Source organism: Notamacropus eugenii, chromosome 7, assembly GCF_028372415.1.
Source record: "Notamacropus eugenii isolate mMacEug1 chromosome 7, mMacEug1.pri_v2, whole genome shotgun sequence".
NCBI lineage: Eukaryota > Metazoa > Chordata > Mammalia > Diprotodontia > Macropodidae > Notamacropus > Notamacropus eugenii.
The window spans coordinates 39,393,880-39,970,595 of record NC_092878.1 but is presented as its reverse complement, the minus strand read 5'-3'; the positions used below and the strand labels follow the sequence as shown (position 1 = coordinate 39,970,595).

Here is a 576,716-nt window from a genome sequence, read left to right as displayed (position 1 = left end):
ACTGGCGAATCAGGAAGAACTGGATTGCATGGAGTGGCGCCACTGATGAAGAACCATCAGTGTTTTGAGGGAGTGTAGTATTCAATGTTAGTGTGCCCACTGAGAACATGAGAGATTACAGAGCCTGTTCTGTTAGGCAGAGGGGAAGGCCATTGCTGGAACACATGAATTAGTTTTAGCAGTAACAAGTCATTTGAGACTGAGAGGAAAAAATCTTACTAGAGATTTTAACCCTAGAAGGACTGAGATGTGTTCATTGATGCAATTTTCATAATTTTTAAACAATTTCTCCTATCCATACAAATATACTATAAATACAAATAATTGCAAGCAGAGAGCATGATTTTTCTTTGAAATAAAAATTTCCTTCTTTATTTCCTTTTCCTTGTGGATTTAAAACAATTTTTAATTAAAAAAAATTTCAATTAACACAGTTTGGTCCTTCCAGGTATTCTTAAATTTTAATCCTTTTAAAAGATTTTTAGTGAGAAGACTCAAGGTCATTTTACTACCAGGAGCTCTTCTCCTGACAATCTAGCTGGATTGATGTATATGTTTGTCCTGCTTAATGATACATGTGGAGCAAAAAGAAAAATAATGGGATGAGCAGAAGACAGAGAGCTGATGAACAGGGAACAAATCATTGCATTTATGCAGCTGGGGGCCAGCTGGCCAGGGCAGATGTCTCAGGTGGGAACATAGAGCATGCCCACTGGGCAGGATCAAAGGAATGGAGTAGTTCCTGAAAATATTGATAGCCTTTGGTACAGGAAAGAAAATGGAGCCTTGGGGTAGCAAGAAAAAGTGGGAGTTCTACCACTAGCAGCTAGCCAGAGGCTTATATTTTGGGGGTGGCTACCAAGGTTACCTGACCTACTTGGTTCGGATAACATTCCGTCTCTTTCAGTGGGAAATCTGAACAATGCATATCCCCAAATCAATTTAGGGAGATGGGTCTCACAATGGCAACACATCATTAGCAATTTCTCACCAAAATGGAAACTCATTTTTTTAATACCAGTATTCTACTTGTCTGGAATACTTGTCTTTGAAAACTTAAAAATGTTATCACTCAGAAGGCAATAGAAAAGCAAATACCTGGTGAATTATTCACGGGTTATTACCAAGAAGTAAGTAAGTAGACAGCCCTTCAAATACTCTGCATATAGTTTATATTTAACTAACGGTTTGCATAGTCTTCCCTTATTAGAATGTCTGGTTTTTGTATTCCCAGAGTTTAATATGGTGACTGAAACATAGTAAATATTAATTGACTTGACCTGACCTGAATTCCTTTTAGGTGGCTTGATTGGGGGCTCAGTATGAATGTGGCTACATTCTTCAGAGGTACTAGGGAAAGACCTGGAGTTTTCTTCTCCCAAGGTCACTGGTCTACAAAGAATCAACTGAGGGAGAGTATTCTGTCTGCCCAAAAGTTGCAGAAAATTTGTCTTATGTTTGCGTGCAGGACGAGGGAAACTGCTGGGGAAGGAGGGGAAGGGTGGTGTTCCAGTTAGAGCTGAAACTGTAATTATAAATTTCGCATAGCCTAAAAAGCTTCTCTGATAAGGTTGTCTGAGACTTTATCCCATCATTCCCCCAGGACATGTTTGAGAACTCCAGATAAAAATATTTAAAACTGCAATTTCCCTTATCCTTCTTGAGGACTTGGTAAAGGTGGCTAATACACTTGAGGAACTAATTCAGGTATTTGAACGCCACTTATGCACTGAATAATGCTTAAATAGCTAATATGTACGAGACTTGAACTTGCCCCAAGTGGTCACATCGGAAATAAGATCCATGGAAGGAGTTGTGTGACAAGTAACTGTTTCACTGTCTGACAGGCATGGGAAGAAGGAGGAGTTCACTACAGTAGGGTGGTTTGAGGAGTAGTCAACATAGACCCCAAAGGGGTAATGTTCGGACTGCAGTGACTCAAGCAGCATAATCCTGTTTTGATTGGCACTTCCTCACACCTTGCTGATGGTGGGGGAGGTTTGGTAGGGTTAGGAGAGGTTAAATCCAATGATTTTCTGGCATATTCACTCAGCTTTCCAAGAAAAAAATTACAAATAATATGCTTTTAAGTTTAATCTGCATTATTAACATTGTTCCATCATTCTAAGTCCATACAATTAATAAAACAATAAATTAAGCCCTAATTTTTAGCATTCTCCAATTTTTGAGGTTCAAATGTTCACACTGAGAGCTAATAGGAGCAGACTCTGCTATACCCTTGCTTAACCTCCTGAGATTCCTCTATAACAAATGGTACCTGGAGTCAAAAAACCTAAACAGAAGTTCAATCAACCAGCCTCCTCAAAATGAGCAAGGCAATTTGGAGAACCTTGTTTACAAGGATAAGGTGAAAGCCTCTGATGCAGATGACTTTTAAGTTGAAGTCTCTGCCCTGGACAAAGAAGCCACAAGAAAGCCAACACTTTCCTCCTGCTGACCCAACTCTGAAAGGATAAAGTTGGCAGAGACAATAAGAGCAGCGAGTTAAGCAAAAACAATGCCTTAAAGAGAAGGGCAGGGGACGAGAGGGATAGAAATGGTAGCACAGAGATGCAGGCTTATGGGTGGATAGAACAGTCAAGTCTAGACAAAAGAAGGATGCTCGTGTCTGTTGATGTGAGTGAATTTCCCTAGGTTTATATTTAGAGGCTGTGCTAGATAGATCAGGAAGTTGTCCTGAACCCAAGTACCTGGATGGAACAAATGGTGATGATCCAGCAAAAACAAGGGCATATATTTGTATGTGTGTCTGTGTGCATGTATACATACACATATACGCTATATATGCACACATTTGTGTAACACACATGCACACATGCATACATATGTGTGTATATATACATATATACATATATAAAGTGTATATATAGAGGAAAAGACACGTATAGATGTATAGATATGTGTATGTATATATATATACATTTATGTATATAAACATATATATGTATCTTAGACATATGTGTATACACATTGATTTATTTGCTCAGCTGTTTAAGATACATATGTCAAACATAAGGTAGAGATACATTATGCAAGACCAAACCCAATAACTGATACAGTCTGTGGATAGACTCCCTACACTTCTCTGTTCCCCACAGTAAGGTTCATTCCCATCCCAATCGCATAATAGCCAATACAAGGAGAGAATATTGCTTGATCAGAGAAGCAATGATCCTTCTCCCTGAGATCGCTTTTATTTTCAAGTGCTGGATGCTGCTTCTGCCTGGGGACTACTTGGGCAAGAAATAAGACACATTAAGTCAGGCATGCCTATTTTTACATTTTACCTTGTTTACACTTCTACCTTATTTTTCCCTGCTCCCATTTAGTTAAATTTTTACTGTACCCACTGCTCTCTGAGTATTCATCTATTTACAACAAGAGGGGTTCAGTGGGGATTGCAGTAGGTGCCAAAGCCCACCACAGATACCAGCTACCTTCTCCAGGAGGAAAAATGGAGCTAGATTGACAGACACATTATTTGTTAAGCCCTCCCTATGTGCCCAGAACCATACTAAGCACTGGATATACAAATACAGACAAGTCCCTCCCCTCAAAGACCTTGCATGCTAATGGGAAAAGATCACACATGATGATGAATTTGAACAAGATCCAGGAGGGGTAACACACGGGGTTAAGCCTTGGAGATAATGGCTGACAAGTGAGATGGAAACATGAGCCTGGACAGGATTAAGCAAAAGCTTACCCATCAGGGCCTCCATTGTTCTGAAAGAAGTGATCAAAATTTGAATGTAGAGGGGATAGGGATGACAACTAGGGTACCGGCAGCATGGTTTATAACTGGTGTCAGATCTGAGTAAAATGGGGACATAGAGACAGATGTTTGTAGTTGGGGAAACAACCAACACCAGAACACTATAAAAATGTCAACTACTGGAATTGGATTCCCAGAAATAAAAAAAGGTTCATGTTCTTGTTGGTGTTAGTGAATTTCCTCCAGGTATATGTATAGTAATGCCAAATGCCCTCTCAGGGAGGGGAAGCAAGAATGGGTTTAGACACAAGGAGGGATATTATAATTAGTAAAGCTCCATAAGGCTTTTTCTTTTCTCCCATCCAAGCTGGATCTTTCATTTCCAACTTCAAAGTAAACATTAGCCCTGTACTACTTCCTGCCCAGGTCCTGGAAATCAGAGTTAACTTCCTGTCTCTACCATCTCAGGCACACAGCTGTTCCTTATTTTGAGGCATCTTCTATATCTGCCAAGTAACTCACAGAGAGAGCAGTTTTCAAAATTGTGTTTAAGAAGACTTGAAAATTTAATGATTCCACTGTTCCATGCTTTCACAACCTCAGCGATCTAACTTGTATTCAGCTGATAGGATGGAGGGACTGAAATAAGACTTATCCAGGGAAAGTAGGGAAAGCTGAGGAAAAACTGGGAAAATGTACCTAAGGATTACTGATGGTTTCCAATGTCTGATGAACTTGGCCATTACAATAGAGGATAATGAGGATGACATCAGTATCTCTACAAGTGAAAGCAATTTTACAGAAATTGTAGGGTGGGGCCAGTCATGATCAAATAGATATATCAACCTTACAACTACCACCAAGACAATTAAATGTCTTATATTACCTCCTCTTTGCTAGTTATCTACCCAGTTTCTTGCCCAGAGCTGTACTCTTGCAGAATGAATGATAGATTTCATCTTTCTCTAGCCACTTCTTGGATTAAGTTATGATTCTGGTTTTGACCTTGTTTTTACTTCAGACAACAAACTCCTCCTTCTAGACATTTCAGCTCCATGAATCATCTGCTGGTTGGAATTCTGTTATTTCTTTTTGTAAATGATGAGACATTTAATTCATAGATAGAAATCTAAGACAGCTACCATGACATAGTAAATAGAGTACTAGACTTGAAGTCATGAAGAAATGAATTTAAATCATACCTTGCCAGATGTTTGACCCTGGGCAATTTACGCAATCTCCATTTGGCTCAATTTCCTCATCTGTGAAAAGGAAATAATAATATAACTTGCCCTCCTTGGGTTGTGAATCTCAAATGAGAAAGTAAATGTAAAATGTTATATAAATACTATTATTAATATATCTTGATGAGCTTTCCCTAGGTATAATCTCTGAATATGAAACATATTCCTGAAACAAGATCCTTTTGAATGAAATAATGTGCATGTTAAAAGATATAAATTGAAAATAATTTCACAAAATTATCATATTAAAATATTAAGTTCAATTTCTTTTAAAGAAGAGCTCGTGGGCTTCTCTGAATGTCTTATGTGTTTTCTCTCTTTGTTCCTAGACTCCTATGAGACCTTTGCATTATTTACACTTTTTGGATCATCAAATAAAGGTTGCTGCCTCCACCATATTTTCATGTGTTCATTTCCTTACGTAATACATTACCTTATGTAATTACCTTATGTACTTACATAGGAGTTGGAAACTCTGTTACCCACATTTGTGACTTTCACAGGTAAACACAGAGGTAACACTGACTACACCAGGTATTAGGTAAACACATGAGAGGGCTGATAGCAAGTGTACTAGCCTTAGCACAGGTTCACTCTTGATCCAGGCAGAAAGAAAATCAGGATCAGAGTCATAATAAGGGGTTAAATAAGCCAGTTTTATTCTAGTCTATTTCTCTTAAAAGGGGTTGCTAATAATGGGAGCACCATCTCCTACAGTTTCTCTAATTACTCTTTTTACAGGGAAAGGCGGGGGGAGAGAATATAGTAGGAGCTACAAATCCTACAGGTCCCCTGAGCCTCAATGGGGGCCCATCAAGGCAAGCACAAAGACTCCCCAAAGCCTTGATGGGGGCTGATCAAGGCAGGTGAATGCATTCTGCTATGCATTACCTAAATCCTAAATCCCCACTTACTGGCCAGTACCCATTTATTTTTTATATATATATATATATATATGTATATATATGACAAAGAAGGCATATTGCCAGCAACAATCACATAGGTTAATTTTAGCAATATCATCATTCAGTGCAATCGTGGTAAAAATGACATTATGTCACCCCCATATCTCACTGAGCAGCCACAGAAGAACTGTTTACACGTCATAAGCTTGGGAAATATTACCTAACACCTGGGAACTAGGGATTGTTGTTAGGGCCAGAAAACCAAACTCTAAGAAAAAATAACAAAATCTTCCATACTTACAGTGACAACCTATAAATGATTTGGATCCAAAGATTTTCCCAAAGTAAATTCTTGAAGGGAAGAGGAAGAAGAAGAAGGAAATCAAGAAAAATATAATCATTTTAGAGGTCAGCTCCTGAGATTGAGATAATGCATCTAAACCCAGAATCTGGCAGGGAAAAGTCTAGGATATTTTTCTTCTTTTTTTTCTATGTGACTTTCCATTCATATGCTTTATTCCTTTTTGTCATCATCACTTTCTTTGTCTTCATCATTTTTGTTGGGTTTTATTTTTTACTAAATGTGATTATAGGCTGAACTCAAATTTTCTGTAGATTTTTGGGGGAAAGTACAAATTAAATTGAGATCCATAGGGTAACGAAATTTGTCCATGGCCTAGTATACATGTTCAATAAGATTTTAAAATGGATGTACAAGAACAAAAGTAGTTAGCAACGCAGTTTGATTGATTTTTGCAAAGGAATAGAAAACAGTTACCAAATAACAAAACACTTGCCAAGGCAAAGTTTGATTGTTTGGCTTATCCTGGAAATGTAGGATTACAGATTAAGCTCTAAACTCTCTTTCCATAAGGGAGCATCAATATGTCCATGATTTCTATTGCTTTGAAAATTCAACCTATAATGTCCTCTAAAACATTCAGGTTTAGAAAATAAGAATTTATTTCACATACTTGATACTTACATAGCAACAGAGTAACTACTGAATCAATGCTCTTGCTAGAGATTAGTCACACAGTGAAAGATTCAAACTTTGAAAGCTATTTGTATTTGCCACTGGCAAGGAAGTGGGGTGTGAAATCAGGCTGTAACCAAACCAAATTAAAGGTATCCTCTGAATTCATGATTCCTACTTCTGTCCATGGTCTACAGGTTTCACAGGCATTTAATTGTCCCCTTAGGTTTAGAGACATTGAATTGGGAATTAAAATTGACTCTAGCAGCAATGCATTGGTTCAGCGGGATATACATACATATATACACACATATATATAGACATATATATGTATGTGTATTTTGTACACATATATAATCCACATTTGCATATTATATGTGTGTTTACATATGTATATATAAAGAGAGAAAGAGATCTGATGATTTCCTACTTATCTTTTCTGCAAAACCTTCCCCAACTTCTCCTGGAGTCCTACAAAACCCTTGGTTTTTTTATCTCATTGATATGCTAAATATGTAATATTATATATTGTAATTAAATACACTTTCTTTTATATTGTAAATTTCTTGAGTGTGGGTCTATTGTTTAATTATTCAGTCATGTCCAGCTCTTTGTGACTACATAGATGCCAGGCACTCTGATCCTCTACTATCTCTCAAAGTCTTTCCAAATTTATATCCACTATTTCTATAATTTCTATTTATCCATCTCATCCTATGCTGTTCCCTTTTCCTTTTGCCTTCAATTTTTCCTGACATTAGGGTCTTTTCCAATAAGTCTTATCTTCTCTTTATGTGGCCAAATACTTAAGCTTCAGCTTCAGAATCTGACCTTCCAATGAGTAATTAATTTATTTAAGTATCAACTGATTTGATTTCTTTGCTGTCCAAGTGACTCTGAACATCTTCCCCAACACCACAATTTGAAAGCATCAGTCATGCAGCATGTTGCTTTCCTTATAGTCCAACTCTTATAGACATACATTGCAACTGTAAAAACCATAGGTTTGACCATTCGAACCTTTGTCAGTAAGGTGGTGTCTCTGCTATTTTTTAGTATGCTGTGTCCATTTGCCATAACTTTCTTTCCAAGGAGCAAGTATTTTAATTTCATGGCTGCCGTCCTTGTCTGCAGTGATTTTTGAGCCTGCTTCCATTTCTTCTCCATGTGCCAGGAAGTGATAGGACCAGTGGCCAAAATCTTAGTTTTTGAGGTGTAAAGCTTCAATCCAGCTCTCCTCTTTCATCCTCATCAAGAGACTTCTTCATTCATCTTCACTGTCTACCATCATAGTAATATCATCTTTATATTCAAAATTGCTTATATTTCTCCCAGCAAGTTTAATTCATGATTTTGATTTATCCAGTCCGGCATTTTATACAATATACTTTGAATATAAGTTAAATAAAAAAGGTGACAATATACAATCTTGTATTCCTTTTCCAATATTAAACCAATCAGTTGTTCCATGTTTAGTTCTCACTGTTGCTTCTTGGCTTGCATACAGGTTTTGGAAGAGACAAGTAAGATGGTCTGGTATAGCCATCTCTTTAAGGACTTGCCACATTTTGTTGTGATCCACACCGTCAGAAGTTTTAGGGTAGTCAATGAAGCAGAAGTAGATGTTTTGTTTTGTTTTTTTCTGGAGCTCCCTTGCTTTCTCCATAATCCAGGGAATGTTGGAGATTTAGTATCTAGCTCCCTTGTTTCTTCAAAAACCAGTCCGGTCTTCTGATAATTCTTGGAGCACCCATTACTGAAGCCTGGCTTCCAGAATCTTAAGTATAACCTTGCTGATACGTTAAACGAGCACAATTGTTTGGTACTTTGAACATTCTTTGGTATTGCCCTGTAGAAATGGAACAAAAACTGTTTTTTTTTTCTAATTCAGTGGCCACTGTTGTGTTTTCCAAATTTTGTACACCCAGCCCAAATTTGTCTGTTGTTCAAATTATCTTTTGATTTCCTCCATTAGCATTTCAGTTCTCTATGATGAATCTGACACCTGTTTTTGATGTTATTTCTAGATGCTGTAGGTCTTCCTAGAACTGATCAACTTTGAACTTTGGCATCAGTGGTTGAAGCACAGACTTGTATTACTGTGTCTTTGAATAGCTTGCCTTGTTTTGGAACAGATATCATTGTCATTTTTTAGATTGTACCCCAGTACTGCTTTTATCATTCTTTCATTGCCTATGAGAGGTAGTCTATTTCTCCTAATGCATTCTTGCCCACAGCAGTATGAGTGATCATCTGAATTAAATGCAGCTGTTCCCATCCATTTACATTCACTGACACCCAAGACATCCATGTTTAATCTTCTCATCTCCTATTTGACCACACTCAGTTTACTTTGGTACATAGATCTTATATTCCAGACTCCTGTGCAAATTGATCTTTATAGCATTGGACTGTCCTTTCATCACCAGCCACATCTACAACTGAGCTTCCTTTCAGCTTTGGCCCAACTGCTTCATTAGTATTGGGGCTACTTGTAGTTGTCCTCTACTCTTCCCCAGTAGCATACTGGACACCTTCCAAAATGAGGGGCTCGTCTTCCAATGTCTTCTCTTTTATGGGGTTTTCTCCACTGGATCAACTTTTGTCAAAACTCTCTACAATGACCCATCTGTCTTGAGTAACCTTGCATGGCATAGCTAATAGTTTCATTGAACTATACAAGCTCTTCTGCCATGACAAGGCAGTGATAGGGGTTGGGAGGGAACAGGAAGAGCGAGGGAGGAGGGGAATGTGGGTCTATGTATTATCTAAATTTTGTATTTTCCCCTAATGTCTAGCAGTGTTCTGCATATAGTAGGCATTTAAGTACTCACTGAATGTTGAAATGAATAAAGGTCCAAAGTCACTTAGGTTCAATAGAACCTAGGGACTCCTGATGACAGTCCAACACTCTTTTCATTACACTATACTGCCCTTTGAAGTTCTACCTTTCTTCCGGACTATAGGTCAAGAAAACAAGTAAATCCTCCCTCAATCACTAATTTGCAGAGCTCTTTCTTATATGCCATTTCTAGGACTTTGAATCCCAGACCAGTTACTGCCACTCTTTATCATTTATCTCTGAGTCCTAGGGATAACTCAGTCCACCCATTTCCTCACTTTCTCCAACAGTTACGTCCAGCATGGGGTTCCCCATCCTTACTACCTCCTTAAGCAAATACCAGCTCCAAAGGAAATAGAAAGATGATGAAGCAAATGTAGTAAACCCAAACATATAATATTGGAGACTAAAACCTTCCAAAGTAAATGGAATTTTGTATCATGGGCCTAATTTAATAAGTTGTTTTTTTTTTTTTTTAGTTACCTAAGTATTCTTATACAAAATCCATTTTATGACCCTTTTACAAAAAGTGATAACAAAACTATCGGTGAATCTCAGGACTGAGCAGCCTAAATAGAGTTTCCACTACACCACCTCTTCTCATAAACCTTTGTCTTTATTTCAAATAACTGTGAAACCATGGGTCTTTCTGTATTCAATGTTTACCCTGTCATAAAGAGGAGGAAAGCATTTGTATTCTCTGCTTCACATAATGTACTCCATATTTACAAAATTCATAGGATTACAAGATCATAAATTCAGTGATAATAATCATAGTATTTAGAAATTTAATAAAAATGTAATCATAGTCTTGATAGTAGCTAGCATTTATACAGTATATTAAGGTTTGTAAAGTTCTTCATATATACAATCTCATTTGATCCTAACAACTTTTGTGAGGTATTATTCTCATTTTACAGATGAGGAAAGTGAGGCATGGAGACGTTAGGCAATTTGCCAAAAACACACAGACAATAAGTGTTTAAAATAAGATTCAAACCCAAGCTTTCCTGGCTCCAAGTTCAGCACCTTATGCCCTGAAGATCACCTGGTCAAACACTCTCATTTTACAGAAAATGAAGCTGAGAAAGGTTAAATGATTAGCTATGGGTCACAAAAATAATTAGGAGCCTATGGACTTGACTTCCCACCTGTGATAGGTAAAATCCTGGTGTTTACCTACAATACGGTGATGGATATCTTTTGAGAAATCCCCTGAGCTGTGCAATGATTGATAGGTGTACTGAGCCTTTCTGCTTATTGAGAAAAACTTATATCCCAGATTCTAGTGAGCGCAGTTGCTCTGAGCTGTTTCTGTGAATTTCATTATTGGTTAATTCTCTAATGACAGCTGTGCTCCTGCACATCTAGAATTTGGGGACTTTAGGATCAAGGGGTGACTGAACCAGAAAGTTAGCACATGTTCTTAAATGTATCCTTTGTCTAATTAACAAAGTATTAGCAAGTGAATGTGATATTACATGGCTCAATTTCCTTACCTAAAAAAAATCTTTCAAGTCACCCAAGTTAATGAACCACAAACTGGTCATAAATAATAGGTCATAGGTCATAAATAAAAGGTCAGAGGTGTTCAGAAGTATAGAGTGGTTGTTAAGAAATCAATAATGTGTCACTGAAGCAAGGAGAAATTTAGTATAGCATTAAAAAGTGCAATGGAACTCTCCTACCATATGTTGCACTGGACAGTCCTTTAGAATATTTTATGAACCTTTGGATCCCATAATTTTTTTTTTGATTTCACAATTTTTTAAAAAATTGAAATCTTGTTATACAATTGATTAGAAGGTGCAGTGAATACAAGATCCCACTGTATTTGTTCTCTACAAAAAAAAAAAAAGCATTATACTCATTGGCACAAAATATGGCCTTAAAGCTCTACTCTAACAAGCAGTCTTTCACACATATGCTAAGATCATACAACATTCCTTGATCAACTCAACCACAGAGATGGTTCTGTTCAAAGACATGCAAATTATTAACATCAAACAAGACTTAAAACAGAGATATTTCCTTGCCAAAGGTGTTCATAACTGTCAAGGAAGGCATCTCACACAGGATCCATGTAGAAAGGCATCCCTTATAGGGGATAAGATCCTCCAGGTACTCTTGTTTACAGATTATATTGTGTTGTTTGTATCAAGCCCCAGAACACTACAGGGCCTTGTAAATGAGGTCCATGATTACAAGATTACTCAACAGAAGTTGTCTTTAATAATGCATATATGAAAAATTAAATGAATTTAAAATGCCTTTTTGTCTAAAACAAGGATCAGTATTTTGAAATAAAATTTTATAGTACTTAAAAGTGTAAAAACTATTCTTAGCAGCAGAGAGTAGGCCAGATTTGGCCCTCAGGCAGTAGTTTGCCGACCCATGGTCTAGATTATGGTGGGCAGTTGAACAGTCAGGTCCATTGAGTTAATGTATCAGTACATATATCTATACTGGCATTATAGATGGACTGTGAGCTGGAATAAAAGGATCCAAGCAGATCCATTTGCATTTGAACAATTACACAATGCTTTTAAAGAATCCCAAACTGACCCTTGGTGGAAATATTTTGAAGCAACATCATATCTGAGGCATTGAAACCATGGGTGACCCAAAGGTCAACAGATACCAACATCACGAGTACAAGTGGGCTGAGCATACTTCCAGTGATGATCTACTTTCAAAAAAGAATATAAGGGGTATCATGAACAAGTATATAATTAGAAAAAGAGATAGGAATAATCATGTTGTGATGAAGAGGGATAAGAAGTATATAGCTTGAATGCATTACTAGTATGTACAAAATGAAAAAAAAACAGACATGTAGGAAGGTTACTAGAATGTTGGGTCATCCTCTGTACAGGAACCATAGAAGAAAACAGGCAAGGGACCCAGGAAATAAAAATGTATGGAAGAATTTTTATGTGGCTATCAAGAGATCATAGATCTGTGAAACTATTTAAATATAAAAAACTTGGGGAGAATGCAAAGGAAAACAATCTTTAAAATGAAAAGATTATGAAACAAAAATATGAAAAAAGTTAATAAACTGGGATATTTGGTCAGAGAAGAATTGAGGTTAGCATAAAGACTAATGGAGATTTAATAACCATAACTGGATATTTCCCCATTTATCCTTGGAAATATGCTATAGTCTATGTATCTCTGCATTGATCTTTGGAACATCTGTAGTCTGATTTTTCAGATGCTCTGATATTCCAAGATTCACAATAATGTATGCTCACTAAGAAAGTACTAATGTAAAACAGATGAATTTTCACATCAAGGAATAGCATGAGAAACTTGAAAGTACAAAATAATAGACTTAAACAATACAATGACATCTAACAAAAAGAGAAATTGGAAGATGGCATCATCCAGACAAACCTCCTGCTTTGATTCTATGCATCCTCCAAACTGTGGTGAATATCTTTGGAGAACCTACAACTTTATGGTTTATAGAAGACCCCAGCACTCCATCATAATCATGGTTGAATTTATCTAAAAATCTTACATGATCCTAACTTATGCAAGAGTTACTCCTTGTCAGCGGGGAGATTTGAGACCTGATTTTGTTCTACTATATTAACTGACCTTTTATAATTTATAAGCAATAACAAAGTAGGATCCTATATTTTCTATTTTGTTCAGTTAATTTTGTGACAGTATAGATATGGCCTACTATAGAAAATTAACAGAAATGGCCTGACTCTGGATGATCCCTTCTCATCTTTTCATCAAAGATACTTTTAATATGTATATACGTCACTCTAATATTTTTTATAAAAATCAGAAAGCAGGTATGTGGGCTGGTAAATTCATATCACTTACCTTTTTTGGTAATGTTATTATTACCAAGTCAATAAAATATTTTTTCTTACTTTTGGTACCTCCTCCTTCTTTAGATATAATGGTGGAGGTTTTCTGAAGTTTTAAAATTTTTATTTTTATATAATAATTCTCAGAAAAATGTGGAAAGACTTACATGAACTGGTACAAAGTGAAATGAGAAGAACCAGAACATTGTATGTAGGAATGGCAATATTGTAAGGATGATCAACTGTGAACACTTTAGCTAATCGGATCAAGACAGTACAGTTCTAATGGACCCATGTTGCAAAATGCAATCCACCTACAGAAGGATAAATGAGAAACTCTCAGTGCAGGTTGAAGCATAATATTTTTCACTTTTTACATTTTTCTTGTTGTATGTGTATATGTGTTTTTCTTTTACAACATAAATATGGAAATATGTTTTGCATGACTCCATGGTGTTTGCCTTCTCAAAAAGTGGGGAAGGAGAGGGAGAGAGACAATTTTGGAATCAAAAATTTTAAAAATGAATGTTACCAAATGTTTATATGTAACTGAGAAATATTTCATGAAATAGATAAATATATGTATGTACATATATATTTTTTAAAGTCTACTCCATACACTCTAAAATTCAATTAAATTGGCATACTTTCATTTCTTCCAACATGGCACTCCTGTCTCCCGTGTCTGTGTTTTAATGCTTTCCCTACTCATCTCCACCCCTTGGCAGTCTCTCTTTCTTCAAGACTGCAGTCAAAAGCTGTCTTCTTCAGCAGGCCTTCCCCGGTTCATCCAGCAGCGAGAGCCTTTCTTTTAAGTGTATATTATTTTCTACTCTCTAGCCCAGAAACTCCCATAAACAGCAAAACACTCTGTACATGCCTTGTATGTACCTATTTATTTTCCTCTGTGTTCTCAATTAGAATGTAATCTTGCAAACAGGAACTGTTTTTGCCTTTCTTCTTATCTCCAGTACTTAACAGAGTGCATGGCACATAGGCACCTAATGATTGATGGATTAGCTGATATGATTCACATTTTTCCCATAACATATCAACCTGATGGACCTTAGACAAAGGATTAATAGGTAGAATAGCAGCAGTCTAAAAACTGTGGTTCTGAGCATCTTCTCTGCCCCAATTTTCTCTACAATGACTGCATTTGAGTAAATAAAAAGCAGCCCGCCGGACTTAGAGTCATTTTTAATTTTTCTTTTTTTTTCATAGGTTGCCATAGCCAAAAAATTCCCTTTCCTAAAGATGAAATTATATATTATATTATATTATATATACATATAATTATATATATATTATATATATAAATTATAAATTATGAAATTATAAATTATAAATTATCCCTGTTTATATTTGTCTTAATTAAACTTAGTCTGTTAATGCCCATGCCTTGTACCTTGTTAGTTTATTAGAGCCTGCCTTTCTCTGAGCTCAACATCATCTCCACACCACAGAAATGTAAAAGATGATGACTTCATCTATCTCCATCAAGGACAAGGTAAGAAAACATGGGATATAACTTCAGGAGGAACGATTTCTTTAAAATATCTGTGTGTTTGTGTGCCCAGTAATGTGTGTGCCACTAAGAGTAAAGATAGCTTATTTTGCAACGTTACCAAGAAGAGTCAAAGTCCTTAAAGATCTGTAAGCCCAAAAGAGTTATCTCCACACACACAAAAAATCCCAGTCATAATAAAATTCAAATAGCACAGGCAGACCACACAAAACGTGCCTCAAAAAGATGAAACATATGCCCAAGAGAGTATCTGCAAGCATCTCTCCACAAGGAAGAAGCTGCCCAGTCCATCCTCTCAGTAGAGAGAAACCAACCATTCACAGCTGTTCTGAGCATGTGCCAATAATCCCTGTTCTGAAAGCATTTGCCTAGATCTCTTCTTTACTCTTATCTCTGTTCCTTCTTGTATCATAATTATTTATGACCTCCCTTTCCAATACTTTGGATTGTAAGAATCGATGAATTTTTGGTACATGGCTCACAATTTTTCTCTCTTCCCCAGCTCTTGCCTTCACACTAGGAGACTTCGACATACATATTTATTCTTCCTCAAACACTCAAAAGACTCAGTTCCTTAACCTGCTCACCTCCCATGAGCTACTCCTCTACTCCACCTCAACCATACACAAAGATGGTGATACCTTCTATCTTTCCATCACCTCCAGGTGTACCACCTCCATGTTAAAGATTTCCAAATCACCTTATCTGGAAATAACCTATTGACTTTTCACCTTTCTCTCTGCCTTACCTTAAAAAATTCCTAATCATCATTCCCACTGGGACCTTCAGTTCTTTGACACTTCAGTTCTCTTCCAGATCATCTCCCATGCACTAGACACTCTCTCCTCTTCTCCCCACTCTAACTCTTTGGTGAACTAATTTAACTCTATGTTGCTCTCCTCTCTTGAATCCCTATAGCCCTCACTGCTGATTATTCCCTGCCAAGTCTCAGCCTTGGAAAACTCCTATTATTATCTTGCTTCTATATATGTGGTTCTGAACAAAGGTGGAGAGAATCATAAAACTGTTCTGACACTACAAATATATATTAGACAACCTAAACTGGGCCCTCACTGCTGCTAGGCAATCTTACTATACCTCCCTTATCAACTTACTATCTCACTCTTTGATGCTGCTCTTCCAAACATTTCCATCCCTCCTCAAACTTCCCATGGCTTTTCTCCCCCCACCCTCTCACCTGAGGGTGCCTAATATTTTGTGGAAAAGATTAAGACCATTTGTCATGAGCTCCATCTTCTCCCCTCTTCCTCATCTTCTCTCACTCAAATGCCTACTGCCACTATTGCATCCTTCTCTTCTGTCTCACATGATGAAAGGGTCTCACTCCTTACCCCTTCAGCTGATCCCTTTCCATCTCATCTTCTCCAACAGGTTGACCCCCTCTGTCATCCCCACTCTCACTTATGTTTAATCTTCCCCTCTCTACTGGCTCATTCCCTACTGCCTAAAAACATGTCCCTATCTCCCTTATCTTGAAAAAATCCTCACTTAACTCTTCTGTCCCTACTATCACCCTCTATCTCTTCTGTTCCTTGTAGCCAACTTCCTGGAAAAGGTAATGTTTAGTAGGTATCTCCACTTTTTCTACTTCCACTTTCTTCTTAACCCCTCATAATATGGCTTCCAACCTTATCATTCCACCCAAACTACTCTCTCCAAAGTTACAACAAGCTCTTTATTATCAAATCTAATGGCCTTTTCCCAACTCTCTTTCTCCTTGAATTCTCTGCAGCATTTGACATTGCTGATCACCCTTTCTTGCTTGATACTCTCTTCTCCCTAGGTTTTTTGAGACCCCATTCTCTCCTGGTCCTCCTCCTATCTATCTGACTGCTCCTGTTTGGTCTCCTTTGCTGGGTTCTCATCCAGATCATGTTCCTCAAGGTTCTCTCCTAGGTCCTCTTCTCTTCTCTATCTATACTATTTCACTTGATGAGCTCATCAATTCCCATGAATTATGCTGATAATTCTCAAATCTAACTATTCTGCCCCAACCTCTTTGTTGGTCTCCAATCTCACATTCCCATCTATTTTTCAGACATCTCAAATTGGATGTTCAGTAGATATCTTAAATTTCATATGTCCAAAACAGAACTCATTATCCTTCCTTCTAAACTCTTCTCTATTCCTACCTTCCCTATTACTATCTAACGTAAATACCATCCTCCTGGTACTTCAGGTTCATAACCTAGGAGTTGTCCTTGACTCCTCATTATCTCTCACCATTCCCCCTCCCCCATATCCAATTTGTTGCTAAGGTCTATTGATTTCATCTCTGCAACATCTCTCATATTTGCCCATTTCTCCCCTCTGACATTGGCACCACGTTGGTGCAGTAAACTACTGCAAAATTCTATTGGTGTGTCTAGTTGCCTTAAGTGTCTCCCCACTCCAATCTATCATCCATTCAGCCACCAAAGTGATTTTCCTAAAGCTCAGTTCTGATCATGTCATTCCTCCCTCTACTCAACAAATTCTGGTGGTTCTCCGTCGTTCCCAGGATCAAACGCAATATTCTCTGTGTGGCATTCAAAGCTCTTCATAACCAAGGTGCTTCCTACCTTTCTAGTCTCCTTATACCTTACTACTAACCACATATTCTTGGATCCAGTCACACTGGCCTCCTTGATGTTCCACCAACAAAACACTCCATCTCTCCATTCCAGGCATTTTTTTCTAATTGTCCCCCAAGCCTGGAATGCTATCACTTCTCATTTCTGCCTACTGACTTCCTAGGCTTCCTTTAAATCCCAGTTGAAATCCCATTTTTTACAAGAAGCTTTTCTTAACTCCTCTTAATTCTATCACCTTTTTTCTGTTCATTATTTTTATTTATCTTGTATTTGCTTTGCATATATTTGTTTACATGTTGTCTGCCCCATTACACTGTAAAGTTCTTGAGGGTAGAGACCTTTATTTGTCTCTTTTTGTATCCCCAGTGCTTAGCACAGAGCCTGGCACATAGGTGAGTCTCAATAAATGTTTTTGATTGATTGATTGAGAGACTGAGAACAAGACCTATATTTTATCTACCTTAATAGTCCCAGTGCTTATCCCAGTAACTTATGTAACAGTAACAGAGTAGGTGCTTAAAAAGCATGTTAAATGAATAAATGATTGAATATACCATATTTGCCTTCCTCTCTGAGCCTACAGCTCAAGAAGCTATCTGTGAGAAATTGTGAAACTGTTAAACTAATTGAAAGGAGGGGCACGAGCCAGACCAAGGATTCCCAAAGTGTGTTCTCTGGACTACTAGCAATTCCCTTATATCATCTACATGATTTGTGAACTAATAGCTCAATTTATATAATGTTTCATCATTACCATGCTTTGTTTTAGGCATAAATGAATCATCGATTTATTCTATTTAACAAAAACTAGATGTTACCTCATTGCTATTTCATCTAAAATTGCAGGATTCTTTTTATTAATTCCATTGAGACTTTTCTGTGGTTGAAAGTATATAAACAGACGGGCTAGGCAGACTTCAGGACCTTTTGCTCCCAACAGAGTGGTGTGTGGTCTGAAAAATTTTGAGAGACAAAACACTCAATGACCTCAGAGGTCCCGCGCAATTATATGTTTCTGTGACTCTCTGACCTAGAAGTTCCCACACTGACTTTAATGGGATTGATGTAGACTTGGCTGTTTAGCTCTTATAGAAAATGCTATATTTATAGAGAACATCTTGAACTCAATCATTAGCCACAGCACCCCAGTTAGCAAGATGAGTGTTATCACTCACTATTTCAGTCATATAAATGTGACATTTTAGAGCTAGAAATGACCTAAGAGATTATGCAGTTCAGCCTCCTAATTTAATAAATAAGAAGGTTCAGATTCATAGAGGTTAACAGATTTATCCAAGGTCATATAGCTAGCTCATAGCAGAACCAGGCCTAGAACACATCTTCTGATTCCCAATCCAATCCCTCTTTCAACTATAGTAAGCCTTACTATTTTTTCATCACCAGTTTTGCACCCAGCCACATACTAAGGGTGGTAGAAGTTACAAAGTGTAAGAAGAGCTTATATGTAGTTAAGAAGATCACCCTGATATGTATGAAGCAATTAATGTGTCATGCTATACCACAAAATGTTCATCTGGGTAATATGGAGAAAATTAGGGATGTGCTCTTGGTGGGGGACAATATTCCCTTTGGCACAACTCATGGTTTTCATCAGCTGCGAAAGTGTGGCACGAATATGAACGCATTAATAGAGCTGTTACTAGTAACATGTGGGTGGTGCAGGGTAGAGGAAGGAAGCCAAGTTGAAGAAGGGATCAAGGACATCAGTGGATGAAGGCAGTGCCCTAAGAAAGAGCTGGGGGCAGAGGGACATGGTAAGGCTAGGTGGTTGGAAAGGAATGGTATGGGAATGTGAGATTAGCCAATGTAGGAAAGGATAGTTCTCCAGGAGGTTGCTTTCAGCACCCTCTAAATGACCTGCCCTGGAGTAAAACCCTAGTTGTTTTTGTGCTGTAGTTACAATTCGGAGGATTGAGGGCTTAAATAGAAAACTGTAGTGAATACTGTACCAGAACTCAAGATAGAAGGCTCCCAGGCTGCTTGCATCATCAAGGAAATGATTCTATGACCTCTCACCTGAAATTGGCATTTTACTCCATAAAAGTTAAATCTGAGGTCAACCATTTTCCTTAGATTTATGCATTCTCTTAAGAGAAACCACAGCACCCCTAGGGCACCAAGTCAAACACCTGAAGAGAGTCTCATAGAAACTTAAAGCTAGGTGGAGATCAGGTGGGTCCAACACTTTCATTTTAGGTAAACCTCAAGTCTGGAAAGGAAAAGGAACTAGAATTTACTAAACACTTACTATTTTCCAGGCTAAGTGATTTACAAATATTATCTCATTTTATCCTCTTAACAGACCTGGGAAGTAGGTACTATTATTATCCCTATTTTACAGATGAAGAAACTGAAGCAAACAGAGGTTAAGTGACTTGCCCAGGATGACAGAGCTAGCAAACATCTGAGGCTGAATTTGACCCTAGGTCTAACATTCTATCCACTGTCCTAGCTAGCCAACTCTAATGAATGGTCATTTCCAACTTTCTCCAGTTATGTTGGGCAGCTTGGGAACAGGAACATAGAAATCATATGGTAAGGCATATCCAAGGGGGAGAGGGAATCAGGATTTATTATGCACCTACTATGTGTCAGGCACTGAAATAAGTACATTACAAAGGGAAGGTGATTTGCCCACAGTCATAAAGTTGTTAGTGACAGAATTAGTTAGTACTGGAACCCAGTTTTCCTCTTGGCCATTTCTGTACTCTTCAACAACGATAGATGACATTCATTTAGTTGCTTGTTTGTTTTTGATGCCCTTGCTTACATACAGACCTCTGACTTCATTTGTTGTAGGGAACTCCCAGTATCCAAATTCTCTCTACCAATTGATATCAGTAATTCATCTGTGATCTGCAGTCTTAAAAATTTGCCTGAGACATTGCAAGCTTAAGTGACTCACTCACAGACACACAGTTCCTGTGTGGCAGAGGCAGGTATTTATTTAGCACTTTAACGCTTACAAATCACTTTATATCTTTCATTTCAGTTAATTCACATTGTGAATTAGGTGATACAATTGATAGAGCACTGAATCTGGAGTTAGAAAGATCTAAATTCAGATTTCATTGATCTCAGACACCTACGAGCTGTGTGACCTTGGACAAGTCACAACCTTTGTTAACCTGTTTCCTCTTCTTGAAAATGGGGATAACAATAACAATAGCACCTATCTTCTAGAGTTGTTGGGAGGATCCAATAATTGTAAAGAACTTAGCATGGTGCCTGACACATAGTAAGCACTATATAACTTGTAGCTATCACTATTTTTGTTGTTGTTATTTTACAGAAGAGGAAACTGATTCTTAGAGAGGTTAAGTGACTCACTCATGACTTTGGAATGGTATTTGAATATTTCAGTGGATCTATGACCTCCTTCAAGTGGCCAATCCTTCCATTAATGGAGAACACAACCCATTCATATCTTCTCATCTTGTGTATCCCATCAATCCTCCACAAGAGATTGATCTTTGTTCTTCACTTTCGAAGAGAACCGTGGTATCAGGGAGGTGGTGTCAAGACTTGCAAGTGAATTGGATTTAAGTGAGGGAGGGCTGTGCCAAGTCACCAGCCTCACTTTCTCCTCTGGAGCCATCTGGGTCCAGTGACCAGACATAGGTCAAGACAACTGGAGATGCAGTGGGAGACCTTGGCCTTTTTTGATAGAGGTTTTCCTTTTATTCTCATCATTTTTTTTCAGGCACCAAGGAAGACCACACAGGATCTGTTCACCTGTTACACAACATTCTTGCTGCATGTCTGTCAATCTCCTTTTCCAATTCATATCATCTCGTTGGTATCTTTTATTAAATCATCATTGGTGCCATATTGCAGACAACATAGATCCCCCATTCATTTCTCTGTTATCCTTTGAGTGATCAGCAATTCTGACTCTTCATGGATTGTGATATTCTCAGTCATAATTTTTGACATGACTAGAAACAAATTGATGCTTAAAAATGATTTTTGCTTGTTGCAGAGAGAACAACTTCCCAAACAAAATCCATCCTGCTTTCTTTTTTCCATTCAATTCTAGGTCCAGTCTTCATTCATTTGCAGACTCCAGATACATATATTGTTGGTCCAGGATTAAGGTTTGTCCATCCAGTTGAATATCATAGTCTGGACAAGAGACAATAATTTTTTTCCTCCTTTCTTCCTCCTCATTCTTTCCTCTCCTCTACATCATTCTTCTCTATATCAGGAGTAAAATAATTGTGGGAAAACAATGAAAAAAATTCATGAAAATAAATTTCACTATTTAGATTTAGCTCAGATAGAAAAAAATATTTTAAAATAGGACTATCTTCTAGAGATCAACATGTATCCTATCAGGCTCCTTTCCCATAGTTATTTATAAGCAAAGGTTTCTTGCAGGAAAGGAGTAAGTCACCAACCAGAGCAACTACTAAAAATAGTGGCCTCCAAGAGAAACATGAAATGAACAGGGAAACAAATGACAAGAACGGCCCTCAATCTGAGAAAAACTCCAACTTGGCCAAGACACATTGTCAGTTTGAAAGATTAGGAAACCAAAGGCAATGCAAAAAAAAAATTGTCTAAGGCTGGTAGAGTTTACTGTCATGCTGATCTGCCAACACTGCACAGATTTGGAAAGACAGGTGGCACTTAAACTGGCAAGGTATTGAAACATGGCAACAACATCCAAAATAGCCTTCCAGGTCATGGAGGTGTAGGCTCCAAAGGCAAACCAGTATTTCTTTTCAACTTAATTGCACATATTCTTGCCAAAACACTTTTTCCCAATGCTTTTTCAAAACCTTCAGAGGACACAATTCGGAAATCCTCAATTAATGTATTAATGGACTTGAATATCTGTGAATCTTTCTTTTGATTGGGAGATCATGTCCTGTGTTTTCTGTAACAGAACTGGCAGCCACCTCATCTCTTCCCCTGCTTCCTGTTCCCAAAACTGTGCTGAGTTCATTGAGAGCCCTAGGGAGTAAATGTATGTACAAGTCAAGAATCCTAATCTTTCAACAATAAGATGCTTGGGTAATTTGGTCCAGGATGAACAGGAGACACCTTCTTAAACCTTAATTCTCTGTGCAGAGATTGCAGGGGTCCATCATCTTTTTAAAAATATATTTCTATTTCTTTCATGTTTTTTAAATTAAGTGTCTGAAGCCAGATTTGAACTCCTCAGCACCCTATTCACTGTACCACCTAGATGCCCTTGCAAAGTGTCCTCAACAGAGGGAAAGAAACAGAGAGACACAGAGACAGAGAGAGGTATAAGAACCACTGTTAGAATCAAGAGAGACAAAAGAAGAGAGAAAGGGATGGGTTTCCTACCATTTTCATGATCAGGAGGCTAGTTTAGATGCAAGGAGAGGCTTCTACAAATTCTCCAGAGAGCTATTCTTGACAGAAAACTTTCAGTCTGGGAGGAAAGAAATTTCACTTTGCAGTTTGTTTACCCTCTTCTCTGCTCCCATCCCTACTCCTTCCAGAGCTGGATTCCCACAGGAAATGAACCCTTAGGTCATTGGTATTTATGAAGGATTCTCTTCAGAGATGTTTGTAACATCTTGGAGGCATTTTCTAAGTTGGAGTCAATACGCTCTGTATACCAATGAGGTAGCAGGAGAGTACAATAAACCAATTAGCTTTCTGCAGTTGGTTAATTAAGAGATACTGCAATACCTTAGCCCAGGGCATTAAAGTAAATCTAGCTGATAAAATAGAAATTGGCAAATTAGCAGGATTGACAGGATGCAAGAGTGTAATGAGTCATTCACTTAGAAATTCTTAGGTTTTTTTTTTTTTAAGTAGGTAGGTGAGAACAAGCTACTGGAGGTCATATCAAATAAATCTTTATTAGGGAACCCCTAAAGCCAGGGTCCTCAAGTTTTCAGAAGGCATTGATACCACTATTTGTTTACTTTGGAGATAATCTCCCCTTCTTCCTGAAAGTGGGTAAAGTGCCCATTCTCATACCAGGCTCTAGATAACAGCATAAATCTAGACCTCTAAAATCCCTTTTGGCTTTATATTCTGACATAATCTTCTTACAGGCAATGAATAAATCTCTAATTCATTCATCTCTGCAGAATTTTTCCACCCTGCCTTGCTGCCTAAAGTCCTATCCTGATACCTCCTTATGCTGTGGAAATGACAAGGCGTAAGATTTAAGATTCTCAGAACTGGATAACAAGCTATGGTTTTACCTAGCTGGAAAGGTTTCAGGTATGAGCCAGGCTACAGCCCATATGTTTCTATTGTCCCAAAACGCTACCTAAGTGCGAAAAGGTTTATTGTCAAATTGACCAACAGGGGAGAAATTTGGTTGTGGATGTAGCTATGGCAGATCCTGAAAACATGAGAACTGTCTATTAAGATGCCAATGGGATAACTAGTTGGTGCGGTGGACAGAGCTCAAGTTCAGGAGTCAAAAAGACTTAAGGTCAAATCCAACCTCAGATACTTACTAGCTGTGTGACTCTGGGCAAGTTGCACATTCCTGTTTGCCTCAGTTTTCTCATCTGTAAAATGAGCTAAAGAAGAAAATGGCAAACCTTGCCAAAAAAACACTCAAATGGGGTCATGGAGAATTGGACACAAATGCAAAACAACTAAACAACAACAAAATTTATGGAGAGGGAATGATTTGCATTGTTAGAGGAAATATCAATAAAATCACAGATCATATGGACAGAGGTCAGGGTCTTGGAGCATATTTTATTAATTTTTTTATGCTACCATGTACCCAGCAGGGATTGAAGTATAAACTGAAATATTAAAATATTCTAGGTTGTAGACAGAAGCAGACTCAAAGTATAAGGCAACCAGCCAGGATTGGGAAGCTATAACAAGGTCATGGGGGTAAGAGAGGTTTCTGGCCAGAAGAGAAAATTAGGAATAAAAAGTCCTGTGTAATTATTAACAATAAGAACAGACAAATTGTACATCAGGTCTAGGTGGGCTGATGAGGGGTATAGGTGAGCAAAATTGGAGATTGGTAATTAGACTTTTTAAAGATTAGGACAAGGACACAGAAGGCTTCTTTTTGACTTGACCTATTAAATACTGAAAGTTTTTATCTTGATACTGAAGCAGGATCTTAAACCTTGATTAAGAGAAAAGGGTAAGTGGGTGGGTATAGAAAATGAACAGGAAGTACGTCAAACCATGGCACTAGCTGAGCAATACACATTGCAAAAAAACAAAAAAAACAAAAAAAAAACTGCCTGCTTAGATTATCTCACTCAGAAGTATTCAGTGATAAGCTGAATTGGAGTTTAGGAGAAGACTAGGAAGTTTCAGAACAGGGGTGGGGAACCTGTTCTAAAACTTCCCAAGAAGAGGGATTTTCACACCCACAGATGGGTACATATGGTAATGGTTAATTATTCAGTGCTTGGAAGAGAAAGGGATATCTATAATGAGGGTTAGCCTTCTTCTTCCCCAACCCCATAATCACCAGTACTCTCAAGATAAAAATCTAGAAACCAAAGTGGCATTTCATCTCACTAATATAATGCTATAAGCAAAGATTGAGAAACAGCAATCCCTTCCAAATTCTGAATCCTAAAATATAAGAAATAAGGGCTAAGTTTTGTGATGCATAAAAAGTTCAAGAGATATAGTTTCTGGGTAATTAATAATTTTATTAATCCTGCAAGCAATAATAAATAAGTCAGTGGCACTCTCAAATGCCAAAGATTCCTCATGAAACCCACTCAATGCTTTTTATGCCCTTGGAAGAGTGGATATTCCAGGGGATGGCAATCAACTCTGATTGGTTGAGAAAAATGAATATTGTGGAAGGTGGACTGATTCTAATGAGAGGCTAGGTAATAGATCACCCCCAGCCTCAGGCAATCTCAACCAAGGATCTACCTCCATTCAGCCCTAGCTAAGTGGGCTGGAATTCACCTGAGATTAAATTCTTTGCTAGGTTTTCTAGTTGGATGGGTAATAACACCCACCCAGGATTGAAAGGCATGTACTCAGGAGGTTTAGGCAATCACATCCATCAACAATGACCTTCAGGTGCTGTCTTGGCATAGAAGAGAAAGAGGATCTAGGAATGTAAAAAACCTGGATATCCCCAACAGCTCTTATTTAATAATCATTTCTCTCAGTTCTTATTGCATGTTTCTCTACCTACAGGCAACCTGTGCTCTGCTTTGGTGTGGAACATAACACAGACCCAGAAGACATGTCCCTCGAGAGAACTGAAAGAGCTTGAAGGGGGATAAGTAATTGAGGAAAATAAGAAGTCACAAAAGGGGGAGAGAAGAGAAGAAAAGTCTCTATGGGGAGTGAGATCAAAAAGTCAAGTCAACAATGAGCATTAATTATCCTTTCCATAGTATTTGGTATAGTGTAGGCACAAAATAAGTGTTTGTTGAATACTTGATTGACGAGAAGAAGGAGCTTAGGTCAAGAAACCAGAAATCACAAAAAAGACAAAAAGGAGGCTTAATGTGAGTGATAGAAGATTGAGACTGGAGACCAGAGTTTTAAAGTTCTGGATATTGGAAGCAATATTGATAATAAAGCCTAAGGTAGGACCATACTGTTATGTGACTTAGGTGTCGTGGAGAGGGAGATTGTTGACATGGAGGAAACTGGTGAATTTTATGGACAGAAGCATTATTAACATGAACATTGAAATCCCTGAGGATGTTACAAGGGAAGAGGTTTAGGGAGGAAGACCATGGTATAAGTATTAAAGTCATTAAAATCCTAGAGTTGTTTCCCAAAGTTTGGTAGAAAAGAACAAGGAAGAGAAGAAAATGAAGTGTTTAAAACTGGAAGAGGAAAGGTCCCTGAGATATGTTGGTGGAGGAATGGTCTGAAAGAAAGAGCAGAGAGCAGGGTGTATACCTAACCTTCCTTATGGTCCTATGAATCAGAGGAAGTAAGGGAAGTTGTTTCTGATCTAAGTGGTTGCTAAGCCTAGCAATGTTTGGGCTCCAGAAGTATCTGGCTGAGTTGAAGAACTAGCTTCCTTTTCTCAGCTTGTCCTGTTGAAGTTCTGGATGCTGGGGACCCTAAAATACTGACATGCTGGATCCTGCCAAATGAATTCGACTCAAGACTTCTTCCAGCCAAAGTATAACAAAGTTTATTGAAGGTTCGTCTCTTAAGGAGCCTAAGTATTTGTACCTCCCGTATTAGCAAGCAGGCCAGACACAATCTCAGCTAGACAGAGTCTGAACTGAATTGAACCTGAGCACCTTCATGGAGGCAAAGTGGAATTTAAATACAGAAAAGACTGTAGGAGGGATCTGGGGGTAGTCTGGTAGTCTAGGGTGATGGGAGGAGGGATTTAGGGAAGATCTTGAGAAGTCCAAAGGAGACCTTAATGGGACTGGGGTGACTGGTCAAGGGTTGGAAACAGCTGGAGGCAATCAGGAGGGCTTGGGTGGGAAGCAGGTGGGGCAATCCAGAGATAAAGGACAATGGAAGGCCTGCTTAGGCCCAGGGCAACAAATCTGAGTATTAGGCCAGACAAGTGGGAAGATTAAAAGGAGTCTGTACCCCATCAATCCGGCCTCCACTTCATAGATAATGTCACTAGGTGTCCAACTCTTCCTTTTGGGGAAGGCAGGAGCTAGAAAAATATGTATTTCCAAAAACTTTTTTGTTCAACTCAACCCTCCCCTCACCCCTACCCAGTAGGTATTCCCAAAGAGTATATTTCTTTCTCTCTCCTTCTGTGTCTCTAGCCAACAATAGCCTCCCTCTAATTTGCATTTAATCACACACACACACACACACACACACACGCACACGCACATCCCCCACCTGGAGCAATTTCCTAGAGAAACTGAGTTCTTGTAAAAAAAAACAAAAACATATGGCAAATGGAAAAAGCAAATAGACTCTTTACCAAATACAGACTGAGGTTACAAGTTCAGGTCAAAAGCTGTAAGTGAGGTAAGGGAGAGGGAAGCAAGATTATCACCAGTTTCATTATTGGGTAAATAGGGACAGCAGCAGCCACTCTTTGCCTTGCTGTTTGATTTTTCACAGAGCTGGCTTTTCCCAATGCCTTGCTCCCAGGCAGAACGGAAGTTTCAGCAGGGACAGCAGCAGCATCTGGTGGCCTCCCAGTGGGACTGCTCTCCCTTCATCTCTCTTTTATGACTTATCCCAGTGATACTTCCTCACTTCTTTCCTTTTCTCAGATTTCAGATGTGCCTTCTCCTTCAGGAAAAGACAAGACCATCCCTTTCAGAGACAGCCAGACTTCCTATGATCCTTGGATCAGAATACACTGAGGATATCCATCACAGCTGTTTCAACTCCTTGGGAAGAGGGATGTTATATAAGTAATACAGTGGCCTTTGGACAGACCATGATTTCAGCTAAAGTGAGAAAGACATTTGTTGAAAAGTTCAAAGACATATGGGAGTTTGCTAAGAAACGCAGTGGAAGATCCAAAAGGTGCTGCCAAACCAAAGAATGCAAACCTAGAACAAAATTTAGCTCCTGTCCTTCAGGATTATAATCCAGTAGACATGGAAACAAAGAGAATATGAGAATATGAGAAATGCCAAGTGGAAGCCCAAGGCACTATCTGAGGAGGGAGTAAACAATATGAAAAATAATGATAAACATACTTGTAACAAGAAACTCTGACCTAGGCCAAAAAATCTATATGGAGGAAGGGAAGAAGGAGGCAGCAGAGAGAAGAGTCTTACACAGGCTCAGTTACACAGAGAGGGGGACATCTCTATCTATCTTTTGACTCATGCAGAGTGAAAACAAGGGCAGGTTTTGAGACAGGGCACTAGCATACAGCCACACCCCAAAGATAGTACTCTGTGGCCAGACGTGGGAGTGCCACGTACAATAGCCAACAGGGAAGTACAAGGTCTCCTTACATTCCCATACGGTTCCTTGGAACTAAGTTTCAATCTCCTCACCTGTCTCACAGCTCTAAAGATAAGTACATGAATAACTTTAATAGAATGTGAAACTCTGATAAGTACCTAAAAGGCAAAAATCACTATGGGTATTCAAAGTAGGGAAAATCCATCCAGAGAGCAAAGGAAATCTCATGGCCAAAGGCCTGAAGTCAGGAGAACATGAGATGTTGGATAATAACTCAAATTCTGAAATGGATCTATGACCTGTTCCATGTGAATATCCTCTCCAATACAGGTGACAACTCATCCATGTTTGCCCAACAAAGGCAACTTTTAGGTTATGTTCTAAAAGAAGTCCTCCTGAATCATTTAGGAGTCTTCCTTACTTTCCATTGACACTGTAAGGATACAATTGGAGCCCAAGTCTACCTTTGATTACCCCCTCTCTCTGACCACACTTCTAGTCCATCTTCTTTTTTTAAATATACAATTTTTAATGACAATCTTTGCTCTTGCTCTTCATAGTTCTTTGTTCATAATGTGTAGCAAACTACTGACCCTAGACCTCCATTACCATTGGGGTGATTCTTGGTGGGGAAGTGTAACTGAAATTTGTTGGCATGTGAGAAACATGCAATAAATAATAGGACCCAGGGCTAGGGTGATCTTGTGGTTATTTGCTGAGAATGGGGAAAGGATGCATGAAATTGGAAACTTAAAGATTATGGGAAAGATGTAAGAAATAGAATAAGAAGTCTGGGATAGATGAGTCAAAGTATTACTGACCAACAGTGAACATCTAAGTGAGGTTAAATATTTCTGGCTTGAAAGTTTATACTACTGAGTGAGAATGAACAAGAACTACCGGCCCAAATTGCATGGTAGCCCTCCAATGTGTTCTTAAATTAGCACACATGCATCTGCTAAACTAAGAGAATATTGTGGCACATCAGGTCAGCTTGTGCTGAGCCAACTACTTTCTTACGTTAAAACTATTCTCATCCTAAAACTGCTACACAGACACATCTGGGGGGAAAATGATAGCTGCCTGAATCAGCTTATATATTGTGTACTAACCCCCAGATGCTATTTAGGTTTTAAAAATTAGAATCATAGAATTATCCTTTTGTTTTTGTCTCATTTCAGTTTGGGAGGGAGAGAGAGAGAGAGAGAGAGAGAGAGAGAGAGAGAGAGAGAAAGAGAGAGAGAAAGTGTGTGTGTGTGTGTGTGTGTGTGTGTGTGTGTGTGTGTGTGTGTGTGTGTTGTAAATCAGTGTGGCTTTCCACCATACCATGGAGAATTTCCCAAGGCAAAGCCTTGTTCAACTTAATTGTTTGTTTTATTTAAAAAATCATATTTGGGGAGACAAGAAGGGACCCCTGAGATAAAGAATCCTAATTTCCTACACATGGTCATCGCCTGGACTCACTAGTGAGTATAAGGCTCGAAGCTATTTCTTGTGGGTGTTCCACTCATACATTTATACAGCTAAAATAGGAATGGTGAAGTCAATCAGGCTGTAGAATATTTCTAACGATGACTAATAGTGAAGAGGTGGCATTTAGGGATAGTTGTGATGTGTGATCTGAAATGTGTGAACAAAAAAGGAGGTAGATTGCTAACATTATGAGAGAGAGAAATAATAGACAGCCAAAGTGTTCCACTAGTACCTACAAAAAGTTGCAGGTTTCGTGGTTCCTTTGTGGGAAGTGAGGGAAGAACACAGACAAAAATCACCCAAGAGGAGAAGTCATGGACATGTTTTGATCTCTACTAATGGATAGAGTACCCACAACTGTGAGATGATGGATCCTTTGAAATACTGAGGTAAAAAAGCAAGTTAAAAGGGTCCTTGCAGTCAATTGGTCAATAGACACTTATTAAGCCATGAACTGTGCTAAGAGCTAAGGATATAAGAAAAGGCAAAAGGCAGTGCCATCCCTGAAGGAGTTCAGGACTAACCATTCTTCTGGAAGGGAAGGAGTCACCAAAGCATCATAGGCACCCCAAAGTCCAGGAGCAGTGCCACTTGCTTTCTCCAGGTCTTCTTTTTTTAAATCATAAAATGCTATTAAATTTAGGAAAGGATTGTGGAGTTCATCTGATCTCTCATTTTATGGATGGATTGCAAAAGGAAACTGAGGCCACAAGGAGCAAAGTGACTTGCCCATGAGTATACAGTTAGTTGGAGGCACTGTGATGTGGTAGTGTGAACAGAGGCGTGACCTTGTAATCACAGGCTCTGAGTTCAAATGCTATGTTATTTACTCTTTTGTGACCTTAAGCAAGTCATTTAATCTTCTAGGCTTTGGTTTCCTCATCTGTAAATTGAGTGGGTTAGATTAGATGGCCTCTAAAGTTCCATCCAGATCTACATCTGTGTATGCCAGGGACAGAACTAGACTTTAGCCCTTTGAATTGATAGTCCGTTGCTCTTTTCCTCAGGTTTCCTACACCAACTCTACCTCTGGCAAAAGACTGACAACAAATTGAGTCACTAAAATTCATTCTACTCATGAATGAAGGTATTATTAATACCAGGCAGTGGAACTGCCCCTCCACCACTCACCCACTACTTCTCTGAATCATGACTTAGACTTGAGCCACCTAACACCTAGGGACTAACACCCTTGATTTGTTATGCCCTAGTAGAGATGGCTCTCATTTTATGTTTATATTAAACCCTCTAAAATGAACATTCAATAAACATTTATCAAATACTCACTACATGCCAGGCACTGTGCTAAGAGGTAAGATACAAAGAAGGGCAGTAAAACACATAAAGTTAACATGTCTTGCTACAAAGAAATTAACCTTCTTATTAAATATGAAGCAAAAATAATTAACCTTATAACCTCGGAGTGACCCCCAGAATGTTCAAAGTAAGTTAAAATCTGAAAATGCAAAGGGCATAACTTCTTACTCAGTACTTGCTTGCTTACATATCCTATTCAATTACTTTTCTAGTGACTAAATCCTTGAATGACAGCCAGAAAAATCTGGTGCTTATCACTATAGATGCTAGACTAATCAACATATTCTCATGAAGATTCATAAAGTGTTACCATAAATTAAAACCGCTAGGGTCCATGAAAAGTAAGTTGTCAACAAACATTTATTAAGTGCTGGCGACATGCCAAGCACTGAGTTAAGCATTGAAAAGAACCAAAACTTCAGTTAATGTTCAATTTTAAGAAAAGTGTGACCTAATTTGGATAAGATGGGAAATAGAACCATGGATCAAAGTTGAAGGAGACTTTAGAGGTCATCTAGCCTAATCCCTGCATTTTAAAGTTAAGGAACTTGTGGACCAGCAAGGTTACATGATTTGTCCAAAGTCCAAAAAGTCCTAAGGCAGCTAAGTGGTGAAGGGGATATAGTGCTAGGCCTGCAGTCAGGAAGACTCCTCTTCCTGAGTTCAAATCCTGCCTCAAACACTTACTAGCTGTGTGACCTTGGTCAAGTCACTTAACCCAGTTTGCCTCCATTTCCTGTAAAATGGGCTGGAGAAGGAAATAACAAACTTCTCTAGTATCTTTGCCAAGAAATCCCCAAAAAGGATCAGAAAGAGTCAGACATGACTTAAAAACAACTGACCAACAATAGAAGATATGTTAGGAACTCAAATCTTCTGATTCTAGAACCCATGTTCTTTCTACCTTACCACATTGTCTCTTAAGTAGCATGTATATTGCCCGGCTAAAGTCCTTGAAACATTCAAATGTTAAATTTGTAATCACTGGCAGTAATTTTCTTCCAATCAGGGGTATGCTGGTAAGTATTTAACAACTGGCTCACCAAAAAAAAAAAAATTATTGACAACATACTTTTAAGTTAAATCTGCACTATTAACATCTTCTCCATCATCTTCATAAGTCTAGATAATCAACAAAGCAATAATCAAACCCTGATTTTTAGCATTTGCTGATTTCCATAGTATAAATACACTAAAATTTAGCAAGTGGATCTCCAGCTGGTTTGAACGGGCTCTAGCACGTATTTTTGAGGAGGAGGTGGAAAAGAGCCACAAGTTTATTTGTTTCGTTGGTTTCAAAGTTCTGACAATCTGAATTGGTGTGATCTTCAGAAACGCTGAAAAAAAAAACCTTTGGGGATTCACAGGTGAGTCCACTCTTTACTTACTTTGGAAACAAAATGTTACTGATGTATTTTGTTTTTAATGTCACCTTCAGTCATAAATATATACAGTGCATTTCATTAGGAGATAGACCCAGATAGATTTTTTAAGGCAAAAATGTATTGAATATTCAGTTATAAAGGACATTATTGTTATTCACCAAATTAAAGAAGCAACACAACAAAACTTAAATGAAATTTTTTATTAACAACTAAAACTTTACCTTAAATGCAAATAAAAAAGTAAGACATAAAATACCAATTATTTTTTAAACATTAGGGTGTCCCTGGGTACATCCTGTATACATGCCCATGCCTTTATTTCTGAATGTATCTTTTGCTGCTTCCCAATCTAACAAGTAATTAAAGAGAAAGAGAGAGACAGAGAGAGAGAGAGAGAGAGAGAGAGAGAGAGAGAGAGAGAGAGAGAGAGAGAGAGAGAGAGACATAAAGTAGGGGGGGAGAGAGAGAGAGACATGGACAGAGAGATAGAGAAAAACAGACACAGAGACAGACAAGAGACACACAGAGAGAGTGTTCAGCAAAAACCAACCAACAAATCAACTAAGTCATTTGGTGAAGTCAATAATCCACACCTATAACGCCTTTGCAAAGAAAAGAGGGGGTCCATTTTATCAATTCTTCTCCAGGGCCGAAAATGGACATTTTAATTATACAAACTTTTGGATTTTTGTTGTTGTTTCTGTTTTCCATTTACAATGTTGTACTCATTGTGTGCATTGTTATCCATGTTCTGATTACTTCATTCTGCATCAGCAATTATGTCTTTAAATGCTTCTCTGAATTCCTCATATTCAACATTTCTTGTGGTACGGTAATATTGCAATACAATCATATATATGTTTACAATATGTAAACATTTTAACATTATGTTTACATTTGTTTACAACATGTAAACAGTCGTGTAAACGTTTATAAATGTTTATAACCATTTCCCAGTCAGTGGAAATCTACTATGTTTCAAATTTTTTGAAAACCAAAATTGCTGATTGGTCATTTGAAGGTATATAGTACCTTTTTTTTTCTTTTTTTTTAACCTCCTATGGAGTATATGTCTAGAAGTGGGATTCCTGGGTCAACAGAAACTCTACTTTCAATCGCAGAACCTGAAAAAATTAAAGAACCAAGGCAAGCATGTCATTCAAAGATAGGGGGTCTTTGTAGTCAAAAGCTTATGTCTGAATCCTAGAAACTGTGGGGCTGTGCAATCCTAAATAAGTAATTCAACATCTCTGAACCTCAATTTCCTTATCTATAAAAGAGGAATAAAAGCTTCCATAGCCTACCTCATCAGGCTGAGGAAAGTGTTCTGTAAGCCATAAAATACTATAGGAATGTGAGTTATTGTTATCTTTTTTAAGAGGATGGAAAGCAACAAGTATTATCATTATTTTTCCCTTACAAACCTTTTCTGAAGTTGGAATATTGCTACTGGTAGTTTTCAATAGAATTTGAAATTTTGTTTAATTTCACCTTATCATGCCTGTTATATCCTGTAACTATTTTAGCAAAGAGTTTAGAAACTCGGCAGAATGTTTTCTTTTTCTGGACTTCAGAATTTCTTTGATAAGGAAAAATACAAAAAGAATGTGTTTTATTTTATTTTGTTTTGTTTTCCTGATTTTACATGGAGAATTCTACAGTGAAAAAATGGACTTTTTTCTATAGACTCAGCAAGCCAAATTCTGAGCAATATGGAAGCTCCTTTTCCAACTTCCGTAACATTATCATCTCTTCCATCCCTATTAAACATTTTTCCAAATCTCTAGCACTGAAGCTATAACTGCCATCAAACACAATCATCCTTACCACTCCTGATCATCCTCACTACTCCCCACCTAAACTCTATTTCTATCACAAGTCCTGAGAAACATATTTCCTTCTCTCCTTACTTTCACCTTACTGGCCTTCAAGATCTGACTACAGTTATAGTGTAATGACTCCACAAGAAATAAATATAAATTAATATTCTCACTTTATAATGCTAAGAGTGGGATCAAATCCTTAGTAGGTTTTGTTGTTCACATATACTTAATAAAGACAGAAAAGTGATTAGTAAGAAAAAAGCCAATATGTGCAAAATTATTTATAGCAGCTCTTTTTGTGGTAGCAAAGAATTAGACACTGAGAAGATACCCACCTGCTTTGTATGTGTTTTATACATTTTTGTTATTGAGTCATTTCAGTCATGTCGTACTCTTCATGATCCCACTTGGGGATTTTCTTTGCAGAGATAGTGGAGTGATTTGACATTTCCTTCTCCAGCTCATTTTACAAATAAGAGACTGAGGCAAACAGGGTTAAGTGACTTGTCCAGGGTTGCACAGCTAAACAAGTGTCTGAGGGTAGATTTGATCTCATGAAGATGAGTCTTTCTGATTCCAAGCCCTGTGCTCTATCCACTGTGCCACTTAACCACCCTGTTTCATACATACCTCTTTATGTATATGAGCATGTTGTCTCATCTATTAGAATCTAAACTCCTTGAGATCATGGGTTTGTCTTTGAATCTCCAAGACTGAGCACAGTGCCAGGACTGTGTTTAAGAAAAACTTGCTGATTGATTGATTTGCCTGGTAGAGAGAGAGATTACTCACCATGTGAAACCAGTGGAGAACAGGTTCATTGGGAATAGCAAAATGTTAGCACTCAAGGACTTTGGATGCCCTAAAAAGCATCAGAGGCAGAAATTGCTCCATCCCCATGTGCTCTACCACTGGGGGTCCTGGCCATATGTGTTCCTTGTTTATCCATTCTTATCAATGATGGTATATGTGCTTATGAGAGTATGCCCCAAGTATAGGATGGAAATCTTTTATTGCTACTTTTCTTCCCATATTATTTCATTAAATACCTTTGTTTTGAATTAATTACATCCTCTAGCTGACTAATAAAGGCAAATACAATGATGGAAACCCTTAAGCTATGGTTTCAAGTGGATGCAGATTCATAGCGCACTTCAAACCAGGCAGCCTTCTCTAGGATACCCACGTTCAAGTTGGCACTATATACCCAGATGTTATATGGTCATACAACATACATTTTTATGAGTTTTAATATTCTCTAGCCCAAAGGACAGCAATCTTTATTTAAATAATCCAGGCCATTTGTGTGTCCCCAAACCAAATCACCACACAACCCAATTTCCATTTCAAAGTGTTTCTAGCCCCAATTGTCATGGAAGCAGGACAGATGTTTAGTAGTCCCTTATGCTCCTTTCAAATTTGGTCCTGTGAATCTGTGTGTATGTGTGAGTGTATGCATGTGCATTCTCATGTGCAAAGGTTACAAGACAACAAACAGGTGGGAAAATTCACATGGCATGCCCAGTAGGTTCCTGATTTCACAAGTTACCAAACGTAATTTAAGAACTACAATGACAAATGTTAAACAATCACTTTATTTGGATCACTTAGCTAAATACTGGAGATCACAATAAGACAGGTAAGACGTTTCTTCCTCTCCTACAGCCTATAGCCTAGAAGTACTATTTTATGTATGTATACACACACACACACACACACACACACACACATCAAGTACAAGAATTATGACTGTTACACAAATTTATAAAATGTTTTTAAAACATTTAAATTTTTTTTAAATGCTTTTTTTAAAGGTATTCTGCGAGATCCAAGTAGAGAATGTCCTTTACTAATTGACAGGATTGGGAAAGATTTCATAGAAGAGGTGCCATTTGAGTTGAATTTTATAGGATAGTTGGAAATTTAGTATTCAGAGAAAGGACTGGAGCATTCCAAGCAAAGGGAACAAGCTTGAGCGAAGTCACAGAAGTCAGAAAGCATGGAACATTTACTTGGATGGTGAGTATCGTTTAAATCAAGAAGAGTAAATAGAGACTTCCAAAATATGTTAATCACTGTACATATCAACTAACATTTAAAGTTTGCAAAATTTGTATACTTTACATTTAGGCCTTCTTATTAGATCCTTAAAACAGCCATGTGAGACAGGAGTTATTATTCTTCCCAATTTATAGATTAAGAAAGTGTGTCTCAGAGAGGCTAAGTGACCCCTCTAGAATCACACAGCTAGTAAGTAGCTCAGGTGGGATTCAAGACCATGTAGTCCCTGACTCTAAATGCAATATGATCTATAAATTTCTCTGCCTTGGCTAGAAAGTTTAGGGAGTACCAGATTATATGAGGTCTTGAACATTATTCTAAAGTAGTTTTACTTATTCGGTAGACAATTGGAATTTTGAGCAGGCAAAAAGCATGATTTGATCTATGAGTAAAAAGTTCCTGTGATTAAAAAACGCACTACAGTTCAAGTCTATATCCCCTATAGCCATTTCCTGGCTTCTTGTCTGGTTAAATGTATCTCCCCCTCTTTACATTCTATCTGGTAATAGTTGACATTTATTTGCCAATGTTGGCAAAATGTTTTATGAATATAAATTTATAAATATTACCTCAACCAAACTTCACAACAACTCTACATATATTACAGGTATTATTATGTCCATCTTACAGATGAGCAAACTGAGTCTCAGGAAAATTATATGGCATGACTATGGTCAGGATTTAAACCCAGGTCTTTCTGACTCTGAAGAATAGTACTATATCCACCATGTCATGCTACCTGTCATTTCACCCCAGCTCTGTTTAACGTTCTTTACCTACCAGTTATCAGATCTTTATATAATAGGTCTTGGCATTCTACTCTTCTTTTCATCAACTTTCAATGGTTCCCTTTTGCCTAATGAGTAAAATATTGACCTCCCTACTTTGGTACCACCCCGCTTCTCAATTTCATATTGTTCTCCCTCTATACCCTCTATACTGTAATTAAACTGGACACCTCTCTGTTCTCCAAACACATCTGCTTTCCTGACTCAGGCTTTGCTCAGGCCAGTTCCTACACCGAAAATTCTCATTCTCTCTCTCTCTCTCTCTCTCTCTCTCTCTCTCTCTCTCTCTCTCTCTCTCTCTCCTTGTTAAATTCCCAATCCATCTGTAAAAGCTCATTTAAAATGCTACCTCCTCCATGAAGTTCAGTGCCCTTGTTAGAAACACACTTCCCCAATATATCTCACTTCATTTAGCACTTCTCTGTGCTAAAATATTGTAAATATTGTAAAATAATATTGTGTATTATAATTATCTGCGTATATGTTTCATTGTCCTTCCAGAGGTTACCAAAGTGGGTGATATCACCCTTGGTGGTGCTGGAATGATGGGGGTGGGGTGGTAGTAGCCTCACATGCAATTGGGGGCATTAAATAAAAATAAGGGGCAGTGGAAGCATAAGGAAAGAAGAAAATTTTGGAAAAAAACATTCATACATGTTTTATCTGTCATGTAACAGAGTTAAAGTTGTAGTGATTACATTATTTCCCAAATAAACACACAAAATGCAAGTTATACCTGGATCAGTGGTCAAGTCCACTGACAGGTCTTAACAAGCAAGTGTTGGCAGGTGAGCATGATGCACATTGTTGGGAAGTCTAGCATGTATCAGCAGAAATATGTGTGAGTGTGATAACAATACTATACGGTTACATCATGAAATATTGTGTCATCAAAATTTCAATGCAGGAAAAACCTTACAAATTTACAATAAATTATCAGATTTAAGGTGTCTTTTTAAAAAAATAAATAATAAATTTTATATATTTTTTGAAATGATACAAATTTCTAAAAAAATGGTTAAAGGGTTGAAAAAAGTAGATTTCCTGGGTGGGGTCCCAAGTAATATTTTTTAAAAGGGGACAGTAAGCCAAATAAGTTTGGGAACTTCTGTTCTAGATTGCCAGCTACATGAAGGCAGTTACCAGCGTATCTCTCTGAGTAATAAGAAGAGTGTTCTGATGAAGCACCATACGTATGCAGCATTTGTCGAACCTCCTATTCCTGCTTATTTCTCAGTTAGGACCCTGTGGTTTCACTTTAATAGCAAGTAACCTCTTCAAAAGTGAAAGATTTCCACAACACAGAAAAATATCAGGATTGTTGGCTCCCTTGATTCCATTTCTGTCCAGACATTACAAAGACCTGGCTGGGAAGGGAAAACCAAATAATTTTTAGAGAAAATATTTTAATATGTTATAAAAACTGCAGGGAAGATTCAAAATTTCACAAAATTTTAAAGTTTATAATATCAAAGACTATTTCTTTTGTCTAAGTTATAAATGTCAAGACAAAAACAGTATTCCTGGACTCTTGTCTCTAAATTCTAACTAAGAGAATTCAACCTAGACAAAACTACTTTTTAAAATTCAATCATGTCTTTTGAAATTTTAAACTCAAATACCAGAAACAGCAGAATACCAAAGAAAAGATTCTATCTATAAACATGAATCTCCATTTCATACCACTTGCTTTCTAAAAAAAAATATAAAATAAATTCTACAAGTTAGTTTGAAAACATTCCTGCTTATTTGTTCTTCCTTATGAACTTGCTTTTCTTCTCTTAACCATATTTTTAAATGTTTGGATGTCCCCCTTTTCTTTGCATTACTGTTTCTAACGTTTCCCTCAACCTCACCAAATTTAAAACCTTATAATAAATAAGCCATTCAATCAAAATGAATTCTTGCACACTAGCTTTGTCCAAAAATGCATGTCTCCATTTTGTGTCCCTCATCCCCTCATCAGCAGGTGCTTAATATGATTCATCATACATCCTCTGGTGACATGGTTGCTTAGCTGTTTGTTTGTTTGTTTGTTTTTTTGTCAGAGCTCTTAAGTCTTTCAAAGTTGTATTTCTTTAGAGTACTACTGTCTTTTTATAAACTGTTCTGCTCACTCTGCTTACTTCACTCTGTGTCAGTTCACACCACCCAAGATTCTCTGACGTCTCATTAGTCATTTAGTACAAACATAGTAATATTCAATTAAATTCACATGAAATAATTTGTTCATCCATTCCCCCATTGTCTGAGACAATCTACAGCACGTCTTCCTTTACATGCCCATTCTTCGTTGTTTTTCCCACCCTCACTCTATTCCTTTGAATCCTCTTTTCAGTATTTGGAAGATTGTTTTGATTGTGACTATTTCCTCCCCAGTAATATTTTCCCTCAATTTCCACAATCCCTTCCTATTCTTGGTGTTTTGCTATTGAATCTGATGTATTTCTGCACCAATTTGTGTGTGTGTTCCATTGTTCTTTTTTTCAAACAAGAGTGAGGGTCATTTGAGGCCACTTTCCCCACCCCTACCTTCATTTTTACATACAATTCTTTTTATGTACCCCAACTAAAAGATACAACAAATTCCACATCCCCCTTCTTCCTTTCAACACTGGTATATTCCTTCCTTCTCTTCTCCCTCTTCAAATCCAGAGAACAGAAATGATCTACCCCAAAACTTCTGTTTTTGTTATTTAACTCCCTCAATAACTTTGAAGATGATAAGTGTCTGAAGGTCTTGTTTCTTTTCCCCCTATTAGCATGCTATATACATATATATATGTATATATACATATATAATCATATATATACATACACACACACACATATATATGCTATATATACACACATATATATGTATATATCATATAGTTCTTTCCAATGGCTCAAGTAAATTTACCTTTCTCTTTTGTCTGGACTCTTGTGTTTATATTTCTAAGTTTTCAGTGAGCTCTGGTCTTTTCATTAGAAATGTTGACAATAATTCTGTATGATTATTCTCAGCTTTACATAACAAGTTGTTTTTAGTTGTAAATCTATCTCTTTTATATTTTGAAATATTGTATTCCAAGATCTCTCATTTTTTAGTAGAAGCTTCTGAGTCTTGTCTAATCTTGACTGTAGTGCTTTTAGTATATTAACTATATCTTTCTGGATGCTTGTAGCATTTTTTCCTTTGATATGAGAGCTCAATTTGACTATGGAATTCCTGGAAGTTTTCTTTTTGGAATTCTTTTCAGGAGGAAATGGATGGATTCTATCTATTCTTACTTTGCCCTTTGGTTCTAACAGGTCTTGTAGTTTTTATGAATGATTTCTTGACATAGAGTGACAAGGCCTTTAAAAAAATATGGTTTTTAGGGAGTACAAGTAATATTTATCTTTCCTCCACCTGTTTTCCAGGTTAGTAGATAGATAGATAGATAGATAGATAGATAGATAGATAGATAGATAGATAGATAGATAGATGATAGATAGATATGGATATCTTACATTGTCTTTTATTTTTTCAATCTTTTGGTTCTATTAAGACATTTCTTGCTCTCCCATAAAGTCATTGATTCCTGTTTGGTCTATGCTAGTTTTCATTTCTGGGATGGAATGTCATTTACTATAATTTCTGATTGGATTTTTAGACCATTATTCAATCTGGTACAAACTGTAGGGTTTGCTACAATAGGTATAAGAGAACTTTGTAACTTGCCTTTCATTCTAGTGACCATCTCCAAAGGAAGTTTCATTATTGTCTTTGTAGGGTATATGTTTATTGTTGACCATATAGTTTATATGTGTCCATTTGGGTGTTTGTAGATGTAGTTCACATGAAAGAATAGATTTTTTTTAGTCTTTTCCATCCACTCTTCCCCAAGGAAGATGGCAATTCCTGCCAGGAGGAGAAGCAAGATGTTTGTGCACTTGACAGGCTACTCTATTGTCCTTTGAAAAAGACTGTTGGGTTAGAATTATATGCACACATAAACACATATATGTGTGTGTATATATGTATATACCCATACATATACATGTCCCCTCAGATTATTGTTCATCTAGGTGAAACATGTTTTAGGTCCAGGCTGAGCTCCTGACCATATTATTTCATAGTAGGGAAGGAGTGAACCAAGCTATATATAATGCAAGGCTTCACCTTCCCCTCCCACCAAATGCCAGTTTCACACAGACAAGTAGCAGATAAATGCTTTATCCAAAGTGATAGCAAACAAAAGTCAGAGAAGAATATACCAGATAATATGGGAGTGAGATATCTCAGCTTGAGAGAGAAACAGAAAAATCCCAGCTCTCACTCAGAAGGGAAGTTCCCTAAAGTCTCTAGTGTAGTAAACTGGGGATAGGGGCATGATTGAGTTGCCAGCTTCTCTAAATACTACCTTCTTCCCAGAGTCCTTCTCTCCCTTCGAGGACCTCTCTTGGAAGAGAATCTAAAACCACATGTTTTCTCTCAAAGCTAGAAGTCAGAAGACCAACATCTCATCTCTAAAGCTCTCATCAACTCTGCTCCTTCAGTCATAGACCATTAAGCAATCAATCACCATCAGTCAGGAGAATCTTACAGAAAAGTACTTTGAACTTCAGGTCACACCTTTTTAAGAAAGATCCAAGGTGTAATATTTCCATAGTGTTAAACAGGTAGTCTCAAAGTAATGGCTTTAAAATTACCACTTTGACATCAAAACTGATCACTGTGAAATTATAATAACCAAGCTTAGTCCCTAGAAAGAAATGAGAAGATATTTCTTTACCTCTTCTTTGCAGTGTAGAACATTACATTGTAATAAGACCTTTTCTGCATGTTGGTTAGTGTTTTTTGGGTTACTTTTTTATTCTTTGTTATAGGGGAGGGTTATCTGTGAGGAAGAAGGAAAAGAGGTATGTTGGGAAATGTAGATAAAATAAAAACAAATGATATTCATGAAAATTAAAAAAAAACAATTTCAGCCGGGTGTGGTAGAACACCAATAGTCCCTGTGACAGGGGAAGGTGAAGCTGTAGGATTCTGGAGTTCTGAACTGCAGTAAGGCTAGAACTGACGAGGCGACCTCACTAAATGTGAAACCAATATCATGAGAACCCAAGGAATGAAAAGCCCCCAGGTTATCTAAGCAAAGATGAACCAGCCCAATTCAGGAAAAAGAAATGGAATAGATGAAAGCTTCCCAGCTGATTAGTATTGAAATCAGACCTGTGAATGACCGCTACAGTTCCACTCAAAGGCAAAATAGGACAAGAACTAGTCTCAAAAATAAAATAAACTCAGAAAATGATTATTTAAAATGTTAGCATCTGGGCCTATAATTAAACCCACAAAAAGGACGTGGCTAACATACCACTCCTGTCTTGGACCTAGAAATTGCACAATAACGAAACCTAGCCATGCTCCTTTCAGGGTGTCTTCCTTGTTGTGCCCTCCCCTCTCACCCTCAGCTTTGGATCATAGCCAAAATATCTTCTGACTCCTTCCTTTGTATTTGTTCACTCATGAATTCTGGCTTGAATTGACACATTATACTTACCCACCAGAATCACAACTTGGATTATGCTTCACCCCTTCTCCCCCCACAGGTTTTCTTCCTAGTCTTGTCACTTGTGCCATCTGCCCTGTCCTGGTAGGAAATGGGCATGTAGTTGGCATATGGTCATTTCTAAAGAAACAAAGACTCATATTAGTAGAGAACAGTGAGGGAGGAGGGAGAGTAATAAAGACAGAAGAACAGAGACAGAAATGTGGATCAATGAATCTCAGGCAAGGCCATGCTCTCAGATGGTAATAGGATTTAGAAAATAACTTACCCAGAAACATCAAACCAAGCTCTGATTCTTTTTTAACTGGAAAACTGTATTAATTATTTTTATTTAATTCCTAACTTTCTTGTTTATGTTCAATGGTTTCAGTTGTGCCTGACTTCATGACCATTTGAAATTTTTTGGCAAAGACACTAGTAGGTTTACCATTTCCTTCTCCAGCTCATTTTACAGATGAGAAAACTGAATTTAAATGGAGGTAAGTGACTTGCCCAGGGTCATCCAGCTAGTAAGTGTCTGAGGCCAAATCTGAATGCAGGTCTTACGGATTCCAGGTCCTGCACTCTATCCACTATGTCACCTAACTTCCAGCATTCCAAAATTAGCAAACACTAAATAAAATGCTTATTTCCATATACGGAGAACAGAAAAAGAGAATTGCCCATGAATCTCCACTATGTCCAGCTTTTTTTCCCAAGACAATCAATAAATATTTATTAGTATGTAACAAATTTAACATGTAAATTTCAAAGCGATTCTCCTTGCCTACAATTCCTTTAAGCCTTCCTTCTTTTCTCATCTGTGAACTTTTATCTTTTTATCTTTTCTTTTTCTTTCCTTTTTCGGGGGAGGAGGGGAATCACTCTAGCCCTAGCTTCTCCATTCTTTTCCCCTACCCCAAGTTAAAACAAAAAAAGAAAAACTTTTTTTTGTAATAAATATGCACAGTAAAAATACTCCCATATTGGCAATGTCTAAAAGTATTTGTCCTATTTTGCATCTTGACTCCATTTCCCCTCTGTCAAGAGGGGGGTAGTATATTTCACCACTGGCTTTCTGGAATAGTGGTTGGTCATTGCATTGATCAGAGTTCTAAAGTCTTTGAAAGTGCTTTTTTTTCTTACAATGTTGTTTTTGTATACAGGCTTCTCTTGATTTTATTCACTTTCTCATGTATCAGTTCATGCAATTCTTTCCAAGTTTCTCTGAAACCATCTCTTTCATCACTTCTTAGATTGAAATAATAATCTATTATATTCACATACCATAATTTAGTTAACCATTCCCCAGTTGGTAAGCATCCCTTGGTTTCCATTTCTTTGATACAGCAAAAAGTGCTATCGATATATCTGTTCTCTTTGTTTCATCTCTTGGGTCCAGCAGCCTAGTAGTGATATTTCTGGGTAATGGTAATCATATTTTAGTGATTGGGGGGGCATAGTTAGAGAATGCATTCCAGAGCTGCTAGATCAATTTACAACTCCATCAGCTTTACATTAGTACGACTTTCCTCATAGCTACTTTAACAATTGCTGTGTGCCTATTTAATCATCTTTGCCAATCTAAAAGGTGTGAAGGGGAAGCTTTAATTACCAATGCACAGACTGGAAGAATTTCAATATCCATAATTATTAATTATCATCTCATATTTATGTAGCATTTTATGGTGGAAAATGTTTTATAAACATCTGATTTGATCATCACAATTACTACTTCATTTTAGAAATGAAGAAATTATAACTCGAAGAGATTAAATAACTTGCCTCAAGACATATAAGGCCATTTGTCATAAAGAAGAGATCAAATAAATTACTGATTCCTAATGCAAGTAATTTCAAAACCATCAAAAAAAGGAAATATTTGCTGAACTTAGTTTGAAAAGTGACCAACTTAAGTCTAAAGTAGTACCATTATACAAGAGTAATTACTTTAGAGATTTCAGTAGATCTGTGATTTTATCAATGGTAATAATCCCTCCACCAGTGCAGATCCAAACCCATTCACATTTTATCCTATGCAATTTATGTTCATATCTTCCCTTAAATCCTTCAGGGGGAATATGTTCAAAATTCTGCATTCCTTCCTCCATATATTTTCAACATTGCTTGGATACTAGTGAAGCTCTAGACTGCCCATCAGTTATCTGTCACTTTTGATATGTGACATGGCACCTTCTTCTGTGATCACACATTTCCCTTAATGATAACCTTTTTATACCATTTTTTTTCTCATGGAGCACATAGTCCTTCTTCTCACATAAGTCCCTTGAAATCTATCCTAGGTTTAAGACATATAATATCTTAACAATTCATCTTAACTTTCTTAACTTATCTTAACTTTCATTTCCAGTTTCTTTCATGAGCCAACCAGAAGGCACATTAGACTAATCAAAAAACTAAATAGCACTGAAAAAAAAATACAAGGAAGAATCACTCCCAAAAAATCACAAGGGTACACTTTCACACTTATTACCATATGAACAGAAGAAGACAGGATACACAGAACATGCTTGGCCAAAGAGTACAAACATGCCAAGCACAAGTCAAACTCCTGCTTTGTGTCTCCTCTGAAATTCTTCTCTGCTTCCAACACCACTGCTTGGTCTCCGCAATTCCTTCAGAGTCCTCTGACGATGCTCTCTTCTAGTTGTACTCTCCTTTATGCTAGGATTGTCTGCTTGATTTTTTCTCTTGCCATATTGTTCTCTGCACAAATTTCTGATGAATTGCTCTCAGAAACCTTTTTCTATTGTTTTAGTTTATAGCCTAGGCCTGGGGGGATATTTCAGCACTTTTTGGATATAGAACCCAGCAAACATTCCTGGTCTAACCAGAAAATCTTTTAAATTTTTAGACATTTAACATCTATCCTTTAAATTTCTCATTCTACTCAGACTCCCATAGTCCAAACAGCTTTGAGTTATGGTTCACAAATTCCTTTGCAACTGTGGTAGCTTCACTGTCATCGATGGGAAATAGATGAAGAAATGTTCACAAATCTGTGAATTGATTTTCTGCTCTTCCAGTATCATCTATAAGAGTTCTTTGTGTATCTTGGTTTAGGTAGGTCTCATAACAGGGAGCCTTCCCCTCACCCACTCTCTTCCACAATGATTTTCACTTTTTTTTTAGTATCAAAATACTGATTGTCTTTTGCCATATAACTCTGTACTGTTTTATAAATGAGCTTGTAACATACTTCAGTGTTGTCAATGGATACCACATTTTTTCCATTGAACATAGTGAAGTAGGAGCAATATTCTATATTTCTCAATCCTACTCCCAGCCCTCATGCAGGTTAGTCTATTTTTTCCTTAAAATGTATTGAAATCATTCTTGAGACTAAATTGGCTCAAGATAATAAAGGCTTGAGTTAAAAGGCAACACTTCCTAGTTTTGTTAGTATAGACAACTACAAAGAACTTCAACCTTTCTCTGATACTGGACTTGGTTGGCAGACCACCACGGACAACTCAGAAACGAGATTTTTCTCAGCTGAATTAATGCTCAGTGGCCTCTCTTCATACTCTCTTGAATATTTTTCCTTCTCCTTTGGCTAAGTACAACTCCTTTAGGGCAGCTAGGTGATGCAGTGGATAGAGCACCAGTGCAAGAGTCAGGAAGACCTGAGTTCAAATTTCACCTCAGATACTTGATACTCACCAGCTGTGTGACCTTGGGCAAGTCACTTAACCCCAAATGCCTCATCCTGGGTCATCTCCAGTCATCCTGATGAATATCTGGTCACTGGATTCAGAAGGCTCTGGAGGAGAAGTGAGGCTGGTGACCTGCACAGCCCTCCCTCACTCAAAACAAAGTCAAGGGCCAGTCATGTCATCATGTCTCAGATGGCATGGTCTTCTTCGGCAACAAAGGATGAACACACACACAGAACAACTCTTTTGATTAATTGTAAAGTGACTTGCACGTGTCTCATTTTGTTATGACATCTCCCCTAAAATACCAAGGAACTGGCCTGAGTCATATCCAGCTCAGAATACAAGGAAAGCAAATGTTTGCCGGCTAAGTCTATTTCTGGACTTTTTTGACTTCCTCATTATGGTGACTATTTTATGTCACTTTAACTTCTGTAAGAAATGACAATAGAATAATTGTCATTAATTTTTATTCATTTATCATTTTCATAGTCAACACCTTGCTCAAATAAGTTGGATTGGAATTTCTGTAATGGTATAATCTGTCTTTTCACCATTAACCTTCTGATTTGGGAATGAGGGTTGTCTTTTACACTAACTGCTTAGACTGGCAATAATTTTTTTTTTTTTATACTGGGTGACATTTTCTTTGATGTGCTAATCTCCCCAGTCCTAGTTCTTAAATTAAAACTTTGAGATCCAGGCTCCATTTTCTCCTGTACTTTTAGATGAAATGGTTCCATCCTGGGTCACATGGGTTCCTGTGTAAATTTCTGCCTTCTTGGATCTTTGAGGTTTAGAGAAGTGCATTCTATCAGATCTGAATGTGCACATTGCTAATTACCAAAAATCATACATTTTCAGCTACTAATACATCACAGGGGTTCTTAACTTTTTGTTTGTGTGCCAAACACTCCTTTGGCTATCTGGTGAAGTCTATAGACTCCTGTTTTTAAATTCATAAAATAAAATACATAAGATTGTAAAGAAAATCATTTATGCTGAAATACAGTTATCAACGTTCATAGACCTCAGGTTAAAAATCTCCAATATTTGTTGTTGTCGTTTGGTCATTTCAGTAGTGTCTGACTCTGTGACCCCATTTGTGGTTTTCTTGGCAAAAATACTGGAGTGGTTTGCCATTATAATGTCAGTTTAATTTTTTATGCTTTTCAGTTTTTGCTTTATCTAGCGCTTTCTAATTCTCTTCTTTAAGAAAGTATTCATAATATAAAACATAAGCCTTCTGGAAAGTCTATAAGCCTTTGGCCACTTTTGTTTCATAAAACTGAACTACATTTTTCAAGATATTTTTGACATCCTCTCTTGTCCCCACCTTCACATCAGAGTCACCAAGTATCAGAATTTCATTAGAAATTCTCTGTTTCATTGTTCTATGTTGGTATACAGAAGCAAAAATTATATTCATGAGGTTCCTTTTGTTTATGATCGTCATGACAATTGCAGTGAAATGACAGTTTCCTATGAAATGGTGCTTCTTGTTGCCCACAGTGAAACCATTCCCAACCCTTCCAACTGCCTCTAAGTCATCTTTCCATTAAGCTGTGGCTTCTTCATATCTTTTCAATTACACAGACTATACCAACACTCATTCCTCCCCTAGGTTGTTAATCTATTCTCCTTAGATAAAGATCTCACATTTAGAGTATCAACAAATAAATTTATATTGATAGATTATCTGAAACATTTTGATTCTTAGCACCTTCTGCCTTACTCCTTTTTTGCCAATCCATCAATGTTACTCTGAGTCCTGAAAATGCGTCAGAGGCTGAGGGACATTTTAGTTTTTCGGCTTTTTTCTATTGATCAAAATCACTGTTACCTAATCATGTCCAACCTATTGCTGCTCAGTCCTTTCATATTGCAATAGGTCAGTCCTTCGACATTAGGTACAGTCAGTTTCTAGATGGTAGTCAAAACCTGTCCCTCTTAGATATAATCTTCTAGCACTTTCACTTCATTTGCTAAGTCTTTGGTAACCAAGAATCATTTCCATACTGCAATGACTCATCAGAAGAGAACTTTTGTGAAGAAATAGGATCACACTAGAGGCAGCTAGGTAGGTCAGTGGATAGAGTGCTAGGCTTGGAATCAGGATAGATCTGAGGTCAAATGCATCCTAAGACACTGACTAGCTGCATGACCATTGGCAAGTCACTTAACCTTTGCTTATCTCAGTTTCCTCAATAGAAAAATGGGGGAAATTTTAAATAAGATATCTTGAAGTGCTTGGTACATAGTAGGTGCTATATAAATTGCTTTTTCCCTTCCCCTAAGCAAGCCAAATATTTAACTTCTATCTGCCCCAGTATCTTCACCTGTAAAATGAGGATAATCATAACACCAAACTCTCAGGATTGTTGTGAGAGTCAAATGAGATAATATTTGTAAAATAATTAGCAAAGTTCTGAAACAAAGTAGGTGCTTAATAAATGACTGCTTCCTTCTGCCAGGCCTAGAGGCCTGTGTGGGCTACCCGAGTCTTCTTACCTCACCTCCGAGGTCTTCGGTTGGCCAAAACCGGATGCTCATATGAGAGAAAGGACGTTCCAGAGTCGAACAAGGGTTGAGCTTTATTTCAGGGTCTAGTTACAAGTGCAGGGAGGTCTTCCTTAGGAGGAAGAGGGGGAGATTTCCTAAGGAGGCTAAGATCTTAAGGGATTGGAAGTAGAAGTACAAGCGGGGAGAGAGGGGGAGGGGAGAAAGGAAAGAAGAAAGCAGAGCCTACTGTCCTCTTGGCTCCTCACGTGCTAAGAGAGCTTTCAGGCTTCCTCAATCCTACTTAACCTTCAGCCACACAGTTTGCATCTCAATACCGTGCTGTTAGATAACAATAGTGTGCCCAGATCCGGGACGACCTCGAGGGCAGGGAGACTCCACCCATCGCGTATCTCCCGGGGAGAGGCAGAAATACCCGAGCTAGCCAAGCTAGCTCAGTCTGACCTTCTCGAATCCCCGCTGTTCATGGAGGGCCTCGTAAGACTCTAAGATTTAGAAGTCCCACTTTTACCCGCCCAAGACCGTCCACACGGATTTGAACTTCCAATCCCAACATCCTTCCTTTCGCAATGTGATCATATTCCATATTCTAGTGGGGAAAAGAAAAGTAGTGACAAAAACAACAAAAACCCTATATGTAGTTACTCAAGGGATATATAGCTAAAATGTGACTATATCAGGGGAGGAAATGAAAAAAATTTTTTTAAATCAATAACCTAAAAGAAGCCTAGAAATGTTTTTAGCACCTTATTAGAAATTTGAAGAAAATATGTATTGCAGATCTAAAGGACCAGACACTCAAAGTAAAAGAGCCAAAGAAGGTCTTCTTCAAGTCAAAAGGTTGCCCTAGTTAGATGAATAAGGAAGCCCACAAATGAATAAAATGAATTTACAAGCAAGATATTAAGCAGAATAAAGTAGAATCAGAGAATATTAATGTTGGAGGGAAACATAAAGATCAGAATCCAAATGACTATTTTCCCTTTAAAAGTTGTCACCTTGAAATTTTTACAATACTGCCATTGTTTAAAACATTTTGAAAGCATTCTTTTAGAATGGCTGTGAGAGTCACTTACATACTCACTCATATATGTGCACATGCACACACATATATGTACAAAATAATCTCAATTTTAAATAGTCATAAATCTTTTCGGACCCAAAAGAGTATTGTAGAGCTTTATTATCAATCTCATTCACTAGAATTATTCTCAAATGACTTGTAGCTGCTTCCAAAAATCAAATACATCCACAAAGGAATATAGATATACACATATATATGTATATATATATATATTTTTCCATCTAGAGTTTATTGATAGAATAGAAACAAATTTAATAACCATGATCATTCACACAAGGAGGGTACAAGAAAGTACATTCTGTTTCATGGATTCTCAAGGCAATTTCCAAACAGGAATTTCCAATATAATTTTGGGCAATGGTAACTTTGTTCAAATAAGTGCACAATCTCCCAGGGTAATTACTTTGAAAGGGAAAATACTCATTTGGATTTACAAGTTATAAAATTCTTGCTTTAAGAAACAGTTGTTTCACTGTTTCATTGCCGCAACCCCAAATTTTCCTTCATGACCTATTTTCCTTCATTTTACTTGCCTAATTAATCTATCGGTGAATATTGATTTCTCTGCCAAGAAGTCTACAAAGACTGGAAATGATGAAATTATTTTGGAAGAAAAGAGAAATAATGAGAAAAGTGAGAAAAATACAAATAACGTTATAATTTTCTTCAGTTGTTTCAGTCACGCCCAACTCTTCATGATCCCATTTGGGATTTTCTTGGAATGGATACTAGAGGAATTTGCTGTTTCCTTCTCCAAATCATTTTACAGATGGAGAAACTAAGGCAAACAGGGTTAAATGACTTGTCCAAAAGCCCACAATTAGTAAGTGTCTGAGGCCTGATCTGAGCTCAATACTTCCTGACTCTAGGCCCGTGCTCTCTCTGTGTGCCATTAGACCCCTTGCTGGGATTGTTTCCCACTCTATGTGATTGATGTGAAGTATTTTATTTTTCTCTCTCCCAGACAAAGAGAGCTTTTATCATTGTTTATTCTTTATTCTGTTTTTATTTTCGTAACTTCTTTTACTTCTGTTTACTATTTTATTTGGATAAATAGGTTTACTTATTATTTGCTATTTGTATGGTTTGGTTTTCTTATATACACAGTGTTTGGTGAGAAGGAACTAAACTGGCAACATTACGCTATTAACCTCCTCTTGAAAATGATTTGGAATAGTGTCTTTTATTCTGAACATACTTTACTCCTATACTTATAGATACTTCATATGTAGCCATTGTAGCCTGATAACTCTTTTGGAGGGAGACAGGTAAAGGAAGGACTGAATATCCAGTCATGGACCTTCTGTTTCCCACAAAAACAGAAATAACAGTATCTTTTGGAGAGGGGTGGAACAGATACTCAGATCAAATATTCATCCATTCCACTTGCAAGTTGAGTCATCTTTTATATATTAGACAGCCAATACACAAGTGTGTGTATCTATATGAAATATATATATGCATATATGTATAATGTACACATACATGACATTAACACAAAAATATAACTCTAAGAGTTATATTTCACTCTAATTGAAAAGTGATCAGAGGATATGAACAACAGTTTTCAAAAAAAATTGTTAGTTATAAATGACCACATTAATACATGTTCCAAATAAATGATCATAACAGAAATGCTTAAAGAAATTTAAATTTTTAATTTTTAAAAATTTCCTTACACCATGAAAAATGACCCAAAAAAAGGATAAAAAATCCAACAATGGAGGGGTTGTGGGAAGAAAGACACATTAAAACAGTGTTGATGGAGCTGTATATAATCTAACTTTTCTGAGCTTTGGAATTTTAGAATTAGTATAGTATAGTAACTAAACTGTTCATACAATTTAACCCAGGAATCCAAATACTCATAGTATATGCTACAGAAGCCAATAATAGAAACAACTATCTGATATATTCAAAATATTCAATACATATATTGAATATATATTCAAAATATATCCAAAATATTTATGATAGTACTTCTTATAGCGAAGAATGGGAAATAGAATAGATGTACATTGATTGAAGACTGGATGAAAAAACTATGGGATAGATAGATGATAAAGAGAGAGACATATAGATAGAAATAAATATGTAGGTAGATTTAGGTATTATTCTGTGTGTGTGTGTGTGTATCAGTGTGTGTCTGTGTGGGTGTGTGTGTGGAGAGAAAGAGAGAGAGAGAGAGAGAGAAGCATTATTTTACAGTAAGAAATGGTATATAAGAAAAATTCAAAGAAACACAGGATGATTTATAGTAAGTCAAACTCTAAATAATTGAGGAGCAAAGGGAAAGACCTGGAGAACAAAACATGAAACATACCTCCCTCCTCCTAGCAGAGAAAAGAGGTACCGCTAAGACAGCATCTTGTACACGTGATTATACGTGGTCACTATTTTTAAAGTTTTTGCTTAATTGTTTTTCTTTTCACAAAGGAAAATCCAATCTAGGGGTGGGGAGAAAGTGTCTTTTTTCTTTTTTTCCAGAATAACTGTAATGTAATGACACAAAACATCAATGAAAAACATTCTTAAATTAAAAAAAAGCAAACATTGACGACCAATTCACTTCCCTTCCTAATATTTATAAAAGCCACTTAGGCCAGTTGCCAATCTCTGGAATCAGCAGTTGAAGCCCTCCATTGCTCCCACTTCTTCATGAGTTATCAGGAACAGACCAGAAAGGAAAAGGTCAGAATCATGGCACGCAACTTTTTAAAAGTTGGCATCGCCAGATATAATGTAAACCACTATTGTTTTTGCCCAAAGGGACAATGATGCAAACAAGAAGATGACAACTCAGCGTATGGAACAGTTCTTACTTGCCCTAGGTAATAACTAAAGGAAAATGTACATACACAATGAACAAATATCAACACTGTTTTTACATTGTATTTCTTGGTTGTTTTCTGTTCCTCACTCAGCTTGAGGACTAAGCTGCCTAGCTTCCCCTTTATTTAAAATATTTCTCATTCTTTGCACTCTAACAGTATACTGCTTTATTTCCTCTTGTAGGAATATATCTATTGCTTTTAATAAACTGTTCTCTGAATGAAAATTTCTATTATTTTCCTGTGTTACATTGGCATACTCCCCTCTCAGTTATATAACCCCACTCCAATTTTGAAGCCTCCTCCTTTAAAATACCAATATCTACTAATAGATGAAAGATCTAGGTCTTAAACCCATCAAACTATTATTCAGACCTCAGGACTCCTCAGGCCACAAAAGTGGAAAGAAAATTTGTCCAAGGCCTTTAAAGAATTTTATTCCAATCAGAAAAGCTTGTGTTGTCTTGCTGATCACAACAGGTTTGAGTCTATATCTTGGAAGAACAACTGCATAGACCACAATAAGAGATTATGGTGCCTATGACTTCAGACAGTGACAAGTTGTGATTTTCATACAGTGGAGACTTAGGCCCTTTACTATTCCTCAGGGTGAGGATTTTAAAAATCTCGGTACTCTCTAGGAAAAATTTCTACCACCTAAAGAAAGAACCATATCTCATGCTCTCCCAGAAAATGCCTAGGAAAGAATATCATTTCATATGAGAGGAAAAAAAAGGCAGACCATAAAATCCTCTTCCTCCCATTCCTCCTAACACCACCTGGAAAAATTCATTTGACTTTTGCCTGATCTCTGTGTCAAAACTACCCTTTCTTGACCTCTCAAGATCATTTCCAGCCCAAAGATTCTCCAATTCTAAAGTAATGTATTAAATTCTCAAGAGATAGCAAAAGTGAATGTGGATATACTCTGCCTTGGAGACAGAACTCTTCCACTAGTCATTTCATAAAACAATTTTTTGCCTTAGGTGATGTGGCAACAACAATAAAAAATAATGCAATAATGAAAGTTTGCATAGTTTTAAAACCTGCGAAGTTCCTCATAAACATTTTCTCATTGATATCTCTGTGCTGAACCCTCTTTTCTTTCTATACTTTTACTTGTTTACCTTATCAGATATCCAGGTTAATTATAATCTTCTTGTAGATGACTTCCAAATCTATTTATATATCCAAAAACCTAGTCTTTCTCATAAGCACCAGTCTGGCTCCTAGTTAGATATTTCAAACTGTATAGTTTTCTCAAACTCAGCATGTCCAAAACTGAACTCATTATCTTTTTGCCAAAACCTACCCTTCCCCTTGCCAAATTGCATGTTTCACTATCCTTCCAGTCACCTGGTTTCACAATCTCTTCATTGTCCTTGACTCCTCATTCTCTTTCATACTATATATCCTCTCAATTGCCAGATATTTCTACCTCCAAAAGTCTGTCATATCCGTTCCTTCTTTTTGCCCACCTTACTTAAGGGCCTTTATTATCTCTCACTTGGACTATTGCAAATAACTTCCTAGTCAAGTCTCTCCTCTTTCCAAAGGATTTTCCACATAACTGCCAAGTGGTTTTCCTAAGATGCAGGTCTGACCATGTCACTCCACTACTCAATAGACCTCAGTAGTCCTCTATTGCCTGTAGAATCAAATATAAATTTCTTTTTTCAGTTATTAAATCCTTTTCAATCAGTTCCTACTTTACCTTTCCACTAGCTATATAGATTTGAACTCAGATTTTTCAGATTCTAAGTTCAGTACTCTATACATTACATCAGGTTGCATCTAATATTTGTCATTTATATGGCACATTACCTTTATGTATGTTATTTCATTTGAACCATACCCTGTAAGTACTATAGGCATTATTCTCATCTTAAAGATAATGAATCTGAGACTCAAAGAGATTAAATGATTTATCCATGGCCATCTTAATTGTTAGGGACAGGTATTCCAGAAAACAGATTTACCATTTAATTTGCCGTGCCACACCTTCTCTCTGCAACCCTAGGAAAGAGGCTTAATGCCTCTGGTTCCATGCATGATATGCATGTTTCCTTAAGTCAGGAAGCATCTACTTGAACATTTACTGAAACAAGAGGCATGATTTACATAGTTTTAGTTTCAGGTGCTAACCTAAGTATTTCTAGAAAGCTATTTTGGGACATAATGATCTCTGGAACAAGACTCAGGATATATACACTAGTCAAGACCAAAAGAGAAAAGTCAACAATTATAAAAAGCCAAATTCTCTCAACATTCTTAGTTGACAGCCCTCCTAGCCACAAAACCTAAGGAAAACCCTAAAAATAAGATGATTTATGGTGTCATATGAATATCAAGAATTCAACAACTGCTTGTTTATTTAGATCACCTATATTGTGTATTATCTTGATGACTACTACATACTTGGAAGCCCTGTTAGATGGAGTTTGTGTTGTTTTAATATCTAGATGTGTGTGTTCATCCTTCATTGCCAAAAAAGACCATGCCATCCAAGAAATAATGACATGACTTGCACTTGACTTTGTTTTGAGTGAGGGAGGGCTGTGCAAGTCACCAACCTCACTTCTCCTCCAGAGCCTTCTGAATCCAGTGACCAGATATTCATCAGGATGACTGGAGATGACCCAGGATGGGGTTAAGTGACTTGCCCATGGTCACAAAGCTATGAGATATGGGACTCCCTCTCTCTCGATTGAGCTATTACCTCTCTTCCAATGGGAGTACTCCTTCATTTGGTATTGTCTGGTATATATTCTCCTATTCTGATCCAACTTTCTCTGGTTTCTATTTCTTTATGATTTGGATAAATGGATTTCTTTGCTATTCTCTTATTTCATTGTGGAACTGATATTCAATGGGAGAGAAGTCAAGCCTTGGATATAGAGCTTGAGAATCCCCTTCCCCGAGTAATGACAAAATGAAGAAAAGTTGGTTCCAATCCAGTCATATTCCATACATAAACAATATTTAAGGAAATAGACACACTTCTGCTCTGATACTCCCTTTCTCTGAGGAGAGCGGTGGTAAACTCTGACCCAAACTTTCTGCTTCTCCTCCCTCAGAAAAGGGTGAGAGAGAAAAAGTTCTCAGAGATCTATTCTGTCTCCCTTCAAGTTACACAAGGACAGCAACAAAAGGAAGGCATAACACATGTTAAATTTTCTAAAGATGTAAAAAGTTGTAAGATTTATTGAATCCAATAAATTTCTTTTACTTTGTCCCAATTAATTTGCAGATGATAGAAAAAATCAGTCATAAGGGAATTTAAAAAGGTGTCTTCAGCTGAATGTGAATGGTACCTTGCTAGAGAAGTATGAGTGTGTGTGTGTGTGTGTGTGTGTGTGTGTGTATGTGTGTGTTTCCCACTTTTGGCCAGGACTGTCACTTTAAGTGAAACATCCCCACATACCTCAGGTTCTTTAATTCTCTACTGTGAGCTGATTGAACAAATTAATTTCCATCCTAGTATCTATGGATTACCTGTTAAGACCTGGTCTCCTTCTAGAGAAAAAAAATGGTATTTTTTTGATGTGACCACAGAGTTCTCTGCTACACAAACACACAATCTCTAACAACCACAGTGTGCAAGGAATTTTTCTGGTAGACTTAACCCTTCACAGCAATGCAAGGACCCAAAAAATTCCTCTTGAGGTGGACTCTAGAGGCAAAATGCATTCCCCATCCAAAGAAAGAACTATGAAATTGGATTATAGAATGAAGCAGAACATTTTCTCTTGTGTTTTGTTTTGTTTTATGGTTTGTCTCATCCATTTTAATTCTTCCATGCAACATGACTAAGGTGAAAATGTATTTAATAAGAATGTATGTGTAGAACCTATAAAAGACTGCATGCCATCTCCGGGGTGGGGGGGGGGGAGAGGGAGGAGGGAAAGGAAGGGGAAAAAAATCTAAGATATATGAAAGTGATTGTAGAAAACTGAAAAAAAATAAGTTAATTAATTTAAAAAGTAATTTCTTTACCCACTTCGTAACCAGGTGAATAGCAGATGCCATAGGATAGTATGAGCAGTTTGGTGTTCCAATGAGTAGGGTGTTGGACTTGGAGTCAGAAATACTCATCTTCCTGAGTTCAAGTTCAGTCTCAGATACTTACCAGCTGAGTAATCCTTGGCAAGTCACAACCCTGCTTGCCTCAGTTTCCTGATCTATCAAATGAACTGGAGAAAGAAATAGCAAACCACTCCAGTATCTTTGCCAAGCAACCCCCAAATGGGATCCAAAAGAGTCAGAGGCCATTGAAAGTAACTGAGCAAACAATAAACCACAGGATAGTCTGAAGAGAAAGAAAGTGCTACCTTATAGATCATGAAATCAGTGAACTAATCTAGCTTCTAATACTCATTATTAAACAGTTCTTCTGTACTTTAGTTTCTTTATCTTTAAAATACGCTTATATTTCCAAATTTTATAGGGATGTTGGAAGGACCAACATGATGCTATATTTGAAAGAAATTCATAATTTTTTAGAAGAAAAGTGGATAATGAGCCTGTTAAAGTAGTAATTGGCCTTGTTTGCAGACAAATACAAATGAGTTGAGTGGAAAAAAGAAACATTCCCCCAAAGTAGAAAAGAAAAATATGTTCCCAAACCACCATTTGTCTCACTTTATTGACCCTTAAATAAAAATAAATTCATAGCCTTCCTGAATAGATGCAGGGTAAAGAGTACTAGTTCTGTATTCAAAGGTTCAAATTCTACCTCTAATACTCATTACCTGTGTCACCTTGGGTAAGTCACTTAATTCCTTTGAGCTCAGTTTTCTCATCTATAAAATGGAATTGTTGAAATAGGTGGCCCCTGAGTTACCTTCCAGCTTTAGCTCTATGATACTGTGAATTGACCCCATTCTTTATTTCACATGTGTAGAAATAGTCTAAAGAAGTTTTCTTCTCCCTTCCAACTTGACCTTTATTCATAACCTCCTAATGCCCCCCTAGACCTCACAAAAGACTTTATTTTGCATCTACCTAATGAAGTTTTCACATGTTGTAATTATCTGTGTGGATATCTTAATCTTTTACTGGACTCCGTGAAAAGAATCTTTCATATTTAAATGTATGTGTTATTGATTTCTCTCTCTCCTTCAGATTGTATATAATATATATATATACGTATATATATATTATACATATACACACAGAGATATATGTATGTATGTATAGGTATATATACACATATATACACATATACTGGTTTATATATTGTATCCTCCCAGTAAAACATAAAATCTTTTAGGACAGGAATTATTTTTCCTTTTGTCTATTTCTTATTTCCAAGTTTCCAGGACTTAGTGCAATGACTTGCAAAAAAAACAAGTTATTAACAAATGCTTCTTGGATTGGGTTGGATTGGTATGGAAACCAGGTATCCCAAGAGAATCATTTTTAGAGCAGGGAAAAGATTACTGGATATCTCTTGAAAAGTTTTATAAAGCTGGTCCTGTTATATCCCAAGAGTACTAACTTTTTAGAAATGGCAATGCCAGAAATGGCTTGCGAGAGCTTAATAATTCAATTGTGGTCACTAATGTGTGGAACCTCTTATATCAGAACAAAGAAAAGAAACAGAATCAATGACAGATTTCTGCTTTTAATTCAAATTTCATTAGGAACATGAAAATATAATTGGTCTGTTGGCTCTAAAAATAGCTTCTTTAGCAATTTCCTGCTCAAGTCTGGCCAGGGCCTGAGGATTTGTGTTGAGGATTATTGAGAGATATGGTTGGATAAGTAGAAGTGGAGTCAGATAATAGAGTGCCTTGCCCACAGGGAAAGCATTTCTAGTCAATTTTATCCTGATTGTTATTCACTTTAAACTTCTATGTGCCAGAGAAATCTATTACCCTTGCTTCCCACTACTCCACCCACTCTCCACCCCCAAACAAAAGACCTTCCTTTCTCTCTCCCTTTGAACAAAAGTTTACAAATTCCACAAAAATACCAGGCTCATAGGGGTCTGCTGCCTAGAATCCTGTGATCTGGAAAATTCTCTTTGAGTCATATCCGTCAGTATAAATAAAGTGGTCTTTATGACTCAGTTTCCTCATCTCTCAAGGAGAGGGTGGAAATAAATGAAATTCCAGACCACTGCTAACTATAAAATTATGTGACTCTAAAAGAGGATGCAATTCTTTTCATTGAGAAATTTATATTTCAAGAAAAATGAGAAATAATTATTCACTTATATCACTTCAGACAAGTAGCAGTTCCATAAGTATTTGTTGACTAATAATGAATGCATCGTGTATGCATGAGAAAAATATATGATGGACTATAAAGTTTCTAGGAAGATATTACTCTTAGTATTCATAATGGAAGAGAGCTAACCCTGGGTTCTCAAATGCTGTCAGTAGAACACAAGCTCTGGCTTTACTAAGCTGGAAAGACTTCAAAGGTAGATGGGACAACAAACTAGTTCTATCTGAGAACTAACCTGGCTAACTATATATAAAGGATCATGATCAAAAGCTCATTTAATCAATTTGATTTAATCCCTAGGTGATTAACTATTTTACTATGATGACCTAGCTAATATATATGCTCACTCTCTCACAGAGTCAAGCAAGTTCTATCTGCCCCTTATGAGGTGTCCTAAGGGGATTGTGGATGTCTCTTTCCTGGGCCATAAGCTTGAGACCTTATCAACTGTGTTCGTCCCATCTGTTAGAGGTCTGACTAGTTTCCAGTTCTATTTAACTACATAATGTCAATTACCTTTTTTTAAAATGGATATTTTCTTTCAAAGTTTTAGCAAGAACACATGTTCAAACATTTTCCTCAACACTTAGGAGCATAATGTCCTCTATGTCATTCTAATCTGTGAAGAAAGGGCATGGGGGGAGGGGAAGAGGAGAGGTTTGGTGGTGGGCTCCTAACTTAGTTCAGTTCCTATATACCTTAGTCCCACCAAATCCCATTCATGTCTAAAACCTGCATGACTTCCAAGTGAGCTCTTCCCCTGGACAATGGTCTTGAAGATCACTCCCAAAGATTACTCCTTACTCATCAGCAGTGTTTTACAGACTATATCCCAATTTCTAAATTTCTGTGGCTTGTTCTCCCAAACTTTGAAATCCTCACATTTGGAGATCCTAATCTCTCCACTTATGATGGACAAGAACAAAAAGTCTGCCCTATATCTGCTTCTCAGGACCATATGGTCACAGAGGGGTGAAATCCCAAGGGCCTGGTTTTCCCTGCTGTGCATGGTTTCTCCCGGGATACAATAAGCAAAAGAGTCACTGAGTTCCCCAAACATGCATGAAACAAAGAAGAAAACTCAAAACTGACAGGTCTTTTGAAGATGAGGAAATTTCAGACTAAGCAGCTAATCGTAGAAGGCTTATCACGTGGTTAGCCAATTGGAACCATAGAATTTCCACACACCCTCCACAGTCTCCCCAAGGTATTTCTCCAGAACATATTAAGATTTTTCCAGGAATAAATTCCCCAACATCTTCTTCACGATGAGATTATATCAGTTGAGCAAGCTGTGCATGTGCCTGAGCCCCAGTTATTTCTAGAACATAACCTAATCATTTTCATTCTTGTGTGGTCCCTTTCTACATTATCCGTGGTGGTAACAGTGTAGTGAAAGAGTGCATAGAGAGCTCCAAAAAAAGTAAATGAATCATACTATGCTCAGTTCCTTTATATAAACATTTAAGTGGTGGTATATATCCAGTGACCAAAAAGTTGATACACTATTAATCATATTCATAGTGGTAATAGAAAGACTTGGGTTCATTTCCCACCTTTGCCACTTACTAATTGTGTAACCAAGGCAAACCACTTAACCAATCAGCCTATTTTCTCATTTATAAATTAGGGGTGACAATACCTGTAGTATTGTAGTATCTGATGGGGATCAACTGAAATAATATACATACAGCGCTTTGCAAATCTTAATGCGCTGTATAAAAAGTTATCTATAAATGGTATATTCATAGGAGTTGATACATGAATACTTTGAGATTTGCAGATATATAGATATAGATGTAGATGTAGATATAGATATAGATATAATCGTATGGTATCTGGTGTAGAGTGAAAGGCCTAGAGTCAGGAAGAGTTCAAATCCTGCCTCAGATACTTATTAGCTATGCGGGCAAGTCACTTAACCCTCTTTGCCTCAGTTTCCTCATCTGTAAAATGAGTTGGAGAAGAAAAAGGCAAACCACTCCAGTATCTTTGTCAAGAAAAACTCAAATGGGGTCATGAGGATTTGGACACAACTGAAATGACTAAACAACAAGAACAACATATTATCTGTCTATACATACATACTTGTATGCACACATATGTGTGTGGAAGGTCTGGAATTCCCCTGGCTGAGGAAACTTCTACCTCCTCCATATCTGTGAGGTGAGTTTGATATCAAAGAAAGAGGTCAAGGGGCTCCAGACTGATTATAGGAGTTTAATCAGTCTTTATAAATATTTACAAACAGAGGTAACCTGGGGCAGCTGCCAGAGAATTCAATGGATCCCCAGAAAGGGCACCCAAAATCCCAGTTGTAATTATAGAAATCAGACAAAGGGAGGAGGGGCCATAGCGTGCTTCCCTATGGACTGATGGATATTTTGGGGTTTTCTACTTAGTTAATGTTTTGACTAATATTTTAGGTTGTACTTAGTATTGAACTCAGTTCCCAGGCATCAGGCATTTTACCCAGCGCTGCTGGATAGCTATCTAGGCACTCAAGGTTTCATACTAGTCATGTACCAGTTACAGTATCTAAGTTAGGACTCAGGGTCTGAATTATGCTTTTTAACAGGTCACCATGTCTGGAGTCCCACCTTTCACAGAGTTAAAATTATGACTTTCACTTCTTACTGTGTTTTATGGTGATTCCCCAATAGGAACCCCACAGTGTGTTTGTGTGTGTGTGTGGGGGGGTATACACACACACATACACACACAAAGCTAGATAAATTAATAGACACACACACACACACACACACACACACACACACAAAGCTAGATAAATTAATAGACACACACATACACATACACACATATATATGTGTCCCAGTGGTGTTATATTCCCATCAACAATGGAACATACAAACCTACAAATAATCGAAATTGCTAGTGACCCAAAGGACCATGACAAGACAAATACTGAGTGTAAGTAGGAAACAATATATTATCCATGATAAATACAAAAGGAGTACAATACAAAAATCATCAAGGGCAAATTTAACTAGAATAAAAAAGTTTGTAATTATAGACAATGAAAAATACTTGGGAGTCTACCTGCCAAGACAAACCCAGGAACTATACGAAAGCAACTATAAAACACTTTTCATACAAATAAAGTCAGATCTAAGCAACTGGAAAAATATTAGTTACTTCATGAGTAGGCTGAGCCAATATAATAAAAAATGACAATTCTACCTAAATTAATCTAGTTATTTAGTGTCATACCAATCAAACTATCAAAAATTATTTTATAGATCTAGAAAAATATTATAACAAAATTCATCTGGAAAAACAAAAGCTCAAGGATATCAAGGAAATTAATTTAAAAAAATTTGAAAGAAGATGGTCTAGCCATACTATATCTCAAACTGTATTATAAAGCAGTGATCATTAAAACAATCTAGTATTGATTAAGAAATTGAGTGATGGTTCAGTGGAACCAGATTAGGTACAAATTACACTATAGTAAATGATCACAGTAATTTAAAGTATGATAAGCCAAATATCCAAGCTTTTGGAATAAAAACTCATATTTGACAAAAACTGCTGGGAAAACTGAAAAACTATGTCATACACCAACATCTCACGCTATATACCAAAATAATGGTATTTGATACATTATTTACACATAAAGGGTATACCATAAGCAAATTGAGAGAACATGAAATCCTTTATGTGTCAGATTTATGGATAAGGAATAATTTAGGACCATAGAAAATATAGAGAGCATTACAAAAGGTAAAATGGATCATTATGATTATATAAAATTTAAAAAAATTGTACAAACAAAGCCAATGCAACCAAAATTATAAGGAAAGCAGAACACCGGGAAAACATTTTTACAAGTGTCTCTGACAAAGGACTCTTTTCTCAAATATATAGAGAACTGAGTCAAATTTATAAAAATACAAGTCATTCTCCAATTGATAAGTGGTCAAAGGATATGACCAGGCAGTTTTTAGACAAAGAAATCAAAGCTATCTATAGTCATACGAAACAAATGTTCTATACCACTATTGATTAGAGAAATGCAAATTGAAACAACTTTGTGATACAACTTGCATGATACACACACCTATCAGATTGGCTAATATGACAAAAAAGGAAAATGTTGGAGGGGATGTGAAAAAACTGGGACACTAATGCACTGTTTGTGGAGTTGTGATCCAACCATTCTGGGAACAATTTGGCCCAAAGACCATAAAACTTTGCATACCCTTTGATCTAGCAATACCATTGCTAGGTCTATATTCCAAAGACATAAAAAAGGGAGAAAGGACCTATTTGTACAAAAATATAGCATCTTTTTTGTAGTGGCTAAGAATTGCAAGTCTAAGAAATGCCCATCAATTGGGGAACGGCTAAACAAAGCTGGGGTATATGGTTGTAATAGAATGTTGTTGTGCTATAAGAAATGACAAGCAGGATGATTTCAGAAAAACCTAGAAAGACTTACATGAACTGATGCAAAGTGAAGTGAAAAGCACCAGAAGAATTTTGTACACAGTAACAGCAATATTGTTCAATGAAGAATTGTGAATGACGTAGCTATTGTCAGGAATGCAGCAATCCAAGACAATCACAAAGGATTAATGATGAAGCATACTATCTGCCTCCAGAGAAAGAACTGATGCTGTCTGAATACAGACTGAAGCATGCTGTTTTTCACATGCTTTCTTTCATTCTTTTGTTTGAGTCTTGTACAATGGAAACGTTTCACATAATTGCACATATATAACCTATATCCCATTGCTTACCATCCTAGGAAGAGGAGAAGAGAAGGAAGGGGGAAAGGAAGGAAGGATAGCATTTGGAATTCAAAACTTTGAATAAAAATGCCAAAAAATTGAAAAAAGAAAAGAAAAAGAAAGAAGTTAGGAGAGTGAAAGATAACAGATTTATTAATTTGTGCTGCTCTGATAGTCATGTTACTAGTAAAAAAAATTGGAGGAAGGCCTCTGGAATGTCAGGTGCCTCCTCAAAGAAGGAAAACCGGGGATAAGAATGACACAGGATAAAAAGCATGGATGATTTGCCATCTACACTGGTGGAAGGAGCAGCCAGACCAGTGAAATCAAGGACCAGTGGAAATTAGAGAGAGTAAAGTTAGAAGAACTTCCAGTGAGCTGAGCAACTTGTTATGTTAACCACCATCCGTCTTTCTTTTGCTGAACATATTGTAAAAATCCATTATCTGCCCCATCTTAACATAACCAATTAATAAGCATTTATTAAGTGTCTGCTGGGTGCCAGGGACTATGCTAAGTGCTAGAGATAAAACACACACACACACACACACACACACACACACAGAGAAAATTCACTGCCTTCAAGGATCTTACATTCTAAAGGAAGTATGTGTGCCTACTTATCTGTATGTATATGTATATGTATGTATACACATACATATACATATATACCCATGAGATGTATTCATACAAATGTACGTAGAAGATGAACACACTTGTATATATTTGTGCATCTATATACATCTGTATAATATGTGTGTGCATGTAGATAGAGATAGATAATCTGTGAGAGTCACTATGTAGTGATTATAACTGAACCCATGGCAATTGATGAGATCACTAAATAAAAGAGTATAGAGAAAAGAGTTCTTAGGATAAATTGTTGGGACATACTCATAGTCAGTGTATACAGAATGGATGACAGTCCAGCAAAGAGTATTGAGAAGGATTGGTCAGATAGGTAAGAGGAAAAATAAGAGAGGACGGTTTCACAAGAATTCAATGAGAAGAGAATATCCAGAAGGAGAACATGACCAACACTGTCTAATGCTTCAGAGAGGTCAAGAGGGATGAAAAAGCTTAAATAAGAGAATGTGTATTTAGTCTTATGAATACATAATTTTCATGTATGGGAAAATAGAGATTTCATTCTTTCATTAAATAAAAACTATACACATGTAAGTTATTTACAAATAGTCATTGTTTAAGGGTGATCTCTTAGCAAGCCTTCATAAGTTGAAAATAAAATTCAGCTGAATTTCCTTACAAGCTTCTATTTTTTTTAAGATTAATCAATCAACATTTATTAACCACCTACTATGTGCCAGGTAGGGGCAGCTAGGCGGTGCCGTGGATAGAGCACCAACGCAGGAGTCAGGAGGACCTGAGTTCAAATCTCACCTCAGGCACTTGACACTCACTAGCTGTGTGACCTTGGGCAAGTCAATTAACCCCAATTACTTCATCCTGGGTCATCTGCAGTCATCCTGATGAATATCTGGTCACTGGATTCAGAAGGCTCTGGAGGAGAAGTGAGGCTGGTGACCTGCACGGCCCTCCCTCACTCAAAACTAAGTCAAGTGCAAGTCATGTCATTATTTCTCTGATGGCATGGTCTTCTTCGGCAACGAAGGATGAACACACACTATGTGCCAGGCAGCATGCTAAGCCTAGAATAAGATCTGTGATGAAAGGGAGTTCTTAAACAATAAAGAGAGTATTCCAGAGAGGAATTCTGTAATGGAATGGGAGAAAAAAAGGATATGGTTTATTAAAGAAAAGGAGGTAGAGACAAAAGTACAGGGAGCTATATATCAGAGGGATATAATGTTTCACTTCCAATAGATGTTGATGGGGAAAAGGTAAATGAATAATGAATGAATGAAGAAGCAGTTATTATTTCTATATGCTAGGATTGTGTTAATCATTGTGGGTAGTGGGTTGAGGCAAGAGGGTCCTTACAAACTTCTTAACCCAGATCACAAATATAATTTTCTTGTAAGGCCTTCTTGGTATTAGAAGGCTAAGTAGTGACACTGAATTCAGTCAGCTCTGTTTCTTTCTGCCCAAGCAAATTTTAAGAATGACTCAGAGCTGACATAGATGCTAATTTACCATGATCATTTCTGAAGTGCATTTAGTGATAGACCGAGTGTGCCCATCAAAGAGTCAGCACCTGCTGGATGCCAGGGTCTGCCTTGTTAATCACTGGGCTGCTGCTTCAGGGACTGGAAAGGGCCTTATTCTAAGGTCACTCAGTATGCTAATTTAAGACCAGCTGCAAATGGGTTTGGGTGGGTGGGGGGAAGACAGGACAGCAAATACATTTTTAATTTTAAAAATTAAAATAATTAGCATTTTTAAAAATCTGGAGAATTTATCAGGAGGACTTTATAGGTACTGCTTTTCTGTAAGAAGATTACTCTTGAAATAATTCTCTAACTGTATTCACTCTCCTCTTACAAATCCTTTATCATCTCTCATCCTCTGTCTTACCCTCAATTATCTGACTCAGTAAAAAAGAGGTGAAAAGCCCTTTTTGGTCAATCCATATTGCCATTAGGTTACCCGAGGCAGTTAGGTGGCAGTTGGATATAATTCTAGGTCTACAGTCAGGAAGACCTGAGTTCAAATTTGACCCAGACAATCACTAGGTATGAGCTCCTGAGTGAGTCAGTTACCCTGTCTGCCTCAGTTTCCTCTACTGTAAAATGAGGGATAATAAAAGCACTGATCTCCAAGGGTTGTTGTGAGGATCATTGAAATAATATTTATAAAGCCCTTAGCACAGTGCCTGGCATGTAATGCATGTTTAATAAATCCTTTTCTTCTCCCTTTCTTTCTCCAGCCCAACCTCTTCATTTTCCAAATGAGGAAAACAAGGCTCAGAGCAGTTAATTGACTTACAAAAGGTTATACAGGTTATACTGTACAGAGTCAGGATTGAAAGCACACCCTCTGATTCCAAATCCAGAAGTCTCTTCATTGCATCATGTGACCACTGTGTCTAATCTCTACCACTTACTGTACTTCTCATAGAAATCCCTTAATAAACATTTCTTAATTGATGGATACAATTCATGATGGAATTTGCCCAAGGTCCCTGTCCAAAATCAATCCCACAATGCCTAGCCACAGGCTTTAATAATCTCATAACTAACATTTCTGTAGCACTTTAAAGTTTGTGCAACCCTTATCATTTGTTCTCTTACCCCACCTTCACAACAGTTAGGCAAATGCTATTATCCTCATTTTACCAACATGGCTGAGAAGGATTAAGTAACATGCCCAGGGTCAGACATTTACTAGGTGGTTGAGGATGGATTCAAACCCAAATCTTCCCTAACACCACTCTATCCACTTCCTCCTACCATGGTAAGCTGCCTTCCCAAGTCTGTTATAGCCAGATTCTCAAGATGTATTTCTGAAGTAATCTTTCTCCCTGAAAGGCATTGGGTAATCCTGCCTTTCATTGGTTATTGAAAATATCTTTCTTAGCTCTTTATATTATCAACTAATACGTTAGTTAAGCTGATTTTTTTCATCTTTTAATAGCACAGTTTCTTGAAAAAACGTAGCTCTCCCAGAGTCTTCATGTTTCTCCTTCGTATTTTCTCTTGGTGCCATTTTGTCATTCCTCTAAAAAGAGAATTCCTTATCTGTATGAAACTCGGAATACCTTTTTGTTATATCTGGCTGAAGGGCAGGAAAAAATAAGACATCAGGAAAAAAAAGTTGGTATTTAGTGAGTATGAGAACCCTAAATCAGGGACCATCTCCAGTTGTCCGGATCTATATCTTGTCTCTAGGACCAGATGAACCTGGAGGAGACAGTGAAGCTGCACAGCCCTCCCTCATTGAAACTGAATTTACTTAAAGTCATGGCACCACATTCCTGATGTGAAGGTCCTCTTCGAGAACAAAAGGTAAACAACGACAACCTTAAATCATAGAACTGACAGTTTCATTTTAGTAGTGCAAACATTTACATTTTATTTGGAGAGCCAAATGTTGTTTTTTTTTAAATTGTATGTCCCTATTAAGCCCACATTGAGAAGGAGTGTGACATCAATAGAAGATTGGCTTTCGAGTCAGAAAAACCTGAGTTCTAATGCTTCGTCTGAAACATAACTAGCTTTGTGAACATCATGGTTATTCAGTCGTTTCAGTGATGTCCAACTCTTTCTGACCTCACCTGGGATTTTCTTGACAAAGATATTGGAATGGTTGGCCACTTCCTTCTCTAGTTCATTTTACAAGTGAAGAACATGAGGAAAACAGAGTTAAATGACTTGCCCAGAGTTGCACAGTATTGTAAGTATTATAAACATGGACAAGTGACTCTCAAAGGTCCCAAGCAATTATCTTAAATTACAGCTGACAGAAGAGTTACCACTCTATATCTATAAAGAGTGTTTTTACTGTCTGGGAGTTCCCTGTTCTGATAAATCACAGATCCAGATCAAACCAAAACTGCATAAAATCCCAGATTAATCATCACTGGCAAAATCCAGGATCCCAAGCTCTGAGAAGTCCATCAGCTTGCTTACACAGCTAGTAAATATCCACTGATAAGGTCCCACATGTACAAAAATATTTATAACAGTTTTGTGTGTGTTTGTGTGTGGTGGACAAGAACTGGAAATCAAGGGAATACCCATTAATTGGGGAATGACTGAACAAGTTGTAGGATATGAATATAATGGAATATTTTGGTGCTATAAGAAAATGATGAACAGTTGGACTTCAGAAAAACCTGGAAAGACTTTTATGAACTGATGCTGAGTGAAATAAGCAGAACCAGAAAAACATTATACCCGATAACAGTTACAGTCCGAGAGGACTGTTTCTGCTAGACATAGCCCTTCACAACACTGCAAGAACCTAAAACATTCCCAAGAGTCTTGAGACAAAATACCCTCCATATGCAGAGAAAGAACTATGAATTCAGAATGCAGAATGAAGCAGACTATTTTCTCGTGTTATGTTTTGGTTTGGTTTGTTTTTTCTCATGGTTTCTCCTATTCATTTTAATTCTTTTATGAAACATTACTAATGTGAAAAATGTGTTTAATAAGAACATAAATGTAGAACTCATATAAGATTGCATGATGTCTCAGGGAGGAAGAGGGAAAGGAGGGGCAGAAAATTTAAAACTTATGGAAGTGATTGTTGAGAACTGAAAACAAATACATTAGTTAAATTTTAAAAAATAGTATTCAGTGATACTGATTCCACATCCAACACTTTCTACTATGTCATATAGGATGAGCATTGGTGCTAACGTAGGGTTCTACCCCTTTGCTTTCAATTAAATGAGACTTCATGGCCATTATGTGTGTTTTTGAGTTATAGATTTAAAACTAAAACTCAGAGGTCATTTAATCCAACCCCTTCGTTCCAGCACAGCCCCCAAAGCCATCATATCCAGGAAAGCAGGCCCTCAGAGATGTAACTTGGCAACTGCTTCTGCAGGAACTGCAGCCCCTCCCTCATCAGCAACTAGTTTCTGAAGAAACCAAAAAGAAAGATTTTACCACTAAAATCCTTGGCATTGGCAAATGTGTCGACTTAAGATATGGTTATGGTTTTGTCCATGGAAATGACATTAGAGAAGAGACATTGTCAACTCCTTTACCACTGCAACCTAAGGGCATTACGTCTTTCTATCTTACTACTGAAATCTCCTCTATGTGTCTCCCCTGATAAATACATGAGCTTCTTGAGAACAGATGCTGTCTAACTTTTCCACTTATATTCCCACGACCTTAGCACATATTAAACACTTAAAGAAAGGCAGTTTTTTTTTACATGATCAAAAGAAGGTCCAGAGAGATTACGTTCTTAAAGGTAACACAGGTAGTTAAGTAGCAAAAGTGGGTTTTGAATGCACATCACCCAATTCCAAATCCAGTGCCCTTCGTATTCTACAACAACACTTACTTCTAGCATCTTCAGAAAATACCCTGGTCTACATAAAGCTATCAATCGATCATTTAAAGAATCAGTAACATTTATTAAGTACCTACTATGTGCCAGTCACTGTGCTAAGTGCTGGGGATACAAAAAGAGGCAAAAAGAAAGTCCCTGCCCTCAAGGAGCTTATGGTTCAATGTACTAGCTTGTTATAAGGCTCAGTGAAGGAAAAAATTGCTCTGGTATATTTTATCATGAAATGCTCCCAGTCAAAGGTAGAAATCAAGTTTTTATAAAAACTCTCTGGAATAAATGTACATTGATGGCAATATGATAGGATTTAATTATATCAAGAAAGGTGTTTCTTTTATTCTTTTTCATGATGCTCTTTATTATATAAAGATACAAAAAAAAATTTACAAGTTCATTAAAAAAATAAAAAATCTCAAAACCAAACCAGGCTTTAATCATGAAACATTCAAGAATATGGTTCTCTGTCTGGATGTTAGACTGCTCATTTCCAATCCAAACTACTTCTGAATAAAACATTCCAAGCTTAGTTTTAGATAATATTATGCTTTTTTTATTTAAAAAAAAATCACTTCTATAGGTATTGGAGGAAATGCATTTGAATGCATTTGGTCCCAGCCGTTTGTTGAGATGGCAGTTTAAAGATGGCCCCCCTCCCAAATGAAAATAATAGAAGTAGGGACATATTCTCTGAGCACACTCATATCAAATAAGAGCTTTTAATAAAAAGTTTTCTTCTGAGATATTTGAAATACTACATAGGCACTTACTTCTTAGTTACCACGAAATGTTATTATTTTTTATAGAGAACATTAGCACAGTAAAATTTGAACAATAAAATTTGGTAATTCAGGTTGACTCACATAAAAAGGCTAATGGTGAAAGGCAAGACCTTAGACTCTTAGATTAGAAAGAATAAATGAAAAAATTTCCACCTCCTCAAATCTGATATATTCATAGGATTTATCCTCCTTAACTTCTCTGCTTCATTTGCCACTATTGACCACCCTCCCCCTTCCTGAATTCTCTTTTTCTTGACCTCTAGGATCAGAGCAATATCTCCTGGGACCGCTACATAAAAACTAAGCTAGTCTTTTCTAGGATCCTACCCCATGGATGCTAAGGTAGTTTGTTTTTTCTTTTAAAAGTATTGAGACCATCACAGATACTTATTTGATTTAAGAAAGTAAGGCTTGAACCACTGATGATGTAGGTTTCCAGTGGCCTAAGTACAAAAGCCAGCGTATGAGGAGTCGGGAGCCTCTGATCAACGCAACAAAATGGAAGGTAGGGAAGCAGAACTCAAGTGAACTAATGCTGTGTCTTTGCTGTGTATCCCTTCCATATTACGGTTAACTAAATCTCCTTGTTTGGGTGTTAGTCTACAAGTGTCTCATTTTGTTCTATTTCTAAATCTGAACCACTAGCCTGGCTGGGGTCAGTCCTAGTCTACAACACTCTGTGATAGTCAGTAGAACTAGATCAAAATGGAATTATTGTTGACACAGAGGAAGGGTAAGGCACATGCAGAGGAAGGTGAGTCACAGATGGCCTCAATTCTTTGGGTATTTATGAATCTGGATGTGACCATTTAGCACAAGGGGGACCTCATTGACCTGGGAAAATTCTAAAGTAAACTATCTGTAGACATTCAGCAACTAAAGATAGAGGTGAATATGTTCTGCATCTTTGCCTGAAGATGACACATACTATAAAATGCCATCATTTTTCGTATTCAAGGGGTATCATGAACTCCAGGCCCAAGAGCTGTAGTAGGCCTAAGACCTCCCTAAAGACTGGAATTCTTGGATTTTCTAAGAACTGTGCTGAATGAACTGCTTGCGATATTTTTTATATGGCATCTGGGAGACAATTGGGAACTATGCAATGTGCACTTTGTTGGAATTCTTTAGATCAAGACACTGAGGAAGCCATTTAAATGGCAATTCTTGATCATTCCCTGAAGTCAAAAGATCTTTCTGTATTTGAAGAAATGGACAAGTGTGCCAAATGTACCTCAGTTGATTTGCTAAGGCTAGAGGAATCAGAGTAGCCTACATCATTTTAAAAGGAAAGAGAGCTTGCACTGTCACTCCTGTGAATTGTTATTCTCTTTCACTCTGGGACTTCCAGTGAAAGGTGGGTGAAGGACCCAGCACGCGGCTCGGGTTCCTTAGTCCTCTGATCTTCTGTTTTCACATTCAGTCAAGAAATTGAATCAATTTCATAGGTTCAGAGGATGAGAGATCTCTGTACCTTGAAGCGAACTCAGAAGCAAACTATTCCAACCTCCTAATTTTGTAAGTGAGAAAACTTTTGCCCAAAGTCACTAAGCAATAAGAGATCATACATCAGACAAAATAAAAATGCCTGTTGCAATGCAACTATTTATTATAATACTAATTTTCATTTTTACAACTATTTTTGACATTAATTTTAAATTTTGATTTCTAGACTCTTTCCCTCCCTTCAGCTCCTGCCCCAACCATTAAGAAAGAAAGCAGTAAGATTTTCATTATACATGTGAAGTCATGCAAAGCATATTTCTATATTAGCCATACTGCAAAAGAAAGCCAAGAAAAATTAAGTTTAAAAAGTGTACTTCAATCTGCACACACCGTTCATCAGTTCTTTCTCTGAAATTAGATAGAATGGGTCCTTTCTAATTGTCTTGGATCATTGTGTTGATAACAAGATCAAGCTTAAAAAATTTCTCTGCTCTTCTACTTTTGCCTCCTTCTTCTACAACCAGAACTCCTTTGTTAAAATCAGATCATAAAAATCTTCATTTCAAACAACAGTTAGGTTTCTCATCCTAGGCCTTTTGTCTGTGGGATACAACAGCTGTCTTTCAATCATATTATGCTACACTCATGTAGCAATTAAAACAAAATTATTTGAGTTGGCAATAGCTACACCTAACATATAAAAAGATGAGAATTTTAAAATTTACAAGACAGATTATGCTATAGGATATTTTCCCAAAATCATCACTTTATTTTTTTCCCTATTTCATCCACTTTCTTCCCAGTTCTGTTTTATGTAATCCTTACCCATAAAATATACTTCTGGTTTTTTTTATTAATAGTTTGCCACTTTGAGTTTCTGAAAAGGCAATTGAAAGTACAGTAGATACGGCACTGGGTCTGAAGTCAGAATGTGATGAATTCAAATCCACCCTCAAACACTTACTATCTGTGTGACCCCAGACTAGTCACTTAACCTCTACAAAATGGGGATAATGACAATACCTACCTTACAGAGTTGTGAGGACCAAATGAGATGATTTTTTTTGAAAGTGCTTAGCTCAGTGTCTGGCATATAGTAGGTATTCTATAAGCGCTTATTCCCTCCCCCTGCCATTTTCTTTTCCTGATTATTCCGTATGTATTACAATTATTCTATTTTTATTCATCTTTCATTTACTATTCTATATGTATTATTATTAGGACAGTAACTACTCTAAATATATTCACAGATTTGAAAGGAGATGCTCTCAGCAATCAGCACCATAACAAATTATGTCTTACCTCCTGGCTTGTACAGATGTCCTATTTATGTCTTATATATACATTCCTTCAGCTTTGCTGTTTTTTTACAACATTTGCATAAAATCTATTTCATAGAATCTAATGTCAATGCAATCCTCTATCTTATAGGTTGATATTCACTCATGAAATCAACCAGAACTGGCAGCTGATTGGATGAGGGAATGAAGAAGAAGGAAGGAACCAAAGAGAAGTTTTCCTGTTTGAATAACTAGGAGAATAGTGGTGTAATTGTCAGAAATAGGGAAGTTATGAGTAAGGGCAGGTATTGGGAGGAAGATAATGAATTCCATTGTAGACATATGGAGTTGGAGGTGCTATTGGGTCCTACAGGTGGAACTTCATATTAAGCTGGAAACATGGAAAAAGAGACTGAGGCTGGGAACAAAATTTTGGAATCATCAGCACTAAGATAATAGTTTAAGTCATTAGAGTGGTTGAGTTCTCAGAGAATGTCTAAAGATATGAGAGTAGAAGCTAGGTTGTGCAATAGACAGAGTGCTGTCTCTGGAGTAAGGAGGACCTGATCACCAGCTGTGTGACCCTGAGGAAGTCATTTAACTTCATTTGCCTCAGTTTCTTCATCTGTAAAATGAGTTAAAGAAGGAAATGGCAAACCATTCGAATATTTTTTGCCAAAAAAAATTCAAATGGAATCACAAAAAGTCAGACGTGACTGAACAACAGTAACGAAGCTAAGAGAACAGAGAGACAAGATCTAAAAACTGTGAAATATTCCTGTTGGAAACAAGATTAATGAATAGACAACTGGCTAAACAATGAAAGTAATGCTTTTTTAACTATAAAATGCTATGTAAATGACTTATTACTGACTAGATCTTATTTCTCGAACTTCTACTCCTTTGATCATTTTGACTAGTGTATTATATTCTTTCTCATACTAATTCTCTGAACACTCCTCTTATGCTTTCATTTGCTCCTTTTCTTCTCCAATGGTGGAGGGAGACAGAGAGACAGAGAAAGACAGAGACAGAGATAAAAGAGATGGAGAGAGAGAGAGAGAAGTTGAAAAGGAAAAGATAATTAACGAAACAAAATCATGTTGGAGGTAGGAATACAGAATATAAACTCCAGTTCCAAGTTTCTATAATTCTGAGTTAACTTTAGAAAAGAGGAAGGCTTCTTCTTCCCCAGAGGGAATGGTGAAAGAGTCAACGTAGATACAGAGAAATGGAAAGGAAGTTGAAAGCTCTCACTGAAAAGCTAATCATATTTATGTATGTTTGTACTTTGGATTGAAATCCCTCCTTTGGAAAAGAAAAACTTGTATCTTCACCAGCATCTGGCAACTTCATACATTTCAATATATAATTAACTGGATCTTTTCTTTATTTAGGTCTTGTGCAAGTACTTTGGCAGCTAGCCTCTGAGCCTCCTCCTCTTCACAAGCCTGTAGATTGAAACTTTTTCCCTAGAGATTTTGTTTCTTGGAGGGTCTTTCGACTTTTTCTTTAGACTTCCATGGTATGGGCAGGATTTTTTTGTAAAATAAATAATTATCACCATCATCATTATCATTGTCATCATTTTACACATTCACATAATCTAAGTGCTACGAGCCCTTTTGTTCTCTCCATTACTATCTAGAACCCTCTCCACACCTTCTATTCCAATTTAGGGGAATATAATAATGATGTTATTACATGAGACATTATAGCATTGGGCAAAGAGAGATGGCCCACGAATCAGGAAGACTTGGGTTCAAAAGCTCACCTTTGAGACCTACTGGCTATATGACCCTGGTAAAGTTACTTAAATTCTCTGTGCCCTGGACAGCTTTCTCTAAGATCATAAATTGGCAGCTAGATGGAACATTGGATAGAGCACTGAACCTAGAACTGGGAGGTCCTGAGTTCAAATTCAGCCTCAGACACTTACTAGTTATGGTAATCTTAGTCAAGTCACTTAACCTATCTGCCTCAGTTTCCTCAACTATAAAATTGGGATAATAATATCACCTACCTTGTAGAATTATTGAGAAAATCAAACAAGATTATACTTGTAAAGCACTGAGCACAGTGCCTGACACATAGTAGGCACTTAATAAATGCCTTTTTTAAATTAAAAGGTGCCAACCTACTTCAGGAGAAGAAGACTCTCCATCTGAGTGTTCCCTATAGCAATGAAATCACAAATCTACTCTCTATATTCAATAACAACAATGACAATGATGAAAATAACATTTAACAATTATGCCACTTTAAAGTTTGCAAAGCACGTTAAATATTATATATGATGATTGGGTTTATTTAACAAGTGAAGAACTAATCAGTTTTGTTGGGTTTTTTTTATGTGGTATTTTAGGGGGAAAATATTTCATCCGAAAGCAAGTTGAGTTGATCCCCAAGGCAGGATTACATTAAGGCTTGTGTATACCCTGGGTAAATTGCCAATCAGTAAATACCCTCTAGCCTTTCTCTAGAAGTCTTCATATAGGTTCATAAAACTAGAGTGCCCTAGACAATTTCAATTTTTGTTCATTTGTAAATACAGTCCTACCTAGCGTTGTTTGTGTTTCGTTCTGGAAGAGAACCATGACATCAAGCAGATGAGAGCTGTACAAGGTCACCAGCTTCATTTTGTCCTCCAGAGCCATCTGGGTCTAGTGGCCAGATATTCATCAGGACAACTGGAGATGGCCCAGGATGCAGTGGGAGACCCTGGCCCTTCTAGGCTAAGGTCTTTTCAGGTTCTCACTTTGAGTGAGGTAAAGCCCATTCAACGAATAGGCTTCTTTAAGTAGTTACCTAAGGGATGGCCCAGATTGTCCTTCATTCTCAAAGAGGACCACGTGGACATCAGGGAGATGATGACATGACTTGCAATTGACTTTGATTTGAGTGAGGGAGAGCTATGCAAAGTCACCAGCCTCACTTTCTTCTCCAAATGAAGTAGGATTTGTTTAGAGGGAATGTGCAAAACGAGGGCCCTCTCAGTGTGGCCAACAACCAACCAATCAAAAAGCGTTTCTTAGGCACTTACCATGTGCCAGGTACAAAGTTAGGTTGGGGATACAAAGAAAAAAAATCCTTTTCTTCAAGGAGATTACATCCTAACAGAGAAATAAACATGTACAGAGACAGATACATACAAGATTCGTACAAAATATATACAAAGTTACTTCAGAGGGAAAGATACTAGTAGCAGGGGAGATGAGGACAGCAGAGAGGACAAACAGTCCAAAGGCACAGAGATAAGAGATGTAACAGCAAGTTGGCCAGCATGAATGTACCATAGAATGGAAAAGTGTATGAGAATTCTGGAAAGACAGGAAGGTCCAGGTCACAACGTGCATTAATTGTCAATATACTTTCACTGTTTTAAACAAATGGTTTGCCCTATTATATTAAATATGGTCTTTCAATCTAAGCTTGCCAAGAGTCCTGTTGATCTCCCCTACTTCATATGCTCTACTATTTCTCCTTGAGTGAATGATGATCCCATTTTTCCTTCCTCTGGCTGAATAGTTTGAGGCACTGTGTATCATTTTGTCAGCTAGTCTTTACAGTAAAATATACATAAATGTTTTATAGGCTAGGCCCTGTATTAACCAAGGAGCTTCTTTCTTCTTTAAAAAATAAACTAAATAGACACTAGCCCTCATGGACTTTGTCATTTTCTCTAACTTTAAAATTATGTTGAAAAACCTGTGCCAAAGACTTAAAGTACAAACTCATATATCTGAGGCATTCAGGACTGAGCATTGTTAAGACATGAAAATAAGTTCAATCTAGGGAGATAAATTCAATTATATTCAAACATCTCTCCCCCTCCCCTGACCCACACCACTCCCATTCTTAGTCTCTGTTTTCATCCTAGTATTACTTTGGTCCCAGGAGTTAAACTTCTCAAAAATAGTTGAAATAATTCAGAGATTCAGTAAAGCTACATGGTACAATGCATAGAGTGCTGGATTTGGAGTCAGAGGTCCTGGATCCAAATCCTGGTTCTACCACTTACTGTGTGTGCCCTTCAGTAAGTGGCTCAGCCCCTCTAGGCATCAGTTTCTTCATCTCTAAAACTGAGGCATCCATCTACTTCTAAATCTATCAGCCTGTTTTATTGTAAGTCACAAAAAATGTTATTATTCTTTATCATTTTCTGTTCTAATCTCACTCCTCAGCTGCCCAGATTATGCTATGGATCTTTTTTTTAGAATAATTTAAAAGAAAGCATCTTGGTGAAGACAGAGGAATTGTTTGCAGCTCAGTTACAGACCACACCTAGACAGGAGAAGGGACATTCTCCTACTTCAGGGTAATCCTGTTCCTACCCAAGAGATCAATTCAACAAAAAATTCAGTTAAACAATTAAGCACATATTACATGCATGTGACTATGCTAAACAGTGAGAGAGCATAAAGTAAAAAATGAAATTCCCTTGCCTCAGGAGATTTACATTCCACAGGGAGTAGAGCAGGATACAACATATACAGTTGTTGTTGAGTCATTTTTCAGTTATGTTCAACTCTTCATGACCACAAAATTGGCAAAGATACTGGAGTGGTTTGCCATTTCCTTCTCCAACTCGTTTTGCAGATGAGGAAACTGAGGCAAATAGAGGGTAAGTGACTTGCCCAGGTTCACACAGCTAGTAAGTATCTGAGGTCTGGAAGATGAGTCATCCTGACTCTCCTCCTGGCACTCTCTCTAGCTGCCCCACAACATATACACAGATTAAGTAAATGCAAAATAATACAAATTAATTTCAGGAGGGAGACTATGTTAACAACTAGGGGAAGAGATAGCAAGAGAGTGGGATCCAGAAAGGCTCTGTGTAGTAATTGGTCACTCAGTGGTGTCTTGAAGGCAGCTAGAGATCCAAGAGACACAGGTGAAAAAAGGTGGGGGGGGGGGACCTCAATAAGGGAAATTACTAGAAAAAATACTCAAAGAGACTGTTACCAAAACTTTGAGAATTCCTTCAACTCACTTTCTTGTCTTTTATTTCACTCACTGTAGCTTTTACACATGAATCTAGGCAGGGAACCAACAAAGCAGGAGTGGAAGATGGGAAGAGAATTCTAGACAGTAATAGAGACAACAAAATGCCATCTAGTACCTAGATGTATGTGAATGTGTATGTGAAAGAGAAATATACTGAAAACAAAGTTTACTTAATTTTGTCTAGGTCTGACTCCATTCAGTAATTTTCATAAAATAAAAGGAACAGCAGGCAGGAATTATTTATCCATTCTTTCATTAAGTAAATATTTATTGAGCCTTTACTATATGTTCATTATGCTAACGATGATAGGGAAGAAATATATGGCACAGAACTTGTCCACCAGAACCTAACCATCTAACTAGGAAGATATGTCATTGTTCCTCATTTTAGTTTGTAGCTCTCCTTTTATGCTTATAAAAAAACAAAACAAAACCTTAGTTTGAAGTGCATGCAGAACAAAATCCAGAGCAGAATTAGATAGTGTTGTCTCATTTCTTTAATGGAAAGGACCTCTTCTGAAATGAGGAGATAAAGCAAATAGATTTGTGATTCAATTAATATGGATGCTTCCTCCAACCATATTGATGGTAATCCATCCATGCCTACCCCACTGAGACAACTCTTGTTCACATGTTCCCATAAATTCACCACAAGGAATCAACCCAATATTTCAAGGGATCATAGAATAAGAGATTTAGAAATGGAAATTACCTTTGACAGATGAGGGAAACTGAGGCCTATAGATGATATATGATTTGTCCAAGATCACACAACTAGTGTCAGAGTCAAGATCTGAATTCATTTCCTCTTACTCCAAGTCTAGAATATGTTCCAATGGACCTTACTTTCTTTTGACATCAAGAGGAGACCAACAGGTATCCATCAGCTATCCTTTGCTCTTACATGACAAGTTCATCTTTTTAAAGAGTCATACATTTCCTTGATGACATCCTTTACAATTCTTCTCCTTCATAAGTCCCTTTTTGGTAGTATCTCATATCCTATTCATGGCTACCATTCGCCTCTCTATTGCCCTTCTCTTGATCCTCGATTTCAGTGCTCTGAAGGTAGTAACTATTATCCCTGACTAACAATCATACAGCAACACTAAAAGAATGTCAGCATTAAAAAAAAATAGGACCTTATTTCAAGGGAAAGCTTGGGATCATTAAAAGAATTTCTGTGACTTCCCAAAGGCTATTCATGTCCTCCAGTTTAACTCTGTTCCAATGTGTTATCCATTCACCACGTCTATCCCAGAGAGATAAATAGATTAAAAAGATATGTATCTCTATATTTATATTATACATGTGTATATAGATTAAAAAGATATGTATATATGTCTATGTCTATGTGTGTATAGATAGATAAAAATACATATATATGTGTATATGTGTGTAGAGATAGGTAAGTAGATAAACAAAGATGTGTACTGTCTATCTCTGTTTCTGTGTGTAAATCGACATCCACACAATGATGGATTGGTTCATAAGCAGTCCATTTACTTTATACCATAGTTTTGGACAATAGACATTCTTCATCTATTTAGAAGATTAAATTTTAAAAATTAAATTCCATAGATTTCTATTAGGCTGTGGTAAATAAGATTGTTATGGTACTAATAATTACACAAAATCTAAGGGAATAATACATATTTGGATATTAAAATGGTATCTGTAATATTTCAAGACGCCATAATTTCAATGGTGCGGAGACTCTATCTACCAGTGCAAACCAGGACCCTGTTACTTAGTACAGTACTATGCCTTAAAAAATTCCTCACCTAGTTCCAGCCTCTAATAAAGTAAAACAGAACTGAGTGAAATGAAGTTCTCTATCTCATGCAAAGTTAATGGAGAAAGGTCAAGTACCAAGCTACCTAGAGTAGAAGTCTTATGTGAATCAAATTTCTAATTCATAGGATTTCTAATGAATAATAAATAACAAACCAGAGTACTAGGGGGAAAAAACAGTTCTGTCAACAGGGATAAAGGTGGTTTCAGGGGAGGGGGAAAGTACATCATTCTTGACATAATCACTTTTAGAAGACCTGTCCAAATGTCAAAGGTATGTGTAATAATGACCTATTGAAACATTGTGTAATCTGTCCTTGAACTAATCTCTGCCAACCAATTAAACAGAAACAGAAAACCCAGTAGACGATAATTATCTTCCAAAAGTTTTCCACACACCTGGATGAATAATGAACCAGCTAATTTTTTCCCCCAAAATGCTTCAGGTGAATCCTACTGAAAATCAATAAGAAAGCATTTGGTTATACCTTAATGATGGCTTCTTAGATGTATTATTAAGGCAGTACAAACTCAGATATGTGGATTGATTGAGACTAAACATAACTTGAATACATAAAAAATTCAAATTGTGTGGATGGTCTAGATTCTAGAGAAACTTTCCCCATAAATTTATATATAGTAGAAAGTGTAATTGTGTGAGCTGATTGTGTTGCACCTGTATACATACACACAAACACACTTATGTATATGTGTATACATACACAAACCCACATATATATATATATATATATAGGTGTGTATGTATACACACACAAACATATGTTTGTTTATATGTGTATGGGTATATATTACTACTTTCCTTCATTTTGTTTCTCATTCCATCCAGGTCATTCCATCTTCTGTTTGCCTGTGTCTTTTCACAGGCTATTTCCAGTCCTTGTAATTCACTCCCTGCTCACCTCCACCTCTTAGACTTCCTAGATTCCTTCAGAACCTAACTCTAGTGTCATCAAATACTTAAGGTTTTTCCTAATTTCTTCAGCCACTAGTGCCTCCTCACCAATCCAATTCAATTCAATAACCTTTTATGAAGTGCCACCATATACCAAGCTATTCGCTAAGCACTGGAGATACAAATAAGAAAAAAGACAGTCTGTGCCCTCAAGGAACTTACAATCAAATGGGGGATTCTGAAAAGTAGGAGGGGAGGAAGATTCTGAAGATCACTTTTCAGCATAAGGTGCCAGACACTAAGGTCCTTTCTCTAACTAAAGTGACAAATACTAAAACTCTGCTTCAGAGAGCACAACTTCAGTGGGCTGGCCAGTTGTTCAAATGCAAAACATATATTTGCCAAAAAGACTATCTTATGGAGAACTCACACAAGGCAAGCACTCACAGGGTGGTCAGAAGTGATACAAGGACACTCTCAAAGTCTCTCTTAAGAACTTTAGAATTGATTGTGTAACATGGGAGACGTTGGCACAGGACCACTCAGCATGGCATGCCCATCAAAGAAGGTGCTGTGCACTGTGAGCAAAATAGAATTGAAAAAGTTCAGAAGCAGCACAAGATGCACAAATTTAGAAAATCCACCTCAAATGTTCACACAGACTATTTGTGCCCTACCTGTGATAGAACATTCCGAGTTCGTGTTGATCTGATCAGCCATAATCAGACACACTGAAACTTGACTCTAAGAGCATAGAGATATCATTTTGGTCCTCTTTGAGAACAAAGAACAACCACTGCTGCTGGAGAATGGAATTATGGGGAGGGTTGTGAGTGAGCCCTCTATAAAAGAAGGTTTGGGGGAGAAGTACTCCCCTCTCCATCCCTGAAAACAGAAGGGAGTAGAAACTGAGGGTGAATTGAGAAGGTGTACAGAATCCAGACCTGAGTCATTTTTCCTAATAATGAGATTTGAAGTCATTAACTTATACTGGTGGGTGAGTGTGTGCTTGTGTACATGTGTGTGTGTGTGTGTTTGTGTGTCTGTCTGTAAGAAGGAGGGAGGACATATCATTTCATGGAATGAAAGACAAGCAGAACTGCTAATGAAGAAATTACCTTCTATTACATTCGTGTAACATGTACATGTACATGTCTCCAAAGAGAATACAAATTCTCTGAGGACAAAGTAATTTCATTTTTTTGTCTTTGTATCCACAGTATCAGTGCTTGGCACACAAAAGACATTAATAAAATTTATCAATTGACTGAATGATTGATTGAAATACTAAACAGACTAAAGAGTTACTACAGTGGAAACCAGCTGGTAAGGGAATAGCAGGGTGTACAAATAGATAAGAAAAGAAAGTTGACAATATATACTCATACACATATATACAGATATACTCACATATACACCTATAAATGTAGAGAGAGCGAGAGTTCTTAGAAAAGAAAGTTTACATTGTAAACTTAGAGAAAAGAGAATAGAGAAAAGAGCAGAGCTTCACTAGTCCAAGGACTTGGGTTTGGATCCTACTTTTACGACCTTTAGAAAGTCATCTAAATTCTCTAAGCTTCATTTTCCTAATATTAAAATGAGAGGTTGGGAGTAAATTGCTTCTGAGGACTCTTTCAGCTCTAGATTGATGATCTCTTATTGGCAAGGTACTTAATTTTAGATTGCATTCAGAGTCTTCCAGGTTATTGACATTCCAGAACATTGTCAGTAATGATTTTTAAACTCATTACTTGCACAAAATTAACTGCAAATGTAGGTGTTATAATTTTGGAATATTTATTGTATTTATGGGATTCTTGAAAAAGAATCATTAAATTAGAACCACAACTAGAAAATTTTTCATACTGGGGTAAGTATCACAAACTGTAACTTAACACCAGTGTTGTTGAAGCATGCTCTCAGCTGATGGAGGGTAAGGAAGAGAGGAGCAGGGTCCAAGACACGATGAAAACAAAGACTCAAGGACACTGACTTGAGGCTGCAGTTGGGGAGATTGCTAAAATTTCCAAAATATGAAGTTCCATTGCTTCTACAGTGTTGAAGGACAGCAAGCACTATCATTACCCTCTAAATCTGGTACCTTTTAAATTTTGAATTCCAGGACAAGACCCCAGTTGCCTCTCTAGAACTATGTAACTACCTCAAACAAATTTCACTGATACTCCTGGCTTTTTAAGAACTTCCAAATGTATATATGATATGGACACTCTCAAAAAGAATAAATATTGAAAGAGAAATCAAGCCCAAGGGAAAAGCCCATTTTGAATTGCTTAAAATTTTTTAAGTTAAATACATAAGACATTTTCATGGGTTCTTATGGAAGAAAAGGTAATTAATTGCTATCAAACATCACTTTAAAGTATAAAGCTCTATGTACACGTGGAATAAGAAGAAGAATTAAATCAGATATTAACTATGAAAACATTCTTGGGAGAAAATTTCTTAGCAGCATTTTGCAATCATTTCTTTCTTGTTTTTCTCAAAATCCTGGCTGAAAAGATTATAATAAAGAATTCTAGATAATGGATACTGGCAAGATCATAAAATAACAGAGTCATAGAACTACTGGAAAAATACCTAGGGCCTGTGTAGTCCAACTGATAACCAAAAAACAATCATCACTCAGCAAAGGGTCATCCAGTCCCTGTTTGTAAAACCTCCAAGGGAGGTTTGTTATTTCCAGAGGCATCCCATTCTATTTTAATAGCTTTCATTGTTAAGCATGCTAATATTAAGTCTGTTTCTCTATTTACTACCCACTTGTTCCCCATAGAACCAAACAGAACAAATCTAATCCCTCTTTCATTGAACAATCCCTTAAAAATAGTTATATTATTCGGTGTAACCTCCAGACTAGATATTCCAAGCTCCTTCACCATATTTTCACATGGCAAGGATTTAGATTATGTCATCATTCTGGATCTCTTTGTTTGGATACTTTTCAGTTTATCAGATAATCCTTTCTAGGGTGGACACCCCAAAAGGGCATATGACACTCCAAATGTGACCTAACCAGGACAAACCACAGCTTATCTCCCTGGCACAGCAGCTTGTAGCTAGGTATTGATAATCATTTAATATCATTTTTGGACTTCAATAAAGGTCAGCGCCTGAATTAATGAATTAGAAGAAGAGCCTGAACCTAACAGCCTCTTGTTCTCTGAAGTAAATTCAGAGAATACCTCTTCCTATGTCAACAAGGTCAGATGGGGCTGACTTATTCCGAATTCTTTATGAGACCCTTAACCTGAGCCACTAGCTTGAATAATAGGATCTTTTCCTTATCTTAATATTTTGTGGGCATATACTATGTTATGGCATGTTAATGATAAAGAAAACACAGATATTCTGGGTCATAATTTCAGTTGAAACTTTGTCAGCTCTCTTATTGTTTTTACAACTTACTCAATTAAGAAAATTACTTTTGCATAGTAGAGTTAGATACAGAGACCATAAATCTGAGAGACACATTCTTGGATTGTCCCAAAACAGATTTAAGCTTGGTCAACGTTGTATCAGACAATCAGAAGTTTCATTCTGGCTCCATGATCATGTATCTGCTAGTTTTAAGGGAATAAACAGTATGAATTTAGCCCATTTGCTTCTTTTAACCAAACTTTCAGGTTAACAGTATCATTTCCCAAAATCTCTCTACCATTTCATTCAGCAGTTCCTTCCACACCCATCCACATTATTTTTATATATGCAGCCTTCCCTCTAGACTCACTCTTCCAAATTTCATTAGACTAGCAGGTAAGGTTCCCAGAAGAAAGCTTTTCTCCCTGAAGGGAGGAATCTAAGTAGATAACTCTGAGCTGTTACTATTTCTAATATTGTCTCTCCTGAGGCGCTTGGTGTTTTCCCTAAAATCAATCAACTATTGGGTATCAATCAGCTTCTAGAAAAGAGTAGTTACTGAAAAGGCATAGTAGAACTATGGCTACAAAACCTGACTCTACCACCTCATAACCCAAAGGTATTTCTGCCCTTGAATACAAAACCACTGGAGAGATTGGGCTCCAATTTAAAGTATAATAGCAATGAGGTATGCATGCAGATTGTGAGTCCTTGGAGGATACCTCTTTTGGAATAGCACAATGTCCAGAACATAGGTGGCACTTAATAAATATTTATGAACTCACAGAGTGAGTAATGAAAAGAATATATGTGGTCAAGGATTGTCTCCTGATTCCTGGTCCCTGAAGTCCTTTTCTCCCTCCATGGAGTCCTGGAGGTGGAGCTTCTGGATTTGGTGGGCTGATGACAATCTAGAGTCCATAGTCAAAGTTTCTCTCTATCATAAGGGGTCATGATCCCTAAAGCTGCCACCACCTCTGGGGAGACTTTCTCTCCATCTACATTAGCAAGTTCTTCCTGTCATTGGTCACTATCATTCTAGCAGACAGTGCAACTCTGGTTGACTGAAGTTTCTAATGACACCAATGGATATCTCAATCACCTAGGCACCCTCCATCTCAAATTTATCTAAGACCAGAAAAGAATAAATACAAAAGAACTAAAGGCTAGGTTGGGAAGAGCAGCCTTATTCTGGCAGCTCAAAGCAATCCTCATTCGAAAGCTGCTGGGGAAGAGAATGAAAGATGGGCTGTTCAAAACTCTTGTATGCATACTTATTCCTGGCTCAGAGTTTCCTGAATGATCAGTCCTGAGTTCAGAGCCAATTAGAAGGCATTTTATCATCAAATAGTACTAACTTTACGTTATAATGGTTGAAAATAAGTCCACTAAAACTATGCCCAAAGGGCTGTAAAAATGTGTATACCTTTTGACCCTGCATCTAGGGCTGTATCCCAAAGAGATCATAAAAATGAGAACAGGACCCACAAGAACAAAATTATTAATAGCTGCTCTTTTTGTGGTGGCCAAGTTTTGGAAATTGAGGGGATGCCCATCAATTGGGGAATGACTGAACAAGTCGTATGTGAATGCAAAAGAATGCTATTTTGTTACAAGAAAAGATGAACAGGCAGATTTCACAAAAACCTGGAAAGACTATTATGAACTGATGCTGAGTGAGGTGAGCAGAACCAGGACAGGAGGACATGGTACGCAATTACAGCCACGTTGTAACATGACTAATTTTGATAGCCTTACCTCTTCTCAACAATGCAAGGTTCCAAGACAACTCCAAAAGACTCATGATTGAAAATGCTATCTATGCGCATCCAGGGAAAGAACTCCAGAGCCTGAAGGCAGATGGACGCAGACTATTGGATCTCTCTCTTTTTTGTGTTGTTTTGTTTCTTCTTTCTGGTGGCTCTTCTCATTGGTTCTAATTCTTTACCACATGACTAATGTAAAATGTGTTTAATATGAATGTATATGTAGAGCCTATGTAAGATTTCATGTCATCTCAGGGAAGGGATAGGGGAGGGAGGTGGAGAAAATTTGAAACTCAAAAATTTGTGCAATGGAATGCTGAAAATTAAAAATAAATAAATTAATAAAAAAAAAGGAAAAGAAAAGAAGTCCACCAAGCCTCCCTATGTTGTATTGGAAACTAGGTAAAACATATCTATGCACACTCTGTACAACCCACTAGGAAGGGCAAATAGGAAGATTCTCTAAAGACCCAGCCCTCATTGGCCACCTTCACCTCCACTATTGTGTGAAATCACCCCTGCTCTGAAGTTTTGTTGACAGTTCTATGCCATAGGTCTATGAAGTCAGTCTTTGTCTAAGTGAGTTGCATACACTGGTTATAAGTTCTTTTTGGATATTATTGATATGCTTCAATAGATTTGTGATCTCATTAATTACGGTTATTTTATCCAGTGACTCAGACTGCAACCCAACCTAGGTCTCTTATCCTATGCAATTATGTTCCATAAATCTTCCAGAAAGGTACTACCAAACATGATTGAGGCCTTTCTCTAGGTATATTAACATATTGTATATGCTAGAATAACAGTCTGGCCGTCAGTTATCTCTTAATCTTACAATATAAATAGTCTACCTCCTCTTCTGATTGCATAGTTCCTGGATTAAATCTCTTATGCCACTCTTCATATAAGGAAGCCTTAATTTATATTATGCTGCTGCTGACAAATGCCTACCATGAGTCTCTCCATTACCCTTTGGATCACCTGCAATTTTGATTCTTAAAAGATAGTGGTATTCTATTATTTGTGACCCTATAAGATCACTCAAAGAATATTGATGTTAAAAATAGATAGGTTTTTGTGTCAGGGAGTAGTTTGAGTTAATATTATTAGGTGACATCATATATAAAATGTCCTTAATCAGGCAGGCATCCATTGACTTGGATGGCAAGCAAATTACACCTTTATTGAGATATAACAGGTTCCCTTTGTAATCTTAAGCATTTTATTTTTTGTGGTTAAAACATTATTCTAAAAGGGGTCCTTAGACTATGTGGGATTGACAAAGGGGTTCATGACACACAAAAAAGGTTAAGAATTATTCATTTACATCACAGGTTGCAACTAGGTGGTACAGTGGATAGAGCACATGGAGTCAGGAACAACATTAATGATTTCTCTTTGAGTTCAGTCATTCAACCTATTCCAAATCCACCACACTACTCTTCTAATTTTCTCAGGCCTCTTATTATAACTGTACCTTCTCTCCCATTTTATGTCTTCCTTATCAGTACTATTTCCCTCCCGCCTCCAAGCATACATTTTGTCCAGCCTAGGGAGCATGTAAAGAAGTATTTCTGTGAGATATCCCTCTGTTTTTATTGCTGGAGATAGGGGGAAAGAAAGGGGGTCAGGTCATCCTCACTGAGAAAGAAGTGGTTGACACTGAAAAAGAAGTGATTGTGACACTTTATTAATAAATTAAAATGGGTAAAACAGGTGGGAAATACCCTACTGCTGATCACTGAATGATTTTGGACTTCTTGGCTGCTGCTTGTGGGTATTCTGGCTGAACCAACCAGCTTCTTCCTTATTTATCTTGTTCTTACTGAGCTTTCTTCTTGTTAATGTTTCAGTCAATTAAAGCCCAGGCTGCTACCTGCCAGATGGATTCTGTTCCAAGGGTACCCTGTAGCTTAGACAAACTGTTCCTATACTTAAAACTCTTCCTGGTTCTGGACATCTTACAGGTCATTTGTTTCCTGTGGGTTTTCCTTGACTGTCTTGCACTAAAGGCAGAAAGATGTAGTATAAGGATAGCTGAATTTGAAGTTAGAGGACCTGAATTCAAATCTCACTTCTGCTACCTGTTTTCTGATGCAGTGGATAGAGTACCAGTGCAGGAGTCAGGAGGACCTGAGTTCAAATCTCACCTCAGACACTTGACACTCACTAGCTGTGTGACCTTGGGCAAGTCACTTAACCCCAATTGCCTCATCCTGGGTCATCTCCAGTCTTCCTGATGAATATCAGGTCACTGGATTCAGATGGCTCTGGAGGAGAAGTGAGGCTGGTGACCTGCACAGCCCTCCCTCACTCAAAGCAAAGTCAAGTGCAAGTCATGTCATTATTTCTGATGGCATGGTCTTCTTCAGCAACGAAGGACAAACACACATTTTATGCCCTGAAATTTCTGGGCTTTCTTACCAGCTGTTTAATGGCTGGTTTGGTGAAGAACTAAGAGCAACTGTGGTCAAGACAGATTTAGTCTTGAAGTAAGGGCAAACTTCTTAATAATTAGTTATTAAAAAATAAAATAGGCAACCTCAGGAGGTTTATAGGTTCTCAAGCAGAGGCTGAGGACCTATAATGCTAGAGAATGTTGTAGATAGGGTTGCTGGTCAGGCAAAGGTGAAATTGGATAGCCTCTGAGATGCCTTTCCACAATGAGTGTCTAAGACCAGGTGATTTCTTCCAAGTCTAGATCTAAATTGCTTGTTCCTGGTTCTCCCTGTTCTGTTTTGTTTTATTTGAATGCTTGAAATGTTACTGCAAGTTACTGCAAGTTTTCCAAGTTAACCCTTTGAATGACAGCAGGAAATGCTCACAGAAGGATAATTCCTGACTAAGCCATTTCAGCTCCTTTTAAAAATTCTTCCTTGTAATCAAATCAGAAAGGATGTTTAAAAAGACCAAACCAATTTTTTCCTGATTCATTGGTGATGTTTAGTTAATGCACATCTGTTAAGTCAAAGCTGTCATTTCAATTAGATGAGTCAATTCCTTCTTTCTCCTTTCTCCCTCCTTCCCTGCCTCCCTCTCTTCCTTCCCTTATTCCTTTCTTCCCGTCCTTTCTTCCTTCTTTTCTTCCTTTCTTTTTTCCTCTCTCCCTCCCTCTTTCTTTTCTTTCCTTCCTTCCTTTCCTTCCTTTCTTTTCCTTTCTTTCTTGCTTTCTTTCCTTTCTTTTCCTTCCTTCCTTCCTTCCTTCCTTCCTTCCTTCCTTCCTTCCTTCCTTCCTTCCTTCCTTCCTTCCTTCCTTCCTTCCTTCCTTCTTTAAAGGAATCTTTTTGCACAAAACAATTTACAGACAAAGGTCTGTTAATCAGATTAAGGCACCATAAAGAACTGTTCAGTTACTATAGGCTATTTGAAACTGATTAGTGTAATAAAATAGTACATTCTTTCTTATGTCCACAAAACAGAGAAATTAGTAGTAGTGATAAAATCAGTTTAAAAAAAAAAGCACCTTACTGTTAGATCTGAGCCAAATAGAATCACAACTATCCAAGAATTCATACCCAGCCTTCTGACAAGGGAACTTAACTATTATTTAAAAGTGTGTCCTGAGGTTGAAAGCTTATCATGAGAGTTTCAGCCATTTTTGTGTGTGTGTGTGTGTTATTCAGCCTTTAAAGTCTAGTGAACTCTATGGACTCCTCAGAATAATGTTTATAGTCACATCAGATAAAATTTATAGGATTACCAAGGAAATCAATTATATTGAAATAAAGATACGCTTTTTTTCTCCCATTCAAGTTCACAAACCCTGAAATCTGTCCACAGGCTCATGGATTCCAGGTGAAGAAAAATAGTTTAGTAGAAAGTTGGGGTTTTTTTAATTGAACAGGAAAGATTTTCAACAATGACTTTTTAAAGTAAATACCCATGGCCTGCTCTTTTCTGGATAAACCATTAAGGACAATCAAAAGAATCCTATTATAATGTTATCATGCATTTGAAAAAATTTACTGATATGTTTTACTTGGACACAACAGAAATTTCTAAACTAACTTCTTTACGGTAGCTAGGTGACACAGTAGATGAAATGCTGGTCATGGAGTCAGGAAAACATGAATTCAAATTCAACCTCAGGCCTTACTATCTGTATGACTCTGGGCAAGTCACTTAACCCTCTTTTCCCTCAGTTTCCTCACCTACAAAATGAACTAGAGAAGGAAAAGGCAAACCATTCCATTTTTTTTTTGCCAGGAAAACCACAGCTGCGGTCACAGAGTTGGACATGACTGATCAACTAAACAGCAATAAACTTCTTTACAGACTACTTATAAAATATATCAAAGAAAATATACCCATGTTAAATGAACTACAATCTCCATTATACTACCCCTAAATGTAGATCCACATGAATGGAACATCCATTTTTACCATTCTTAAAGCAGTACCATGCCAAAGATTTATTATAAGGCATTCTATCCTACTAATTTATGAATGATAGAATTAGAATGACACTTGGCTTTGTCTGGAAGATATGTTCATTGCCAATATGATATCAAAAGACCATCAAATTCCTCTAGTACTTCTATTTTATATAATCTTAGGGCCAAGGGTTTTTAATTAAAGCAGCTATCAATTAGGACTAATAAAACACCTTGTTCCTTCAACTTGTAACTGGCAGCTAGAAATTCATTGCTCCTACTCTGGGTTGCATTATCCAACTCTTAATTACAAAACCTAGAGTCGTGAGCCTTGTAAATATTTTTAATTTAGATTTCTTTATAAAGTAGCTGTTAGGGATGGATATGACACTTCTGAAGTACTATTTTTCATAATACTATAAAAGCTAAACTTGGAACAGAAGATATAATGGAAGTGGAAAAAAGAAGTAAACTGAAAAAGATTTCACTCAACTGTAGTAGCTTACAAAATTCCTAAAGACATGGGGCAAATGTATTGGCGAATAACTCTAGCCTAAAACTGATAATGAGTAGTGAAAAGCAGTTTGGTACGGTGAAAGCATAAAACTTACAGTCAGAAGACCTGGGTTTGAATTTCGGTCCTGTGTGACAAAGGACAAGACACTTAACCTCTCTAAGCATCAGTTTCCTCATCTGTACGATGAGAGTTGGATTTGATGGTCTGTAAGATCCCTTCTAACTCCAGCTTTGTGATCCTATCATTGGAATCAACCTGGATCCCAGTAAACCTGGGATCTTAGACATGGGTCAATTTTAGTCCAGATGACTCCTGGAAGCCTGGGTCAGTTCTAGGCAAACCAAAGTATTGATAAATTAAATAGTCAATGAGCATTTTTGTGTCAGGCACTGAACTAGAATTTCTGAACTAAATTATTCTACCTTGTACAGATCTATACCTTTGGGATAAGGCAGAAATAAATAAGCTTTTAAGTATTTGGAGCTGAAACAAAGTTTACTCAGACTTTTTTTTTCCTACAGCATATGTAAAATCACAGTATCTCAAAGTTGTTGAGGACTTCAGAAGTCATCAGTCAAACACGAACAGACATCTCCACCCAATAGACCTAACAAATAGCTCTGATGCCTTTGCTTGAAGATATCCTGTTAATTGAAATTTTACCACCTCAAGTGCCCTGTTTCATTTTTGAATAGCTCTAATTGTTAGAAATTTTTTCCTTATAACAAGCCTAAATCTACCTGTTGGCAGCTTCTACTTGAATCTTCTCATGGACACCATGAGCTGTTTGGGCAATTGCTATTTTGGTAATACTAAATTTTTTGGAGATTGTGGTATTATATTATTTGCAGTCATACAGCATCATTAGAAGAATATTGACCTCAGTTTCAGGTTATTCTTTCCCTCTCCATCTTGGCTTTAGGAGTACCTTGTGAACATCAGAGCATCAGAAAACTTGGACTTCTCATCAGTGTCATAACTCTGTCTCTGGACAAAAGTTTCTCGTGACAGTTTCTGCATCAGGACTTGAGGCTAGATTGGACAAGATGAGGAAAGTTAGATTCAGAGCTCTACAAGGAGTCCAGCAAAGAAGCTACACAATAAATACCTAAGGGAAGCATCTTGAAACTTTGGCAAAAGGATACCCAAGAGCTGTGAGTTACTTCTTTGCCATTTGTACTTTCTAAGCTTGAGCCCACTTTTCCCTGGATTCTGTATGTACTTGTGGGAAAATACATACATACATACATACATACATACATACATACATATATATATATATGGATTTTAAAGGATTCTTTTGTATAAACTGCACTACCATGATAAATATCCATCTCTAAAAGCTAATTAAGTCTGTCCAACTGATACAAGCTGATAACCATTAGGGTAAACATGCCAGTGGGGTTGGGAGTTATGAGCTGTATCATTAGATCTCTACCCTCTAACCTCTCAGGGCTACCAACAGAAACTTGAGAGGGAAATGTAACCAGCCAACTGTGTCTAAGTACCCCTCCTGCTTGTGAGGGCAAGGTTTGAGAGAGTCACTCCAGAGTATATTCTCTGTAAGTTATTATTGACCTCATTTAGGAGCCTGTATGATAGACTGAGGCTTGATACAATCAACAAAATGTCATCTGCAAAACCAGAGCATTTGGAAAACCTTATCATTTTAAGAAATCTTTGACTTGGACTCTGCGTGGGATCTCATCTCCTGATGATTGTGAACACCTTTGGCAAACATATGCCTTTCTCTATTATGTGTCATTTGGTATTAATGATGACAAGGCAAATAAGGTTATCTCTATTTTATCAGTTTTCAAGGAATCTTATATAATTGTGAGATACATGTATATGCTATTCTTTCACTACATATATACATATATGCAAATAAGGTTCTCTCACATAAGATTATACACATATATTACACTCATAAATCACCTGTAAGGCACTGTTTTACCTGCTAATCAAATGCTTTTCTTTTACAAAAAAAGAAATTTAGAGGATAACTTCATTATATATTTAAAAGGAATAATAAGTTTTACATGATAGATTTGCAGTTTCATGTACAATCATCTTTTTTTATTATACTATTATAGAAATATTTGTTTTATTCCATAAGTTAAAAATAAAATAAATAAAAACTTTAAAAATAGTCAACAAGGAAATACGGTGGAATCTTGTGTTATCCACACTTTCAGTCTATTGCTTTGGTAACTTACGTTGATTAACCTTTGGGTAGTGTCATTCAGATTTCATCTAACTTCAGCAATGTAGTGTTTTCTAGAAATAGTTCAATATGGCAAGTATCTGTGATTTCATTGTTGTGGATACTCTTTCTCCTACCAAAGAAGATGATACACTTTTCATACTGAAGTACGGCGTCTTTGAGGGATGCTAAAGTAAAAAAAACAAAAAAACAAAAACCCACAATTTTCAGAGACAAACCTCTCTGAAATTTACATATCTAGACTGGCCTTTGGGTGAGAAATATGCAACCTGCCAGATCTGAGGCCTTTCCCCATTAGTAGGACCTGCTGGAATTTATATTTTACTGTTATAACCATTGAAAATACAGGATCACCTCCACATCATGATGAAGTATTGAACTGGAACTTTATTGAAAGATATGCTGTAAGACCTTTCGTAATCTCCACAATTATTTGTGCTTAACGCATCCTGCAGCTTGTACTTATTTTGCATATATCTTGTGTTGGTTTATCTATGTACGTATTGTGTAAAGGTAGGAACTGTTTTCATTTTTTTCATCATATCCCCATCAGTAAGCACAGTGCATGGCATATAGTAGGTACTTAATCATTATACCTGGACTCCTAGAAGAGAGGTAAGGAGACTAAATAGAATGAGACACACATTTCTAAGTGTGACCAATATGGAAATGTATTTTGTTTTTGACTGACCTTATTTGTTACAAAGGTTTTCTTTTTTCTTTTTTCAGTTGGAGGGGTAGGTAGGAAAAAGAGAAAAATAAATGCCTGTTAAGTGGCATTTAACTATTTAACTGTTAACTGGAAAATCCTGTTGAATTGTATCAATCATTTTCTATATATGCCTTTTAAAATTCTATTGGCCAAAGAATTCTCTTTACATTTATATGAGTTAGTTCTTTTTATACTTTTTCAGCGAAATTTTTTCTGTTAGTGCATCTTCAGAATTTCATTCTTTAACACTTCCCAGTCCTCCTCTGCTGACTCCCCTTTGTAAAATGTTAGCGAACCAACAGGGTATCTTTAGCTACCAGGGCAGAATCCTTCAGTGAGATAGCAGCTGTCCTTGGTCCCGGGCTCTGTGGTGTGTAGGCACTGCAAGGGAGCTTTTGTTTACATCAAAGCAGTGCTGCTTTTTTGAATCTTAGTGGAAACTGAGTCATTTTTTAACCAAAAATAGTCTTCACAAGAACATTGCAGAAATAAAGGAAGCAGTGAATAGGACAGTTCAACCTACCAAACCCTGAAATTTGACACAACAAACTGTCTTCAGTCAAAATAGAGCTACTGCAGGGTAGAGAAACTATAAGCAGTTTTGAACACATTCTCTGACACATACCATCAGCTGAGGATTTCTACTGCTTGAAGTTTGCGGAGGGGGAGAATGGGTAGAGGAGCAGGTAGGGAGAATAGAACTTTGCTATTCATTATCAGAATTCAGGATTATTCACTGTTTGTTGTTTGTACCTTTGCTGAATCTCCAAAGTATTTTACCCAATAGATACAACTTCTTAGTAGGTTTTAACTAAGTCCATATTTATGAAAAATAAAACCCAAATCCTAAACCACTAAATTTCCCTTAGTTCTTTTTCTCAGAAATGTTGGCTAGAAACCCCAGGATGCCCAGGCAAGAGATCTAGAGAGTGATAAGAGAGCTTTGAAAATGAGCTTCGTTATTATAGAAACAACATAACTGTGTTTCATCTGTGGACACAAATGACATGTAGCTAAGATAGGGCTTCCAGGAAATAGCTCTGATTAGGATTTCCAAAACGTACTCTCAATCCTCTGACTTTCCTTGAAGCTGCTGTGGGATTGACCTTCTGCCCCACTCCTCCTGCTCTCTGCAGTCAGCTATCTGTTCTATCTCTTTTCCTAAGGTGCTCATCTCTGATGCTTACTCAACACCAAACTTGCTTTGTAAGGATAAACGAGCACCCCTACTTCTGTGGCAGATTGTTAGGGACTCTAGGAGCAGCTTTACTTGTTAGGTATAATGTTAACATCCCAATTCACATATCTACACATTGACAGGGTCTTAGATTCATATACAAAAATAATGCTATTCATATTCACTGTGCAGGTGTGACTCATGAGAAAATCAGGTGATCAGTTCCTATGCTGCACAGTGATAAGGTATGACTATAATATGGCCAAGCTGATTTTCTATAAGGTATGTTAGAAATTTGTTATACTACTTTATTATTATTCTCTATATTGAAGACAGAAACTAACCCAAACTTTGATTCTGCAGCTAATATTTGCTTTTTTGTGTTTTTTAAAATTATTTTATTTGTTTTCAATGTTCTACAATCACTTCCATATATCTTCAGTTTTTTCCCCCTCCTTCCCCACTCCCTCTCCAAGATGGATTGCATTGTTTATGTTCTACCAAAATCTCGTTATGGCTTCATGAATTTCTACGGGATCAGACTTACCATTCACCTTTGCTTCCTTTTTTGGAGGGTGGAGATGAGGCAATAGGGATTAGGTGACTTGCCCAAGGTCACATAGATAGTAAATGTCAAGTGCATCCTTGCTTCCTGATCTCTCTCTCTTTGACTAGGCTCTAGTCTCTTTTCAATATCCCAGTACCAAACTAAACATCATGCGAGATCCAGAAGTTTAATACATGGTCCCTGACCTGAAAGAACCTGCAATATTTTGGGGAAGATCAGACTCTCTCACACAAAACAATTAGAGAGCAAGAAATAGTGGTATATACTCAAAGCTGTTGGAAGTAGGCAGTGGATAATATATTCCACATATGTTCTATTCCATTAGACTCACTGTAGCTTGGAGATGATATTGGCTTCTCTAAGGTTATGCCAGAAGATTATAAACTCTGGTATATCCTCTGAAACTGGAAAGGTTCTGAAAATTGACCCAGTAATTAACTGAGCATTATCTGAAGACAGTACCAGAGGTTCATTGACAGGGGATTGGTCACCTGAGGATGAATCTTTTCATCTACAGCAATTCATAAAGACTATTTATGAAGACTGAAGAATTTGCAATCTGTAACAGTGGAGGGACTACTTCCATGGATGCAATAAATCATGGCAACCTGAATTATTGATGGAAAGGTGGCATAAAGGCTACCTTTAGCCCTATTTGTGTCAGGGAACTGTTTCCCCATTAGTCTAATTCTTTCCCACAAAGTGGTGAACAAGAGTTGAAGCAAATTAGGGAATAAAAGAAAATAATAATAGGCTCAGAAGAGAATCACAAAGATTCTCTCTCTCTCTCTCTTTATCACACACACCCACATACACACACACACACACACACACACACACCCCAAGAAATTTGAAAAGGGGAAAGGAGAACTGTCATGTAACATTTTCAAGAGTTATTCCCTTTCAGAGATAATGGGAATAAAGTTTAGCTGTACTCATATCATCTCCATCATGCTTCAGGGTGCTCATTATTGGAATAATCTCATAATCCTGGAAGATCTCATCAGCCTTTGTACTTCATTTCATCGCTACCCTCTGCCTCTGTGATTTGAAAGTGGAGACATAAGCTCCAAACTTCTATTTAAGAAGAGAGCCTAACTCAGACATCTTCTCATCTCTCACCTGGCTACACAACCTAGGGACATCTCTGATTGACTTCTTCACTATTTCCCTGTGTCAGATACCTTCCCTGGCCTCCCCCTACCCTGACCCCATGTTTTCCTTAGGTGTTTTGTCTTCCCCCCGTTAGACTGTATATTTTTGAGGCCCAGAACGATCTCTTTTGTTTATTTGTTTTGTATTTGTATCTGCAGTGTTTAGCATAGTGCCTGATACAAGATAGGCACTAATAAATGTTTGTTGACTATTGAGCATTTAATGATTCATTTAGGTTTTATCAGGGTTCCCCAAGAGCCTTAGAATAACCCTGGCTCTGAAAAGTGTAGAAGAAGAAAGCACATGGGCACTATGGTATAGATGAGTTAGAAATGAAACCCAGTGTTAGCAGGACCAATTTTGGTTCTCCACAGTAAGATAGATTCAAAGGAGAAGTCGGTTGGACTCCCTGTGAAAGCAACAAGAAGGATAATTTTACAGCAAGGGAAATAAATTCCTTTTGATCATCACCAGAAGCAAAAGTTCCACAACTTGGTCCAAATTCTCCAGAGACAGCCCAGATTCCCAACTTGTCCACCACAAGGATACAACCCATTTTCAAAACATCACCCCTGTCCATCTGTTGTCATTATAGATGTCCAGCTAAATGGAGTTTCTCCCAAGAAGTTCTTCCTGATCTCTCTAAACTGTCAGTGAGCACTCCTTCATCTGAATTCACAAGCAATTTGTTTCCTCCTCTTGTTCACTTAACAAAAAAGAAAAAAACTCCATTATATATATGTATATAGGCACAAACATACTTACATATACATAATATTAAAGTAAATGGAAAGATTTGATGAATTCCTTGATAATATATGTAAATTAAATCAAACTTCTCTCATTCACTTATATTTTAGTTGACAGCCTATAGCGGGTCCAGGGGACAATGACCAGGATGGTGAAAGTCCAATCATGCAAATAACAAATAACATATATCATACCATACAAATAATATAGGTCATCTGTACAAAAAAACCAGAAGTGATTACACAGGAGAAATAGTGGATGAAAGAACTAAAAAAAAAGCATAATCTACCTTTTGAAGTTGCTCCTCACCAAAGGTCTTTAAGCAAAGGCTGGATGACCACTTCAACATGCTGTTTGTATTTATTCTCCTTCCATTTATCCTGTATATACTACTGATGCCCTTGTCATCTTCCTCATTAGAATGTTGGATCTTTGTAAGGAAAGATTGTGTCATTCTTTGTGCCCAGCATAGCTTCCAGCACACAAGCGCTTGTTGCTGTTGTTGTTTCTGATGCTGTGGAGAGGGTGACTATTCAGACAGACCTCTGCCACATGTATATCCCAGAGGAGGACTTGGGAGCAAGGGTCAAGGCTTGACATATACAATTGCCATTATTCATCCATCTTGTGTGGCCAACCACACATTAAAGTAACTACCCTTTCTATGGGAGAGTAAATCAGAAAATCCAAAGCACTGGGAACATTTTATGTGATGATGAGAGATACCTGATCAATTGATGAGAGTGTTCCGTTTCTCAAAGTGTTCACTTAGACAATCACCTACAGTCTCAAAGCTCCGGCTAACAAGAAATAGTTTCTTCACCTGCAGTAGTTTCTTTGGATAATAGTTCCTCTCCTCTTGGGCCTTGGGCAGTAGTAAATAAGCAATTATTTTACTTCTATATCAAGACTGTCACTATCATGGGGGGGATTATGAGGTGAATTAACCAAAACAGTAGAGAAAACTATTGGCCTCTTTTGAAACTACAATGGTAATTTAAGTAAATACCAAAAAAAATGGGGCATGTTTGTGATGATGAGAAGTTCCCAAACAAAATGGTATTATTTTCCCAAGCTTGCAACAGAAACCATGGGATCCTGATAAGAAATGCCAGCTGGACATGAGAATTTTCTTAAGAACATGCATGAAAGAGGAACAGGGAACTGTACTTCTCAATAGTAAAAAACATTTGTTAATTGCCTGCTATGTGCCAGGCACTGTGCTAAGCACCAGGAAATCAAATTTAAAAAAAAGATTTCCCTGCAAAAGGAGATCATGTTATTCTCTTTTGCTCTCTCTCCTTCCAAATCCCTGAGTTCCTCCATCAATATAAGTACTTGTGTACCAATAACTCAGAAGCCTGTGCTGTCTCTGCTTTTATATAAGCCTATGGACAACCTCAGAGTGGCAGGGAGAAGGGATAATGCACTCCTTAGTGCTATTGGCAGTATTTGTCTTCCTGTTCTACTGGTTATTTGCCTTCCCTTCCTGTCTGTGTTAACACTGAAGAAGTCTCTTCCAATTCTGAGAATTTGAATCTATGATTGTATTATATTTATTTGTGGAAATAGCTTAATACTTACTCTAAAAAGTTCAATTATGCTAGACATCTTGAAGTATGGTCCTGGCAACAGATGATGTCTTCGTTCTAGGGACCAGTCCAGATAGATAGGATAGGTCATCATTAGTAGGCTGGCCACTTGGGGATGAGTTATTTGACCATGGTCATCCATTATAGTAGACTTTTAAGCTCCAAAAGGGAAGGAAATGGTCTTATTTACTTTATTTCCTAAAGGTCATACAACCATGCTTTGGGTGGTGATCAATACATGTGTACTGCAATACCCCAAATGGATCTGCCAGTTAGCATCTAGGTGGTATAGTGGATAGACCATTGGAGTTGGAGTCTGGACAGACCTGAGTTCAAATCCAGCCTCAGGCAGTTACTACCTATATGACTTTAAGCAAATCACTTCAACTGTTGCCTCAGTGTCTTTGACTGTAAAATGCAGATAACAATAACACCTAACTCCTAAGGTTGTTGTGAGGATTCAATGAAATTATATTTGTAAAGCGCCAAGCAAATATTGAAGTATTATCTAAATGGTAGCTATTATTATTCAATACTAGCTGTCTCAGAGTCCTTCCAACAATGCAGGTTACAATCTATCTACATCTGCTTATACCCTGGAACTTTCAACTATGTCTTTCAATAATTTCACCACAGGTGCTTACTGAACATCCTGGGAACTGTCAGTTTCTTGACATATTATCAATGATTATCACTTCTGCCACATGGCTGGCTCATCCTCTTTTCTTCCCCCTGGTCATACATTTCTTTGACGATATCTTTGAACACATCAGAAACAGCTCTATGGCTCCATGGAGAGAACACAAAGGGCTCAGAGTCAGGAAGACTTGAGTTCAAATCTGGCCTCAGATACTAAGCCAGGGATGGGAAACCTGCAGCCTGGAGACCACATATGGCCTTCCAGGTCCTTGAGTGCAGCCTTTTGACGGAGTCCAAGTTTTACAAAACAAATTCGTTTATTAAGGGGATTTTTGTTCTCTAAAGTCTGGATTCAGGCAAAGGGGCATACTTGAGGACCACATGTGGTCTTGAAGCCACAGGTTCACCACCCCTGCACTAAGCTAATGCTAGGTGACCCTGGGCAAGTCACTTGACTACTATCAAACTCTGTTTCCTCAACTGTAAAATAGGGATAAAAAAATAGGATCTAGCTTCCCGGGTTGCGGTGACAAATCTGGCCTCAGACACTTAGTAGCTGTGTGACCCTGGGCTAGTCACTTAACCCTATTTACCTCAATTTTCTTCATCAGCAAAGTGAGCTGAAGAAGGAAATGGCAAACCACAGTAGTATTTCTGCCAAGAAAATTCCAAATGGAGTCATGGAAAGTTCAACATGGCTGAAACAACTCAGCAACAAAAATTAAACCTAGGGCCTGGCACATAATAGACTTAATAAATCCTTGTTTCCTTCCTTTCTTTATACTGCTTATCATTTACAATGTTTCATAGCCTGCTCATAATGCCCCATGTATCTGTATACTTCACTTTGAATAACCTCCTCTTTCAGTTTCTGATATGCCTTAGTGTCTTATACAGTCATATAAGAGCATTTATTAAATGTTTTCAATTACAGAGACAGAAAGATTTTTCTTACCAAAATACAGCACCAAAACAACGGGCTTTTGTTATTGACAACTATCCATGACATAAGCAAGACTGCAAACTAGATAGGTAGTGCTTTCTTAGCTTACCTTCTGTGGCTCACAGGCATTTGCATGCCAAACCTTCCAAAATCTTGGAATTTCTATTGCTAAGGGACATGGTTGTTTGGAGTAGGTCTTCCCGGAGAAGTAGGAATCAAAAACACTAAGATTTAATGTTAGTTTTGAGGTTCCTTGTCTGTTTTGTTTGTTTGTTTTGTTTTATTATTAACTGGCATTAATTTCTATGACTAAAAAGTTGTCAGCAAGTCTATTATAAAGAGGGCTTTTAGTCAAGATACCTCAACAGACTATAACTGAGATGATCTGAAAGTGGGCTAGAAAAGATGGAGCCCAGACCCTGGTATGAATGCCCAGCAGAGACTACCATTCCCAGCAGCCATGAAAAGATCTAGATCTTGCCACTGGACCCAGATGGCTCCAGAGAAGAAAGTAAGGTTGGTGACTTTGCACAGACCTCCCTCACTTAAATCCAATTCACGTGCATGTCATGGCACCATCTTTTTGATGTCATGGTCTTCTTTGAAGGACAAACAACACAGCAAGCAGAACAATGCCTAACCAACACTAGCTATCACCAGAAGTTCAGTGGTCTCAGTGGAACAATGTGTCTAGTGGAGAAACCACACCTAGTGGGAAATAGGTCCAGTGATTGTAGTGTGACAATACGAGAAGTTGAAGGTTGTAGTCCCTCAGCATTGGAAGCATAAGTTGCCCATCTACCCATTGCTCTGGCAACACATTTCCTACATGTTTATCCTTCATATGTGACTCCTTTGAATACCTGCTCTCTTTAGATCGCATGTGTATTTGTGGGAGAGTATGCCCCAGGTTTGTGAGGGGGAAATGTTCTATTGTGACTTTTCTTACTGTATTCTTACCTTTCCTTTGAACTAATTTTCCTTTGAAAATGCCTTTCCTTTGAACTAATTGTGTAATCTAACTAAAGAAAAAAAATACATACATGGGAGGGGGATTCACAGGTGGTTTTGAATGGATGTGGATACCTAGAACTTATTATAAGGGGGTCCACATGTGAAAGGGGTGTGCCCTAGGAACTCCAGAATGAACTCATCAAAATAAGGCTTGCAGATGACTCACATAGGAGCAATACTTACCCTCCTCTGCAATGTCACTTTCCTGTTGTTCCGGTGTTTTTCAGTCATGTCCAATTCTTCATGACTTCATTTGGGGTTTCTTGGCAGAGATACTGGAGTTGTTTCTCATTTCCTTCTCCAGCTCACTTTTCAGATAAGGAAACAGAGGAAAACAAAGTTAAGTGGCCCAGGGTGACAGAGGGCCTAGTAAATACCTGAAACCTGATTTGAACTCCAGTCTTTCTGACTCCAGGCCAGGTGCTCTATTGAGTCTGCCACCTCGCATCCCCATCCCTGAAATGTTTGGAGTAGCTAAATTGCTTCTAGCTGGTCTACACAGCTAACTTGTGGGCCTGGTATTTAAATTCAGTTCCACTGAGTCCCAGGAAAATGCTTAGCCATAAAAATAAGGTAAAATTTAGAGGAACTTACAATCTGGTCTAGTCTTCTTTGTGGTAGCTCTCCTGCCCACAAGATATCCAGCTACCTGAAATATTACTTTACTTTGTGCTGTTATTGTTTAATTGATTTCAGTTGTGTCTGACTTTTCTTGATCCCATTTAGGGTTTTCTTGGAAAAGATAGTGGAGTGATTTTTCATTTTCTTCTCCAACTCATTTTATAGAAGAGGAAACTGAGGCAAAGAGAGTTAAGTAACTTGCCCAAAGTCATACAGCAAGTAAGTGTCAGGCCAGATTTGAACTTGGGAAGTTGAGTCTTCCACTGTGCCACTTAGCTGTCCTCTGGATACTTTACCTCTAAATGTTGTTTGAAAAACATCTTATTTTAAAAATGCAGATACCTTTTGGGGGGGGTTAAGGAACAGCAGGTTAGACCAAGCAGAGTGATATTGCCCCTAACAGGCAGACGAGACAATTGCACTTGGAGAATGAAGTGGTGTTTGGGTTTTTTTTGCTGTTGTCTCTTGGGTTATTTGGGGGAGCAGGGAATATTGTGGGGAGGATAAAGTCACTTTGGAGCATGTAACATTTGGGTAGGTGGCAGAATGGATAGGGAAAACCTGAGTAAACTACTATATAGAGTCTTAGAGGAGCATGGGGACAAAGAAGTGGGACGAGGAATTCATAAAGCGAGGTAGAGTGATGCTACAGATAGTCTTTCACCCATTTTGGTTTTGCCCAGAGCAGAGCCCCAAACTAGGACCAGGAAAAGCAAAGGGAGGTGTCCTACTAGGTTCAACCCAAAAGTGTTACAATACATAAGCATCATTTATTAAAATGTTACCTTTTATCAATGAGTACATTTTAAGTACCAGGAAATTCTACTGTCTGCAGCACATAGGTATTTCTTTTGTGATCTGAAACCATCTGTGTTTTAATGAAGGCTTGGTGGACAACCATGTTTAGAGAGCACAAGATTCTAACATCTTGGGTGCAAAAATGCCTTCTTCTGATTATAACTATCTCTGTTACCAGATAAAGGAGAGGGTGCACTCAATACTCTTCTTTCCCTTTTCATTGAATGACACACTGTTCACAGGACCCAGATATGGGGTAGTTCTGGTACTTTATTTGTGGACTGGCCTAGAATCATCACCACCTTTCACAATATTCTTTCCATGAGGAAATAATCCTGAGTCCTAAGCAGCCTATTTACAGAACTTTTAGAACACAATAACTTCTCGGTCATTTGTAATCTGCCCATATTTCTCATTTAAAGGCAAGATGCCAAATCCAAATGGTCCTGAATGCAACTGACTACTTACTCTATTTTATTTATTAAAGGTTTTTATTTTATTTTTTACACTGACTTTATTGGTTTTGAGGACAGGATATGATTTATGATACCATCACACAAATGTTGTTGGTGAAAAGTCATACGATTATGAACTGAGACCAATCCCCCAGTTTTAGTTGAGCATATTCACATCAGTCTCCTCCATTTATTATCTATACAGCTCTTCCCTTTATAGCCATCAAGTGCCACAGAAAACTGAAATCTGTGCAATTTTTTTTAGGTTGGGATAGACAGAGAGCAATCTCAGTACTAGAACTCAATGTTCTCTGACCATTTTTTATGCTCAGAAATTCAGAAATAGGTTTTTGTTCTGTGGCCCACAGTCCTCCACTCCATGATTTTTCCTTTTGTCATGAGGTGAATGAAACCAACCTGATTGCTCTTGTTGTCGAGAAACCTTACCTAAATTGCCATTGTCAGCATTCAAACAAAATAAATTCTATTCTTCGTTATTTTCTATAAAGGTGAGTAGATGTGGTCCTCTATGTACTAACTTATTATCCATTCATTCATTTAATAAACATTTATTAAGCATCTGGTATGTGTCAGGCACTTCTGGGGATATAGAAAGCAACAAAAGACTGTCCCTCATAAAAGAGTTGCAATTTCTTTAGTGACTAGAGGGCTGCTTGGTATAACGTAGGGATTCTGACTGCATTCTGAATCTCCAAAGAATTTAATATACTACTCATAATACTATTTATAATTATTTACTGTTTAAGCCACCACTAAAAATTTTTAGCATGAGCCCCTTGGGCCACTGCAACCACTCTCTTGGGGTTCATGAATTACTAAATGGGTACCACTGCATAATGGATAAAGAGGAGGGTCTCAGTCAGGAACACCTGAGTTCAAGTCTTGTCTGTGACTCAGAATTGCTAAGTTTCCACTTTGCTGAGCTAGTAGGCATTGATCTGCATTGAGAATAGCAATTAATTCAGAGGTTTAGTTAAAATAAAGATAAAACTCATGTTTCTATTTTGCCTCCTTTGTTGGATTATAGAAAGAACCCTGGACTGGGAGTTAGGAGATCTGAGCTCTGGTTCCTTATTTGTCACTTTCAGTTGTAGGGGATGGATCAGAGGAGATTCTTGATTTTCTTGATGAACCTATTTTGTGAGTTTTTGAGGGGACTTTTTTTTTTTTTTAATATATCTTCCTGCTGAGAGTATGGACATGTCCCATGGCTTATAGTGGAAGATGAGTCATGGTGATTGGGGATGAATTAGTTGTCTTTGACTGTTGTGGGATAATTTGTTATAGGAAGGGTCATCCATCTGTGCTAATGTGTCTAAGGGAGCTGTCAATCAGACTTATTCTTCCCCATTCTTCCTCCCGCTTCTTTTGAAGACAGATCTAAGTATAGCAGTACTAAGTTGTAGCAATCCACCCCTAGGGATGGGGAGGGCTGGTATTAATAATAGTAATAACTAACACTTATATAGTGCCTTAAAGGTTTACAAATATCTTATTTTGCCCTCACAACAACTCTAGGAGGCAGGCCTTTTTACTATTTCCATTTTGCAAAACAAAATAAAGCCTATTCTTTATTATTAACCCAGAAAGGCAAATAGAGTAGATCCTCTAATCACTAACCTAATTGAGGAGACTGAAACAGATGGAGTAACTTGCCCAGGTCACACAGTTAATAAATGTTAGAAGTAGGATTTGAGCTCCACCTTCAGTGCTCCTAGATGTCTATTGAGAGAATATATGTAATTCCCATAAGGCTATACCTCAAGGGAGACATTAGCAGCTCCTAAACACCCGTTAGGAAAGTTCTTGAATTCCTGAACCCAGCCTTGAAGCAGCAAGGGGAAGAGGCATACATGCTTTCAATGTCATTACAGTTGGAGGTTGGGGGGTGTTTTGGAGAGCTTTTTGGAGAAATGTCAAGAGTTTGTTAACCACAGTCTCCAGGGTAGTGGGGGTGGAGTGAAGTGAGACAGTATTCCTGGGAAGTATGATCCTGGAATATATTTTTCAGGAGAAAAAGAAGGGTTCATGGGTATTTCGGGGATGCTCATCAGCAACCCAGTTTGAGGATTCTGGGACCACATTTCTAGAAAAAGAAAAAAGATTTCCTGGATAACTCCAACCTCTTAGAAACAGAAAAATAAAAATTTGTATAGGATCCCCTGTTGTAGGTCTCTGGAGTGATTCAGGCAGGTTTGGTATTTCAGGTTGTGGAGCAGAATGAAATGAGATGCTTGTAGACCATCTAGTAACTAACAAAAGCAGATTTACTTGGCCATAACATGGAGGAAAGACTATTTAGCAAGGATACAGAATTAATATTCAATTGAGCACAACTTCCCTGCTTCTGTGTTAGCCAATGCTCCATCTCCAGTCATCCTGATGAATATCTGGTCACTGGACTCAGGTGGCTCAGGAGGAGAAAGTGAGTTTGGTGACCTTGCACAGCCCTCCCTCAAGAAATACAAAGTCAAGTGCAAGTTATATCATCATTTCTTTGATAGCATGGTCTTCTTCAAAAACAAAGGATGAACACAACAACAACCTGCCCATGGTGGCCAAGACACTCCTTGTAGATTGGCTTTAGTACTCCAAGCCTCCAGGAAGCTAGGTTCACAGCTTTTGCCTTAGAAGATTTAGCAATGAATTCTGAAGGAGAGCGTTAATGTTTTTGAGGAGGAATTAGCCTAACCTATAGATATTGTTCCCACCTGCACCCACCCCCACCTCCCCAAAGCTTTAAGTGTCCGTAGGGACCTTATTTCACAATATGGAGAAACAAAAGTCTTAGCTTTTATCTTTCAGGGTTATTGTATGTTATTCAGATAGTTGTAGGCCTGATAGGAGTCTGCCTACCAACTCCAAGTAAGTTTTCCTTTCAGGGGAGACAGCTCTACATTTTAGTTTCAAAATGCTGGTTACTTATAGAGGTCTTTGGTGGGTAAAAGTGTGACTCACTGAAAAGTAAGGATATTTCACTTTAAATCCCAAATTCTCCTCTTTTTCAAGAGTAGACCAAACTATAGGGTATGGAGCACTAGAAAACCCTAGGTCAAGTAGGAACTCAGCAGAGAAAGAATTGTATTGGCTGTGTGGGAGCTGGTTTTTTTTTTATTAGTACTTTTTGAGTTTTCTGCATTTTCTGTGGGGTATAATAAAGGCTATCTTCCACCCTATATGCATCATTACCTTGAGTGCTAGTATGGGATCTTGGAACCTGATTTCCTATACCAGATATGAGCAACATTCTCAGAGTTATATGGTGAAATTTCCCAGACATACCTCTGAACATGGGAATTATCATCCAAAGAAAGTGATTTGGGTGTAGGCTTCAAGGCTGAATCTGGTTCATGTATGCCTAGAACTTGGGGTCCTGGAACAAGGGTTACCTCACTTCTCTGAACCTATTTCTTTTCTTGTAAAATGGGGATAATCATACTTTTATTGCCTACTTCACTCCCTAGCTGTGTGGCCTTGGGTAAGTCATGTCACCTCTTTCAGCCTGCACATGAGATAACATATATAAAGCACATATATGGAAACTAAACTGTTCAAGTTTTACACATACTAATTATATTTTTGGTGGCCAACATTTGCTTGCATTCCTTCTCTTTTCAATATTTTAATAATTATGATCATTTAACAGTTCTAAGAAGGTGTTGTAAAGGGATTGTATAGATACAAAAACCATCCTGGCTCTGACACTGGCCAGCTGTATAACTACGGCCAACTTCTTTATACACTCTGAGACTCAGTTTCTTTATCTGTAAAATGGCAATAGAAACACTTGCAGTACCTAACAAGGGAGACAACACATGGAAAACATTTTACAAACTTAAAAGTACTATAGAAATGTCAGTTATTATTTTGGAAAATTCCCTTTCTCCTTTGCAGCCTTCTGATGATAGAAATTGTCTGAAGTTCTAAAGTTTAGAGACCTTTGACTGAATTCAAACTTCACAGAACAAATCCCTTAATAAAAGGATTTATTCTGTAAAAAGCTGCACCCAAGGACCTAGAAGGCCACATGACTGCAGGTTCCTCATTCTCAAGTCTAAACTCTACTTTAAATGGGCATTCAGCAGGCTTAATGAGGACCATGACACTAACTAGCCATGTATCCTTGTGCAAACCACTTATCTCTTTGGGCCTTAGTTTTCTTATGAGTAAAATGAGGTAGGTCGGGGTATGATTAGAAGATCTCTAATGTTTTTTGAGCTCTAAAATTGCTTCATTCATAGAAGCACTGGACCTGAGGTCAGAGGATATAGGTGTGAGTTATGTATTTTCTTGTGTGACCAAGTCATTTCACCACTTTATATCTCAGTATTTTTTATCTGGAGAGTGGGGAATAAATAAATACTACTGTTGTTTAGTCATATCCAACTCTCTGTGACTCCATTTGGGGTTTTCTTAGCAAAGATGCAGGAGTGATTTGATATTTCCCTTTCTAGCTCATTTTACAGATGAGGAATCAAGGTAAACAGGGGAAAGTGACTTGTCCAGGGTTATACAGCTAGTATCTGAGATCAAATTTGAACTCAAGCCTTCCTGACTCAAAGTCAGGCAGTCTATCCACTGTCCCACTTAGCATCCCAAATAATACTACTAATGATACGACAGACAGAAAAGAATATAGGACTTGGAATCAGGAATTCCTAGGTTCAAATCTTGCCTACGTCACTGATTTGTGACACTGTGTAAGTCACTAAACACTAAGTCTCAGTTTTCTCATCCAGAAAATGAGGATAATATTACCCATACTATCTCCATTAGTAGGTTGAACTCAGGATAATTTATGTAAAACACTTTACAAACTTTAAATATGTAAATATAATAAACAGTATCTCAAAAACTATTAAAGCTCCAAACCAGACTAAGACTTTGGGGACACTACATTATCACTACCTACCTCACAGGGTTGTGAGGAAGTGTTTTGTAAGATTAAAGTGTTATAGAAATATGAGTTGTTACCAGCCTCCTCCCTTTCATGTAAGGCACAAGTACATCCTTCGTGAATGAAGAGCTATCACCACTTGTCTCAATGGCTTTAAAAAGGTCCTAGAGACAATGCTGAGGCAGCAACAGCTGTAGTGAACTGAGCTGATTCCAGGCAGATGAATGAATGAATGAATGAATGAATGAATGAGGCAATGATAAGGGGGGTGGGGGAGGGGAGCATGGCAACACCTGAAATGAGAGGTAAATGTTGTGCTAACTAGATCTGAAAAACTGAATAAAGGAAGGAGCAAAGCAGGATAAGGCGATAATGGAAGATGTTTAAAAGTGCTAGAGAAAGGCATAGGAGTAAAATGGCTTACACAGTGGAAGGAGGTGTTGCTCCAAAGTTGACTATAAGTCGAATCCTTCCTTCCTTCCTTCCTTCCTTCCTTCCTTCCTTCCTTCCTTCCTTCCTTCCTTCCTTCCTTCCTTCCTTCCTTCCTTCCTTCCTTCCTTCCTTCCTTCCTTCCTTCCTTCCTTCCTTCCTTCCTTCCTTCCTTTTCAATGTATCCCAAGAGCTATTTTAAGGATGTTCTTGATGACGTGTTTGTAAAGGCAGTAAAATCCCCCCTTTACTGATCACTCTTAGAATTTCATCTTTGTATACTGGGTTTGTGCATCAGATTTTTAAAATAATGTGGAGTCCTGGAGAATTTTCAAGGCCCTTTCACCTTTTTTTTTCATCCTCCAAACAATCCCTAAAGTAAGACAAGTTCCTGTCATCACGCATTTTACAGAGGAAAAATCTGGCCCGGGGGACTGTTGTTTGACCAAGGTCACGTAGTTTTCTGATTCTTCCATACTCCCCCTCTGCATCATGCCACGTATTACAGGTGGGGCACACCTCGAGTTGTCTGGAAAAGTGCTCTTCAGAAACCCTGCACGATTTCTTAAAACAGTTTCATATTAAGATGCTATATAACCGAGAGAATGTCACGGAATAAAGTCTTCCCCACGGGGATACACCGCTTTCCCTTTGCCGAGGGCTCCTTTAGAAAGAAATTTTTGCGGCTTTCCACCCCATTAGAATCTTACGTGTAGGTTTAAAAGAAACACCTAAAACAAACCCCCAAAACACCTTAGTCTTCTCGCCGGTAAAACTTCCAAGACTCTCCTCCCCACCCACATTTACCCATTTGTGCCATTTACCCTCTCCAGAAGTCTACCAGGAACTGTCCCGGCCTGACCCAGGTCCCACCTCCACCCCTGCCCACACCCTTACGCCTCCCTCCTTCCCCGCAAGGCTCGCTGGGGGCCCAGGACTCCCCTCAGCCCTTTGCCCCGGGCAGGGGAGCCGGCGTTGGCAGCCTAACTGGGCATGCTCACAGTCCGCCAGCGGGGGCAGCTTTGCCTTTACCAGCGATCGCACTGCGCGGCTGGCGGGCGGCTGCAGCTGGAGCCAGCGACTGGAGTGGGACTTGCCGGGAGTTTTTCCCCGCACCCCTCCCTAGCTGTGCGCGGGAGAAGGAACCGGAGCAGAGCCCGCCCGGGCCCGATCGAGCTTTCCTCGCTGGAGCCCGGCACCCCGCGTGGGGGAAGCCCCACGGACAGAGGCGGCCGGAGCCGGGGCGCGTGCCGCGCACTTGTATCTGCGGGAGCACGAGCAAGGTAGGGGCTCGGGAGGGAGGAGAGAAGAAACGGAGGGACTGCTAAAGGGAGGGAAAGGTGGATGCCCTTGCCACGCCAGCTTTTGGGGAGCTGCCTGCTGGGTTCAGATGCGGCTTCTCTGGGGAGGGGGCTCCAGCCGTGGGGAATGCCAGCAAGGTGCTCTCAAGTTTGGGTACAGTGGTAGAGGGGCTTTTCTATTCAGGACATCTCAGTTGCCCAGGGCAGACTGAGAGGGTACCTTTGCCCATCCCCTTTTCTTCCCCCAATATTAAATCCTGATGTGCATAGGTGGATTGTGTAGAACGAGGAGCAGTTGTTTTTTTTTTTTTTTTTTTTGAGAAAGTTAAAGATCAGTCCCTTCCCTTTCCTCCCTTATCCATCAGAGGAAAGAATTCCCTCTTATCCCAGAGAAAGGAGGGAGTGTTGCTTCCGAGGGCACGAAAAGTGGGAGAGCTGAATGGGTTAAGCTCCGCTGGAGCCCGGACTGAGCCTCCTAATTTCTACCCGGAGACTGAAATTCGCAAATAACCCCAGCCCTTCACTCCTGGGATTTTCTTAGAGGATCTCTCCTGTCAAACTGGAGGCGTATGCTTCTCCCCTTGCCCTGGGGCATTTGCTTTTGGGTCTGTAGCTGGAGGCAACTGGCGTTTTGAGTTTGCTGTGGTGAGCGCCAACTCCGGGTTGGGCGCCTGCCAGAAACCAGCCTCTTAGATGAGTGAGACTGAAAGAAGGGGAAACGTGGTGAGTTTGGGGTGGATGAGTGTTCCCTGCCGTTCTTGCCTATACCATTTTTTCCTCTCCCCCATGGCCTCTCTGTGGTAGCACATTCCAGAGAAGAAAGGGCTAGAGGAGGGGTGGAGGGAAGGGCCGGGTTCAGAGTTAGGGATGACATACAGTTGCTCCAGTAGTTGAAACAAATGTGTATCTGTTCTTGGCTTCAGCTCTAGGTCATTGGGGGTGGAGAGGTTCCATGGCTAACTGATCCTCCCCTTTCTATTTTTTCCTTCCCCAGGGGCTAGGTGGGATTGATTAGGAATAAGTAGGATTACCCAAAGCAGAAGGCTCCCCAAATTTGAATCCTGACTGTCCTGGGACACTTGAAATGACATTTTGTGAAATGCAGGTGTGTGCAGGATGCTTAGGGTCTCTTGGTTGGAGTTTTTCCACTTCTTGGTTTGAGTTTGGGGCGGGGAGGTTGTACAAGAATCACCCTGTCATAATCCAAGCGCTGGACAAAGCTTGGGTTGAGAGCAGTGAGCTGCTATTCGCCTAAGAGGCTGCTGGTGGGATTCATTCCAGAAATGATTATGCAGGCTAGAAATATGCCTTCTTTTTGGCTGAACACCTTGGCTTGTTGAGGTTTGTAGGTGAAGTTCTTAAAGGGACACACATGACTCTAAAATATCACACATTAAAGGGCTTATCATCAGAACTGCTGCTGTTTTCTTGTTTTGTGTTTTGTGGGGACATGGAGTAAAACTGGAGTGGCCAGGAAGCTTTCCAGGCTCCATCACTGGGTCCTTTCAGAACTGCAGTGTTAATTTGTACTTTTTGTCTAAGTTCAGAAACTCTGGCTTTTCCTGAAAACAGATTAACCTCAAACTATAAAGATTATTTGGCCATAGGTAACTCCAAACTTGAATTTCTGCAAAATTCCTTTTAGTTTCATGGGCTATCTTTCAAATAATGGTCGTCATGACTATTTGGTAAAAAAAATAAAAAGAAAATTGGTAACAGGTGCATCTACTCCATTCCTAAGATTTGAAGGGAATCATTTGATCAGGCCTTTCCCCCCCTTTAAAAAAAATGTAGCTTCTTATCCTTTATATTCTCTTCCTTCAATGTATCTCCATTATAAGATAAACCAGTGGGTTTTTTTTTCTTCCTTCTGGTTAGAAGACAGTCCAACTTTGGTGATGGCATCTTCACCTTTATCTGAGGAGGAAGACAGATTTGAGGCAGTCCCAAAGGAGCAATCAGGCAGGATATCAGTGAAACTAACTGTACTATTTGAGGAGCCACCATACCTCGTCTTCCTAGTCACCTCCAGGCCTAAACAGGAGCCCTGGGAAGAAAGGAAGAGCCTTTATATGGTGTAGGTGATAATTGATGTCTCTTTCTGTCCAGTCTCTGTGACCAGGAACAAATTATGTTTTTTGCTGATTAAAAGGGAGGTTGAATTTGTATTTGGGGCCTGATTTCTAAATGAAACTACTGCTAATGCTTTCATCTTTAAAGATTATTAATGAGTGATGGCTATTAGCAAGAACTGTATTAATAGAATGTATCATCCAGGAGGAGAAGAATTGACTTTTTTTGTTGGTTGTATGTCCAGTCCCTTGCAAGGTGACTTTCAAGTAATAGGCACCTAGTAAATGCTTGTTGAATTAATTGACAAGTATGGTAATACAGAGTAGTGCATTATTTGGGGAGATAGAGATGTGAGGAATGGATTTTCCCCCAGATCTCAGAAAGAATGCTGAATTCATGGATAGAAGACATAGATCAAATTAGGACTTCCACTTGCTGTCCGTGTGACCTTGGGCAAATCATTTGACATCTGCGGGTTAGTTTCCTCATCTGTAAACCTAGGTGGGAGGAAGGGATCAGCTACATGATTCTAGCCCTTGAACTGATTCCATGATCCTAAATATGAATTTCTGCTTACCTCAAAGCCTACTAGTTGCCCTGCCTGCTTCGATTCCTTCTCTTTTCCTATGACAGCTGCCAAACTGATATTCCTAAAATACAGATTTGACCATGCTACATCTTTAAACAAATATTGTCAGTGACTCCCTATTGTTTCCAGGATGCTCAGCCTATTAAAATCCTGGACAACCTAGCTCCCATTTACCTTTCCAGTCTTTTCATTACTCTCTTTAACCAATTATACTCTCAATTCAATGCAGATCTGCCTACTGGTCCCTCCATGTCTGGAGTGAATCCCTTTCATATCTCATTGTTTAGAATCTCGGGACTTCTCCAAAGCTCAGTTTGGGGACTTTCCCTGATATCCCTAACTGGTATCTGTCTTGAAATTACATCGTATAACTTTGTATGTACTATATCCCCTCTCCATAGTAGAATATAAACTCTTTGAGGGCAGGAGTCTTTCTTTTCTTATCTTCTGTTGCTGTCATAGTGCTTTGTACGCAGTAGTTACTTGATAAATGTGGGTTACATTTAATTGAATGCTGAACCACTCCCTTCTCCCTTCCAGGTTGGTACGAGAATTCACTGCGACAGGAGCAAATCCCTTAGGAAGTTGGTCAAATAATTCTTTCCTTTGGTGTGTAGCCACCCTGATTATAACAGTCTATTTTATATTAGTTTATACTATGTTGCTATTCTCAAATTGTTTTAGTTCCAAGCAGGAAGTGGAAATCTTTTTTTCCCTCCAAATGGTGAAATGCTTGGCCTCATGCTATCCTTGAGCTCCTAGGCCTCTCTAGCAAAGTCTCTTCACCATGTTTTACTCCATAAAGTTTCTCCTCTGCTTCTGGACTCTCCTCTGGAATCTTCTGTATCTGGACAAAAGAATCTTAGCAGTTGAAAAGAATAAGAACCCTTCAGAGTAGGTTTCACAAGAATTTAAGGTGGCATTTTCTCTGAATAGGAATCTTGTCCTGTGCTCTTGAAAGCCTTAAGTAGATCCTTCCTAACAGATGATATGAAAGGAACCCTTAGGGTGATGCACTTGACCTTTGTGAGCCTCAGTTTCTTTGTCTGTAAGACAAGAGGGCTGGACTAAATGACCTACCCAAGGTCTCTTTACAGCTCTAAATCCTGTGTTCTTATATATCAGTCAGAATCTAGGTAGGTCTTCTTTCTATAAGTTAGTGGTGCTTTGGAAATAATGTAAGGATCCAATCTCTCCCAGCTGTCTATCAGGGAGCAGGAAGGTAGAGCTTTGGGGGCATCTGTTAACGGTCTGTCAGCTTTGTAGATTTCCAAGACTATTTCACTAATGACCCATGTAACTTAGGTGCTGCTAAGTATTTATAGTTTAAGCCAACCTTAACCTACCTCCTAAATTTCCCATTCCTGCTGAATTGATGAAGAAAGAGAGTAGTGTGGGAGTTGTTAACCTTTTTCTGTTGTTGTGGGTCCCTTTGACAGTCTGGTGAAGCTCATGACCTCTTTCTTAGAACAATGTCAGGCAGTCAGCAAGCATTATTAACCTCCTACTATGTGCGAGGGATTGTGCCAAACATTGTTTTTTAAGTCCATAACATAAAATACGTAGGATTACATAGGAAATCAATAATATTGAAATAAAGAAGTAATTTGTTTCTCTTTCAAATTCAAGGAATTCTTTGAGATCTATTCACGGGCCCCAGATTAAGAACCCCTAGAACAGAGTAGGGTGAACAGTATATGCCATTTCAGGTATAGGGTCAGGTTTGCTATCGCCCAAAGCTTTTTGGGGTGTGAAGTTGTCTGGTTTTAGATATGCCTTGTCTACTTGAGTTAGCAGTGCTAGGAAAGATCCAAAGGCACTTGGTGGTGATGTAGCTGTGAACTGCTCTTTTAGCTTTTGAGGTGGTTGAGTTCCTGATGCAAACTAGACTTTGCTTTGCCCAAGGGATATCATCAATTGCTTAGTCTTTCTTTAGAGAACCATGATGATCCAGTAGATCGTTTCACACTTTTCTATCTTTCTGTCTACCTATCTATGTCTGTTTATCTAAATACACACACACATACATACATATGTATATATACATACACACATGTGTATGTATACATATAATATAGACACCTGGACTACATTATAAATAGATTGAGGTTGGGGAACATTTGAACAGCCTGTGATGACCTGGCTTTTGAATGCTGGAAGCCAAACAGGACAGTGATTTTTCATTTGACCTTACCATTTAAATGGCTTGGATTATTTTTTGTCTTTCTGAAAGTTCCTCAAGATTTAAGTATTTTTCTGATTTCTCTATTGTCTGAAAGGAAGACCAAGCTGAGACTAGGGAGAGACAAGGTAGGCAGTCGCCCAGTTCGTAGCATTTAGAGAAGTAGTAATGATATGATGAAAATAATAAAAGCTAGCATTTATGTGGCTTCTACTATGTGTTGGCCACTGTGCTAAGTGCTTTACAAATATATCTCATTAGAGCCTAATAATAACCCTGCAATGTAGGTGCTATTATCCTCATTTTATAATTGAGGAAACTAAGGCAGACAGATTAAGTAATTTGTCCAAGGTCACACAGCTAATGAGTATCTAAGGCTAAATTTGAACCTCAGATCTTCCTAACTCTAGTTCTCTAACCACTACACTGTACATAGCTACCTCAGAACGGCAATGAGGGATGCTTTTTTAGTATCAATTTTTATAGAAGTATCATTTTTAATATCAGAGAATTTGGCTCTCTGTGGCATGTAGGCACTTCATTTTGTAATAATTCAAGTCCCATGTGTTAAAGTGAATATTCTGAGCTGTCACTGGAGGATGAGGAGGTAATGTAATTTTTAAACCATCCCTAAGGTGCACAGATACCTTGACCAAGATCTGCTAAAGGGCCAACTTTCCCTTTGGGGAACACAAGGCAGTATTACATTGGTCTGAGTATATGCCACACCTCAAAATGAGAACTCTTTTAGAGAGAGAGATAAAAATCACACATATATACAGAGAGAGTCAGGTTGTAGGTATGTGTATATATACACACATATTCATATATATGGATGCATATATATATATAAATATATTCAGAATCAAAATTGCAAATACTGTTTACCTTACTCTATTCCAAGGGTTCTTATTCTTAAATCTATGGATAGATTCCAGGAAGACCATGAACTTGGATGGGAAACAAATTGCATCTTTATTTTAATGTTTGGTTTCCTTTGTAATTCTATGTATTTAATTTTATGCATTTAAAAATATTCTGAGGAGTCCACACACTTCACCTATATGTGTATATAATGTATGTGTTAATACATATGTGTATAAATACTAACAAGTGTTTTGATGGTTCCTCTGATTTCTCTAGTGCAGGAAATTCCCTCTCTGATGTAGATAAGCAACTGCGTTGCAATTTATTCTTTAAGAGAGTTATTTGGGGGCACTGAGAGGTAACTATTTGACTCTGGGTCACATAACCAGATATTGGGTGGGTTCAGAGGTAGGCCTTGAACTTGGGGTTTTCTGATTCTGAGGCTATCTCTCTCTCTCTCTCTCTCCGTGTGTGTGTCTCTCTCTCTCTTTCTCTCTCCACTATTCAATACTACTCCTTTCAAACTTAAAAAAAAAATAAAAAATACAGTTAAAATATATTTCTTGTGGAAGGGTTTTTTTTCTTTGCACATTCCTTTTCAAATGAAGAGGTTTTTATGCCATTTAATAGTCATTGCTGTCTCTTGTCTTAAGCCCTTTCATTGGTATTTTCTTCTGGATCTTCTTACAAAGTATTCTCTTTATTGCCATCCATTCGTAGTAACAGTTATTCTGGGTGACACTTTCGATAACACTTTCAAGATTTTCAATGTTCTCTACATATGTTACCTTATTTCACCCTCACAACAATCCTGTGAGAATGAGGCTGTTATTACTCCCATTTTACAGATGAGGAATCTAAGCTTCAGAAAAATTAAGTGATTGCCCTTAGCAAGTAAGGACTTGAAGCAGGATTACAGCCCAAGTATTTCTGCTTCTAAGTAAGGTCCTAGCTTCCCCCAAAACATAGTTCAGGCACATCTCCCTGTTTTCCCCACCAATTATCACATTCTCTGCCTCTGGAACTTTGTGTTTTTACTTATCTCTGCACGTATTTTCTCTCCTCTCATTTCTTTGTCTCTCAGTAAATTCTTTGAGGCAAGAATAATTTTTTTTTTCTTTGAATCTCTTCATCTCTCCCTGTGCATTATCTGTACAGGTATCCCTTGGAGATATCCTGGGTTCTGTCCCATACCACCACAAAAATGATATAGCGATAAAGGAAGTTCCATGAATTTTTTGGTTTTCCAATGCATATAAAAGTTACGTTTATACTGTACTGTAGTCAGTACTGTTTTCAGTAATATTCTGTCTTAAGAAACAATGTACATACTTTAACTAAAAAAATACTCTGTTGCTCAAAAAAAATGCTAGCCATCATCAGAGCCTTAAGCTAATTGTAATTTTTTTTTTTTTTTTTTTGCTGGTGGAGGGTTTCGCCTCATTGTTGATGACTGATGACTGATCAGGGCGGTGGCTGCTGAAGGTTGGAGTGGTTATGTCAACTGTTTAAAATAAAACAATAATGAAGTTTGCTGCATCAATGGACTCTTCCTTTCACTTGAACACTTAAGAGGCCATTTTAGAGTTATTAATTTGCTTAAATTCAATATTGTTGTGTCTCAGGGAATAGGGAGGCCCGAGGAGAAGGAGAGAAATGGAGCAACAGAGATTGGTGAAGCAGTCAGAGCACACAAACATTTACCAATTAAGCACCAAAACAATTATAGTAGTGGCAACATATATAACAGATAAATTAACAATGAAAAACTTTGGAATATTGCAGGAATTACCAAAATGTGATCCAGAGACATGATGTGAACACAAGCTGTTGAAAAAATGACTCCAATAGACTTGCTCAACACAAGAGTGTCACAAGTCTTCAGTTTGTGAAAAATGAAATATCTGAGGTGTAGTAAAACAAAATGCAATAAAACAAGGCATGCCTATAGTAGGTGATCAATAAATGTTTGAGTGGAATTGAATAGATCCTCCAGTGTGGGAAGATGGAAAGCCTCTGATAAATGTTGAGTCCTAGCTCTCTCTGCCTTTACTAAGCTGTGTGATCACTGACACTTCATATAGCCTCTTAATCTGTTTCCTCCTGTTTTAAATTAAGATATCTCACAAGACTGCTTTGAGGAAAGTGCTTTATAAACCATTATGCAAACTTTTATAGTACCAATTGCTTTTCTATCCAACCTCAGTCATAACCTTATTGCTTCCTGGCAACACTTTTATCCATCTCATTTGAATACACCTATTCCAGATCATCGCTGTCCTCAAACCTCCAACTCCAACCCAGTTCTCTGTGCCTCAGTATGTGATCTTGCTGCCTGCTTGACAAACAGACTGAATCCTCTGAGGACCTCCAACACTCCTTCTCTGTATCTTCTCCTTTTAGGATTATAGACTATAAAGCTGGGACATTAGAGGTTTACACTCTCCTTGTTTCACAGAAGAAACAGGCTAAGAGAGATGAAATGATTTATCCCAGGTCAGATAGGTTGTATTAAATTGCAGAGCTGGGATCTGAACTCAGGTCCTTTGACTCCAAAGCTAGCACACTTTCTGCTGTGCCATCTAGCAGTCCCTCCGTGCCCTGTGCAGCTTTGATAATCAAAGCCTTTTAGGTGTCAAAGTGAATAGAATGTCTGGCCTAAAGTTAGGAAGACTCATTTTCTTGAGTTCAAATCTGGCCTTAGACACTTAGTAGCTGTGTAATCCTGGGGCAAGTCACTTAACTTTGTTTGCCTTAGGTCTTCATCTATAAAATGAGTAAGAAGGAAATGGTAAACCACTCCATTAGTAACCCAAATGGGGTTACTAAGAGCTAGACACTACTGAAATGACAACAAAAGCAATACCTTGACTTTGGACATCAGAAGTGGGAAATCAGTTAGATTTTCCTGTTTGAGCTTTTGCTCCTGATAAAATGACTGGCTTTTATCTGTATCTGGGAATAACTCTGTTGTCTGGGTTAAAGCATGGCATGCCTATACTAACAATGAGTGAAAAACTAGCAGCATGAACTGGCTGTCGGACCTGGGGAGTGCTGCTTGCTGGATCCCCTTCCTCTCCTGTACTGGCCTGTGCCTCAAGCCTGCACTTTTCAGGGGTGGATGAATCTTGACCACATTCTGCCCCTCCAGGTATCTGGGTTGCCTCTGCTTTTACAGTGATGTATCCAGCTATCCTTGCCTCTGTTATGACAGTGATATAGATGTGGTCTTTTCCCTTGTCCCTCAAGTCACAGGTGCCTCAGTTTAAGAGCCTTCAGTTATTTGAGGGTCAAATTAAAGGTATGCGTGCTTTTGGTATCCTGTGCCAGTTTGCTTCTTCTGTAGAAATCTCTTAACGTCCTCAAAAGGACCTGCAGTGGACTGGTGCTCCTATTAACTAGTTGATTTATTGGTCTCTTATTTCACACAAGCAAGTTCAAGGCCTTCCTTGTTCTGGCTTTAACTTACTTCTTTCAAGTTTGTCACATCCTCTGTCCCAGCCAGACTGGGCAGCTTGTTGTTCCACCAAATTGTCCCACCTTTTCTTACCTCTCTGATTTTTGCATATTTTATCTCCCGTACCTGGAATGCTCTCCTTCAATATCTGTTGAAATCCTTTTCTTCCTTCATGACCCAGCTCATTTGCTTCACTGAACCCCTATATGAGAATTTTCTCTTTTTGAATTCTTTCATGACTCTATTTGAAATTCAAAGTACTCTCATTTCAGTTCTTGAAGGGAATTTAAGGATTCGGTACAATATCCTAATTTAGCAGGTGAAAAGCTGACCTGCCCTGGGATGATGCAGATAGTAAGTAGGAGATCTGGAAGCCATATTTTCTGATTCCAAATCTATTAATTTTTCATAGATGATATTGCATTGATATTGTGCTCCATGGGTGATAGAGTGTCCTGTGTTGGTTTCGTCAAGGTTCGACATACTACTGTAGGACATCTTCAGTTAGTTGCATGATAATTTATTGTTGTTTATCCTTCATTGTCAAAGAAGACCACGGCTTCAGGAAGGTGATACCAGAACTTGCAAGTGAACTGGATTTAAGTGAGGGAAGGCTGTGCAAAGTCACCAGCCTCACTTTCTCCTCCTGAGCCATCTGGATCCAGTGATCAGATATAGTTCAGACAGCTGGAGATGGCCATGCCATGATGATTCAAGAGTGCCCTGAATCTAGTCTCACCTATCCTCAAAAAGGTCTGCTTACCTTACTTATTTATTAATAATATAGTAGAGATTGATCTCTACTAACATACCCGACAAGCAATAACCCAGTGTCTCTCTCTGAAGACCTCCAATGAAGGGGAATCCACTGCTTCCCTAGGCAGCCCATTCTATTTTTGGACAGCTCTCCTCATGAGGAACTTTTACCTTACCTCAAGTCCAACCTCTATCCAGTGCTCCTGATAATCTGTTTATATGTTATATGATCCAACAGAACAAGTCTCTGGAGAGTAGGGACTAATTTTCATTTTCGACTTTGACTCTTCAGCACCTAGCTCAGTGCCTTGCAGCTTAGCATTGGTATTTCATAAATGTTGGATGAATTGAATTTAGGACTAGCCTACCTAAATTCAGTCGTCATCATCAGTGATGATTTTTCCCCCACTCAGCAATTCTAGAAGGGTTGGAATATACATTGTTGCAGGGAATATCTACGATGAGGAAATCACAGTGCTTGAATTATTCAAGTGTATCTGTCCGATCTCCCTTGTGACAGATTATATATTATTATTCTTACCCACTTGTGTGGCTAGCCGACCATGATAAAGGTGAATCTAATGACATACTACATCTTTTATCTCAATGCATTTGCCTAGTGTGATCTTTTACAATAGGCACTCAAAATATTTGTTGAGTTGGTACCTTTGCTTCATGTTTTTCTAGGGTTACTATGGGAAAAAAAGAAATAACAATGTAGCAAGCTTTTAGGAAATTGATTGGTCAGCTTTCTGGTTCCTGAACTGTTATGTCAAACAGAACAAGCCATCCTGTTTTATCTTGTTTCCAGTTGCACATTGAAGCTTTCATATAAATCATGCTGAACATGAAAGCAACCCCTTCAGTAGCTGTGTCCAGAAAAATTCAAGTGCTCATTTTACTGTTTCAAAAGATAAAGTTGCAAGGTTCATGTTACCTCTTTTCCTGATAGTAATCAGCACTTGGTAGAGGAAAACCTGCTTGTCAACCTTCTCTGAACTACAGGTAATTATTAAAATGTAGTTGATTTATTGGGCTCTCACTTTACACAAGTGAATAAACTCTACCATTTTCAAATTTTTTCTTCTCTCTGTATGGCTTGGGTGTTGCCCATCTTTTCTGCTGACATCTTTTTCCTGCAGTGACAAAAGCACCTTTTAACAACAGCAAAAAAAAAAATCAGTGCTGTTCTTTATGTTCATGACATAACTTTTTTTTTTTTTAAATTTGTGATTTTATTACCTTTGCTCCCCTGGATAAGTTAAATGTTAGGCAGTCATCCGATTTCACAAAGGTCATCATAGCTGCTTCAGTGGTGGGTCACTGAGGTTCACAGTCCATTCCTGGAATGTCACTTCCGGCTTATGGGAGAGTGAAGTTTTTAAGCTTTCCCTGACTCCCAGCTCTGATCACAGCTTGCTCTAATTATCACTTAGACTCAGAAGGATTGAATTCCCAATAGGGGAAATGACACTGACATTGAATTAGACCCAATCCAACAATCCAGATTGAATTAACACCATTGGCTGTTTTTTCCTCTCTTGTTAGATGAATTTCCAGGAGCCAGGGCCTATTGAGTTTAGAGGGCTGTGTGTGTGTGTGTGTGTGTGTGTGTGTGTGTGTGTGTGTGTGTGTGTGTGTGTGTGTTGTGTGTTTGTATTTTTCTTCTGGCAACGTTGTCTGGGCCTGCAGTCATGCAGATGCAGCTCAGGCTTGGAGGTTGCTAATGACTATGTAGCTGTCAGAAAACAACATGGTCCTGGGAAGAGACTGATTTTAAAGGAGTCTGTCCCCCTCATTCTCTGATACCTTATTTTACTCCCTTAATAGTATTTCCTATTCTTCCTCTCTGATGACTACACCGTCCTTGACCTCCATTCATCCTATCTTGGATTGAAAATCCAGCCTTCATTTCAGGACTCCTGGATTTCTTTGAAATCCAAAGAACCCACTGAGTTTTTTTAGCTTGAGTCCTAAAGGACACTCTTTTTGCTGATTTCTGGTCTTCCCTGAATCTTTGTTCACTCTCGCTGGGGTAGCAGCAGTTGGTTCTATCAGTTTCAGGGAAAAAGATTTTGTTTACAATGGGTGAGTTTTTGCCTTATTTTGCCTGGAATCAAGCCTCCACCTTACTAGCTGATTTCTGGACTACTAGCTCCAAACTATGCTTCTTTAAATATTCCCATTTCCCCCTTTCTCCTCCCTAGCATGGACTGTCTTGAATTAGCATTGATATTTTATAAATGTTTGATGAATTGAATTTAGGATTAGCCTACCTAAATTCAGTCATCATCATCAGTGATGATTTTTCCCCCACTCAGCAATTCTAGAAGGGTTGGAATATACATTGTTGCAGGGAATATCTACAATGAGGAAATCACAGGGCTGGAATTATTCAAGTGTGTCTGTCTTATCTCCCTTGTGATAGATTATATATTATTATTCTCACCCACTTGTGTGGCTAGCTGACCATGATAAAGGTGAGTTTAGTATAGTGCTTGCACATAGTGCTTGATAAGTACTCTATCTATTTTTCACACTGATAATCAGATTAATTTGTTAATATAGGAAGAACCAAATAATAATTTTAGGGAACCCAGAAAGACCTTTCTAGATCTAAACTGTCTGATCTCATGATAAATGATCACTTCCCTAGTGTAGAACCCAACCACCCTACCTGTGTGACTATGGACAAGTGGCTTAATAGTCTTTCAGTCAGTAAGCATTTGTTAATAAGTGCATACTATGTATAAAGCAGTGTGCTAAATGCTGGAGATACAAAGAAAGGCAAAAACAGGAGCCTTGCTCTTATGGAACTCACATTCTTCCAAAGGAAACAACATGGAAACAGCATTGTGCTGACAAAACATATACAGAATAGATAGTAAATTTGGGGAGTAAACACCAACGATGATGGGGACCTGGAAAGGCCTCCTTCAGAGGCTTTTAAGAGCTGCATCTTGAAGGATGCCAAGGGGAGGTCAGTAGATGGAAGTGAGGCAAGAGAATTCCAGGTATGGAGGACTGAAAAAGACAAAATTGGGAGATGAATGTTTGTGAATTCAAGAAGGCAGACAGTTGTACTGGGTTATAATATCTGTGGAGGGGGTTACTGTTTAAGACTAAAAATGTTTAAGACAGGGACAACATTTTGAAGGACTTTTAATGCCAGATAGAGCATTTTAACTTTCACTTCAGACATATTAGAAATTTCATTTATAAAATGAAGCACTTAGACTTTATTGTACCTAAGGTCTTAATCTATGATACTGTGATCTTAGCAAAAGTGAGACTGAAGGCAAAAGAGGTTTACTTTCTAGCTTGGTTTATATTCCTTTTAAACATTTTCATGAAAAGGTTGTAGCATTTTTGTATTTATATTTTACCTTTGTTCTCAGGATGAGGGAGATTAGTCGAATGTATCTGTTTCATTTGCCTTTCAAAACAGGGATGCTTCTTCAGCTTCTGCTCTGGGGAAAATCACAATTTCCCTTTGGTGTGAAAGTAACCAATATGGTAATTACAATTTTAATCCCCATGCCATTATGTCTTGTCTAAGTTTTGACAAAACTCAAAGTTGTGAACATGAGTTTGCCCAAAATATGTAGCTACAGCTGGTAGATATATTGCCTCGCAAAGTTGAGAGAAGAATATTAAATATTCAAATGCATATGAAGTCTTATGTAGTTTCTAGGGCCAGTACAACCCTCTAAATCATTTGATTTGCCTCAGGCTTTTGATATCAGTTTGGCCTTTGAACATTTGGCCAGGGTTCTTAACTTTTTTTTTTTTTATTGGTGTTGTGGACTATTTGGGAAGTCTTGTAAAGCATATAGACCTCTTCTCAGAGCAATGTTTTTAAATGTATAAAGGAAATACCAAGCAATGTCAGAGGTTAGTGAAAATAAAAATGCAATTTTTTTCCTATTCAACTTCATAGATGCCTAGAAATCTGGAATCAGTGGATACCAGGTTAAGAATGTCCTATTTAGAGTCTTAATTCTCTTTGAATATTAACTTTTGTGTTGTCAGCACCCTTAACAGAGCTGGGTTTTGTTGCTTTGGGGAAGGGGGAGAAGCCTGACCAGTTTCTTTACTATGAGGGAAGTTTTTCTCTACCCCAAGGGGTGACCTGGAATTGTGGAAGGAAAATGAGACTTGGATCCTAGAGGCTTGGATTTGGGTCCTTACTCTAGGGTCCACCAGCTATGAACCAATTACAAATTCTGGGAACTTCTTTTCTCACCTATGATATCAGAAGAATGATGTTTGTCCCATCTTCCCCTCAAGTTTGTTATAGGGAAGTGCTTTTTTCCAACCATAAAGCTCTACTAAATTATTAGTGGCAGTTTCCTTCGTTCCCCAGGGTCTGCTCTATGTTAGGAATTTGCCCAGGCTACTGGGTCATTGGGATAGCTCTTGGGACAAATGTCCTGTGATCTTCAACTTTCCATAGAATTAATCCTCTCCCAAGTGAAATTTCAAATTTAGTGTTTTTGTGGTCCAAGGAGGAGAATACGCATTGGTGACAGAGTAGTTTATCTTTAGCTCCTCCAGTGGAGATTTGACTATGGATAGACACTTTAATATCAACTTCCAGTTTTCTTTGTGGCATCCTGTCAAGACTGATCTCTCTCTCTCTCTCTCTCTCTCTCTCTCTCTCTCTCTCTCTCTCTCTCTCTCTCTCTCTCTCTCTCTCTCTCTCTTCAAACACAACTCATTTAGTACTAGAGATTAACAAGAACATGAACTTACTCAGATGCCAACACTGTTGGGACAAAATTAGGCCACCATTACACACCCATGCACAGCCTGCCAGGAACTCTGATGCTTCAGGCTCTGGATTTTCTTTTTGAGCTGAGTCTTTCCCTGGGCACTGTCTTCCACGGCCAGGATTTTCAGTGGCTGAATGAGAAAGAGAGGAAGACAAGGGTTTTTAGGAGGTGCTGATAGAGGCATGATCATAGATGTCTTATCTTATAATGTGATACGTTTGCTACTGCTTTTCTCAATAGCTTTCAGATGAAGCTGTATGGTTTTTAAGGCTGGTGCTATATTTCTAAACTCTGAAGGAGAAATTATTAGGGTATTGCAAGAACACTGAAATTGAAATCTTTGAGTTCAGATCCTAACTCTGGTACTTACCACTTGTGGATGACCTTAATCAATCACTTAAACTTTTGTCAGTTCTCTCATCTATAAAATGAAGGGATTACAGCAGATCATGTATAAAGTTCCTTTCAGTTCTAAATTTATTATCTTATGAATTGTATTTTAATGCCTCACAGTCCCTATTGTGCCAGAGAATTTTTCTTTGAATGAATTCACTCAGTAGTTATTTCATTTTTGTTTGTTTATTTTGTAGTGCTCAGATAGAAATGACCCTAAAGCAAGTCATTATCTTGATATTCTTCTGTATTTTCTGGTTTTGTAATTGAATGAAAGTATTGGGATGCAGGTCTGTCTTCTATAGTATTGCTAATGGGGGAGGGGAATCCTACTTTGCTTGCTGTTACAAGCTGTTATCATCTGTTTTATTATCTTAGGGTGCACATTAATACAAGTTATGTAAAGATGTTCTAGAGCACTGTGCCAAATTCAAATAGAAATGGGGGTTACTAAACTTACATAAACCACCTGCACATTTACTTAGAAAGCCATACGTTGACATTATCTATGTTTTATTGTATTTTTATTTATTTGAAAAAATATTTCCCAATTATATTTTCATCTGAACCCCTCTGCTCTAGGGTGTTCTTCAGACTGAATTTTGACTTCGGAACATCAATTAATATCTTGACATACATGGCCACAGCGTTATTCTTGATAGCTTTGTGCCTAGTGTTTCTTGTCTAAAGACCAAAATATTTGTAATTATTATCTTTGTCCATTTCTGCTCTTTGATTTCTTGACTGAAGTCCCAAACTTTTAGTATCATTTTTTTTCTTGGAGCAAATTGAGAGATTTTAGCTTAATTAGTCCAAATGGCATTTTGATAATGTTGGAGGGTTCAGTGTGGCAGTGCACATTTATAATGGCTGCTATGGGGAGAGGATGAGGCTGTTGGATCCTTTGAGTTTAGGAATTCTGAGCTGCAGATCAAGGCCAATCTGGTGTCTACCCTGAGTCTAGCACTCATACGGTACGTGGCTGGCATCAAGTAAGATGACTCCTTTGGAAAACATATTCAAAAGCTTCTCACAGCCAAGGCAAATAAGGAGATAAGATGATAACGGGTTTGGAGCTTAAGCAGGCAGAACCATAACAAATTCAGGTTACCTCCCTGTTACTATTTTTAACATTATTTCATTCTGAAGTTGATTACCTAATTGGACGAATCACTTAGTTTTTTTCTTGCTCTCTCCCTTGCTTCTAGTTGCCTTTTGTACCCCTTTTTGTCCCATATACGATTTCTACCTTAGTTCCACCTCATCGTCTCTTGCTTAGACTATTGCAATGACTTCCTAATAGGTCTCCCTTCCTCAAATCATTCTCCTACCCTTCAACCGCCATACAGTTACTCATTTTATTGTGCAAATTATAATAGTTCATTAGCTATAGTTCATTTTATCTCTTTAACTATCTGAGGAAAATAATAAAAGTTATTCTTCAGTCATTCAGCCTTGTCCAGTGCTTTGTGACTCCATGGACCATGTTGTCCGTGGGATTTTCTTGGCAAATATACTGAAGTAGTTGGTGAATTCCTTTTCTGTTGGATTAAGGCAAACAAAAGTTGTGATTACCCAGGGTGACACAGCTGGTGTCTGAGGTCATATCTGAACTCAGATCTTCCTGATTCCAGGCCCAGTGCTCTATCCACTGAAACCACCTACTTGCCTCCTATTATGAAAGTGGCATAGACTTAAAAAAAAAAGTTTTTAAATAAAAAAAAGTATGATCAAACCAATAAGCACTTAGAAAAGGGAAAGGGAGGAAGGGAGGAAAAAAGAGAAAGAAGAAACAGAAAGAAGAAAGGAGAGAGAAAGAGACTGTTTCTATGGAAGCAAACTTGTATATATATGTGTGTTTATACACACACACACACACACACACACACACACACACACACACACGGAAAGGGATTAGACCTGTTTCTCATAGATACAAGGAACTCCAGATGAGGCAATCCTTCCTACCTGTGCAAGTCAGCAATTTAGGGTTTAGAGAATTACCTAGGGAATTCAAAAGTCAGGTGACTTGCTTGTCAGGTGACTAACTTGTTCAGGGTCCCACTACAGATAGGTATCAGGTGTTATTATTGTTGTTATCCTGTTGTTTTTAGTAGTGTCTTCTTACTGGAATGATTTGCCACTTCCTTCTTCCGCTCATTTTACAGGTGAGGAAACTGAGGCAAACAGAGTTGTGACTTGCCCAGGGTCACACAAAGTGTCTGAAGCCATATTTGAGCTTAAGAAGATGAGTCTTTCTGACTCCATGGCCTAATCCACTGAGCCACCTATAAGTATCAGAGGCAGAGGTCTCCCTGGTTCCCAAGTCAGTTCTCTATACATTACACCAGATGTGTCAAACACATGGCCCTCATCAGCATTCTCCTATGTGGCCTGAACCAAATTAAAATGTAACTGGGAAACATTTAACAAAATTAATTAAGGCATAATAAACTCTCTAGATAACACTACATTTTCAAACTGTCAATATGTGGCTGGCAGGGATCCTCATATATGAACTAGTGGCTCCTGTTTCAATTTGAGTTGGATGCCACTGAACTACACTATACAGCTTTTCATTTAGAATAAATATATAGGCACTAAATAAAGATTTTGAAGGTCACTAGCAAATGGGAGGAACAGGTGAGGATATGGTCTACTCTAAGCATGGGGGGTTGGCCACTGCAAGTATACAGAGATAGGAGATGGGGTTCTATGTATATGGAACAAAAAACATCTATCTGAATCACAGAGTTTGGGAAAGGAGTGCCCAAAGAGGTATGGTGAGGCTGGACAGGTAGGATGGGGCCAGGCTATAAAGGACTTTAAAAGCCAAACAAGGGAGTTTGTATTTTTATCCCAGAGGGGAGAGGATGGGAGGACAATGTTATTGAAATTTATTGAATGAGAGAGGGACAGATCTACACTTAAGGAAAATAACTTTGGCACGTGTATGGAGGATGAGTGGAAGTCAAGAGACTTGAGGAAGGGAGACCCATTAGGAGGCCACTGAAAGAGTCTAGGCAGGAGACAATGAGGTAGAACTAAGGTAGAAGTTATGTAAGGAGAGAAAAGGGATTGAAAAAGCAGCTAGGAGTGAGCAAGAGAGCAAGAAAAAATAACTAAGTGATTCTTTCAATTTAGATAATCAACTTGAAAATGAAATAGCCAGTTAATTTTATTAGTATTTTGGGTGAAAAATAGTGAGTTCTTAGTAGGGGTGACAAAGGAAGAGGGGAGATGGAGGTGGCTTAGATATGGAGTCTTAAGTCTGGAATATGGCAATTGGAATATATGGCAGTTGGTATTAAGTGACTTGCTTAGGGTCACACAGTTAGTATCTGAGGCTGGATTTGAGCTCAGGTTGTCTTGACTCTAGGGCTGGGGCTCTATCTACTGACACTTAGCTGCCCCTGATTACCTATATTTTTAAATAATTTTCTTTCTTGAACCCAAACAACGGAGGAGCAGCCATAATGTAATGGAATAATTGCCACAATTAGGTTCTGGTCCTAGCTAGATGTTACCTAGCTTAGTGACCTTAGGCAAGTCACTTATTCTGAGTCTCAGTTTCTTCCTCAGTAACTGAGAGTATTACTACCCATCTGACTTACTTCATGGGGTACTTATACTAAATGAGATAATATAGGTCAAAGTATTTGTAAAGATGTGAAATGAATTGGATTTAAGTGAGGGAGGACTGTGCAAAATCATCATGTCTGGTAATATCATTATCATTAATAATTGTGATTCAGTCCTTCGACAAACATTTAGTGGTCTACTGTGTAGCAGGTAAGTTGCTATGTTTTGGTAATACAAATATCAAATACAAATTTTGGGAATACAAATGCTCCCAAGGAGATTTAAATCCTTATTGGGGTAGGGAGAACATATTACAATATTAATAGAAGCATGGTCCAAAAAGCAACATACACAGTAGTGAGTGGGTGGTGGTGGTGGTGGTGGTGGTGGTGGTGGTGATGATGATAGTAGTGGGGGAAACAAAAGAGAGGTCCAAAGTGCTCTAGGAAAATGTGGGGAATCTGGGATGACTTCACAGAAGAAGTGGTGTTTGAGTTGATCTGTTGAAGGAAGAGAAAGATTTTGAGAGTTTATTTGAGGTAACATATAGCCCTATCTCATCATCATCATCATCATCATCATCAATTATTCCCCTGCACTCTTCAAAAAGAAGTCCTCCCTTGTACCAAATAAGTATAGTGGCACAGAACAAGATAACACATGAGTTATCTGAAAATGTTGTCTTATTCTGTACCTCTAGTCCCTCCCCCGTCTGCCATGCTTTACCAACAGTCCTTTGGAATTGCGTCTGGTCGCTATTTTGATCAGAGATCTTAGGTCTTTCAAAATTGCCTTTACAATGTTGCTACTATTATATACATTTTTTTCTTTTGCTTCTTTTCAATTCACTTCATTAGTTGATATGTCTTCTAAATTTTCTCAGAATTTGCCACTTCTTCATTTGCTGTGGTACAATATATATTCCTATATATATGTATATATATATATGTCTATACACACACACATACACACACACATATATATGTACAATATATTCCATTCAAATACAGTAATTTGTTCTGCCATTTTGTTCTCATTTTTTTTTCTACAATAAAAAGTGTGGCTGTAAATAGGTTTGTAAATATGAATCCTTTTACTTTGTACCTGATCTGCCCTCATGGGATTTTGTATAAAGTAGGTCTGGTTGTTGGCTCTTAATTCTCCTTTTTTCATCATTTAAGTTGGGGGAAACCAAAAAGTGTGTTTGAAATTCATTAGATTCTTTTGGGAAATATTAAATATAAATGAATACCTGTTTTGAAAAATTTTCTTAAAATCCATATGTAAAATATATCAAATTTATTCCCAATTTTCAGTGATAAATTTCATGCTTAACAAGAAACGTTAATTACATCTTGTAAAGTACTTGCCACCTTCTTGTTTAAGACTTCCTCAAAGTAGCATCATTATATCCTTAGGACTTTAGGCCTCCTTGCAGAAACGAAATGTAGAGCTGCATATGTAGGCCTATTGCAGTGATGTGGATACATATTTAAATTTATGTGAGGTCAATATACTGAAGTCAAGATATTCAGTGTTACGATGATTGACACTGACCTTTACTGGTGTTTATTTCTGTCTTGAAAAAATTGAAGTCAAGGTATTGAGAAAGGAATTAGAATTACCCGAGTTCTACTTAGTGTGTACCAGGCTTTTCTAAATGAATTCAACTCAAGTGCCTTCTCTTAAAGGAACCTTTTCCTCATCTCTTACTTGTTACTCCTCTCTCTCTCTTTTTATCTGAATAATTTATCTTAAGGAAACAAAATGCAACAAACATTAAGGGGCCACTGTCTGCAATGCTCTGTTCTAGGTATGAGAGGTAGAGTATGGATCGGGAGAGGGAACTACACTAGGGATGGGGAATTTGTGGCCTCAAGTCCTTGGGTGTGGCCTTTTGACTGAGTCCAAGTTTTCCAGAACCAATCCTTTTATTATAAGGATTTGTTCTGTGAAGTTTAGATTTAGTCAAAGGGGAATACTTGAGGACCTAGAAGGCCACATGTGGCTTTGAGGCCACAGGTTCCCCATCCCTGGATTAGCCCTGTGGTTTAATTGGTTTCTGAGAACTCTACCAATGCAAGTCAGTACTTTCTCTGTCACTCATGGAGCTGCTTGTTTGTCCTTTGTTCCTAGAGAGGACCTATGATATCACGAGGGTGGTGTCTGACTTACTAGTAAATTGTGTTTAAGTGAGGCAGAACTGTGCAAAGTCTTCAGCCTCACTCTCTTCTCTAGAGTCATCAGAGTGAAGAGCCAGGGCAAAAATTAAGATGACTGACAATGGAAAGGTTTAGCAACTTGCTTAGGATCATATAGCCAGTGTGTCAGCAACGGAACTTAAAACTCTAGTGTTCCTGGGGGCTAAAGATAAAAAAAAAAATGTTTCTTCCCTCAGTGGGCTTACATTATACCCCAGGGTATAGAGCCTGTATGAAATGTTTTCAAGAGTATACTAATAACTGATGGGTTGGAGGAGAAGGTCAGGAAAGATTTTATGTAGGAGATGGGATGTGAGCTGTTTTTGAAGAAAGCTAGGATTGTAGCAGGCAGAGGTGAGGAAAGGCAGTGTGTTACCAATGTTGGGGGACCCTTTATACAAACATGAGGAAGGTGGGGGGTGGCATGTAGTGTTTGTATGACAGCTAGAAGATCACTTGTTTATTTCTACTTATCTGCATTAGAAATGAAGTTCCTCCAGATTAGGGACTATTTTTCTTGTTTTAATTTTTATTCCTAGTTATCATTGCTTGCTGTTTGACCTTGACATACAAGTGAATTGGATTTAAGTGAGGGAGGGCTGTGCAGAGTCACCAGCTTCACTTTCTCTTTTGGAGCCATCTGAGTCCATTGACCAGATATGGATTAGGACAACTGGAGTTGGCCCAGAATGCAGTGGAGGACGTTGACCTTTTCAAGCTAAGGTTTTTAACAGGTTTGATTGAAGCAGAGCCCTTCCAGTGTGATAAAGGCTTAATTTGCTGCTGCTGTTTGGCCTTTGTTCTAGAAGAGGACCAAGACATCATAATGCCTTGAACAAAATATGTGCTTACTAAATACACACTGGTTAAATTGACCTGGATTGAGTTTTTCCATAGTCCTTAAAATGAGCTAGATTAGATAGAGCCAACATAAGTTATTTGTATTTGGGTTACTTAGGAATGCTGACCTGGATTTTTCAGAATGGATACTTCTCAAAATATGAGGTTAAAATGAGCTGCAGCTAATAGTTGAAAATCACTGTAGTGTACAGAATTGATAAGGGGTCTGTCCTTGTTAATTAACAGAATAGCAATAGGAATGTTGTATTGCCATCCAAAAGAAGTGTGAAGCTTTGCTGTTAGGCAGGATATACAAACTTTCTCTGGTTGGAGCAGTCATTCTCATTAAATTTAAAATCCTTATGTAACAGTAATAAATGTTATGTGTCATATAGCTAGAAGGTTGATTCTATAGAAGCTCAAAGCCTATTAAATAAATATTTTATATTCATGTTTATGGAATCAGTATTATCCCCATTTTACAGATGTGGGTGATAAATGTGGGTGAATCTATGTGATTTAGGATTAAGTCTACATAATAGATTTAATAGCAAAATTTTAAATAGTATATTTCAGGCCCTAACTTAAGAGCATCCTACTTATAAATGAATATCTCTTACATATGAACAGTTGCTTTAGTCAGGGAGTCACTCACTGTCTCACTAACACTGTCTGCCACCAGGGATTTTTGATTCTTCCCTTCCCTACCTCATTTCCTTCATGTTGGGTTTTAACTCTCTGCCCTCAAATCCATGGAACATCATCCACCTTTTTATCCCTGTCTATGGGAAGGCATTATCTTAACTATCTTGGAAGTGGCAGAGGTAGAAGAAAGAAAGGCCTCTAATCTGATGCTAATAACTAATTAACTATCCTCATATCTATCTTCTAAACATTCAGTGTTCCAAAGTAGCGTGACTTTACTTGAAGGATTAGTCATCAGCCCTGAGATTGTAAGATCATAGATTTTTAGTTGGAAAAGGACTTTAGGTCATGAAGTGCAGTTATTTTGGATTTTTGTAGATAAGAACTGAGTTCCAGAGAGGTTAAATGTTTTGTCAGAGCATGAGCGGTAGAAAGTTACCCAGGCTGACTCCAAATCCATCATTATTGCTATTACTCTAAGCTGCCTTAGGAAAAGATTGTAGTGGGGCTTAATATTCCCAGGCAGTCTCCCATCCAAGCACTAACCAGGCCTGACCTTGCACCGTTGCCTCTGAGATCATAGCAGATCAGGGAATTTCAGGGTGGTATGGCCTCTGGGAGTTTGGTTGATGACTGGTGACTTAATGATACTGCTTTGTATACCAGGACTTGGGGCTAGGTCAGTCATGTAAAGCTTTGTTGCTTGCTGAGCTATAGCTACTGGACCAGCCATCACTGTAATCTTTAGCCTTGGAGCAAGACCTTAAATGGAGTGAGTGCTCAAGATCATGAGTATGTCTGCTTCCGGGGGCTCTGATAGCCGGTGGAGCTCCTGGGGCAAAATGTGGAGCTCTGAGCATTGACCCTACTGGCTTAAAACCTACCCCCTAACCTGAATCACACATTGATGAGTATGAAACTAAAGGAAGAGACACTGCGAAAGTCTTATTTGTTTTCAACATCATCTTTGTGCCAGATATTGCACTTGTGGTAAGATATGATAGTAAGACTGCTGTCACAGACTCTTTTCCCATTAATCTCCTCTGCAATCTCTTCTCCTGCAAGAATAAGTCTCCCAAAACCACAAATCTGACTGGGTACCTTTCCTAATAAAAACAAAACAACAATCACCACTCTCAGTTGGAACCCTGTTGTTCTTTTTAAGACAGAATATAGAATCTTGAGCTTGGAATTTTTTAAAATTTACTTTTAGTTTTCAACATTCATTTCCACAGGATTTTAAGTTCCAAATTTTCTTCCCATCTCTCCCCTCCCCCCACCCCAAGACACCATGCATTCTGATTACCCCTTCTCCCAATCTGCCCTCCCTTCAATCACACTTTTCCCTTCTCCTGTCCCCATCTTGTCTCTTTTTTGTAGGGCAAGATAGATTTCTGTATTATATCACAGTTGCATGCAAAAGCAATTCTCAACATTCGTTCCTAAAACTCTGAGTTCCAACTTTTCTCCCTGCCTCCCTCCCCACCCATCCCCACTGAGAAGGCAAACAATTCAATATAGGCTATATATGTGTAGTTATGCAAAAGACTTCCATAATAGTCATGTTGTGAAAGACCAACTGTATTTCCCTCCGTCCTATCCTGTCCCCCATTTATTCTATTCTCTCTTTTGACCTTGCCCCCCCACAAAGTGTTGACTTCTAATTACTCCCTCCCCGCATTTGCCCTCCATTCTATCATCCCCCCACACACCACTTACCCCCTTCTCCCCTACTTTCCTGTAGTGTAAGATAGATTTTCATACCAAATTGAATGTGCATGTTATTCCCTCCTTAAGCCATATGTGATGCAAGTAAGCTTCACTTTTTCTCTCTCACGTCCCCCTTTTTTCCCCTCCATTGATAAAGCTTTTTCTTGCCTCTTTTATGAGAGATAATTTGCCTCATTCTATTCCTCCCTTTCTGCTCCCAATATATTCCTCTCTCACCCCTTAATTTTATTGTTTTAGATATCATGCCTTCTTATTCAACTCACCCTGTGCCCTCTGTCTATATGTATATAATCCCTCCAACTACCCAAATACTGAGAAAAGTTTCAAGAGTTACAAATATATCTTTCCATGTCGGAATATAAACAATTCAACTTTAGTAAGTCCCTTATGATTTCTCTTTCCTGTTTACCTTTTCATGCTTCTCTTGATTCTTGTGTTTGAAAGTCAAATTTTCTATTCAGTTCTGGTTTTTTCATCAAATATGCTCGAAAGTCCTCTATTTCATTTAATGACTATTTTTCCCCTGAAGTATTATACTCAGTTTTGCTGGGTAGATGATTCTTGGTTTTAATCCTAGTTCCTTTGGCTTCTGGAATATCATATTCTAAGTCCTTCAATCCCTTAGTGTAGAAACTGCTAGATCTTATGTTATTGTGTTTGTATTTCCACAATACTCAAATTGTTTCTTTCTGGCCACTTGCAATATTTTTTCCTTGACCTGGGAACTCTGGAATTTGGCTGCAATATTCCTAGGAGTTTTTCTTTTCCAATCTCTCTCAGGAGGTGATTGATGGATTTTTTTCAATATTTTACCCTCTGGTTCTACAATATCAGGGCAGTATTTCTTGATAATTTTATGAAAGATAATTTCTAGGCTCTTTCTTGGTAATGGCTTTCAGGTAGTCCCATAATTTTTAAATTGTCTCTCCTGAATCTATTTTCCAGGTCCATTGTTTTTCCACTGAGATATTTCACATTGTCTTCAATTTTTTCATTCTTTTGGTTTTGTTTTGAAGTTTCTTGGTTTCTCATAAAGTCATTAGCTTCTGTCTGCTCCATTCTAACTTTTAAAGAACTTTTTCTTTTAGTGAGCTTTTGAACCTCCTTTTCCATTTGGCTAATTTTGCTTTTTAAAGCACTGTTCTTCTCATTGGTTTTTTGGACCTCTTTTGCCATTTGGGTTAGTCTATTTTTAAAGGTGTTATTTTCTTCAGCATTTTTTGGGTCTCCTTTAGCAAGCTGTTGACTCGCTTTTCATGATTTTCTTGCATCACTCCCATTTCTCTTCCCAATTTTTCCTCCACCTCTCTTACTTGATTTTCAAAATCTTTCTTGAGCTCTTCCATGGCCTGAGACAATTGCATATTTATTTTGGATGTTTTGGATGTAGAAGCCTTGACTTTTATGTCTTCCTCTTTTGATATGCTTTGTTCTTCCTCATTTGAAAGGATGGAAGAAAATACCTGTTCACCAAAAAAGTAACCTTCTATAGTCTTTTTTCCTCCCTTTTTGGGCATTTTCCTAGCCAGTTACTTGACTTTTGAGTCCTTCATGAAGTAGAGGGCATATTCTAATGACCTGTAAGTTCTCAGTTTCTCCAAGATGGCTCAATCAAGGGAGAGGAGTTTATTCCTCTCCTGGTCTGCGCTCTGGTCTGGAAGCAACCACAAGCTTTTCTGACCAGAATCTGTGAGTAGAATTCCTTCTTCAGAATCTCCACCAGCTCCACCACACCAGTACTCCTCCTCCAGATAAGGTGCTCAATTCCCCTGGTGTTTTTAGGCAGAGGGCTCCTAAAATGAATACTGCTGCCTCAGCAACTGCCCCTGCCCTAGGCCTGGGGCCAGACTGTGTTTCCTTCTCATCCACATGAAAAAGTTTTCTCACTTACCTTTGAAACCATCTTTGGTCTTTGTGTGGTGAAAAATCTGGGAACTGCAGCTGCTGCCCGTGATTCCATGCCCTGAAACCTGCTGCAATCTGGTCCCTGCCATGCAGTGTGGACAAATCTGGGCTTCGCTCTGTGGTATGAGAGACTTTTCCTGTTTGCCTTGCAGGCTGTCTTGGGCTAGAAATCTCTTTCACTCTGCTGTTTTGTAGTTTCTGCTGCTCTACAGTTTGTTTAGAGTCATTTTTTACAGATATTTTATGGGCTATGGAGGGGTGGTGGAGCTGCAAGTCAGTCCTTCTATTCCACCTTGAGCTTGGAATTTTAAAGCCCTAAGTAATGTGATATTTTCTCACCTTTCCAGGTTTAGTTCTTGCTACTTCAATCCACAGACTCCACAATTAAGCCAAACTGGCCTACCAGTTACCAGACTTGGCATTAGGTTTCCCTTCTGCTTTCCCTTGTGCCTTTGGACAAGTTGTGCTCTCTCTGTTCCTCAAAGGTGCTCATTTTTCCCCTCTACTACTCAATATTTTTAATCATCCTTCTAGGCTTGAATCTTCCTCTATGTTTTTCTTTTTCGTTGCATTTGCTTATTCATTTCTTCCTCTCCCTTCCCCCACTGAAATGTAAACTCAAGGCATTTTGGGGGCATGGGAGTGGGATTGTCTTTGTGTCCCTGGTCCTTACATAAAGTAGAGATAATAAAATAATAATAGTAGAATAGTAGATTTAGAGCTGGAAGGGACCTTAAGGGCTATCAAGTGAAAGTTTCTCATTTTATAGATGAGGAAACGATCATATAGAGGTTGGTGACTTGCTCAGGATTACACAACTTTTAAGTCTCTGAGGTGGAACATAAACTCAGGTCTTCTTAACTCAAAGTTCACCACAACATGTAGCCATTCTATAAGTATTTAGTATACTTAATTATCTTTAAAAAGATTGCAATATAGTAGTGAAGATAAGATGATATTTAATAATGTGCTGTATTATGGATGCAGTGGTAGGTAGATATGATAGATAACCTGCTCTCAAGAAATTTATTGTCTATTATCAATTTTATGGTCCAAATTTATCATGGAGGGTATGGTTGGAGGAGGATATCTACTTTAATAATTATAGTGTAAGGTAGAGGTATCAAACATGGGGTTTGGATCCAGATTAAATTGAAATGGAAAATAATTTGACAAAATAAGTAGAAATATAATACAACACAGATAATGTTAATTTGTGGTTTTCTAAGTCTTGTGGCAAGTCTGCTAGGGTACCTTTTCTACTAAAAAACAAACAAACAGAAAAACATCTGGAGGAAGAAATGGCAAACCACTCCAGTATTTTTGCTAGAAAAACTCTAAATGGGGTTGCAAAGAGTCAGACACTGCTGAAATAACTGAACAACAAGTTGATGCACAGGTCCCAGGGATCTATTTAATTTTGGTTCATACCTAAGCTATAAGGAGCAGTGTAAGCAGCACAAAGGAGAGGCTGAGGATAAACTTCCATGAAACATTGTAAGAGAGAGAGCACATTTGAGATAGGGCATGTTGTGAGAAAAGGTTTGGAGTTGAGACAGGAGAGAGTACATTGGGTATGGAGAGGGGTGCAGTAAGGTTGGAAGGTAGAGTATGTAGGCTGGATCTGGATTGTGGAGGGCCTTAAATACCAAGAGCTGGACTTCATACTTGATTTTACTAGGTAATTAGAAGCACTGGTCAATATTTGAGGATCAGTGTGTATATATCAGTAGTATGTAGGAAGATTATTCTGGCAGTGGTCTAAAGAAAATTTTGGAGAAAGGTCAGATTGGACACAGGAAGACCAGTTAATAGGTTATCATTTTAGTCCAGGTGAGGTAATGAAGGCCTACTTGGGGTTGTTATAGTGGGAGTGTATGGGTAATATATTTGAGAGAAATTGCCAAGGTCAAATTTTTAGACTGATAGATTGGAGGGTGGGGGGTGGGAGTGAGAGAGAGGGAGAGGATGACTCTTACGAATTGGTGCTAGGGTTGCTTTTCCAATGATGCTGGTACTATCAATAAAATAGAGAAGTTGGGGGAGGGGCAGGTTTTTTGAAGAACAGTAATTTAGTTTTGGATGTGCTTAGATTTATGTGTCAGAAGGAAGTCCAATTAGAAATATCTTTCAGGAATTTGGAGATATAGTTCTGGACCTCAGGACAGAGATTGAGTAGGGAGATTTGAGAATGATAAATGGAGGTGGATGAGTTTATGGATCAGGGATTCTTAAGCTGAAGTGACATCTTGTTCAGCTATTCCCCAACTGATGGGCATCCCTGCAATTCTGTGAACTTAAAAAAAATTTTTTACAACTATTTCAGTGTAATTGACTTCCTTTTTAACCTTGTGTATTTTGTTTTATTCATTTAAAAAGATTTTTCTGAGTAAGGGTCCATAGGTTTCACTAGACTGTCAAAGGATACACTATTCAAAAAAAGAATAGTGTATCAAAAATAGTGTATCAAAAATAGTGTATCAAAAATAGTGTATCAAAAAAAGTCTCTCTCTGGCAGAGAGAGACAAGAGGGTAAAGAACTGAACCTTGCGGGGATAATAAAGCTTAAGGGATAGGAAGAAGATGTTGAGTCAACAAAAGAGGCAGAAAAAGGGGTTAGGGAGGTAGGGAAAGAAGCATTATAAGTACAGTGTCACTACCAAGAGAAAAGAAAGGGAGGGGAGAGTGTCAGTGGGTGTTCAGTAGTGTCAAATATGATGGAAGAAAAGGCTATTGGATTTAGTAGTAGGGAAATTATTTTGTATAAGTGTAATAGACCTATTGTAGATCATTGAGAATAGAAGCCAGATTGCCAGGGGTTGAGGAGTAATGGATGGAGATGAGGGAGGAAGCTGATTCAGGGATTGAGATGTGGCTTTAAAATAACCTGACTCAATATTTAAGAAACATACTAAAAATCACAAATATAAATGTGCAGATCACTTTAAAGTAGTCATGTTGGGAGGCTCATCTACTGAGTTAGTTGAAAAAGCCCTGGACTTAGATTCAAAAGAGCTGGAGTGCTGACTACCAATTGATCTGGAAAATCACGCATTTAGATTGTCCTTGCTGCACTGAATTCTTTATTTTGATAAATATTTCCCAATCACATTTTAATCTGTTTCTGGAGGCACTTGGGAGTTTTATGAACATCAAGGTTGATACCTCTGGACTAGAGGATTTCTAAGGCCCCTCTCAAATAAAACATTCTAAGATTTTGACTAATTGACATGAATTACTTTTACTCCTTAGCACCATGGAAGGGAAAGTTTTTGTATCCTTGAGAATATCTTATCCAAGACATTTTTGAAAGCCTTTGATGATTTAGCATTTGAGGAAAGTTTTTTTTTTGTTTGTTTGTTTGTTTTTTAAGTGTGTGGTCGGACAGAGCCGTAAATAAGAATTTTGGAGTCCAGGGAAAATTCATTCAGGTGGGGGCCACCGAAAGACACTGATGAGGGCAAGTGTATGAAGATGGGGAGAGATCAGGGTACCAGTGGTAGCTAGCCGGAGGACAGTCAGATGAGAAAACTATAGTTGTCTGGAAAAGAGACCTCTTTCTCCCTTAAGGGGGTGAGAAGGGGACGGACAACATCAGCAGAGGTTGTCACCAGAGCAGGACTTTGGGTGTGGTGGCTCAGGGTAGTTTCACTGTGGGCTAGTGTGACTGAACTGCATGGAGAGGAAGCTGAATGGATTTTCTTCCCCAGGAAGCCAGCTGTCAGCATAGCCTAGTGGTCACATCTACGTCACCAGATCCATATGTGGTTTTTACTTTTTCCTTTTACTAGTAGGTCTTGGTTAGATCTGGAAGGCAAGTTCATATGTACTATTACCCTGAACTTCTTTCCAGATTCTACTTTTATGCTCATAGTCTGAAAAGGGACCTGTGAGTGAGGAATGCAAAAACCCAGCAGCCTCTTACCCCACCCATAGATTCCTCAGGCTGTGGCATTCCTCATGCTTCTGAAAGTGGGAACCCTTAGTGCCTTTTGGCATCTCAACTGTGTGGAGAACTCTGATCCCTTAATGAGCCTAACATTTTTTAATTCAAGCAAACCAGCCTTCTCTTCAATGCCTCCTTGATATATGAGCAGCTATTCAGAAAATTTTGGAGGCTGTTTGATGATTGAGATGTTTCTGTATACTCCAAATTTATGGTTGTGAAAGCTACCCGGAGATAATGTGTGTGTGTGTGTGTGTGTGTGTGTGTGTGTGTGTGTATGTGTGTTTGTGTGTGCATATCAAGTATGGACCTTCTGAAATGATTCTTGAAAGCCCAAGTTGTATTGCCTCTCCATGTACCTTGGGGAAACTCAGTGTCTCCTCCTGTGTTGTACTTTACCAGTATAGGTCAACCGCAACTTTAGAGAGAGTAGGAAGAAATAATACTTTTCCTCCTTTCTACCCTCTTCCTCTTTACTTGAAGGATCAGCCTGTTTGCAAGTCCTCTGTTTTCTGGGAATATTTTTAAGGCCAAACAGAAATAGATGCTGAAAACTTTGTTTTTCTAGTTCTGTTTTAGCGTGGCACAGAAACATCCGGATTTTTCTGTTGTTTCTTTCATTTGATGATCTCTCTCCTTTTTAAGGCCCTTGCTCCTCAGTAAGGAGGGTCTTTATGGCTAATGAGGCACTTATAGACAACATGTTTGATTATCCCTTTTCCAGTTAGAAATTTTCTTATTTTTTAAACTTGAAGTTTCTAGCCAAAATGAGAGGTCTGCTGGGCAAACAAAATTGTTATGAAAAGGAAACTGAATCAGTGTTAGGAAATTTACTGTAGTAGTGAGATTGCCATTTTCCCTCAGCATTTAATCTTTCTGTGGAAGATTCTGTATGAGGTAAGCTGAGGAGTTAAGCGTCCCTGAGCCACCTTAGCGCTGTGGGTTCCTGGTATAGTAGTAATAGAGTAATCTAAGGTTTTGTGTCTGTGTGTGTGTGTTTAGTAGGTTGTACTACTATCCTACTTATGGGTGTCATTTGTGCATATCAGATTTGGCAGCCACAGCGGAAAGCCTGAACCTTAAAACTGACCTCCTGCTAAAAGAAAGACATACCTTATGAATACGGTTTTATGTAAAGAATTTACAGTCCACTGAGTAAACAAAGGATTTACATTTTGACAGGTGGTGTAAAAACACCACCCACATCCTTTATTTTTTGAGTGGGTGTAGATAATGAATAGATTCAGTATATATGCTGACTGGGCTTTAGTTTAGGGACTGCTAGACTTCCCCCTTTTTTGAGGCTGCTGTGGTAAGCTTACTTTATTAATTTTAGTTGAATAAGTGTCTTAAATAAAGTGTCTAAGTGTCATTTCAGATCAGTGTTGGTGGAAGGTCTTTTTTCTTGGATTATTTATTGTGATTAATTTTTTCAAAAAAATTCATCAACATCTTACTATCACAGAGGGTATGGCACTGGGGTAAGCAACTGGAGCATGGCATGACAGTATCCTTGCCTACTGAGGAAGAGCCAGAATAAAGGGGAAAGATTAGAGTAGAAACTGGGGACAGATCAGTACAGGTAACTCTTGATTTAATTCAAAATTAAAAAGAAATTTAAACTTCACAAATACCCCTTTCCGAACAAAGTTGAACATTTCTGTATACCAAGTAGATCAGACAAAGAGGACTGTATGTGAAATTGTGACTCTCTATTACACACCTTACTTTAAAAAAATAGATAATAAATTCATGTTATTTTCAAAGTAACTGCTTATCTGTGTTTCCTTCTTGTACAGGAAGTCATGAGGATAAATTGAGTTAATATTTGTTAAAAAGCACTTAGCACAGTGTCTAACTCATGATAGGCACTCCACAAATGCTAACTCCCCTCCCTTCTATCAAAATCAAACAGTGTTTATTGATGCCTCCTGGTATTGAGAGCTTCGGTTGTCCTTGTATCTCTTTCCTCTGTAGCTTCTTTCCTCAATTGCTCATCTCTATTTAGTATGACCCAGTGAAGGGAAACCAGGAAGAAAGGAAAGAGTCTATGAGTCTTCTGAAATTTGTGCTGCAGTATAATTTTGTGTTAAGATGTAGCCAGATAAAAACAGGTGTGAAGTGGAGGGTCTGGCTTAGAGCCAGAAGGAATAGCTAGCAGAAACTGAATGTAGAATCAAAGGCTTTAGAGCTGGAAGGGACCAGAGATTAAATGATAATCTGGTCCAACCTTCCGATTTTACGGTAGTGTAAGTTCCATGAGAGTGAGAGGACTTACTGGAGACCAATCTAGAAAGTAAATGGAAGATAAGGAATTTTGGACCAAGATTCCTAATTCCAAAAATAATGCTCCAAAAAGAAAGAAGGTGAGAATAAGTGAACCTAGGGGAACCATGTCAGTATCAACCAGGTGCCAGAACAGCTACATGTTAATAACAACAATTTACCTTTCTGTGGGTCCTTCATTGGAGGGTCAAACAGTGAAGCTGAAGCTTAAATAATTTCACCACATAATGAGAAGACTGGACTCCTTGGAAAAGATCCTGATGTTGGGAAGGATTGAAGGCAAAAGGAGAAGGGGATGGCAGAGGATGAGATGGATAGAGTGTCATGGAAAAGGTGAACATGAGCTTGGACAGACTTCTGGAGATAGTGAAGGAGAGAAGGACTGGTGTGCTGTGGCTCCACAGGATTATGAGGAGTTGGACATGACAACAAAAACAACAAAAGTGTTTTCTGGTTACAAAATACTTTACATTATAAAGATTTTATATGAGAAAATACTCAAAGCACTTACTCATAGGGTTTTTCTCAGGATTAAATGAGATAATATATGTGAAATACATTGTAACCAGAAAGTCAGGTGGCTTGTCCCAAATCTTTTAGCTAGTTAAGTGGTAACACAGTACCTGACACATAATAGACACTTAATAATTTTTCAAAACTTTCTAGTTTTTGTTTTAGTTGTAGTACAGCCACAGATTTCAATCCAAGGCACAAGTTATAAGACTCCTGTTATATTATTCTCCTTATGACCCTTATAGCTAAAATTACAAAAAAAAAAAAAAGAGGCTTCTTAAGATCCATTTAGTACTTAACCTGCATTGTATTAACCTTCACTTATTTCTATGTTGCTTTATACATATGAACATATATATAGACACAAACATATATACATACACATGTACATATATATACATATATATATTCTCTGTACTCTCTTAGATTGCAAACTCTTCTTTGAGATTTGTATTTCTTTCTAGCCATAATAGTAGTAACTGAAAGACACTGTATACAGAATTTGCACATGTGCAGATTCAGACTTGAGTCCTATTCCCAATGTTTTTGTTCTCTATTCAGTCTCAGCAATCATTCCTTAAAAAGATGAAATAAAGTATTGTTAATTGGACTGGATGTAGATTTCAAGGAGAGAGACCTAAGATTTCAGGTTCTGGCTCCAAATGACACTCAAAACCGTGACAGGGCCAATTGGATTCTTTGGATTTGTTGAGGATAAATGTCATGTGTCTCAACTTTCAGTTTTACCTTCTTGAAACTTTTCACTAGTTCTTTGTTTGAGCATCTAAAGATAAATGTACATTTTTGTTGTTGTTAATCATTTTTCAGCCACGTCTGACTCTTTATGACCCCATTTGGGTTTTTTTTGGCAGAGATGTTGGAGTGTTTTGCCATTTCCTTTGCTAGCTTATTTTTGAGATGAGGCAACTGATAGCAAACAGGGTTAAGTGACTTGCCAAGGTCACACAGCTAGTTTCTGAAGCCAGATTTGAATTCAGGAAGATGAGAATTCCAGACTTCATGCCTGGTACTCTTATCTACCGTGCAATGCTTTCCAACAAACTTTTTGAACATAACATTTCAAAAAGTTCAGAGGAATTCTGTCTTTTCCTTGATATCATAAATTTAATGTAATCATAAGATCATAGATTCTAGAACTATGAGATTTTAGAGATTATTTCATCTTTATTAATTCATTTAAGCAGTAGATAGGCACAAATCAATAGTTAAAGGTTATTAAAGCCACTGTTTTTGAAATTAAGTTTCACATTTTACCTTGTATCAGGTTCTTAACTACTATTTGCTACCAAGAGGTAGTTGGGTAGTACCGTAGATAGAGCATTTGCCCTGGAGTCAAGAGGACTTGAGTTTAAATCCTGTCTTAGACTCTTACTTGCTGTGTAACTGTGAGTAAGTAACTTAACCTCTTTCTGCCTCTTCCATCTGTAAAATGGGAAGAATGTAGCACCTACCTCTCAGGATTATTGTGAGGATCAAATCACATCACAGACTTTAAAGAATCATATAAAAGCTAGCAACGATGATAATAATGATATCACCTTACATTTCTTTGCCTCATTTTCTTCATGTTAAGTGGAAGAGTTGGCCTTTTCCAGCTCTGAAAGTTTTGAATGGTAAAATTATACTCTTCTCCCCCCATCTTCTTTAGCTCCCAGGGAGCTACCATAATTACCATACATCATTACTTTTATTTCAAAATAGCTACTTTTTCTTTTTCTTAAGTTTTTAAAAAATTGAGTGCCAGAAATTATACTTAGAGAAAAAGAAAAGTAACGCTTGTTACTATTTTTCCCCTCAGCACTTCTGTGAAGATTAGAGAGATGATATCTCTGAAGTCTGTGGGTCATTTAATAAAAAAAAAAAAGACCAAACAGCATAAAGTTAGCATAAATAACCCCCTTGTTATTATGCCTAGTATCTGACCCTCATCCATAATTTTTGTGGTAGCCAGGGAGTGATTTGAGTAATGCTTTTGTCTTCATTTCATCATTTGATAATGTTTAAATGAAATGTGTAAATGTGTAAAGATGTAAAAATGTGTAAAGAAATGTGTCACTCTGTAAAAATGGGTTTTCTAGCAAAAAAGAGGAAGTATTTCATAGTCACAAAATGTTAGAGCTGAAAGGATCCTAGAGATCCAAACCATTCTCATTTCTTATTATTCAGTGGATCAAAACTGAAGGAATGGAAGGCACACCAAATGATGTTTCTAGGGTCCCTTTCACTTGGCAATGAATTCTTTGGTCAAGGCAACCCTTGAAAAAGAGAAAAATTGCAGAATGACACCCTTATTTTCTGGATGAAGAAACAAATTTGGAAAGTGGAGGTGGCTCGCTTAAGGGTACACAACTAATTAGTGGCAGAATTGAGAACAGAATTAAAGTCTTCTGTCTCTTGTACTTCTTGAGCCATCATCCCATCATGTTGACAGTTTGCTATTACAAATTTACTGGGAAAAAACAAAACTTTTGGAATGATAGGAAAAAAATCATGGGTACATTGTTTTTTTGTCTTTTGAATTAGGATATACAAAAACTCAACCAGAAATTACATGACAGATTGACTTCTAGTCGTCATTCAAATCTTCTTTACTATCCTGTCATTTTCATCTTATAAAGCTGACATTTATGTAAAAACAAGATTTAACACAAATGGTCTGACGTGAAATAGTTTTTCCTTTCCTCCCATTCCCAATTTCTCTGGACTTTATTTTGAATGTGAAATAAGGTTTTTTAAATTTTTGTTTTTTTAAAGAAAATCAGATATCTGACTATATTTGTACTTAACCATAAAAATTAAAGTTCTAACACTCTTAAGCTAAAAATCAGATTTAAAAATTGAGGCCAAGGTTATTTTGCCTTATACTATATTTCCTTGGTTTTTGGTAAACAAGCCAACTTTAATTTGTACAGAAGAGAGGAAACTAAGCAATGTTTTCTTGGCGTGAAATTAATGTGAAGACAGTACTATAAATAAGTTTTACTGAATATGGCAATAAAATATGGAGGAAGAAATAATTTTGGAATAAATAGAATGTTTTAATTCCGGTTTGGACAAATTTTAGTTTTGTTTGTGTTTAAGCATATCCTCTTTTTTTTACCTTTGTCTCTGTGAAACCTGCTTCATTCTTAAACTATCCTTAGAATAGCAGTTGTCAAACTTTTTTGACCCCTTTATAGTCTTAAAAATTATCAAGGAACTCTTTTTTGTTTATGAGTGTTATGTCAATTGGTATCTACCGTATTGGAAATTAAAATATCCTAGTACCCTTGTTTTTGCCTCAGGGAACTCCTTAAGTTTATGGGGATCCCTAGGTGTCCCTGAACCACTGTTTCCTTAGAAGAATGCTTTTTTTATTTCAAGTTTCAGATATGTGAGAAGCAAGTATATCTTTAGATATCTCAAAGGGTATCAGGAATTTCTTAAAGCAAAGTTATTTTTAATTCACTTTAATTTAAAACAATGATTGTAACTCACTTTTCGTAGTCCTTTATAGTTTGCGATGTACTTTGCTAGGTAGTGAAAACATTCCTATTTTATAGAAAAGGAAGTTGAGTCACAGAAAGGTTAAAAAACTTCCTTATAGTCACATAGCCAGCAATGGCATGAATCTCCACATTTTTCACCTGGCTGCACTACCCTGGAATATCTTTCCCTCTCTGTCATGTTCCTGTGGCAGGTGCTCCCTTCAGCCCCCCAGCTTTTCAGCTTTAATTTACGTGTTGTGTTCCCATTGTAAGCCCCTTCAGGTCAGGGATTGTCTTTCTTTTTTCATATTTGTATCCCCAGAGCTTAGCACATAGTAGATGTTAAATAAATGTTTACTGAGTACTGAATCCTAATCTCCTGACTTTAAGTCCATCTCTCTGTCCTTGGACTACACCCTTCATCCCTCACACTATACATTAGTATGTCAAAGGCGCAATGTGAAAATGCTAAAGAAGGTTGATTGTTTCTTCTTAAGAAATGAAGAGGAAAGAATATTAGCAAATTCATAGTAGCATTCCTCTTTGTGACCTTTGTGCAGGTCTGTCCACATCCCCCAATCCCACAGTAAACTTCAGTGGCTTCCTATCACCACTGTGATCAAATACAAAATCCTCCATTTGGCATTCAAAGCCCTTTACAATCTGCCCCTCCCTCACTGTCTCCTTACATCTTACATCCTCTACATACTCTGTAATCCAGTGACACGAGCCTTCCCTCTGTTCCTCACAAAAGATACTCTGTCTCTCAGCTCTAGGTTTTTCGGATTGTCCTCATACTTGGAGTGCTCTCCTCCCTCTTTTCTGCCTACTGTTTTCCCAGACTTCCTTCAAGTCTCAACTAAAATCCCATCTTCTACAGGAAGCTCTGAACTCTTTAATTCAAGCATCTTCTCTCTTTTATTTCCTATTTATTATGTGTGTATATCTCTCTATATAGATACACACACACACGTGTGTGTGTATGTATAGATTGCTTGTACATGGTTGGTTGCTTGTTGTCTCTCCCATGAGATTGTAAGCTCCTTGAGGGCATACATTTTCTTTTTCCCCCTTTTTGTATTAGCACATAGCACAGTGCCTGGAACATAGCAGGAGCTTAATAAATGTTTATGGATGGACTGACTGACGCTATGTTGAAGCTCTTTGTCAGAAACTGCATTTTAATGAATCTTCTTTTCTCCTCCTGTATTTCTTTTCTAAGGGTCTTGCTTTTCTATCCACCTTCTGAAGTCGTGTCATATATGCCAGAGTACCTTTAAAACATACACCTTTTGTCCTTGTCTAATTTGAGCAATAATTACTATCAGGTGCTGACCAAGTATTTTGGAAAGAGAGTGGAAGAGAGAGGATAGGGGTTGGATTAAATGGAGGTAAGACGACAAGAAGAGAAACACTTTAAAGACTTTAGCCTAAGGTATCCTTATCTTACCAGGCAAGGTGATAGTTCACTTGGCATCCTTGGTGTCTCGTTCTTTTTCCTTGTTCTTCATGATGTCCTGTCAGTTTTCATTCTATAGTTATTGAGCATTGGGTTTAGCTCATCTGCTGAGACAGTTTTATCAGCGTGTGGTCACTGAACATGCTACAGCTTCTTGGATCCACACACGAGAGTTGAGTGAAAGGTGGATGAGCAGCTCTAAAAAGGGCTTGCCAAGCCTTCTACCAGAAGGGCTAGTCCTCATTGAACATCCCATACACCATCTTAGCCAACTGGCTAAACCAGGTTGAGGGTAACCGATAGGCCTTAAAACCTTTGGTGAGTTAGGGAGATGGTTACCCTAAGCATGCACAGACTCTTCCCTTGGCAGAATGGGCAGATGAAAATATTTTGTTCCAACAGACATGAAGGTGGCTGAAGCAGGCACTGTGGAGGGCTTAGTCAGACATTGAAGACATTAAAGTCATCTATTGCATCTGGGGCCATTGACATTAGACTTCGATGACTCTGAAAGAGAGAATAAGGCTGCCAACTTTGTGTAACTCTGCGTCACTTAAATCCAATTCCCACAAAAGTTGCAGCATCAACCTGTGATGTCACTAGTCCTCTTTGAAGAAGGGTGAATAACAGCGACAATTGAGTGTCTGTTCTATGCAGGGCTCTGTGCTAGGTATCAGGAGAGGAGGTTCAATGAAATAAAAAAAGGTCCTGTCCACCAAGAACTCTTACTATTGTAGTAGGGAAGATATGATATAGAAGAGGTGAGAACTTCTTCCATTGACCCATTAGTCAATAAGAATAAGTGCTTTAACCTGAGGTCACTAACTAGATTCCAGGGGGTTCTATATAAACTTTGGTAGAAAAAAAATTAAGTATTTATTTTTAGTAGCTTTCAACTGAAATTTATCATTTTCTTTCATTATAAATTTTTTAAAAAGTCTTCTGAGAAATGGTCCCTAAGTTTCACTAGACCACCAAAAGAGTTGGTGACAAAAAGTGATTAAGACCTTCTGACTTAGTGCTAAGTTATGAGGAGTAAGTTACCTGAGGTGAGAAAAGTGAGGTGATTTGCTCAGTCAGGCAGTGTCAGAAGGAATTTGAATTCTTATGTCCAAGCACTATATACGCTACCTCATGATGCCTCCCCTGAGAATAGGAGAGAAGAGATCAGCAAATAAACAAATTACCATATATTAGGTATTATGTAGTATGCTAATACTAGAAGCATTTTCAGCTAATTAAGAAATCTTTGTAAAGTGGAAGGTAGAATTGTGCTACTTCCTGAAGAGTATCTATATAGTCTGGGCTGTTTTTAAGTGTACGTTGTTGGGATTGGCTGGTAGCACTCTTCTGGTTGAAAGTTGTTAGGTTAGAGTGATATTTTTCACCAGAAATTGGGTTTTAGGTATTTGGGATGGCCAGTATCTAATGGTGTCTTGCCTCATACTTAAGGGATAACATCTCTCTTACTGAAATAGGAACTTTGGCATCCTGTGCCACAAAGAAATTGGTTTCCAAGTATTGTAAGAGGATTTCAGGTGGAGGTCAGAGGATTTTGATGTATATGTTATAGTGTCATAGAGGGCATTCTTGTTCAGGTATGGATTGAACTAGAGATATTCTCTGAGGTCCCCTTCATCTCGTGGATAATGCTGATTCTGTTAGAATTCCTTTGGAAGTGTTAGATAAAAAAAAAAAATTGACCCTTGACCTTCTCTCCTCTTCTGGTTGGCTTTATTGTAAATGTGACATTTACTTTCCTTTGCAAAAGGTGTTTTCTATTCCTTTCTGTCTTCCTGGGTTGCATGTGCCTCGTATTACAGTTTTTATGTCATATAAGGAAGATAGACTTAGGGATTGACCTCCATATTTGCTTGTGAAAGCTAGATATTGGCTTAATAATACTGATAATTGTGTTTATGTCCTCATGGTAGCTTTTTAAAATGGATTTCAAGACCAGTTCCCAACACATTTCTTTTATTTTTTTCTCTTTTTATTTGTATAATAATATTTTCCTACCCAGGTTATTATGTGTACCATTTTCCCTCCAACTGAAGAGGTGGCTGCTGCTGCTCTTTATTATGGGTTTGAATGTGAATAAAAGCACCACTTTCTCGTGGTCCTTCTCTTACCAAGTATGTGTGTAGCATGGCAGTAGATGAATAGGTGTGTTCATTTGTGGTACCACGTAGTACAAGGGACTTCTTGCATCTCAATCCTGCTATCGCATTCCCTGACATGCCCATCTCTCACTTCCTGGTTCCCCTTTCAACTTTTTAGCAATGACGAGTTTCCTTCTACTCTATTTATTCTTCAGATCCTCTGGGGGAAGAAGACCACAGACAGAGCCTTGCTTCTTTCATGTTCCAGGTTTCCACCTCATTTTTTTCTCTTTACTGTTTGACAATAGATAGCACATACCAACTTCTCAAGTGATTTAAATGGTTTTGCTTTAGATTATTCCCAGGGAACTCAAAAAGGGGATGGAACAGTACAGTAATATTAAACAGTTCATTATTTACAAAGATCTTTGTATTTTTTTCCTGGTTTTCAACTTCTGCTAAAGATCATCTAGCCTACTCTCCTTAGTGCCTCCTTGATGGTAACTGGCTTAGTTCCATTATTACAAACTTGCTTTTTCCACCATCAAAATGAACTGTCTCTTCAATGTAGTAAACCTAGGGTTAGCTAAAGACATTTCTTGTATCTGCTTTGCCCCCAACATACACACTAGTCATAGGTGTGCTTAAGACTATCTGCCTGCTTGTTTTCAAGGGAAGAAGTCTAATCCATATTTTAAAAGAAATGCTCTAAATCACTAATAATTAGAAAAATGAGACTTAAAGTAATCCTGAAGTTCCATCACATACTCAGCAGATTGGAAAAGTTGACCCAAAAAGGAATATGACAAGTGTTAGAGGGCCTGGGAAAACAGGCAAATTGGTGCACTCTTGATTGAACTGTAAATTGATGCAGCCTTTCTGGAAAGTAATGTGGAACTATCCCACACAAGTTACTTGACCTTTGACTCAGTGATACCATTAATAGGTCTATACCTGATCAAAGAATGAAAAAAAGGACTCACATGTACTAAAATATTTATAGCAGCTCTTTCTGTAGCAGCAAAGAATTAGAAAGTACAAGGGTGCCTTTCAATTGGGGAATGACTGAATAGATTATGGTATATGAATATTATGAAATACTGTTATGCTTTAAGAAATGATGACAAAGATGAATTCAGAGAAACGTGGGAAGACTTGCATGAACTGCTAAAAGGTGAAGTGAGCAGAACTTGGAGAATAATTTATAGTGTAAAAACAAACAATTTTGAAATACTTAATTTTGACCAATATATGATGTCATGATTCCAGAAGACTCATGATAAAGAATGTTTTTACCTCCTTTCTGAGAAGTGACAGACTGAATATGAAGAATGATATATGCACAGCCATTAAGGGAATTTTTGTTTAACTATGCATTTCTTACAAGGTTTTTTTTTTTCACTTTTTTCTTAATAATTAAAAAAACTAATTTAAAAAAAAAAGAATATTTGCCTATGTGTTCTCCGACTGTTGCCTTCTACCGCTAATTCTGAATCTTTTCTCCTCATAGGAGATTCAAGTTTCTCATAGATAATTTATTTATCTGTCTGTAATCTAATCTATCCGTCGATCCATTCTATTTTCTGTCTATTATATATAGACTGTAGTCAGGGCACTTAAAACCAGAAGAAAACTTTAAATCCCTTTTACTTAGGTCATCCCATCTGATTTCACTTTTTCGTTCTTTTCCTCTGGTTCCTCTAACTACATCACCTTCCTCTTTCTAATTTCTCCCAGAATTCTAATACTCCCCGAATACTAAACCATGGTTTAGTATTCCATTCACATAATCTTTCTATTTCCTCTTCCAAACCTTTACTCTGCTTCCACCTTTAAATTAATAGACCTTTTCTCTGGTTTTCTTTCTTGAATTTTTAGACTGAGTAACTCTATTAGAGTTTCCGTGTGCATTTTTTCCCTTTCGTTCACACATGAATTTGAAGTATCATCTTAGGCATGTCATTTTCCTTTCTGGGCCTCAGTTTCCCTCAGTGAATGAAGGGGTTGTACTGCATTAGTTCATTTCCCCAAACTATTATTTATTATTTATTTTTTTGTCTATATGTTCTTCATGTCTGTTTAATTAGCTCCTTTATGGCAAGTTTTTTTAAAACCTAGATCTGTTTATTGCCTAGGCAATTCCTCATAGAATGTAGATATTCATTAAAAACTAGCAAGGTGAATTGATAAATACTCTTGAGATCTGTCAGTACTTCTGGCATGTGCCGCTCTTCTTTGCCTCTTGTCTCGAGAGCCAAAACGCCTGAAAAAAAGGCAGAAAAGATAATTCTTACCTTTTTGTTACCAATTTTTTTATCCTTAAAATGAGATGATTGTGCCAGATGATTGCTAAGGTTGTTTCAATTTCTAAATTCTGTGATCCTTTAAGTATTTATTCATAAATATAGGCATTTATGGGTTTTTTTAGATGTACCAAATCCAATTAGTAAGATATTTGTAAAGTCCTTTGTTCAGTCTTTTTCAGTCATATTGGACTCTTCATGACCCCATTTGGGGTTTTTTTGGAAAAGATACTGGAGTGATTTGTCTTTTCCTTCTCCAGCTCATTTTACAGATGAGGAGACTGAGGAAAACAGGTTTAAGTGACTTACCCAGGGTCACACAGGCAGTGAGTATCTGAGGCCAGATTTGAACTCAGGAAAATGAGTCTTCCTGACTTCAGGCCTGGTGCTCCATCCACTGTGCCATCTAACTGCCCTTATTAAGTCTATATTACTGCCATTACTAATAATAGTAATTGATACCTAAGTAATTCTTTAAGATTTTCCAGCAGAATTATATACATTATCTCATTTGACCCTCAAAATAATACTGTGAGGTAGACATAGATATTATTACTGTACCCCTACCCCCTCATCCCTATTTTCAGAATAGGAAGTGGAGATTCAGAAGTTAGCTGACTGTGACTCTGAAACCAGATCTCTCTTGATGCCAAGTCTAGTACTCTTCTCACCCAATAGTCCATCCCAGATTCAGTTCTTTGCTACAAAAACAAACTGTTGTCACACTAGCCGCTCTGGGTGAAGGTCATATTCCATTCACTAAAGTTCTTGGGCAGTGGAACAATTTTTTTTTTTTAATGAGTGTGGGGTGTTAGGATTAAAAGGTCTCATTATTGTACAAGCTGATCAGGTCTTTTAGGCTTTCCTATTTGCTTAGCATTAATTTTATGCAATAATTAGGTATGACTTGGAACCCTGCCAAGTGGACATATTTGAGACAGAAATAATAAGATCATTAAATAAGCATATTTCCCCACAGCCATTTTTTTTTTATCCTGTGAAAACTGCTGGACATTTTGGATCACATATGTGAGGGCCTTTGTGAAGAGACATAAAATACAATAATTTAGCCTGTGATCTTTTGTGGGGGGGGGGTGGGATATAGGGCAGACCAAACTCCATTAATCCTAACATATTGTATCTTAGTTGTTTGGGCAAATCACTTAAAAAAAAAAAAAAAATCTCTATCTGCCTCAGTTTCCCCAACTGTAAAACAAAGATCATTATAGCACCTATTTCCCAGCAGTGTTGTGAGGATCACATGAGATAACAATTGTAAAGTGCTTAGCACAATGCCGGGCACATAATAAATTAGCTACCCCTTAGGATGTCAAGGTGGTACTCAGTGAATATTTGTTGAGTGAATGATGGCCAAGTGAGATTCTGAAAACCAGTGGTTTTAGTATAGTTGGAATTCAGAGACTTAGGATTTTTCCACTTTTTTTAAATTCAGAAACTGAATATTCATTCTCCTCCTTCTCTGGCTTCTGCACCAGACCTTGAGAATTAAAATCAAGTGAAAATCAAAGCAGTCAGTTTGGATGCTTTAAGCTAAAGGTTTGATTAAAGGGCAGCTGAATCCTTAAGAATCCCCTGTTGTGAAAGTCTCTTAACTTGTCTCTTTTCCTTCCCGTTCCTCCAATCCTGGATTCACCATCATAACATTCCTTCACTATTGTCAGTCCTCCTATGGAAAAGCCTTCAGTGGCTTCTATTTCTTATCAAATAAAATACAGATTCCTTTATGCATAGTATTCCAGGCTTTCCACAATTTGGCCAGGTTCTGGTATGTTTCTAGATCTTCCATTTCCCTGCCTTTCTCTGGCTGCCTGTCATACCTGGAATGCACTCCATCTTTAATTCTGCCTTTTAGAATCCCTCTCTTCCTTTAAGATGAAGCTTGGACATCTTCTCATGCCCGTAACCCTTCTTGATCTCCCCAACTGCTAGTGTCTTCCATCCCACATTGTCTGCATTTAACTGCTTTGCATACATTTGTACTCGTTAATTTTGTATTTATTACATACATATATATATATATGCATATGTTCATATACAAATGTGTGTATGTATATAATATAAATATATTATATATATATATATATGTAATGTGTACTTATCTTCCTCATTAGAATGTAAGCACATTGAAAGTAGGAATTGATTCATTCCTTGAACTTGTATCCTCATTGTCTCTCACAGTGCCTGACACATAGTAGGTGTTTAATAAATGTTTGATTGCTCTCCCAGAGTTCACTTATCTATGTCCTGTGCTTTAATTAGACTGAATTCTATATCATTTTTTCAGTATACCACCTAAACTTTTCTACCATTATGCACTTATTTTTTAAATTTTTCATTAAAAAATCTGAATTTAATAAACGTCAATTAAAAGGAGCATCTCTGTATTCACAATAGAACATGGAGGGCTATGCATAAAATTGTGAATCTCTATTATTTACCACTTGCTTTTCTTTTTAAGTATGTAATACATTCAACATGTGATTTTCAAAGCTGTCTTGCTTGTCTATGATTCCTTCTGTTCATTTTTATGAATTTCAAAAACATTTCAATGAGTCCTTCTCTTCCCTTTCCCCTTCCATTTCCCCTTCCCCATTTCCCTTTCATTTCCTGTCATCCTATCTCTTGGTTCCCTCTTTCCCCCTACTCCTCATCTCCTTTTGGAAAAAGAAAGAAAACCAAGACTTTTGTAACAAAGATATATACAGTCAATCAAAATGGAGTTTTCCATTGGCCAAGCCCCCAAAATTCACATCTTCTGTAACTTGAGTATGTTACCTCTCTATCAGAAGGGATTTACATGTTTCATTATTGGTTCTCTGGAATTCTTGTTGGTCAGCACATTCAAGGGAGTCTTCTAAAGTTTTCGGTCCTTACAATGTAGTTATTATATACCTGTTAATTTATTTTGAAATCCCTACTGCTCTTAGTGGCTTCTTCAGTACAGTATTCCCTGAATGCTCTAGTCAAAAGTGATGTCATAGCTTGTCGTAAGATCAAAGGATGTTAGAAATTCTGGGTTTAGAGATTTAGGAGTGAAAAGGACTTTGATGTCACTTCATCTCCATTTTATAGAGGAGGAAATTAAAGTCCATGGAGGCTGTGTCCTGTTCAGTCATAAAGGTAAAACATGTCAATAAGGATTTGAACCCAGACCCTTTGTCTTCAAGTTTACTACTCTTTTTCTTAGACCTTCCTGCTAGTTTAGCTCCCTTATTTTACAGTTGTGAAAATGGAGTTCAAAGTGCTGTGTGTAAGGACAGAACTGGGATTTGAAACCAAGGTCATTGCCTCTAAATACAGGCCTCTTCTTCCTCTGAATTTTTATTATTTTTAACTACTTTTGAAGCCCATTGTCAGTGAAAGAAGAGCTAAGTAAATCATACAACAGATCAACATCTGTTAGGGGAAGAAAAGAAAACCCTATTGAAATCCAATTATGTAACTTTTGGTTAAAAAAAAATCTGGAATTGTATACAGGAATAAATATTTGCTGAAGAAAAAAAATATTTGCAGTATTAGGGAAGGGTTAAATTTCCTTATGACACACAAAATATTTTCAGTGGAATTCTATAATAACTACATTGCCAGAAAGTCATAGACTAAAAGACTTGCAGGTTGGGGTAGAATAGATAATGATGAGACAGGTAAAACATGAGGCTTTGATCTCGGTAGGAGAAAAGAGGGGTATCTGATTTTAGTGGATTGAGTTTAGATGAATGTTCATGGTAATTAACTGCAATGTTTGAAGCAAGGCATATTGGGAGTGGGAAGTTCTGTTGTAGTCTAATTTCTTTCGCCTCTACCTAGAGGAGAAAGAACACATATTGAGGAACTTGTGTTACTGGCAGTATGTATAATAGAAAAAAGTGCTGCTTCAAAGTCATAAGACCTGGGTTCAAATTTTGACTTACGAGTCACATTTTGACTTATGACCTTACCTTTCAAGGCTCGGTTCCCTGCTCTTTAAAATGGGCATCAAAAGCCTTGCAGAATCCACTGTAGAGGATTGTTGTTTGAATTTTGTATATATGCCATTTAACTTCTCAGTGCTCCAGGTAACAACATTAGGGCAGGTAGGTAGAGAAATGGATAGAGTGCCAGACCTGGAGTCATCAAGACTCATCTTCCTGACTTCAAATCTGGCCTCAGACAGACACTTTCTAGCTGTGTGACCCTGGGCAAGTCTCTTCACTTTGTTTGTCTCAGTTTTCTTATCTGTAAAATGAGCCAGAGAAGGAAATAGCAAATCATTCCACAGTCTTTGCCAAGAAAACCCCAAATGGGGTGAAGACGAGTAGAATATGACTGAGCCATGAAAGAAAAATGTTGCCTGGTGGGTGAGAACCCAGAGTTCTCTATACCAATGAAATCATAGTTCTGTGTGTTTTTTTTAAGGTGATTTGTAACTAGAACAGTATGTAAATATGAGTTGTTATTATGGAGAATGGAGATACATATAAACAAAGAAAGCATTTTTTTAAAATCACAGAATGTTACAGCTGGAAGGAACCTCAGAATCATCAAATTGATGATTGTGTGGATAAGGAACCTGAAAAATAAAGAGTTGAGTAAGTTTATATTATTAATCTTTTCTTTTTCCTTTCCAAAGCTATGTTGCTTTGGACTATCCTCTGGGATTTGTAAATAAATCTTTTTAAGAGAACTCTCTTCAGTTGTTATAATGGTATGTATCTTAGAAAACTAGAATGGGAAATGACAGATGACTTATTTGTATTTGCATATATTCTGTATTGACTTACCTCTGTACATATTTTTCCCAGTTGAAATATATAAGCACCTTGAGGTCAAGGACTATATTCATTTTTGTCTTTTGTATATGTAGTACCTAGAAGAGTGGCACATAGTAGGTACCTAACACCACATATTGGATTGAGTTGGATTTGTGACATCTGGTTAGAAAATCAGTTACCTTGGTGTGACTTTGTACTGGGTTTGAGAGAGAGGCACTGGAAAAATTTCAAAGTACTGCTTCCTTCCTGAAGGAAATTTCTGTTTCAATGTCTTTTGAAAAATGTGAATCAGCACAAAGCCTCAGTTTTTCCATACAATATTGATAGATCTCCATGTGAAGGTTGACCTTAGGTTTTTGAAAGCCATGCTAGTAGAATAGAACCTCTGGTAAGGTGGAAAGGTTCCCAGTGTGAGTCTCAAGTATAAACTATTGTAAAATGTGTGTTGATAAAAGACCAGCCTAGCTAAGTTTGGAGGGCCTTATCATCTTAAAGTTGGTCACCAGAAGGAGAATTTTTTTGGAGGGGCATAATAATTTATGAAAATGGGCTACTAATCCATGGAGAAGTATTTATAATCTGTCTCAGTGGAGAGGAGGATAAAATAAAGTCAACAGTAAAATCACACCTTTCAGTACCTAAGCACAGTAGATTGATTTACCTTCTTTAAATGAGTTTTAAATAACCAGAATCCTGGAAAATAATTATTAGGAGAGCTAATGAAATCTTGGGCTTTGTTAAGCAGGTCTAGGATGAGGACAAGGGAGGTGATAGTCAAATTGTTTTCCGCCTAGTTAATTTATATCTGGAATCTAGTAGTTAATTCTGAGCAACACAGTTTAGAAAGGACATTGCCCTAGAGAATGCCCAAAGGACAAATGGAAGGTCAGTCATAGCACCACACAGATCTACAGCTACAAGGAATCTCATTCCAATCCCTTCATTTTACAAATGAAGAAATTGAGGACCAGGGAAAGTAAGTGACTTGCCTTAGGTCATACTGGAAGTGTGAGAGGCAGGATTTAAACCTAGATTCCTTGATTTAAGAACTCTTTCCTTTAGAGGTACCCTGCCTTGAGTTAATCATTTGAGGGATCTGGGGATATTTATCAATCAATCAACCAATAAACCTTTATTATGTAACCTATTATATGCCAGGCACTGTGCTAAGTGCTAGGTATACAAAAAGAGGCCAAAAAACAGTCCTTGCCTTCAAAGAGTTTTTAATCTCCTGGGGGAGACAAGCCAGATATATAGAGGATAAATAGGAAATAATTAATGGAGGGAAAGCACTAAAATTAGGAAGGATTGGGAAAGGCTTCCTGTAGAATGTAGGATTTAGAGCTAAAGAGGGAGAACGTTCTATGCATGAGGAAAAGCCAGAGAAAATGCCTTTAGAGATGGAGTATCTTCTTTGTGAGACAGTCAGGAGGCCACTGTCACTGGACTGAAGAATGTGTATTAGAGAATAAGTTATAAAAAGACTGGAAAAAGTTGGAGGGGGCTAAGTTATGAAAGACTTTAAATGCCAAACAGAGTTTTGCCAAACAGAGTCTTTCATCCTGGAGTCATTAGGGAGCCACTGGAGTTTATTGAGTAGGAAGGTGACATGGTCAGTCCTATGCTTTTGGAAAATCCCTTTATTTTACAGACAGAATATCGGGGACAGAAAGTGGTAGCTGTCTTTAAACATATGAAAGACTGACCCAGGAAAGGAGAACTGGGTTTATTTTGCTTTGCCTTGGGAACTGGTTAGAAATGTGAAGATGCAAAGTTAGGTTTGAGTTGGGAAGACTTTCTAAAAATTAGTTTTTTCCAAAGGCAAAGGAGGGAATAAGCATTTCTATAACTCTTGCTACATGCTAGGCACTGGGCTAGTATTATTCATTTGATCCTCACAACAGCTCTGGGCAGTAGGTGCTGTTGGTGCTTAGCACAAGTGCCTGGCATATGATAGGTGCTTAATAAATGCTTGTTGACTGCCAAAAGAAGAAGTAAGCCCTACTGGGGTGGGAAGAGGGGGAAAAAAATCACTTTCTTTGGAACTAGAACCAATTCTTAGAACGGCTGTTTCGTTATCAATTTCAGTTTACACAAGGTTGACATTAAACATAGACGGTGAACTCAATGTGGAGATACCAGCAGTTGTTAGCTAACTTAAGAACTTGAAAGAAAGCAGATCGTTAAGAACCAGCTAGGTTGTAAGTGACTTTGCACAGACACGCAAGAATGCACTTAAAGGTCTCAAATTTTCTTGTCACAGATTTTCCTTTACTTTCTGAAGAATGACATCCATCCTCGTATTAGGTACATCTCCTGAAAGTACTGAGAGCAAAAGAAGCACTCTAGGTTTACAGCTTCTTTCTCAGAACTGTATTCAGGAAGCACTCATTTTCTAGAATGAATTTATTGTTAAAGTGACAGGTTATTATTGCAGAAAAAAAAAAGATTGAGTATCACTGTTTTTCTTTTGAACAACTGGAAAAGAAGATGAAGGTTTCTGTATAAATTTCTAGTTTGCAAAGTACTTTGCCCCTAACAATCCTGTGAAGTAGTACAATTAACATGGGCCTCATTTTACCGAAGCTGAGGGTGTTTAAGTTACTTATCCATAGTCACTTTGCACTGAGACATGACATTGGAAGTCCAACTCCCAGGTCTCCAAATGTCTACTGTGTTCTTTTCTTTTATACCATATTATTATTGTGTCTTGTTCAGTGTTCAACTTTTCCTAATCTGTGTGGAATTTTCTTGGCAAAGATACTGGAGTGGTTTACCATTTCCTTCTCCAGTGGATTAGGGGAACAGAGATTAAGTGGTCACACAGCCAGTGAGTATCTTCAGCAACATTTGAACTGAGTTCTTCCTCACTCCAGCCCTAGAACTCTAGGCACTGAGCCACCTAGCTGCATACCATATCACCCTTCTACAAATATGAATGTAGTTTTTCCCCTTGATTTTCCTTGATGAGAGTAGTTCTTTCCTGTGTTCAAGTCCTAGAAGAGGAAAGATTTTTTTTTTTTTATTATTCAAGAAATGTAGAACTGGACTTTGAGTCATATACTAGAACCAGGGTGATCCTTTCCCTATAAAGTAATGCACTCAATATCACTAATTTTACTAAAGACATCAAAACTGACAAATAAGTATTCTCCTTATTGCACTATTTGCAAATCTCTGGAGGTAGCAGTGGTTTTGTGAGGGATGTTTCCTTTCATTTTTCCAGATGATGAAAACTGAGGGAAAATGGATTTTCCAAACTTAAGAGTAAAGGATTAAAGTCCTTTGGGATCCACATTTGATTCCCAGTGGAGTATCCTTGCTTTTAGTGCAAACTTTCAGCCTGCTTCGGAAAGGTCTTTTAGATCCTTACAATTTTTAACAGACTTTCTCAAGATGAAAGAGAGGCAGGGTGGTATAGTAGTTAGAGATCTGACCTTAGAGCCTAGAAGACCTGTATTCAAGTCCAGCTGCTGACAGAGGGACTTGACCGTGAGACTCCGGACAGGTCTCTTAGCATCTCAGTATGTTCTGCAATTCTTTAAGACTAAAAATTGCTAACAAGGTTCTGCTGATCTGTGTTGATGGAGGGAATGAGGAGCATTAGTGTACTTGCCAATACTGATGAAAGCACAGGGCCAGTCCCTGATCTCTGTCTCAGTGATTCTGTAAGGCTCCTCCTGGGCTCTGTCATTTGAAGCATAGGGCAATTCTGGCTCAGTATTGTTTTATTTTTAAGACTCTCACTACCGGTTCTTCTGACCCTGGACCAGTGGGTCTGTCCTTATTGACACTGCTGCCTAAGCCACACCCTAAAAACATGCTTTTTTTTTTTGAAGGGCACATTTAAGTAATTTCCATTTTTAAATAGTTGTCAGTACCTCCTTCCACCCTGCCTCACTCCCACCCCCCAGCTCTTCCTATTTGAAGTACTATGTTTCATTTGCTATTCATTTGTCCCTTTGTAGTGGCTTTTGGCTAAAATGTCTGTATGGTAAAGGAATCATGCTCAGGAGCAGAGTTTTCTAGCTTCTTTCAAAATCCTGTTATGCAGCATGACCTGAAGGGAAAAGGAAGAAAGTATAAAAAGCATTCTGTTTAGAATAACATTAAAAAATAGGGTCAGTGCCTAAATGCAAGAGGGTGGGAGGTATGGGGGGTGAGGGAGAGGGGGAGAGAGAGAACACTAGATAAGGACTTACATGTTTGATTGAATTAAATAATGACAATAAACTATTGTCTTTTTTAAACTCTGTATTCAGATAAAGCCCAGTAACTGGTACACTTTGGATAAGAAAGGATTTATTATACAAAAAACTACTGTTAGAATGGCTCATGCTTGGCATCTATGTGCTGAGGAATCCCAATTGCTAAGATAACAAGAGGGAGAGGAAAAGAGAGACAGAGACAGAGAGACACACAGACATGGAAGGAGGAGAAGGGAGAAGAGGAGAGGGAAAGAAAAACAAAGAGGATAGGAGGACAAGGAGGAGGGGAAAGAGAGAGGGAGGGGATGAGAGAAGTAGAAAGATCATATTAAGTAATCAGCCATAAAGTTATTGTTAAAGAAACCAGGAAGTAGAATCTCTGAATTAGGCAGTCTATGGAACTACTGAGCATGTTATGTGCCTCTGACCCTCCAGTTCCTATCTTTATTTTGTTCCACATTTTGGTGTTTGGATTACCTTAGATGATAAGATCGGTTTCTTCTTGCAACACTATGTACTCAAAGGAATGCATTCAGGTGTTGGCATTTTCATTCTTTAGTGCTTTGGCACATAAAGTTAAACATTCACATTACTTGAATTATTTTATCTTCCCAGGCATCCATGATGTAGTTGTTCTAGTGAAAGGAGAATATAATGCAAATGCTTGCTCACATTTTCACACCAAGTTAGGAGAGTGTTAACTGAAATTTAGTGAAGTTTCAGAGAACAGTTACTCTTTGTGAGGCAGCCTCTTAGTGCCTTAGAGCTGGACATGGATTCAGAAAAACTTAGTTCAAGTCCTACTTTAGACACTACTAGCACTGTTGTGATCCAGGGCTAGTCCCTTAAATATTTTGGGCTTCAGTTTCCTCAACTATAAAATGAAGAGAAATTAAGACCTCAGAGATTGTTTCCAGTCCTAATCTATGATCCTCATACCTATCTGAGGAATTTAGCTACAAAGTATGTGTTCCTAAAACTCATGAATACTTAGGTTAGAAGTTAGAATGTAAAAACAAACAAAAAAACCCAGAAAAGATCAGGGAACCTGAAGGTTCTGATTGGGGTAGTAAAAATAAAAAGATTAGATCAATTTTATAATATCATGATTAAACAGTAAATTGATTATAAATCAATTATAAAGTTGGTTTAAGAAGTCAGAGAACTGACTATTATAAAAATAATAAAACTATCCCCCAATTTAAAAGTGGCTTAGGTCCAGAATCTTTCTTCAGAGGTTATGGTACCTTTTGAATTAAATGGAGGGAGAGGTGATTGTGGCTCTTATCACCCACAATACTTTTCTGTTTGTTTCAGATAGATGTCTGATTACTTTAGGTTTCAGTGGAAGAAGCCCAATTTGCAAATGTGCTGTTGAGTCAAACTTTGGAACTGTTCTTGGGAACATGTACTACTGCAGAAAACATAATAGTTTAAACCTGTTAAATCCATTGCTGAGAATATATCATTAATTTCCCTTTACGTGACCATATTGCTTCTGAACATGATTGATGTAACACTTTTTGTGGCTATATAGACTATCTCCACAAGCAGCCAAGTTTAACTGCTCCCTTGTGGCTCTCTTTCTTTGGGTGCGGTTTAATGGAAGTCATGTTACCGGCATGAGGAGCTTTGTGTTGGGTAGCAGGAAGAAGTCGGAGGAAGCAAACTTACTTGTAATTGGTAATTGGTATGCAGTAGGTTTATAGTTCATAGCATTCAGTTCTCTGAATGATAAGGAGTTTGAGTTAAGTTTTCCCTAGGCTCAAGATGCAAAGAGGATTAAAAGGAATCAACAGATAAAGGAAAATAAATTCATTTAGGTTTAAAATAAGATGACACATCTGAGCTAACATCTAAAGGGTGACAAATAATTGTCATCATGAAATCAGAGTGTCTAGGTATAGGGCTTAAAGAGTGTGGAACACATTGGATCCACTATGTTTTTGCTACGGAATTTGAAAATGGTGAAAGTCAAAGAGTTGGCTGTGGGCTAATGAGTACTTTTGCCTCATGACTTGCCTGATACCCATAAGTTGTTTGTAATAAAAGGAAATAAGAGAAGAAGACCTCTAAGAGAGAAGACTCTTGGGGTCCTAGAGGCTCCCCAAAGTAAGTTTCAGCATTTAAACCTTAACCTTCTGATCCTGACTTGATACAAAGCACTTACAGACCTTAGAATGCTTACACCATTAAATCCTCAATTCCAGTCACGCCTGTCACCTCACATTCCCAGGAAAACATGTTTAAATACTTGAATTTTTGTTGCTTCACACATTTTTCTATTCCTTCCCTTTACTCTACTTTTTTTAAAGGCAATCCAGGTTAAGGGACTTGCCCAGGGTCACACGGCTAGTAAGTGTCTAGGGCCAGACTCATACTGTATTCACTGTACCACCTAGCTGTCCCTGCCCCATTTATCTCTAGCCTATTCATCCTTCAATGCTCAGTTCAGATTCTTGTACCCTTCCCAGATGAACCCAGTCGAAAAACCATTCTCTCTTTAACTCCTTTTACTGCATACAGCACACCATTTCATACTGTCATAAAATTAGGCAATTTTTACGTCTGAAGGGAATTTTAGAATTCAGCTAGTCCAGCCTCTTTTCCATTGCTATAGCATCCCTGACAGGTGGCTGTTCAGGCTTTTCTTTTATCCTTGAAGTGATGTAGAATGCCACTTTGTGAGGCAGCTTGTTCTATTGTTGGACAGCTGTATGGGCTAGGAAGTTCTTCACTGCAACATGGCATAGGGGAGAGAGTGCTAGGCAAAGAATCAGAAAGACCTAGATTCACATCCTACTTCATACATTTAATAGTTTCACTATTCTGAACAAGTCACTTAACATCTCTCTACCTCAGTTTCCTCATAAGTAAAATTCAGTGAAACTGTTTATTAAGTGCTCATTAGGTGCCAAACACTATGCTCAGAACTGAGGATACAAATAAAAAAGCAAAGAAAATCCTTGCCTTTAAAGGAAGTAACAGATAGAAGAGAGTAGTGACCTGGGAGGACTGTTTTGCTCTAGAAAGTTACAGGGATGGGAAGTAAAGCCATGGATTAACAATTTAAAAAAAAATGTGGACAATAATAGTAGTTGTGAGGATAAAAGAGCTTGGTGTGGTGGCACATATCTCTGTAAGTTTTGCTACTGGGGAGACTGAGGCTTGTGAATTGCTTATGTACAGGAGTTCTGAGTTTCACTGGGGCTATCGCCAATAGGATATCTGCTAAGTGGGCACCTATCTAATCATTCCGGAAGGGGCCACCAGACTATGTAAGGAGAGGTGAATTGGCCCAGGTGCTAATCATAATCAGTCCTGGGGTCAGGTAGGGGAACCCAGTGGAGCAAACTAAACAAAACAAAACAAAAAATTAATGAGAGCAGCTAAATGTCACTGCTGATTCATCCTGTCCTTAAGAGCAGCATAGATTGAGCATAGTCCTAGCGCTGAAGTGGAAAGACTGTCTTGCATTGTCACTAACTCATTGTGTGACCCTGGGAAATTTGATTTGAAAAAATGTTTATTAAATACTTACAGTGAGAAAGCACTGTGCCAGATACAGAGATAAAATCAGATCATCCATCCTATTAGAGAATGAAATAAAGGAAGGAGATAGTTGTTAAATGCCTATATTCCTTTATTAATCTGTTAAACAAGACTACTCAATTTTCAGGACTCATATCCTTCTACTGTAGCCTGCCTCAAAGCCAGGAAGTCCTGGATTCAGATCCTGAATTTGACATATTATGACCCTGGGCAGATCACACCAACACTTTCAGTGTTCCTAACTAACTAAAGCTACAAGTTACAGAAAAGGTGTCAGCCTATATTGGGAGAAGGAATTTCCTCATTTGGGAATTCCCTATGCTAATCCAATCACTTGGACAGCTGGGTGGTGCCATAGTGCATAGAGTGCCCTGCCTGCAGTCAGGAAGACTCATCTTCCTGAGTTCATATCTGGCTTCAGACACTTACTATCTGTGTGACCCTGTGCAAGTTACTTAATTTTGTTTGCCTCAGTTTCCCTATCTGTGAAAAGAGCTGGAGAAGGAAATGGCAAACCATTTGTTGTTGTTGCTTTGCCAAGAAAAATCCAAATGGGGTCACAAAGAGTTGGATACAACAACAAATGAACTCACAGGTCCATTCTCCATCCCTATGTACTTAGAGTGTCCCAAAAGTTTTATTGCAGTTTTAAGTGTTAATAGCTATAGAAATTTAAACACTACAAACCTAAACAGAGTTAATTTGAAAGTTTAATTATTTAATTTTAAATTGTTATTTAATTTTGTAAATTTTGACTAATATATTTTCTATTTTAATTTTTAACAAGGCAGGGGCACCCTGCCATTATGTGTGTGATGATTTCTGAGTAACATTTCTTAGTAGAGGAAGTCTTCTTACTTGGCCTTCTCTACTCCTTGATCTATTTCCATTAGACTTTTTCCTTTGGGATCCTATCAAAACTGTCAAATATGCATAGAAACCTCTTTCCTTGGGTAATCTTAAGACTTGAATTACAAATGCAATCTTTTCAATCATTGAGCAGCAGCTGATGAAAGTTTTCACAAAGTTAAAAAATCGACTGGAGCGATGCAAGCACAAGATGGTGGTTATGTTGAATTTTAATAAGAAAAATCAATATTTCAAAACTTAAATAATTTAAGCTTTGCAATGTCACGTTAAAAAAGTATTTTAGACTTTATACTTTTAGAAGTTATTAGAGCTTAAAGCCCCACTAAGAGGACACTCTGCAAATGCACATGTTTTATCCTTTAATAGACTATAAGCCTCTTGAAAGCAGGGGCTTCGTTGCTTTTGTCTTTCTATCCCCAGTACTTAGAGGTGTCTGTTGTTTCAGTCACTTTTAATCATCTGCCTCTTCCTGACTCCATTTTGAAGTCCGAGGATCTAAGTGTAAATCTTAGCTCTCACACTTTCAATCCAGTAAATATTTATTAAACACCTACTATGTGCACTTCACTAAGTACTGGGATGCAATTGATAAAAAAAATCATGATGCCTGCCCTCAAAGAGTTTACAACATAATGTAAGGGGAGGGGGTGGGGAGAGAGGAAGAGACAGCATGCAAAAAGAGGCAAAAAAGTGCCAGTGGTGGGGTAGGGGGAGAGAATACCAAAGGGTATATCTTGTACCATGGAGTTGAAAGCAGACAGAAGAGAAGATGCAGAGTGAAGGGAGCCCAAGTCCACTTTCTGCCCTCTAGAAAGGAAGGCATTGGGAGGAGTTCAGTATTCACTTTCCAGCCCTCCAATCAGAGGGGAGAGAAGGCTGATGGAGGAGTGATATCAAACAAGATAAAAAAAAAAATCATGATGCCTGCCCTCAAAGAGTTTACAATATAATGTGGGGGGGGGAGGGGGAAGAGGAAGAGAAAACATGCAAAAAGAGGCAAAAAAAAATCACATTTTTTATTCATCTCTGGTACTTTTATCAAGAATGCTTAAAGTCTTCTATCTCACTGAATAACCATTTTACCCCCTGAAGGATTATCCTTAGTTTGGATGAGATGATTCCTCATTGTAATCCTTGCTCCTTTGCCCTCTAGAATATTATATTCCAAGTCCTTTGATCCTTTATTGTAGAAGCTGCTAAATCTTGTGGTAAACTGACTGTGACTTTGCAATTCTTGAATTGTTTCTTTATGGCTGCTTGCAATTTTTTCACTTTGACCTGGGAACTCTGGAATTTGGCTATGATATTCCCAGTAGTTTTCCTTTTGGAGTACCCTGCAGGAGGTGATTCATGGATTCTTTTAATAACTACTTAATCCTCTGGTTCTTGAACATCAGGGCAGTTTTCCTTGATAATTGTTGAAAGATGATGTCTAGACTCCTTTTTTGATCATATCTTTCAGGTAGTTCAATAATTCTTAAATTGTCTCTCCTGGATCTATTTTCCAGGTCAGTTGTTTTTCCAATGAGATATTTCACATTATCTTCTGTGTTTCATTCTTTTGATTTTGTTTTATAATTTCTTGATTTTTCATGAAGTCATTACCTTCTGTCTGCTCCATTCTTATTTTTAGGGAATTATTTTCTTCAGTGAATTTTTGTATCTCCTTTTACATTTTGGCCAATTCTAAGTTTTAAGGTATTCTACTTCTCATTGGCTTTTTGGACCTCTTTTGCCATTTGGCGTACTCCATTTTTTAAGGTGTTATTTTCTTCAATACTTTTTTGTGTCTCCTTTACCAATATATTGACTCTTTTCTCATGTTTTCTTGCATCGCTCTTATTTCTCTTCCAAATTTTTTCTCTATCTCTTTTACTTGATTTTCAAAATTCTTTTTGAGCTATTCCATGGCCTGAGACCAATTTATATTTTCTTGGAGGCTTTGGATGTAGGAGCTTTGACTTTGCTGTTTTCTGTGTGTGTTTTAATCATCTTTATCACCATAATAACTTTCTATAGTCACAGGTTTTGTTTTTTTTTTCTTCTGTTTGCTCATTTCCCCAGCCTATTACTTGACTTTTAACTGTTACAGTAGGGCTCTGCTTCCAGGGTGGAAGGCTCAGTGTTCCTGCCAATTCAGTCACTTCCAAGGCCTGTTCCTGGTTTGCTGGGGCCAGGACTGTGGTGGTGTGGCCTACATAGGACTGTGCTCCACTCTCACCCAGGTACAACACCTGCTTCCTGCTGACCTTCTAAATTGTCTCTGATGTCTGTGGGCTGAGAGGTCTGGAAATTGCCACTGTTGCCAGTACTTTAGTTGCCCCCACACTTGCCATGGGGTTTGCTGGGGTCAGATCTGTGCTGGTTCCATCTGTGAGAGACTGTGCTCCTCTCTCACCCTGCTGCAACAGACCTTTCCTGTGGACCTTCCAAGTTGTCTTGGGTTGGAAATTTGTTTCACTCCATCTTTTTATGGGTTCTGCTGCTCTGAAATGTGTTTGTAGTCATTTTTAAAGGTATTTGGGGGAGAACTCAGGCTTTCTTCCCCAGGGAGATTTTTCTTAACCTTTAGCAGAGAGTGAGAGAGAAAATGAGAGGAGAAAGAGAGAAGAAAAAAATTGTCATTCTGCTCATCAAGAAGGTGAGGAATGAGGATGTTCCTGACTGCTTGGTCCTTTAGAACAATGAGATAGAGAGGGCTGGCTGTGATTCTCTCACCTGCCAGATAGAGAGGGAAGAGACTGTGTTTCTTTAAAAAAAATTGATATGTCACCAGCCCTAGAGTCTGGAGATTCTGAATTTAAATCTGGCCTCAGACACTTGACACTTATTAGCTGTGTGACCTTGGGCAAGTCATTTAACCCCAATTGCCTCACCAAAAAAAAAAAAAAAAAGATATTGTTTGATTTTTACATCACTTTCAGTTCTGAATATAGCCCTCTTTTCCCCCAACCCATGTAACAAAGAATAAAAGAGAGAGAAGGTACTTTGCTATGTATGCTAGCAAAACTAAATAGCACATCAACCCTATCTAACAGTATATGCACACTTATAATTCTTTACACCTGTTCTGCAAAGGAGGGGGTAGGTGCATTTTCTCCTTAAATCCCCACCTACTATGTCCATTTATTAGGTCAAATATTCTTCTTCATGGTCCTTCTTGGTAGACCGTACACCTGCTCCTCAGGTCTAGCCTCTCATAAGTTGGTTAAAGGCAATCTTGAGTATCTTCTAGATTCTCAGATCTGGCCAAATCTGAAGGTCAGTTTCACCTTTCTCTTATCCCATAGCTTTCAAAGGAATGAGTCAGGTTTTAACCAGGGGGTTCCTACCCTATTAATAAATAGAAAACATCTAAAATAGAGTCAGAATGACTCAGGGCCAATTTACCAGAGACCGGAACTGTTGGTTTCACTGAAGCCAAATTGGGGAGGAATGTTATTCTGTATACTCTTCCCTTCTCCCAGCCTTGTTATAGATAGCTAGAAAATAACTTTGTGCCATTTATAATTAATAATATTGCCAAGGATGATTGAGCTGACAGACTCCTAACAGTGTCTTCTGAGGAGTTTATAATCTAACAGAATGGACAAGTCACACAAGCGATCGTAGTACAAGGCAGAAGATGCTCAGTGCAAAAGAGAAAGACTGTACTGAAGTGTCATGCCAAGTTTGAGGTAGGAGATGCTCATTACTGAAGAAAGATTTAGTGGAGAGAGTGGCTCATGAACTGGACCTTAAAAGAAGGGGGAGAGATTTAACAGGTGGAGTTGAGGAAGGAGTTCAAGGAGCCAGAGAAAGAGATCCTAGGATTTAATACTGAAAGGGACTACAGACATCATCTGACCCAACACTCTCCTTTTACTGAGTAAGAAATTGAGGTTTGCCCAAGGTTCTACAGAAGGAGGCAAAACTAGGATTTCAGTATAGGTCTACTGAAATTCTTTAACACAACATTTTAATGAAGTCTGTTTCATGAACAGGGGGACAGTGTGAGCAACAGCATGAAGATAGACTGGGGATGGTGAAGAGTTCGGTTCAGCCAGAATAGAATGTATGAAGAGGGGAGGAGTGTGAAATAAAATGAAAAAAGTAGTTGAGACTCAGATTTTGGAAGTGTGTGAATGCAAAGCCCTATTCCATAAGATTAAGAGTTTATACCATATCAGGTAAGTCATTTAACCCAGTTATCCAGGTGTGGTTTGATAAACATAGGGCAGCCTATGTGATAAAGCACAGGGCAGGCTCCTTTTGTTGGTGGTTCATTGAGTTTGTTCTTGGTCAAGTTCTTCGGGTCCCTCTTGGCCCCTTCTGTAAAAATCTTCAGATTGCCAACCCCACCTGGGCCAGTTGCACAGGGAAGAGCCACTAACATTTATGTCCTTTCCCGTTTTCTTCTTTTTGTCTTTCCCCTGACCTAGACATGGTGGATGACACCCCCAAGGGGCACCATTGGGAGTCACCAACTCTAAGACTTATGGTGAGATAGAGGACCACTAGGCCTTACCATCTGTCCTGCTATTTTGCCTTTTACACCCATGGACACTGTCATTTGACCTCATGGTATACCCAATACCCAGGTTTGGCATTTCCTTCTCTACTGTGTCCCTATTTTACAGATGAAGAACTGATGTAAATAGGGGTTAAGTGACTTGCTCAGGTTCACAGAGCTAACAAGTATCCTGAGGCCATATTTGAACTCAGATTTCCTGACTCTAGACCTGGTGCTCTATTCACTGTGCCATCTAGTTGCCCCTCCTTGACACACAGAAGGCACTTAGTAAATGCTTTTTCATGTGTTCACTTTTTCATGTGACCTGCTGTTTTAAGACCAATTTTATAGGATAATAGGATTTAGAGTTAGATGGTACCATAGCAGGATTTAGTCTAACCCCATCAAAGTGAGACCTGGGGAGTTAAAAAGGGATTTGCTTAAGGTCATATAGACATTGAGAGGCGAAGTTCAAACACACGTCTTCTGATTTCAAATCCAAAGTTCTTTCTATTATACCACTTCTTTTACTTAAAAAGTAGCAAGATTTTTTTTTTATAAAAAGCCTAAATATATTTCTATTTCTCTTAAGTTCAGTCTTGTTTTTAGTCTATTACTCCAACTTATTGAAATATTTTTTGAATTCTAATTTTTGTCATAAAATGTTATTCCCACCAAGCTTGGCATCCTCCAAAAATTGGATAAATATGCCATCTGCATCTTTAGCCAAGCTGTCGATGAAACATGTTAAAAAAGAAAGGGCCAAGGACAAAAAAAAAACCCAAAAAACCTTTGGCACTCTATTACACATCTCCATCCAGATTCACATAAATCCATTAATCTATACTTTGGGCTGTGATTGTTCAACCAAGCTACAAATTAAGTGAATGTGTAATATCATCCAGCTCACATCTCTCCATCTTGTCTATAAAGGCTACCATGAGAAACTGTGTCAATAATTTCTTCCAATCAGGATATACATCTGGCATTCTCCTAATTTACCAGTCTAGTGACCCTAGAGGAAGCATCTTCATCCACTGTGGAAAATTTATGGAGGTCATAGACAAGCGTAAAACAGGATGGACAGGCATGAATGGGTTGTAATCTGCATCTTTGAAAGGAATACCTCCCTATATCCATGAGATTACAGATCCTTTGAAATATGGCAGTATAAGTTATGCTAGTAAAGAAAGGTTAGTTTAATTGCCTTCTCTCTTCAAGTAAATTTGTTTCCCTGTATACTAGCTATCAATAATCTACAGTTGGTGCTGGTATGGTATAGTAAACAGAGAACTGGAGACTGGGAAGACCTGGGTTCATATTCTGGATCTGATACATACCAATTACATGACTCTAGGTTAGTTATTTAACATCCAAGTGCCCCAAGGGTGCTCCAAGGTGACTATAAACTGTCAAACAGTTGCTAATTTGCATGGTTGGTGGGAGTTTCCTCACTGGGAATTCCCTTCACCTAGGGGGTCAGGGATGGGGAGGTGAGGTGGGAGAGGGAAAGGGGGATTGTTACATAACCAGAGCTTATCTTGAGCATATGGGTAACAAAGTTTCTACTTAAAACTCTTTAGAAGGGGAGAATAAAATATGAGTCTTAGACATATAGGAACAACAAAAAAAGTAATTTATGCTAGCTCAGAAAAGACAATGTTTCTCAACCTTCTGAATGATGATCAGCTTGTAAGCCCGAAGGATGCAGACTCTGGTCCTTTTGACTGAATATTCTCATGTGCCTAGAATTTCTACTAGTTGGTACTTGAAAAGCATGCAACAGAGTTTTCACTGGTGCAGGATTTTAAGAAGCTTGGTTCAAAGATTTATTAATTTTCGTTTTGCTTTTGAACACTGACAGTGAGTCATCATTATATCTAATGACATTTCCCATACACTTGTCATTTGGTAAATGCATCAGTAATTTTTAAAAAATCCCTTTTATTTCCACTTAGGTGAATGATTTAAAGTCGGTGAACTTGTTTATCTTTCCGATCTCTTACTGATTCCTAATATAGGCTACATTATATAGTCAGCTTTCATTTACTGATGCTAGTGGAGAAAGGCAGTGGCTTGGATAATACAGACATTTGTTTGGTTTGAAATGCGTTATATGAAGGGAAGTCAATAAAGCAGATTTAAATATATTTTCAAAATACCATATTTCAGAAATAGGAACAAAATGTTGTTAACTATTTATCACAAAAGCAATGAGTTACTATACATTCATATGCAATAATGAAGGTACATAGTTACGTGAGGTTCCATTATAGGTATAATACTGTCTATGAATGAAGAAAATGTACTTTAGTCCTCCTTATTTCTTTTTTTCCCTAGCACAGTTACTTGCTTAATTGGACTTATATTAAAGATAATTCACATTAGATGAGCATGAACACACCAAAGGCCAAGGCAGCTCGAGGGTGTAAGGAGTGAATTAGAGCTTTAAAATTTTCACGGTGTAGCAACAGTAATTCAGCATTACTGAGCAAAGAGATAAATACACTGTGTCTTACAATGGAGTTGTGTGGATAGTTAAAACAATATTGAAATAGTTATAAAATGGAAACAAAAAGAGAGCACTCATAAGTTTCTCCAGTTCATGGAAGGCAGAAAGAAATAGGAGTGCTTGAAGAAAAACAATTCCCATCATTGGAATTAAGCAAAAGGTTTACTAAAAGGCAGCATCCAGGAATCGCTTCATAGGTACACAAGTGCCCCTTTGTACTTTATAGGAAGAAACTGTGCCAAGCTAGTAATTAAGCTGGGAAACAGAAGAAGGCTGGGATTTCCAAAATTTGGGCATCTACCTTCTCAACCCAGGAGGCCAGAGAAAATCACTGAATATTAGATCCCGAAGAGAATGTCCCCTTCCTTTTATAAACTAGGAAACTGAGAGCTAGTGAGTCTCATAGCTAGTTGCATGGAGTCATTGCTAGTGTGCAGAATGAGGATTAGTTATTATGTGTCCTGATGGCAATGCTTTTTCTTTTCAGAGTGAAATTCAGTTGTGAAGTTCTACCTAAAGATGGGAGGGAATAAGTAAAAGTGATGAATGTATACTTAATCTGCCTGTTAGTTGTGTGTTTACTTTAGGTTAAGATGTTGCTTAATACTGCCTTGCCCAGGCTGCAAGAATAGAAATAACTCTGGAAATAAGGCAGATCTTGAGGTTTTCTTTTGTGTCTCATCACACACAAATTAGGAGACAGGATTAGTACACTTTTTTATGTATAGTAATTTTCTAAATCATAGAATATAAAGCTAGAAGGATACTTGGAGATCATCTCCTACATTCAGCAAAGTTATGAATGCCTATTACTGAATTTAAAAGACACTGCTAGATGTGTGTGCGTGGTTCGAAGACAAAGCAAAAATCATTGCTTTGAAGGAGCTTAAATTCTGCTGGTGAATTGGCCAATAGCAGGTAAATGCAATTATTTTGAGGAGGGAGAAAGTTCTAATGATAGTGAAGATCAAGAAAGACTTTCTGTCCAAGGTGGCATAAAATTTTAGCCTTAAAAGAAGGTAGGGAAGGAAGAGTGGAAGTACAGTTGAATTAGAGGTTTATGCAGGCTTACTAAGAGGCAAGATGGAATACCGAATTGAGACAATAGCACAGAGGCTTGTTTGACACACAGTAATGTATGTATATGAATGTATATTTCAGGGAATAATGTCAAAATGCCAAATTTGGAAAGACAGAGGGACAAGGCTGTAGATTTAGGGCTGGGAAGGACCTGAGTTATCATCTAATAACAGCACCCTCATTTTATACATGAAGATACTGAGACAAAGACTTGCCCAAGGTCACACAGCTAGTAAGTGTCTGAGTTGGTAGTTGAACCTGAATCTCATGACAAATCTGGGACCTTCTCTGCCACTCCATGCTTTTTCTAGTTAAAACTGGAGCCAGTTTGTGAAGGACTTTAGATACTATTTGAAGCATTCATATTTTTTCCTATGGAAAATATAGCCATACTAAAGATTCCTGAGCAGGAGACTGAAATGGTTAGATATATACAATAGGAAGATTATTTAATCTAGAAAAACTTCTGAATTCTACAGAAAAGATCACCAAAGCTTAGAGGTGATGAGACCCAAGTTCATTCAATGAGTGAATAAAGCCAAGTTAAAACCCATGCTCTTCACTAAAGGCCTTCTTACTACATTTGGGATGTCTCTCTCTCTCTCTCTCTCTCTCTCTCTCTCTCTCTCTCTCTCTCTCTCTCTCTCTCTCTCCCTCTCTCTCCCCCCCCCCAAGTACACACACACACACACACACACACACACACTTATCCTCTTTCAGTATGTCACTCTGTGAATTATCTATAAATAGTTACATTTGTATATAAGGATTAATTTACAGCAAATGTAAAGGTAATGCTAACAGCACCTTCCTGAAGGGTTTACATCAGGGGAATTTGATCTGAGAGTTGGGCTAGAAGGAAGCTAGGTAAAAAGTGCAAGTCGATTTCAGCATACAAGTGATTCATGGTTAAAAAAAAATGAGTTTGAATGTAACTAGTTAGTTGTAGGAGATAGTCAATGAACAAGTACATATGAAATTATGAAAAGTTATATTCACATAACATTATGATTTCCAAATAGTTTCTTCATAGTAACCCAAAGAGAAAGGCCATATAAACATTATTATTTCCATTTTTCCAGATAAGGACATGGTCTCAGAAAAGTTAAGCTATTTGTTCAAAATCACATCACTGGGAAGGATAAGGCTTCTTTGAGATTTTTGACATTCTGTTTTTCCACATGAATTTTATCATAATTTGGCATAATTCTATAAAGTCAGCCTTCAGTAAGTTGATTGGTTTGACCCTAAATCTGTACGTTAATTTAGGTTTTATACAATTTTTATTATGTTTGCATGACCCAACAATGAGCAATTAATATTTATTTCATTATTGAAGTCTTTATTTCCATAAAGAAAGTTGTATAGTTATATTTATATAATTCCTATGTATATCTTTGCAGGAGCATTCCCTTATATTTTATATTATTTTACAGTTATTTTGAGTGAAATTTCTCTTTGTGCCTTATCCTGATGACTTTTGTAAAGAAAGGGCTGCTTATTTTTGTGAGTTTAGTTTTGGTCCTATTAATTTATTGAAGTTATTGTTTCATTTAATTTTTCCTTGAATCTTAGGCCAAGTCTTACATAATGATCTTTAGAATAACAAGGCAGGTTGGGGGGGGGGGTCATCATTAATTCAATAAACATTTATTTAACACCTTTAATATGCAAAGTACTGAGCTCACAAAGATGAAAAACTAGACACAGTTTTCTTCAAGAAACTTGCCATCGAGACATTGGGCGAGAGTAACTGCAAATAACTATAATTATAAAAATTGGAATATAAAGCTCACATGAGGGGTTAAACTGTGTACAATAGAAGGAGATGGGCTGAAAGAATGGCTCTAGCTTGGAGAGGGCCTTGACAAGCTGGGGATCCTGTGACTTGCCCAGGATCTCATAGCTGCTAAGTGTCTGAGGTCAGATTTGAACTCACGTCTTCCAGACTCCAAGCCCAGCTCTTTATCCACTGTGCCACCAACTGCTTTGGTTTCTTGGGTAAGCAAAGCAATGAAAAAAAATGTTTCTACAGGATGACTTACCTTAGTATTCCTTGTCAGGAGGGTCTGGCCTCCAATATTCTATTTTTTGCAAACATGGAACAAATGGCGGCTTTAGCTTTTTTCATTGTAGCTATTTGTTTAATAGCAGGGGTAAAAGGCAAAATGCGGTGTAAATCATGTTTAATTAGACCCATGTGGAAAACACAACAATTATCTATGTCAAATTTTCAGTATTTTTCTTTTCTTCGTATTCAGTTATTAATAGAATTACTGGTGCACATATTCTCTCATTTTTTTAAGTGAAATAATTGAAGTTTGCACAGCATTGCAAGCTGCTGTTGAGTTCTTTAAGTATCTTTATCCTAAAAGAATGTGCTTCTAAAATGAGAATAAGTTCATATCCCATTTATGGAATTATTTTCCCTTTGAGAATATAGTGTTGCCATTTCTTAAATCTTGGAATGAAAAAAGAACTTCTCCTTCCTTTCTTTGAGCTAACTCCAGAGCTGGGATTTCAGGGTTTTTTGGAAACAGGAGTAGAGAAGAAAGCACAGAATCAGATGACCATTCAATTAAGTTCTATATATGCCTATTTTTTACCCCCCCTCCCCAAGTTCTCAACTTAGAAAATACAGTAGTAAACTCATAAGGTTTAGCTAGAATTCTGGGGTCATCTTTGCCATGATGCAAAATAAGCCTGAGACCAATTCACATTTTTCTTTGAGGCTTTGGATGTAGCACTTTTGACTTTTTGTCTTCCAAGTTTGTGTTCTGGTCTTCCCTGTCACTATAGTAACTTTCTATGGTCAGGTGTTTTTGTTTGTTTGCTCATTTTCCAGCCTATTTCTTGGCTTTTGACTCTATGTTAAAGTGGGACTCTCTTCCCAGGGTAGAGTGGGGCACTATCCCAAGCTTCAGGCCTTTTTTGCTATAGCTCTCAGAGCTAGTTCTGGGGGTCTATAAGTTTTCAGTTTTTCCAAGGTGGTATGATCTAGGGAGAGGTGTGTTTACTACTCTCCTGGCCTGTGCTGTGGTCTATGAGTGATCACAAGCACTCTTTTCCATCCTGGAGCTGTGACCAAAGTCCCTGCTCCCCTGCTGCAACAAGCTCTTGTGAGCTAGTACTTCTCCTCTTCTTGGGACTGTTACCCAGGACTGTGACTCAGATCTGCATGTGGGCAATGCAGCAGAATACTGCCTCTAGTGCCAGCAAAGATACCCTGTAATCTCCTTCTGACCACTTATCCTACCCAGTTACTGCTGTGGGCTGAGAGCTCCTGAAGCTACTACTGTCAGTGCTGGTTCAGTCACCCTCAAGGCCTGCTGCTGGTTTGCTGGAACTCTGCTTGCCCTGGTGCAGCCTGAGCTGGACCGCACTCCACTCTTACCCTAATGTGACAGACTTTTCCTGCTAACTTAAGTTGTCTTGGGCCGGAAAATTCTTTCACCCCATCTTTTTGCTCCAGAATTCATTTTGAGGAATTATTTACAAAGTTTTTTGGAGGGGAGTTAGGGAAAGCTAAGGCCAGGCCCTGCCTTTTTTCCACCATCTTGGCTCTGCCCTCCCCCACCTCCCACATGCAAAATGAAACAAGCAGAATCAATAAAATAATATATGTAGTAACTATAACAATATATCTAGAAGGAACAAATTGAATGCTGTTAAATTATGATGACCAAGCTTGTCCCTAAAGAAGAGACAGAAAATTGTACCTTCCAACATTTTTTGTATGGAGATTATATATGTAAAACTCTCTTATAGTATCATACAAGGTATGTGCTAGTTTTATTGAATTTTTGTTGTTGTTATAAAAGGTGGCCCTGCATGAGGGAGAAGGAAGGGTCTTTTCGGGGAAATGTAAGCCATATAAAAACAAAAGATAGCAATAATTTTTTATTGTTTAAAAGAAGGTCATTTTTACCTTCCTTGCTTCAGGCTGGCCAAAACGTTGTTGTTTATTTGAGGAGTTCTGAAATTTTTTGATCCTTCTCCCTGCTTCCCATTTCCACAGTCTCGTTTGGAGGATTGAACAAAAGAATGGTGGAATTATACCCTGAAGAATGTTTCTCCTCTATTGATAAAAGTGTTCCTGTTTGACCAAGGGTGCTGCTTCAGGAGGTAAACTTGTGAAGTGGTAGGGGATGAGGAATACGCTCAACCAGCTTGACAGATGAGCCAAGTCAGGATTGATTTGCCATTGGGATATTATTAGCTGGATTGTTCTCATATACACTGAGAACTAGTGAAGGTCTTTGGCCAGAAGAATTAGATTGGAGTCCCTTTCCCTTCTCTTTTGATGATTTTGAGATCATGACTTGAACACAGACTCACTCCTCTATCCTTTTTTTTTTTTTTTAATATTTTCAGGGAAGGAGATTCCGTATGTCTTTTTTTGGGGGGGGTGGGGGTGGGAAGAGAAGTGGTATTTACCATGGGACTTGGTAACAATGTAACAACTTGGTTTCCTCAAACTTTGGGAAATCTATTGAATTAACACAGTAGAAGGGTGAAAGGATGAAAGAGATATATGTACATTTTAGAAGAATTATCATTGTTTTGTTGTGATTACTTTTCGGTAAGACATTTACTGATTTCATTGAATAGCTTTTTAAAAAGGTTAGCACCTAGTGAAATGGCATTGAATTTCGCTAGACTAAACTTTTTGAGGTCTGCTAAGTGAAAGAGAAGCTTCTTTTGCCCCAGACACTTAAAAGTGCAACTCCAGTAAGGAAAAATCAAGAATAAGATACATCTGATGAGTTATGACTTTAGCTTCAGGATGTAAGAGTGATGAGACAGCTAGGTGGTGCAGTGTAGACAGTAGCTTTGGAGTCAGGAAGACCAGAGATCCATTGTGGCCTTAGCCATTTAGCTTTGTGGTCCTGAGCAAGTCACTTAACCTCTTTCAGCCTCAGTTTTCCCATTTGTAAATTAGAGATAATAGCACCTACCTCTTGGGGGTTTTGTGACAATCAGATGTGATAATATTTGTAAAGTACTTTGCAAACTTTAAAACACTTTGTAAATATTAGCTCTTTTTATTATGATGATCAAAAGGAAACACAAGGAGCTGAGAATTAATCTTAGTGCAGAGCACAGAAGACAGAGAAGAGATTGCTAGAATTGGTTAGTGCCATTTTGGTATATTAGTCTTATTCTCTGTTTATTTCAATCAATGATTAAATGGGTTCTTCTACCAAGGGTCTGCTACATACTAACCACATTATTTCCCTTTAAGGGCAGCTTTAGGGAGCAGCCTGCATTTTTTATAGAGAACTCTTGTTGACCCTCTAACTTTCTTGGCCACATGATCCCTTTCTATGATTGTCTAAGAAACATATTTCTAATGGCTTCGTAAAGCCACTGAAATTGACTCTTTACTATCAGTAAAGAGATTACTTTGTATCACTCTAAAATGTTATTTGTTTTCCTAGATTTAGATTCAGCAGATACATGTTTGAATCCCAGCTCTGTCACTAACCAAATATGTTACCTTGGATAAGTGACTCTGTCTCAGTTTCCTCGTCTGTAAAATGAGGGGATTGGTTTACATGACCTGTAAAGTCACTGGTAGCCTATATCTATGATCTGCAATCTAACATCTGTATTCTTTGTAGCTTAGAATCATAGAATGTAGTTAGTGTGTTGACTTTTGAGCCCTGAACTTGATATCATAGATTATTGATATAAAATTAGAAGGTCCCTTAGAGGCCATTGAGTCCAACCTCCTGTTTTTACAGATGAATAAAACTGAGGCCCAAATAAGGAAAGTGACCAGCTTAGAGTGACACAGGCAGTGAATAGCAACACTAGTATTTCAGTCTGGTCCTCTTGACTATAAATCCTGGACCTTTCCAAATTTGGCTCTGTCCCTTATTACTTGTGTGACTTTGGAAAAGTTACTTAACTACTCTGAGTAGATTTCAGTTTCTTCATCTGTATAATGGACTAGATGATTTATAATTGTGGTTCCTTCTAGCCCCAGATCTATGGTCTTAGAAATAATCTTGTCTGGCTCCCTTCATTTTTATTTTGTTGTTGTTGAGTTGTTTTAGGTTGTTTTAGTTGTGCCTGACTCTTTATGACCCCATTTGAGGTTTTCTTGGCAAAGATATTGGGGTCATTTGCCATGTCCTTCTCCAGCTCATTTTACAGATGAGGCAACTGAGGCAAACAGGGTTGAATGACTTGCTCAGGATCACACAGCTAGTAAGTATCTGAGGCCAGACATGAATTCAGAAAGATGATTTTTCCTGACTCTAGGCCCTGCACTCTATCCATTGTGCCACCTCACTGCCCATTTTTTAGGGAGCAAATTTCATGCCCAGAGAAAAGCTGCTCAAAATAATTATTTAGGAGTAGAACTGAGGCTACAACTCAACCCTCCCAATTCAAAGTTTACTTTTCTTTCTGCTCACTGTAATGCAGTCCCACCCACTCTTGTTAAAGGATCATTAACCCTCTATTTCTCTTTTGTTATTTCTTGTTATCATTAATAACTAGATGTCACTGCCTAAAAGTGGAAGACATTTCAGAAGAAGAAATTGTATGTGCTCCCAAGGCAATTAGTACTAATATGTAGGAGAGGGTTACTGTCTTGTTAAAGTCCTTCCTTCAGGTGACTCCCTGGCATATTTATTAACTAACCTAGGAAACATCAGGAAGCCTCAGGTGTTAGTTGAGAAAGAGCCACCTCATTGAGGAAATCTGGAACAAGTCCCATGACAGGGACAGGTGGCTCATAATTATTTCATGAGATAGATATCCCAAGGGCTTGGAAACGGTGGGAAAGAAGATGTCTGGTGTATTCAAGTTATAAAGGGGTTGGCTCTTTTAGAGGAAATATAGATTTATTTGCCAGAGAAGAAGCCTTTTGAATAGAAAATAAAGATTTGTACTCATGAACATATTTTACTGAAGTCCAGCTTACTATTTTGCACATCAAATAAAATTTTACTCATAGCAGTATCATAGATTTTGAGCTGGAAAGGAGGTCAAAGGTCATCTCTTCCAGCCCCATCATTTTACAGATGAGACAGTTAAGCCATCGAGAGGATAAATGATTTGTCCAAGATCATACAAATAGGAAACATGGGAGCCAGGATTTGAACCCAGGTCTTCTGACTCCAAATGCAGTGTTCTTTCCAAAATTACAGAAGCACTTAACATAAATGATGACCTTAATCTTCACTGCCTTCAGTTTTATTTAGAAAAGTGTGAGTCCTTTCCTTCATTTCACTGAGTTAACTGTGCTTGAGATATTTTGTAGTACTAGAGAATGTCACAGTGTAAGTAAGAAAAGCTTGGCTGAACTGGTTTTTGAATCTTCATTAGTCTATTATAAGCCATATCTCAATTTTATTTTGTCTGTATTTATCACTTTGGCTTGAGAACAGTTATAGAAAATGCTTGTTAAACAAAATCACTGTACAGACTTGTCACTACATGGTAAACGTGTGGTATGATGATGTGGGTCTAGGAGCTGTGGTTGGGGAATTCTAGGAATCTTGGGCTTAGTTGTCATTGGACATTGCCCCGCCTCTCTGTGCCTTGAGTCTCCTGTTTAGAAAGTTACGTCTCGCATAAACAGCTCAGATCCCCTGGGAGGATAGGTGCTTTGTGTGTGTTCTGTCCTGTTGGTTAAGATCTGCTGTGTTACCTGAAGGCTGGTTCAAAGGTAAGTTAGGAGATTTATATTTATGTGCTTTCACTAGGTATATTTACACACTTAATATATATGCTTACGTATACTTGCTTAGCATATATAAATAGTATATATAAGTCTATATAGTATATGTGTATATACTTTGTAATATGCTATATATAGTACGTACTCTATAGTAGACACTTTATAATATGTTCTAGATTACATATACTATATTATATATAGTATATACCTATGTATATATGTTAGTTTCAATATGAACTCAGATTCAAAATTTTAATTGTAATTTTGGTGATTTTTATCTTATATTCCACCTTGTTCTTCTCCCTCCATTTCCATCCTCAAAAGCCACTAAAATCTTCCTGGGGGATGGCAGTGGTGGGAAGTGGAATTCATTTCAGTACTCTGATTAGTTGTGTTTTGCAAATACATTTCCAGAGATAGACAAGGAGACAACATCCATATGGGAAAATGATCTTACTCTTATATCTAATTTTATAGACATCAAGGGTTGATGGTAAACTCTTTGTAAGGGTGATATTAGCTATGTACAGGGTACTCAACCTTCCTTTTCTTTTAAGATGTTCCTTAATAATATATTATGACCCCTTTCCTCCCCCCCCCAAAAAAGGAAATCCCAACAAACCTGTCAATGTAGATTGGGCAAGAAGTGGTATTCTGGAAATGCTTCTATTTTGAGACTAGAAAAATTGGATAGGTATTGAGCTATGATTGAGATAATTTTGCAATATGTTATGAAATAAACCCTTTTCAGTGAAATCTAATAGATGGGCTTTTTTCCACGATGGGTCCTGAATAATTCTGTTTGATGCTCACTTGCCTGAAATAGGTGCACATGGACATCATAGAGAGGTCTGGAAGGGATTGTAGAGGTCATTTATTTTACCTTTTCATTTCATCGATGAGGAAGTGGGTCCAGAGAGATTAAAGGGATTTGCCTGAAGTTATGCAGATAGTCAATGACAAAGCTAGAATTTGAACCTCGATTCTTCAAATCCAGTTCTTTTTACTCAAGATATAGGAAAAGACTTCATAAGTGATTGAAATGCTTTAAGTTTGGTTTTGAATGGAGGTCTTTGTAGTTTGGCCCTGACAAAGCTCTCATGTTTGATGAGCCGCAGGAAGAGTGAAGGTCATTGAAGGAATATTGAGGAGCTGAATGGCAAGAAGAGGGCACAAAAGCTGAAGATGAATGAGCAGGACCAGTTGGCAATGTCTGAACACAGAGCTTCATAACAGGCTGGTTCATTGATGTTGCAGAGCTATCATTAAAGAAGGGCATGGATTAGGTTACTCTTGAGGTCTCTTTTGGCTCTAAGTCTTTGATTCTCTAAATTCTCTTTTACAAGAAACACACGACCTGTTGGTAGGATATTCTGGAATTCATATTTTATATTTCATGGCGACTGCTTTCCGTGACATTCATGTGGATAGCATTGGAAAGAAGGAAACTCAGTCTACACAACTGATTCTTCAGAGCAGACTAGGAAGATTCACTAGAAAGTGCTTATTCCCTCTTTTAAATGGTAGGAACAGAATGGAAAAGCAAAACGTCAGGATAATCCACAAATGGGATAACAAGTCTGTGAGGAATCAAAAAAGCTCTGAAATAGAGAGTCTTTTATTTTGACACAGCACATGTTAGGATCTAAGAATTTTTGCTGTCATTAAACTATATAAAAATAAGTTTTTAAAAATTGAAACTAATTACAGTAACTCACAAGTATAGCACTTTAGACTTACATTGTGCTCTATCTCACAAAAATTCAGGGAGGTTTGGTAATTTATAGTAACACCATTTTGCAGAAGAAGCAACTGGCGGATGGTAAAATGACTTACTCAGGGTCACATAGGTAGTAGGAACAAGAATTCAAATTCAAGACTCCTGGCTCCAAGTCTACTTTGCTTTTCCACTGTTTTCATTTGCTATTGTATAAAAGGAAATTCCAAAATTAGAGCCTCCGAGGAATTTAAAGTGATCTCAGAGATCATTAAGTTCAGTCCTGTCATTTTTATAGAAATAGGTCCTGACAAGTTATGTGATTTGCCAAGGTACATTTGATATGTGTATGTGTGTGTGTGTGTGTGTGTGTGTGTGTGTGTGTACACTGCCATATATATGTAATTTTTAAAATGCTATTTACAAAACTCCTCAAAGCAGGGTCCTAAAGCAATAAAAACAATAGCTCAAATTTATATAGGATTTCCTATATGCCAGATTCTGTCCTAAGCACTTTAGAAATATTATCTCCTTTGACCCTCACAACAATCCTGGGAGGTAGGTGTTGTTATTGTTTCCATTTTACAGATGAGGAAACTAAGGCAAACAGAGATTAAGTGACTGGTCCAGAGTCACGCAGCTATTAAGTGTTTATACCCAAATTTGAACTCAAATCTTCCTGACTCCAGGTCCAAGTGAGTTCAAAGAGAAAAAAAAAGTGAGAACTGTCTTTCCTTTCTTTGGCGATTATTATCCTATTTTTCTGTGAAGATGACATTAATATCTCTCATGTATTGGCACTGAGATAGCAGCATCTTCTAAACATCTGGGTATACTCTGGGTAGATTGTCTAATTGCTGTTTTAGTATCAACAGAAGAATACATAAATATAAATCATTGTTGACAGTAGTTAATTTTCCTTCAAAGAGAGACAGCTTGTTCTGTAGGGGAAAGAACAGTGGGTTTAGGGGTGAAGGCTTAAACCTGATACTTGCCTAGCTTTTGTATGGCCTGGTAGAAGTAGTTTTCCCCTCTCTTGGGCATCAGTTTCCTGGGCTGGTAGATTGGACGCTTGTCACAATAATAATGATGACTCATAATTCATTTGAAAGTTTAAAAAGCACTAGTTTTAATATGTTCTCATTTTATCTCTATGATATTATTTATGTGAACTCTAAGGTCTGTTCCAGCTCAGAATCATCTTGTCTTAAACTAAATCAAATATAGATTTTTAAGGTTCTATTGGGGGGAAAACACCTGCCTGATTGTAACTTTTATCTGCTTCATTAGCCACCTGTGAGAATCTATTTCATTTAGTGAGCAGGTAGATTGAGAAGCTGAAAAACAGCTACACAGCCATAGTTTTTATTATAGGTTTTATGTGAATGCCTATGAACAAAGCCATGGTTCAGGGTCTGAAGATTTGGCTGCCAGGGGTTACAGAAGCCATTGGAAGGAACTTCCTGTTCTTCTGCTGCCTGGCACCATGCCCTATACTACTGTCATAGCCTCTTTAAAGAGCCACCCGTAGAACTCCTGCGTGGAGTCAGAGCCAGATGGGAAGTGATCCAGAGCTGCTGCTTGCTTGTTCTTCCTTATGACATGCTGCCAAAAGCTGTCTCATCCTAGGGATTCTGTTCATTCTGAGTTTATTTGGGGAAATTAAAGTGACTTGGTGATTACCTGGGTCTCTAGGAATTCTGCTTTGTTATATCTAAAGTGGCGTAGCCACGGTGATGAAGCAAGGGGAAAAAAATAATTTAGGCTGTTAGATGTGTGATTCAGGAAGTCTGGAGTTCCAAACCAGCCTGTAGATACTTCGTAACTATGTGATCCTGGGTGAGAGTCTGTCTGCCTCAGTTTCCTCATCTGTAAAATAGGGATAACAACAGTACCTACCTCCTAATTTTGTTGGATGTTAATGACAACAAGAGACCATATTTGTAAAGTGCTTTGCTAGGTGGAACAGTGAATAGTGCTGGACCTTCAGGAAGACTTGGTTCAAATTTGGCCTGAGGCACATACTAGTTGTGTGACCCTAGGCAAGTCACTTCACCCTGTTTGCCTCTATTTCCTCATCTGTAAAATGAGCTGGAGAAGGAAATGGCAAACCACTCCAATATCTCTGTTAAAAAAAACCCCAAATGGGGCCATGAAGACTCAGACACAGCTGAAAAATGACTGAACCACAGCATTGCAGATCTTGAGACACTGGCTGTTACTACATTTTCAGGTCCATTTGAAAAGTGTCTCCATGAATTCCTGCTTGACTTGGTCTGGAGTGATTAGTTTATTCAACACATTTGTCATCAAACTAAGATTACAAATTCTTGTTTATCTTGAATGTGTGAAAGATGGAACCATAGCAGTGACTGCTTCTAAGCCTTAATTTTCATTTCCAAGTCCAGAACCATTTTCTGTATATAATAGTCACTTAACAGATATCTGTTGAATGAATATTCATTCAGAAAAATCATTCACTGAACATCAGTTTGGATATGATAGAGCTATATGGTCCTGTTCTGACAGGTAAAGGGTCCCTGCTCTCTGGGAAGTTACAATGAGGAGATAATGAGCTTTGATGTAGAAAAAAGTTGAGGATTTAGCAAAGTAACAAGTGAATGATTACAGAAAAAGGATTAAATTGGTGCTATAAATTCATAAATCTGTATACATATATATATATATATATATATACACTCATTGAGCGACTATGTATTTTCAGGATGTACAGTTAGAATTAAGCTATAGAATTCTAGGACTCAGATGGGTTGGGGTCACTGGAAATAAGCAGCACAGTCTGGATTGTACATTTCTTACCTCTTTGACTTAAGACACGTTTTCTCTTTGCTCTTGGTACCAAGAGACTAATTCTAAGCACTGTATGGTCATAGGGTAATAGAAATTGAGCTAGAAGTTGTCTAGGTGGGTTCTATAGGTCATCCAAAAGACATAGTGTAGTGCCAGGGAATGAATACTGATTTTGGAATACCAAGGAACTGAGTTCTAATCTTGTTATGATTACTTATTATCTCTGTGACCAGTTACTTCACTGTGGATCTTAGTCTCCTCATCTATAAACTATGGGGGGGGGGGAGGAGTTGGACTAGATGACCTCTTAATGTTCCTTCCAACTCTAAATCTATGATCCTAGCCTATCCTCTTTGTTTTACAGAAGAGGAAAGAGGCCTAGAGAGGTTAAATATCTTTCCTAAAGTCACCAGTGAATAAATGAAAACTTGGTTTCAAACTTGTACTTTCTGATACGGAATCCAGTATTCTTTTCACAACACAGGTTGAATCCTCCATCTATCTGTCTGTCTGTCTGTCTGTCTGTCTGTCTGTCTGTCTGTCTATCTATCTATCTATCTATCTATCTATCTATCTATCTATCTATCTATCTATCTATCCCACCTGATATTGCCAACTCTCTCAATTTGAGCCACCATGAGGCAGATGTGGTCATCTGGTCTTTACTGGTTTTTTGAGGATCAAATGCTATTACAGAGCACTGTTTTGGGGACCTGAGGGAAGTTAGCATTCAGAATATAAGCTTATCTTAGGCAGAAGAATATCTAAGCATAACCTACCTCAGTTATGTTCATTACTTCCTCCTTCACTCACTGGCTGATTTCAGGAAGATCCCATAACCACCATACACCAAATAGAGCCATGAAAGTCTTTTCATTCTCAGAGAACATTTCATAGGTATCATTTCCTGCTCCCATGGTACAGGCACGAGTTCACATGACTATCTTAACCTGTTGGGTTAGTTTATCCAGTACCTAAGCCTTCCCTTAGCTGGGCTAAGATCCACCCAGCAACAGTGTCAGAGATAGGAAAGTGTTGAAATGAGGAATAGCTAACATAGTGTCTGCATGAGTTTGGTGAGATATGTTCTGATTCATTCTGAAGGCTAATCCTAGAGTTCATATCTGGTGATATGCTTGTGTTGTCTTTGGTGAAAGAATCATCTCATGTCATAAGTATTGTATTATACGCTGTATTAGAAAGAGACCAGGTGGATCTTTCTCACAATGGGAACTAGGTCCACGAAGGGAATCCACATTGCTCATTGCTTTTGAAAGGAGAATTGTACCAAAAAAAGTTCACAAATTAATTTTGCCTAAAATTTGAGTGAACATTCCTCCCTAGAGGATCGTTATATGCCTTCCTATAAACACATAGTAAGGATTTTAACAAAATAGGATAGTGACCTAGAGCAGCACTTCTTAAACTGTGAGTCATGGCCCAATATGGGATTGTGAAAAATTTGGCAACAGTAAAAGGTTTCTGAACATGCAACAACCAAAAATTAATTAAAAATGAAATGTGTAATGAATCTGAGGTTTTTTTCTGACTGTGTTGCATTGAGGACTTCAATGCAACCGTGGTTCTGAACACAAAGCATGCACACTTTGCACTGCGCATATCCTCAGGCCATGCAATGCCAAGGAATGCTGCCAAACTGGAAAAGGGGAAAAGAAGTTTGGGGTCATGAGTGGAAAAAGTTTAGGAAACCCTGCTCTAGGTCCCAGCAGCCCAAGGGATCTCTCTTGTAGAAAGGAAATTGGGAGGATCTCTGCGAACTCCTTCTTCTGAGATTGACTGTTCACTTGTTTTCATTTTACTGGAATTAAGAGGATGAAATCCCCTACTTTGGTGTGTTAATGACATTTGAGAATATATAGTTTTGAATGCACTTGTGTCATCAGAAGTAAAATGGCATAGCGGAAAGAGGACTGGACTTCAAGTCAGGAGAGATGGATTCTAGTTCAACCTCAAGCGATTAAAATGACGATGGACAAGTTTTTTTAAATCTGAGTTTATTTCCTCACCTGAAAAATGGGAGTAATCATGAATGAATGAAGCATTTAGGATGTATTTATTATATGTCATGCTGGGGAGACAAGCAGAAAAGTAAGATGGTCCCTTTCTCCATTGAGATGCCAGGGGAGATTGTGATCACAGTAGTGACTGTAATTTGACTTGTTTGGCACATGTCTTTCCCACTGCCTCAGCTAGGCATGCTTGCCTTCTCTGTGAGTGGCAGTTGATTGAGGCTGACAAGGTTATTGGAGAGGGTAAGAGCAGACAGCATTTTAAAATGGAGCTTGTAAGGGCTCTGCTTAAAGCATTATGTTCGTCATTACTTTTTTAAAAATTATCCTTCTACCCATGATTCCACTGATGTAGGGAGCTGCCTCTCAGGAACTCCTACCCACAACTCTACTCTACCTTCCCTGAGGGCATGGTGAGGGAAGGTCATCTTCACTCCAGATTCCACGTTGCTCCCTGTACGTGTACTCTTATAAAGGGTTTGTCCTCTCGAAGAGGACCATGATGTCAGGAAGATGATGCCACGATTTGCAAGTGAACTGGATTTCAATGAGGGAGGGCTGATTTGTACTCATAGGACTGTTGGGAAGAAATGCACACTCTAATATATGGTATAACTGGGACCTAGAATCTCAAATCTCATCTTTTTGCTAAACTGGAGAAGGAACATGTTTTCATCTACCCTGGATTGGTATTCTAAAGACTTGGTTTCAAATCCCAACTTTATTGCTTACTACAGGCAAATTATTGAACTTCTCTGATCATTAGTTTCTTCATTTGGAAAATGAGAGAATAGGAATAGATGATCCCTAAGGTTCCTTTGAGTTCTAAATTTTATGATCCTTTGAATAGTCATTACCATAGGAATGTGGCTTATTATTCTTCCTGTCCTTATGACCTTTTTGATTATATTTATTCACTTTTAAAAATTATTGTTTGTTACGTACTTAATATGCATACAATTAACATTTTGATATACAGATAGAGAAAAAAGGGTATTGTATATGAAAATGTGAGCTTCTGTTATGGAAGTCTTTGTTTTCTTCATTTAATTCAAATTTAATATGTTCCAATACTGCCCTACTTGTTTGCGCCCCTCTTCTGGACCTTCCTTCTGTTCTTTTCTGGGTATTTTTAATGATTCATTGGAGCTCTTTTCCATCACCTTTTTATATTCCTAAATCTCCCTCCAAATAAAAAGTACAAAGCCCTCCCTTGTAACAAACATAGTTGTACAAAACAAATCTTTGAAATGTTCAGTTTTCTGAAATTCTCCTTTTATAGTTTTTATGTCAGTAATATCTCATTTCTTTCATATGCCATAGAATTCCAGACCAGGAGTCAGGACAACTTGAGTTCAGATCTAGCCTCATAGTCTTACTATCTGCATGACCCCAGGACAAGACCCAGTTAACTCACTGGCAAAATGGGGGTAACAATACCATTTACTTCTCTGAAGGTGAAATGATTTCATTGTAAAGCATTTAGTATAGTGCCTAGCACATAGTGAGCACTATATAAATATTAGCTGCTATTATTAATATTATTTGTGATCAATTTCCTCTATGCTTTGGATGGGAGACTTTTATCACAGAAATTTGATAAAAACCATTTTCCTCAGTTAACTGTTTTCTTTCTAATTCCAATTACATTGTTTTTGTGCAGAAACTTTATAACTGTAAGCAAACAAAATTACCCATTTTGTCTCCCGTTATCTTCTTTATTCTTGATTTGGTCAAGACCTTTGCCCCCCAGCCACATGGTGTATAAGATATTGATCTAAAATTAATTTCTCTCAGACTGCTTACTCAGTAATTTTTGATGAATAATGAGATTTTTCTCTCCGTATCTGAGGTCCTCCAGTTTATCAAACACTATCCTACAGTGTTCAGTTGTTTCTATTTTTCAGGGAGTACAGTAAATCTTACTTCTCTTCTATCCTGTTTTAACAGGCCCTTTGTTTTTCATAGTATATACTTTACATTTTTTCTATTTTTTCTAATCTAATGGCTTTAATCCCCCATTGCTTTTTACCTGAAAGCACTTTCCTTGCAACTCTGTGAAGCAGATGTTATTATCCCATTTTGCAGATGAAGGAAATTCAGATTCAGAGACATTGTGACTGGTCCTCTGTTACACATTTGTGCACTGTGGAAACTAAGACTCAGTCTTTTATTTTGAATCCAGAACTCTGTCCAATATGTTGTGCCCCTTGCCTCTGTAGTCCTTGTAACTGAATGAAGAGGGATTGGGGTTCACATCCTCCATATATGCTCAGGATATCCTAACAATTTCTTTATTACTTGTGCACAATAATGAACATACTCTTAGAGATACAGGGTTAGATCCTATATCTGAACCCTTCTGTCCAAGGAAAGCTTTTCCCCAAAGTTTTCTCCTCTTGTTGATTTAAGTAGGTAGGTATTAGACCTTGTTGTTTGCCCTTCATTTTCAAAGACAAGCAATGGCATCATGGGGTGATGCCTTGACTTGTGTATGATTTGGATGTAAGTGAGACAGAGCTGCACAAAGTCGTCCGTGATCACTGGCAAAGAAGACCCTGAAGTCTCCCTGAACTGTGCCTGGAACAGATGCTTGAATTCACAGTAAGCTCCCTCATAGTGTGATTGTTGCAAACCTGCCATCCATGAAGGGGGTCTTGTTAATCAGTTGGCAGTTTCTATTAACGTTGCCATTTGTAAGACAGTAAGGCACTTTGAATTAGAATGAGAAATGGGAAAGAGGGAAGGGAAAGGAGGTCCAAGTTCCCCTTTTGGTCTGAGGCTCTGGATATTGTTACTGGTTTTCTGAAGATGAATAGTTAATGATAATGTTATTGGCAAAAGTTACATACTTGGCATTTTGTTTTTGAACTGCAAGCTCAAGTATCTCAAATATTCAGATGAATCAGCAGAAAATGCTAAAAGATGCCATTTATTCTTTCAGGTTTGGGTCAGTCTTAAAACATAAGAAATATATGAGGTCTGTGTCACATGCTGAAATGAGGAATGTGAAGATTACAATCCTCTTTATCTCTTTCCTTAGACCAGAGCTTTAAAGTTCTCACTGGCATGATTGAAAAGATTAGATTTCATAGGTAGAGATCTGAGTTGGAATCTCAGCTCTGCCATTTACTTTTGTGACCTTAATCAAGTTACTTTGCATTTTTACTGCCATAAAATGAAAGTTTAAACTAGGTAAAGTCCCTTCGAACTCTAAAGTTTTAAATGGCTTCTTGCTTTGGTTATAAGAGCCTTCTTTTGAACAAACAAACAAACCTTTGGTAACATTACTGGGTTCGTAACTTATTAAGTAGTGGCCAGAGAGAATTATGAAAACCCAGCCTTTCAATATTTCCATGGATTCACATGTAAAGAGCATTCAGATTCCAAAATATAAAGATAAACCAATACAATAATATAAAGGATGTCACATTGAAATACTGCCCTTGGTTCAAATCCTGACCATACTACTTGTGTGACTTCAGATGTATGTGTTAATCTGTATTCTTCAATTCCCTTATCTGTAAAATGAAAGGGTTGGAATTAATTTCTAAAGTTCCTTCAAGCTTTAGATCTAGAATTCTATGGATATATGAAGGGAAAATACCTATGTTGGTAGAGAATGGAAATGTGACTAGCTGAAGTGTACAACCACCTACCAAAGGCAGCAATGAGTCCCTGTGTTCATTAAGTGCCTATTATGTGCAGGGCACTATGTCAAGTGCTGGGGATATGAATACAATGCAGAAAAGTTGCTCTTTGTTCTGGAAACAAAGTGGTGTTGCTTCTTATCCTGATGACATGAGGGCAGCTAGTGTATAGCGTACAGTATAGTGTAGTGGATGGAGTTCTAGATCTGGAGTCGGGAAGACTCATCTTCCTAAATTTAAATCTGGCATCTGACACTTAACTAGCTGTGTGACCCTGGGCAGGTCATTTAATTCTGTTTGCCTCAGTTTCTTTATCTATAAAATGAGCTGGAGAAAGAAATAGCAAATCACTCGAGTACCTTTGGTAAGAAAATCCCAGATGGGATCATAAAGATATTGGAGATAACTGAACAATGACTAACCACAGACACATGTCATAGAAGAAAGAGCATTAGAATTTGTGTGACTGGGTGTATTAACTTAAATTCTAAGAATAATTTTCCTTATTTCCAAAATGGGAGTCTCACCCATACTACCAAGTTTCGGGGGTTGTTTAGAGGATCCAATCAGATAACTTTTAAAGAGATTTGAAATTATGAAGTGTTTTAAAAAGTGAAAGTTATCATTTAGAAGTTGAGAATATAGTCAAGTTTTTCCTTCGCTACCATGATCAACCCTTGAATTTATGTAAAGGTAAAAATCTCATTAGAGTGTTATATTTTCATGTCCAAGCCAATGTCCCATAGATTTATTATTTCTAGTTATAGCAGAGTTTATAAAACTTGATCCTATCTCTTTCTCTGGCTTCTGTCCAATTAGTAATACTTTCTATAATAAAATAACTTCATTGATTGCCATTAGTTTTGTAGTCTTGCAAGAGGAAGCTAATCTTTTTATGATTATTTTGTCCACCAGTAAGAAACAGTTTCTCTTTTATTGCCTTTCCTGGATGGGGATTCACAGTCTCCTATCCCAATCACCTAAAAGCCAAAGAAAAACTTCCCAAGCTCTAAGCTCTTTAAATCCACCTACCCCAAAACAGATAAAGCAACTAAAAATGCACAAGAGATCTCTCGTTGACCTTGTTGACAAGATTCATCTGATTCGTATGTGAAGAAAATTCACATTTATAATTAAGTTCAGTACATAGACTAATTTGAAACTCCCAGGATTTCATTGTTAGGGTATGCCTATTACTGATGTAGATCTCAACTGCAGTGCTCTTGGATATATGTAGTTTTCCTGAGTTGCTGCAGTCCTTAAAATTCTTCCAGCCCTCTCTGGATTTAGGTCCTTTATTCCTTAGACAAGAGATTCAGAGGCCATCTTTATTTCACTCTTACACTTTTTAAGCTTGCTAGGAACTGCTAGGGCAGCTAGGTGGTCCAGTGGATAGAGCATTGGGCTTGGAGTCAGGAACACTTATCTTACTGAGTTCAAATCTTGTTCTCAAGACCCTTACTAGCTAAGTGACTCTAAGGAAATCACTTAACCATGTTTACCTCAGTTTCCTCATCTGCAAAATGAACTGGAAAAACGAATGGCAAACCACTCCAAGATCTATACCAAGAAAACCCCACATGAGACCTGCTATAATCCTTGAAGTCCCAATCCTTGAGATTACCACACAATAATGAGATACCTCAGAAGGACTTTACGAGAATTTGACTTGCCCAAATCTGCAAGGCTGGGTAGTAGCAGAGATAGAATCTCCTGGCTCTATATCCAATGCAAAGTCATTTTACAGAGTCCTGGACTTTGATGTATAAAGACTTCAATTCAGATCCTGCCTCAATTACTTATTAGCTCTGTGGGCAAGTTTACCTCTCTCACTCTCAGTTTCATCTTCTGTAAAATGAAGATAATAGTAGGACCAAGTTCTCAGGGTTGTAAGAATCAAAGAAGATGGTGTATGGATGTGAATTGCTTTGTAGACCGTACAGTTAAAAATTGTAATATATATGTGTGTGAACAAAATACACACACACACACATACATGTTTTCATAGTAAAAAGTCATGATTTCTTTCATGTAAACACTCCTATTGAAGGGACAGTTGGTGGGGTAATAGATAGAGTTCCTAGCCCGGAGTCAGAAGACTCCTCTTCTGAGTTCAAACCTGGCCTCAGCCACGTACTAGTTGTGTGACCCTGGGCAAGTCACTTCACCCTGTTTGCTTCAGTTTCCTCATCTGTAAGAGGAGCTGGAAAAGGAAATATCAAACCATTCCAATATCTTTGGCAAGAAAACCTTAAATGGGGTCACAAAGGGTCAGATATAATTGAAATTCCTGAACAATTCCAGCTGATGCAGTAAGTGCTTTCTCTACTCCTTAGCAGATGGTCTACATGAGTAGTATCCCAAAATTTATTATCTTAGGGCTTCTTCAGTTCAGCTAGACTAGTTCTCAAACAATAGACATAATAGTCTTTACCAGGCTCACTTTTGTTTTTATTTTGTTAGGACATAGTAGCAAAGGATCATGGGTTTGGAAATAGAAGAGATCTTTAAGGTCATCTAGTTCAACACTGATTTTACAGATGAGGAGCCTGAGGTCTATACATGTAGTCAAGTGACAGGCCAGTATTTGAATCCAAATTGAACACTTTGTCAGCTATGACAGAAGACACTCTATACTGGCACAACCTTGAAGAACTTATTTGTTTTCATTTGCTTTATTCTCCCTCCTTTCCCTGTTCTACCTGTGCTTCCCAGGGGCTGCAAGGTGGTGTGATAGGTACAGCCCTTATCCTGGAATTAGGAAGACCCAAGTTCAAAGTTGACCTCAAAATCATTTTCTAGTTCTATGACTGAGCAGATCATTTAACCTCTCTTTGCTCAGTTTCCTCAATTGCAAAAATGGGAATAATAGCAGCAGCTACCTTTCAGGGTTATTGTGGGAATCCAATGAGAATATTGGTGAAACACTTAGCGCAGTGCCTGGCACATGCCACATAAATGCTTATTCCCTTTCCCTTCTCCCTGCATCTTCATAACTATTTTTCTCCTTGGCTATTAGTAATCAGTAAATGTGGATGAATCTCCTCCCTTATAGCAGCATATAATTTGTTATCCACTTCCTCCCATTAGAATGTAAGTTCATTGCAAGTAGGCATTGTTTCAGGGCCTGGCATGTAGTAAATTATTTATTAATGCTTTCTTGCATGATCATTGTATGTGACATTACTTTAACTTTCTAAACCAAAAGTACAATCAATTCCGTTATGTGTGTTGTCTTCTTTTAGGATGTAAAATACCTTGATGGTAGGCGGTAACTATCTTCTCTTTTATATTTATATCTCCTCTCCCCCCTATCCCCCATGCCTGGGACATGATAAATGCTTAATAAATGCTTTATCACCAATTAATTCCTCAGTGCCTGCTATTCCCGTTTCTACTTTTAATTTTTTTCTCTTGATGTCTGCTACTGTTTTCTTTTATGTTTTCTTATCTCTTCCTGACTTTTGTCCATACTTCTCAATTTTGACAGAGAAATGCTGAACTTTTATAGAGCTTACTGTGCCCCACTGTTCCTTCCTTTCCATTGAAAACCAACTGATCACTGCATATTCAGTGCAATACAGGTCAGCTCTTCTCCACTCTGTTTATTTGTTGTTGGTTATTTCTGGACTGCTTCTATATCAAAATTTTTTTTTGGTGACTTGATGGGAGAGAAGATGGAATGGGATGCTGGAGAGAAGAATATTTAAAATTGCAAAGCCATTCTAGAAACATCAGGCTTTTGGAAATCTGGCATAGTTGAGCCATAAATTTGATGCTTATTGTTTATGACTATTGTTCAAGAGATAGTTTGAGAAGTTAATATAGTTAGAGGGATTGAGGGACGCAGATTGAATTAAGGATTTAGATTAACCGTGTGTGTGTGTGTGTGTGTGTGTGTGTGTGTGTGTGTGTGTGTGTGTGTGTGTGATTGGGAAAGGAGACTGGAGAGAAGAAAATAAAGAGTCTGGCTAAAAATGTTATTGTTCACTTGTTTCAGTTGTGCCCACTTCTTTGTGATCCTATTTGGAATTTTCTTGGTGAAGATACTGGAATGGTCTGCCATTTCCTTCTTCACCTTATTTTATAGATGAGGAAACTGAGGTAAACAAGGTTAAGTGACTTACCCAGGGTCACACAGCTACTAAGTGTCTGAGGTCACATTTGAACTCATGTCTTCCTGACTCTAGTTCCAGCACTCTAACCCACTGCATCACTCAGCTGCCCAAAAATATTGTTCTATTATAATGGAGCTTAGACTAGAATAGGGGGATAAGTGTCTCAGAGAGGCACAAAACAAAGTGGTTGGGTTGGGGAAGGAGGATGTTGCAGAGATGATCAGCCCAGGCTTCACTGACAGAGGTGACATTTGAGAAGGGATTTAAAGGATGGGTAGGAATTCATCAGCCAGAGCGGGAGGTGACTCAGATGAAGAGGCAGAGTGTGTACCAAGTGATTTGTGTTAGAAGTGGCAGGATCTGACATTTGGATGTGGGAGTCAAGGGACAATAAAGTACTGATGGAAAATAGCATAATATTCCATTTTAGTTCTCTGAAAATAATTTTTATTTTTAGTTTAAACTCATCTAGAAAACCCAACGGTTTTAAATACCTTGATGCAATTGTTATTGTCGTTTCTTCTGGTTTTATTTTATTTTGTTTTGTTTTTACTGAAGACAGAGAATTCAAGTACCTTTATACAATTACTTTTGTAAGAGGGAATTTTGAATTAAGTTCAATCTGACGTGAGGGACTTTTGCAAGGTTTCCACTTAGTTTATACCATCCTCCTCCTTCCCCGTCAACAACCATGAAATTGATGGCAAGAAAAAGAAGAGAGAACTGATTTATACTTTTCTCCTTTAGGAGCTTCTTCTTGGTATTTTGCTCTTTTAATCTTTGACAGAGAATATTCTCATATAATTAAGTGGCCAAAAACAAATAAAAATGGGTATATGCTTCATTATTGATTTATGCTAAAAGTATGTGACTGCCAGGGCTTCAAAGCAAGCTAGGACAAGGTAAATGGTTAACTTAATCCATAAAAACTGAAACCTTTGGACCTTATAATTTCAAGCTGTTTGCAAAGACAAGTCTACCAAACTATGAGCAAGGCCAAAATGAAAGCAAAGCTGATAGTAAACAATTTGATCGCCAGTATTTAAATGGTGAATTTTGCTTTCCTGAGTGCTTCCCCTTTCTGCTCTAAGTTCTACAGTTTTAACTAGAGGTATTATTCATTATTAGCAAAATCAGTATATGAAAATTTTTAAATGAAACTTAAAATTTAAAACTTAAAAAACGTAAGGGGAAAGAATGTTATGTGTTACTTTGTCAATGTTCTAAAAACTCAATTTAAAAAAATTCTAAAATTAAAATAAATTCATCCACATAGAAATGTGTTACCCTGATATCTTCTCAGTATTTGTAAACTTCCAGGAATGGCACCATATCTCCCATTTTTTAAAAATGTAAATTAATTGAAGGATGATTATGTATATATATAATTTTACTTTATAAAACTCAATTTAATTTTTTATTCTCAATTCAAACACTTTGAAAATGAACATTTTCATTTATCCGGCAGAATTCAGATGAGGATGGTATGTGAAGCCATGAGTGTTCATTTCATGCCACTTCTTTTAAAAAAATAATTACAATAAACTCTACAGAGTACCTTCTTACCGATCCTGCTTGTCTTTGCTTCCTTCTGAACGTTTTTTTAATTATTTTATGTGGATTTTAAAAATGTTTCAAGGGCTCTCCTTTTGTTGGTATCACTTTTGTTAACCTTCCTACCTCCCCCAACCCCACACACTAAAAATGAAGGGAAAATAAATCTTGTACCAATTAAGCATGGTTAAGTAAAATAAATTCACATATGTAATGATATAAACATATATGCACATATGTATATATGTTATGAGCATATATACAAATACACATAAAAATGTATGTATGTATATATGTGTATATATACACATACATATATATAAATACATTTGTATCTCTTTGTACCATCAGTCCATCACTGTCTGTCAGGAGGTAAGCAACTTTACTTCGTTAGAGGTCTTCTGGAAGTATACTTGGTCATTGCTTTGATCAGAGTTCTTAAATCTTTCAAAGTTGTCTTTCTTTACAATCTTATTGGCATTACATAAATCGTTCTCACTTTGCTAACATTTATATAGCATTTACTATACGCCAGGCATTGTGCTAAGCACTTTACGTACAATTATTATCTCATTCGATCTTCACAACAATCCTGGGAGGTAGGTGCTGTTATTGTTCCCATTTAATAGATGAGGAAACTGAGGCACACAGAAATAAGTGACTTACCTAGGCTGGCACAGCTAGTAGGTGTCTGAGGTAAAATTTGAACTTGGGTCTTCCTGACACCAGTAGTCTTTCTACTGCACCATCTAGATGCCTCAGTCTGAAATAGTCTGTTTAAATAATTCTAATGGTGCAATCTTGTTCTATTGCTTTCATATAATACAATTTGTTTAGCCATTCACCACTTAATGGACACACCCCCTTAGATTCCAATGGTATGTTTTGCTTTTTTTTTTCTTTCTCCTTTTCACACCCTTTTCAGGATCAGGAAGTTTGTTTTGCTTACAGGGACTATTATTCTCTTTATTATCCTCAACCACTCCTCTCCCTCTTTTTAATTGTTTCCCTGTAGAGTTTGTTTTATTTCTACACCAAATAGTTGGCATTTGTGTGTGCATAGGTGGGTGTGTACACGTGCATTTTTGTGTAACCTTCCTTTGTATGGTTACATGAGAGTGAGGTTTATCTGATGCCTGCTTCCTACTCCCCTTTCCTCCATATTCATATATTCTTCACATGTGCCTATATTATGAGAAATAGTAAGTTTCATCCATATTTCCACCCAGAATCAGCACACTCGTACAACCTCTATTTTTCTTATTTAATTCCCTCAATACCCTTTGAAGATATTAAGGTTCTGAAGGGAAACTTGTTTGGTCTTCCTCTAACAAAATGTTAGCACTGCATCATTGTGTCTGTGCCTTCCAAATGTTCGAATAAATTTGTCTAAGTTTCTCTTGACTATTGTGTCTCTATTTCAAAGTTCCTACTCAGCTTTGATCTTTTCATCAGAAATTCTTGAAAGCCTTCTATGCCATTAAAGGTCTATTTTTCCCCCAAAAGATTATATTCAGCTTTGCAAGGTAAATTATTGTTGTTTGTAGGGAAAGAAGTTCCTAACACAGATTACCCTTGTCAGACTTTTTTTTCTTTATGGACAGACTGTTTAACTTTTTATATTTGAATCCCTGGCTGCAAGCACAATGCCTGATGCATTTTTGTTGTTGTTCAGTTGTGTCCATTTGTTTGTGACCCCATTTGGGGTTTTCTTGGCAAGGATATTGGAGTTGTTTGACATGTTCTTCTCCAGCTTATCTTACAGATCAGGAACTGAGACAAGTAGGTCTAAGTGACTTGCCCAGGGTTACACAACTAGTATGCGTCTTAGGCGGGATTTGAACTTAGGTCTTCCTAAGATTCCAGAAGATACATCCCCACCTGACACATAGTAGGTACTTAATAAATACCTATTGATTGATTTTAGTGGTACATGAGGAAAGGCAGAATTGAATGCAAATATTAAATGGACTGTCCATTTGAGTTCAGAACCCTGTCTTCCAATCCTGCTTGACTCTTCTCCTAGTTAAACCTTCATTATAATTACATGGTATCTACAAAAATGTGTTGTAAGACTTTGTGCCAGTTGGATTTTGAAGGAAGCACTTAAACATGGTAGAAGTTCATTTTAGTCTTGAGACAGGAGAAGGCAGGATGGGAAAGAGGTGGTTAGTAAGTTATCCAGTTTGCCAGCATATGTATGCCAGTATATAGGGATGGGGTATGATATGGATATTATGAAATAAATATAGGTAGATAGCCTAGGGCCAGACTGTGGATGACCTTGAATGTCATAATTGAGACCATCTACCAAGGCAAAAAAGGTTGGGAGTATGACTCCACATTCTACATACTCCTTGAGCTGCTTGTGTCATGTTTTTCCATTTTTCTATCAAAGTTGTCTTTGTGCATCATTTTAAGCTTATTTCACCCAGATTAATTACTTAGGGACCTGTGTTTTACTGTTGTTGTCTTTTCAGGGAAGATAACTTTCTTAAGACATATAAAGGTGTTGAGGCATTACAAGAGTGCTACCAAGTCACTTTTCAGGGTGTAAGGGCAGGAAATTTTCACCTGCCATTTCAAGTGACATTATTTCAGTTTGAGAGTAGAGCATGGTGGGGTCATTTGACAATGTTAGTGTCTCCTGATGCACTGAGAGGAAGTCAAAGGTAGGTCAGATAATTTATTCATTTTATTGGTGTACTCAGAAGGTATTTTCAAACATTCATACACTGATTAACATCATAACCAAAAAATCTAATTATATAGCTAGACATATAACTCAGGGATACAGTACAAGGAGTATCATTCCTTAAATCTTACAGGCAGGGTGGTGTAGTAGAAACTAGACCAGCTCTGAAATTGAAGGATTCTAGTTCAAATCCCACCTATGACCTCTATTACTTGAGAGTCTTTGGGTGAATCATTTAACTTCCTTGGGCCTTAGTTTCCTCATCTGTAAAATGAAAGGATCAAACTAGATGGCCTGTGAACTCACTTCTAGCTCTTAGTATCCTGTGACATTTCTGATGCACTAATCTGTACAAATGTTTGATCCTGGAATCAGATGTACTCCCAGAACCATATATGATTCAGATAACTTTGCATGGGCCTGTGGTACCTATGATAGAGGCTGTTAAACCCCAGGCTTAAATCTCTATTGCTGTAGGATATATATTTAGTTTATTACCCTTTGGTTTGACAGCCTCAAGCCTAATCATCCCTATGGAGATGATTCTCATAATCATACATCCAGATCTAATCTGTTTCCTGAGCACTGTTCCTGAATCACCACCTTCCTCCTAGACATCTCAAATTGGATGCTCTGTAGGCATTTCAAATTCAACATGTTCAAAACTCTTTCTCATTCCCTTCTCAAGCTGTCCCCTCTTAGTGTTGAGGGTACCACTGCCCTGTTGGTCCACCCATGTTTGTAACCTCAGTCATTGTCAACTCCTCATTCTCACTCACCCCATGAATCAACCTGTTGTCAAATCTTATCTCTTTAATCTTCTCAATATTTCTTGTATAAGTTCACTTCTCTTCTCTCAAACAACTACGATGCTTGTGAAGGCCCTCATCGCACCTTACCTAGAGTATCCAAGCAGTCTTCTCTTTTTAAATTTATTTATTTATTTTTAGTTTTCGACATTCATTTCCACAAGATTTTGAGTTCCAAATTTTCTCCCCATCTCTCCCCTGCTCCCACCCCAAGACACTTTCCCCCGATCTGCCTTCCCTTCTGTCACACCCCTCTCTTCCCTTATCCCCATCTTCTCTATTTTCTTGTGTTTGAACCTGGATTTGAACTCAGGAAGATGAGTCTTCCTGACTTCAGGCCTGGCACTCTATCCACTGTGCCACCTAACTGTTGTTCATATATCACATCAAATAATGCTATTTCAGTTTGAGGGCAGAGCATTGTGAAGGCATTTGACAATGCTAATGACCCCTCCAAGGCACAAGTAGGGGTTGCAAAGAGATAGAGGATAAAGAGCTCTGGACCTGGAATCAAGAAAACCTGAATTCAAATGCTGTCTCAGATACCTACTAGATATGTGACCCTAGGCAATTCACTTAATCTTTCTCTGCCTCAGTTTTCTCATCTGTAAAATAGGAATAATAACAAATACTTTATAGGGTTGCTGTGAGGATCAGATGATATAATACATGTAAAGAGCTTTGCGAAGCTTAAGTGCTAAATGAATGCTAGGTATTATCAATTATGTCATCATCAACTTGGCAACCTCTGACATGCCATACCCTTGGGATTGTAGGATTACATCAACTTTGTTGCTGGAACTTCTTATATATTTTTCTTTGGGAACTTTCCAGTGCTGTATTCCAGGTGTTCCTAGTCCCTGTATCATATTACATAACAATATTTCAGTTTGGGGTGGAGCATCATAGAGGCACTTGACAGTGCTAAATTAATACTGCTTCCAGGCTTGAAAGGAAGGAACAGGTAGATGGCTTTTCTAGAGCTGTTCATCCCTTGTCTGTAGAGGACTTGGGTTTTCACTTTGCCACTTTGTCACTCAAGGGCTAAAATAGACAATTGAGAATTAGGTGACCAGCAGTGTTGATTGGCATGTGTGTCCTTATATCCTTTTTGTTTGCACCAGGGAAATCTTTCATGTTAATAAATCCTTTAGAATTACATTTAAGTAATATATTTCTATTCTTTAAGATCTAGAACTGGACTCATTTAAACATTGCTGGATTATTTGCAGGAAACAGTGTTAAGCCTAGAATGTTTGGATGCTAGATATTTAAGATGGACACTGGAAAACTCTTGTGCCCTTTGAAAAGGGCCCAAAATGGTGATGATTTTCCTCCTTCCATCCTATCAAAAACTAAGAACCTTCTAACTGCAATAGATAGTAGATACATTAGGGAAATACTGAAAGTAGTTATCTGTAACCAAGCTTACTTATTTTAGAGCATCCTTTTTTTGGCTGAATTCCATGTGGGTTCCAAGATAATTACATAGGAAAATGAAGAATTCAGTTTTCTGCACTGTATTGACAAGATTTTTGTATTTGCATTTAATCACCTCAGCTTCCTTTATCTCAGTACAGTAAGCCCTCTTCCTTCATTTACATACCACTGAGAGCTATATGATAAATGAGAAAGAATTGGAATAGAAAAAATCTGGGTAGTCATTTCATAAATAACTAAACTTGGATGTTGTACTGAAGTCAAGAAATCCCCAGCTCATCAACTAATATCAAAAAACCTCATATAATTTTTAGAATTTTTTTTCCCCTTTTGGTGTTTGAAAGCTCCTGAGAGCTACAATATATTTTTAGAATTTACCTTGGTTTCAATTCATGTGATTCCCTGGTTTTGCTAGGTTAGGTTGGATGAAAGGGAGAGATTGAAGGTGCTTTTAAAGGGAGGTGATGACTCCTAGAATCCAAGGTCCTAGAGGAACAGGAGAGAAAGGAATCCAGGAGCCTAGAGAGAGGGATTAGCCTTCATGAGAAATAGGAAAACCCATTTCTATTGAAATAGTTTGTCCCCTGGGATAGGAGCTAAGAACCTGACGGTTATATTCAGTTCTTCCTTCCCTCACCTCACTCATGAATCAATTCCCCTCTCTCTCTCCACCAAATATAAAGTTAGTCACCAAAGACTACATAGTTTCCTTCAAAATATATATTGTACGTTAATCACAAGCCTATAATCACAAGCTTCTGGGGAGGCTAAGGCTAATGCAGCACTTGAGTTTACAAGTTCTGGGTTCAAATCCCAATTTAGTCAAGTCACTTAAATACTGTGGCTCTTAGTTTTTTCATCTTTAGAATAAAGGAATTGGGCAAACTGATCTATTAGTCCTGTGGTTTTATGGTTCTGAATTTCACAGTGTAATGATTTTAGCCAGCCCTTCCTTGTTATAAAATATTGTCTTCTTTTACATGACTATTTTCAAATATCATTCTGTCATCAATTTAAAAATTTTTTGTGTGTGTTTGGTTATCCACAAGTATTTATTAAGTGACTCCTCTTAATGAGGCATACATTTTCAGATATGATCATTGAGTTTCTTTATCTGTCAATTAATTAATTAGTTTGTTTGCTTCCCGCTTGCCTGCCTATACTTATTTGTTTCGTTAGAATATATGCTTCTTGAAAGGGCATGGGGTTGCTTCATTTGTGAATTTGTATCTATAGTGCCAGAGCATAGGAAGTGCTAAATGTCTGCTGGTTGATGGACTGACAAAGGAAAGGTCCCCCAAAGTGTTATTAGAGGAGGAAGACTTCACTCTTTGCCAGGAATAGTGGGAAAGGGGGTTCAGACTATGGAATACTTCCAAGAGGAGGGAACTCAGATGGGCCTTGATATAAGGGAAGGGCTTCTACAAGAAATTGTGGGAAGGAAAATCTGTTTCAGAAATAGGGGATAGCATGAGAAAAGGCATGGTAATTGGGATTGGCAATAGTAGAATGAGAATAAACAGTAGTTCTAGTTGGAAATGGGTGTGTAAAAGGGAGCAGTTTGTGATAAAGCTTGAAAGTAAAATTGGAGTCAGATGTGGAAAGGGGATCTTAAGCTACTGTAAAGTTTGTGTTTTTAAGCTGAAGAATAATGACATGATCAGAATGTTAGAAAGGATACGCAGGCAGCCATGTACGGTTTATAGAGGTAAAATGAGGACAAATGCTGTCCCTAAACATAGGTTTCTGCTTTACTTTTTTTGTTTTGTCAAATGCCAAAATTTGTCGATGCTGGTGAAATTTCCTGCTGGAAGGACTTGATTTTTCAGACTCCCCATGATTTGAAGTTAATTTAATTTCTCTGGTCAGTGGTGAGCTAGTTACAGCTATAGTTTGTGCCTGTAGGAAATGTCTCCCCTAATCTTCCAATTTGTCTTCAGTGTTTTGGGGTTGTGGAGTCTGGCAACCCCCACAGCTGCTAGAGATCAGTCTCCGCAAGGCCTGCTCAGGGCCTGTCTAAGCTGCACAGCCCGTGTTGGACTGCTCTCTGCTCCCAGCACGGAGCAATAAATGCTTCCTGTTGACCTTCCAGATCGTCTTAGGCTGGAGATTTGCCTCAATGCATCATTCTGTGGGCTCTGTAGCTCCAGAATTTGTTTAGAGTAATTTTTTTTACAGGTATTTGGCTGGGCTTGGGGGAGAGCTCTAGCAAGTCTCTGCTTCTACTCTGCCATGTTAGCTTCCCCCCCTCCTACTGCCAGTTTCCTTTAAGTCCAATCCCATTTTCTACAAAAAGCCTTTCCAATCCCTCTTAATTCTAGTCCTTTCCCTCCTTTAATTATTTCCTATTTGTCCCATATATAGTTTGTTTGTACGTATTTGTTAACTTGTCTCACTCATTAGATTGGGAGCTCCTTGAAGGTAGGAACTGCCTTTTGCCTCTTTTTGTATTCCTAGCCCATAGCGCTATGTACCTGGCACATAGTGGGCTAACAACATAAATGATGGTTGATTGACGGTTTGGACTGAATCAGTTTGGGTGGTATGACTGCCAGGAGGTAGCCAGAAGCATAAATCAAAAAATGACATACATTTGCCCATCCCTCCTAATAAAAGCAAAGAGCCTTCAGGAGTATTTTTGTCTTCTAGTATCCTTGGACTGGAGAATTTCTAAATCTTTTTCAAAACCTTTTTTCTTTCACCTCCAGCCCCACTTCTTGAGTGGGATTGTGACTTGAATGGCAATGCAAAGAATTTGGAGGAAATTTGAACTTCAGGTTCTAAGTGATGAGCCTGATCACATTTGCTGTTATATTATTTTCAATGTGTTTTGTAAAAAAATGAAAGGTCCACACCATGCTGCTGGCTATTCCTTCATTTAGCACTGCACAGCTGGCTAGGTCAGGCACTGTCTTCTGGAATGGGCTGATGAAAAGGGACTGACATTGATTGACCAGGGTCTGACAGGATTGGACATTAATCTGCATTCTTATGTGGACCACAAGACTGACCTGGACTTGTAGGCTGGAGAAGGGGCATTCTGAGCCTGCTATACCATGGATGTCTACCCATCCCTCTTGTGTTTACTGATTTACACTGATTGGCAGCTGGATCTCAAACTGAGGCCTGGTTTTTAAGGCATTCCCTTGTTTTCCCTCTGACCTGCATTGGGTAGCTTCTGGGACAGTCTCAAGGTGAACCTGTAGAAAGAGACTCTTCAGCTACCCAGCAAGATGCTGTGCAGCTGTGGGGAGAAATCAGGATAATTCAGGCATTTCTGAGAGCATTTTTAATAGAGCTCTGATTACAGATTGCAGGCACCTGGTGGTGTTTTGTACTGGGGCTGAAGGGTACAGTTCGGAAGACAAGAACTAGTCTTGACAGATCACTATTTTCAGACCCTGTTGTTTGCCACAGCCTGGAATAGGTACAGAAAACCACTGGTGCCAGACTGCAGCTGAGCCCAGGGGACAAAAAGAAGTTAGCATTTGTTTGGAGGAAACTTAGCCAGTGCCAGCAACTTAATTCCTAGATCAATTGCCAACCACATGTGGGTTTGTAATTTTATGACAACTTGAATAGTGAGCATTTTTTTTAGTAGATGGCACTCAAACTGGTATGAAGAGTGTTATTGTTCATTTGAGTTCACCACTGAGTCCCAGCTTGAACTGGACCAGACTACTGTGTTCTCCCTGGACTGTCCCAGGCTGTTCCATTTAGATAAATTCTCACTCTATCCTTTCTCCTCTGAAGAGAGATCAAAAGCTATATAATGACAAGGAAATAAAAGATGATATCCAAGTGGCCTTTTCTAAGCTTCATCTCTTCAGTCTTCATGCTAGGGGAATTTCAGACTTACCCAAGAACCTTTACTTCTAGTCTACCGCTGGAAAAAAAAACAAACAAACAAACAACTCTGTTGTTTGTAAACACAAAGCAATATTAAATATTGTTCTGGGACTGTTTGACTATTGGGATCCCTTTTCACAGAATTCCTTATACACTTATTTATAGCATTCATATGATAGTTACCAGATTCTTCTTTGAAAGAGAACTGGATTTAGGAGATGAGGGTCTGGGTTCTTATCTCACTTCTATAAACAAGAGACTTTGTGACTGGGTAAATGTTGTAAATTCTCTAAGCCCCTTGAAGAGTGGGTTGGACTAAGTGCTCTCTAGTGTCTTCTAGTAGATCCATGATTGTTAGTTACTATAACATGTGTTGCCTTCCAAGCTAATTTGTAAAACCTCTGAAAGCAGGACCTTAGATTTATAGCTGGAATAAATCATAAAGGTAATTTAGTTCAAGAGCCACATTTTACTGATGAAGAAATTGATATTATGAGAAATAACTTGGCAGCTAGAGGGATCTAAGTTGCACAGTGGATAAGTACTGGAGTCAGGAAGATCTAAGTTCAAATCTGTTACTGGTAGTGTGACCCGAGCAAGTGACTTAACCTCTTCTGAGCTGGTTTCCTCAACTGGGGATCATAATAGCTCCTACTTCCCAAGGCTGTTCAAAGGCTCAAATGAGATAATATTTGCAAAGCACTTAGCAGTGCTTGGCACATAGTAGGTTTTTAATATCTGTTTCCTTCCCGTTGTCTAAGGTCACAAAATAGTAAAGTGTCAGAGTTAAGTTAGTATTGGGCAGCTAGATGGTACAGTGGATAGAGCACTGGACTCATCTTCTTGAGTTCAAATCCAGCCTCAGACACTGTGTGACCCTGGGCAAGTCACTTAACCCTGTTTGCCTCAGTTTCCTCATCTGAAAAATGAGCTAGAGAAGGAAATAGCAAATCATTCCAGTATGTTTGCTAAGAAAACTCTAAATGGGGGTCACAAAGAATGAGACCCAATTGAAATGACGGAACAAGAAGTTAGTATTGTAATATGGAAGCCAAAAAAGAGAACTACAATGCTGGACTGAAGTAAAAGAGTTGTAGCTTTTAAAAATATACAAGTGATTGTATCATCATACTCTGCCCTGGTCATAGCACATTTGGAATATTGTGTTTAATCTTGGAAGGACATTGAGAAGCTGGAGAACATACAAAAAGTGATTGCTAGCTTGCTGAGGGATCTTAAATGTCTGCCATGTAAGGGATCGAGTGTAGAATCTGAGAATGCTTAACCTGGAGAAGAGGAGGAGGTATGTGTGTCTTCAAATATATGAGGAAACATCACATGAAACAGATACCTGACTTTTTGTGTTAGGCTCCAGGGAGGAATCAGGAACAATGGGTAAAAATTGCATTGTGGCAAATTTTGGCTTGATATAAGGAAAAAAAATTCTAGAAAATTAAAAATATCTTGCAGCCTGAATTGCTTTTGGGAAGCAGAGGTTCCTCTCATTTGAAGTCTTTAATTAGAGACTGGAAGACCACTTTTCAGGTATGTTGTAATCAGGTTTCTTTATTGAAGTTGAGTTTGTCTAGGTAGTTACTTAATGTTCCTTCCTTAAAATTTCCTCCTAAAATTCTTTGATTCTGGGATTGGAGTCCAATTCTTGTGTCTTCAAATCTAGCACTTTTTCCTCTGCATGTGTCTTCTCTAATCCTTTCCCCAAGTTGGTCTTCAGAAAGAAAACCCTTTAGAGAATCACAGAATTTTAGAGATGGAAGAGACCTCAACAACCATCTAGAATGAGAAAAAATCCCTACTATATCATATTGGACAAATGGTTATCCATCCTTTGCTTAAAGGCTTCCTGTGAAGGATACCCCACTACTTTATTATCACTACCTTATTCCTGGAAGCTATCTATACCTCTCTTAATGTAGTGCTGAGATAGCATTTTCTTGACTACCTACATTATCCTGCTGATTCATAGAGTCATCCTTTTCTCTGGATGATGGTCTTCACCTTTCCCCCAGGAATGCTTCACTCCCAGAAGCAGCAGTATAGTGAAATGAATGGAAGTCTTATCCCCAAGTGGCCTCTGTTGGACTCTTTGGATCAGATTAGTGGCCATACTGGTGTGGCAACTAAGGAGGCAGGGGCAGCATAGTAGGGATGGGTCATAAAGAGAACCAGTGAGAAGACTGAAGCTGAAGAAGTATGTGGAAATGGTGGAGGGTGATAGCTCTAGAATAAGTTGGCAGAGCCCTTAGAAACAGCAGAAATCTCAGAAATGCACGACTTTTCATATGTAAGACTTTTCATCTTGGAAAAACATCCTAGGAGATGTAGAAAAGTGCTTTGTGGCAACCATCCAAAAGTTCCCCAGGAGATGACTCCAAACTAGTAGTAGCAGGAAGTAACATGGCAAACAGCTGTTGTTCAACATGGGTGGGCACTGTCTTGTTTGGACATAAAACTGATTTGTCAACACTGAAACACTAAACTTTCCAAACAGTTCCACCTACAGCAGTACACTAGTCTCTTACCAAGTTAGATTATCTTGATCATCTTTACTAATTAAACAGCACAGTGAGCATACCCAGAGATTAACAAGATTTGCCGGAATTCGTGATTTTTAATAGCAGATTGATTCGCTGCCTTTTTAAAATCTCTACTTTCCTGGATTTCCTGAGGACACAGGGCTGACTATTGACAAAACTGTGATATGAACAAAGTTTGCTTTTGTTTTTCCTTACTACTTCCCCTTTTCACTAACTTTTTATGCCCTGTAAAAGTCTCCATTTCAGCTCTTTGTACTTGACTGCCAACTAATTTGATGCATACTGGGATCTACATTCTAGTTCCAACTCTTCTACTAACTGTTGTTTTCCAGTCATGTCCAACTCTTCATAACCCCCTTTGGGGTTTTCCTGGAAAAGACACTGGAGTGATTTGCCATTTCTCTCTCCAGCTCATTTTACAGATGAGGAAACTGAGACAAACAGGGTTAAGTGACTTGCTTAGAGTCACGTGGCTGATGTCGGAGGTCAGGTTTGAACTCAGGTCTTCCTGATAGCCCAGTCTGCTATCCACTGTGCCACCTAGCTGAATCCCTACTAACTGTGGCCATGATCAAGTCACTTCCCTACTCCAAACCTTATTTTCCTTATCTCTAATAAGGAGGAGCTGAAGGGGCTTGAAGAAGTCACTTAATCTCTCTGTGGTATAGTTTTCTCACTGCTAAAATGACTAGGCTGTAGTAACAATCATTTTGTCTCTCCCTGCATTTTACATTGTGACTTTCCCACTTAGCCCAAGCCACTTAACCCTCTACTAGCTTCCTTCCTTCTCTGCAGATGATCTTGCCTTCTGCTTCACAGTAAAATTACTCACCAGAGATCTTGTCTCAGGTATTTGGCTACTGCCCTTTGTGATTGATATTCAGAGTCCAGTGGTCTGAAGGATCATTCTGTTCCTGCTTACTGAAACAGGACCTCTGGGTACCTGTGGGTCACAGAGAACTTGATTTCTGAGTGCATCAGTAACATCTTTAATAAAATATTTAACTTTCCTAAAGTAATTTAACTTAAAATCTTAGTAAAGACAATAAAGTCTTTCAGTAATGACTAGGATGAACATTTGTCCAGCATGTTGCAGAAGGCACTCTTGTTCAATTGTGAACTGAACTATGTGGTCTCTCCAATCTCTTCCAAGTTTAAGATTGTGTGATTTTTTTTTTAATCTTTGCCAATCTTATACTTCATATGCCTTCCACAGAAGACATTTTCCCTCCATTGGAGGCAGCCAGGATTAAGTGACTTGCCCAGGATCACATAGCTAGTAAGTGTCTGAGACTGTGCTTGAATTCAAGTAGTCTTGACTTAAAAGCCAGTGTTCTACCCACTGCACCGCCTAGCTGCCCCTCTGTCTTTCTCTTCTCAGCCAAATAATGCTTTCATCTTTGTTCTTTATACTATTCCTTCCTACTTCTTCTAATATCTTTAAAAAAAGAGAGAGGGGAAGGGAAACCCCTAAAACTTTTCCTTTATTTTGCTATGCTCCCAAGCTCTCATCTCACCCTAGCATACAAACTTCCATGCCTCAGTTTCCTCAGCTGAGGAAATTAGTGAGTTGTACTTCATGACCTCAACATAGACAACAATAACATGATATATAAACTTTCCATAATTCTAACTTTCCAGATTCTAATTTAGCCTGAGCTAAAGTGTTAATTTCCTTTCATGGAAATTTATAGTGAAATGTGAATTAAGTCTGGAAGATCAATATACATTTTAATAATAAAATCTGGAAGACCAAAAAGGAATCTTTAATGGTGGATCATGAAGGTAGGTGGGACAAGTGTGGAAGATATTTTGTAGTAGGGATCTTTCTCAGAGTCACTCTTGCTACAAACATAATATCAGATCGACCCTTCTGGAGATAATTCTCAATTGGTTTGAATTTTTTTTTTTAGCAATCTTATGAGCTATATTGAATTTTTTACCATTGCAAAAACTCTGGCATAAGAGAGTCTTTTTTTCTTACCTTTCAAATTGTTATCCCAAAAGGGGCATTGAACCATATCAGGATTCTTCTTTAACAGAAGTAATGTTTGGAATATGAAGGATTCAGTGCTCATATAGCTATGATAGCAGAATTTAAATACATTTCAGAAGAACATCCAAAGTGGTAGCGTTTCCCAAACTATAGTAGAAACTCAGACCAAAAAACATCAGTTTAGTTTATGTTAAAATTAAAGAATGTTTTCAGTTGGTTTCCTCAGTGATAAAGTATGGTGAAGTGGGGGGAAAAGCCAAACCAAACAACAACCCCAAATCAGAAGGCCTCAGGTTTTCACTGTAGCTCTGATACTTGCCAATTACATTATCTGGGGGAAGTAATTTCACTTTCCCACGCCTCAGTTTCCTCATATATAATTCAAAAGGTTTGCATAAGATGTCTTGTCTCCAGCTGTCATATTCTCTGGTTTGCTTCAGGAATTTTAGAAAACATACTGGTTTGTTTCTGGTTTAAATTATTGTTACATATTTTTTAAAATGTAAATTTTATCTAATTTTTTCAATGAACAAAAATCTGTTTTCTCTCCCAACCTATCTGCCCTCTGCCATTGAAAAAAGAAAAAATAGCAAAATGAGTTTAATATTCATAGTCAGGCACAACAACTTCTCTCTTTGACTATGTCCAGAAAACATATATCTCATTAGGTGCCCTGAGTCCATCACCTGTCTGTCAGAAGGATGGATATTTGCTATATGTTTGAAAAACTGTTTCAACTCATGGCACAGCTTAAAACAAATAAATTAAGAAAGAGAGAATGAAAGACAAAGAAAAGAAGCAAGGTTCACTGTTCCAGTTTGTTTGTTTTTTTTACTTGCTTAGTTCAGATCAAGTCCCTGCTCCAAATAGAACGAATCCAATCAAGAGTATTTATCTGAGACATCCTTTGACAGACATTTCTTTGCTGTATGGGTTCTCATCTAAGTATAGACTCATATGTTTGCATACTCTTCCTTTGGCACTGAGGCTGTTCTCTGTTTTAATCTCCTCTTAATAGAAAAATCATTGAATTGCTGCCCTGCTCTCCTTTGCTTTTAGAGTTGAATTTAAAATGATTTTTCAACTCAAGTAGCCATTTCTTTCATCAAAGAACGTATCGTGATTATCTCTTGTGTTACATTTAAGTGCTTATGTATTCTTCTGGTAATTGAATGTAGCCTTTCCCTCTGCTACAAACTTGTTTGTATAGATTTATCCTTGTGGATGCCTCTCTTGTAAATAATAAGCTCCCTGAGGGCAGGGATTTGGTTTTGTTAACTTGTTACTAATTAGCTGTTGGTGTCTACAGTGCCCTGGGTGTAGATCAATCAATCAAAGGTGCAGGATGCCAACAAACTTAGCTCCTTTACAAGCTTCGCTTTTACTGCCTTTGTTCATTTTAATGAAGCTTGACTGTCCAAGAGACGCTCTAAGTTGTTTTTCCCTCAGGCCTACAGCTTCATAGGAGACACTTGGGATTCTGCACTTGGGAGCATGTGGACTAGTTTATAGGACACGTCAGAATGAGAAGGGCATACACTTTAGTGCTTTTTCTCTATGTGATGAGCCCCAGCACTGTCATATTCCAAATTAACTCATTTTTCAGTTCCAACTTTTCTTTTTAAAGAATCCAGTAGAGTCTCGTACGTTTTAATTTTCATTGAAGTTAGTATATCTTAAGCTGATTGACAGAAACAGAGACAAAATTTGCAACAGGAAAATATAAACAAATGAATCTAAACATAAATGTTTTTCCTTTGATTTAAAATGTACAGGGGACAGGCATGTATACAAGATATATCAGTAGAGAAGACAGGAGACTGATAGCCTACAATTACAAGTGAAGTAGAATGTGATTCACTGCCCCCCTTTTATTAGTTTATTTTAACAATAGTTAATGTTATCAAGAGTAAAATTTATCCTTCCAGCACCAGTAGCATGATAGATAGAAAAATATGACAGATCTAGCAGCCAGTAGCACCTTTCAGGGTGCTTTCTCTGTACTGTGGGAGTTGGCTCGATTCCCTTCATCCTGGCTAGTGTTAAAGGAGAAATATCTCTTTTCAGAGTTCATGTGCTGGGGTGCTAGCCAAATAAACATATTTACCACAGTGCAGAATTGTGAAGGAAAAACTTGTTTTTATTATTAGGCTCAGGCATAGTGAGGCCTCAGAGAAAACCTAAATAATTGTGAAGATTATGACAAGGCTTATAGGAAAAATTACATCAGTGTCAGAGAAATTCATTTACATATTGCAGTCTTGTACATTCCTCTTAGGTCTTTAAAGTTAAAGAGAAGATAGATCCATGATCCTATGCTTCCTTCAGTGTCATAAAAGTTGAACACATTTAGCTAGAGTCATAATCTCATACATCCCGTAAGAAACAAACTTCATTGAACAAACTCTGTAGGGAAACTAAATCAGACTACAGATTAAACTACATTTAGGTGATTCTAAAGTAAATTGAAGAGGAGGAGGATTTACATGTTGCTAACAAGTCAGACAGTTGAGATTGTTTGTCCAGTTTCATATCTACGGAATAATTCAGTCTTTTTTTACATCCCATGAGGCAGGTTTTAGTGAGGCAAGGTTAATATTGATCAGAAGATGTGAGAGGAATAGAAGGAACTAGCAGCGCTGTGGGAATAGCTTGTCACATGGGAAATGACCAAAGGTCCAATGACATCAGACTCATTCTCTTTTCCAAAGTTATCTTTCCAAGTCAGCTCATGTCTCTTTCAGTGACTTCTGATATATCTACTGCTAATACTAACCTGGCAATCTTAGATTTTTACAATTTTAAAACTTGAAATCATCTTTAGACCTTATAAGTAATGTAAAATGAGAAAATTGAGACTCATAAAAGGCAAAGGGTTTATTCAGAGTTACACAGCTAGTTTGTGATAGAACTAGGAGTAAAACATAATCAGTGCACCACTACCCCCATCAAGTCATTTCTAGAAGAAATTCTCTGGGATTTCCTAGGCTGTTTCTCTATGGGCAGCTGCAGTCTTTGCAACCTCCAGCTTCAGGCTTGGTTGTATTCATTGACTGAGGGACTGCAACATTCTTTTATTTTTTATTTTAATTTATTATTTTTTACAAATGACTTCCATAATAGTCATGTTGTATAAGACTATAGTTCCCTCCATCCTATCCTGCCCCCCCCATTGCTTCTATTCTCCCTTTTGACCTTGTCCCTCCCCAAGAGTGTTTACTTCTAATTGCTCCCTTTTTCCATTTGCCCTCCTTTCCATCATCCCCCCCCACCCTGCTTATCCCCTTCTCCCTTACTTTCCTGCAGTGTAAGATAAATTTTCATACCAAATTGAGTGTGCATATTATTCCTTCCTTGAGCCAAATGTGATGAGAGTAAGCTTCACTTTTTCCCTCTCACCTCCCCTTTTTTCCCCTCCATTGGAAAAGCTTTTTCTTGCTTCTTCTATGAGAGATAATTTGCCCCATTCCGTTTCTCCCTTTCCCCTCCCAATGTATTCCTCTCTCACCCCTTAATTTTATTTTTTTAGCTATGATCCCTTTCTATTCAACTCACCCTGTGCTCTCTGCCTCTGTGTGTGTGTGTGTGTGTGTGTGTGTGTGTGTGTGTATAATCCCTCCAACTACCCAGATACTGAGAAAAATTTCAAAAGTTACAAATATTGTCTTTCCATGCAGGAATGTAAACAGTTCAACTTTAGTAAACTCCTTGTGATTTCTCTTTCCTGTTAACCTTTACATGCTTCTATTGATCCTTATGTTTGAAAATCAAATTTTCTTTTCAACTCTGGTCTTTTCATCAAGAATGCTTGAAAGTCCTCTATTTCATTGAAAGACCATTTTTTCCCCTGAAGTATTATACTCAGTTTTGCTGGGTAGGTGATTCTTGGTTTTAATCCTAGTTCCTTTGACTTCTGGAATATCATATTCCAAGCCCTTTAATCCCTTAACATAGAAGCTGCTAGATCTTGTGTTATCCTGCTTGTATTTCCACAGTACTTGAATTGTTTCTTTCTAGCTGCTTGCAATATTTTCTCCTTGACCTGGGAACTCTGGAATTTGGCTACAATATTCCTAGGAGTTTCTCTTTTTGGATCTCTTTAGGGGGTGATAGGTGAATTCTTTCAATATTTATTTTGCCCTCTGGTTCTAGAATATCAGGGCAGTTTTCCTTGATAATTTCATGAAAAATGATGTCTAGGTTCTTTTTTTTGATCATGGCTTTCAGGTAGTCCCATAATTTTTAAATTATCTCTCCTGGATCTATTTTGCAGGTCAGTTGTTTTTCCAAGGAGATATTTCACATTATTTTCCATTTTTTCATTCTTTTAGTTTTATTTTGTGATTTCTTGGTTTCTCATAAAGTCATTAGCCTCCATCTGTTCCATTCTAATTTTGAAAGAACTATTTTCTTCAGTGAGCTTTTGAACCTCCTTTTCCATTTGGCTAATTCTGCTTTTTAAGCCTTCTTCTCCTCACTGGCTTTTTGGACCTCTTTTACCAATTGAGTTAGCCTATTTTTAAAGGTGTTTTTTCTTCAGTATTTTTTGAGTCTCATTTAGCAAGCTGTTGCCTTGCTTTTCATGATTTTCTTGTAATGTTCTCATTTCTCTTCCCAATTTTTCTTCCACCTCTCTTACTTGATTTTCAGAATCCTTTTTGAGCTCTTCCATGATCTGGGATCATTGCATATTTATTTTGGATGTTTTGAATAAAGAAGCCTTGACTTATGTCTTCCCCTGATGATAAACATTGTTGTTCCTCATCTGAAAGGATGGGAGAGAATACCTGTTCACCAAGAAAGTAATCTTCTATAGTCTTATGTTTTTGCTTTTTTGGGCATTTTTCCAACCAGTTCTTGACTTTTGGGTCCTATGTCAAGAGTAGGGTATACTCTGGGGACATGTAAGATCTCAGTTCTTCCCTGCAACATTCTTTTAGGAAGAGTCAAGGAGTCTTACCCTAGGACAGATAAAAATGCCTTGCTAGTTTGCTTCTTTAGAGTTTCAGCTTTGAGGCTTGTCACATCCCACTTAAGAGATGGGAGGGCAGTTTATCCTTTCCTTTTGACAAGTCTTCCTAATACAGGACTGGAGCACCTTGGTGGGAGAGCTTACTCTAACTTATGGTGACTGTCTTGTATGTTTTCCAAATCTTCATTTCTGTAGGTTAGGTCAGGGGGAGGGAACCTATGACCTCAAAGCCACTAGGCAATGGTTATTTGCTGAATAATATCAAATACCCCGGAGTGCAGCGTTCCCCAATTTTTTTTAAAATTCCAAAGTCTCTCATGTTATTCCATGCAAATGAGGGGATGGGGGTGGTGAGAAAGATGATGTCTTGGAAGCAAATTCATTGTGATGGCTGCTTACTTGATTGCTTGCTCTTTTTATGTACACATTAAAAAAAAAAGCCCTCACATCTTTTACAAGACACAAATCTTGAAATTTTGTGTCCTTTGTAAAGGCAAAATGATCTAATGAAATCTAAAAAGGGCTCACCTTTTAAAAAATGCAAATATAGACTGAGTGGGAGAAGCCCTCATATGTTATTGTTTCTGTTACTTGTTCCTTCATCCTGTAAATTGACCAATCCCTATTCTCAAGGAATTTAACCTTCTAACAGGAAATTTAACTGATACAACATTAAAGAAAGTTTGCTTTAGTAATCTTTCCAAAAGGAAACTGATTTGTCCTTGATAATATCCTTGGTCTTTTAAAGGAGGAACTAGGATATTTACACTGATTTTGATTGCATATGAATGGTACCACCAGCGGAAGACCATAGATATTGAGAAACACTGCTATATTTTTGTATTTTAAGAGGTTTTGTGTACCTAGTAGTTCACTCTTATAACATTTAGAATTTATGTGGCTTTATATTCATTCATACACATACATGTACATTCTCTATATGTTATGTACCTTATACACTCCACATGTTAGGTAACTTAGGAAAATTCACAGGACTTAGCTCTCCAAGTGATAGATGCAGTATAATCTGCTTTAGTAGGGGAAATTCCCAACACTAAAGGAATCACAGAGCCTTCTCACATGACCAGATATTTTAATAGAAGTTTTTTAACCTTGGATTCTATAGCTGTGAAAATGGTAGCAGGTATCAAGCCTCTTCCTTGTCCAGAGGATCAATAGCATCTTTATACAATGTAGAGAGACTGGTAGCAAATTGTTAAGCTTCAATTCTTAGTGATACCTGGACCTTGAACAATTATATTATAGTCATTCGATTTCTGTCAAGCAAGATTCGGCCATCAGGTTAACAAAGGCAGCTAGCTGACTTCACTTAGAAGACAGTGAAAATTGATACTTTATAAATGGATGGAACAACATAATAGTCCTACACTCTGATAGAAGGGCACAACATGCAAAGACTCACTCTCTTTATGTCAATTGTAAGTGATAGAGGCTGAAGTTGACTAACACAGTTTTGTATACTGGAGTCACATTGTCTTCCTCCATCCTTGCTCCTACTGGTTGGTTCCTACCTGTTACTGTCAAGTGGTGATAATCCATTGGTATATACAGGTAGGTAGAGGGGTGTGGAATCTTCTAGGACTATTGAGTTGGCTCAAAAAAGGCTTTGGAGTCCCGGGTGAGAAATAATTAGATTTTGGTACATTATGTTGGATTTTGTAGTTCGTAAGATTTCAATCATGTGGTTTGTCTTAGATTGTGTTAGGTATGGCTTGTTGTGGTCATCCTCCAAGAGATTTTCTCCCAAGTTTGTTGGGAGACTTATATTTCCCATGTGATACTCAGTGATCAAAGTCCAAGATGACTTTTGCCCATTTCTTGAAAGTACACTTAGATCTCCAGATTCTTGTCCCTCCCATCTTCCTGCTCCCTTTCAGTTTGGCAGATTTTACTATGTTAAGTTTTCTAATCCTATGATGATGATTTCACAAAAATGTGTCCTGGGATGGAAAGGCAGGATACAGGGCAAAGTTATGGCACCAGGGATTATTTAATTAGGTTAGGTATGTTCTTGTCTACTCTCTTCCTTTTTAAATTTTTTTTATTACTCAAAGGATAGATTGAAGCTGATGTACTTTCACTTTCTTTCTTAGAGTTCATGGAAGGCTGGTGAGATGCCTTGGTGCTAAATAAATTAAATGTAAATTTAACTTAAATAACTTCTGGGGGAGAAAAATATTTAGTGACTCCTATGAAATCATAGATTGCTATTTGAATTGGTCCAATTAGATTGATCTAGTTTCTTTCTGATGATGGCACAAAGGCTGTGATGTAATTCGCTTAGTATCATGTTGTGGACTTCTGTCTCTAAGACACTTATATGTCATAGTTCTTGCTATAGCCATCTCTGCGTCTGGCCTGTCTGCTAGATGTAGGCTTCACAAGGGCAGAGAGCACATCTTTTCACACTTGTATCCATCTCCATTAGTGCATAGTGCTCTGCATGAGGGTACACATTTGATCTTTGCTAAGTGAAAGATTTGACTCAAGTTACTGGAATAGAAGGGGCAGCAAAGTGGGGAAGTGGATAGAGCACCAGGCTTGCAGTCAGGAAGATCTGAATTCCTATCTGGCACTAGACACTTATTAGCTGTGTGACCCTATCCAAGTCACATGATCCCTATTTGTCTCAGTTCCTCATTTGCAGAATAAGGACACATTGGAGAAGGAAATGGCAAACCACTGCAGTATCTTTGCCAAGAAAACCTCATGGACAAAAGTCCATCGTATCACATCGATTCAGACACATTGAACAACAATAACTAGAAAAGAAACATAGGAACTGATTTTGTTTAAAGAGAGTTCTGGAAACCTCTCTTTGCTCTTGATCTCTTTCCATACCCTGCACCTACATCATTCAGTTAAAAAACAAAAACCATTTTCCACCTAAGAAACTGGGGCTGAGAGAGTTAGTACTGCTGCTTCTGCACCATTTAGATCTCAGTGACAGATTGCCTCTTGCTTACTGTTCTTTAAAAAGCCTGATAAGTTATTCCAGAACGTATTAGGCAGCTGAACTCTTGGGGGGTCAGTCTTACTTATTATTTATTGGATACAATTTTCAGGAAATTGTGCCACAAGACATGATTCTGTACATGGTTCAATTTATTTTCATCAGAAACTATAGCAAATACAGTAGTGGAATAGAGAGCATGATGCTTAAATTTAGACAGCTAAATGGTATATAGTCAATGGGAACACTGATTTTGGAGTCAGGAAGACCTGAGTTCAAATCTTACCTCAGATATTTACTGGCATTGTGTACTTAGGCAAGTCATTAAAAAAAAAAAAAACCCTCTGTAAAGTGATGAAGCTTTTAATATAAAGCACCTACCTCCCATATATAGATATATATAAATATACATATATGTATATACACATATATATAAATAAATATATCTGTGCGTGTATGCATACTGTGCACATATGTATATATGTATACATATGTATAGATATATAGGTATATATCTTTATATGGAGTATAAATTATATGTATTATATAAAATTGCAACAATACGTAATTTCACACATACATGTAATGTTAGTTATTGACTGTTTACTATTGTTACTAAATCATGACTCAAGTCTTGAATGGTGGGATTACTATTCAGACTGGTCTTTAATAAAGTAAAAATAAACTGAATGGAGATAAATTGGATGGCACAAGTAAAGGATGGAAAATAAATTATGCAGTCCTAGATGTGACCTGCTCTGTTTAAGCCCAGCAGGGAAGGAAAAAAAAACCATCACTGTGCAAAAACAAAGAAGTGTTCCCTTCCCCTCCCCCTTTTTTCCTTAAAAATAAATACAACTCTGATTTATTTTACAAGAATATAAATTATAGGAACTTTCGAGCAATGTTTCTAAAACACTTGGCCACTGTTCTGTGTGATCCTGATCAATTCACTTCACCTCTGTCTGCCTCAGGTTCCTCATTTGTAAAACAGGGATGATGCTAACACGTTCCCTCCCAGTGTTGTTGTGAAGATAAAATGAATTAATGTCTGTGCAGATTTCGAAATCTTGGTTATTATTACTATCATTATTTTTATTTTTATTCAAACTCCTGTTAGAGATATATAGGATCATCTGTTCCAGTCCTTTTTTCTCACAGATGAGGAAGCTAAGGCCCAAGGAAGGGAAATGACTTTATCCAACATCGCTAATTAGTAAGTGACAGCTTGAAGAGAAAATGGAAAAGGCTAGAAGAAAAAGGTTAGATTTCTTAATATGTTAACATTGAAAAATAGCATATTTGGAGACAGGCTAAAGTAATAAAATATTTAGCCAATCAAAGGAAGGCTAGGACATTAAATTCATGGTCTTTCAACCTCAGAAATAGTTCAATTCAGTTAAGCACCTGCTGTGTGCTGGTCTTGCCAGTTAATAAGAAAATAACATGATCCGTGTGCTGAAGAAGCAATTCAGTCATTTTCAGTCATGTCCAAGTCTTTGTGACCCCATTTGGGTTTTTCTTGGCAGAGATTCTAGAGTGGTTTGCCATCTCCTTCTCCAGCTCATCTTACAGAAGAGAAAACTGAGGCAAATAGGATAAAGTGACTTGCCCAGGGTCATACGGCTAGTAAATGTCTGAGGGCAGATTTGAACTCAGTCTTCTTGACTCCAGTCTTGGCACTTGGCACTTTATCTATTGTGCCACTTAGCAGACCTGAAGAAGAAATCTAATTTTATATGTATACATTCACAGAGAAATATAGTATAGTACAGTTTATAGTATGATAGGTGAAAAGATGAAATCCTCTGTATTCTGTGAAATTTTGAGAAGGCATGGAATAATTTTTTAAAAAGTTCTTGATCCATTTTGTTTTGATGCAAGAGTCACTTAAGATCAGAGGCTTATAGATCTAGAGGTAGAAGGGATCTCATAGATTGTCTTATTTAACTCTCTCATTTTATAGACATGGGAACTGGGATCTTGAGAGGATGTGACTACTTACAGTGTGACAAAGAGCAGCAGTGTTGGGATTTGAACCTAGTTCCTATGACTTCAAATTTAGGACTGTTTCCATGGTGACACAGTGACTCCCCTTCAAGCACCCAAATAAATTCTTCTATAACGTGTATTCCTCAGTCTGTGAATTTATCAAATGGCAATAAGGTTATAGAGTGGAGGGAGGTGTTGCATTTGGAGCAGAGAAGGCCTGAGTTCAAATCCTATCCCAGATATTTACTAGTTGTCTGACTTTGATCAAAGAGTCACTTAATCTTTCTTAGCCTCAGTTTTCTCATCTGTAAAATGGAGATAATAACACATACTTGCCAAGATTTTTGCCGATGCCAAAGAGATAGCATATGTAAAGTACTTTGCAAATGTTAAAGCTCTCCCTAAAGTGCTAGCTATTTACCAGTTGTAAGCAGAAAAGAGAGATGTATCTTTTAACTTTGACAATATAATAGTAATGTTTTCTTTTATTTGACCAGAATCTTGGTTCAGAGAAGCAGTTTTAGCTGCTGCACTGAGGGAAAGAAAACCTGTGGAAAATGGCAACTCTTCATTATAGATAGAACAGAGAGAAAGACTTGGATTGCAATTAAAGCAGGTGTAGAGGAATTGCAAGGAACTCTGTGACTTTAAGAATTCTGGGGCAATGGAATTGGCAGAGATCAGTTACCTTGTTCCATGTAGGGTAAGGGAGAGGAAAGACATTAGCCAGCATGAAGAATGCTGAACTTGGCATTGGACCTGTGTTTCAATATTGGCTCTGACACTTAACTGCCTTTGTGACCTTGGGTTAACATCTTTGGGCTTCAGCTTTCTGCAGAACGAAGATGTTGACCTGGCTGTGTTCTAAAGTCTTTTAAAGATCTAGATCTATGATTCTATCATGTTAGATTTAGGAGTGATCCGAGGAGATATATTGACAAGCTATAGAGTACTTTGGAGTAGTTAATTTTTATCAAGAAAGGCGTTAGGACAAATGTACCTATTTTTTTATGGTCATCATTAAGACCCTGTGTTATAAAGTAATGGTTAACCCAGAATGGTTAATCTTCATTAAAAAAAAAAAAACAACTTGCCACCTATTTTATTTATTTTTATAGTATTATTGTATTCTTGGTACTATATAGAACTATAGTACTTGGTACTATATAGTATTGGGGCAGCTAAGTAGTACAGTGGATAGAACACTGGGCTTGGCATCAAGAAGACTTATCTTCTTGAATTCAAATCCAGTATCAGACACTGGCTGTGTGACTCTGGAGAAGTCACTTAATCCAGTTTATCTTAGTTATCCCATCTGTAAAATGAACTGGAAAAGGAAATGACAAACCACTCCAGCATCTTTGCCAAGAAAACCCCAAAAGGGATCACGAAGAGTCGGTTGACTAAACAATACCACTATACAGGGTATTCTATAATATCTTATAGTATTGTCATCAGGGATTCTTATAGTAAGATTAACTCCAATCCTCCTTGTGGTTTTTGCCTTAGAGTAATCACTGAGTGGCCTCCATCTTTGAACTACAATGAGTGCCAAATCTGCAATCAGCAAAGAAATTTTTGCACCTCTTGATGAACGGATGCTGGGAGCTGTCCAAGTTAAGCGGAGGACGAAGAAAAAGATTCCTTTCCTAGCAACTGGGGGTCAAGGCGAATATCTAACCTACATCTGCCTGTCTGGTAAGGAGAAAAAAAATGATCTTAATTGAAACAACTTTACACTTAAAAATGATTCTCAGTTATGCAGAGCCTAATTGTCCAATCTGTATATAATTCATATCCTTTATCTCCTCAATTTCCTGCTCCTGTACCTTTGTTTGCCCTTGCTTCTATAGTCACAACGAGAGGAGGTGAGATTTTGTTTATGAAATTTGGCTAAGGATTTTTAGGTGAGTTTGAGGATAAATGTATCCATGTGTTACTTTTTGTTCAGTACTGCAGATAATGGAGATTTTACTAGTCTTTCTTTTTTTTTCACTTATTTTATAATTATTTCTGGTTATCTGAATTCTTTACTGGTTCTTTACTGGTGGCGTGAGATGCAGCAACTTTCATTGATATAACTGGTGTAGATAAGGAGTGATGGGTGATGGCACAAGATGAATCCTGACAACTTTTGGAATACGAGAATGACAACAAGGCTCCCAGCTCATTGCTTTGACAGCAGGTGACTTGTTAGGTAGATGTGTCTCTTTTATTAAGTTCGCTTTGAGTACTTTTTCTTTCTCTGAAGATATATTACTGCAGGATTTACTCTGGAATCATAACTCAGATTTTTCTGATAAAAAGTAGAACAGGACTTCCCATAGAATGATGGGAATTTCTAGTCTGATCCCTTGGACATGTGGAAACATGATGTTTGAGACTGTTGCTTTGGACAGGTCAAGAGATAAATTGAGCTATATCTTTAAAAAATAATTCTTTTTCTAATTCTTTTTGTTTTTCTGTGTGAATGATTTCTTTCCCTCTTCTCTTTTTAAATATTTCTCTGATTTTTTTTTCCTTTTTGTCAATATACTGGACATGAAAATTTAATTGGAATGCATCTCAGGGACTTGGTGATTTTTCCTAGAAGGCAAGATGATTGCACAAGTAGAACTATATTTAGTCTGTAAAAGCATTTTAAGTTTGGCCTGATTCAGGCTAGTCTGGTTGTTTGAGTTTTAGATTGGAACAAAATGAAGCACAGGTGAAATATCTAAGGTCAGATAAAGAGGTTTTCTTAGTCATAGCTGAGAAAGTATAATCAGCAAGGTTATAGCACTGATTCAGGTGGGCATATCTTCCTTTCTCTTATGTTGGACTTCAATCAGAAGCCTGATGGAGATGCTGCTGACTCCTTATATTTGGGTGCTAGGAAGCTACATCAGTGCCTCAACCTTTAGTCCCCTCAGCCAGTTAGGTCTTAAGTGTGGTGCCATTCAAGTAGCCTAGCCTACTACTTAGCAGACACTGTTCCTACCACAAAAGAGAATATAGGGTTTGGAGGTTAGTAGAAACTTAGAGATCGTCAAATTTAACCCACCCTCACTTTATAGATGAGGAAAAAGAAGTCCCAAATGGTTAAATGACCAAGTGTTTTATTTTGTTAATAAAGGAATAGTAGAGGTAGAGAATAGGCAGATAAGGTGACTCAGTGGATAGAGCACAGGGCCTGAAGTCAGTAAGACCTGAATCCAAATGTGGCCTTAGGCACTTGCTATCTGTGTGACCTTGGCCATATTATTTAACTCCATGTGTGCCTTAATCTACTGGAGAAGGAAATGACAAACTGCTGCAGTATCTTTGCCAAGAAAACCTCACAGACAGTACAGTCCCATTGGGTCATGGGGAGCTGGACATGACTGAACAACTACAACAAGAGATAAAAGATGCACAGCAATGCCAAGATGCAAAAGGACTGGAGTGAGCACCTTTGTGCTCTGTTATCAGTTGGACTAGATAACTTTTGAGGCTTCTTCCAAGTTTCGGATTCTGTGTTTATGTCACTTGCCCAAGACCACACTGGTAGTCAGTTTCTGAGTCATAATTTGAAATGAGGTCATCTTATTCTAACTTAGGTATTCAGAACATAGCCCCTTGCTAGAGCTGTTTTTTTTTTATGAATTTATAGCCTTTTGTTTTAGAAAATAAAAAAGAGGTAGACTGCTGATTGATCTCAGACTGTATATACCTTCCTTTCAAATAATGGATAATAAATTATTTGCACAAATGAAATTTGCAGTCTTGCTTTGAAAAAGCACATACGTGTACATTCCTATATAAGGCTTATAGGTTACCATCCCTCATCTTACAGGTGAGGAATATAGATGAAGAATCAGAAAACCCTGGAGATTGACTTATGACTGCTAATATAATGTTGTGTGATTAATGGACATTTGAGTTCCACCAATAAGGTAAAAGCCATAGAAGCAGCTTGATGTAGTGGGTCTCTCCTTGGATTTGAAAAGAGCTGGATTCAAGTCTTGACTTTGCTTTATGTTGTGGTAGGTAGATCACTTAGTGTCTCAGTGCTCCTGGCAACTCTGTAAAACTATAGGCATGGAGTTGTTACTGGGTGGCATCAGTGAAGGGAATTTTTGTATAAAAATAAAATCATAGGTCTAGAGGCTCTGTCACCAATCACACCTCCCTACCTCCCCCACCAAAAAAAAGTAGGGGATTAATGATGAAAGATATTAGGTATACATCCTCAGGAGCTCATTGATAAAAAGGAGCCCCCAGATATACCAGCATATTGAAAGCAACACTTTTTGTGTTGGCAAAAAACTGGAAACAAAGTGAATGCCATTTGATCGGGGAGTGATTAAACAAATGTCGATACACCAATGTAATGGAATATATTCTGTGCTGTAAAAAAATAAAGAATATGAATACAGAGAATCATGGAAAGACTTACATGGACTGATGCAAATTGATCTAAATAGAACCAATAAAGCAATGTACAAAATGACCACAGTGATGCAAATGGGAAGAAAAGCCACCACAAAACCATCTTTTAAAATATTGCAAAATTACAAAGAACAAATAGGGATCCAAAGAAGAAATGTGAGAAGTCACTCTTTCTATACCACCAGACTTCTTTACAGAGGTGAGTACATGGGTGTGAAACAATCCATCCATTTTCAGATGTTTTTTCAATATGGATTGGTTTTGCTGATACATTTTCTTGTCCTCTTTTATTTTTTTAAATAAATTCTATATCTTATGGGATGGCATCTGAGAAGGAAGAATGAGGAGAGATGTAGTATGAAATGTAAGTGACGTAAAAACAGAAGAAATCAACAAAAACATTTTAAGAACAGACTATACTTTCTAGGAATAGTGTCATAAGACTTTATTGTTAGTGAGAACAGAGCCTTGAAAATGTTTGTATTTTCTTTAGTTAGGGGATCCTTGTGTTGATAATGAAAACATTTCATCAACTTGAGAAACAATTTGAGTTATTGCTGCATTGAATCCGAAACTGTGGGATTTTGCCCTGACTGACCCTTGCACATAAAGAGATTCTTATGTCTGGTCATTTTGCTCATATTTGTAGGTATTTTTTTTTCCTAAGGAAATGGCGTCCAAAAGCTAACATTTCTTTGCTAGGTATATATAACTGAATAATTTTGCTTAGATTTTGGCTATTCATTATTGCCTGCCTATTTCTGTCTTGTCCTGTGCAGGAGTGATAGGGGGATTCTGACAACCTAATCTCTGTAAGATAGCATAACCATTTCCTCTGCAATTGAGGATAATGATCTGGGAAGAGGAAAAGCTGGGTTATAGGAGGGCTGGGTATCTTTCACAAATACCCATCAGCTTCAAGCTTCCAGTCTGAATCTCTGAGCTGTGCTTTTCCACCGCCTTCTGAATAAGGAAAATCCTTTGTTCTCACCAGCTTTTGCCACTTGACTGCTTTAAGTTGTGTAAGGATAGATTGTTGAAATAGATCTGACATTTAGGCAGATAGCATAATTGAAGGGGAGGAGGGGGAGCTGGGTGAGATTGGCACTCAAGTCTTTCCAATTCTCATTTATTTTTTAATCGAGAGGGAAGAATAAGGAAGCATCATTCACAGTTTGCTTTATTTTCACACTTTGAGTTCAACCAAGGAACTGGTGGCAGTTTTTGGCGCCCACCTGCTGCTTGAAGACATGTCAGTCTCATCTTGATGAGGTTTGCCAATGCCAAAATCCAGTCTCCTCTCTTCTCATTCTGACAGACTGTGATTGTCTTTCCATTCCAGAAGGGAAGATAGCAGTAGAGTAGCTTTATTTAAGGAACTGGGGAGAATTGTGTGTTCTTTTATTCTGGTTGTGTGGGTCCCCCCTCCCCCTATTTTTTTTTGAAGCACAAATTTCCCTTGACTATGTTCACCTTCCCACCCCAAATCTTTGAATCAGACTGATGTTCTCCTGTTTGGAATTGCCAAAACAGCTGCCAAATGAAAGTTTGTTCGGAAATGAGATTGCCCCCTTCAGTCTCCTCTAGCCAAAGTTAGCTCATTTGGGGTGTGATGGTGAAAGTGACTGGCTATTCCTGATGGGGTTGACTGAGAATATTTTGAATCCATGGGAAATTATAGGATTTAGAACTGGAAGAGACCTTACACGTGACTTCATTGTGACCTGCCCAAGGTCACAGAGGTAGTCAGTAACATCATCAGTATTCAGGCCTTCTCCAAATTCAATGGGGTTTTTTATTTTTCATTTTTTGGGGTTTTTTTTCACTGACTTCAGGGTAGCAATCTGAAAAGATTTTTGGCTGCTTCTGCAGACAGAGTACAATGTTAAGTGGAGTATTAAATTACATACACATTATGTATTCCAAACATTTTTATAGACTTTTCTTTTCACATAAGTGTGTTATTTTGAGTTCTTAGAGCAGTGCTTCATTTCTTTGTGTTTCTTGACCCTCTATCATACAATTTCTATCCTATGGGAACAGAAGTCTGTTAGGACCCTCATGGTTACTAAATATTTAAATGGTTGTCTAAGGAAGTCTTGAAATGTCTTTGAAGATAAGAGGGGAATTGGGAACTGTGTGTGTTGATATATATGGGGAGGCAGTTTGGTCCTTTCTGGAATAGCTTAGGTATATAGTTTGGGATGAGGATGGCATCATGGTTTAGTGGAAAAGAATGATGTTTAGAGACAGAAGACCTACCTCCTAAAAGTAGGAGGGGTTAGGTTATGAAGGGCTTTGAATGCCAAACAAAGCATTTTGTTTTTAGTCAGGGAGGCAATAGGGAGCTACTGGAGTTTATTAAGTAGGAGGTGATGTGATCAGATCTGTGTTTCAGGAAAATCATGTTGATGGCTGAATGGGGAATGAATTACAGTAGGGAGAGACATGAGGTGGGCAGACTTACCAGCTGGCTATTGCAATAATCAGGGTATGAGATGATGAGGGCCTGCTCCATAGTGGTGTCAATGTCAAAAGACAGAAGGGGTAGCATTTGAAAGATGTTACAAAGGTATAATCTATGGGTCTTGGCAATAGCTTTGATACAAGAGAGTGAGAGATAATGAAGAATTCAGGATGACTCCTAGGTTGAGAGCTTGAGGGTGTGGGAGGATGGTGTCACCCTCTACAGTAGAAGGGAAGGTTGGAAAAGGAAAGGGTTTAGGGCAGGGGTAGGGAAAGCGTGGCCTCAAGGCAACATGTGGTCCTCTAGGTCCTCAAGTGTAGCCCTTTAATTGAATTCAGAATTCACAGAACAAATGTCTTCAATAAAAGGATCAGTTCTGTTCGGTCAAAAAGCCGTACCCGAAGACCTAGAAGGTCACACGTGGCCTTGAGGCTGCAGGTTCCCCAACCCTGGTTTGGGGGAAGAATAATGAGTTCTGTTTTGGATAGACATATTGAGTTTAAGATGTCTACTAAACATCTACCTGTAGATGTCTAAAAGGCAGTTGAAGATGCAAGATTGAAGATCAGTAGAGACATAGGGGCAGGATAGGCAGATTTGAGAAACATCAACATAGAGATGGTAATTAAATTCTTGGACGCTGATGAGATCCCCAAATGAAGTAGGGTAGTGGGAGAAGAGAAGGTCCAGAACCAAACCTTAAGGGCACCTATTGTTAGAGGCATGACATGGAGGAGGATCTAGCAACGGAGATAGGGATCATTAAAATGTAATTGGAAAATGTTTAAAAAATACAATAAATATAGGTAATGTTAATTTGAGGTTTTCTAAGTCATTATGTAGCTGGTAGGGCTCTGCTTCTATTTAAGTTTGACACCACTGGACTAGAAGATCTCAGGTCCTTTCTAGCTCTGGTAGTGCTTGGAGGGCCAAGAAATTGAAAAAAATAATGTAAGAACTCCATGTTGCTCCTTTGCCTTTCAGATCTCAAGTTATATATAAACCAAGTAAGGGATACTAGGCAGAAATAATTTACCTAATAAATTATTTCAACAGTCTATATTAATTCAATTCAACCATGATTTATTAAGCACCTATTATATGCAGGATTAAATTAAAACCTCTGCTGCCAGAGAGGTCTAAAGGTGGGGATAAAGCATTTAAATTGATGACAATCTGAGGAGGGAAGAGAGAAGCATAAACTGAAGGTATTAAGAAAGGTAAGTAATAGGAAAGTAGCATGCCTTTTGAAGTGAGCCTTGAAGGAAGGTAAGGATTTTAAGATGGAGGGCAGAAGGTCATGTATTTTAAGCACAGGGGACATCCTATTCTCAGGTATTGAGGCTGAAGAAAGAATACTGATTTGAGGCAGCAACTAGTAGACTAGTCGACTGGAACCCAGGATGTAATAAGGGAACATTGGACCATCAGTTTGGAGTAAGAAGGTACTTTCCATGTTATCAAGTAAAGTCTCCTCATTTTTATACATGAGGAAACTAAAACCAAGAGAATTTAAATGGAATACCAAAAAAATAATGTGAAATGTCTGGAAGTAGAGTCACATTGTAAAGGGTTTTCAGTGATCAGCTGGGGAATTTGTATTTTATCATACCAGCAATAAGGAGTACCTGAAGATTTTTGATTGAGGAAGAGAGGTGACAAGAGGAGGGATTTTATGGTCAGGTTTTTACTACAGAAGGTTGTTTTTGTTTTTATTTATTTTTCCATTTATTTATTTTGGGGAGGGGCAGATTTGTGGAGGATTAATTGGAGAAGAGACTGGTAACAGGGACATCACAATGAATAGCATCGAGATGATGAACCGGGATGGTGCTTATGTGAGTGGAGAGAAGGGGACAGATGTGGATGGATAAATGGAGAGGTAGAATCCATAAGACTTGCCAAATGACTTCATCTGGGGAGGGAAAGAGAGAAGAGTTAAGGATTAAGCTAAACTTGTGAATCTGGGTGAGTTAAAAGGTTGATGCTATCCTCAATAGACAGAGAAACTTGGAGGAGAGGGAAGATTTAGTGGGGGAAAGTTAAGTTAATTCTGAGACGTTGAGTTTGTTGTGCTTAGAGGATATCTATGGAGGGCCATCTAATGGATAATTGGAAATGCAGGATTCAGGAGAAAGATTAGACATAGGTATTTGGATATAGAAAGTGGTGAGTAGGGAGCCCATGGGAGCCAATGAGATTACCGAGGCAAATTCTTTGGGCCTAAACAATTCTTATGTGCCAGGCTCTGTAATTATTACTGTTGAGTCAACCTCTCTACATCCATAGTAGTTACCTGAGTGGTATTAAGCATTACCCGTCATTGTCATTTTGGGGGTATTCTTTTTTTCTCCTTAACAATTTTTAATAAAATGTCATGGAATTTCTTGATTTTTATAACAGGGACTGGCACATGATCTCTGCTGGGATCTTCTCATGTGGCAGAGGCTAAAGAGCCTTCTTTCAGGAGAGTAATAGTGACATGTAATGGAAATGCTCTGAAGAAACTGTGGAATAGAATAAACGTTCTTAACTGGTTACAATCTGCTAACTACTCAGTGAATGGTCACCTTTTTGGTTGGCTATAGCTGCCTATTGCCAGATTAAGGTGCTTTTAGAAGCCCTTTTAGTCTGCCTCAGGGTATTGATTCTTTTCTGGTGTGAACTTGGTGAGACCAATGCTATTCAGAAACTGAACTAAGTCAGAGCCCACTGTCCCCAAACATCTCTTTGGAATAGGCGAAAATGTGTACCTCTGGCATGTTGGGAGAAAACAGCTTTTTTTTTTTTTTTGGCAATGCCTTTGAAGCAAATATCCTTTTCTAAAAGCTAAGTGATTTTTAAATGATTAAATGGTTAAATGGGGTACTAGTCACTGTCACCCAACTGTAGGAGGTGAGGAGAACACAACTGGTAAGGGCTCAAGTCGTTGACATTAAAGACACCCCAACCCCCTCAGGGAACCCATAGAACTCTGTTGGGAAGAGCCTGGCTCTGGAGTAGTGGTCAAGATACTCATTATATTTTTTAAAAGTTAAAATTTATCTTGGCAATTAATGGGGTTATTTGTCTTTTAAGCTAGAATCCATTATAGACTCAAGTAAGATAGGATTAGCTTTGTCTTGAGGAAATTATTAATATTGCCAAATGAAAACAGTCCAATTTCCCTGCCTCTAAGATACTAAAGATGACATATGTTTTAGCCAATAGAATGCCAATTGGAAAATACACTTTTCAGGATCTTGATTCTTCTTCTTAGGCTTTAACAGTCTTTGTATTTAGTAGATAATAACTTGTAATCCTGGTTGACTCACTGAATTTCCCTGCTTTGTTTTTTCTCATTGAGAAAGTTGGGAGTACTTTTCTAACATTCTCACTTTTTAGGAATCAGGCTAAATAAGGATTGTTCCACAAATCTTCATGCAGTTTTAAGATTTAATAGCTTAAAACTGTGTGGATACTTTTGAGAGAGAGAGAGAGAGAGAGAGAGAGAGAGAGAGAGAGAGAGAGAGAGAGGGAGGGAGGGAGGGAGGGAGGAAGAGAGAGAGAGGAAGAGCATACGTGTGTGTAAAACACTTTTGAATTCTTTGGAAGGAATCGACTTTTATAATATCTTAAAATTGCTTCTGTGTTGATCTGTAATTGCTTCATGTATGTCTGTTTTTTGTTCATTTGGATTTTAAGATCCTCAGTGTTCCGACTGTATTCTTTTGCATCTCCCTCTCTGCCCTTCATCAATTCCCTTAGAGGCAGCTGGTGGCACAGTGGGTAGAGCCAAAGGCTTGGAATCTGGAATACCTGTGTTCCTATTTGGCCTCAGATACTTAACTAGCTATGTGATTCTGGGTTAATCACTTAATCTGTTTGCCTTAGATTCCTCAGCTGTAAAATGGGGATACTAATAGGACCTGCCTTGTTGGATTGTTCTAAGAATCAAATGAGATATTTGTGAAAAGCACTTAGCACTATACCTGGCACACTGTAGATGCCATAGAAATGCCTGTTACCTTCCCTTACCCTTTCCCTCTAGCACTGTTCAGTGCACATAGTTCAGCAGATACTTACATGTTTACCAAGTTTAATTGAAGTTGCTATTTAGATTCAAGATCTACTATGTACTTTAGGAAACTACTTGATCTTTTCAACCTTTTTAATTTTTTAACAAAGAAAACCAGCAAATTCCCCTCCCCTGCCCCTCCTCCCCCCAAAAAAAATTAATCTCAGGGAAATTCCATTTAAAACCAGGTAATTTCTGGACAGCAGATGAAGCATTTGAGTCTAATGATTTTTTTTCCTTTTATAAAGAAGTACTGAACCAGAGGCTCATTAGGAGGTTAACACTATAACTTCTGATTGACACATTCCATTCTAATTACGTGTGGATATATATATATATATATATATATATATATATATATATAAGTGCTTTTGAAATATTTTTTCCCCATTCTTGTTTTAAATCAGTATGTGGTCTTCAGGACTATATATAGTTCCTGTCTTAATTTTCCTAAGTGGGGATAAAGATCTCCTTGTGCTTGCCCTCTCTTAAGAAGGAGAGGTTTATCTTTGTGTTGACCAAATTATGCCTGTATGTTTTATTGGAAAGCTTAATGTTTGCCACTTCAAAAGGGTTTTAAAGTAAGAAGTTTAAAACCTTCCTCATCAAAGCACAGATGTGACCTTGGGTTCTTGAAGAAAATGCCATTAGAGGCTAAGCTCTGACAAGTCCTATCAAGATGAAAAGTCATTGAGTGTCAAAGGTGACACCTTCCATATTTTTCATTTCAGAAACATCCTCCCTAAGTTCAAAGATGTTCACCACCTGATTGAGTCTATAGGGATGAATCTTTAGGCCTCGATACTCTTCCAAGAACATCCCCTAAGGACTAGAGGGACTGTGACTTGCATTAGTGAAATCACTTATCCCTGAAGTACTAATGTAGCATTTAGATTGGTTAGTGGGATGAGGCACTGAGGGAGAAGAAATAGTTTTTTAAAGTGGTTATGAATACCCTTTGATGAAGCTACATCTATATCTGGAGGGCTATAGGGAATAATAATACTGTATGTGATACCTGGCAGTCATGCTACCCCCACAGTCATGGTAATGATAATAATGACAATGAAAATAATTTATATAACTTTTGATAGCCTTCATTGAGCCTTCCATCTTTCATCAATGTCTCAATAAAGTAGGAAAAGCCTCCCCAATTTTCACTCTTCATATAAAAGGAATATATTGTTATAGAGAAGTTTCATTGTAGTATTAGCAAACAAAATGAGGTGCCATGGAATTTTGTGAGATCTTGGGGACATTTGGCATTTGCTATTAGCCATGTTGGGGCAATGAAATTTCTTTGATAATGATCCAATTGAAGAGAGTAGTCATATTCAGTATTTCTAAATAAGTTTCCATCTAGTCCTAGGACACGTGAATATCAGTGAAGAAATAAAAGTTACAAAAGTATGCCAAAATGTCCAAAGTTTGAGTTAGTGGAAAAATCCACAAATAGTTCATCATGTGTGTATCATCTAAAGATTTGCAAAGCACTTTTAATCCTCACAGCAGCTGGTAAGTGCTTTTTACAGATGGGAGAATTGAGAAAGACAGAAGTTAAGTTCACACACGTAATAAGAATCTGAGGCAAGATTTGAACTCAGGTTTTCCTGACTTTGGGTCCATTGCTCTATGTAGTGCACTGTCTAACTGCCACTAGATAGGAAGCTGGTGCATGCACATAAACACATTCACATTCACATTTTATAGAAGAGGAAAGTGAGGCAGAAAAGTTAGATGATGTGCCCAGGATCACATAGTTAAGTGTCTCACAGGCAAGATTAGAACTCAAGATATCTTCTTGAATCCAAATCCAGTCTTTTATTCACAGTGATATCTTGATGATACAATGATATATAGATAACTATAAGGTTTCTTCAATCTTCTTATCTTACAGATGCAGAAACTGAGACACAAAGTGGTGCAATAATTTGCCCAGAGTCACCTAGGTAGTAACTAACAGAATATGTGTTTTGGTAAGGATAAGGCTGGATTTGTGATTTCTTTGCTACAGGCAACCCACAGATGAGTTAACTCCCTCTGCTGCACTGAAGGTTGGTACCTCCTTTGTAACTTGTGTCTTAGTAAGTTCTACAGAGCCCAAAGACTTGCCCATGGTCATATTCCCACTATGTGATCAGAGACTAGACTCAAACAGGTTTTCCTGACTTTAAGATTGGTTATCATTCTACTAGACCACATCATTTCTCAATTTGATGCCCTGGAATTTCGATAATATTGGTGAAATTCTTCAAACATAGATTTTGATACTGAGATAATACAAACATTTATCATAACATGTCCAACAAACAGAGAATTTTTACTTACTTTTCGTCTAACCTTATAGCGTAACACCTTTTGTAGACAACTTTCAGATGGTTTGGTGGAGAGGGAGGAAGGAGTGAAGGAGGAAGCACTGGTCAATGAGTTGGCATGCCCCAATTTGAATTCTAACTTCTACTTTGTTACCTATGGGTACTTGGTCAAGTCACAACTTTTATGAGAATAGATTACCTCATCTGTAAAAAGGACTTTTTTGTTCTACTTTATGATTCACTTGAATTAAATTATCTCAATTCTAGCCTCTGATTATTAAAGAGCGAGAGGGAGAGGAAGAGAGGAAAAAACAGGAAAGTTTAGTATATCTGAAGGTTGAATACAATGCTTACATCGATGAAGATCTAGCAATAAAGTCCACACAATTGATCAATCTATCCTCCTGACTCATAAAGATATAGGATTAATGAAATGAAATATTATGTTGAAATCAACATAATTTTTGGTTCACCCAACTTAAATAGCCTCCTTAGTCAAGCTATTAAGTAGCTCTTTCTAAAGCAGTTTTCCTATTAAAGCACAAGTAATATTGCCACCTGATTAGGTGAAGTACTTTTTTAGTTTCTCATAAGTACTTTTAGGTAATCTTAGAGATGCCTGTTTTTCAGAGGATACTGACATTTTCTGAATGTTAAATTACAGAAGTCTCAGTCAGCCAGAAGGAGGAAATTTATAATTTTCTTTCAGAGATAAGGCAGTGAGTGAAGTGATCCTATCCCATGAAGAGAAAGAGATAAAAAAGCAGCCACCAGGATTTTGAACAGAGCTTCACTAAGATGACTGGCAAATCAAGAATCTCCATCACATTTTTCTAAGTCAGGCCAGGAACATTTTCTTTCTACGGCAGGGTATGTTTGACAAAACTGTTTCTCTCTAGCCCTTTTGTGTTGATAGACATGAACAGGCGATCTAGTCTATTGTCTTTCATATCCCATTTATGACATATTTATTGATTATCTGCCATTTTGTGTCCTAGATACATTGCAGGTTTATATATTTTATTCTGCCTCTACCCCCTGCAGAGATAAGTAAACTTGGAACCAAATTTGTCGATCGATGTAGAAGAATATGTCTTTAAGAAAAGAAAGAAAAAAGTACCATAATTATTTACTGATATTTTTAGGGTGACTTAAATTTAATTTCGTTATCTTTAAAATGAAGAGGTTAGACAAGGTAACCTCAAAAATGCTTTTCCAATCTAATTCTTCATAGCCGTTAGTAGACAATCATATTAGGCTTATCACTGCTTGCTGGAGATGGCTATAAGATATTTTGGGCTCCCGCAGGTCTTAGATATACCCAAGGCATTCTTGCTTAGGTTACCATACCCAGGACTTGTGATGGGTCCATCCACTCTTGTGTTTTGGTCAGGTTGCCCTCTTGGCAAAATTGCTTAACTGTGTAAATGTGATTTGTGGGCAGTCACCCTTGTCCAAATTCTATGTAATGTAAATCTTTGGAGCCTAGAGGAGAGGGAGTCATGCCTCCTTTCCAGCTTGCTCTCCTCTATGAAATGACCTAATATATTTCTTTCTAAAACTATTTCAGATTTTGATGTGTGTTCTCACAAACAACAGGTTTGAATTCTTGTCCTTTGACTTTAAATTCATTACCCTTTCCTCTGTACTATTATATGGCCTCATTCACTCATGTGCACATGTATGTGCGTGTTTGTTTTATGTGATCAAACACTAATTTGCTTTATAAATCTAGAGAGATTTTCTTCAGAGGCATCTTTTGAATGTGGAGAGAATCCCTGAATTGGCAGACAAATGCCATTCATAAATAAAGCTGTACATGCTGAACCACGAGGTGCACATGATTAGAACACAATCAGACTTCAAATAATTGTTCTATCTTTCAGACACCCACAGGGGACAGGGAAGTGGTTTGCTATGTTTGGCACAGCTATCATATGTGGTCATATTAAAGACAGTCTTTCCTTAAAGTCTACAGCTCAGCGCTTGCAAGTTTAGATGACTTTTGATTTTTTTCTGTTATAGCTATCTCATCAGCTAGTGGTGGCCATTAAAAAAATCAGAGTAATGATAACAGTAGCTTGTATTTTATATCAGCCTTGGCAGAGTGTTTTTTGTCTTTGCTTTTTTTTTCTTTTTTGAGGCAATCAGAGTTAAGTGACTTGTCCAGGGTTGCTGAGTATTGGAGGTCAGATTTGAACTCAGGTCCTCCTGACTTCTGGGCTAGTGCTCTATCTACTGCACCACCTAGCTGCCCTAGGCCTTTGTGGTTTGAGGCATTTTCATATGATTTCATTTAATATGCACAACAATCCTGCCAGGTTGGTAGTCAAAAATATTACTAGTGTGTAGAGTTTAGGTCCCTCAGACAGAAGTCCTGGCTGGATTTGAGTGCAGCCTCTCACATATAACTGGCTGTGTAATCCTGGGCAGGTAATTTAATTTCTCAGTACCCCAGCCAACCCTCTTAGACTATAAATTGTCAAACACTGGCTTCATCTGCACTAATCAAAAAAATTTCCTCATTTCTGAGCCTTAGTTTCTTCATCTATAAAATGGGGGTGATTATTCTTACACTACTTCCCTCACAGTTATCATGAGGAAAGTGTTTTGTAACTTTAAAACACAATGCTGTGATAGTTGCAGAGTGATAGTGTATCACAGTGGACAGATAGCTGGTCTCAGAGGCAAGAAAACCTTGTGGTTGCGTCATTGATGTAAGTCACTTCATCCCTCGGGTTCCTCCCAGCAACTCCAAGACTGTAAATTACAAAGCAGCTGTAAATCTCATTGGTAGAAAGAGTTGGGAGCTCCCCATGCTGCTGAAATCACAGCTCCATTGAAAAAGAAAGCTATGAGGACATAGTAACAATGTAGCACTTGGAGGGTTTTGCAAAGCACTTCACATGCTCTGTCTAATGAGAGTTTGACCAGCCCTGTGAGAAAGGTGTTGTATGTATTATTATTTCTATTTTACAGATGAGGAAAGTGAGGCTAGAGACGTTTAAGTGATTTGTGGAATCCATCAACAATTATTTAGTAAGCTTGGGCTATGCACAAAAACAAAAGCAGAACAAGAGTTTATATCTAAAGAGGAAGACATACATATACAGTTACATTACAAAACAGATGCATTGAGGGGGAGATATTGACCATTGGTAGAGATCAGGAAAGGATTCATGAAGCTCCATATGTTCAAAATGGAACTCATTCTCTTTCCTTCAAACTCTCCCCACCTCCTACCTTCCTTATTACTATGGAGACCACCATCCTCCTTGATCTCTCAGAATTCAAACTTTAGTGTCATTCTCAACTCTTATTTCTCACCTCCCCACATCCAATCTTGTGCCTGTTGATTCACCTTTGCAGCATCTCTTGAATATGCCCCCTCCTCTTCTGATATTGCTGCCACTGTTGCTGGTCTTTCATCACCTCACCCCAGGATTCCTCCAAAAATCCTGTTGGTGAGTCAGCCTGCCTCAGATCTCTCCCCATTCCAGTCTATCTCCTTTCCACTAAAGTGATTTTCCTAAAAGGCAGAACTTACCATATCATCCCTCCCACCCCCTATCCTTTCAATAAACTTCAGTGGCCTCCTCTCACCTCCAGGAACAAATCCAAAATGCTCTACTTGGCAATCAAAGTCCTTCCTAACCCAGTCCCTTCTACCTTTCCAGTCTCTTTATACCTTACTCCCCAACAGGGACTTTTTGATGTGGCCACACAGGGCTTCTGACTGATCCATAAACAAAGCACTTCATCTTTCCACTCTGGTTATTTTCGCTGGCTGCCCCCTATAGAGTGAGAATGTTTTCCCTCCTCATTTTTGCCTCCCTGGCTTCCTTCAGATCCCATCCAAAAAACATCTTTTTACTAAAAGTCTTTGCTGACCCCTCTTAATTGTAGTACTTTCCATATCTTAATTATTTCCTACTTGTCATATGTATATATAATATGTCTTGTTTACAAACATTTGTTGTCTTCTCCATTAGACTGTGAGTTCTTTGAGTCTTTTACCTCTTTTTTTATCTCCAAAGGTTAGTACAGTGGCTAGCATATAGTAGGCACTTAATAAAGGTTTATTGATTAACTAGACAATAAAACTTAAGCTGTGTTAAAGCTCAGAATTTCTAGGTCACTCAGGAAGGAATGCTAGGTCTGATTTCATGTTCATCTCGATTATACTGGCCTTTGGGAGATTATGCTTTAAAATGTAACAAATGACATTAGGGAATAAAGGGGCCAGTTTGCAGATCCGAGAAGTTTCTGGGAAACTCATGGGTATCATCCATTTGATCAGGAACAGGAAGATGCTTGTGTATTTGTCTTTAATTGTGTGAGGAAAAAAAGGAAAGCAAACTCCTTGAAAACTCTCAAGAGATTTATTAATGGGTATAAATCTTCTTTTGTAAAGGAGGATGTAAATGATTTTTTATTTGCCTCCCTCTTAAGTGGTGGTTGGGTGGGAGGATATTGGTAAGCCAAGGAGAACTTTCCACTTCTTTTCCAAATAATTGTATCTTCCCAAGGCCCCATCATGTTGGGGAAATAGAACTTTTTTTTAAAAGTGAATCGGAGGGCAGAGCCAAGGTGGTGGAGTAGAAAAAACCCACAAAGGCAAGCTCTCCCCACACAGCCCTTAAATACATGTAGAGAGGGACTCTCAACAAATTTTGGAGCAGTAGAAGTGGAGAACAACAGAGTGGAGGAGATTTCTAGCCCAGGGTGACCTGAAAGGCCCATGGGAAATGTCAGTTGCACCTGACGCAGAGTGGAGCCCAGCCCAGCCTTGACCGAGCTGAGCTCGAGGGCAGAATTTTCAGTCTCTGGAATCTCCAGTCCCAGTAGCAGTGAGTTCACAGATCCCTCAACCCACAGGTGCCATAGGTCAGTGACAGGGGTTTTTCAGCTGGCTGGGAAGGGAGAAGGGCCTTCTCATAGCTCTGGCCTCAGGCAGCAGCCCACAGAGGCCACATCCGCAGGCAGCAGCAGTTTCTTCCGCAGCCCCTATAGCAGCCACATCCATTGTTGGATCATAAAAGCATTGAGGGCACTGAGGAGCTGATTCTTGCCTCAGCCCTATGTAGAGGCCCTGAGGGAGCTTCTCTTTATCTCACATTGAATGGTGGCCCTGCCCATCCAGCTTATCTGAAAATCAGCCCCCAGTGCTGGCTTGGTGGAACTGGAGGCCAAGTGCCTATAGAGAGGAAACTGCTAAGATTCTGGGTACAAAGATTCCTCTCTAAGCCCAGACCAGTATAGGCTTGATTGTGCCACCTTGGTGGAAGCTTACAGGTCCCCAGAGTATACCCTACTCTTGACAAAGGACCCAAAAGTCAAGTAACTGGCTGGGAAAATGCCCAAAAAAGGGAAAAAAAAATAAGACCATAAAAGGTTACTTTCTTGGTGAACAGATATCTTCTCCCATCCTTTTGGATGAGGAAGAACAATGCTTACCATCAGGGAAAGACATAAAAGTCAAGGTTTCTGTATCCCAAACATTCAAAATAAATATTCAATGGTCTCAGGCCATGGAAGAGCTCAAAAAGGATTTTGAAAATCAAGTAAGAGAGGTAGAGGAAAAATTGGGAAGAGAAATGAGAGAGATGCAAGAAAAGCATGAAAAGTGGATCAACAACTTGCTAAAGGAGACTGAAGAAAATAACACCTTTAAAAATAGCCAACTCAATTGGCAAAAAAGGTTCAAAAAGCCAATGAGGAGAAGAATGCTTTAAAATGCAGAATTAGCCAAATGGAAAAGGAGGTTCAAAAGCTCACTGAAGAAAATAGTTCTTTCAAAATTAGAATGGAACAGATGGAGGCTAATGACTTTATGAGAAACCAAGAAATCACAAAACAAAACCAAAAAAATGAAAAAATGGAAGATAATGTGAAATATCTCATTGGAAAAACAACTGACCTGGAAAATAGATCCAGGAGAGAAAATTTAAAAATTATGGGACTACCTGAAAGTTATGATCAAAAAAAGAGCCTAGACATCATCTTTCATGAAATTATCAAGGAAAACTGCCCTGATATTCTAGAACCAGGGGGCAAAATAAATATCGAAAGAATCCACCAATCACCTCCTGAAAGAGATCCAAAAAGAGAAACTCCTAGGAACATTGTGGCCAAATTCCAGAGTTCCCTGGTCAAGGAGAAAATATTTCAAGCAGCTAGAAAGAAACAATTCAAGTACTGTGGAAATACAATCAGGATAACACAAGATCTAGCAGCTTCTACATTGAGGGATCAAAGGGTGTGGAATATGATATTCCAGAAGTCAAAGGGACTAGGACTAAAACCAAGAATCACCTACCAAGCAAAACTGAGTATAATACTTCAGGGGAAAAATAGTCTTTCAATGAAATAGAGGACTTTCAAGCATTCTTGATGAAAAGACCAGAGCTGAAAAGAAAATTTGACTTTCAAACACAAGAATGAAGAGAAGCATGAAAAGGTAAACAGCAAAGAGAAGTCATAAGGGACTTACTAAAGTTGAACTGTTTACATTCCTACATGGAAAGACAATATTTGTAACTCTTGAAAGTTTTTTCAATATCTGGGTAGCTTGGAGGGATTACACACACACACACACACACACACACACACACGCACACAGAGCACAAGGTGAATTTAATAGGATGGGATCATATCCTAAAATAATGAAATTAAGCGGTGAGAGAGAAATATATTGGGAGGAGAAAGGGAGAAATGGAGTGGGGCAAATTATCTCTCATAAAAGAGGCAAGTAAAAGACTTTTCAGTGGAGGTGAAAAGCAGGGAGATGAGACAAAAAACATGAAGCTTACTCTCATCACATTCGACTAAAGGAAGGAATAAAATACATACTTATTTTGGTATGAAAACCTATCATAATACAGGAAAGTGGGGGAGAAGGGGATAAGCAGGGTAGGGAGGAAGATGGAATGGAAGGCAGTGGGAGGGAGGAGCAATTAGAAGTCAACACTCTTGGGGAGGGATAGGATCAAAAGAGACAATGGAATAAATGGGGGGCAGGACAGGATGGAGGGAAATATAGTTAGTCTTATACAATACGACTATTATGGAAGTCATTTGCAAAACTACACAGATATGGTCTATATTGAATTGCTTGCCTTCCCAAAGGGGATGGGTGGGGAGGGAGGGATGAAGAGAAGCTGGAACTCACAGTTTTAGGAACAACTGTTGAGTGTTGTTCTTGCAACTAGGAAATAAGAAATACAGGTAATGGGGTATTGGAAATTTTTCTTGCTCTACAGGGCAAAAGAGAAGATAGGGATAAGGGAAGGGAGGGATGTTAGAAGGGAGAACAGATTGGTGATAGGGGTAATTAGAATGCTCAGTGTTTTGGGGTTGGGGGAGGGGAGAAATTGGGAGAAAATTTGGAACCCAAAATTTTGTGGAAATGAATGTTGAAAACTTAAATAAATAAATTTAAATAAAAAATAAAAGTGAATCAGAGTAGTCATAGAATAATCTGTATACTAGATGCTTGCTCTTACTTGTATGCTATAAGCCAGAACAGCTTTGCTCTAGGTTTTAGCCAGTACAGTGAGTTGTCTTTTCCATTCTAGCCAGTAGAGTGAGTTGTCTTTTCCATTCTTGTGTGTGTGTGTGTGTGTGTGTGTGTGTGTGCCAGTACCAAAAAAAAAAAGCAGATGGAAACAAGGGAAAACTCTTAGCACAGGCCAGAACCAAAACATTCCATTTAAAACTGAAACTCCATCTGCCTCACTTTCTCGTACCACACTGCCACCATAAGAGCATTAGTTAACATCTGACTCACTTGGATTTCTCTTGATTAACTACAAAGTTAGAGCAAATGGCATTTAGTGAAACTGCAAACAAAGGCACTATCCTTTAGGAACAAGACAACATGCCTTTCAGGCTTCCTCCAGCAGTGCAAACTCTACTCTGGGAGAATCTTCTACATGTACAAGATCATTATGAGTAGCAAGGTACTTTTGTGCTCTCTTGTCCAGTTCTTAGAATGTGCTTTTTGCTGATCCAAGATGTAAGTTATTTTTTTGTTGTTCCAGTTATTGGATACAGAGAACTTTTGGCATACAAGCATATTGGATATTCAAGTGACTTACCCAGGTTAAACCAGAAGACAATGCGTGTCAGAGTCTACATCTTCTAGATCCTAGAGCTTAGTTTGTTTCCACTTCATACTACTTGTCCTATGGATATAGAATGTTGCTTGTTGGCTCAATTTTCAAAAGTTCTGTTTTTCAGTAAGTCACTTGTTCATTTAACAAACATTTGTTGATCACCTGTTATATATATACACCATGTTCAGATCCTAAAGCATAGGCTCTAGATTCTACAACCTTATAATTATTTTTCGCTTATCTGAATTTCCACTTATCTTAGCCATATGGTGCCTTCAAATCATCTTGAGTCATTAAATGAGGTACTTAATGATTCTTCCTGTGCATTTGAAAATCCATCTGCAGTTTCATTAAGAGCATACTAATATGTGGGTCCATGACAGTCATCAGTATTCTTTGGCAAAATGGTCAAATTGAAAAGTAAATAAATCCTTGGTTCTAATTATCTCACACTTCTTGAAGACAGTCACTAGGACAGAAATATAGGAACATAGATTTACAGCTTGAAGGGACCCCAGAAGTTATCTGTTACAACTCTTTTTGCTTTATAGATGAGAAATTGGGATCCAAAATCGTTAGCAGAAGTCTATTGCCAGTCCTGTTCATTTGAGTCTTTGTGTTTATCACCATATTATCCCCTTCCTTGAAAGACCATTCCTCAACAATGTGCTTTAAAAAAAAGCTATCATCAGAACCAAGAAAATTAGAAACAAATTATATCCCAGCCTACTTGATAGAGATCTGTGTGAACCTAGGAACCCTGATCCCTAGTTTTTCTGTGATTTTTCAATAATACTATATATTATGCAAATGAGACATAGTATTCTATGTGACAGCTTGACTTTGCTAAATTTTGATTTCATATGTGGTTCAGAAAACCAGCAACTATCTACTGGTTAAGGTAAACTTTCAACCCAGATCTTACTTATTCCAAGTCTAGTACTCTTTGTAATAATAATAATAATGAGGACAATAGTTAACATTTATAAAGTGCTTACTATGTGTCAAATACTATGTTAAGTGCTTTTTGCAATTATTTTCTCACTTGATCCCCATAACAACCCTAGGAAGTAAGTGCTAATATGATTGCCATTTTACTACTGAGGAAACTGAGACAAACAGAGGTTAAGTGATATGCTGAGGATCTCATAGCTAGTAAGTGTATGAGATCAGATTTGAACTCGTCTTCCTTATTCCAGATCTATCCACTTTACCACTTAGCTACCTTATATGCTAAAAAGAATGCTTTCACCATGCTGCAAAGAAATAGGTTACAAATTGGGATGAGAGCTAGACTGAGTCTTTGTCAAGGTTTCTTCAGAGCCTTAAAATCCAACTGGTTGAGCTGGATGTAGGAAACCAGTTGCAGGTTCAGAGATCTATGCGAAATGTTCATTACTACATCAGGAGGCAAGGGTGAGGAACGAGGATTGTTGGTATGCTTCAAGCTGTCTTTCCAAAGCTTTGGCCTTTTTACAGCAACATCGAATAACACTCCAACTGTAGTCTAATTATAAAACATTGTCACTAACAAGCATTTATTTAGTGCTTACTGAATGCCAGGCATTGTGATGGAGATACTTCTTCCTGAACCTATTATGTCAGTAAAACTATGGACTTGGCCTTATCTCCTGTCTTTATCACCCTTCCACCTTTTCTTCATCTGTCAGTGTCCTCACATTGTTCTTTGGTTTCATCCTAATCCTCATGCTCAGAGCCCCCCATTACGGTACTTCTCTCAGGCCTCTTTATCTTCTTCAAAGTGCCTCATGCTCAAAAATATTATCTGCCCATCCTTCTGTCCCCCAGCTTAAAATTTGCATTCCCTCAGTAAGCGTCTTCTCAAGTAGAAAGAAAATATATTTAAAGTAATTCATAGTTTGATAGGAATGATTAATAAGCTTAACCTTCCTTGAGATATAAGTAGTTTAAAAAAAGGAAAAAATGGAAACATAGTAAATTATTGACCCAAATAAATCTTTAAGGAATGTGTGGGGAGGCATTTTTGAGCAAAGAGAACTTTTTGGATCTCCATCACCGCTAGTCCTTCCATTCCCCAAATCACATTTAGGGTCAATGGCTTGGCACTATGCTCTTAAAAGGATTCCAGCCATCACTTTGTGTTTAAAGTTTTATGGGTATGTACTTCTGGCATATAATGTGTGGGATTCTATTGTATGTATGTATGTATTTGACACAGCAAAATCAGAAAATGGAATTTTGTTCCTGAAAAGTCAATAGAGTTTGGTACCATACTTCTTTTCCCTAGTTCCACAATGATCAAAACAAAAGGAACAGCTCGTATTGTTGAAGAAAGTGAAGTATTCGGGAAATAGGATAAGGAAAAGTTGTTTAGTTATTTCAGTCATGTCTGACTCTTTGTGACCCCATTTGGGGTTTCTTTGGCAAAGGTACTGGAGTAGTTTGCCATTTCCTTCTCTAGCTCATTTTACAAATGAGGAAACTGACACAAACAGAGCATAAAGTCTGGAGTGACTTTCCCAGGCGCACAGATACTAAGTATCTGAGACCACATTTGAATTCATTTCTTGGGCAGCTATGCGTTACAGTAGATAAGGGCACCAGCCCTGAAAGTTAGGAAGACTCATTTTCCTGAGTTCAAATCTGGTCTCAGATGCTAACTGTGTGACCCTGAGCAAGTTACTTAATTAACCCTGTTTGCCTCAGTTTCCTCATCTGTAAAATTAACCAGAGAAAGAAATGACAAAGCACTCTAGTATCTTTGTCAAGAAATCCCCAAATGGAATCACAAAGAGTAGAAAACAATGGAATTTACTGAACCTAGTGACTGTAGGCCTAGCACTCTACCCATTGCACCGCCTAGCTGCCCTTAAGTAGAAGTTGGTATCTCTTAAACTCTTGTCTTCATGGCTCAGTCATTGTAATTACCTCCATTTCCCTTTTATTTTCCTTTTCTTTCCCTTCCTTTTATTGGTTCCATAAAAACAACACATGAAATTTCCTCTTCAATAATAAGCTACACTCAGAATTTCACATAAGCTTTAAAACTCTGGCTCAGATATGTGGATGGCAGAACTCTGATCATGCATATGGTGGCACTGGATAGAGGCTACTTTGCTGAACCACTAAACTCTCAAAAGAGGAGTCTTTGGAATAGTCAGGTACCCCCTAACACATCCTACTATGTTTTATGATTCACCAATCAAGTTCTCACGTTCTTTTTACTTTTAATTTGATGCTTAGGTCTAGGGAAAATAACTTTTATGGAAGCGTAGATGCTAGCTATGTAGATGGTCTTCTAAAATTCCTTTGGAATTCATCAAGTAATTCACAGGACCTATTTTATAAGAAGAAATGCCCAATTTTCTCTGATTTATATATCAGCTGTTAGATTGGCTGAAAATAACTGACTGAAAATAATGGCTGAAAATAATTTCTAAATCCTTCCTTTGTGGCCAGTAGTGTAAAACCACTATCTCAAATTTTTGAAGTATTCAAGTGTTCCAGTAAGAAACATCCATATTAAGGGACAGAATAAATGATAAGTTAATGTGTTCTGAATATCCCAAAGCTTTCCCCTGAAATACTTTTTTTCTCATAGTAATCATTCACTTTCAAATCCATTTGACATAGTTTTTCCATGGAGTTTTAAAATCTTATTTCTTGGAATATCTCTCCCCCACCCTTACATTTATTGTTTTTTTCTGGAATAAAATTATTTTTCATTTATTTTGCACTATTCTGCTCTTGTGTAAGTTGTGGACACTCTGGCAGTCTACCTTGTTACATTTAACGCTAGGTGCAAAATGTCCTGAAAGGCTGATGGGCGTTTGTCAACTGGATTAGAAATGTCCAAAATATAACATGTCTTCATTCCATAAAGTCTGGAGGGTTGTTTTCATGGGACCACTGAGAGTAAAGGCTGGTCTCTGATTTCTTGATAGACAATGATTCTCTGTCATTGTACACACCACTGGATGTGGAGTTAGGCAGACCCGAATTCAAATCCAAGCTCAGGCACTTACTAGCTGTATGATCCTGATCAAGTCACTTAACTTCTCTCTGCCTCAGTTTCCTCATCTCTAAGATGGGGGTGATAATGCCAACTACTTCGCAGAGTTTTTGTGAGAATAAAAATGAGATAATATTTGTAAAACGTCTTGCAAACGTTTAGGCTATATAAATTGTATTATTGTTGCTAATGACCATACCTGGCCTTGACAATGATATTTAACGTGTACCTTAATCACTATCTTTGCATCTGGAGGAAAAACAAAACAAAACAAACAAACAAAAAAAAATACAAAAAACCTGGACTTTTGAAATAAGACCTTGGTTCCAGCATATGCTCTGATTAGTTATGTTATCTGGTATGAGTCACTAAACCATCTACTCTCAGAATTCCCATCTATACAATGGGAATGATAACACCTGTGCTACCTATCACACAGAGTTTCTGTTGACTAGTCTCTTTTCCAAGAAACTCTTTTCTGAGTTTTCATGATACTACCTACTCCTCTCTTGGTTTTCCTCCTATCTTTTGACCGCTCCTTAGTCTAGGTCAGGAATTCTTAATCTGGAACCTCATGGTTTGCTAAGGGGTCCAATGAGTAAATTTCAGAAGATTGTGGACTTGGGTGGGGGAAGAAATTACATATTTCTTTCAATATAATGGTTTTAATTGTAATCCTATGTATTTTATTTTATTCATTGAAAAATATTATTCTGAGCAGTCCATAGGCTTCTCCAGACTTCCAAATGAATCCATGACATTAAACAAACAGAAAAGGACAAGAACTCCTCCTTTTGGGAAAATACCAAGAAAAATGATGTTCTGAAAACACAGAGATTGTCTATGCTCAAAAACCCATAGTGCCTCTTGGTTGCCTTTAGGCTCAAATACATACTCTTCTTTTAGGCATTTAACCCTCTTTGTAATCTGTCCAGCCTAAATTTCCAGTAGCTGCTACTACTACTACTACTACTACTACTACTACTACTACTACAACTACTACTACTACTACTACTACTACTACTACTAGTACTACTACTACTGTTACTGTTACTACTGCTACTACTACTATTGCTACTACTGCTACTACTGCTACTATTACTACTAGTACTACTACTACTATTGCTGCTGCTGCTACTACTGTTACTACTGCTGCTGCTGCTACTACTACTACTATAGCATTTATATAATGCCCTACTATATGCCAATTATATATACTATGTTAGGCAGCTAGGGGACACAGTAGATAAGTGCCAGGCCTGGAGTCAGGAAGACTCATCTTCCTGAGTTCAAATCTGGCCTCAGATACTTACTAGCTGTGTGACCCTGGGCAAGTCACTTAACCCTATTTGCCTCAGTTCTTCATCAGTAAAATGAGCTGGAGAAGGACGTGGCTAACCACTCCTGTATCTTTGCTGAGAAAACCCTAAATGGAGCTCAAAGAGTAAGACACAACTAAACAACCTGAATTACAACAACAACTCCCCTGTGGATAGAATGCCCTCTTTTCTCACCTCCAACTGTTAGTGTCCCTAACGTCTCAAAAACTCAGCTCAAGTGCTGCCTCCAACTACCAGCACCTCCTCCTAAGATGTTTATATATGCGTGTGTGCGCATGTATATATGTATATGTGTATATATGTCTGTATATGTATATATGTGCATGTATTTATGTGTATATGTATGCATATGTGTGTATGTATATGTATAATGCATACATACAGAGAGAGAGAGAGAGAGAGAGAGAGAGAGTATTTTCTTATAACATGTGCCTGTCATTATACATTGTGATTTCTTTGAGACCAGGGATGGTATCATTTTTTTGTCTTTGTACTCCCAGGGCCTAGAAGGATGCCTCCTAGCACTTCATAGTGGAAAGTGTGTTGGATTTGGAGCTTGATTACCTGATTTCAGAATCTCTCTCTACCATTTATTAACCATGTGACCTTGCGCAAATCGCTTAAACTCTCTGTGCATGAGTTTCCTTATTTTTAAAAGGAAGAATTGGATTAGATGATATTGAAATTTCCTTTCAATCTATTATTTTTATAAAAAACTTTTGTCTGGAATGAGAAATTATATATATATATGTATAACACTTTGTAGCCTGTAACAATAAATGTGAGGTTTTATCATCATTGTATAAATAAAAAAAGCCACAATCTTTATGAAGATCCTGAATAAATGATTGCTTACCTTGGCCGATATTCTTGTTTGTTTGTTTTCCTTAAACAGACTGAATGGTAAAATGGTTTGTAATATGATATGCTTCCTGGCAGGTCAGGGTGCTGCTTCCTCACCTCATAGTAAAACGTCACTGGTTCTCAGAGTGTGCATGTCATATCATTTTTATTGCTATTATTCCTTTTATAACAGTAGCAGTGAAGGATAGATCAAATGCATTTTGGAGCCACACATTTTAGACTAGGTATTTGCTACTGTTACTATCTGGGATTTTTTCTTTCTCTTATTTTCACAAAGTGAATGCTATCCTTTATCTTGCAAGTAATGACTGTTCCCAACAAGCAAAAAAAAAATGGCCCTTTCTATCCTCAATAGCAGGGAAAAATAATAAAATCAGCAGTCTTTATTATAGTCTTGAACAAATAATTGTTTACCATGGACCGATGTTCTTGATGTTTTTTTTCTTTTAAACCAAACCAGTGAACATTAAAATGACTTGTAATATAGTCAGCTTCCTGCAGGTTATGGTTAGGGTTCCAAAATATTCCTATTCTTGCATCATCTCACTGTGAAAGGTCACCAGTTCTCAGAGTGAGCAAGAAAGGGCATTCGTGCTAAGTTCCATGTGCCATAAGAGCAAAACTGATTTCATTGTTTGCATAGGGAAATGCCTAGCCCTGTTCCCAGTTAGGGATAACTTCCCTAAGTTGTTTAATTGCAGTGGATAGTACAGCTTCCCACTCTGCTCATGTGAATCTGACAGTACTGTACAGCTGCACCAATCTGTATTTAAACTCCTTTCCTGATATGAAGGAATTTAGAAGGATTCTCTTGCTAAGCCAGTTTATAAAAGTTCCCAGTTGCTAAGTGCTGATAAGGCAACTTAGCAGACTGTTAATTAAACTAATTGAATATTGTATATAAATTAGTTTAAAGAGTTGACATTTATAAGATACCCTAAGGTTCACAAAGTGGTTTACTTCAGTTATTATTATCCTTATTTTCTTGGACTCACAGCTGGAAGGAACATCAGCGGCATCTACTTCAACCAATACAAGCAAAGGAATCTTTCTGTCCATAGCATCCCCCCAAAATAGCCATCCAGCCTTTGGGTAAAAACCTCAAGTTGAATGTGATTAAAAAACATAATGGCATCTCATTTGACATACATAGCTACCTCACCCTTCATGAAGAAGAGATGATGGGGTTCTTGTATCCTGGGATCAGTATTGGTCTTCGCTGAGTCCAGCCATCTTTCTGTGGTGTTTTAATTTACATTACTGCATTGTATTTATTGTTTTTCTTGTTCTGGTTTCTTTGAATATTAGTTCATGTAAGTCTTCTATGATTCTCTGAACAGTAATTGCCATACCACTGCTTATTCCCAACTTGATGGATGTCACTTTGTTTTCAGTTTTTATTATCACAAGAGCACTGCTATAGATATTTTAGGATATACAGGATCTTTCTGTGTTTGACTTCTTTTGAATTATTTAGTAGAGCAGTAGGATTGCTAGATGCAAGTATGTGAATACCAATAATCACTTAATGACTATATCCAATAGTAATTTTTCAATTCCAATCCCCTTTTTCCAGTTGTTGGCAATGTTGATGAACAATCTTCCTAGAAATTTTCTCCCTTGGCTTCCATATCACTACTGTTTCTTGGTTTCCTTTTTGTTGGATGGATCATCATCCATCTCTCCTCCTCTTGAGTATAGTTGTCCTTTGAGGCTGATTTCTCTACCCTTTTCTCTTCACTTGATTTCTTTTAATATTCTATTCTGCCCCCATAGGTTTCATTATCAATATACAGATGACTCCCAAATGCAACCTTGATATTTCGGCTGAACTCTAGTTCTACCTTGCCAACTACCTGCTAGATAGCTCCATTAAGATACCCATAGGCATCGCAAATTCAACATATGCAGAACAGAATTGCCCATTCTTTAGCTGCCAAGTAATACCACAATAGCTATCATGTCTCTTCCTCTCTTAGTCATTCAACTAGCATTTGTTAAGCTCCTAATTATGTACCAGATACTGGGGATATATAAAAAATGAAAATTATTCATGCCCTTTAGGAGTTAACATTAGAAGGGATGGGAAGCAATGTGTACATGTAAGTAAAATATAAATATATACCAAATTCAACATAACAGGTAACTAGGAAAGTCATGCTATAGGAACTAGCACTAGAACAGAGCTACGAATTCAGCTAAAAAGCAAATGAGAAGAGGCAGAGTATTCTGGGCTTAAGGGAGAGTGTACAAAGGGAAAACTAGGCTGTGGGATGTTGTGTTTAGGGAATGTGGAATAGGTGACTTTGGCTGGAATGTTCAGTGCATAAAGAGGAGTGTAATAATTCTGGAAAAGTAAGTGGCCCAAGGCAGAGCCTTGGATGGCACTCATTTTTAGAAAGTGGAAGATGGATGGTGAGAATTATCTTCTACATCTACCTTTCTTCTGAACTTCTATTAAGATAAATGGTACAACGCTGGATGCCCAGTTGACTGGGTTTTACTGGCTAGTTACCCTCCCCTCCCCTCCCCTCCCCTCCCCTCTCCCAAAACCTTAAACCTACTGCACTCTGAAGCTGGGATGCCAACAGGGCCCTGCCTGAGAGCTATTCTGGACCCTCCTAGCTTTTAGAGTCATTAGCAATCGTAACTATTGCTGTTTCCCTCCCAGCCTGATGTCTTTCTTTTTCTTAGCTCATTAAAGGGGCCATGCCCTGGCTCCCTCTTAAACAGTCCTATCCAATGAATAAGCATTGCTTCACTCTAAGTGAGTACCTGCAAAGACCTTGGCCTAAAGGGGCCAAGGTCTCCCAGTGCATCCTGGGTCAGCTCCAGTCATCCTAATGGATTCAGATGGCTCTGGAGGAGAAGTGAGACTGGTGACCTGCACAGCCCTCCCTCACTCAGAACAAAGTCAAGTGCAAGTCATGTCATCATGTCTCTGATGGCATGGTCTTCTTCGGCAGCGAAGGACAAACACGAAAACAAAAAACCTCAAATTAGAGGCAACCCATGTCTCCTAAACTAGCCCAATTCACTTTTCTTTAGCTGTAATTGTTAGTAAGGTTTTCCTTCTGTTAAGCCTAAATTTGCATTTTCTCAGATGTCACCTAATGATTCTGGTTCTGCCCTCTGAGACCATGCAATTAAAGATTAACCACTCTTCTATATGATAACCTTTCAGATACTTGCAGACAATTATCATGGCCCTGAAGTGGCCTCTTTTCAAGGTTAAACATCGATCTTTCCTTCACCAGTGTCTCTTATGACATGACTTCCAAGATGAAAGTGCTTCATCTTTTCAGTTGCCTGTCTCAGGGCATATTCCAACTTGTCCACATCCTTTCTAGAATGTGGTCCCCAGAACTGAACACAAAACTGCATATCTAGTTCAACTCCTTGCCACTTTCTTCTCTGTAGTTTCCTGGGATACCAGTCCTCCTGTCTATCCAACCCCTTCTCAGTTTTCTATACTGCATCCTCATCCTAATCACGTCCTCTAATCTTAGGTGTCCCACAGGGCCCCTTCTCTTTTTCCTGTGTACAACATCTCCTGTAGATTTAATTGCTGTCTCTATGCTGATGATTCCTAAATCTGCTCATCCTGCCCTGAGCTTTCTGCTGACCTCCAATTTCACATCTCCAGCTGCCTATCAGTCATCTCCAAATGGATATCTGGTAGACATCTTAATCTCAGTATCTCCAAAACAGAACTTGTCATCTTTCCCCTTAAATCTTCTCTACCTCCTAACTTCCCTATTATTGCAACTCCATCCCCACAGTCCTTTACCTTTGAAACCTAGGAGTCATCCTTGAATCCCCACTATCTCTCACCTCATATCCAAGCTCTTACCAAGGCTTGTTGATTACACCTTTGCAATGACTTTCAAATATGTTCCCTTCTGTCCCCTGATACTGCTTCCACTCTGGTGTAGACCCTCATTACCTCATTCCTGGACTATTGCAATCTATCCTGCCTCAAGTCTGTCTCTACCAGTCTGTCCTCCATCCAACCACCAAAGTGATTTTCCTAGAGCACAGGTCCTTCTATGTTACCTCTCTACTTAAACTCCAGTGGCTCCCTATTGCCTTTAGGTTTAAATACAAAATACTCTGACATTCAAAGCCCTTCCTAACCTAACCCCCTCCTACCTTTCTAGTTCCATGCTTGCTGACATATGTTTGTTGATCCAGTGACATTGATGTCCTAGCTCAGAAACTCCAACTCTCACCTCTGAGTATTTTCTGTGACTGTAGGGGATATCTGGAAAGTGCTCCCTTTTATTCTCCATTTACTTGGTTCCCTAGCTTCTTTTAAGTCCCAACTAAAGATCTCACCTTCTAGAAGAAGCCTTCCCTAACTCCTCTTGATTCCAGTGCTTTCTCTTTATTATTCCTATGCCCTGTATATCTTTGTTTGTATGTTGTCTTCCTCATTAGATTGTGAGGTCCTTGAGGGACAGACTCTTTTTTTTCTTGCCTCTTTGTTTCCCACAGCTTAGCATGGTGCATGGTACATATTAGGTACTTAATAATTGTTTATTGATTGCTTTCTTTGTGATGAATTGAGATTCCAATTCAACATATACGCAAAATAGATAATACTGTGGATACGTAGAGAAAGAAAGAAGAGGAAAATTATATTTCAGGGAAGCCATTTTAATGGGAAATTGGGATTACTCCAAATGTAGTCTTAGTCTTTTAATATCCCTCAAAATAGGTGACTTTTGGTCTCCTCTTATTTCTTTAACTCTGTTACATGTTCATCTCTTCTATTATGTTGACTCAGGTTAGCGATGGCAGGGGAAGGGGGAAGTGGTAAAATGTCATACAAACATACTTCATATTTCTTCTTCTAGGTCAGTGCATTTAGTTAATGATCCAGATCTGAGATGATTGGCTGGCATCCAATCTGGTATTTGAATTTACTGAGCAAACTTGGGAGAAGGAAGTAGACATTTAACGCTTTTGAATCACTTTTTGGTATCATGGATGGATGGAACCTTAGAGATCATCTAGTTCAGGACTCTCATTTTACAGTCAAGGAAACTGAGGCTCAAAGACATTAAGGGATAAGAGAAGGTCATCTATGAACTTTGGTTACTATAGCCAGCCTTGTGAAAGGGGAGAAAAATTGAAATTCTTGCCAGTCCATTTTTCCCTGTAAAGGTTGTATGGTGGAAAGTAATGGTCCAGATGAGATTTTTTGAATCATCTCTGGGTCATATGAGATAACATATGTAGATAGTTTATACTGGTAAGATTTCTCACACACTGCCTATCTGAGTAGGCCATGATTCTCTCTGAAGCTTAAATAACTAACGAGCTTCTCCTGAGAGATTTGGTGTTATGTCCCTATGATTAACAGCCAAATGTGTCTAGAATACCATTATGAAATACAGGAGCTGTTCTTGTGGAGCAAATAACTCTTGTTCAGTCATCATGGTTAGAGCATTCTACTTTTAGTTTCTGTTTCTTTAGTTTCTAGTAATCAGATGACTATTTCAGCTTTAGTATTTGGTTTGATTATGGCTAAAAATGAAAATGTTCAAAATTCAATGACCCTATGTCAATAATATAACCATCTGCTGAGATCTTGTTTAGCCCTGAAACATTTTGGCTTTATGTATTATGCTTTAGCTCAGTTTCCTTCTGTAGGCTACATTTATTGATCTAACCAGCAGACTTACTCTTTACTGATACAGCAGGGCTGCTGGTTTTTCTGTGAGTGATTCTCTTTGATCTAGTGCCCTTTAAATTGATATTTTTTCTTTATGAACCACCATTTCTATCATTAATACACAAGAGAATTATGACCCTTTTAAGGAAAAAAAAAGTGGCATGAAATCACTTTGACAAACTTTTAGTTCCAACATTCAGGTGACGTTAAAATTACCCATAAGGAGGCAAATCCTATAAACTTTTTTTTCATAATTTTAAGACTATTATTGAAATAAAAGTATAGATCTGGAGCTTGGTGCACCCTTAGAGGCCATTTAGTTTAACTCCTTTATTTTATAGATGAGGAAACTGAGACCCAGAAAGATAGGATTTGAATACAGCTCCAAGTTCAGTGCTCTTTCCACTGTCATGCTCCTTCTTCAATTAGAATTTGTTATAGGATGTCACAGTTCAATCATATGACGCCTTTGATTTTCAGTATGTTCCTTTGCCCTCTGGTCCTTCAGCTGCCTCTCCCACCCAGTAAATAGTGTGGTACTGTGCTGCTTTGGTATTTCATCTTTGAACAGAACATTTCCCTTTCTGCTTCTGAGACCAATTTGAACAGTGACTGAAGTCACAAATACTCAAGGCAGCAAAGATTTCTCATCAGACCCAAGGTGCCCATTCTCTCTGGAATACTTGAACTTTTAAATCCACAGATAAACAAATCTACTTTCTGCAAGAGATTGAACCTAGACGGCTACTCAGGGATAAACATCTGGGATTTCTGCCTCATTCTGTTGTAAGAGTTGCCTTGTTTCCAAATATGATTTTTGTAAACAGCCATTTCATCAAATGGTGGCATTGAGGTCTATAGCTAGCTATGTCAGTTGAAATCCAGGAGGTATATTCTAAATTAATTTTGCTTTTATTTTAACCTAACTTTTGTTGTTTATTTGGTTTAACAGCATTACAAAGGAAAATAGAACTGGATATGAACCCCACACTGCTTACATTTTTTTAAAAATAAAGCAATAATGTTAACCAGGAACACTTATAAATGTCTGCTGTACTTCCGAATGAACTTTAAGAAATTTCTTTTAACTAATGTTTCAAATGCAGTTTCTCTGGCTGGAAGATAGCCATTTGATGAGAAATCTGATGCCAGAACTCTATATAATATTTCACATTTGTCTCCTTGTTCAAAGATAATTTTTTTTTTGCCTTAAAACATAGTTTTGTGGAAAGTTGAGGTCAAGGAAAGGAATCTACAACATCAAGTGAGCTCTTAGAGTTAGTGCTATATGCACTTTACCAGTCAAGGAAGAAGGGAGAGGATTGCAAAAATGAATTTGTCTTCCTGTGACTGCTTTTCTATTTTCTAGGACATGGTACGATTATGGATAGGGCAGTGTGTTTTGAGGATATGAAATTTTGCATTTTACCATGTTGTTAATTCCTGTGCCATAATTAAAAATGCGATTTAGATTTAAATGATTTACTTAGGTCTGGGGGTTGGATTATTCTATTTTAAGCCACATCAAATCAAATTGCAACTTTCAAGTTTTGCTTTTGTCAGAGACTGAGGTACATCATTCCCCCTCCTACTGTTGAGTCTTTAACGGATACAATTTCTTTATTTTCATTGAAATATAAAGTGACATCTCCATTTCAAGCTTTTGTTTTATTTTCATTTTTTCTCTTCTATGTATCAAGTTGCATATTATCAAATGGTGTGGGTTGGTCCCCCCTTCCCCTTACCCCCACGCACCACCCTAGCTGTGGAGAATAAAAGACACCTGTCAGATTTTCCAGTCTTTGAACTTCCTACTGGTGCTTTTTTTCTTAAGGCAATAATATGTGCAAAGAGCTGCAAATTAGGCACACAAATACACAATTACATTACAGTGTTACACGCAGCATTTAACTAACTGGTAATGATGCATAGGCCTATTTTCTTCAAATTCATTTAACATTCTGCTGGTGATTGTAAATAAGTTTAATAAAGTATTTGTAAATATTTTTAAACAATGATTTGTTAATAGAATTAAATAATAAAGGAATTACAGAATTAGGGAGTTGGAAGGTGACTCATTGGTCATCTAGTTCAACTCCTCCATGATAGCAATCCTCAGTGTAAAGTACTGCACAAATGGTTGTCTAGCCTCTGTTCTCCTTCTAGGAGACTTTAACTCAGCATCTTTTGAGGAAGCCCATTCCACTTTTGGATAGCTCTAATTGTTAGGACTTTTTTTTCTGACATCAAGCCTCAGTCAACCTCTTTGCAACTTCCACCCATAGCTCCTAATTCTACCATCTGGTAGAACTAGTCTACAAGGTCAGAACAGGTTGATTGTTTTTGCAATTGCCTACATTAATAGTAGTTCTTTCAAAGGGCTGCAGAAGACCTTGGTGCAAGACACTCGGTGCCCAGTCTTACTCATTTTAGTAATGAACCAAGAGCAGATGGGAGATCATTAGGCCCCAACTCAACAAATTAGTTATCAACTATATTATCTCATTGGGTTTTCACAACAACCCTGAGAGGTAGGTGCTATTATTATGTTCACTTTTACAGATAAGGAAACTGAGACTGAAAGAGGTTGTGACATTCCCAAGTAAATTACATTGCTTATAAGATTCTAAGGCAGAATTTGAACTGAGGTCTTGCTGATTTCCAGTGTTCTATCCCTGTACCTTCTTTTAAGACTTAAGAACACTTAAATATCAACTAGCTGTAGTAGATAGCAGGTAGGTCCTGGAATCAGGAAGGCCTGAATTCAAGTTCTGGCTTTGATACATACCAACTGTGTGACCCTTAGTAAGGGTCATACCAACTGTGTGACCCTTAGTAAGGTATTTAATATCTCAAAGTTTCAGGAAACTTTCTAAGACTATAAGTTATAGATAAGCTGTTGATTTTTCCATATCCAGTACCTTTATGAAATTGCAAGTCTGTATCCAAAATGGAAAAAAAGTTTGAAAACAATATATTGAAATGTCAAGCTCTACCTGGTGGGTCAGAAGACCTGGACTTTTGATTGGCTCTACTACCTGTTTGTTATGTGACTGTGGGAAAAAATCACTCAACTTCCCTGAGAAAACTCGGTTTCCTCACCTGAAAAAAAGAATAATGATACCTTTACTGCCTATCTTACAGGATTGTTGTAAGGAAGAACTTTTGCCAAGCATAAACGTATGCATAAATGAGTTGTCTGTGGTAGTGTTAGTAGTGTTTCAGGGTAACATGACAGTGAAGATTGACACTTGTACCCTTCTATAACCTTCGAATAACTGTTGTCCCTCAAAATCATCATTGCTGAGGTACTGGTAGTGAATATTGTATACGTTGATTTAACAACATTTGTTTTTGTTAGGTCAGTTTAAGTCCATTTGCCCAGTTGTATGGCTGTGTGTGTGTGTGTGTGTGTGTGGTGTGGTGTGGTGTGGTGTATGTGTGTGTGTGGTGTGTGTGTGTGGTGTGGTGTGTGTGTGTCTGTGTGTGTGTGTGTGTGTGTGTGTGTGTGTGTGTGTGCGCTTTAAGGGGCACAAAGAATATTTGAAATTATAATAGGCACTAGGTATCTGTGTATAGAAGAATGATTTCTAGATAATTCTTTTAATATTCCATTTCCCTTAAGTTTAGTAGCATGTTTTAAGGATGTAAAAGGAGCATCTCAAAGTTATTTCTAGTTCATCATTGAATTTTTTCACCCACTTTCATTTTTTAAAAATAGAAAAATAGTTTTGGCTTTTCTTTTAAGGTTAAAACTTTGTAAAACTTAAGTCCTTAAAGTGAATATTTAATGTATTTAAATTAAAACTAATTCTAAATGGTACTAGTTCTAGCTTATGATTAAATTCCCTATGAACCCCTTTGCCCTGAGTCTCTAATGGTTAGTTCCACAGCATTGAGTCCCCTACTGAAACCTATTGTTATTGTCAAGATAACTTTGACCCTTTCACAAATAATTGTGCTATTCATTTCAATTGTATTTCATTGCACTGACCCCATACCAAAAATACTTGACCCACATTTATTTCTCTGTGTGTGTGTATGCTTCCATACTTTTGTTTCTTACACAGCTATACCACTAGTTAGAAATAAGTAACTTTTCTTTTGTGTTTGTAGATATATGTAGAGATCCACATAAGAACACTGAGTTCCCAATAGTTTGCACCTGGGTTCCATATGGAAAAGAACTTTATTATTGGAAATAGGATAATAGGATCATGGCTCTAAATCAATGTGGAGTGGATCACGACATCCTCCCCAGATAGCATTTCTACTTGCTGCAACATGGACTTGCTTGATTAGTTGCAGGGTTGTTAAAAGTTACTGAGTTTAAGTTGATTTCCAAGTTAGTGGGTCATCATGCCAACCAGGAGCCTGCCCAAGAATGATGTGAAATCCTTCAGCATGGGTTCTGTGCTTTTCTACTCCTGTGTCATGCTACTCTTTGTTGGATACTTGTGACTGAATCTCTCTTGACCATGTCACTTTTGGGAAGATGGTGACTAGATCACTGATCCCGATTTCTTTATAGACTTTCTCAGGGCACACCCTGGTTAAAGCACCTCTATACTGAGTATCTCTTGGTCCAGTCAAAGGGGGAGGCAACCAGGAGGTAGATCAAAGACTTGATGTTTAAGAAGAAACCATAGGAAATACAATGGAAAGAATACTGAATTTAGACTCAGAATTAGGTTTTGCATCCTTCCTTTCTGCTTTGATTTGTGTGACCTTGGACAAATCTCTTCAATCAATCAATAAGGGAAAAAAGCAGTAAAACTAATCAATATGGCAATCAGGTTCTACAGTATGTACAATATTCCACATTTATAGTCTTCAAAATCCTACTCCATTCCCCAAAGGTGGAAGGTACATGTTTTTTCATTTCTTTTCTGGGATTAGTTTAATAATTTTAATGTTCCTGCTTTTTTTAAAAAAAAATATTGTTCTTTCTACTTATGTTGCTTACATTGTCTGTATCATTTCCCCAGTTCTACTTACTGTACTCTGCATCAGTTCATGTGTCTTCCCATGCTTCTCCGAATTTTTCACATTTGTTGTTTCTTAGCAGATGAGTAATGTTCTATTACATTCACAATATTGTGGTATATAGAGGACCTCTCTTTTTTCTGTTAACCCTCCTTGGAATATATATAACATGAATTTAAAGAGCATGAACATGGAATCTGCATTGAAAGGAATGACAGATATGAATAATTCAAAGAAGCTTAGGAAGATGTGTTAAAACCAATTCAAGAAAGCCAAACCCTAACAGTGACTATATCACATGTAAGTAAAAACCAGTTATGCTGCAAGAGCACAGAACTTAAGTAAGACGACACTACAGAATTGGCTATCTACTATCAAAATCTTCTGTCTGTTGACAGTCAGAAAGCTATGAAAGTAGAAACCACTTTCTGTCACAGCATTTGAAGAATTTCACCTGTCTCTTTAGGGAATGTGCTTTGCATGGGTGGGTTATTTGGGTGTTTGGTAGGTATCTGTTTTGTTAAATAAATATATGAACAATTTTCCTCCATCCTTCCCTCCATCCCCACACTGAAGAATGTATAGTAGTTACAGACTGTCAGTTACTAAGAGAAAACGAGAAAGTAGACTTTAAAAAAAAGTGCAATTATAAGGTAGCTTTAACTGTGTATGTGAAATCTTTCCAGAATGTTGGGAACCATTTTACTTCTCTTTAACTTTATGTAATCAAAGGAAATAATATGTGTAAAATAGATTACATACCTGAAAACACTATATAAGTATTATAAAATATTATTTTCTATTATTCTTACTCATCTCATATTATGTTTCGCTTTCAGCCTCAGCTTGCATAATTAGCCAATGTTTTACTTACTAAGAAAGATATTTTTATTTATTTGTTTAACCATTCCCTAACAGGAGGATACTTAATTTCTAGTTTTGGGTTGCTATTAAAAGTATATTAAAAGTATACTATTTTAAGGTAATGAAATAAAAATAATTCTCTTAGTCATTCCAGTTCCAAGAAAAGTTATGCTTTTGGAATTTCACCATTTATTTTGTTTTAACTACTCATAGAATATTTATTATGTTAAAGAAATCTTTGAATCCTGAACAAGTGCTGCCTTTTTTCAAAGCAAACAATTCTCCCTCCAAAGTACTCATTTTCCATCTTTATGGTCATTTTAGTTGTTCTTTTGTCTCTCTGTGTCTTTTGCTAATATGTGAAATCCCAAGCACGATGTGTTACTTTCACACATTTTCCTGACCATTTTACAGTGTATGTTATGTTTCTCTCTCTCTTTTTAAAATCATTGCTATTTATAAAAAGAGTTCTATTGCCAGGTGGGAGTATTCCAGGGGAGTACTATAGAGACTGAGGCTGATCAATCACATGTATATGCCAAACTGCAGTGGTCTTAGGCAGAAAGGTGTCTTAAGTCTGACACCAACGTGGCAAACTCCCGGGGAAGAGAGGCCGCCAGAATGTCTAATGACAGGTAAAGTAGCCCAGGTCAGAAACATCAAAGTTCAAGGTTCCTGCATCTATCAGTAACTCAGTGAGACCAGGGACTGGCTACTCAAACTTCTAGTGTGAGTGATACGGGGAGATCCAGTCTCAGAAAATACCCAATTTTATTATTGATATCATTTTGGATATATTAATTTTTCCCCTCCCCAGCCATTCATTGTAACAAAAAAATTTTAAAGAAAAAGTTTAGCAAATCTAATGATCACATTAACTGATTCTGAGAACATATGCAGTGTTCTGTATCCATAGTCCCAATGTTTTATACTAAGAGTCCCCAGCCTCTTTAAAGGGAGGAAGAAGGTACACAGTTTCTTCTAGTCTTGTGGACCAAGCTCAGTTATCGTAATTATATATGTTTCATTTGTTTTGTTCTTTCCATGTACATTATATATATATATATATATATATATATATATATATATAAAATTTTCCTGCCTTATTCATCAGGTCAAATAAATTTTTCTCATGCTTCTCTGCATTCTCTGTTTTTGTAGTTTCTTATTGTGTAGTAATATTTCATTATATTCATGTACCACAGTTAATTCAGCCATTCACTACTGATGGGCATCTTCTTTGATACCAGGTTTTTTGTTACCGCAAAAAGTGTGGTTATAAATATTTTGGTGTATTTCGTCTTCCTTTTTTCTTTGACCTTGGTGTGCTTCTCAGTGGAATCTTAAAGTGAAAGTCATTTTCATAATTAAATTATTTTTATAAGCATTTATTTTTTCTCTTTTCTACTCTATCATTGAATATGTTTTTAAAAACCCTCATAATAAAAATATTTACATTGGAGGAAAATGTTACCAAATTAATCACATAGAAAAACATGTCTCTGCATTTTGAGGTCATTGTCTCCTCTGCTGGGTGATGGGTTGTATTTTATTTTCAGTTCTCTGTACTCATGGTTTATCTCTTCTTTGGATAGAGTTCTAAAGTCTTTCAAAGTTGTTTTTCTCGGTGTTATTTTCAATATGCAAGTTGTTCTAGTTCTAGTTCACTTCAGCCTGCCTCAGTTTATAGAGTTCTTCATAGTTTCCTCTGAACTGCCCACTTTGTCATTTTTTTTATGGCAAAGTATTCCATTCCATTCATATATCATGATTTGTTTAACCATTCCCTAACAGGAGGATATTGAATTTTCAGTTTTGGGTTACTATTAAAATAATAGTCATTTTAAAAAAAAGCATAATTCCAAATGGCATTCCAGAATGTTTGGAACAGTTTTTATTATTTTTTTACCATGATGCAATATATTAATTTTTAACAGTGTTTCTTTGGTTCCACTCATTTAGCTCATGGTTCATAGTGACATCCCAAGTCTTTGTCACTTGTCAATCTTTCTCCATCTTCTATCTGCATGATATAATATCTCCAACTCTAGTAATTTGTGCTTATCCCTGTTAAATTCTATTTGGATAGACTAGAGTTTTGTTTTAAAGTTACTTTGGATTCAGTTCTTATTATCCAAGATACACTCACCTTACTGTTGTTAATCCTGCAAAACAGTGTCAGTTTTTCCAAGAAATTTCTTAGCTGTGCTTGGTGCCAGTCTGAAAGTTTGATTCTGCAAGTGATAAATCACTTATCCAGCAATGAATATATGCCAAGCACTGTACTGGGCACAGGAGATGCAAAGACAAAAAACAACGTGGTCCCTACTCTCAAGGAGCTTGCATACAATGAGGTAAACAAGGCACAGATGAGTTCAAAATACATATGAGGTAAATACTGTATGTAGTGGGCAGGGGAGAGAATGAGAAAAGTCCTCCAAACTGGGCTGTTCCCTGAGGTATAGATTCAAAGAGAGAGGTGAGGAGGGAAAATATTCCAGGCCAACGGGCTCATATGGACAAAGGGACTGAGATGACCAGATTCATGGACCTTGGGAAATAGAATAGAAAAAAATGACATTTTCCTCATGGTGTGGAATTGAGCTTTCATGGTCATTATCCCCTCAGGGACTTCTTGGTTAAGGGTGCAGGATAATGCCAACATTGTTTGGTTTGGAACATTGCTGCAAACTGCCCCTTTATCGGGCCTTCCTCATGTTTTGAAGTCAGCCCCTCATGGTTTTCGTGTGCTATTTCAAAGCATGAGTGTTTTCCCAAGGGTTTTTGTAGAATATAATTCTTATGCAGTTTCTGCTGCAGAGGAAACTGGATTTGGCTTTTTTTTCCTCACTCATTGAGAACCAAAGCATTTTGATGCTACTGGAACAAAATGATGCTGCGTACAAAGACGTCTGTTTTCATTCTAAAGCAGTGTTTATTTTCTCTTTGAAAGTTGATCTAAAGTAAGAAGCTATTAGTCATTAGAGCAAGGTTGGCTGATGGTGGAGAAAAAAAAGTCGATCTTCATAAGAGTTTGAGCTTCTATAGCAATGGGATGCTTCTGCCTGGGACTCTATGTCTGTCAAGTGCAATACTGAAGGAGGGGTTTCCTTTCTACTTTGTTGTCCTTTTACTTGTTTACTTAGATGGTACTTAGATACTTTTTTATTTTCCCTCTGTGTCTCTGTCTCTGTCTCTCTCTTTGTCTCTGTCTGTCTCTCTCCTCCTCTACCCCCCATTGTCATCACTTCTTGGCATCCAAGGATGGAAGGGCAGGTCAGGTAATATAGCATATTTTTTCTAGTAGATATATGGATAATAATTACCTAACCTTCCTCCATATTTCTCTAAAATGTTTGTCAGTTAATTCTTCTTTCACTAATTACTTTTGCCTTACAGTCCTTAGGGATACCTAAGTTATACTTACTGTCATTTTGTTTGAAATTGTTCTGTTTCTTCCTTCTTCAGTGCTTGGTATGTTATCCGTCTGTATTCTTCAGTCCATACTTAAATTTTTTTAAAGATTGGTTGGTTCTATCACTGCTGTCCTTTGGAAGCCATAGCTTTTCACTTAAATAAGTTAAGGTTTGGCAAATCAGAATTATCACAGTTTTTTTTTTTCTTTTGCAACTAGAAATTTGCATTTGCACTGTTTTTATTATTTTCCATTTTAGAAACCCAGTCTTATTCAGAGTTCACTAGCTTTAGCTTTTTTTTCTTTTACTGACAAATGGGGGTGTTGCTCCTTATTAAATACCTGAGTCCTTCTTGGACTCTCTCTTTTTTCTTTTTCACAGTGGTCCTTCTCAGCACTGGACACTGTGGTGGTTCATTGTGCTGTTTTTTCCCTAAAAACAAATACCTTTACATTTTCCAAATGCACACACAAAAAAATGTTAAGAGTTTATCCACTCCCTTCTCCTCTCAAAATCCATCTTCTCCCTGGTCCTTTTTTTGCTTTGTGTTATGGGAGTCTCTTCACAATTTTCCTTACATGTGAAATTCCAAACAGAACAATTCACTTTATAAAAACCCAGCCATTGTCCAGTGCATGTTATGCTTTCAGCACCTTTTATTCTCACTTCCTCTTTTGCCCTGGCTCTTTTTTTCTCCTGGTCTTTTCCTCTCTTCTTTTATCTCCCCTACATATTTTTCATTTTCCAATTTCCTCTTTTTTCTCATATATAAAGAAGTCAGGTTTTCAGTTTACTCCGCTTTTACATCTCTTCCCTCTTTTTTTCTTGCTGTTCTCTTGACACTGTTTTTTAAAGTAAAATAATAGAAACATTATATATTATGCTAGAAGAGACCATAGAGTTTATGTAGTCTAACATTTTACACAATCCAGGGATCTCCTTAGTAACATTTCTTAATAGATGATGATCTAGTCTCTGTAAACAATTACTTCTCATTTGGCAGCCCATTCCAACATTTTTCGCCTCTTGTCAGCCAGTAATACTTTCCAGCACAGTCAAAGTAAAAGCTAAAGCCCAGTTTTCTCTTCCACAGCTTTTGTCTGTTTTATTTTCCTGAGAGAATAAATTTTGTATTCATCAAAATATCTGGTGATTCTTCTTCTACTGTCATCTGAAATAGCTCTAATGGAATCACCAAAATTCATCTTTATTGAGTGGTGCTTTAATTCCCAGTATACTTAAGTTCATATCATAATTTTTCATTGGAATTAGTATCAAGACCTGACTTTTGTTTAAAAGACTTCAGTTTGTTAATAAAGTTTTCCTTTGCCTATCTTATTGTGGGCCATTTGTTGTTGTAAATTCCTATTTTCTTGCAAAGATACAGTACCATCTTGTCTCCTCATCCATTATGTGTTACTAGGACGAAATAAGCTATTCTTACGGCATTCCCCAAATTGGAAGGCTTCTTGCCAATTCTCCCCTTGAATGGTTTTCTACTGCCACCAACTGGGATTAAGACTATTTTGTTTAATGAAGACCTTAGACTTTGATTATGGTTGTCAACATGAAACAGTGGTGGCTTAACTTAAATCCCAGATTTGAAATGTAGTGTGCTTGGAAGTTCAAATGCCTTTTTCTTTATTCAAGACCACTGATTACAGAGTATAGCTTGATATTTTTTAAGGATCTGTAATCTCATTGGTAGGTAATTCATTTCAGAGATGTCTATTGCCAGACTCAATTGCCTTTTCATTCTCTTTGATTTTCATTCATGTCTTCCCATAAATTCTTCATAAAGAATTCAGCTAATGCATATGAGGCCTTCCTCTGGGTCTTTTTACTGTTTGTGGGTAACTTCTATTCTCTCTACATGAATAGCTTTTTTGGGTTATATATGTGCTTGACAATATATTTTATGTCACTTGTGAGCATTATTGTTAATAATATGCCATAGCTTACCACCCACCATATGTTTTCCATTCCTTTTTGGGCTATCTTCATTGGATTTTTTTGAGATTATGGTATTCCATGGTTTGAAGCTTATAGTATCACTAGAAGGAATAAGGCAGAACATTTTCCTTTCTTAAAAGATTAAAAAAATGGCTTTGATAATATTTGTAAATGGAATGCTAGAATTCATTAATTTGAAATTTCCAGCTAAGTTATTCTTTGTCCTTTAGACATGAATAAATTTTATCCACAGGCACAAATTGTGTGTGTGTGTGTGTGTGTGTGTGTGTGTGTGAGAGAGGCAGACAGAGACAGAGACAGATAGGGATCAAGAGACAGAGATCGAGACAGAAAGATAGACATACAAAGAGATAGGGGGAGGTAGAACTCACATTTTTTTTTGAACTTCTAAGTTTCACAAAGTACTTTCTTCATAATATCCAGTTTACAGATAAGTAAATAGCCTTAGAGAGAAGTTAAATGAATTGTTCATGATGACATAGCTAATGAGTTTCATATAACTATGTTCATTTTTTCCCACCACATAGCGATGTTTCTCAATATGTGGTGCTATATACAGATATATCTATATGTGTGTATATGACCCTGAATTTATCCTTTTCACCTGAAAGTATAGAGAACATAAAAGAAAGAGTGTACCTTAACTCTTTACCAGTTTTAACTTCTTTGCTAATCTTTGCTATCTAAAAAGAAGACAAACGATTAGTTTTTCCAGTGATTGATGGAGGAAGATATGCCAGAGCAAGAAGGAAGAGAACAGAGAGCAGAAAGAGGGAGCTAGGTGGTTCAGTGGATAGAGCACAGTGCCTAGAATCAGGAAGACCTAAGTTCAAATCTGATCTCAAATGCTAGCTCTGTGACCTTGGGCAAGTCAGGTAACCTCTGTTTTCTCTGAGATCACTGAGATAAGTGGGATAATAATAGCACCTACCTCCCAGGGTTGTTATGAGGATCATATGAGGTAATATTTATAAAGTACTTAGCATAGTACCTGGCACATAGTAGGCACTATATAAATTAGTTAATATTATTATTTAAAGATAAAAGGGAAAAGAGAAAGAACTTCAAATTCAATTCATGCTACTTCTCCATAAAGCTTTTTCTAATCATTCTCTTTCCATCCTCTCTTCTCCAATGATTCTCCATATTCATATATCCCTTTTCTTTTGGTTAGATCATTAACTCCATGATAGCAGGGGTCATGTCTCATTTAAACCTGGTTCTCTCCACATCCCCTTAACACTTACTACAGTTCTCTGCATATAGTAGGTGTTTACAAAGTGTTCAATTGAATTGAGGAAGAAAATATTGATGCATGGGACATGAGTACTGTAAAAGATTAGTAGGAATCAGGGAAATGGGAAAAGGGAATCATACACAAAATGGAAAGGAAATAAAGGGAAAAGAATAGGGTGAAAGGGAAGAGGGGATAAAAATTTCATATTCAGCTATATCTTTGTACTCTTTAAACCCACCAGTGGAAAGTATGGCGTCATCACTGCCTGATGGGGAGTGGGGAGGGTTGGACTTTGAAGAGACTGCCTCAAATAAAAGTAGCCTGGTTATCTGTCTCAACCATATCTACAGGTCTGTGACAATGTGAAGGGTGTGTTGATCTATAAGTATTTAAAAATAACTTTAATTAGAACTTTTTTTCCTTTGAGGGCAGTAGTGAAGGGGTTTTAAAGTAATCAAGGATGCAGCTGTGTTTACCTACCTCTCTGAGATTTCAGCCCAGCCCACTCCATTTGGGGGCAGCCATGGTGGCTATTTTTATGTTGGTCCCTCTTCATGGTGAAACTTGATTCCTAAGTATGGCAGGTACCAGTAGGTAATTGCTTATTTTGTAGTTTGTTTTAAACCATTATTCTTATTTTGATATTAGATTGCCAGGTGTCATTAAAAATGGGCCTTACATATTAGTTTCTTCTTCTGGAGGAATACTCAATGACAACTTTGGAAATACACAGTTCGTATCATCTCTTTCAGAAGCGTGAGCAACTTTTTTACTTTGTGTAGGAGGAAAAAGAGAGGCAAGGACAAAGGAGAGAGAATGTTTCCCCAGCTTTAAAAATATCCCAGCAGCTGATTAGATTCCTAGAGGCATGCTTGTCAACTTCAATGTTTGAAACAGGTGATGGTAATAATAGTAATACCTTTTATTTGTGTCTTGGTTCAAAGTTTTCAAATCATCTTTGCATACAGTATCTCATTTAAGCATCAGGAATGAAAACAGGGTGGTGTGAGGGAGGGTGCACTGCATCTGGCATCAGTAGACCTGGGTTGCAATCTGTTACATTTCTGGTTTTTACCAGCTCTATAATCTTTGACAAATACCATGGTTTCTCTTGGCCTCAGTTTTCTCATCTCAAAAGGGAAGCTGAGAATAGAATTAGATCATCTTAAGGACCTTTCATACTCCAAATCCATGATCCCATGAACAACAGAGAAATAATACAGATGACTTTAGCCATGTGAATGAATAAATGAACTATTTTTGAGTCATTAAGCTGCTGTCTATATTGGAAAAAATAAGGAAGCAGAGGTGCACAGATAATTTTATGGTGTCCTTTGTGGGGCACCTTTTGTTCATCTCTTTGGGTGACTTACTTGAAGGAAAAAAATGTAGTCATTGCTATAGCAAAAGGCGGCACCCTTTATCCCATTCTACATGGCATAACCCAGCTAGACTGGAGCATGCTTTATTCAGTACAGTTCAATACCATAAGACCCATAATCAGAATCGATTAAGAGAGCACATGCTGTTCTATGAATTGTAACTGAATCTGGCAGTTTTCATTGAGCTTAAGCTTCTATCAGCCTTTAGACTGTAATTACTTAATGTCATAAGGAATATTGAACCGACTGGTTGGAAAACTTAAGCTCTCAATCCCGATAAAAGGTTTAGAATAGACACTGAGAGTAGAAATTTATAGTTTATAGAGATTTAGTGGATTCATTTTTGGTTTCGAATATCAAGGCTCTTTGAACATGGATTTTCAACCTAGCAGAGATTAATCCTAACTAGATTTCTTTGGAATTATGGATTTAAAAGGAGAAAGAACCTCAGAGAACATCGAGTCTAGCCTCCTAATTTTTAAAGATGTAGAAACCAAGGCATAAGGAGGTTCAATGACTTGTATAGGATTATATAGATGAAACTGAATTAATAGTGGGTTGTTGAATTGATTGATCTATTATTCGAATGGTCTGATGATTATTTTTGGGTACCACTGAACAGTTTACCAGACCCCTGTCACTTCTTATCCTGTGGTTTCTATCTATGTCAGTCAGACCAAAGAGAAACATAGTTTTTATACTACAGATATAAAACTGAAAGAGCTGATGAATGAAGGAATGAATTTATTAACTGCTTAATGCCTGCAAAGTACTGTGCAAAGTTCTATCTGTACAGATAGAAAAGGGATAATCACTGTTTTCCAGCAGTTCACATTATAATGAAGGAGAAAACAAGAAAAGTTTCAGCTTCAAATAAGACTGAAAGGTTCCATGATCCTTAAGGTGAAAGGGAAAAGCAATGTTAATGCTTCTTCCTTAATGTCATGTTCACCGATAAAATCCTATCAGTTTCTGTTGTTACATTCTCTTATATTCCAACCTCTCCTTTCCCTCACTGTCTAAGAAGTTTTCTAGGATTTTTCCATTGGTACATTCCCTTGCATATCTACCATGTAGTATATCTCTTTACAAATAGAGACATACCCTGCCTCTCATCCTTATTTGGTTCCACAAAAATGCATCCTAGCCAGAATGGCATTAAATGAATCATTATAATCAGAAGAAATGTCCAAAAGATATTGACAGGATTTCTGCAGAATTTTAGTTTAATATCTTTGGTTATAATATAGTAAATATATTATGAAATCATGACACCCGAAAGAGGGACAGGTCAACTGGTTACATTTCACCTTTATCATCTCTTATGTGGAGATAACTCATTAGTGTAATCTTGGAGGTACTCAAGTAAGACACTTCCCAAAGTTCTATTTTATTGCACTTGTTAGATATAGAACTGAACCTGGAGTCAGGAAGACCTGGGTTTGAATTCCACTTTGGACACTAGTTGTTTAACCCTGAGCAAGTCATGTAACCTTTTTCAGCCTCAATTTCCTTATCTGTAAAATGGGGATGTTGATAACTGTAGTACTCATGGAGTGGTTGTGAGGATCAAAGAAGATAATGTATGGTAACTGTGCAAATTTTAAACTGTTATAAAAATGTCTATTATTGTTGTTATTATATGCTTTTTTAAAAAAAAGGCATGAAAAGTTGTATGCAGGAAAAAAAAATTAAGAAAAATTCAAGGCACTGGTAGCCAAGGGAAGAAATAGAGGTGGCTATCTTGGCTCATTTTTCCCATCTCCATTGGTTTAGAGGGCTTTAGTGAGGAGGATAAGGAAGGGCAAGTAATTTTTTCAGTCACATTTTATTCTGCCACAAACAAATTTTGTAAAATACACTATACTTCCTACTACCCTAGCCTTTTATAGTTCCTTAAGTCATTGGAAACTATGCATGCCAAAGAACGACAGGATTTGGGCACAGTGGGGTTTTGACGCACATCCACCACCTCCATCCTACCCTCTCCCACTGATAGTGAACTCTTTCCAGATACCCTGCTGGGCTCAGTTTTCCGCCTCTTCTTTATTGAATTGGAGGGAGTGTGCATCTGTTTGCCCAATCTGCTTGGAAATGTCACAATTTCTTTTTCTCTCTTTTTTTGCATGAAAATATGTAGAGTATGGTGGATATTTGTACCATTTTTAAAAATAATCTTTCTCCTGATGTCTAGCAGGGTCATCTATGGTTTGGTGCCGTTAGGAGAAGGTAGATTCCTAAATTTTGTACATTTGCCCTAGTTCTGAGCAAAGCAAGAACTGAAGTAGTTCAAAAGAAATGTGAGATGTAAAGATTGAGAGAATCCATCCTAAATGTTCACATGCACTATTTGTGCCTGACCTGTGATAGAACATTTTAAGCTTGTATTGGTCTGATCAGCCACAGTTGGACATATTGTAACTTGTCTTGAGCATCATGATGTCATTTTGGTCCTCTTCAAGAATGAAGGACAACAACCAACCATTCAGCATTTGCCCTATTCCTCTTTATTTTCCTTAGGAATTGTGTCAAGTTTCATTCTCCCTGAATCACTGCTCTTAACAATTGATTGTGTTCCCAACATCAGATTTGCATTCTCTGCTTTCTCAGCAGTTAATCTCTTCACGATCTCAAATTTCTTAAATACTAAGCATATTTAAGTAAACATTATATCAACCAGGAAAACATGCTGAGCAGGATTGTGTACAAATGCACATTTTTGGTAGCCTATTTGTATTCAGTCCTTTTTTGGTATGAGATAGACACCTGTGAATCTCCTTTTCCTTTTGGGAGGTTGGAGGATTAAAGGAAGCATTGACTTGTTTGTCAGAACTGCATAGACACATCTGGTCCTATCATTAAGATCTAATGGGCTTCTTGGGAAACTGTAGTCTTGGGGCAGATAGGGTAGGAAAAGTACAGGCATACTTCAAAAATCTTGTGGGTTTGGTTCCTGACTACCACAATAAAGTGAGTCAATTTCCCAGTGCATATAAAAGCTGTGTTTGCATTATGCTGTAGTCTATTAAGTATGCAATATTATTATGTCTTTAAGATGTACATATCTTAATTAAAAATACTTTATTGCTAAAAAAAAAAAAAAGCACTGATCATCAGTTGAGCCTTCAGTCAATGGTAATCTTCTTACTGGCAGGGGGTCTTGCCTCAACATTGATGGCTGTTCACTGACTGATCAGAGTGTTGGTTGCTTAAGACTGGAGGGTCTCTGGCAATTTCTTTAAAAAAGACAACAATGATATTTCCAACATCCGTTGACTCTTCCTTTCATTTGAACACTTAGAAGCCTTTGTAAGGTTATTAATTGGCCAAATTTCAATATTGTCAGGTCTCAGGGAATAGGGAGGTCTGAGGTGAGGGAGAGAGATGCAGAAGACTGGTCAGTGGAGCAGTCAAAGCATTTATTAATAGAGTTCCCTGTCTTATGTGGGTGCCTCAAAAACAATCACAGTAGTAGCATCAAATATCACTGATCTCAGATCACCGTAACGGATATAAATGAAAAAGTTTGAACTATCGTGAGAATTCCCAAAATGTGACCCAGAGACATGAAGTGAGCATATGCTGTTAGAATAGGTAGCTTTGCTTGACTCAGGGTTAGGGTTACTATCAACCTTCAGTTTGTAAAAAATGTGGTATCTGCGAAGTGCAGCAAAGCCAAGCCCAAAGAAACAAGGTCTGCCTGTATTGTTCAGTCAGGGACTCGAGTAAGTACTCTGAGATTCCAGGCATAAGTTGTAACCTGAACAAAAGATCTGAGAGTTCGGTGTCTAAGGACCCAGAAGCCAATGCTGAAGGACAATGGAAGATCTTTAGCATTAGCATCAAGAAACTTGGGAATGAGCCCCAGTTGAGGTCCCTTCAGCATATCTGAACCTCAATTCCTCATCTTTAAGATGGGGCTAATAATGTTTGCATTAAATGGTTGTTGTGAAAAAGGTTTTTTTCCCCATAAATTCTGCCATACATGTGATTTATTATTATAGTAGCTGTAAAGGGCTAAATGATACAGTTATCCCTTCCATATCATGACTTTCCCTATCACGGTTTCAATATATCAGCAATCTGCATAAGAAATGAAATGGGAATTTGGGGGCAAGTTTACAGAAGTCAGCAGAGGATACACAGTCTATAACTAAACCCCCTCCCATTGTACTATCACTGTCTTTGCTGAAAGTGGAGACTAGGGAATAGTGGAGAGGTGAGAGATGCTTAGAGGAAAAAGATGGATTTCTGAAAAGGCTTGAATCCAGGTCAACAGGTCTCTGACATTCACAGGCATAAAAATAGACCTGCTGTTCTTATCAATCTACAACCAGCCAGTTTATCTGAAAGGTCAGGGAGATTTTCAGCATCAAGCCAAACTAGGCAAGGATGAAAAGCACCTAAGTGGTACAGGGTGGGGGGAGGATGAGATTCATCTTTAATACAAGTTAGAGAAGGGCTCTATGTCTCTTCTAAGGCTACCACAGTTGAGAGGAACCTTTCCAATAAGTAGGTGCAGTTTGCATATTGGCTTCAGATCCTGAGCTCTGCTTCTCTGCCCTAGCCTTAGAGATTAGGTTTCCCATTAAAATTACTCTCTTTACAACTACAAAGAAGGCAAAGAAGTCTGGAAACACTTGAAAGCATTTAGCTTGTTTTCATTTTGTTCAGGTGTTTCCTAAGCTCAGGTATTTAGAAAACATCCTTCCTTATAATTACCTTCAGGAACACCTATTACTTTGTTATTTTCAGAGTTAAATACTCTGAAATTGAGCAAAGACTACCCAAACAAGAATTTCACAAGATTCCATTGAAATGGGGAAGGTGTGAAAGCAATAGATGCCTCTTTTTCCATGGGGGAAACAGCGAACTCCTGATTTCTAATGCAGGACCATGCCACTGGGTCAGCATGAGACAAGGGTTCTTAACCTAGGGTCCATGGAGAGATGTCAAGGTGAGGTCCATAAACTTGAATGGAAATTAAAAAAATTTTTTTTTCAATAAATTCTAACAGAAATTTATCATTTCCTTTGATTATGAATATACCTACCTCAGTTTCCTTTCCTGCCACATGGGGATAATAATACCAGAGTTAATTATATCACTCTATTGTTTTCAGTAAAGCAGTTTTGAAATCCTAAAGCATTGTGTAAATGTAATGCATTGAATGTACCATTACTCCATGTACTGTAAGTGAGGCTGTGTGGCATAACAGAAAACCTAATGAATTTGGCAGCAGAAGACCTAGGTTCGAATCCCAGTTTACTTCCTAAATGACCTTGAGCAAATCACTTAACCTAAGTGGCCTCATCTGTAAAATGAGGTTGGCTCAGAGAGTCCCAATCTATATCCTAGTCTCCTTTGATAGTACTCATCAACACTCATTAGCTTAATTGGACGTGCAACAAGAGACAAACACCTGCAAAGAAATTCAACTACACACACACACACACACACACACACATTCTGAAGAACAACTCAAGAAAATTTTTCCTCTAATCCCATGTTTTGGGGGAGTTGTGGGATAGCATGTTCTGGATATTTACTTAAAGTAACCAAGTAATAAGTGCTTACCCTTTATTTTTCCTTTGTGTTATCAATTGTCTGGAATAATGCATACATCGCAGCTTACCATGAGGAGTTGTTTTGTTTAATTTCTCATGGACCCACACAGAGCTGTTTTCCATAATTTTGCACCTAATTAGCATGTTCTTGCATTTGCAAAATGGCACAAGATTAAGTGTTACAGTTTTGATCGGCAGTTCTCAGTTGTCTGTCCTTCACAGAGTTTAGAGTCCTGGAAACAATAATTACAAAAAGCCTAAACTGGCAAAAGGAATTCTCTAGCATCGTTTGCAAGTGGCAGCTTTAGATAAAAACAAACAAAAACACCAATGTAAATTGGCATTTCAGAAACAGGAATATTCAAAGATACAATGATTTGAGCCAAGTGAAAGTTTGCATCCATCTTTTTTAGCTTTTCATTCAACTCTCTTGAGGTGAGCATATATTTAAAATATGTGCAAAATATGTTTGGCATTACATGCAAGCACAACCAGAAAAAAAGAGATGGAAATATAGTGCTTTATGTGCACCAAAATTCAAAGAAAATCTATTTCCCCATTCATTCTTCATACCTGGAAGTTTTCCCTAGCTTTTTCTGCTTCTCTGCTAAAAAGATGATCTATTCACTGCAAATTCATAAAATATATATTAGATGCATACTCTGTATAGATATTGTGATCTTGTCAGGGTAAATATTTCTTAACCTTAGCATGTATCACAACATATCCATGCCTTCTTAACCGGGTAGATTTGTGTCGGTGTCTTTAAAATGATGCTCTTTAACTTGATGGTGTGTAAGGTCCATTCTAATCCTGTGCTTTTTTGCCTGTTTTCCTTTTGATGAGTATCTTTATGTTTTAGGAACAGCAGCAAAATGGGGATAATAATAGCAGAGATAATTAGATCATGCTATTATTTTAAATAAAATGGTTTGGAAATTATAAAGCACTATGAAAAGGTCAGCCATTACTTTATGTACTGTAGGTGAGACAGTATGGCGTAATGGAAAAAGTATTGGATTTGGCAGCGAAAGACCTGGGTTCGAATCCCTATGCACCTCAAGAGCAGAGTTGGGACTGAGTCTTTCCTCCCTGGCATCAGAACTTAAAGCCAAAGTATGGAACTGACAAGGCACATACAGAAATTGTCTTTACTAAGTACCAAAATATGTAATCCCATTCCGTCTAAGCATATACTTAAGCCAAAGGAGAATCAAAAGACTTTTGCATAGTATGAGTTTAGGTGTCTTGTTTCTTACTTGTAATGAACTCATAGCAAATATTTGCTCAAACGGGAATACTATTTTAGGCATGCATGGAAGTTGGCAATTTTCCCCTCTGGCCTATGCCTGAATGGATAAGTAATGTGTGTCTACCAGGAAAACGTTATCACTTCCAAGTCTAATAAGACATCCTAGTAGGAAGCATTCTTACTTCCTAGGGAATCAGGCTGACTAACTGACCTCTGATCACTTTAAAAAAAAAGTCACCTGCCTCTCAAATCTAATGCATCCTGAAAGGAATAATATTAAATGGAAATTAATGAGTTATAAATTTTTTGCAGTATATTTTTTGAGGCGCTTTGTAGATAAATGACATCTTGGTCATTTTAAAAGTCACATTGAACCTTTTCATTTTTCTGGAAAAAGAAGGAATTTTTTTCATTCAAAGATACTGTCATCTGCAATTCATATTTTCTTCTGTATTATTGTCTGCTTTCCTAGATTTCTTTATAGCTTTTACCCTGGTTCCAGCTGGCTCTTTTATGCTTTTCTGATTTGTTCTGTCCCAACCTATAGTTATCCAGGCTTTCTTTAGATAATTTCCTGTGAAACTTAACCTGAAAATTGCTTTCAAGGTTATACTGGTTTTTACTTCTTTACTTAGATTTTTATGGGATCACAGGACAGAAATCTCTCTCTAAGCTAATACTCCTTTGAGCTTGTGATTTGGGCTATCTATGGGATACTAGAAATTCAGAAGACCTGTGTTTATATTGAAGAGATTGGCATTTATTAGCCAATTTCTTAAGGGCAGCAAGGTGGTACAGTGAATAGAGAACCAGGTCTAGAATCAGGGAGACCTGAGTTTGAATCTGGCCTCAGACACTTAGTAGCTGTGTGACCTTGGGTAAGTCACTTAACTCTGTTTGCTTCAGTTTTCTCCTCTGTAAAGTGAGCTAGAAAAGGGAATTTTAAAACATTCCAGTATCGGGAAAGAATTTTTACAGCTAGTGTCTGTGATAAAGGCCTCATTTCTAAAATATATAGAGAACTGAGTCAAATTTACAAGAATGCAAGTTATCCCCCAGTTGATAAATGGTCAAAGGATATGAACAGGCAGTTTTCAGAAGAAGAAATTAAAGCTATCTGTAGTCATAAGAAAAAAATACTCTAAGTCATTATTGATTAGAGAGATGCAAATCAAAACAACTCTGAGGTATCACATCACACCTATCAGAGTGGCTAACATGACAGAACAGGAAGATGATAAATGTCGAAGAAGATGTGGGAGAGTTGGAACACTAATTCATTATTGGTGGACCTGTGAGCTGATCCAACCATTCTGGAGAGCAATTTGGAACTATTCCCAAAGGGCTACAAAAATGTGTATACCCTTTGACCCAGCAATATTCCTTCTAGGACTGTATTCCAAAGAGATAGTAAAAATGGGAAAAGTAAAAAAAATATTTATAGCAGCTCTTTTTTGGTGGCCAAGAACTGGAAATTGATGGAATGCCCATCAGTTGGGGAATGGCTGAACAAGTTGTGGTATGTGAATGTAATGAATGTATTGTGCTATAAGAAATGATGAGCAGATGGACTTCAGAAAAACCTGGAAAGACTTATATGAACTAATGCTGAGTGAAACGAGCAGAACAAGAACATTGTACACAGTAACAGCCACAGTGTGTGAGGATTGTTTCTGATAGACTTAGGCCTTCACAGCAATGTAAGAACCTAAAACATTCCCAAAAGACTCTTGAGGCAAAATGCCATCCACCTCCAGAGAAAGAACTATGGTGTCAGAATGCAGAATGAAGCAGACTATTTTCGCTTGTGTTATGTTTTGTTTTGTTTTTTCTCATGGTTTCTCCCATTTGTTTTCATTCTTCTTTGCAACATGATGAATGTGTTTAATAAGAATGTATGTGTAGAACCCATATAAGATTATGTGCCATCTCTTGGAAGGAAGGGAAAAGGAGGGAGGAAATTTAAGACTTATGGAAGTAATTGTTGAAAAATGAAAACAAATTAATTAAATTAAAAAAAAAACATTCCAATATCTTTGACAAGAAAACCCCCAATGAAGTTACGAAAAGTGAGACCCAAATGAACAACAAGAACCAGTTTCTTGGGAGTCTTAGACACAGTAACTTTTCTGTTTTGAAGCAAATAATCTAGGCAGCATTTTTAACTGCCTATTTCGCGCGGCACACCTGGGTTTACAAAGGTGAACAGCTGTCATACTTTCCACCCTCAAGGGGTTTACCGTCAATAGGCAAGTATATTTAAAATATACAGAAATAAATTAAATAAGGTAGAATATGATAAGAATACAGGAGATAATTGGACCGAGGTTTTATCATATTTGAGGAGAAAGGGATTGCTTTTAGCTGGGATGTAATAGAAAGCATCATGGGATAAGTTACATTTTATTTGGGTCCTGAAGGCCTAGAAAAATTTTTAGCAGCAGAGGTGTGGAGAAAATGCATTCCAAGGATGATGATGGCCTGCATAAATGTATAAAGGTAGGAGAGGGCAGGGGAGACCTTATCCTGTGAACAGCTTAATAGTATGAGATAAGACAGAAACAGTAGACTGTGGTCAGTTTTTACAAGGCCATAGTTACTGATTCATTTGTATTTTATCCTATAGGAATTATAGGGCTGCTAAAATCATATGTACATACTATATATATATATGTATATATGTATATGTGTATATACATATATACATATATATATGTGTGTGTGTGTGTGTGTGTGTGTGTGTGTGTATGAGGGGTGGTATTTGCATATGGTCATATGCACTCACACATATATGTGGGTAGATATATGTGTGTGTATGTAAATTTTGCTCCTTTTAACCACAAGTCAGTCCTTCTGAGCTAGGAACTATGATTTTGGTCCATTGTGGTTCCTGCCATTTTGAGGTCCAGAATGTAGATAGACCTGTGTCATATTGCTCTCATATTATAACTTTGAGGGCATATTTTCAAGTCTGGCAAGTGTTTAGACAGATAAACACAGCACACTTGAGGGCTTGCTAGTACAGGTTCACTCTTGATTTGGTCAGACAGGAAAGATACTAAGATAAGAAGGGGTTAATAATCTTTATTCTAGTTTTCTCAGAAGAGGATTGTTGATAAGGGAAGGACAAACTCCTGTACCATTCCATAATCACTCTTCTTGAAGGGGCCAATGAAAAGTGGGAGCAACTACCCCTATGTCTCGATGGGATCAATTGAGACAGGCACAACTTCTACTTTTCCTAAATCTCCTTAAGCCTCAATGGGGGCTTGCTGAGGCAAACACAGATTTCCCCCAAGCCTTGATGGGGGCTGACCAAGGCATACATAGCATTCCAATTTGTGCATTCAACCTTACGTTCCCTCCCCACCCCCAAGCTTCCATGGGGGCCAATTGAGGTACACACAGCATTTGTGCATTCAACCCTAAAGGTTCCCCATTCACTGTCTAGTGACCACCTATTTTATGGACCAATAGACAAAGAAGGCATATTGGCACAAGTTTAAATCACCTCATCCCTGCATCTCACTACGCAGCTTATATTATTTACCATTGTATAACTCTGCCAAACGTGGTGGTGATGTTATGAACCATAACTGTGGGAACTCATATCTAGTATCTGGGGACCAGAGATTATTATGGCTATGGATCCTGGGAAACTGAACTCTGGGAAATAATAACAAAAATTCAATTTACACACACTAAAATCTGCCTTACTTACACTAAAATTCACCTTACTTACAACCAGGTAGCAATCTATTATGCAAAAAAATGATGAGCCCCACTTCAGGGCTACCTGTTTTCTTCTTTCTCAGTTGTTTTTTAGAGTACTATGTCTAGAGCTTTCATTTGCTCTTATTACTCCGTACCATATGCTATATTTTTCTATGTACAAGTAATAACACCTACCACTACCACTCTCTTTTGTCCACCTCTTGTAGAGGTAAAAACTAGGTCATTTTTTGTCTCTTCCCACTCCCCCTGCTCCTTCAGCATCTAGTACAGTGTTCTACACATAATTAGAACTTAATAAATGTTTGGAGTTGATCTTTTTACTAACCTTACTCAAGACTCACTGAGCCACAACGTGACTCTGATCCATAACTCTGATCTGACCAGTACAAGTGCTGGAGAAGACCCTTTGTTATTTCTGTACTGCTCACATAGCACACAGCTCCACAAAAATATACCCCATAACTAGGTACAGGGTTAGCTAAGAGTGCAGGGGTATTATGGGTGTATGTATGTGTGCATGTGTGCTAGGGGCTCAGGAGTGCCATAGGGATAAGGAACTATGATCTCATTAATATAGAAATTTCTTAAGTGAGGAAACCCTGTTCTACCAATTCATGTTGGGGACCTTCTCAGCAATTTAGTCCTAGGGATTGCCTAGATCTTAGAGATTTTAAGTAATTTACTCAGGGTCACACAGCCAGTATGTATAAGAAGTTAAATTTAAATCCGGGTGGTTGCCTTGTCTCCAATGCAATGGATGTTGCCATTGTCCATTGGTTGATCTATAATTTAAATTTCTTGGAGACTGGGCTGTATTATGATTTGCAGCCGTATGGCATCACAAGAAAAATACTGGTGTTAGATAGATGGGATTTTGTTTTTAGCAAGACAAGAGTATGATTTATTATTTAAGGGCAATGTGATTTTTTTGTCTTCAAAAACTAGAAATTCAGCCCAGCAAATCATCAGTGAATCTTAAAAGACAATTCTTTTCATATATATGGGCAAGTTATGATTTACATCAGGTTTACTGATTCTGAACAATTTGATTAATAGTCCAGACACTGTTTCATAACCTAAAGTAGATTTTGTTTCATAGTGTAGATTAGTTCTATAGTGTAGGAAGCATACCTGCTCTCAAAATCAAAGAAAATTAAACTGTCTGTTCCTTGTGAAATGTTTGTAGGAAAGTGAAAGGTCTGATGTTTTAAAAACTTATTTGTTTCTTGCTCTCCAAAGTCACAGAGTTCTTCTCTCCATGTAATTTGGTAAAGTTATGCCCAAGGATTGACAGGTTACGATTCCAAAGTATTTCTCTAGGAGGCAGGTGGCTCTGCCTCCTTGGCTTCAGTGCCTAGCAAAGTGTTCTGCCTGTAATAGGCACTTACTGGTTGAAGGAATGAGTGCTACCATTTTTGCCAAACCAAACTTTTACAAGACAGGAAAGGCAGAGATGTTACATTGTAACTTTAAAAAATAGTCATCCTAGTTCATTGAACAGTGAAGAAGATTAAGCATACCAATCAATCCGCATTTTAAAGCACCTATTATATTCTAGCACAATCTAGAACTTTTAAGAACCTACTATATTCTTGGCAACTATGCCCTGGGAATGCAAACGCACAGAATGAAAGAACCTTACCTTCAACAGTATAATGGAGGAGACAAGTACATACATGTGTATATGTACAGAATAGATCCATAAAAAAAACCAAATTCAAAGTAATCAAATACAAGGTGTTTGGAAGGAAAGGAGCTAGCTGTTGGGAGGATTAGGAAAGTTTCTTGTAGAAGGTGATTCCTAAACTGGGTATTGAAAGAAGAGAGAGATTCAATGAGTCAGTGGCCAGTGTAGTGCCACAAAGATTGGAGATGAAGACAGCCACTTTGATTAGATTACAAAGAGTGGAGGAGTATTATCCAGTAAGACTGGAAAGATGGTTGAGGCCAGATTGTGAAAGGCTTTAAAAGCTTAAAGAGAAGTTAATCCTAGAAGCAAAAGGGAGCCCCTGAACTTCATTGAGTAGAGTGGCATGCCAGTAAATACCACTTGTACGTACAGTGGAGAAAACTGTACTTTCTTCAGCCCATTTGAAATTGGTACGATCTTCTTGTATGTAAAATTATTTTGCTGATATCAATACTTAATTTAAAGAAATTTAGTTTGCACTATATATCCTAGTAATGTAAATTTAAATGGGAAAAAAAGATAAATGCGTATTAGTTGCTTTGGGAGTTCAACAATAAAATTTACAGAAACTGCAAACGTGGGCACAAGTATTTCTTAGCCTTGCAAACTGCACCTTAAAGTTTCTGCAGTTTTTCATAAAAGGCAGAAAAATTTGCTGTCTTAGAAAAGGGAAAAGCTGTGGTTATAAGGTTATGCAGCAGCGGATGAGAGGGAACATTTACAAATTCCACCTCTGTTTAAGCTTATTCCAACTTAAGGATAGCTAGAGGGTTCAAATATAGAATTTGCATGTGGGGGAGATAGTGCTTTTAAAAAATATTTTAATGAAATAATTTTAAATGTATCCTCATTTCTTACTTGACATATAGCAGGCATTTAATAAATATTGACAATTGGCTGACTATAATATATATTATAAACATATAATATATATTTATATATAATATAATAATATATATAATAGAAATATAATAATTATTTATTGACTATTGGTATGTTTTAATTAAGTTTTTTCGGCTATATTTTTTTCACCTCATATGGAGGCTTATAGTCATTCTTGTCTCAATGGAGAGATTGACTTTGTCTGTTCACCCCTAGGCTCAAATACTAGCTTCTGCAGGGGACTTTTCCAGACCCTTCCAGCTGCTAAATGCCTCAGATTATTTTTATCTACTCTCTCTGTATCTTCAATGTATTTAGTTATTTACCTATTGTTCTCCTATTATGGGAAGATCCTTTAAACAGATATATTTTTGCATTTCTTCGAATCCCAAGAAGTTGACATTGTGCCTAGAACTTAATAATTACTTAGTAAATAGTCATTGATTGACTGACTGACTGACTAACTAGTTAGGGATTTATAAGGAATGAAAAAGGAGACTGGAAGATTGAGAAGACTACTGGTACCTTGATTTTCAAACTATTCTTCAGTGGAATATCTATGACTTTCTAAGGAATGTAGAATGAGCAGCCATTCATATAGATTCACAATTTTGTAGCTAGAAGGAACTTTAAAGATTGGGGTTTGTGCTTTCACTTGATAGAAAAGGAAACTGGAGCACAAAAGTATTGTGATTTTGTTCAGAGAGCAAGTGGTGCAGACATAATATGAACCAAATCATCTGAATTCAGATCCTGCAATGGAAAGAAATTCCATAGAGGCAAAGTTAGTTTTGACATACGGAAAAGCTTCCTAACAATTAGAGCTCTCCAAAAAAGGAATGGGCTATCTTGGTGGAGAGTAAGTGCCTAGGAGGATTCTAGATGAGCATTTGTCACATATGATATACAAGGAGGTTTTGTCCAGCTACAGGCTGGACTCTATAGTCCCAGAGGTCCCTTCTAACTTTGGAGATACTATGAGTATAATTTTTCAAAAGTTTTATAATTCTTTATTTAGGAGACCTTTGTGCACCTGGAATTATAATAGAGGTTTGTGAAAAGCCAGAATTTTTTTCTTGATTTTTTTCTAGTTCTGAATAAATGTGAGGTATTAGGAGGAATAAATATAGAAACCCCATCTGCAAATTAAGATCAAGAGATTAGAAAGTTCATATATTATCATGGGGGTATACTCACATAAAACCTAACTTCCAAATAAGTTGTCATTGGCCACCCTTTCTTATATCTCAGTTTTATGACCCTTTATCCAATATTTTTTCCTTGAACTTCTTTGGCTCTCAGTTATCTCCAGGAGAAAATATAAAGTATTCTGGTATTTTAAAGTTCTTCATAATCTGGTCTTTTCCTATTTTTCCAGGGCTCTTAGATTGTATTCCTCTGCACTTTCATTATGATTCAGCTCTATAGACTAGTCAATTTTTTTCCTCATCCAGGACACTCCCATCTCTTAACTCCATGCTTCTGACCTGGTTCCTTAGTTTTACACTCTACCTTCTCAGTCTCTTATTCTCCCTGGCTTCCTTCAGGACAGAGTTCAAATGTCAACTTTTGAACAAGTGGCTTTTCCCAGTTCCTTTTCCCCATTTTGATCTCCAAGAAGCTGGAGCTTGCCCCTCTGATTTTAGGTCCCATTCATTGTGTCTATACCTAATTTATTTGTATATACCTAATTATTTACATGTTGTCTCCATTAAGATGTATACCCCTTGAGAGTAGAGACTTTTTACTTTTATTTCTTGATTTTGACTTGGAAAGGTGGGGAGAAGGTAGCAGAAATACTTGCTTTGGGGTTTCCTGCACTCAGTACAGAGAGAATAGCGATATTGCAAAGAATGGCCAGGATGAGGACATGGGAATCTAGTTGGACTGCCTTCTTCTACATCCCACCCATGTATGCTCTCTACAGTCCAGCTATTCCAGCCCCCTTGTTCACACACAACACTCAATTCCCCACCTCTATTATCTTAATATTGTCCATGCCTGGGACATATTCCCACCACATCTCACTTCCTAGAATCCCCAGTTTCATTCACTACCCATGTTAAGGGCTATCTTCTACATGAGGTCTTCCCTGGTGCCCCCCTAGCTCTGTTTCCCTGCCTCTGTTTGATTTGCATTTTCTCCTCTATTTGCATTTAAGCTGCTGAGGGAACAGAGACTTTACCATTTCTTTATGTCTCCAAATCTTCCTCTGGCCAGAACTTGGCACAAACATGATAGGTACTTAATAAATGTTTGTTGATTTTTCCTTAAAGTAGGGAGAGCTTCCTTTAGAGGTTTAAAAACGTGATATAGGAGATAAATTTCAGGCTGTATTTCTCTTACTTGCCGAGCTGAATTTTTACCTGATATTTTTATAATGTCATCTGTTGACCCCATGAAATTCCACTCTTTTATCCAATATCTGGATTGCAGCTGAGGGAAAATGTCAAAATTAATGCCTATTGTCCTTCTGGGAGCTCACAGATCCTGACAAACATTTGTCTTTCAAATGTTTATTTATAGGGAGGCTGCAACAATTTGTCACATATTTATAACTAGGAAAATTGAGTTGGTATCTGCTGAAAGGGTCAGAAAATGATTCTTAAGAGTGAAAAAGCCATAATATACAGGGAGGCTATAAAAATTCTTCCCAAATTTAAAAGTAGGAAAATTGACCCAAAAAGAATATGTGGTCAGGGCGAAAAGAGAATCTTGAGAGTTGCTTATAGTGTGTGGATACGTTGGCCCCCTAGGAGATTACCTATTTAGGGTCTGGATCTATGATTATATTAGAATATTGAGATCCTAGTTGCCAATAGACTGTTCTTTGTCATTCATTTTCAAAGAGGACCAATGACATCGTGGAGTGAAGTCTTGACTCTTGAGTAAGCTGGATTTAAGTGAGGCAGAGTTGCATAAATTCATCAACCTCACTCTCTCTTCCCAAGTCCAGAGCCAAGACAAAAGCTAGGATAAATGGTGAAGGCTCTAAATGCAGTGAATGACCTTGGTGTGTTTGACGTCTGACCAAGCTCTATGCACTCTACCAGGGCCTGCTTTAGTTGCCTTTGTGGCCTCTGGAACAAACTGTTTCTATCATCCTAATCCTCCTTGAGAGAAGTCTTCACTATTAATAGAATAATAAGCTATCAGAAGAAGAAATAATGAGACATTTGGAAGAATCCCCTACTTCTAAACAGAGAGGGAAGTATATTTTGTCATTTGTTATCTATGGCCGGGGTTAAACCCTGCAGTCTTAAAGGTAATACCAACAGTGAATAAGCTATTGCAGTCCATATTAGACATGTTGCAAAAAATAACCAAGAATAATGAAGAAAGTTAAAACAGAGTAAGCTTCAATCTGCATTCAAACTCTATCACGTCTTTCTTTGGAAGTAAATATTTTTCATCATAAGTCCTTTGGAATTGTCTTGGAACATTGAATTGCTAAGAATATCATTAGTCATTCATACATAATCGTACAATATTGCTGTTACTGTACACAGTGTTCTTCTGGTTCTACTAATTTCACTTTGCATCAGTTCATTTATTTACTGTTTTTTCTGAAATCATCTTGCTTGTCATTTCTTATAGCACTATAGTATGTTATCACAATCATATGCCACAACTTGCTCAGCCATCCCTCAATTGATGGACATCCCCTCAATTTCCAATTCTTTGCTACCACAAAATGAACTGTTATAAATATTTTTGTATATGTAGGTCCTTTTCCTTTGATCTCTTTGGGGTACAGACCTAGTGGTGGAATTTCTAGATTAAAGGGTATGGTATGCTTAGTTTTATAGTCCTTTGGGTACAGTTCCAAATTGTTCTCTAGAATGGTTGCAATACTTCACAACTCGACAGTACTTTAGTTTCACAATTTTGCATTTTTATATTTTTAAAAAATATAATTTTGTAATAACTTGGTTTTTAGAATTTCATAATTGTCCTACTTTTGATGTAAAATTGTGAATGTAACGCACAGAAAGAAATGCATACTGTGATCCCCTTGCTCTGCTTTTGCACTTCATGTATGTTAGAGTAAAAGTCCTATTTCTTCTGTGCTGGGCTGTATATTAAAAAAGGAGGCTGGTTAGGAGGGAAGCATGATGCCTGAGGGCAAGCACTGCTGGTAGTGAAGAGGGAGAAATGGACAAGTTTGGAGAAGAGCTCTTATAAAACATGTGGATTCCTTTTTTTCTCAGCTTGACATCTTTAAATACTTGAGCTCCTCATAATCTCAAGTAACTTTGGAACTAATAGATCAAAATGAACAATGATCAGATATGACAGTCTGAGGTTGGCTTGGAGGCTCGGAAATGATGATTGCGTGTTTTTGCTTTAATCACAGAGATACTAAATTATTTCAGCTGGGTAGTCTTTGCTTCTATATTTAGATTTAAACAGTATCTGAAGAGATTGTTAAAGAGCTGAAAAGTGGTGTCAAAAGCTGGGCAGGTTACTTGATTCCAATTTGTTTTCACAGTGTGAGGTTGTTAATAGACTAATAAGCTAGCAGAAGAAGAAGTAATGGTTTTATGAGTTAGGGATGCCATTAAAATTGCAAATGAACAACATGCCATATGCCTGAAAGCAGAGCTGAGGGAAAAATGCTAGATGCCTTACTTGTTTAGAAACACTAACAAGTGCAAAGGCTAATGATGAGGTAAGTTAATATCTTCTATATTACTATAATAAGCCTCTTCCTCACCTGACTTCGCTATTCTCCAGCATGGCCCTAGCAGGCAATGTGCATTATACCTGGATATAGTGTACAGTACATAGAGTATATTCAGTTAAAATTTTTCCTGTCCTTAAGAGTATGCATTTTACAGATTAGATTTGTTTCCAATAGACAAATCTAAGGAGAAATATTATTATGTTTGATGATCACATCAGTTACAGACTGATTACTGCAAATCCTGGAGATGGCTCTCTTTCAGCAGGTAGGACATCTCATGGTACAACTGTGTTCAAATTCATCTCCCCTTCTCTTTTCCCCTCCCCCAATAATTTTCTCTGTGTGCAGAGGTATAACAAGAACGGATCGTAATTCATGGGCTGTCCAAGCAGTAAACTAAGATTAATGAGAATTAAATCCCTGACTGATTCTGGAAGTTGGGGGTGGGGGGCAGGGTAGGGGCAGGGGGAATTGCCCTTTGCTAAAAATGGAAGAATATTTTACTCTAATCATTAACACAGCCCACTGAAGGGGGAGAAGGAGGGAAAGAAAAGGTTATTAAAAGGAAATTTAAGCCTAAAACAAATCTGGTTGACATTTGTGCTATTACCCTGAAGGAGAGTACCAGCAGCCTTGTACTTGATGGAGGAAGAAGAGTGGTTAAAGGTAGTTAAGAAAAAGAGGAGAAGGAGAAAGAGGAAGAAAAGAACCATATTAGTAGTGATTTGGAAAATAAATGGCCTTTTAAAAATGTCTTTAGAAGAGGAAAAAATTGGGGAAGTATTATGCTTAAAGAAGCTTTCTCAGCTTTGCTCTTTAGATTAGTTGGAAGGAAAAGTAAGTACCTGAAAGTCAAGATTTGTATGATATGACGCCAAGGGTTTTTAAAGGAGTTTGATCGTAAACATGAGGAACTGTTGGCAATTATAGATAACATGAAAAATACCACTGTCTGTTCTGCTCTCATCCATTTCAGAAACACATCATGTCCCAGAGGCTGAGGAAGAATGCAGCATCAATGATTGAAAACGATAGCATTAATTTAGGGTGAAACATAGTTGGCTGGGGATGGGGGGTAGAGGAGAGAAAAAAATTAGCAACAGAGGCAAGGGTTGGTGGTATCTGAGCTATTTAAGCAATGGAATAACTTTATCCTACTTAGCTTTACAAGTTGAGCTACAGTGGCAAAAGCTCACTGGATCGGAGTCAGACTACTTCTGTCACTATCTCTGTGATTTTGAGCAAGACTCTCAGGGTCTCAGTTTTCCCATCTTTGCACTGAGGAAGTTGGCCTCCAACTTCCCTGTCCCTTCTTCTAATTCAACATCAATCCTGCATTCATGGAAACTCATGAATGTTTTCCCCAGCTTCCATAGCATTGTGTGTATCTATACATGGATCGTAGAATATATATTCACTGTCCAAGGCTGCAGCCTTTTATTAGAATAATAGTTACAGAATTCATTGGTTGTGGTTCTGTTTCCACTTATGTTCAGTGATCATTGTTTTATGTAAACATTGTTTGCTTGCTTGGACTAGGCTCTTAGGACCTAGGTAAAAGACATATATTTTTTTTAATTTTATTTTGTTTTATTTTATTTTGTATATCATACCAGAGACCCAGACTTGGCCAACAAACAAAAGAGGAAAAGTTTTATTTAAACTAACCAATTATCAATGTTGACAGTAGAAATGTAAATAGCACCCTAAATTCTAAATTTATTAATTGTCTTCCCTGCTGTGGAGAACAATATTTTCAGCAAGAACCAAAATAAACCACAAGTTTTCTCAGCTCAGCTTCTCTTTACTCACCTTCCATGTTGTGCAAGAAAGTAAATAAGTGACATCGGCATTCATTGTCTTGTCCAAAAAAAAATTATTAATTGCCTGGCATAAATGGTTACCAGGTAGATTTTGCCTTTCATTCACAGATAGTAGGAAATTAAGTTTACCAAAGTGTGGAGAAAATGTTTTAAAACACCATAGAAAATCGTAGATGGTTATATATGTGTCTTGGTTCAGTTCAACAAATCTATGGTGTACTCTGCTAAGCACTCAAGGAAATATAAACATAAGTATGACAAGGTCTCTGCCCATAAGGAGCCTAACATTTAATAAGGAAATAGATCATGTACGTAAATAACCCTACTACAAAGCAGAGCATGATAAATGCACAATACAAATACAAAGTGTTTTGCCTCCCCACCTTCCCAGTTTCTAGAAACCCTCCCCTATCATTTATTACCACAGTGTACTCCTCCTGCCAAAAGGATTCCTCTTATTGAGTCACAAGGACTTTGCAGGGTAAGTTTAAAGTTAAATAACTCTGTGGGTGTCTTTGTTTGGAGCGAGAGACTAAGTACAGCTTACCAATCATATTTGGAAACATAAAAGCAAAGAGTATTAGCATGATTCTCCATTTAACAAGCATTAAGGACCTGCTGTTTTACAGGGCACAATGCTATGCATTGGAGATAAAGACAAGCTATGTCTTGATCCTCAAAGGAACTTGCCTTATACTGATAGGGAGTGGAACAGATAAGTCTAATCACTAAGTAGAACTTGTGAGCTAAGGCAGAGGCCCTGTAAGCCCCAAACTCACTGGCACTTGAATGATCAGAACCCTCTAGCCCTTAGCAACACTTCTTGGAAGTTTTCTCTACCCTGCTTGGACTAGGTTCTGCAATAAGAGTGGGCCCATGCAATGCCTTTCAGGTTAAAGCAGGTGCTTTCCCCCCTCTTCCTACATGGGAAAGTGTAGAAGTCTGCAGTATAGGGGTATCTCTGTGGGTCTTGGGTGTCTTAGAGCTCATATGTACCCCCACCTACCTCCCCAAGCTTAAGAGGGAGAAAAACAGGTTAATTGTTAACTGCAGTACAACCTGGCAAATATTTTCTCCTGTCCTTGAAAAGCAGGATTCCATCTCTTTCCCTCAAGCTGCACAAATTGGATCAATATTGATGGTCATTAAGATTTAGAAAGCTGAAGTAAAAATGAAACAAATCAAAATCTTTCCCAACCCCTGAGTAATGAGGAATATTTGCTAGTTTAATGTTCCCTTCCATATGCACTAGGGTATTTTAATTCTTTTTCTTAAAAGATTATATTCTAGGCCCCGTTTGTCCATTTTTATTGCCTATACTTATGGACAAACTCTATAGATTGTCTCTGACGATGGGGAACACCTATCCTTCATCCACTTGGTCTTTTCCATACAGAGGAACAAGCCAAATTCTTTTGAGTGGTTACAGACTTTTTTTAGAGACTCAAACATTCCAACACATGATGCAATCAGCAAAATATGATCTATAAATGGGAGCATCCAGAGTACCTTATCCGATGAGATAATATTTGTAAAGCACTTAACATAGTGCTTGGGACATAGTAAGAACTTTATAAATGTGTATTCCCTTTCCCTTCTCCCCTTCATCTTCTATACAGAAACCTTCTTCAGCCAGAATCCATCTTGGATCTCCTCTATCACAGTGGTGAACACTTTTGGAAAAGAACATATATCTTTTTATTTTCTGCTTTACTTGCTTGTGATTAGAAGATTGTTGAATAGTGTTATTTCTTCTAAGTCTTTTAAGGAATGTTAAATGATTTTGATATATGGATTAGAGCCACTTTGTTGACAAAGATCCTTTAAGGGGGTATTTTGCTTTACCGAATAAAATGTTTTTTCTTTGCCTTATCTTCCTCCAGGTCAAGCCCATTAAACCCTGGATCTCCCCCAAGTCTCTGACCTGAATTCTCTGCTCTTTTCCTTTTGTATTCTCTCACTTGGTGATTTTATCAAACTCCATGAGTTCAATTTTCATCATTATGAAGATGTTTCCAAAATATGTGTATACTCATGCAGAGAAACATATGTATATAATATATACATGCACACATATGTATAAACATACACATATATGTATGTATGCGTATAAACCCAATCTTAGTCACTTTCCTGAATTACAGTCTCACATCATCCTCTACCTTATAAACATCTTGAGCTGGATTCCCTGTAGGTATCTCAAACTGTACATATCCAAAATGGAACTCATTTTCTTTAGACTCAAACTGCCCCTTTCTACAACTTTACTCTGTTGTATTCCCAACTTTAATGTTATCCTTGACTCCTCATTGTCACTCATCCCATATATCCGATTAATTGCCAAGTCTTGTCATCTCTAACTTTGCGGTACCTCTAGCTTCCAATCGTATGTTGTTACTGTGTACAATATTTGCCTGATTCTGCTCATTTCATTTTGCATGAGTTCCTGTAAACCTTTCCAGATTTTTCTGGTCATCTCGCTTGACATTTCGTACAGCACAATAGTGTTCCATTACATTCACATACCACAACTTGTTCAGCCATTCCCCAATTGATGGGGATCCCCTCAATTTCCAATTCTTCACTACCACAAAAAGTGCTGCTATAAACATTTCTGCACTTGTAGGTCCTTTTCCTTTTTTAAATGATCTCTGTGAGACACAGACCTAATAAGTGGTATTGCTGGATCAAAGGGTGTAGACAGTTTGATTGACCCTTGGGCATAGTTCCAAATTTCTCTCCAGAGTGGTTGTATACATTCACAACTCCAGTACTCAACTTAAATCCTACTTATTGCAGGAGACCTTTCCTGATTCCCCCAGCTGCTTTGTGCTTTCCCCTTCCATATTGCCTTCTAGATGCTCTCTAAGTAAATGTTTACTAAATGCTTGTTACCTGTTCTGATCTACTAACATTAGCTGAAAATAGCTAACGTTTGTTTTGCACTTTAAAATCTTCATTTTATAGATGAGAAGACAGAGGTTGTGACTTTGCTATTCAAGTCTGAGGCAGGATCGAAACTCTCATTTTCTTGACTCCCAAGTTCTGTGCTCTATATGTTAACTAACTGCTTCCTAATCTAGGATTAGTGAGCCTACTGGCCCCTTACATATCCTAAAGCCTGCTCATTCCTATTAATAATCTTGATTTATATAACTGAAAAAAGGATTTTATGTCAGTTGGAGAGTAGGTATATTCGTTGATCATTAACAATGTTTTTGCAGATGCTTTTTTTGGTGGGGTGGGTCTTCATAAGATCTGAGATTTCTTGCCTGCCCTCCCTCCCCACACACACACTTTGAGCATTATCTCTTTCAGACACCTTGCATATTGATCCCTCACAGCAGTGTCTCCTGCAGCAGCTTCTGTCTATATTTGGTTCAGTTCAGCTGCTTAAGCATGTCTCTGACAGTGATGTTAAGGGTCTAGATTTTTCCCAGTCCTTGATGATGAAACCATTTTGATACAGTAATTTTTATAGCTCTTTTCCATTTTTCCTCCATTTGTTGTTCTTTGGTTTTTGTCTTTAAATACCCTTAGAATGACTTAGCTTCATTGGATCTTTTGCTAAACTTTCTTTATACTGGTTTTAGTCTCTGCTGATTCTCTCTGCCTTGAGAGGATGCTCTCCTAAAAAACATGAGTGTGTGGGTGTGCACACGTGCGCACACACACACACACACAGAGTAATTTTGGGAAGAGAGGAACAAGTGGCAATAAGGGAAAAGACAAGACTTCATTTGAAGGTGATACTTGAGCTGAGCCTTGAAAGGATCTCAGGTTTGCAAGAGGTAGAAGTTAGGAAGAAGAGCATGGAATGAAGCGTAAGACCCTTCCTATCCAAGTATTTCCATAGTGACTATATTATTTTTTTTTCTTTTTTTTTCTTTGAGACACCTGGAATCATTTGTTTCTCCCTTAGTGTGTGTTAAGTACCATTTCATAAGCTCCAGTAATAGATATTTGCCTTTGGGCAAAGGAGAAATGAAAATGTATCCGCATATTATGAGATTATTGGCAAACTTCACACATATTAGAAAGCTGTTTTTGAGATAGGTTCATTTCCCCCTTTCTATTTGGGTAACCTCCTCCAAAGCCCTGCTGAAAAGCCTCTTTGTGGCCTGGAGGTGATTCAAAATGATCACACCTCCTGCCATACTGGAAAGCTTAAAAAAATACAGTCCCCGGGGAATGTGTGTTTATCTTGGAAGTATCAGCTTAGCCAAATTAGGGGAAAATTCCTCACCAAAATATTAAATAGCAAGTGATCATTTTTTTTAGGTTACAGTCTATAGGAATAGCAGAATAGGGCCACTGGATGGAATACTAACTCCTTGAAATATTGAAGTGTTTAGGTTAAAAGAAGTTATAATGCCCTGTTTTCACCCAGCTGTGGTTCCTTCTCATCAATCTTTATAATAGACTTTGAAGATGTAGTCCATTTAAGGTAATTTGCTTTGCAAGTTTACTCATTACTCCTAGGCAACTTAAGTATTCAGGGTTGCTTCCCTGGCTTTGGTTTTCTCATTCTTTAAAAACTGGAACTATTTACTTTTTGTTACAAGTGGAACCATAATGATTGAGTTGCATCATCAGATTGGAGGATTTTGAGGTTCCTGTCTTTCAGTTGCTAGCTAGTCAGAGTATGGTCCCCTCACCTGGTGTCACCAGAACACTCTGTATGTACTTTGTCCATAATTCACATTTGTGAATAAGTAAATGCAGAATGTCACAGGCAGTTAGGTGGTACAATCGATAGAATGCCTCCTCTGAAGTCAGGAAGACTCGTCTTCCTGAGCTCAAATTTGGCCTCACTTACTTGCTGTGTGACCTTGGTCTAGTCACTTAATCCTGTCTGCCTTAGTTTCCTCATCTATAAAATGATCTGGAGAAGGAAATGGCAAACCACTCCAGTATCCCTGCCAACAAAACCCCAAAGGAGGTCACAAAGACACAACTGAAATGACTGAAGAAAGAAAATGCAGGATATGTTTAAAATAAATATGGAGCAGTTAGGAGGAAGGTACCAGAAAGAGGAGAAATCAGGAAAGATCTGTTGAAGGAAGTAGCAATTGAGCCTTGAAGGGAGCTTGATGCTCTCGACGTGAAGTTAGGTGGTGGTGGAGGCATTCCAGGTGTGAGAGACAAGGTGCAGAGGTAGTAGATGGGAAGTTGTAAATAGGCAAGAGCAAATGGGCATATTCTGGTAGAGAGAGGGGTGATAATAATGTAATTGGCCTAGAAATTTGGTCTGAAACCAGATTGTGAAGGACTTTAAATTCCAAACAGAGTAATTTATCCTGGAAATGAGGTGATAAAGGAGAAGGTGTGACTGGTTATATTCACTTATACTATGGGAATATCATTTTGACAACTGTGTGGAAGACAGATTAAAAATGAGAAACACTGAATTCAGGGAGATCCATGCTGCAGTAGTTTATAAGGAAAGTGTTAAAGGTCTCACTCAAGCTGATTGTGGTAGGAGCAGAAAGAAGAGGACAGAAGGGAGAGAAGTTGAGATAGAATCAATAAGACTTGGCAACAGATGGTGTGTGGGAAAGAGTAGAAGTGATGAATTGAGAGTGACTTCAAGGTTGTAAACCTGATAATGAAAGGGTTGAGATTTTGAAGGGAAGAAGGTGAGGCCAGAGCATGAGAAACCAGTGGCACTGGACTGACTACTGGTGTTGTCCTTAACAAAAATAGGGAAGTTGGGAGGGAAGGGTAGGTTTAGAACTAGAGGTAATAGAGTTCAGTTTGGAACATGCTGAGTTTGAGATACCTATGGGATATCTAGGTAGAGACACTTTGTTTTTGCTTCATTAATATAAATTTTGATACAGTTGGCATTCAGAAAAAGGTGATTTGACATTTTAAATATTTCAGCACCACTTGTGTTTACATAAAAGCGTTTACATAAAAGATCTTTAATGATTAGTTAATGCTGATGTAGATCAGATATAAGTAAAATAGCAAGTCCAGCCACATCTGTAGCTTTATTCATTTGTAAGGTAAAAGTACAATTCTACAGATGAATTATTATTATTATTTTTATTATTAACTCTCAAAATATTGTAATATTAACTGTTATATTAAATCTTCATATTTACAGCTAAATCTTTAATTCACAAGTCATATAGCCTTAGGAAAACTACACTGTATACTTATAAGAAAATGAGAATGGAAAATGGAAATAATATCTTAGTATTTTTATGAAAAGAGTGTTGCCCTCCTGAATTCCCGGAGCAAGTATGAGAATCATATCTTGAGAACCACTGCTCCATGAGGTAGTTGATATGATGAAATGAATGAAAGGACATAGAGATAAGAAAAGGCCCAGGACAGAGTGTTGGGGAATGTCTATGCAGAGATGGTGGATGGAAAGGAAACAAAGAAGAATATATCAATTAGAAACTGAACCAGAAAAAAAAAAATATGGGAAAAGACTATCCAGAAGGAGGGAGTATTTAACAGCATTAAATGCTATGGAGATCAAGAAGGATGAGGACCAAGGAAAGTCCTTTGATTTTAACAATAAAGAGTTCATTTGTGACAGTGGAGAGAATGGTTGCAGTCCAGTGGCTAGTACAAAAACCAGACTGTAAAAGATTGAGACTTGAAGGAAGGTGAATAAGTGGAGACGTAAGTAGATAGGTAGTTTTTTTCTAGGAGTTAGGCGATGAAAGGAAGGAGACGTATACAGTGATAGACTGAGGAGATTGTAGAGTCAGGTGAAGATTTTAAAATCCATCAACAAGTAATTACTAAGCTCCCTTTTTATGTGCCAGGCACTGAGGATACAGATACAATGAATGGGAAACAATCCCACCTTGTTGGGAGCTTACATTCTAATGGAGGAAGAGAAATAGGGAATAGCATTGAGGTGATCTGAAGTATGGAATTATAGAGGAGAGAGGAGAAATCAAGGTTATGTATTGTATTTTCACTTTTTTTGTGGTAAAATATGAGATACGGTCTTTTATTGCATATTGAGGTGGGGGAGGGAAAGGTGACATACATACATTTAATTGATGAGTCAGCAAGTAAGCAGTTACACTATACTGGCACTGGCTTTGGAAGTTAAAACAATCAACACTGAGCTTATATTCTAATGAGAGAGACAGCAAGTATATATGAAAAGATATGTGGCATAAATATAAAGTTAATATACACAAAGAAAATAAACGCTAAGTAGTTTGGGAGAGAAGGAACAGTAACGTAGGGCTCAGTTGAGGTTGGATTACATAAATTTGAAGTGAACCTAGTCAATTCCCTGTAGCTTGGGAGAAGGCAGATGGCTCATGGAGTAATCTAGGTTTGGGTTTATAAAAGGATGAGCTGTGATAGGACAATGGGGCAAGGGATTCAATTCTCCAGGAGAGTATAAGGTTTAACTAGTAATTAAAAGGTTGAGATTTTGAAGAGAAGAAAGTAAGCCTCTGGGCTTGAGAAACCAGTGTGTTCTGTGAGGCTGGATATGGGCTTACAAGGAGAGAAGCACAGGGAGTGATGGAAGGACAGAAGGCTATGGTCTTGCTGTTTAAAACAACCACCACCACCACCTATGGTGAATCCTTTAGAATTTACCTTTTGCCATGTTTTGCTGTTTACATATCACATTTGCACCTCTGATATTATCCAGGAAATGCCTGGATAATAGTAAACCATCAGTATCCAACACACTGTGTTGGGGGTGGAAGCTCAATTCCATGTGGACAGTCTCGGGTGGATAAAGGTGGGAACTTCTAAATCTTAGAGTTCTCATGAGGCCCCCCAGAAAACAGCAGGGAATTGAGGATTGAGACCGAGCAATGTCGTGTATTTCCGCCTCTTCCCGTGAGAAACGTGATGGGAGGAGCATCCCCCTCGAGACTGTCCCGGATCTGGGCACACCTATTGTTATCTAACAGGCACGGTATTCAGGTGCAAACTATGCAGCCGGAGAGCTTAATTAGGATCAGGAAAGCCTGAAGGCACTCTTAAGCTCGGGAGGGGTCCTTACAGGACAGAAGGCTCCGTTTTTCCTCTCTTCGCTCTCCCCTCCCCCTCTCTCCCCACTTACACTTCTACTTCCAATCTCTTATTGTAAGATCTTTGCCTCCTTGGGAGATTTCTCTCTCCCTCCTAAGGAAGAGCTCCCCCTGCACATGTAACCAGGACCCTGAATAAAGCCTAACCCTTGTTCGACTCTGGAAAGTCTCTTCTCTCATACGTTTATCCGGTTTGGCCAACCGAAGACCTGCGATACAGGTAAGGTAAGACTCGGGTAGCCCTCAGGCCTCTAGGCCTGGCAATACTGAAAGCTAAACTGAACTAAGATCTTTCTAGGATCAAGGGCAGAAGAAGGAGGGAGGGGAAGAGGTAGATATAGGTGACATCTGATTTCCCTAATTCCTGAATATAGTAACCGCAAATGAATCTTCAATGAACATCAACGATTCAGCTTAATTATTCATTTTGTTGAGGGCCCACTATGGGTAGAAGATGGCAATAGACAGTGGAGGACATCACAAAAATAAATAAGATATAATTTCCTACAGTGAAGGAGCTTATAGTCTAGTCGGGGGAGATAAGACAGGTACATTAACTAAAACAAAGTAGAAAATAATACATGCATAAGTAAAGTAAGTACAAACAAAATCCTGTGGGAGGTTTGAAGAAGGAAAGATCATTTATGTGGATCTTGTTAATAGAGGTCAAGAAAGGCTTTATGGAAGTTGCATTTGAGGTAGATCTTGAAGAAATGGCATACTAATACAATTCTAGATCTGACATAAAGCAAATATTGTTACACCTACCTCTAATCTTAAAGGCAGCTGGGTGGCATAGTACATAGATCACTGGATTTGGAATCAAGAAGACTATCTTCATGAGTTCAAATCTGGCCTCAGACACTTACTAGCTGGTGATTTGAGAAGAATCCCTTCACTTTTTTTTACTTCAGTTCCTCATCTGTAAAGCTGGAGAAGGAAATGGAAAACTGCTATGCCAAGCAAACCCTCAAAATGGGGCCGCAAAGAATTGGACACAATTGAAACTACTCAACAAGAGCCACCACCTCTAATCTCACCATAGGGTTTATTAATAGCATACAAACTAATGTTGAATAACACAAGAAAACATATTCCTACCTTCCCAGATCCCTTGGGTCCCAATTTTGCTCTGGCATATTGTAATCCACACTGCAACCCAGACTATCAGAATTAAAGTTGATAAGGTCTGATACTCAGGCAAAGGAAGGACTGAGTCTTTTGTAAATGCACTGTAGGATAGGCAGACCACAGATACCTTCAATATGCCAATAATTAGTAGTTCACCTCTCTCCATTCATACACATATGTTCATACTGTCGTTCAGTTGCTCAGTCATGTCTGACTGTTTTGACAAAGGTATTGGAGTGGTCTTCAGTGATATGTTTATATACATACATGCAACACAGGTTGATAGAATTCCTTTGGTTCCAGAGGTTGTCTTATGAACTCATCAGTTGTTCTAGATATTTCTACGTGTCTCCACTCCCTTTGGGGGAAGGGAACCTCATTTATTCTGACAGTATCTGATAGGTAGGATTTCCACTAGAAATTGGAGAAAAAATCTTTTAGATTGTGTGTGTTCCTACTTGCTTGAAAAGTAGAGAGGAACTAGAGGAAGTCATGTTCCCTGCCATGAAATCTGAATCCTCTGCAAATATATTATCTCATTTCATCTAGGTCCTTACAGTAACAATAATAATAGCTAATAATAACTAGCATTCAAATAGTGCTTTTAAGGTTTGTAGTTTTCTTTGCAAATACTATCTCACTTTATCCTCACAACAATCCTGTCGGATAAGTGGTATTATCATTCCCATTTCACAAAGAAGACACAACTAGTTAAGTGTCTGAGGTAGGATTTGAACTTGGGGCTTTCTGCCTCCTAAGTCCAGTGTTCTATCTATCTACTATGTCATTTACCTACCCCCTAGTAAAACAGTCTCTTGCCTAATTGATTCTATCATATTTTCCACAACGGCTATTCCAGACTTCTCCTGTCATGCAGTTTTCCACACCACCCTTTTCTTCCCTCTCCTTTGCATCAAAGACCTTGGCCCATATTTCACTGAGACAATAGAAGTCATTGGCTGGCAGCTCTCTCTTTCTTCTCTTCTCAGAGAGGAGCAAAACTACTTAACAATTCCCCTCCCTGTCCAGTCCCCTCAATAGACTGAAAGTCCTTTAAGGAAAAGGAGCATTTCAGTTTTGTCTTTTGTACCCAGCATGTAGTATATCATGCTAATGCCTGGCACATAGTAGGCTCTTAATAAATGCTTGTTGCATTGGAAAAGGCAGCAGAAAAGAGGAAAGGACTCTGTAGATAGAAAGTAGGGGAATAGGAAAACCAATGAATAGCCACAATGTAAAAGGAAAGGTTGGGAGTTGAGGCTAATGTTCCTTCTTTAAAATATAGCAGGAAGGGAATAGTCAATAAAATAAGTTAAAAAAGGCAGATGGGGCACAATTTCTTTCCGGTGAAACAATGATTGTCCTTTGCTGCTCTCTCAGAGCTGCTAGGGTTAGGTATTTGTATATACTAGATCTTAAATTTTTGTTCCAGATTAGTAAAGACAAGATTTACACTGGAAATAACATTAAAAGGGCACTTTGATTTTTCTTCATTTCAACTATTGCAAGCTTCTGATTCGTCTTGTCCTTCTGTCTCTCTGACAGGATCTATTTATAACAAACCAAAAAAAATCCATAAATTAAGATCCAGAAGCAAATTCTGTGCCTAAATTATACAGACTAGGGCATTAAGGTATGCATTTGCAAACTGTCAGTGTTGTCTTTCAGTACAATCTAGGGGTATAACTGAAGCTTTTTTTTCTCTTCAATTCGTTAAACATTTATTAAGCATCTACTATGCTGGGCACTCTGCTGAGCAATGAGATACAAATAAGAAAAGGAAAAGAGAATTGAATTTTTAATAAAGACTATACTAAACCGTTAGCAATTAAACACTTATTGGAGAATGATGAAATAGACCCTAATAGCTCTCTTGAACTATAATCCTTTGTCCACATTGCTGTTCCACTATGTGAGGGATAAAAAGCCTGAGGGACATAGTTTCTGGGTAATTGATAATCAGTTAATTAATTAGGCTGGCAGGTAATCGATAAATCAAGGTCAGTGGTTCTCTGGGTAAAAAAGACTCAGGACTTGAATATTTAAATAACTTTGGAAATCAACTCTGATTGGTTAATAGAGAATGAATGTTATAATGAGAGGTGGGGCTTTTCTAATGAGGGGCTGGGAACTGACTTTTGATCGTCTGTGCTCTTGGACAAAGAAACTCATGTCCACTCAGACCATTTAAGTTAATCACAGTGGGCCTGAATTCACATGGATTACATTCACTTTACTCTTTAATCAGAAGTAAGCACTCTCAGTTGGGTGGGGGTCCTGCCATTCAGCTGAGGAGAATGTCTCATAGTCAGCCTTATATGTGTGCATGCACACACGCTGTTGCACACACACACACACACACACACACACACACACACACGCGCGTGCGCGTATATATTTTACAATTTATTTTTGAGGAAGCCCCATCAGTTGAATTCAGGGAAGTCCTCATATAAGGGTAGTAAATGAGTTAAGCTTGGAAAGAAACTAAAAATTCTAGGAAACAAAGATGAAGAGGAAATTGTTACAGGAATGGGGGACAGCCTCTGCAAAGTCATATAATTGGAGATGAAATACTATGTGTGAGGGCCCATGAGAAGGCCAGTCTTTCTGGACTTCAGAGTTTGTGAAGGCGAGTAATGTGTAATAAGCTTGGAAAGATAGGTTAGACATAACCAGAAGAGTCTGTATTGAATCCTAGAGCTAGCAGAGAGCCATTGGAGTTTATCGAATAGAGGAGTGACATGGTCATACCTGGATTTGAAGAAAATCACCTTGAGTTTGTGGAGGATGGAGGGGGGAGTGCAGCCAATTAATAAACTCTTTCAATAGTCTGAGTAAGAGATGATAAAGACCCGAACTGGGCTGTTAGGACAGATACTGTGGAGGTGAAATTGAAAAATTTACTAACTGTGTTTAGTGTTTAGTAAAGGGAGATGGAAGAGACAAAGAGCACTCTCATATTGTGATTCTGGGTGAATGGAAGGTTGTGGAAGACACTTCTCCTAGGAGGACCTTCATTTCTTTCCTCTTCTGTAAAAAGTATTTGAGGAAGGACTAGATCTCCAAGGTCCCTTTCAGTTCTAAATGTGTGCAAGAAACTGCTAAGCCCAGGAGAGGGGAAAAAGGCGAAGAGAAAGGGAAGGTTCTCGTACCACCAGGTGTTTGCTGGTAGCTGTGGATATATGCTACTTAATTTATCCAGTTGAAAAAAATGACACGAAGGTTTTTGGCTGAAAAAGGAAGCAAACCCAGACATGTTAAATATTTTTGTTAAGCTGTGAATCAGTGGAAACTATTCTATACATGGATGCAGTCTGCTCCCCTGACTGATGCTAATTTCATATTTTTGAAGCACACGCAGAAGAAATATTAAGCAACACTGATCAAATAACAATACCCAGAGGTTTGGGTAGGTAATTGTAAACTTCGAGAGCAAAACTGTGGAAGAGTGTCCAGCAAATGGCAGTGTTTGTTAGCTACTTCAAAGGATATCTCCCATTCAATCTTATCAAGTTTTTTTCTTTTTTCTTTGCAAAATAAAGGTATATGTAGATGGGCATTTCTGTGCCACCCATCATATACATCTTTATTTTTTTAAAAGTTTTATTGACATATTTTACTTTGTGTTCTTATTCATTTATATTCTGAGGATTTCAATGATGCAAAGAACTACTTGGTGTGGAAATTCCCTCCACTAATGCAGCTCAGCAAGTTATCTATCGCTTAACATTTCAGAAAGTTATCTGGGGCAGTTTGAGGCTAAATGCTACTATGTACCAGTTCAGGATTTGAATCCAGATCTTCTTAACTTTTAAATACAGTTCTTTTTCCAGTATTGGCAAATGACAGCTGGAGGGCCTAATCTGACTCTCTGCCTGTTTTTGTACGGTCCATGACACTACTTTTCATGCTGAAGTTATTTTCATATATGCTCCTCTTCATGGAATTCTCCCTTAAAACATGAAAACAGGAAAAATCCTACTAACCAAACAACAACAAAGTATGCAGCCTTTGCTCCTGTAGTGTCTCCTCTCCTTTCTACCAAGAGGAGGAAAGTGTGTTTCATTCCCTATTCTGGACCAAGACTGGCTTTTGAATATTCTCTTCATTTTATTTTTGCTGTCATCATGTGCCTTGTTTTCCTGGCTCTTTATGATTTAGGCATTTTAACCTTACTACTTTTCTTTGGAATTATTTCCTAATGTGTGATCGTATTCTGTTACACTAATATTACTCCATTTATTTAGCTGGCTCCCTGTAGATATTTATTTACAGTATATGAACAAATGATTTTCAAAGAAGAAGTGCAAATTATCAGCAGCCATATGAAATACTAGTAAAATTACAAAAAATAATAATTAAAACAATTCTGAAGTTTCAAGCTTCAATTCCACTCTGCCCCTGTAAAACTAGTGAAAAATGCCAAAAGATGGAAGTAGTCAATTTTGGAGGGACTGTGGCAAGATGGGAACATGAATACATGATTGATGGACCTGTGAACTGATCCAGCCTTTCTAGATAAGATTTTGAATCCTATTAGAAAAGTCTTTAAACAGTTAACAAGTCTTGATCCAGAGATCCCATTATTGGGCTCATACACCAAGGAATTGAAAAACAGAATCTGGCTTTGTATCTGTACCCAATATTTGCAGCTGTACTTTTGTTATTTGAATTAAAAATAAACTGAAACCAAGTGTCTGGCCATCAGTTGAAGAGTGGCCAAAAAACTGTGGTGTATGAATTTTATAAAATACCAGTATATCAACTGTTCATCAAACTTTAAGCCCTTATATGTGCAAAGCACTGTGCTAGGCACTAAGGGAGATACAAAGATGAAAAGCAAAAGCCTAGTGCCTGTCCTCAGGGGACTTCTGATCTGTTAGAAGAGATATGAAAGGAGCACAAATCATTGCTCTAGAAAATGGGAATATGTATTCATAGGAAAGCTATGGACAAAGTGCTTATGAGAGAACACTCTGGTGGCTTGTCAGAACCTATAAACAAAGTGCTATTTTTAGTTGGTGGTTCAGAATGTCGATTTCACTTTCTTTTCTCCCAGAGTCCCTGCTGAGGAAAGGGTGGCCTGGTCATTTTTCAAAGCCAATTTGCTATGCAGTCTTGACATCCCTGCGCCTTTTGAAGTTCTGTGCCCTAAAATGCTATAAATAGAGGACAATGAAACCTGCAAGTTACAAGTAAGAGTATGAAAAACATTTCAGATTCTGAATGTTAGACTCAGAAGAAGCCTAATTTTTTTTCTTAAAGCAGTTTTTAAAAATCTTATTCTGTTTTACATGCCCTACCACAGTGTAAACAAGGCATCCATAATATATAATTGAATCTTGCATGTTAATTTAAGAAAACATAGAGTAGTGGAAAGAACTTTTATAATCAGAAGACCCAGGTTCAAACCAGAGTTCTACTACTAAATATTGTATTGACCTCTTGACCAAGTCTCTCCATTGCCTGTGTCTTTTTTCCCCTTTTCTTGAAAAAGGAGTTGGAGTAAATGACATCTATGTACCCTTCTAGCCCAACTCCCTATGAGTGACTATAATTTTTAAACATAAAATATCTAAGATTCAAATTTATCTCAAGCATGCTATGGAGAGAGTCACAATCACGTAATGTCAAGAATAATGGTCTGGATTCAAATCCTGGCTCTGTTCCTTCTTATTTTTGCAAACCACTTAGCATCTCTGGGCCTCAGTCTTCTCTTCTGTTAAATGAAGAGGCTGGATGAGATTGTTTTCAAGGCTGCTTCAGCTTCTGAAGTTATAAACCTATAGGAATATGGTTTATTTACCTAAAGATTTACCTAAAGAGTATTTACTTGGTTGTTTACCTAAAGATCCATGGGAAATGCAGTTTCTTTCCCCTTCTTTTCCTTCACATTTCCCCTGAAAAATAGATACACATTAAATTAGAGACCTTGAAAATTAAGAAGATGGAGAATCACCGTGAATGGAGCTATGACAAATTTCACCTTCTTTCTTGTTAGGCTTTAGTTTCCACATCTGTAAAAGTAGAGAAAATTGGACTCAATGATCTAAAAGTTATGATATTCTATGAAACCATAATCCTAGTTCTCAGGAAGGAGAAGAGTCTGAACTAAGACTCTAGGTATAATAGTATATGTGGTAGGTTAGACGAGGCTGTTATTCTGGAAGTCTGAGCAAGTTCAACGAAAACTTGAAATTCAGAATGTATAGGTTGGAGCTTTCCAGAAGTCACACTGCTGTAAAAAAAATGCCCATTAGATCATAACATGAGAGGATTAGAGTTAGAATTTAGAATTTAGTTAGGGTTTAGAGCTCATCTAGTCCAATCCCCTCATATAAAATCAGTATCACTTCTGAATATTGCCTTTGCCTCCCACTAAAACCCCAGAACTGGATGCTTCCTTAGCACAATGAAAAACAGATCAGCAAAGATAACGGATAGACTGATCACATTTGATGCTACATCTAATATTTAGCCTTCAGAATTTTATCTTCTAAAATGAAAGAATTATATTTCATCTGTTCTCCTGGCTCTTAATGAGTTTGTTGGTTACTTAATTTGGCTTCTTTGTAGTGATCTTTGCATTTACATTTTTTTAGTTATCCTGACAAATTAAAATAAAATAAAAAATAAAGCAGCAAAGCAAAGAGTAAGTTGTGAGTGGGCCAATTAGTTTCAGGAATTGATTTTGTAAGAAGGGGAATTAGTAGGTGTGCCAGGCTTATTGCATTTTGTGGCATTAACACATATACATCTTCCCAAGTTTCTCTCAATTCCTCCTAATAATCATTTCTTTACTGTATTATTACATTCCATTCCTGTTCGCATACCTTCATTCTATAGATGAGGGAAGTGAGGCCCAGAGAATTTAAGTCACTTGCTTAAAGTTGATAGTAACAGTTGAATCCCAAGTTTTCCTGCCTCCAGGGTCACACAAGTTTTAAGTGACAAGACTAGGGATTGGACCCACCCCTTTATGCCAAATTCAGCATTTTTTCTCATAACACCAGGTTGCTTAGAAAGAGATTATAAGTCTAACAAATTCTCCTACTTTATCTTTTACAATATAGAGTATATTTCTCTTCTTAAAAAACCCTTTCCTCTGTATTTGTATGTGTGTACAAACTTTCAATGATCATTTCTCTAAGATACTACTGAAAGAAATATGTTGCAAACACTCTCTCCTTCCTCCATGCCCACACACATACATGGTATGCATGTTGGTATTTAGTAGGCAGAAGTAAAACAGAGCATTGAGTTTCCAGCTAAATTTTCCAGTCAAGAAATCCAGGTAAGATTGTAATTGATCTCATGTGGGTACTGTGCTCAGATTTTCAGCTAAAAGAGAAAATAGTCAAGCCAAAGATCATTGATGAGGTCATCATCTAGTGGATAGTTCACTAAGAGACAAAGGTGTGATGACATTGTTGCCACAGAATTTCTAGAATGACAGGAATAGGATTTTAATTAAAAACCAGGGTCTTGAGATCAAAGCAAATGACTTTTTCCTGCCTTCATAATATGTCTGTTCTGTGGGAGTTTGAGTAACAGCCACATGATTTGAAAGCTCTCTTAATTTCATACTACAGTTGGCAAAAATTATTTCTTACAAGCTGTAAATTTGAGTATAAAAATAAAGCCTTCAATCGAGCCCAAATATTTGTTGAAAAAGACTCAAAAAATTAGAAGTTATCATTTTGTTTCCCCACACTTCATTTGACAACAGTTGTGTTCTTGTGTAAATACATATCAACTTGTATTTAAAATTCTACAATAACACCAGAAACTGGTACTAGAATGCCCCTTCATTAAATGTTTGAATTGCTGTAAAGCATGGCTTTTGACAATCTACCAATTTTAAAGATTTTTAAGGTGGAATTTTCTTCCTTTCCCTTATTATTCCAACAAAAGCAAAAAAATTTCTCTTTGGTGTATATGGGAGTTTTACTTAGATCGCAGATTGGTATTTACCATCCTCTTTCTGTGAAGCTGGAGAAGGAATAGGCAAATCATTCCAGCATCTTTGCCAAGAAACCCCCACATAGGGTAATTAAGAATCAGACATAACTGAAATGACTGAACAACAAGAAAAATCTGTAGCTGACAATTCTTTATATTTATATGTCCTTCGATTGGAGCACCTGCTTTGGTATTGTAATCTTTTTCTTATAGGTGGTCTTACTGGAAAACTGTGTTCCTCTGTTTTGAACTCTACATAGAAGACTTTATAAGAAATTCTGATTTAAAAAAAAAGAGTCAGGCAAATATTTTTGTAAATTCCTGTTCTCTCTTCCTCTTAGTTTCTGGGCCATCCCTGCAAAATGCTGTGGTTTTTTAAATGTCTTTTCACCCTACCAATTCATGTTATAATAAGAACGAAGCTTTGAACTTGAATCTAGAGGTCACTCTGCAGCAATGAGTGAAGGGAATACCTATAAATACCTGAGTCTCCTCTAGAGACCACATCAAGCACAAAGATATGGCATAGAAGGTTATGATTGAATATGTTAAAAAAAACTTATTAGCATTCTGAAATTATAACTGAATGTCAAAAATACTTTTAAGAAAATTAGTTTCTCTGTTGTGCCAGCCTTAGCATATACCTTTGTAGCCGTAAAATGAACTATAACAGATTTGGAAAGTCTAATAGAAACCAATTCAATATGAATGAAATTATCTCCCTATAAGGCATATGATAAAAGAATAAAAAGAAAAAACTAAGTAAATAACTGTTGAAACAAGTAGACATCCCTTTATTATGCAGGAGGAAAGACTGACATGTACATACCACAGGATATGTTGCAGATAACTAAAAGTGATTAACTTTAGTATGGAGTCTAATATTCAAGAGTCAAAAGAAAAGACTTGCAGTGGGTAATATCCTCATGAAGTCCCTTAATGATAAGCCCACAACGAAACATCAAACAAATAGCTGAATTATATGTGGAGTGTGTGTATAAATCATGATATTAATTCAGGACCAGGTTATTGACAGCAGAAATTAAACAATATTGATTCTCAAGAAGACCAGACTTAGAGGTAAATGTAGGCTTTGTCAAAGAATGTCAGAAACTGTGTGCAACATCTCTGAAGGCAGTAAAACTTTAACATTCACCTAGCAAGACATGGCCTGATATCTAGAATTATACTTTAGAAGCTTGCTATCTAGAGTTATTATTGTTTTCACCACCATCATCAACTAATAGATGACCAACTTCCATCCTTTGGGAGCTGCTATCCCAAATACTCATGCTCTTTAAGCTTCAAGGAACAAAAAGCTCAAAACAGAGAGCCCTAGCAGAAGCTATCAAAATCGTATGGGAACAGGCTAAGTCAGGTTCCTATCATCCCTATCATGCTATTTACTACTAAAGTTGTACTGAGTATCCTTTCAGTGTTCTATAGCATGATTTTGCATGCTATTCTTTATTCCAATAATATTTAAATTATATGTAATATAAATTAAATTTAATGCAAATCATATTTAAATAATAAATATCATTTATTCTTTATTTTATTTATACAATAAAAAGTGGTTATTTTATCCACTTGTGCAGTGTTGTCCATAGAACATTTAATATAAAGGAAAAATAATAATCACTCAAGGGAGTTTAGCCTGACTACTTGCACGAGAAAGACCAGCTAGATGTAGAATGTCTGTATGCATTTGGACAGCCATGCTATAGGTCTTGTCCGTCAGTAGGTACATCTATGATATATAGTATACAACAAGTTAAGCAGAGAGAGGAGAGTAGGCTTGCTTTTTTCCTTTGGGAAATTACAGACTTCCATGAGTCACACAAAGCTTCCCATGAAGGCCAGAGTTCATCTTTTCAACCTAATATTCTACTAGTATTACTACATGGCAGGGAAACATGGGATCCAACCATAGCCAAAGAATTTAAGTTATCTTATAAAAAGGGAAATGGATCAAGCTGCAAAATATAACCAATGAGAAACTGTGAAGAAGAACGCAAGTAAAATATGTCATTAAGGAATTATATGATAGGAAGAAGAGATAGGCTTGTCATGTGGTATGGGTACCATGGGACAACAGGTGGGCAACCAGCAGGTGCAGCAGGAAAGACCTTGCTCTGGTGCTTTTTATCCTGTAGTTGTTCCCTTCCTAAGGACTGCTATCCTACTAGGTCTTTTTCTTCATTAAATGAGCAGGATTTACTGAACGAGAAAAGTTGGGATTCTTTTTCCAAATCCATTGGTGTCTAAGTTAATATATCATTCTCCATTTTGGTTCTACTCCACATAATGGTATAAAAGTCAACCTTCTTTTTATGAAATCTGTGTTATTTTACCCACCTATTCAGTGTTGTTTATAATGTAAGCATGCCAGCTACTATGCTAAAGTACTGGGTATACCAAAAAAAAAAAAAAAAAAAAAGCAAAAGACAGCCCTTACCTTCAAGGAACTCACAATATAATGGGGGAAGTAACAAGCAAACAAATATGTCCAACAAACTACACAGAATAAATAGTAAATATTTAACAGAGGAAAAGCATTAGAATTAAGAAGAGTTTGAAAATGGGATCTCAGTTATCTTAGCTGGGACTTAAGGGAAGTCACTGGGATAAGGAAGGAGAACATTCTGGGAATGAGGGACAGCCAGAGAAAATGTCTGGAGATGGGACATGGGATGTCTTGTTTAGGGAAGAGCAAGGAAGCCAGTGTCACTGGATTAAAGAGTCCATGTATGGGGGAGGTGTACAGTATAAGAAAACTGGAATGGGGGCGCAGGGTATATTTTGAATGGCTTTGAATGCCAGAAGAGTTTATATGTGATCCTGGAGGTCCAATAGGAAACCATCAGAATATATTGAATAGGTGGAGGGGGAGGTGGGTCAATGTATGTGACACGGCTGAATTTCTGCTTTAGGAAGATCACCTTGGCAGCTGAATGGAAGATGGATTGGAGTGGAGGCAGTTTTGAGGCAGGCAGACAAAACGCATTAACAATAGTAATAGTGTGTTAGTATGGATTAAAGAGGGCTTGCACCAGGGCAGGAACAATATCTATGGAGAGAAGGTCACATGTTCAAAAAAATGTTACACAGGTAAAATTGAAAGGCCTTGGCAAGAGATTGAATATGGGGTGGTAGAGGGAGAGGAACTGAGGAGTCAAGGATGACACCTGGCTTATGAATTTTAGGGACAAGTAGGACTGTGCTGCCCGTGATAGTAATAAGAAAGTCTAAGGGGAGCATTAACAAAATGTTTTGAAAATATTTAGTTTAAGATGTCTGTTAGGTTAGGACAGAATAGGTATATTTGTGAGTCATAAGCATAGGAAAGTAATTAAATCCATGCGAGCTTATGAGATCACCAAGTGAAAAAATGTAAAGGAAGACATGAAGAGGACCTAAGGCAGGCTTTGAGAGATCGCTATAGTTAGTGCATATGATTTATGTGAAGACCTAACAAAGGAGACTGAGAAGGATTGATCACATAGGTAGGAGGAGAAGCAGGAGAGAATAGTGTCCCAAAAACCTAGAGAAAAGATGTTGTCTATAGAGGGTGTTTAATAGTGTCAGAGAATAAAGGGAGATTGAGTAGAATGAGAAAGGTTACTGGATTTGGCAACTAAGAGACTATTAGTAACTTTAGAGAATTTGGTGGAATAATGGGATCAAAAGCTCGATCGTATGGAATTGAGGAGAAAGTAAGAGCCCAGAAGGTAGAAGCATCTATTGTAGGCTGTCCTTTCAAGGAATTTAGCCACAAAAGGCAGAAGAGATATAGGACAACAGTTAGCAAGGATGTGATGGATTTTTAAAGATGGAAGAGACAAGGACATGTTTGTAGGCAGTAGAAAAGGAGACAACAGACAGGGAAAGACTGAAGGAAGGTAAGTGATAGAATGGTTATAACACAGGAAGCAATCTATTGGAGGAGATGGGTTAGAATGGGATTGCTTATACAGGTAAAAGGGTTAGCCTTGGTAAATAGAAGAGCACCTCTTTCTGTGAAATGAGTAAAGGAGTAGATTGTAGCAGAAGGCATCTAAGTGATATGAGAAGAGGAGAAAAAAAGCAAATGATTTCCATTTTTTCTGTAACATATGAGGCAAGGTTCTCAATTGAGAAAATGAGGATTGTGGCTGGGGCAAAGAAGGTTTGAGGCAAAGTATAAAGGTTTGGTTTAACCATTGTGAAAAATGGAAAAGAGTTGATGAGAGGGCGGAGCCAAGATGGCAGAGTAGAAAGAGACACATACGCAGGGTCTCCCCACACAGCCCATAAAATGCCTGTAGACAGGGACTCTCAACAAATTTTGGAGCAGCAGAAGTGGAGAATAAGAGTGGAGGAGATTTCCAGCCCAAGGTGACCTGAAAGGCCCACGGGAAACGTCAGTTGCACGAGATGTGGAACGCGGAGCCCAGCCTTGGCAGTGTGACTCTGGGAGGAGGACACCTCAGGGGTGGAATCTCCAGTCACAGCAGCAGCAGGTCCACAGATCCCTCAACCCACAGGTGCCAAAGGTCAGTGACAGGGTTTTTTCAGCTGGCCAGGAAGGGAGAAGGGTCTTCCCATAGCTCCGGCCTCAGGCAGCAGCCAGCAGAGGCCACATCAGGCAGGCAGCAGCAGTTCTCAGGGCAGCCCCTACAGCAGCCAGCATCCATTGTTGGATCGTAAAAACCCCTGGGGGCACTGAGGAACTGAATATTACCTCAGCCCTGTGTAGAGGCCCTGAGGGATCTGGCCTTTCTCTCACACTGAATGGCGGCCCTGCCCATACAGCTTATGTAAAAATCAGCCTCCAGTGCTGACTTGATGGAACTGGAGGCCAGGTGGCTGTGAAGAGGAAACTGCTAAGATTCTGGACACAAAAATCTCTCCTGATTGTGCCACTTTGGAGGAACTGAGATCTTAACAGATTCCAGAGTATACCCTCCTCTTGATAAAGGACCCAAAAGTCAAGTAACTGGTTGGGAAAATGCCCCAAAAGAGGAAAAAAAATAAGACTATAGAAGGTTACTTTCTTGGTGAACACATATCTTCTCCCATCCTTTTGGATGAGGAAGAACAATGCTTACCATCAGGGAAAGATATAAAAGTCAAAGCTTCTGTATCCCAAACATCCAAAATAAATATTCAATGGTCTCAGGCCATGGAAGAGCTCAAAAAGGATTTTGAAAATCAAGTAAGAGAAGTGGAGGAAAAACTGGGAAGAGAAATGAGAGAGATGAAAGAAAAGCATGAAAAGTGGATCAAGAACTTGCTAAAGGAGACCCAAAAATATGCTGAAGAAAATAACACCTTTAAAAATAGGCTAACTCAATTGGCAAAAGAGGTTCAAAAAGCCAATGAGGAGAAGAATGCTTTAAAATGCAGAATTAGCCAAAGGAGGTTCAAAAGCTCACTGAAGAAAATAGTTCTTTCAAAATTAGAATGGCACAGATGGAGGCTAATTTTTCAAAACCAAGAAATCACAAAACAAAACCAAAAGAATGAAAAAATGGAAGATAATGTGAAATATCTCACTGGAAAAACAGCTGACCTGGAAAATAGATCTAGGAGAGACAATTTAAAAATTATGGGACTACCTGAAAGCCATGATCAAAAAAAAGAGCTTAGACATCATCTTTCATGAAATTATCAAAGAAAACTGCCCTGATATTCTAGAACCAGAGGGCAAAATAAATATTGAAAGAATCTACTGATCACCTCCTGAAAGAGATCCAAAAAAAGAAACTCCTAGGAACATTGTAGCCAAATTCCAGAGTTCCCAGGTCAAGAAGAAAATTTTGCAAGCAACTAGAAAGAAACAATTCAAGTATTGTGGAAATACAATCAGGATAACACAAGATCTAGCAGCCTCTATGTTAAGGGATTGAAGGGTGTAGAATATGATATTCCAGAAATCAAAGGAACTAGAACTAAAACCAAGAATCACCTACCCAGCAAAACTGAGTATAATACTTCAGGGGAAGAAATGGTCTTTCAATGAAATAGAGGACTTTCAAGCATTCTTGATGAAAAGACCAGAGCTGAATAGAAAATTTGACTTTCAAACACAAGAATCAAGAGAAGCATGAATAGGTAAACAGCAAAGAGAACTTATAAGGGACTTACTAAAGTTGAACTGTTTACATTCCTACATGGAAAGACAATATTTGTAACTCTTGAAAACTTTTTTCAGTATCTGGGTAGTTGGTGAGATTATACACACACACATGCACAGAGAGAGAGAGAGAGACAGAGAGCACAGGGTGAATAGAATAGGATGGGATCATATCTTAAAATATGAAATTAGGTGGTGAGAGAGAAATATATTGGGAGGAGAAAGGGAGAAATGGAATGGGGCAAATTATCTCTCATAAAAGAGGCAAGTAAATGACTTTTCAGTGGAGGGACAAAATGGGGAGGTGAGAGAAAAACATGAAGCTTACTCTCATCACATTCAACTAAAGGAAGGAATAAAATGCACACTCATTTGGGTATGAAAACCTATCTTACAATACAGGAAAGTTGGGGTGAAGGGGAAAAGCAGGATGGGGAGGGATGATGGAAGGGAGGGCAATGGGAGGAGGGAGCAATTAGAAGTCACCACTCTTGGGGAGGGATAGCATCAAAAGAGAGAATAGAAGAAATGGGGGGCAGGACAGGATGGAGGGAAATATAGTTAGTCTCACACAACATGACTATTGTGGAAGTCATTTGCAAAACTACACATATGTGGCCTATATTGAATTGCTTGCCTTCCCAAAGGGGATGGGTGGGGAGGGAGGGATGAAGAGAAGTTGGAATTCAAAGTTTTACGAACAACTGTTGAGTACTGTTCTTGCAACTAGGAAATAAGAAATACAGGTAATGAAAATTATCTTGCCCTACGGGACAAAACAGAAGATGGGGATAAGGGAAGGGAAGGATATTAGAAGGGAGGACAGATTGGTGATAGGGGTAATTAGAATGCTCAGCATTTTGGGGTGGGGGGAAGGGAGAAATGGGGAGAAAATTTGCAACCCAAAATTTTGTAGAAATGAATGTTGAAAACTTAAATAAATTTAAAAAGAAAAATAAAGAGTTGATAAGAGCTGTATAGTTGGATTGCCTAACAACAGTGAGGGCCCATTTGAGTTTATGCAACAGTCAGAACAGTTTTGTGATTTTATCTACATGAAGTAGCCCATGTGTAGGTCTGCTGGCAGTAAATTGTAGGAGTGGTTCAAGGTGAAGGCTTTATAAGGGTGCAATCAGCAGTATGATAAGGGTCCTGTGGCCTCAAGAGAAGAGGACAGTATAGAGTTTGTTTGGTTCACCAAATGTTCATGATAGGGAAAAGAAGAGAGAGTGGCTAGTTCAGGAGAGATTGCCTGGGAGAGAACTGAGAGATCAAGGAATTGCAGATCATAGTGTGAATGAAGAATAGGGTTTGTAAGGGAGGACAGAGATGTAAAAATTCAATATATTATGGGAACTCTATGAGCATAGAGGTTGTACACTTGTGGCCGATTGTAAGATGAAAGATATGACCATTTTTCTGGACGGCAGAAGTGACTGTGAGATTCAAGGGAAGTGAATAGGTTGAAGAACTGAGAGGTTAGAGTGTTTTAGGAAGAGTCCATTTGTATGTTGAAGTTCTCAAATATGAGGGCAGGAGTTAGGGAAGAAAGGAAAAAAATACCAAATACCAAGCTTTGGTAATCTTACTCAAACTTGTTGAGGAAGGGAAGGGCAGTAATATGGGTGTCTGTGGATAGCAGTTACCAGGATTTTGATTAAGTGGTAGATAATGAACAGCATGAACCTCAAAAAATAGAGGTTAATGAGTGATGGAGGAAGAGGGAAAACCTGGAAGTGCCCATTCCACTTCCAGGAAACAAGGAGTATATTCTAACTCTTCTGCCTTAACCAGTGAACCCAAAGGAATGAGTAAAGGTTCAGTCAGTACTGGAAAAGGTGCCCAGAGTTGTGTCATTAGGGAAGTCAGGTATCAGTGATAGCTAGAAGATGGAAGGAGTGGGAGAAGAAAAGATTTAGAATGAAAGAATGTTCATTGTGTTTGGATAGACATTCTAGAAGGCACATGGAAAGGGCTTGTGGTATTTGGTTGGGACTTGAGGGTGGGAGAGTTGAGGGGGATGGAAATAGGGAATCTATTAGTGGAGGATGGAGAATGGAGCCTGGAAGAAGACTTACAGGGTTTCATCATTGGAATGTGACTTGCCCAAGGTCACACAGCTAGTGTCAAGTGTCTGAGGTGAGATTTGAACTCAGATCCTCCTGACTTCTGCACTGGTGCTCTATCCACAGTACCACCCTAGCTTATCCCTTGGGCAAGTCACTTAACCCCAGTTGCCTCATCCTGAGTCATCTCCAGTCATCCTGATGAATATCTGGCCACTGGATTCAGATGGCTCTGGAGGAGAAGTGAGGCTGGTGACCTGCACAGCCCTCCCTCACTCAAAACAAAGTCAAGTGCAAGTCGTCATTATTTCTGTGATGGTCTGCATGGTCTTCATCAGCAATGAAGGACGAACACACATCACTGCAATGTGCAGGTCATGCATAGGATATGACCAGGTGTCAGAATAGATGACATAGTTGTCATCTGTGGACCAGCTTACTCAAGTCAGAGAGGCTCATCTCCAGAGCTATCCTTTAGCTATCAGCTGATGAATTATTTCTGCCACATCAACCTCCAAAAGTATAATATTGAGAATTTTCTATCTACATAAATAGAAGGAATACTCAGCAAACATCTATGAAATCACAGATCCTTAAAGCACTGGAGTGTGTTATGCTTTTCTGGAACATAAGAAGTGATAACAATGATAAAAGACAATGACACTTAGAAAAAGATAATTTTGAGTTTCTTGGATGAAAGATGCTGTAATGGCAGAATTTCTGATGAGCCAGTATGAATGTGTGTTGGCACTTGACCCCAGTGCTGCATCTTTATAAAGCACTATAGCACAATGGCAGATCTTTAAAACAGTATAGAAATGTGAATTTTTCTTTTCCTCAAGAAAATCTAGGTGATTTAATCAGATTAACTAATCAATATCATCTCTTGAAAAATGGGACCTTCTGCCAAGTATGTAAAGGAGTGAGGCTAATCTCTATTAGCTATGTACCCTACTTGAGATCATTATTCAGTAAAATGAATCCAGCTAAGACTTAGTGCTTGCATTCTTCTCTTGACTTGACTTGAGATGTTCCATTTCCTTCCTGTAGCAGACTGAAAAGAGTTGCACGTCTGACGTCTGCAGATGACAGCTGCATTGTAGCACAACCCAAGGTTTGGTTAAGGGCTAAGAAACATGAGAGATTGTCTCTAACGCATTCCCTTCTACTTCACAAAACTGGGCAATGTCGACCCTGAGCATTGTGATGAACACCTTTTAATATTAATGGTGAAAAGTTTGTGTTACTAACGTTTCACTCTGAAGCACACTCTCTTGTGACAATCCTGCCATATTATGAATATAGGTTTGAAAAATGTCAGGAAATAGCTGTCTAAAAACAGTAGTAAACTATTCAAGCACAAGTCAAATCCAGCGGAAATTTGTAAGGTAAAATATTAAAATTTTATCATGATGAGTTCATAAATCTAATTTACTGCAGTATGATATTAGATAGAGTATTTGCAGTGAAGTCATCCATCACAGAAAATACTTATCAGAAAATTAGCCAGTTCATGTCCATTTAAGAGGTAGCCTGACGCAGGCAACAATGAGCTGGACTTGAAGCCAGGAAGACCTCTTTTCCAATTCTGTTTCAGATACATACTAACTGTGAGACCCTGGGCAAATCACTTAAATTCTTAGTACTCTAGGCTATTTTTAAGATTAAAAGCTGCAGAGAAAGTTGGGAATCTGAATCAGAAGAGAGAATTTCCTCACTTTGGAGTTCCCTATTCAGTGAACTCACCTGATCAGTCTCTTGTCCCTGATACACACACACACACACACACACACACACACACAAACACACACATAATCTTATATTCAACAGGGTATGTGATTTTTCTTTGTGATCTAGTATACGAAAAGAAATGTTGTTGTCCAGTCGTTTCAGTCATGTCTGACTCTTCATGATACCATTTGGGATTTTCTTGGCAAAGACACTGGAGTGTTTTGCCATTTCCTCCTCCAGCTCATTTCTATAGATAAGGAAACTGAGGCAAACAGAGTTAAGTGATTTGCCCAGGGTTGCACAGCTACAAAGTGTGTGAGGGCAGATTTGAACTCAAGTTTTTCTGACTCCAGGCCTGGCACCCTGTCCACTGTGCCACCTTGCTGCTGGGCAAGAAGAGAAATAGATATTTGTAGTAAATTGGCAGGAAAACCAGTGTCTTTGGTATGGCATAGCTAGAAGGTGTTTAGTCTTTTAAGTGAGAAAGGGAAAAAAAAATTTAATTTAAGGTTGAGTACTAGGTCATGTGACCAGGAAGAAGTCACTTAAATCTCTTTAAACCTTTGTTGTCCTCATCTCTAAAATGAGAAGGCTGGACTAGATGACCTCTAAATTTTATGATCTTTGCTTACTAGAGGATGTTGTATCCAATTTATTGTAGGGCCAATTGTAGTGTACAATTCCGACTGCTTTCCCATTCTGCTATAGAGTAAATGAGGAAGAATTATTGCACCAATTGAAATTTTAAAGTCCAGTATAATAACTCTAGGACTTTGAATACTCAACTAAGATATGCACTGCGTACTAAGCATTGGTACAAAAAGAGCATCTTGCTATGACATCATCCATTCTGGTGATGAAACCATAGAATGACACCAAAAGATATGTAAGCACTGAATACTTTTTGAGTTATATGTGATCAAAACTTGAGAGAGATATTCTTGGTGATGACAGGTGATTAATTAGAAAGATAATTAGGCTTTACCAGCCAAAATGAAGGCTTCGAAGCTCCCTGAAATTCACCCAAAATTAAATTTGACTATTTTTTTCCTCATTACAGTGCTATTTCTTATAAAACTCTTCAGTAACTGTCAACCAATGACAATAAAAGATCCTGAAAATTTGGCAAAGCTTCAACAAATCCCCACAAGCCTGATGTTGCTAAAGAGAGCAACATTGATATCCAAAATTAAGCTGCTACACAACAAAACAAAGGACTGTCTTTTGGAACTGAGTATTATCCTTAAATCCTAAAACCTTTCACTCTGGGAAGTAACATTAGTTATTCCTCACACCTTTCTCTAACCCCAAATTTCTTTATCCTGTTCTTCCATTCTTTCATGATCATAGAAAAATAGGTGTCATGGTGTGGGAAGGAGTTTTTCAGAGATTAATGTTTTTTATTTACTTTTCTTTAACTGATATGTTAAAAACACAAGGCAAAAACATGGCAATGATATGCTGTAGCAAAACTATTAGTATTTCAAATTGATTCCATATCTCTCTTAAGAGACTAATTGCCTCTTTAATTTTCTTCTTTTTTTTGCATACCTATCAGTTGGAATTGAAAATAGATGTTTATGGATACTTCTCCCTCTTTGGGATAAAGGGAATTTTGTTGTAAAGCATAGAGTCTTAGAATTGTAAGGGTCCTTGGAGGCCATCTAGTCAAACCTGAAAAAGAATATATTTTTTTACCTGCCAAGTAGTAGTCTAGACAGCTTAAAGACCTCCAATGAGGAGAAGCCCAACCTCTCAGTGTAGTCCATTCTATTTTTCTCTAGCTCTAACTTTTAGGAAGCCCCCCAGCCTTTTCATCGAACCTAAATTTATTCATTTTTATCTCTAAGGCATTTCCTTTAATACCATCCTCTGAGATAGGGACAACACCTAAAATAATCATATCAATAAGGAAACATTTCTTTCTTTTACTTTTTGTTACTTGAGTTTTTAAAATTAATTAATTTTTGGTTTTCAGCATTCATTTTTATAAGATTTTGAGCTCCAAAATTTTCCCCCTACTTCTCTTCCCCCTTTCACAAGAGAGCATGCAGTCTGATATAGGCTATACATGTACAATCATATTAAACATATTTCTGAAACATTAGTCATGTTGTGAAAGAAAAATCAGAACAAAAGGGGAAAACCATGAGAAAGAAAAAAATGAGAGAGAGAAAATAGTATGCTTTGATCTGTACTCAGACTCCATAGTTCTTTCTCTGGATATGGATAGCATTTTCCATCATGAGTCTTTTGGAATTGCTTTGGATCATTGCATTGCCGAGGAGAGCTAAGTCCATCAGGGTTGGTCATCACATAAAGTTGCTGTTACTGTGTACAGTGTTCTCCTGGTTCTGCTTACTTCACTCAGCATCAGTCCAGGTTTCTCTGAAGTCTACCTGTTCATCATTTCTTATGGAACAATAGTATTCAATTTCATTCACGTACCACAACTTGTTCAGCCATTCTCCAGTTGATAGGCATCTCCTTAATTTCCAGCTCTTGGCCAACTCAAAAAGTGGTATTTTTGTACATGGGTCCTTTTTTCCTTTTTTATGAGATCTTTGGGATACAGAATTAGTAGTGTTATTGCCGGATCAGAGGGTATTCACAGTTTTATAGCTGTGATCACTGGTGATTTAGGGCATTTTTCATATGACTATAGATAACCTTTATTTTTTCCCCTGAAAACTGCCTGTTCACATCCTTTGACCATTTTTCAATTGGAAATGACTTGTATTCTTATAAATTTGACTCAGTTCTCTATATATTTTAGAAATGAGGCCTTTATCAGAGACACTGGCATAAAAATTGTTTCTCAACTTTCTTAAGGCATCATTTCTTATGAAGTTCTCTTCCCCAACTTCACTGATTGCTAATCGGTGGTGAAGATAGTTTTACAACTTCCCTTTTTGGCAGGTAAAGAAATAGTGACCAAGTTACCTCTTTTTGGAAGAATTTTCCAAAAAGGACTTTATTACTTTAATATCTGACAAAGATAGGTTGAGTTTCAGCATAGGTGTCGACAAGAGTGAGTCTGCCTATCCTCCCATCTTGCCCAAGCAAAGAAAAAATTTGCTACAAGGTCTGTAAATGGAAACTTGAAAACAAAACAATACAAGTCAATAAGAACATACCAAGTTTAAAGACTTCTGACTTGTCTAGCCTGTCATTTGTTTCATTTAATTGTACTATTTAATGTTTTCAAGACTTTGAGCATTTAGATGCTACATGGGTAGAATGTGAAACATGAACTGGAGATGACTGGCCTATTGTCTAAGTTAGATATTCAAGAGTAGGCCAATTCATTGGTTCTTGACATTTCCATTTTAATCTTCTTTTTAAATCTTAGCTGTATTGAATGTTTGTGCAAAATCTTTCATTTTATGTAATCAAAATTACCCAATTTTTCTTCTGTAACCCATTCTATTCCTTGATTTTTCTTCTATACAGAGATCTCACAGTAATTTGTCACCTTGTTTCTTTAATTTGTTTATGATATGACCTTTCATATCTAGGCCACTATCCATTTGGAACTTATCTGGGTATGTAATATGACATATGATGTGTTTGTCTAATTCCATATTGTTATCTAATTTTCCCAGCAATTTTTATCAAATAGTGAGTCCTTATCCCAGTAGTTGGATTTTTTGTGTTTCACAAACCCTAAGCAACTAATATTAGTTGTCTTTTGTATACCCTGTACCTAATCTGTTCCACTGATTGACCTCTATTTTTTTTTGTACCAAAGTTGCTTTGACAGTTATTACTTTGTAATATAGTTTAAGACCTGCTGAATTTCGTAGAAGCACAGAATTTTAGAACTGTCAGATCTTAAGAAGAACTTTCATTTGACAGATGGTGAAACTCAGGCTCAGGGAAGTATAGTGACTTGTTCAAGGTAACACTGTCAGAGTTAGTCTTGTCTCCCTACTCCTAATAGAATAATCTTTTCTTTAGAAAGGCAATGTGTACTAGTGGCAAGTTTAGTGGTTTTGGCGTCTACTGCCTCTATTTCTTATTCGCTTTAGGTCCTGAAAAAGTCACTAAAAGTGTTTAGAACTTTATTTTCCTAATCTGTAAAATGGATGAAATATTAAGTTTGATATATGTAGCTTTTAATACTCAAAGGATTATTGCAAGGAAACATTGTAGCTATAAAGTGTTATGTAAAAATGAGGAATACTACGTCTCAGAGCGTAGTATGAATGAATGTACTTCTTGGTTTCATGCTTGTGGGGCACACCTAAATTGTGCAGAAAAGTTGGAGTGAGCAAAAAAAGAGAATGATTGGATATGTATCTGGCTCTAATACATTTAGGACCAAAGTACTTAACTTTACCTTACCAACACCTTTGGAGTATAGGTTAAAGGCAGACTTCACTAAAGGTTAAATATGTGACTAGCTCTACATTTTATTTCCTATATAATACCTAAAATGAAAATATAGCAGTAAATGCCTTAGGTTTAATGATTATGCAGAAATGTATTTAGTAGGGCAGAGAGCCTAATGGTATGTGTTTTTGCTTATTTCTACTTTCTAAGCATTTTCTTTTTTACTTCATCCCCTTTTAAAATCATCCGCCAGATCCTATCCTCTTGTTCTTGAGCTGTGACAGCCAGAGTCCCAATGTATTTGGTTGATGGTGTTTGCCAAAGGTAACAACTGGGAGCATATCCTTACAGCACCTGTTAGCAGGCACCACCTCAACCCAGGCTCAGCATTCTTGATATATGTTGTTTCTGGGAAGCAGCAACAGTGTCAAATAGTCCATGTACAAACTGGGACATCTTAGTACCTCACACATTTGTAAACCTCAAATATACTATTCATTTGGAACTGATCTTGGTATATAGTGTGATATATTGGTCTAATTTCATACTGTTGTCTAATTTCCCCAGTTATTTTTATCAGATATCAGTCGTTATCCCAGTAGTTGGGACTTTGTGTTTTTCAAACTCTGAGCAACTATATTTGTTTTCTTCTATATGTTCTGTACCTAATCTGATTCACTGATTGATCTCAGTGGTTTTATTCAGTACCAAAGTTTCTTTGAGAATTACTACTTTGTAATATAATTTACTGAATTATTTATAATAATTATATAATAATATTATATAATAATATATAATTTACTGAATTATTGCAATACAATTTGCTGAGTTTCATAGAAGCACAGAATTTTAGAACTGTCAGATCTTAGAAGATCTTTCATGTGAAAGATGGGGAAACTGAGACTTAGGCATGATCTTGGTTTTAAATCTAGTGACTGTGACCTATCTGACCTGACGTTCTCAATCATGGACCAGTAAGCACAGTTTGACCATTACTATATACATCCTACTGAGTTCTAGTTGTTATTGTTGAAAATTACTTCAGTTTCTTTTTCATGGAGAGCCAATATTTGATTCCTTGGAAATTCTACCTATTGTTTCTAGTTATGCCCAAAGTCTCTCTATTGCATGTTAACTCTTCAAATACTTAAAGATTGTATCGTGATCTTCCATGTCTTCATTCTCTAAACTAAATTTCCATGATTTCTTCACCAACCTTCACATAACATGGTTACTATTTTCCTCACCATTTAGATTGTCTTCTTGCATGTGCTCAAGCTTGTTAGAGTCTTTTTTATGGATGAGTCCCATAACTTGCAAAGATAGCTATATGTAATGAGTTATTTCTCCTATCAATGGGCTTACCCTTTCTCTGTCTGAGTCGGTAATGCAGACTAGAATCAAATTAGTCTTTTTGGTTGTCCATCACATTGTTGATTTATATTGAATTTGTAATCTGATAAAAACCACCAGGATTTTATTTTATTTTTCCTTTTGCATGAGCTATTTCTCACTTTATCTGCCCATATCTATTCTTTACAGACTCAGACCTAGAGCTGAAAAGGAATTTAGGACTTAGTGCATCCTCCTCTTCTTCCAGATGAAGAAACTAAGTTCTCAACAGGTCATAATAAATAGTAGAGCAGATATATTCTCCTTTCCTCCTTCTTGCCTTCTACTCTCTTCTTTTTCCTTCCTCTTTTATCTTCTTCCTCCTTTCATCTCCTTTTTCTCTTTTCCCCTACTCCTTTCCCTCTTTTTCTCTTTCATTAAAAAGCATTTTTTAATACATTTGAGAGTATTTGCTTCAGTGACTAAATTATTAAGTTTCAAAACTCTGCTGAAAACAAACTCATTCAGATTTGGTACTGGTACCATCCCAGTTGGCTTTGTTCTATACTTGTTTATGAACATATATCATTCTAATAGAATACAGACTCCTTGAGGACAGGTGCTACTTAGTTTGTCCAGCATGCTGTCTTGCACACAGTGGGCACTTAAATATTCACTGAGTTTTATTGAATTGTTGAAGAATTTGCTAACTGGCCATTAAGTCTACATTAATCTGGACTTTTTTTCTCCCCACAGTGGAAATTCTTGGGGGCTCCCAGAATCTGAGACAACAGATTTCTACTATTAGCCACAGTATGAAAATTTAGAATTATGATGAATATTTTCAGTAAGTGCTTCATGCATGGGAGTTTTTGAGATGCTCGTGGGGAGGTTATTTGTATTTCATATAGTCAGCCACATAGCCACAGTTCATAGATACAGTGCTGGACTTGGAGTCAAGGAAGACCTGAGCTTGAATCTTGCCTCAGAAATTGACCAGCTATGTCACGCTGGGCAGATCCTTTATTTTCTCAGCCTCAGTTAACTCATCTGTAAAAATGGGATTCACAATAAGCACCTACTTCGCAAGGTTGTTGTGAAGATCCAGTGAGATATGTCAGTTGCTTTGCTAGCTAAATGTTAACTATTGCCTTTATTATATAATCAAATAAGCTAATGTTATCAAATATTGGCTCTACCGAACATCTGTCTGACAAATAGAAAACATCTTGAATAGCAAAAGCAAATTTTATGTCCTGGTCATTTGGGAATACATTATATTTTAATGAGTCCATCTAGACGCTTTCCCTACCTGATGTCACGTTGTTTTCTCTGTCACTGTCACAGTCATGCTTTTTTTTAAGTACATGTTTAATAGAACTTGAGATAGTCTTTAAATAACCTAGCTTCAACCAACATACTAGGTTTTAAGTTAGTAGAATTAGCTCTACTTTAAAACACACTATTGTATACTGTTTACATGTTGGTACCTTTTCTTTTTAAAAACGTTTAATTAATTTATTTGTTTTCAGTTTTCAACAATCACTTCCATGAGTTTTAAATTTTCTCCCCCTCCCTTCCTCACAATCATGCTTTTAAGAGCTCTCAGTGGGCTTAGCTTCTCTCTGTCTCCGTTTCTGTCTTTGATGCAGACTCAGGTCAAATTAGCTTTTTTGGTTGCCCATCATATTGTTGATTCGTATTGAATTTACAGTCTCCTCAAGTCACCAGGTTTTTCTTTTTGGGTGTTTGGCAGGTTGTGTGCAAAAACTAAGGATTAGCAATCCTAGTCCTGTCTGTGTATCACTGGGCCACACCACTTTCTGAGGTTTGGGTGAACATTCTAAGGAAAATTACTTCATCAGGGTTGGCTTTTTTTTTCTCTTTTACAAATGGTGTTTATTATTATTTATTATTGGTGTTCTCCCAAAATAGGGAGAACTAAATCATGTATTACTCCTTTCTAAAACATTTCCATGGTAGTAGTTTGACATCATGGAAAAATCCTTAGAATTAGGAATTAGGAAACCAAGTTTCTAGTCTCTGCTGCTCGACATTGGGCCATTCACTTTACCTTATGTAGTTGTAGCTTCCTCATATGTAAAATGTGGAAGGTTTCAATAGATAATCTCTAAGGTCCCTTCCACCTCTTAACATTTGATCATAAGATTAATTAATCCTTTACCTCTTTCTTTCTTAATTCTCAGTCTTTGAAAAAACAGTTAAGCTGGAAAACTTTCTCCTTGACCTAGCATTTCTCTTAATATATCAGTCCACTGATCAAAAATGAGTGAGACAGCTAGCCAGGAAGTTTCACTTACCAGTACCACAACAAGGGAAGGACTTGATATGCAAACCCTGTGATTCATATCTACTATCTGCTTTCCTTTAATTTTTGAATTAGGCTGTAGCTTTCATTAGTGCTCTCCCCTTAGGATGTATTTTATAATAAAACCAATGATATGTATAACATAGGATTATATATGTAGTCATAATATGTATAATATAGAATTTTGTCTAAAATTGTATAATATAGAATTATATGTTGTACATACTGTATATATAAAAGTCATATATATGTGCATACATACACATATATGTATATATGTATATGTATATATAAATATAGATACACACAAGAGGCTATGGAGAAAATAATTAACAGATAGAGAGGAAAATTGCTGAGTGACACATTGCTTTCTCCTGAATTTGGGATCCTGTATCTTTATGAGGCTGAATGTATTTCTACTTACAAGATCATGCCCAAGGTAAATGCAGATCATAGCTATTGTTGTGCTGTTGATTGGATTATTCTGTGGGAATAACTAAGTTGCCTCACAAAGAGAAATCATAAGTAAAATTTTCAGCGAACTTCCTACCTTCTTGTCTGATCGTGAAATTTTAAGCAGATTTCTGACATAATCATGGATCTTTGTCCCCCATTGCATTTTAGCAGAAATGTGTCATCTATATGCAAATTGAATGTTAATAAATAATGCATCCATTTAGCAATAGTGGGTAATGGTATCAGGAAATTGTGTGTGTGAGGGGGTGAGTGGAGGGGGGTGTTCTGAGTCCTCCCCAAATGGAAAGAATTGGACTATCACTTATTTATAGAATTTTTAAGAAACCAGATTATTTGGCACAATTAAAATGTGTCTTTAATCAAGAAGCAATTACTTGTTGTGGCAAATCTGTAATTGAGAAAGCATAACAATTAAAGGTAACTGATAGAGTTCTTCTGTTCCCCTCTTCTGGTTTAATTTTTTTAATCCTCCTGAGATGTCTTAGAGTTATTTCCAGTTATTTCTCATTACTATGGACAATACTCTCCAGGTTTATTTTCCCTCTCTCTGTCATATTGAGGCTATGCCCTACGTGGCTTAAAATCTTAAAAAAGCTTTGATATTTTATCATGTGAGAAGACAGAGCATTTCTGCTTAATCTGGCTCAGATCAGCTGCAGAATTACACTATTATTGAATTGTGATATGTAAGAATTGGAAGGAGTCTCTGTGATCAGCTAGTCCAACTCCTATTCCCACTTCCCTTTTATAGTTTAGGAGACTGAGAATTAGAAAAAGGAGAATAATTTGCCTTAAAGTCACATAGGAAAACAGTTAAATATAAGATGCAGGACTTCACTCCAGATCTTCTGTCATCTACACCTTACATATTTACCTAGAAATCAAGTTCGGCCATTAGCCAGCATCATAGACCACCTACTTCTTGACTCTTACAGTTTAGCACACTAAGCTTCTTTGGCTGATCAGAATTAGTGTGAAATATCCTCCAAGACTATTAGTTTATTTTTTGTCACAATAGGTAGTACAATGCCAGATTCATCTTTCTGAAACTGACCGTGTGATTCTGCTGCTCAGAGGTTCCCTATAACCCTTAGAATCAAATACAAGCCACTTACACTATCACTAGAAGCCCCCCAGTATGTTACGGGAATGCACATTTCAGAATTATTTCTTACCACCTTCATAAATTCTAACTATTTCTCAAATTTAACAGCCATCCCCTCTGATTAGAATCGTCATTAAAGGCACAGCTTTGCCTCTCCTAATGAGGTTTTTTTTTTTTTTAACCTTCTGCATGTGTGTGTCATGGAACCTTCTGGCAGTCAGATAAAACCTGAGCATTCCTCAGAATGATATTTTAAAATGCATAAAATACATAGGATTACATAGGAAATAAAATAGATTGAAATAATTATAAATTTAAAATAAAAAAGGTTCATGATACCAAAGTTAAGAAAACTTGCTCCGATATGAAAGCAGTAATACAGTTCCTTATTGAGGCCCCTGTTTGGTCAGTGGGCTAGAAGGGTGAGTGTATCATTTTCCTTCCATGTCCATGTTGTACTGTTTCCAAGGTTAGTGAGTGACATGACCACCACCTGAATGATTTCTATTGTACTAAGCCTGAGGTAGTGTCATTTTTTGGCAAGAATCCAGTCCCTAGGGTTGCATCACTGAATTTTCCTGTTTCTTATTCTAAAGGGGGAATTTCAGGACCTGCAGAGTACAGAGCTGCAAAGTTTCTCATCTATAGGGGAAGACTTATAAAGTACAAAGAACAAAGTGAGAGACGTATGCTCTCCAGATTTTCAAAGAATAAGCTGGATATTCCCTGTAGCTCCTGCCTTAGCTTTAAACGTTTGCAGATTTGAGAACTTCCTTTAGGGGTGGATTGGATTCTAGAAAATCAACGTATATTATTTTGAGCATTTGCTACTATTCTTCTTGACCTCTCTGAGTCTCAATTTCTGGTTTTAAAAATTTTACCTATGTGTTATGTAATTTGTGGGATAAGGCAAGCATTTCCATGATATAGTATAATAAAAAAGATGACTGCACATGAAACTGCAAATCTATTATGTACAACTTGTTATTTCTTTTAAATATGCAATAAAGTTGTGTAAATTTCTCTTTTCCCTTTTTTTCCCTTCCCCTCCTGACACCTTAGAGATGGCTACCATTAGACTCAAATAGGAGTGTGTGTGTGTGTGTGTGTGTGTGTGTTTGTGTGTGTGTGTGCATGCGCATGAAATTATCTTATACATACTTGCATTTATCACTTCCTTTTCTGGATGCGGACATCATCCTTCTTCATACGTCCTTTATAGTTAATTAGGTATTTATAATAGTCAAGATGACTTATTTGCTCAAAGTCATTCTTAAAATAGCATTTCTGTTACTGTATACAATATTCTTTTGTTTCTGCACATTTCACTCTTCATTATTCATGTTTTTAACAATGCAAGACAATCTCATACAGTGCTATTTAATGTATATATGCATACAAAGAAGTATAAGACACTCTTTCTCTAAGCTCACAATTGAATAGTGCACGTGCATTTAAACATGCAATGGCATAAGTATTAAATGGGTAACACAAGTAATTAATGTGTGCTTCTTGAGTGTTTTGAGGAGAGGAAGGTCAGAGTGGACTGGAGCCATGAGAAGGGCCCTGTGCTAATAAGTCATTCAGCTTTGTTTGATGGAGGGTGGAATACCAACTCGTTTTTAGAAGACTGAACTCTCAGATCACTCCACTTTGCATCTGCTGCCCTGCCTGCTTTCTATTCCATGGAGCAAGACTGCCCCATCCTGGATACCTTGCTGTCCCTCACTACTTTCCTGTCTTCTTTTGGGTGTTGTCTTTCCCCTTTAGATTGTAAGCTCACTGAGGTCTGGGGCTATTTTAATTGCATCTCCAGTACTTAGCACTGTGTCTGGCATATTGTAGGTGCTTAATAAATGTTTCTTGGACGTATTGGATTGGATTGCTCCAGTAACTTCAGGGAAGTATTCAGAAGGGCTCTCTTGTCATCTGGCCAAAAATTTCCAGTAGGAATCTTCCTAAATTTCTCCATGGAGGTCTAGCTCTTAATTTATCTCGAATGGAGTTGGGGTTTATTTTGGACTCTGTGTCAGATTAGAAAATAAATACGCACATGTGTCCATTCTTCTGTCCTACTGCTTTTATTCAATTTATTCATTCAGAAATATAGGCAAGGCACCATGCGAGGTACTGTGGGGACTGAATTTTATCTTGGCTTTTAACCTTCTCTCCTAGGGGCCAGAAATTATGAGTTTGTAGTTTTTCTTTTTGAGATCCTAACACACCTACAAAGGTGCCTTAAAAAGAAGCATTTTGATACTTCTATGACTTAGACAATGCTTTTTTCTTTCCTCTTTGTGAATACTTTAGGAGGAAGAATTTAAGTCAGAGGACATGGGTTCATATCCAGTCCTGCAACTTACCATATGGATGGTCTTGGGCACACAGTGCTTCAGTTTTCTTGTCTGTAAAATGAGGCGGTAGATTAGATAGCTTCTTAAATCCCTTCTTTCTTTTACTCTCTAAATTCTATGATGCCTGCTGATGCATGGGCTCCATTAGGATGCTAGTACTAAGTAGAAAAAGCAGTGAGTTGGGTAGGGAAAAGATTACTCTAACTCACGGCATAGATTTAAACCTTGACAGAACCACAACAGAAGAACTGGTCAGTCTTACCTCCAGGATCAAATGTAAAATCTCTTATTTAGCTCTTAAACTTTAAATATTTTATTGGATACAGCCATTCACCTCCATCCTAGTTTGCCTAATTGCATTGACTTCCTCATCCATCCTACCTCTTACTTATGAAATGTCATGAAACATTGTGTCAAATACTTTTGCCAAATCCTAGATTTGTTGGCATCTACTGATATCTTTGTGAACTCATGCTAGCTTGTACTAATCACCTTTCTTCCTGAGTGCTTGCCAATCATACTTTTAATACTAATATTGTTGGATTTGTAAAGATTTGATGTAAATTCATTGAGAAGAACCTACCTTCTTCCCTTATAGAAAGGTGACATTTGTTCATCCCAGTTCCTTTGTGAATTGTCTATTCCTAATCCATTCTCCATAAGTCCTCAATGATCAATAACAGTGGTTCAGCAATTGCATGTACAGCAATGTTCTTTCTGTACCTAGAATATTGTCCATCAGTTCTAAGTGATTAGAATTCATTTTACAATCTTCTCACTTATATGGGTCGAGAAAACAAGCAAAATAAATGAATAACTATGCTTTCTATTATCGGTCTCATCTGTTGTAATAGTAATTTGATGATGATGATAGTGTGTGTGTATATTATATATATATATATATATATATATATGTATATAGTGCCTATATTTCATTCTCACAATATCTTTGGCGGTAGATACTTTTGTCATGCCCATTATGTAGTCAAGACAAGCAGATTAAATGACCTGCCCAAGGTTACAGAGCTAGTGTCTGAGCCTGAATTCAAATTCAGCCTCATTCTTTTTTCATGCCTACAAAAGCTTTAAAAGTCTTCTTGTCCTTCACATTTTTAAAAAGCACCTGAGCTTTAGACTTCTTGGCACTATTAACCTCCCACAAATTTCTTTTCATCCTAAGTTACTTATATGGTATTCATTTTCTTATTTTTGAGCATTAAATAATATGAGTTTATTGAAAGCTCCTCATATCAGTCTGTTGAGACATTCTATCACCCCACCCTGCTTTAAAATCAGGTTTTCAAAATTCCACTCTCGAGAGCCTTCCATCCCTCTTTAGAGTAATTCCTACCTCAGTACATGGCATTATATCTTTCATTTCCATGAAGTATAAGAAAATTTCTCTCTAAAGTCTAGGATGCACACTAGGTTCTGTATGACATTATTTTCCCTAACTATATACTAAGATCAATCAATTTATCCCAGTTGTTTTCACTTTATCAACTAGTCCCTCTTTGTCAGTAAGACTAACAACGTTCATACTGAGTTTGACACTTAAAGCTTTGCAAAGTGATTTGAGGTTCAGAATCGTTTTTCTCCTCATAACTTCCTCCATCTTATGATGAATTTATCCAGAAGGCAAAGCAAGAAGTTATCAGATGCCTGATAACTTTTTGCCATAAAAAACTTTTTATTCAGTATCTGTCTCATTGAAATCTCTTTCCATACTCTGTCCTAACTTTGGGCCATTTTGTGATCTGTATATTCGTCATGTGTTCACTTCTTCGGGCTGGTCTCGAGTATACTCCCACGAAAATATTGCTTCTTTCTTTTCTCCCCTTCATCCAGATGGTCTCCACTAGTCTTTCTTTTTCAGGTGCAGGGCGTTCCAACATATATACATATGTATATAGATATGTGTGTGTATACGTATCTCACATGTATTCCCATACTGCTGCTATTTCTATGTTGTCTGATCATTCTAGGACCTTAAAGGTAGCTTTGACATTGTGACATAGCAGTGAAGAGGAAAATGACGCAGTATCCCATGAAATGCTGTCTCTTGGACCCATTCTGCGTCTTTTCGTTATCTCTCCAAGGAGTACCCATGAGGTAGCCTAACTTTTAGCTACAACTTCCTTCTTTCTTTTGATTTTGTTTCTAATGAGAATGTCAAGATTAATACAATTCAGTTTCTCTAACAATATGTCTACTCATTGGTCACTGGACAAGGATTTCATGTTTAGAGTATCAATGTTCATTTTAAAATCTATTGATGGTATAAAAACTCTCTGATTCCTAGCCCCCTCTGCCTTCTTTCTCTGCCACAGTCACTGTAGAAGCAGAAGTGGGCTACACAAGACTAAGAGATGTACATTTTTTCTTTGTTTCATAGATTGCTAGAATAACAAAATCATTATCGGGGGGAGGGAGGGATTGTCATTCTATATAAAATTAAATTGTTACCTCCGACACACATTTGTTCTGTTGTCAGGACCCGACAAGACACAAGGACCAAAGCCTGCATGGTAGAATCTGCAATCACTTGTTACTGGCACAACTTTTGAGATCTCAGAGTCACTTCCAATGACACACTGAGGCATTAGAGTGGGGCTTTGTGGAGGCCTTCGTTCACATATTGGTAAATTTCTTGGCTTCTCTTTTCTCTCCAATCATTCTCTCTTCAGTCCTTTGTAGTCTGGCTTCTGACATTATCACTCAACTGAAACTGCAATCCCTGAAGTTACCAATAATTCCTTAATGACCATATCTCCTGCATTTACTCTGCTGACCACTTTCTCCTATTGGATATTCTTTTTACTCTGATTTCTTGGCACTATTCTTTCCTAGTCTGACTGTTCCTTCTCAAGCTTTCTTAACGGAAGGTGTTGCCCATGGTTCTGTCCTGGGTTCTTTTTGCCTTTCCAATAAACTTTTTTGTTAATAATCTCATAAGTTCCCATGGGTTTAAGCATTATCTCTATACAGATAATGCAGGGGTCTATATAATTAGCCTGCATCTCTCCCTGAGCTTCATTCTCTAATCACCAATTTAACCTATTGAGCATTTCAAACTGGATGTTCTGGAGTCATCTCAAACATATCCCAAATTGAACTCATTATCCCAATGATGAACTCAATCCAAATTTCCTCTTCCAAGTTTCGCTCTTGCTTTTAATGCTATCACTCTCCTTCTAGTGTCCCAGGTTTATAACCTCAACATTTTCTTGGACTCCTCATTCTCTCTGACCCCACATGTCCAATCAGTTGTCAAATCTTTCCTATTCTACCTCCACAATGTGTCTCATATCTCATCCTTCCTTTCTCCTCTTACATGACCAAGATCTTCAGGCCCTCATTATCCTCTTACCTAGTTTGTGGTAACAGCCTCCTAATTGCTCTCTGTGCCTCAAGTATCTAGACATTCAAGTCCATTTTTCACCCTGCTGCCACAGTAATTTTCCTTGATCGAAGAATATGAACATATGACTTCCCTGCTTAACCAAATCTGGTGACTTCCTTTTGTCTCTTGGATAAAAAATTCACTCTTTTGTTTAGCTTTTAAAAGCCTTTCACTGCCTTGCCCCAGCTGATCTTTCTAGCCTCATTATAAATTGTCCTGTCCTTTAATTTTTGATCTGCCACATTGGCTTTCTATTTCCTTTCTCTGGGTTTTTGCACAGGAGTGACCACATACCTGGAATGCAGTCCTCTTCGTAGAGCCCCTTCCTTCCTTTAAGACACAGTTCAAGTCCTATCTACTATGTGAAATTTTCTTCATCCCTCAACTTTAATGCCCTCCCTCCCAAACTACTTTGTGTTTAGCTATGTTGCAGATACATATACATACATATACTTTGTGTGCATCTATTTGCGTACATATATGTGTGAATATGTGTATAGTTGCATATTTATGTGGATATATGAGTCTATATGTTACCTGTGTGTATATATTTGTGTATATATGTGTGTATTTATGTGTATACACAAATCAACACACACAAACTCATATGTACTTGTCTCTCCCATTAGAATATGTTACTTGCAAATAAGGATTTTTTTATTCTTTAATAACAATAGTTAGCATTTATATACTACCTGCTATGTACTAGGCACTACGCTAAACATTGTAGAAATATTTTCTCATTTGATATTCACAACAAGCCTGAGAAGTAGATATAGCTATTATCTCCATTTCACAGTTGAAAAAACTGAGGCGAACAGAGGCAAAGTGAACTGTTCAGGGTCACATAAGCTAGTGTATGCCTGATGTCAGATTTAAACTCAAGTCTTCTTCACTTCGGTCTCAGCACTCTATATATCCACTTCTAGCTACCTCTTCGTACTGTATGCCCAGTGTGACTAGCATAAATCAGGTACTTAATAAGTATTTGTTAATTGATGGATTGCTTTTGATTGAAGGAATTGACAGAGATCAAGCATTCTTAATCTTCTCTTTGACATAAAACCTTTTGGCAGTGAAGCCTGAAGACCCCTTCTTCAAACAATGTTTTTGAATGCCTAAGATAAAATGCTTAGTATTACAGAAGAAACCAATTATACAGAAATAAAGATCTTTTTCTTCCCTACCTCAATTCGCAGATACCTAGAAAATATTTTTTTCCCATCTCAGTTCACAGATACCCTGAAATCTCTCATGGACCCCTTAGGAGTTCATAGACTTCGTATTCTAAACCCTGATGTAGATGTACTTTCTAAAGTTTGTTCCAACTCTAAAATTTCCATGATTTGATGTAAAAGTACACATACAAACACCAGCATGTCTTACACCTACAGTTGTTCACCTCCTGTTTCCCACTTCATGTCATTACCTGCTGTGCTTGTTTAGAATAGAGAGGAAAAGGGTGGGAGCTAAGAATAATAAGACAGATGGGATCTCCCTGCTCCAGTGAAACAAACTTTTTAAAACACTGGGGTATTCTCCCTCATTAAGCCAATCCTTTCTAATAATAAGCAGTTCCAAATTATTAGCCATTAGGTAACTTTACTAGATGGTTTCTGGTCTATCCCTTTCAGAAAGAGATTGATTACTCTGCCTTGAAGGACCAAGCTATTGAGAACTCACGTAAAAGTGAAGTCTGGAGTAAAGGTGAGTTCTCTCTCTGAGTAGTTGGTTGACAGTGGCTTCTCTTGGTTTTGGGTACAATTTTTGCATTCGGAAACTTTCCCTCATACTGTGGAATGAGCAATGGAATATTTGAATAAGTCATGAGTAAATGTTTGTTAAATTGAATGAAATGTATGACTTTGTATCAGTACTAATCCAGACATAAATGTTACCTTTGGTTTCCTATCAGTTGATGCTTTAGCAAAGTGTCATCTGTTGGATTTTTAGTAGAGTAGATAAATGCTCAATTACCCTAACCTCTCTGTTAGGAAGCCTCCAAGTTACTGAATTCATCTCAATGAGGAAGAGAAAAAAGCCAAAGAGAAAAAACTAAAAAGTGTATGAACCAGCAACCTCATTGAGGTTATTCCAGTAGGTGTAACATTGTTAGGGTATATTTAAAGATTTATAAAATGTTGAGTTAGAAGATATTATGTAAATCATCTAGACTACCATCTAGTCCACCACCTAAACTACCATATGACTGTCTGATCATTTTTTTTTAAATAAGAGGTAAAATTAGAAGGAACCTCTCAGATCATCTTATACACATCCCTTTTACCATTTAGTTTTACCATTAAATAAACTGATGATTACAGAAATCAAGCAATCTGCTGAAGGTCACCCACCTTATACATATTTGGATCAAGGTCCTCTGACTACCAAAGACAGTATTCTCTCTATTGCATCCTGGTCCTCAGGGGATGGAGATATAACAGCCTTGTGTTTCAGCTTATACCTCTTGTTACTCTTTATAAACCAGATTTTCCATTTCTCTGGGATCCTCTGAGTCCCCTTCTACAAGCATGATTCTTCCATGTTTTTTGGTGCATTTTAAACAGCCTCATGTTTCAGGGTTCTATATGTGAATGGGAGGAAACTCAATTTGGTTTGTGACTGGAACGCAATTCAACTTCTCTTGATATGCCAGCAGCCAACTGCAGCCTTGAAAAGGACAAGTAAATGCTACAAGCAGCCAAGGGGCCCGCAGTGCTCCTTGAGAGAAAGGGGAACTAATTGCCAGTCCTAGTAACCTCTGCTCTTTTTCCCACATTAAGGATACAGCCTAAGCCTATCCTTTGTAATTATACCAGCCATAATTATAGAATTTATCCTTTTACTTGAGAACGTGCTCCTCGGTGGGATGTAGGGTTTATCCTACTTCCAACTTGCCCCTTTCTGTTAATAGAACTAAGTATTGAGGTGTGAGTGGCATATTGTATGTGACTTTTAATTGGATTTGTGACTGTCATTTCTCCTAAGTGTATGTGTTAGACAGGAGAATTGGAAGATTTTGTTTTCTCTGATTTTCTTTTTGTGGCAACTCATTACATTAGGTAATCTCACTGCTTTGGCTGTGGGATGAATTAGATAAAATTCTAGCTTTCCAAGAGACTATAGCAAAAAAAACTTTTCATAAAGCTTTTGGGAGAATTTGATGTAGAAAAGAAGAAAGAAATTTTACAAGACTACGGAAAGCAAAAAAATAAAGGGTAGAGAATAGTGGAGGTTGAGGACACAAACTCCCAAGTAGACTAAGCATGTGGATACAGCCTCTTCCCATCACTGTTGCATCTAGTGGATAACTGGTCCTTTTTAATATAGCTTAAGAGCACCTTAAGTAGTAGAGAGAAAAATTTTATAAATGTCAAAAGAGCCTATCCCAGTCCTTTTTATCCAGAGGGACAGGATGATCCAGAACACTAGCATACAAGAGAGCAGGCATTGTCCAGTTCTGGGATGTGAGTAAGTGTTGGGCATAGTGTACTTGGGAAGTGAAAGGAAACTAGAATACTTACATTCCCATAAAAAATAGTAGTAAGAGATGTGATGGTCTGAAAGAAGTCACATCTTTACTTCTGGTAGTTGCAATCAGGAAGCTACTGAGATTTCAGAACTGGAGTTGATTTGGTGCCTGGCTACCTGACTCATCCTAATGACATTAAATTCTAAATTTCTTATTCTGTGGAGTCATGCCCTTCATCTGTCCTGAATAACTGTCACCGGATCCCTGAACCATACAGAAGAACCATGGTTTATTGCCAGTGTTGTTTTTCTGTAATCTACACCATTAAAAAATGTCCCTTATTGTGAGATTCTTATACCTAAGCATAAGAGCTTTAGTTAGTCCTGATGACTAATGATATGGAAAAGTGATGATATACTAATAGTAGTATGAATACATAAAAGATCCATGATTTCATAGATGTGGATACTTTCTCTTCCAATGTTGATGACAGCTCCTCTGTGTCTATAGATTCTGTTCAAAAGTTGTTATGGCTATGACTGAAAAATTCATCACTCTGTAGCCAATGAAGTAATGGAAGTCAGGAAGGTTAATTTCATGTTCACAAAGCATACCATTGGTTTGGAATCCACACTTCCATGTTGGTAGGATGTACTAGGGCCTCGGTTCTATTGGCATAGAATTAGAAAATCCATGGTCAACTCCATACCAAAATAGAATATCAGAGTAAGATTCTATTGATAATAGCATGATAATTATATTCATTTAGGTGATTAAAAGAATATTGGAATACTTCAATGGATATGTGATTACATCAATCTGACCACCCCCTCTAATGTAGAGATTCTTAACCTGGTTTCATTTTCTTTTCTTTTCAGTATTTTGATAACTGTATTTCAATATAGTCGGTTTTCTTCGTAGTCCTACCTAAACTGACAACTTGGTCTCTGCTTGATACACAGAAAAAAAACAGTTAAGAACTGTTGCTTTTGTCAGTTTACTATCCATCAAACCTTGTTGTCCTCTGCAGCTCGATCATATCTTCTCAAAATCTTCCTGTAATTATATCAATACCAGTAGTATTCATTCTTATTTTATGACTAGACCACCAACTTTATTGTTCCCATATCTGATTCCATTAAATTCAGCAAGCATCTTTTAATATCCTGCTATATGCCATGCTTACATAGATAGACTCAGGATAAAAATCACAAAAATGAAAGCAGTGTTAATTATCAAGCAGCACCTTGGCAGTGAGGAGAGACAACATGTGTGTTGGTAGGTAAGTAAATATAAAGATTTTTGGTGATGGGGGAAGCATTAACAAGTGGTAAGAGAAATAATGTGGTATCCTTGTGCCTCTAGCTGTTGCTCAGATCCACATTATTCTTAGATTGTAAACTGATTTTCTTATCTTTTGTTGTTCTAGGAGGGGTTATATTTTGGTAAATGACTTCTCACTCCCCAAGATGCCTAGGTGCCTTTTTTTTTGCCTGCTTGTCAATTTTTTTTATTGATTAATTTATTTATTTTTAGTTTTCAGCATTCATTTCCACAAAATTTTGAGTTATAAATTTTCTCCCCATCTTTCCCCTCCTGCCCATCCCAAGATGGCATGCATTCTGATTACCCTTTCCCCCAGTCTGCTCTCCCTTATATTACACACCATCCGCTTCCCCCTTACTTTGTTGTAGGGCAAGATAGATTTCTATACCCTATTGTCTGTATATCTTATTTCCTAGTTGCATGTAAAAACAATTTTTAGCATTTTTAAAAGAACTTTAAGTTCTCATTGTTTCCCTTCTTCCCTCCCCACCCACTCTTATTGAGAAGGCAAGCAACTCAACATGGGTTATACATGTGTAGTTACGCAAAACACTTCCATAATAGTCATGTTGTGAAAGATGAACTATATTTCCCTCTAACCTATTCCTACTCTCACTTATTCTATTTTCTCCTTTGACCTTGTCCCTTTTCAGAAGTGCTTACTTCTAACTAACCCCTTCCCCAATCTGCCTTCCCCATTATTCTTCCCCTACCTTATCCTCTTCCCCCACCTTATCCTCTTCCCCCTTATTTTCCTGTAGGGTATGATATCCAAATAAGTGTGTATGTTATTCCCCGCTTAAGCCAAATCCAATGAGAGTAAGGTTCACTCATTCCCTCTCACCTCCCCACCTTCACCTCCATTGTGAAATTTTTTTTGCATGAGATAATTTGCCCCATTCTATCTCTCCCTTTCTCTTTCTCCAATATAATATTCCTCTTTCACCCTTTAATTTTATTTTTTAGATATCATCCCTTCATATTCAACTCACCCTGCACCCTCTAACTGAAGCTTGGGATTTACTTCATAAATCTTAAGAAACTACTTAAAAATGAGCCAGCTTCATTTATAGATGAGGAATAGAGATGCTAAGTGTCTTCTCAAGGTGACACAGCCTGATTTCTATCTCTGTACCTTTAATGCCACATTTAACACCATCCACGTTAGTTATTTTAACCTTAAAGAAACTTCCAGTCATTACAATCTCTTTTACAGAATTTTCATCTAGAGCCTTTTTATTTTATGAGTACTCATCTCAAAATAATGATAGCTTTCATTTATGCATGTTACAGATTTTGAATTATGCTCCTCATTTTACTGTTGAGGAATCAAGCTATTAAGTGACTTGTCTAAGATCACATATATAGTCCTAACTGAATCATTATTCAAACCTCATTCTGAATCCCAGTCCAGACTTACCACCAGACTATATCACTATCCTAGCAACAGCCCCTTAAGGAATATTATTCTCATTTTACAGATAAGGAAACCAAGGCTTATAAAGCTTGTGAACTGTCCAAGATCACACAGCTAGAACATGATGGACCTAAGACTCAAACTTGGATTTGCTGATATCACTTTTCAGATTTTTTTTTTTACCGGTATATTCTATCTTCATTAAGAAACTATGTGAGAAATAGGTTACTACAAGCATTACCAGTGAAATGTTCTAGCATATTGTAGAGCATAGAAAGAAGCAATAGAAAAATTGGAGCCACTTCCCTTTTGTCAAAACCTTGCCTCCCTGTAAGAATGATATGCCATCCTGAAAATATCTAGTAAGTTAATACAGGTGAATGGTATTGATTCAGCATTGCCCTTTGAAGGTCTTAAAATTAGAAACATTGCATTCGATGCTTTGTGTTTGGTTAAGTTGATCTCTGCCAGGAATTTACAGGAACAGCAGCGCCCTGGGCCAAAATCAAGTTTAACACCAGCAGAACAAATGTACATTATTACTTTTAGCCTTCTTATTTGAAATAGTCATTTAGAAAATCTGGTAGGCTGATTAACACTCAAATAGATAAGACAATTTTCTTGTTAACAATTGTGTTTTGTAGATGGACGTCTAAAATGGATTAGGAACATGTGTGTGTTGGTTTAAAGTGGATACAAACATATGTTGTCTTGTATTGTGCACATAATCCCTTTACTGAATCTCACAATACTTAGTGAAAACAAGTACTTCCCTTGTAGTTTGTTAAATCTGTTTTTGTTTCAAAGCACAAAATTGGGATGTCTTCACTTTTTTGCTCTTTGTTTTTGTCTACCTGTTTATTCAGGAATGGTCCAAATCAACAACAAAAAATCCTGTTGAATGGGGAATATAAAGACCCATAGAATATAATCTGTCCTCTTAGAACTTGAAATGGTAATTGAGTAGCTTGGAACTCATTCCCAATCAAAATAAAAAGACTTTACACACTCTTGACTTTGAATTTTGTGTTACCTTTAATAAAAAAGATCCCTTCCATATCAAAAACTCTGAAAAGAAAAGATAAAATTAAAAATAAAAAGACAAATCAAGCTCAACATTTAAGCCAATTTGTAGTTTTGAGTAAATCTAACAATAATTCTGAGTTTAAGTACAAGATTTGGTTTCTTTTTGTTGTTTTTTTTCCTCTCTGTCTCCATCTTTCTCACCCCCACCTTCACCCCTGGACAGAACAAGGAAGAAAACAGTGGGTGTTGCTAACAGAGCCTTAGGATCCAACTCTTTTACAGATCAGAATAAGGAAGGCCTAGAGAATGGAAGTGATTTGTATAAAGTACCAGAAATTATCCTGGTGTTAACATTGAGAAAATTCAGAATGTATCATCAAAGGAAGCTTCTCATTTCAAACTGTGAAATTCTTTAAGGAATAAAAAATAGCCTGAAAGCTTTCCATGCCTGGAATTCTCTATGGCTTCATCTCTACTGCTTCTCTGATACATCTGGTTTCCTTCAAGTCCCAGCTAAAATCCCATTATATACAGGAAGCCTTTCTTTATCCCCCTTAATTCAAGTGCCTTCCCTCTATTAATTATCTCCATTTTATCCAGTATATAGCTGGTTTGTATATAGTTGTTGGCATGTTGTCTCTCCCATTAGACACTGAACTGCAAGAGAACAGATTGTCTTTTCCCTTTCTTTGTCTCCCTAGCACTTAGGATAGTGCTTGGCACATAACAGATGCTTAATAAATAGTTACTGACTAACTGATTTTTAGACCTAAATAAATGCAGGTGAATGGATTAAATGGTTCTGATTGTACAATTTTGAACCCTGTTGGTACAGTAAAAAGAGCCCTATGTTTAGAGTCAGAAGACCTGGGTTTGAATTCTGACTGCTGTGCCCTTAGGTAAATCACTTAACTTCTTGAACCTTGGTTTTCTCAGCTTTAAAATGAGGACTTTGGATTAAATGACCTTGAAGTTCCCTTCCATGTCTAAATCTATAATCTTCTGATTTTGTGTTGGATACTTCAGTGCTTTAAAGTGTAACTTTAGATCGCAAACCAAACTGTAAGTTATATTCATCACCTTGTGGACACTTCATGCTGTTAGATGATTCCTAGAATAAAACTCAAATGTTTAGAGACTGCCAAAATCAAGTCACTTTTATTCACGTGAAAGCAGCCAGATTTTCTTTTCTTGTTTGTTCCAGTGAGCTCCATGCAAGATGAAGTGTGTGTGTGTGTGTGTGTGCATGCAAACATGCATGCATGCCATCCAGTTTCCCTGTTCATATAAAGGTTTCTGTGATATGCTGCAACAAAGGTTAACTTTACATAGGATAGTTGTTTTTAGCAAGAGCATATCGTTTTTAGCAAGGGCAAAGCATATCCTGAGTCTGGAGATCAGGATGACAGCTGCTCTCGCCAGCGTGCTGCTTGGTTATTAGAATGCAATGCCTTAGTTTTCTTACTTTTCAAACTTCTCCCTGTAGAACCCTTCTGAGCATTGGAATGTAGAAAGTCAGGCTCATTCTGCTCCCTGCCCAGATCTGTGGGAGTTTTGTTTACAGTTATAGATAGTTAAAACTTGGGATGGCATCAGGGCCTCATTGCTAATTTGCTTCCTGTCTCCCGTCCACCCAGCTCTTTCCCATTTCTCTCCGGTAGCTCTGTTTGATGACATCTCAGCAGCAGTCTCACATTTTGTACTCTCCCTAGTGACTGGCCCACTCTGTTCAGCTGCTGTTCTGTCTGCAGGCCCAGATACAGCAAGGTGAAAAAGCTGCTAAATCCCCAGAGAATTACTGTTTCTCTCTACTGTTAGTTTGATGCCTGGGGGGGAGGTCTGAGTGCCAGAAACCTGCTCCTAATTCTCAAAGAAGAAAATCTAGAAAAAAGCAAAGCGTTCCCCCTTCTGTTTCACTGTCCTGTCAGGAAAAATGCTATCAACTGACCAGGAAGTAGTTGGGCCAGAATAAAGATTACCTTCCCATATTTTGAATTTTGTTTTTTTTATTTCCTCCTTTGGTCCTCATAGAGGACCTTAATGCACTTCCTTAATGCACTCAAATACCTATTATAGCTATCTGTTTTATGTGACATCCTCTCCTACCAGACTATAAACTCCATGAGGACAGGAGCTACATCTTACTTTATGTTACCTTAGTGCCTAGCATGACATCATACACACAGAAGGTAGTTAATAAATGTTTGTTAAACTGAAGTCTTTCCCTTTTTGCTTAAGAGAACTAAGATGTCTCTTTCCAAGACATCTAGCAAGCAATTATTATTTTAAAAATTATTTTTATATCTGTAACTTAAATCAGAAGAAAAAGGAACATGTTGAATTGATGTGGCCTTTTAATTTGTGTAATAATTTGATATACATCCAAACAAATCCATTCTCTGAATACATAATAACAGGACTTATGTTTTTGCTCTTTGTTGGTTGTTGCCACCAGGCAGGGGAAATTGTGCAACGTACATACATAGCTGTGTATTATCTGCCAGGAGAATAAGTCCAGTTTACTTGCATCATTCAATAGATATTTGCTCTGTTCTCAGCCTTGTACTAAGTGCTGTCAAGCTACAGCGGTGTCTTTTGAATGATGTTTAAAAGCCTTCATGTCTGTGTGGAGCTGCAGCTTGTTCAGGATAGGCTGTGACTGGTCAGGTAAAAAATTTCCATCTCCTTACTTAAAAGCCGATCACATAAGGGAAGGTAAGACCACAGGGCAGACACAAGTAAGGCATATGCTCAGCTTGTTTAACTGGAGTCAAAAAACTGAGAAAGGGTGAAGACATTTGACATGAAACCCAAACTAGTAGGGGAAGCATGGTGCAAATCAAAGAAAGCTAGCTTTGGAACTAAAGCACCTGAGGTCAGATCCCAATTCTGCCAATTATTACCTGGGACTTTGGTCAAGTCATCTAACTTCCCCGGTTCTTGGTGTCCTTATCTATAAAATGAGAGATTGGATTAGATGACCTCTGATGTCCCTTTAGCCCTAGATATATGATCTTATGGCCCAACTTCATCCCTTGTGGCATAATGGAACAAACACTGAGAATCAGAGAAACTGAGTTTAAATGCTGACTCTGCTACCAAAGACCAGTATGATTGTGGACAGGTCTTATAAAGTATTCGTTAAGCTAAATGATCTCCAGGGTCCCTTCTAATTCTGAATCCATGATCTTAGGATTCTCCAAACAGTTCAAAAAATATCACCAAACCTCCCATTCTCTGCCTCCTGAATTAGATCGGCAACTGGGCTCACAAATCAATGCTATCTAACTCATCAACAAATCCTGGATTCAAAAATGAAGAACCAAAGCCTTCCTATTTAATACAATAGGTAACTGGATTTTAGTTGCAACTGCTCCACCTGTATAGCCTGTTTGAAGCTAGCAGAACTATAAGGCATATTACCCTGATGGTCATAAAAACAAGCCACCACTAGCCAACTACCATCGTATTATTAATTCTTATCTTGGGTTCTAAGACAATTAAGTGTGTTCTGCTATTTCCTCATGGATGGATTGAAATGTCAAGTGTATTTTAATACTTCCTCATAAATGTACAACTTCTCATTTATCAATTAGTTCTGAGTCCCTTACTCTAATTTGTGAAACAAACCAGAAGCTACTTTTCCCAGTCTTTTTCTCCTCTCTCTTAAATGCCCTAATCTCATAAACTGAAATATCAGTGCTGTTGACTATCCATTTCATACTTAACTATATAAAGGCATATTTAAGTATTTCAGCAATTTATTAGAGTGAAAAAGATCACAGCCATAATCACTTCCGACCATCTCGTGTAACTGTTGACTTCTCAATTCTCAAAACACAGACCCACCATTCAGCTCCCTCAGGATGACAGAGTCTCACAGTGGGTACCTCCACTGCTTGAGAGCTAAAGCACCTCTTCATTTGTTTTCTTTGATAGTTAACTAATTCATTTTCTCGGGAAATGAGTCCTTGTAGTCCTTTTTTTCTCTACCTCACAGTTTCTTCCCAGCATTGGCAATTAAATCCATTTGATAATTAAACTTTGTTCCTTCCATGAAAGCTTAACACTATGTCTGGCACATCGTGGCTATTTAATAAATGCTCCTTGATGTGACCTCCCTTGCTTTGAGTGTGCAGACTTCTGAGACCATTTACTGTTTATATTGCTATTAAAAAAAATGAGCTTAGAAGGAGCTTTGAGTGCACAAGTAGTTTAAATGGTCATAGCCCCTTGGAGTCATCACATAATGCCTGGCACGTGGTAAATACTTAACAAATGCTTTTTTTTTATATCTTTCTGTCTCTCCATCTCTATCTGAGAGTCTCCAAGAGCCATTATTTTTATCTGAAACATTCTAGTGAGGGATATAATGAATATCATTTGACTTGGCTCTAGGGTAAAGACAGCCTATGTGATTGGCGGAGGTGTGCAAAGAGTCACCCAAACTCCCCAGTCCATTAGCCTTCACTTTTTCTTCATTTGGGAAAGCTGAAATGACCTTGACCTTGTTAGCAGGTCCTCTGGTTAATGTAGGAAAGAACGTTCTGGTAATTTATTTTTAGACCTCTTTGTGCATCCCCAGCTACCGCGCCGATAAGAGCAGTATGTTTATACATAGGAGATACTGTGAACGTAAGGCAGTTCAGCTAAACAAACACAAGTTCTCCCTCAAGGTTAAGCTAGCAGCTTCTCATATAGCAAGACATGTTCTCCTACATCCAAGAAATAGTCTTTTCCTCAGTAGTGAGTAATGTACTATACTAATTTTTTTCTCTGTCTGCTAACTTGGTTTTTATTTGAACTCTTTTCTCTTGTTCTAAAACTTAAGATAGATAAGAACGAAGTATAGTGAAAAACGGTGTCCAGAGTGCTGAATCATAAGAGCAACTCCCATATGTACATGACTTAAGGTTTTTATTTCCAGTCCTTTGTGATCTTCACAACAACCCTGTGAGATATGAGCTGGACAAATCTGATTATTTTTACAGATAAAGAAGCTGAGGCTTAGAGAGGGAAACTGGTCTGTCCAAAATCATATAAGTAGTAAGTGGCAGCTTGACTATTGAGATTCCTTTTCTACTTTCCCAGTGCCTTCTGACTGGAAGTTTAAGAGATCTAAATTTTAAAAGTTCTAGTGCCAGTTCTGACCTTAAATAGCTGTGTGATCTTAGGTAACTCAGTGTACCTCTTGAACCTCCACTTTTTCATATGTAAAGTCAGAGTGTTCAAATAGGTGATTTCTGTGGTTTCTTTCTAGTCTAATGTTCTTTGACTCTATGCTACCATTAATTGGCTTATGCTATTCAATCTTAACATGAATCTCTATACCATATGATGAATGGTAACCTTTTACAGTTAGCATCTCCGACTTAAATCTTTGTTGTGTGTATATGTGTTATCATTTCTTTTGTGATGGGAATTTAGATTTGCCATCACAACTGCATACTTTTCCCTCCCACAATTACTGCCAGGGAACTGCGGCAAAATCAGAACCGATTTGCTTGAGTTCAGTGAAACCTTTCACATCAGCAGATTCTCACTGTTCTTCATTCTCAATGCCTCCAGCAACGATTTAATAAGCCCTGTTTGCAAAACAATAAAAAAAAAAAAAAAAAGGATAAGGGCTCACTGGAAAACCCCATTAATGTTCCAGACCATTGACTGTTGGAGGCCAGATAAATAGTGGTATACAGAAGTAGAAAAGGCTTGAGTTGGAGAAGGGAGGCAGCATTTTCTCAAAGGCACAAAGTACTTGCCTTCCTGTTTTGTGGAAAGAGATTAAAATGGAATGGGGGGGATGAAAGGGGGGAATGGAGGGGAAGTAATAATTGGGTGTCTCAAATGCAGTATTTTGTTCAGTTTGAAGTGTCTTGGTTTCTATTATTTACACTTATATTGACTCATGATTTTGCCAGCTTAGCAAAATACAAAATCATCATCATCATCATCATCATCACGGCTTTGTCATCGTTCATATCTGGCCTTTTAGGGAAGGGAGGAGTCCTGTCCATTGAGAGTAGAATAAAGGCAATGTTTTAGCTTCAATAAAACAAAATACCCAAGCCCCTGAGGAAAAGTACACTCCATACACTCTAGTATATGTATTTTCATGTAATATTATAGAAAGCATTTCCATAAAAGGCCTCACTTGTCAAGAGCTTGTAAATTTCTGGAAGAAAAATATTCTTCCTGCCAAAGTGCATTCTGGTCCATGCTCTCTGCGCTCTTGTAATTTGGGATGAGAAGGAAACTAGATTAAATTTATTTGATCACGCTAAAGTTATCTAGGAACACTGTGTGCAGGAGGTTGGTTAGATTTACATTGTATTTTTTTCTCCTCTTAATTTTAATTTTTTAAGGTCAAATGACTGATTAGATTCAGAAGACTGTCAGACTGTTGAAAGAACACTAGTTTAAGAGAGAAAAGACTAAGTTTAAATACTTCTTTTACCACAGAATATCTATGTGAACCCCAACACAAGTTACTTTCCATCTATAAATGTGAGATAACTATTAGTATTTATAATAAACCTAGATAATCACTCTTTTGATGGTGAGGCTCTTTTTAGGTTTCAGATTCTAAGAAATCATTTGTCAAGTTCCTTCTAGAAGCAGTGTATTGTGTGAGGCACTACATATATAAAACATGTCCTTGACCACAGGCGATTAATAATCTCGTAAGGATTATTAGATGTATACAGAGATAAAATATAAAAGTATAATTTTATAATAAGGGCAAAGGAAGAGAACAAGCTTTTCTATAGCATCTACTATACTCCATGCATTGTGCTAAGGACTAAGCATCTTTTCTTTTTTTAACAACTATTATCTCATGGGATCTTCACAACAACCCTTGAGGTAAGGCAATAAGAGACCATAACATTCCTAGAGATCAGATAGCAAAGAGATTGCTTCCAGTTTGTTAAAATGGTAAGGGATTAGAAAAGGCTTCTTCCTACAGGAGATAGGCTTTGATAAGTGGTATGCCATCAACATTATACAGCTACACAGTGTCTTTGAAAACTGGATACGTACTTAGTCTGTCAAGCGTTTAGAACCACTTGTGAATGTTGAAGAATACAAATGACACTGGAGTTCAAATCTGGCCTCTAAAACTTGATGCCTACTGACTGTGTGACCTTGGGCAAATCACTTAACCTTGATTGCCTCACACACACACACACACACACACACACACACACACACAAATGTAATTTCAGTGGAAGAAGATAGTTTGGGGAAGTGAATTAGTTAATTGGTGGTATCAGTAGAAACCAAATGAGTGTCCACTGCACCACCTAGCCAACCAGGGAATGGATAGAAAATAAAGTCTAATGGATTTGAACGTTTTGGTGAACGGAGCCATTGGTGAGGCAAACAGTGGTAGAGAGGTAAGGCTGGGAGCCAGCAGATGAAGGTTTCTGAGACGTCCTTTTCTGTATCCTTGTTTTTCCACAATTTGAAAATATTTCTTTCTCATCTGACTCTGGGCCTGAAGGCAAAAATCAAATCAGTGCACAGTTGGGTGCTCAGAGTTTGGGACCTCAATGCTGAGTTACAGAACACTGAACTATTTTTAAAAAATATCTTAGCTACTAATGTTTCAAAAGCAATATCCCATTTTGAAGGATACCTCATGGAGCAAAAATATGAAAATGCGAGGTGTCATTTTCACATAGTAAAAAATCGTAACTGTATGACTAAGTATTTTTTTTTAAATATGACATGGAAGTCTCAATTATACATATAAGCTACTGACAGTTTGCATGTCCTCTGTAGGATAGCACTATGAGGTAGCTAGCACAAGAGTTGTCTGCCTATCTATCTTAAAAAAAAAGTTCTTAGAGATGAAGTTATTGTCCAAAAGCAAAGTTTCCAAACCTTGGTGGTCATTCTCAATCTTACCTCCCAAATTGAACCAGTTGCCAGTTTTTGTCATCTCCAAAATATCTCTTGCATATGTCTACAGCTCTTTCTTCCTCCAAACACCACTTTTGGAAAGTCCCTGATCACCTCTCATCTGCTGGAGTCTCCTAATTGGTCTTCGTGCCTCAGGTCTCTCTCAACTGCATTCCATCCTCCAAAGTGATTTTCTTAAAGCTCAGGTCCAACTATGACATTCCCCCACTTTGGTGGCTCTGTATTAATATTAGGATCAAATATTATTTCATCTTCTTTCTCATTCTTTTAAACTCCTGTTATTGTCTTTTATAATGTGCACAAATATTAGCACAGTAATATAAGTAAGTATACATGTACCAGCAAAAAAGATTTACTTATGAGGTAAGTGATCAAAAAAGTTTGGAGACTCTTCACTATTCATGTCACCCTTGTAAAAACAAAAGATTTCAAAAGGTTTTTTTGTTTTCTTTTTAAAAAGTAGGTTGGACTAGTTCATTTCTGAAGTTCCTTCCAGTTTTAACATTCCATGTTCTGTCTTCTTTTTACTTCCTCCCGCTGTCTCTTTATTGTTTTGATTCCAAAATAGCATGTTTTGGCTACTTGGGGACAAGAAGTTATGAGTAGGCTTGGAAGTGTCAGGTCAGCAAACTCAGAGTCTCTGTTATTGACTTTTGGCTAGGCATTGGAAGGTACAATATTTCATTGCTTTTAAAGGGGAAACTGAATTTCTAGAATTGCTGTCCTTTAGGGAACAAGTCAAGATAAAATTCATTCCATGTGCCATTGAACTTTGAAATCAGAATTGTCGGTTTGGAAATAGTGATGTTCCTGAATTTTCATGATGAATGGCAAAGATGGAAATCAACTGATTTATTTTTTTTTGTAACTGTTGCATCAGGTCACTTGAACTGAATTGTTTTCTAAATTACATTTAAAAATATAAATGTAGTTTGATTTGTGGAAATTGTACTGGGTTTCTGCTAGTCCACTTTTTAAAGAATTTGGATTAGTCTGCAAACGGCACAATTCCGCAGAATAATGACTGATGGGCCCAATCGAATCTCAGTGTCTTCCTGAAATTCCATTTTCCTCTACAGTCTCTTGATAAGATACTGTTATTATCACTCTTTATTTGCAAAGTCACGTACATAGTTCTGCAGTGAAGGTAATGATCAGTCAGCCTTTGAGGAAGTCCCAGTACCTTAGAACAGCTTGCCTTATTCATTTTATTATTTTAAGGAAGATCTTTTTATTTTTAAGACCAATTTGTGTATGTGTATTTTGCTCTTATTTATGAGCTAATATTGAGAGAAGTTCAAATTAGAAATCTTTAATGATAATACTCTCTTTGAGAAGAAAAACCAGATATTTCATAAACTTTAGCTTTAGCAAAAGAAGACAATATGAATTATGAATCTTTGTAAAAGAACATAGATAGTTGACCAGAATACAGACAGTTTTTCTCAGGAGCAAAACTAGGGTCTTAAGAAAACCAGCTTTATTAAATTAAGATGAACAAGTGTTAAGTGCTTATGTGAGCTAGGTAATTCATCATGCAGAGCAGGGGAAAGGAGATAATTAAAAAATGGGGGGAGTGACGTTGTAGAGTTTGCTCATAAAGTTTAATAGCCGAGCTAACAGGTGATCTGTCTGGAGAACTGAAAGTTTAGGTGATTGTATGAGAGAAACTGATGCAAATGTATAGAACATTAAGGTTTGCAGTGTGCTTTTCTGAAGTGATCCTCATTGCACCACTGTTAGGTAGAGCCCATTATCCCCATTCTGGGCTTACAGAAATGTAAAGTGATTTAGCTAAAGTAGTGTAATTTGCATGTGCTAGAGGGATTCCATCCTTGTTTTCTTCTTTTTCCAAGTGGCTGACTCTTTTCATCATGCCATGTTCCCTGATGCTGCCTTTTCCTGTCTATTACCAGCATCCCAAGGTGACCTCTGGTCTTTGGCCCAGGTGACTTCAGTTAAGGGGGTTAATTGATGTGTCTCCTCTAGTCATATTAGTTATATTGGAAACTGAGTGATGACAAGGTCCGGGAGGGTCATTGACTAGTGGCAATGACAGTTCAAGGAAAAAACATCCTTTTTCCCTTGTCATTTATTTCTTTTTGATTTCCAGAAAAGAAATGAGTCCATACCCCACAAGGTACTGCAGTCATTCCCCGCTCCCAGCATCCTCATGGTTCTGGCAGTCAGTTGTCAGTAGGAAAGAAACACAGCTCTAGGTGATATTTAGCCTTGTCCCGTATCTCCCTCAAGGGATTGTTCACAAATGCTTTAGAAGCAGAAGAGAATTTAGAGATGATATGCACTACAGTTTAGTTTTTTTAAAGGTAGCTTTTGTTTTTATATCACCTCTATTTTCCAGTCTATTCCAGTAAACATTTATTAAGCACCAGTGATGTACCACTAGGTACTAAGCTAAGCACAGGGATGCAATTAAAAAAAGAAAAATAGTCTACATACAATTTAAAAAGAAAAGTTTCCATTCTTTTCTGAATTCTTCACATTCCTCATTCCTTGTACTGTCTCACTAATTCCACTGTATTCTCACAACATAGTTTGTTTAGCCATTCTTTGTATCCAGTTCTTTGCTACCACAAAAAGTTCTTTCCCTTCATTAGAGGTGGGTTTTGGCTTTTACAGAAGATGAACCTACTGCTTTTGTGGAATTTGCAATACGTAGCCTAAATTCAGCAGAGGTGTCCCAGTGACTGGGTAGGGACAGTGACAGTGAACTGAAATAATGCCATTGCTAGCATAAATGCTTTTTATATAGACATACATATACACATATATGTATATATATGTGTGTGTGTGTGTATACACATACACATATGTATATTTACATATTTATGCAATCACATATACATATGTGTATATATTATATAAGAATATTTTCTAAAGAATATTCCATATCCTTTATTACTGTCTTTAACCTCCTGGGGTATATGCCTAAGACTGCAATGTCTGGATCAGTCCAGACATTATAATGTCTGGATCAAAGGTCGCTTTAGCATAGTTCCACATTTTTTCCATAGCATTTGAACCAGTGCACCCACCAACAACTTACCACTTTGTTTGCCATTCCCTAAAACTATTCACGTCTTTCGACAACTTATCTGTTTCAGACTTTTCGTTTTATAGTGACAGAAACTGAGGCCCAAAGAGGTAAAGCGATTTTTCTCAGTGCACAGAGCTAATTAAATATGGAGCTGATATTGGAACTGAAATCTTCCGCTAGCAGGCAAGGGATTTGTCTATATCAGTTAACATAATCAATAAACATTTATTAAGTTTCTACCGTATGCTAGGCACTCTGCTAAATATTGGGGATACTTATATGAAAAAAGACAGGCCCTGCCCTCAAGGAGCTTATAATCTAATTTGTGAAGACAACACACAAATAGAAATGGAAAAGGTAGGGGTTGGCAGAGTTGGGAGATGTTAGTACATGATATAGTGAGCATCATGGTGGGGAAATCAGTCAGAAAAGTTGCAAAGTAGGCTAGGTAGGTGAGATATGAGGAGATATCTGAGCTGAGTTCTTCCCTTCAGTGGAGATTTGAAGTTCATGGTGCCACTTGCAAGAAGGGAGTACCACTCTATATCAAGGCAGAAAGGAAATCTCTCCAAGAATGAATCCCTGTTTCCTATGTTATTTCATTTTTTAACTTTTATTTTTTATTGTGAACTTAATAAACAGCAAAAGAAATTAATATTTCTGTTTACAGTATGGAAAGGACAAAATTGCCCACAAAATTGCAAATCCCTGTTATGTAGATCCTGCTGTTTTGTTTTGTTTTTTTAGTTTATAATAAATTCAACATGGAAATTTCAAATCTGCTTTGATTGTTTCTGTACTTTTCTCAAGGCAGTAGAAGTGAGTAGCCTCCTTCCACTCCTACCCATCCCACATTGATAATCAAGAGAAAACCTTTGTAAGAAACCAGAATCTTTATAATAAAAAAGGAAACCTTTGTAATAAACCAAAACCTTTGTAATAAATAGTCAAAGCCCGATAAAAAGAAAATGAAAATAAATGAATTAACAAATGAAATGAATAAATGAATTGATTGATTAATTTTCAAAGTCAAACAAAAGAAATTCCCACATTGGCCATGTACAATTTTTTTAATTTTGTTTATTCATTTAATATTAATATTTTAATTTAATTATTTAATTTTATCCCATATTTTGAATGTCACTGCCCTTTGGCAGTGGTGGATGGCAAACTTCATCATTAGTCTTCTGGAATCATGTTTGGTCCTTACAGTCATTAGAATTCTGCTACAAAATAGTTCTACTTGCTTCATTCTGTAACAACACATACAAGCTTTCCCAAGCTTTTTTGAACCCCATCTCTCCCATAATTTATTATAACATGATAATACTCTTTCATTTTCTTATGCCATAATTTTTAATCCATTCCCTTTTTGATTGTCACTCCCTTAGTTTCTAGTTCTTTGTCATAACAAAAAAGTACTTTTATAAATAGTTTTTGTACATATGGGTCCTTTACCTCTTTCTTTGAACTTTTTGGGAGCTAGCACTATAGCTAGATCAAAGGGGATGCATTCTTTAGCGACTTTGGGGGCATAGTTCTAAATTGCTTTGCAGCATGGATCAAGCAATTCATAGCTCCAAAAATACTGCATACTTCTATTATTTCCGTCTCTGGTAATAAAGCTCCTGTCAACGAAGTGTAGCTTTGGGATGCACCTTTTTTGTTAATACAGGTATCCTTGTTTCTGCTATGTAGGTAATCTACCCAGATATTCTCCCATGCAAAATCTTAACTTTTGCGTAGTGGTTTTCTCCATTGTCTTTACCTAGCCATGTAAGAATGAATTATCTGCTTTAAATAACATACACACACACAGAGGCATACAAATATGTACATATATATACAAGCATGTCTGCATACATAGATATCCATGGCTATCTCACCCTGGCTTGGTCTCTTAATCTCTTAATGCTCTAATTCCCTAAGATTATAAATTGTAGAAAAGGTACCAACTTGCATTATTGGAGGGAGTTTCCTCATTTGGAAGTTCCCTATACCAAGAAATCATATGTTCCATCCCTATCTTATTGCTATTCATGCAAATGAGATGTTCAGTCTAGAAGGGACCCAAGACTTCATCTGGTCTAGTTACGTTCTGCCTGTTACCTTGTCATATTTATGTTTTATTTACAAGGCATGCAAATAGACATAAAAAAAAAATACTTCTGTTTTTCATACATTCAGTATCTGAGTGCGGTACTATTCTCTTTTTAACTAACTTGCTCCTTGGCATTTGCCTTGCTCTTAATACTATAAAGTTAAAAAGATGTTTTCATGATGTCTTGAAGTGTTTTTCAGTGCACAGAACATTCCAATATTAATTCAGATTCTTTGCTATGGTCTACTCCTTGAACTGGGAGCTGCCTTCCTCTCTCAGCTTAAAAGTGTTCCAACATAAACTTCTTCTGCTAGCTGGAGACTTGACCACCCACAATAGACTTGAGGAGATGTGCAGATGCGATTTCATTAAACTGATCTTTCACAGAATAAATGTGGAGATCCACAAGAGATGAGAGAAGGATCCCCAGAAAACTGTGGGCAACAAATGGAGTGATCCTGGCTCCTGCACTGCCCACCCTGCCTTCCAGTCTGCAGTAACACCTGAAAAGTGATTTTTCAGAGTTTTGTTTTTGTGACAGAAAAATCTCTTTGGTGTATATGGATCTTGGGGTCAATAGTTGGGAGGGGACAAAAAGAGGGACTTATAAAGAAATAGTAAAAAAAAAAAAAATGTAGGAGAGACAGGAAGGTGTAGTAAGATGAGCTTCTGACCAGGAGTTTGAAGATAAACCGTGATTCACGTTGTAGTCTTCCTTAGAGAAAGCCACCTCTCCAGACCTCAGTTTCCTCATTTGTCAAGTGGAGTTGAACAAAATGATTTTTAAGGTCTGTTATGGCACTAACCTGGGATTAGCTTCCTAGTTGCCGAGAGCAAATATTTTTAATAAATAATCTTGGGGTATAGAGTCTCAACAATTTGCAAATACTCTTTCAGTGTTTCACGAGAGACAATTAGCTAGAGGATCGGATAGAAGTCAGGAAGATCTGAGGTCCAGTATAACCTGAGATACTTACTAGTTATGTGACCCCAGACAAATCATTTAACCTCTGTTTGCCTTAATTTCCTCAGCTCTAAAATGGGGGTATTAAAAGCAGCTATCTCTATGTGTTGTGAGGATCAAATAAGATATTTGTAAAGCCTTTAGCACAGTGCCTGGCACATAGTAGGCACTAAGAATGCTTCTTCCTTTTCCTTTCAGTATTAGAATTGTTTGTGATATTTGATGGAGGACTGTTGACTCACATAGTTCAATAGTAATCAAATCCACATTATTTTAAAAAGTATTAATGACTTACTATTAACTTAGTGTTAAATATTAAGGCAACTAAATTTACTTGGTAACTAAGTTTAAGTGAATTAGTTTCATTCTATGAAAAAATCATAACATTTTAGCCATTTCCTATAAGTCACCATCAGGATTCTTTATCCTTTCCTTCTCACTTTTTCCTTTTATGTGGTTGGCACCACAAGGTGGTACAGGGATTTGTTGGTTCTCCTGTATTCTTGAGACGTTTCCAGGACCTTCTCAGACATTCTCAATTTCTACATGTTGATTTTTGCTTAATGTTTTTATTGTTTTCCTCCTCACATCTGTCCTGATTGCTGGGGATTCCTTACTTAGTCCCAGACTGATGAAGTAGCTTTCTTTGACCATGAACCAAGGTTGCTAGAGGCAAAGGTGGTTTAGGGAATTAGGAGTCTTGATTAGATTGTAAGCTTCTGAAGGTAGGGTCTGTTTTTTGCCTCTTTTTGTATGCTTAGTACTTAGCCCTGTGCTGGGCACTTAGTAATCACTTAATAAATGAAGTCCAGGGGTGGAACCCTCTAGATCCTCTGGTACAGCCCCTTGACTGAATCCAAACTTTACAGAACAAATCCCCTTAATAAAAGGATTTCTTTTTTTAAAACTTGGACTCAGTTCAAAGGTCCGTACTCAAGGACCTAGAAGGCCAAACGTGGCTTTGAGGCTGCAGGTTCCCCACCCCTGGTCAAGTCCTAACAAAGAGACCTTTTCCAGAGAAAATTCAGAGTTTTCTGCAAGAACTGTGACAAGACGTATTAGACTTGAAGTCCCATGAAGGCAGGGATAGCACCCTATTGAAACATTGTATATTCTCCAGCACCTCCAGTGTTCTGTACTCTGTAGGCATTTAAGAAATGTTTCTTGTAAGGAAGATTAAAGAAGTATTAACGAGACACTGAAGCCAGGGTTAGACATGGAGGAATATAAGAGGTAGTAGTTTGTGCTGAATACGATGAATTTGCATGATTGGGATCTTGGAAGCTGTTCTTGCATCTGCACGGTTACTGAGCCCAGCAGCATGCTTCTTCCCCCAAAACCTCAGTGTGAGTCATTATGGGAACAAAAAAAGGAGACTCCTCATAGGCTTCACTTCTATATTGATAAGGCATATGGTCAGTTAAGCAGCTAAGCTGCCCTGGAAGCAGCAGGACCTGAGTTCAAATCCAGTCTCAGACACTTACTAGCTCTATGACCCTGGGCAAGTCACTTAACCTTATTTGCCTCAGTTCCTCATCTGTAAAATAAGTTGGAGAAAAAAAACCGGCAAATAACTCCAGTATCTTTGCCAAGAAAACCCCAAATGGGGTCCTGGAATATCAGACATGACCAAAAATGACTAAGCAACAACACGGTCAGTTGATGTGAAATCCTATAGGTTTTCTTAAACAGAAACAGCCTTCCCTTCGGAGCATCTGACTTGTGAACCTACTGGTAAAAGCACATTCTCCCCATTTCATATTTGAAAAATGTGGATTGTATATATGAACTGGGCAGTTAGATTCTCTTCTCCAATCCCCACCCTGAGCCACCTCTAGAACTACTGCCCATTTTTGTCTTTGTCTGGGGATAATTATCTCTCTTGAACTTTTATTGTTTATGGGGCAGCAACTGCCAGCTGAGATCCTGTTTGCATTTTGAAAAAGGAGTGCCCAGAGCACAGGGGAAGGAAGTTAATCCAGAAGGCAAGGAACCATTAATGAAGAGAGAGAAAATGGGTGCTCTTGGTCCTGCTCGAACCATTTTCCTCTTCCTAGAATAATTGGTTTAGGCTTGTAATAGAATTGCTATCAAACAAACCCTGAAAGTTATCTTAAATGGAAACAAGTAAGTGAAAGTATTCTAAGTGACATCCTGTCTGGTTAGAGGACAAGATCTATCGATCCAACAGAAAACTTGGCCTGGAACAGGGATTTTGAGAATCAGTGGGTGTTGCTGTTGAGTTTTTGCTATTTTAAATTTGCTTGACTTTGATTAGAAGTGGTAAAGGGATATGTAATTGATAAAATTTGAGCTTTTTGAGGGCAGATGCTCTGTTTTTATTTCTCTGTACTCTGTTCCCAACACAGTGCTTGGCCCATTGTAGGTACTTAATAAATGCTTGTTAATTGGTAGATTATCTTATTAGCAAATATATACTCCAAGGATGGGCCAGGAGTCGTAAAAGGCTCATCTTCCCGAGTTCAAATATGGCCTTGGACTTAGTAGCTGTATGGCCCAGGGCAAGTCACTTAACCCTGTTTATGTTCTCTATGTTCTCATCTCTAAAATGAGCTGGAGAAGGAAATGGCAAATAATTCTAGTATCTTTGCCAAGAACACCCCAAACGTGACTTGACTGAGTTCAAGAACTGAACGAAAATATTCTAAGGATAGAATGTATTATAGAGATAGGGACTAGATATCAGAAACCTTTACTCTTTTCCTGTTTTGCTTTTTAAGAAAGACCATTCATATTCATTGAATTAAATGACTTAGTCCAACCTTTCCCCCATCCCCTCACTTTTATTGATGAAGCACCCTTGATTTAGAGGCTGAAGTAGATTTTCTAGGATCATAGAGAGTAATAAATTCTAGAGCTTGGATTTGAACCCATGCCCTATAACTCTAAATCAGTACCTCTTGAATCTAAATAAACTTACTTTGAAACTACTGTTTAACCATTTGAATTATGTCTGAATTTCCTGATCCTCTAATTTGGTATCTTTCTTTGTGGAGCACACACTAGGCTCAAGATTGCATGTCTCATTAAACGAGGGGGGAGGAAACCTCCAGAAGAGGAAGTTGGGCTTAATTAGGTAAAACATTTGATAATCATCAGTATAAATGGAACCAAAATTAATCAACCACATTTGAGTCTTTCAATAATCTAGTTCAAATCCTAGTTAGCTGTGTGAGTATTCCTGTAATGGGTAAGTACAGGTGCCAAAGTACATCCTAATTTCCATTTGTCCCTGATTCATCACAGCTCTCATTTTTTTAATGTTCTTCAGCATCACCTGTTGAAACTTAAATTCCAGTAAGTGCCATTGCATGCCCAATTAAATATCTAATTGCCAATTTTAAGCATTCAACTTACATTCATCCTATTTTAGAATGTAAGCCCTGTAGCTGAATTCAAAGGAAGAAAGAACTTTGCATTTTTTTGGTTTTACGACATCCCTCCTTCCATTATAAAGCAAATCCTATACCATTTCTTATTTCATTCCAGTATCTATTCATTCTAGCAAAAACTCACATGCTAATAGTGTTTTGAATCAGAGAGTGTGAAAGCAAAGGTGGGTGGGTATGCTATAATGAGAGTAAAGAGAGAGGGAGGGCACCAAGAAAGCCTTGGCAGCTGCGGTGGGGCAATTAGGGTCATTTCCTCCTTGAGAAAATAATAAAACCTTTCTTCAGAGGCCAGGAAGCTAAAAGTTGTGCTTTTAGATATAAATGTGTATTTAACAAGATTACTTCCTAAATATTGAATTTGAATGTGCATCCAAGGTTCTTGGCTAGGAAATGGGGCTGACTTAAGACTCATCCTAGGTCATAACACTCAATGAAAGAGCAGCCACAGGAAATTCAATGGGCAGAATATTATTCCTGTATTTATAAGATTTTTCTTGTAGGTGGCACAGTGGATAGATGATTAGTCGTGCAGTCAGGAAGACCCGAGTTCAAATCTAGCTTCTGACACTTACTGTGTGTTCCTTGTCAAGTTATTTAACCTGTCTGCCTTAGTTTTCCCAACTATAAAATGGGGATAGTAGTACCTACTTCCCCGAGTTGTTTTATAGTTCAGATGAGGTATTTGTAAATTTGTAGCACAATGCCTGGTACATAGCAGGCACTTAATTAGTAGTCTTTCCCTTCACCCTCTTAGGAAACCTGGTTCCCCCGCTCTTCCTAGGGCCTCACCATACTGGTGCTGGACTTCAGTGTGGACACCCCAACCATAGCCCTCTGCAGCTCAGAACTCCAGAGTTCAAGAGATCCACCAACCTCAACCTACTCTGTAGCAGGAATTCTGGCAGTCACTTTCACACCCAAACACACTCCCTTTAGCATTATAATTGTACTCATTCTCAAAACCTCAAAGGCATCATTAACTCCGCCTTTCCTCGTGCTTCCACCTCTAATCACTTGGAAAAGTTTCATCATTTTCTTCCTTCCATGACAGCTTTTCCATTCCTTCCTTCCATTCCTTTAACAATGGCAGCACCGTAATGCAAACTTCCATGACTTCTGGCCTGGGTCTATGTGATAGTCTCCCAAATATTACATCCCCCCTTCCATTCATTTTCAGCACTGTTACCCAATCACCCTTTTGAAAGCATGATTTGGATTATATCATTTCTTTCTTCAGATATTTTCAATAGCTCCCTCTTCTCTGCCAAAATAAAGCACAGGCTCCTTAGCCCCACATTAGAGGTCTTCTCAGTCTAATGATCTTTCTTGAATTCTGTCCACTTTCCCCTCAACCTTCTACCAAACTCTGTTATTCCCATCTCCACCTGCTTGAATGTTACTCATGTATCAAAGCATCTTGTAGAATTTAGAGCTAAAAGGGAATTTAGAGGTAATCTAATCCAATTTCTTCTTTTACCAAAAACCCAAGGTCACATGGTAAGTAGCAGTTAGGATTCAAATCCAGATTCTTTGCCTCTGAATTCATGGTTTGTTTTTTTTTTTCCTCATAGTACTGCTCTCCTGTGCTACCATTGGATCATAGAGTTAGAACAAGAGGAAACCTCAGAGGTCATAGAATCCAACCTCTCCTTATTTTGTAGATGAGTAAATAAGACTCAGAGAGGTTATATGGATCACCCAATGTCATATTCATTGCAAAGACTTCCATAATATATTTCCTGATTCTCCCCTTGCCCTTTCCCTTGCCTACCAACCCTTCCCTCCACATACCTGAAAGTGCTATTTACTTTGAATTCCCATGGTACTTCATACTTATCTTATAGTACTTACCTAGATTTTCCTGGTATTTGTGTACATATCTTCCTTCTACTTCTAGACATTAAGTACTGTGAGGTCATGACAGGCTATGTCTTAGAATCATAAAATTGCAATCTTATAGCTTGAAAGAGACCTTAGAAATCATCTGCTCTAAACTCCTAATTTCACATATGAAGAAACAAAGGCCTAGGAAGAGGAAATAAGTTGCCTCAGGGCACAATGACTAGTAAGTGGTAGAGCTCTGGGACCAAACACCAGATTTATATTTCTCCATATTCCCTCATAGGACCTTACAAATTGTAGAGACAATAATTATTTCTTGAGCATTAAGTTTCTCACAAAAAAAGAATGATAGCAACACTTTTATGATGGACGTGATAGTGGTTTAAATTCCTCTTAACCTAGAGAAAAATTCTCCGTTGATTTCTCATATCCAGTTACGATTCTCTCCAGGGGAGTTTAAGAAAGTTATGATCCCAACATTTTGCTGCAATCTAGGGAACAACTTCATTTCACATATTTTGTCACTCTCCTCCAGCCTCAAGTCCCCCAAGTGATTCACCAGTTATTCAGAACACACAGAAAGTTTTGTTTCTAAGATAAGATCGGTAGAGACAAGAAGGTTGATATTTCCTTAGGAAGGGAGGTGATGGATGTCTTAAATTAGGTCCCTCCAAAAATTTTTAACCAAAAACTTGAACTAAAGAGTTTGTTTGGGAGGAATGCCTTTATCATATTTTAATTTTTTAATTCTTTTTTTTTATCCAAAAATATTCTTCTAGTTCTTTTTAAATGTTTACTTCTTCTTGTATAGATTGCCTAGCCAACTGACTCTGATGTCTGTCATGGTGAAACGCTCTCTATAAATGCATGTGGGGTCTATGTCACCACAGTCAAGAGTGCTCAATTTAGAGCTGGGAACATTTTAAAAAATCATCTTCCAGTGCAACCCCTTCATTTTACAGATGATGAAACTGACTTGCCCAAAGTCAAACAGGGATTCAGTGACATAAATGTATGGACTAGAATCCAGGTTTCATGACTCCCAATGCAGGGCCCTTTCTACATGCTTAGAATCTAATCCCTCTCTCCTTTTTCATTTATATATAAAGTGTCTTGAAAGTATAGCTTAATACTGCACTTAGCCTTTTGAGACACCTTGTATATTCTAGTACTAAGCTCAAGACTATGGGTCTAAACCTCTCCTTCCCCGTATAAATTAGCTATCTTAATATGAATTAAAACTTAGTTTCATTGCCACAGAAAACATACTCCAACCAAGTAATGTAATCCATGGATTACAACAACTGCCTAGAGTGTGTAGATGATAATAAGGAAAAATGCTAATCCAGCCTTCTTGGAATAAGTTTGGGATATGATTTTCCTATTCGTAAGAGGCACATGAGAGCTCTTACTCTTCACACAAGATCGATATATTGTGCACCATTCTCATCCCCTTTGGTCCTCTAAGATTCATAGGTGCTAGTTCTCTACCAAGTTCACATGGCAGTGGATAGTGTGAGCAATATTGCTCCTCACACATCATGACATAATCTCAGCCCTGTGAGTCACTTTGATTAGATGTTCTGGGGCAAATCAGCAAAACTCCTTCTTTTCACCACCATACACCCTACATTGTACACTAAAGCCTTGAAATGTGATTTTCTTCAAGGCCACAAGCAAGAGATATTTCATATTTTGTGATACTGACTTATCTTTTGCATTGACTTATATGTCTTCTAACATGCAGCTTGATGTCCCATAAGCAAATCTAACTCAACATTTCCAAACTGGACACATTATCGTTACCCCAAATTTTATAACTGCCTTCCTAACTTTCCTCTTTCTCTGAAGCAGGTCTGAACAACATACAATCCATAGATCACTTGTGGGCCCAGGTGAAACTTGCAGGGCTGTTTTACATTCTCTACATTTGTCATGGGCCACCTAAAATCCTTTCACAGGCCAGATGTTGTGCAGCACTGCTCTAAAGCATGGTCACTGCCTTTGTTCCAGGAATCCATTGTTGGATCGTAAAAACCCCTGGGGGCACTGAGGAACTGAATATTACCTCAGCCCTGTGTAGAGGCCCTGAGGGATCTGGTCTTTGTCTCACACTGAATGGCGGCCCTGCCCATCCAGCTTATCTGAAAATCAGCCTCCAGTGCTGACTTGGTGGAACTGGAGACCAGGTGGCTATGAAGAGGAAACTGCTAAGATTCTGGACACAAAAATTTCTCCTGATTGTGCCACTTTGGAGGAACTGAGATCTTAACAGATTCCCAGAGTATACCCTACTCTTGATAAAGGATGCAAAAGTCAAGTAACTGATTGGGAAAATGCCCCAAAAAGGAAAAAAAATAAGACTATAGAAGGTTACTTTCTTGGTGAACAAATATCTTCTCCCATCCTTTTGGATGAGGAAGAACAATGCTTACCATCAGGCAAAGACATAAAAGTCAAAGCTTCTGTATCTCAAGCATCCAAAATAAATATTCAATGGTCTCAGGCCATGGAAGAGCTCAAAAAGGATTTTGAAAATCAAGTAAGAGAAGTGGAGGGAAAACTGGGAAGAGAAATGAGAGAGATGAAAGAAAAGTATGAAAAGCAGGTCAACACCTTGCTAAAGGAGACCCAAAAATATGCTGAAGAAAATAACACCTTTAAAAATAGGCTAACTCAATTGGCAAAAGAGGTTCAAAAAGCCAATGAGAAGAAGAATGCTTTAAAATGCAGAATTAGCCAAAGAAGGTTCAAAAGCTCACTGAAGAAAAGAGTTCTTTCAAAATTAGGATGGAACAGATGGAGGCTAATGACTTTATGAGAAACCAAGAAATCACAAAACAAAACCAAAAGAATGAAAAAATGGAAGATAATGTGAAATATCTCACTGGAAAAACAGCTGACCTGGAAAATAGATCCAGGAGAGACAATCTAAAAATTATGGGACTACCTGAAAGCCATGACCAAAAAAAAGAGGCTAGGCATCATCTTTCATGAAATCATCAAGAAAAACTGCCCTGATATTCTAGAACCAGGGGGCAAAATAAATATTGAAAGAATCCACAGATCACCTCCTGAAAGAGATCCAAAAAGAGAAACCCCTAGGAACATTGTAGCCAAATTCCAGAGTTCCCAGGTCAAGGAGAAAATATTGCAAGCAGCTAGAAAGAAACAATTCAATTATTGTGGAAATACAATCAGGATAACACAAGATCTAGCAGTCTCTACATTAAGGGACTGAAGGGCGTGGAATATGATATTCCAGAAGTCAAAGGAACTAGAACTAAAATCAAGAATCACCTACCCAGCAAAACTGAGTATAATACTTCAGGGGAAGAAATGGTCTTTCAATGAAATAGAGGACTTTCAAGCATTCTTGATGAAAAGACCAGAGCTGAAAAGAAAATTTGACTTTCAAACACAAGAATCAAGAGAAGCATGCAAAGATAAACAGGAAAGAGAAATCATAAGGGACTTACTAAAAAGTTGAACTGTTTACATTCCTACATGGAAAGACAGTATTTGTAACTCTTGAAACTTTTTTCAGTATCTGAGTAGTTGGTAGGATTATACACAAACACACAGACACACACACACACACACACATATATATATATATATATATATATATATATATAAAGAGAGAGACAGAGAGCACAGGGTGAGTTTAATAGGAAGGGATTATATCTAAAAAAATAAAATTAAGAGGTGAGAGAGGAATATATTGGGAGGAGAAAAGGAGAAATGGAATGGGACAAATTATCTCTCATAAAAGAGGCAAGAAAAAGACTTTTCAATGGAGGGAAAAAGGGGGGAGGTGAGAGGGAAAACATGAAGCTTACTCTCATCACATTTGACTCAAGGAAGGAATACAATACACACTCATTTTGGTATGAAAACCTATCTTACAATACAGGAAAGTGGAGGAGAAGGGGATAAGCAGGGTGGGGGGGATGATGGAAGGAAGGGCAATGGGAGGAGAAGCAATTAGAAGTCAACACTCTTGGGGAAGGACAAGGTCAAAGGAGAGAATAGAAGAAAGGGGAGTCAGGATAGGATGGAGGGCAATATAGTTAGTCTTACACAACATGACTATTATGGAAGTCATCTGCAAAACTACACATATAGAGCCTATATTGAATTGCTTGCCTTCCCAATGGGGATGGGTGGGGAGGGAAGAAGAAAGAGAAGTTGGAACTCAAAGTTTTAGGAACAACTGTTGAGTATTGTTCTTGCATACAACTGGGAAATAAGAAATACAGGTAATCGGGCATAGAAATTTTATCTTGCCCTACAGGACAAAAGAGAAGATGGGGATAAGGGAAGGGTGGGATATTAGAAGGGAGGGCAGATTGGTGGTAGGTGTAATTAGAATGCTCAGTGTTTTGGGGTGGGGGGAGGGGAGAGATGGGGAGAATATTTGGAACTCAAAATTTTGAGGAAATGAATGTTAAAAACTTAAAATAAATAAATTTAAATTTAAAAAAACTATCTTTCTGAGCTTACTGTAAATTATTATTTTTCATGCCCTCTAATTTCCAGCCAAACTTGTCTACCTGCTGTTCCCTGTATAACACAGTCATCTAATTGCTCCTGTACCTGTACATTAGTTGTATCTCCCCACCCCCACTCCCCCACCTAATGTCTCTTCCTCTTTGCTTTTTAGTATCTCTTCTCCTTCAACGCTCACCTTTGAGCCACTTCTTCATCCCCACTAATTATTAGTATTCTGTGTCCTCCAAAATATTACTTTATACTTAACTTTGTGTGAATTATCTATGTACCTGTTATTTTCTCTAAATAATAATGCAAACTCCTTGGAAGTAGGAATATTTTCATTTTGTCTGTATATCCCTAGTGCCTTGCAAGTAACAAACATTTTATAAGTGCTTGCTGAATGAGTGAATTAATGAATGAATGGCTCTGGGCAATGATTTAAGATTTTGGTTCTGAGAAATATTACAAGCCCTTGTAAATAGTGAAGTTTCATGTAGCATGGATATGGTACTTTAAAGTTTAAAAAGCTGTTAGAAATATTTGTTTTCATTTGATTCTCAAAACTCTGGGAAGTGGGTGTTATGATTACCCCCATTTTGCTCATGGGAGTCAGTCATCGGTACAAGGACTTGCCCATGGTCACACAGCTAATAAGTGTCTGAGGCTGGATTAAGAAGACTCAGATCTTCTTAACTTCAGGTCTTGCTCTTTATCCAGTACACCCTTATCTAGCTGCTTCAAGTATTTATTAAGCATTTACTGTGTGCCAGGCACCATGCTAAGTGCAGGGGAGCTGCCTTCTTATAAATGGGAACAAAAACATGAACATAACTAGGTATATGCAAGATATTTACAGAGTAGATGGAAGGCAGTCTCCGACAGGAAGGCATTCACTAGCAGCCAGGGCTACTCTGAAAGCCTCCTTTAGAAGGCTGGGTTTAAACTGAGTCTTGAATGAAGTCAAGTAAATAGAGAGGCAGGGGTGAGGGAGCAAAGCCAGGCAATGGAACAGAGATGGAAGAAGGAGTGTTTTCTTCAGGAAACAAGTACATGGTGTGGCCACATCTTTGAGTGTGGGGAGGGGAGTAAAGTGTAAGAAGATGGGAAAGGTAGGGGACTAGGTTGTATAATGAGCTTTAAATACTAACTAGAATTTACATTTGATCCTAGAGGCAAAAGAGAGCCTCTGGAATTTATTGAGTAGGAAAATGACATAGTCAAGCTTACTATGCTTAAGGGGAAAATATTCTGGCAATTCAGTGGAGGATGAAATGACAGATGTTATTCGTAGCTATTCTAGCTACAAAGTATCGTGTTTCACCCCTCCCCTGTTCCCATTTTTCTTAATACTAAAAAGTTTGTAATATAACTTTAGGAGAAAGAGTGTAATGGCTTCCATTTAAAATATGAAGCTCTTTGCTAAAGGATTCTGGATTATTCCTGCAGAGGGACTTGGTTGTAGCAGTTAACAAAACACTGAAAAAGTAAGTTCATTCCTAAAGCAGAAAAACACCTAACCTCATCCTGGTGAACTTGCCTACCTTTCCTCTTCCTTCAGGAAGGTCATAGTGTGTGATGTCCAAGGGTATTAGCTAGGGCTCTGTTATCAATTGTCTAATGAACCATATTCTAGCAGTTACCTTTGTCCCAACTTTATATGTTATTCTTTTCTTCTCCTTATTGGAATATTCAATTTTAGAAGTAGAGATGTGGCCTTTTCTCCATTTTTTCATTACAGGGAGGTTTTAGGACCTCATGTATTACCTTCTCCTTTTCTGTATGTATGGGCATTTTCTCATCATTTGTCATGTTTCTTTAGAATCTGATTCTTTCTGACAGCTGTCCTGATCTCCCTTGACCCGCTGAGTCTGCATGTGGCATTGAGATAGAATTATTATTTTATCAAACTGTAGCATGCAAACTCTTCACTAGTAGTGCTCTGTCATTTTTTTGCCGATGGCACCATACTTAGTAATTAATAAAACAATAATGAAGTCTGTCTCAGAGCAGTATTACCAAGGATTATATTAACCTAATATTCCCAATTACAGAGACTTAGTCAATAAACGTTTAATAAGAATTTACTGTGGGCCAAGTACTCTGTTAAGTTCTGGGGACAGGCAAAAATTAGTACTCGCTCTCCATAATCTCACAGATATGGTGTGTTTGACCTCTAACGATACTTTTAAATGTACTTCCTCTGCATTTCTGTAATCTTCTCTCCTCTCCTCATCCCTCTTCCTCTTCCTCTTCTCTTAGATGCCACTTTCTTTCTGCCCCTAGGCTTCCTTGGTCTCTGCTCATATTTCCCTTTCCCCTTAGTATTATACTTATCACTCACTACCTAGTATTATACTTCCAGTATTATCATTCCAGAAGAATATAACAGATCTGGTGCTAGGGGAAATGCCAAACTGAGTGATACTGGCAATAAATGCAGTTCAGAAAAGGATGAGATCTTTTAGGGAGAAGTAAGGGAAGATGGAAAACATTTGGATTAGGAGAAGGGAGCTAACAAGGCATTCTAGGTAGGAACCAGAATAGGTAGGTATGAAATTGAAAAAAGAAAAGAAAAAAGCACCATATATTCAAAGGGATTAGAAACCTAGATTGGGGCAGAAATGGGACCAAGTTGTAGAAGACCTTAAATAATAACAATGCTGATAATTCCCGTGTTTATAGCTCTAAAGGTTTGCAAAGTATTTGCAGTCTGGTAAAGAGAGAAAGAACTATGTTTGGGAGTCAAGATTAGAATTGGAGCCCCCTGCCCTTGAACCATTTGAACCCCCTTGTTACCTATGAAATCACTTTGCTCTCTTGCCATTTCCTCTGGTAGAATGTGCTTAAGTTAAATAATAAATAAAATCCAGTTAAAAATTCTATGATATTTGGTTAATTAGTTTTAATGTCTTCTTCCCAATTTTACATATAAAATAGACCCAGTTGTTAAGTTATTTGCCCAAGGTCAGGTAACTATTAAAGTCAGATTAGGACCTTGTGTGACTTTAGGTGAGTTAGTCTTTCTAGGCATGTTTTCTTGTGGACAAAATGGGGTTACTGCATTAGAAGACTGAAGCTTTAGATCTTTGAGTCTATGACCTGAACAGTTGATCCTAGACATTAATGGAAGGTTATTGTATGTGCTTAAAAAAATGAAATATTTTTCTAAAGTGTTCTGCTTTTCACATTCATAATTTATTTAGACTGGTTTTGTTATTTAGTCAATCATGTCTGATTTTTCATGACCCCTCAGTTTCCAATTCTTTGCCATAACAAAAGGAGTTGCTATAAATATTTTTGTGTATGTGGGTCATTTTCTCTTTTTTTATGATCTCTTTAGGATGCAGACCTAGTAATGGTATTGCTAGATCAAAGTGTATGCACAGTTTTATAATCCCTTGGGCAGAGTTCCAAATTGCTGAGGCTGGATATGAACTCAGGTCTTTCTAATTCTAACTTCCTAACAGTGCTCTATTCATTGCACCACCTAGCTGGTTACCCTACGGCCTATTCACACGGTGATATTTTGCTATGATGTTTTTTCCTTTTTATATGAGCATGACAAGATCACAGGATTATTGATTTAGAACCTAAAGGAACCTCAGAGATATTCTAGTCTATTGTGTTCTTTGCCCCCTCTACTTCTCTCCTGCTCCCCCTTTTTTAACAGATGAGGTAACTGAGGTCCACAAACATTGTGACTTATCTAAGATCACATGAAGATAAGGCAATAAAATACATAGGTAGACTTTGAACCCAGGTTCTCTACTTTAGAATCTGAACCAAAGTTCTCTGACTCTAGAGCCAATGTCATTTCTACTGTGAAAATGACACCTCTGACCTTTTATTAATAGAATATAACTTTTGAATGTTTTTTAGCCTTGTTAATAGTTGGTGCTCAGGCATCCATACAATTTTCCTCCTCTTTTTGTGAGTATTTTATGAAATCCTAGCTCACTCATGAGTTATGTAGGGAAGGCCCTATGAAAGTTTTTGTGTGACCTTAGACAAGGCAGTGGATTTTGCTGTACTTCAATTTGATCATCTGTGAAAGTAGAAAGATTAGACAACATTATTCCTTCCAATTTTAAAATTCTATGACACCATGAAGTTACTTAGTTGAATGGATTGGAATAAAAGTCCAGCTAGTGAAGATGTAGACATTTTCTTCGTGTGATACAAACACAAAAATTTTCACAGATGACTGAGACTTGTTTTCTTGATCTAATGTCTGTCATAAAGAAATTGCCCAAGCATCTTATGAAAGATAATTTGCACAGTGGATGGAGCACTGGGCTTGGAAGTCATCTTCCTGAGTTCAAATCTTGGTCTCAAGACACTTACTACAGTTGTTTGACGCTGGACAAGTCACTTTTTTTTGGCCTCAATTTCTTCATCTATGAAAGGAACTGGGGAAGGAAATGGCAAACCACTCTAAAATCTTTGCCAAGAAAGCATCAAATGGGGTCACAAAGAGTCAGGCATGACTGGAAAATGACTGAAAACCAAATATTTTAGGACAGAAATGCTATGCTTATTTGGGCAGGGGGAGAAAGTCCCCCACCATAAAATACTGTTGCAAAGTAGGATTTCATGACCTTTCTTATGTCATGGATACTTTTGGTAATCAGGTGAAGCCTATGGCTCTTAATCAGAATAATATATTTAGATGCAAAAAAAAAAAATACATAGAGTTACAACGAAAACTAATTGTATTGGAGTACAGTTATAATTTTTTTAAACACGTTCACAAATCCCAGATTAAGAATTCATACTCTAAAATGACTTTTGCAAGTCATTGGACATATCATTATTGTTCATGCTTATCATTATTTGAGATTTCTTGGGTGCGTAGATCAGTCAAATGTCTATAATTAGAGTCATGGAGAGTTGCATGGTGGTACCGAGAAGGTAACTGACTTCATTACAGATATATAACTAGTGCTCACCAGGGGCAAGACTTGATCCTAACTCTCCTGGCTCTATTTTCCTTATTTACAGTGTCACGACTGCTGCATTGTGGTTTTTGCTGCTGTCTCACATTTCCATGCTTCTCTAAGGTTTATGGTGCCTTTCCTAACCATTGGAAATATTTAAAAGAAGGTATAAGAAAAACTCAACAGTCCCTACTTTTTAAGAGTCCATAGAATAATGTGAGAGACAACATATACAAACAAAATATGTACAGGGTAAATTGGAAATAATTAACTGTCACAAGGCACTAGATGTAAGAGGAATCAGGAAAGGTTTTGCACAGAAGGTAGGATTTTACCTGCGACCTTAAGAAAACCCAGAAAGTTCTTAAGTAAAGATGAGGTGGGAAAACATCCCATGCATGGGGTACAGACAATGAAAAGCCTGAATATAGGAGATAGAGCAAAAGAGCAAGGAGTTCATGTTACTGGATTTCAGAATACATAGAGGGCTGTAAGTTATAAGAGACTGGGAAGATAGGTGAGGGTGACAGTATATCTTCATATCCTTTATCACTGTATACCAAATATGATTTTATATTTGATTCTTGAGGTAATAGAGAGGCACTGCGTTTTATTTTGTAGGAGAGACATGGTCAGACTGTCATTTTAGAAAAACAATTACTTTGACAGCTGAGTGAAGGATGGATTGGAATTGGCAGAGACTTATGGCAGTTTGACAAATCACCAGACTAATACAGAACTCCAGGATTGAGGTGATGTGGTCTTGCACCAAAATGGTGGCACTGTCATTGGAGAGATGGGGCATATACAACAACTGTTTAGAAGATGAGATCAACAGACATTGACAATAGATTAGATATAGAGAGGGGGAAAAAAGATTGTGAGGTCAAGAATGACTCCTATATTGTGAGCTTAGGTGACTGGGAAGATGGTAGTATCCTCAACTATATTAGAAAAGTTTAAATATGGAGAGAATTGGAGTGGGGAGGGAATAATGAATGTAGTTTTGAACATATTGAGTTCTGGAGACTCTGGAGGTGGATAGTGCATGCAACTGAGAGGACTTATTTTCCTATTCCTGGTTGGTTGGGTGTTCATCATTTTCAAAGAGAGCCAAAATGACATCACTGTGTTAGAGTGTGTCTGTCTGTGGTTGATCAGACTAATACGAGCTCAGAATGCTCTACCACAGGTCTGTCACAAATAGTCCATGTGAACTTTTGGGGTGAATTGTCTCAGTTTGCACATCTCACATTTCTTTTGAGCTACTTCAATTCTGTTTTGCTCATAGAGCAGATCTAATAAGAGAAAGAGTCAAGATTGAAACTAAGTCATCAGATTCTAAGTCTATTTCCACTTTCAAGTAACTAAAAACGTGGTTCTTGCTTTGGGAATACTTTGCTTTTGTAGTTGTTTCTAAGAGTAATTGTCTGTCTTACCGGAAAACAGAAAATCATATGGTCACATGTGAAATCACAGTCAATTTTGAAATATTTCATTTCATGTGGTTTAACGTGGTTATTCTGAGCAAATATCTATTTATTCTATAAAACCTGAGGTCAGTTCCTTAAACTGCTCCCTCCTTGTTCCCCCAGGCAATTGCACTGTCATTCCTCCTCCAGTCTCTCCCTTGCACTTTCTCTAGGATTCCCTATTCTACAAAATCTCCCCTTTACCCCATCTGACTTAGGCTGCTCTCCTGGGTCTCCCTCTCTCTTTACCACTAAATTTCTGTTAAGAGAAATCTTTCCTCCACCTCCTCACTTCTCAACATCTTGAAATCTGGCTTCTAATTCTTCCACTTGACTAAAATAATAATAATTCTCAATAAATAATTACTAATGCACACATACATATGTGTATATATATGTAAATTGTTATTGTATGTCAGGCACTATGCCAAGTACTTTAAAGTTATTATCTTATTTGATCCTCATGACAACCCTGGGAAGTAAATCCTATTACTAATCCTCATTTTACGGATAAGGAAACTGAGGCAAACAGAAGGTAAGCGAATCTTGTGAGATCTCAGGTTTTCCTATCTCCAGGCACCACCTAAGTAATCTTCAGTTGTTGCTTAATTGTCACATTCCATGTTATTTTCTCAGCCCTTATCCTCCTTGGTTTTTCTACATCATTTAGGGGCATAGTTAAATACCTCCATCTCTACGCACATGCATACAACATTTCATATCCTCCTTTGGCTTTTGTGTTACTGCTGTTTCTTATTTTCCTTCCTGGGTTTATCATCCATCTCTTGCCCTATTTAAAGTGAGTTTGCTCCAAGTCTGAAACCCTGAGAGAAAGTTAAACTTGGTCTCATGGAACCCTAGGGAAAGAAATTTTGAAGAGTTCACCACATGTGGCTATAAACTGTAGAGATAGAAAACAGCCGAGCCTTAGTGAAGGGAAAGAAAAGGGGAAAGTGACAAGCATTTATATAGTGCCCACTATGTGCTAGGCACTGTACTAAGAACTTTTACAAATATTATCTCATTTAAATATTGACCTAATTGAATGAGTAGCCTGCCTCCTCAATGCTTTGGGGGCATGATAGCTATGCTGGTTACCCTATGTGGAAGGAATAGGCAGAGCTCCTCATTAAGCCATTTTAAATTTGTTCCAGGAGAACCAGTCAGTCACTCTACAAGTACTTATCCAGTCCCCTCAGGGTGCTTAGCACTATGCCAGATGGTTGGCTCAGCACCAGTAGACTAAGCCAGGCAAGTCAAGAGAGGTAATCTTGATTTCTGACCTTTTGCTTCTGCCATGAAGTAAGTAAGTACTCAGCTGGTTGCTGCATTGTGGGACTTCCTCCAACCTTTGTTCCCTGAAGCCAGGGACAACAGTTATTCTCCTTTGGGGATTTCCTGGAATAAGGTCTTAACCCAGAAAGACCTTTAGTACATATTGGTTTTACTGGTTCATAGTAATTATTCTGAAAGTGACAAAATGCCAATCATCTAATCCACTACAGATTTATTGCACATAAGAATGCATAAATTACAAAGGTGCTAATTTTTTAACATTATAGTTTCCAACTATCTTCCTCCTTCCTCATCTTTCATTCAAAACTTTTACTGTAGAATGATTATTTTTGAGATACTGTGCTAAGCATTATGTGGAAGATGCATAATTGTTGTTATTCATAATAGCCATAGTTTCCCGATATCTAGTGCTTGATTGCTTACGAAGTACTTTCCTTATCACACCTTTTGGGAGGCAGGTAATAAAGTATTATTAACTTGTATTTTTAACTCTTTCTCACAAGTGATGAGACTGAAGCTCAAAAGTAATTTTTTCTTGGTAATACAGTTAGAGAATATTTAAATTGAGACTTGAATCCAGATCTTCTGAATTTGAGTCTAGTACATATTAGAATATAAGTTCCTTGTGAAAAGGAATTGTTTGCTTGTTTGTATTTGCCCTCTAGTACCTAACACAAGACCTGGAACGTACATACTTAATTCATGCTGTTCAAGCTATTGGTTTTCTATACATGTGAATGGTAGATATCCTTGCCTTCAGTTTAGTATACTTCTTGATTATCACATTTTTCACAGAGTATTTAAAATGCCTCTTCCTTCAGCATTCCCCCAACATGATTTAGAAAATCACCTAAAATGGTGGCTGAAAATCACACAGGCAAAAAGATTTTCATTAAATGGAAAAGTGCAGTGCTTGTTGGGGCACAAAAGTTAAGTTAGAGGAATCTTTTTTTTCATAACTTCTGTATGATCAAAAAAATACTGGATGTGCTAGTGACTGATTTCATATTTACCCTTGTTAGAGCCTGGGTGGAAATAAGATGTTAATCTGCCTGACCAGTATTGTCAGCAACCTCAGAAAGCCAGCAAAAGAGCCTCTGACATTGGACCCATTAAGCAAGATTCCAAAAATAAATGAAGAAAAATTAGCCTTGAAAAGATCATTATGCTTTGAAGTCCTGCAGGTCGATGTTTGCAATGTGTGGGTGGCAAAATCACAATCGGTGAATTCATGTTGAAACTGTACAGTCTTTTCTTTTCTGTAACACTCTGAATGATCCTATTACATTGACAACAAATAACATTGGACACTTGACACTTTTTACTGTCTGATGTTCTCAGAACAGGAATGACAAGACACTGCTTTCTATGTGTGTTGGATTTTTCAAAGAAACCCGCTTGTCTATCCTGTAGCTCAAATAGTTTTGATCATGGGTTATTTTCCACAGTGTGTTTGAACTATTTTTTGAGCCAAACATGACTTTTGAGGTCATTTTAGTTCCCAATTTAAGTAAAATATGAAGATAATGGGCTTTTGTTGATACAATTCCCAATTCTATTCTCCCTTTCTCATCCTTGCTCCTTTAAAAGATTAGTGATACCCACATGTTATCAGTAAAAGTTAAAAGAGTGTGATGGTGGTGATGGTATGAAAAGAGGGGATAAATCTGCCTAATCAGTACAATTCTAATTATATTTGATAGCTTGTATTGTCCCATGTGTACTAAAGTTTGGGTTTTATAAGGAAATCAGAGAACTAATTGTGAAAATAACTGACCCAGGTTCCACAGCTAATTGATAGTTGAACCAGAGCTAGAACCTAGATCTTCTCATCCCTACCCGAGTTTTCTCCTTCTATCTCTCTCCACACACATATCATTAGATTGTTATAAAAATAAGAAGCAAGCTAGAGTGTTTAAAAATAATTGTAAATCCCAAGGCTGTGTTATAAATGTGAGAATTTATTGTTGTTATTAAGTAATTTACAGGAGAAGAAACTGGGAGCTTGTGTCCCCATCTTCAAATACCAGTAAAGTGTGTTTCTAGATCCTTCCCTCCCTTCCAGTCAAAGAAAAGTAGCATTTCTGAACTGCTGTGAGATAAGAAATTAATAGCAGCAGAAACAATCCTGTCTGATTTAAAACCTCCTTGGATTAAAAATGCTTTTCTGCACCTCCCACAGATAAAATATTTATTGAATTTTTTCACAGGGTATGTAAATTTCTGAGAGTTTCAATTTGACAGGAGTCTGCTGTACATAATGGTTAATGTTAACTGAATCTGTTAAGTCCTGGTCTTTGGAGTTTCTGGAGGAATAATTTAAATTTATTTTCCTTTTTATGGAGCCATTTCTTTGATGCTTTTTTTTTTTAAATCCACAGTTTGTAAAGCTATCTAAGAACAGAGATCAAAATGGTGTTTACTTCTGCTTTCAGCACTGAGAAAGTTAGAACTGAGGAGGTCTTAAAAGCTGTCCATAACCCATTCAGTTATCCTCTTGCTCTGTATTGCCTCACACAATTATCTGAATGCACTTTTCAGAGATTACTACACAAAAAGCGTCTTCCCCAAGCACTTAATTTTAGAGTTAGTGAGGAACGGAAGTTTAGTGAACTAGTTCCACTCCCTCATTCTACAGATGAGGAAACTGAGACCCAGAAGGCTAGAAGAGTTAGAATTAGACCCAGAGCCTTTAGGCTCCCATGCCATTACTGTTCTTTCTTGTCCTGGGACCATTTAAACTAGTCACAGTACTTTTATCTGATCAGTTATCTTATTTAATGATAAATGGAACACGCAAGTACCCAAAATATTCAATTTTCCATTTCATTTATCAGACCATCAGTAACAGGCCATGTGATCATGTGATTTAGTGACAGTGATCATGTATTTCATGATGTCTTCAAACTCTACCTTAGATACATATAAATTAATTTTCTCCTCAGGTTTAGGGGCTTGCCAGCAGGGAGGATCAGGAACCCAACCAGTCAGTAAGCATGTATTTATCTTCGAATATGTACTAGCACTGGGGATACAAAGACAAAACTTAAACAGTTCCTTTCCTTGGAGAATTTATAATCTACCTGGGAACAATACTATATGCATTTATAGTTAGGTGCAAAATAGATACAAGGTAGTTTTAGGAGAAAGGCACTTGTAGTTAAAAGGATCAGGACAAACATCAAGGTGATACTTGGGTTGAGCCTTGAAAGAAATAAAGAACTCTGAGAGTAGGTGGAGGTGAGGAGGAAGTATGTTTCAAGCACCGGAATGCCCCAGGGAAAGGCATGGAGATTGAGGATGAAGGACCACATGTGAAGACAATAAAATCAATTTGGTCAGTTGAACCATAGTGTTGACATAGTGAAGTACGGGGTCATCTCCAGTTGTCCTGATCTGTATCTGGCCACTGGACCCAGATGGCTCTGAAGGAGAAAGTAAGACTGGTGACTTTGCACATTCCTCCCCCACTTAAATCCAATTCAATAGCAAGTCATGGCATCCACTTCCTTGTGTCATGGTCCTCTTTGAGAACCAAGGACAAACCAAAACACACAACACAGGGAAGTAATGTGCAATAAGCCTGGAGAAGTAGATTGTGAAAGGCTTCAAATGCTCATAGCTGATCCTAGCAACAGTAGGGAATCATTGACATTTGTGAGTAAGATGATGGCAAGCGCATTAGAAAAAATCACTTTGGCAGTTATATGGAGGAAGAATTGTCCTCAGATTTGAGACAGGAAGGACCAATCAGTTGGTTAAGTGACCAGAGCCTGAGAAGAAGAGGGATATGAGAGGTGCTATGGGGGCAGAAATGACTAGATTTGCAATTGATTGGATATGTGCAATTGGATTTTAGTGGACTACTTCATTAAGGGAAAGTGAAGAGTCAAAGAGAGATGGGGAGGTGAAAGTTGGTGTTACTTTGGAGAAAAATAGTGAAGATAACAAGAGAAATGGCTTGGGAAGCAATCATAATAAGTTCTGTTTCTCCATGTTGAGTTTGAGATGCCTACAAGACATCTGATTTTAAATGTCTAAACAGGGAGTTTGCATTTTCTAATGGGAAGTTTTGGACTGTTCAGCTTTAATACACAGATCAGAGTGATGAGAGATCTTAGATCACACAAGTTGGCAGAATTTATGGGCAGAATTTATGCGGCAGAAAATATTTCTCTTCCTCTCACCCTCTTCTCTCTTTCAGCTTCACTCTTCTGTCTGTCTCTCACTTCTTTCCCCTCTCTCTTCTCTTCTCCCTCTCTCTTTTCCCCCCTCTCTCTTTTTCTGATTTTCTCCCTTCCCTCCATCGCCTTTCTTTTCCTCTTTCTTTTTTCTCTCCCCCTTTCCCATTCCTTCATCCCCCCCTGCAATTTCTCCTCTCCCTTCTATCTAATCTTATGTCTATCGCTCTCCCACCTTCTGTTGGACTCCTTCCCCTTCTGTCTGACTATTCTTTTCTGAATCCCTCCCTCTCCTGCCTCTCCCCTCTGTCCCAAATCTTTCCTATAAGAAAATACTCTAAATTTCTGGAATCTGTCACTTGAATTTGAAATGACAGATTTGACTTGTAACTTCTAGAGAGCACAAGGGGACCCTTAGCTCATCCGTGAGGAGAGACCTACAGCATTCACAGCAAATGCACCATATCAGTTTGTGATGAGGACATTCAGCAGTTTGTAAATTGCCAATTTTCCTGTTGTTTCAGAGTGGCAATCAAGCCCTTTTGTGTGAGGCTGTCTAATTTTCATTTTAGTGACTGCCTGCAGTATGTCTTAAAGCCATCAATACCTTTGAACTCCTCTTTTAAAATCTTAAAATAAATATCTATGTAATTTTTGTAGCATAGAAAGGTTGAAAATTGTAAACCATGTGTAGTAAATCAAAGTTAGAGGTGACAAAACGTAAACATACCAATTAGCTTTCCCTGTGGTCTATGCCATTGGAAATTGCCTGTGTCCTTACATGTGCATTTCATTGGTATGAGATGATGAACATACCTTCTTCCTCCCAAAAGAGAAGTGATTCACTACAAATACAGAATGGGAAATGCCTTGTCAAATACAGGCAGTGTGTTTGCTTTTCATAACTGTGCTGTGTTACAGGGAAAGGTCATATAGAGAAGACATTGCAAAACTACAGTAATGTGACTTTTTTAAAAAACATATAGAGTAAACTTACAGAATAAGAATAGATATAATGACTAACATGTAAATGAGAACACCAAAGATAGATTCAATAAATTCCAAATTTCTTTCTAAAATGATTGTACTAGTTTATAGCTCCAATGATGCCTTAGTGTGCCTATCTTTTCACAACCCCTCCCAACACTGACTATTTCATTCTTATTTTCCTATGCTATTTTGTTGCATGTGAAGTGAAACCTCAGAGTTATCTCAATTTGCATTTCTTTTATTAGTGATTTGGAACATTCTTTCATATGGTTTTCCAATTCCCGAATTCTTTTTTTGAGAATTCTTTGTTCATAACCTTGGACCACTTAAACTGTTGGAGAACAGATTAATTAAAATAACCAATTTCAGTCTTTGAGAATGGATGATAAAGTTCACTTCTCTCCCCTAGTTAAAAAAAGTGGGGAACTATGGTAATAGAATATTGCATATAGCGATAGACCTGTGTTAGTGGTTTTTCCTTGCTTTTTTCTTTTCTACAAAGTTCAATGGGAGGGATAACTACATCAAGAAATGATTATGGTCCAAAAAAACAAAAGGCATTAATACAAACCTTTTAAGAGTTTAGAACTTTACCAAGATATTATTGCTTTTTTGTTTAGACTTTAAGAACTGTCTGGATTAGTTACTGTTTTGAGGCAGGGTTCATTAATGGCTTTCTCTGGTGAATAATATTCTGGGACCAATTGTGATCGAACAATGTGTCCACATAGTTTTAACAATTTCAGAACTCCATTTAACCAGTTCTGTTTTAATCTCCAAAAACTTAAAATTAGAGAAAATAGGATCTGGGCTGAAAATGGCATCCATTTATGAAGTAATTCACATACAGCATTTCACAATCACAAACATTTGGGCTCTGGGCAGAAAATAGCATAAATATTATAGTTTCCATTTTATAGATGTGGAAGATGAGGCATGGGAGACACCGGTACAGGACTACCCAGCATGGTGTACCTGCATAAAAGAAGGCGTTCTGCTCTATAAGCAAAGCAAAATTGTAGTAGCTCAAATGAAATGGGAGATGTACAAATTTAGACACTTCTGCACTGTAAATGTTCATATGGACTATTTGTGCCTGACCCGTAGTAGAGCCTTCCAAGCTCATATTGGTCTGATCAGCTATAGTCGAACACTCTGTACATTGACCCTAACATAGTGATGTCATTCTGGTTCTCTTCTGGTACAAAGGATAACAAAGGTAATATTACTAAATACAAATATATGCAAAGAAGTTAAACATAGAGTAACTTGGGGGTGGGGAGTGGCACTAGCATTCCTAAAATCTCAGTCAAGTCCTAGAATTCAAATATAGGAAGTACTCTCCCAACTCTTCAGCCTCTCCTTTTATTATATGGCTCTTCCTAAAGCCTTCTTATAAGGAAGGCACCAAGGCCAGTCATGTTTGATTCTCATTCTTCTCAAGTGTGCACTGCAGACTTTCTCTACCTAGCTTCTTCACCTTTTTAGCCTCCTTTTACATGTCAATTAGCTCCTCTAGGGTAGGGACAGTCTTTCTTTCAACTTGTATTTTTATACTCAGTACTTGGCACATATTAAGCACTTAATAAGTGTTAATTTTGGGTAATTGGAAAAGGCTTAATGTAGAATAGATAGCCATGCCTTATCTCAAAAGCAGAGAGGAAATGAGTGAATTCTAAGTATGGGGGAATGGCACGTACAAAGGCAGAGAGTAGAACGATGGAATGTGATGCATGAAAAACAAAGGAAAAGTCATTTTTTAGTTAGCTGGGATAAGGAATGATGTCAAGTGAGACCTCAAAGATAGTTTGGAACCAGGTTGTATAAGCCTTTAAAAGTTAAACAGATGAGTTTACATTTGATCTTAGAGGCAATAGGAAGCATCTAGAGGAATAATAGGAGTAAGGGTATAATATGGTTAGATTCACTCTTAAGGAAAAATAATTTGCCAGTAGTGTGCAGGATGGAACTGGAGTGGGGAGAGAATTGAAGCACAGAGAAAAATTAGGAAGCTTTTGCAATAATCTAGAGAGGGACTGACGAAAGTAGACATGTCAAGACTTTACTGATTGGATATGTGAGGTGAGGGAGAATGAGGGAATCCAAGATGATCCCAAGATTATGAACCTGAGATGATGGAAAGATGGTGGTGTCTTTGACAGAAACAGGGAAGTTGGAGAGGATGGTTTGGGGAAAAGTCTATAGGTATAGATTTTTTTGCATATATTATCATATGTGATTAGTTGGTTGGTTTTGCTAAATTGCTTATATTCTTTGAAAAATCTCCAGTAGAAAGGCAAGTTTATTGGTGGTGGTAAGATTATATTCAGAAATGATTATAAAAATCAAAAGGCACCAATAAAAATAATTTGAATTTAAAAAAAAATACATGTTCTTTTGAGGAGAATACTATTGTCTCCAGTGTGGTGTGGTGGAAAAAGCACCAAGAAGGGAATTAACAAGCTCTGGTTGCTCTCTTCTTTCATTGCTTTGATTTAAAGACTGCCCCTCAGTCTTGCCAAGTATGGAAGCATAGGGGGTCACTCACTGCTGATTGGCATAGAAGCTTGACTTGCTTTTTTTTTCACCTGGTATCATCTGCTCCTTGTGAATCTCCAAGAAACTTCACCATGTCGATGGTAAATTGAGTACGCATGCTCAGCAGACATAGCCCACTTCAACTCCAAACATTCAAACTCCAGAGATCCTCCATTTTCAGCCTCCCTGATATGAGATTGTAGCAGCACTCCAGAATGCCTAGTGGGATGTTTCTGAAGATATCTTCATGTAGGGCTGACTTCATAGTAATCAGCCTCTTCAGAAGTCTTGCTCAAAGCCAAACTCTTCTGGGTTCTCTTTTAGTGCAAAATGTAGCACAATGTTTTCTGAGTGATTGATTGACATTTTGGGAAGGGCATTATTTCAGCCCAGACAAAGGCAACAGATATGCTCCTTTTCCCTCTGGGAATAATTAAAAGATCCTCCCTACTCAGAAAGCTTTCAGGCCTCTTAACAGTAGGAAGATTTTTGTTCAGTTTTGTGACCGTTTGTATTTTGGTAGGACAGTGGCTGATTTACTCTCAAGACCATTATCTCTTGTAGATGCCATAAAATTAGAGTGATTTTACCTCACTCTGAAAAAGCGTTAAGTAACTATCAGTTCCAAATCATTGTTTCCTGTTTTTGGCACATTTGTCTGCCTCTTCACTATAATATCAGCACTTCATGAGGCCTGTTTAATTCTACATTTATTTTCTGAACCACATTTCAGAGGATGTCTTTGTGCCTCATCTGAGTCAATTACATGCTCTGGATTTCAGACTTTTTCTTGTTTCTGGTTGTAAAGGTCGTAGCCTTGCCTGAAGGCAAGAGCCCGTGTTCAGTTATGGTTTCCTTGACCTGTCCAGCTGTCAAGGGTTATATTTTACAAAGATTGGCCAGAACTCATATTTCAGGCCCAGGATTCTCTCAAATGAAATACCTCCTTCATCTTGACCCTCCTTGGGTAAAGTAAACACTTTTCTCATCCTACTGTACTATATTTGAATAATACTGTCTTATAAATGAAACCCAAGAGAAAGTACTCTTGTGGCTAGAATGTGTAGTGACAGAGTTTAAAAGGGTGAGAGGGAAGTAGATGGCATAAGCATGCACCAAGAAACAGGGGCATTAGCAGAAGAAAGATGATAAATAATAAGTGTCAGAGCAATTAGGGGTTAGCTGACCTCTGAACCTTAGAAGACAGGCTGGCTAGAGACCTAAAAGATTAAAGGGTTCAGTTCTATAAGGGTTCAGTGATCAGTCAAGGTTTAGAGACTGGTGAAAATTAAATCCCTGTAACGAAGGGCCAAAGATATGTGGGGATTTGGCGCAAGGAGGAGTGGTTGCCCCAGAAAGTTGATAAATGCATGGGGTTGAATACATTATAGAAATGATTTTATTTTTACTTTTATTACATATACCTTTATTAAGAAAGACCTGGAAACAAAAGTGAGTACCCATTGATTAGGGCATGGCTAAAAAAATTTTAGGATATAAATGTGAGGGAAGGTTATTGGTCTGTAAGAAATGATAAATATGAAGGATTGAGAGAAACATGAGATTTCTCTCAATTGATAAATAATGAAGAAAAACAACATTCTCAGTGACTGCAACAGTACAAACAAAAAGAGCAATAAAATGAAGTAAATGCCATAGTTATAATGAATAATCAAGCCCTGGAGAGAAAAATTAGAGAAATACATCTCTCATTTGGTTAGAGACAGAACTCTCTTCCTATGTAATATTGTCTATTAGCATATATATTTTAAAAAATTATGTATGTAGTATTTTATTTTTCCCAATTACATGTAAAGACAATTTTTAACACTCATTTTTAAAATTTTGACTTCCAGATCCTCTGCCTCCCTCTCCTCCCCATTGAGAAGGCAAGCAATTTAATATAGGTTATGCATGTGTAGTTATGCAAAACATATTTGCATATTAGTTGTATTGTAAAAGAAAACATTGACCAAAAAAAAAAAAGTCAAGAAAAATAAAATAAAATAAAGGTATGCTCCAATCTGTATTCAGATGCCTAAGTTCTTTCTCTGGGGATGGATAGTATTTTTCATTATAAGTCCTTCAGACTTGTCTTGAATCATTGTATCCCGGTATATATCTTAATAAAATATATATGGTGAAACATTGATGATGATGCCAGTTGGTTTTTCTTTGCATGGCTGTGTTCCTTTTATGTACATCAGAAATGTATTCAACTGTAGACTTCAGCTGTACATATACCCAAAAAATCTTTAATCCACTTTATAATAGCTAACATTTCTGCAACACTACAAAGTTTGCAAAGAATTTTATAAATATGACATCATTTATAAATTTGTAAATACATTTACAAATGTGATCAACTTTGGGAGGTAGGTTCTATTATTATCCCCATTTTACAGATGAAGAAGCTGGGGCATAAAAGGTTAAATGACTTGTACTGGTTCAACCAGTTAGTGTTTGAAATTGGATATGAGCTCACGTCTTCCTGATTCCAGGACGTGTGCTCTATCTGCTGCAATACCTAGTTACCTTCAGGAACAAGAAAGGAAGGTAATGGTTAGAAATTGTAGTTTTGCATCCATGAGTTAGAATTTAGGTTTGCTTTAAAAAATATATTTCCCCAAAATTTTAGGCAAAATTTACATATACATTATTTTTATAGATGGGCATATACACACATACATACATGTGTATTTATAAATATGTATATGTATATGTGTGTGTATCACATATACCTGTATACATTTTGTATGGCTGAGAAATGATGTCATGAATAATGATACTGAAGTGGGAAATGTTACTCTAAAAATTGGTTATTGCATTGGATCTTGAAATGGAAAACCTGCTTTATAATCACATTGTACATATGCATCATTTTATTCTTCTGCATGACATGCAAATAATTGACATTTGTGCCTTTAATTCATTGTCACCGTTGCTTCCAGTTCTGTATCTCTGGCTCTCTGGGCTTAGCTTTGTCTTGGTAAAATCCATAGTGTTTATGACTAACTGACCCAGTAACATAATAATGAACAGTTTTGTTATTGTATTAAAGTCCTGACTTTGACCCTTATGCAACAGGCTGTCTCAGTAGGTCATTGTCCAAACAGAACCCTCAAAACAAGCTTGTCACATTTTATGAGAAGATGTGATGTCAGTGATACAATAATGAACCAGTTTAATATTTCATGAGTTTTCTTTTGTGTTTATAAATGATAAAGTGGACAAAGCATAGAATTTAGGGGCAGAGGACTTGTGTTCAAATCTCACTCCTCAATTATTAGTACCTCTCATAGTCTTAGTTTCCTAATCTATAAAAAAGGGGGTGAAGGTTGAACTGTATGAACCTTGACAACCTCATCCAGTTCTAAATCTATAACCTCTCAAAAGTAAATACTTACAGTGATTATTTCTTAAATGCAGCCATGAACTTTCCATAATGGCTCCATGGCATAGTAAGTAGCCCTACAGTCAGGAAACTAGAATTCTTTTTGTCTTTAGGCTTTCATTTTTAGGCTATCTTAGATGAGACAATTGCTCATAGGGAGTAGCTCTTTCTTGGATCCAGGATGTCATCAGCACCATGTCATCAGCACAGACTTCAATATTTCTATTTCTACGATTTTTGTTGATTTCTTCTGTAATAATTCTTGCTACAGGCTCTATTTCCTGACATAGTAAAGACATTACTCTTATTTTTCTTAAATATATAATTGGGGGTACAGTTGGAGTATCTAGGCCATCCATTTGTTATCCTTTACCCTAGCCACATAAGTAATCCACCTTTTCTCTGATCATCATTCATGTCAATGATCATGTTTTGTATGCCACTTATTTCCATTATCATTCTTTAGTCAGTTTTTGCCGATCATGTGTCTTTATGGTGGTGCTCTTGAGCTTACTTGCTATTTTGATTCTTCTGAGGTTGTGGTATTCCATGATTCACACCCACATAGTGTGATGGAAAGAACATTACTGTTTCTTAAGATGGACTTTTGTGTAGTAGGGAATGCGGAACCATTGAAAGTGAGGTGTAATCTGTCAAAAGTAATTGAGCCTAACCTCCTCCTACTCTCTTTTGGCCCCAGCTTATTGTAAATCTGAAGTATCTGGTCAAGATATATATGCTGATAGACTTGGAGGGCTACCCATCCAAATGCTTGCCATAATCTGTGCAGCATGCTTATTTTATCCATTTTTTTTCAGTATTAATATTACATCTCTTTCAAATGACTGTGTATTTCATTATAATTATTATTTCTCAGTCATGGAATTTTGTGTAATTTTTAGTGCAAGCCTGCTAAAGTCTAAAATAGGCATTCCCTTAGAAGAAGCACAGTATTTGGCAGCAAAATAATATGATAGAATATGTGTATGTATATGCATGTATAAACCATACATGCACATACTATAGCATGCCATTATAAATATAAAATAAATCTATCAATATAACTGTTATACCATATATTATAACAATAATCTATAGCTGTCATGCCATATATAAAATATTATGTAATATGACTTTAAAGTTTACAAAGTCCTTGACATAGGTTATCTCATTTGTCCTCACAACAACCCTGAGAAGTAGGCACTATTATTGTACCCATTTTACAGATGAGGAAATTTAAGCTAAGAGAAGTTAAATGACCTTTTTAGAGTCAAACAGCTAGAAGAAGAGAGGAGCGGGATTTGAACTCAGTTCTTACTGACTCCAAGTTCAGCATTCTATTGGCTAGAGCAGGGAGCTATCTGCATAGTGGGAGGGGCAGCAGAGTAGGATTAAGCCAATAGGTTTGAGTCTTGGTTCCAGCAATTCACAAACTTCTTGAGCACCTGCATATTTATCTGTCAAATGGTGAGAGTCATCTTCTATACAGGGCTTATAATATTATAGGTTAAAGCACTTTAGTGATAGGGAAGGGACCTGTGATTTTACTGGTATAGAAAACTATTACATTTCAACGGGTAAGAATCTTTATTTGATTGTCTTTCAAAGAAGCCAGTGTTTTATATTTCATCGCAGGTCCAAGATTAACCTGTTTGTATGTAAATAAGGTATCAAAGCTGAATGCAAAATAAACATAATCTTTTTCCCTTCTATCCTTGAATAATCTATAATCTCTCCAAAGCACAGGAAGCTAAAAATTGCAAAATGGAAAAGCAAATCAATAGTCTGTTGTTCTGTACTTGTGGAAAAACCGCTCCCTGAAGGCTTAGGGTTATCCACAAGGGATGAGAGTTAACAAAGGACAAGATAATAAGTGTGTGCTATGTTTTCCACACCAGAATCTTAATCTTCACCCTGTCCTCTGAGCTTATCATGACTCCCTTTTTGCTGACAGATGATAGATCCCATCAGTTTCTGCTGTGGCATTAAGGGAGACAAGCAGAGGCTGTTTCTGGCATCTCTTTGGACAGACAACTCTGATTGGCTTTGAGCACAGGTGTTTGAGGAGTGTTCAAATGGGTCCACTGTTGCTTAGGAAAATGCAGATAATGAAGTAGTTTCTTTAGATTTTCTCTGACACTCTTCTCTCTCTGACTCTGTGCTTTTAGTAATAGACAACGAGGGAATTAAATTAAATTGAAATAATGTTTTTTAAAAGCCACAACAGTAAACTCCTGCTTATCCAGAGCAATTGGAGAATAAACTCTTGCAGTTAGCTGTGGGTTTCTACATACCATACTTGCAATATCATTTCCCCCCAAAATAAAATAATACTGAAATACTTCCAGTGTTATAAAATTTAATGGATATTGCTTTTCCTTTCATCTCCACAGCTCACAGTTTCATCCATACTTTAACGGATAGTTTCATGAGTGGCTGTGACCACATAATTTGTTACCTGGTAGGTCAACATTTTGGTAAAAACATTTTCCAAATTTAGCTAGACTGATTTTCAGGTAATAGATGTGCTTTCCAATATGATGCAACCCACCATCAATGAATCAGTCAGCTGGTTGTTATAAGTGACTACTATATGCCAGATATTGTGCTAGGTACAAAGGTTTCAGAAGCCAAAGAATGAAACAATCATTTATTCAGAAGTTTACATTCTAACGAGAGAGACAGCAAAGACATATATGAATATCTACAGAATAAATACAAAAGGGATAAATTTTTGCTGTTCAGTTGTTTCAGTCACGTCCAACTCTTTGTAACCCCTTTTGGGGTTTTCATGGCAAAGATACTGGAGTGGTTTTCCAAGTCCTTCTCCAGCTTATTTAACAACTGAGGGAACTGAGGCAGACAGGGTTAAGTGACTTGCCTAGGGTCACACAGCTAGTTAAATGTCTGAGGCCTGATTTGAACTCCATTTCTCCTGCCTCCAGGCCTGTCACTCTATCTGCTTTAATGAGTATAAATACAAAACTATTAAAATTATGTATTTTAGTAGGGAGGGCACCAGCAGTTGGGGAGATCAGAAAAGGCTTCATGTAGAATGTTGAGCTGGGTCTTGAAGGAAAAGAGATTATGTGAAGAGGGGATAAAGGAGGAATGAGTGCTTTCTAGGCATGGGAGGGTGGCCAGTACAAAGGTGCAGACATGGAAAATGTGTGTGATGCACAGAGAGAAGGAGTTTGGCTGTTTTGTGGAGTAAAGGAAGGAGAGCAAAGCTGGAAGAGTAGGTTGAGGCCAAGCTGTAAACATAGGGTGTGGGGAGGATGACCTCACATTACATGTAATGCTTCATAGTTTACAAAGTACTTTCTTCCCAGCTATCATATGAATTAGTGCGCACATTACCACCATGTTATAGCTAAGGAAACTGAGATTTGGAGATAGCAGTCAACATGAAATTGGACATTGAGTCAGATGGCTTTGTCCACTCCCTGAGGTCCCTTCCAACTCTCATGTTCCGCTTGTGACCCTGGATCAAGTTATGGATCTGACACTATCTCTGTGACCATGAAGTAGTCATTTAACCAATCTGAGTCCTTCCTTATCTGCAAAATGGGGATAATAGTACTTTTACTGCCTTCCTCATAGGGTTTTCTTGAGGGAAATTCTTTGGAAACTTTAAAGTTGTATAGAATGAAGGGGATGCAACCTTGCCCCATCATCATCATCATCATCTGATTTACCCATCATCATGGTTAAGGAATGTTAAAGGGTCCTCTGAACTTGTCTTTGTGAGTTGCCATATTTTCCAGAAACACTAAATCCAGAGTATGCAGGAGGCCCTGAATGTGTCCAAAGGCCACCTCCCCACTCCTGAGCTGACATAATGTGTTGTTTGTATCCCAAGCTGGACTCTTGGTATGTCTTTGGGAGTTAAAAGAGGCTCCAGTCACTTTGCTCTAGACTGAGAAACTACTTATGCAGTTGGGACCGTTATCGATGAGCAGACCAGTTCTCTATCCATTGTGTCACCCTGCTGCTCTAATCATCCTCTGATTGAAAAAATACAACCTTTCTAATAAATACCTTTTATACAAATAATCAAAAATAATTTTGACTCTTTATTTGTATGAGAACGAGATAAGTGACAAGTATGCATTTTTATTGGTAACTTCATAAATGGAATGTTTTTCCTCATCTCTGGCTCCTGGCTTCCTTCGAGTCCCAGGTAAAATTCTGCCTTCTTCAGAAAGCCTTTCTAATCCCTCTTAGTTCTAGTTCTTTCCCTCTGTTAATTATTTCCTATTTATCCTGTATATCTTGTATGGGTTGTCTCCTTCATTCAGTTGTGAATTTCGCCAGGGTAAGGACTGTCTTCTGCCTTTCTTTGTATCCCCACTGTTTAACCCAGTGTATGGCAGATAGTAGGGGCTTATTAAATACTTATTTAGTGACTGATACATAACATAATTTTCCAGTATGGAATCAGGACAAATGAGTATTTGTTGTAAGTGTATGATTAGTCATATAGATTCTATAGATTGAATATAGTATTGCTATCCAGAAGACCATCTTAATCCCTAAACAGGCTATTCCCCAAGTACAGTCAACACTTCTAAAATATGATCACTTTGAAAGCAAGAAAAGATTTGAAGCTATTAAATATTAGCAGGTTTTGGATTTATACATCCAGATTTGAGGGAAATCTGAACCAGTGTGATTGTTGTGTTTTTTCCTATTGAAAAAACATTGGATTCTCTTCTCCATTTACACATTTAAGCAACAAGAATCTTCCCAGTCTAATTCTGTACATATAACAAATAATTGATAATTTAAAAAAAATACTGAATAAGTTTAATTAACAAGAAGAAATAACAAGAATTACCCCTGTATAATCCTAGACAAAGAAAAAAAGGTTAAATTGTAGAGCCTTAAGAATTTGGAACCCAGAGAACCTGGCAACTCTTTTTTTAAAAGAATTTTAGACAGGAAAGACTTTGTTTTTAAATGTATCTGTGCATATATAGTGTTTATGATAATTTTTAAAGCACCTGTTTCCAAACAGAAACTGGAATGTCATACATAATAACAATAAACAAAAATTAAACCAAACTGGGCTCTATGCCCAGAAAAACTAGCCAGAGTATCAGAACTTGGCCAAAAAAAAGCTGGTGAAAAAGAAGCTCGAATCAGAGAATACTGGAGCTGGAGTATGAGGTGGTGGGGGATGGGTGTGAAGCTTCGAAAAGTCTTATCCAGCTCTTTTCTTTTAAAGATCAAGAAATCTGAGGCTTATGGAAGGTGATTATTACCTCTTACCCCTACACACCCTCTGACTCAGCGTGTTCTAGCAGACAATGTTTGTTGGTTTTGTTTTTTTGTTTTTAATTTTAAAAAAGCCAGATCTCAAGAATGACCCTACCAACCTAAGTCATTTTCAGAATATTAGAAGGAGTGACATATGGAAGAAGAGGGATATGCAAACATATATATATATGTATATATGTATATATATATATATATATATATATATATATATATGGATATAGATATCGATAGATATAAAATGTTTCTTTTTTTTTTTTTGCTTAACCCTAGAGGCAAAACTAGAAGCAAAAGACCAGAGTTATAGAAAGGTTGATTTGAACTGCATGGAGATTTACATGGTAGTACCCTGCAACAATAAAACATTGTCACAATTTGAATTTTCCAAAGCAGAATGAGCCTCCTCTGAGGTATATGGCAGGTAGCATAAGTAGCCTTATCCTCAGTTTAGAAGGGTTCAAAGGCCTTCAATAGAGAGGATTCTTAGTTCAAGGTGCTGATTGAACTGGCTGGTATCTGAAGCCTCTTCCAACTCTTGAGATTCTGTGTATAGTCAGTATCCCTTTGTGGAAACGTCACTCTGACCATGTCATCAGTCTTACAAAGTTGTAACGCAATGTTACTGCTTTACAGCCTGATCCTGGGTTTTCTTTCTGAGCTATTATAACACATTTGAATTACATGGGAAGAAATAGACCAGAAGGATCTGGAATGTACTAGTAACCTTAAATAGAGGTAGAAAGAAAGTCTTCATGTTTCCTTGAAATGCCTAAAGACCATATGATTTACATAAACAAACAAGGAAATCCTCTTTGTGTGTTTAGGGGTGTGTCTAATACAGGAAACCATAATTTCCTGTTATTGAAAGTTTCCTTTAATCTTTTAGGCACATTTCAAGACCTGCATGTGTTCAAGGTGTGTTGCTTCCTTTAGCCTTAAAACACAGCAGTGGTTTTCTGGTGGTGCCTATCTATCTGATGTAACTCTTTTAGAAAAGCCCTTTTTTCATAGAAGATGCGAGAAATGAATTTAAAATGGGTGATTATAGTATGTGACTCCTATAGAAAATCCCTTTTTTCATAGAAGATGCAAATAATGAATTTAAAATCCAAACCTGTATTTAGTTAAGGGAATGGCTGCTCTATATGGATAGTATAAACCTGGAGCTATACTTTAGCCATGGATATGAGACTGTAAAATAACTGGAGACTATGAGTTTTATGAAAAGAATATTCAACATTAATCAGCAAGTTTTTATTAAGCTCCTACTATATGCCTTTTATTGTCTCCCCTTGTCCTGGGGAGCTCACATTATACACTCTTTTATGGAAATGAAAGAGTTTATGAGGAAAAGCAAATCTGGAAATCATGTTGGTCCGGCAATTTCAGGGAATGAGCCAAGTGTTTTCTCAATAAGGGAATTAAAAAAAGCAGTCAAATTTTAAATGGCTAAGGGCAAAATGGAAATTTCTAGTGATATTTGGAGGGAGATTAATCTTTCAACCCAAGCAAACACTGAGCTTTAGATAACTCCTTTCAGACTCTGACATTGATGTGGCTTTTATTTTTCCTGATCTTAAACTTTTATTGTTTTAGTCAAAATGCACTTATCTTCCCTCTCCCCAAGTTAAGTGACTTGCCCAAGGTCACATAGCTAGTAAGTATCAAGTGTCTGAGGCTAGATTTGAACTCAGGTCTTCCCGACTCCAGGGCTGCACCCCCTAGCTGCCCCCATTGAGATAGCTTTATCAATGGTAGTCTTTGGTAATCTTCAGGTAACTAAGCTGTGTTGTGTCTTGACATGTACAGCAGAGAGCTTTCTTCAGTACTGTGGGCACCATGCTTGGCTTTAAGTCTGTTATGAAATTGTTTCATTGAACGGGGCCTCTAATTGCCTTGCTTGGTAAATGATTGGCCATGATGCGGATAATGTTCTAAGTTTCATTGTTGTTATTCTTGTTTAATGTTTCCAGTCATGTCTGACTCTTCACAACCCCATTTGGGGTTTTCTTGGCAAAGATATTGGAGAGATTTGCCATTTTCTTCTCCAGCTCTTTTTACAAATAAGGTAAACAGGGTTACATGACTTGCCCAGAGTCACATAGCTAATAAGTGTCTGAGGCCAGATTTGAACTCAGGAAAAACAATATTCCTGACTCCAGGCCCAACCCTGTATCCACAGTGTCATTCAGATGTTTGAGAAACAGACTATTGGCCATTCTCCCTCAGTCTTCCTTGTAGGGAGATTAGAAATCCTTTTTCCTTATTCACAGGAAATTGTGCTCTCAGCTCTGATAACATTGAATAAGCCATCCCTAAAATCTGCTTCCTTGAGAAACTGGATCTTCTTTCTTCTTTTACGTATCTTAGCCTCTGCTCATTTCTTTTTTCTGAGTTCTGCTTCTTGCCACTGAACTGTGCTGACGTGACAGAGGACAGAGCATCACAGTGTAGAGAGCTTAGCCATTGTATGATGCCAAAATAAAATTTAGTTGGGGAAACACTCTAGGCTATTTAATTCCTTGGTTGATACCCCTTCTTAAAAGATTAAGTGGGTTCATGATCTTATCAATATGGATTCTTCTTTTGATAGTAGAGATCATACCCTATCCATACTTTCTCGTCCGTGGTGTCGTTTGTCTGACTATTAATCCTTCACAAGGGATCCACCTGATATACGAGGGCCCTGCTCTCAGTCTCTTGACATACCATGGTTACCAGGGGAACATTTTATTAACGCATATAGCCTTGAACCCGAAAGATGTAGAAGATAAGGCCTTTTAAACATAGAAAAGCAGATTGGTATGACAGATAGAAGTTTAACCTCAGAGGCCTGCCTCCAACACATATTAATTACATGACCATAGGCAAGTTACTTAACTTTTCAGTTCTCCAGGTGACTCCCTAAGACTATAAGTTGCAGAGAAGATGCAGACCTATATTGGTAGACATTGTTTCCTCACCTGGGAGTTCCCTGTACCAATGAAATAATTGTGTATGTATGATTTGTTTCTGCACAATCTAAATGTGTGTATGTATACACACATGTAAGTGTATACATATGTATACATGTGAACAATACAGATATGGATTGTATGTTCATATATACATGTATGTTTGTGAACATATGTAGATGCATATTTTTCCAACTGTTTTTTATTTGCTATCTTTTAAATAAAAAGAGGAAGTTTAGAAATAACTAGCTTACGCAGTACTTTTTTGTTCTATATCTTTGCATCCTCACAACAATACTGTGAGGATTGCAACAAGTATTATTACCTGTTCTTTATAGAAAAGGTAATTGAGACCTATGATCATATATGTTAGTGATGGGATATGAACCCAGGTTTTCCTAAGTTCAGCACTATCCATTTTGCCACACTTACTTCTCTAGAAGGGAGAGGGTGGCTCTGCCTGGACATCATTTTGAGATGTGATACTGCCCAGTATAAAGTTGAAATCACAAGGGCATAAAGGGATCAGGGAAGTGGAGAAGGCTAGTGACGTACCTGTAATGAGGAAGCCAAAGAGTTTTGCAGATTCTTTTAAATTTCATTTTTACAATATAGTAGTCTTGTTATATAGTTGTCAGTGATATGTTATAAAAATTCTAAGAACTGCAGATAAAATCACGCTAAATATAAACACAGGAATTCATTTGAAAACCAAATATAATTTTTTTTTCTATTATCTTCCATTTGCTTTTTTCAGGCCTCTAGCTGAGGCCTTCATTACTCAAGCTGATCCCTAAAGTCCCTTCAGATCTTCTGACTGTTCTTCTGTGAGATCACTGAGAACTGACTGAATTTCATTACAGGCTATATCTGACCCCTTCTGAATCTTGAAATGAAACTTTCCGGCTGCCACACCAAATTTGATCTCACCAGGGTTTTGCCTAGTTCTCTGCAACTTAACCTTTATATTGTGGGTGGGGTGCTTTATTGACAGCAGCTGGCCCACTCTGTTCACTTTAGGCATGTTAAAATGTTAAAATCCTAGGAACACCTTGCCGTTGCAGAAGACTGAGGATTTTATAATACAAGGCAAACTGGTGACGAATTTCAGAAATCTGGGCTAGCCCGAAGGAAACAACCTATTCATCCCATTCTCCTTTAAACACTTAAACCCTGGCTTATTAAACAATGCATCCTGACCCTCAGCAGCCCTTTACTTTCCCTCCTTTCTGCATAGACAGATCACAGCCTCTAACAGATTATTTTACATGTGTAGCCACAGTGCTTTGTCTTTGAAACATCGTCCATGTATGTTTCATCTCACCCTCTAGATTGTAAGTTCTTAAAGGTTCAGGAACCACGCCTTTATTTTTTCCCTTCTTTTCCTCTTCCCTTAATATCTAGCACAATGCTACATGAACTGTAATTACTTGTTAATTTCTTCTTTTTAGAGGGAACAGAAACACTAACTAGGAATGGTCTTTCTTGTTTGTGTGTATGTCTGTGTGTGTTCTTTCCCGCAGTGACAAACAAAAAACCCACACAGGCATCTATCACAAAGGTCAAACAATTTGAAGGCTCCACATCTTTTGTAAGAAGGTCTCAGTGGATGCTTGACCAGCTTCGCCAAGTTAATGGTATCGATCCTAACCGGGTGAGTGAAATGTTCAATGCTGAGTAAAGGAATTATATTCAGAAGGTGATTCTTTTTGATTTTCTGTTGTCTGCCTTTTATTGGCAAGACCTTTTGCACGATTTCATTTATATTGCAGAAATTTCTCTGATCACAGCTCTTCACATTCGGGCAAATCCTAAAGGTTTTCACCTGTTATATAAGTAAGAACTAACAGGGGTCCCATTTGGAGGAGGAATTTTGCCTTTAGTAGTTCAGGTAATCATGGCCATGACTCTGGTAACCCACTGCCAGCCCAGGAAGCATTAAACATACGCTATCAGGGGAAATGCTATGTTTGTCTCAGAAAATTACAGAAATTCCAAGACTTGTTTGAAATTCTGTGTTATAACTTATTTGGGTTTAAAAGGTCAAGCTTTTTATGGTAGAATTATCTAACCAGCAGTATATTACCTTTCCCCTGGAAGGAGGAAAGAAAATAGCTGATTATAATGGATGACTAACGTAGGTGGATATTCATGTCATGCATTAGTTTTGCAAGAAAGGGGAGGGTCTTTTGTGATGGAAGGTTATGTGCATGATTAATAAGATGGGATGCAGAGACCTAAAGTAATTCTTTTTCTGGAATGAAAAACCTTACAAATCTCCAATTCCAAGAAATGAATCATCTCTTAGGCAAGAACAGTTTTAAGCCCAGAGAAGGAGGAAGGAGAGACCTTTGCAGCCCTGTCAAGTTCAGCTCCCTCATTTTACAGATGAGGAAACTGAGTCTTAGAGTTGTCTGAGGTGGGATTTAACCTAGACTTTCCTGAATCCCAGTCTAATACAGGATCCATTACTGTTAACTGATCTCTAAGCATATCTACAACTCCTATGAAGTTTGATAATAATGACAGTGAAGATAATAATGATAGCTAGACTACACGCACGCACACACACACACACGTAACATACATACTTTAAGATTTGCAAAGTTCTTTACAAATATTATCTTATTTAATCATTACAACCTTGTAAGTAGGGACTATTTCCCCCATTTTACATCTGAGACTGAGGCTGAAAGATGTCGAGTAACTTGCTCAGAGTCCTGGCTAGGAAACAAATGAGAAATAATTCAAACTCCTGTCTTCCTCACCCCATGTAACACTCTACCCACTGCACCAGCCAAGATCCCATGTTCTTTGCATGCTAATAACCTCCAGTGATTAGAGCTAGATTTCCAGAAAGCAGGTTAATCCTTTATAGTTTTCTTCGAAAACAATGAATTGATGACAATCATTTTGTAACATGTAATAAATGCTAATTTTTCTGGTGTTTCTTCTCCAGGATTCTGCAGAATTTGATTTGCTGTTTGAAAATGCTTTTGACCAATGGGTGGCTAGCACAGCTTCGGAAAAATGCACTTTTTTCCAGATTCTCCATCACACTTGTCAGCGGTACCTCACAGACAAGAAGCCAGAATTTATTAATTGTCAGTCCAAGATTATGGGAGGTAAGTGGAAGAAAGGTCTGCTGCATACTCTGTTGTCATAGATTTCCTTTTATTGATGACTTAGCCACTCAATGGAAAAATTCGCTGCTAAATATTATTGAGACTAGATAAAAGAAAAGTTACCCTGAAATGTAGTATAAGAAGAATTTATTTTAGGGGTTTCATCTTCTTTTGATAAATCTTAATATCTTGGGGTTTTCCTCTACCCTGATAGGCTCTCAGAACAAAATGCTTAGCTGGAGTAACTTAGTCTATGCTGCTTTCTGAGAAGACTTTTTTTTAACTTTTCCTTCTTCTTTCTCCTAAATTTTGCTCTAGGGTTCTGTCATTTTTCTAATGTGTTTTTCTATGTACTTCACATAATGATTTTAAATATGTTAGTACCAAATACTCCTCTACAGATAAACATATAGCTTCCTTTTTATTCTGACATCCATGATCCATCTACTCTAACAATTTTCTAATTCCTTCTTTTCTTCAAACATCATAAAAAGTATGGCTTCTGTAAAGCAAACTTCCCTTTGTAGGGGAAATCACTAACATCATCAACATACTTTTGCAATCCTGCGGTAACATACCTCTCTAGCAAAGCACAGTCATGCTACAGGTTCTGACATATGATAGGATGTCTTCGGGTGCTTCTAGGGATAACAGCAATGAGGTGCCCTGAATTATCTCTCCTTCTTACTTTATTTTTTTTTTTCAAACTCAGTGTGGCTAATGAGGTGGAGAAAGCTGGAGCAGGGTCATCCCCAGGGCAAAATACTGAAGGAAGAAAGGCAGATCATTGCTTACGATTATAAAGAAATTCCTAACAAAGCTATCTGAAAAAAAGAATGACCTGCCTTAGGAAGTAATGAGTTCCCTTTCCCTGGAGATGGCCAAGCAAGGGTTGGAGGTGGGCCTCTTAGGAAGTACTATTGAAAGGATTCTTGTTTGGGGCATGAAGTTGGAATCGTCCTCTGAATCCTTCATACGCTATGGTTTTGAGATGCTCAGGAGACAACTTTTGAGCTTAGCCCATTTTCTTTTTCTGGCTATTTTATTTATATCAGCACTTTTCTAATTATAGAACACTCATGGCTAACCTATGAATTAGACTATGCAAATATCATTACTCTCATTTTATAGAAAAAGACCTGAGGATCATTAGGTTAAAATTCCTTGCTTATAACTACATAGCTAGTAAGTGCCAGAGCCAGAACACAAACCCATCTTGTCTTTTGACTCCAATATACTTCATCCACTAGGATCATGGTATCATAGGTCTAGAGTTAGAAAGAACTTTACAGGTGTTCTAATCCAAACTTCTCGTTGTAGAGATAAGAAAATGAGGCTGAGAAGGGACAGGTGACTTACCCAAGGTTTTGCAGGTTATAAATAAACAAACTGGGATTTGAACCATGGTCTTGATTCTAAATCTGCAGTCTATCTACTCCACCACAGCTGTCCTTTTAGGGACTTGTGACTGTATGACAAATGTATGATCATACTGGCAGAGTGGGGGACTTGAGGGCATAGTGTCTTTTTCAACATAATGCCTCTGTTTTATTTTTCATGTAGTCTTAAATTGGAAAGCAGACCTTTGTATGAACTTATTTCTACAACAGGTGCTCAATTGAGAATGACATTTAGAGACCAAACTTGTGCACAAATCATTTGCTTATATGGCAGAAATCTCAAAAATGAATACAGGACAGAGTCTGTTATTCTTTTGAGTTGATATATTTTAATACGTTGTACCCATTATCCAGCTGCATGCCCTATGGATAAAGGATTGTTCTATCCATCTTCATTATCAACTCCACTAACGTATATGTGGCATCCCTCAAACAGGAAAACATTAATGTCATCAGAACAGTGGGAGATTCTTCACAGGAATGAAAGCCAAGTTTTCTGTAATTTATCTCTTCAGTTCTAGATGGATAGGAAAGATGATTAGTAGTGCATACTTTCATCAGAGGACACATTTTATGATGCCATAATGAAAAATATTAGATGTTGTGGTTTTAATGTAAGAAAATATTGAAGACTATTCAGGAAATACCATTCAGGAAATTAATAGAATAAAGATTTTCATATCATTGCCACTGATAAATATTTATAGGAAATTGACCTATTCAGTCTAAACTCAATGTGGAAGATCAGAGAAAATTATTGTCGGGGTCACCTAGCCACTTACTACCTATATGACCCTGAGCAAGTCAGTTAACCTCTGTGAGCCTTAGTTTCTTCTCCTGTAAAATGCAGATGTTGGATTAGATGACCCCTTTGGTTCCTTCCTGCTATAAATGTATAAATCCATATTCCTAGATTCAAAGTCTATTCAATAAATGCAGAAATTTCCCTGAACCATATGGTTTTTTCTTGTTCTCCCCCAAGAAGATAGTTGTCTATTTTGAATTTAAAACTAGCCATTTTCTTTGTCATTCACTTTCTTACTCAGACATTTTCCTCCTTGATAATAAGTCCTCTCTGATTGTTAAGCTTCACTCAACATTTTCTGATTAGGATAATAAATCATTAGGGTAAGACAGCAGCATTCTTTAACTGCAGAGTCACTATTGGAAATGTGGAATTGTAGACTTGGAACCTCCGATAATTGCCCTTGGAGTAGGACTCATCTTATAGATTCCTGTCTTTCCTTTTCCACTATGAATGTAGGATAGGAGTGAGAAGATGAGGGGAACCCAGTGGTTTTCTTTTTTCTTCTTCCCTTGGAAGAGACCAGTAGACTACCTCCTTTTTTCTCTATTACCTCTAAATATCTTCCACTTTTTGTCTTTTATTCATATTTCTCATGCTATAATGTTACTAATTATATTTCCCTATCCTTATGAGATGGCACAGTGGATAGAGTGTCAAGTCTGGAGTCTGAAAGATTTCCTGAGTTCAAATTCAGCCTCAGACACTTCCTAGATGTGTGACCCAAGGCAAGTCACTTAACCATGTTTTCTTCTGTTTCCTCATCTGTAAAATGAGATGGAGAAGGACAAAACACACCACTCCAGTATCTTTGCCAAGAAAACCCTAAATGGTGTCACAATACGTCAGAAAGACCGAACAACATATCCTTACTAAAGTGTCACTACAACTACTATTTAGCCCCAGATTCAATGCTTCCTTCTTGTCACTACCTTACCTGTTTGATCAAGAATGCCCTCAAATCTTTGCCACATTCTGTCAATTACCATGCCATCACAAGACCTTTTCTTTATCCTTTTGTTTGCTCTGACCCTCCAACCCATACATGGCTGTAATTGACATCTGCCCTACTCTAGATAATAGACATCACATATCTGGAATGGAGTAAAGCCAAATGTAGCAATCTGCAGCAGTGAAGAATAATTAGTCAATTTCTAATTTAGAATTTTGTTTATTGCTGTATTGTGGAACATCACTTGTTAATTTGAGAAAGCTCTGGTATAGCAATAGAATGGTTTGTAATCAAGAAAACCTAGTTTCATATTCTTCCTCTGATATTAACTAGCCGTGTGACCCTAGACAAGCCGCTGAACCTTTTTGCCTCAAGTAACCACATTTGTCTTACCTAGTAGATCTTACGCCAGCTATTATCTACAGCAGTGGGAGTTCCTACACTGAGCATTCCTCAAACTGATACAATCATAAATTCATCATATGTTTGGTAAAAAAAGATCCAACGGGTTCATTTAGGTGTCAGAGTAGGAATCTATTGTCTAAGCTTGAGTGAAGAACTATGAAGGAATTAATAATCTATAATTCATGGATGGGAATACATGGTTTTAGTCAGTGTAGATATCTTAATTGAACAGATGGTTGGCCCTGATAGCAGACATATGAACTGGACCCTAAAAGATCAATTTGCTGATTTTCCTTTCTTGTTTCAGACTGTGACACATCTAGAGCTTTGAACATCAAGAATTGTATGTTTCTCTGAAAAGGAATGCCTTAAGACAGCTAATATATTCCCTGTCTTTGGGCATGACTAGACCTAAGCCATCTTCAGCAAATGGACATTTGTCCTAATTTTCATAATTCCACTTGGTTCTAGTATATGTCACAAACCCATATAACAATGTATAATTACATAAATCAGATACATAGACTGCAGCTATTGTAAATGTAGTTAGATTACGTCTTCCTTCAGTTGGACTCCATAAAAGGATGTTTTGCTCGAAAATATTAGGGAATACTTTGCCCACCTGACCACTGAATTTGATAACAGAGATAATAAGATCACCCGTAATTTTGTTTTTGCCACCACAAATATCCTATACCACTCCCTTATCTAACACCTAGCATGGAGGTAACATGTGTTGTTGGTGCTTTGCCAACTGAATACAGCTCTGTCAGGCTCTCTCAAAGATATCAAGCATGATCTGAGCAATGCTGTTTGCCCTCTAAGAGCCAAGCTAAGAACAGAGAGGCTCACCAGCAGTAAATGTTTGGTCACTTGGTATTGAATTTTTTGATCATAGTATGTTTTGTGTATATCATATTGACCTATCATTAGAGTATAAGCTTTTAGTTTGCGTATTTTAGTGGTGCTTATTCACAGAAGTGGGAGAGTCACAGGTATAGAATATTATGTATGATGTCAGATGTTTTTGACATATAGATAAATTTTGCTGATTTTTTTTCTCTTCCTCTTTTTCTTTCTTTATAAAATTATTTGTATAAGAGATGACTTGTTAGAAGAGGGGAGGTATACAAGGGGAAATCTACAAGATGTGAAAACAAAAGATATCAATAAAAAACTATTTTTTAAAAAAATGTAAGCTCTTAAAAGACAGAAACTCATTATGATTTGTCTTTGTGTCCTTTAGTTCTTAACATGGTACCTGGCACATTGTAAGAACTTCATAAATGCTTACTGATTGATAGAAACTCATAAGCTTTGAACACATGGCCAAGATATTCCCCTTGTTTGAAGGAACTACCCTTACTATAGCTACATAGAGTGCAAGAAGTGGAAAGAACCTTAGATATCATCTAGCTCAAGATCCAGGAAGGAAAATAATTTGCCCATGGCTAGTCAGTGGCCTGACTGGGGCTAGAACTTAGATTTCCTGATGCCCAGGAAAGCAATCTTTCTCTATACCAAACTATCTTCTTAGTAGTAAACATCCTGCATAAAATCCCCAAACCAGCTTTTAGAGGTCATTTACGTTTTTCCAGCCAAGGCCTTCACATGCTCTCTTATTGGACAGTATCCCTATTTCATTTACCACTTGTTTATATCCCAAATGGCTATAATTTTTCATTGTCCTGTTGGGGAAAAGGCAGTAAAACAAGTGCTGAGACTTCAGTAAATTCTGATACTTCCGCTCAAAGTATAAATTTTGCTTATCTGTGGTAGACAGAATGGAACGCTTTGATCTTCTGATATTAAATAAAAGTCTTAAAAAAAACCACCAAGTGATGCTGGAAATGCTGCAGAACCTCATAAAGTGAAAGGAGGCATGTGGCCTTGGGATGGGGGGTGTGGGGCAGCTATGAGGCAGACCATAAATTTTCTGTGTTGTGGTTATTATTTTTTTTTTGTCACAACCAGGGTTAAATGTTCCCCCAGTATTCTAAAATAGAACCTCCCTTTATAGAGGCAACCTAAAGTGGAGTTTTCTAATTGCAAAACTTACAGCAGCAGGCTAGGTCTGATCCCTATACACACGTTGCTCTGAAGATTCTCAAGTTTGTTCCACCTCCTGAAATATGCGAAAGAAAAATTAGAACAGACATCTGCTTATTAGTGTTGGTTTGGGTGCATATGTATCCCAAAATGAGAGAATAAAATTAGATCACCTAAGGAGTTCCCTTTTAGAAAAGCACAATTTTTAATGTTCTTTGTCCTATATATGTCCTACTCTGTAGGAGGAAATGAAAATTAGCAAATTTATCATTTACACTTCTTTTGTCTGGGCCCGCCATGCACAATACTTCTGAATGAGGTCGTAATCTGAGAAAATCTTGTTTCTAAGTTGATTGATATGTCAGTTAGAGAAGTTCCCCAATCATTTGTTTGACTTTCACATAAAGATAGCAATCTAACTTATATATGATTGATTAACTTAATGAGGATTAATGTATATGGGTGGTCTTAAAAGTTTACAAATGTTTTGTTATTGCAGGCTTTTGCCACCTAGAAATGGCCACTTTGTCCATTTTAAGTAAGTGCTTAGGTCAGACATGTTCACTCTTTCACTTTAATTCCTCTCGACTTTCCACATGTCTCTACCACACCCACATGCTGCTACCTTCCCTCTTCTCCCATAGTGCTCCTTAGTTTCCTTTCATGTTATCTTCCCCCACTGGAATGTAAACTTGAGGACGAGCTATGTTTCCTCTTGATCCTATTTATATTCCTAATGTTTAACCTAGTGCCTGGCACAAAGTAAGTGTTTAATAAATGCTTCTTGAGTCTGATGGAGATGACACGATTTATAGTATCAAAGAATTTGTGGTGTCATCAATGTAGTTAATCACTCTACTGATACAGATTGCAAACCCTCTCATCCTGTGAATGATCTTCCGTTTACCCGATGGGCCACACACTTCCTCTGGTTCTTTTAATTTCCTGGACACAAGTAGAGCACATGAGTTGTTCATCTGTTTCCCCTTATTTTCACTATATGACTACCCCCACCTTCTTTTCCTCATGATTTATTTTAGTCTTTCTTTCCCAGTTGTCAATATTTGACAGTCTTCTGATACTCACCATGATTTTCCCTTTTCCCTTTGGGTTATAGAGCATTAATGCTTAAATTCAAAGGAATACACTCATTCACAGTGAGGAATGCTGAAATAATATATTGCAATGTGGACAACATGGGAGATCTTGAGATCTCAGGTATAAATGTTTTATTTGAATTTTTCCAAATGGGTAGTTTTTCTTTTATACATTTTTACATTCATGATGGGGTGATAAGTTATTTAAGAGGTAATAACTCCATAAAATGAATAAATATCACTGAATATTACATGTAATACTGTGGGCTCCATAAGAGACATTATTTTTTACTACTCACTCATTTCAGAGAAAACCAATCAGCCAAAAATATCAACTCCAATAAAAATTATGGGTATGTCCCCACAAAATCAGAGTTCCTATTGGAATTGCATTTTATACTTTTCTTATTTGCCTTATTAAAATGTGATGGTGTGTACCAGGTTTTTAAGGTACCTGACTCTCAAGGAGTAGATTGTATTCTTAAAAATCTTTCATTTAAGCATGTAAGTTGCTCAGTCTGATGTTATTAATAGAATGGTCCTACTGGTGTGTTACAATATATCACCAGTTTCAAGCCAGACCGTTTTGATAGATTATCTATTTTTCTGTTGCAAGAGAAAATAAATCACTGAGTTTTCCCCAAAGAGGGGCAGAAACCACAAAAATCATAGGAATCATCTAAACTAACCCCCTCATTTCATCTAAATCAAAAGTTCAATGTGACTGTCCAAACCTATATAACTGGTAAGAAGCAAGGTCAATACTTGAATCTCTATCTTCTGACTTCAGTTTCATTTCTTTACCTGTTTTGTCCCATTCGATTTTAAAGTCTTTGAGGACAGGGGTTATGCCTCCTATTTCTTAGAATGTGATCATCCCACTGCAGACTAGCAGAGGCTTTATGAGAGCTTCCATTAAAGTTTACATCATCACAAGAAGCAAAAACAAGCAACATGGAAGCAATCTCTTCTAGCAGTAATCTTGCAGGAACTCATAACTGCTACAAAAAGATTCTGGGTTTCATTTCCATAGAAGATCTGAGAACTCTAGGAAAATGATCCCCTGCCATCCTGGTCTTCTAGAATCAGGTCCTAGTTATTGGTGGTCAATTTCAAGAAGTTGAAGAAGACTCTTTACTTTTCACTTTCATGACAACAATCCCCAGAGTGCTCAGGAATTTTCCTGATCACATGGCTTGATCAAGAAGCCATGAGGAAATGGCATATCAGAGAGCCCCAGAAAATAAGTGCTAAGCCTTCTGCTTGGACCATGCTCTTGACAGAATCAGGCTAGGCATCAGAGGCCATTCCCATCTATCACTTTCTTCTCTCCCCTTTCCCTTGGCTTCCCTCTTCTTTTTTTCCCTAACTCCTTCTCCTTTTCCTTTCCCTTCCCACCCAGGTGCTTAGATTAGGGAGGTTGCTTAAGAGTAGAAGAGTTGTGTTGTTTCTGGGTTGTTGGGTTTTGTTTTGTTTTGTTAGGAAAACAGAAGTGAAACACCAAAATAAAGACAAGAATCCACACTTAAAAAAGCTATCCAACACACCTCTATATTTTGTAGCAACCTCAGTACCTTTATTTGCTTTATACTCAACAGAAATGAATAATTGTTGTAGTCTTTTTAAAAAGGGAGTTCATACCCCTATATTGTTTAACATGCAGGAAGCAAAAGAAGTTTTCTGTGGTCAAAAATAACTCTCTTTTCTTTTTTTTTTTGAAATTAACATGGAATTTATTATATACTAAAAAAAATAGTAGTATAAAATGAAGATCCCCAGTGTCTGTTGTATATATTGAAATGCTTTTTTGGTGTTTAAGTTCAGAAGAAAAAATAAAAATTAATTTTAAAAAGAACCAGTGTAAATAGTGAAACCATTTTCCAGTTTCCTCAAGGGCTCTTATAAGAATCTCATCCTTCAGGAGTCTGTGTTTGGGGATTTATTGAACATTGGAGCTGGGTTACTTCTGGGTCTTGGCCAAGTTCTTTCTTTAAGTTTTGTGCTTTTGTTTTGTTGAGGACTCAATTGTTCTAATTTTTTTATCTTTCAATGTTGCTCTTCTATCTCTTGTTGCATCTTGATATTTTGGGGCTCTACTTCTACCACTTTCAGGGTGCCCAGTGTTTATGAAAACTTTCCAACTTCTCTTATAAACTGAATATTCTTGTTTGCGTTTCTGAACTTCTATTTAAGAACATGAATTTTCCTCATATTTTTAATTTTTTTTTAAACTATACTTGTGATTCCACTGATATGGGGAATTCTTACTAAGTAAACTTTCTCCTTCAACTGAGGTTGGCATCTAGTTTTATAAAGTTGCCTGGGTCACTGACCTTTCCTCCGTTATTTCCCTTTTATCCTTTTTGTAGCTTACTTTGTATATCTTTGTGTGCCTCATTACATGGTGAACCTCATTACACTGAGGGTAGAGACTACCTTTTGGCTCTTTTTGTATCCTCAGAGCTTAGCATGGTGCCAAGCACAGAGTAAACACTTGAAGTTTATTGATTGACTGATTAAGTGACTTGCTCACATCCATAGTTAGTATGTTATCAGAGATAGGACTTAAATCCAAATTTTCCTAATTCTGAGCACAGATCTCTAAATACTATGCCCTGCCACCTTACATTTCTCCAGGGCATTGCTCCATTATGACTCCTTAGATGGTAAAGGCAAAGGTTCTTCCTCTGAGTACCAATGGTATTGATAAAGTTTCTCTCTAGCATGGTGGATTCTCTGACGTTGAGTGAGGTTTCAGCGTTGACTGAAGGATTTTCCACATTTCCCACATTCATAAGGTTTGTCTCCACTGTGATTTGTTTCATGTGTGGTAAGGACTGAGTTCTTGTTGAAGGCTTTGCCACATTCTTTACATTTATAAGGTTTCTCTTCAGTGTGTATTCTCCAGTGTTTAGTAAGATGTGACCTATTCCTGAAGACTGACCCACATTCATTGCATTGGTAGGGTTCTGCAAAGTCCTTCCCACATTCCTTACATTTATATGATTTCTCTTTAGTGTGAATTCTGTCATGGAGAGTAAGCATTGAGTTTTGGCTAAATGCCTTCCCACATTCTTTATGTTTATATGGTCTCTCTCCAATGTGAATTCTCTGATGTTCAGTAAGTCCTGAACTCCAACTGAAACACTTTCCACATTCCTTACATTCAAAAGGTATTTTTACAATAAAAATACTCTGACAGAATGTGAGTTCTGGCTAACAGCCTTTCCACAGTCCTTATATTCAGAGGAACTCTCAGTGCCCTGTAGTCTCTGATGTGAAATAAAGGTTGGCTGGTAATGGGAGAGATTTTTATATATGTTATGATGCCATATTGTGTGCCTGTATTTTCTCTCAAGGTCATCATATTCATAGCCTATTTGGGAGATTTCCTTGGGAAAGAGAGTCAATTCATTGATGTATCCTTCTTGGAAAAGGTCTTTCTCTGGAGCCTGTACTGTAAGATTTCCCATTTCTTCCCACAGCCTGAACTCCTCAGCAGGACCCTCTTCCAGTGGGTCATTCTGGAGAATATTTCCTCTCCTCATGAATGTGCCTGATGATGTTCCTTGCTTTCCCACAATTTCTGATTCTCCAATCTTGTGTCCCACATCAGGGACACCAGGTTCCTGTAATTCTCCAGCATCACCTCCCTGTAGAGCCCTCTGAGCAGGGCTCAGGCATGCCCACTCTTCCTGGGTAAAGTCCACAGCCATGTCACTGAAGTTCACTGCCTCCTCACTTTGAGCCAACAGGTCCCTTGTGACACCTAGGCTCACCTGTGAAGGAAGGACAAGGTTCAGAGATAATACATCTGGGCAGGGGGCTCCTACGACCTTCCTCTCCATCCTCCTTGACCCTCCTCTCTCCATTGGGGAGATCCTCTCTGGTGCCATCCTGGCAGGGTCCAGGGAGAACCATAAATACTGCCCTGCCTGCTGGCTCATGATGTGCTCTCTTTTCAATTTGTTTTTCTTTTTTTCATTTCTCATGCAACATTGTAATAATGCTTTGATTTATTTTGTTTTTTATTTTTTTATGCCTATTCCTAAAGGTGTAAATTCAGAAAATCCTTAATGGCAACTTCTGTCCTATGAAAATAAAGTGTTTATTTGTAAATCAGTTTTTTTCTAAGTCAACAGGATAGATTATCCAACCAGTCAGTCAAGAAGCAGAAATGTATAATGTCTTTAAAGGGGACAGTAATTGGTGAACAAGAAATATTATTACATTTCCAGATATTTGTATTTCACTTTAAGTCTGATGTCCATGACAGCTCATCTTGTCCCCTTTTCCCCTGAGTATTTGTATTGCTGATGCTACCAATTTATGCCTTAGGTCCCTAAGTGTGAATGGCTGTTCATGTTACTAAATTTAATCTAACATGTATATATTAAAGTTTGAAATCTAGAGTTTGGAAGACAGTTTTTCTGGGGAATCTGTCTTATGGTGGTATTCATTTTCATCCTCATGAAGAATATTTGTGTAGCATAGAAATATAAAGCACCAAATTCTGCTGACATTGGAAGTCCTAGGCATGAGAAAAATGCATGTATTATCCATTCTTTGACAAGAAGATCATTGCTTATCACAATCATGAAGAAAAAAGATATCTTTTCTATAAATTCCCCTCCCTATATTCTACACCCTGGCCAAAAAGCAATCTCAAACTTTAATCAGAATATGGCAACATTATCTTACTTCCCTTCTAAACAGAAAAGACTTTTTCTATTAGAAATATTGACCTAATCAATTAGAATAACTTGCCCCCTAAGAGCTCTGCATGTGCCTTATGTGATATATCCATGTGCAGCAACTATATATATAACTGTAATTTTTAAATTGAATTCATATGAAAAATAATTTTAATTATAATCACTTCAGTACTTCACATAATGTTGTTTTTTTCATCAATATGCATATTCATTCATACCGTAGCAAGTGCAGGTTACTATGTCTAAAACCTTGGTTCCCTCAAAGTCTTCTTCCAGTGCTACCTTTTTATGAATTTGGCCAAAACAAGACAACATCACCAGTTTAGCACTTCGAGCTTGTCCACCTTGATACAGAACCAGCCAGAGCTTATATGCCATTAGGATAACTAAAGATCCCTGGGTCACCTCCAGGCCCTCTTGACATATTGCATTTGGAGGTTAGCAGAGACAATCATTGATAATCTTGACTCATTAGTATTTTAGCAAAGTTATAGCTTTAGAGAATCTTTTGCTTTTCCATATTAAGAAAAAAGGACTTTTAATTCTATCCTGATATTTTCCTAATAAATAATGCACCTCATTCAGTTGTAGAAATCATGCACTCACACTTGTACTTTGAGTGAAGGTGTCTGATAGTAGGTGACCATTTGGATTTATTTCTTAAAATGGTACCCTGTGATACCTTTGCATGTTTCAATTTACTTTGGGAAGTGGGGGTTACTGGGAGGAATATTGGAAGTTCAAGTTCATATGTAAGAACTAAGTTGTGCTAAATCGTTCTCTTCCTGCTTTTTACTGCCTAGATTTTTAAAGCCTAGATTTAGAATAGGAAAAATGAAAGTTGAGGCAACTTAACTGATCAGTAGAGGGCAGCTAAATAGCACAGTGGATAGAATACTGGATTTGGAATGAGGAAGACTCATCTTCATGAGTTCAAATCCAGTCTCAGACATTTGCCAGCTGTGTGACCCAGAGTAGGGGCTTGCCTCAGTTTCCTCATCTGTAAAATGAGCTGGAGAAGGAAATGGCAAACTACTCGAAGTATCTTTGCCTACAAAACTAATGGGGTCATAAAGGGTTGCACACAACTGAAATAACTGAACAACAAAAACTGATCAGTAACAGCAAAACAATTTTACAGTCTTTTAAATCCAGATGAATTAATGATGTATTATTACTTGGTTACCTTTAAGTAAATAGCCCTAAAATGTGCCAAATTTGGGGTGGCAGAAAAAAATATCATTAATATTTTAGAAGCCATAACCATTTTTCTTTTTACTTGCACTAGTAATTGCCAGAATTAACTTTTCCCTGTGAATTTAAGTTCACTTTATATTTTACCTTGTTTATTTTGCAAAGCAGTAGTGAGTGGCTCTGCTCATCCATATTCTCATTCTAGAACTCTGAGTACAGAATATGAGGAAAATAAGGTCCATTTATAAATTAGTTGCTCTATATTTGTTTCTGTTTTATGGAAACCATGGCATTTGTTTATCATCATACACTTAGGTTTCTTAAGATGAGCCATGTTTTTTGGAAAAAATCACATTAGAATGTCTGCTTCTAATACTTAGGGCAGATATATATATGTCTACCCAGGCTTGATGAAGAAGTCATTAAGAATGAACTACTAGACTTTCAAAAAAATCTTTTTTAATAACCACTCATCTTCAGAGATGACATTTTATGACTGATTCTACCTCCTTAGGAAATTAATTCCATATCTTGCAATCCACTCTTAGTTCTTAATAGGGTAATATTCTGAGTTAATCTAAGGTTCTCTTTTTTTTTTCATGCTAAATGAAAGTGTATTCTTACTTTGAAAGCATTCTCCAGAAACTTTTGGCTCATCTCTAGATTGACCCTTGATTTATCCAAGCCTACTATACTGTGCTAAAGATCTCATCAGCAAAATAGCATTTTTTCTCATTATTGGAGATGATTTGATAATCCCATATTTGCTGAAGAGTGTCAATCCCTTTAAAGTTTTCAAATATTCAAAGAAATAGACCCTCATTAGCTATACTTAAGCTTTTATCTTGACCTTTTATTTGTATCTTTTGTTAATGGTAGCTATTATTGACTTCTGTTTATTAATGGATAGCAGGAAAATAATGTTAAGTGACTTGAAAAATCGCATTTCTATTTTTTTAGTTACAAAAAATTTATGTGGGTTTGACACCTTTAAAAAGTGTTGGATAACTTTTAAGAAATAACTTAAGAACAACTCACTTTGCCAGTTTAGATAAATTCAGTGAATGAAAGTGGATACTCTTGTTCTCAAGGAAGCCTAACTCAATTAAAAATATGTTGTAGCATGCTGAATTTATAGTTAGATGAATCTGGGTTTGAGTTTCAGTTCTGCCACTTATGTGTGATCTTGGGCAAACAACTTCCTTTCTCTGGGTCTCACTTTCCTCTTCTGCAAAGTGAGAGGGTTAACAAGGTGATCTCTAAGAACCATTCCAGCCTCTACACCAAATGTGCTGTGATCCATAACTTTGAAGGTACAGGAGTGAGCAATTAACCTCACAAAACCTGGCCCCTGATGGATACAATGTGGAAATTTATCAAGGAAAAGGATACTTTTTGTTTTTTGTTTGTTTTGCCTTCCCTTTGGAATTTGACATGAAGATAGTTAAGTGAGAAGGTGATACCTGGTCCACGAGGGTCTTGGGATGAATTGGCTAGCTTTGACTTGCACTAAAGAAAGTTTGAAGCATCAGGGTGGACCCCAAAGTACAACTAAACTGAGCCAAGTTCTAAGCCCATTGACTCAATGTTTGACCGCTTCCAAATTATTTGTCCTGTATCTAGATGCCTATCTGCAAATGCTGCAGACCTAGTTCTTTGCTTATGAAAAGAATGAGCTAAGAAATTCCTTCTTTTCTTCTGTCCTTATTCAAGTGTCATTTGAAGGACATTCTACTTTTTGTGCCTGTTCAAAACTTTCCTATCATAGACTTTTTGGTGGAGTAGATGGGAGATTTAAAACATAAGGAAGAAAAATTGTGGCAATCAAAATAATTATGCAGGTTTTCCATGCATACAGTCAAAATATGACTTTGGAAAGAGCAGTCACAGTTTGGGAAAGTCAGCAAAACCTATCAGTGTTGTCACTGAATACAAGAAACATTTCATTTGGCGCACTGGAAGCACATTATCATCATTCAACCTCAGTTGGAGTCACATCAAGTTAACAAGCATTTTCTAAACGTCTACTATATGTCAGGTACCTCACTAAATGTTGGGAATACAAAGAAAGGCAAAAAATCCCAGTCCCTTCTCTCAAGGAACTCATAGTCTAATAGAGAGGATCCCCAAGCTCCATACCAGGAACTATAAGCCAACTCAAGAGCTCATCAGCATTTGGTTTTTAGGCTGATTCTGCCTCGTAAACATTGGTTATTGAGAAGAAGGGAGGGAAGGGGAGAGAGGGAGAGCGAGGGAGGGAGGGAGAGAGAGAGAAAGAATGAATAAGAATGTAATAGAGCATCTGTTAGAACCAGAATTAGGTCTTCTGATTCTCCACGTCCTAGGCTACATCATCAGTGACAAATGCCAAACAGGGTGGCATGTACCGTTTGCTGCTTTTGAGTTACTCTGTAGCCTTAAACTGCATTGAGATCCATGCTCACAAATCTGGTGGCATCTTGTTTTAAGATAGCATTTCAATATAGAAAGAACTTGTTGTCCGGGATTATGTGGGGTATTATTGTCTATAGTAATATTTAAAACAAAAATCCCCAAAACCATTTGTTCAATCAAAATGTATACTCATAATAATCCCAGAATTTTAGAGCTTCAAAGGACCTCAGAGTGGTCACCCAGTATAATGAAGCAGAGATACTTACCTTTTTTTTTTTTTTGCATAATGGTTCCCCTTGGAAATCTGCTGAATAAAAGCCACGTTTATGTTGGGCTTTAAAGTGTCCAAAGCATTTTGTAAGTATTATCTCAGTTTAGCCTCACAGTAATACTAAGAGGTAGTTGCTACTGTTATCGACATTTTATAGTTGAAGAAACTAGAGCAAGCAGAAGCTAACTGACTTGCTCAGGGTCACATAGTTTATAAGTGTCTGAAACAGGATCTGTACTCAGATACTCCTGACTTCAGGTCCAGCACTCTATTCACCGTGCCACCTTGCCACTTCCAGGAAGACAACAGATCCTTTCCCAGAATTAATATTTTGTTGACTATCTTTATAATGGAAGAAAATGCTAAATTTCAGTTAGAGATGAGTGAAAGTAAAGGTATACCTTTTTCCCTGTCCAAGTTCACCAGTATCCTGGAATCTGTCCATGTACCCTACACCGTTTGTGCCCAGGTATCCATGGACTCCAGGTTAAGGATAATCTTTGATGTAAGGAACTATCATTACAAACTCAACAGATGATCAGCTTCTGCTTGAAGATTTTCAAGGAAGGTCTAAATGTAATAATAACTTAGCTTTATTTCGTACCAGATTGAAAGTGTCACAAAACACTTCTCACAGCAACCTTTGAGGGTATTTTCCCCATTTTATACATGAGGAAGTTCTGGTTCAGAGAAAATGAATATCTATGCCAATGTATAGTTAGGATTCAAGTTCAGGTTTCCTCTTTCATGATCTTAGCTCTATACCTGCCTCAAACCAGTCGTTAGTAAACCAGTAAATGCTGCCTTAGACCTGGATATCAGGCCTGGGAAAGCTCGGGAGAGGTCATGTGGTCTAAAAGTTGGCATACTACAGCCCTATCTGTTTTTCTACACCCACAAACAAAGATTTTTTTAAAAAATATTTTTAAATAAAATAAAACATTATTTTAAAATGTAAAAACCATACTTTGTTCCTGGGTCAAAAACAGACATCTGTTTGCTGACCTCCAGTATAATACATTCCCCTTCCTTTTTGAGTAGGACTATAATTAATCTCAATTGATGAGAATTTGGCTTTTAAAGACATTCAGAAAAGGGGGATATGAAGCTCCAAGGACCTCAGCATACACATAGGGATTGATCCTGTGATTTTATCAATATAGGGGTAACAACACAATAAAATAAGCAGGAGAAGGAAATGGCAAACCACTCCAATATCTAGAGGAGAAAAAAGCCCATATGGTGTCACAGAGAGATTGTCCTAACTGAAAGAACTCAGAAACAATATGAGCACACAAAATATGCTTACATACACTTCCTATGTTTGGGAGGAGGGGAAGTATAGACATTGCTCCTTTCTTTATGTCCCTACCTTCTACTTCTAGGGACAGTTAGGTGGTGCAGTAGATAGAGCACCAGTGCAGGAGTCAGGAGGACCTGAGTTTAAATCCCACCTCAGACACTTTACACTCACTAGCTGTGTGACCTTGGGCAAGTCATTTAACCCCAATTGCCTCCTCCTGGGTCACCTCCAGTCATCCTGATGAATATCTGGGCACTGGATTCAGATGGCTCTGGAGGAGAAGTGAGGCTGGTGACCTGCACAGCCCTCCCTCACTCAAAACAAAGTCAAGTGCAAGCCATGTCATCATTTCTCTGATGGCATGGTCTTCTTTGGCAACGAAGGATGAACACACACACACACACCTACGTCTACTTTAAAAAATCTTTCGGCCTTTCTTCTTCCCCAAGATATGTTTCTTTGTCAAACACATGAAAAGCCTTTGGTTGGCTTCTCCACAAAATTTTGTTCGGTGTGTCCCATAGGAGGTGGTGCAGAAATAGTGATTTCTATCTTGTAAGGTGGGAAGGGAAGCAAGTCGCTCTATAGTGCAGACATTTTAAATGTTTGAAATTCTGAGCTCTTTGCCATGGCTTATAGGGTGCTGATTGTGTTGCATTTTACTGCTGACATTTATAGAGTGCATATACTCCTGCTGACTTACCAAAATATATGTCTGAGATATATGGATCGACAGTTTGAAGCAGAGGTAGAGACCTTGAATTTAGGCCTGCTAGTGGCAAGAAAACAGCTGAAAGCATGTTTTTTTTTCAACTTAACAGAGAGTGGAACTTGTCATCCTAACTCTGGAATATGTTTTTTTTGAAGCAGCCTTTCCTCACTCCCCTCAGCCCCCAAAAGGCAAATTATATGAATCAAGAGTGAAGCAGTTACAATAATTCATGTGTCTATAACACTTTAAAGTTTACAAAGCAGTTTTCTCATGGCAACTCTGTGAGGCAGGTAGTGGAAGTTATTGCTCCCAATTTACAGTTCTAGAAACTAAAGTTCATTTTATTTTCATAGTTCACTGGTTTCATTGATCGTCTGTCCGGCTCCCTCCCACACTTCTATTCCAGAAGTCAGACACTGGTCTTGATAAATACATTAATAAAAGGATTTGCTCTGTCAAGTTTGGATTCAGTCAAAGGGCTGCCCTTGAGGACCTAGAGGGCCCCATGTGGCCTTGAGGATGCTGGTTCCCCACCCCTGTCCAAGAGTGTTGGTTTTTCTATAACATGGTGAGGACAAATATTTGTATAAGGTTTTATTTTTTAAATGGAAGTGTTACATGATATTTATAAAGTCTTTATATATTTATTAAATTTTTAACTTTAATTACACAGGTGACAAAGTGGAGGTGAAGGAATGGATTGTTGTTCTAGGTTTCTTCCTTTTAATCCACAAATGAAGCTTAAAGGCAAACTAAATTTTCCTTCCACATCTGATAGGAGCTTTAATTCACCAGCTGTAGGACATACCTTTCTTTTTTGTCTTTAGTACCCTCTTTTTGCTTGTTAAAAGTTCAAAAATTAAAAAAAAAAAGACCATTGTGTATAGCTGTGTAATATAAGTGTCCTAAAAACTAAAGATTTTCTTTCAGTGAATTGACTCTTAGATGGTCTTTACCTATTGTTTTGAGTGTGTAATTGTTTCTATGACGGCATTTACTTAAACAAATATTAAATGCATAGTTATCCCTTCCGTATGACTGGGGTTAGGGGCATGCTACACCCACAATCTGGAAAATGTATAAAATTTTTTGGCCTTCCCTTTATACCAGAGAAGGTCTGATTTTTTTTTTCTTTTTCTTCCATGAGGTATTTACACTATTAAAAGAAAAATAAGTTGATATTATACAATACCATGCATATATTTTATGAATTTCTGGGGTCCTAAACTTTTTATGTGTCATCTGTTGGCCTTCTCATGTCATCGGTGGCTTTTGTAAAACTCCAGAAAGATTCCCATTTGATTTATCATACTGCCCCATGATATATCAAAACCACAATGGGTAGAGTCATGATGTGAAAAGAAATAACTATACTACGTTCAGGGCACTGTACTAGGTGGTGTAAACAGAACGACAAAAGTGAAATAATTCTTGTCCTTGTTTATTGAAACGGGCAGATTCAACATGTATAAATACAGATATAAATTCAAAGTCATTTAAGGAGGGAGAAGGAACTGCTAGGAGAGCTTGAAAGACTTTTCACAAGAGGTGTGGGACCTAAACTAAAACCTGAAGCTAAGAATTTGGGCACATCTGGAAAGATAGGTAGATCTATACTGTAGGCAGTTTTAAATAGCAGACTGAGAGGTTTGTATTTTTTCCTAGAGGAAACAGGTCTTACTAAAGATTTTCTGGATTGGGGAATGATATGCAGTCTTATGCCTTAGGAAGAATATTTTGGCACCTTAGTCAAGGATGGGTTAGAGAAGGACAGAGCTAGAAGCAAAAATATCCATTAGGACACTATCTATATGCATTAGTCTACAAAGGCACTCAAAAGGTGGTCTGTAGAGGTCTCTGAGGCTCAGAGGATCCCTGAGGTCAAGATTATTTTCATAGTACTAAGGCATTTTTTTTGCCTATTAAAATACAATTAACTGATTTCACACCTCTCATGAAAAAGTCTTTCATATCTTCCTGACAGTTGTTTTTCCCGTTTTCTCATTTCGTAGATGAAGAAACTGAGGTCCAGAGTTATTAAATTACTTGTTAGTAGTTCTGAAGTTGATAAGCAGAAGAGCCAGGACCCCTTGACTACAGAGGAAGAATATTAGATTGAGAACTATTTTTTCTTGACTCAGAATGATCATGTTTATATTCTTACTACTTCATTTAATTTATGATGTTCTTTCTTCCGCAGTCTTGTGTGACCTCCTGTTTTTGCACCGACTATGGTTGAGTGACGATAAAGGGGGAAGAGAGGAATAGGAATTTCAGATCATCAATAAATGTTAGTTTAGCTATTGGTACCCTGAATAAGTTCATTGTCCAATGACTAGTCATTATTTTATTTGAGTAAATGAACCATATCAATATTGACATCCTGACTGTAAAGGAAGCCATTAGACATAAGGAAGTTACAGGTAAATGGAAAGATGACGTAGAGAAAAACCTCTTGGCTAGACAGATGTCATCTTGCACACAAAGGGAACAAAAACCATTATTTCATGAAACGTTGGATTATCTTCTATGGTACTCTTCTTCATGAATCTAAACAAATAGATCACTGTAAAGATAGTGGCATTTTATGCATCAGTATCTGTTACAGAGAATAAAATAGGAGAAACATAAAGAATTTGACAAGATCATTTAAATCAAAGTAACACATATAAATGATGCTCTGATGCAAAATTTAACAAAAAAAATGGCAAAAAAATGTTGAAAAATATGGTTTGGTAAAAAGAAACAAAAGAGACAAAGTGCCTATTAGTTTCTCAAAAGACACCTTTTTATCATGAACATTTTAAATCAAGAAGGAGTTGGAAAAGACTAGATGTGGAGAACGTTAAAAAAATTGATTATGTATCTTAATAAATAGGAAGTGGCCATATTTTGCCAGTATTTGGATAACTTCTGAATTAGTTGTCCAGTTCCAATCAGACTATTGACAAATTAAGAAAAAGTTAAAATCAATATTAAATGAGATTAATAATGAAGAAATTAATGCAAACAGACACCACAAGAAGTTACAGCATCTCTAATCTGGCCTCTTCAAATAAGATGTTGATACCAAAAAATGAGAATTTGAAAAAAAAAAAAAAAAGAAAAAGTATTTCCAGACTCTCACCATTCTCTGCACAAGTAAAGTAACTGGTAAAAATTGAGAGATTTCAAAAACCGTCTCAACCAGCAAATATTTGATCGCTTTACTAAGCAGAAAGATGACAACTAAGGGCAACGCTAGTTTAGAAGACAGCTCATTTGAAAAACATTGCCTAGAATAATGGTAAAAGATTTCAAGGAGTGTATTAATCACAAAATACATCGAAGGCTTTATCAAATAGCAAAGAGCAGTCGAACAGAAAGAGTCTACAAAAAGCATGGTATAAAATCCAAATAAGCTAAATTATCTCAAGAGCATTTCTAGATGAAAATGGGAGGAGTGAAGCAAATAGATTGGATAATGGCTAAACAAATTGTGTAATGCAATTGTATGACTGTAATGAAATATTATTTGTGTAAGAAATTGCAAATATGCATAATTCAGAGGATCTTGGGACAACTTAGATAAACTGTTACAAAGTAAAGTAAGATGAACTGGGAGAAGATGGTGGCACAATGTCTATAATAATGTGAAAGAAAAATAACATTGAAAGACTTCAGGACTGTGATCAATGCATTATCCATTCATGATTTCAGGGAACTAATGTGGATATATGCCTCCTTACTCTTAGACTGTATTTGAAGAATGAGGTGTGTGCATTTAGACATGGCCAATATGCTCATTTGTTTAGAAGATGTATACAACACATTTCAATTATGCTTGAAGGTCAGTTGTACAAGTATTCTAATTCATTTTTCAAATAAAGAAAATAATGGCAGGGCCCAGTCTTCTAACTCTATCAACTTCTACTACATCTTGTTGACTTTTATCAATGGAATAATAGCTCACAATTTCTATATTTTATGGCCATTTGTAGTTATAAGGAACTGTACAGAAATTGTTCCTCAGAACCTTAACTGGTGTTAAGGAATCAGTGCAAATCCTGGTGAGCTCTCCACACTGACATCTCTAGCTTCAGATTACCAATTGATTAAGAAAAACAATTAGTTTAAAAGGAAAATTTTGCTTCTGCTGCATCCTATGACCTCCTCCCTTCTACATCTTCTTGTCTTATAGTTTTCTGGGGTTTTATCCTACTGGATTAGTGTGTTGTAATGACAAGTAAAATAGGATCTTTTGCAGTTTTTGTTTTAGTATAATCAAGAAGTATAATGCCTCTATTTGAATATGATTAAGGAGGATCTTTCCCACCCATTGTCAGGCCCCGGAAGATTTGTAGGAAGGTCCATGCCTTTTGTTAATAAGACACTGGTTCTCAAGGGATGTCTCTAAAAAGTGTATAAAGACTCTAAGGTGTGGGTTTTATTTTGGGACTTAGTTTTTGTAAGAAGGTTTGAGTGCCAGGAGAGGACTCTGAGAAGGAGATTAAAGGAACTCACTGACTTTGAAAACCCAGATTTCAGTGCTTCCATCTCTAGCAACTATGGTCAGCCAGTTGGACCTGTCTGTTGAATTATGGTCAGGCAGAGGAAGCCATGTCTGTTGACTTTTTGATCTCTCTGTATTCTTTGAAGTTCAGGGTGCTGACTCTCCTGAATTAGATGAATAATATATGTGCTTGATTAAAGTGACTGTTAACACCTTAAAAGTTACCTTTCCTTTTATGAATACAGATATAAGAACCTATAATACCAGGACCCTCTGTGTATGTTGAGGTGCTTTCTGTTACATGTGTGTAGGGGATGTGGCATCCTTCCAATGGGATCTTGTGTCCTGAGATCTCTACCTGTCTTTCTAGCATCAGTGGAATTTATATTAAAATTTGGATTTGAGTATCTGTTCTGGGTGACAAAATTGCTAGTTATAGTTTTCTCATTTGCTTTGACTTAAAAAGCATTATTACCTCCATTTAATCAAGAAACTAAGATGGGTTGCGATTCATCTAGAGTCGCTAGGTAGGGAAGCCACATCTTGGACCCAAGTTTCTTGACTGATTTTAAATCCACGGTATGCCTAAAATTAGAGAGCCCTGTTAAGGTGGGGAGAAACAGGACAGACAATGTCACTTCCCTGATAACCACAAAACTAGACCCCCTTCTGTGATAACTTGACTGTCTGTACTGCTAACGTAGAGTATCAGCAATGTTTCTACACCACATTCTCAGGCACTACGTATGAGTGGAATAAGCTCATTTTAAAGTGCACGCACACGCACAAACACACACACACACGCATGCACATGCCTTTGTATTCACATAGTGCTTTAAGCTTTGCAAAGTGATGAGATATCATGAAAGTAAAATCCACGGACCTGGTAACAGATTAGACATGGCAGGAGTGAAAGTGAGGGTCCAGGATAACTGGGTGACTGGGAAGATGGTGATGTCCTGGATAGTTACAGGGAAATTCAGAAGGGAAGGGGTTGGGGAGATTGGAAGGAGGATGGTGAAAAGGGAGGATAACGAACTCCTTGCCAATAGGGATTTTTCATTTTTTTATACTTCTATTTCTAGTTTCTAGCACAGCGCTTGGCACATAGTAGATGCTTCATAAATGCTTGTTTCTTGCCTCCTTGACACCTCTCTCTCTCTCTCTCTCTCTCTCTTTCTCTCTCTTTCCCTCTCTGTATATATAAATATATATATTTCAAAGTGTGTGTGTATATGTGTATTTGAAGGCATCAGTTAAACAATTCTTATAGTATGTTAAAATATGCTGGATGTGGTCTCCAAAAATTTAAATTCAAATACTGGCTCTGCCAAACTATCACACTTCATCAATGAGCCAGGAACTATGTTTTGTGCCACTTTCAGGTTCTGTGTAATATAGTGGAGTTACAAAGATAGAAATAAAGCAGAATTGCAATTGTATATATAGATCAACACCAAACACATCCTTCATGATGGGAGTGTATCACTAGCAGCTATAGGGATTAAGAAAGCCTTCATGGAAAAAGGAAGAACTCAAGTTCATTCTTCTTGAAGGAAATTAAGGATCCAAAGTGGTCTAGCTGAGATGGTAGCATGGCACAGAGGACAGCCAACTGAACACAAAGGCATGGGAATAGAAGATGGTACACCGTGAATAAAGAACACTATGAAAGCCAGTTTGACTGAATCTGAGTATTCATGAAGGGGACTAATGTGTAATGCCATATGTAACAAAAAAATGTAAATGTGTAATATAACTAGAAGGGTAGTTTGGAGTCTGGTTGTGAATATGTGACTTTGGGCAGATCTTGTAACCTCTAAGTCTTTGTTTTCTCATCTGTAAAGTACTTCCACTACCTACCTCACAGGATTGCTATAAGGATGAACTGGGGGGAAAAATGTAACAGTATTTTTGAATCGTAAAGTACTTTACATTGATAAGCTATTATTTCTCCATACACACCTGTGATTTCATTGGTGAAATCAAAAACTATCGTCTTAAGCTGTATTCAGCTTCATCAATCAAATTTCACTACTTAAGAACTGGCTTTGTTTTGATTAGCCATCACCAATAGATGTTAATTGTCATCTTTATTTTCCATATGTCATATCTTCCTTTCTTATTCTGTTCCAGAGTACAGTCATTATCATAATTTACTAGAACATCCTTATAACACTTCCTTTGGGGGCAGGGGTGCTTACTCAGGGCTTCTTAAGCTTTTCCCACTCGCTACCCCTTTTTGTGTTTCAGCAGAGTTCAATGTCATTGTATGGTGTGACAGCATGCGCTCACCTGTAAAATGGAGATCATAATAAACCTTTGTCTCAGGGTTGTTGTGGGGATCAAATGAGATAACTGTAAAATGCTTAGCTCAGTACCTGGCACATAATAAGTAAATACAAATGTTAGTTATTACCATTATGATTATCATTGCCTTGGCTATTGTAGTAGCTTTCTAACTAAGCCCGCTGCCTCAAGCCTCTCCCCACTCTAATTCATCCTCCACTCAGCTACCAAAGCATTTTTCTAAAGTGTACATCTAACTATGTCACCATCCTCCTTAACAGATTTCTAATAGCTTCCAAGATCAAATATGAACTTTTCTGTCTGTCATTTAAAGTCCTTTACAGTCTATCCCCTTTTAATCTATGCAGTGTTCCAGAAAAGCCCTCCATACTCTATGATCCATCTGAATTAACCGTCCCATATGTTGGAAATTCTCTGCCCCCTCACATCTGCCTCATAGTTTCCCAGGCTTTCTTCAACTCAATTCAGTGTTCTACAGACGGTGTTCCTTAATCCTCCTGTTCCCCACTCCTAGTGTCTTCTTCTCCCATATTCCCGGTTATCTACTCTGATTGTTTCTTGTATGTTCCTAAGTATTTATATGCTGTCTCTTCCTTTACAATGTGGGTATTTTGAGAGTAAGGTCTGTTTTTGCCTTTCTTTGCATTCTCAGCTCTTACCACGGTACCCAGCGTGTAGTATATACTTCCTAAATGCTGACTGTCCAAAGAGGGCAACTAAGGAGAAACAAATAGAGTGATGAAGTCTCTGAAGCAAACAATGGCTTTATTTGTATTGTTGCTGTTAAACAAGAGGATTTTAAGTGACCCAGAGTGACTGGAGAGTCATGTGATGATGTCTTTGTGACTTGTTAGGATTGATGACTCATGCACATAAAGTAGTGTAAAGGATAGAATTGAGGATATGTTTAACTAGAAATGGAGGTAGACCAATTCAGTAGAACGACACAGGGGATAACCAAGGAGGTCAAAGAAAAAATAGATACCAAAATAGTCCTAGCAATACGTCTTGTGATATAAAAAAAAATGGAATCAAAGTGGACAGTCATCAGTGAAGAAATGGCTGAACCAATTACTGTAAATGAAAGTAATAAGACATTACTGCTCTGTATAAAGTGAGGAATATGAGGAATTCAGGGAAACATGGATACTTAGCCACCTTCTTGTCTCCCTCAGCCTTTCCTCTCCTTTGATTGAAGGGTGGGGCACTAAACTGCTCCCAAAGTTTTCCTTTATAGAGGACAGAAATTGGACTTCCAGCTCACTTCATTTTCCATCACCTCCTCCAAGTTTCACCTCCATAGAACAAGATGCCAGGACCCCTAGTATCCCTCTCTACTTCCCAGCGTCCTTTGTATGGATTGTCTTTCCCCATTAGATGGTACACTTTTTGAGGAAAAGGACTGTCTTTCTTTTTCTTATTTGTATTCCCAACACTTAGAACAGTGCCTAGAACATATTGGGTGCTTGATAAATGTTTCTTGAATGGAATGGAATTGAAAAACATATAAACTTATGCAGAATGAAATAAGCACAGATAGGGGAATGATATACATTTAGATTTCTTAACTTGGGGGCCATGAAATTTTCTTTTAAAAAGTTGATTTTTTTAATTACAATTAGTTTCCTTTGTAATTCTATGTATTTTATGTATTTAAAAACATTATTTTGAGTAGGGGTTCACAGGTTGCAACAGATTGTCAACAGGACCCATGCCACAAAATAGGTTAAGGTCACTTGATATGTACGATGATCACATTATATTATGCACAGTATTTTTATTACTACAGTAATGGAAACAGAACAGTTAGATGAAACTGAATGATAAGTAGAGTTAAGGTAGAGGGATTAAAAGCACAAAATACTGCATATACTATGAGAGTGAGAGAGAGATTTGGAAATGGCTGATGTTTATGGGGGGAAAGTATAAATAAAAAGTAGCATTCTTTAAAAGTGAAGGATAAGATGAGTACCCTCAATACTACACTTGTACTGGTACCCATCTGAGAAATACTTTAAAAATATTAAAATTTTTAAAATAAAAATATTTTTAAAAGCCTTAGAGGACAGTCTCCAATGTGGTGGGTAGCTCATCTCTCTGGACAGTTAATGAAAGAATATGGACATAAGTTGCACAATATAAGAAGCTATTAGGTCAGTTTTCATTGCTGCTGAGGAAGGAAATACTCATATCAAGAAAGTCATGGACTCATTCAGTTGGAGAAAGAGAGAACATCTTATTCATTACTAACCAACAAATGAATGTAAACTTGGCGAGAATTTCAAATTCTCCTGGTTACTGGCAAGAGCAAATATCTTGTATTTGTAGCCTACTGGAAAGAAAGTCTAAAATAAGATTGCTATGGTTTTTGGAACACAGGGATTGTTTCATTATAATATTCAAAGCATTTTTTTCTTTCCTAAGAACACAATTTACTTACCTACCACTATGCTATGAGCAATTAGGTTTTGTTCTATTTTCTACCATCTCCCTTACTGTTAGAGTCCCTCATTTTAGAACACATATCAAGTTGCATTTATTGAAAATAAACAAAGCATCCAATTACCAAAGAGAGGAAAAGAAATTATTATAATGCCATATATATGTATATATATGTATATATATATATACATATATATATATATATATATATATATACACTGACTGACACTACTGATGTGTGTCTACAGTGGTTACTATATAAATTGAAATATTCATGTACTGGAGGTCCCTTAGTATCTACAAAAGCAAGTGATTACCACATTTTGTCAAACTAATGCCAATATGACGAGATGTTGAAACATTCAGCCCACAGCTGCAAGTTTATAAGCCATGTAAGGCAGGGCTTTAATTATAGTTCACTTATGCAGCAAAAACGCTTAATTAGGCTCCTATAAAATTTTACTTGAAGTAAGACTTTTATAAAGATTTTAAGGGGGAAAAAAGTTCTTCCATTTTTTTCCCACGCATCTTCTTGTTCCCTTGTTCCCTTTTTTAAAAAAAAAAACCAAAACCTTTACCCATCCTTCCTTTCCATTCCAGATCCAAAACTGGGGAAGAGACAATCCCTAAATTGAGGAAGAGACAGTCACTGATTGATCTTTGTATTTTGTTTTTGATTGATTGTCATTTCTGAATTGTGAGTCTAAAATGTTTTTCATCCTTGAAATGGTTGACTAGTTCTTCCAGGAGCAAGGTAAATACTTCATATTCTGCACAGAGCTCCATGTGCTTCGCTAACAGTACTCCAGCATCACTCTTTCCTTATTCATCCTTAAAATAAGTAGGAGAAAGACAGTGCCTGCTTCTCATTGATATATATATAAAGAGCCCCAGAGAGAGAGTTCTAGTCTCCCACTCCCAACCCCTACATTCTAGTCTCATGTCTTCAATAGAATATATTATTTATTTAGGAAGCAATTCGTGGCACAGAGAATGGAGTACTGAACTTGGAATCAGTAAAATTTGAGTTCAAATTCTGCCATAGACCCTGACCAGCTGTGTGACCCTGGACAAGTCACTTAACCTCGCTCAGCTTCTGTTTCCCCATCTGAAAATGGGAAGAAGAATACCTACCTTACCAGCTTGTTGGGATAACCACAGAAGAAGGCATATACAAAGTGCTTTACAGACTTTAAAGTGCTACGAATACTAGTGATTAGGAGAGAGTGTTCTTTAAGGCAGGTATATCACCAGCACCTAGCCTGTTCTTGTCATGTGATTGACTGATTTTGATAAGTCACTTTTTATTTCTAGACCTTTTTCCCCTTATTTGTAATAGTGTATATGAAATAGGTGAGCAGGTCTGACTGTCTATGGTTCTGAGTACTGTGGAATGCCAGGACCAGTAATGAGTACTGGAAGTCCAGGCATTGAGGACCTTTGGTCCAGCTCTTGGTTCTGGTGTCTGCTCACTCTGTGGTGAGGAGGTATCCCTTCAGGTGATGAGTTAGGCTACTGGCTTGGAGAGAGATTATGAAGGCTGTAAGGAATGATTTGGATACACACAACATGCTGGCCCCAAAGACAGATTCAGAGACCAAGGAGGAGCCCAACCTGGTCCTTTCCATTCCTGACAAATGAATAGTGGGCTCTATCTGTGAAGAGGACAACAGTGAAGTCATCTGGCTCTGGCTTCTCAAAGGTGAGACAGAGCATTTCCCTAACTATAGAAGCCTTTACAAGCCAGTACTCCTTCAACTGAACCACTGAACCCCTGAATTTATTAATTTGAGATATGTTGTAATGTTTTCTTCCTTCTAATAAAAGACTAGCTATTTCCCTGACTCTTCCCATTAAAAAAGTAAAGTCAGAGATCAACTCATAAGATGTAGGGGACAGGGATATTCTCGTACATCTAGCTGAAACCCTTTAATTTCCTCTGAGGAAATCAAGGGTGTGCAGGTTGCCAAGGGTCACATACTTATCGTATAGCAGAGACAGGATCTGAACTCACATCCTTCTAATCTGATTGGTGTTACAGGGAAGTTTCCAGAATAACTGAAGGGAAAATGATGATTCTGTTTGTTCTATCTTTTGCTTGCCCAGGTCTGAGAGTTGTTTTGTTTTCTCAACTTGGATGTCCATGTTTATAGGTGCCTTTAGCCTACCTCTAAAAAGCTATAATTGTTTTATTTTTATCTGACTCTATATTAACCTTATTTAAAAAATCCACCTTATTCTCTAAGGATTTTTTTAAGGAAAAGAACAATGAATATAGCTGTCATTAGTACCTAGAAAACAATTTGGTTGAGAGATTTCCTAACTCACTTCAGAGGTTGCATTGGAAAGCTTGAAGATCCTTCCCAAGCTTTAAGTTCTAGTATGTAAGCCCCTATATATTTTCTTACCCACCAGTGGCCAACATTTCTCCTACTCAAGCATGCTAAGTAAGTCACATTGCTTTCCAAATTTCCTGGGACATTGGCATCAGGGCAGATGGAAATGAAGGTTATTGGAAAGAAAATCTAAAATAAAAATCACCCCAAAGAAGGAACCAGCACTTTCAATCATGTATTTGAAATAAAGTTATTGAGTTTCTCCCAAATAATTTCAAACTTGTCAGTAGAGCGAATTTTCTGCTCTTCTGCCTGTGCCAAAACTAAACAAACCTCTTAGGTTGTGAATCTAGTAGGGAAAGAATGATATATTATATTTGTTTTCCTTTCTGACTTGTGTTTCCTTTCTCCTTAGACTTATAGGAAAGCAACTCCCTCCAGCCTAATTGCCATACCTTGGAATTATTTCTTGTGTTGTATATATTACCAAAGGTATCTTTCTTACCCTTTTCTCCTAACAAGCTTATAATGTGTACATATATTACATGTTACCTATGTGTTAATATGTGTGTATTATAACATCCCAGTTGCCCAGAGACATAACAACAATATCTTCAAACCAGAAGTGATAATATGTATACTGCAGCCAGACTCTCATCTCCTTATCAGGACTGTATTCTTATTTCCCGTGGTCTTTAACATATTTGATGATTTGATTTCCTAGCTCTAAGTAGATCCAAAGCAGCAAACTAGAAGATGAGAAAGGAGAGTGACATTAGTCAGTGTCAGACCCAATGACAGGCAACAGCACAATACGGAGGGAGAAGACAGAGTATTTGTAAAGCAGATAGAAGGTAATGCTGTATTTTTTTTCATAGCAATGATCCTGAATTATCATTAAATTGTGTATAAATAGTGCCCCCTGTTTAGGAAAGAAGTGGATCATATGATATAATTTTAATTGTTTTTCATCAATGTGGTTTAATTTTTAAAACTATATATTCTCAAAAGAATAAACTTTAGTGATGTAGAAAATTCATTTCTGTGGAATAGCTCTTTACCCCACAATGCTGGATTGTTGAGAGATTACTATATATATGTATGTACATATACAGTGGTAGCCAGCTCTAGGCTCCCTCCGTGCTGCTTAACCCTCTCTTGTTATTTTGAATCGCATGCATTTCAGAGATGTCTTGTCAAATGATGTTGGGATAATGGCATCAGTTTTGTACAAAAGTGGATAAGCACATTACAAGTGGCACTTATTCAACAAGCAAATAACCAGAGAACAGTGCAAATCAAGCATATGGAATTTCTCCCAAGTAGCTTTCCTAAATTCCAGAAGTCCTCCCAGACACGTGAGCGATGTAGACCCAAGAACTCTTAAGATATTTGTGGTTGGAATTTGTTAGGTTCCCCACAGTTGTGCCTCCTTTGAGTAGACATAGCAGTATAGCACTCTTCCCACAATATGTTACCTTTCTAGTAGGATTAATCATCAGAAGCAAAAGTGGTAAATGTGACTTAAAATACAGCAGTGTGGATTCAGGATTCAGTGTGACCTGGACCTTAGGAGTCAGACTTACCCATAGTCTAGCTGTGTTGTCCTGGTGGAGACCTCTGACCTCATCTGGCCAGAGCTAGTTCGTTACAAATCAAAATGAGTGGACTAAGTGGCCAGGCTTGGATGAGGAGGCTGTGAGGATAGATTGGGCAGTCTCTGCATCTATTTACAAATCATATATATGCATACACACATATGTATGTGTACATGTACATATGTATGCATGATTGTATTGTGTGCGTATGTATACATATATATGCATGTATATTTGTGTGTATATGTATATATGTTACATGTCACATATCAATAAATGTGTTCTCCTCTTACTTTGTAAACTAAAATGAGGTCAGTGCCAAAAGTCACTTTTCCAAATCCATCATGTCTTTCTCTCGTCTAAGTGTTGAGATTTCTCTCTTTTTGATAGGAAAAAAAAAATCTAGCACTAAATATATAAAATGGAGAAGGCCAAACCAATTGATATCATTGGTCTGTTCTGCTTCTCTGACCTTGAGCTTGAGGGCCCCTCTCCAATGAGACTTTCTCATACCATTTCCTTTCTTGCTTCCCTAGCCCAACTGCCCAACTCCCCTTGGGAAGGGATAGCTAAAGAATAAAGTAGCATTACATTGTTTTAGTCAGAAATCTTCATCTTTCAAATAAGAACCTTTTATTTAATAGAGACAAGTAGGTGGCACCGTGTATAGAGTGCTAGACTTCTTTAGATCTGCAGAATCTAAATTCAAATGTGGCTTCAGTCCTGTACTAGCTGTATGACCCTGAACAGCTTATCTCTACCTCAGTGTTCTCATTTTGTAAGATGCAGATAATAAAAGCAGTTTCCTCCCAGGATTGTTGTTATGAGGCACAAATGAGATAATGTTTCGAAAACATTTTTTAAACTTTAATGAGTTATATAAAGTCTAGGTTTTGCTATTATTGTCTTCAACCATGTAGTGTCTTATTTTGGACATTTTTTCTCCATAAAATTCAGATCTTCCCCTCACCTCCATTAGTATATTTCACCAGAAGATTCTGTAAATACTTTATTCTTATTTATAGTCTAACTTATTGTCCTTTGAAAAAAAGGAATACAGACATGAGCAAGCGAAGAGTTACATCTAGATTGTTTTGATTCAGCCAACTTGGTAGAAAACAGTCTTACCTTTCAATTGTGATTTCCTGTATAAATTAAGTTTGCATTTCCTTTAAGTCAGACTCTCCTTTCTTCCCTTTTCAGAAAGTGACGATATTTTAAAATCAGAATTCCATTTCATCAAGTCCAGACAGTGCATCCTAACTTAATACCAGCAATCAAAATCAGCACTGACAGAGTGCCTAGCAAAGAAAATAGGAGAAAGTCATCTCCCATGAGTTTTCCAAAGCTAAATGCAAATTTTAGATTATGTATTCATGATGCTGGACCTACATTGAAGCTCTTGCTTTATATATGACACAAGGGGATCACGGAGACCTTTAACCTGTAACACATTTTACTGAAATTTTAGCCTGATTGAACTTGGATTAGAGATGATCTGGGAGCCAGGAAAACCTGACTGTAATGTAAATGGCTCTTTGACCCTGGAAAAATCATTACTTCAGGCAGCAGTCTAAGACTAAGTTGAAGAAAAAGTGCTGATCTACATTTGGTAGAAGGATTTTTTTCATCCAGAAGTTTTCTATACTGATGTAATCACAGACGCAATTCCTCGGCTTATACTTGTATTTATTTAACCATGTATATAGTTAGTATCCTTCTAAATTCCTTTAGAGGAAACACAATTTCATTTTTGTCTTTGTATAGCAAGTGTTTAGCATGAGGTCATGAACAGAGGACTTAATTAAATCTTGAAGCTGAAGCGTGTGTGTGTATGTGTGTGTGTGTGTGTGTGTGTGTGTGTGTGTGTGTATGATCATGCACCTCTGCACGGAGACATAGGGTCAATATATTTTGAGTTAGAGGGGACATTTCTGATTTTTTTCCCTTTTGATCTCTAAATTGAAATGATACTTGAGCTCTCTCTTTTCCTTCAGATTGACTAATGTTCCGTTTATATTGATTGTTTCCTTTTTCTAACACTTCAATCATCAAATAAGGAAGCAATTACAAGATCAATTAGCTTAGCCCCCATTCAAAGGAATTTATTCCTTTATAAATGTCATTCTGCCATTGCTTTATTTCTGGGGTTAAAGCCACCTTGTTATTTCCTACTTTGATTAGGCATTTTCAGTTATGTCCAACCTTTAATGACCCCTTTTAGAGTTTTCTTGGCAAAGATACATTTCCTATTAGGCTTTACTTTTATCAAATGTCTTGGAGCTCCTATTCTCCATTCGTAAATAGGATTCATGAAACCAGTGAAACAAAGTGTAGTGGCCAGAGTAAGAACATGTGTGTGTGTGTGTGTGTGTGTGTGTGTGTGTGTGTGTGTGTGTGTGTGTGTGTGTATGTGAGAGAGAGAGAGAGAGAGAGAGAGAGAAAGAGAGAGAGAGACAGAGGGAGGGAAAGGGAGGGAGGGAGAGAGAGAGAATATATTCATCCTCTCATTCTACTTCCCTCTCAAAGCCTAATCTATTTCCTGGATTTTTTTCTTTTTAAAAATGAATTTTTAATTTATTTACATCACTGTCCCTTCCCAATAACCCCCATGTAGGACCTTCATTTATGACAAAAAAGTACAGTTAAATCAAACAAAATGACACTGACCATGTCGGATAGTCTACCTCTGTACAGAGAAAAGGGAATTATATTTTGTCTTTGGCCCTCTGGTGTTGCTTGGTCCTTGCATTGATCTTAATTCTAATGTCTTTTAGGGTTCCTTTTATTTACCTTATTGTAGTTATTTGTGGTATATGTTGTTCTCTTGGTTCTACTTTGTATCAGTTGATAAAAGTCTTCTTAAATGTTATATTTAGCCATTTCCCATTTGATGGAGTCCAAATTTTCCAGGGTTTTTTTTTTTTTATGCTATCACAAAATACAGTACTATAAATATTTTGATATAGGGGATCTTTTCCTCTCTGTTTGATTTCCTTGTGGTATATACCCAGTAATGTTACTGGGTCAAATGGTCTGAATAATTTGATCACTTTTCTAGTACAGTTTCAAATTGTTTTCCAGAGCAGTTTGATCAATTCACAGCTTCAGCCACAGTATATTGCCCCCATTGACACTGTGTTATTTTCATCTTTACTAATTTGATGAATGTGAGGGAAAACTCAGAATTTGATCTGTATTCCTTATATTAGTGATTTGGAAAAGTTTTTCACATTCTTGTTAATAACCTTTGATGAATTATCTACTGGGGAATGGCTCTTTATCTAACACATTTGTGTGTGTGCGTGTGTGTGTGTGTGTTTCAGCTTTCTATATATCTTAAATATCATAGTTTTATAAGATAGAATAATGGGAAGATTTTTTTTTCCTATACATTTTTTATGGGATGTTAGAGTTCACAAATCTTTTTTCTGATTAGAAAAAAAAATCATTTATCAGACAAGATAATGTCAGTTCTGAACTTTAAAGAGGAATAGATAGTATATGATCAAGCTGAATTTCTAGAGGCCAGAAATGTATATGAACCAATTACCTGACTTTCTGAATAAAAAGAATTTTCATCAGATAACCTCTTATTAGGGATCAGGGTTTCTGAAAACTAATGAGTGGTGATAAAAAGAAAGCTTTACAATATTTTTATGGAAAGTAGAGCACGCTATGACTATAAAGTCATCAGATGGCTTCCACAGGTCATACATGAAAATTATTGTTGTTTCTTTATGCTTTAACCTCGTGTACAGAACCTTTGAAATAGAAGATGGCTGTATTTATGATTTTGGCAGTAGGTACCGCAGAACTCAAGCTGGGTAGGGATTTTTTTTTTAATTCTCTGGGTATATAGAAACCATGAATTTAGTGAAGTCATGTTAATTTGAATTGAAAATGTTTATGTATTGAAAAACCATGTGACTCATGGTTAATTTCACTGTGTAATTGATAGCAATTTGAGTTCCTTGATGATAATTCTAGTGTATTTTAATGACCAGTTGGCTTGAGTTTTCAGGGCATCCTTTCGAGGAAGTTAAATTTGTCCCAGGAATTCATTATTAATCAAATGAGAAAGGATAAGATAACAGAATGACTGCCTTGATTTGAAATGTGATCGAATTCAAATGAATTCAATAAGTAGTCAGGATTTACTAGAGCAAATTTGATATTGCGGATGCATGTTCATTTTAGAATAATTAAATGAGATATTTAAGAAGTGGCTTAAAAAAGCTCCACAGTACCAGTTAATTGGGTTCATATCAGTGTTACTATGATGGAGTCACTGCCTTTAGTCCAGGTGCCAATTTACAGCTTTTATTTGACACTTGTTATCTCCTTAACTGCTGGTAGATATGGTGAAATGGAAACAAGAGCCCTTTTTGAATTAACCAAAACACAGTCCTATTTCTTTAGTTGTTTTTCAATCATGTTTGACTTTTCATGACCCCATTTGGGGTTTTCTTGGCAAAGATACTGGAATGGTTCACCATTTCCTTCTCCAGCTCATTCTACAGATCAGGAAACTGAGGCAAACAGGGTCACACAGCCAATATGTGTCCGAGATCAGATTTGGATTCAGGTCTTCCTCACTCCAAGCCTGGTGCTCTATCCACTGCACCCTTTAGCTGCTCCACTGAAGAAGTTAAAATGTCTCCCAAGTTCATGTGGCTACCAGCATGACAGTGATGGTGATGATGATGATAAATAGCTAGTACTTATATAACATATTAAGGTTTGCAAGTGTTTTGCAAATATTATGTCATTTTACCCCCACTACACCTTGGAAGGGAGGTGGTATTATTAGCATAGAATAACGAAAAGAAAGGAAGCAACCAAGAAAATATGTTGAGATGTGTTACTTTGTCAACTGCATGGAAAGGGAAAGCAAGGTCAATTTCATGTGGTCAAAACAAAGAGGATTTTTTTTACTAGAGACCCTTCTGTCCAGAAATGTTGTCAGTTATCTTCCATTCTGATAGGAAAAGTATCATGTGACCTAAAGTACTTGATTACGATACAGTTACTGATTATTGTTAAACTACATTGCTGAGATAACTAGCCTCATGCCAATTTTTTTTGTTTCTTTCTACGTTTGCCTATCTTTACCAGACATCAGGGGATAATGATAGCTAACATTTATATAACACTTTGCAGTTTTAAGCACTTTATGTACTTTTAAAAGCACTATTTCATTTGACCCCTACCGCGACCCTGGGAGGTAGGTGATATCACCAATAAGGAAACTGAGGTGGACAGGGGTTAAATACCTTGCTCAGGGTCACTGTAATGCAGGAGCTTTGGGGCCCCAGTCTCTAGCAGGTTCACTTTTGATCTGGGCAACCAGAAGGATGACAGTGGAGGCATGATAAAAGGTTAATGTATTTTATTCTTTTCAAGGACTATGGATAATGTGAACACCCACTCCTACAGCATTCCCTAATTACTCTTCTCACAGGGACCAGTGAGAATAGGAGAATGAACTCCTATAGCATTCCCCTAAGTCTTGATGGGGGCCAGTCAAGACAAGCTCATATTCCAGAAATCCCCATTTATTGACCAGTGTGCACAAAGAAGGCATCTTGCCAAAAGTCGCATCATAAATTTATATTAATTCTGGCAATATCATGGTGACTTAGCATAGAGCATGGACAGTAGTCTGTTTACAACTTAAACTCAACTGTTTATATTATGTATCATTATATAATGATGTGCAAAGACAGTGAGATTGTTTACAAGCCACGATCCTGGGAACTAGTAGATTATTTATGGTCATGGATTCTGAGAACTAATATTTTAAAAAGAAAACAAACCCACCTTACATACAGTCGCATAGCTAGTTGTTTGAGGCTAGAGTTGAACTCAAGTCTCCCACTGTTCTACCTAGCTGTACCACAGGTAATAATCATCACTTTTCAAGAAACTATGATTTTATCAATGTGTATATATATTCTCCTTTTGCCAATGTCTATCCCAAGTTCTCCATATCTAAGTAGCTGGTTCATAAGTTTCTTGGACAAAAATGTTTATCAAGTAGAGCCAACCTTCTGATGATAAATTTCATAATATTTAGCAGTTTATAAAACTTTAATGCTTGGATAATGCTCTACCTATGTTAACTCATTGATCCTCAAAGCAGCCTTCTGAGATGGAGGAACTATTACATACCCGCTTTACCATTAGGAATACTATAAAGTGAGCTGAAGAAGTAAATAGCAGACCACTCCAGTATCTTTGCCAAGAAACTCCCCAAATGGGGTCACAAAGAGTTGGACAAGACTGAAAAATGACTGAAGAGCAACAAAAACCGTTGGAGTACCCTGGGTATTTGTTATCCCTTGCTCTCGCTGGGGGACACTCTCACTCCTTTAACAATTACAATTGTTTCATTTTTCTGATCTTTGAAACAATATTGGTAACACACGCAGGCAGGTGTGCACATGCACACACGTACACCAGGATAGCTAGGTGTTGCTGTGGATAGAGTGTTGTACCTGCAAACAGGGAGCTCTAAGTTCAAATTCAGCCTCAAATACTTGCCATGTGGAACATGGCGAGTCACTTACTGATGTCTACCTTAGTTTTCTCATATGTAAAAATGGAGATACAATAGCACCTACCATCCTGGGTTGTTATTAAGACTAAATGAGAATATTTATAAAGTGCTCTGCGAACCTTAACATATATATATATATATATATATATATATGGTATTATTATTAGCTATAATTCTGCACTGTATAAATGGGTAATTGTTTTGTGTGTATGTGTGTGTGTGTGTGTATGTGGCTCTGATCCTGTAATTTCATTGATGTAGGGAAACAACAAGAAAAGTTTCCTCACTCAATACCCCATTGTACTTTCTCTGAAAAGAATCATCATTAAATTTATAATAGCTATGTAGCACCTACTATGTGCCAGACAACATGTTAAGCCCTTTATAGCTGTTATGTCATTTGATCCTCATGAAAACTCTGGGACGTAGGTGCTGTTTTTATCCTCATTTTACAAATAAGGAAACTGAGGCAAACAGGGTTAAGTAACTTGCCTATAGTCACACAGCTGCTAAGTCTCTCAGGTCTTCCTGACTCCAGACCTAGGATTTTATTCACTGTACTGCCTAGAAAGTGGCCTGGGAGGCTTGTAGTCTGAGAGATATAGCATGACCTGGTGAATGGAGAGCTGGCCTGGGAGTCACAAGGACCCGGGTTTAGGTTCCATTTTTTATATAAACTGACTGCATAACCCTGAGCTAAGCTGACAACTTCTTGGTGCCTCAGGCAAATCTCTAAGACTCATGATAAATATGCCTTTATACTGTCTGATACAATTATTGCATTTTTTTTGCAGAGGTCAAAGTGCAAATGATGGAGGAACTATATAGCACTAAGCCCTCAATTGTGTTATATACATAAAAAAATGTCTTAACAAAATCTTTGGTCTCACTTGAGTAATATATACCATAGGAGAAAATCAATTTCAAGGAAAATATGTTAATTCCCTAAGATTAAGATCATTAAAGCATGTCTTGTTTTTGGTGACGATACTAGGAATAGAAATGTCTGTTTTGTTTACTCTAATCAAAAGAGGTATTTCTGTTCATCAGTGACCAGATCAAATAGGAACCATAAGAGCAAGAACTTTTAACCTTGAGTTTGTAAACTTAAAAAATAAATATTGTGATAATTCTATTTCAGTATAATTGGTTTCCTTTGTAATACTCCTTATTTTATGTTATGCATTTAAAAACATTATTTGGAGGTAATCATAAACTTCACCAGACTACCCCAAAAAAGATTAAGAAACTTTTGCATTAGAAAGAATAGATAGTAGTTACTTTCAAGAAGATATTTTTTTCCCAAGAGTACAAGCATTAACATTGTTATGCTGCTTAAGTTTGTCTTTTTTTCCCCTTAAATTACATTTTATATCCTGATTTTCCCTTGCTATGCAATTTTATATTTGTTTCATGATAACTATGAAATGTAAGTAGAAATTGCCTGGGTCAGAGGGTATTCAGATTAACATGATGAACTCTGTCAGTCTCAACATCTCTTCAAACAGAAATGCTTACATTAACTAACAAATTGTCTTTCACAGTTTTTGTCTTAAAAATGCAGATTTCACATAACCTATAAAGTCTCTTCCAGTTTAAGTCTCTGATCCTATGATTAATCATTATTTGATTTTTCCTGTAGCCTTTTTGCTTCCTAAAAGAGCTACATAACAAATATTTGTTATACTTATGTGACCTTAAGCTAATTTTGTTTTGCCAACTTGAATAGACTTAGAGTTCCAAGAGCTATATATAAAAAGAATTTATAGGATCATAATTTTCGAACTGGGAAGAGCATTAGAGAATACCAAGTCCTCTCCCTTTTATTTCATCTGTAAGGAAACTGAAGCTCAGATATCAGAAAAATTTTATGACTTCTTGAAATGTGATATTCAGGATTTCTTTTGGTCATGGTTTTCAAGGAGTCCTATAGTGCTTAAATTATTTCATCTCTGTTGTCCAAGTAAAATTATTTTCAATTTTATGACCTTGCCCTAATATTTCCTGTCATCTCATCGAGCTATAGAACTCTCTTTTCTCTGTTTTATTGTCCAGGGAGTCCACAACTTGTGTAAGGTTTTGCATCTTCTGTTCTAAGTTATTTATTCCCTTTTCAATTTCTTTCTTCCAAACTCTAATTTTAATTTCACCCTTGATCTTTTGTTTCATTTCTTTTTAGAAGCTCCTGTTGTCTTTGTTTCCAGAACATTTTTTAAAAGGTTCCACTTGTCATTATTGTGAAGTCACTTTTTCCAAGGTTGACTTTTTGACTTCTCTTACCTTGTAAGATTTGTGCTTTGTAGTTGATATCTTCTTTTGTTTACTCATATTTTCTAACTCAATTCTTAGATTGGGATTTTTTGTTCTGGCTAGCCCCCTCTGGTTCTCTTGAATAGGTTTAGTAGGTCTTGTTTGGTCCACTCTCTTCTGAAGTAAATGCTTCTGCTTTTGCTGGTGCTGATGGGAGCCACTAGTCCATAGATTAAGATCCCTGCAGCCCACACATTGGCTTAGTTTTAAAATGTAATATTATCTGTATTACTATTTTTTTTTGTCAATTTTAATCTGGTTCAGTCACACAGTATCACAGGTGATGTGTTTAATACCCCTGGTGTAGCTGATTATAGGCTCTGTTTTAATTCCAAACTTCTCTGTCCTTATGGTCCACTGTGAGTTCAGGACTCTTTTTTTCTTCTCTCAGCATGATCCTCAGAGTTAGTCTGTCCCAGTGTGATATAGGAAGTAATATTATACCTAGTCTCCTGCACAGCCCTATCCACACATGCGAAGGTGCCCAGGCACTCAGTCCTGTCTGCTTGGACAGGGATCTCTTGGAGCTTTTTTACCACCTCTTCTGTTCTTGTGATCAGAGCAGGTGGTTAATTATTAGAGCTGGCCATGCAATCATTCTGAGTGGCTTCTGGCATAGTTTGTGCTGGTTCTCATAGCATGACTCCTTTCCCTGTCTCAGCTGCTTCTGTGTTTTAGTGTGTGGATAATTCTGTCTTCCATGGTTCAACACAACCTCTACCAGTCTCTGCCTTCTTCTTGTCCTCATTTTATGTAGCTCTGGACTAGAAAGAAACTTTTTTTTTTTTGGAGTCACTGGGAATTCCATTTGTGTTTCTTGGGCCAGTTTCACATATTTGTTGGAATTTCTATGGGAAAGCTGGTCTTTTCTATGACTTTTCCTCATTGCCATCTTAACCAGAACTCCCATTTGAATCATATTATAAATGCCCCTTAAAATTTTACTGTTTAACAGAATCCTATGCTAATTTCTTCTATATGGTGAATAAATCATTCCCTAATTTATCTGTTGTTTGTTCCTTCAAGAACCTCTATAATTAAAGTTAGTGTTCATATTACTTTTCTCAAGTTAACATTGCTTCTGCCAAAAAGAGAGCTAAAGAGCTCCGGATTTAGAGTCATAAGACCTGAGTTTGAGTCCTGATTCTGGGGAGAAAACCCATAAGTCATTTAACTTCTCTGATCTCAGTTGCCTTCTCAATAAAATAGAAATGACATCTGCATTACCTGCTTTACAGTATTGTAGTAAGTAATTTTGTAAACTTTAAAGGACTATGGATATATATCACCTAACTAACAATTTATAAGCAAAAGTACTTTGTAAACCATAAAAGGCTATATGAATGTTAGATACTGTCATTAAAAGATTGTTTTAATGCCTTTAGTATGACCCCAATTTTTTAAAAAGTAAGAATACATTCAAAGGAGATAGAAAAAGTATAACTGCTACTGCTAATATTTATCCCAATAAATATTGTGAATATTTGCATTTGGGTGGGAGACAGTTGAGGTTAAATGACTTACCCAGGGTCACACACCTGTAAGTGTCTCAAGACAGATTTGAACCGGTCCTTCTGACTCTAGGGCCAATCTTCTATCCACTGTGTCATCCAGATGCCCTGATATTTGTACTTTTTTTCTTAAGGACTCAAAGTACTTTTACACAGCTTCTCATGTTATCTTCCTAGAATGGTTACTAAACAGGAAAGATGTAATGGTATTCTCATTTTCATATTCTTTCCTATTAAATGGGAGAGGTGATGGTATTCTCATTTTACAGAAGGAATTACAACATGCTAAATGGCTTTGCTAATATTACAGAGTGGCAGAACAAGGTCTTGAACCCTGGGTCTTCCTGACTTCTATCCCAGTGCTTTTTCCACTGCCTGATCTGTTTCCTTTTATTGTACAACTCCCTAAATAAATAGCATGTGACATCACCTGAAGTGATCGTCCACATGCCAGGAAGAGTTTAAAGAGGACACTTTTAGAAAATACACTGGACTGTTTTGGGGAGTTTCCAAAGACTTAGTGATTTTGCACTATTCACAATGATTGCTAGTTCCTCTGACAGATGCATCAGTGGCCAAACATAGGGCCTCTTTTCTTTTTCCACTTTCAAACTTTGACTTGTCATTCTACAGTCTAATGCAAAATCACTTTCTGTGTAATTTATCTCTTGAAAGATAGACAACCCCCTAAATATTGCTTTCTAAGGTAACCAGCCTGAGAATCAACTTGTTTTCCACACCAGTATTCTTTCAGGAATTCTATAGTAGATAGCTATGAATTATAAAGTACTATATTTCAGAAAAATCAAAAGTGCAATGACCCAAAGGCAATGCAAAAGGTACATAGTATTAAGGAAGGAGTAATATCTTTCTGATGTTGGCTTGGAAACAAGAAGTGGCATAAATGTCATATTAAGGACATCTGTGACTAGGAAAGGAATTTAGTCAGTCACGTGCCAAAAGCTAGAGACCAGGGGTAGAAAGCCTTGAATGCTGATGAACTGTTCCACTGAAAATTAGAACATGTATTGGGTAGCTGCTTCATTGAAAAGTTCCAGAAAGACATAGTCAGTTCCTATACAGCATAATTCCACCAATGTCCAAGTTCAGAGTCCCTCTTAGGCTAAGGTCTCAGGAACATTACCTTCTTGAAGCTTCCCTGTTGAACTGGCTAGGTGCACATTACATCTGCAATCCTGTCTCCAAGGTCCCCATGACTTGAATTCCCAGGTCCAGTAAGGATTGCATCACCAGCAACTGGAAGCAAAAAGGATGACTGAAACAGAACAAAGCAAAGCATCTCATAGTCCAATTCTTCAGTTACCTGTGAAGTAGATGGGATTGTTAGTGTGCACTCATATCTTCATGATCTTATTTGGGATTTTCTTGTCAAAAATACTAGAGTGATTTGCCATTTCCTTCTCCAGTGCTCCTTCCACTCCATCATACTATGCAAAGTTACTTTTTCCCCCTTGTTAGCCACTTGAAGGTCATGGCATAAAGAAAATTAATATTTTGTCTTTATATTATCCTCAGTCTTGTTCCCAAAAATGATACGGTGATTTAGATTGAACACAATGATATGATCCTTCCCTGGTATAGATCCTTCATATAAAAAGGGTAGGAAGAATAGGAGAAAAGATGTTTGGAAAATAATTAAATCAACGTCAGAGTAAGAACAAAATACAGTACCTCAGGGGATGAATCCTTTACCCTGAGAGAAGTGGAAGTTGGAGCCCAGAGATATGAAATGAACCTTTTAAGACTCCTTTTAAATTAGATCATGAAAGCAAGCAACTTCTTTTCTCTCTTGAGACCAATTAGTCTCAGGATCTGACAGACTGATTCCCATGGCAGTCATTTCAACAGGCTTCTTTCTTTTTTTCCCGCTTTGTACCTAAAGTGTGTAGAGTTTCCTTTTATCCTCTGTTCCAGTGAATAAATTTTAGTTTTCTATGTGAAACAGGTACCTTAATATATCTCAGCCAGGCCAAATTCCTGTCATCTGCTATAGGAACCTACTGCTGCTTCTTCCTTGTCTACCCCTGCCTCTCCTTCATCTTTCTCCCCCTCCAAATTCTTGGAATGTGCAAGGTTTGAGAGAGTCACCAACAAGGCTGTTCATTATCTAGGACACCCAACTCTGGGCAAGTCCATTTCAAACCAACATGTTTTGTCCCCTTTGGGAAGACTCCTTAAGCAATCTCCATCCTTCCAAGATAGAACTGATAAGATTCCACATTCCAACAAGATCATAGAATCATAGGATTTAAATCTGGAAGTAACCTGAGAGATCTAGTCAAGCCCTCTCATTTTACAGACAAGGAAATGGAGACCAGAGAGACTGAGCTCCCTAAAGTTAAAAAAGACAAGTAATAGATTCAAAGCCAAGTCCTCTGACTCCAGATTTTGAGATCAGTTTCCTCTTACCCCCACTGTCCTAATCCAATAAATGTTTATTAAGTATCTACTATGTGTAAGGAATTTGCTAGGTGCTGAGGAAAAAGGGGAAGCACACAAAAAAAATCAACCCTGCCATCAAGATTTTTTTTTTTATTTATGGGGAATACAACATGTAAACAGAGAATTACATACACAGTAAGTTGAAGAGGAGGAAGAGAATATTAATAGCTGTGGGGATCAGGAAAGACTATCTCTTAAAATATGACACATGGGCTAAGCCATGAAGAAGATTCCAAGAGACAGAGATGAGGAATCAGAGTATTGCAGACATGAGGAACAACCTGTATGAGACCCAATTAGAATCATAAATCCTGAGAATTTCAAGTAAGTTAATTCAGTTGAGATAATAAAAATACTGGCATTTGTGTAGCACTTCAAAGTTTAACTTCTCTGTTTACATGTTTTATTCCCCATAAATAAAAAAAAAATCTTGATTGACAGGGTTGATTTTTTTTGTGTGTTTCCTCTGTATCCCTAGCACCTAGCAAATGCCTTACACACAGTAGGTACTTAATAAACATCTTTACAAATATTCTCACAGAAACCTTGAGAGGTAAGTGTTATTATCTTCATTTTACAGTTGAGGAAACTGAGGCAGAAATAGATTAAATTACTTTCCCAGAGTCAGACAGTAAATGTTTAAGGCTGAATTTGAACTCAGGTCTTTCTGATCCCAGGCCTAGCACTGATCCACTGTGCCACTGAAGCATAGAGAGTCTGAAGTGCCCTGATGTCCAACAAACTGGGAAAAGTAAACTGGAGCCATATTGTAAAAGGCTTTCAATGTCAAGCTATGGGATATGTATTCTATCCTAGAGGTTTTCTGAGAGGTAGCAGGGTGTCATGGATAGGGAGCTGGCCTCAGTACTAGGAAGGCCTGTCTTCTAAGCCTTCCTCTGATAGCATCAGCACTGTGATGTCATTAGAACCAGATTAAAATGTCATTAGGAAATACTTAACAAAATAAATAGAAATACAGTACAACACAGATCATGTTAATTTGTGGCTTTGTAAGTCAGCATGCAACTTACAGGGGCCCATTTCTATTAGAGTTTGATACCACTTGTCTGTACAACTTTCTAAGACTGTAAGTGGAAAGAAGCTACATAGATAGAGGGAGTTTCCTTCTCTGGGAGATCCCTATACTAATGAAATCACAGGTTCAGGCCCTATCCCTCCAATAGAAAATAGGGAGCCACTTAAATCTCTTGGACAAAGGAATATGGTTAGACTTGTACTTTAGGAAAAGTGTTTTGGTACCTTTATGGAGAATAGATTGATGAAAAGAGATGAGTACTTAATTTTTAATATCTAATGGCTTCTCTGTGTGTTTTATTGTATTAAGTAAAAGCTTTCATTTTTAAAGAAGCACAGAAATAGCCAAATTAGGTTAGAAGATAATGAGTTAGAGGATGTTGAGTTAGAAATAGGGATCTAAGTCAGTTAAACTTAGACCAAGACTGCTCTGGATCTTACTATGATGCCATTAATGGTGATAAGCATCCCATTGTCGTCCTAGAGTGGAGGGAAAGTGTGGATCATGGGGATTCAGAAAGCTGATATGTATCCTCCCCATTCTTCTTTTCCCTTTACTCTGAGATAAGTAGAAGAAATACGACACAATGCAAGTGAATAAGTGTATTTTCACATTATAAAGATCGAAACTTTAAATAATAATTAATGAAATAAAAATAACCTACTCTGAACTGCTTGACCATTTGGGGCGCTGTTAACTTCAGCTGCTCTTTGGACAGGTATAAAAGAGAAAACGTATATTTCAACAGTTTAGAAGCTCTTAAATGCCTTAGGGTTTTTTAGCCTTAAAGCAAAGCTGGCTTCCATCTTGATACTGTTGCCCAGTGTCCTTTTGAAGGTTTGGAGTCCTGAACAAGTTGGATTCAGAAAGTTTCCTTATCGTGTAAGTCTTAACAGAATAATCTAAGATACAAAGTTTAAATGAATTCTAATTATAACACTGAATTTCCTTATAGAGGACACTGGGTCTGTTCTACAGGAATCTGTTCACCCTGAGACTTTTGAGTTATCCAAGCATGAACTATAATTAGAAACATGGAGATTTTGGTGAAAGAGGAGTGTTCTAGTTAAGCGAATGTATGAAGACCAAGAAAACATATTAGTTGAATAAATTCAATTCCATGAACTTTAATTAAATGCCTGCTGTATGCCTAGAACTTTAGAATAAGCTGAATATACCAAGTTTAACTAAGTCTCTGCCTTTATAGTGCTTATATTCTCATAGTAAAATGTATATATAGATAACTAGATACACAGTGAAACACGAGTATGTTAGAGTTTTCAAGCAAAATTTCATGAAAAATTTTTTAGAGAAGGGGAAAAAGGAATCAAGGAAAACTTCAGATGGCATTTGAATTGACTTTGAGAGATGGATAGAAATTCAACAGATACAGAATTGGGGAGAGGGCATTCCCATCATTAACAACAAGGAGAATAAAGGACTAGAGGTAGGGGAAGTATCAGATTTATAAAGGATAGGGCTTGGTTCAGAACTGCTGAGTATAATGTGTGTAAAAGATGAAAGGTAGAATGGTATAATGGAAAGAGTAGTAGCATTGAGAGTTCGAAGGCATGAGTTCAAATCCTGTCCCTACAACTTATTATATATGTGACTTTAGGTAAGTCATTCAACCTCTTTGGGGCCTAAGTTTCCTTTATGATCTCTGGTTTCTTCCAGTCTTAAATCTGTGATCCTGGATGAGTCATAAAGAATGTAAAATGCCTTAAATACCAGTCCAAGGAGTTTGAATTTTATTTAGAATTAAGGAGCCACTGAACATCTTTGAGCCAGAGGGTCAATTTGATCAGCTTGGCATATAGGAAAAATTGGTCTGGCATCAGTATAAAGTATATGTTGGAAAGAAGAAAGAGTGGTTCAGTGAAAACCTCTTAAGAAGATAAGAGTAGGTAGGACTGGACAATATTGATGGTATTTAGACTAAAGGAAAGGGGAATGAATTGGGGAGATGCTAGAGGATTTGACAGGATTTGCTAAATACTTAAATATGAGAAGTGAGGGAAGAAGAGGAGCTAAAAATAATATCAAGGTTTCAAACTTGGGCTACTAGGTAAAATATTATGTCAAAGACAGAAACAATCATGTTGGAAAAGGGAACAAAGCTAATCCGGGGCCAGGCTGGAAGCAGGGTTGGCTTTTTGGAAGCTGCTGCTGAATCCAGGGCTCTGTAGCTTACATGCCCATCAGTGACCATTGGTCTGTGATTGGTGGTGAGAAGATTGGAGGAACCACCTCCACAAGGGTTATTCCCTTCAAGGATGGCCACAAGGGCCAAGCCGGAAGCAGGGCCAGTACTCTGGAAGGTGCAGGAGATGGGAGTGGGGTAGGGATGGGGCTACTTTTCCCTGAATTCTTGGGCTCAGGGTCCTGAATTGGGGAACTTTTTTTTTTTAGGATAGAGAAAACCTGAGCTTGTTTAGGGTCAAAAGGAGACAATGGAAGAGAATTTAAAGATTTATGAAGTAGAAGAAGAAGAAATAATGCCCTCAGGACAGCAAGGTCCTGAAGAACTAGAAATAATTCACTTGTCACCAGAGAGAAAAAGGAGATAATATGTCTTGGTGCCTTAAAAAATGGTTTTTTGTTTGTTTGTTTGTTTTGGTGGTGGATTGGTTGGTTTTTCAGAAGTACTTAGGGTTAAGTGACTTGCTCAGGGTCACACAGCTAATATCTGAGACTGGATTTGAACTCAGGTCCTCCTGACTCTAGGGTCAGCATTCTATCTACTGCACCACCTAGCTCCCTGCCCCTACTTAAAACGTTTTAAGGAATGAAAGAGAGAAGTTGAGAAAGCTCAGCTTTAATAATCTTGTTGTTCTAAATGGAGTGCGATAGTAAACCATGTTCTCTAAGTGTGGGGTTTGGAAGTAAAGTTAGAAGATTTTAAAAGAATGAATAAGTGGGAGGAAAGGGGGGCAAGCAACTTGTCTTTGTTTCCCCAAAGTTTAGCATATAGTAGGAACTTAATAAATGCTTGTTAAGTTGGGAAACCATTAAGAAAATTCATGAGCCAATCAAAGCACTGGTATCAAGGAGGATGGGGTTCAAGAGAAACTCTAACACTGTGACTTGAAAGCAGATTGAAAGTCTACTAGATCTTCCCATCAATGAACATGGATTTGACCCAATAGACATTATTGCTCTCCCTTTGATGACTCCAAATCCTAGATACTCAGAGGTCTCACTCAGCAGGCAAGCTTTTGTGTTTCCATGTTTACAAAGTATTCCTGGTGGCTGAATTGACTTTTCTTTGTCACTCAGCTCCAGGCAACACAACTAGTTTTGCTGCCCCTGGAATTAGCCTCAGACTTGACACAAGAGATAATTCTGGAGCTGCTATTAAGCATCCTCTAGCTACACTCCTCTCTCTGGAAAGCAAGACTTTGAAATGTAATTATATGCTTTGTCTCTCTGTTCCTAAAACAGGGAGAATTGTCTGGCTTTATTTGTTTATTTCATCTTTTATTGGGAATATGGAATGCTCCTGGGTCCTATATCTGTTAGATATCTTCCTGAAGGTCAGGGCTCAGTGATTCTTTGATAATAATAAATGCTTGTTGAGTTGATAAGGGTCTGGTGTATCCTAAAGTCTCATTCCACAAATATTTGGCTTCTCCTTCTCTTATTTCCCCTTTTCCTTCTGCTACAGAAATAGAAGAACCATTCCCTACCCCCACAAGACTTTGGACCATTCTGTACATTTTGTTTCATAGGATGCCATGGCTGGTGACTGCATCACCCAATGAACAGATTACTGGTAATTAGCCCAGTCTTCCGAAAGTAGATACAGTCTCATTACAGCATACAGGCCTGTGCTCACTGCCTTTCTGGCTTGGTAGAACCTACACCATTTTTGCTCCTGTGCCTTAGAGAACCCAGCATCATCCTCATGCCAGTCCTCTGGGATTCCTCTCAATTCTATACTATAAAAACCTCATTCATTGATTTGAACCTGCCTTAGAGTGAAGTTGATCTTTGCACTACCCATCACAAGCTAAGGAAGTTGACTATATAAACAACACTGTAGTGGCAAGATATAACTACTTAGGGGAGAGAATGAATAAGCATTTAATAAGTGCCTGTGATCTGCCAAAATACCGTGCTAAGAGTTTTATAAATATCATATCATTTGATCCTCACAACAACAACTCTGTTAGATAGGTGCTATTATTTTTTCTTGCCCAGGGTCACAGAACTAGTAAGTGTTTTAGACAGTATTCGAACTTGGTTCTTCTTGCTTCTAGGTCTAGAACTCTATCCATGGCTTCCACCTGGTTGCCAAAGAGAATTAAACTACCTTTAAGCCTTTAGATCTAATTTCTTTACAAACCATACGCTAATTCCCAGTGGTTTTGCATAATACTAAAAAATTTAAAGGCTATTTGTTGGCCCTTTCTCCGGCAGGAATTTGTTAATTTCTATAAATGCATTTATAAAAGCTATTGTATAGTTCATCCTACTCTTTCTCAGAATCTGCTTGAATTACCAATGTTGTGTTACTTATTTGGCACCAAACAATCAAGAGTCAACTATGGGATCAGAAAGGATTTTAGGAAGATTAAGTTTTGAAAGTGTATATCTGCATAGGAAAGCTGGAACAGCATGGAGTCTGTGAATATTTGTGTGGGAGACGTAGTGTGTATCCATATGCATGCAAAGTAATAAAGTATCATGGAGTCTTCAGTCATTCCCGCAGAACTATTATCCTCCAACCGTTCTTGGTTACAAAGAACATTCATTTTCTGATTCACGTATTAAATTTCCCTCCCATACAAAAAAGTAAGAGTTTAATGTACTCTCTGTGCCTGTTTTCTTGAACACAGGTTTTAGAAGTTATTCTATCCAAAACAGAAACTGGATAGTGATATTGATCAATTCAATATCTGTGCTTAAAAAAAAGCAGTCTGACATGTGGCCTTAGACTATGTTGTTGTTCAGCTGTTTTCAGTTGTGTCCCACTCTGTGACCCCATTTAGGATTTCCTTGGTAAAGATACTAAAGTGGTTCACCAATTCCTTTTCCAACTTATTTTACAGCTGAGGAAACTGAGTCAAACAGGGTTAGGTGACTTACTCAGGGTCACACAGCTAGTAAGTGTTTAAGGCCAGATTTGAACTCAGGAAGAAGAGTCTTCCTGACTCTAGACCAGCATTCTATCCCCTGTACCATCTAGTTGCTCCCTGAGATCACAACAAGATTTTAAACCACTTTTTATCCTCTTATTCTACATGGTCCCTTCGCCCTTCCTAGAATTGTTAGATTTAAGTTGTTAACTGCTGTTACATTTTTAATACACTTCCACTAATTGTGCTTTCCAGTAGTAGCGGCACCCAGTTTTTGCAGCAGCATCTTGACTTTCTCTCCCAATAAAAGCTTCTACATTACTTAACATGATGCCAGTGTATTTTTTTAAAGCATATAGTGAGTGAAATTTATGAAGACATCATCAAATAAACCAAGGCTGTTCTTAACTTGGTTCTCAGGGACTAAAATTTAAAAGTCAGTTGACGTTTTTTTTTTCCTGTACAGTTGACTGGGCTATCCTCAGAATACCTGAATAAATTTGGGTGTTAATATCTTTTCATTCCATTTAAAGAAAGTTGCAGACCTTTCTACAGGAGAATGAATATTTAAATTTCAGATTTATCATGCCAATATGTGATATTCCCAAAACCTTGAGTTTTAAGGGTCTCGTTTATTCCATAAACATTACCTAAGTGCCTTCTATCCCCAGGGATTTACTGAAGATACAAAGATTCAGTTCCTGGCCCCAAGGAATTTACAGTCTGCTATGGATATGACTGTTATAGAAATAATTCAAACATAAGAAAGGAAACTAGCATTATTAAGTGCTTACTATGCTGCAAGTACTGTGTTAAGTTCTTTTATCTCATATGATGCTCACAACATCCCTCTTAGGTAAGTGTTCTTATTATGCCCATTTCACAGATGAAGAAACTGAGGCAGAGGTCAAGTGACTTGCTCATGGTCACACAGCTAGCAGGTGTCTGAATTTGAACTCAGGTTTTCTTGATTTCAAATGCAATGCTCTATCCACTGGGCCGCAAGCTGCCAAAAGAGGAAATCTGAGTATTTAGGGACCTCTGTTGTCTCCTAGCTCCCATAAGAGTACCACAAAGCTTTGCATCGTGCAAGTACATTGTAGTACTTATTTCCCATGTGGTCACATGTGTTCAGGCTCTCTGCATCACCTAAGGTATATTTTCCATTTGTTCAGTCTAGTTGGCCAGAGAAAACAGTTACCCTAAGTGCCGTAATCTGAATATCCTATACCAGAAAGAAGCCTGTGACAAGAGAAATCGTATATATATATATATATAAATTTCTCAGGAAATAGTTATATGTTGGGCTTTATGGACCATTTCATTTCCTTTATTTTCATTTTTATCATTAGTACTTTTTTTTTTAATTTTAAGGAATATTAACACCATTTTCCCCCAACATTTTTTTCTCCCTGGGGGATGTGAAGAAGTCTTCCTTTGTCGTGGCTGTTAGTTTTTTGTCATATGGAAGAAGCCAAGGTTATTCAGTCAGTTCCCAAATAAGACAGTTAAGTTTTCTCTGTTTTATAACCACAAACTGCACCCTTAGTCATTACAGATGAGGAACCTGGTAAGACTATGAATGATGATCCATTCGATTAATTAAATGTTTACAGAGCACCTACCCAGTGCGTCATTAGTTTTGAGGAACACCAAAAAGACTGTAATTCAAGCTCCTGCTCTTTTGATTCTCCCCCTCTGAAGCATCCCTTGCATGTATCTCCTCTTTACACACATGACCACCACCATGGTGCAGAGTTCATCTCCTCTTACCTGGCCTGCTTTAGGAAGCCCCTAGGTAACCCAGTGGATTAAGTGCTGGGACTCAGAAGAGCAGAGTTCAAATCAGACCTCAGGCACTTCATAGCAGTGTTTCCCTGGGCAAATCACTTAATCTTTCTGACTGCCTCAGTTTCCTCAACTGTAAAATAGGGATAACAGCACCTACTTCAAGGTTGTTGTGAGGATCAAATGGAAGTCTGCAAATATGAAAAGGATTTTTCAAGCCCTAAAGAGCTATATAAATACTAGTTGTTATTAATGGCATCCTATCACCCCTTACATTAAAATACCACATTAGTTGCATCAGGAAGGGATGATCCTCCTTTTTTTGCTTCTGAATTTTGTTCTTAAGAGTCTTGGATCATGGTTCCCCAGGAGTACTTGAGGTTCTCCAACTTTTCCAATTATTTACAAGGTGACAAAGGAGATGCTAAACAACAGGAAGAAGATTCATTCACCATCCATCCAGGAAGCATGTGAGTGGTCATTGCTAGGGGAGTGCTTGCATAAGGCATAGTTCCTGATTACCCATGATGATGTCTGATTTCCTTAGCGTTTCTGGAGTACCACTGAGTACTTTGTAACTCCGGAGGGCTTCGATGAATTTTTTTTGTATGTGTACATATGTTTGTGTATACATGTACATATATATGCACATATACATTTTTTTATTATGGGCATTCCTGAATAAATCCCTTCCCCCACCACAAAAAATCTCTCCTTTATAAAGGAAAAAAAATCTTGGAGAAGTAGACAACAATAGGGACCTTTTGTAACTGTGTATGCAGCGTTCTACATCCTTAGTCCATGAGCTACTTATTAGAGAGAGGTGCTTCTTTATCTTTTCTCCAGGGGAAAGACTGGTCATTACAGTTACTCAGTATTCTACTGTATCTTACTGTCTTTTTCATTTCCCTCATTATAATCATTGTGTTCTAATTCTGCCTACTTCATTCTGTATCAGGTCATACACACATTACCATATTTTTCTGAAATCTTTACTTATCACAGCACATTATTTTTGTGTGCGTGCTCTCTCTCTCTCTCTCTCTCTTTCTCTCTTTCTCTCACCACCATATATTGTTATCCCTCATGTTATAGGCACCTCCTTTTTCCATGTTTTTGTTTTGTTTTTTTGTTTTACTACTATAGGAAGTATGGCTATGTGACTAAAAACAATTGTGGTACATGAATGTCACAGAATATTATTATGCTGTAAGAAATTACGAATCTGAAGAATTCAGAGAAGCATAAGAAAACAAATGCAAAATAAAATTTAATAAATGTAAAGGCAAAAAGAGAGAGAAAAGAAAATGCGCTTCTGTGCAAAGATGGGGAATCTATGGGTGTGGAATTTTAGAAGTATCTTTTTTAATAACATTTTATTTTTTCCCAATTACATGTAACAACAACTTTTAAGATTTAAAAAAAAGTTGAGTTCCAAATTCTCTCCTTTATTCTTCTATGAGACTGTAAGCAATTTTATATAGGTTATACATATACAGTCATGCAAAACATATTAGAAATATCTTTAAGAAAGTTCTTCTCTGACTATTTTATTATATATGTGCTCTTTTTTTTTTCTCTTTTACCTCCCTGGGGCACATGTGCAGAACTGAATGAAACCGTCACCTCAAACTAAAACAGCATCCGAAACCCTCCAGCATTCCTACGGCCCTGTTTTCTGGCTAACTGTATCAGGCCTACTAGCAGTAGTGTAACTTTCTCACTAATTGGATAGTTAAATAATTTATACCATTACTGACCATCCAAAGGCCCAGTGACACTGATGAAAAGAGCTCCTCCCTCTATGTATTTCTAGGTCCCCTTTACCCTTACATGATATCTTGGCATACCAGTCTTGCTATTTATTTCTTCTATCTTAAGCATTATCTGATGTGGCCTGTATACTCTGTGTTTTCTCCATTGACTTATAAACGTATTAAAAATGTCTAAGATTGAGGAATTTACCATCCCTTAGCAGTTAGATGACGATCAATAAAAACCAATCCATAAGAAAAAAAACTTTTTTTCTGCCCACACACCTTTTCTATAGACCATAGCTAGTCCCCACAGAAATGGAATTATATGGTGTTTGCATCTAATACCAATGGAAATTTAATTTCTGTTAAAAAGCTGACTGTAGCTAGATGTAATCCATCCCAGACATAGAGTTAAATGGCACAATAAATTTATTTCAAAACAAAGCTGTTGTATATAATAGCATTACATATCTCGTGTTCATTGAAGAGAATGAGCTATAATTTTTTTCCAGTTGCTACTCTGCAAGTCATTGGCTGTGCCTGGACACAGTGTCCACTGATAATTCCCAGCTCCAACACTAGCTATGTGACTATGGACAAATAAATCGTTTACCTTTCTGAACCCTTGAAGTCCAGCTTCTTCCTCTTTGAGATAATACTTGCTCTGGCTATCTCAGTGGTGTCATGTAGGCAAGTGAAGAAGAACTTTATAAACCTTAAAGCACTATAAAAGTATGAATTATTATTATTAACTGTTGGCTTTACCAATGGAAAACACAGTGGCATTTGATTCTTTTGAGATTTGGCAGATTTTTACTTTCTACTTCTGTCAGTCACTGTTGAATTTAGAAAGCTCTATTCACTCACAAAATCTGATTTTCTTTGTCATTTTCTGCCTGCTAATGCAGAGTGATGATCAGTTTCTGCTGAGACTCCTTTGTTTATATGGCAGAGATCACAGGAGAAGAAGCCTAAGCAATAAGACATACCATAGTCTCACTGCTTATCTTTTCTTTGAAAGAGTCATTCATTCTGATTTGGAACCAAAGATTCTCTTCTTGGATAAAAACCATGATTTCCAGTCCCTTGACCCCTTCATTCTCTCCCAAGCAATCTCCCCTGCAATAACTGTTTTCTCTTCTCGTCTTGACATTTTGAGGAACAAGTTCAACTCCACACTGTCCTCTCTTAAGTGCCTCGCTGCCTTAACCTATCACAGATTACACCCAGCCAAGCTTCAGCCTTAGACCACTCTCTCCATTTGCTACTTTCCCTCCTACAAATGTGTTGCTAAATGAAGATGAAATCACAAAACCGTTCTGACTGCATTCACTACAAATTTATGTTACACAACTACAACTGGGCTCTCACTGCTGCTGAGCAATCTTAGTATACCTCCTTTATCAACTCACTATCTCACTCTCCACAGTAGCTCTTCCAAACCTTTTCATCCCTCCTCAAACCTCCCATCGTTCCCTCTAGCCCCTCTCTCTCCGCTGAAAATCTTGTTTCATATTTTACAGAAAAAAATTGAGGCCACTTGCTATAAGCTCCCTCTTTTCCTCTCTTCCTCATCTCCTGTCACTCAAATACTCCTGTACACTTTCTCACATGATGAAGTAGACTTACTCCTTAACAAGGCTAAGTCCTCCATTTGTTCAAGCAGTCCCACTTTATCCTGACTCCTCCAACACAATGTCCCTTCTGACATTCCCATCATTCACTTATTTCCATTCTCTCCCCATTTACTGGTTCCTTCCCTTTTGCCTACAAATGTGCTATTTCTCCTCTATCCAAGAAAAAAAAATCACTCAGTTCTTCCATCCTTGCTATTATCCTCTATCACGTCTGCCCTTTGTATCTAAATTAATTCAAAAGACCATCTACAATAGATGCCTTCACTTTCTTTTCTTCTACTATTTTATAGTCAGTCTTCTGGCCTTATAATTCCACCAAAACTTCCCTCTCAAAAGTTACCAGTGATCTCTTAGTTGCCAAATCCAGTGGCCTTTTCTCTATCATCATTCTCCTTGACCTCTCTGTAGCCTTTGACACTTCTGATCATTCTTTCTTCCTGGATGTTTTCTTCTCTCTAGGTTTTCAGGACACTACTTTCTCCTGGTTCTCATTCTACCTGACTGCTTCTTCTCTGTTTCCTTTGCTAGATTCTCTTCAGATCCTACCCTTTAAACAGAAGTTCTCACAGTTCTTTTCTTCTCCATCAATACTACTTTACTTGGTGATCACATCAACTCCCATGGATTTATTACCATCTATATGTTGATGATTCTCAAATTTACCTTTCGTCCACCATCTCTCTGCTGACCTCCTCTCTCGCATCTTCAAGTGCCTTTCAGATATCTTGACTATCCAGTAGACCTCTTAAACTCAACATGTCAGAAACAGAACTCATTATCTTTCCCCTTAAGCCCTTCCTTTTTCCTACCTTCCCTCTTACTATGGAGGGTGACACTATCCTCCCAATCCCTTAGACTTGTAATCTAGGAGTCATCCTGAACTCCTTACTATCTGTAACCCCTCCCCCCCCAGTTTCCAATTTGTAGCCAAAGCCTATAGATTTCACCCTTGCAACATTTTTTGAATATGTGTAAACTCGAATGACCAAAAGATGCCAAGTTGACTTGGATTTTACTGGCTCCCCTTCCCTTCCTCCCTCCCCTCCCCCCCCCCCCTCCTCTATCCTCTCCTGTCCTCTCCCAAAACCTTAAACCTACTGCATTCTGAAACTGGGACTCCACTGGGGCCCTGCCTGAGGGCTCCTCTGGACCCTCCTAGCTTGAGAGTGATTATCAGTAGTAACTGTTGCTCTTTCCCACCCAGCCTGATGTCTTTCTTTTTCTTGACCTCATTAAAGGGGCCAGGCCCTGACTACTTCTTAAACAGGCCTATTCAATGAATGGGTGTTGCCTCACCCTAAGTGAGTACCTGCATAGACCTTGGCCAAAAAGGGCCAAGGTCTCCCAGTGCATCCTGGGTCATCTCCAGTCATCCTGAGGAATATCTGGTCACTGGATTCAGATGGCTCTGGAGGAGAAGTGAGACTGGGGACCTGCACAGCCCTCCCTCACTCAAAACAAAGTCAAGTGTAAGTCATGTCATCATTTCTCTGATGGCATGGTCTTCTTCAGCAGTGAAGGATGACCACAAAGCCCCATGCTTGAAATGTTCTTTCTCCCCTGCTCCTCCTACTAGCCTTCACTCTGTTGATTCTGGGGCCTTCCTTATGGTAATTACTTCTAGTGTCTTCCCTCTGTTAATTATTACTTCCTACTTATCCTGAATATGACTTGTGATATATATATATTTGCATGTTGTCTCCCCTGTTAGATTGTAGACTCCTCGAGGGAAGGGACAGCCCTTTGCCTCTTTTTGTATCCCCACTACTTAGCATAGTATCTGGCACAAAGTAGGTGCTTAATAAAATGTATGTTGATTTTTTTTTGAAAGGATTGAGCTTTTTAACTTTTAGGGCTATCTAAGAGTGAAGTAGGCTGCCTCAGGAAGTACTCTGACTTCCCCATCACTAGAAGTTATAGGATCACAGACTTAGGTTTGAAGTGGTTGTAGAGACCACTGAGTCTAACTCCCTTATTTTATAGATGAGGAAACTGAAGCAAAGAGATGTGAAATGACTTGCTCAAGTCACATAGCTAGTAAGTATCTGAAGCAATTCAGGTCTTTCTGATTTCAGGATACAATCTAGTTATTCAAGTGGAGGCTAGATAACCAATTTTGGTTTCTTTTGAGTTGGAATGTATGTTTGAGTAGAGACTGAATTAAATGCCCTCAGGGAATCTTTCAATTCTAGAATTCTATGCATATCCTAAGGGTGATATGTAGTTCTATATTTCCTCTGCTTATGGTTGACCCACTCAGCCTAAATAGAATGAATTGATAGCTACAGCTATCTTTTTTTTTGTCACTGTCTGATTATATACACTTACCCAATGTTGTTTAACTTTATATCACAAGTTCTTTCTTCAGATTGTCATCCCTTGGGACTCTTTTTTTCCCCTACGCCCATCCTTCAAACAGAATGCTGTCTGGAAGGCCATCTAGAATGGAGAATGTCTCACACCTCAGTGTTCAGGAGATGGGCTTCAGTATTTACCAGTTTTTGCTACTGCATGAATTTCCTTCCTGGGAATAAAAAGTAATGTTATCCTTTTCAGGCTCCTAGGAACTATTAATTAGTACTCCTGAATCTTAAAAATGTCAAGGCCCATCCTCATCTGCCTGACTTAGTCCTAAAATATAGCTTCCCAACTGGAAGGACCTGGTCAGTTACTTGTTTCTTAAGCAAGCTTCTGATATTATATAAAAGAAACAATGGGATGTAATCGATAAACTTTGGACTCATACCCAGGAGACAGTGTATTTGAATTCTGGTGCCACTCATTGGCTATGAGACTTCAATCAAGTCATTTAATTTGAGGAAGCTCAGTTTCCTCAACTGGAAAATGCTACTTAGCTCCACAAGATCATTGTGAGGAAAGCATGTTGAGAACTTTAAATGGCTCCGTCAATGTGAACCGTTGTCGTCATCATCATTATTTATTGTCGTTTGTTGCTTCAGGAAACAGCATCCTTCATTCAGCAGCAGACAGTGTAACAAGTGCAGTGCAGAAGGCCAGCCAGGCCTTGAATGAGCGTGGAGAAAGGTTAGGTCGGGCAGAAGAAAAGACAGAAGACTTGAAGAACAGTGCCCAGCAGTTTGCCGAAACTGCCCACAAGGTAAGAGGCACGGTGTGGGAATCTGGTTATTTCCAAGGAGGCTCTGAGTCACTAGTAAACTTTGTCATAAAAACCCTATTGTGCCAAGAAGTTGACCCTGAGTATTTGTTACATACCATGAAATGTGCTCAACAAAACCTTTTCCATCCTTTGTACAATAAATCAGACATGTATTGTTTATATTTTGTTTGAATCAATAAATGTTTAGTTTGGAATAAGGGGAAATAGTTCTTCCTCTAGCTCAGGGCTTCTTAAACTTTTTCCACTCATGACCTCTACTCAGCTCTTCTTAAACTGTGGGTCATGACTCCATAAAGGGTCCACACAGGAATATTCTTTTGTCCCTACCTAGAGATTTGTGACTAAAGGGATATCAAGAGATGGGATGATGCTCTAGAGACATACTCAAAAAGGACTCCTTCCCCAGCCCCTCACCCCTGTGTTTGGCTCACACTTAAAAGAAGTGCTTGTCTCCTTTTTATTTACTGTCTCCTTTCCTTCCTGAGAGGCATTTTGTGGTGCTCTGCTATGCATAAAACAAGCCCTAGAAAAAAGTGGTCTTGCTATTACATCACTCAGGAAGGGGCACAGCTATTCCTGGTGCTTTATTGCTGGAACCTTAGCTGTAGCTTGGCTATTACAGTCCTGCCTGCCAAGATCTGTTTCTACTTTCGTAAACCAAAATGTTCCAGGACATCTCCATACACGAAAAGCAGTCATTTTTAAAATGACTATTTGCAACCAGCTACCTCAGGTAAGGGGTTAGGGATAGAGACTAGATCTGAAAATTCATTAAGATAAAGAACTTCCAAATTGGGAAACTCTCTACCACTGGAGGCAAACAAATTAAATGACTGCACAGAAAGAAAGAAGTATGTATTTCAGTAGGTTAAGTAGGTGTGTTGAAATTCCAGCTGAAGAGTAAGGCTGATCTGGTGAATGAATAGGACTTGATTTGTCAAGGTCTTTCAGGCAAACAAATCAGCAAACATTAATCACCTACTACATGGAAAGTGCTGGAAGAAAAGCCAAGTTTCTTTAAGACATGGAGAATACAATCTAGGAAGGTCTGTTGCTTATGTTATTCAGTCATTTCAACTCTACGTGAGCCCATTTAAGGTTTTCTTGGCAAAGACAGTGGAGGGGTTTGCCATTTCCTTCTGATCATTTTACAGATGAAGAACTGAAGCAAACAGGGTTAAGTGACTTGCCCAGAGTCACACAGCTAGCAAGTGTCTGAGGTTGGATTTGAACCCAGGTCTTCCTAACTCCAAGTCCAGTGCTGTCTGACTGCCCCTATTGCTCATAACTTTGACTAAAGTACTAGGGTTGAGATCTGCCCTTGGTGATCAGATCTCCTTGAGATCCAAGCACTGACTGTAGAGTTAAGCCTGTGATCTGAATCCCAGCTCTGTCACTATATAACCATACTTCTGCTGAAGGGCAGATTTAAGAATCAAGAGAGAAACTACAAACTACCAACAAAAAGGCTTTTTAGACCGTTCTCGTAAAAGTTCTACTTAGCATCTGGTGCCAGTGAAGCCTCTCTATAATTGCTGAAATTTCTCTGGATTGTTCCAGCCTTTCCTGTAACATTTTTTCAGAGGCTTTTGATTTAGAAGAAGGGAAAGGAACAAGAATTTATTTAGCACCTTCTAGGGCTGAGCATGTACTAAGATACTATCTCATTGGATCCTCACCTGTGGGGCAGGTAATATCATTATACTTATTTTACAGGTGAGGAAACTGAGGCATGGAAATTGTTGCTTGCCTGAATCATACAGCTAATAAGTGTCAGAAACCAGATTTAAACTCAGATATTTCTGACTGCTAGCTCAGATCTTTATCCACTGTCCTACCTAACTATAATGTGGCAGATTCTCCATTGAATTGCATCCTGGATTGTACTGGAGCCAGCTTCTACTAACTATAGAGAGTTGGCTGCTAAATTTTCAGCTAGAACTTATTTGTTTAAACTGTGGAAATCAGCACCTGCTAAGAGAAGCTAAGTGGCTCAGAAAAATAGGGCACTGGGTCTGATTTAAGGAAAACCTGAGTTCAAATCCAACTTCAGATACTTAATAGTTGTGTGATCTTCGGCATATCCCTTTAACCTCTGTCTACCTCAGTTTCTTCATCTGTAAATGGGAATAATAATAGCACCTAACTTCCAAGGTTATTATGAACCTTAAATGAACTCACTAAAATATTTAACACAATGCCTGATACATAGTAAACATTATAAAAATACTAGCTGTTATTATTATTAAATCAGGGCTTGATTATTGTTTTGCTGATTGTCTAGAATTAAGAAAGTGATGGAAAAATGCAAATAATGAAGATTAAAATGAAAGAGTTTTGCATACATTTTCTCCCCAAAGAACCATTTGTCAAACATTCACTGACATGTTGCTGGTTGCATCCATCTGTCCTTTTGCACATTTGGATAGGAAAGTTGAATAGCAGCCAGTCCTACTGAAGATATGAGACCTATTGTTAGTAAGTTCCTTGAGAATAGAGATTCTTTGATTCATTCTATTTGTGTTGAGGAGGGCTGCAAAGGGAGTATGAGACCCCCACAAAGACCGGGGTACCGGGGCAGGTGGTCTGGAGAAGAATTCATGGACTCAAGCATTGTCAAAGTAAAGGTAAAGATTCATTTACGCTTTTCAGCAGGCAAGAGTTCTTAGGGAACCTGCAACCTTAAAGGGGTACAGGGAAAGTTTACATAGGATATTCTATAGTAACACCTGCCAAATATGCTCAGTAGGTGTTTTGGGGTGGGGTTAGGGAGTGGTTAGGGAGTGGTCAGTTTTTAAAGGAACATGCACTTTTGATATCTACTGTGCAGGTATTTTGCCCAAAATTCATCAGGAAATAGCCCGAGGGGAGGGGGGGCTCCTTGGAGGTGTGGTTTCAGGCCTGAAACGTCACTAAGTCAACCAATAGTTAGGGCTGACCAGGAAATACCAGGCTTCTCTGTCAATGTCTTGTTAGACAAGATTAATGTACAGGTATGTCCAACTCTAGGAGACATATGATTGGTCAGTGAATAGTGAATGTCTTTGTGACCAAGTACGCAGCCCATTAAGCCAGTATGCAGCTGGCTAAGCCTAATGAATTCTATAGGTACATCTGGCTACTCTAGCAGGAAGGGAGATAACGGCTGTTGCTAGGGCAGGCTGTGTGCTTGGACTGGGGAGAAACTGCCTGAGATAGTGTTTTGAGGCTAGGGAAAAATGTGATTTTTAAAGAGAAATGTGATTTTAGAATTGGGGCCCAAGGACATGCAACCAAGCACCCCATCAGTATCACCAGTGTCTAGCACAGATCCTGGTACATAGTGGTGCTTAATAAATGCTTGTTGATTGATTAGTTCAAAGGGACATTGGATTCAATCTGGGCAACGCTTCATTTTCTAGATAAGAGAACCAGGGGCCAGAGAAGTAAAGACACTTGTCCAAGGTTCCACAAGTAGTCAATGGTAAAACCAGAATTTGAACCCATTTACTTGATTGAATCTAACACACTTTTTTCCTGTAACACAAGAGCCTGAGAGTTGAGACAGTCTAGCCTCCCCAGGCCCCTTTTGCTCCTACTTTCCCTAGATTTTGGTTGGTGCTGAAACAAATGATGACATTCAGAAGCCTAACTTCGCAGCTTCGTTTCTTATAGTTGGAACTGAAGTGATTTCAAAGGGATGGAAAATAGGAATGGGAGAAAGTTTTATGTTTTGGGGAAGGGAGGAAACGTAGAGGGAGATAGCTAACCTTTAATTCTATGAAGGCTTATTATAAAGGCAGCGACTCACTAGTTTTCTCTTTGTATCAGATACAAAACAACAGATTAGGAACTGATAAGACTTGAGTAAGACGCCTCAATAAAACAGACCAAAAAATGTAGACACCAAAACTATGCAGGGACCTGATTGTGTGTTTCCCCAGACTGACTTAATGGAGCCTTTTCTATGCAAACAACCTATGATTATCTGCGAATCTCTGACTATGCAGGGAAGTGTCAGAGGATTTTCAACTTGCAAGAGACCTTAGAGATTATCTATTTCAATCCCCACACTTTGCAGTTCAGAAAACTGAGGCTAAGAAAAGAAATAGTTTGTTGGGATTCTTTTTAGAATTCTTAATTAATTAAATAAATAATTCCTGCTATACTTTACCTGCTCTGTTACTGCTGATGAACCTGTTGTGAGATTTCAACAGGCTTTAGGAAAAGCTGCTGAGGGTTAGAAACTCTAGGGGTCAGAGGGGTATGGATAGGGTTATAGTGGTGGAGGTTTTGTTGATTTAAACCTGCTGCCAAACTCAAAAGAGAGGTGATAGGCTGGGGTCAGTACTCCCTAAAAACAGAACAGTCCAGAGAACATCATGAAACACCTGTCAGAAGAGAGATTGACATGGACTCTAAAGAACCATGAGATCTGTGGTTTGGACTAAAGTAATCATTGGTACTAGCCCAAGTTAGTCTTAGCTGCTTTGTATTTTCTAGCATGGGGCTGTTTTGTTCCTTGCTAAGTGCCTTGGGGGATAGGGAGAGAGGGAGGGCGTGTGTGTCTGTGTGTGTGTGTCTGTGTGTGTGTGTGTCTGTGTGTGTGTGTCTGTGTGTGTCTGTGTGTGTACAAGCAAGCAGACAGCAGAGGGAGAACATTCCAAAGCCAAGATTGCAACATTTTAAATTAGTATGTTTGCTTATGAATCATTCCAGCATTGGAAATATTCTCTAATAAGCAGACTTACCTCTAAAGATACAGAAATACCTATTTTCCCAGGGAATGAGACTCCTAAATTCTGAGGTACAACAGCCAACATGGACTGGCTGGGATGATCTCCTTTTACTAGCTCAGTGACAGTTCCCCTGGGACTAGTTCCCAGGTGAGGGTTTAGAGGAGCTGTTGCCTGCCCCTGCCTTCCACCCCCACTCCAGTCTTGGCTGCGTTGACTCGTAGTGGGTGGGTTGTATTTACCAGAGCCCCCAAACTGCATGCTCTGAGCAGAGGATAGAAATTTCATCTGATAAGGTACCTAATACTGGAGTTTAATTGGAACACTGTTCTCTCCCATCCCGTCCTCATCCCTCCCACCACCGCCTCCCCAAACTCTAGCAGTATAGTGATGTTATACAAGTGATGTATTTCAAGAAATACACTTTAAGACCTACAGGGAATTTCTCAGACACCCGGAGCCTTCCAGGCATGTTAATGGATGGATCCTCATACATGCTATCCTTATGGTTGTCTACTGTAGAAGGGATAGAGAATTAAATTATCTCTGCCCCCTACCTCTCAGCCCCTCCCCACACCCAGTTTCATAGTCTGATATGAGGAAACCCAGTTCCTTCCTGAGCTAAGGGTTTGGCATAACTCCAAACAGTAGAACCACTCAGTCAGGGACGTTCACTTTTCCTTTGCCCTGAAAATCTCCAAGTTACAGAGTATGCAATGCCTCTGGGGGCCTTGCTCAGTAAGAGTAGTGAGTCAGCAGTTGTGTGCTAATAGTGTTTTAAGAATCCTCCTTGGAGGAGAAAGGATGGTTGGAATCTACTCTATCCAACATGCCAAGACAATGCTGGGCAAGGAGGGCAGAGAGTGTTCAGTGGAAACATCCTAAACAGCGGAGTGAATGCCCCACCTTTACCACTGGGTAGTTTTATGAACCTGGGAAAGTTGCTTTAACCTCTCTACTCCAGTGTCCTGCTCTGTCAGATGAGAATTACATCTTGTAATACTTGCATTAAGTATTGAATTGAGTTGACTTATTGTATTAAGGTTATGTGTATGTGTTCATCTTTCGTTGCCATCAGAGAAATGATGACATGACTTGCACTTGACTTTTTTTTTTTTTGAGTGAGGGAGGGCTGTGCAGGTCACCAGCCTTACTCCTCCTCCAGAACCATGTGAATCCAGCCACCAGATATTTATCAGGTTGACTGGAGATGACCCAGGATGAGGCAATTGGGGTTAAGTAACTTGCCCAAGGTCACACAGCTAGAGAGCATCAAGTGTCTGAGGTGAAATTTGAACTCAGGTCCTCTTGACTCCTGCACTGGTGCTCTATCCACCGCACCACCTATCTGCCCTATTGAGGTTATGAGGAGCTTTGCAAAGTACAAAGCACTGGGCAAGTATAAACAGCTGTTAGTGCTGCACGGCTAAGCAAAACGGAATCATGGCCCCCATTTCTGCCTCTCCCATGGGATACTGTGCCAAAGACAGATGTTCTCAAAGACTTATGCTAGTCTAGACCCTACCCAATAATCCATAGAATGTTAGATCTAGAACCCCAAGGATTACTTCATCTCGCCCCATTCATTTGAGAAACAAGAAAACTGAGGCCCAGAGAGTTTAGTGATTTGAACAGGGTCACACATCTGATGAGGGACAGAACCAGAACTGAGATATAAGTCCTCCTTATTCCTAGTACGGTATTCTTTTCTTGTTGCTCCCCATGTTCTATTCCTTCCTAGTTTGTTAGAGAGAAGGGCCAAGCAAGAGCTAGTTTTCTAAAGCTAACAGTAAAGGAATCCCAGTTCAGATATAACATTGACAGAATTGGGCTTTCTATAAAAATTCTTGTGGAAACTGGCTTTCATCACCCAGTTAGCCAAACCCCTGCTCAACTTGGTGTTTCTCTTAACTTGAAACTGTGGTTCCTGCTTGCACAGCAGACACATAAAGTTGTCACCTGCAGGGCCATGAGTTCTTATCCTTAGAATAGAGGACTTCTGATTATGAGAAGGAAATAGCAAGGGTGAGTTATCTCTTCACCATAGAGAAATCCTAATGTGGAAATTCCTGCCAATTAAGATGCCACTAATGAGTAACTTAGTAAATAAGCCCTAGAGTTGCCTGAAGCACAGAGAAGTTCAGTCATTGGCTGGGGTCCACATAACCAGTAAACACCAGAAGCTTTTGGACGTAAGTGTTTCATTCTCTAACCTTAGCACTCTGTCTCCTTTGGTCCATTGTTTCTAATAATAGCAACAGTAACTGGCATTTCTAGGGAGCTTTAACGTTTTCAAAGCACTTTTTATACCGTATCTCATGTCCTTACAACAAGCCTGGAAGTGAAGTATGAGGTATGTTCATTATTTCTATTTTCAGATGAAGAAACCAAAGTTCAGAGAGGTTGTGACTCACCCATGTTCTCACAGCTAATAAGTGTCGAGATTCAAGACCAGGTCTTTCTCCACTCAAAGTCCAACAGTGTTTTCTCCTCCTTCAATCCAGATCACACAGGGAATTCTAAGTCAACTCCTTCTTCTGCTTTCCTGTTCACAACATTGCATTGACTCATGGGGGAGGGATAAGGCTCTGAGACACAGTTGGATTAAATCTGTATCCTGTACCCAAATCCAGTTTCCCTAAATGAATAGCCCTGGGCCCCAGCTAAATTTGGGAGACTATTGACTAACAGGGTGGCATTTGGTATTCCCATTTGTAGAGATCTGATGTTTCAATAGACTGCATTTCTTAAATGCCACTGGAAGCAGAAATCAAGGTCTGGCTTCCAGCTATTGTTCAGCCTTTGTCAATAGCAAGGTTTAACTATCAAATGTATTGCACTAGCTTGCATGATCTCATTAAACCAAGAAGTAATGGATTAATCAGTAAAGGATATATAGGCTCCTCCTCCTTTCCCCTTTCTTTGTTCATTCTTAGTATTTTATAACAAACCAGTGGAAGAAAACATGTACTCAGATAAACAAATACGCAACAAATACTGAGAAATTTTATCCTGATGGAGAGCTGAGGATGGAGAGAAGTGGGAAAGCAATCACCAAGTGAAGGAACCAAGAATCTTTCAGGAGGTGACACTGAACCGAGCCTTGAATGGAACAAAGTCTCTACAAAGGCCAAGTTGAGGAGTGAGAGCATTCCAAGAGTGTAATTAGGTTATGGACTGTCAACTAGAGACTGGTTTTGCTAGAGTATAACATGCATGGGGGAGTCATGTGAAATCAGTTTGGAAACAGTATGGAGCCAGATGGTGAAGACATTCTTGACTTCCAGCACTAGCCTGAGAGTCAAAATGTTTGTGCTCTAGTACCATTTCCCTCCTGAATACATCATATTGCCTTCAACAAGTCATTGAATCTATGCATTAGTTGGGTCTTGGTCTTGCACATGTGGATACTATCCCCTTACTCTAACTCCCTTCCAGGAGTTCCTTAGAAGGCTTGATAAAAGATGAGAAAGCCCACTTGGACTTTGTAGATGAAAGGTGCCATCGAAGCACTAGGACATATTGTAAGTGGTAAAAATGCTATATATTAACTTATCCAGAAAGATTGAATTCAGGAAAAATTCCTGGGAAATGTCATTGTGGACATTTGAGGTGTCAAGCATTCTACTACCCGCTTGTTTCTCATTGAAATGACTGAGATTTTCTTTTCCCTTTTTCTTCTCTCTCTCTTTCTTTCTCTCTCCTCCCAGCTTGCCATGAAGCATAAATGCTGAAGTCCTTACTGCCTATCCTGATGGTCCTCCCAAGAGAAATGGAAAAGATTGGTTCAGCAATTTTTACAAGAATTCTAAAATTCCACTTGCTTCTTGTTGCCAATTCATTGGAAATTGGTTTGTGTTCTTTTCAGACATTAGTACTGGGGGGAAGGGAAAATAGGTTATGTTTTTACATTTCTGTAGTGACCTTAAGAAATGCTGCACTATCTTCACTTTGGGAGTAGGGGGATTTTGTTTGGTATTTTTCCCCAAAATGTCTTAGATGTTTTGTTTTTAAGTAAGAAAATTGGACCAAATAACTTGAACAGGGTGAAAACTGGCAAAATCTGGTTTTTTCCCTGATATGAAACAGGAAGACATTTTTAATTTGGCTACATCAAATGTTATTGTTTCTGTATGAAAATAAAATTCAAAGAGTGATTAATTTTTTTCCTCGTTTTTGTAGCTAGTGTTAGTAGAATCAGAAAACTAGAATTCTGTATCCTGGGACATTAAAAGTCTCTATTATGGAAAACAATTGGATTTATCAAGGGAAACAGCCTTTCTAGAGTTTGCTCTTTGCCTAGTTACCTTTTGCATGAGCCATCACCAGCATTCCAAAAAGCAAAACAGAGTTGCAGAGAAGTTTGTACTCTCTGTGTTGCAGGTTCAGTGTTTCTGCTACTTATTTCCAGAATGATCTTTTTTTCTTTTTTTACTTTACTGTGAAAAATAAAAATGTGAAGTTAAAGTCTTAAGAAAAAAATTTCATTTATTAATTGAGTAGTTTCCCTGTACTAGGTACAGGGAAAGTAGTTAGGCTGACACATGATTCCTTTGCCCTCCAATAGCCGGTAGGGAAGATTGGGTTGAGTGGGGATAAGAACTCCCTCACTAACCCATCAGTGATTTAGCAGATAAGGAAGAAGTTGCCTGAAGCAAAGGGATTAAATGCCTTGCCCAGAGTTCCTCAACAAAGGTCAGAGGGAAGAAATTTGAAGCTAAATTCTTCCTCACTCCCAAGTCCAGCCCTTCATCCACTGTCCCCTTATAATGTAGTGGGAAAATTTAGAACAAACATATGTGGCACTATGTGATAAACCATAAGAGACATACAACCACAGTAACTTCTGAGGTGAGAGAGATCACTTCTGCTTGAGATGAAATGGAAGGCACCTGTTTGCCATCTTCACCTTCGGAAGAAAACTTTAGCACTTAGGGTAATTTATAAAGTGGATGTTGTTGTATAGGGGCTTTTAGCATCTTCTAGGTGAAAGCTTTTAGGTTACAGCAAGATTGTTCCTCAGAAGTCAGGTCTCAAGCATGATGAACATTTGTTATGGTATGAATCTGAGAGTATGTGTCCCATACCTAAGGGACAGGATTTTCCTATTTACTTAGACAGGAATATGGGCTACATGTGCCACAGAGGACTAGGTCTCCAAGTACTGGAAGAATCTTTCAAAGGTCGGAGACCACATGGTCGTAATAGTGTAGAGGGGAAAGCTTGATAAAGTGTGGATTTGTCTGGATGGCTTCTGAGGTTCCTCCCATTCTGACATGCTATTCTGATTTACAGTAACTTGAGGGTTAGTGACTATTTCCCTCTTTTTTTTGGTCATTGTCCCATATTTGGTTTGGTTTTGCTCTGGACCTGTTGATCTCATTAATATAAAGAGATTCCAGTGACCTCCTCAGCTGATGCAAAGGGCCACCTGTTCTAGTCTTAGACAATTGCCTGGGACGTAAGGGGTTAAGTGACTAGTCCAGGGTTACATAGCCAATGTGTATCACAGGCAGAACTTGAGCCCTGGTCTTCCTGGTTTTTAAACGTGACTTTCCATCCACCATGCCATGCTGCTTCTCCAATGTTGTTCTAAGAAAGGGCTTGAATTTGATCAAGAATCAGCTGGTCCTGGGGCAGCTAAGTGGTGCATTAGCCCTGGAGTGAGTTCAAATCCTGCTTCATACACATACTAGCTGTGTGGCCCTGGGCCCATTTGCCTCAAAAAAAAAAAATCAACTGTTCCAGATAAAAATCTGTACAAATAAGAAGAAAAAAAATGTTACTTTTATACTCTCTCCATGAAACTAATTTAGAGAAATTATCATAGTGTCCTTTGGCATTCTTAGTGCCATGTTCATATTGATTTATTTTTACTTTTTTGCTCCTTATTTCATGTAATTTAAATCATAGGGGTTTTGACAACCATTGCAACCTTCCCTAGGATGATACCAGGCATGATGCCTTTCCTACCACTGTCATATTAGAATGGATTTTATTCACATTCCTCCTAAAAACTTAGATATTGGAAGTGGTAGATATATTTTTTCCCACCAGTAGCTAGAATGCTAAGTACAGGTATGATGACTGCTCCTCTCCATGAGAATATGTTGCCCAGCATATCCTAGGCTTGTTGGTTTTCCCAAGCTCTCATTGCAATGCATTGATTTTTAAAATGCTTGATTTCTCTAAACCCTGTCGCTGGCTCCTTCCCATTGAGCCCAGGGTTAGTATAGTCCAAGGGTGTTTTGTGTGGAATCCAAGTAACCTTTCATGTTGCAGAATAAGAAGATACTGCATTATTAATGTCCATTTAAGCAGCTGACATGTCCTGATAAAGCAGTGCCAGAGACACAGTAAATTGTAGTTATTGGAAAAGAGATCTCTTTGGTAACGCTGGCGTGTCAGAAAGGAGACAGATGGGTTTTTGAATCCTCCTAGGGAGACAACCTAGTCAAAGATATCTCCCTATAAAAGACAGTTAGTAAGGTATTTTTAACAGCATTTTGTATTATTTTTCTTTGGGGCTCTGGGAACTTAAAGAAGTGAATAACATGACATCTAGCAAGCAAAGCTGGAGGCCTTTAAAGTTGCTAGACATGGATGCCACATGTTAAAGCAGACAATTTTGCAAACCTCACCATATAGACTATTAGCAGAGTTATTAGGAGTCTTAAAAAATATTTCTCACCTAGCATTTTATCTTTGGCTGTTCAGCTTTGTCAGAAAAGCACACAATAGATCTTTTCTGCTTATCAGGTTTTTTTTAATTGTACACTTTCTAGGAAAATACTTTTAAAACAAAACCAATGAGGAGTGAAAGGAAGGGGGTTGAAGGAGGGAGAGAGACTACCTATGACAATCTTCTCAATCATTCATTCTGCAAGACTTATCAAGTGCCTACTATGTATCAGGCACTGTCCTAGGTGCTGGAGATAAACTAAATGGTTTTTAGGGCCATTAAATATGGACCTGGGGGAGGGGGAATATATACATATATGAGTGTGTCCATGTATATATATTTGCAAATTGGATTCTGGTCCTCTAATAGCCATTCAGCTAGCACATAAAATTGAAGGGGAAAAAGGCAGATGTAAAGACACAAGTCAACTAAGCTATAGATGAGTCTATTGCTAATAGTCAGAAAACAGTATGTGTTATTTGTTGAAGCCACCTCAGAAAGATTCCAGATGATATGGTTATTTAACACACTATGAGATTTCTTCCACATCAAAGAAGGAGTAGTTAGTCTTCGTAAATGAAAGTCTAAAATGCATTCCCTCCATCCCCCTTAGTGCCTGTTAATAATTTTGAATGAAGACTCCCTGTTGAAAGTGGTCTTGTTTAAAAGAAAGCCCAGCCCAACCCTTTTCTGGCTTCTAATTCCAATTTGCTTAATGATTTCATGTGCCCATGTCTTCCATGTCACTACTCCTATTAGGATAGCTATCCCTGCTCTATTTCCCAGGGCTGTTATGAAGAATCGTATCAAAATGTGTGACATCCTTTGAGCTCTTCTAGAGGTGTTTCATTCATGTATTACTCATGACCTAAGGCCAGGAGCTTAAAGAGACTTGAATGTTTGGGGACCAATTCAATTCACTGAGCTAAGGAGAAGATTTTTAACTTGTGCTTGGCCCATTCCTGGTATTCTATACATTTATGGATGTCGTGTTTCTGATGAAATTTTAAACTGTACCAACAACCAAACCATCCTAAAGAGAAACTTCTAGTGTGATAGCTTCTTCCTGGAAATTAGCTGTAGCCTCTTTCACTAGTATTATTAGATATTTGTGTACAGAAAGTATACAGTTATTCAGGTTAATGTTTCATATTAAAGAATGTATTTGTAAACTGTAACAAGATTAGTAGTTAACTTTTTTCAAGCTCTGCAAAGAATAAAAAAGATTATGTGTTAGATTTTAAAACTACAGTGAAATCTGTCTTAACGCTATTTTTGTGGCTTGCAAAGGTCACACATTCATGTGAAATTATTAGCAGAATGTCCTAAACAAGTAATCTTAATGGTAGGTTTTACTCTAATTTGCCAAACTGTAATATTGCCAATATCTGTTGTACAGTAACTAATTCCTCAAGGAATTCTCCAAGATGTCAAACATAATTTGTTTTCTGTAGAGACAAGCTCAACTTGATCTGTGGATTCATCATTGCAAACACCAATTTTGTCATTAAATATTTTAATTCTGTGATGCAAGATTGTTTCTCTGAGTTATTTGGGTGATGGTCATTGGTTCATGATGAAACAACCAGCAGTCATGGTTACAACTTGAGCAGTAGACCACAGAATATACCAGTTTCCTCAACTACTTGTGATGAGAAACATAAAATTACAAGAGACTGAAGATCCCCACCTGTCATACTTTCAAGAAAAGAAAGAAACATACTAGTATTTAGTCCTGCAAGACTTATGAATGCCTATTTTTCTCTTAAATGAAATATTGGTTCAAGCTAATTCATAGCTACTGGTCCTACCTCTGCAGGTTGTAATTATACAACCTCTCAAACTTGAATCCTCCATGTTATCACATGCCATCATTCCCCAAGCTATCATGTGCCATGTTCTTTCTGAAAGAAACCACCATCATATTAAGCTTATTGGTTTTAGCAAATGAGAACATGATAGCTGAGTGCATCAAGAGTGATAAAATGTATGCGATTGCTTGTAAAAACTGTCAAATGCCTTCTGATAGTATAAATCTCTTTCCCATGTTGAATTTCATCCTTTTCCGTGGAAGTTGTTGGCATCACTGCCCAGCCACCCACAAGTGCAAGAATTCAGTAAAAGAACAAATGCTGAAAGCCTTCCTGTGCGTGCTCTGTAGAGGCAAAAGCCTATTTTCTCAGACTTTCAGCAACAGAAAGGATGAAAAGGCAAGTTACTAATGAATCACGAACATCTAAGATGAAGATGTTTCCCATTTATTGAGCTGCCCTACTAAGCTAAATCAGAAAACAACACTTAGTGTCCAAAACAGAGGCAGATTTTTATTAAATGAGATAATATAAGCATTTTTTTCTAATTTTAACATGCTATATAAATGCTGTGGTTTTTTTGTTAATTTTACTTTCTCATTGGCAATATATAATACAACCAGCATAAGACTAGCCATGGACAGGATCTTATTTGTAGGATTTTTTTTTTAAGCTTCCAGTTTAGCTTCTCTATGAGGTCAGTGGACATGTACTTGGGAGACACTGACCCCTTGTAGGTGATGCTCATCCAATCAAAACAGAACTATATAATTCAACCAAAAATAAAAAGTCCACAGTAGAGTGCAAAATTTTCCCCTTATGGTTGAATCATCATTCTCTGCTCTTTATTCCCTTCATTAGCACACATGATTGAGATTTAAATATTCTTTAGATGTCAGACTGCATAAGCAATGAGGTAGATAAGCTAGGCTCATAAGGCTTTTGAGTTCTAATCAGACATGGGGTTACTGGATGACCTCCCCCAAGCCTGTGGACTTTTCCATGCCTTCATTTCTTCTATTTACATTGAAAATGACATCTCTCCAGTTAACTTAGCAATATGAATGAAACGGTGAGCACATCAGTTCATTGAAATCTGGGAGATCTAGATATATGGGAATGGAAAGGTATCAGAGCATAAGATAATTCTCCTTACTTTTCCTATGTAGTTTTGAAGACATTGACATCTTAATAGGAATAAAATAAAAGGAGTAGTTAAAAAGAAAGTTATTCCAGAGACTGGCAACTTGTGCCACTATTCCAGAAGTGACATGATATTCAATGATCAATGAACATTTATTAAGTTCCTATTTGTAACAGTCATTGTGCTAAGAACTGAGGATATAAAAAGAGTCAAAAGACAGTTCCTGACTTCAAGAAGCTGGCAATCTAAAGGGGGAGACAACAAGCAAACAAATATATGTAGACAAGCTATATTCAAGATAAATAGGGCACAATTATGAGAAGGAAGGTGGTAGAATTAAGAGGGGTTGGGAAAGGCTTCCTATAGAAGATGGGATTTTGGTTGGTGTTTAAAGGAAGCTGGGAAATTAATATGTAGAGAAGATGAACATTCCAGTCATGGGGGACAACCAGAGATAATTCCTGGGTCCAAGAGATGGAGTATCTTCTCTATGTAACATCAAGGAGACTAGTGTCAATGGATCAAAGAGTATATGACAAGGAGTAAAATATAAGACTGGAAAGCTAAGAGGGGACATAAGCTTGTTGATGTGATACCAGTGCCTTTGTGGTCAAATAGGGCTTTGGCATCCCTATCATATGTCAAGCCCCTTTTCCTCTCTCCTGTCTTCCTTCCCAAGGCATCTATCCTATGTCTCTTTCTTGTTTCCTCAGCTACCAAGTGTTAGCTAACAATATGCTAGTTGATCATTGAAAAAAATTAATCCTCTGGCATTATTTGCATTTTAAAAGTATACTCTGGCAGCTCCTCTTCCCCTTGCCTTTTCTCCAACCATCCCTTCTGCCAGATACTAAGGAGAGACCCTCTATAGGTTCCTAACTTGTATTTATCTGCAGGTTCAACAAGGCCAGGTCATACCACAGGACTTTCTAAAAGCTGAGACTAGAGCTCATTTAGAAATGGAAGGGACTTTAGAATCCAATCCCATCCTTTATATAGATAAGGAAAATAGTGCCGAGACTATTAAATCCTAAAGTCTTACAGATCCTTACAGATTATACTCCAATATGTAGCTGAAAAGGAACACCCACTATGGCATCCCTAACAAATGGGCATCCAGTAGCATTGAAGAATTCAGTGAATGAATGCAAGTATTATGAAGTGCTTACTGTGCTGAACACTGAGGATACAAGGAGAAAAGCAAGCTCATTTTTTTTCTTCCTGCTCTTATTTTCACCCAAGGTAGCCCATTCTATTTTGTGAGGAAGTCTCATTTTATATTGTTAATATCAATTTATCTGCAGTTTATAGCTTGTGTTGATTTTAGTACTTTAAGTTTTACAAAGGTATTTTCTTCACAAGTATTCCCATTTTACAGTTGAGGAAACTAAGGCCCAGGAAGATTGTGTACTTGCCCATGAATGCACAAACAGCATACTAAATAGTTGAATCTGGATTTTGTTCTCCTGGCTCACACAATGAATTAGAAAGAAAAAAAACTGGAACCAAAACTCTGATCTCCTCACTACCTCAGTTAAGTTATTCTTTTGGTCTGCTACTGTCTGCTATGACTTCAACTCCTTTGCTCCCTACCTTAGCCAGTATCAGTACAGTATTTCAAGCTCCTCTGGTTCCTCCCTACATTTTCCTTCTAGGGTCAATAGGAGGATATGTTATCTTTTACAAAGCCAAAGAACAAGTAATACTCTGGTGCCTTGGACAAAAGGGCAGATGGCTTTTCCAGATGTTCATAAGATTTTAACCAGCAAATTAAAGCTGTCATGGAAATTAAATATAATGTCTATTTAAGTTCTATTATAATGACAGTATAAACTGTCTGCCTTGACCCCCATTATGTTTTCTCTCTTGGGTGTCATCATGAGCCACAGAATTTCCTGAGTAGCATTTTCGCTCTCTTCCCCCTCCTTCTCCTCAGCTAATGTGACACCAGCATTTTCTTGTTGCTCCTGGGTCTGAGTCTTAGAACTCACAAGCCTGAAAGAAAAACTGGGAGTCTATCCCAAACCCTGGGAGTGTACTGAAGACTTCCTGGTTTCCTTGAGTTCCCTTGCTTTCCTATGGTAACAAAAGAGCTGATTTCAGTGATTACCAATTAAATCCCATCAGGGAAGAATCCTTTTCAAGTAAACAGAACAAGAAAACCATATAAAGCCATATTTTACAGCCCATCTAAAGAAAAATAACTTTGAAAGACTTGTCTGATCAAAGCAATGACCAACATTTCAAGAAGACAGGCGATGACACATGCAACCAACTTCTCAACAGAGAGATGACAGACTCAAAATCCAGAAGAAGTCATACCTTTCTGTCCATCGCCAATGTGTGGGAATCTGGTTTTGCTTGATTATGCATATTTGTTACAAGGATTTCATTTTTATTTTGTTTTGCTTTAGTCAGTGGGGCAGTGGGAGGGCATATGGGCATAGAGAAAGGTAGCAAAAAAGAAAATAAGTGAAAGTCATGGGGTATCTTTTGTGAAATTCAAAGAAGAAAACAGAAAGAAGTTGGGAAAAATCACAGAGTAGTTTTTAAAGCTACAGGTTAAATTTATTAAATATTTTTAAAGAAGCAAACTGTATAAAAGATCTTCAGTTTCATGCACAATCTTTTTTTTTCAGGAGCATATAAATAAATAGAAACACCCATTTAATGTGGTGTTTGTTAAATTTAGAATTTTTTTTAAAAGCCTCTTTAAGATGAAGATTTGTTATAACACATTCATTTTCCCTTTGTGTAATATTTCTATTAAGGACCTATTTAAATAAGAACTAAATCCCATCAAACATCCCAGGTAAACTACTTGACATATCCCATTAAACACTAAGATATTAGATGAAGAATTGTTTGCATCTTCAATATCCCTTGCCAGTCTAAATTCAGGGGAGTCAATTACCAGTGTCATTCATTGCTTCCTATCCATAATATCATATCATAATGGCTTTGTCATTCTAAGACTGATTTTCAGATGGCACAGGATAAGAAAAAAGGAGTCCATAAATTCTCTACAGCAAGACACTTGGCATGTCTGATACACGATTTAGGTTGTTCAGAATTAACAAAATAATTCTGATTCTGTCCTACTTACATTCACTAAATGATTTATTTAATTGCAACAAAGTAGAATTGCATATTCCTCCTGCCTTACCATTGGAACCTGAAACCGAACTCTCTTGTTCCAGAGAAAGTATTGTACTACCCAGGCCCTTTATATTTGTCATTACATTAACAAGATATGGTTTGATTGGTGGATATTCCTTCTACCAACGAGTTCACTATTCCTACTTACCTTTCTCTGTGGTCTTTTACCATTCTATCCCTCTCTAATTCTTAACAACCCTACAACTGCTTATCCTCATCATGTCTTTCTATCCCTCCATAGCTCATTACTTTTCCAAACTTTCTCCCTCGTATTTGCTACAATCTCTTCCCTTTCCACTATTGGACTCATTGGCTAACCATTTCAATTCCACAGTATCTTCCATTGTCAAATCCCCTTACTTCTTTGTCCTATAGCTGCTCACATCTTGCCAAACTCCGACTCTGGATTATTCCCACCATATACACCTTCACTCCTACTATTCTGATGCTGAACTGTGCTAGATTAAGTCACCAAACCATGCTGACTAAGTCCACTTACAAAATCATGTTATCTGATCTCAACCTGACCTTCCTCTCTAATTGAATATTCCAATATCCACAAGAATTGTTTTCTTACCTCAATAGTACTACCTGTCTACCTCTATTCTCTTAGCTGAGGACTTTGCCTCAAATGTTACCCAACCAATTAAGGTGTTCTCAGCTCATAAATCCCTGTTGTTGTCTTTCATTTTCTTTAGTTTTTGGTGAAAATGGGGCAGCTAGGTGACACAGTGGATAGAGGGCCAGTCGTGGAGTCAGGAAGACTTATCTTCCTGAGTTTAGATATGTTCTCATACCTTATCTGTGTGACCCTGGACAAGTCACTTAACCCTGTTTACCTCACTTTCCTCATTTGTAAGAATGAGCTGGAGAAGGAAATGCCAACCACTCCAATTTCTTTGCCAAGAAAATTCCAAATGCGGTCATGAAGAGTCTGATTTAAGATTGAAATGACTGAACAATGACAACAACTGATGAAGAGGTCCCTTAATATTTACCATTGGTCCCATAACTTCCTGTTTTATCCATCAGAATATTCCCCATTGCTGTCTTCTCTCTGTCTGTGCATCTCTGTCAACTTCAATGTCTTCCTTTCTACTGGTTGTAATACTACTATTTACAAACATATCCAAGATCTCCCTCTCTTTATAACACACACACATGCACACACACACACACACACACACACACACACACACACACACACACACACACACACCCTTACTAGATCCCATCATCTGCTAATTATTCTATATTTCTTCCTTGTAACTGGAAGTCTCCAAATTATGTGACCTTTGGCAAGTCACTTCTCTTGGGCCCTTGGTTTCATCTGTTGAAGCAAAATAAAACAAAGAAACAGAGTAGACCTATTTGGCTTCCACGGTCCCTTCCAAGATCATTAAGTCTAATGATCACATTACCTAAGTGGGCAGTAGATAACCACTTGTCAGAAGTTTCATAAAAGGAATTCTGCTCCAAGTACAAATTGGGTAGGGGTGGGGAACCTGTGGCCTTCTAGGTCCTTGGATGTGGCCTTTTGATTGAGTCCAAGTCTTAATGAACAAATGCTTTTATTAAGGGGATTTGTCCTGTGAAATTTGGATTCAGTCAAATGGTCACACTTGAGGACCTAAAGGACCACATGTGTCCTCAAAGCTGCAGGTTCTTTACCCTTGGATGATCTCTGAGGTCCTTTCCAAATCTGAGATACTGTGATCCTAGCTTTCCTGAATCCAATGTAATGACATTCCCACTATACCAAGCTGTTTCTTCTTAAAGCTTTGCAGTGGTAAAGTACTTGACCATTTGCAAAGCGTTTTCCACCTCTTCCCCAGCCCTCCCACGACATTACTGTATAGCTTCTTCTTTAGGAATATCTGCATTCAAAGGTGCTGGGATTATAGCACCATCTGCTGGTAGGACCATTTATGTTGACCTACCTCTTAACATGGGCACTTTGGACAAATGAAAATTGGCAAAATCGTTGGGTTCCCTCTCTCCTCCCAAGACCCCAAACTTCCTTGTTACAAGTAAGTCATCATCAACAATAATGAGGTATCCCTTTTGGTTGTCAGGATATAACTCTCTTTAGGGGAGCCACTGTTTTTCCAGGTATCAGGAGAGAACAAGAAATACACAGGTGACTCAGAATTCAGTGTACAGGGGTGTTGGTGAACACCTGCCAGTATATGCTTGTAGCAGCTAATAGAATAAAAGTCTATATTCCATAAATAACTCAAAGATTCAGGCTGAACAATAATCTTACAGGTTTTCTGCCCTCTGCTTGAGGAGTTCTTAATGGCACAATAGAGCAGCCATCGATTTGACTTTATTCTTGCTTTCGGTGCCTTTCTGGCATTCCCTCATGGATAAAGTTTCTGAGTTAATAAGGTCTGTAGAAGGAGAAGCAAATATGTAGAAGGGCAAAGTCACAATCTGGAGTCAGAAGGCCTGGGTTTAACTCCAGGCTCAACTACTTCCTACCTATTTGACCTTAGATGACCTTAAACAAAGTCATTTTATCTCTCTGACCCTCCCCTGTCTACAAAATGGTGGGATTGGACTAGAAAAATGCTGTCTGATTTTAGGCACATCCCATGTCTCTGGACCTCAGTTTCCTCATCTACAAAATGAGGGGATTAGATCTGACCTCTAAAATTTCTTTAATCCTATTCTTTAGGTAAATGAATTCCAATTATGCTGTTTTTTCACAGTCATTGTTTAATCCTGTGACCATCTTTGCAGTTCTCTTTCTAAGTGCTCACAAGCTATCCCTTTAATTGTATGTTTCTGCAAAAGATGGTTCAAATCTTCTTTTTCTTCTAGTCTCTCATATTGGCCATTTCCTCAGCCCAAATGAATCAAGATACAGAATCAGGATAGTTTCCTTATGGAAAACCTAGAGAAACAATATTTACCAACCAGCAGAATTGTGGATAAGAAAAAGTGGTTGCCGGCCCCAGATGGGGCATTATCTAGAAAGAATGGAGGGCCCAAGAGGGAAGAAGGCAGGGAGGGTAGCACTGAGAGAGGAGAATAAAGAGATAACATTTTTTTTCACTTGCCAGTTTTGCCGATTGTCTCTCCCATGCTGGAAAACTCAGATTATAGTCCAATAATCCACCTGTATAGGAAGGTCTATAAGGAAGCATAGAAATGAGGAAATAATCTTGGATTGCAACATGAAGAGTGAAAGATAACTTCTTCAACCTCATATTTCCATTTCAGGGACCTGTAATTTTATTGGTCAGTTAATCCCTCCTCCAAAGAGACTGCCATCATTGATAATTTTATAAATGGTCTTCTTGCGATGGTCAAAAAATTCATCATCTTGAAACCAAACTATGATGAGCCCCTCAACTAGATTAATTTTCAGACAACATACGACCACCAGATCCATACTTCAAATTTGGTAGGTTCTAGTAAATCTTGTATTCCACCAGCAAAATTTTCAAAAATCAAGAGTCACTTCCACACAAATATGAAACATTAAAGTCAGACATCAATGGAAGTTAATACAGCACCTGAGGGAACCTCTTCCCTCCTTCAGTCTATTATTTAACCAACATCCCCCTCCCCCCCAAAAAAGCTACCCTTGGTTCACCCTGTGGATCTGCATGGTCCTCTTTGAGAACAAGACAATCAAACAGCAAATCCCAACAGTCTCCACTCATAATCATAACTTATCACCTATGTTTATTTTTATTTGTCTGCCCAATTATACAATTAGATCAAAGAAAAAAATCATTTAATGCATTAATGATATAATAAGAAAAGGAGCAATAAAACATTTTCCCCACTAAGTTGAGATATATTTACCCACAAATGCAGGTGTGAGTTCATCCTTCGTTGCCGAAGAAGACCACGCCATCAGAGAAATAATGACATGACTTGCACTTGATTTTGTTTTGAGTGAGGGAGGGCTGTGCTGGTCACCAGCCTCACTTCTTCTCCAGAGTCATCTGAATCCAGTGACCAGATATTCATCAAGATGACTGGAGATGACCCAGGATGAGGCAGTTGGGGTTAAGTGACTTGCCCAAGGTCACACAGCTACTGAGGTGTCAAGTGTCTGAGGTGAGATTTGAACTCAGGTCCTCCTGACTCCTGCATTGGTACTCTATCCACTGTACTACCTAGCTGCCCCAACAAATACAGGTACTACCTGTAGGAAGAATGGACACATCTAGGGAACATGAATGAAGGGATACATACCTAGGAAAATGATGTGGTCAGAGAACACTCATGCAGGGATATACATGAAGGGAACATATGAGGTGGGCATGTCCTTGGATGAAGCCATATAGGAAAGATGGATGGACAGAATATACATGTGGATGTGCAACTTATACCTCCGATATCGCAGAGCCACTGAATTCCTCTGGTGACATCATTTTACTGCATGTGGTCTCTGCCAGGTATATGGGCAAACTGTATAATATTTACCGGGAATTGTTCCCTACTGGTCTCTTAAGGCCACTATTTTACAGTGCTCTGCTGGTCCTTTTGTCATTAAAGGTCTCTGCCATGCATAACTTCTGAACATCAGGTGTTGACTTTTTCTTAGTCACTGCCTATAACTGGAGACCTCAGCAGAGACACAATTCAGGGGTGGCAAGGCTGCTGCCTCGAGGCAACACGTAGCCCTGTAGGTCTTCAAGTATGGCTCTTTGACTATATCTAGACACTTAGTTCTGTGAAGTCTGGATTCAGTCAAAGGGCTGCATTTGAGGACCTAGAGGACTGTGTGTGGCCTCGAGGCCACAGGTTCCCCACCCCTGCCTGGATCTTTCTCATAGAAGGTAATAGTCTATGCTAGTAGTGTCAAATGAAAATAGAAGCAGATACTTAAAGCATACATAGTAACTTAGACCACAAATTAACATTATCTATATTGTATTTCTATTTGCTTTATTAAACATTTCCCAGTTACATTTTAATCTGGTTTGAAGTTTTGTTGGCAGGGCTACGAGTTTGACAGCCTTGCTCTATGCCATCTCCCAGCCCAGTCCTTCACTACTTTTCTTTCCAAAAGAGTCAGTTCATTCTCACAACTTTTACTGTATTTGCCTTTCTTTCCTTCCAGGAGATACTGCCTTCTTCAGCCAATTTCTTTGAGAACGTAGAACAGCAAGATAACTATGAATCACTCAGAAATATTAAATCTTTTCAGTTTTACCCTTCCTATGCACTGAGGACAAACTCACTGTCCCTAGCCTCTATCTTATTTACTGTTAAAAAGTTCCTATAACTCCAGTTTAATATTTGATTGCCCAACTGAACTTCTTCAGAATCTTTTTCAGCGAAACACCAACTATGCAAGTCTGAGATCTCTTGAGTTTTATTAACATTAGGATTCTTTTTGGTGAAATGGTACAATGATTTTGGAAAGCAATTTGAAATTATTTCAATAAAGTTACTAAAATGCCTATACCCTTTGAACTGGAGACTCCATCACTGGGTTTATACCCCAAGAAGCCATAGATAAGAAAACAGTCCCCATATACTCCAAAATATTTATAGCAACATTTTTTTTATATCTAAGAATTGTAAACAAAGCAAATGCCTGTCAATTAGGGAATGGTTAAGCAAAATGTGGTACATTAATATAATGGAATGCTATCGTGCTGTAAGAGATGATGCGTGATAGAAGCATGGAAAGAGCTATATGTAAAGTATGCAAAAATAAGAAAATAACATACGCAGTAACTACAACTATTTAAATGGAAAGAACCACACTCAAAAAAATTAAAAATAAACATCATAAAATTATAAAGACCAAGTGGAGCTCAAATTAAGAGATGAAAAGATACTCCCAAGATGCTCCTTCATGGAGGTGCATATTTTCGAATTTTCTCAGTGTACTGGTTTTTGTGCTAACTTTTTTTCTTTCTTAAAAAAATAGTATTGTCATATGGGATGGCTGTGGGTGGGGGAGGATATATAAGATATCATGGTGATAAAAAACAGAAAACATCGATAAAAAATGAAAAACATTTTGTTTCTCATGTAAATGAATGCAAAGAGGAAAGGTAAAGAATAAAAATACCCAAAGAAGCCATTTAGGGGACTCAGACTGTGCATCAATCCTTTGTTCCAAATTCCCATATTTATCATTTGATTTGATAGACACCCAAACTGCCCCACTTTAGCTGTCAAGAAATAAAAGACAACAAAACTGTAAAAGATGGGGGGGGGGGGGGAGCGGTGATGGTGGGAGGAATGGGATCTCCTCTGAGGGACTTTTAATGTATTCTTTAAGATGGCTCAACTGTACTTCTGCCTGGTATCCTAGGGGGTGGACAAGATGACTTGTAAGCATTTGAACCTTGTAATTCCATGGCAAGCAAACTCGCAGTGGGGATTGGCCTACAATAGAGCTGCAGTATTTTGATTTTATTAGCATCACTATAATTATAATAATAATTGCTGTCTTCTTTCAAGAGAAGACTATAAACTCCCTATGGCTGACAACCTAGCAGAGATCACCTACCCATCCCCAAGCCTCCTCAGGCAGAACTTCACATAAACCATACTTGTCTTCATCTTAAAGAGCTCTAGCGCAAATTTCCTGATTAACCTTGATGAAACAGTGAAGTCCCCACCCCTTGGAGCAGAGTTAGATTTCTGCAACTCTAAAGTCAAATAGACTTTACAGTGTCTAATAGTTTAACATTGAATGTCATATTCATAATCCAGGTATTTATCTCACTTTCATTATAGAACTGGAATTATAGTAAATTGCTTTAGACTCTTGAAGGTAAGAAGTACCTATGAAGTACTATTCAGTTGCCCGTAACAGTTCCCTTTTATATTTTTCATGTTATTATTGGTAGGATCTATCTTCCCACTGAGTGAATTCCTTTTCCCTCATTAATTTCACATCATTAACCTGGCATCATTAATTTACACATACTTTCCTCTTTGGGGCTTTCTTTTCACTAGAAATTTTAACTCTTTCAAAAGAAAAAAATAAAAATTTTTAAAAATATAGTCCTCTTCTGGGATTGCCTAAGTTCACGGTCACACTCAAATTGGGTCTGGGTAGGACTGAGTCCTCAGGGGACAGTTGCTACTTGGAATTCTAGAGTATCCTGTGAGTTTGAGCTCCTATAGGAGTCATGAATCCCCACTATTGTTTTTCTCATTTATAGTCAGTCAGTACAACCCAATTAGCTCTTGGCAAAGGCTTTTACTAAGATGGTATAGGAAGACCCGTAGCTTAAATCTAGGTACTGTCCCCCACAAATACAGTGTCCATGGGAAAAGTGGATTCAATGGTGGTGAGTCATTTTTCTAGGGAAAACACGTGATCTTTAATAGAAGCAGGACTTAAAGCTTTTTCCCTCAACTACAGTCCTCCCAAAGCTCAATTCTATTGCCAAAGCTAGTTCTCTGTTTATTCTATAGCAGATTCTCTGTATTCCTTAAAGCTGCCTCTGATCTCAAGGGACTACCTCACTGTATCTGTGTGTGTTTGGAATTCATCCATCTTCTCTCTCAGTTGTTCCTTGAACTCTCACATACTGATCATCCCATTGCTGAGTTAGGTGTCTCCTTCTGAGTAAATAATTCTACTGCTAGAAGCCATGGAGGGTAGGGGAGAGGAAAAATAACTCCCTTATTCCCCTTGGAAGTCTCTTTCCCCTTAGCCTATACTCAATTGAACTGCTTCTGCTGTACTCTCTCCAAGCTAATTAAAATCTCCCAGGGGCACAACCCATTTTTAGCCCAGCAACTCATACTATCCTTTCTGATTAAGTTAACTACTTCCTAAAGTATTCCATACTTCCTAAATGGGACCACTGGGTAGTACTACATTAAACAACTCATATATTCTGTTATCTTTTTCTGTGATTCCATCACTTGGGAAACCAAATGCCCTCCTTACACTAATATAATTTGCAATGTAGACCTGTTCTGATACATCACTATAACTTGGGGGTGACATCTAGGTTGTTTAAGACTGTTGCTGTTCAAACCTTCAGTCATGCCTGACTCTTTGTGACTCATATGGGGCTTCCTTGGCAAAGATACTGGAGTGATTTGCCATATTTTTCTCCAGTGGATTAAGGCAAACAGAGGTTAAAGTAACTTGCCTGAGGTTACACAGCTAGTATCTAAGGCCAGATTTGAACTCAGGTCTTCCTGACTCTGGGTCCAGCATTTTAGCCACTGAGTCACCTAGCTGCCTCCTTAAAAATTATGCCAATTCAATTTAATTTAACATTTCAAAAAACTTAAAGAAGTTCTTTGAAGGTAGTATACCTCCAAGATTTAGAAACCAAACCTCAGCTGGATTCATTCCCCAGCAGAGGATATCATGATATGAATGAATCCATATAGAATACTGGGAATACAGATATAACACAAAGATATTCCCTGCCCTGCCTTCAAGAAGCTTGTGTCATAATGGGGGAATACAACACATAAAAGACAATTAAACAGGAAAGAGAAATGAGAGCATTTTTCAAGAGTAAGAAGATGGGAAAGGTAGAAATATGGTAGGTTTTGAAAAGTTTCAAGCATCATTAAGAGGACTTTCTATTTGATCCTGTATATAATAAGAAGTCATGCTCTGGGATATGGAAGAACAAAAAAATCACACGGAGGGTTTCATGTCAGAGTAATCTCATTAGGGAACATCACATTATTCTGTGAATAGAAACAGATACCTCATTAACACTTGACTCATCGAACTCAATTTTTTTAAAACAATGACAGAAGAGTTTAAATTATATCTTTGGATGAGTTGTGATAAGTCTTAATCCATAAAAGCATCCTGGGTCTTGGGATCATCAGGTCTCAATACAGAAGAGAGATCTTGGTGTTCTTGCTTCTAACTTGGATAGTGAAACTTCCCGTCTCTTCACAGAAAGTTTCCTGAAAGAAAAAAAAAAGACTTTGAAAAGAAGCCACATGTAGGCTGAGTTTTTCTCTCTCTTCAAGGACCTCTCCCCAAAGATAATCTGGTACCCCATGTCATATCTCCTGAAGCTGAAGATATCTCTTCTTCCAACTTCTCCCCAACACTTTTCCCAAGGTCTTGCCAACTCTGCCCTCAAGTAGTCATGAAACACCAAGCAATCAACCTCTCCAATGAGGAAAGTCTTATAAGACTAGGTTTGAGCTCTTGGTGATACTTCAAATCTCAGTTCAGGTGACTTATCCAGGGTGGCACCTTTTTGGATCCTTCTAGTTATTATTACTGTCTATGCCTTGAAATTACTTCGTGTGACTTTGGGTGTACATGTATATGTACCTTTCCTGTACCCCACATAGAATTTAAGCTTCTTGAGGGCAAAAAATGATTTTTTTTCATCTCCGTATTCCCAGTGCCTTGTACCTAATGAAAGCTTAGTAAGTATTTGTTGAATTTAATTAAAATGTTTCTGCTCACATCTAGTATTTGGTTTTTCTATGATAAAATAAAAGCTTAGAAAATACTTGTTAGCTTTTTCAATGGAGGGGTAAAGGGGGGGGGGTGAGAGGGGAAAAGTGAAGCTTACTCTCATCACATTTGGCTCCAGGCAGGAATAACATGCACACTCAATTTGGTATGAAAATCTAACTTACACTACAGGAAAGTAGGGGAGAAGGGGATAAGCAGGATGGGGGGATGAGGGAAGGGAGAGGAAAGGGGAGGAGGGGGCAATTAGAAGTCAACACTCTTGGGGAGGGACAAGGTCAAAAGAGAGAATAGAAGAAATGGGGGGCAGGATAGGATAGAGGGGAATATGGTTAGTCTTACAAAACATGACTATCATGGAAGTCATTTGCAAAACTACATATATATAGCCTATATTGAATTGCTGGCCTTCTCAGTGGGGATGGGTGGGGAGGGAGGAAGGAAGAGAAGTTGGAACTCAAAAGTTTTAGGAACAAATGTTGAGAACTGTTTCTGCATACAACTGGGAAATAAGAAATACAGGTATAGGAATTTATCTTGCCCTACAGGACAAGAGAGAAGATGGGGATAAGGAAAGGGAGGGGTGTTAGAAGGGAGGGCACATTGGTAGAAGGGGCAATCAGAATGCAAGGCATTTTGGGGTGGGGGAGGGGAGAGATGGGGAGAAAATTTGGAACTCAAAATTTTGTGGAAATGAATGCTGAAAACTTAAAATAAAGAAAGAAAGAAAGAAAAGAAAATACTTGTTGACTGACTGACTCTATTTATCTTCCCTATATCTCTTTGATCAGCTTATGAAATAGTAATAGAGCAGACAAATGTTTTTGTACTTTTTTTTGAGTATGTATTTTCCATTTTATGTACTCAGTGATAACAAACCACCCCTTCTTACACAAACCTCATGCTAAAACCACCAGGACGAATCTCAAAGAAGACCTTTTGTTGGTTTCAGTGAAGTTTCACCTTTTCCATCTCACCATTCCTTCTTTTCCTTCCTCTGCCCTTTTGGAGCCACAGGTGAGAGTTAGGTGGATCAGGTAAGCTGGCCTCATTGTTCAAATGCCAAATGGACACCTGCCTAAACAATTATTTTATGGAGAACTCACACAGGGCAAGCACTCACAAGATGGTCAGAAGAAGCAATATAAGGACACTCTCAAGGTTTCTCTTAAGAAATTTGAAATTGATTGAATGACATGGGAGATATTGGCACAGGACCAACCAGCATGGCATGCCCTCATCAGAGAAGGTATGCTCTGTGAGCAAAACAGAGTCAAGTAGCTCAAAAGAAACTAGAGATATGCAAATTTAGAGAATCCACTCCAAATAGTCACATGGACTATTTGTTCCTGAATCTTTGGTAGAGCATTCCAAGCCTATATTGGTCTTATCAGTTACAATCGGACATATTGTATCTTGTCCCTAACATAGTGATGTCATTTTGGTTCTCTTCCAGAACAAAAGGCACCAAACCCTGCCCTTTAGAGGCAATGGCGGGATTTCCTAAAATGTTTATACAACAGAGGAGAGAGAGAATAGTGAGGTGTGTGTGGCGGTGGTGTGAAAAGTGTCTAAAGCGGGGCTGTGAGCAGAAGAGGCAGCTGAAGGTTGCCAATCAGTAACCCGTGTTGCAGTGTCTCAGGTAGGCTGAAAACAGGTCTGCTAGAAGTCATAATACTCACCGAGCCCCTGACAGCCACTATTCTTCATGGAGACCATGAACGATTGCGGGCCTACCAGTGTCTGACTGAAATAATAGCGGTACCTCCAGGATCATTTGGAAGATAGATGGTGGAGGCAGGTCTCATTTGTCTGCCCACAGCATTTTCATAATTCTCACTGTCCTCTTAGGCCCAAGGATGGAGAAGCAAGCCCCAGGCTTGCTCATTAGCCATGCTTATTAGAGAAATATTAAAGAATATCTTCTTTTTCCACAACTAACTATTTTTTCAGTTTTGAAATGTTTTGAAAAAGTAATTTACCTGGTTACTCCTGCTGTCCTGTCATTCCATTCCTGGGCCTTGTTTCCACTACCTTTCTATCGTTTTATAGCATTGTGGCTCTGAGAAGATTGTTGAGGTTTTTCTCCTTTCCTCACCTTCCTGCTTTTGCTCCTTACATGAAACTACTATTACTGCTACTTTTTTGTTACTTCATATTTTAAAAAATGGGTGGTTTTCACCTCACTAAACCTGTTACTTTCCATTTGACTAACAGAACCAGGTACTTTTTGTCAGTTTTTTTTTGAGTTCTTCAGTCAAAGGTTCTATCAAGGCAAGATTTCTGTGCCTGGCTTTGTCAGTGTCTTTATAGGAGAAAAGAGATTAATCGATATTTATTCATTTAATGAATATTTATTATTGAGTGACTATTATGTGCCTAGCCCTGTAGAGTGTCCATTCATTCCTTTTACTGTAATGTATCCTCTTTACCCCTTTACTTCCAGTCTCTAAGAGACATGAAATCATAAGAATTAGAGTTAGAAAATTGATCATCTCATCCAACTAACAGGTTGTGGTTTTGGTTTGTCGTTCATTCTTGAAGAGGACCATGATATCAGGGAGATGATGACATGACTTGCAACTGAATTTGATTTGAATGATTGAGGGTCGGACAGAATCACTAGCCTCACTTTCTTCTCCAGAGCCATCTGGTTCCAGTGGCCAGATACCCGTTAGGATGACTGGAGATGGTGCAGGATACAATGGGAGACCTTGGCCCTTTTAAGGTAAGATCTTTTCAGGTGCTCACTTTGAAACAACACCCATTCAGTGAATAGGCCTCTTTAAAAAGTCAGTCAAGGGATGGCCCCTTTAATTAAAAAAAAAATCAAACTGGGAAGGGAAGACCCTCAGGGTTGAGAGCCAAAAGAGAAACAGTTACTATTTACATTCTGAGCCAGGATGGCCCAAAAAGTAATCATTAAGAGGTGCTTGGGCAGGGACCTATTATTCAGTCCATGAGATCCAGAGTGAATTGGGCTTAAGGTTTGCTCTTTGAGAAACCCAGAGAGAAGTCATTTGTTCAAGTTATATAGGTATTACTACTAGGTCTGTATTTCAAAGAGATCATAAAAAAGGGAAAAGGACCCACTTGTACAAAAATATTTATAGCAAGTCTTTCTGTGGTGGCAAACAATTGGAAATTGAGGGAATGTCCAACAGTTGGGGAATGGCAGGATGAGTTGTGGTATATGAATGTAATGGAATACTATTGTCCCATAAGAAATGATGAGCAGGCAGATTTCAGAAAAACCTGGAAAGACTTACATGAACTGATGCTTAGTGAAGGAAGCAGAACCAGGAGAACATAGCAAGCAGTAACAGCAACACCGGATGATGATCAACTTTAATTGACTTTTCTCTTCTCAGCAATGCAATGATCTAAGACAATTCCAATGGAGTCTTGATGGAAAATGTTGTCCACATCCAGAGAAAGAACTTTAGAGTCTGAATGCTGATCGAAGCATAATATTTTCTCTCATTTTTTCTCTCTCATAGTTTTTCCCTTTTGTTCTGATTCTTCTTTCACAACATGACTAATGAACACAGACTGTAAGTAGACCAAGCTGCCTGAGTGGGAACCCATCTAGCTGGTAACCCAGTTCATCCTCTCCCTTCTGTCTCCCTCTCCTCTTCCTTTGGGCCTTTGGGGTTTACTGGCTACATGGCCTTCCTTCCTTCCTTCCTTCTTTCCTTTCCTTTTCCCAAAAACCCAGTGCACTCTGAAACCCATGGGCTGGACAACAATAGGTTCCTGCCCAAGCTCCACTTAATGACTGGCTTAGAGTGATTATCACTAGTAACAGTTTCTGTTGATTTAGTTATTTTTTATTTTGTTCATTTAAAGAGCCATTCCCTGACTACTTCTTAAAGAGGCCTATTCACTCAATGAACATTGCCTCCCTCTAAGTGAGTACCTAAAAAGGCCAAGGTCTCCCATTGCATCCTGGACCATCTCCAGTCATCTTGATGAATATATGGCCATTAGACCCAGATGACTCAGGGGGAGAAAGTGAGGTTGGTGACCTTGCACAGCCCTCACTCACTCAAAACAAAGTCAAGTGCAAGTCATGTCATCATTTCTCTGATGTCATGGTCTTCGAAAATGAAGGACGAACACAGAATGCGAAAATATGTTTAATATGGTTGTACATGTATATCCAATATCAGATTGCTTGACATCTTGGGGTGGGGAGAGGGGATGGAGAAAAAAATTTGGAATTCAAAATCTTGTAAAAGTGAATGTTTAAAACTATCTTTGCATGTAATTGAAAAAAACAAAATACTATCAAGTGGGGGGAAAGTTAAATAGGTATTGAGTAGGACAATAAGAATCAGATTCCAAGTTCTCTCACTCTAAATCCTTCTTCTCAAGCAATCAAACCACCTCAGATTTATACCAGGAAGGGACTTCAAAGGTCCAGTCTCCTTCATTGTACGAGTAAGGAGACTGAAGCCCAGAAAGTTTAAATCATTTCTCCCTTGTTATACAAGTATTAAATAGCACTATAGAGACAGCTGGTGGCATAGTGTTGAATGCTGGGCCTGGAATTGGGAAGACCTGAAATCAATTCCAGCCTCAGACAATTCCTAACTGTGTGACCCTCTGACCCTGTGTGACCCTGTTAACCCCTTTTTGACTCACCTATTAAATGGTGATCATAATAGTACCTGCCTCACAGGGTTGTTGTGAAGATCGTGAGATAATAATTGTAAAATTCACTTAGCCATGTCTAGCACATAGTAGGTGCTTATTGAAATGCTAATTCCCTTCTCTTCTCTTCTTCCCAGCTAAGATCTGAAGCCAAGTACCGTACTTTCAATTCCCCAGCACTTTCTTTCCATCTCTTTTTCTGCTTCTCTTACCATGCAGCAACCAACAAGTATTTATTGATGAAAGCAAGGTACTGTGATGGAAAAACTCTTGATGTAGACTCAGAGATAATGCCACTTTAATACTTATGTGACTCTGGGTCTCAGTTTTGTTACCTGTAAAATGAGGGGAAGGTGAGACTAGCTAACCTCTAAGATCCCTTCCAACTTTGAATCTATGATCCCATTATTTATAATTGACCCCTGAACAGGGAATGTATAAAATAGTACTCTATGTGTACTTGGTCACTTTCTGTGAAGATCTGTATGAACTGGCTGGTTTCAGTGACAGTACTGAAGAGCCCATTGCCTAGAACACCAAACACTAATAAAGTCAAGCCTGGGTTTTGGTTTGGGACTATTTCTCCTGCATTTTTATTGCTTTCCCTGATCCTAGGTAATGAATCTAGAGATAGATATGTTCAGACTTTGAGTTTGTCTAGTAAGTCCAAGAACACTCAGTGGTTCTGTCACTGTTCTTTCCTTCCTTAGATTCTCCATGTGATAAAACTCTTGAATAAGAGGTGGAATGGGCGGAGGTAGAAAGAGGGCTTTCCTTTCCTCAAACCCTGCAGAAAAGACAATTGCTGAATATGAACCACCTAAAATATATGGCCTGACTAGGCAATCCTAGATAACCAAACACTGATGGAGGCAAATCTGGGTTTGGGGCTGCTTCTCCTGTATTTTTGTTTCTTTGGCTGTTTCTAGGTGACCACACATTGATCTTGAGATAGACCTATCTAGGCTGACCTTGTTAGTCAGTCAATGCACATTCATTAAGTACTTACAACATTCCCAACACTACACCAAACCTTGTGAGTTTGGAAAGTCTAAGAATTCTGGGCCTGGGCTGGGCCTGACTCTAGCCAGCCCCATTGTAGTTTAAGTCCAATAATGGAATGAAAAAACACATTGGTGAATCATTCTTTAATTGACAAAAAAGGGAGATTTATGTGACCACCTCAGAAAAGCATATTATCATGATATGATTCAAGAATACTATGGGTTGATTCAATTAAACAAAGTTCCCCTACCTCTGAACTGAGTCGATTAAGTTTAAAGTATGTTTTCAATACCTTTTAAGGAAAAACTAGTCTAATTTTAGGGTTAACATTATCCAACTTTAGAGAGTTAGGATATTGCTCCCAGTATGTAGGCGAATAGGGTAGAGCTGACTGGTGTCAGGGAAAGTTTATTCATCAGAGAAGAGGATCTCTGGAAAGAGGAGGCTAGGGCCTGGCCTGACTGGCAGGTAGACGTAAAGAGGACAGGGCAGAATTGAGATGAGATGAAGCATTTCCTTTTCCGTAGTCCAGCAAACTGATTTATTTTCCAATGAAGTGTAAATAGCAACTTCTCAGGAGGGAATAACTTTAATCATAAGGCCTTTTTATGAAAATAAAGAACAGATTTCCAAATAATCAGACCTATTCAAATGTAGAATGAGCTACCTGGGAGAAAGTAGACTCCTCATTACTAGAAATGGTATGAAAGATTTGTGTACAGAGGCAGATCAGACAAAGCGGCCTCTGAGGTCCTTTCAATTCTGAGATTTATGTTTCTATGACCAGATCTACACATAATAAAGATGATTTGACTAGCTATATGGAGAATGGCTTGGAGCAAGGAAAGGGTGGAACCAGGAAGAACCATTAGGAAGCTATTGAAATATTTGAAGGTTGTGGTAAAATGGACCTCTTCTAGGGTTGTAACAGGAGAAATGGGATGCCAGATGCCAGACATATTATGAAGACATGGGATAGAGAATTTTCTGGATGGATCTGAGTAGGAAGGGAGAGAGAAAATGAAAACTAACTCCAGTGCTGTAAACAAGTGAAACTGGGTGAACGGTGTTACTATAAACAGAAGGAGTAAAGTCAAAAGAGAATATAGGTTTAGGAAGAAAGATAAACTCAGTTTGGACGTATTGACTTTGAGGTAGGAGAATATACAGGTGAAGTTCTCCAAAATGCAGGAACAGTACATTCAGCTGAGGATATGGGGCTACAACCTTGGAGAGAAATCACAACTGTAGACAGATATTTAGGCATTCCTCTGTTTAGAGGTGGTACAGATAGACTTCAGAAGGCTATTTTCCTTATCCTTCATTCTAAGAAACACTCTCCATCCATGTAGAAAAGAGGTGCAGTGGACTGGGAGTTAGGAGAGGCAGCATGTAATTCTGCCTCTGGCACTAACTTGCTGTGTGACCTTGAGGAATTCTTATCACTTCCTTGGGTCTCAGTTTCCTCATCTGTAAAACAACAGTTAGACTGAATAGTCTCTAGTATCCCTTCTATCTCTAAATCCTATGACTCTAAGAGTCTTTGTATGTGAAAATGGTGCTGTATCGATCCAGTTGTCTCGTTTGCCCTTCTTTTGCCTTTCCAATGATCAGAAACAAAGTCTCCTGCCATTAATCCTTTCATTAGCTTAGCAGGGGAAGAAAGGCAGTTAGGGCAAATGCATGATTCGTGTTCTGAGAAAGCTGGATTGCCTGGAAATCTTCTTAGCACTTGCAAAACTCAGATCCTGAGCCCTGTGTTAATTAGCTTTAAGCCTTCTACATGACAGGAGCAGATGCTCAGCTATTTCTCTCTCTGATGGGTGTGTCACTGAGATCAGCAGCCAGAGAGGCTATAGCTCCCTCTCACAGAAGCAAAGAATCCTGGAGTATTTATAGCTAGAAGGCATCTTAGAAGGTTTTTCTAGTGCCACTCTGTCCAGATCTCTCCTTTGCCCCAATTACATTCTGTTTTGTATCACATTCTTATTTATGTAGAGAGGATATAAATTTGGAGCTAGATAGAATAAAGTACAGAAGAAAGACCATTGCATTTGGAATCTAAGAACCTGTATACATACATACATATATACATATATGTATACACACACACTAATTTATCATCTTATATACAGAAGACAGTATGATTAATGGATAGAGAGCTGGCCTTGAATTCAGAAAGATCTAGGTTTAAGCCCTGTCTCCGACACACACTAGCTGCATAACCCTGGGAAAGTAATTTCACATCTCAGAGCTCTAGGCAACTCTCTAAGATTTTAAGTTGCAGAAAAGGTGCTGACCTACATTGGCAGAGGGACTTTCCTTATCTAGAAATTCACTCTACTACTGAAATCACAGGTCTAGTCCCCATCTCCTAGTCTCTAGCACATAGTGTCTTACACATTAGAATCACTTAATATACATTTGAAATGAATTTAGTCCAAGCCCTTCATGTTCCTGATGATAAGATATGGAAAGGTCAGACAACTTGTTCAAGGTCAGATAACCAGCTGATATTCTAGCCAGGACCTGAACTCAGGTCTTTTGCTGTCTCGTCTATTGTTTCTTCTTCTATATTATGCTGTTATTCCTGTGTTGGGGTATCTGGGAGAAAGGACAGAGGGAGGTAATGCTGGGAGTTTTAGAAGCATCAGGAAAGAGAAAGCAGGCTCATCATTGGCTGAGATTAAAGTGGAACTGAAAGAAAGCCTGTGAGAAAAGTTCTCCTTCACGCCAATGGCTGAACAAGTTGCAGTACATAACTGTGATGAAGGATTATTGTATTATAAGAAATGATGAGAGGGGATGTTTCAGAAAAACCTGGGAAGATTTATAAGAACTGATGCAAAGTGAAGTGAACAGAACTAGGAGAACATTGTACAGAGTAACATCAATATTGTAATGACAATCAACTGTGAAAATTTGGCAGCTCTGATTAAGACAATGATCCATGACAATTCCAAAGGACCCATGATGAAAAGGGCAGGTAGGTGGCATAGTGGATAGAGTGACAGGTGTGGAATCAGGAAGACCTGAATTCAAATCCAGCCATAGACACTTCCTGGCTGTTTGACAAGTCACTTAATCCTGTTTGCCTGAACTTCCTAACCTGTAAAATGAGCTGGAGAAGGAAATGGCAAACCACTTCAGAATCTTTGCGAAGAAAACCCCAAACAGGGTTATAAAGAGTTGGACATAACAACATGATGAAAAATGCTATCTACCTCCACAGAGAGAACTAATAAACTTTGAGTGCAGGTTGAAGCGTACTTTTCACTTTATTTCTTGTCTTTTTTTTTGCAACATGGCTAATATACAAATATGTTTTACACGATTTCACATGTATAATGGGTAGCATGCTGCCTGCCTTCTTACTGAGTAGGGGAGGAGAGGAAGAGAATTTGGAACTCAAAGTTTTAATAATGAGTGTTAAGAATTTTTTTTTTTTTAAAACAAGAAGTTCCCCTCCCACCTCTTCCTTGCTTTCCATCCCTTCCTGGCTGATTTTCTCCTCCCTGTCCCCTACTCTATAATATCTCTTCTTTCCAAATGATACAAGAAAATGCTATGGTCCCAAAATAATGTGGAATTTTAGAGCTGGAAGGGATCTGGACTCTTTTTATTTTGATAGCCTTTGTTGCCCCTATGCCTAGCACCTATTAGGTGCTTAATAATTGCTTATTGAATTGTTGAATTGACTTTTCACCCAACTTCCCCATCTTATAGATGAGGAAACTCAGGCCCTGGGAGGTTTTGCTATTTGTACAAACAAGGTTGCTTAGTGATTAGTTAGGGTCAGACTAGTATAGGATCATATTCTCCTGACTCCGGGTCCATTTTTTTTTCTCATTGCACCATTCTGACTTTCAGTATTTGATCGCGTGTCACACCCTTTCTACTCTTTCATCATTTCTGCCAAAGCCAACCTCTGAAACATTAAGCAAGCATGATTGAAAAGAAAATTAAAATACTTAGAGATTTCTTTTTAAAAATTCTGTTTTTGTGACTATCATATCAACTATCCTTAGCTGATGTGGGGGAGATCTTCTTTTCCTAGATCCTCCAGTAGTTTAAAAGAATCCTAGAAGTCTGAGGGTACAGATGCCTTTGTGCTATTCAATCAGTTTCTAACTCTTCAGGACTCCATTTGGGGCTTTCTTGGTGAAGGTACTGGAATAGTTTGTCATTTTCTTCATCAGTTCATTTTATAGATAAGGAACCAACGCAAACAAGGTTAAATGACAGCCCAGAATCACAAAGCTAGCATGTGTCTGAGGGCAGAGTCAAACTTAGAAAGCTGAGTCTTCCTGACTTTAGGACAGGCACTCTATTCATGGCTCTACCTAAGTGGCCCCTAGATACCTTAGGAACTACTTAACAATCAGCTTTCATTCTGGGAGTACTGATATTGGGAATAGTGTTGGGTGGTTTAAATAAGTCCAAACTACATTCTAAAAATGGGGAGGTCTCAGTGAATAAATGTCTTCAGTCTATGTTCATCTGAACCTTCTCAGCTTAAGGTCTTACAGAGTTACCAGGGGCCTGAGAAGGTAAGTGATTTGTCCAAGGTCACAAAGCTAGTATGTGTCAAAAGTGGGACTTGCGTCTTGGTCTCCCAAATCCCAAAGTCAGATTGCTAGCCATTATGCCAAGTTGACTCTCATACTATATTTATACAATTTTCTGTTGTATTCATGTTTTATCTTCTCTACTATATTATAAATTTCTTGAGAGTAGGAACTGTCTTATTTCATCGTTGTATCCCCAACACCTAGCACAGAGAGGGTACTTAATACATTTAATTCCAAAAGCATTTACTAGTGTTTATGAATGCTAGGTGACACAGTAGATAGAATGCCAGGCCTGGAGTCAGAGAAACTTCATTTCAGATAATTGCTAGCTGTTTAGCCTTGGGCAAGTGTCTTGACCTCTATCTGCCTCAGCTTCCTTACCTGTAAAATGAGGATCATAATGAAACCTGCCTCACAGGGTTGATGTGAAGGATCAAATAAATATGGTGTGTTTAGCAAGAAAGAGAGATAAGGTTCAAGACTCACTGGTGAATAGTGGTGAGGAAAGACTGAATAGACAACTTTAAACTCTTCTCCCCCCACCCTTCTCCAAGGGAAACTTTCATTCCTACCTGGAGGGGAAGCAGGAGGTTGGGGATAGAAGCCACCATTCTGTTCTTTTCAGAGAGTGGGGAACCAGGCTAGAAATACGTCTATCTGCTCCCTTAAATATTATAAGTCTAGGGGATATGATCAAATTCTCAACTAACTTCTGATCACTTTATCACTTTGTAGTGAAGGAGGACTCCATTTCTATATCTAAGGCTTGGCTTCTTCACCATCTAATACCAGTTCCATAATGAACATACAAAGAGAATAGCAAAGATATCCATTTATCCAAATCAATAACAAAACAGAAATAAAGAAGGTATGTATAGGACAATATATATCAGACAAAACAGGTAAAGAAGCTCTCCCATTGGGAGCAAGATAACACCTCAACCAAGAGAGTGTCTTTGGTCTCACTCAAGGGAAATCAACCTACAGTCTTTAATATAGTGAGCTGGGAAAGTGGACATAGTGGAGACTGTCAGCTCCTTTCTTGTCTTCCTGGAGTCTTTTCCTTCAGCAACCTAAAATGGGGTCAACTTTTTTCATCTTTTCTCCTGAAACTGGAAGACAGGAGTGAGTACTCAACGTGACTCAACAATTAAAGAAAACTTAAAGCTTGACTACTTCAAGGGGACTATCCCTGAAGGGGACTATCCCTGAAGTATCCCCAAAAGGGGCCTATGATAAATGTCCTGTCATGGGGGCCAGGGGAAGAGCTGAGTTGACAAGAGCTTCAGTTCTCAGCCAGTCCCTTTCAGGACTGGCCCCATAGAACCTCAAAGTGAGACTCAAAGGGAGCACTCACTTGGAAAATCTGGAAAGGGATTGTCCCTGAAGAGTCCCTAATTAAGAATAAAAGCAAAAGTCCTAAGACTGGCTGAGAACTGAAGTTCTTGCCTCTTACCAACTCAGTCCTGACTCACCCTCCACCACACACACAAGGTGGAGCAGTTATCTCCACCAATAAGGACAGCATCCCATGCCAGTGGGACTTTGGGACAGGGGTTGCATATGTAAAATACTTAGCACAGTAACTGACACATAATAGGCACTTATTTTCTTGTTCTCTTCCCCCAATCACCTACTGTGCTCAAGACACTAGGCTAGATTTGAAATACAGAGAAGCAAAAAGATGGAAACAGTTCCTGACTTTAAGAAGTTTACATTCCACACAAACCATCATTTGTTAAACTATTTAAATTAATTGAGGGAAGATAGAAAAGGAAATTCAAGCTAAGGGAATTGTAAGGAATAATATGAGGAGAGTTCCCTAAACTTCTAGACACAAAGGTGAAGAACCTGCGGTCTCAAGGCTACTTGTGGCCCTCTAGGTCCTAAAGTGTGGTCCTTTCAATCCAAACTTCATAGAACAAATCCCCTTAATAAAAGGATTTGTTCTATAAAACTTGGACTCAGTAAAAAGGCCACACCGGAGGACCTAGAGGGCCACATGGGGCTTAAAGGCCCCAGATTCCCCACCTCTGTTCCCTATTACTCTGACATGAGCCCCCACAGGATCTGCTCTTAATATTATCAGTTACTTCAGTAAATGAATGGTACTTATGGATCACTACTTGATGTCCTTGTGTGCTAAGGGCAGATGGCTTTGTATAAAAGTCAGTTCCTCATTCTGTTACTGTAGCCCATCCCTGAGGAGAGTATCACCATTTGGCCTTTCTTGCTAATTGTCTTTCCTAATGTTTCTTGACTAGCTACTGTCTTGAAGATGTAATGCATGACTTAGATTCTTCTAAGTTTATGCTGTGTGAATATTTAATGTTTGCTAAGTGATTAGAAATGGTAAACAAATGGACATTTGACTCAGAGATTAAACTTCATCTCTGTAATTAAGTGGTTTTGATTATGACTTTTGTAGGATATTTCTTCTTATTTGCCAAATGACAGAGTACTCCATCATCATTTCTTAGGAATGTGGTGGAATTGATAGTGTATCCCGAGGTTCTACTGCTTTTATCCACATACACTGAATGAATAGAACTTGATTTGAATAGAACTTTTTCCTCCTTTTTCTTTTTTTTAAAGGTTTTGTTCTTTTATTTTATATATTTTTAATTTATTTTAGTTTTCAACATTCATTTCCACAAGATTTTGAGTTCCAAATTTTCTCCCCATCTCTCCCCATCTACCCACCCCAAGACCACATGCATTCTGACCACCCCTTCGCCCAGTCTGCTTTCCCTTCTATCGCACCCCTCCCATCACACCCCTCCCTTCCCTTATCCCCATTTCCTCTATTTTCTTGTAGGGCAAGATAAATTTCTATACCCCATTACCTGTATTTCTTATTTCCCAGTTGCATGTAAAAACAATTTTTAACATTCATTTTTAAAACTCTGAGTTCCAGCTTCTCTCCCTTCCTTCTCACCCATCCCCAATGAGAAGGAAAGCAATTCAATATAAGCTATATATGTGTCATTTTGCAAAAGACTTTCATAAAAGTCATGTTCTGAAAGACTAATTATATTTCCCTCCATTCTATCCTGCCCCCCACTTATTCTATTCTCTCTTTTGACCTTGTCCCTCTCCAAAAATGTTTACTTATACTTACCCCCTCCTCTCATTTGCCTTCCCTTATGTCATTCCACCCCACACCTCACTTATCCCCTTCTCTCCTACTTTCCTGTAGTGTAATATAGATTTTCATACCAAATTGAGTGTGCATGTTATTCACTCCTTAAGCAAAATGTGATGAGAGTAAGCTTCACTTTTTCCCTTTCACCTTCCCCCTTTTCCCTTCCACTGAAAAAGCTTGTTTTAGCCTCTTTTATGAGAGATAATTTGTCCCATTCCATTTCTCCCTTCCTCCTCCCAATATATTCCTCTTTCACCCCTTAATTTTATTTTTTTAGATATCATTCCTTTCTATTCAACTCACCCTGTGCTCTCTGGTTGTATATATATAATCCCTCCAACTATCCAAACACTGAGAAAAGATTCAAGTTACAAATATTATCTTTCCATGTAGGAATGTAAACAGCTCAACTTTAGTAAGTCCCTTATGATTTCTCTTTCTTGTTTACCTTTTTATATTTCTCTTGAATATTGTGTTTGAAAGTTACATTTTATATTCAGCTCCGGTTTTCTCATCAAAAATGCTTGAAAGTCCTCTACTTCATTGAATGACCATTTTCCCCCTGAAGTATTATACTCAGTTTTGCTGGGTAGGCAATTCTTGGTTTTAATCTCAGCTTCTTTGACTTCTGGAATATCATATTCTAAACCCTTCAGTCCCTTAATGTAGAAGCTGCTAGATCTTGTGTCATTCTGATTGTATTTCCACAATGCTCAAATTGTTTCTTTCTATTTGCTTGCTAGAACTCAAGAATTTGGCTACAATATTCCTAGGAGTTTTTTTGTTTTTTTTATGTCTTCAGAAGGCACTTGATGGATCCTTACAATATTTATTTTACCCTCTGGTTCTAGAATATCAGGGCAGTTTTCCTTGATAATTTCATGAAAAATGATGTCTAGGCTCTTTTTATGATTATGGCTTTCAGGTAGTCCAATAATTTTAAAATTGTCTGTCCTCTATCTTTCTCCCAGGTCAGTTGTTTTATCAATGAGACATTTTACATTGTTTGCTATATTTTCATTCCTTTGGTTTTGTTTTATAATTTCTTGATTTTTCATAAAGTCATTAGCTTCCATCTGCTCCATTCTACTCTTTAAGGAATTATTGTCTTCAGTGAGCTTTTGGATCTCCTTTTCCATCTGGCCAGTTCTGCTTTTTAGGGTGTTCTTCTCCTCGTTGACTTTTTGGATCTCTTTTGCCTTTTGGGTTAGTCTATTATTTACAGTGTTATTTTCTTCAGCATTTTTGGGGTCCCCTTTAGCAAGCAGTTGACTCATTTTTCATGATTTTCTTGCATCACTATCCTTTCTCTTCCCAATTTTTGCTCTGCTTCTCTTACTTGATTTTCAAAATCCTTTTTGAGCTCTTCTGTGACCTGGAGCTTTTTCTTGGAGCTTTTGGATAGAGGAGCTTTGACTTTGTTTTCTTCTGTTTGCATGCTTTGATCTTCCTTGTCACCAAAGTAAGATTCTATAGTCTGATCCTTTTTTGGTTTTTGCTTATTTCCCCAGTCATTTTCTTGATCTTTGAGCTCTTTGTCAAGGTAGTTTTCTGCTTCCAGTGGCGGTGGGGAGTATACTATCAGCTTCACGATCCCCCCACAATCTGTGGGCCTAGAGCTACAGAAACAGTGGCTGCAGTTGCCCCTGTTGCTGCCGTGGCTGCAGTGGGTTCCTCCAACATCTGTCCCTCTGCCACCCTGGGACTGGGGTCAGACCACTCCAATCTCCTTTACTGGTCCCACAGGTTTTTCCCACTGACCTTCCAATTAGTCCTCAGTGTTTTGGGGTTCTGAAGTCTGGAAACCACCACAGGGGCAAGAGATTCTGTCTCCCCAAGGCCTGTTAAGGTGCCCTCTGTGCACTCACGGCCCACACTGGACTGCTCTCTACTCCCAGCATGGCATGGTAGACACTGCCCAGTGACCTTCCAGGCTATCTTGGACTGGAGATTTGTGTCACTCTGTCATTCTGTGGGTTACGCAGCTCCAGAATTTGTTTAGAATCATTTTTTACAGATATTTGACTGGGTCTGGGGGCAGTGCTCTAGAAAGTCTGTGCTGTTACTCGGTCATCTTGGCTCTGCTCCCTCTTTTTTCTTTTAATTGGCATTTTAATTGACTTTATTTTGTTGTCCTCCACCCTCTTTGGGTGAGAGAAGTGAAGGAAGGACTTTTCTAGTCAGATTCAGTCTGCCTTGTATTTGTCTCTTACTATAGGTTAATAGCATTAATTATTTAGTACTGTAACATATTGTAACTAATTGTTATAATATTATTAATTAACAACATTAATAATCAGAGATAGATTTAGAATTAGAAGGTGCTTTAGAGATAATGTCTTTCTTTTTATCCCTAGGGCTGAGAATAATGCCCAACATAGTAAGTGTTTAATAATTGCTTGTTGATTGACTGACTAACTTGACCTCTCCAGTCCCTTCAAGCTGTGGTTCTATGATCCTATGAAAGGGAATGTTTTTTTAAAAGGCTGAAAGAATCAAGGGAAGCCAGATTAGGGAGGATTTTAAATGCCAAGCTAAAGAGTATGCATTTTATCTTATAGGCAACAAAGATTTGAGTAGGGAAGTGAAGTAGTCAGACCCAGACAACAGAAATTTCACTTGGACAGCAAAATGAGGGCTTCTCACTTTAAAAGTGGAAGAAGGGAGACTTGGGTTAGAGGGGTTTCAAAATGAGTTGCATACTTGATCAGTTTCTCCTACCTACATACATTCTCTCATTTGGTGGCAAATGCCATCAAATGTAGTGACTGTGGTAATACTGTATCCATGCTAGGGACAGGAAAGAAAAAGAAACCCAACTACAAGATTTAAAATGTCCAAAGCAGATTGATTAAAAAGCTATTTTTATAGCCAGTTGGAGAGGAAATAGGACACTATGGACTTCACCATCTGTATCCAGATAGGGGTGATGGCTTCACATAGTAGGGTCAGATAATTTCTTGGGTTTCCTTTCTTGTGCAAGAAAATTCCCTTTTCTAATGTGTGTTAGAAACACTCTTTATCAGAGGTTCCAGGATGGTTTTAGGTGGGGAGGAAGATGTTAACTTGTACCTCTACTTCCATATGTATATGTAGGAATCTTTGATAATAGCAATTGTTTAAGTAAGGAATATGGCAATAGAAGAGTTGAACATTCTCTGATTTTTCTCAAGGTTGGTTAGTAAGGGAACAGTGAGAGTCTTTTCTATGATGCCAGGTCCCTTGGGGCCGTTAGGGCCTAGATGGACTTTTAATTGTGAAGTTACTATTAAGCAAAAGGGGAGGATAATCTAATTGGTTTTAGAGTAGAAAGCATAAGGTAAGAGACAATTCAGATCTATAGGATACACAGCAATCTTTTAGCAAGTGTAAGGAGAATGGCCTTGAGTTATTCTCTCAAGTAACAAATCAAAGACCTTACAGAATTTCTTTTCCCCCCACTCCCTTACAGATTCTACACATGAAACGCTAGTTAAGATTCTATAAAGATAGTGAAATGTACTTCCAGTAAGCAAAAATCTTCACAAAGGGTTAAAGTCCTCATCTGAAATGTGTATATGCACCAATATATTCTATAGTAACTGATGCATTTACACTTTTGGCCATGCTTAGGGGAGGGGAAAGGAATGAACATTTATATAGTGCCTACTATGTGCCAAACACTATGCTAAGCACTTTACCAATATTATCTCATTTGAACCTCACAGCAACTATGAGAGAGATAGGCTATTATGATGGTTTTTATAGTTGAAAAAACCAAGGCCAACAGAGCTTAAGTGAATTGTCCAGGGTCACATAGAATTGCTAATAACTCCATCCACTGTGCCACATGGCAGCTTACTTAGGCAGCAGGACATGGATGATGAATGAGTGATGGAGACTGAGAAGTCAATGGTCATATAGGTAGCAGGATTAGTAGAGAGACGTGTTAGAACACAAAGGAGGAATATCCACAAGGAGGAACTGATCAACAGAGTAAAAAACTGAAGATTAAAGATGAGGACAGAAATGACCATTGGATTTAATTGAGGCAGTGTGTCGATGCACCAAAGATTTTGTCTGTTACCTCTGTGGGTCACTGAAGTTATCTATTACTCCAGTTCAGCATTACTCTCAAGGCTGATAGGTATTGCAGTGGATAGAGTGTCAGGAAGACTCATCTTCCTGAATTCAAATCTGGCCTCAGACATTTACTCCCTGTGTGACCCCAGGCAAGTCATTAACCCAATTTGCCTCAGTTTTGTCAGCTCTAAAATGAGTTGGAAAAGGAAATGGCAAACTACTCCAATATCTCTGCCAAGAAAATCCCAAGTGGGGTCATGAAGAATCAGACACCACTAAAAATAACTGAACAACAACGTCATTAATCTCAGAAAGATTTCAATTCTTCAAGATCCTGATTTGATCATAATATATTTTGTCTCCACCAATATAGATCATTCCCCCTTTATCTCTTAGTACATTGTCTGTAAATTCTTGGACAGAAAGAACTCATCCCCTCATGGCCAACCTTGCAACGATAAGTCTCTCTGAACTTAGTTGGCTTCCTGATGACAAAAGACACAGTCTGCCCATATTCAAAGCCTTTTCACTTTGCTAGGGCCTGTCATAACTTGCATAACCTTTGAGAATCTAGGGTTACTTCATACTATAGTGAGGCTTTGAAGTAGGACAACTAGAAGAGTTTCAATTACAGCTAGCTAGAGTAATAGGTAAAGTACTCACTGAGTCTGGTGACCCGAGTCACCAGGAAGACCTGACTGAGTTCAAATCTGACCTAAGACATTTACTAGCTATGTGACCTTGGACAAGTCATTTGACCTCTGTTTGCCTTTGTTCTCTCATCTATAAAATGGGAAAAATAATAGCATCTCACTCCCAGAGTGCTGTCAGGATCAAATGAGATAATTGTTGCAAAATGTTTAGCCCTATGCTTGGAACACGGTAAAGATTATATAAATGTTAGCTATTTGTAATTGTTATTTTTTTTGTTTTAGTTCTCTGATCTCATCGGTGCAGGAAGCTCCCAATGTTGTAGAAACTCTTTCCAGCAATTCAGATTGGAATTTATTGTCTTGTACAGGTATTTGGGGGGCAGTGAGAGGTTATGTGACTTACTTGTCCATGGTCATAGAACTAGTATGTATCAAGAGTAACATCTTGAATCTGAATCGTGTAGTCTCCAAAATTTCCATTATCTTCATAAATGTCCTTTTTCCAGGTAAGCGCATGGTTAAAGATCAGGGAATAGTTGCTGAACCTGAGATCAGGCATGTTCTTTTCAGGAGTAAAAGGAGGTTCTCCCCACTTCTTCTACCACTTACCCGCTGGGATCTCACTGGACTTGTCCTCACTGGGCCCCTAAGGTGTCTTCCTTTGCCACTTGAAGAGATTAAAATAAATAAATGTCCGCTGAAGATGAGAGGGTGGGTCTACTTTTATATACCTGAACATAGAAAACTTCGCAGCTGTGATTCTCAAGTGCATTGGATCCTCTCCATCCCTCCATTGCAATAACTCAAAATAGAAAAATAATCCAAGTCTCCCAGACTCCCTCCCCACAGCAGCAATGGGAAACAGCTCATTATTGTTTTTGAATGAAACTCTATCACTTTTCATAATAGAGGAGTTTAGATGTTCCACTAATGAAGTGCTTCGACTGCTTGAACATCTGTAGGTGCTTTATCTTGGTTAATATGGATGTTTCAAGAATCCTGGTTTCAAGGAAACTGGGTGTATTTCATTCAATCCCAAGTTGTTCAGATACAATCCTTTTCCCCGACCAATCCTTCTACATTCCTAGGAGGCTGCCTGTGCGTTCAGGGAGAAAATTTTAAGGTCTGGGCTGGAATGCACTTGAGACGCAGCAGCTACTTTGGGCTCTTCTGAGTGTGTGAAGTAGAATTACAAATAATTCTAGATCCTGGAGAAATATAGTTAACTGCTTCCTCCAAAGTGGGCCATCTACTTGTTTCTAAGTTTCTATAGGGAAGAGACCACATATAATATCTATACTTAATGAATTATAGTATTTATATATTTATTAAATTTAATGATAATCCTGATGATAGTAGTAGTGGCTGGAGCCTTGGTAATAGATCTAAAAACTGTCCCTTCTAATTTTGACTGTCTATCTAATTTTCCCTAACTTTGTATAAAATTCATATTTGTATTCCCTGTGGTTCATGTGAAGTCCAGAAACAGCTGATGGTACACAGCTGCTCTATGTGAGATGTCAAGGACTTAGGAATACCTTGTCAATCTGATTTAAGCAGAGAACCTCTATACTGCCCTACTCTTCAGGGAAGCCATTCTTCCACACAGAACCTCTGCAAGAATGGAGTGCCTCAGACTAGTTGCATCCTTCAGCAACTATTATATTTGGGAAACATATAGCATAGTGGGTAGAATGATGGATGTGGAATCAGGAAAATTGGATTCAAATCCTGCCTGAAGCTGTTAAAGAGATGATCATGAGGAAGTCACTTGACTCTCAAAGTCTCAGTTTCTTCATATGTAAAGTAGGGGTGATGATGATCATACTTACATCCCCAAACTGTAATAAGGATACAGCTTTGCAATCTTTAAAGAACTTTATAAATGTGAATTATAACTTTACTGCAGCCTAGCCTAACTTTACATATCTTTCATTTTGATGCCCCCCTACCCAGCCCCCTCAACACATATCCAAATGTTTTAAAATTATTTTTGTTTATTTAATTAAATATTTGCCTATTATATGTATATATTTTTTAAAAACAATTTGAGTTCCAAATTCTTTCCCCCCTTTTCACTCCTCCATCTTCCTTGAGAATTCAAGATATTGGATATATGTTACACATGTGAAGTCATGCAAAATATATTTCCTTATTAGCCAAGTTGAAAAAAAACACAAACGAAACAATAAAAATAAAGTTAAAATACATATGCTTCAGCTATTTTTGTGGTGGCAAAGAATTGGAAATTGAGAGGATGCTTATCAATTGAGGAATGGCTGAACAAGTTATGGATGAAATGAAATACTATCATGCTATAAGAAATTATGAGGGAGTGGGCAGAGTCAAGATGGCAGAGTAGAAGCATGGACCTGCTTGACATCTTCCCTCAAATCTCTTAAATACCTGTAAAAAATTACTCTAAACAAATTCTAGAGCAGCAGAAGCCACAAAATGATAGAGTAAAACAGATTTCTAGCTCAAGACAACCTGGTAGGCCAACAGGAAGGGTCTGTTGCACCAGACTTGGAGTGGAGCACAGCCCAATGTGGGCTGTATAGCACAGATAGGACTGGAGTAGAGTTCAGGGTGCTGAATCTTGGACAGCTGTGGGTTCCAGATTTCTCAACCCAACAAATGCCAAAGACAGTTTCAAAGAAACTGTCAAAGAAAGCTCTTTCATATGGGTGAGAAGGGAACACAGTCTGGCTCTAGGGCAGCAGCAACCACTTCTGCATCAGCAGTCACTTCTGGAATTCTCAGCCTACAGACAGTGGGGGATTCAAGATGTTGATCTGGGTCTCAGTCCTGAGTGGTGATCCTGGGATGAGGAAGAGCACTGGCTTGGCAGAGCTGGTGGCAGTTATGAAGATGGAATCCTACTCGCAATTAAGGACAGAAAAGAGTGCTTGGGGTTGCTCACAGATCAGAGTGCAGGCCAGGAGAGGAGTAAACACCTCTTCTTTAATTATGCCACCTTGGAGGAACTGAGAACTTACAGGTCCCTAAAGATATCTCAGAGAACAGCTGCACAAAACCTCTGAAGCCTGGGGTACTATACTCTACACTTGACAAAGGACTCAAAAGTCAAGTAATTGGCTAGGAAAATGCTCAAAAAAGGGGAAAAGTAAGACTGTAGAAGGTTACTTTCTTGGTGAACAGGTAAAGGATAACATCAGAGGAAGTCAAGGCTTCCACATCTAAAACATCCAAAATAAATATGCAATGGTCTCAGGCCATGGAAGAGCTCAAAAAGGATTTTGAAAACAAAGTAAGAGAGGTGGAGGAAAAACTGGGAAGAGAAATGAGACAGATGCAAGAAAAGCATAAAAAAGTGAGTTAACAGCTGCTAAAGGTGACCCAAAAAATGCTGAAGAAAATAATACCTTTAAAATAGGCTAACTGAGCATTTTTCCAAGTTCCCCTAATTTACTTTTGATATTATCATTTATGTCTCAGTCATTTGTCTATGATCTATGCCTAATTTCTGACAAACTGCTTTCAAGTTTTCCCAGCAATTTTTGTCAAATGTTGGATCTTTGAGTTTGTCAAACACTAGATTACTATTGTCATTGACTACTGTGGATTGTGTACCTAATCTATCACTGATCCAATACTCTATTTCTTTGCCAGTACCAGATTGTTTTTGATGATAAGTGGTTTGTAATATAATTTGAAATCTGGAACTTCTAGGCTGCCTTCTTAATAATTTTTTCCAATGTTCCAATGATATATTTGATCTTTTCTTCTTCCAGATGAATTTTGTTACGATTTTTTCTAGCTCTCTGAAATAATTCTCTGGTAGTTAGACTGTATGGCACTGAATAAGTAAATTAACTTAGGTAGAACTGTCATTTTTATTGTATTAGATTGGTCAACTCATGAAAAATTTCTCCAATTGTTTAGGTGTCATTATTTGTGTGAAAAGTGTTTTGTAATTGTGCTCATATAATTCCTGGATTTGTCCTGGCAGGTAGACTCCCAAGTATTTTATATTGTCTGTAGTTATTTTAAATAGAGTTTCTCTTTTTAATCTCTTCCTGCTGGGTTTTTGTTAGTAGTATACAAAAATACTGATGATTTGTGTAGGTTTATTTTATATCCTCTAACTTTACAAATTAAGTTATTTTTCTCAACTAGTTTTTTAGTTGATTCTCTAGGGTTCTATAAATATACCATCATATCTTCTGCAGAGTGATAGGTTTGTTTTTTCATTGCCTATTTTTATTGCTTCAATTTCTTTTTCTTCTCTCATTACTAGAGCTAGCATTTTCAGTACAATATTGAATAACAGTGGTGATAATGAACAGTCTTGCTTCACACCTGGTCTTATCGAGAAGGTTTCAAATTTATCTCTGGTACAGATAACACTTGCTTTTGGTTTTAGATGGATACTGTTTAGCATTTTAAGAAATACTCCATTGATTCCTATGCTTTCTAGTGATTTTAATAGGAATAGGTGAGGTATTTTGTCAAAGACTTTTCCTGCATTGATTAATATAATTGTATGACTTCTGTTCTTTTTGTTATCAATGTTGCCAGTTATACTGATAGTTTTCCTAATATTGAACCATCCCTGCATTCTTGGTATAAATCCCACTCAGTAATAGTGTATGATCTGCCTTTATATCTAGCACCTAAAACATAAAACAGGGTAGACATACCTGGCATAATGTTGCATTGGCTGGTATCTTTTTGCAATAGCATTAGCAATGCATATGACAAAACTGGGTAGCCATGTGTGTGGTAAAGTCAGCTCCTACTAGATCTTGATAGTCAGTTGTTAAGTTTTCAGTGTGACCATTTATACCTCAGAAATTAGAGAATTCTACAGAATGGGGCTTGATTGATTGCTTTGTTGATTGGACTTAAGAAAGTGATGGAGAAAATTTTAATAATACCAATTAAACTTAAAAGGATTTCATGTTTAAATTATTTTGAGTGTCTTTGTTTGTTTGAGATTTGATTGTTAAACATTTACTAGCAAACCCCTATAAATCTTTCAACTCATTGCCTATTTACCTGTGTCCGATTGATATCATTTTACTTAGCACCATGTATACAAATTGTTATAATGCAGTGTATAATATAAAAGTATAATATAATGTATTTTGGCTACTAATCCCTGCTGGAAGGATCCAGGAAGAAAGTTGTGTGGCAGTCCCTACATCTCCTTATTGGCCTTGGGTTACATGTTCAAAAAATGTTCATTGCTATACTTGCTGCTCATGTTCTTCTCTATTCTTAATTCTTTATGTTAATGGATATCCCTGTACCACATGAAAGCTATCAAGCTGTTCTCTATTACTGTTACCCTTTATCTTTAGGCTCCTGTCCACGAAGGTAATTTGTCCCATGCTCCTCCTCCCACAGAGAAAGTTAACATCTTCAGATTGACCTCTGTACAAGGGTGGGACAGCAAGTTACATTACCAGTGCAAGTCATCTGTTGAACTCCCTGAAAATGATTCCTTACTGAAGTCAAAGAACAGCAACACAGGCTAAGAAATGAGGAACCTTCATTTTGGCATGTGTTACTCACTCAGCTAGTGTGTCCTGGCAAATACCGTTAGCTTCCCCAACAGAATGATTTTGGAGCATTTCCACTTATTACACATTTAATTGCATTTTAATTGGTGCAGCTGTTTGCAGTGTGTTTGAAGCATACTGGAATAATATTGTTGGGGCCCATCTCGACCATGCTTCTTAGAATGGATTACATCATCATGTGTCAGAAATTTATACATGGCCCCTCCCAAGCTTAAGCAGAAAATAATTGTCTAGAAAAGAAATTTCTGATCTGCTGGAGGGTCAGCAGAATGATGTGGCAGCCCAAAACAAAACAAAACCCCAAAACTAAAGAATGCATCAGAGACTGCTTTAACACACATAGATTATCAAATACAAAAGGTTGTCCTCATGTCACTCTGGAACATCAGGTTCAATTCCAGGTCTCATATTTTTGGAAGAATGTGACATGATTGAATATACCCCAATAGGAAGCCATTGTGGAATCATTTGAAGCTAATAGAGATATTTAGTTTGGAGAAGAGAAGACTTGGGGGTAAAAACAAAACAAAACAAAACAAAAACATGATAGCTGTCATCAGCTATCTGAAGGACTGTCATGCGGAAGAGGAACTATCTTTGTTCTTCTTTGGCCCCAAGTAGAAAATGAGAAACAGTGAAAAAAGTCCCATGGAGGTCAACTTTGACTTAATAAAATAACAGTGACAACATAAACAGCAAACCTTCCCCACAATTAGAATTGTCTAGAAATGGATTTGTTTTTGTTTCAGGAGATAGTGAATTCCCTATCACAAAAAGTCTTAAAAAAAGAATTCATGTGTTGGCTTGTTGGAAATGTATTTTGTTTCAAGTAAGATTAGACTAGATGTTCTCCACAGTTCCTTCCTGATCTTAGATTCTATGATTCTTTGAACTTTCAGAGCAGTTGAGATTAAAACAGGCCAAAGTTCTTGTGCAGACTGTCAAAGGAATTGTAAGAATTCCTTGTCATCTGCGAACTAGGGAAAGGTTTGGTACTGAAGAAACACAGTGTGCACGAGCCTATATTAAAAAATAATTGTCTTGGATTTACGCTACATTTATTTTCTGACATACCTCCTCTCATTGAGGTACATAATAAAGGTTCTATTATAATAATTATTATAAAAGGTCCTATTATAATAAAGGTTCTAATAGAGGTTCTATAATAAAGAAAAACAGTTAAAACTAAATGAATAGCAACCACATCAAAAACTCATATGCAACATTCTACTCCTATCATACCTCAAGGCAGAAGTGTGTTTCTACTTTTTTTCTGGACTAGTTTTAAGTCACTGAAATTAAATTAAATTAAGCTTGGCTGTCTTTCAGGATTATTTGTATTTATGCTATTAGTGTTCCTGCATATATTGTTTTCCTGGTTCTGCTTACTCCACTCTGCATCAGTTCATATAAACATTCCCATGTTTCTCTGAATTTCTTATATTTTTGCTTCTCATGGAATAATAGTATTCCATCATGTGCAAAATCTTTCTCTCTTTCTCTCTGTATATATATACATATATATAATACATATTATGTATGTATATTACACATATATGTGTGTATGTATGTGTATATATATGCATATATATATATACATATATATACATATGAGTGTGCATTTCTCAATTGACAGGTACCCATTTCGTTTCTAATTTTTTGCTACTCCAAAAATCACTGCTAGAAAAAATTTTATTTATGGGAGCCATTCTTTGTACTTTAACTTCTTTGCAATTATGCCCAATAACGGAGCTACTGGGTCAAGTGCAGATGCTATCTTATTAAAAGTAGAAGCACTATGTGGGCCTGAGAGCAAGAGGACATGTCGAGTTTGGCGTATCCTAGATTCTTACTAATGTTTCCTTTCTGTTGTTAAGTCATCTGAGGACTTCTCTTGCCTGACTTCTTTTTTTAAAGTGGGGATTTGGACAGTTGGGATGCAGTGGAAAACACACTGGACAACTCAGATTCTACTCGCCATTTTTGCCGCTAAGTATTCACATGATCTTAGGCAAAGGATCTACCCTACTCTGGCTTCAGAGTTTTCATTTATAAGATAATGACATTGGGTTGGATAGTCTCTAAGGGCCTTTCTAGTTCTGTGATCTTGGGTTACAGTCAATTTGTTACAGAAAACACTAGTCAAAAAAACATCTTTTAAGGATAACAATTGTGATTTGTATATTACATTTATAAATTACAAATTTAGAAATTGTTCAGACATAAAGTATGCATTATTTTTGTCTCATGTTTAAATCTTTCTTTGTTTCTCCTTCATCTTCTCTACATCCCAGGGAGATTAGAGCATTTACTGTATCTTGTTTCAATCTATGGGAATATAGGGAAAATGGGTCAGGTATGCCCACACAGGCTGGTGGAGTATTCCCTCTAGTCCTTCTCTTTTCCTTTAGAAAAAGAACCAATAAAAATGTTCCCCCACACTGCTCACTGGACCCAAACTCTGTCTATGTTCATGGAAGAGAATATAGGACAGCATACCTCTAGGTATGTTGGTATGCCCCCTTACCGTTCCCCCACCCATTCTCTATATGTGCCAATATTCTCATCCTGCCCTTCTCTCCCTACCCCCTTCCCCATCGTATTTTTGTCCATACCTGGAATGTATACCTTTTAAGGTCCAATTTATGTTTCATCTGCTTCATGAAATATTTTCTAATCTTCCTAACTTGGAGTTATCTCTCTGTTTTCAAAGTTCTCATACCTCATGGACCTTCCTGCTGCACTTATTGGGTAACAGTTATGTTGTTCTTGTCTTATTTCTGCCTCCTCTCCTGATTGTAAGTTTCTTTAAGGAGGAATAGAATGTCTAGTTTCATTGTTGTACCTCAATCATAGCACAGAGTGTTGCTTAAAGTAGTCTCTTAAGAAAAGTCTACTGAATTGGATTGAAACAATGGCAGCCTTCCTTAGAGTGTGTTCCTCAGTTCATCTTTCTGTTTAATACATCTTAAGCAGCCTGATACAAATGCTAAGCAGCCAGAGACCAAAGAGACCAAGTTCATTCTGCAAACCCAGACAGATTATAACAGAATTTCAATTATTCATGGATCATTTATCCAATTATTAAGCCCTTCTTTTCTTGGGGCTACTTCTTTGCTCATTGTTATTAATTAATAAGAAAATTTAACATTTTGTAGTGTTTTGAAATTACAAGACTTTTTCTTTACCACAATCCTGAGAGGTAAGTGCAAATCATCTTGAGTGTTGAAGTACAGCTGAGTTCATACAGAACTCAAAGTCCATGAAAATATTTCCCCTGTAGACAAATTGTCATCCAGTCATGTCTTCTCTATCTTACATATAAAATTCATCTTATAAAAATTCCAGTGTAACTCTTTATATCAGTTCCTATTTAATTTTATTCTCTTTGATTTTCTTTTTATCGACAACACTTAGCGTGGTACCCGGCACATAGTCGATGTTGATGGTCCTTCATTTTCAATGAGGACCAAAGACATTATAGGATGATGTCTTGACTCATGGATGAACTGGATTTAAATAAGGCAAGTGCACAAAGTTGTTAACCTTACTCTTTCTTCCACAGTCATCAAAGTCCATTGGCAAGATAAAAGTCAAGACCACTGGCAGTGGCCTGGGAATGACCTGACATCTTCCATGTCTGACCATACTCTAGACACTCCACAGCACTTACTGTAGCCACCTTCATAGAGGCTGGAAGAAATTGTTCTTATCTTCCCATTCCACTGGAGGAAATCTTCTCATGCTTGGGGTATATATTCCCCCTAATTCACTGACAAATTTGAAGACTGTTGGTTACTTAACCCGATTTAGTATGTCTGCCAAGATGGTTTTATTAGGATGTGGCTGCTGTGAATGTTACAGCTTCTTGGAGCCACAGATGACACTTGGGTGACAGATGGATACCAAAGGTATATGAGCGGCCCTGAAAAGGGCTTGGTAAGCCCTCCAACAAAAGATTCCAGTCCTCCCTGACATATATACCCTCACATATCTCATACACATGAGATTTGTGTATGAGTAAGTGCTTAATAGATCTTGAAGATGACTTCAACCCAACATTTTAGCCTGACAAGATCTTTTTAAATGCTGTCTCTGACATCCAATGACTTCTGAGTAAATTTTAATTTTTTTTGCATTATTTAAATTATTTCCCCCTGTATCCCTCCCTCATCCCTCTTAAGCAATCATTCCTTAAAACAAAGATCTTTTTAAAGAGTAAGAGAAGGGAGGGCAGAGCCAAGATGGTGGAGTAGAAAGACACACATACTCTAGCTCTTCCCCCAAAGCCCATAAAATACCTGTAAAAAATGACTCTCAACAAATTCTAGAGCAGCAGAAGCCACAGAACAACAGAGTGAAAGAGATTTCCAGCCAAAGGTAACATGGAAAGCCAAGAGCAGAGGTCTACTGCTCAGGACGCAGAGCAGAACTCAACTTTAGCCAGGAGGCACCAGCACTGGAAGGAACAGGATCAGAACAGATCTCCAGGGCAGAATTCACAGTACCAGTGGAGGGTCTCAGATCCCTCAACTCACATGCACCAAAGAAGCTTCAAAGGTCAGTGAGAGAGCTTTCCCAACTGGATGAGAAGGGAGCAAGATCCCTCCCTAGCACTGGCCCCAGGTGGCAGTGGCCATGATGGTAGCAGTGGCAGCAGTGGGGTCAGCAGTGGTGGTGGCAGCTGCACCATCCATTTGTGAAGTACTCCGCCTAAAGCCCCTGAGGAAATCAAGCAGCTGATCTGAGTCTCAGCCCTGAGCATGGTCCTGGTGTGAGGAGAAACACTAGGGCCCTCCTCTTGACAAAAGATTCAGAAGTCAAGTAACTGACTGGGAAAATGCCCAAAAAAGGGGAAAAATAAGACTATAGAAGGTTACTTTCTTGGTGAACAGGTATTTCCTTCCATCCTTTTGAATAAGGAAGAACAATGCATACTGTCAGAGGAAGTCAAGGCTTATGCATCCAGTACCTCCAAAATAAATATGCAATGGTCTCAGGCCATTGAAGAGCTTGAAAAGTCAACACCTTGCTAAAGGAGACCCAAAAAATGCTGAAGAAAATAATACCTTTAAAAATAGGTTAACTCAATTGGAAAAAGAGGTCCAAGAAGCCAATGAGGAGATGAATGTTTTAAAAAGTAGAATTAGCCAAATGGAAAAGGAGGTTCAAAACTTCATTGAAGAAAATAGTTCTTTAAAATTGAGAGTGGAGCAGATGGAAGCTAATGACTTTATGGGAAACCAAGAAATTACAAAGCAAAATGAAAAGAATGAAAAAGTAGAAGATAATATAAAATATCTCATTGGAAAAACAACTGACCAGGAAAATAGATCCAGGAGAGACAATTTAAAAAGTATAGTACTACCTGAGAACCATGATCAAAAAAGAGCCCAGAGATCATCTTTCATGAAATTATCAAGGAAAACTACCCTGATATTACAGAACCAGAGGGTAAAATAAATATTGAAAGAATCCATAAATCACCTCCTGAAAGAGACCCAAAAAAGAGAAACTCCTAGTAATATTGTACCCAAATTTCAGAGTTCCCAGGTCAAGGAGAAAATATTGCAAGCAGCTAGAAAGAAACAATTTGAGTAGTGTGGAAATAAAATCAGGATAACACAGGATCTGACAGCTTCTACATTAAGGGATCAAAGAGCTTGGAATATGACATTCCAGAAGTCAAAGGAACTGGGATTAAAACCAAGAATCACCTACCCAGAAAAACTGAGTATAATACTTCAGGGGAAAAATGATCATTCAGTGAAACAGAGGACTGTCAGGCATTCTTGATGAAAAGACCAGACCTGAAAAAATAATTTGACTTTCAAACACAAGAATCAAGAGAAACATGAACAGGTAAATAGGAAAGAGAAATCATAAAGGACTTTCTAAAGTGGAAGTGTTTACATTCCTACATGGAAAGATAATATTTGTAACTGTTGAGACTTTTCTCAGTATTTCGGTAGGTAGAGGGATTACACACACACACACACACACACACACACACACACACACACACACACACACACACACACATAGACAGAGAGCACAGATTGAGCTGAATCAGAATGGATGATATGAATAAAAAATAAAATTAAGGGATGAGAGAGGAATATATTGGGAAGAGAAAGGGAGAAATGGAGTGGGGCAAATTATCACTCATAAAAGAAATAAGAAAAATCTTCAATGGAGGAGAAAAGGGAGGAGGTGAGAGGAGAAAAGTGAAGCTTACTCTCTTTACATACAGTTTAAGGAGGGAATAACATACTCAATTTGGTATGAAAATCTATCTTACACTACAGGAAAATAGGGGAGAAGGGGACAAGTGGGGTGAGGGGGATGATAGAATGGAGGGCAAATGAGAGAAGGGAATAATTAGAAGTAAACACTTTTGAGAAGGAACAAGGTCAAATGAGAGAATAGAATAAATGAAGGACAGGGTAGGATGGAGGGAAATATAGTTAGTCTTACACAATATGATTATTATGGAAGTCTTTTGCAAAATGACACATATATAGCCTGTATTGAATTACTTGCCTTCTCAGTAAGGATGGGTAGGGAGGAAAGGAGGGAGAGAAGTTGTAATTCAAATATTAGATGTGAATGTTGAGAATTATTATTGCTTATAACTGGGAAACAAGAAATACAAGTAATGGGGCATAGAAATCTATCTTACCCGATAAGAAAAGAGAGAAGGTGGGAATAAGGGAAGGGTGGGGTGTGATAGAAGGGAAGGCACAATGAGGAAAGGGGTAAGCAGAATGCAAGGTGTTATGGAATGGGGGGAGAGGAGAGATGGGGAGAAAAATTAGAACTCAAAATTTTGTGGAAATTAATGTAGAAATCTAAAAATAAATAAATAAACATTAAAAAAAACCATAAAGAGGAAGAGAAAAAATGAAAAAATCTGATATTCTACACAATTCCACCCAATTTCACCAAAACATATACCTCTGCAGTGAAGAAGGGACAGATGTTTGACATCCAATGTCATAGTTCTCCCTCTTGGCTTTGTCATTTACAAAGGAGTACAAAATATGCCTTCATCCATGTAACTGAAAACATGTGAAATGTGGTCAAAGATAAACCCCTGAGGAACTGCTGGAGACCTCCTTCTAAGTTGAGGTTAAACCATTAATGACTTCTCTTGGACTTTGACCATTCATCTTGCTCTGAATCCAATTAGCTGTTCTCTCATCTGCCTCCGTATCTTTCCTTCTTGTCCACAATAATAGCTAGAGAAACATTATTAAGTGCACTAAATCTATGCTATCTAAATCTAAAATCTATATAAACTACATTTACAACATTGTTTCCCTGAGATCCCAGTCTAGTGAGTATGTAAAAAGAAAAAGGAAATTAGATTAGTATGGCATGATCTGCTCTTCATGAAATCATGCTGTCTCTGTGATCACTATTTAATATTCTAATTTTTTAATACATTCTGGAATTTTGATAGGGATTAGAGTCAAATTCACTGGTCTATAGCTTGAAGACTTCACTCCTCTCCTTTTTGGAAAATCTGGACAGCATGTTCCTTTACTACTGGATATCTCTTAGGATAGAGATAAGATAGAGATAGAGATAATAGGATAGAGATAAGGTACATTAGGAACCTGAGTTTCCTCATTTGTAAAATTGGGGAAAACAATACATTCCTTACCCATTACACAGGGTTATCAGTGAGGTGCCAATAAATGAGATCAATGTAAATTGTGAAGCACTGTACAAACATAGTGTAAAATCATTGGGTTAGAGGGAAGATGTTCAGTTTGTAAAGAAACTAACTTCAAAGATCCTGAATTCTTTTTTTTTCATGGGGTATTCTACATTCTAGGCACACTAGCTTTCTTGCTTTTTCTCTAACCTGAAACTCCACCTCTTATCTCTGTTCCTTTGCGCTGTATGTCTCCTACCCTGGAGACCTCTCCCTTTTTACTTCCACCACTTAGTTTCCCTGGATTCCTTCAAGAATCAGCTCATATCCTACTTTCTATGGGAAATCTTTCCTGATCTTCCCAGCTATGCCTACTTTTCCTTTTGAGATTACCTTTAATTTATTCTGTATATAACTTGAGTGCATAGTTATTTATACTCAACGAGAGCCAGGACCATTTTTGCCTTTTTTTTTGGTATCCTGAACTTTTATTACAGTGCTTAGCATGCAGTAATTGCTTAATAAATTCTTGTTGATTATGAACTAAATGACAGACTTTCTGAGGGCTTAGTAACCTGAGGAAATTTGGAAAATTGCTCTTTCTTTTATGTAGGATACTGGTTCCATTGGATTCCCAATTTACCTTTGCCAATAATCCATGGTGTTTGCTTAGCAGGGACTAATGTGGATATAACTAAATAAGCAACAGATTTGTCAGTGGTTCATTATGCTTCAGTGACTCATTCAGCTTTCTATCAGTCGTCAGATCAGGTTCTGTTTCTTAGAGCTGATAGACTTGTCTCCCTCATATATGATTTTCACTGAATGTGGGGAGGAAGGATGAATACATCAACTCTCTAAAAAAATGATTTTAAAATTCCAAATTCGATCTAGTTACTGCTGGTCTTCACTGGGGTACTATCTGTATTCCACAGTCAAAGCAGGCTAGGCCCATAAAATTATGTTGGCCCAAGTTATCATCATATTGCCAGGAACCAGAAGTAATTTTATTTGTGCCCTTTAAAAAAATAGTAGTATGGAATTTCTGCTGTGATTTGATAAATTGTACTCAAAGAACTGAATCAGACAGGAACTCCACTGGACTCTCCCAATTATAATATGCCTTCTTGGATATGCAGGGGACCTTTAGGGTCAGCAGTATCAGCCAGGAGGCATGGTATTTGAGATTTGTCCTTAGTTGGTTCCTTCCCCTAAGAATCTGAGTTTTCTAGAGCAGAGGTATCAAACAGGCTGGCCTGGCCTCATGCAGGCCGACAACACTCCCCATTGCAACTGAATCAGATTAAAATACCATTGGGAAATATCTGACAACATTTAAAAAATCAATAAGGCATAGGTTAATGAGTTTTGGAAGTCACTATGTGGCCAGCAGGGATCCTTAGGTATGGTTTAGTGACCCCTGTTTCTACTTGAGTTTGACACCGCTGCTTTACAGTGCTTTTTTACTCTAGGGTTCCATAGAAAGTATTGAAAGTAAATTTTGCCATTCTTCCTACAGAGAACCCATGCTAGGACTTTATACTTGCCATAGTGATAAAGTGACTATCCTCTTGGTCCAAGGGTAAAATCTATGCCCATGAGAGGATCACCGTCTTTATATCCTTTACATCCCGAGAACAAATTACCCCCATATTACATGAGCAAGGTCTTTTATTTATTTCCTTGACCGCCAAACTTCTTTTGGTTATATTCTTCTCCAGAGGTTAGCTTATGTTCAGTTATTTTGCTTTAAGCAACACTTGATAGTGAGAATAATAGCATGTGTACTAGAACTGGTCAACCAAACACATTTAATCTATGAAGGAGTTCTTCCAAAGCCCAGGGATTGAGTGTTCCATCAGAACAGTTACATATGTGAAATTCCATAGAATAAAATGAATATTGAAGATGAAAGATACTGATAAAATGAGATCTGTTGTCATTTATATAAGTGCTTCCCTAAGGATTTCAAGATAGCCACTATTAGTAATGATCCAAACACCAGAAAATATCTGGCTCCATGTGCCCTAACCTCAACTTTTTTTTTTTTTTAATCAACTGCTCACTGTCTAAACAATTGCTACCTAGCTCCTAAATTTCTCAATTCTCATGCAACCAAATACAGTCATATCCAATCTAATTCAGTTTTATTGCATCCAGAAAGCATTTTTAAGTTGCCAATCATATTCAAGGCTAAGCACTATAGACAAAATGAAAAGTAATTCTTGCTCTCAGAGAGTTTATATTTTTTCTGGAATGTAAACTCAAAATTTTTTACCATTATAGGCAATATGTATTACTCTCTTCTCCGCCCTCTGTCTCTTCAAAAATCTGATTCCCTAATCTCCTATGTAGAATTACTCCTCTGGAGGTATACTTGGTCATACAGATATCATCAGAATTAGGGTTTGGCCCAAGTGTTCCTGATCTTGTGACAAGAGTATGTTCCTAATTCCTGTCCCAAACCTAACATAGGAGCTTGGATCTCTTGTCTTTGGTACTGAGTCAAAGGCTCCAGACACATCCCTGCCTCTACCATGCTTAATCCTATCCATATTGCAGAGTCCAAGCTCGAATCTCAGCTCATGTGAACCTTCCCTTATCACCTCTTTCATTCAGTAAATACTTGAGTGCCTTTATATAGAGCTAGAAGATGATGAATTAATTAATTAATTAATGACAGTCACAGTCAAGAATCTTACAGTCCAACTGGGCAGATGAAGCACATACATAAAAACACACATATGTACAATGTAACAAGGTAGAATGTAACAGTTGTCATAAGAGAAGTAAGATATATTGTTGGCATTAGAGGAACTCATCTATGTTCATGGATGAATTATATTTGTGTTTGGCTTTGAAAGATGGGCAAAATTGCAAGAGGTAGTGATAAGGAGTGGGCATTCCAAGTAGAAGTAATTATCACTAAACATTTATTAATATGTCTTGTGCCAGGCCTTGTCCTTTGTGCTGGAGGTACAAAAAAAGGCAAAAGACAGTCCCTGTCTTCAAGGAACTAACCATATAACAAGGGAGGTAACGCAGGCAAATAAATGTAAAGCAAGCTTCTATAGGGGATGAGTAGGAAATAATTAACAAGTGGGAAGTTCTACAATTAAGAGGGTTTGGGAAGCCTTCATGTAGAAGATGGGATTTAGTTGGAACTTCTAGGAAGTCAGGAAAGTTACTAGTCAAGAGTGGAGAAGGGAAAGCATTGGCATGGGGGATAGTCAGAGAAAATATGTGAGATGGGATGCCATATTGTTAGAATATCCAGGCGACCAATGTCATTAAATTAGAACAAGAATAAAAATAATAATGATAGCTAACATTTATATTGTGCTCACTGTGTGCCAAGCACTGTGCAAGCACTTTATATGAAAGAGTGCATATGGGAGAGTAAGTAAAAGAAGACTGGAAAGATGGGAGGGAGCTAAGTTATGAAGGGCTTTAAATGCCAGAGAACTTTGTATTCAACCCTATAGGCAATAGGGAGTCACTGCAAAGGGTGGGGAGAGGGGTGACATAATCAGACCTGTAGTTTAGGAACATCACTGTAGAGACTGAATGATGGATTGAAACAATACTGGGAGCAAAAGCATGGAGGTTGACGCATAGATTATACAAATGGAAGCAATGTGAGCCAAGACCAGGAAAATAGACATAACCATACAGAGTGCTCTAATGCGCTCTGCCTTGGGTTTGAGTTGGAATCCATTCAGTGAATATTGGAGAGCCATCAATGCCTGTTTTATCAGTACTTGGAATCTCCTCCTTGATATTCTTGACAAGCAATCATTAAACGTTGTCACAGACCCTTACTGATGGGAATCTTTCCATCTCTGGAAGCAGATTTTATGCAGAATTTCTTCCCCACATTGAGTAAAAATTTCACTCTTCACTGCTGTAAATTCCTTGAAAGAAATGTGTGACTTTAGAAAAAGTCTCTGGGACTCAGTCTGCTCATTTGTAAAATGAAGAGGTTGAGCTGAATGATGTCTAAGTTCCCTTCCTGCTATACATCCACATGATCCTTCTACTAGATGAAATAAATATTAAATGGTTTCTAAGGTCACTTCCATCTCTATATGTCCCAAACTTTGTAAGGCCCTGCATAGATTAGAGAAAGCAATTGAACCCCTTGCTTCTGTCCAGAGAAAAATAAAAGCCAGACTTGCTATTCTGCATAGCCAGTTCTTCACATGGACATACAATGAAAGGGCTGATTTTCTTCTGTCACATCAATTAAAGCCTAGCCAAGCTGTGGGAATTCTCAGGATTTTGTTCTATTATTAGAATCCAATTACCATCTGGTAGTGTGCTATAGGGAAGTATTATTCTTTTGCGTCAGCAAGTATAAATTGCAGCAGTTCAGGGACCATGCTGGGGACCTGGAAAGCTCACAGGCAAGAGGAAGAGAAAGAATTTTATCTCTTTCCAAGGAATTCTTAAAGCATGGCTTCCATAGCTACCAGTAGGTTTGACTTGACCCAGAGCTATATCTAGGGTGGGGTAACTGGTTTTGCCCTAAGGAATATAAATTCAGAGAGTGCAAAGAAGAGTTACTACAGTTACTAATTCATCATTTTTATCATTTATATTTCTTGTAGTATTTTGACATCATGGATTAAAAATTCTGATTTGAGGGTATTTTTCTGCTTATCCTGAGTGTGGTAGACTGTTAGCTCCTTAAAGTTAGGAACTGTTTCATTTGGGGGTTTGTATCTCTATGGTCTAAAACAGTGTCTGACAAACACTAGGAGTTTAATAAATGCTTGTTGGTTGACTGAATGATTACAGCTAAGCAGAATGCCTAAAACTGCTGGTTAATGACTGCCTTTTTCTTTAAATTCATTTTAGGGAGCTTTTCCGGGCCTGGACCAAAACTTTGATCTGGAGTCTCTTTCTCAGGGTACCCTGCCCTGCCACCTCCTTTACCCAGACCCCAGATCCTCACAGAAATCTTTATGGAAGTCACCCTATAGATACTGGCACCCGAGATCTACATCTTGAGCCTGTGTTAGCAACCAGCACAGAAGATAACCTGAACACAGCCATAGGGAAGTTTGAGATGGAGGTAGTGAAAAAAGTCCAGATAAACCTGCCAAGGACCTCACCTCTCTCCCTCTTCTGTCTTTGCACCCAAACAGGAGGGGTCAGCTGGGGAATCTATTATAGGTGAGATTCCTTTTCTTTTCCAAATCGACTGGAAGCTAGATTGCCGCATCAATAGGATTGCCATATCTTCTTATCTTAGTAGGGTGCTTCCATGTGAGTTGAGTAAATTCTTCATCTAGAGGGGAACCTTACTCTTTAATCCATCCGTGTTGCTTAGCTTCCAGTCTTGATCCAACCTCACTGTTTCCAATTGATCCTACTTTCCATTCTTTGAATATGACTTTGATATGCTGTTTCTGTGACTTTTGCACTGTCTCCATGCCTGAAATATTCTCTCCCCTTACTTCCCTCCTCTTAATTTCTTTGTCTTTCTGCAAATTTTAACTCAAATCCTAAACTTCTACAGGCCTTTCCAGTCCCCTTAGATGCTAATGTCCCCTCCCTTTCTGATTCCTTTCACCTGCGCTATATATCTCGTGTGTATCTAATTAACTGTGTATTGTCTCCTCCATCAGAATATATACTCCTTTAAAAGAAAAGATTATTTATAACTGATTTGGGGAGATCCATAGTTTCCCCCCTTTTTAAAAATTCTTATTTCAAAAGTCCAGTCTCTTGCAGGATATTACTGATAATGAGACTGGATTAACTTTCTTGGGATCTTGTTCAGAAGCCATTGTGTTCTACTTTGGTTTGGGTGGGATGGAATTCTTAACTTAGAAGTAGGTGATGTAATAAAAGTTCATTAAAATAGCTCCAACCCTTCATTATAATATTCATTCTCTTTTCAATTGTTAAACCAATCAGAATTGATTGCTACCTTCAGGAACACCCCTCTTCCAAGGACATATAAGCCATGCTACCTGACACCATGATTTGTCTTTGGCATTTGAGAGTGTCATTGACCATTTATTTAAAATGCTGGCATTATTAATAAGATGACTAACAACCCAGAAATTATGTTTCTCAACCTTTTTAAACATCACACTTTGAGGGCAGAGACTTTTTTTTTTTCACCTTTGATATTTATCCTTAATCCTTAGGGTAACATGGGAGGAACGCTAAGCACATACTGGACACTTTAATCCAAAATGGCTTGTCTATTGTTTATCTATTAATTCCAGAATCAAATTATGAGGTGAACGATTTGCCTCTAAAATCTCTATATCCTCTTTTTGGCACCCCTCCTCCCTTATGAGGTCCTAAGTGGTTACAGTCAACAGAGACATACTGTTTTGGAAGATTGACAACCATTAATGGGCATGATAATAATACACCAGATGTTTGGAGGGGAATTTATGCTTTGAATCTTTGTTCCTGAAACTATTAGGAACTTTTTGATGCGGTGAGTATAACTGAAGTATCAAACAAAGGAATTTTGGTAGTGCAGCAGATAGAGTGCTAGAACTGAAGTCAAGAGGACCTGAGTTCAAATTTGGCCTGAGACCCTAACTAGCTATGTGACCCTGAGCAAATCACTTGCCCTCTGTCTGCCTTAGTTTTCTAATCTATAAAAGGGGCATAATAACAGCACCCTCTCCCAGAACTGTTGTGAGAGAGACATTTATGAAGTGACATATATGTAAAGCACTTTATAAACCTGAGAGTACTAAATAAATACTAGGTAGTATTGTTATTAAGAAACTGGAGACTATATGTATGTATGTATGTGTATATATATATATATATATATATATATACATACACACACACACACACATACACACACACACACACACACACACACACACACACACACACACACACACACACACACACATTGGCTAAGGAGAGGGGTTTTGTCCCAGTACGCTTTTCCTTTTAGTTTCCTTCTTTGCTCTCATTCTGTAGGCTACCTAAACAGACTTTGAGCCTTAAAGTGATTTCCCAACTGTGCTTCTTTACTGGAAAGTTTTTTCTATTCTAAACTTTTACATTTTCTATTTGATATACAAATCAACCTTTTATAGATTTGGTTGAAGTGACTGGAGATCCCCAAAGCATGGTTATCTTTGAACAAACTAGTAAGAGAACTTTCACAGATAAAGTATTAGAAGACTAAATCCTGGTTCATAGAAAGATAGCAGCAGTCTGACCACAAACCTATTTCCCTAGTCCTAAATAAGCAATTTTATTGCACTTATAGATATATAGAGACAGACAGAAATACACAGATTTCATCTGTGTATTTCTGTCTGTCTATCTATCTATCTATCTATCTATCTATCTATCTATCTATCTATCTATCTATCTATCATCTATCTATCTATATACATATAAGGGGCAGCTAGGTGATGCAGTGGATAGAGCACCAGCGCAGGAGTCAGAAGGACCTGAGTTCAAATCTCACCTCAGACACTTGATACTCCCTAGCTGTGTGACCTTGGGCAAGTCACTTAACCCCAGTTGCCTCATCCTGGGTCATGTCCAGTCAGCCTGATGAATATCTGGTCACTGGATTCAGATGGCTGTGGAGGAGAAGTAAGGCTGGTGACCTGCACAGCACACACCTCACTCAAAACAAAATCAAGTGCAAGTTATGTCATTATTTCTCTAATGGCATGGTCTTCTTTGGCAACAAAGGACGAATACACAACACACAATATACAAATAGGTATCTACATATGTCTGTCTCTATTTTATACATGTCTATATATAAATATATGAACAAATATATATGTATGTATGCATTTATAGCTATATGTACTTTAAATAGATATAACTCTACTAATATATATATCAGCTACCAAGTCAGTGACCATAGCTAAAACCTTTTCTTGTTCTTTCTGTTCCTTTGATCCCATCAAAATATACCAATCCTTTATACTGAATTAAGGTTCTGTTCATTTCCAGTTATCAAGTAAATTTAATAAACTTGTTTTTACTGTGTCAATCAATGGTTAATAAAGCAAAAACAATGCAGGCTCAAATTTCCTTGATGCTGGAGATTCATCCTGTGACCTTATAGAATGGATAATGATGCTCATACTGGTATGTCAATCGTTGTCATAGGAATAGGAAACTTACCTGGAAGCTTCCACCAGGACCCTGGAAGCTTTCATATTCTCTGTACCTGCTAACTATCTGAGAGTTAGGACGTGACATACATCAATAAACCCCATTAGAATATAAATGAGTTGTGTATTGGATTTTGCTTTCATCTTTAAGTGGGTCAGCAGTAATATTTTCAACATAACTCTCCATGTAGGAAGCAGTGGGAATTTTGAGTATTATGACTGACCAGTGACAAAGATATTTTTAAGAATCTTCTTGTCAATCAATGGAAGAGAGCACATCTTGACAATTAATCTCTATGTTTTTGTTCACTTTTTCCCCCTTTCCTATAGTTTTTCTTTGCTTTCTTTGTCTGTCTGTTAGAGGGAAATAATGATGCAACTTTCTACCTTTTTCCTTAGGGATGTTGTAAGAGTGAACAAGATAATGGGTATATAAATTTCCAGTGTGTTGGTATTTTATCTTATGACAGGAGAGCTAGCCAATAAAATTACTTTATGGCAAATTTGCAGATAGGAGTTACTTTAGGGGAAAAAATGAACTCAGAGTTAGCTGGGTTTGCATGATCTCACTTCAATCAGGCAATAAAGACATTTAATAAACACATATTTCTGCTGGGCACAGTGCTAGGTCCTATTTTTTATTAAACACTAATTGGGCATCTAGCTGGCTGGGGAATAACAGCTATTATGAATTCTGTACTGTTTTGAATAATAGACATTGACTCATAACAAGCTTTTTTACTTTTAGAACTTCATGGCCACAGAGGGAAAGACTGTCAAAGTTTTGAGGTGAGAGAACCTCAATAATTCTGGCAGATAATATTTTCCCAGGTCCCTGTGGCTTGATGCAAATTTCCCTTCAGGATTCTTGCGATCTGGAATTGAGGAAAGATCTCTATGAACCCAAGAGGAATAAAATTTCCAGAAAACCTTGTAATTGGCTAATGCATGAAAATGAAGCCCAATGCTCCACAAATCCCTTTGAGAGAAGGTCAGTTTGTGAACTAATCATGGGGCCTTGGGTCTGGGGAGAAACTGACTTATTTGTCCTGTTGCAGTCAGACCCTAAAGAATATTTGTAAAATGAACAAATGAAAAAAAGCAATAAAGAAGGAAAATTCCTTTCCTTTAGGGACCTTAAAAAATAATGAAATTTTAGAAGAGAAAACAAAAAGAAGTACAGATGGTGTTACCAACAAATGGAGTAATTTTATTGCTACCTTGTTAAATTTAATACTGTGTGTGTGTGTGTGTGTGCATCTATATTTCTTTAAAGAACAAACTGCACATAACAAAACTTCATAGTTTCTAGAATGTTCTGCTTTCTTGTAATTTTTGTGTACTGATTGTTGATAATTGACAAGTTCACAATAACAAAGAAAATTAAAGAGAATGCCACAATGCAGTTGTGAGAGGGATAATGGGAACAATTTGAAGAAACTGGGTGGGAATTCAAAGGAAGAGGGAATGGATCTATATATAGAAAATATTCATAGCATTTCTTTTCATGGTAGTCAAAAAATGGAAACTAAGAGAGTATCATCCTACTGGGGAATGGTTAAGCAAATTGTGGCATATAAAGGTAATGGGATATTATAGTGTCATAAGAAATGACAAAATGGACAATTTCAGAGGAAATTGAAAGATCACTCTGAATGGATGAAGAGTGAAGTGAGCAAAAATGGAAAAATTTACAGAATGATAACATTATAGAGAAAAACAACTTTGAAAGACTTTAGAACTCTGATCAATGAAATGATTAATCCATGTCACCAAAGGAATGAAGATGAAGCACACTGCTCACTGAAAAGTGATGAACTTAAAATGAAGAGACATAATGTTTTTGGACATGGCTAATGTTGGAATTTGTTTTTTTTTCTGACCATGCAGCTATATATAGAGAGCTATATTTTTATTTTAATTTTCTCATACAAAGGAGGGACTGGAAGGGTAGTGGTCAGAATAGATTAATTTTGAAAAGTTTGTTAATAGAAAAATATAAATAACAGACTATATAAAAGAGACATTACATGGGGGTAGGGAAAGATCAAAAATACATCCTGAAAAACTACACACAAATGACAAAATACTAACATCACAAGACATTTAAAGGAAGGATGACTTTAGAGGGAGGATAATGAATTCTGCCACTGAACTTGAGAAGCCTCCCTGAATCTTTCTTTTGAGCAAGGGCAAAGAGCAGTCATTCTTCATAGACTTAGCCACCTTAGCTTATTTCAGGAACTATCCCTCCCTCTGCTTTTCAGCTCCATTTTCTGTGGTTTCTCCTTCTTTGAAGTATAAGCTACTTGAGGGCAAGATTGTCTTTCTTTTGGCTTGTATTTGTATTCCTATAGTTTGGAATAATAAATGGCATACAACAAACACTTAATAAGTATTTATTGTCTTGACTTGGTAAATGTTGACTTTTGACATCTCATAAGATGGTTATAAGGAAAGTGGTTTGTAAATATTAAAGTGATATATAAATGTGAGTACTTATTATTCGTAAACTTTAAAGCCCTGCAAGGTTTAACAAATAGGGGTATACTCTCTTTTTAAAAATTTAAATAAATTTTTATTGATGTCCTTTGTTGTGTTTTTGACGCCACCATTTCCCAATATATCTCAACCACCACACATACACCCAAGAACCATGTGTTTTTAACAAAGAAAAAAACAGAGAAAAAATGTAGTTCAGCAAAGATAACAAACATATCATCTAAGTCTGATAGCATATGTGCAATTCTATACCCAAAGATCCTAACCTCTGCAAGGAATGAATAAAGGTGCATTTTCCCTTCTCTGGACCAAGCTTGGCCATTATCATTAAGCATCACAGAATGAATTCACTAAACATCTATTTGCCAACAACACTAGACTCATCAGTCTGTTGGAAAGAGACCAAATTTTCCCATTGGAAGTATGGAAAAAGCCAAATGTTGGTGCCAAGTGTGACTGATCTGAAATGTTTTGCTTGGTTTGTATCTTGGTTTGTAGAACTCTCAAGAACATCTGAACAACAACTGAGTTACAAGGCAACCATGGTTTGAACTGCTCTATGTTGATTTAGAAAAAAAGGGTACCATAAGCAAATTAAGAGAGCAAGGAAGAGTTTATCTGTCAGATCTATGGAGAAGGGAAGAATTTATGACCAAAGATGACACAGAGAAAATTATGAAATGTAAAATGGATAACTTTGATTATTTTAAATTGAAATGCCAATGCAAACAAGATTAGAAGGAAAGCAAAAAGCTGCGAGACAACTTTTCCAGCCATTGTTTCTAATAAAGGCCTCATTTCTCAAATACATAAAGAACTGAGTCAAATTTATAAGAATACAAGTCATTACTCAGTTGATAAATGGTTAAAGGACATGAACAGGAAGTTTTCAGATGAAATTAAAACTATCTATAGTCACATGAAAATACTCTCTAAATTGCTATTGACTAGAGAAATGCAAATGAAAACAACTCTTGAGGTACCACCTGACACCTATCAGATTGGTTGATATGACAGAAAAGAAAGATGATAAAAGTTGAAGAAAACATGAAAAAATTGGAACACTATTGCATTGTTTATGGAGTTGTGAATTGATCCAACCATTCTGGAGAGCTATTTAGAACTATGTGCAAAGGGCTATAAAACTTTAGCTCTGCATCCCAAAGAGATCATTAAAAAAGGAAAAAATATTTATAGCAGCTCTTTTTGTGGTGGCCAAGAATTAGAAATTGAGGGGATACCCATCATTTGGGGAATGGCTGAACAAGTTGTGGTCTATGAACGTAATGGAATATTATTGTTCCATAAGAAATGAAGAGTAAGTAGACTTCAGAAAAACCTAGAAAGACTTATATGAACTGATGATGAGTGAAGTAAGCAGAATTAGGAGATCATTGTACACAGTAACACTGTGCAGTGACCACCTTTGATAGACTTAACTCTTCTCAGCAATGCAAGGATCTAAGACAGTTCCAAAAGACTCATGATGGAAGATGTCATCCACATCCAGAGGAAGAAATATGGATTCTGAATGCAGATCAAGGTATACTATTTTCATTTTTTTCTTTGTCGTGGTTTTTCCCTTTTGTTCTGGTTTTTCTTTCATAACTTGACTGATGTAGGAAAATGTTTAATATAATTGTATACATATAAAATATTCCACATGTTAAAATTTTTTTAAATAAAAAGAGAAATGCTTTTTGTTGAATTCTAATTGGGCAACACTATCATTGAACTTGTGATGGTTACTGGCGTCTTTCTTTCTTAACTCAGTAGACCAGAGGGTTATTGACAAACATTAGACAAGTGGGCTTTTCTCTGGTACAAATTCTCTGATGTACAATAAAATTGTGTACTACACCTGAAGGCCTGTTCACATTTGTTGCACTTGTAAGTTTTCTTTCTAGAGTGGAGTCTCTGATTTTGAATAGGTCCTTATTATAGCTGAAGGATGTCTTACATTCATTGTACTTAGCTTCATTGCTGGGGAGATTCTATTGCCTTTAACTAGGTCTGAATTTTGAATGAAATTCTTTCCATATTCACCACATTTGGGAAGACCTCTACAAATTCATACATACTCCCAGCCCCATTTTTGTCCTGTAGCTGAGTTGACTAATTTGAAAATGCTCTCAGTTTTCCATGGAAGTTTTATGTTGAGAGGAAAGACTAGGTGTCAGAAAGTAAGGTTAGATAAAAGGGAAGTCCTGCCTCTGTCTCTCCTTGCTTTTGGTGAAGCTCCAAAAGATGCACTATGTAAGAAAACCACTTAAAAATAATTTTCATTAAGCTTTTTTTAAAAGTGTTTTTAAAATGAATGCCTCTTATTTTTAAATCTCATTATTTATGGATATAATTCTTCCTTCCTCCTTTACTCAGCAGACCTTCCCAAGTAACAAAGATGAATGATAACAACTAAATCGGCAAAATCAACAAATGCTATTCATTAGCTGCATTGGGCAGTAAGTAGAATATCCATCCCTTTCAATGAAGGAATGGAAATGGATTTTCTCATCTTTTATTCTACTGGGCATTATAATTATATAGCATTCAGCTTTATTTTGTTATTTTTTCCATTTCTCTTATTAAACTCATTCTATACATCATTTTCATGCTTTTGTTAATGTCACTTTGCTTCTGTTCACATGTTTCTTTGTTTTCTTCATATTCCTCATTTCTTACTATATAGAAATATCCCATTACATTCATATATCATAATTTATTTAGTCATTCACAAACAATGGCAACCAATTTTCCCACCAATTCTTTGCTGCCACAGAAAGTGTTGCTATAAATATTTTGATATGTGTAGAAACTTTCTTTATTTCTTTGACCTTGTTGGGATATATATCTACTAGTGAGATCTCTGAGGACAAAATAGGGTTTTCCTGTTGAGGCAAACCTCAACATTGTTTTTTGAGGTTAAAAATACTGTATCTGGGAATCTTGTGGCTAATAAGATAATAACATAGGTTAACAAAATGTGGCTAAGGAGAAGGATCAGAAAGAAGCTAAAAAACAAATTAAAAACCCAAATGCAAAACGATATAATGGTGTGACATATAAAAAGTTCAAGAGACATGGTTTCTGGGTAATTAATCATTTTATTACTCATGATAGTGGATATTGAGTGAAAGGGGTCCATGACTCTCTTGAATGCCAAAAATCCCTCATGGAACCCACTCAACACTTTGTAATGTTAATAGGATAATAAGATCTTCCCCATGAATGAATAGGCTTCACATGGAGCCCACTGGGGGAGGGACTTGCCTAAAGAGGAGCTTGCTTAGAGGAGGCTTACTTGTAGGAAGGCTTCTACACCTTTTGGTACTAAGTTGATAAGGCACTGAGTCATGAAGGTTGTGATGCCTTCCAGCTCTGAGAAGTGTGTATATACTCTGAGTTGGTATTTTGTTTTGGGGATTCACTTATGAGGACCATTTGATTCCCTGGTTGAGACTGAGTAGCCATATATTCAGGACCCCTGACTACTCAGATGTAATGGCTCTCTTGATCCAGTGGTGTATGTAAAGTGTGCAGCAACATTACTTTGATTCAGGCATTAGAGCCCTGTCTATTGGTCTTTATGCTAATTTCTCTGCTTCTATTTTCTCTGATGTTCAGGAGCTGACTTTTTCCCTGAATTAGTGAATGTAATTAAAGATGATTGTTGACCCTCTTAAAAGTTATTTTCCTTTCAGAAAAGCAGATCCAAGAAACTGTGCTAGCAGGTTGCTGTTACACACTTATAAGTAATTGGAAGAGTAGTTATTCCTGAGAGTGACAATCAACTCTGATTGGTTAACAATTAATGAGAAGAATGAATATGATAATGAAAGGTGGGCCCATTCTGATGAGGGGCTGGGAGACAAGACTTTGGTCACTCTCCATCATAGATCACCCTCAGCATGGGCAATCTAGACAAATATCCCCCCCTCCAAGTTTGAGTAGAACACAATGGGCCCAGAATTCACTTTGGATTAAATTCTTTATAAAGTTGTCTAGTTGGGAGGGGTCTCCCATCCAGGACAGAAAAGCATTTACCCTTGGATTTGGGCAATTTCATCCATCAACAATGTCTTTCAGTTCACTGTCTTGACAGGTTTCTGAAAAACAAATCCTAGGCCTGATTCAATAATTGATTATTAATAGAAAAAAATAATTTCTCTCAATTGAAATGGACAAGTGTAGGTAATTTCAAATGAATTACATTTCAAATTAGATATTTGGGGAAAATGTTTTGATTTTCTCAGGCTTTTTCAATGCATTTTGTAAATATTCCTTAAGATTACAAAAGTTAAAAATAAAATTCCCAAATTTAAACTTCACACCAATACTATATAATAAAAGATTTCTTCCTCCAGTGTTCAGGGTGGGAAAAAATAGCAAATACTCTAGCTGGGTATTGTCATGATAGGTCCTGATAATTTTGAATTGTATCTATTTGCTTATTTTTGCAATTGCAACCAGATTGCCTATGTCATGGTACATCAAAGTTACATTTCTACATGACCTTTTCAGTTCCTAACTCTATGGAGATGCTAGAAGAAATTTTTTAATTAGGAAAAAAAGTTTTCATGACTCTAATTTTTATCTTGGAATATGATTTAGTAGAAATGATTCTGCAGCCAAGCTCCTCCTTTCACTGGCTCTAAAGCCTGAGGATGGGGGTCCAATCTTACATTGATTATTTATGGGAAGGTCCTCCTGTGGAAGAGTGGATAATCAGTTATGCACAACTGGTTTCTGTCTGGGCTCTTGAAGTTATGTGTTTTCCTCTGCCATTTATAGAACCAAGGGAATGTTGAGGGACTATAAATTAACTAATTACTCATTAGCATTTGAAAAACATGCATGAATAATATCAACAAAAGACTAGGAGATTGAGAGAGGAATTTATAAACATCCCACCTTGCCTTCCTTCCTCCCACTCATCCCAGAGGGTTGCAAAAGACTATATCAGGAAATAGACACAGAGCAGGACTGACTACTGGGGTGACAGACAGAAGCCCCTTGCTTCCCTTCTTCCCTGAAAGGTGACTAAATTATACCTGGGTTCAGTTTTTAAGAATAGGAAAAAAATAAGCAGATGGAGAGGAGGCAGAAGGAAGGTCATGTCCTTAAGTCTAAGTAGAAGGCAAGCAAGGCAAGTGGAAATGCCACTTATATTATCTAGTTTGCAATAGGAGGCTCAAGAAATGAAAAGAAGGGTGTAGTTAGTGATTGGGCTTGAGTACTAGGCTGAAGCTTGATCAGAGGAGTGATGCAATAAACTGATATTCGAGGAAAATTATTTTAGCAACATTATCTTCAAATATAAAGGGCATACACAAAGAATATGGAGAGAGAGAGAGAGAGAGAGAGAGAGAGAGAGAGAGAGAGAGAGAGAGAGAGAGAGAGAGACAGACAGACAGACAGACAGAGAGACAGAGACAGAGAAACAGAGAAAGAGACAGGCAGCGACAGAGAGAGAGTGTGCAAGTGACATGGAGAAATGTCTTTTTTGGGACTGTGTATATGATACTCTATTACCGACTCAGATACTCCTCCTCAAATGAAGAGAATCATTCAGAGGCATTCAAAACCATCAGCAATGTCAGTACATTTCAAAAGAGAGCTACATCATTCTACAAATATCAAATTACCCAGGCTTATGCCATCAGATGAAATAAAACTGGGAAACCCTTAAGATTTTTGATATTGAAAAAATTTCATCTGATAACCTCTGTGATACATGAAAATACAATATACAGGGTATTTTAAAAGTCTTCATGTAGCATTGTTATTAAATTTTAAATGGCATTAAGACTTTGGGACAATGAAATACTGTGTGTGTGGCAGGGTCTGATATTTAAAAAAGGATTAGTTAATCAACAAGTGTTTAGTTTTTAATAATATATTGATAATTTCCCTTTTTTTCTTCCTTTTTTCCTCTCCCCAGAGCTATGTCTTATAAGAGGATTTTTTTAAGAAGAGGAAAAAAAGTAGCAAGTGATCAAAATGTTGAAAAAAAATTTGATGTTATGTATAGTGTTCATATCTGTGGATCCTGCCTTGTGTCTCCTCCCTCTCAAATCCTTCTATCTATATGTGCAAAAAAAAGGCTAATATTAAGTTTGCTGTACATCCATACCTATTTCTTTAACTGGTTCCCTTTTTTTCATCCTTAATAGAGTAACTTATGTGTGTGAGAGTGTGTGTGTGTGTGTGTGTGTGTGTGTGTGTGTGTATGTGTGTGTATAATTTCCCTTCCTGGGCTAAGTTTCTTCTTCAAAGTATAAAGACATTAAATCATAAACTTAGAGCTTAAAGATACCTTAGTTATCATCTAGTCCAATCCCCTTTATTTTGCAGATTAGAAAACTGAGGCTCAAACAGGTGAAATGACTTGTCTAAGGTCCCATGGGTATAAAACGGCAGAGCTAAGAATTGAACCCAAGTCCCTTTCTCCAAATTGGACACCTCTTCCACAGTTTCGTGTTACTGCTTCCTGTCTTTTCTTGGAACTCTTAAAATATGTAGTCCTTAATATCTGAGGTGCTCATCATCCCATCAGACTATTTTTATCTTTTGTTTCTCTATCAAAACTTTAGAGAAAAAGAGAGTTTCTTCCATTAGCCCCTCTTACCAGCAACATTACCCCTTTACTAACACAATTCTGGTGGCTTTTGCACATTTTGAACCCTGACCTACCCCCATTCCTAGATCAAAGGAAAGTTGGATCTGTCATCATTTCTAAATTTTTCCCCTGTCCTATCAGATCTAATCTGATCTGATTTCTAATCAAATTTCCTCTTCTTATTGTCCTCCCACTTTTCACCTATAGAAGGGAGAACCACTGATTTTCTGGACTGGAGCACTTCTTCTGGAGTCTCATATGCGCTCTGACCCCTTGCTGAGTATATCATAATGAGATAATATAGCATCTCACAAACAACTCCAGCTCCTGAAGACCAATCAAGAGATAGTATATCCCTTATGCTAACTTCATGGGAGGTGCCCAGATTAGCAAATCAAGGTTTCCTCTGACCATCCTCACTATACTATTATACATCAAACTGCACCCCACCAATTTTGGTAGAATGATGAATATTTTCCTTGGTTTTGTGATCCTAAGCTTTGGCTTTAGCTCTTTTTTCTCTTTTTTCTCAGCAAACCTCACTGATCAATTTCTCATTTTTTAAATTTAGAATCCAGATAGTTTGTTTAATCCTTTATAAAGTAATTTGAAATATGAAATATATAAATTTGAAATATGAAAATTTCTTTTCAATAATTTCTTTTGATATTTCATAATATTAGCTATTTGGACTTTGGGTTTGACCTTCTTAGATATTCATAAGATCCTCTGCGATTTAACTGCAAATGAATTGGAACCAGAACAAAATGTAACATAGACACCTAGACCACATTACTGTCTTTATTATGCATAAGTATCAGCAGCAAAACCTCATTGCTTTGATGCTGTATTTTCAACCACAAAACCCCACAATCTCATATACATACCAATATTGTTATTATTTTGTCTAATTCTGTAAAGTTAACCATGAACATTGTGATTTATATAGCACAAAAAAACCCTTCAGTCTCATATGCATTAAGAACATTGTTATTATTTTGTCCAAATATCTAAAGTAAAGCATTGACACTTTGGGTTACATAGCATTAAACCTAAAGAGAAATTTTGAGAAATATTGCCATTAAATTACATTTTACTAGCATTTATCAAGTGCCTATTTTGTGTCAGGAACTATAAAATATTAATGGAATGGCACAAAGTAAACACTTAGTAAATGCTTTTTCATTCATTCAATATTCTGGTGCCATTAAATACGAAGAGTATGAAGAACTGTGGAGAGATTTTTAAAAAATGGTGCAAAAAAATATCAGAAGAAGCAAAGCTGGATGCATATTGACCACAGTTATATATGTCATCTAAAGCTCTGAGTATATCTTCCTATAAAGTAACTCCATTTTTAGTATCTAGCAGAAAAGGGTCAGCTTGTGGGGAGCCTAAAAAAGAAAGCAATCAGTCTATCCTCAGACTCTGGCTCATTACAGCTATATCCCAAAGTAAAACTCCAGGGAAAAAAAAAATAGAATCTAAAATAAAGTTTTGATGTGACTCATGATTAGGGTCTTCCCTAAAAGAGATGAACAGAATCCCTTCTAGAAAAGTTCCTCTGTGTTTGAAATAGTAGATATCAAGTATAGTCCAGCTATTTATGTCCATCACCACAAAACAAACGCTTAAAACACAAGAGACTCAAGTATCTATTAATGCATACTTAAAACCAACTATACTCCATCACTGAAAGACTCCTTGCAATACTGCTTCTAGGACTGTATCCCCCAAAAAACCATAAAAATGGGAAAGAGTCCCACATGTACAAAAATACTTATAGCAGCACTCTTTGTGGTGGCCAAGAACTGGAAATCAAGGGGATGTCCATCAACTGGGAAATAGTTAAACAAATTGTGGTATATGAATGTAATGGAATACTATTGTACTTTAAGAAATGATGAACAGGAAGACTTCAGAGAGGTCTGGAAAGATTTATATGAACTGATGCTGAGTGAAAGGAGCAGAGCCAGGAGAACTTTGTACGCAGCAACAACCACAGTGTGCGAGGAATTTTTCTGGTAGATTTAGTACTTCATTACAATGCAAGGACTTAAATAATTCCCAGTGGTCTCTTAAGGCAAAATGCCTTCCACATCCAGGGAAAGAACTATGGAATTCAATTGCAGAATGAAGCAGATCATTTTCTTTCGTATTATATTTTGTGGTTTATTTTATGATTTCTCCCATTCATTTTAATTCTTCTCTGCAACAAGACTAAGGTGAAAATGTATTTAATAGGAATGTATATGTAGAACCTATATAGAACTGTATGCCGTCTCAGGGAGGGAGTGAGGAGATAGTGGGGAAGGAGGGGAAAAATCTAAGGTATATGGAAGTGATTGTAGAGCACTGAAAACAAATGAAATTAAAAAAGATAATTGGGAAATATTTAACAAAATAAATTTAAAATTTTTTTTAAAAAAAGAGAGACTCCTAAGGAGAATTGTGATACTGCTGAACAAATTTACTTTCTTATTTGTTCTGTCTGTATTATCTAGGTAGCAATTCATGGTCTGGATCATCTGGATAGCCAGGGAGTAGCTTAGCTTCGTGGAGTTAGTTTTTCTCCAACAATGGTGTGGTTTCAGAAGTTCTTCCTGCAGGACTGCATACCTCCAGAACTAAAAAAGTTGTCACTAAGACTTGGTAAGTCCGTGTCTGTATAGCTTTTTTTGGCAAACTATGTTCAGGAAACATATGAATCATATGAAATCATATGAAACATAAAGTAGAAGAACCTGCCAGGAATCCAACATGCAGACTCAGGCTAATTTAGGCAAGAAACATGTTTTCACTGCCATCTACACAAAACTGCCATAACTGCTGGAAGACATATCACCTCGCTTGAAATTCAAGAGAAAGATGGCTTCGGCTACGTCCCACCTAAGAGGTAACCTTAAAAGCAAGAGAATGGAAATCTCTCCTTTAGAATGGATTGCTCTTTTTAGGTCAGTCAGCAATCATCTTTGCCATAATTCTCCCAGTTCCAGGTGGGTCATGGGAACCAAGGAACCAACCAGAAGCCTTTACTCTCATATGTCCTTTAGCTAGGGGCCAGAGAACGTCTCACTCAAAATCTAACATATGGTCCACATGCATGCCCAGCTCCATGGGAATTACATAGACATAGACTCATTCAAATTTTGGAGGGAATGTGGGAAAATTTCTACCGAAATGCCTTTTACCTCTGGGTCTTTTATGTGGTTAATTCGAGGCCGATTTTGTCAAAAGTTAAGAGTTTAATGCAATAACTTTTCTCCACTTCAGCTTGTTTATTTGATTGTTAGTATTTACCTGATGGCTAATAATTTAACAAATTTCTTTTGAAAGTTTTTTTTTTTGTTGGTTGGTTAAAAGAAATTCAAGTACAAGTTCATTAGGCTATTAAAGTAAAGGCAATTTGAAAACTGCAGTTAACATTTAAGATGGAAAAGAAATGATGACTATGGGAATTCTTGTAATTAAATAGGTTAAATGACTTAATGAAATTAAACTGGAATTTATATGAGAAGTGTAATTAGGGAAATGTGGAGCTGTAAGAAGGGACATGAGATAAGATGATCCAGGTTCACTTCCTTCTGAAGGAGATAAATAAATAGGAGGAATAAAACTGTTGAACTCAAGAACTGCGCCAGCAAACTTCTTGCTGCGGCACATCCTTATTCTAGGACTGGTCTATCAGGACTGCAGCATAGACAACTAGGTGTGATAATGACTTCAAGAAGGGTTTCCTTTTTCCTCAAACTTTCTGCCACTAGTTAAAGTCTGAAAAGTCTTTTCTAGAAGGCTCATTCATGTTTGGAAGCAGAAGACATGAATTTGATTCTCAACTCTATCACTTACTACCTGTGTGGTCACAGCCAAGTCACTTCATATCACTGGGACTTTTACCTTATTTGTAAAATGAGGAGGGGGTTGGTCAGACTAAATGACCTCTAAAGTTTCTTCACATACCTAAAATTTATGACACCTTTTTCCTTAAGCTTTAGGCTTTCCTTCTTCCTTTCTTCTTTCCTTCCTGGAGATGTTTTACATGATTGTGCTCAAAATTTTCAAAAAGAAACAATGAATATTAAAAAGTGGTTTTTGCATGTAATTGGGGAAAATAAAATATTATTTTAAAAAATAATAATAGACAGCATGAAATGTCTGGGAGTAGACTTGCCAAGACAAACCCAGGAACTACATGAGGATAATTATATAACACTTCTTACACAAATAAAGACAGATTTAAATAATTGGAGAAATATTAATTGTTCATGAGTGGGCAGAGTCAATATGATAAAAATGACAAATCTACCTAAACTAATTTACTTATTCAATGCCACCCCAATTAAATTGCTAAAAACAAATAATTTTATTGAGCTAGAAAAAATAATGACAAAATTCACTTGGAAGAAGAAATTAATGGAAAAAATTAAAGGAAATAAGTAGATTTTAAACTATATTATAATGCAGTAATTATCCAAACTATCTGGTACCAGCTAAGAAATAGAAAGGTGGATCAATGGAACAGAGTAGACATACAATACGCAGTAGTGAATGATCATAGTAACCTTGTGTTTGACAAATGTAAAGATTTAGACTTGTGGGATAACAATTCACTACTTGGTAAAATTGTTGGCAAAACTAGAAAGCAATGTGGCTGAAAATGGCCAAAGATCAATATCTTATACCATTTATTAAGATAAGGTCAAAATGGATATATGACCTATATCTAAAGAGAGATAGTATAAGTAAATTAAAAGAACATAGAACCTATCAGACTTATGGATAGAAGAAGTATTTATGAATAAATAAAAGGAAGCATTGTGAGATTTAAAATGGATACCTTTGATTACATTAAATTATAAAAGGTGTATACAAATAAAACCAATGTAGCCAAGATTAGGAGGAAAGCAGAAAATTGAAGGGGAGCAGGGAGGAAATTTATAGACAGTTTCTTGGACAAAGGTCTCATATCTCAAATATATAGAGAATTTTGTCAAATTCATAAGTAAATGAGTCATTCCCCAATTGACAAATGGTCAAAGGATATGAACAAGCAATATTCAATGAAGAAATCCAAGCTATATATATATAGTCAAATGAAAAAATAAACATTCTAAATCAGGTGTGAGGAACCTGTGACCTTGAGATCACATGGGGTCTTCCAGGTCCTTGGGTGTGGTCTTTTGGCTGAGTCCAAATTTTACAGAACAAATTCTTTTATTAAAGGAATTTGTTCTGAGAAGACCACAGGTTCCACACCCCTTTTCTAAATCATTATTGATTAGAGAAATATAAATTAAAACAGTGGAGATATCTCACAGCTATCAGATTGGATAAAATGATAGAAAGGAGAAATGACAAATTTTGGAGGCAGTGTGGAAACATTAGAACACTAGTACACTGTTAGTGGAACTGTGAACTGATCCAACCATTTTGAAAAGCAATTTGGAATTACGCCCAAAGAGTTATAAAACTGTGTATACCCTTTGACCCAGAATTACCACTAATAGGTCTGTTTTGCCAAGTGAACAAGGGGAAAAAAAAACAATCTACGTGTTTTCAAATATTTATAGTACCGGTTTCTGTGGTGGCAAAGAATTGGAAATTGAGGGGATGCCTGTCAATTGGAGGATTTCCAAAACACGTTGTGGCATATGATTGTGATACAATACTACTGTGCTGTAAAAAGTAATGAGCATAGAAATGATTTTAGAAAAAAATGAAAAGATTTGCATGAAATAGCAAGGAGTGAAATAAGCAGAACCAAGAGAATATTGTATATGCTTATGTTAATATTGTTTGAAGAACTATTTTGAACAATTAAGTTATTAATAATATTATAAATATTCAAATCAACTACAAAGGACTTACGAAGTAAGATGCTATCCACGTCCAGAGAAAGAATGTATAAATAGAAGTATGCATAGTATGTTTTTGCACATACACACACACACTCAAATATATGTGTCTGTGTCAAATGATGGCCTTCTAGGGAGAAAGTAGGGAAAAAGACAGTTAAAAACTTAAAATATAACCCAAAAAAGCAAAATTAAAATTTTAAAGATGACAAGAAACATACATTACAAGATGAGATCACGTATAGGAAAGTGCTTTGTAGAGCAGGCACAATTGCAAAAACTGTAAAATAGAAGTTATTATTACTGATTCTAATGGCTACAAACATAGAAATAGCAACAGACATTGGGATCCTCTCTTATAATGCAAATGTCTTAATGGAAGGAATAGCATATGAATCATTACCTACCATTAGCACAATTATTCATTCCCCATATTAATTTCAGCTCCTTTACTTGGTCCACTGAGTTTTCCAAGGCAGCAAAACTATTTTAGTGAAGATATGTAAAAGGGAGAGGGGGCAGTAGGTGGTGCAGTGGATAGAGCATTGGGTCTGAAGTCAGGAAGACCTGAGTTAAACTCCTACCTCAGACACTTCCTAGCTGTGTGACCCTGGGCAAGTCACTTAACCCTGTGTGCCTCAGTTTCCTCATCTGTAAAATGAGCTGGAGAAGGAAATGGCAAACCACTCCAGTATCTTTGCCAAGAGAATCCCAAATACGGTCATGATGAATGGGACAGAACTGAACAAAAGCAAGAACATAAAGGGGGGGAAAGCAATAAGGCTGATTTTTCTGGGAAAATGATCACAATTCAGGGTAGAGAAAGGGAAAGGGAAAAGGAAGAGCACAGGTGAAAGTGTCATCCCAAGATGCTTTTGGGAAGGCTAAGAGTAAAGGGGTAACTTTTGGCCTTTGGAAAATATGGTTGGATGACTTTTCAACTTATCTAACTTTCAAATTGAGCAGTGTCTTTACTAGGTCAGAATAAGGCCAAAGTAATATTGCACCAACATTCATCACTAAATTTTCAAGAAGATATGTCTGGGACCTGGTAGATATGCAACGTTGTTAAATCAGGACCGTGCCACTTTCTGAGTTTCTGTTACTGAGACTTTACAACCACTGGATTTCTTAGGGAAACAGTAAAGGCTTAAGGGGGAACTTCACTGTAGAAATGTCTCTACAAAGTTGCACTTACCATCAACTTAGGCAAGGTGGAAAATTCTAAATGCTATTGGGTAAAAGGCCCAGATTTTCCAGGTAAATATCTGTCTCTCCACAAGTTAGAATCAGGTCTTTCCTTCTAGCATCCCAGGGAATTATTTTCAAGGATAACTCAGAATGAACCCACTCTGAGGGACTGAGATTATCAAAATGCTCTTACAGCATGAAGAAAAGGAATGCTTTGTTCTGTTTACAAAAGCAATTTGATTGCTAATTATGAATCCTTCAAAAATCTATGTGTATACTTTCTATTTCTTTTCTAACAAATCAGAAATGAATCCTTCATTGTGGCATGCAGTAATCTGCAGTTCCATTTGACATTTTTGCTATAACACAGTTTTGTGGCTCAACAAGCCTATCAGACCTTTTTGAAATTGGTTTGTGGCTCTCAGTTGGTTTGTTCTTTGAAAGATTCTAGCAGGAAGCAGGTAGTGCCTGTCTCTCCTTACTAAGAGTGACTACACTTGCATTCATTTCCTCAGAGCCACTTTTTTTTTTTGTTGTGAATTGAACTTGGCACAGTCCTGTCTATTTCCGTTTGCTTGGGCATGCTGGACAAGGACTGCAGTTCATTTACTGCCTTTTGAGCAGCCGTGTCCAAGTGTATTATTCAGCAGGAGGCCCAAGGAGGCTGCCACTATCAGCAGCCAGCAGGCTGACTTGGAAATTCATGAGCGATTTGTAAAAGAACAGGAGTCCTTTTCCTCAGCTGCTTGGACTTGGCTGCATATGGAGACAAAGGCTGGACTTGTACAATGGCGGGAAAAGCATACGAGATCAAAACTCAGTCTGAACTGCACAATGTGGATCTGGAAACCTTTTTCTCATTGTCTATATAATGTTAGATGGCTCTTAGTGAATCTGACAAGTCCAGTGTGCCAGGAGACATACAGACCCAGTCATGGTCAAAATTCTTTTAGACCAGTTTAGATAATAAGCAACAACATGTGGCCACTCTTGAATTGCAAACATCTAACATCAATATCTACATGCACAAATGGTTGGTGCAACATCCCTGGCCCTTGGATATCCACTCCAAGGCAGAAATTTAACTTGGCTCCTGCTTAGTCTGGCAACTAAGCTATTCTTTATTGATGGTACCACCTCATGGCTGGCATCAGGATCTATTTGAACCCTCATTTCTTGTCTGCTTTATTAATTATTTTAGAGAATTCTTCCACCTTTTCCCAAAGCAGCTAGGTGATGCAGTGGACAACCTGGGGTCCATTAGACTTGAATTCAAAAAGAATCTCAGATACTTAGTAACTGTAGATAAGTCACTTAATTTTTCTTTGCCTCAGTTTTCTCAACCAAAATATGGGGATAATAATAGCACCTGCTGGTGTTGTTCATAATGTCCAACTCTTCATGATTCCATTTAGGGTTTTCTTGACAAAGATAATGAAGCAGTTTGGCATTTCTTTCTCCAGCTCCTGGGAGGAAATTAAGGCAAATAGGGTAAAGTAACTTGTGCAGGGTCACATACCTATTAAGTGTCTGAGGATAGTTTTGAACTCGGGAAGATGAGACTTCTTGACTTCAGACCCAACACTATCCACTTCACCAACTAACTGCTCCACAATAGCATCTGACTCCTACAACTGCTGTGAGAATAAATTCAGATATTTGTAAAGCATTTTGCAAACCTTAAAGTCTTATGTAAATGCTAGCCATTTTTATTGGTCATACTTTAATTCTACATTACATATCACTTTCTCACACACATATCAGGAAACCCCAATTAATTCAAATACAACTTTCCATCTATCTTTCAACTCTTAGTCAATTTGTTAATCTTTAATCTTTTAATGGATCTGTGTGACTCACTGATGAAGGTAAACTCCCTTTGCTGGTTCAGATTATAACCTGTACACTTCTTCTGTATGTTCCTTGGACCACAGAAGATCAACCTTTTAATATTTCATGGTTATTGATGCAATACTTGCTCTGTCACATCTGCTCCCTCTCATTCTTACAAAGGGATTAGGTGTGCTTTCTTCCTTCCTTCCTTCCTTTCTTTCTCTTTCTTTCATTCTTTCTATTTATTTTCTTGTTATTAGTTTATTTGCTTTCAGTTTTCTACAATCACTTTCATTAGTCGAAGATTTTCTCTCCCTCCCTTCCCTCTCCCTCCCTGAGAAGGTATGCAATCTTATATGGGTTCTACACACATAAGTTCTTATTAAATGCTTTTTCATAGTTACGTTGCATAGAGGAAATAAAAAGAATGAGAGAAACCATGAGAAAAACTCAACCAAAACAAAACATAACAGAAGAGAAAATATGTGTTCCAATTCCATAGTTAATTCTTTCTCTAAATGTGGATGGCATTTTGACTCAAGAGTCCTTTGGGAAGGTTTTAGGTCCTTGCATTGCTGTGAAGGGCTAAGTCTACTAGAAAAATTTCTTGCACACTGGAATCATTACTGTGTACAATAATATTCTAGTTCTCCTCCTTTCACTCAGCATCAGTTCATGTAAGTCCTTTCAGGCTTCTCTGAAGTCTTCTTGTTCATCATTTCTTATAGCACAATACTATTCTATTACATTCATATACCACAACTTGTTCAGCCATTCTCCAATTGATGGGCATCCCCTCAATTTCCAGTTCTTGGCCATCACAAAGAGAATTGCTATAAATATTTCAGTACATGTGGGACCCTTTCCTATTTTTATGACTTCTTTGGGATACAATCCTAGAAGTGATACTGCTGGGTCAAAGGATATTGTGCTGGAGCCTTCTTGAGAAACTTGAGAGTAATGGCTATGAAAATTTCATTGTATTTGCACATCAATAATTTGTAAATTTGGGGACAGAGCCAAGATGGCAGAGTAGAAAGATGCATATACTCTTGTGCTTCCCCCACAGTCCCCAAAATATCTGTAAAAAATGACTGTCAACAAATTCTAGAGCAGCAAAAGCCACAGAACAACAGAGTGAAAGATATTTCCAGCCAAAGGTAACCTGGAAGGCTGACAGGAAAGGTCTATCCCATGGGACACTGAGGTGAGTGGAGCTCAGCCCTGGTCATGCAGCATGGGAAGGAACAGGACCAGAATAGGTCTCCAGGGCAGAATCCCCACCAGGGAGGGTTCCAGATCCCTCAAACCACAAATGACAAAGAAAAGTCAGTGTGGGAGGGCATTTCCAGCTGGGCAAAAGGGGAGCGGGGTCCCCCCAGCACTGGCCCCAGGCCATGACAGAGGCAGTGGCAGCAATGGCAGTGGGTGGCGGACGACTATGGTTGCTGCTGAAGCAGCCTGGTTCCATTGCCCCAACAGCTCAGCTTAAAGTCCCTGGGGGAATTGAGCAGCTGAGCATGGTCCTGGGGGTAGAAGGAGCATTAGGACCTTCCTCTTGACAAAGGATTCAGGAGTCAAGTAACTGGCTGGAAAAATGCTCAAAAAAGGGGAAAAAAATAAGACCACTTTCTTGGTGAACAGGTATCTCCTTCCATCCTTTCAGATGAAGAAGAACAATGCATACTGTCAGAGGAAGTCAAGGCTTCTGCCTCCAGTACTTCCAAAATGAATATGAGATGGGCTCAGGCCATAGAAGAGCTTGAAAAGTGAGCCAGCAGCTTGCTGAAGGAGAACTGAGGAAAATAACACCTTTAAAAATAGGCTAACTCAATTGGAAAAAGAGGTCCAAAAAGCCAATGAGGAGAAGAAGGCTTTAAAATGCAGAATTAGCCAAATGGAAAAGGAGGTTCAAAACCTCACTGAACAAAATAGTTCTTTAAAAATGAGAGTGGAGTTCAGGGAAGCTAATGAGTATACGATAAACCAAGAACTTATAAAACAAAACCAAAAGATTAAAAAATAAAAGATAATGTGAAACATCTCATTGGAAAACCAATAATTTGCAAATTCTCCAAATCAGAAATTGCCTTTATGTTTTGTTGAATTTGAGATTTAAGAAAGTGATGAAGAAAATTTTAATAATAGAGATTAATCTTAAAACTTTGTCAGGCATCCTTTTTTTTCTCCAGTGAGAAAGTTGTTACACACTTACCAGCACACTCTTGGGGCCAGCATGCATTCTTTTCTAGTTATAAATGTTTGGGTGGCATTTGCTACAATTTTCTCAGGAAAATTTCTCTCCTGTAGAAGGTATTTTATCTTGAGATAAAGAAAACTGCTTAGGTTTCCCTACAATATTTTTAAGTTCTTCAGAAAAACTGATGTCATAAAATCATAAAAGCATCTGAAGTAACCAAAGCCCCCCATGTAATCCTACTGAAAATTTTCCTCTCTCTTCTTAAACTATGACTTTTCCTCCAACACCAGCATTCAAAATAAATAACATTTTTGTTCAACATTATTGGTCTGTGGCTTGTTTAATCACTAGTATTACAAAAAAAAAGACCAACTACTTTCTTTTCTTTCAAATGAATAGTTCTTCAGTTATATTAGGGATTAGGCTTTATGAGCTAGTCTGAATACCTCACCTCTCTTTTAAGCACTATTTTTTTTTGCCTTTTAGGTTCCAGATTCCTGACTTCCATATGCATTCTTGGATCACAACTTATTTGAGATTTAGGGATTGACTGAATTTTAATTCCATTCAGTTTTCATCCATTTGATCATCAAACAGTGGGGGAAAACTGTATGAGTGATAAACTTTGTTCTCACATTTGATACGCTTTTCTGTTCCCTTCTGAGTACATTGAAGCACTAGAGAAATTCTTGATGAATTAAATCATATGGTATCTTATTGACATGGTGACCCCATGGCTTGGATATTCTGGGAAAGAATATAACTTTCTTCCCAAGAAAAACAATGCCTTTAAAGAGGTTATGGAAAAAGAATATCATTTGTTACTCTGCATGTCCTGATTTTTGGTTCAGAAAACACAATTATTGTATTGGAGATGTGGAAGCAATAGAAGAGGTACGATTCCTTTTTTCTCCATCTCTGGCTTGTTAAGTTAAGATCTCAGATAACACCTGCTATTAAAATTCTGACCCCTGAGTCTTTCTTTACAAGTGTTCATCAAGTCTATAACTAACTGTAACTGTTCCTGAGCATATTTAGTTGAGGGGGAGTAGTGCATGAAGAAGACTATCTGAATTTGTGTGTAGTTGTGTTTGGAGTGGCCCTAGACAGTGTGGCTCACATCCCCAGAAAAGATGATATCATGAATTTTCCAAATGAGCTTTATCCCAGTGTTAAAATCATTGATAGCCCTCACAGATCCCTTTAAATCACTTGATATTAAAATGACGTACATTTGGATTTCTGATTTTGGGATCCTAAGGTTTGCAGACATCAAAATGACAAAGGTATGGGCCCAAGCCAATACCTTTTCTCTTTACTCCAAAAGAATTTCCATCCCATGTCCATAGACTCTGCATACGCCCCCCCCCTCCGGAAATTTCTCCTTGAATTTTCCCACGTATTCTAACTTTTCAAGCCCAAATCTGTTACCTTTGACCTAGCCTAGCCCTCCATTGTCTGTTATCTCCAGATTGCCTCACGTAACTTCTTACCTTTGATCCCATCAAAATCTGATTTTCTTAGTTCTTTGTTACCTCAGCTACTGGTCATTTCTATCAAGACCCTTCCTAAACTTCTCCTCTATTTGCCCCAGAATACTAGACCACTCCTACATCTCTTCCACAGTCTTTCTATATGTAAGATCCATCTTGTCTCCGAGAAGGTGCTCAGATTCAGTCTAGCTCAGATTCAATTGCATTAGCTATACAAATGCTTAGATTCCTTGAGAGTTTAGACAATGGTGAGATTTCTTAAAAGTCTGGCCAATATGACAGATCTTTAATACACTTTGTTTTTCTCTTTGGCTGAAAGAAGGCTTGGATCGAATTCATTTGGGCAGGACCCAACATGTTGGTATTTTGGGGTCCTGAGTACCCCTAAACCTCAACAAAAATACACTTAAAATTTGGTTACTGGGGAAGTGGAATTGGGAGCTTTGATTGTGAGGTTTCTCTTCTTAATGGACTCCACTAAAGTGTTCCAGGAACCCTGAAATGCCAGAGCAAGTCCAGAGCAGGGATCTGCCTCGAAAGAATTCAACCACTCAAGTCTTCTTTCAGTTCAAGTAACAAGTTTATTATGATATTGGTTGTGTAGGCGAAATTCCTAATGAGTCTGTGGTATTTGTGATGCCAAGAAAAGGCAGACAGAATCTGAGCATTTGACAAAGATGGGACTGATATTTTTATATAGAAAAAGACTGTGGGAAGATCTTGATAGGATTAAGGAGTGGCACGTTAGCTAATTAAATTATCAAAGTGGGCTGTAGTGGGCCAGATGTCTGCGGTGGATGCACCAGTGATCTGTGCTACTGAAATGTATGGGAAAATTCACTGGGTTGTTTTCAAAGACATGGTATTTTCCTCTTAGGGATTCAGATCCCATTCCCATCACCTTGAGTGGTAAAAATCAGTAGCTACAACATAAGTTTAATTCACTCTGTGACTCAAAAGGCCCTGGGAAATAGCAACATACGTGATACCATTCTCATACTTTATGTGGAAATAAGAAGAAAAGTTCCTCCAATGAAGTACCTTTGTCAGTTTGTACATACTAGTGCCAGGTACTGTTCTAAGAGATGGATATACAAAGAAAAGACTAAAAAAAAAAAAAGTCCCTGCCCTCAAGTCTAATTCACCATTAAAAGATATCCTTTTAATAAATTTTTTATAAAATTTTAGTAAATTTTTTTTAAGGAAATAGGAAAATGCAGACTATATTGACATATTATTAATGTAATTTTAGAACTGGAGATGTTTACAAGAGAGACATGGAAAGATTATAATTAATTATAGAATGCTGTCATGAAGTGTGTGTGTGTGTGTGTGTGTGTGTGTGCATGTGCAGGTGTGCGCTTGTGTGTGTGCGTGTGTGTGCACGTGTGCTTGTGTGTGCATGTGTGCATGTGTGTTGGGGGAAGTGCTAAAAGCATAGTCACAATTGTAAAACCTGGAGAAAGAGTTGGTGAAGCTAATCAGTATGACAGTCAGTTTTTCCCTACCATTAGAGATTCCTTCATTTGGGTTTAGAAATTGAAGGACTCTGTTAAAAGACAAAGAACTTATATAGGGAAAATAGTTCAATTCATTAAGGAATCACAAAGAAACAAATTTGCACTCAGCTTGTGAAATAAAGAGAAAAAGAACAGGGATCTAGAGGAAGTGCCTTTGGACAGGCACATTCTGATTGGGAGGCTAGGAATCAGAAAAGAGTTATTGGGGAAGGGGATACCCCAGGAACACTGAAGGTAAAATTCATCTACATAAACTTTTCCTGGCCTGACCAGATATCTAGGATGCTAAATTAAGTTTTCCCTTTTGGTGGAGCTTCCATTTCCATGCCCACATCCCACTGCCACATTTCTGTTGTTCCAAGTTTTCTTACTGTGTCTTCCAATCTACTACCCTCTCCTCTAGTTGTCAACCTAATGACTTCTATCTTATTATTTACCTGAACCCCACCCAGCCTCCTTGGGGCTGTTGGGTTGGTGTATTTTTAATGTATTTTTGCTTCATTTGAAGATCTTTCTGACCCATTAATAGGCCTATGTGACCTGTTTAAATCACATGGAAGCCTGAGTCACATGTGGTGGGAGGAACTTGCTGAATGGGTAGAACAGGAAAGATGGAGCAGAACCTGGAGGAAGTTGGTGAGAGCAGTTGGAGCAGACGGAGACAGGATGCAGGCATGCAGACAGCTAGGGTTGTGAGTGTTTGCTGGGAAGGCCCCAGCAGTGGGGCAGTAAAGGCTTGGGAATGGCTGTATCCCCTGCAGTGATAATGTGTATTGACTTCTTGGTTACTATGATAGACTTGACTTTCTGGTGTTGGGATTCAGGGTTCTGGTGTGTGAATAAGTGTTTTTCTTCTGCCTTTTATATAGAGAGTCTGTTATATTTGCAATTCAGAACAATGCTAGCATATTCATAGTCACATAAGTGCTATGAATATTGCCTTAGAGTTACAGTAGGTCACATTCAATCAATCAAGAGGTATTGAAAAGCACTTATTTACATACCAGGAATAGTTGTGGGGATACAAATACAAAAGTAAGAGTATCTGCCCTGAAAGGGTTTACATTCTTTTAGGGGATGTTCCCAGATAAGGGGAGCATCTAGGTGTTCTATGGAGTAGATAGAGTGCCAGGTCTGAAGTTCAGAAGATTCATCTCAATGAGTTCAAATCTGACCTCAGACACTAGTTTTGTGACACTGGTGATGAGGTTCAGGTGCACCCCAAAATTTTGGGGTGCAAGGTTATCTTGAAAGAGTTCACTCAGACAGTCTCCAAATCAAGTAAAGGCGTTTGTTCAGGTAACACAATATACCAAACACAATATACCTCCTTTGAAAGAGCCACAGCTGAAGGGAGACGCAGCTAAAAGGAGACTCCAGGTTGAGAGCGGTGGCAATCCCCCAAAGGAGACAGCTCCCCAAGGGAGAGGGGGGCCCTACAAGGGAGGTCTGCTGAAGGGAGATGTCCACTAAGGGAGGCACCAGCTTAAGGGGGATGCTCTCCACTTAAGGAAGATGCCTGAATATGGGAGAAGTCCAAGTAAGGGGTATGCCCAAGTGAGTGGGATGCCTTCCCACTTAAGAAGGGTGCCCACTGAAGGGGACAGCCTCCACTTGGTGTGTTGTGTTGTGTTACCCCAATAAATACCTTTACTTGATTTGGAGACAGCCTGAGCAAATTCTTTCTAGACAACTTTGTATCCCAATATTTTGGGATGCCCCTGAACCTCATCACTGGGAAAGTCATTTAACCTTGTTTGCCTTAGTTTCCTCTTCTGTGAAATGTGCTGGAGAGGGAAATGGCAAACCTCTCTTGTATCTTTGCCAAGAAAACCCTGGGTCACGAAGAGTCAAACAACAACAACCCAGATAAGTAAATACAGAATACAGATAAATACAAAGTGACTGCGTACAGGCACTAACAGGTGGAAGAATCAGAAAAGAACTCTCACTAACAGGGAGTGACACTTGAATTGAGCTATAGATTGAGATGAGTTCCAAGAAGGAACTTTCCTTTTAGGAAAGAGGATCTTCCTGGAGGGTATGCTGTTAAATGTTGAATAATTAGCTTGCTAGAAATAAAAATGATTAATGACACACTTTTAAGTTTAATCTACATTACCAACATTTTCTTCATCACTTTGCTAAATCTAGAAAAGTCAATAAAACAATAAATCAAGCCTTGATTTGGAGCAATTGCTGATTTCTGAGGTTGTAAATTATTCACACTAAAAATTTAACAATTGGCTCTTGCAAGCCATTAAATCTTTTACTACTCAAAACCTCTTTCCATGTTTCAGCAGCATTCATCAGTGTTATGTAGCATGACAGCATGTGCAGTGCAAAGTGCACATGCTGTGTGTTCAGAACCAAAGCTGGAGTGAAGTTCTGCTATGCAACACAAGAAGCACTGTCAGAAATACCTCAGATTCATTACGTGTTTGATTTTGAATTGATTTTTGTTCATTGTGTGTTCAGAAACTTTTTACTGTTGCCAAATTTTTCATAACCCCCTATGGGATCAAAATCTACAGTATAAGAAGGGCTGATCTAGAGCACAATTGACATGGAACAAGTAAGCCAGTTTGTCTGGGATGTGGAGTGGAGTGGAAAGTGATCAATAAACAAGTCATAAAGAAGTCTGAGCTCACTTCCCAGATACTGAAGTGGTATAAGGGAGAGTGTGCTCCTGAGGTGTCGGAGGAAAAGTTTCTACTTTTTTCTTACTATATCTGCAAATTAAAGTTACCGTTGTTTGGCCATTTCAACCACATCCAACTTTTTGTGACCCCCTTTGGGATTTTCTTGGCAAAGATACTGGAGTGGTTTGCCATTTCCTTCTCCAGTGCACTTAACCAAAGTGAGGAAACTGAGGCAAACAGGGTTAAGTGACTTGCTGGTAAGTGTCTGGAGCCAAATTTGAACTCATGAAGATAAGTCTTCCTGAATCTATGCCCAGTGCTATCCACTGTGCACCTAGCTGCCCTTCAAATTAAATATCACTTTGTAAAGGCTAATTGATGTTAACTGGCTAAATGAAACTGGGATGTTAGTTACTGATGATAGAATTGGGACTTGAACTGAGAACATTAGAGAAATATCCAATCCCTCAGGAAATATCCCTAAAACCCTGAGAAAGAGATGTAGTAGCCCGCATCTGGATTAGTGAGCTCAGAGAATACTCACTACAAAAGCTGGTTTTTTTTTGGGGGGGGAGGGTTGCAGGGGAGAGGGGTTGGATAGGACAAGATCTGGGTGTGTTTATAGGTAGTAGGGAAGGAGCCAGTGGATAAGGAAAAGTTCAGCAGAGACAGATGATTATTAAAATGGCAAGAATAGACACAGTCTCCTTTTGAGACAGGAGCAAAGAAGAAAAGAGTGAGTAATGAGATTGAGGTAATTTGAAATGTGGAGATGGGGAGGGAAGGGAGATCTGGCTTCTGGTATATTGCATCAAGTTGCATGAAGAACTGGTGGTAGTATGGTGATATCTTCCATTATCAGCATTCAAAGCCTCCACGATTATACTTACATATATAAAATCATAAGACCAACATTAGAAGCAGATGTACGTCTACTGTGATTCTGGGGTTGCCTACAAGGGCAACTCAAATGTAGTAAATCATCTGCATACAATTCCATCATTACGAAACTTCAAATATGCCTTGAAGATTTTTTTCATGTTCAAGATTCACTTGTTTAAAATGCCAATTACCCTAAAACTGAGGGCAAACAGGTTGGTGAAGGTGCTTGGGAACATGATACATGAGACATGACATATCAACTGAAAAAAAAAAACTGGAGAAAATACCCTTTCACCTAGAGAAATCTATAGACCTATATTCCAAACAGATCAAAGGAAGAAAAGGTTCCATATGTACAAAACATGTTTATAGTAGCTAATTTTTTTTTTGGTGACAAAGTATTGAAAACTAAGGGAGAGTCCATCAATTGGGGAGTAGCTGACCAAATGATGGTATTGGAATGTAATGAAATAATGATTTTGAGTGTAATAAATTTGAATGTAATGAAATACTATTGTGCTGTAAGAAAAGGAATAGTTTTGGGGAAGCCTGAGAAAAGTTGTATGAATTGAGGTGAAGTAGACAGTACCAGGAGAATAATTTATGCTGTAAAGATTATTAAAAACTTTCCTCAGTTCAATGATCAACCTTGAATTCATTTGATGAAAAATGCTATTCATTTTTGGCAGAGAAATGATTGGCTAATTACATAGACGATGAAGGAATTTGTTTAGCTTATGCCTTGGCAAGGCATATTTATTATAAGGTCCTTGTAATTTTTTTTCTAGTGGGAAGGGGAGAAAAAAGAAACATGTTAATTTGAGAAAAAGAAGATTCAGGGTATACCTATTAGCTGTTATAAAATATTTGAATGACTCCTGTGAGGAGGAGAGATGAAGCTTGTTCTGGGTGGTCCAAGATGATTGCAACTGGGTGCAATGAGTAGAAAATTGCAAAAGAGGCAAAGAGGTGGTGGCTCCCATTTCTTGAAGATTAAGAAGCAGAGACTGGATGACCACTGTGTGTAGGAGTTGCAGGCTGGTCTAGATGGCCCGATACTGTCCCTTCCAATTCTGCAAGTTTGTGATTCTGGTAAATGAGTCACACTAGTCAGAGCTAGTGGCTCTGAAAGATGTTTACAGTGCTTCAATGTGGGTGTTAATGCATTTCCTTCTTGTGAAATCTATATTTAAAACACTATGATTTTTATCCAATAATCTTGAGTAAAGACTCTTTGATAATTGATTTAATTATCCATCGAATGTTGGAACCCAGTTAAACATCTTGGTGGTTTGAATCATATCGATAATTCAAATCTGAGCAGTTTCAGAAATAAGAAGCCAATGGTCCTCTCTGGATTTTTCTCCATGGTTTAGGCTTCAGAATAAAAGTATATCTGTATTTATATACATTTTTTGGAGTCATTATTTACTCTGTTCTGATTCTCTTAATCCTGTATCAGTTTCTATAAGTCTTCCCAAGTTTCTCTGAATTCCTCATATTTGCCATTTCTAGCAAAACAATATCATTCCATTCATTTATATGCAAAAATTTGGCCATTTCTCAAGCTGATTTCCTTTTAAAATCCTCCTGCTTTCTGACAACACAACTACTAATATATACAACTACTAATATAATAACAAACAGCTTATATAATTAGAAGGATGTGTTTGTTCTCAAGAAGCAAGAAATAAATTTGGGATAATATTGGATGTGATAATTCACCTTGTGAGATGCTTCATGACAATTTCCACTTCCCCTTTTACTTGCTTAGGCCAGTGTAAGGTGTAGCTTTAACTTGGACAGACCACAGAGACATGAAGGTGGAAAGGATTTCCAAATTATGTTTCCAATTTCTAGTGTACAGAGGTGGCATTCAGCTTGAGTATGTGAAGGAGGGGAAGGACTGATTAAATACGTTACTGTATCCAGATTGGCCTTGAAACTCTATTTTTACCATTTCCACATTAGAACGGACAGACAAATGGAGTCAGGTAAGATTCTAGTGCAGTGGAGAAATGGCTGGGCTTGCCTGTGTAAACTGGAACTCCTCTCCTTTTGTGTTATGTTATATACATTTCTTTGGTGTGTAAGCTACTCAGTGGTGGTAAAAATCATGTCTGTGGTTTCCATTAAATTCTGTACTTTGCATGTTTGTAGCTTAGGGGTTCTCAAATTTTTGGTCTCAGGATCTCTTTATATTTTAAAAGTTATTGAGGACTGCCTCCCAACGAGCTGTTGTTTTATGGGTTATTTCCAAGGGTGTGCTGATAAATGTTTAAACTGACTTTCTGGGAAAACAAAGCAAAACCTGTTAGCAGGACATTTTTTTTTTCTCAAAGATCTCATCATTTATTTTATGACTATCCTAATTTATAACCAGCTTCCAAGATTAAAAAAAACAATTCACCACCAACAGAAGACAATGTAATGTTTATAGCTTTATCCTTAAACTCTTTTATTTATGTCAGCAGTTCTTCCTAGCCTTCATTTTATTTTTCATGTCAAGTATTAAAGATTTCCACCTATTTTCTCAAATTTTCTTGTTCATTGTCAGTTAACCGAAGTAAATGAGAATGCTGAATATTCCTAAATTTAAAAAGTCCTTAATGTCTTATTCATTGTATTTGGGGGGTTTTCAGTTTTCTCATGGAGACAAAAATTAATTAGTTATAACTCAATCTACAACAGAATCCTGGATCATAAAATTTGGTGTATGTTGTCTTAATTTCTACTGCATGGGGAAGGAGAAATCATCAAGAAAATCTTTAAAACTATCATGTGGAAAACCTTGAAAAGTCCATGCTTTGTCCTCAAGTTTCAATTATTATCTTTTATCCACTGCTCAATCCATTTCATTATCTGATCTAAATTGTTCTCTGGTTCTTCTGGTACATTACTGGGCACCTGGTGCACTATTTCATGGTTGTAGAAGGCCATGGCTTCTTCATAAAGAATTTGGAAAATTTCACACTGAATATTGTCCTGTAGTTTCTTTATACTGTATCCCCTCTTTTTAAGTCTTAGATATAATACAGAATTATCTGTTTGAAGAACAAAAACAATATGAAACCATCGTTCAGGGAAGAAGTCACAGCCATGGTAATCAACAATAACTCCACCTTCTTTCATTTTATTTTCTAACTCATCAACTACTCTGTCTTCATCTAATTCATATTCTTCATCAAAGCCATCATATAACTGTCCTTCTTGTGCTAAATTGCCCACATTAACGTATGTCAGTCTTGTTCTTGACACAAGCTCTTTACCTAGTGTGGTCTTTCCAACCCCTGGGGTACCTGTGAGCAGGCTGGTGGGCAGCTTGATGGTCGCGAGCAGGACATATTTTTAACTTTCGTCTGCATTATTAATATTTTATTCAGTCTACATAATCAGTAAAACAATCATTCAAGTGCCATTTCTTTTTGTTTGTCCATTTCTAAGGTATCAATGCTCATACAGAAAATTTACCAATCAGCTCTCCAGTTTGAGCTGACTCTAGCACACCTTTGCTATTTACCATATTAGAAGTGAAAGAATCATGGTACTATTATGAAAATAGTTTTTACCTCTAGGTCTTGGAAACCTTGGGGGAACTTCAGGGGTCTGTGGATCATGCTTTACTACTGCTACTTTAGCTATTCTTGATAGGTAGAGTTATAATCAGTCATAGAATTAATAGGTGGTGAGGTTCATGGCTTCACAGACTAGGTTTGGAATCTACATCCTCTAATTCAACCTTTTCATTTTACAGTTGTGGAAACAGAGGTCCAGAGAGTGGAAGCGATTTGTCAAAAGACATTGTTAAGTGATTGTATCCTGTAACTTGTTGATCATGCTTAATGATTAGTTCAGTACCAAAAAGACGCCAATTTCGGGTTTCAAGATTTTCAGTTATGTGATATAATTTACCTAATTTGCAAATCTCTAAGAGTTCTCCACATTGCCTAAAAGAAAGTATGTATGTGTACATACATATTTTATGTGTATATGTACATATATATTTAGATATTCCCTTCTAACTTTGCTGTCTCTGGTGGTCAAATTGTGTGTGTGTATGTGTGTGTATGTGTGCATGCATATGCATGTCAGCGTGTGAAGATCCACACACACATCCAGTGCTTGACTAGCAGGGACAGCGAAATTGAAAGGGTTTGGTGTCTACATTTATTCACCATCATAAACACCCACACATGTATACACACATATGTGTTTGTATACCCACATATATACATATACACATATTTGTGTATAAACGCATATGTATTTTTTCTTTTCTTTTCTTTCAGAAAGGCCTTGGGCATTTCATGGAACTTTAGAAATTACAGGGTACAGTCTGAAAGATCCTACCTTAAGTCATTACTACTTCTACTTGCTAACCTTTACATAGTATTGTGTATGCGCCATGCGCTGCGCTAAGCACTTTACAATTATGATCTCATTTGATTCTCACAACAATAGGTATTATTTATTCCTTATTTTACAGATGAGGAAATTGAAAGAGAGGTTAAGTGACCTGCCCAGAGTCAGACAGCTAGTTAAATGTCTGAGGTCGGTTTTGAACTCAGGTCTTCTTGACTTCTGGTCCAGCGCTAGCTGTCCCGTGGTACTACATACCACTTGATATACAACTTTGATTAGCATCGAATCATAGATAATTAGCAAGGGAGAGAATGGAAGGGGTGAATCTAGCTTCAAATACTTACTAGATCAAGTCACCAGGGGACACCAAGCTATCTAAGGAGCGAATCAGGTCATCATTGGGAAAAGGGAACATGTTAAAGCTTCTGAACCAATCAAAAGTAGGATTGTCCCATGAGTTTACACTGCATTTCTAGAAGGAAGGCAATCCTTATCTCTTGAGACATCTTATTTCAGCGTCTCCTTAAACTGAGTCAGCTTCCCTAGAACTTCCACCAATTGGGTCTAATTTTGACCTCTAGGACTGAGCTAAACAAATCTAATGTCTTACATAATTATTCAAGTACTTGAAGACAGCTACCATGTTGTACTATTGTGATGTTGTTAACTTACAGCCAACGCAGAATCAGAATGAGACACAGAAAGAGAGCCAGGTAGGGAGCTGTCAAAATGAAAGGAAGGGGGCAATGAGAGGGAACGTAGAAAGGTATCTGAGGCAAAGTCTTCTCAGTTTGACCTTTACCTACAGGGTAGGCCCTCTGTTTGCCAACTGAGAATTGACAATTATCTTTCAGTTCTAGACCCATTTTCTTCCAATAATCCCAAAGAGAAAGAACTACTTGCTTTACCACAGTATAAACACAAAATATAAAGTATATGGAAGTTGGAATTAAGTTCCCATGAAGGTGGCAGTCTTAAATCTGCTTTGACAATTTGGCAAGGAAAGAAATGCAATAAAACCCAATATACGAGGGAATTGGAGATAGCTGATACAAAATCTGAGAATGTGCTGTGTGCTCTATCTAAATGGCTTGTCATTACTGTTACTCCCACTGGAGGCTGTTCATTGGTCAGGTTGCAACAATTTAGTATTTCAAAAAATTATTTGAATCAGCAGTGATAGCACTGTTTTGACAAGACTCCAAGTAAAACTCTAACACTGGTGAATCATATGCAATAGAAAGGATGACTGATACTCTTGAAGTTTTGAAATACTGGGCTTTTCAATCATATTTCCAAGGGGAAAACAACATTTACTGGATATTTGGGGAGTTGGCAAAAGACAAATATTTTTTTATCCCATCTGAATCAGATACGAAAGATTGCTTTGAGAAAGGTTGATCATTTCTTCTGACATTTGCTATGTTTTACTTCCAGAGGAGACTTATGAAGGGTTGACATGCTGGGGCAACACAGTTACATGGATGCAAAACATTAAATGGAGTGATGGAATACTGAGTCAGAACAGAACAGAATCAATCATCCCTCAGTTTCCTGGGAGTGATGGTCTGATCTCCAGCTCAAATTCAGCTTGTAGCTCAAAAACTAGGCTTCTATCAAAGTGTCATCATAACGGCAATATAGCCTAGAGTGGTCAGCACTCTCTAGAAACCATTTTTGGTGAGGTTAGGGTTAGAAGGAACTCATAGACATGAGAATATATTGAATGATTATTGAGTTCAGAAATCAGAGGAAGTGTTGCTCTGTGAGTGAATCACAGGGTTGCTATAAATCTCAAGGTCATCAGTCACAGGAATCTTACAATAGCTGCTCATTAGTCATGTCTTCTACTATGCATGGTACCCAATACCTGCTCGGGGTCAGGACCCGAGCCCCCTGGGTCCCCCTGACCCACGGGCTTCTAATCTGTGGGCCCTGAAGGAAGAAGACAGGAGACAAGATGATCCAGGCAACAACTTTATTCAGCTGAGGGTTAGGGTTTATAAAGGCTGTATCCACCAATCACATACATGCTGAGCTCATCCCATTACTTGACCATCTCATGACTATTCCACATCCTTACACCCGCAGTAAGGAAGGAAGCTTATCTTGTTACTGCAGCTAGTTCCTGGGTTCCCAGGCTCACTTGTAACTTTACTGTACAGAACATCAGGTTCCAGGGTCACACAGAGCTTCTGCCAGGGTGTGCGTCAGCACCATTCCCACAGGAACAGGCTTTGCCTCTGACTTGCACCCCCTGGGACCCTCTGGGCCCCTTACAGATACCCATTTTGGATGGGATAAACTTCTTCAGGTCCCTTACATTAGTATAAGGTAGGATAATGAAAATGCAACCTGTGGCTAAGTGCAACCTCCCCACATACCCAGAGCCCTGGATTCACATGCACTGAGTCTGATCTCAGGAACTAAAACAATAACTTTGTATATTTTTCTTTTATTATATACGTATTTTATATGTCTTATTTATTTATTTGTTTTTCTTATATCTTTTTTCAAAATTTACTCTGGAAGGTATTTGATATAACTAATTTATGTTCAGGTTTCCATAAAGGTAGATAATGGAGTTAGCCTCTTTCTTAACATGTACCCAAGGTAACAATTGCATATCATATAGAGGACAGTATTTCATTCCCTAAAAAATTCAGAAGGCACATAGAGCACCACTGATACATGAACAGATATAAAAAACACACAAAGCATCCCTTATAACTCATTAGTTTCCCTGAGAATAGAACTGAATTTGGGCTTGCCAGAAAGGCAATATACAATATTCCAGTAAAATTCTTCTCTCCCATAGGATCCTTCACGATCCCTTCCTGACTCACCATGTGGTTTGGACTCCCCTCGGTTTGGACATAGCAGATGTATTTTGGAACTACAGGATAGGCAACCCTCTTCTCATTAGACCTGTACTATGTTGGTCACTCATGGTAACAATGTGAGACAAAATCCCAGTCTTTTGGTCCCTCATCTCATGGCTTTAGCTCTTTACTTATCCTCCAACATCAGAATCACATGAGTGACCATCTTCTTTCTCCTAAGTGGCACACTATCGTTGAATTACCCATTTTTCTTTAGAAGGTCCAACCACTGAACTCTTGAACTTGGACTCATTCTCAAACCAATATCTATAGCAACTACCCAAATGCCCAGTCAATTTCCCTTCTTTGCTAGAAATCAGAATCATGCTACCTCAGAAATCCTCCTCCTCTAAGAAGCAGGCAGGAGTTCAGGAATAATATTGTTTGGACTCTTCTCAAGGGGCACATGCATGTACATATTTAATTCTGATCAGGAGAAGACAAAAAAGGCTAAACAGAAATTAGTCTTCATTCTTTCATAGGTCAACAAGAAGAGTGGGTTCATGCACAAGATACGTGCTAGAGAACCTAGTCAACCAGCTCATTCTACATATAGTCCTAGCCCCTGATATCTATGAGATTCAAAGTAGCAGGTCTGAACTAACCAACATCTTAAGAAAGACAGTCTCTGAGACTGAACCATGTCCTCTAAAGAAGGAACCAGTAGATATGCTCTCACCCTATAAGGAGAAAATTCCAGGCAGAGTCTTATATCATGCAAGCTCATCAAGTTTTACACATCAAAGTAACTCCCTTGATCAGTTCTCCCTTAGAGGAGTAAGCAAATTGAACCTAGTATTGCCCATTGATAAGGCTCTGACAACAATTAGTGAGACAAATTTGGAAAGAGGTAAGGGAAAAAGCATTGCAGGGAAGGGAAAGCATGAGGATCTGAGTTCAAAGACAGAAGTATCTTCTCATTACAGATATACACATGCATGCAAGTGCATGCTTCAAATCCTGGAGCCCCTGAAATACAGGGGCACTGGAATATTGTTGTATTCTGGTTATGTTATAATTCACCAAGCATGTATGGGAAGAATGTAAATCTTGATAGAGAATCACTTTCTGCCATTCAGCCTTATTAATGAAGCCATGTCTACAGAGTTCATAGTTAGTTGATGATTTAGTAGTTCTCCAGTTACTGTAACCAATATACATCAACAAGTCACATTTTTCAAGTTTGGGGGAATAAAAATTATCTTGTCTTTTCACTTTTCCTTTTTTTCTAATTTATTCATTTATTTTTAGTTTGCATCATTCATTTCCACAAGATTTTGAGTTCCAAATTTTCACTCCATCTCTTCCCTCCACCCACCCCAAGACTGTGTGCATTCTGATTACCCTTTTCCCTCAATCTGCCCTCTCTTCTATCACACACCTCCCTTCTCTTATCCTCATCCCCTCTATTTTCTTGGAGGGCAAGATAGATTTCTATACTCCATTGTTGCATATCTTATTTCCCAGTTGCGTGTAAAAACAATTTTTAACATTTGCTTTTGAAACTTTGAGTTCCAACTTCTCTCCCTTCCTCCCTTCCCACCAATCTCCGCTGAGAAGGTGAGCAATTTGATATATGTTATACATGTGTAGTTATGCAAAAGACTTCCATAAAAGTCATGTTGTAAAAGACTAACTATATTTCCCTCCATCCTATCCTGCTCCCCATTTATTCTATCCCCTCTTTTGACTCTATCCCTTCTCAAAAAGTATTTACTGCTAATTATGCCCTCTTCTCATTTGCCCTCCCTTCTATCATCCCCTCCATTCCCTGCTTATCCCCTTCTCCCCCACTTTCCTATAGTGCAAGATAGATTTTCATACCAGGTTGAATATGCATGTTATTCCCTCCTTAAACCAAATGTGATGAGAGTAAGGTTCATAATTTCCCTCTCGCCTCCCCTCTCTTCACTTCCATTGAAAAAGCTTTTTCTTGCCTATTTTATGTGAGAGATAATTTGCCCCATTCTATTTTTTCCCTTTCTCCTCCCAAAATATTCCTCTCACTCCTTAATTTTAATTTTTTAGACATCATCCCTTCCTATTCAACTCACTCTGTGCCCTATATATATAATCAATCCCTCCAACTACCCTAGTACTGAGAAAAGTCTCAAGAGCTATAAATATTATCTCTCCATGTAGGAATGTAAACAGTTCAACTTTAGTAAGTCCTTTATGATTTCTCTTTACTGTTTACCTTTTCATGCTTCTCTTGATTCTTGTGTTTGAAAATCAAATTTTCTATTCAGCTCTGGTCTTTTCATCAAGAATGCTTGATAGACCTCTGTTTCATTGAATGACTATTTTTTCCCCTAAAGTATTATACGCAGTTTTTCTGGATAAGTGATTCTTGGCTTTAATCTTGGTTCAATGACTTCTGGCATATCATATTCCAAGCCCTGTGATCCCTTAACGTAGAAGCTGCTAGATCTTGTGTTATCCTGATTGAATTTCTGCAATACTCTAATTGTTTCTTTCTGGCTATTTGCAGTATTTTCTCCTTGACCTGGGAAATCTGGAATTTCGCTACAATATTCCTAGGAGTTTTTCTTTTTGGATATCTTTCAGAAGGCAATCAGTGTAGTCTTTCAATATTTATTTTACCCTCTGGTTCGAGAATATCAGGGCAGTTTTCCTTGATAATTTCTTGAAAGATAATGTCTAGGCTCTTTATTTGATCATGGCTTTCAGGTAGTCCCATAATTTTTAGATTGTCTCTCCTGGATCTATTTTCCAGTTCAGTTGTTTTTCCAGTGAGATGTTTCACATTGTCTGCTATTTTTTCATTCCTGTGCTTTTGTTTTACAATTTCTTGATTTTTCATAAAGTCATTTGCTTCCATTTGCTTCATTCTAATCTTTAAGGAATTATTTTATTTAGTGAGCTTTTGGACCTCTTTTTCCATCTGATCAATTCTGCTTTTTATAGCATTCTTCTTTTCATTGGCTTTCTGGATTTCTTTTGTCATTTGGGTTAGTCTATTTTTTATACTGTTATTTTCTTCAGCATTCTTGGGGGCTCCTTTAGCAAGCTCTTGACTTGTTTTTCATGGTTTTCTTGCATCACTCTCATTTCTCTTTCTAATTTTTGCTCTACTTCTCTTACTTGATTTTCAAAATCTTTTTTGAGCTCTTCCATGGCCTGAGACCAATTCATATTTTTCTTGGAGCCTTTGGATAGAAGAACTTTGACTTTGTTGTCTTCTGTTTCTATATTTTGGTCTTCCTTGTTACCAAGGTGAGATTCTATAGTCTGATTCTTTTTTCAGTTTTTACTCATTTCCCCAGGCACGTACTTGACTTTTGAGCTCTTTTGTCAAGGTAGCCCTCTGCTTCCAGTGGTGGTGGTGGTGGTGGTATACTGTCAGCATCTGGATTCCCCCACAATCTGAGGGCCTAGAGCTCCAGAAACAGTCACTGTCTCTGCTTCTGATGCTGCTGTGGCTGCAGTGGGTTCCTCTGCCCCTTTCCCCCTCTGCTGCCCCAAGACTGGACCAGACCACTGCACTCTCCCACACTGGTCCCAGAAGCTTTTTCCGCTGACCTTCCAATTTGTCCTCAGCATTTTAGGTTCCTGACATCTGGAAACTGCCACAGGTGTGAGAGATTCAATCTCCCCAAGGCCTGCTCAGGTCCTGTCTGTGGTGGCACAGCCCATGCTGGACTGCTCCCTGCCTCCAGCGTGGTATGATAGGCACTTCCTGGTGACTTTCTACACTGTCTTGGGTTGGAGATTTGCTTCACTCTGTCATTTTGTGGGTTCTGCAGCTCCAGAATTTGTTTAGAGCTATTTTTTAAAGGTACTTGGCTGGGCTTGGGGGCAGCACTCTAGAAGTGGGTGCTGTTACTCCACCATCTTGGCTCCATCTTCCCTCTTTTCACTTTTGTTTGTGGATTTAAACCAGGGGTTCTTAACCTGTCTGTGCACTTGTTTACCTAATATTTGATTTATTTTATTTCAATGTAAATGGTTTCCTATATAATTTTATGTTTTTTTAAAAAAAAAAACAAAGCACTCTTCTGAGAAGGGCTTTATTTGCTGCACTAGATTTTCAAAAGGATTCATGCTCCAGAAATCATTAATAACCTTTGATTTAAGCATAAAGTTCAAATATATATGCATATATAGTATATTTATAGAGAATACATTTTATAAGTATCTATCATATTTAATGTAGTATATGCAATAATGCAATAACAATACATACAATATATGTGTGTGTGTGTATTTGAAAGGGAGAAGATACAGAATTAATCTGATTCCTTCCTATTTGTGGGGAAAATCATGGTGATTAGGGATGAAGAAAAACACACTAGCTTAATATAATCTTAGAAAACCGGTATATACCACAATATAGCAGTTTAATAGAAACTCCTTGAGGACAGGGGGTATTTCCTTTTTGTGTCTGTGTTTTCATCACTTAGCACAGTGCCTGACACACAGAAGGTACTTTATAAATGCTTGTTGAATGGAATTTGATTCATTCTAGTCAATTTATTGGATCCACCTGGAAGTACCACAACTCACTCAACTATATGGAAGGACAAAGTTGTCTGAAGTCCTGGATAAGAGGAAAACTAAAATAATTTTCCTTAGTGTTATAAGTATTTGTATCTATTTCTTTTGCTTTTTATCTGATATATATCTCTGAATTGAGTCCCCCATTGTAATACATAAGAGTAATTAAGCAAACCCAGTTCACACATTTTTGTAAGATTAGACACCTGGAGTCCTTCGTTTCACTACAGAGAAGGGGGAAGAGGGTTCCATCATCTATTTCTCTGGATCAAGAACAGACTTTTGGTTTTCTAATAATGTGGATTCCCCATTATACAGATTAAAATGTCTGCTCGTGTGCTTTCCCCCTCCTGGGTCCCTCTGCTACTCCACCATCTTAATTCCCCCCATCACAGTGCTGATTCATATAGAGCTTATGGTACGCAAAACTCTCAGATCTTTTTCAGAACAACTGCTGTCTAATTATGCCTCCCCCTCCCCCAGAAAGCCATTTTTATTGCACAGTTAGAAGAAATGATGTAGATGACCTGGATTTGAAGATATGATGTTTGTGCTGAACTAGACAGTTTTTTAAGATGTTGAGAAAACCCATAAGGATTTCCCAGTTTAGCAACTACTACAATTTTCTTCTCTGTTTTTCTAGGTAATGTTCCAATTTCTTTGCTTCTGTTTTTCTGTCTCTTCTTTTTTCCTCCTGATTATTCTTAGCATTGTAGTATTTCCCCAGTTTAGAGGCAGAAGATGAGGTAGAAGGAAGAGGACCTTTGACACCAAATGGAAGACTTAAGACTGTCTCCAAGGCAAATGCCATGAATTGACTAGCATTAGATACATACTAAGGGCCAAACACTATTTGTATATTTAGTCTGTCCCTTTGAACATGTTTCTTGGAAAATTTTCAAATGAAACATGTATGTTTGTCTGTCCACAAGTCTATCTTAAAATAACCCTTGTTGCTTTTTCATGACATTTGTAAAGAGGGGATCTGAGTGTTACAGAGTGAAACCTATAGACATAATAGGCTTCTGAAATAAGATGCATTTGAAGTCAGGAGAAATAAGTCCCAAACATGGGTCTCCTACTTACTATCTGTTTGACTTTCAATGTTTTTACACTGATATAGGTCTCAGTTTCCCATCTATAAAATGAGATGGTTGAACTAAATGGCTTCTGAATTTCCTTCCAGTTCTAGGTGTATAATATTATTATTTTTAATGTCTTCCCAGTGCTAAATCTTATCACCTTTGAGATTATGAGTTACTCAAGAGAACGTGTGTATGAGAGAAAGACAACCACACCCTTGGTTTTCCCCATGAACACATTTCATGATGGAATTTCCCTTTGACATTTTGTAAGGCGGGGGAGGCTTTAATCTAAATTGTATTTGCATTTTATCCCTTTGCGAGGGGAAATTATTTCTCCTTAACAAGTGTTATCAGGCAGATTGTGTTAACATGATTTCAGCTGTTTGTTTTGATTGATTAGTTAGTTCTGCATTTTTATCAGTTATATTCCTTATCAGTGATAACAAAGCTAAGGGAAGCAAATACAAGCTTCCTCCTGACTGAGCAAATCTTTTTCTGCAGACTGACAGGAAAAGACCACATATCTTTAAACAGATATGCTCTGTGAACTTGCTTTAAAATATATTTTATTAACTCTATTTCAGTGTAAATAATTGACTTCCTTTGTAATCCCATGTATTTTATATATTTAAAAACATTATTATAAGAAAGGGTTTCTGGGCTTCATCAGACTGCTTAAGGGATCCATAACACAGAAAAGGCTAACAACTCCTGCTGGAAATGAGAGGAGACTAGGACTTCTGTACAACAGATTTAAAAGAACACTGGACTTAGAGTCCAAAGACCTTACCAGGGTTCCAGTCTAGGTTCTACTGCCTACTAACTGGGTAACATTGGGCCAGTCACTTAGTTTCTCTGAGCTAATTTCATTATCTGCATATAATAGGGGTAAGAGTTTGATATGTTATTCCAGATCTCCAAGTTCTTTAGAGATGAACAGGGTTCACTAGGAGTTGCCAGGGTGCAGGTTTAACATTCAGACATATTTTAGCCAGAGTAGATCTAGGAGGCTTACTATTTACAATTGTCAGATATAAAATGGGATCATAGTAATATATGCCTTCCTTACCTCACAAGGTGGATAAAGAGATGTAAATTTTCATACTTGGATACAAAAAAGTTAACCTCAGAAGTGTAAGATGGGGGAGGCATGATTAGACAGCAGTTGTTCTGAAAAAGATCTGAGAGTTTTGTGTACTATAAGCTCTGTATGAATCAGCACTGTGATGGGTGGAATTAAGATGGTGGAGTAGCAGGAAGAAGTACAATCCAGCTCTTCCAACACAAGCCTTCCATAAAGATCTCAAAAATACAACAGATCAAGTCCTGGGAAAGCCAACAAACCATTTACCTCAACCAGTTTGGTGTACAGAGATAGAGAAGTCTGTGAACATTGGGAATGGAATCTGACTTACCCAAGGATAAGCCTTATGGATCATTCATATGCTTAAGGACCAAAAGGGGTCAGTGAAAATGTTCCAGAAAGGAAAGCACTAGGGCAGGAGAGATCCCAGGGAGAATTTGAGTTTGTTTAGGACTTATGCCTAGGGCTGGTTTTTCTCACTGAGGAGTAGTAGTAGGGGATGAATATCTAAACCAAGAAGGGGAAAGCAAAAAATAAGGACTATAGATCAATGTCACAGAAGTATTTACATAAAAATTTTAAACAAAATCCTAGTAAGAAGATAAAATAAAAAAGAATTTAGTGTGATCAAGTTGTGTTTATGTTAATGGCAGGTGCCTTTCTGATGGGTGCATGGTTAACCATTAGGAAAATAATTTCCACAATTATTTATGTTGAAAACAAAAACACATTAAACCATGAATACATTGATTGTTTAAAAAAAAGTCATTGACAAAGTACACTTTTGCTAAAAAGATGCACAAAAAGTACAGACTATATGATATAGATATAGATACATACATATATGTATGTATATGTATTGTGTGTATGTGTGTGTGTAACTATCACAAAAAAAATCATTGTTATTTGCAATGGGGAAACACTAGAAACTTTTCCAACAAATACAGAAGTAAATCAGAAATGCTCTTAGCTTCCACAATAAATGGAGGGCTGGGCCTGAATCAGGAAGATTTGAGTTTAAATTCAGAGGTTACTTCTTTTGCCTCAGTTTCCTCATCTGTAAAATGGAGATAATAATAATAATACCTACCTCTCAGGGTTGTTATGAAAATAAAATGAGATAATTGTAAGGTGCTTAGCACAGTGCTTGGCACATTGTATGTGCTGTATAAATGTTAGTTAATATATGTTGCCTTCATTTCCCAATATATTCTCCCTTCTTCCCTTCTCTATTCAGAGACATTCCTTATAAGAAAGAATAAAAGAGACAATATAGGGTATGTAAATGTTAGCTATTATCATCACTATAGAAGTGCTTTTGATTGCAAAAAAGCAAGAGAAAAATTAAAAGCATAAACAATGACAAAAAGGAGAGAAATTATTCTTATTTGTAGAAGCTATGATGGATTGCTTAGGAGATCCTAGAGAATCTGCAAAGAAACTAACAGGCAAAACAATAGTTTCAGCAAACCATCAGATAGAAAAAAATTCACAAAATTGTCATCAGTATTTTATATAGTAATAAAATCCTGGGAGAAATAATAGGAAAGGAAATGCCATGCCAAATAACTATAAGCTATGTAAAATATCTGAGAATCAGTCATACTCCAGATATATAGAAATATCATCACAAAATATCCTTACAGAAATGATTAATTTAGATGTATTTTATTTAACATGCATTGATCATTTTTGAGTCATTGCCAATGTTATAAAAATGATGCAACTGCCTAAATTAATTGAAAGATTGTTTTATACCAATCAAACTCCAAAGAGGGCATTTTATAGATTGAGGCAAAATAATAACAAAATTCATTTAGAAGAACAAAAGGTCTAGAATTATAGGACAATTTTGAAAAAAAAAAAAGATAGGAATGAAAGGAGATGAACACTCCTAGACTTCAAGTTGTATTACCCAAACTAGTTGGCACTGTTTAAATAATCTTAAAATAAATCACAGAATGGATTAGACAAGAAAGAAGCAGAAAAAAACAAACAAAAATCCAGTGTTAAAAAAACAAAAACAAACAAAAAACCTGAGAACATTAGCCATTTAGTGAAGAGCTGTCTATTTGACAGAAACTGCTAGGGAAACAATAAGGTGGTTGTGTAGAAATTAAGTTCAGATCAACATCTTACGCTACAATTTCAAAATAGGTATCTGATCTGAATATAAAGCATAATACCATAATATAATAAAATGGGAGATCTTTTATAGCATTAGCTATGCAAAGACTTTTAAAAGAAAAAAAATCTTAGTTTTCCCCAATTACAAGTAAAATCAAGTTTTAACATTCATTTTTAAAAAATTGAGTTCCAAATGCTCTCCCTCCCTACTCATTTAGAAAGCAAGCAATTGGATGTAGATTACACACATAAAAGCATGCAAAACATTTCCATATGAGTCATGTTGTGAAAGAAGGTACAGGCTCTCACCCCACCCAAAAAATAATAAAGTTAAAAAATTGTACCCTTCAATCTGCATTCAGGCTCCATCAGTTCTTTCTCTGGAGGTGGGTAGCAATTTTATCATGAGTCTTTTGGAATTGTCTTGGATCATTGTATTGCTGAAAATAGCTAGCCACTCACAGTTGATCATCATACAATATTGTTATTACTGTGTACAATATTCTCCTGGTCCTACTCACTTACTTTGCATCAGTTTATTTAAGTTTTTCCAGATTTTTCTGAACTATTTTGTTCATCATTTCTTATAGCTCAAGAATATTTCATTATAACTATGTATCATAACTTATTTAGCCGTTCCTCAGTTGATGGACATTTTCTCAATTTCCAATTCTTTAACACTACAAAAAGACCTGCTATAAATATTTTTGTAGAAATAACCCACCTCCCACTTTTATCTCTTTGGGATATAGATCTAATAGTGGTGTTGATGGATCAAAGGGTATGCCCAGTTTTATAGCCCTTTGGCATAGTTTTGGAGAATCTTCTTAACTAACAATGGATATAAGTAGACATGAAAACTAAAATATACACTATTATATAAAATAGAAATGAATGCAGCTAGTATAAGACTCATTAGTGCCCATGAAAAGAGAACAACAAATCTTTCCTCCTGTAGATTCAGGATCTCAGACCTCTGAGGGACCAAGCCATTTCTTTTATTGGGCCTGAGTTGGAGAGCTTTATCTCTCCACTGTCATCAGAATCTCCTAATAGTCTTCCATGACCTCTTTGGGGAGGAATTATACCATGAACACTGGGTACAATCCTTTAGTCCTTGATTATGTGTGTGTGTTCATCCTTCATTGCTGAAGAAGACCATGCCATCAGAGAAATAACGACATGACTTGCACTTGACTTTGTTTGGAGTGAGAGAGGGCTGAATTCTTGATTATAGTGAACGAATGACTGTACTAGACCTACCTTTGTCAGTGCTCACTACAGTGACAATTCTGCTATGGTCAGCAATGCTGCCCACTCTTTTATCTGTTGCCACTGCTGTCTGTTGATGCTACTGCTTTACTGCCTGTTGTAGCATCAGTGCTATATTCACAACACTGACAATGGCCATGAGTGTCCCAGTACAATTCTGAATCACAAAGCACAACAGACTGTCCACATGGAAGACAGAACCAAAACATTTATTTAGACACCAGAAAGCCAAATCCACAAAAATCTATACTCAATAACAATGAAGGGAACAACACCACCCCCAAGTGTTCCCCCTGCTAGGTTTCCCACAAACCAGCTCCATTAAACAAATCACAAGCAGGCTCCCTTATACAAAATCACAAACAAGCTCTTTCACTCAAGGCTAGCCAAGAGCCTGCATCCTTCCTTGCTCCGATTGCTCTCACCAATTTCCTCTCAGCTCTGCTCTAGCTCCACCTCTTCCTGTTCCACCCTTCCTGCTCCATCCATTCAGCAAACTCCTCCTACCACAGGTTCCATGTGACTCAGACTACCATGTGACCCAGGCAGGTCACACAAGCCTATTAATAAATGAGAAAGATCTTTTCATTTAAATTATCATTACACTTGTACTGCTGCTACTGTTCTTGATGCTACTAGGGCCCTCATCCATTGTGGCTTCTCCCCTTCTTTCCTCCCAGTCCTCCAACCCCATCCCCAGCCCCATCATTACCAAGGACTGACTTTCCTATGGTAGGACATGAGCACTAATGAATGCTGATATGACAGGTATTTTCTCTGACTTTTTATGCCATAGAATATATGCTTGAGCACCAGAGTAGGTACCACTGATATAGGTCATGATACTGCTCTTAATGACATGGAATATTTTCACATTGCTAGATGTGCTAGTTGCTAGATGTTCACTATGGATTGAAGAATCCAGGAACAATAAGGGATACCTCACTGTTACTGGATATTGCCAACAAAAGCATCACCCCAAACATGAGAAACACTACCAGAAATATGGAAGACACCTAGGACTCACCTTCTTCTGCATTACCTTCCTCAACTTCAAAAAGGATATTGAGTTCTAATATTGCTGATCACCAAATATGTCCCAACACTCAAGTGAAGGTCCAAGCAGATTAAAATGTAATCAGTAAATATTTAACAAGGTAAATAAAAATGTAATAAAACATAGACAATATTGCATTTTGAAACTAAGTCAACATATGGTCAACAGGGCTCTTTATGTCCAGATTAGTAGCTCCGTTTCTATTTGAATTTCACTGCTCTTAGCCAGTTAAATCTAACGCACAGTTCTAATACTTTTTTCAGTAAAAACTAGTCTAGTGTTGCTTGGGGCCTTATGAAAAGCTGGTCCACCTTGTGTGTAAGAGGGCTAGGAATTATTGTTCCTATGAAAAGAGGCATCCATGGCAAATGCCCCGAAATGGAAAATTCAGTGACATGTGAGGAACAAGAAGAAGGCTGGTTTGGATGGATCATAGAATGTTTGAAGGGGAAAAATCAGTTCGAACTAGGTTGACCTTAGAGACAATAGCAGGAAGGATATTTTATTGAACAGTGGAGTGAATATGGTCAGATTTTTGCTTTAGGAATATCACTTTAGCAGCTGTATGAAATGTTGGTTGGAGAGGAGAGAGACTTGAGGCAGGGAGACAAATTAAGAGGCAATTGTAATAATGTAGGGCAAATGAAAGACCAAAGAGCTTAGAAAATGGTGATAGCTGAACTACATAATAGCGTCAAAAAGAACAATTTTTAATACTAGACTAATACAAATTCCTTTTTGGGTAAATTTACTGGACTGACAAATAAGAGAATGTTGTATGCATACATAAGGAATTTTATCTCATGGAAAATTCCCTTTATCCTTTGCCAAGAAAACCCCAAATGGGATCATGGACTGTTGGACACAACTGAAAAAGTGACTGAATGAGAACATTGCTGTTTCTAAGCCTAGAACTCCATCTACTGCACCACCTAGCTCCTCCTTTCCCATACAACCTGTCATATGTGGGGTTGCTCATCTAGAACACATGCACACATACTTTTATTATTTCTCTTTCTCATTTTTTTTCTTTCTCTTCTTTTGGTTTTCCATTAGAGCAAGTCTGCCTCAGTGACATAGAAGTCATCCCTGAGGACAGTCAACCTGAAAAAATGTATATATGGTTTTGAGTTTTAAGCAGAATGCTATTGTCTTTGTGTTTTGATGTTTTCCCAACTTTCAAGTCTTTTTACACTTACTGCCCTTGACACATTCTATGCTTTAGTTACGCTGTTCTACTTCTTACTCTTCACATGTAACACTCCATCTCCCTTTGCATTGGCTGTCACCCATACCTGGAATGTTCTGCCTCCTTACTCTTAACTCCCTTGATTTCCTTCAAGATTTAGCTTAATCCCAATTTTTACAAAAGGGCTTTCTAAGTACTCCTAAGTTGCTACTATTTAATTCCCCCCTGAAATTACCCATCCGTCTACTCTGTATATATCCTGCATGCATCTAGTTATTTGCATGTTGTCTCCCATATTAGAATGTGAAGTCCTTGCCTGTGTGTCTATTTTTTGCCTTTCTTTATATCCAAAGGGTGCTCTGCCATATACCTGACATATACCAAGGTATATCAAAATTGTTTTTGGTGGGCTGGATTTATTTCTAGGTATTTTCTTATCCAATTTCCATGTCTCTAGTGGGAATATTTGCTATAGGATTTATAATGAGCCAACACATATTAATAGATTTTTTAAAATGGATGTGGTTATGTTTGTTATAGTGTTCCTACTCATAAAATTTTATGCTTTCTGTTTGAATGAGTGTATTATCCTATAAAAAAAAAAAACCAAATATATTGAGATGATCTGGGTAGACTTATTGAAGTGTGTGTGTGTGTATGTATGCATATGTGTATGTGTATGTGTGTGTTGTTGTTGTTGTTGTGCTTGTCTTTCCTTGTTGAAGAGGACCATGACATCAATATGATGACATGACTTGCAGTTGACTTTGATTTGAGTGAGGGAGGGCTGTGCAAGGTCACCAGCCTCATTTTCTCCTCCAGAGCCATCTGGGTCCACTGGGTCCAGTGGCCAGATATTCATCAGAACTGGAGATGGCCCAGGATACAATGTGAGACCCTGGCCATTTTATGTTAAGGTCTTATCACATTCTTATTTTGGGTGAGATACACCCTTTCAATGAATAGGCTTCTTTAAGTAGTTACTCAAGGGATGCCCCCTTTAATAAAAAACAAACAAACAAATAAAATAAAAACTGAGAGGGGAAAACCTTCCTGGATAAAAGAGAAATAGTTACTATTTAGCATTTACATTCACTCTGCGCTAGGTAGGTGGGGACCTGTTGTCCAATCTATGATCTCCAGAATGAATTGGGCTTAACACTCGGTCTTTGAATAAGAAAATCTGGAAAGTAAACCTAAAGGAGAAAAGGCAGTTTTTGCCCTTGGGAGTATATCTTCCCCTGGGTAGAGCACTCCAGGCAAGGCTGGACAGGAAAGAAGAGGAGAGGAGAGAAGAAAGGAGGAGAGGAGAAGAGAGAGAAGAGGAGCTGCTACTCACATGTTCTGTTTGTCCTCCTTTCTTGAAGAAGACCATGTGACTTCGATTTGAGTGAGTAAGGGCTGTGCAAAGTTACCAGCCTCACTTTCTCCTCCAGAACCATCTGGGTCCAGTGGGAGACCCTGGGTCTTTTAGGCTAAGGTCTTTTAAGGTTCTCATTTTGAGTGAGGTAATGCTCAATGAATAGGTTTCTTCATGCACGCACATGGGTGTTTTTTACCTGGTCTGAGTGATTCTAGTTTAGACACTTCAATGTTTAACCTAGTTTTAGAGTATTTAGACTACTTAGAATGATTTAATGGAAATTAAAGTCAATGGGGTTGAGTTTTTTGGGTAAGAATATTTGAATGTGTGGCTATTTTTAACAAATCAATATTCATTGAATCTTTCAAGGTAGACTAGTTAATTAGACTATTTAATTGTCCAAGTGTTCCTTCTTGTAATACTTAATGCTTTCAAAAATAATTCTACCATTCTCCCTATTGGGAGCTATCAAAAACATATTGAGGTAATCTTTTTTTTTTTTAAATTAATTAATCAATTAATTAATTAATTAATTTAACTTTTAACATTCATTTTCACAAAATTTTGGGTTTCAAATTTTCTCCCTTTTTGTCCCCTCCCCCCACCCCCAAACACGGAGCGTTCTAATTGCCCCTGTTTGCCAATCTGCCCTCCCTCCCTCCCCACTCCTTCCCTTTGGAAGGCAAGCAATTCAATATAGGCCAAATCTGTGTAGTTTTGCAAATGACTTCCATAATAGTAGTGTTGTGTAAGAACTAATTATATTTCCCTCCATCCTATCCTGTCCCCCATTACTTCTGTTCTCTCTTTTGATTCTGTCCCTCCCCATGAGTGTTGACCTCCAATTGCTCCCTCCTCCCCATGCTCTCCCTTCCATCATCCCCCCCACCCTGCTTATCCCCTTATCCCCCACTTTCCTGTATTGTGAGATAGGTTTTCATACCAAAATGAGTGTGCATTTTATTCCTTCCTTTAGTGGAATGTGATGAGAGTAAACTTCATGTTTTTCTCTCACCTCCCCTCTTTATCCCTCCACTAATAAGTCTATTGCTTGCCTCTTTTATGAGAGATAATTTGCCCCATTCCATTTCTCCCTTTCTCCTCCCAATATATTTCTCTCTCACTGCTTGATTTCATTTTTTTAAGATATGATCCCATCCTCTTCAATTCACTCTGTGCACTCTATGTGTGTGTGCGTGTGCATGTGCATGTGTTTGTGTGTAATCCCACCCAGTACCCAGATACTGAATAGTTTCAAGAGTTACAAATATTGTCTTTCCATGTAGGAATGTAAACAGTTCAACTTTAGTAAAGTCCCTTACGACTTCTCTTTGCTATTTACTTTTTCATGCTTCTCTTCATTCTAGTGTTTGAAAGTCAAATTTTCTTTTCAGCTCTGGTCTTTTCATCAAGAATGCTTGAAAGTCCTCTATTTCATTGAAATACCAATTTTTCCCCTGAAGTATTATACTCAGTTTTTCTGGGTAGGTGATTCTTGGTTTTAGTCCTAGTTCCTTTGACTTCTGGGATATCCTATTCCATGCCCTTCGATCCCTTAATGTGGAAGCTGCTAGATCTTGTGTTATCCTGATTGTATTTCCACAATACTTGAATTATTTCTTTCTAGCTGCTTGCAATATTTTCTCCTTGACCAGGGAACTCTGGAATTTGGCCACAATGTTCCTAGGAGTTTCTCTTTTTGGATCTCTTTCAGGTGGTGATCTGTGGATTTCTTGAATACTTATTTTGCCCTCTGGTTCTAGAATCTCAGGGCACTTTTCCTTGATAATTTCATGAAAGATGATGTCTAGGGTCTTTTTTTGATCATGGCTTTCAGGTAGGCCCATAATTTTTAAATTGTCTCTCTTGGATCTATTCTCCAGGTCAGTTGTTTTTCCAATGAGATATTTTACATTATCTTCCATTTTTTCATTCTTTTGGTTTTGTTTTTTGCTTTCTTGGTTTCTCATAAAGTCATTAGCCTCCATCTGTTCCATTCTAATTTTGAAAGAACTATTTTCTTCAGTGAGCTTTTGAATCTCCTTTTCCATTTGGCTAATTCTGCTTTTGAAAGCATTCTTCTCCTCATTGGCTTTTTGAACCTCTTTTGCCAATTGAGTTAGCCCATTTTTCAAGGGGTTATTTTCTTCAGCATTTTTTTGGGTCTCCTTAGCAGGGTGTTTACTTGTTTTTCATGCTTTGCTTGCATGTCACTCAATTCTCTTCCAAGTTTTTCCTCCACCTCTCTAACTTGATGTTCAAAATCCTTTTTGAGCTCTTCCATGGCCTGAGCCCATTGGGTGGGCTGGGATACAGAAACCTTGACTTCTGTGTTTTTCCCTGATGGTAAGCATTGTTCTTCCTCATCAGAAAGGAAGGGAGGAAATGCCTGTTCACCAAGAAAGTAACCTTCTATAGTCTTATTTTTTTGCCCTTTTCTGGGCATTTTCCCAGTCAGTGATTTGACTTCTGAGTGTCCTCTCCACCCCCACCTCGCCTCCAGATCCGCCCAGCCAGCACTTGGGGTCTGAGATTCAAATGCTGCTTCCCAGTCTCAGGGCTTTGGGCTGGGGCAGGGCTGCTGTTCAGTGTGAGATTAAGATCAGGTGCTCAGGTCAGGGCAGGGCCACCTCATGGGCTCCGTTCCCTCAGGGGGTTTATGCAAAGACCTTCAACAATGGATCCGGGGTCCTGCCTGCTTGGGGAGCCCTGGTCTGCTCCCGCCTCCGCTGCTGCCTCCTGAGGGGGCCTGAGTTATGGGGGCACCCCACTCCCTTCTCGACCCGCCAAAGAGAGCCTCTCACCGACCCTTGTCACCTGTGGGTGGAGGGACCCGCGTCCCTGAAGTCTGCTTGGATCTGCTCCTTTCAGCACTGCGCCACCGAGGCAGGGTTGGGCTCTGCTCTGGGTCTGGGGCTCGAGGGACCTTTTGCGAGAGGTTTTCAGGCTCTCTGGAGCAGAAATCTCATCCGCTCCGTTCTGTGGCTTCTGCTGCTCCAGAATTCGCCGGTGGTTCTTTTTTTTACAGGTATTTTATGGGCAGTGGGTTCGGAGGTAGCATATGTGCGTCTTTCTACTCTGCCATCTTGGCTCTGCCCCCATATTGAGGTAATCTAAGTGACTTATTTTAGTCTAATTTTAAATGTGTTTCCTATTTAGGGTCATTGTGTAAATTGTTCTAGGGGTTCTATTGATTTCACTCTTCATTGATTCATATAAATCTTTCTATATTTCTTGAATCCATCATATTCATCGTTTGTTATGGTGCAATAATATGCCATCACATTTATATACCACACATCATTCACTCAAAACCATTTGGTTTCCATTCCTTCTACAAATATTCTTAAGGAGACCCTTGACCTCCTTGGGTATGGAGTTTAGCAGTAGTATCAATGGGACAAAGTATATGCCCAATTTAGTGATTTTGAGGTGCAGTTTGAAATTATTTTCCAAAATGATTGAACCAATTCATATTTCTATGCATAATGCATTAATATTCATGTTCTTCTATAAGCCCTCTAATAATTGCTGTTTTCATTCTTTTCATCTTTGCCATTTTATTGGGTATGAGGTTGAGCAGCAAAATTTCCCTTCTTATACATAACTGACTTTTTCTTATGACTTTCGAGTAACTTATATATACATACATACATATATATATATACATATACATATATACATATACATATATACATATATATATATAGTTTTCATTTGAAATCTGCTTGGTCATGTCCTTAGACCATTTATCTGTTGAGAAATGACTCTTATTCTAATACACTTATTTTTTACTTTACACTTTGGATATTAGATTTTTTTTTTGGTTAGTCATTAAACATTGTGGTGCAATGGATAGAGCACCAGTGCAGGAGTCAGGAGGACCTGAGTTCAAATCTCATCTCAGACACTTGACGCTCACTAGCTGTGTGACCTTGGGCAAGTCACTTAACCCCAATTGCCTCATACTGGGTCATCTCCAGTCATCCTGCTTCAGATGGCTCTGGAGGAGTAGTGAGGCTGGTGACCTGCACAGACCTCCTTCACTCAAAACAAAGTTAAGTGAGAGTCATGTCATTATTTTCTTGATGGCATGGTCCTCTTTGGCAACAAAGGACGAACACACATTAATTTATTGCTGTGTGTCGTGAACTGCACTAAGCACTAGGGTTACAAAGTAAGGCAAAAAACATGATCTCTGCCTTCAAAGATATCAAATTCGAATGGGGAGACAATATGCAAATAATGATATGTAGAAGATACATACAGAACAAATCGAAGATGAACTCAGAAGAGAAGGTACCAGTGGGACAGAAATTTAATGTAAAGATGTTTTTCCTTCTGATTTTAACTGCATTCATTTTGCTTGTGTAGAAATTTTTTATGTTATGTAATTGAGATTGCCCATTTTTTTTCTTTTAGCATCAACTTTATCTCTTGTTAATCTACCCATACCTGAGAAAATTTCTGTTTCCCTTCTATTTTTCTTTTAAAGACAGGATCTTTTAGTTAGGTTATGTATCCATTTGGAGTTTGCTTTGGTAGGTGGTATAAGAGTTTGGTCTAAACTTGACTTCAGCTAGACTGTGGTTCTTAAGTGATTTCAGTTGTATCTAACTCTTTATGACCCCATTTGGGGTTTTCTTGGCAAAGATAATAGAATGTTTTTCATTTCCTTCTTCACCTCATATTATAGAAGAGGAACTGAGGCAAACAGGATTAAGTGACTTGCCTAGGGTCACACGCCTAGCCTGAGGCCAGGTTTGAATTCATAAAGGTGAGTATGATTCTAAGCTCAGTGCTCTATCCACTGCATCACGTAGCTGCACCTCTGCTAGACTACTTTTCAGTTTTCCAAACAGTTTTTGTTCATTTACAGTAGCTGGTGCCTTTATATTTATTGAGCACAATTGTGCTCAATATATTTGGGTCTATTTGTTTCTAGTTATGTTCTGTGCAATTCTACCCTCTCTCTTAAATCCTTCTCTTCTTTCTCCTTTTCCCTGTCTACTTCCCTATGGATTTTTAATGTTTTTCTAAACAAAATTGTGTGTGTGTTCAACCTTTCTTTTCCCAGCTCAGATCAGACAGGAGTTCATGCTTTTCCCATCCCTACTCCCTATGTTTGTATAGTCTTCTTTTTGAGATACCCTGTTTATGAGAAATAGTAAATTCTTCCTTATTCCTCCTTATTTCTTTCCAATGCATTCCCTTTTACCCCGCTTTTCTTCACTCTTAAATAAAACAAAACAAAACCTCAGCCTGGACAATAGTTTATTTTTCTTTGTTTCCTCTTTGTCTCTTGAAGATATTGGAATTTCAAACAGACAATAATCTCTTTTACTTTGCCATTAGGTGGCACTTGATCATTGTTTAATCCTTCAGATTACTCAAATATGGTTACTATTTTGTATTCCTACATTTGTATTTCAAAGATTCTGCCTAGCTTTGTTTTAATTTTAATTTAATTTAATTTTGTACTAGTATATAAGTTGCTACAAAGTCTTGTCTGAGCCTAACCGTGATTCCTTGGTACTTAATCTTTTTCTTCTTGACTGTTTACAGTATTATTTCTTTGACGTCTGAAACCTTGGATTTTTGATATAACATTTCTTAGTGTGTTTCGTCTGAAGTTTCTTTCAGGAAGTGATGGGTAGATTCTTTTGACTTTCACTTTGTCCTTTAGTTCTGGATATTTTTCTTTTGGAATTTATTGAATATGATATATAGATTATTTTTTGTTTATTAGATTTTGGTGTTCAGGGAATAAAAGGATTCTTTTTTTCTTTTGAATGGACATTGTGAGTGACTTCTGTCTCTACAAAGAAATATATTATCTATTTTCTTTTTATATCCAGTAAAATAAGTGATTACAACACACTAAGTGCCTGAATCTATTACTGTTGCAAGAGGTGACCTAAAAGTAGAATATTCCTGAGGGACTGGATGTGAATCAGACTTAAGCCAGAGGATAATGAGACCTGTTAAGCACACAAATAGTAAACATCAGAGATAAAATTTGAACCTAAGTATTAAGACTCCTAAGAGAGTGAATACTCCTTCCATTGTTCCAAAAATTCCTGAATACAATGATTCTTAAATGATTCTTCCTTATCTTGTTTTCAAGGACAGTTATTTTTGATAGTAGGCAATTCACCTACTCTTCAATTTTCAGTCTTGACTTTATTCTCATATTTCTTGTTGCATCATTGAATCATTGAGTTCTATTTGTTCAATTCTGCTTTCCAGAGTGTTAGCTAATTGGGAAAAGTTGACCAGTTTTTATGCTAGGCTGCTTATTTTCTACCCAGGTGTTCCATTTTCATTGTTCAATTATTTTGTTAGCCCTTTCTTCCACTTACTTTATAAATTCTTGCAGTTAATCTATTGTTTTTCTGAGATTGTATTCTGATATTTTTGAAGTTATTTCCTCCCTCTGGCATTTTATCTTGCAATTCTTTTAGTACGTAGTATTTTTTTCAATGTAGTAGGAATTTTCTTCTGTTTTCTTATATCTTCTGTTTCATTTGTTAGATTAGAACTTTGTTCCAGACTCAGGAACTGTTCCTTCCTACACTATTAGATAGGGTGGTTTAAGCCTCTTGCCACAGTCCTAGAGCTAAATCTCATTCCCTCTGCATTCTAGAGTCTGCTATCTGTGGCTATGTTTTGACCCCATTTCCCTCTATAGTACCTTGGTGGTAGTCTATCCCAGATCAAAAGCTGCCTTATTTCCATAGACTTAATCTGGATTATAGTCTTGATTTATGATCAAATACTAAACTTGGCCAAGTTCTGTTTACTGCTATAGTCTGTGGCTTCCATCTCTCTACTGGGATTTTTTTCTTCCCCGGTTACAATGTCTGCTCCCCTGTTATAATCATTTACTGGAGATTCATGGATTTAGATCTTAACTTTGTGTCCACAATATCACAGTAGCATCAATATGGTCTCCAAGGTGGTCCTTAGACCCTCATCATTCTTTTAGCCCAGTTGTTTTGTAAAGTCATCTATCAGGAGGCCTTAATTCTTTCTTTGTATTGTCCTGTTTGGGATGAATAAGCTCAGTGGCGATTTTCCTTGGTTCTGTTGTTTCATATGACATTCTTCTTTATTGTTAAACAGGTTTCCATATTTCCATGGCACATTATAGTTATAAGATGGCATTTCATTCAACATCACGTTTACTTTTCACATCAATCTTTTGACCTAGGTAAGTTTTATCACCCCCATTTTACAGATGATGGAATGAGGCTCAGAGAAATTAAGTAACCTGCCCCAAATAATATATCTAGTGAATGTGAGAGCTGTGACTTGGGTCTAGGTAAGGGTGTATTGGAGTCAGCTTGAACCAGCTCATGGCAGGTTGCTACATTTTTAGTATGAATCTTTACAACTCAGGAATCATCAAATAGTACAAATTAGAGCTTGGTTTATCAATTTTGTTTGTTTTTGTCTAGACTTAAGAAAGTGATATTAGTAATTCAGATTAAACTTAAAAGTTTGTTGTAGGAGTGTTGTGAAATATTTATCAGCACTGAGACCTGATCACCTGGCACTCAGGCTCATTTTACTACTAACATCTGTTTCAGGAAAGAATTCTTATCCTATAACAGTTTGCTATTCTAATCTTTCCCCTTTGTTTTAACAAAAGTATTTATTCATCTTTCATTCTCCTCAAAAAGAATTACCAGCAGACTGAAGTGAAGTACAGGCGATATGAATTAACTTAAAGTGAACAGGAAGCAGAAGGCTAGGGAACCACATAAGAACATTCTTTGAATAAGGACAATGTAGAGTTGACCTATAATAATATTGATAATGATAATAACCAGCATTTCTATAGTACTTTAAGGTCTGTTAAGTGCTTTACATACAGTATCTCATTTGAATCTCAATTATCCTATAAGGTAAGTACTGGTTATTATCCTTATTTTACAGATAAGAAAATGGAGGTTGAGAGGTTATGTGACTTGGCCAAAGTCACCAGTGCTGGAAAGTATCTATTCTCTTAAAATACTGGCAAAGGTTTTCCCAGGATAATTATGAAGCTAAGGAAAATGTGTGTAGATGATGAATTAATTGTGCTTACACAAATTGAAAAGTAGTGTCTATTTGGAGGGTAATCCTGGGTCAATTTAGATCTCTCTGGGCAGCACCATTTTCCCAGTTTCTTGTTGGAAGGTGACCTTGGAAGAACAGATCCAGAGCTTGCTAGTGAAGTCCCTTCTTTTCCTTTCCTTCTTTACCATCAGCTCTTGTTTTGCCCCAGTGGGACAGCTCTGAGGTCTGTGATGAGGTTCATTCTGTGCAGAAGCTTTTGTGAAACCTCTTGCTGAGGAGGGTATGGGGAGCGGGAGGAAGAAGAGGGGAGAAAAATCCAGGATAATGTGTTTAATTTGATCAGTCCCCTGGAGTCATTAAAATGCATCCTCCTAGAGCTTCTAAAATATTCTAACTAGAAAAAAAAATCAGTCCAACAGGATTTCTTTGTTAATGATAATACTAGCATATTTTCACATTTTTAAGATGCCACAAGCCTGTGAAACACTGCCCTCTCGTGTAATAATACATGAATGACTAGTCTAGGAGGCAGACCAAAAGAATTCCCTTGATTATGAGACCCTATTCCTCATATCATCATATCATATCATTTCATATCTCATCATATCATAACATATGCCATAAGTTTTTTCTACACCTGAGTTTTCCATTGATGTAAGAAACTCATAGTGAAGAAATTCCCTCAATCAATTCAGATCTGCAATACACTTGCCACTTAGAGGGCTGCCTAGGATACTGAACAAGTTTCAGTTGCGTATCATTTCATATATGATGCCATATATCATATTCTACCTTAGATTTAGAGCTAAAATGAAGCATAGAAAACATCAAATCCATCATGTTTATTTTGTAGAGTAAGAAATTGCTGAATCATAAAATATTCAAGTTGAAATAGACCTTAGATATAATTTAGTTCAACTTCTTAATTCACACAGGTAGTAAACAGATAGTTGAACCAGAGTTCATGATTCTGACTCTGAAAGATGGTATAAGCTTGGAATAGGGAAGACCTGAGTTCAAATCTGTCCTTAGTCACCTACTAGAGGTGTAACTCTGAGTGAGCCACTTTGCCTCTGTCTAAAAAAATGGGCATAACTGCATCTACTTGACAAGGTTGTTGTGAGGATCAAATGAAATAAAGCACCTAGCATAATGCTTGACGCATAGTAGGAACTTAATAAATGCTTGTTCATTTCTCCCTTTCTTTTCTACCTTTGTGACCTTGTGTCATTCCTTCACCTCTCAATGCCTTGGTTACCTAAAACTTTTCTAATTTTAAATGTGATCATGTAAAATCTAGTACTCTTCTTACCATTTCATACTGTGCATCAACTTGTGTGATAGACTATTTAAATTAAATGAAGTCAGATCTGTATGAAATTTGCTGCACTCACTGGTAACCAACCACAGTATACCTGTGCATTGTAGCTCACGCTCAAGTGTTCACCACTTCTATTTCCTGTTTACTTTCTCAACAACTTTTCAGGCAGGATGGAGCTTATTGGTTTTAGAGAATCCAAATTTAGAAGCCATCGTTTAAGTTGACTTAAATTGTTGGTTCTTAATAAATCTAGCCTTTTCGCTCCTTGGGTAAGATTTTGTTCACAGGCAGCTGTCACTTATACCCAAATAACACTGATGAAAGGCTTTATCTTCGTTGGCAGTGAGGATTAACTAAAACCCCTATAGGGTTGAGGACAAAGTAGTTAGGGAATTAAATCTGAATGAAAATTATTATTGAGCACTTAAACACATGCAAATTACTGAACAAAGCATTCCTATCCTTAAGTTTAAATACTAATAAAGGGTAGCAACACACAGGATAGCTGGGTAGGACCCTTTGGTCTGGAAAATTTCAGGGTTTCTGAATGGGGCCACAGAGGAACGGATTGACACATCCCATCCAGGAACAATGTCAGAGTTGATTTCATGGTACCAGAACTGGAGGTCAGGAGAGGAGGAATTTGTCTAGGAGGTGGCTAGAGAAGAGGGAGTGAAATGAAACATAGAGGTTTCCCTGAAATAGTTGTCTTGGATAGTCCAGCACCAGTGAGGGTGGGATGGAGTGGGTGGAGAGTGGGAGCTCCTCCAGGACTCTGATGTGGGACATGAGGAGGCAATTCAGCAAATTCCAGACCTCAATAACAAATCCTTATACTACTTCCTTTCAAAATACGAGTGTGGGCACAATTGTACTGTGCCACTGCAGTATCCTTCTTCTAGGAAGATCCTATGGGCTCTCTTCTTTTCCCGGCCAAAATTAATAGACATACTTAGAATTCAATTGAATTCATGTCAAGAAATCTCTATTAAGCTCCTACTAGGTCCTGAGGAAAAAGAGAAAACAAAAATATTCCCTGCTCACAAGAAACTTAGCAAAGGAACATAACATACATGTAGGAAAAAAGATATCTATATACTTACAAATCCATCTGTATCTGATATAATAAATGCAAAATATATAATACAAAGCCAATTAAAGAGACAAGGTTACTAACTGCTACAGAGATAAGCAAAGGCTTCATAAAGAGCTCTGCTTTGCTTTCAGGGGACTCAGGGAGATTCTAAAAGGTGGAACTGAAGAGAGACTGAGTTACAGACATGAGGCATACTACCTGTGCAAAAGGAAAGGGGCAAGAGATAAGTTGTGGATAGGGGACAGTCAGCAGGCCAATTCAACTAGAAGAGAAAGTATATGAAGGGAGATAATATGAAATAAGTATGGAAAAGAAAGGAATGGTTAGATTGCAGAGGGCATTAATTACTGGGCTGAGGAGTTGGTATTTATTTTGGAGGTTTTAGGGAAACATTGAAGATTGTTGAGTATATGTGGGTTGGTTAGAGTTCCAGGGGCAATTAATCAATAAGCATTTATTAGGCACATACTGTGTGCCAAAACCAGAAGTGAAATAGATGTTATATTTAACTTATATTCTAGTTGAAGGAGACAATATAGACATATATAGGCATACACAAAATATGGGAGAGAAGGCATTAAGAACTGAGTGGATCTGAAAAGGCTTCTTATTAGAGATTATAGATCAAGATTTATTGATTCATTGATTTAGATTTAAAGGTCTAGAATTAGAAGGGAACTGAGAGTAATCCCCTTGTTTTATAGATGAGAAAACTGAAGGATAGAGATGTTAAGCAATCACTCCAAAGTCTTGTAGGCAGCAGGTAATATATAGAATTAAGACCCAGATACTGTGGTTCCAAATCCAGCACTCTTTTTGCTGCATCATATTGCCTCCAAGTTGTGTTATAGGATAATGGTATGGAAAGATGAGGTAAGAAGATCATTTTTAGGCTATTGCCAGAGTCCTGGTGAGATGTAATGAGGGCCTGGATAAAGGTTGAGGCTGGGTAAATAAAGATAAGGGGATAGAAATGAGTGAAGTTCCATGAGAAGGATCAACAATATTGAGCAAATGACTGTGTATGGGGACTAGGGGAGACAGCTTATTAAATGACTTCAAAGTTGTAAACCTGAGTGATTAAAAAGATGGTGGTGCTATGAAAAGAAATTGGGAAGTTTAGAGGAGATATGAGGGTTTTTAAAATTCTTTTTTAAAAAATTTAATTAATTTACTAGTTTTCAGTTTTTAACAATCTATTTCCATAAATTTAAAATTTTCTCCCCCTCCCTCCCCACTCCTTTCCCAAGATGGCATGCAATCTTATATGGGTTCTGCAGTTACATTATTATTAAACACATTTTTTCCCATTAGTCATGTTGCATAGAAGAGTTAAAACAAATAGGAGAAACGATGAGAGAAACCAAACCAAATCAAAATATAACACTAGAGAAAATAGTCTGCTTCATTCTGTATTCTGATTCCATGGTTCTTTCTCTGGATGTAGATGGCATTTTGCCTCAAGAGTCCTTTGGGAATGTTTTAGGATCTTGCATTGCTGTGAAGGGCTAAGTCTCTCAGAAACAGTCCTAGCACACTGTAGCTGTTACTGTGTATAATTTTCTCCTGGTCCTGCTCATTTCACTCAGCATCAGTTCATATAAGTCTTTCCAGGTTTTTCTAAAGTTTGATTGTTCATTATTTCTTATATAACACAATAGTATTCCATTACATTCATACAGCACAACTTGTTCAGTCATTCCCCAATTGATGGGTATTCCCTCAATTTCCAGTTCTTGGCCACCACAAAAAGAGTTGCTATAAATATTTTTGTCCATGTGGGACCTTTTCCTATTTTATGATCTCTTTGAGATACAGCCCTAGAAGCCATATTGCTGGGTCAAAGGCTATGCACATTTTTGTAGCCCTTTGGGCATAATTCCAAATTGCTCTTCAGAATGGTTGGATCAGCTCCCAGCTCTGCCAATAACGAATTAGTGTTCCAACTCTCCCTCATCTTTTCCAACATTTATCATCTTCCTGTTTTGTCATGTTAGCCAGAGATATGAGGTTTTTTTAATGAAAGAAAATGAGTTCTACTTTGGAGGTTCTAACTTTGAGGTTTAGCCTAGGGGACATCCTGGTGGAAATGCCCAGCAGGCAGCTCATAATATGGTGTTGGAGTTGATTAGAGATTAGGGTTGAATATATAGATCTGAAAGTCACTGGCACAGAAATGATAGTTGAACATTTGGGATCCTCAAGGGAAAGAGTATAGATCAAGATAAGAGGGCAACCTAGGTTAGAAGCTTGGGAGATGCCCATTTTTAGGACCATAAAATTCTCAGTTTTGTAAGGGATATGTGAAGACAGTCTCATCTAATCCCCTGCCAAGTATATTATCCCAACTATTACATTCCTAACACCTGGATATGTAACCTCTGCTTAACATCTCTAGTATCAGCCTCCTTAGGCAGCACCTTCTCTTTTCAAGCTACTCTCATTGTTAGAAAAATCTTCCTTAACCCAACTCAAAAATCTGCTTTCATCCAACTTCCTTTCTTCAGATCTCAGGACAAGATATAGTAATGGGTCCAGCTACAATTTGAACAATAGTGATATGAACAGGTTTGTCGAGCAAGGTCTTCTTAGATGGATGTAGAAAAGGAAGTCAGTATATGGGATTTGGAAGGTAAAGAAGAAGCCTCTGACCCTCAGATTGATCTTCCTGAAAGGCCCAATTTATAGACTGTGACCTTTTACTATTAATGATTTATTCTTTGGGGTTAAGTCATCCAGGCTGTCAGGAGAAAGTACTAAAATCACAAACATATCTGGAGAGAGAAAATCGTAAGCTATTTTTAGTCATTTACTTCTTAGCAAACATTAGCTTATCAGATCCTTTTGAATTTGAGGGTCACAGATAAATAAGTTTTAAAAGAAGGGACAGATGAGTATGGAGGCTGGGGTGCTGTCCAGAGAGGGGAGCCTTGGGGAGTGGAAGATTCTCAGGTGAATTCTTATGTATGAGAAACAGCAAGAAGCTGAGTTTGGCTGTACCATCAAATAAATGAAGGGGAGTAATGTATAATAAGGTTGGAAAGATTGGTTGGAGCTAGATTCTGAAGGGCTTTAAATTACAGAGAAGTTTATATTTTTTCCTGGAAGCACTAGGGAACCATTGTAGTTCATTGAACATGGGAGTGACATGGCCAGGTCTGTACTTTGGCAGAATCATTTCAACAATTATGCTTATGTTCTACCATCGCATGACTCTAAAGT

The 576,716-nt window shown here is 37.7% G+C and overlaps 1 protein-coding gene and 1 pseudogene across 4 annotated transcripts; one reads left to right on the top strand and one right to left on the bottom strand.

The window, feature by feature from the left end:
• The first annotated feature begins 110,095 nt into the window (after nucleotides 1–110,095).
• Nucleotides 110,096–461,908, top strand: STXBP6 (syntaxin binding protein 6). 4 transcript variants are annotated; one of them, XM_072624345.1, is made up of 7 exons: nucleotides 110,096–110,443; nucleotides 178,059–178,165; nucleotides 222,408–222,596; nucleotides 389,618–389,748; nucleotides 391,054–391,219; nucleotides 448,800–448,957; nucleotides 457,404–461,908. In XM_072624345.1, the coding sequence occupies exons 3-7, from the start codon at nucleotides 222,443–222,445 to the stop codon at nucleotides 457,425–457,427; spliced, it is 633 nt and encodes a 210-aa protein (XP_072480446.1). In that variant the 5' UTR covers nucleotides 110,096–110,443; nucleotides 178,059–178,165; nucleotides 222,408–222,442; the 3' UTR covers nucleotides 457,428–461,908. The 4 variants fall into 4 exon arrangements, with proteins under 4 accessions (XP_072480446.1, XP_072480445.1, XP_072480447.1 ...); XM_072624344.1 differs by lacking the exon at nucleotides 178,059–178,165 and having other exon boundaries at nucleotides 110,098–110,443; XM_072624346.1 differs by lacking the exons at nucleotides 110,096–110,443; nucleotides 178,059–178,165 and adding an exon at nucleotides 110,802–111,184.
• An 82,876-nt stretch (nucleotides 461,909–544,784) lies between these two features.
• On the bottom strand, nucleotides 544,785–560,056 carry LOC140514651 (adenylate kinase isoenzyme 6 pseudogene; annotated as a pseudogene).
• Between the last annotated feature and the right edge of the window lie 16,660 nt (nucleotides 560,057–576,716).

What these genes read in the sequence shown, in the direction of transcription:
- STXBP6 (XM_072624345.1), top strand. Translation starts at nt 222,443, where the DNA reads ATGAGTGCCAAATCTGCAATCAGCAAAGAAATTTTTGCACCTCTTGAT. An exon ending in TCAGTCCAAGATTATGGGAG is followed by an intron (nt 391,220 to 448,799) that starts GTAAGTGGAAGA and finishes TTGTTGCTTCAG; the next exon opens with GAAACAGCATCCTTCATTCA. An exon ending in TTGCCGAAACTGCCCACAAG is followed by an intron (nt 448,958 to 457,403) that starts GTAAGAGGCACG and finishes CTCTCCTCCCAG; the next exon opens with CTTGCCATGAAGCATAAATG.